Source organism: Schistocerca nitens, chromosome 5, assembly GCF_023898315.1.
Source record: "Schistocerca nitens isolate TAMUIC-IGC-003100 chromosome 5, iqSchNite1.1, whole genome shotgun sequence".
NCBI classification, from domain to species: domain Eukaryota; kingdom Metazoa; phylum Arthropoda; class Insecta; order Orthoptera; family Acrididae; genus Schistocerca; species Schistocerca nitens.
The window spans coordinates 466,602,066-467,178,781 of record NC_064618.1 but is presented as its reverse complement, the minus strand read 5'-3'; the positions used below and the strand labels follow the sequence as shown (position 1 = coordinate 467,178,781).

Sequence of the window (576,716 nt, the reverse complement as noted above, 5' to 3'; positions counted from 1 at the left end):
ATATCTCCAAGTCTGTCGATCTTTTACAGAAGCTCGAAATTTAGCGCGGACTCCAATGCGAGATGACAGTGCTATCAAAGCAGAGTTACTAAACACAGCCTTCCTAAATGCCTTCACAAAAGAAGACGAAATAAATATTCCAGAATTCGAATCAAGAACAGTTACCAATATGAGCAAAGTAGAAGTAGATATCCTCGGAGTAGTGAAGCAACTTAAATCACTTAGTAAGTCTTCTGGTCCAGATCGTATACCACTTAGGTTCCTCTCAGAGTATGTTGATGCCATAGCTCCATACATAAGAATCATATACAATTGTTCGCTCAACGAAAGACCCATACCCAAAGACTGGAAAGTTGCACAGGTCACACAAATATTTAAGAAAGGTAGTTGAAGTAATCCGCTAAATTATAGGCCCAAATCATTAACGACTATATGCATCAGGATTTTGGAACATACATTGTGTTCAAACATTATGAATTACGTCGAAGAAACAGTCTGCTGACACACAGTCAACACGGATTTAGAAAACATCCTTCTTGTGAAATACAACTAGTTCTTCATCTTAGGTTGTTTGAAGTTGACGCTGTCGTTCATCGACATCAGAAGATCGAAACGAATTGCAAAACGATGTAAGAAAGGTACCTATATGGTGCGAAAATTGGCATTTGACTCTTAATAATGAAAAATGTGAGGTCATACACATGAGCGATAAAAGGAATCCGTTAAACTTCGGTTACACGATAATTAATTCAGTTCTAAAGGCCGTAAATTGAACTAAATACCTAGGAAATACAATTACGAACAACTTAAATTTGAATGAACACACAGAGAATATTGCGAGGGAAGGCTAACCAAAGACTTCGTTTCATTGTCAGGACATTTAGCAAATGTAACAGATATGCTAAGGAGACTGCCTACATTACGCTTGTCCGTCCTCTTTTAGAATACTGCAGGGCGGTGTAGAATCCTTACCAGATAGGATTGACGGAGTAAATTGAAAAAGTTCAAGGAAGGGCAGCACGTCTTGTATTATCGCGAAATATGGGAGAGAGTGTCACTGAAATGATACAGGATTTGGGAGGGACATCATTAAAATAAAGGCGTTTTTCGTTGCGGAGGAATCTTTTCACGAAATTCCAATCATCAACTTTCTCCTCCGAATGCGAAAACATTTTCTTGACGCCGACCTACATAGGGAGAAACGATCACCGTGATAAAGTAAGGGAAATCAGAGCTCGTACAGAAAGATCGTGTTCGCTCTTTCCGCGAGCTATACGAGATTGGAATAACAGAAACTTACTGTGAAGGTGGTTCGATGGAACCCTCTGCTAGGCACGTAAGTAGGATTTGTAGAGTATCCATGTAGATGTATAACCGCAGTACAGGAGTCAAGGAGCTGATCCCCTGGAAGGAGACATATTCACGCTATCCCATCATCATGATGAAGAAGGTATCGGGATTCATCAGACCACGCAAAGCTCCGCCATTGCGCCAACGTCCAGTGCCGATGGCCACGTGCCGATTTCAGTCGTACTTGCCGATGTCGATCGTGTTTACAATGACAGATGCATGGGTCGTCGGTTGCGGAGGCCCGTCATTAGGAAAGTTCAGTGCACTGTGTGTTCCGACGAATTTCTACTCTGCCCAGCATTGAAGCCTGATGTTAGTTCCACTACAGTGCGCCGCCTGTCCTTTTTTACCGGTCTGCCCAGCCTACGACGTCCGACATTTGTAATAAGGAATGGCCGCCCAACTCCACGACGTCTGGACGTAGTTTCACCTTGGTTTTGCAATCACAGCATTCCTCGAACACCTAACAAGTCGTGCAGTTTCCGAAATGCTCGTGCCGAGTCTCCGGGCCATCACAATCTCCCCTCGGTCAAACTCAGATAAATCGCACGCCTTCCCCATTCTACAAAAGGACAGCACGCTCGCGGACACTATGTACCTTGCATGTGTCTGAAGAGCAGTCATTCCTCGCTATGTGACGCTGCTATGGCCTGACTGCGTCTGTGTCGATATTAGGTCGGTTGTCATAAGGTTCTGGGTGATCAGTACATAAATGTGCAAAACCGCAGGTAAAATATTCCTTCCAAACTTCTGGTTCAATTTCAGTCAAAGTAGTACACATATGACTTACTATCTGGAAAGAGGTACTGAACCAGTATCCATCTATTGGCGTGGGGGTGTTAACGTAGAGAGAGTAGGAAGACAGATGGGCAAGATAGAGGGGAAGGAGGATATGGACACAGATATGGAAGAGAAGGAGATGGACAGGGAGAGGCGGAGGAAGAAATGAACAAAGAAAGGGAAGAGGAGGAATGGCCAGAGAGAGGGAAAGGAAGAGATGGACTGAAAAACAGAAAAGGAGGGAGTGGACAGAGCGAGAGGAAGGAGGGAAAGGACAGTCGAGAGGAAGAGGAGGTTCAAAATGGTTCAAATGGCTCTGAGCACTATGGGACTTAACATCTGTGGTCATCAGTCCCCTAGAACTTAGAACTACTTAAACCTAACTAACCTAAGGACATCACACACACCCATGCCCGAGGCAAGATTCGAACCTGCGGCCTTAGCGGTCGCGCGATTCCAGACTGAAGCGCCTAGAACCGCACGGCCACACCGGCTGGCGGAGGAGGAGGAGTTGGACAGAGGGAGGGAAAGGAGGAGAGGAACATTGAAAGAAGAAAGGAGGAGATGGAGCGAGCGAGAAGGAGAGGAGGAGATGGACTAACAGAATTGCAATAAATATATGAGGATACCTGGGTAGCCGGCCGGAGTGGCCGAGAGGTTCTAGGCGCTGCTGTCTGGTACCGCGCGACCGCTACGGTCGCAGTTTCGAATCCTGCCTCGGGCATGCATGTGTGTGATGTCGTTAGGTTAGTTAGGTTTAAGTAGTTCTAAGTTCTATGGGACGGATGACCACAGATGTTAAGTCCCATAGTGCTCAGAGCCATTTGAACCATTTGAAGCTACATCTAAATCACAACGAAAACAACAAGGTATTCAAAGTAATACAAATAAGCATATTAAGGCATCCGATGCATGAAGAAAGGGAGAGCATTAGGAGATGAAGGAGAGGAAGAAAAGCTTTACAAGAACATTCTGTGAAATCAGTTACAGAAAGTCTGCTAAAGACGACCAATCTTCAAAACTTTAACTTGGTCATCGTTATTCTATTGGACATTAAACGAGACAACCAAGACATAAAAAATTTAGATCTCTCAGTCTTCTCTTAGTAAAATACCACAAAATTTTAGTAACTACATTAAAAATTAGATTTTAGCCAAGTAAAGGAAAGGAAGTGGATCTTGAAATGGATGTAGCACAATGGAACATTTGCAGTTATGAGCTAAATTAACGAACGGAACGACAGTGTGAATTAACTCTGTTTCTGGAATTCATAGATTTGAGAAACACTGAATTCAGTTTCAACAGCCCTGGAGAAAAACGGCATTGATTCGACATTTGTTACTACATTGGAGAATATACACACGTTAGTGCAACTTCTGCCATTAGACTTCATTAGGAAGAAACTTGAACGCTAAACAGGGCTTCGTCAGTGGAACACACATGACTGTAGCAAAACTCAATGAATTTGCAATTAATGCTCAGCTAACCGGCACCGGGAAAACATATGTAGTACAATGGATAAACTTAACACTATCTGATCCAAGCATGTGTTTTCAACTGGCAGAAAGACGGTAGTTGGCTATTAAAATTGCATTCGCCATCGCTACAAACAAGTCGCAAGGACAAACACTTCAAAGACCAGGACTGTTTTTACCAAATCCCGTCTTCACTCATGGACAATTGTACGGAGCCATTTCAGCGCTAACTAAATCAAGTAAATTTTTTTAAATAAAAAACAAGAAGTACACGAAGATTAAATTATTATGTCAAATATCGTTTTCACGAGATATTGTAATGCTCTGAAAAGAATTTTGTTCAAAATTATGTGCATGGAAATGAGTATACAGGAATGTATCGTACATTCGGGATTATTATTTCACGTTGTTCGTTTCAAGACGTTTTCTCATAATTCCCACAACAACCGTTATCCCGACGATTTGTAGGTCATCTACCACACTTTGTGAGATAATCTGAAAAATACTTCCGGGAAGATAGTAACTACAAATTCTCACGGATCCAGACGCAATTTAGAGACAATAATCCATCTGCATTTACTTCTTTAAAAGAAGAAATTCTTACTGAACTTTGTTGCGACGGTACAGTGACAACAAAATTTATCAGATTAAAAGAACCTGTCGTGACAGGTGGAACTTTGAGCCAAACACGGCACTTAGTTTCAGTGGTCACGGTTCATTCGGCAGATCACAGTTTCAGCTCATTCATTTGTTTGCAGTGGTATCATTTCGCGTCACTGTTTCTTCATTGGTATCGTCGATGCATGCATTTCATTGTAGTGACATGAATTCATCTGAAAATTTAACACCATGGAACTTTATAATTTTTTGAAATCAATAAAATATGCTCAATGAACATTACTTCCATTTATAACATCGTATTTGTGAGGAACTTCGTTTCCAGCGATCGACGTAGTAAAAAACGTGAAAAGGGTTTGATTTCGAAGTTTACGATGTTGTTTAGCGAACAACATGCGTATACAAGTCATAAATTACATTAATGATAAACCTGTAGAAAAAGTTGTAAGTTAAAAACTATTACGTAATTTATTACTATTTGTTAAAACTGTCTTAACCACATAAATATGTACTTCAGCTCTGTTGATAGATACAGGGCGCTACGGAAAAATTCTGAGTTTTACGGACGCCGAAACTCATAAATACACTCCTGGAAATGGAAAAAAGAACACATTGACACCGGTGTGTCAGACCCACCATACTTGCTCCTGACACTGCGAGAAGGCTGTACAAGCAATGATCACACGCACGGCACAGCGGACACACCAGGAACCGCGGTGTTGGCCGTCGAATGGCGCTAGCTGCGCAGCATTTGTGCACCGGCGCCGTCAGTGTCAGCCAGTTTGCCGTGGCATACGGAGCTCCATCGCAGTCTTTAACACTGGTAGCATGCCGCGACAGCGTGGACGTGAACTGTATGTGCAGTTGACGGACTTTGAGCGAGGGCGTATGGTGGGCATGCGGGAGGCCGGGTGGACGTACCGCCGAATTGCTCAACACGTGGGGCGTGAGGTCTCCACAGTACATCGATGTTGTCGCCAGTGGTCGGCGGAAGGTGCACGTGCCCGTCGACCTGGGACCGGACCGCAGCGACGCACGGATGCATGCCAAGACCGTAGGATCCTACGCAGTGCCGTAGGGGACCGCACCGCCACTTCCCAGCAAATTAGGGACACTGTTGCTCCTGGGGTATCGGCGAGGACCATTCGCAACCGTCTCCATGAAGCTGGGCTACGGTCCCGCACACCGTTAGGCCGTCTTCCGCTCACGCCCCAACATCGTGCAGCCCGCCTCCAGTGGTGTCGCGACAGGCGTGAATGGAGGGACGAATGGAGACGTGTCGTCTTCAGCGATGAGAGTCGCTTCTGCCTTGGTGCCAATGATGGTCGTATGCGTGTTTGGCGCCGTGCAGGTGAGCGCCACAATCAGGACTGCATACGACCGAGGCACACAGGGCCAACACCCGGCATCATGGTGTGGGGAGCGATCTCCTACACTGGCCGTACACCACTGGTGATCGTCGAGGGGACACTGAATAGTGCACGGTACATCCAAACCGTCATCGAACCCATCGTTCTACCATTCCTAGACCGGCAAGGGAACTTGCTGTTCCAACAGGACAATGCACGTCCGCATGTATCCCGTGCCACCCAACGTGCTCTAGAAGGTGTAAGTCAACTCCCCTGGCCAGCAAGATCTCCTGATCTGTCCCCCATTGAGCATGTTTGGGACTGGATGAAGCGTTGTCTCACGCGGTCTGCACGTCCAGCACGAACGCTGGTCCAACTGAGGCGCCAGGTGGAAATGGCATGGCAAGCCGTTCCACAGGACTACATCCAGCATCTCTACGATCGTCTCCATGGGGGAATAGCAGCCTGCATTGCTGCGAAAGGTGGATATACACTGTACTAGTGCCGACATTGTGCATGCTCTGTTGCCTGTGTCTATGTGCCTGTGGTTCTGTCAGTGTGATCATGTGATGTATCTGACCCCAGGAATGTGTCAATAAAGTTTCCCCTTCCTGGGACAATGAATTCACGGTGTTCTTTTTTCAATTTCCAGGAGTGTATTTGGGGACCACTGAGGTCAATGGTTGAACTATCAAACTCTCATTCATATGGAGTGAAAAAGAGATTCGTTTTCAGCTATTCAGATTTAAATTTCCATGGTTTCCCTAAACGTTTGGCTATCCAAATTTAGATTTCCATGGTTTCCCTAAAGAAATTAAGGTGACTGCCAGAGTGGACACTCTGAAGAGTACGCAGCCCATTTCCTTCTCGTGGACAGTCCTGCTTATGCTCATACTCTAATTAGACGTTAAACTCCAATCTTCCTCCCTGTCGTTCTTGTGGCGTCTCTAAGGTGTACAGACAATTGTCTTTGTTTGTGTTTGTGCAGTTAATGTCGGATATCGAACATGTTATGATCACTCTTCATTGACCTTTCGATGGGTTAGAACGAACATTTCAAGTGTCTCGGAACCGTTACCAAACACTTGAAATGACAGTTTGTCGAGATTACTGTTCGTGTGAAAAACACTCTGGACCTTTTTATTTTTAACCTAATTGTTGCTGTCGAAATTTCTGTAAAATTGCAATAGTGACATTCAACAACGTGCCACTATAGTATCCCAGGCGGTAGTTGTCTAGCATGCAACAGCAGTGAAAAGTTTGTCTCTGTGAGTGCATTTCTTACTTATCTGTTGCGGTGCATGGATTAATGACAGTTCTTTGTCATCGCTCTGTACAGCGGAGAATGTAACTTTATGTTCTTCTTTGCCCTGTATCTGCATCCATATGACTACTCTGTAATTCACACTTAAAGTGCTTGGCAGATGTTCATCGAATCACCTTCGGAATATTTCTCTACCATTCCACTCGCGAAAAGCACGTGGAAAAAAAACTAACACTTAAATCTTTCCGTGTGTGCTCTGATTTATCTTCTTTTATAACGATGATCGTTTCTTGCTGCGTAAATGGGAGTCAACAAAATATTTTCTCATTCTGAGGCGAAAGCTGGTGATTGATATTTCGTTAAAAGTTCTCGCCTCAAAGACTACATAGGGTCTTTGTTTTAATGATTTCCAACCCAAATCACGCATCGTATTCGCGACACTCCTCTATTTCTCGAAAATGCAAAACGAGCTGCACTTCTCTGAACTTTTTCGATGTCCTTCGTCAATTCTATCTCGTAAGGATCCCGTGCCGCACAGCAATACTCCATAAAGAGACGGACAAGCGTAGTGTAGCCAGTCTTGGGTTTGTTGCATTTTCTTAGTGTTCTGCCAGTAAAACTTTGTCCATTGTTCGCCTTCCTCACAGTATTTTCTGAGAGTTCGCTCCAGTTTAAATTGTTCGTAATTGTAATCCCTAATCCCGAGCTCTTACATTTTGCCCCTCTAGGGGCGCAGTTGGCTCGTAGCCATAACATGAGGCAACAAACACTCCACGGCGTGTTGTTGTTTACTCGTTAGCATGCGATGTTAAGTAGCTGTATCCCTTCACGTTCTGACTGTAATGGCGTTATGTTACGTATGGTGCAAACGTGTGAAGTGCACGACAAAGACGAAGGTTTTAAGATTGAAACAAACGAACTCGACGTAAGAAGTTACAATACATCACTGACGCCATTACGCGACAAATTCCACTCCCAAGCTCCAACCAATTCGCCCCCTTGCAAGTAGATGGTGAGTTAATGGAAGTGACTCCTCAACTGGCGACGGAAGACGCGCAACAACCTTCCACCTCTGGCGCAGGACAGCGACCTAAACTTCCTCCAATAACCAGACAGTGTATGGGCAAACGTCTTTCCCTAAACACCGAACTGAAGAGACATGTGGCTAGACCAATCAAGACCATCTATAAGGGGGAATCGATTGAGCACCTCTTCGAAACAATAGCGAATCAACCGACACCAATGCACTTCTTCCGTTCGGTGTACACCAACCTCCAAGTGAGAAGATGCTCAAAGTCGCCGCCAAACATCTACTGGCTGAAATTACGGCGAAGCAAGTTGAGGCTGTAGTGCAAGACGAGTGTAGAAAAGACAAATTCATTAATGGCCCAACCCGTCCAATGTGTCACTCCCCGCTGGCCCAATGAGTGACGCAATTTACGTCTCCCGTCATATGGTAGACACAAAAGTGAAGTGAAGGTGGAAATTTACAAACCTAAGGAAAGTCACCACAATGTAAACGCTGACCTTTCACTCCCCCCCCCCCACCTCCCCAGGAGCGTCAAATGGCGACCACCCCACCCCCTTCCCCAAGCATAGAACGCAGAACTGCAAGAACTCTCCAACTCAAAAACTACCAGACACTTGGAGAGGTTGCAGCATGTTTCAACAGGCTCTCCGCACCTACACGGCCCAAGGCCAAGCCACACGTTTACGAGAATAGCGAGCGGCAAAAACACCTTCACCACCGGCTCTAAACAGTAGAAGGACTTCCGAATCGACAGGCTCCGTCGACCTCCTCGACGAAATGGTCGTCATGACAACGGGAACGACGACCACCGATGGAAGCTCCACAAGAACAGTCATCCTTTGTCTCCATAGAACTTTTGAAGACTTTCTCAACCATTTATTACTTTATCCCTAAGTTACAATAACATATTTGCATTAATGACGACCAAACTGGTGGCCCTCTTCGAAGATGCCATGGTACTGTTTGCACCTAGCTATGGCCCACAGAACCACCATGCTAAGGGACCTTTCACTCTGTATATTTAATGCCACTGGTGTTTTAAATAAGAAGGCTGAACTGGAAGAATTTACACTTCTTCATGTGGAAGTTCTATTTGTTACTGAAACACATAAACTTTTAAGATCCGCAACATGGCCTGCTATAGGACAGACCGTGCCAATGGACGCAGAGAAGGTACAGCTATTTTTATCAAGTATCCCATCACTCTTGACTGACGCTGGAATTCCATGAAGTCACAGCCATCACCATTTTCACTTCCTACATCCAAATCACGCTTATCTCTGTGAACTTGACCCCCAACAAAGAGTTTATAGAAGAGGATTTCCTGGCGATTTGACCGATCTGAGAAAATCTTTATGTTTGGTGAAATCAACGCAAGTCACTTTGTATGGCACTCTCGATCACGCTTATCTCTGTGAACTTGACCCCCAACAAAGAGTTTATAGAAGAGGATTTCCTGGCGATTTGACCGATCTGAGAAAATCTTTATGTTTGGTGAAATCAACGCAAGTCACTTTGTATGGCACTCTCGACGCAACAAGCCGCAGGTGAGAGACTCTGTGCCTTGGAAGAAAAAGTTGATGCTATCATGTTCGCGCCTTAGAATCCAACGCACATTCCATCGGCCCCCCCGTCATAGAGCGGATGTTCTGGACGACGTCATGCTTAAGAATCTGGGGCTGTTTGTGCAATTGCAGACGATCAATGACTTGACCTCCAACTATCAGTCCGTCTAGACGTTTCACCTGCAGCCTCTATTGTTGAAGCCATTCGCAAACTAACTGGGGAAATTCGAAGAGCATACAAACAGACATCACTCATTACCATCTATCTTAAGCCTTATCAAGAGTATCTTTCTCCACTCATACAAGATTTAAAAATTCTCAAGAACAGGACATGTGTCGCTGGCAGTGCTATCGCAGCCCAGAAGATCAGAGGGCGATGAAACGTCCCTGACCCGAACTTCACCATTGTGCCTTAGAACATCGAAATGATATGTGGGGGGACAAAATGTCCACCTTCATGCTCTAATCCCGGAACGAGTGGAGTCTTGTCCACATTCTACAGAATCCACAACTACTAAACCAAGCACTTCAGAGTCCCGCAGGACCGACGTGCGTCCCACTTGCCAAAGCAGGACTCCTCGCTTCAACGTACAAAGCTCAGAACAATGTGGATCCCCCAGAGAGTGGTGGTAACACAGATGGGATAAGGCAGAGAGCTCAATCAATAAGAGAGACTGCCCAGCAAGTGGAACCACTTCTCACGAACTCAGCGGAAATCCGATGAATAATTTGCAACTTTGGCATCACTCATGACCAACTTAAGCGCATCCCCTAGAAGCCACGTGTTTTGCTCACACACATCTACAGCATGTCGTTGGGATACTTCATTGGAAGATTGGTCAGGTGGTGCCTATTCTGAAGCCTGGGAAATATCTCAGCCAGCTCTCCAATTATCGAGCAATCATTTTCTTGCCGACAATTTCCATAATTTTTGAACGGTTGCTACTCCACAGGACACAACCTGCAATCATTGATACGTCGTGATAAGCCCGGATCACTTCGCCCTTCAATCTCGTCTTTCAGAGGAATTACAACGTCTACGGATCTCAGAGTATGTGCATTTTTAAACACATCGTGGGAGCAAACAGTGATCAATGTTGTTACTAATAGTGATTTACCACCAGAAGGAGGCTCCTGCTCATACAGCATTTTGGTCTGACGATGACCACAGGCGTGGTCGAAACCGGTTACCAGAATAAATAAATTTGAGATCAAGAATGATTTTAATAGTAACTATCAGAGTATGTCGCCTATAATATGAATGTGTTTAATTATACCGCCGCCATGTTTTGGATGTATTGAAGGCATACGACTGGGTCTGATGTGACAAACTGAGCACCAAATTGTATGACCTTCATGTTCTTCCTGACTACTGTAAGTCATTCACTAGTTTTTTTCACGACAAGAAGATAACAGTTAAGATACAGGGACCGCTCCGGTCTAAAGCATCTATCGGAAGGCATTCCACAGGGATTGGTTTTGTCACCAGTTCTCTTTGTCGTCTATGTTAACGATCTTTCAGTTCTGCCGCGAATAGTGCTTGCCCAATTTGCCAACGGTACGGTTTTGTTGACTAATAGTCAACGAGTCACTGCCGTCATCAAGGCTGACTTTAACTAAAAAAAGTGTGTTACAAAACTGTCTTAAACGCAATTCAGAAAATACAAAGGCCAAGCGGTTCTAGGCGCTACAGTCCGGAACCGCGAGACCGCTACGGTCGCGGGTTCGAATCCTGCCTCGGGCATGGATGTGTGTGATGCCATTAGGTTAGTTAGGTTTAAGTAGTTGTAAGTTCTAGGGGACTTATGGCCTCAGAAGTTGAGTCCCATAGTGCTCAGAGCCATTTGAACCATTTTTTTTACACGACGACGCTCCGATCTCTGTAATCGCCCGTTTCTGCACAATCGACCACCCAGCCAGATGGAAAGCATTAAATACCCTGGTTTCATCCTGGACGGGAAGCTACTTTTCAACAAACATGTACGAAAGAAACGAATCAAGCTGCTACTCTTTCTTCACCGGATCTACCCTACATAGGCCAGCACGGAACTATAGACCAGGACCAAGCTCCGCTTTTATTCTGCAACAATCCACCCAGCTCTACTTTGTGGCTGCTCCACATAGGATACTGTTTGTCCCTCATCCTTGGCCCTCCTCCAGACAGTACAGAATCGGTGCTTTAGGGCCATACTCCGTGCATCTCTTTGGGCCTGGATCCAGGACCTCCACCATGAACTTAACAAGCCTTCCCACTATGAAACTCCTCAACAAGGCTAAAGCGTTATGTCCGACAGCAAGGCACCTTGAGTATGTCAGCCATGTGGTACTGAAACAGTGGCCCAGGGTCAAGATCAGATCAAACTTGAACAGACGAAGCACGTGCCTTCTTATTTGATGATTTACAGTGTGTAAGCGATCGTAATGTATCATGGTGAGCCAAGTACTTGTGTGGGCTGTGATCAGAACGTCCACGTGTGGTCGGATTGCAAACACAGAAGCTGGTAGGATTTGTCGCACGGCCTGTGACACTTTTAGTGCTCTCTGTCACCTACGCCTAAGTTGCGAAGTTGTCGGATGCACTGGCCAGATTCCTTCTGATCTCCCATTGTTGCCAAACACTGATGGGAAGGCGAGTCTTTAATGTCTCCCCCCCCCCCCCCCCTACGTGTCAGCAGTTTGTCCTTTGTTCTCCATAGCCTGTAACACTCACGCCTCCACCATCGGCTTTCTTTGTTGACAAGCGACCTGAGGAGATCTCCAACATGCAGTGGCGTCCTGATGATTCTACGTATCTCATCACAGTGAACGCCACACCTTACACTGTCTTGTGCGGTCTGACCTGGCAGAATTCCATTGATGGACCCCATGTCTCGACAGCAGGAGTGCCGGAATACACATATCACCTAGCTACGATCAGTGTCAACACTGACTGTGCCCCACATAAACTGGCGATGCTGCATGACACACTTCATGCGGCGGACTTAGACGTGACAATTTACAGAAAGTGCATATTAGTGGTCTCCGTAACCCATCTAGGTACATCCCTCTCGTCTCAAATCCATTGGATACTGGTAGCGGTGTGGTGATTAGCAACTGTGAAGGTTTACCCGTTGACAACGTCCATTATCTTCAGGATGCGAGGGGCATGGTTCTCACACTCTTTGGTGTCCAAATTATTAGCATCTACACTCTTTCAGGATTGAGGAGGCAAAGGGAAAACTCTCCCTTCTTTGCGCAGACAGTCTCTTCTCGTTTCTGGGGCGGTAGGATGCATTGGTGCTGGGTTATGATGTTAATTTCAGCCTTCACCCCAAGGTACAGCTGCTTGCACAGAGATTGCCATGATGATCTACTGTCTGTGCACTGCAGACACACCATACGATTTCTCAGTCACATTGACCGATTTTACATCTTGAGAGAAAGACATTTGGCCTGTCACTTTTTCCAAGCATGTGGTGTATGACTACCAGAGCCTGTGTCCATATCCACAAACACCACAGGGGTCCATACCCTTGACCCTGCCAAATGGCCGGTGTGGCCGAGCGGTTCTAGGCGCTTCAGTCTGAAACCGCCCGACCGCTGCGGTCGCAGGTTCGAATCCTGCCTCGGGCATGGATGTGTGTGATGTCCTTAGGTTAGTGAGGTTTAAGTAGTTCTAAGTTCTACGGGACTGATGACCTCAGATATTAAGTCCCATAGTGCTCAGAGCCATTTGAACCATGATCTTCACGCGTCTTTTGGCGGTGTGACTTAAGATGGCCTGTCATATCATGTCCTGTGGTCAGGCAGAGCATATAACATTTGGACAGCAATCTGCCAGTACAGCAATCTGATTGCCCTTATTCAAACTCAACATATGCCACGGCTTTGGTGTCCTTAGACTTCTACGAAATTTGGAAATTTGTGGTAAGTTCCTATGGGACCAAACTGCTGAGGTCGTCGGTCCCTAGGCTTACACACTACTTAATCTAACGTAAACTAACTTACGGTAAGGACAACACACACACCCTTGCCCTTTGGGAGGACTCGAGCCTCCGACGGGGGCAGCCGCGCGGACCGTGGCAAGGCGCCCTATCCAGCGCGGCTACCCCTCGCGGCAGACTTCTGTGATCAGCCAGCGCTAGGCAGAGCATGCAACATTCGGACGACATTCTGCGATTACAAGGATCTGATTGCCCTCACTTAAGTTCAGAAGTTGCCCACAGCTTGGGCTTCCTTAGACGTAAACCGGGCGTTTGTCTGAGTCGATGATTTTTTTCTTATGACTGTCCTCCAGGATACCCGAAAGTATTATCAAGCTGGCCCCACATCTCGTACACAGCGTGACACCCCGGGTACTGTACAGTGACAGACTCACACAACAAATCCTGGTCAGGCGCTCCATGCCACAGGTGTTCGCCCTAGAACCATTGTTATGTGGCCTATAACAACATCGATTTCACAGCACTGCCTACGCAGACGATTGGGTCCCCTTCCTTTCAAGTGGCAACGATACCTGGCTGGCGCTTGCATGGGGTACGACATACGGCGAGGCATTGGACAGCTCCCTTAATTTACGTAAATCGAGAGTTATGGACATTGGTACATGCCTGCCTGAGGGGAGCATTGACACACTCAACGTGACCGCTACCTTAAGCTGACTTGGCATCGATTTTACGGTCGACCTGCGGGCTCCGCAGCCTTCAACTGCTTCCCTGACCTCCAGCATCGTATGTGCTACGTCAGCACCTACATAGCGTCATGTACGTTAGATACGTTTGCGAATTAAGTAATAGTTACGTGAAAGAAATCCAAGATAATACAATGTATCCCGCACACCCTAGCTCTCAGCATGTTAGCCCTGACGGGTTCCTTTGTTAATCAGGAGATGATCTTCAAAGTCCACTATGAGTCCTTCAGGATCGAGGGGGTCTGGCTCTACATCATGTTCCAGAAGTACCCGCTCTACAAGCGGCGCAATATATGACGGGCGGTGAGCGCGCCTTTTCTTGACACTACTGAACGCTCCGCGTCATATGTCACCGTCAACGGGAAACAACCAAATCGTTCTCGCCTCCGCCTAGTTCACCTCGCCGACTCCCCACTTTGAGTCGCGTGCTAGGTGCCGGATACTTCGTTCGTGGCCCAGCAGTAGACGTCTGGTGCTTTGTCCAGCGAATTCTGGCCTTCTTCACACATGCCTCCCCTGATCGAATAACAACTCACTCGATGTTGTAGCTTGGTGACGCGACCCACACACGAAGGCTCTCTCTGTGAATTGGTTCCTCAGCTTTGCAGCTCGATATTTTTGTGTCACTGGCGAGAAGAATATTCTCGATTTTCGGACTTATGTGAACGAACGACATTGCGGCATTGTCCATAGTCCAAAATACAGGCAATAATTTTCCAACTCCTTTGGAGCGGTTCGTACGACCCACCACGTAGTTGGAGTGTCCCTGGAATGAGCAGTTGATCTGATGCATTATTTTTTATAATACGATCCACAACGGTATTTCCCTTTATTTTGAGAAGACGTGCATGAATTTCTCCATTGCTAACAGTGGTTTTCGTGAACTTCACTCCACATGTGTGAACAGAAAATAAAACAAAAATTTCTTCTCTCTCTCTCCCTGTTGGTTTCTTTTTCTTTTTTAAAAAAAAATCTTATGGGACTTAACTGCTAAGGTCATCAGTCCCTAAGCTTACACACTACTTAACCTAAATTATCCTAAGCACAAACACACACATCCATGCCCGAGGGAGGACTCGAACCTCCGCCGGGACCAGCCGCACAATCCATGACTGCAGCGCCTGAGACCGCTCGGCTAATCCCGCGCGGCACTTCTTCTCTGTAACATATATTTGATATCCTCCTCCCTTCTTTCCTTTCCTCCTTTCTTAGTTAAGGTAGAACTATTGGGACAGGCGTAGTTAGGCGCCAACGGCTGTAGAGGTGCAGATAATTTTTTTAGGGTAAATAGATCTATTTTTTTGTAAATTCCTTTACAATCAGGGGTGTGAGGGAGAAAAAAAACGTAGTCAAGAGACTTGAATAAAAACAAAGAAGAGAAGGTAATGTCTTTGACTAGTAAACAAAAAATACTGCGTCCCTAATTCGAACCTCGGCGCTGCTTAAATTTTGAATAAAAATAATTAGCAATGGCGGCCAAAGACTTCCATCATAAGAAGTCAACCTCGTCCTGCCAATAGCTTGTCAAATGCCAGGAATTTCCAGAGGTTCAGAGCACTCTTTTGAAGTTGGGTGGGAAAATGCTCTTAAAAGGCGGAAAAACCAGCAATAATCAACGGCATGAGGATACAGACGGCAATGGAAATCACAGCATTAAGGACACGTTATGTGTATCCACAGGATATGTTGCCTGTAAATGAAAAAGCGTCGTATGATCCCTCCATTGTCAGAAGTTTCTGGACTAGTCTCCCATTCGGATCTCCAAGAGGGGATTGCCAAGGAGTATGTGAGCTTGAGAAAAACACTGAATAACCAATGAAAGGCTAACGTTCTATGAATCGGGGCGTGGAATGTCAGAAGATTGAACATGGAAGGGAAGCTAGAAAATCTGAAAAGTTAAATGCTAAGGTTCAGCCTAGATATAGTGGGGGTCAGTGAAATTAAATGGATATAAGACAAGGATTTCTGATCAGATTAATGCAGGGTAATATTAACATCAGCAGAAAATTGTGCAACAGGAGTAAGATTAAGTAGGGCAGTGAGTGAGCTATTGTGAACAGTTTATTTATAGGGTTGTTGTCAGCAGAATCGACAGCAAATCAACATCGACAACAATGCTTCAGATATACATGCCGACGTCGCAAGCAGAAAATGACAAGATAGCGAAAGTATATACTGAACGGATAATTCAGTAAAAATATCGTGTAACTAGGGCCTCCCGTCGGGTAGCCCGTTCGCCGGGTGCAAGTCTTTCGATTTGACGCCACTTTGGCTACTTGCTCGTTGATGGGGATGAAATGATGATGATTAGGACAACACAACACCCCGTCCTTGAGCGGAGAAAATCTCCGACTCAGCCGGGAATCGAACACGGGCCCTTAGGTGTGACATTTTGTCCATTCTGTCGCGCTGACCACTTTTTTTTTAAATCTGTTTTTGTTCGTTTTCGTTCGTTGTATCTTCTCAGGGCGGACGTCGCAAGACACCCGTTTCAGTTCGTCCTTGATCCATTAACTCAGTTTCTTTTTATTACAGAGGGCACGTAACCCTCTGACCGAACACGCTGAGCTACCATGCCGGCAACCACTCAGCTACCGGGGGCGGACTAAGATAATTTAGTATGTTAAGGAAGATGAAAATCTAATTGTCATTGGAGGCTTGGAATGCTGTTGTAGGGGAAGGAGTAGAAGACAGCGTTATGGAAAAATATGGGCTTGGCGGCAAGAACGAGACAGAAGAAAGATTGACTGAGTTCTGCAATAAATTTCAGCTAGTAATAGCGAATACGCTGTTCATAATCGCAAGAGGAGAAAGTATGCTTGGAAAAGGCCGGGAGATACGGGAAGATCCCAATTACATTATTAAAATAAAGATCAGGAACAGATTCCGAAATCAGCAGTAATGATGATGTGTAGGCTGAAGTTTACGAGTCTAGTCAGGAATAATCAATATGCAAAGAAGTTGGGTAGAGGAGTACTAGGGAATGAAGAGATACGTTTGAAGTTCTCAGATGCTACTATTACTGCGATAACGAATAGTTCAGTAGACAGTTCAGTTGAAGAGAAAAGGAAATCTTTAAAAAAGAACAATCACAGAAATTGAAGAGAAAAACATAGGTACAAGGAAGGTAACAGTGAAGAATCCATGGGTAACAGAAGAAATACTTTAGTTGATCGACGAAAGACATTGCTATCCTCACTGAAAGTGAAGAAGAATTACAGGATCTGTTGAATGGAATGAAGAATCTAATGAGTACAGAAGATGGACTGAGAGTAAAGTGAGGAAAGTCGGAGGCAGTGAGAAGTAGCAGAAATGAGAACACCGAGAAACTCAACATCAGAACTGGAGATCACAACGAAGACGAAGTTAAGGAATTCTGCTACCTAAGCAGCAAAATAACCCACGAAGGACGGCGCAAGGAAGTCATAAAAAGTAGACTAGACTGTCAGAAATGGCATTCCTGGCCGAGAGTAGTCAACTAATATCAAACATATGTATTAATTTGAACAATAAATTTCTGAGAATTTACATTTTGAACACAGCATAGTATGGTAGTGAAACATGGACTGTGGGGAAAACGGAACAGAAGGGAATCGAAGCATTTGACATGTGATGCCACAGACGAACGTCGAAAATCAAGTGGACTGATAAAGTAAGAAATGAGAAAGTTCTCCGCAGAATCGCCGATATATGGAAAACATCGACAATAAGAAGGGACAGGGTGATAGGACATGTCTTAAGAGATCAGGGAATGATTTCCGTGGTACTAGAGGGAGCTGTAAAGGGTAAAAACTGCAGAGGAAGACTAAGATTAGAGTACATCTTGCAAACAATTGAGAACATAGGTTGCAGTTGCTACTCTGAGATGAAAAGGATGGCACAGAAGAAGAATTCGTGGCGGGCCACATCAGACCATCAGACCAATCAGAAGACGGATGACTCAAAAAAAAAAAAGTGGTTGAATTGAGAGTCTAAGCTTGTGTGGTTTATCGTGTAACCGAGATTTAACGGATTCCTATTAGTACTCAAGTTGATGACATAACATTCTTTACCTTTTAAAGTCAATTGCCACTTTTTGTACCATATAGAGATTTTGTTTAAATAATTTCGCAGCTGGTTTTGATCTGCTAATACCTTTACAAGACGGTAAACGGCAGCATCCTCTGAGAGCAGTCTAAGAAGACAGCTCAGATTGTTTCCTAAATCGTTTATATTGACTAGGAATAGCAGATGGACCGTAACATTCCTTTGAGGAACGATGAATTTCCGGCAGTTACTTCGAACTGTGGCCTTCCTGACAGAAAACATGAATCTAGTCACACAGCCGTTCTCATTATTGCAGTATTCTTATCGTACAGTGTAAACAAGCTTTTTTCTCTCAGAATGGCCCACGTACTCATATGTACATATATTTCACAAATGTTTAACAAATGTCATACCCATTTGTAGGTGCATTTCCCCTGTAGTTGCAGCGTATTTTGCTTTGCGGTTTCAACTGAATGCCGAGGAAACTTGTACTCCTAGCCGAGTAAGAAATATACAAAAGCCGCGGACAGTTGTTCAACTATTCAGGTGTGAAAATAAAGTAAACATTTGGAAATTTGTGGTGTGTTTCTATCTGACCAAAGTGCTGAGGTTATCAGTCCCTAGGCTTGCACACTACCTAATGTAACTTAAACTAACTTACGCCAAGGACAACACACACACCCATGCCCGATGGAGGACTCGAACGTCCGACGAGGGAAGTCGCGCGAACCATAGCATAGCGCCCTTAGACCACGCGGTTTAAAATAAACACTTTTTATATTTGTAAAAGGGTAAGTATTTCAACTTCACCCTCATCCCTGGGATAATAAGAGTACCTCACCCCACTGTATTTCTGTACAAATATTTAGCTATATACTTGTCAAATTTGTTTGTTTGCAGGACGATGAAAATTGTATAGGCGTGGGCGTCTGCAACAGCTGGATTCTTTGGACTAATAGGCTGAAGAATTAGGAAAAATCCCCTTAGGATTTTATTCGAGATAAAAGTGGTACAAACGAGGTACCTGGGGCAGCAACCAACTGCTTGGAAAAGGGCCGCTACGGCCAAAGTCCCGCAAAAGGCATGGGAGTGCAGGTGAGAGCAGGTTGGAGGCCAGCAAGCGATCGCAGCGTTGGTGGCTCATCCCTAAGCTCCCCGCGTACGCGACTCGTGGTCTGACGGGTAGCGTTGCTGCCTCTGGACCACGGGGTGCTAGGTTCGATTTCCAGCCGGCTCGGAGATTTTCTTCTCCGCCCGGGGACGGGGTATTTGCGGAGTCCTCATCATTTCGTCATAATTCGGAAAAGTAGGATTATGTAAGGGAGCTTATAACGGCGCAGTTGAGCGCCCCACTAACCAAATATCCTCGTCATCATCTAAGCTGCCCGCGCTCGGCGCACCACGTGATCCTTTCTTGCGCCCCTAATGGCCACGGTTTGTGATCGAAGTCCACTCAAGGTGTCCCTCAATCAGCAATGCCCAACAACAGATTAGCAGCACTTGCTGAATCCGTGGATGTGCTGCAAAGGGTCTTCACAGCATCTCAACTCGGAGTGAAGGGATGAAAGTTTCCAACAATTTTTTTTTTTTTTGAAATTTTCTTTCCTTACTCCTCGGAGCAAGGGACTCCCGTGCAGTTTAAAACGCTCCAGGCATTCGTGTGTCATGTTTTTATGTCATCCCTTTCCATCCCCACCTTCGGCTATAAGCGCTGTGTCTGTTACTGTCGTAGTATTTTCTTTCCCCGAAGAGCAGCTAGCACGTGTGCTATGTTTGCTAAAAATTGCTTCAGTCGTTACAGAGATATGCTGATATGTCACTGACTTTGCACCCCCACCCGTAGGGGTGGAACGTCATCGTGATTTTCTCCAATGAGCCTAGCGAACCGTAAAACTATGAGTTCGATACTAATATTAGTTATTATCGAATATTTTTCAAGCATCACAACTTCTCATACCCACCTCCACCGCTAGAAGTGAGTGTTACACTCACCCCTTGGTTACACCAATAATTCAAACAATGAGTCATGTATATACCGAATTCGGTGGCAATTGTTACAGACTTTCTTGAGTTATACTTCTACGTCACCCTTTGTTCAACCGCATCCCCCCTTCCCCATCCTCATATGGAAGGTAGGTGGTTATTACACAGGTAATGCTTCGTTCCAAATAATAATTGATATGCGTGCCAAGTTTGGCTGAAATAGCTCCACTGGTTTAGGAGGAGATGTGAAACTTAGAAATATACATTCCGTCAGTTTTATTTACTTAATTCGTATAGTCTCCTTTATTGTAGTATGTGCCTGATCTGTATCAAGACATCCGAGTAATCTACAGTACAGAACATAAGTGTAAGTCTTTCCTATAGTAGAGGCTATAGATACACAACAGAAGTGAGAACTATAATACTATTGCAGAAACTGACTGTGTCTATGAGTATTTTAGATTTTCTTGGAATGCGTATTTCCTATAGATGGAATCGGAGATCGTTCATAGAGATCCTGGAAACATATACTGCGTCAGTGAAACCGCAAGTGATTCACATCAAGGGTGTCGCTGTAGCATAATTGCTTCCTCCTACAAACAGCACAAACTAGATCTTAATAGCATAGTGTTTTTGTGTTGTAAATGACAAACCGCAGCACTTCGCAGAAGAATGACTTCTGCTGTAAAGTATTACGAGAGCCCATAACAGTGAGCTCCGCTGATATATAGCGTCGTTGCTCGTGTCGTTGTGAAACAGCGAATCGAAACAGCCAGAAGTTGTGTAGTATAAATAGTGGCTCGCGAGGATAACTTAAACAGTCGCAACTGAACTCCAGGAGTACATAGTGATTCACAATGTGTGTCGTGTGATACAGACCGTACCCAGTCATTGTTTCGAATGTTCCAAAACAGTGCCATATAGATCATGTCTACGTGTTTCCACCAACCACAGTCCCGCTCTGCTTCTATCTGACAACAGTTTCAAATTGTTCACCTAGTCACGAGACAATGCACCAGAGCAGCAGAGCAAATTTTGTGTTAATTGTTGTCACTAATTTTATAACAGACAAGATAGCAGCAGTCATCTTGCTGTGATCCAGCGACCTAAAAAACTACTGTAGCATCAAAGGACGTCTGGCTCAGCGATTATAACGCAACATATGAAAACTAACGTTTACTTTGTACTGTACATTGTATGTGAAGTTTCTTATTTTACATCTACGTTCTACGTTCGGCTGTAGTATAATGTTGTTATTGAAATAACACAGGCCAGAGTTCTAAGAAGAAGTAATTTTGCTTAGCAAGAATGAGATTAAGGTAGGAAAAACCGTGACATATAAAAAAACTATAACGTTTATTTTGTAATAAAAACAACCTTGACGCTTAGATTTTATTCAAAAATCCTTTGTCATTCATTGCCTTAAGAGTCACTCTATATTATAAGTACCTAACTCTTGTTAAACTACTCAGTTTCATATACAACTGATATTTCTATAGACAGTATCCTGTAATTAATTTCAAACTGAAATACTAAAACCAAACCCTGGCCGAACAGGCCTTGGAAGACTCAACGATGCCGACCGGCCGCCGAGTCATCATCAGACCACAGGTGTCACCGGATGCGGATATGGAGGGGCATGTGGTCAGCACACCGCTCTCCCAGCCGTTTGTCTTCAAACTGAATATCTTACTAAATACCGATCGGCCTACACACGTCAGCAGCGTACGTCTCTTCACTTGCTCTTTTAACAACACTACATGAAACGTAACTGATATACTGTAACTGACCACACAGTCATTTTCAACAGCAAACAGGTAACCTTTTAGTAGCTATTATTACAACAGACTATTATTACAACAGACCTTCTGAAAAGCTTGTAAGGGTGTTGCAGAGTAGGTTGTGCTGAGAAATAATTGTTCAGAAAAATCGATACATTGCGCCGTTACCGAGTTAAGTAGCATTGAAGTTAGCCAATCAGGCCGTTACGCATATAATTTCAAGCGGCCCGCCAGATTCAATCAGTGCCAGCTGTTCTCGTAGCGTAAATGATAGCACGTAAGACTGCTCAACCTTTTGCTCGTGTTCAATCCTTATTAATGTCCTATGGGTATATATCGCTCTCTTGCTTGGTTTTAGGAAACCAAACGAAGAACACATTTGGTGACACCGCCTCTGGCAGGCTCCTTGAATTTGTGTGCGTAACAGCCCGACTGGCTAACTTCAATCCTAATTAACTCGGAAACGGCGTAACGTATCAAATTTTCTTAACAATTATTTCTCAGCATAACCTATCCTATAACACCTTTACAAACTTTCCAGACTATTTCTGCCTACCCTGTATATCAGTATACTGTGCCGTGAGTTGCAACACATTCGTCTGCGCCATCATTGGTAATACAGGTTCAGACTGATTTAGTGGTGGATTATGTGAGAGGTCATGAGAAGAGCAAGGCAAGTGCTCAGAGTATTAACACCAGTCGGCGACTGGTGGTCACGGTGGAGCAGAGGCAAGTGAGAATCTGCCAGCGAATTGAATACTACTAGAGTTACGGTGCTCGCATACTTCTAAGTCCGTATCGATCTTAGTGCTGAGTTTTCACTCAGACGGCGCTTTGGCGTTAGGCGGTTGTTTTTTTGTGTGATCGCTGGCCGGACAGCTGGAGGCGTGTGAGGAGGTGAGAGGTGGCTGCCTTGGCGTGAAGACAGTTCGTCTCGGCTGGGGTTCTTTGCGTCTGGGCGCCGAGTGGGGCCCGATGGGAAGATCGGACCGTGATTTTACGGATAATAGTGGGGACAGCGGCGTGGTGTGCCGTTTAACTTGATTCGCTAGGGGAGCAAAATCTCGCCTGTTGTAGTTTGTCGAGCCTGAGTTTGAAATACCTTCTATGTGCGGCGGGATGTCATTTCGTCCTCAATCTCTCTGTCGCTGGGATTACTATCCTCGTTTACCGTCCCATGGATGTATATCGATGGGGAACGCTGCTCTCCATACTCTACTAGACGCTGGTGATGGAAGTGCGTCGTTCAGTGGCACGTTAGTCTGGTGCTTTATGTTTGATCTTCAAGTTCATGGTCTTCGAGTGTCACTCCTTAGAGTTTGCCTTGCGCAGTTCGATTGGAGTTTATTTTGTCTTGTGGTGCTTCCGCTTTCCGTCAACGAAGGTTAAGCTTGATTCGGCACTCCGTACGACGCTTGGCGCCTCAGCAGGCGGGTCGGAGCCATCTTCGCGACTAAACGGAAGCCTTTGGACGGAGAGGTCTTGTGTTTTGCATATTGTTCATAAATTGTTGTTTTGGTATTAAGTTGGCTGAGGTTTCTTATGGATTTCCCGGCATTTTGTCTGTTGTCCGGCCCGGGCTAGGTCTCGTTATATTAAAAGTCCGTCCTTGTTTTGGCTTAGTACGATTTTGGTTTACTGCCTGGTGGTTCTGGTAGTACGCCGGGTCGCTGTGGTTGTGTTGCATTTTGTATGGGGCTGTTGTGCTCGGAGCCGTGGAGTACCATTTGTGTGAACTGCTTCACTGGGGAGTACAGATCGGGCCATTCTTGGTCCTCTGCTTTATGGAATGATTTTATTATTATTTTAAAGTAACATTATCACTTACATCTACATCTACATCCATACTCCGCAAGCCACCTGACGGTGTGTGGCGGAGGGTACCCTGAGTACCTCTATCGGTTCCCCCTTCTATTGCAGTCTCGTATTGTTCGTGGAAAGGAGGATTGTCTGTATGCTTCTGTGTGGGCTCTAATCTCTCTGATTTTATCCTCATGGTCTCTTCGCGAGATATACGTAGGAGGGAGCAATATATTGCTTGACTCTTCGGTGAAGGTATGTTCTCGAAACTTCAACAAAAGCCCGTACCGAGCTACTGAGCGTCACTCCTGCAGAGTCTTCCACTGGAGTTTATCTATCATCTCCGTGACGCTTTCGCGATTATTAAATGATCCTGTAAATTTTTGTTGAATTAATTGCAACTTGGCTACTGAGAAATTTAGTAGTGTAATTACGAAAGATTTAATAGTGGCACATGCCCCTTTACCTGTTTCGTAATCTGTTAATTACCGAAAGACCTTAAGGTCATAGTCATATGAAGTGATTTTCTTAAATTATTGTATTTTTATGTCATGTTATTGTTTTTTTTAATTTGCTGAGCATTAGTGTACTGTTCCAAGTATTAAAATGTTTCAGGTAGCTATTACTTGGGTGGAACGCGCGGAACCGCAACGGAGAGAGTAGTTGCGTGCCTTACGTGTCCGTTGTTGTCCCTGCCTGGTGTCCGTTGTTTGTTTTGGTGCACCTGAGTTAAGTATTGTGTTGCCTCCTCCCTTGCGGCCCTGTCGTGTCCTTCTCATAAACATTTCCTTCAAGGCATTTTAGTTAATTTTATGCTAGTATTATTTTAATTTCTTACATTGGTCAAATTGTGCGGCCTTCATTATGCACACTGTTTGTCATAGCGGAGTTGATGTGCCATTGTAATTTCTTAAACTTCATTGTGTGTGCCCTTCGTGATACATATTGTCTGACATAATGGATTTGAGTATGACAATTATAATGTCTCATATATCATGATGTGCGTGCGTAATGGTGCAATAAATGGATGATTGTTATTTCTGTTTTTGGCGCCCTTCATGCCTCCTTTCTTGTCTCTATTGGTACGCTATCTTTGTACTTGTGTTGGTAAGCCACCTCAACTAGCAGTTTGGAGGGCAAGGACTGTCTCCTAAAGAAATGAAGTACGAAACATATGGTGGAGCAGCCTGGCAGAGGAGACGGATTGGCGTTTGCTATCAACACAGGGCAAAATTGCTGTTGTAGCAGCAGACGTAAATACGTGCTGGCTGCAATGTAAATGAAGAAGCAAAACTAGCGTACTTGAGTTGCCTATTGATTACGTGGTTGAACACAAGGAGACCACTGTTGGGCCTAGTGTTCTCAACTGAAAGAGTTCTAGGTGAATGATTTGTGTCTACTGAAAATTAAATCATCATTGCTGTTGAATTTCATTCCTTTTCCGTCCTGACATCCTAAGTGCAGCAGAGTGCGCCATCAGTTGGTTCCATTGTGGATTTTGCCTTTCTTGTTTTGTCTGTTTAGCACTAAACAGGGTGTTGGCTTTGGCTGGGTAATTTTGTAAACTGAGGTGAGATCTGTATTGAGTGTCTTGTATGCTTTCAGTGTGCACTGTTATTTGTGTATGTAAATTATGCCCTTGTCTGTAGCCTGAATGAACTCAGAGGGTCTGATTTACTGACATCCTGCTATTGCATTAGGTACTATTGTGTTGTTAAATTGTATGTTCGTTTGTGTAATGGTGACTCATTCTGTAGGGGAAAGTTAACTAAAGGTACTTTAAAGGTCACATGTCATATCCATCTTCTCTGAGTACTGAGTTCATCGATCACTGCTTATTCCACTTGCATTGCTTATTGCTTAAGAAGTTTTGTCAACATAACTCCCAGCCACTTACCACTCCCTTTATATCCACTGCCGCAATGGTTGTAGAGCGTGGTTGTGATTTGTGTTTGTGGGGTTTTAGTGCAAGCATTAAGGTAGTGATATTTTTGTTCTGTGTCTTTGTGTTCTTTTGTTGTGGTATTGCAGGTATGGTAGTTATGGATGCCCCAGGTACAGAAGGAATGAGTTGGCTATCAGGTTGCCATTGGCAGAGAGGCCACGTCTGAGTTGACCCAACAGCTTCGCCAGTTAATGGGGGAGTTGCTGTGGTTACAGTTAAGGAAACAGCATGATGTGAGTAACGTGTATACTACCATCCAGTCAGCTCTGACTGAAGCAGAGTCAGTGCTTCGAATGTGAGGCACCCTCCTGTGCACAGTTAAAAAGGTTGCGGACTGTGGTGACTCATTATACAAACAGACTGAGTGATTTGAAGTTCTCAAGTAAGGATAGGTTAAGCAATGAAGTATTAGAAAGGTTGCACGCATGTAATTGATACTAAGAAATATGTTGTCATTCAAATTACTGCGAAGTAGTACTTTGAATCTAGATATGGTGCGGGATGATGATAGTAATTAGGCGAAGGAAGTAGCTGCCCAAGTGGTTGAGATTGGACAGTGGGGGCAAGCAATTCACTGGGTTACCGCAGCCTCTATTAGGAATGATGGAGAAACAAGAGTTTTCCTGTTGATTCGTTTTTTTTTATTTTACTTGATCACACTGAATGAACAGAAGGAGGTTTAGGAAACGTAGACATTTTCCAGATGTTATACCCACATGCTAGGGGAAGTTTAGCTCAGGGGGTTGCCGAGGCAATAACTACTGAGGAGCCAATTAGGAGCTTTCATGAGCGACTGTGTAAGAAGGTGATTCTGGATAGGGTCATCAGGAAGATACACATTATGGAAGTGAACAAGGAGTGAAGGAACCGTTTGAAGTGTATGTGAATTGGATACAAACAGCTGCCTGGGTACTTTGCTTTACAGATAAAGAGGCAGATGGTTGAAGCAAACATCGAGAAAGGAATTAACCCAGTAGACCGGTCGCACATAGTGTTTTCTCTAACCATGCCCCCTCCCACCCCCCACCCCCTAAAACACTTCCAGATTCGGAGGAATTATCCTGTAAAATCGAGGAAATTATATGGCCAAGTGGTTGTTTCCTTTTTGGTGTCACGGGGCACTCTGAGCCCAACTGTCAGTAAAGAAGGAGTAACCTAGAAGAGATAGCATTTTTGATTGCAAAATGTGGAGTAATTCTGAGCTTCAGGTATACTGCATGTATTGCCCCCCTCGTGAAAAAATCAAAGTTTCAGACCTTCTCCCCGTTGTGCGTTATCCGCCATTTGGAGAGACCGCAAAGAAATGTCAGTTTCTTCAGTTTTTCATCAGTAACTTGCTTCCAGTGCATTTTAGGCGCCGGCCATTGTGGCCGAGCGGTTCTAGGCGCTTCAGTCTGGAACCGTGCGACTGTTACGGTCGCAGGATCGAATCCTGCCTCGGGCATGGATGTGTGTGATGTCCTTAGGTTACATAGGTTTAAGCAGTTCGACGTTCTAGCGAACTGATGACCTAAGATGTTAAGTGCCATAGTGCTCAGAGCCATTTGAACCATTTGAGCATTTTAGGCAAAAATATATCGCTATCAATTTTGAAGAGTTTTAAATTTCCTGCATGCTTCATGCATAACATGTTGGAAAATCCGGAACAGCTACTGATACACATTTTGAAGAGCGTTAAATTTCCTGCATGTTTCTTAAATAACATGTTGGAAAATTCGGAACAGCTACTGAGATACGAAGCTGTGAAAAATTGTAAAAATGCCAAGAAATCGCAAAAAGTCAGTGGTTTTGCCTCAATAACTTTTCGTTAGTGCTGTTCTGTGCAGAGGGCATAATAACCATTGTTGTAGAGGATTTAATTTCCTTCAAGATTCATACAAAATCTTTTAGTTACTCCCTGTACATGCCAAGAAATGTTGCATTACCGATTTTAGTGAAAGTGGATTAGAAACTCAAAATACTATCCTCAGTCGAAACTAGTATTCCTGAAGGTAATATCATCTTTAAGCCGTTATATATGCAATATCTGTATGTAGTTCATGATATTCATGTAGTTTCTGACAAATTAATATGTTTGAAAAAGAAAAACACCAATTTTCAATATTTTTACTTTAATGTATGTATCAGCAAAAAATAGCTTAAAATTAGATCTTAAATTTTATTTTAATGATGTATACAAAATTTTAAGTTAAAAAAATTCATCATTTTCTGTTGTTTTGCCTTAAATGTAGTTAATGCGTACAATTCATCACTTCGACCAGTAGGCAGTGGATCAACTAACTCGTCTTGTTTTTGTTTCATATTAAACTCGACATCTGGTGCATTTTTGCATGATTCAAATCCACAATGAATACATGCAATGGAGTGTCTAAGTCCTGCTTTCTTGCAACTGCATTTCTTGCCACAAGTCTTTTTGCATTGGCTTGAAATCGTGTTCAGCAATGTCTCTGAAGTTGATTCTTTATTCATGGACAGCCAATATCCTCCTTCCAGCCCCACTTAAGTGTGTCTTTTTGATACTGCGTCCACGTTTGAATTTGCAGATCAGTTCTCTATTGATATTGAACAAGCAGGCGTGCGAAATCGAATCTGGTATTTGTAGCAGTTTTAGAAAAGCGAAGATACCACAGCTCATCTATAGAAGTTTTCGAGCCACCTCCATGAAGCGCCACAGGGAATTTTTTCTTCCACGATCTTGTCTTTTTCTGCAGCTGGATCTTTGAAAATGTAACCACTTTTATGGTGGGAAGCATCTTATTCAGGTGTGTTGCAAACTTTACTGGTTCAAATGGCTCTGAGCACTATGGAACTTCTGAGGTCATCAGTCCCCTAGAACTTAGAACTATTTAAACCTAACTAACCTAAGGACATTACACACATCCAAGCCCGAGGCAGGATTCGAGCCTGCGACCATAGCCGTGGCGCGGTTCCAGACTGTAGCGCCTAGAACCGCTAGGCCACTCCAGCGGGCGCAAACTTTACTTTTCCCCTGTTTAAACAACCTCTAATCGCATGGAGAAATAAGATGTTTTCCACAATATCTGTATATCTGAAGGATGTTTTGGAATGCATCGCATCACGTGTGTTATACCTACCAGATATTCAAAAGGATTCATTGTGTGGCATTGAAGCTGTCCCAAAAACCAAAAGATTAATATCTTCTCCAACAACAACAAAATCGTGTTCAGGGGGCAACGAAATGGCAGTTTTCACAATTAACACATCTGTATCTTCTATTGCCTGCTTGGTAGCCATTTGAGCTGCCTGAAATTCGTTCTGAAGAAAATGAGATGAAGCTGAATTTGTTTTTTTATTCGATAACAGATTATGCTTTGGCATCTGCGAAAACATGGTAACATCAAAGATAACTTCTGCACAAGATTATAACCTCGAACGACGAGCACTTACGGTGCGTTTTGCGCTCTTATTTTCTTCATGGGAAAGGGGGGGGGGGAGAGGTAGCCATCGAAGATTTCTACGGCATTTTGATTAAGATGTTGCTCTACATAAGTCATAAATCTTTCAAAAATATCAGAAAAACATTCGCTTCGATTACATTGACTTCTGTGTGGGAGCACATCAAATTTAGTCTTCCCCAATTCTGTGTCACTTGGTAAGGGCCTGAAAGAAGAGTAAAATGCAGACTTTGTCGCTTCGCGATTGTGTTCCCCCTGAAATTAAGTGAATCTCATGAACTACAATAGATACTGCATACCTAATGGTTTAAGGATGACATTACGTTCTGGAATACTAGTTTTGACTGAGGATGGTATTTTCAGTTTCGAGTCCACTTTCAGTATAATGCAACATTTCTCGGCAAGTGTAGAGTTTAATTATAAATTTTTTGGACGAATCTTGAAGAAAATTAAGGACTCAACATTATCGGTTATTATGATTTATGCAAGAAACAGTACTAACAAATGTTTATTAAGGCGAAACCACTGACATCTGACGTTTTGCGATTTCTTGACATTCTTACGTTTTTTCACAGCCTCATATTTCAGTAGCTGTTTCGAATTTTTCAACATGTTATGCGCGAAACTTGCAGGAAATTTAACACTCTTTAAAACTGATAATAGAACATTTTTGCCTAAAATGCACTTGAATCGAGTTACTGAGGGAATACTGTTAAAAGTGACATATCTTAGCGGTTTTTTCAAGATGGTGAATAACGCACAAGAGGGACAGGGTCTAAAACTTGGATTTTTTCACGAGAGGGGTAGTACGTACAACATACCTGAAAAATAACTCTCTCTACTGGACTAGGGAAACTAGGCTGAGTAATGAGGGCCTGAGAAGGGCATGATTCAGGTCGTTTGCTCGGTCACTGCCACAGGTGGTATCATGCCTATGTTTGCCACCAGCAAAATGAGACCCCGTTAGCGTGATGCGACTTGCGAGATCATAATGGGCCAGTTGAGAGAGGCTGATGTCCCCTTTAGCCCTCCCTGTGTGTCAGAACATGTGCTCCGTCTCTAACGACCTGGACGTCAAACTGATATTAAACGCTAAACTTATTTCTCAAAAGAGAAAGTGTGCCAACAACTCATACAAATATGATGGGACTAAGTACAAACGCCTGCACACATTGGCAAGAATGCAGATTGTATTAACAGGAGCCCTTGTCAATAAGAATCAGTGCATTAGGTACCATTTGTTCTACAGTAATTTCTTTTTAAACAATTATGGCAGAGACTTTATGAAGCAGTGTTTACAGTATAAATTTAAAAAAAAGACAATTATTTCCACTTAGTTTCACGGACAACAGCTTGATGTAGGAAATGGATAGTGTGATCTTCCAGGCTCCAATTATTCGTGTAAATGTAGTCTTTTCTGTCTTTTTTTGAGGGATGCGTTGTTCTCGAGATATTTTAATGTCACAGCCGATTCACCATGTATATAAACATGTAAATCCGAGTATATGAGTACAATGATCGAAAAAATTTGAAGTATCTTTTTCGAAAATTGGTCCTCAGCCACAGTTAATTTCTTAAAGGAAGCCCTTTTCCAGCGTAAGCTGTTATTCAATATTAAAATGCGCACTTTATTTCATTATTTAGCGATTAGCTAAATAGGTGTTACCGAGTACATCACAAAACTAATAGTTATGCTTACAGCACGTTATATCCCACACATCTATGAAGAAGAGAAACAGAATCTTTTGTCCTCAAGAGTGGTTGAAACCCCATTACATGCAGGCGACCCGTCACTTCATCATTGCGTGTAAATAGTGAGGGCTATGTTCACTTTCTATCACTTTGGAGAAGTGTTTTAAGGTCCACAAGGATCCATAAGCCTACCTTTCACAGTTTCGGTCTAATTTTTTTGATCCCACGTAGGCTAACATCTTAAGAACTTTGAATTAGTGTCATGGACGTGATTTCTTTGTGTCCGTGTTTTTCAGCCATCTGATCGTCCCAGGGACCTGGGCGATCTTACTATGCAAATTCTTTGATGGTTTTTGAAGTACTATCTCTAAGATATCAATATGGGAGTCGTGGGACAGGTCTGTGAGTCTCGAGTACCTGTTTCTTCTCAAAATCGATGTAATAGATTTATTTTGGACTATTTGCAATTCGCTGAGTCGGGTTTTACTCACTAAAGTCCCAGACAGCACTGTCATAGATTACAAAATAACTTCTTCTCTGCTGCGCCCACAGCTTGCATAAGGTCATAATATGATATCTTTTTTATACTTTTCCAAAATTAGCTTTAAATAGTTTATTTCTTGTTTTTACATACGTACACGACAAGCTTGTTTCGGCATTTGTGCCATTTTCAAGTGTTCCTGTTGACATTACATTTATAAAGAGTTTTGTTCTAGATCTAAATGACAGTGCTATGAGGTTTTTATCTTATACTTACGGATAGATGAGCGACGTCCACAAAACATCTTAGAACGTAATTTCCTTTATTACTGCGTTTTTTATGTAGGTCACTTATTTACTGCTACAGATATTTCGTGTTATTCTTTGACAGTTGTCAAATGACAAATCGTTCCATTGATGCAGTATGTTTACAAGTGAATTACATCTTAGATAGTTCGAGATATTTTTGCCAGAGATAATTCGCATTTTGTAGACGCGCGATCTTAATGTCTTTTTTTTTTTTTTCAAGTGTTGTGTTCATCCCTTTTCGTTTTTCCAGATAATTTTTATGTTTGACGTCCATTTGTTCGTTTATGATGTCATTCGGATTTCTCTTTGTTTGTGTGTAAATTTCTGGTTCCTCCATTGACCTTTTGGTATCCTTTGAATAATATTTGATAATAACAGGCTCTTGTATAGTGTAAGTTTACTAGTGGTTTTTAGTTCATTTCTCAGGAAGGGGGGGTTGCGTTTCTTTGCCATCACGGGCGTTTTTGTTCGTAGTTCTTCCACATGTTAGTCTCAGCAGACGTAACACATTTGAATTTAAGAACCTGAATGGCTCTGAGCACTATGGGACTCAACTGCTGAGGTCATTAGTCCCCTAGAACTTAGAACTAGTTAAACCTAACTAACATAATGACATCACAAACATCCATGCCCGAGGCAGGATTCGAACCTGCGACCGTAGCGGTCTTGCGGTTCCAGACTGCAGCGCCTGTAACCGCACGGCCACTTCGGCCGGCTAAGAACCTGATGTGTGTTTCCATTTCAGTAGCTATGCTCACATGCTTTAATGAGTTATGCATACCGGCACAGTGATTATTGTGGTATAGCCTGATGATGCACAAGGGGGAGAAATTAGACAATTTCTGAATAATGAAATAAAATGTTTCTCTCGAAATGAAAGAAAGACCAACACAGTAATATGGCATCCCTTAAGAAATTTGCGAAATGCTTTATAGCCCATCAGCTGGTAACTGCAGCTGTATTCACATATCAGTAGCTGTGTCATGATGAGTGGTGGTGAGCGGGTAAGCTATTGCACATGCAATGACGTCAGCTGCCCTCGTGTGTCTGTTGCTCGGGTAAGCATAGTTCATGATGTGGACCCCGCCCCCCCCCCACCCCCAATTGCCCTTAACTGCCCCAACGTACAAGCCGGTGGCCAGCGCAATATCGTTGCTTGAGGAGTGGCGTGGTCAGGAGTACGCATCTATGCATTGTGTTACTGAAGTATCTATACGTTGTATAAAGTGTACATTACACAAAAAATTTATTAATTTTAAAACATGGTTTATGTACGATGATGTAAAGAAAATATTCCATTCCCTACTACAGCCTCTTAAGTGTCGATTTTTTTTTCTTAATTCTGATGCAGCCAAGGGTCTTCTTCAGGTTTTTTTCTATCTTCATACCAAATTTAATGAAAATTGAAACTGTAGTTTAGTCTTGGGAAGGTAATAGAATTATTTTCGCATTTATACCAGGAGCGTTCAATAAGTAATGCAACACATGTTTCCTGAAAATGGATTGCCTTTGCTCAGGATTCTAATACACCATATTATTCCCCACTCTTTTGGCGACAAAACCCTGTTTTTCAAAGTAATCTGTTCTGCATGCAACGATCTTAAGCCACCTTACTGGTAGGGCCCGTATGACAGCAAGGTACCATTCTACTGGTCGACGTCGCATCCAGCGCGTTGCTGGATCAATAACCTCCCCATCACCCACGTACTGCTTCCCGCAGAGTGCATCTTTTATTGAGCCAAGGTGCGAGATCCGGGTTGCAGGGGGGATGAGGACGAACAGTCGAGTGAACTTTCCTGACTCCTCTCGAGTGCGCAGGACTGCGTTGTCATGGAGAAGGAGAAGTTCGTTTGTATTTTTGTGGCGAGGGACACGCTGAAATTGTTTCTTCAATTTTCTGAGGGTATCACAATACATTTCAGAGTTGATCGTTGCATCATGAGGGAGGATATCAAGCAGAAAAACCCCTTAAGAGTCCCAGAAGATCGTCGCCAAGATTTTTTGCCAGTGACGATGTTCGACAAAAAATTGTCACGATCAGCCTCATAACGCAAAAACAATGCTGCTCATAAGATTCTTCGCTGCTGTTTATGGTCTTCTGTTGCGCGACAAGGAACCCACGTGATACACACCTTTGAGTACCCCAACTCGTGCACGAGTGAGTCAACACTGCCAACAGAGACGTCAAGTTGAGCAGCGAGACGTTTTATTGTGATCCGTCCCTCACCTCGAACGAGAGTGTCCACACGTCCCAACGTCGCAGGAGTCACCGCTGTGTGCGGACGACCGGCACGCAGGAGATCGGAGAGGTTTACGCGACCTACACTGCGACGATGACAGAGGCCTCGCCCAGTGACTCATCGTGCTTTGGTTCACTGTCAGGTCTCCGTACGCGTCTGCGACGCTCTGGTTTTACGCCAAAAGAAACTCAATGGCAACTCTCTCATTGGAACCCACTCCGCCACAGACACTATTTTGTTGTCTATGTATAGCCCCGCCAGCTATCGGAACTTCATGGAACTATAGGGGCTGGAGCATGAATATTCCACGATCCGCACAGCAAATTCATCATTTTTTCAATTGAAACTGGCAGAGAAAAAAATTATTGCATTACCTATTCAACGCCCCTTGTAATATTAATATTGTTTGTGGAAACTGCCTCAGTAGGCATGCACACATTTTTTTCCTTTTTTCGCTTACGCCATAGTCCCGCAGCGATCGCAGGGTCGGCGTGGTTACAACGGATTTGGCAAGGTTAGTTGGAGGGGTGGCCAGTGCCCTTCCTGCCGCCACCCTGTACCCCCAGGGATGGAATCAGTGTACCCCAGCTGTCTGCTTCTAGTGTAAATCGTGAAATAGTGCGAACGTGTTTCAAATGTCTGCGACGCGTGTAACTGAGGCGGAACATGGGGACCAGCCCAGTATTCACCAAGCGGGATGTGGAAAACCGCCTAAAAACCACATCCAGGCTGGCCGGCACACCGGCCCTCGACGTCAGTCCGCTGGGCGGATTCGATTCCGGGGCCGGCGCGAGTAGGCATACACACTATTCAGGTGAAATTACGGAGATGGAAGGAACCGAATGCCCTCGCTGACTGGCGTCCGCTGGCCAGTTGCTCCCCGCTAGAGCACTTACTTGCGAGCTGGCTGGCTTACGCGGCGTGCAGATGTAAACAAGCGCAGGTCAGGTCTGGCTCTCCTTGCGGCGCACCTGCAGAGTCCTTGCAAAGTCGCGCGTGTTACTGCGTTACGCCGCAGCGGCCTCCAGCGGCCGATCAACGCTCGGCGAATTACTTGCTTCGGTTCGGTCAGGTGTTCTGCCGAAACAAGCCGGTCAAGGCCCGCACCCCGGCCAGTGGCGTCACCTCAGCCGCTTCACTCGGCCGCATTTAATTACAGCGGCGAGAAACACGCGACGTGCTGTTCTCACTCTCTCTCTCTTATAGAGGGGGACGTAAATATCGGCGCAGAGGTTAACGCAGACTCTCTTTTTTGTACATACCCGTAGTTATTGCGCTGAAACATTTATAGATATTGCACTTGTCCTATTTTATTGATATTCTTGCACCCAAGGACGAACAACTAACTTTGCCTATATATACTGCTTGCCAAAACAAGTGAAACACCTACAACACACTGTCAGATGTCAAGGTGACTTTGTAGACATCTACACCATCGGCAGCTATGAAAACACACTACGGTGATAAAAGCCATGGGATAGCGATGTGCACGTATACAGAAGGCCGTATTATCGTGTACACAAGGCATAAAACGGTAGTGAATTGTCAGAGCCATCATTAGTAATTAGGTGATTCATATGAAAAGGCTTCTGGCGTGATTATGGCCGCACGAATGGAATTAACAGAGTTTGAACGCGGAATGCTAGATGGAGCTAGACGCATGGGACATTCAATTGCGGAAACCGTTAGGGAATTAAATATTCCCCCACAGTGTCAACAGTGTCCCGAGAATACCACGACAACGCAGTGGCCGACGGCCGTCACTTAACGACCGAGAGCAGTGGCGTTTGCGTAGAGCTGTCAGTGCTAACAGACAAGCAAGACTGCGTGAAATAACCACACATATCAATGTGGGACAGACGACGAACGTACCCGTTAGTGCGGCGAAATTTGATGTTAATGGGCTATGGCAGTAGAGGACCGTTCCAGTTGCCTTTGCTAGCACCACGACATCGCCTGCAGCGCCTCTCCTGGGGTAGTGATCATATCAGTTGGACCCTAGACGATGGTAAAAAGAGGCCTGGTGACATGAGTCCCGATTTCAGTAGCTAAGACTTTATAGTAGGGTTCGAGTGTGGGGCAGACTCCACGAAACCATGGATCTATGTTGCCAGCAAGTCACTGTGCAAGCCGATGGTGGCTCCATAATGATGTGGGTGTGTTTACATGGAATGGACTTACTCCTCTAGTCCGACTGAACTGATCATTGAAAGAAAATTGTTGTGTTCGACCCCTTGGAGACAATTTGCAGCCATTCATGGACGTCACGTTTCCAGACAAAGATGGACATTTTGTGGATGACAATGTGCCATGTTACTGGGCCACAATTGTTTACGATTGGTTTGAAGAACGTTCTTGACAATTCGAACTAATGATCTAGCCACACGGATCACCCGATATGAATCCCATCAAACACTTATGGGACATAACCGAGAGTTCAGCTCATGCACAAAATCCTGCACTGCCTATACTTTCGCAATATATAGATATGGCTATAGAGGTATTTCTGCATGGGACTTGCAACGGCTTGTTGTGTCCACGCCACGTCGAGTTTCTGCACAACGTGTAGCAAAAGGAGATCCGACACGATGTTATGAGGTATCCTAAGACTTTTCTCACTTCAGTGGCAGGAAGAACAGCTACCATAGTACATTAGTGTTATTCCTATTTAGTGTAGTTAAGTGTGTCAGATGTTGAGTTATCATTGTGAAGGACAAGGGGGTATTGCGTACTCGTGTGAGACAGCGTTATCAGCATCTGTCAGAGCTTGAAAGAGCCTAATTGAGGGTCTCAGTTTGGCCGGCTGGTGGAATCGCGCTCTATCCAGATTTGTGGGGCACTTGCAAGTCACAGCGGTCCTACGTTGGACTGCGTGGGAGATCACGGGTAGGCACATTCGTCGCCATGATTCTCGTCGGCTGTGTGTGACCACCGCTAGGGAGGACCGCCATAACGTGTACAGAGCACACCATAGCCCATTCGCATCTGCGCCTGCCATTCGACAACAAGAAATGGACTCTCTGCAACTTTCCCCGTCGTCCTGTACCGTTCGTCGGAGACGAGCAGCAGCTGGATAAGTGTGTTGTCGCCCCTTCCTAAGCTGAATTTAACGATACAATACAAACGGCTGCTTTTGGAATGGGGCTGAGACTGGGAATGGCGTCACAATGTGTTCAGCGATGAATCGCCGTTTTGCACTATCCTGCGTGACCATCTTCGGAGAGTCGGTGTGTATGGCAGGGACCTGGACATGAGTCCCATCGTTCCAATGTTTTAACGAGGCACAGTGTTGTTACTCCCGGCATCATGACGTGGAAAGCCACGGGTAACAGTTCAGGCCACGGCTGCTAGTGATCGAGGGAGCTGTGATGGCACAAGGGTACGTCACCGACATCCAGTCTCCTCATGTGTGTTAACTCTCACGTGTAGGTATGGTGGCGCCATTTTTCAACAAGACCGTCCACACATGAACGTCTGCGTGATGTTGAGGTACAACAGTTGTGGAGCAGCTTCTCTCAAGAGAGGATACAACGACTTTATGACAGCCTTTCCCAACCAAATCAGTGCATGCTTTCTGGCCAGAGGAGCTCAACGTCATACTGATAAATTGAATCTTACGGCGAAGTTCTTTATAAATATGACTCTGTCTTGTAACCACTGAAGTGACATACATACCGACACACTCTGTTAAGTTTCATTTCGTTTCCTCCTCCCCCTTTGGGTTTTTCACTTCGATGTCAGACAGGGAGTGTATAAACCACGATGTTCGCTGTATCACGCAAAAGCATTCGTACAGAAATATGCAGGGTTTATCATAATTAGTAGCGAAAACCGACACCAGTGAAAATACACGGTATATGAAACGAAAGATTTTCAGTCAACGTGCGTCCTCAAATGAGAAGTCTGCGAGATGGTCGCTGATGTGAGCTGCCACTGACATCACTATGAAATATTGTCCTTGTTAGAATAAAAGTTACTGAAAAGTAATCTTTTCGATTACATACACACCTAACTGGGTTCAAATTTCACTCCTAGTCCGTGGTTGATTACAGCCATCCTTTTCTGCTGATGTAAGACGACATCAAGCGTGACAGAATGATCGAAAGTGATTAGGTCGATTTGTATCTTGGACTTCATGATAACCTGATTTCAATACCCTGAATTTTTGCGATTCCAGTAATCTCGTAAGTAGTTTACAGTACTGCCGTTCATAAGTTCGAACAACCGGAGCAGCGAATAGTATCGTGTTGTCAACTTTCACGAGATGATCGGTGGATGTTTGAATGAATTCTGTTGTGTACATAGTTCCGCGTAATCAGCGCGTAGACAACTTTCCCACTAGAGCGCTCCCCGCTAAGCACAACAGCGCAGGCGCAGCGCTTGTCCGTCTCCGCACTACGAGATGGTGCTGTCATAGAGACGGACCAAATTCTGCTTCCGCCGATCCGCGTATTAATATGTAACGCAGCCAATGAGATTGCTGTTAACGTAGAACCTTTTCTCCTCGCTGATCACACTCGCGCAGTGATACCTGAACACGCGAGGTATTATAACGAGTGTACAGACCTCCGATTAGAGAGTCTGCATTAGTCTGTAGTCAAGTTTCAGTCTGCGCCTAATAAGATTATCATATCCATCATAGCCATGAAGAGAAATGTATAGACACTTCGTCAAGTATCAGAGATATGTGAGAATAAGATTAACGTACCAAGACCAAAGGAACTTCAGATTGTCAATTGTAAATAGCATCCAGAATCCAGTTAAGTAAGGTTTATGATTTTTATTATTTTAAGAAATGTGTGTGAAAATTAATCAAGCTCTGTTTAAAGTTGGTCACCGTCAATCTGCCACTCTAAGCGTGCAAGTGGCATTTCTATCGTCTGACCTAACGGCAGAAGATAAACACGCCACGATAAGACCACGAGACATATTTCTGAGCCGGCCGCGGTGGTCTCGCGGTTCTAGGCGCGCAGTCCGGAACCGTGGGACTGCTACGGTCGCAGGTTCTAATCCTGCCTCGGGCATGGATGTGTGTGATGTCCTTAGGTTAGTTAGGTTTAAGTAGTTCTAAGTTCTAGGGGACTGATAACCACAGCAGTTGAGTCCCATAGTGCTCAGAGCCATATTGCTGACACTCGCCTACTTCGTTAGAGCGACAAGTCAAATAATCTGATGGTGTGTGTACCGAAGGTCTTACAGTACGCATACCACAAATTCATAACTCACAGCAAAGATGAATGCAGTATTGCATCCAAATGCAACGACCGCAAATGGTAAACCTCCTTTTACACGTACAAGTGTACAATTATTGCAGCATGTAACTTACTAAAACAATATTGTATTACTTGTTAATGTACGTCAGGGTGAAATTTGAGCCAATTTAGACTTTAAAAAACATTTAAACTAATTAGGAGAATATTTTATATTGAAGTCAGTGGTAGCGTGTTGCCACACACATTAGCAATAACCTTTCGAACTTCTCGTTTGCGACCGTGTTCACTGGAACGATTTTGCTTCTTTAGAGTATATTAGCTGACAAACCGGCGTTTCCCGGGTAACAGTTTTCCCAATTTTCTATTAGAAACGAAGCCTTATACGTTCTGCTGCAATAAACTCGGTGTGAGATGATCCCGGGCAGCTTTTGTATGGCGGGTCCAGTTGCTTCGCATGTGTACAAAACGTGTCGATGGCAACTCCTCTGCTTAGTTCTACAGACGACTATTATTTTGGCCTACGGTTGTTTGCGCTTCGTAGTTGAAAGCTGTCAATGTGTGTGTGTGTGTGTGTGGTTTGAGGTTTTCGGGCGCTAAACAGCGTGGTCATCAGCTCCCAAACGCATTGAAACAGGAACACATGCGGTGAAGGGACGAAGACGGACAGCGAACAAGGAGAACGGCTAAAAGACACAGGCCTGATGCAGTTCCAAATCCTCACATACAGAGGCAAAGCAAGAGGAGAAAAAACGCACTAAAAAAGGAAAGGAAACACAAGGAAAAGAGAACAGAAGTCGAAGTGAAACAAATAGGTAATCGTGACTGGCGGACCTCTTACCTAAAACCTGGGTGAGCCAGTCACCCAACAGCACATTAAAATCTTCTCCCTAAAATCCGAGGCAACAAATTGGACAGGACACAATACCGTAAGACCTTAACCACAGTCGTTGCGTCGTCTTGAAAAATAGAGGGCAAATCCGGTGGCAAGGAAACCACCGCCCTCTGGTCAGAGAATAAAGGACAGTCAAGTAAAATGTGGCAGACAGTAATCTGGACGCCACAAGCACTGCCAATTGAGGGGTCTTCCCGCCGGAGTAAAAAACCGTGCTTTAAGGAACTGTGCCCGATGCGGAGGCGAGCAAGGAGAACCTCATCCCATCTGCATGACTGGTAGGACGTACGCCATGGCCTTGACCAGACGCAGCTTATTTTCACCGACTGCCAGCCACTCCTCTTCCCATTGACGCATAACACGAAAACGCAAAAGGGAGGTAACAGAATAGAGGGGGACGGCACAGTCAACGACGTGAGGGAGGGAAAATTTATCTTTGGTAGCCACATCCGCCAGTTCGTTTCCCTTAATACCCACGTGCCCCGGCACCCAGCAGAAAGAAACCTCCTTCCCCTGCCGTTGCGGGTGGAGTAGGGCATCATGGATGTTCTGGACGACTGTATCCGCTGGGTACAAGTGTTGCATGGTCTGAAGGGCACTCAGGGAGTCAGAACAGATGAGAAACTTATGACTGGGAACACATCTCATCTGCTCCAATGCCCGCAAGATCGCAAACAATTCGGCATCAAAGATGGTAAACGGCGCAGGAAGCCGTAACTTGACGACTCGATCAGGGAAAACAGCAGCACAACCAACAGAGTCCCCCTGTTTAGAGCCATCTGTAAATACTGGTACATGGTCGGGATGCTGGTTTAAAATATCGTAAAATAAGGAGGTAAAAACAAACGCAGGAGTGCAGCTCCTCCGGTACTCTGACAGGTCTGAAAGGACGCTGGGCCTCTGGAGCAATCAGGGAGGCAGGCGGGTAAAACCCTGGAGTTGGGGTGCCACACGCTCCACACCAAGGGACTCAAGCAAATGCTTGGCACGAATCCGAAATGGTCTCGTTGCCCTGGGGCGACTGGAAAAGAGACGTTCCATAGGCGGTCGGGCAACGGTAGGGTACGCAGGGGAGGTAGGACAGGCAGGGAATTGACACACTCGTCGCACCTTGAGGAGTTTCCGCCGGATGGCGAGCGGCGGTTCCCCTGCCTCAGCACACAGGCTGGGGATGGGACTAGTACGGAAGGCACCAGTGGCCAGCCTGATACCCTCATGGTGTACTGCGTCAAGAATCTTCAGATACGAAGGCCTCGCTGACCCATACACGGTGCATCCATAGTCAAGACGCGACCGGACGAAAGCCCTATAAAACTGCAGCAGACGCGACCGATCTGCTCCCCAGGACCGATGGCTCAGACACTTCAAAATATTCAGTGCCTTAAGGGCCCGCACCTTGAGGTCTTTAAGGTGCGGCAACCACGACAACTTGGAATCAAAAGTGAGGCCCAGGAACCTCACAGTGTCTCTAAAAGGAAAAATGGTGTCCCTCAGACGCAATTCAGGGGAGGTAAAAAGACGCCGAGAACGATTAAAATGAACACACACACATTTGTCTGCAGAAAAGGTGAAACCCGTATTCGCAGTCCATGCATCTAATCGCTTTATCGTAAGCTGCAACTGCCGACTAGTAGTGACAAGACCGGAGGAAGAACAGAAAACTGCAAAATCGTCCACAAACAAGGAGCACTGGGCAGGACTCCGGATAGTGGACGTGATACTGTTAATGGCGACGGTAAAGAGGGTGACACTTAGAACGCTTCCCTGAGAAACACCATTCTCCTGCACGTACAAATCAGATAGCACATTACCAACCCGATATCGAAAGAGGCTGTGGGAAAGAAAGGACCGAATGAAGATGGGGAGATGGCCACGAAAGCCCCACTGATGGAGTTGATTGAGGATAAGGTGGCGCCAAGTAGTGTCATACGCCTTATTAATGTCAAAGAATACACCTAGACAATGCTGGTTACGTAGGAAGGCCTGCTGGATGGCCGTCTCAAGCAGGGTAAAGTTGTCTATAGTTGAACGACATCTCCGAAAGCCACACTGAGAGTGGCTAAGGAGCTGTCTGGTCTCGAGCAGCCAAACCAAGCGACGGTTGACCATGCGTTCCAATGTCTTCCCGACACAGCTCGCCAAAGCAATACTTCGACAACTACTGGGATGCATTCGGTCCTTCCCTGGTTTGAGGAGGGGAATCAAAAGCGCCTCCCTCCACGAGTGAGGGAACGTGCCGGATGACCATATCATATTAAAACAATTCAGGAGAACTTCCTTGGATGGCAGCAACAAGTGCTGCAGCATGCTGTACCGGATTTGATCATGACCAGGCGCAGTATCATGAGCCACAGATAGCGCCGAATCCAGTTCCCACATTGTGAAGGGGCAGTTGTAGGGTTCAGAATTTGGAGATCGGAAGTCCAAGTGATCCCTGTCGATGGCAGTGCGGTAGCGGCAGAAATCTGGATCACAGTTAATAGTGGCTGTAGATTCCGCAAAATGCATGGCCAGTGTCTGGGCAATGTCTCTCGGCGCCGTGAGGAGACATCCCTGATGCAGCAATGCCGTGACAGGTAGGTGGCTGCGTTTCCCGGAAACCCTCCTGATGGCTTCCCATACTTTCGTAGAACTAGTGGAGCGGGAGATGCAGTTCAAGAACGATTGTCATGACCGTCGTTTGCTCTCTTTAATCACTCGCCGCGCCTTGGCCCTTGCCACCCGAAAGGCCTCAAGATTGTCAGCTGAGGGACGACACTTGAAGCGGCGCAGAGCTGCACGACGGGCTCGGATGGCTGAGCGGCACTCAGTGGTCCACCAAGGGACAGGACGCCTCTTGGGATGACCTGAGGACCGTGGGATCGACAATTCAGCAGCATGGGAGATCACGGCTGTAACATGGTCGACCCATTCGTGGACGATGGCACGGTGTTCCAAAACAGCAAGATGGCTGAAATGTGTCCAGTCAGCTCTGCGGAGGTGCCACCTGGGCGGCACTGGTAATGCCACAGCCTCATCCAGCAGGTGAATCCAAAGGGGGAAGTGGTCACTAGAATGGAGGTCAGCAGCAACCTCCCACAGAGCAGAATCCGCAAGTGCTGGAGAGCAAAAGGAAAGGTCAATAGCTGACGACGACCCAGAAGCAGTACAGAAATGAGTGGGAGCTCCGGAGTTGAGGATGCACAGTTCTTCGGACGCCATGAGGCTTTCCAGAATGCGACCCCTGCGGCAAGTAGTTGTAGAGCCCCATAAGACATTATGAGCATTGAAGTCCCCCAGAAGGAGAAATGGGCGGGGGAGTTGGCTAGTAAGGTCTGTGAGAGCCTTAGAGTCTATTGCATCCTGAGGGGGTAAGTAAACGGAACAGATAGTGAGCCTCCGCCCCACAAGAAGGTCAACTGCAACTGCTTGCAAGACCGTAACGAGAGGGAGCTCAGATGAGTGGTGCATGTCACGGACAAAAACCGTAACACCACCCTTTGCCCTTTCCCCCATCAGATCATCTTTTTGATACACGGTATAGCCCCGTAAAGAAGGAGCATCAGTGGCCCGAAAATGTGTCTCTTGGAGACGTAAGCACAAGGGGCGCTCTCGTCGGAGTTGTAATTCGGCCACATACGTCCTGAACCCATTCAGGTTCCACTGTAATATGGGAGCCAGTGATCAGGGTGGCTGAACTTTCACCCTGCATCTGTGCTTTGGAGAAGAGCCCGTACCGGCCGGAGATTTATTCCTGGGGCGAGACTATCGCCCCCGGTCGACATCAATGTCCATCAGCTCCGATGGCGACCCAAGGGAGATGTCAGACAGTACGATGGCATCGTCATCGGACTGACCCTGACTAGCCTCCTCAGGTGGCAAAACCTTCACCTTCGGCGTCTTTGTCTTGGGGGGCTTAGAATGCAGAACCTTGTCAACAGTTGGAGCTTTACTCGCCTGGGCAGAAGGCGCCATATGGGGAGGGGCAGGAAGTACCCCAATGTCAGCAACCACAGCCTTGTCCGACGTTGTGGGGAGAGCTGCAGGTTGCAAAACAACCGCAGCAGCACAAGTGCACTGGCAAACGCAGGTATTAGTGCTAACACTAGCAACCTCCGTTTGTGTAGCAACAGTGGCCAACTGTACCGGTTTCTGCAGAGCGGAAGCGAAAGATGTTGTAAACACAGGAGGCTGCATGTCCTTAAAGAGCTTCTTGGCCTCACCATAGGGGATGCGCTTAGATGTTTTGATCTCCTGTATCTTCCGTTCCTCGAGATAGATGGGGCAGACCCGGCTCCAGACAGGGTGACTCTCAGAGCAATTCACGCACTTCACAGGCGATGAACAATCGGCTCCTTCATGGGCAGGCTGACCACATTTACCACAAGTGGCTATCCCATTGCACCCCAACGTAGTATGCCCAAAGCGCTAACATTTAAAACAGCCCATTGGGTTGGGGAAATATGGCCGTACTGGCAAACGTAAGAAACCCGCTTTAACATGCTCTGGGAGTCTCGGGCAATTGAACGTGAGAATGAACGAGTCGGATTTGACTAGGTCCCCATCGACTCGGTTCATAATATGCTGAACGTAAACCAATACCTTCGTCAGCCCACTCAGATTTCAACTCGTCTTTGGGGATATCCACCAAGTCCCTACATGTCACAACACCCTTACTATAGTTCAAAGTGGAGTGGAGCTCGGTCTCGATAGCGTACTCTCCGAGACAGGTTGCTTTCCGAAGAGAAGTGACTTGACGGGAACTAGAAGTCTCAACTAACAGAGTCCCATTGCGCAGTCGCTTCACAGATTTCAGTGTTCCTGCATTTCCCTCAAGACCCTTGTGGATGTAAAAGGGAGAAACCCTCTCAAAACTACCTTCCTTCCGTTTGACAATCAAAAACACATTCTGGTTATCAGCATGTGCTCTGTTACGACAGTCTGATAAATCTCTAGTAACACCAGGCGCTGGAGGACTCGCAGTACGAAGTCGCTTTTTGGATTGGGTGTGTTTTCCTACCAGTGGCCCACCCAATCCACTGGTAGGGGGAAATGCAGAGGTCGAAGGGTCCATTGCGGTCCCACGAGCAGCTAGGGAACTAAAGGTCCGCTCAGACAGAGCCCCGCGTGCCTGAGTAAGCCTTATACAACTGAGGTGCGGCAGGTGCCCCAGAGGTTGATCGCTTGCGACAGTTCCACCCCAACAGCCATGCATCTTATAGGCGCGCAGCACACCGTAAGATTGAGGGGTTTTTATAGAGGTTTACCTTCCTCGCAATCCAGGCGGTCAAGCCAAGATTACCATTCCCCGCAGCACACAACATTCCACCGCCGCACCATACGGTGGTCGCTGAAGTATGTCCGGGGGTTACGGTGACAGGAGACTGGCGGCGCTGACCAGTCCCCAGCTCAGCAACCTTGGGGTCGCCAAGCCCGTACCCAGCAAATGAATGCTGACCCCCTGGCGGCTTGAAAGCTGTCAAAAGCGTTGAAATCTGTCAGGGATTTCCTTACGTTGACACGATTGTAGAAGTGTCGTAGTAGTAAAGTAGAAATGTACTAAAACTTCATGCATAATGCGGCATTTTTTCAGGCATCTCACTGTTGATGAAGTCGTATCTCTTGAACTATGTGTCGTAAAATGATATACACTGAAGAGCCAAAGCATCTGCTACACCTCCCTAATGTCGTGTAGGGTCTCTGAGAGCACTACCAAGTGCCGCAATGCGACGTGCCATCGACTCGACTAATGTCTGAAGTAGTGCTAGAGGGAATTGACACCATGAATTTCGCAAGGAGTACTAGGGGTGGAGATCTGTTCCGAACAGCACGTTGCCAGGCATCCCATATATGCTCAATAATGTTCATGTCTGGGGAGTTTGGAGGCCAGCGGAAGTGTTTAAACTCAGAAGAGTGTTCCTGGAGTCAATCTGCAGCAATTCTGGACGTGTGGGGTGTCGCATTGTCCTGCTGGAATTGCCCAAGTCCGTCGGTATGCACAATAGACATGAATGGATGCAGGTGATCAGACAGAATGCTTACGTACCTGTCACTTGTCAGAGTCGTATCTATAAATATCAGGTGTCCCATGTCTCTCGAACTGCACACGCCCCACACCGTTACAGAGCCTCCTGCTGACGTGCAGGGTCCATGGATTCATGAGGTTGTCTCCATACCCGTACACGTCCATCCACTCGATAGAATTTGAAACGAGATTCGTCCAACCAGGCAACATGTTTCCAGCCATCAACAATCCAATGTCGGTGTTGACGGGCCCAAGTGAGACGTAAAGCTTTGTGTCGTGCAGTCATCAAGGGTACACGAATGGGCCTTCGGCACCGAGAGCCTATATCCATGATGTTTCGTTGAATGGTACGCACTTTAACACTTGTCGATGGCCCAGCACTTGCGGAAGTGTTGCACTTCTGTCACGTTGAACGATTCTCTTCAATCGTCGTTGGTTCCGTTCTTACAGGATCTTTTTCCAGCCTCAGGGCTGTCGGCGATTTGATGTTTTATCGCATTCCTAATATTCACTGTAAATTCTTGAAACGGGCGTACGGGAAAATGCCCCCTTCATCGCTACCTCGGAGATGCTGTGTCCCATCGCTCTTGCTCCGACTATAGCACCACGTTCAAACTCACTTAAATCTTGATAACCTGCCATTGTAGCAGCAGTAACCGATCTAACCAATGCGCCAGATAGGCGTTGCCGACCACAGTGCCGTATTCTGCCTCTTTACGTATCTCTGTATTTGAATACGCGTACCTATGCCAGTTTCTTTGGCGCTTGAGTATATCTGTATAGGTATAGTCATCGTCATATGGAAAATGTGTTGCGAACAGAGTTAGTAGCAAAGAAGTACTAAATTTAAACGTCATGCACAAAGTGGCAGTTTTTCAGGCATCTCAGTGTTTATGACGTCATATCTATGTGCGGTACCATTATATAATTTTGTAGGTGCATTTAACGGCATAAGTGGATACTGTCTGCGAAATTTATTGCGAGTAGACTCAGGAACACATATGTAACAAATTTAAGCGTCATCCATGATGTGACAGTTTTTCACAGATCTCCTTATTCTCTACTTCATATCCATGAACTGTGAAAGGTAGATAGTTCTTGGCACCACAGCGATTTTTACTGACAATGAAGGATATGTGTACCACATTTGGTTGAAATCGGTCCAGTGGTTTAGAAGGAGATGCGGTACATACATACAGACATATACTCATAAATGGGTGCATTTCTATAATATGTATGGATTTTCACAAGTGTCAGCCTACGCTGTTAATCGTGGTACATCCTGTATATGAATTTTCCTTATTCTACTTGTTAGGCATATGAAAGAGCCAGCAGTGTTACTGACGTCTCTTTCTGTAAATAAATGGTTTTAGCCTGTTCTGCTGTGAGTTAACTGATTCACTTGTAGATTTAGTCTTGGTACTAATCATATTATTCGCTTAGTGTTTTTATGTGTTTTTTAGCTAAAAAGTTACTCAATCTGAGAATGAATTTTTTTGTTCTGAGCAGAGAATGTGGTGTGAATATTATATGTAAGCAGTTAAAAGCTGATAACGGATTGAATTTCGAACTCGGATCTGAGCTTTTCATCATCAGTGCGCCACCAATCCAGGAACGAATACTGATGAAGTACGAAGTTTTCACTTACAAATCATATTCTGTTGAAAGAAGGATGCCACGCCCACCAAGCTCTTACTTTACTAAGCGCTACTTTCGATAGTGTACTATTTTTTAGGTGCACAGATGGATGTTAAAACGTATCATCTTCATAAGTGTAGAACAAAAATCACAAGGTAAGCGTAAACATACATGGCATGGTCGTCAATGGTCACAACCACTCAATAAATATCCAACAAATATGAACATACAACTATTTGCAGTCAAATCACATATATTATACAACCTTTTCGCAAAATTCACTGCAATTAGTACGTCAAATTCCTATGTGATTTGTGAAACGAGTTTTCGAGGTGTAAAGAATATCACTTGCAATTCAAAACTTATATTTTAAAAATATATTTCGGGTCGTCTTACTGGACAAGGTGATGGAATAGGTAAGATACTGGAATCGCTTCTGCAAGGATGGGTTTCACTTCCCTGTGGGCCATCTCAACTAATATTTCTCGTCAATTCTTTAAATCGATTCAGATGAGTATGGGAATGCTTCCTTTCATGAGGCTATAGCTCAATCTCTTCATCTTCACTGAGCATAGCAAGTAATGCTCTCTCTCTCTCTCTCTCTCTCTCTCTCTCTCTCTCTCTCTCTCAACTGGCCATGGTGTTGACGGCTATCAAACTCGAACCTTCTTTAACTTAATGGAGTTCATTGTCATATTTGAAGCAGCAATCCTGCAACCAGCGTCTTCATATTATTTTGCAAGCATTTTTTTAAAAATTTTATAAAGAAATTCATTCACAGCTGATACAGCTGCACGATGCGCTGGAACGATATAACGGATATAAGAACAGATATTTTTATTTCTGGTACTCTAATAAGTACACCCATCAGCGTGCTCGCTGTTTTTTCTCCGTGTCAGAAAGTCTTCCCGCAAACATATTACATAATTTACTATCTGATATGTTCTGCACGTTCGTAACTGGACCGGTAAGTGGATTACGCCTGCAATATAGACTACTGTTTAGCGTCCATGCTTCCGCACTTGAATACCTGACGTGCTGCCCGGGGCAAAATAAACATTAATGGCCTGCTCTTACCATAAGTACTTGGAGGTGCTAACCAACCTGAAAAATACTACTACTGCTAATAGCTATAATTATTAATCTATAAATGAATTAAATTCTGATGTAATGTTGTTCAGTACACTGCCCGCAGTCGCCAATAAACCGCTACACCTTTTATCAATGATATAGGTTATGGCGGTTGGCATTATCTCCCTATATCTTACTTGGCATGGAACATTTTCTAACATGAGTTCCTATTCTCAATTTCTTTCTAAGGATACTATCTGCATAACGTCCAAGTTTGTAGATTTATTTCTGTTATCGTCTCTGAACCATACTGTTGGTATCTCGTTCGCTTCTGTATTCTCTTGATTATGAAACGAAAGAGAAACTTATGCTACTATCTTTACCACTTCAGAAGTTAAAAATTTTACATGTATCCTCATTTGTCGAATTATCCTCACGTTTGAAATTCTCAAGTGTCAGTATCTCCTTTTGGCATCTCGCACTGTTTATGGAATTACCAACCGATGTGGCACTGTAATCGGGTTCGAGATGATGGCGGTTCAAATCCCTGTCACGCCGCCTAGATTTAGGTATTCCGTGATTTCCCTAAATCCCTTAAGGCGAATTCCTGGGTGGTTCAGATTTCCATGTCTATCCTCTGCCAATCCAAGATTGAGTTCTGATGCTAACGATTTCGTCGTCGACAGAACGTTAAAACCTAGTCTTCTTGTACTTACGAAATTTTATGAGGGGTACTAATAAAGTTTTAATTACTCCCAGGAGAAAATGAAGTTAGTAATTATTTTTGTTTTTTCCATCACTCTGCATCATAGTGTTCTCCCAAGGCTGTGGCTAAGCCTCTTCCCCGCAACGTCCTTTCTACAAGCAGTGCTAGTCCCACAAGGCATGTGAGAGAACTGTGGAGCTTGGAAAGTAAGGGTGAGTTATCGGAGGAAGTGAAACTGTGAGAACTGATGGTAAGTCGTGCTGGAAAATGTAGCAATTGCCCACATCTGGGTTGGAAACCCTACTGTTTCAACGGGATCGTGGCCAAAGAACCTGTGAGGCGTATTCAGATGCAATAAGGCAAGATAAAATAACTTTTATTCCACAGAATACACCTTGTCAGCATGTCTTCTGGCTAGAGTGGAATCTGCTGAATCCAGACGCAGACTCAGGACTGCAAAATGTCACTGTATATCAGCCCCGAGAGCAGGCCGATAACTCAAGAGTGTGGCAGGTTGCCCGCTAACTGGCGCTTCCTGTCGGCTGGTCTGCTACGGATGAGGGCTTTACCACAGTGCGTTTGTGTTCTACTCACACGCCATCCTGAGAGTACTCTATCCCTATCAGGTCACTACCCTTGTTGTCTCATCGGATGTACCGTGATGTTGGATGCCGTGGCCTCTTGTTGAATACTGATCCTGGCCAGCCGGTTCGCTAGGCTGCCTGACCCGAACGATGGTGGTGGTAAGTTCCTATCGGACCAAACTGCTGAGATCATCGGTCCCTAGACTAACTAACTTACACTAAGGAAAACACACACACACCCATGCCCGAGGGACGACTCGAACCTCCAACGGGGGGAGCCGCGCGAACCGTGGCAAGGCGCCTGAGACCTCGCGGCTACCCCGCGTGGCCCCGAACGATGCTGAAGTTTAAGAGCAGGTAGTGCCCTGAACTGTAATGGTATTGGTAGACTCGTGGACTACCCATCATGCTGGTTCATAGTCAGCTGGGGCTACAGGTCACTCGTCCTCACATCAGGCAGCAAGATTATAATCAATACTGGGACAATCTCACAGACGATGTTAGAATACAATAATCAGAGAGACAAGTGCAAACGACATGAACGACATTGATCCTGCTGATCGTCCATCTCCAAGCTAGGGAGGTGGAGTATTTACGGCATCAAGTTACTTTGCTGCAAGACGTGATTTGCAATGTCCGAATCAGTCTCACCCGTTATTAGTTAGCATCGATCTTTAGTACTGCTATATTAGCTTAATCAATATGTTTCAGTATCATAACTGCTTCTTGAACCTCTGATAGGTGATGTTGCATCCTACCTTGTACTTCTTACATAATGTTATGAGAGTAATGCAGGCAGGTTTGTCTTCCCTTGTCTTACACTTTTCCGCCGATCTCTCTCGCTCGCATACACAGAAGTATGCATGTCACACTGTTGGTAACCCTGTCGAAATTTTTGTACCTAGAATCTGGCTTCTGTTGAGACTTGCATGCGCTTGAGCAGTGCTGGGCTGTGGGAAATCAGAAAAATATTTTCTCTCTCTCCTTCACTATCTTAGGATGTAAAAGACAGCTCAGATAGTAGAACACCTGCCTGCGAAACGAGAAGGTTCCAGGCTCGACTCACGCCCTGGAACACAGTTCCAGAAAGTGTCAATCCTTTTTTTTTTTTTTGCTCCTTTGTAGGTTCATGTGGTGTCACCGAAAGGCACCACACTTGCTAGGTTGTAGACTTCAAATCGGCCGCGGTCCGTCTGTACACATCGGTCGGACCCGCGAGTCGCCACTGTCGCTGCTAGCAGACCGAGCGCCGCCGCTCGGCTGGTCTTACGAGACAAGCTAGCGCACTGGCCAGTTCTAAAGCCGACTTAAATAGGAATGGTTCACTCGTTATAGCCTCAGAGATCTCATTTGTAGATACGCTAGTTAGGATAGCCTTCAGCTAAGTCACTAGCAGCGACCTAGACAGGCGCCACATACAGTTTACGCATTGACAATTGATCTATATGTGTGAAGCAATCAGAATTGTAAAGAAGTATTCACAGTTCAGTCTCTAACTGCACTTGTAAATATTATTGTACAAAGTTCACCGCTGATGCTGAATTAAAGCTAAATATTTAATTGTGTTCCTGTCTACTAACTTGCTAATCACCTACGATGTTCCAGATACACCCCGTTAAGTATAGTTCATTGATCCTCACGTCAGCCTGCGTGATCAACGCGTGCAATGGCCACACCTAGTGATCGTACTAAGAGTCAAATTGCGTGACTCAGCGGGGTCACCCCTTTTTCCATGAGGCCCATAGTTCCGCCTCTTACACAACAGTGCATGTCTAGGCTCGTCTAGTAGAAGACATTAGGTGAAGAACGATTCTGCTATGCACCGAAACAGCCACTGCCTAAGGACTATTGACAATAACATAAGCGTTGAAACTGGACTAGCCAAAAAACGATACACGTAGTGCCTTTCAGTGTCTTTCCATCACACATGTTGGGGTAATAGACGACGTCATAGGTAACGTGTTACAGACAAAATGTTCACTGATATTTCCTAGCAACGCAGGTGGTCCTTTAGTATCCGCCGGCCCTGGGACGACGAGATTTCACCGCACGATCAGGGTCTACTGACAAGATGCACTTCATACTCCCTACCCCAGTAATCTCATAGAGTGATTTTCAACAGTAACACCTTAAGAATCAGTGTTTCTAAGCGGAGAAAGATATTTAAGAAATGAATCAGGAAGTTTAATTTTGTTGGGCTTTACCCCCTTTGATACGGAGAAAAGGACTGGATTAGAGGCGAGTCATGCCGCATATGCACGCCACACACTGAGTGCCGTCTCTCAGTGGGACAACGAGTGTATACTGAGGAGACAAAAGTCATGGGATAGCGCTATGCACATTTACAGGTGGCGGTAGTATCGCGTACACAAGGTATGAATGGGCAGTGCATTGGCGGAGCTGCCATTTCTACTCAGGTTGTTCATGTGAAAAGGCTTCAGACTAGATTATGACCGCTCGGAGGAAATTAACATTCAACATGGAATGGCAGTTTGAGCTAGACTCATTGGACATTCCATTTCAGAAATCATTATGGAATTCAATTTAGCGAGAACCACAGCGTCAAGAGTATGCCTACAACACCAAATTTCCCGCATTACCTGTCACCACGGACTACGCAGGGGCCAATGGCCTTCACTGAACGATCGAGAGTCACGGAATTTGCGTAGTCAGTCCTAATACAAAACCAACACTGCATGAAATAACAGCAAAAATCAATGTGGGACCTGCGACGACGTTAGGACTGCGGCGAAATTCAGCGTTAATGGACTATGGCAGCAGACCACCGAGGTGAGTGCCTTTGCTATCAGCACATCGCCTGCAGCGCATGTCCTGGGCTAGAGACCATATCAGTTGGACCCTAAAAGTCTAGAAAACCGTGACTTGGTCAGAAGAATTCCGATTTCAGTTGGTAAGAGCCGATGGAGGATCCAGTGTGGACCAGACCTCACAAAGCCATGGACACCAATCGTCAACAACGCAATCCGCAAGCTGGTACAGGCTCCATAACGGTGTGGGCTGTATTTACATGGAATGGACTGGATCCTCTGGTGCAACTGAACCGACCAGTGACTGGAAATGTTTATATTCGGCTGCTTGGAGACCATTTGTTCCAAAACAACGATGGAACACCATGTCACTGGGCCACAATTGCTCTCGATTGGTTTGAAGAACATTCTGGACAATTCGAGCGAATGATTTAACTACGTAGACCATGAATACCACCGAACATTTGCGGGACATAATGGAGAGGTCAATTCGTGCACAAAATCGCGCACCGGCAACACTTTCGAAATTGTGGACGGCTATACGGCCAGCATGGCTCAGTATTCCCGCAGGGGATTTCCAACGACTTGATGAACCCATGCGACGGCGATTTGTTGCAGTACAGTGAGGAAATGGAGGTCCAACACGATATTAGGAGGCGTCCCATGACTTTTGTCACATCAGTGTGAAAGGACGCATAGTATCGTCAGGAAGAGCCAGCGGACATTTTGTTTCTGAGAAAAGTTGTTCCCCACGATGTGATCTATGGCCCCTATGTGTTTGATGCAAAGACTTTGACACATCCTGTATATGTGAGCATTTACTGTTAGTGTCTGTCGTCTAATGTACAGTGCTCTCTCTTGCTCTATGCCAACAGTATTGCTTATGTGAACATGTCGGCAGTCCAGTCCCACGCTGAAATCACCAGTATCGTGGCACGCTGCTGGAGATGGACATTTGCTGCGCTTTTTTTGGCGCTTCGAAGTGTGCTGCAACACTGCGGCGCGGGGATTTCAGTGTGGGTCAAGGGTGCCAACATGTACCTGCAAACAAAGAAAAAAGTTAACTATGTAACTTTCTTTTTTCGAGGTGATAATTAAAACTCTACTTCTCGTATTGTGTCCACTTTACGTGACTCCCCCTCCATAGAAATAAAATGTAACCTTGCTGGGATAAAGGCGTCGGTTTCTTGTGTGTGCGAGTATGACAGTCTTAAACGACAGTTGCCTCTCTTTGTGTTGCAGGGGAGTGTACGTCGAGTCAAACAGCTGGCGAGCGCTAGTCGGGACGTGTGGAGACTGCAGCGCGACGCAGCGTCAGCTGGGGTCCCGTTAGCGGAGAGTCGGCGCTCTCGCTAGGCAGCGGGCAGCGCAACAAGTTATACCTAGCTCTGCAGCAAACCGCAGTGCCGTGGGCGGGCATCGGTAGGCCGCGCATGCGCACATGCGCGCGCAGCTGTGCGCCGCCTACAGAAAGGCACGGGTCCACTCATCAGCAGTCTGCGCGTACCACGCGACTCTGCGATCCGCCGTGTAAGCTGAGTATAGGAAGGCCGCGACTATCTGACGGCAGTATCTGTCACTCTTAGGGCGGGTCTGGGCTACGGACGGGCCAGATCGAACGCAAACGTGCCGAGGATTCCGCCTTGACGGACGATACTGCCTTCAGCGTGCCTGCCAAACGGATAGAGCTGAGCTGGGAGCATCTCCAGGGCCGTAAACAACAAGGCCTTCCAATTTATTGTCCTTAGTCACTGAATTTTCACGTCTGATATTCCCTATTGGTCACAGAGACGCTCGAACATTATAACGTACAGGCATTGGAAAAAAAAAGAAAAAAGGAAACACTGCCAGAAACGCAGGCTTGAACGTATACTGTGTTGACAAAAGTCCTGGGATGCCTCCTCATATCGTGTCGGACCGCCTTTTGCCCGACGTGGTGTAGCAGCTCGACGTAGCATGGAGTCGACAAGTAGTTGGAAGTCTTCTGCAGAAATACTGATGATGATGATGTTTGGTTTGTGGGGCACTCAACTGTGCGGTTATCAGCGCCCATACAAATTCCCAACATTTGCTCAGTCCAAATTCGCCACTTTCATGAATGATGATGAAATGATGAGGACAACACAAACACCCAGTCATCTCGAGGCAGGTGAAAATCCCTGACCCAGCCGGGAATCGAACCCGGGACCCCGTGCCCGCGAAGCGAAAACGCGACCGCGAGACCACGACCTGCGGACTGCAGGAATATTGAGTCACGCTGCCTCTGTACATCTACACCTACATAGATACTCTGCAAATCACATTTAAGTGCCTGGCAGAGGGTTCATCGAACCACCTTCACAATTCTTTATTATTCCAATCTCGTATAGCGCGCGGATAGGCTTCAAATGGTTCAAATGGCTCTGAGAACTATGTGACTTAACTTCTGAGGTCATCAGTCGCCTGGAAGTTAGAACTAATTAAACCTAACTAACCTAAGGACAGCACACACATCCATGCCCGAGGCAGGATTCGAACCTGCGACCGTAGCGGTCACGCGGTTCCAGACTGTAGCGCCTAGAACCGCACGGCCACTCCAGCCGGCGTACGGAAAGAACGAACACCTATATCTTTCCGTACGAGCTCTGATTTCCCTTATTTTATCGTGGTGATCGTTTCTCCCTATGCAGGTCGGTGTCAACAAAATATTTTCGCATTTGGAGGAGAAAGTTGGTGATTGGAATTTCGTGAGAAGATTCCATCGCAGCGAAAAATGCCTTTCTTTTAATGATGTCCAGCCCAAATCCTGTATCATTCCTGTGACACTCTCTCCCATATTTCGAGATAATGCAAAACGTTCTGCCCTTCTTTGAACTTTTTCGATGTACTCCGTCAGTCCTATGTGGTAAGGATCCCACACCGCGCAGCAGTATTCTGGAAGAGGAAGGACAAGCGTAGTGTAGGCAGTCTCCTTAGTAGCTTTGTTACATTTTCTAAGTGTCCTGCCAATAAAACGCAGTCTTTGGTTATCCTTCCCCACAACATTTTCTATATTTTCCTTCCAATTTAAGTTGTTCGTAATTTTAATACCTAGGTATTTAGTTTAATTTGTGGCTTTTAGATTAGATTGATTTATTGTGTAACCGAAGTTTAACGAATTCCTTTTAGCACTCATGTGGATGACCTCACACTTTTCGTTATTTAGGGTCAACTGTAGCCGCACATAATTGCGAAATTGTTGCCGGTGCAGGCTTTTGTGCACCAACTGACCTCTCCACTGTGTCCCATAAAAGTCCGAAGGGATTGTTGTTGGGCGGAGGCGGACTAGGTGGCCAAATAATTCTCCCCGATTGTCCTGGAAGTGCTTCAAACCAATCGCAGACAGTTGTGGCCCAGTAACATAGCGAACTGGCATTCACACATATTACATCATTGTTTGGGAACATAAAGTCCATTTACTTTACTTCAGTCTGGCGCTACAGCCCGTGTAGAGCCTTGGCCTCCTGGACGACCTGAACCCACTCTTCTCTGCTGGCTGCCTTGGGTCTCCATCTTCTAACTCCCATTCTTCTCAAGTCCTCCACGTTGTCCAGCCATCAGGTCCTTGGTCTGCCCCTTATACCGCGTCCACCTGGGTTTCCTTTGAAATTTTCTTGATTGTGCTGCTCTCCAGTCTTCTTTCTACATGTTCCTACCAACGTAGTCTATTACTCTTTATTTCCGTCATGATATCTGGTTTGGTGTACACCTCTCTGATCTCATTTCTTCTGATTCACCAAAACCCCTATTCTTCATTGGCGTGAAGATTTTCCTAAGTATCTTCCTTTCCCATCTCTGCAACAGCTGCACATAATTTTGCGTCATTGTCCAAGTCTCGGAACCACACATCACCAAAGGTCTCACTACTGAACATCAGCTTCAGATTTCTACTAAGGATTTTTGCTTTAAATACTTAAATCAGTGCGAAGTAGCTCTTGTTACCATCTGTAATCCTTGCACGTATTTCTTCTCTCATATCGTTATTCGCAATTAGCAGTGAGCCAAGATACTTAAAGCTCTCACAGTCTTCATATTCTTTCCTACTGAAAGACGTGTTTTCATCTCCTTCACTATAACCTCTCCTTGGTGTTAAAATATAATTGGTCATTGACTGATTAATTGTCAGCCCCATCTCCGCTCCATATCTTTCTGATTTTTCAAGCATTCTTTCTAGGTCCTGTTTCTTCATGGATAACAAATCCATATCATCTGCATATGCAAGGTCCTGCGTCACTCTATTAAGCAGCGTTCCTCCAGGGTTGTCACCTTGTGTCTTTAGCATTATCCTCTCCAAGGCGACATTTAAAAAAATAGTCGGGAGCACATAACCCCGTCGCAACCCTTGGTAACTTCAAATATCTTTGATAAAGTACCTTCAACCTTTAAGTTACATCCCGTGTACGGCCATACTGACTTAGGTTTTTCGTCATTTCCCTAAATCGCTCCAGGCAAATGCCGGGATGGTTCCTTTGAAAGGGCACGACCGACTTCCTTCCACGTCCTTCCCTAATCACTGTTTGGTCTCTTCCTGCAAAAAATCCAGTCCAATCCTTTACTTTACATACTGTTCTTCTCAAAGCCATTTCAACCCGCCTTGTTAGTTTGTTGGGTACTCCTGCGTCTTACATTGCCTTCCAGAGCTGATCCGTTTTGACACTATCATAAGCTTGTTTGAAATCAATGAACAGCTGGTGGACATCGATGTTATATTCATATCCCCTTTCAAGGATCTCTCTAATGACAAAAATGTGATCTGCAGTGGAACCACACCGGTAGTCTCCTACATACTCTTCTACATATGTGCTGAGTCGCCCCGCCGTGATTATTCTTAATGCTTTATATACTATACAGATCAGTGCAAGTATTCTATAATTCACAATGTCATCTTTGTCATGTTTTTTATGTATAGGACAGAAAATAGCTGTATTCCACTGTTCCAGCATAGCCGTGCGGGGTTAGCCGAGTGGTCTGTGACGCTGCAGTCATGGGCTGTGTGACTGGTCCCGGTGGAGGTTCGAGTCCTCCGTCGGGCATGGGTGTGTGTGTTTGCCCTTAGGATAATTTAGGTTAAGTAGTGCGTAAGCTTAGGGACTGATGACCTTAGCAGTTAAGTCGCATAAGATTTCACATACATTTGAACATCTTTTTTTGTTCCAGCATATTTTCTATCCACCATATTTCCATTGTAATCTGAAGAAACCTTATTAGTTTTTCTCCACAATATTTAATCATTTCTGATGTAATATTGCCTTCTTCTGGAGCTTTACTGTTTTTAAGAGTCTTGATACTAGCTTTAATTTCTTCCAGTGTAGGTTCCTCGACAGTTTCCTGATGCTCTTCTTCCCTGTTTACTTCCTACTCCACCTCTTCTCCCATTGCAGCATCTACTTCCCTACCAGAAGAGAGAAAGACTGCTCAGGAACAAAGAAATTCTATACGCAGGTGAAAGATATAGAGAAAGAATTCCGACCCAGAGAAGTTTTCTGTGAAGATAAGGACGGAAATCTGATTGGAGAAAAAGCTCAGATTTCAGACACGTGGGTGCAGTATTTTAGTGAACTATTGAATACAGAATCGGAAAACGAAGGTGAAATAGACTTTAAGTCCACGAATGGCTGCAAATGGTCTCCAAGAAGCCGAACACAACCATTTCCAGTCAATGATCAGTTCACCATGTAAACACAGCCCACACCGTTATGGGGCCGTAACCAGCTTGCACAGTTCCTTGCTGACAACTTGCGTCCATGGCTTAGTGGGGTCTGCGCCACACTCGAACCCTGACGGCAGGGTTAGCAACTTAAATCGAGACTCAACTGACCAGCCCACAGTTTTCCAGTTGTATAGGGTCCAACCGATATGGTCATGAATCCAGCAGAGGCGCTGCAGACGATGCTGTGCCACTAGCAAAGGCATTAGCGTCGATTGTCTGCTGCCGTGGCCCATTGATGCCAAATTTCACCGCACTGTCCTAACGGATACGTTCGTCGTACGTCCCACACTGATTTCTGCGGTTATTTCCGCAGTTTTCCTTGTCTGTTAGCGCTGCCAACTCTATGCAAACGCCGCTGCTCTCGATCGTTAAGTGAAGGCCGTCAACCAACGCGTTGTCAGTGGTGAGACTAATGCACATTCTTGATACTGTGCATCTCGGAATATAGCATTCCCTGACGATTTCTGAAATGAAATGTCCCAAGCGCCTAGATCCAACTACCATTCCGCGTTGAAAATCTTTTAATTCCCATCATGCGTCCATAATCACATTGTAAACCCATCACATGAATCACCAGAGTACAAATGGCAACTTCGAAAATACACTGTCCTTTAGTACCTTATGTACGCGATAACACTGCCATATATATATATATATATATATATATATATATATATATATATATATATATATACTCCTGGAAATGGAAAAAAGAACATATTGACACCGGTGTGTCAGACCCACCATACTTGCTCCGGACACTGCGAGAGGGCTGTACAAGCAATGATCACACGCACGGCACAGCGGACACACCAGGAACTGCGGTGTTGGCCGTCGAATGGCGCTAGCTGCGCAGAATTTGTGCACCGCCGCCGTCAGTGTCAGCCAGTTTGCCGTGGCATACGGAGCTCCATCGCAGTCTTTAACACTGGTAGCATGCCGCGACAGCGTGGACGTGAACCGTATGTGCAGTTGACGGACTTTGAGCGAGGGCGTATAGTGGGCATGCGGGAGGCCAGGTGGACGTACCGCCGAATTGCTCAACACGTGGGGCGTGAGGTCTCCACAGTACATCGATGTTGTCGCCAGTGGTCGGCGGAAGGTGCACGTGCCCGTCGACCTGGGACCGGACCGCAGCGACGCACGGATGCACGCCAAGACCGTAGGATCCTACGCAGTGCCGTAGGGGACCGCACCGCCACTTCCCAGCAAATTAGGGACACTGTTGCTCCTGGGGTATCGGCGAGGACCATTCGCAACCGTCTCCATGAAGCTGGGCTACGGTCCCGCACACCGTTAGGCCGTCTTCCGCTCACGCCCCAACATCGTGCAGCTCACCTCCAGTGGTGTCGCGACAGGCGTGAATGGAGGGACGAATGGAGACGTGTCGTCTTCAGCGATGAGAGTCGCTTCTGCCTTGGTGCCAATGATGGTCGTATGCGTGTTTCGCGCCGTGCAGGTGAGCGCCACAATCAGGACTGCATACGACCGAGGCACACAGGGCCAACACCCGGCATCATGGTGTGGGGAGCGATCTCCTACACTGGCCGTACACCACTGGTGATCGTCGAGGGGGGACTGAATAGTGCACGGTACATCCAAACCGTCATCGAACCCATCGTTCTACCATTCCTAGACCGGCAAGGGAACTTGCTGTTCCAACAGGACAATGCACGTCCGCATGTATCCCGTGCCACCCAACGTGCTCTAGAAGGTGTAAGTCAACTACCCTGGCCAGCAAGATCTCCGGATCTGTCCCCCATTGAGCATGTTTGGGACTGGATGAAGCGTCGTCTCACGCGGTCTGCACGTCCAGCACGAACGCTGGTCCAACTGAGGCGCCAGGTGGAAATGGCATGGCAAGCCGTTCCACAGGACTACATCCAGCATCTCTACGATCGTCTCCATGGGAGAATAGCAGCCTGCATTGCTGCGAAAGGTGGATATACACTGTACTAGTGCCGACATTGTGCATGCTCTGTTGCCTGTGTCTATGTGCCTGTGGTTCTGTCAGTGTGATCATGTGATGTATCTGACCCCAGGAATGTGTCAATAAAGTTTCCCCTTCCTGGGACAATGAATTCACGGTGTTCTTATTTCAATTTCCAGGAGTGTATATACTCCTGGAAATTGAAATAAGAACACCGTGAATTCATTGTCCCAGGAAGGGGAAACTTTATTGACACATTCCTGGGGTCAGATACATCACATGATCACACTGACAGAACCACAGGCACATACACACAGGCAACAGAGCATGTACAATGTCGGCACTAGTACAGTGTATATCCACCTTTCGCAGCAATGCAGGCTGCTATTCTCCCATGGAGACGATCGTAGAGATGCTGGATGTAGTCCTGTGGAACGACTTGCCATGCCATTTCCACCTGGCGCCTCAGTTGGACCAGCGTTCGTGCTGGACGTGCAGACCGCGTGAGACGACGCTTCATCCAGTCCCAAACATGCTCAATGGGGGACAGATCCGGAGATCTTGCTGGCTAGGGTAGTTGACTTACACCTTCTAGAGCACGTTGGGTGGCACGGGATACATGCGGACGTCCATTGTCCTGTTGGAACAGGAAGTTCCCTTGCCGGTCTAGGAATGGTAGAACGATGGGTTCGATGACGGTTTGGATGTACCGTGCACTATTCAGTGTCCCCTCGACGATCACCAGTGGTGTACGGCCAGTGTAGGAGATCGCTCCCCACACCATGATGCCGGGTGTTGGCCCTGTGTGCCTCGGTCGTATGCAGTCCTGATTGTGGCGCTCACCTGCACGGCGCCAAACACGCATACGACCATCATTGGCACCAAGGCAGAAGCGACTCTCATCGCTGAAGACGACACGTCTCCATTCGTCCCTCCATTCACGCCTGTCGCGACACCACTGGAGGCGGGCTGCACGATGTTGGGGCGTGAGCGGAAGACGGCCTAACGGTGTGCGGGACCGTAGCCCAGCTTCATGGAGACGGTTGCGAATGGTCCTCGCCGATACCCCAGGAGCAACAGTGTCCCTAATTTGCTGGGAAGTGGCGGTGCGGTCCGCTACGGCACTGCGTAGGATCCTACGGTCTTGGCGTGCATCCGTGCGTCGCTGCGGTCCGGTCCCAGGTCGACGGGCACGTGCACCTTCCGCCGACCACTGGCGACAACATCGATGTACTGTGGAGACCTCACGCCCCACGTGTTGAGCAATTCGGCGGTACGTCCACCCGGCCTCCCGCATGCCCACTATACGCCCTCGCTCAAAGTCCGTCAACTGCACATACGGTTCACGTCCACGCTGTCGCGGCATGCTACCAGTGTTAAAGACTGCGATGGAGCTCCGTATGCCACGGCAAACTGGCGGACACTGACGGCGGCGGTGCACAAATTCTGCGCAGCCCTGCGCCATTCGACGGCCAACACCGCGGTTCCTGGTGTGTCCGCTGTGCCGTGCGTGTGATCATTGCTTGTACAGCCCTCTCGCATTGTCCGGAGCAAGTATGTTGGGTCTGACACACCGGTGTCAATGTGTTCTTTTTTCCATTTCCAGGAGTATATATATATATATATATATATATATATATATATATATATATATATATATACCACGAAGATGACGTGCTGACATGAGGAAAGTTTCCAACCGATTTCTCATACACAAACAGCAGTTGACCAGGGTTGCCTCGTGAGACGTTGTTGTGATGCCTCGTGTAAGGAGGAGATATGCGTACCATCACGTTTCCGACTTTGATAAAGGTCGGATTGTAGCCTACCGCTATTGCAGTTTATCGTATCGCGGCATTCCTGCTCGCGTTGGTCGAGATCCAATGACTGTTAGCAAAATATGGATTCGGTGAGTTCGGGGGGGGGGGGGGTAATACAGAACGCCGTGCTGGATCCCAATGGCCTCGCATCACAAGCAGTCGAGATGACAGGCATTTTATCCGGTTGGCTGTAACGGATCGAGCAGCCACGTCTCGATCCCTGAGTCAACAGATGGGGACGTTTGTAAGACAACAACCATCTCCATGAACAGTTCGACGACGTTTGCAGCAGCATGGACTATCAGCTCTGACACCATGGCTGCGGTTACTCTTGACGCTGCATCATAGACAGGAGCGCCTGTGATGGTGTACTCAATGACGAACCTGGGTGCACGAATGGCAAAACGTCATTTTTTCGGATGTATCCAGGTACTGTTTACGGCATCATGATGGTCGCATCCGTGTTTGGCGACATCGCGGTGAACGCACATTGGAAGCGTGTATTCGTCATCGCCATACTGGCGTATCACCTGGCGTGATGGTATGCGGTGCCATTGGTTACTCGTCTCGGTCACCTCATGTTCGCATGGACGGCACGTTGAACAGTGGACGTTACATTTCAGATGTGTTACGACCCGTGGCTCTACCCTTCATTCGATCCCTACGTCGCCGGCCGAAGTGGCCGTGCGGTTAAAGGCGCTGCAGTCTGGAACCGCAAGACCGCTACGGTCGCAGGTTCGAATCCTGCCTCGGGCATGGATGTTTGTGATGTCCTTAGGTTAGTTAGGTTTAACTAGTTCAAAAATGGCTCTGAGCACTATGGGACTCAACTGCTGAGGTCATTAGTCCCCTAGAACTTAGAACAACTAGTTCTAAGTTCTAGGGGACTAATGACCTCAGCAGTTGAGTCCCATTGTGCTCAGAGCCATTTGAACCATTTTTTCGATCCCTACGAAACCCCACATTTCAGCAGGATAATGCACGACCGCATGTTGCTGGTCCTGTAAGGGCCTTTCTGGATACTGAAAATGTTCGACTGCTGCCCTGGCCAGCACATTCTCCAGATCTCTCACCAATTTAAAACGTCTGGTCATTGGTGGCCGAGCAACTGGCTCGTCACAATACGCCAGTCACTACTGTTGATGAACTGTGGTATCGTGTTGAAGCTGCAAGGGCAGCTGTACCTGTACACGCGATCCAGGCTCCAAGCTCTGTTTGACTCAATGCCCAGGCGTATCAAGCAAGGCCGTTATTACGTCCAGAGGTGGTTGCTCTGGGTACATATTTCTCTGGATCTATGCACCCAAATTGCGTGAAAATGTAATCACATGTCATTCCTAGTATAATATATTTGTCCAATGAATACGCGTTTATCATCTGCATTTCTTCTTGGTGTAGCAATTTTAATGACTATATATAGCCAAGATTTGTCACCTCAGTTTAAATGCAGCTAGCCAAGTCTGCAGATCGCGTTTTCGTATTTGACCACGAACGGTATTTGTACAGCGTCCTTAATATGCAGTTTAGTTGTGAGTGCATTAGTTCGGAGCTGTGTGAGTTAGAAGGTGGACTTATTGTTGGCGCTCGTAATCTGGCTGCTTACGTAACAGAGGTAAATAAGTAATTTGGTGTTTCAAGAGGAAGCTTACCGGAAATTGATACTACGGACGGAGAAAGAGGAAAAACAACATCTTTTTCGTCACAACGCACACGAAAGAGTGTGTTCAGTGACCATCAGAAACAATTATTGAAGAGTATTGTGACCCAGACTAAGAAGATAATAGCTGCAAAAATCACTGCAGAACTGCATGTTACACTCGCGAAAACTATCAGCGCAAAAACAGCACGAAAGGAACTCCATAAGCAGGAAATTGTAGGGCGAGCTGGAATGCTGTAACACGAAAACGTGTTGCCGAAGCCATAAAATACGGTCTATAAAGCAATGGAAGAAAGTCATTTGGTCGAATGACTCGTGTCCCACACTGTTTCCAAATGCTGGTCGGGTTTACGTCCCAAGAATGAAAAATGGCGGTCATTCTGAGATCATTTGGGCAGCCATATCGTGGTATTCTATGGGCTCGATGGTTACTCTGCAAGAACACATTACTGCCGACGGCCGGAGTGGCCGAACGGTTTTAGGGACTACAGTCTGGAACCGCGCGACCGCTACGGTCGCAGGTTCGAATCCTGCCTCTGGCATGGATGTGTGTGATGTCCTTAGGTTAGTTAGGTTTAAGTAGTTGTAAGTTCTAGGGGACTGATGACCTCAGGTGTTAAGTCCCATAGTGCTCAGAGCCATGATTCGAAGGAGTATGGGACGATTGTGCATCCTATGGTACAGTGATTGTACTCCAAAGGTGACACTGTGTTGCAAGACAGCTGGGCCACTGCAGACATAGCTGTCGGATCGTCCAGGGCTGGTTTTATGAGTACGAAGATGAACTTCCACATCTCTCCTGGCTCTCAAATGGTTCAAATGGCTCTGAGCACTACGGGACTTAACTGCTGAAGTCATCAGTCCCCTAGAACTTAGAACTACTTACACCTAACTAACCTAAGGACATCACACACATCCATGCCCGAGGCACGATTCGAACCTGCGACCGTAGCGATCGCGCGGTTCCAGATTGTAGCGCCTAGAACCGCTCGGCCAACCCGGCCGGCTTCTCTCCTGGCTGCCACAGTCACCAGATCTCAATGTTGCTGAGTCTTTGTGGTCTACAATGGACAGCAGGAATCGTGATAGCTATCCTCCTTCATCATCATCATCTGAACTCTCCACTATTTTGCAGGAAGTATAGCATCAGATTCCCTTGAAAACCATACACCACCTGTACTTATCCATTCTGCGAAAAGTGGAAGATGTTTTTGAAAACCAATCGTTTTCGTACACCGTATTCGGCATGTTAATGTGTTGTGTTTCTGGTGTTTCCATATTTTTGAACAACCCCTCTAACAGAAGAAAAAAAGGTGCTCTCTCAGGAGCAACAGAGTTAAAAATATCACTCTTGTGGAATATAGTAGACTTTAACGGCACGCGATGTCCTGCAAGTTATGATTATGAGGGGTCTCTACCCAGCTTTTGCAATTGGGTCGAAAACATTTTGACTGAGGGAACTCAGTGTTTATAGTGTAGAGAAATTGTTTAACAAAGACGGAAGTAATATCGAGTGTGCACCAAGGAAGTGTAAAAGGTGTTTTCAGTGTATATAACGATTTATCATGTGCGGTGAGCAGCTCTGTAAGATATTTGTGGTGCTACTATCTACGTAAAGTATAGTTGTTGCATCAGCGTCAGGACAGAGAGAACATCTTGTACAGTATTTCCACCCCATATAAACAATGGCGGCTCTCTCAAATTTTATATTTAAAAATAGTTGGTTGGTTGGTCGTTTGAGGTTTAAGGGACCAAACAGCAAGGTCATCAGTCCCTTGTTTCAAATGTGGTCCGTTCCGCTAATGTGACATCTCAGGAAAGTCAGAACAATAAAAGGGAAAAGGCTAAAAACGTAAAAGGGCAGTCATGTTGGCAATGGTAAAAACAAAATGAGGAAAGTCAGCAAGAGAACGAACCCAACGCTATGCTGAAGCAGTATAGGCAAGACCACCTGTGACTTAAAAGGTGCAACCGCTAGAATGTAGAAGAACGTATGGGAAAAGGAGACTAACCAATCCTTTAAAAAAAGGGGGGTAAAAACAGAGTAAAAGGGGAAGAAAAGAGGATCTCGGTCAGGGAGGTGAGTCGGGAAGTCCAAACACGGCTTACAGTGTGAGACACCCAAAGACTCACTGCCCTGCCCCAACACCAGAGAGAGATTAAAAACCTTAAAACTGAGAATAAAAAGCACTTTCCCGGAGGAAACCGAGAACCAGAGAGACCATACGGGAAGCGTCAGCCAGCATTAAAGGTAAAGTGTGGGGGAGTCTGTACTTAGCACGCAGAGCCAAAAGAAGGGGGCATTCAACCAAAATGTGGGCTACCGACTGGAAGGCTCCACAACCACAAAGTGGGGGTGGCTCATCACGCAAAAGAAAACCATGGGTCAGCCTGGTATGGCCAATGCGGAGACGACACAGTGTGGTCGAGTCCTTTCGGGAGAGGCGAAACTGCCGCCTGCTTCACGTCTGCTGTGCAGCGAGCTACCTTAATTTAAGTATTTTTCTTACTTGTCACTTCTTCTTCCGTGTGTTTTTGCTTTTAGGAAGCTTTAATTGTCGAGTGCTAGTAACAGTGTTCCATAGATTTCGTGTTGTTTTGAATACAGTCAGAGAGAGTCCCTCTAGTCAGCCACAGTACCAGTAGTGCTAGTGTTTGTTTTGAATACAGTCCAGAGACAGGTAGTGCTTTTTTCATTGTTTTCTACAAGAAGTGGCTAGAAACCACAGTTTAGTCAACAATCAGCCCCCTTTAGTGAATTAGCAGTATAGTTAAAAGTTGATTAACTCTCTACAGTAAATTGATTCCTTAGGATGGATAGGATGTGTGACTGCTGTGTGCGGACGCAGGAGGAGCTGGCCACTGTTCGCGAACAGCTGAGCTTGTTGATGGCCGCGGTCAGCCGTCTTCAGGCTGCTGCCTCGTAATGTAGCGGCAGTGGGGAGTCTGGTGCGTCGCATGGTACACCCCAGGCGTTACGTGCTTCAACCACTGTCCCTGCTGTCGAGACAACTTGGCGGGTACCGGGCGCGGTTGGGCCACCCTCTCCCCAAGGGTAGTGGCGGGCAGCGGCGTTCGCGGCGCACGAGGCGGAGGGTCAATGTGGAGGCTGGCCGTGTGGCATCGCCCGCTCTGCCTGTGAGTGGACATCTGGCCGCTCCTTCAGCAAGGTCCGAGCAGGCACACGGGGGGGGGGGGGGGGAGGGGTTTATTAGTTATTGGGAGCTCCAACGTTAGGCGGGTGATGGAGCCCCTTAGGGAAATAGCGGAATGGTCTGGGAACAAGGCCAGTGTTCACTCTGTCTGCTTGCCGGGGGGTCTCATCCGAGATGTGGAGGAGGCCCTGCCGGCGGCGATAGAGAGCACTGGGTGCACCCGACTGCAAATTGCTGCTCATGTCGGCACCAATGACTCCTGCCGTCTGGGTTCAGAGGTCATCCTCAGTTCGTACAGGCGGTTGGCGGAATTGGTGAAGGCGGAAAGCCTCGCTCGCGGGGTGTAATCAGAGCTAACTATTTGTAGTATCGTTCCCACAACCGATCGCGGTCCTCTGGTTTGGAGCCGAGTGGAAGGCTTAAACCAGAGGCTCAGACGATTCTACGGAGATCTGGGGTGCAAATTTCTCGACCTCCGCTATCGGGTGGAGAAATGTAGGGTCCGCCTGAATAGGTCAGGCGTGAACTACACGCCGGAAGCGGCTACAAGGGTAGCGGAGTACGTGTGGAGTGCACATGGGGGTTTTTTAGGTTAGAGAATTCCCTCCCTAGGCCCGACAAGACGCCTCCTGAGACGCGGCAAGGTAGGAGTAGGCAAAATGCAACAGGGAATAACAATATAAATGTGCTAATAGTAAACTACAGGAGCGTCTATAGAAAGGTCCCAGAACTGCTCTCATTAATAAACAGTCAGAACGCCCATATAGTACTAGGGACAGAAAGTTGGCTGAAACAAGACGTAAACAGTAATGAAATCCTAAACTCAGATTGGAATGAATACCGCAGAGACAGGCTGGACAGTGAAGGGGGAGGCGTGTTTATAGCGATAAGAAGTGCAATAGTATCGAAGGAAATTGACGGAGATCCGAAATGTGAAATGATTTGGGTGAAGGTCACGGTTAAAGCAGGCTCAGACATGGTAATTGGATGTCTCTATAGGCCCCCTGGCTCAGCAGCTGTTGTGGCTGAGCACCTGAAGGATAATTTGGAAAATATTTCGAGTAGATTTCCCCACCATGTTATAGTTCCTGGTGGACATTTTAATTTGCCGGATATAGACTGGGAGACTCAAACGTTCATAACGGGTGGCAGGGACAAAGAATCCAGTGAAATTTTTTTAAGTGCTTTATCTGAAAACTACCTTGAGCAGTTAAACAGAGAACCGACTCGTGGCGATAACATATTAGACCTTCTGGTGACAAACAGACCCGAACTATTTGAAACAGTTAACGCAGAACAGGGAATCAGCGATCATAAAACGGTTACGGCATCGATGATTTCAGCCGTAAATAGAAATATTAAAAAAGGTAGGAAGATTTTTCTGTTTAGAAAAAGTGACAAAAAGCAGATTACAGAGTACCTAACGGCTCAACACAAAAGTTTTGTCTCAAGTACAGATAGTGTTGAGGATCAGTGGACAAAGTTCAGAACCATCGTACAATATGCGTTAGATGACTATGTGCCAAGCAAGATCGTAAGAGATGGAAAAGAGCCACCGTGGTACAACAACCGAGTTAGAAAACTGCTGCGGAAGCAAAGGGAACTTCACAGCAAACATAAACATAGCCAAAGCCTTGCAGACAAACAAAAATTACGCGAAGCGAAATGTAGCGTGAGGAGGGCTATGCGAGAGGCGTTCAATGAATTCGAAAGTAAAGTTCTATTTACTGACTTGGCAGAAAATCCTAAGACGTTTTGGTCTTATGTCAAAGCAGTAGGTGGATCAAAACAAAATGTCCAGATACTCTGTGACCAAAATGGTACTGAAACAGAGGATGACAGGCTAAAGGCCGAAATACTAAATGTCTTTTTCCAAAGCCGTTTCACAGAGGAAGACTGCACTGTAGTTCCTTCTCTAGATTGTCGTACAGATGACAAAATGGTAGATATTGAAATAGACGACAGAGGGATAGAGACACAATTAAAATCGCTCAAAAGAGGAAAGGCCGCTGGATCTGATGGGATACCAGTTCGATTTTACACAGAGTACGCGAAGGAACTTGCCCCCTTTCTTGCAGCGGTGTACCGTAGGTCTCTGGAAGAGCGTAGCGTTCCAAAGGATTGGAAAAGGGCACAGGTCATCCTCGTTTTCAAGAAGGGACGTCGAACAGATGTGCAGAACTATAGACCTATATCTCTAACGTCGATCAGTTGTAGAATTTGGAACACGTATTATGTTCGAGTATAATAACTTTTCTGGAGACTATAAATCTACTCTGTAGGAATCAGCATGGGTTTCGAAAAAGACGGTCGTGTGAAACCCAGCTCGCGCTATTGGTCCACGAGACTCAAAGGGCCATAGACGCGGGTTCACAGGTAGATGCCGTGTTTCTTGACTTCCGCAAGGCGTTCGATACAGTTCCCCACAGTCGTTTAATGAACAAAGTAAGAGCATATGGACTATCAGACCAATTGTGTGATTGGATTGAAGAGTTCCTAGATAACAGAACGCAGCATGTCATTCTCAATGGAGAGAAGTCTTCCGAAGTAAGAGTGATTTCAGGTGTACCGCAGGGGAGTGTCATAGGACCATTGCTATTCACAATATACATAAATGACCTTGTGGATGACATCGGAAGTTCACTGAGGCTTTTTGCATATGATGCTGTGGTGTATCGAGAGGTTGTAACAATGGAAAATTGTACTGAAATGCAGGAGGATCTGCAGCGAATTGACGCATGGTGCAGGGAATGGTAATTGAATCTCAATGTAGACAAGTGTAATGTGCTGCGAATACATAGAAAGATTGATCCCTTATCATTTACCTACAAAATAGCAGGTCAGCAACTGGAAGCAGTTAATTCCATAAATTATCTGGTAGTACGCATTAGGAGTGATTTAAAATGGAATGATCATATAAAGTTGATCGTCGGTAAAGCAGATGGCAGACTGAGATTCATTGGAAGAATCCTAAGGAAATGCAATCCGAAAACAAAGGAAGTAGGTTACAGTACGCTTGTTCGCCCACTGGTTGAATACTGCTCAGCAGTGTGGGATCCGTACCAGATAGGGTTGATAGAAGAGAGAGAGAAGATCCAACGGAGAGCAGCGCGCTTCGTTACAGGATCATTTAGTAATCTGCAGGAGAGACGCTCAGTAGCTCGGTACGGGCTTTTGTTAAAGTTTCGAGAACATACCTTCACCGAAGAGTCAAGCAGTATATTGCTCCCTCCTACGTACATCTCGCGAAGAGACCATGAGGATAAAATCAGAGAGATTAGAGCCCACACAGAAGCATACCGACAATCCTTCTTTCCACGAACAATACGAGACTGGAATAGAAGGGAGAACCGATAGAGGTACTCAGGGTACCCTCCGCCACACACCGACAGGTGGATAGCGGAGTATGGATGTAGGTGTAGATGTAGAAGGAAGAATGCCACGGGCCTGGTGTCACCTTAATCGCACGAAGTTTATTAGACAGGGGAGTAGCCTCCCAAGAATTGGCCCATGACTGTGCAAAGTGGGATTTGATGTGAAGCCGTAAATCCGCTGCAGGAGGGGTTACAGAAAACGGGGGGTAAGTGACTGCTCCCCCAGCCAAACGATCAGCGAGCTCATTACCCGGGATACCCATATGGCCAGGGACCCAAAGGAAGTCAATGGAACAAGCAGCACGGTGAATATCAGCGAGATGGTCATGGATGGCAGAGACCAAGGGATGGCGCGAAAAAACCGAATAGCAAGAAGACCACTCATCGAGTCCGTACATAACAAAAGGCGGCTGTGTTGGGACTGTTTAATAAAGGTAAGGGCCTGGAAAATTGTCATCAGTTCCACAGTAAACACCCGACATGAAGGTGGCAGCAGATGATTTTCCTTTCCAACAGTGGACGTGAAGGCATACCCCACATGATCAGCAGATTTAGAGCCATCAGTGTAAAAAACAACAGCATCCCGAAACTCCCATAAAATTTGGGGGAAACAGGAACGGAACACCATCAGGGGGATGGAATCTTTCGGACCTCGGCGGAGATCCATCAGAATTCGAGGCCAAGGAACTAACCAGGGGGGGGGGGGGGGGATGGAGGGGAGGGAGCCAGGAAGACAGGATAAAGAAGGAAGCTGAAAATCACGGCAAAGAGACGCAAGGCGGAGCCCAACCGATAAACCAGCCAGAGGGCAGGAGTCGGGTGGGCGACGTCCATGGTCTGGGAACAGGATAGAATAGGAAGGATGAGTGGGAGAGGAACGAATAGCGAGTGCATAAGACACCAGAAACTGGGACCGCCGAACAGAAAGGGGGGGGGGGGGGATCCCAGCTTCAACCAGGAGACCATCAACAGGGCTAGTAGGGAAGGCACCGGTGGCCAAACGGATACCACGATGGTGGACTGGATCCAGCACGTGCAGTGTGGAAGGAGCAGCTGAACCATAAACTTGACAACGATAGACCAAGCGAGACAGAACTAGAGCACGATAAAGAAGGAGAAGGAGGGAACGGCCCGCACCCCAAGAGGAGTGGGCAAGGAAGTGAAGGACATTGAGTTTACGGAAACATCCTACCTTCAGAAGTCTGATATGGGGCAGCCAAGTGATCTTGTTGTCGAAAAGAAGACCCAGGAATCGAAACTGTGGGACCACAGGCAATCATTGTGCATCAAGATAGAGCTCTGGATCAGGGTTGATCGTAGTACGGCGACAGAAGTGGACCACCCGCGATTTTAAAGGAAACCCGTGTGAGAGGGTCCATGCAGAGGCACGCCGTATAGCTCCCTGGAGCTGTCGTTCTGCAGATGCCATCAAGGAGGAACTGACCCAAATGCAGAAATCATCCACATACAGGGCAGGGGCGACCAAAGGACCGACAGAGGCCACAAGTCCATCGATAGCAATGAGGAAAAGAATGACACTCAAGACAGAACCCTGTTGGATGCCCGTCTCCTGGGTCCGTGGAGAACTAAAAACAGTACCAACTCGAACTCTGACCGATGGAACAGGAACTGGCGGATAAAAATCGGGAGTGGGCCCCGAAGACCCCACTGATGAAGGGTAAGTGAGATGTGATGGCACCATGCTGTGTCATAGGCCTTGCGAAGGTCAAAAAACACTGCAACCAAATGGCGGCGCTGGGAAAAAGCCTGCCGAACTGCCGATTCCAAACGAAGTAAATGATCGATTGGAGACCGTCCCTCTCGAAAGCCACACTGGTAAGGGGACAATAGATCCCGAGATTCGAGGACCCAATTGAGCCGACAGGCTACCATCCGTTCAAGTTACTTACAAACAACATTGGTCAAACTAATTGGTCAATAGCTGTCAACTGATAGGGGGTTCTTACCAGGCTTAAGGACAGGAACCACGATGCTATCCCTCCACTGAGAAGGGAAGTCACCCTGGAGCCAGATACGGTTAAACACCCGAAGAAGATGTTGCCGTTGTAGAGCACTGAGATGTTGAAGCAGTTAGTTATGAATGGAATCTGGGCCAGGGGCCGTATCATGAGAAGAATATAGAGTAGAAAGAAATTCCCATTCAGTAAAAGGTTCGTTGTAAGATTCTAACTCACAAGGGGTAAAACATAAGGTGGAAGCTTCGGCCCGCTGTTTCTGGTGAAGGAAAGTAGATGGATAGGAGGCTGATGCTGATGCCACTGCAAAATGGGTCGCAAGATGTTCTGCAAGAACTAATGGGCCCGTACAAAGGCCATCTGGGAGGTGAAGGCCTGGGAGGGTGGACTGCCGATGGCAACCTTGGAGAGAGCGAAGTGTAGCCCATACCCGTGGCAGAGGGACAGTAGAACCGAGGGAAGAAACAAATCGTTCCCAACATATCTGCTTGCTCTGTTTGATTAAATAACGGGCTTTAGCACGGAGGCGTTTAAAGGTAGTAAGGCTGGCTATGGATGGGTGCCTCTTAAAGTGTTGCAAAGCTCGACGGCGTTCACGGATGGCAATGGCAATGGCAATGGCCGTACTCCACCATGGGACTTGCCGGCGACGAAATGGTCCAGATGAGCGCGGGACAGCAAGGCTAGCACAGCGAACAATCGCGTCAGACACGTCACGTAGGGCGTCATCAATATAACCCGACAAAGAGGGAGAAAACACGACCTGTGCAGTGTATAGAGGCCAATCGGCGCGTTGGAAAGACCAACAAAGTAACCTATCCATCGGGGAGCGGGAAGGGAGCGAGATAATCAACAGGAAATGGTCGCTATCACAAAGGTCGTCGTGTGGCGACCAGTGTAATGAAGGGAGGAGAGAGGGAGAAGAGAGAGAAAGATCAATGGCAGAAAAGGTACCATGACCAGCACTGAAATGAGTAGGGGAGCCATCATTAGGAAGGCACAAGTCGTGGTCTGCAATAAACTGGTCTATAAGAAGACCTCGTGTAGATGGAAAGGCACTGCCCCACAAGGGATGATGAGCATTAAAATCCCCAAGGAGGAGGAAGGGAGGAGGAAGTTGCTGAAGAGGCAGTAGGTGTAAGAGTCCAGTCAGGAGGGAGATAAAGATTGCAAACCGTGACTGCAGAGTCTAGGTGGACCTTAACAGCAACCGCTTCCAATGTAGTTTGAAGAGGAATCCACGTGCTAGCAATGTCTGTACGGACCAACGTACAAACGCCACCAGAAGCCAACAGGGGTCCGACCCGATTTCGACAGAAAACACGGAACCCACGGAGGGTCGGTGAGTGAGCATCAGTAAAATGAGATTCCTGGAGAACCACACAAACTGCAGAGTAAGACGAAAGAAGGGATATCAATTCCGGAAGGTGACGATAGTATCCATTACAATTCCATTGGAGAACCACAGAACGATGATTTAAATGGGGGCTGAACACACTAAAGCCAGTCATACCGCCAGGTCCCCACCCGTCACCGACAAGGAGGGGCGACATCCATGAACGACAGGTCAGAATCCAGTTGTGAAGTCGGGGCTGGGACCTCCGGTGACACCAGAGGCTCTTTGTCCCGGGACTTATGTTTCTTCTTCTTTTCAGGCTGAGATCGAGGAGGGCTGTGAGGCATAAAGGAGCCAGCTGCAGCAAGATCAGGAACAGAAAGAGACCGGGCGACCTGGGGGCCGACAGACCGCGGCTCTCGCGGTCGTCGCGCGGCAGCAGACCTTTGGCCTGGAAGGTGCCGGGAAGGGGAATCCCGGGAGAGGCGCCCTAGACCGGCAGACGCCGAAGGAGTGGGACACTTCTCCGGCTGGGGAGGGGGAGCAGCGCCCAGAGGAGAAGGTATGGGAGCCGCAGGGGAGGGGGGAGGAGAGGGGTCCGGGATGGGGGTAAGGAAGGGGGAGGAAGGGGTGAAGATGTAACCAAGGCGTAACTAGATGTCATGGACACAGGGTGAAGATGGGTATACTTCTTACGGGCCTCTGTGCAGGTTAAACGGTTGAGGGACTTATACTCCTGTATCTTCTTTTCCTTCTTATATACTGGGCAATCTGGTGAACGTGGAGAATGACTACCATGACAATTTACACACACAGGAGGGGGACCACAGGGACTCCCCTCATGGAGTGGACGTCTACAGTCACCACAGAGAGGGGCCTGTGAACAGCGGGAAGACATGTGTCCAAAACGCAAGCACTTAAAACACCTCATAGGAGGTGGGATGTACGGCTTCACATCACATCGATAAACCATAATCTTAACTTTCTCAGGGAGGGTATCCCCTTCAAAGGCCAGGATAAAGGCACCAGTATCAATGCGATTTTCTTTAGGACCCTTCTGAACACGTCGAACAAAGTGATCACCAAGCCGTCCGAGATTGTCCCGAAGATCCTCTTCAGTTTGAAAGATGAGGTCCCTGTGAAAAATCACACCTTGTACCATTTTAGAGACGGGTAGGGGGTAATGGACACAGGAATTGGGCCAAGATGGGTACAGGCATGAAGGGCTGCAGATTGGGCAGCTGAAGCAGTTTTGATCAGCAACGAACCCGACCGCATCTTGCTCAGGGAGTCCACTTCGCCAAACTTGTCTTCAATGTGTACCACAAAGAATATAGGTTTGGTATTGGTGAAAGTATCTCCATCAGTCCTGGTGCAAACTAGATAACGGGGGAAGGTTTCGCCCCTAGCCGACGGGCCTGACCCTCTTCCCAGGGGGTAGCCATGGAAGGGAAGGCCGAAGGGGCAAGAGAAGCAGCACTTGAAGAATCAGTTCCACGCAGAGAGACGGCCGCAGAAGAACGGCCAGAGTTCTGGACCCATATGTGTTTCATTTGCATAGCGTCCGCCCTGATACCACCCACTCCGATCAGGGGCTCTCCTCACGGGCGCCACCCAGCCACAGGAAGGGCCGTCTGGCACGGTGGCCATTGCCGGGAGTTCCGATGCTCCAGGATGACGAGCAACCACTCCAAGGCATGCATGAGGAGGTCACAGCTCAGGTATCAGAAGTGTGATCCCTGTGTGTTCAGGGGGCTCAACCAAAAGGGTACATAGTGACCCCACCACACAGGCTGGCTACCGTGCTGGCTATGCACCCTAGCATCAGACAACGACGTGAAAGAAAAGGTGGAATGGACTAGGAGGACGCACGTCGGAGACACTAGGTAAGGTGCTCTTCCCCAAGTGGCTCACACTACGGAGGAGAAATTTTGTAATGGAGGTCAAACCCCAGAGGGTGACCAGGGAATGCCAAAAGGAGGAGATGATTACGCAACAAAGCCGAATCGTAAAACCAACAGAACCAGGAGGATAGCGGGAGCCAACATAAGCAAGGACACCAAGAGAGGGAGAGGAGAGGGTGACGGGAAAGGAGCAAGGAGGGGAGAGGAGGGGAAGGGGAAGGGGAAGGAAATGCAGCCCTGGAGAGAAAGAAGGCTGCAATAACCCGGGGCCTCGTGCTCGCCACGCACGTATCCACAAAAGAGTTGTGGACCCCCTGGGGGGTATTTAAAAATACCCGCAACTAAGAGGAAGAAATAGTATCCGATTACAGCATAAGTGGTAAACACCTGGAGCCTTTCACATTGTTGCTAAATGCGACTAACAGATGAAATTAGTAGTAGGATACGCGAATTGAAGACTTGGATTTGTTGGAAGGTTCTAGGAAAGCGTGGTGCAGTTGTAAATGAAACTGTAGAGACAACGTCTATGTGCCATCAGTTCTAGATTACTGCACCAGCGTTTGTTGTGCTTATCAAGTATGGGTGACGGGTGACACACTACGAATATAGAGATGCACCACAAGAATCGTAATGGTCCTGTATGAAATTGTAATTGAGATGCTCAGGGCCGGCCGCTTTGGCGCTTCAGTCTGGAACCACGCGGCTGCTACGGTCGCAGGTTCGAATCCTGCCTCGGGCAGGGATGTGTGTGATGTCCTTAGGTTAGTTAGGTTTACGTAGTTCTAAGTCTAGGGGACGGATGACCTCAGATGTTAAGTCCCATAGCGCTTAGAGCCACTTGAATCATTGAGATGCTCAGGAAAATTAATTAGAAAACTCCAGAAAAAAGGCGAAACTCTGTAAGGTAAATTTAGAGAACCGATGTTCAAGCAAGTCTGTGCGACTGTTTGGCTGACAGCATGAGAGTACGGTAAATGAGACTGCGACTCGCACGGAGGTATATAGACTATCATTTTCCCCCAACCTACATCTGTACTGTGAAAATCACATGCGTATGTGTGATGGAGGGTACTTCAATACCATTATCATTCTCTGCCTTCTCTGTTCCATTTGCGAATGGTGATCTGGAAGAAAGACTATCGATATACCTCCGCGTAAGCTCCAATTTCAGATTTTCACGTCGTGCTCCTTTCGCGAGGCAGATGTAGAAGGAAATAACACCTCTGTACGCTAGACAATACCTTTCTTGTAACGTCTACTAATGGATTTCATTAAGCATCTTAGTTCGATCTCGCGCTTACTAAACGATCCCGTGACCGAACTTGTCGCTCTGTGTTGAATCATTTCTCTCTCTTCTACCTATTCGAACTAATAAGAGTTGTAGGCTGATGAGCAGTACTCATCCGTCTTGAATTGGAATGTGATAAAAAGTCTCTAACAATGATACAACGTAGCCTCGGGCTCACACTTTACAATGCCTTGTACAGTGTCTGATCAAGAGTATTCAGATACTCCTACGTAATGTGGATTTGACCACTACACGACACGACAGACGGGCCCGCCAGCATAAGAAGGGCTGTGTTGTCGGCAGATATGAAGGAACAGCACAGTCGTTCCCTCAAGAGAGCTCTGTGACTTGGAACATGGACGAGCTGTTGGCTGTCACCTGAGTAACAAATCCATCAAAGACGTTTCACCCCATTTCTGCAGCTGACAAACTTGACTGGTGGTAAGAAATGGAGAGCAGTAGCCGTAGCTAAAACAAGACCAGGCAGACACGAGGTACTGACGGACAGGTCTCATCGAACATTGCATAATGTGACGAAAACAAATCGCGTAAAGTCAGCGGGATGAATCACTCGTGAGTTCTAAAGTGTTACCAGCAGTCCAACCAGCACCATAACCGTCCGTAGGGAGTTGAAACGAATGGTGTACACTGCTCGGGTAGCTCCTCTATGCCACACATTTCTATAGTCTGTGGTAAGCGACGTTTGAGGAGGTGCAAGGAGCGACGCCACTGACCAGAGGATGAGAAGAAACGAGTGATTTGCAGTCGGTGAATCATGCTATACCCCACGGCAATCAGATGTATCAGGATTTGGAAAATGCCTGGAGAATTTTACCTGTCATCATGTGGGGTGCCAACAGTGAAGTATAGAGGAGATGGTACTACAGTATCGGCGAGTTTTCCATGGTTAGGTTTGGCCCCTTATTTTGTTTAAGAAAACGCTGCAGCATTATGTATAGCAAATACAGGGAACAGTATGGAGAGGACGATTATATCAGCACGTTTGTGCCATAAAGTACTTCACATTAACTGTCTCAAAGAATTACTGCTAGTATTTTTACTTTTAAATAAAAATGGGAGAAACAAACCCATTAGGGACGTTAACAGTAAGAATATAGCTTAATGTGCTTGGACGATCAAACTATGATTGCAAAAAGTAAGTTACTCAGCTCCTTTACTTTGTGGTAATGTTCCAAATAAACCGGCCGTTGCCAAATCATTTATTTCTTTTGGAACTATAAGCTCCATTCTACAGAACTTTATATTACCTCCGTCTTTTACTCTTTGTCACAAGTCATAGGTATGAAATATCTGTTTCACATTTCTATTCGAATTGTTAATACGTAAGGCTATCGAAAAGGCCTACACCCTTAAAAATGTGATAATTTGTGTTGATGCGTTAATGTTAATTTTTCTCCACGTAATCACCATCCAATTTCATACATTTTCCCCTGAGCTTCATGATATTCTGAATCCCTTGATTGCAGAAGTCTGCAGTTTTGTTTCAAACCACACTTCTTCCATCTCATCAGTGACGTCAACTGTCGGCGACCATGCAACGAATTCTTCATTTCTGGAAACAAGAAAGGTCATATGGTGTAAGACTGGGGGAATACGTCGGATGCTGCAGGATGTCAGAGTCGCGTCCACTGGTTTTATCAAACGCAACTTTTGAGACGAACGCTACATTGTCAACCAGTATCAGAACGCCTCTGCAGAACGTACTGCGGCCTTTCTTAATCAGACCTTCTCGTAACGTGTTCAGAAGATTGCTATAGTATGTGCTATAGTCTGTCACTTGGCAAAGCCGTCTGTGTGGATAACTCCACGACAGCTACAAAAAACTGAAAGCATGATCTTCACACCCGACTTTTGCACTTTCACCTTTCAAATCGCGGGTATCAGAATCCATCCACTCCCCGCTTATGGTTTTTGCCTCTGGATCATACTGATAGATCCACGTTTCAGCAATGGTTACCAGTCGGTCAAAACATCTTTATCCTGAATGAGATTTTCACTCTGCAGCGGAGTGTGCGCTGATATGAAACTTCCTGGCAGATTAAAACTGTGTGCACCGACCGAAGGTAGGAGACGAGATACTGGCAGAAGTAAAGCTGTGAGGGCCGGGTGTGAGTCGTGCTTCGGTAGCTCAGTTGGTAGAGCACTTGCCCGCGATAGGCATAGGTCCCGAGTTCGAGTCTCGGTCGGTGCACACAGTTTTAATCTGCCAGGAAGTTTCATCTTTATCCTGTTCCAAGAGCATCAACATCTGTCTTGAAAACGGACGTCGTCTTTGCTTTTCGAAAGGGGTTAGCAAACGTGTAACCCACCTTGCAGACGCCTTACACATGTGCAGTTGGTCATGAATAGTTTCACACACACTGCCATAACTGAGATGAGTTTCATTCATGACCATTTGGATAGATATTCGCCTGTCTTACAGTACTGAACACTGCACTTTCTTCACTGTGACCGTATCTTCTGTTACCGACGGTCTACTAAATCTTGGCTCGTCTATCGGGAACTTGTGACCTCTCTCTAAAATTCCTTTTTCAGCTTACAATAGTATTGTAAGTTGGACAATTATTTAGATAAACGGCTAACGTCTCATCATGGATTTCCTAGGGACTTTTACCCTTCAAATGCAGGAGCTTCATCATGCGAGCCTCAATTTTCTCCATCTCACACATACCTCAGTCATTTGGCACTCCGTGTAAAAAAATAAAAATAAAAATAAAAAAAGCACACAATTAAAAGAAATTTTCGACATCATGCGCTGAGGCACCAGTGATAAAACTGACAAAATTTCATCAATATGGCATAATACACTCCTGGAAATGGAAAAAAGAACACATTGACACCGGTGTGTCAGACCCACCATACTTGCTCCGGACACTGCGAGAGGGCTGTACAAGCAATGATCACACGCACGGCACAGCGGACACACCAGGAACCGCGGTGTTGGCCGTCGAATGGCGCTAGCTGCGCAGCATTTGTGCACCGCCGCCGTCAGTGTCAGCCAGTTTGCCGTGGCATACGGAGCTCCATCGCAGTCTTTAACACTGGTAGCATGCCGCGACAGCGTCGACGTGAACCGTATGTGCAGTTGACGGACTTCGAGCGAGGGCGTATAGTGGGCATGCGGGAGGCCGGGTGGACGTACCGCCGAATTGCTCAACACGTGGGGCGTGAGGTCTCCACAGTACATCGATGTTGTCGCCAGTGGTCGGCGGAAGGTGCACGTGCCCGTCGACCTGGGACCGGACCGCAGCGACGCACGGATGCACGCCAAGACCGTAGGATCCTACGCAGTGCCGTAGGGGACCGCACCGCCACTTCCCAGCAAATTAGGGACACTGTTGCTCCTGGGGTATCGGCGAGGACCATTCGCAACCGTCTCCATGAAGCTGGGCTACGGTCCCGCACACCGTTAGGCCGTCTTCCGCTCACGCCCCAACATCGTGCAGCCCGCCTCCAGTGGTGTCGCGACAGGCGTGAATGGAGGGACGAATGGAGACGTGTCGTCTTCAGCGATGAGAGTCGCTTCTGCCTTGGTGCCAATGATGGTCGTATGCGTGTTTGACGCCGTGCAGGTGAGCGCCACAATCAGGACTGCATACGACCGAGGCACACAGGGCCAACACCCGGCATCATGGTGTGGGGAGCGATCTCCTACACTGGCCGTACACCACTGGTGATCGTCGAGGGGACACTGGATAGTGCACGGTACATCCAAACCGTCATCGAACCCATCGTTCTACCATTCCTAGACCGGCAAGGGAACTTGCTGTTCCAACAGGACAATGGACGTCCGCATGTATCCCGTGCCACCCAACGTGCTCTAGAAGGTGTAAGTCAACTATCCTGGCCAGCAAGATCTCCGGATCTGTCCCCCATTGAGCATGTTTGGGACTGGATGAAGCATCGTCTCACGCGGTCTGCACGTCCAGCACGAACGCTGGTCCAACTGAGGCGCCAGGTGGAAATGGCATGGCAAGCCGTTCCACAGGACTACATCCAGCATCTCTACGATCGTCTCCATGGGAGAATAGCAGCCTGCATTGCTGCGAAAGGTGGATATACACTGTACTAGTGCCGACATTGTGCATGCTCAGTGTGATCATGTGATGTATCTGACCCCTGGAATGTGTCAATAAAGTTTCCCCTTCCTGGGACAATGAATTCACGGTGTTCTTATTTCAATTTCCAGGAGTGTATTTTCTGGTGATAATTAGAACTTTATAGTACCTCCTTATATAGTAAAATATTGTCGTATGGCGGATACATTTTCCTATACCATAATATCCAGTTTCCCTTGTATATATAACGAATAAAAAATAACGTATTAAATCCTTTATAGCGAGAGATGGCATAAAAACTCAACAGTGCTGCTCCTCAGAACAGTTCCTTCTTTTCATTTGTCCAACATTTACATTAATTTGTTTTTGTCTATGGGGTTGTCCAAATACTTAGATCACAGTAAATTCCACGTAATATAGATCTTATAACTACCCCTGCTATGACTATAGTAGTGAATGGGTAGTAACTCTAACGTCAGCTTTTCCTGAGAATGTAGAGACTAATATTTCTTAAACTTCTCAGAGTCATACCAAGAATTAAATTCCACTGTGTGGGCTTTTTTCCACTCAGCTTAATAACCCTCATGATAGTCAATATTAAATCATGCTTTCCTAAATACGCATGATAAATATGTGGGATGTATCTCCATTTTGTTTAATTTTGGGGAATTTCTTCCTTATATTACTAGCACAAACCAAGCTAATTTTTAATAACTTGAATACAAAATATTAATGTTCCAGAATAATATTTATTAGTTCGTTATGAAACGGCTTCCAGCTTCTTCGGCCAGCGTCAGGTAATTTAACACTAAACTGATCGTCCACACAACTTCAGCGAGAATTCAAAGATGTACGAAGATATGTGACATTTTATGACTACATCGGTACAAAACACAAGCATAATGTAACATCTAAAGAGGGACTGGACACAATTATTACAGAATGTTTAAATATTAAAACTATGTAAATGTACAAGCCAAAAATATTCTACAAGTGAATAATGGCACAAGTTACTATGTCATATGGACAAACTGGTGCATGTGATGAGCAGACCGAATAAAGGGAGGAGAAGTAAGTCTATGGATTGTGGGTGTTTAACAGTTATAACAATCTTATTATCTAATGGTGAGAGAGGTAATAATTGGCTGCTACTTTAATAAGGGTGAGTAATGGAACTGTATTTGGTCATTAGGGACCAGGTCAGGATTCTTCGATTGATGTTTATTAATTGCTTGAATTTCAAATAATGTTAATTTTCTGCCCTGACTTGCTTTACAGAGGGCATCACATTTCACATCATATGAATGACATTCCTTCAGAGCATGTTAAGCAAAGGTGGAATCTTTCTATTTCAGTCGCCAACTCATTTTATGCTCTGTCAGTCTAGTAGTTGTAGCCCTACCTGACTGACCTACATATAAATTGCCACGCAGATGGCAGGAAATTACATAAACTCCACTCTGTTCTGAAGGTGGAATCTTATCTTTACTGTGGAAGAGAACGTGCTACAGTATTCCTACTGTAAAAAGCCAAAGTGTAGTTCCTGGGTTTTAGTTTCCTGGCAAGAACCTGTCTCTTCTGTTTGCTGCGTATGCTGTCAATAAGAGTAGAACTATAACCATTGCTGTATGCTATTTCTTTAGTTATTTTCAATTCATTTTCAAAATCTGGTTTGGTTAGTGGTAAAGATAGTAGGTGGTGCAGCATGCAGTGGAAGGTTGTGTGTTTGTATGTTATGGGATGCTGAGAACTGACTGCTATTACTGTGTCTGTTGAGGCTACTTTTCTGTATATCTTAAATAAATGCTATTGCTTACTGATGTCACTGGTCAGGTTTAAAAAGTTGGTAGTGTATCCTCCCAACTCCACTGGAAACTTGATGTTATTGTGGTGTGAATTCAAATGCCGAAATTACATGTTCCTCCACGAGCTGACGGAATATTCCGTAAATAGTATCAAGCTAATTATTTAAGATTTCCATTGAAATACATGATATATTATTCTGTCTAATCTTAACATCGACTTTCTTTGTTTTCACTGATTCATCCCATAGTTCTTTTCGTTCTTCCAGCATTTTTTCTTAGTCACCTGAGGAATGATGTGTGATGAAACGGTATGTTCCTGTACATTTTGCTCAAGAATTTTACTAACATCCTCCTAAGCTACAGCAAGAAATTTCTCGACAATGCAGCCCCATGGAAGCTTTCAGTTGTTCTAAGACATTTAAACGTTTGTGTGTGTCTGATAGATGTTTCCTAATACATGTAAAGTCTTGCATTTTCTTTTTATGGCCTACTGACATTACCGATTGGTCGGACGTTAGTCGTTGAACGCCACTGATTATTTTAAGTCCCTGTTCACTTAGTTCACTCTTGCATCTCATTATTTTTCTATCCCAGAATGAAATTCTTTTCGAAAATCAACTACCTTTGGTCACAACTCTGCAATCTTGTTATTTATGTGATTCTTTGCCTGTCTGGACTCAGTAATATATTCCTCTAACTTCTAGTCTTTGTTATGTATTTGAGCATTAATCTTATATAATTTAGCATTACTTTATTCACACAGTTGTTCTGTTTTAGCATTTAATTGTTCTTCAAACTCTTCCAAAATTCTTGTAATCATTTCTCCATTTTTCAATTTATTACTGGCATACATTTCAAATGAGTTAAATGTCATATGCAACAGTTATTTAGTTATCCCTTTTGTCACCAATCAAATGAAATTACTCTTCATCGTTTCACCGGTAGTGACCAGTGCACTGCCTGTTAAATTGTCTCAGAGTATTCTGAAACCACTCCAGTTTAATTGTGGAACTAAGTCTCACCGGTGGTTAGGGACGTCAGGTTGGTGAGAACAGACCGCTGAGATGCACATCGTTACGTGTATCTGGCGGAATCAGTGCTGCGACGCTAAGTGAGGACGGATTCACTTGAAGAGTGGTAACTGGTATTGCAGCTGCTCTGGGGAATGATGGTGTTGCGGCATACCTCTCGCACGGCCACAACCACAGCTCAGAAAATTTCTTCTGCTTCATTTTGTTGATAGCTGGTTGTCCTTGGTAACGACTGATAATTTCATGATCAGTCTCATTTTCTACTTTAAATTATATATCTGGTGCTAATGACAAATGATTTTTGATGAAACGTTGATTCGTACTGCCAAATATAGCTCACAGGTCCATTTTTTTATGTTAAGCATCTCCACAGAAAGATGACCCAAAAAGTTGTAATATCAAAGAATCGACTGTTTCTTCTTTCATAAACTCCCATAAATTTCTTCCATCGCCTTAGGGTTTTCTTCTTCTTTATTAACACTTTTTCACTTTAATCACTGTATTTCTTTTGCTGTTCTTTATCGATCGTCGCGTTGGTTGCCAAAACTGTATTGATTTTCACCCTGAATGGAATTTTCTTTCTTTGTGTGGATTGTATCTGAATACTCTCCGATGTCTCCAAGTTCGCATTTTGTATCCACTTGTATTTCCACTGCATCTTGACGTCGCCACGGGCATCTCCCATGTAATCAGTCCTATTAAATGAAACTGATAATGCCAGTACTATACGGCGATTGCCCGCCCGGCGGATTAGTGTCGACGTCCAGTGGATGGTTTTTAAGGCGGTTTTCCATTTGCCGCTTCGAATGCATGCTGGTTCCCCTTACTCCGCCTCAGTTAGACTATGTCGGCGATTCCTGCGCAAACACTGTTTCAACGTACGCGCACACCATCATTACTCTATCACGAAAACATTGGGGTTCCACTCGTCTGATGTGAGACGTTCTCTGGATGGATCCACCGGGGGCCGAACCGCACAATAACCCTGAAAGAGCGGGGTGAGTGGACTGCTATAGCCTGTTGTGGGGTTGTGAACCATTGAGGGCTACGGTGGGGACGAAGCCTCTCCGTCGTTTCTACGTCGCCAGTTCAATACATACATACATACATACATACATACATACGACGATTAGTTAAATAAATCAGAATATATTATTCTCCTTATTTGTACAAATAGTTCACTGCTGCTGATGCGCGCCTCGTCACACAGTTGTACGATGAGACGTAAAAGAGTTACTCTATTCCGACTCAGGTAAAACTTCCCACAAAAGTGGCCCACATCGAAATCCCCGAATGAGAGCAACAGGTATGTGATTGAAATTGTTAATGTTTTGTCCCGGGGTCAACACGTAACTGAGTATTTGAAGAACTTCTTCGCCACACGAAATCAGAAATTTGAGCGTTCTCAGAGTTTCTGTCAAAGATCAAATACAGTTCCAGCAGACAGTCTACCGCAACAGCACCACATATTCCCATTCCATTAGATGCCCCAGAAAGGTTTGGGATTCAACGCAGAAAACTAGCAGCCGGCCGTGGTGGCCGTGCGGTTCTAGCGCTGCAGTCCGGAACCGCGGGGCTGCTACGGTCGCAGGTTCGAATCCTGCCTCGGGCATGGATGTGTGTGATGTCCTTAGGTTGGTTAGGTTTAAGTAGTTCTAACTTCTAGGGGACTGATGACCTAAGATGTTAAGTCCTATAGTGCTCAGAGCCATTTGAACCAGAAAACTAGCATACAGTTTCTTTATCAGGAACTGTCCGTCACTGCTTGCATCCCCATTCCTGCCTTCTACTAGGGATACTTTTCTTTCTTTTTTTTTTTTTTTCGTGCCATCAGAATATACGAGTATAGCAGTATTTCCTCGTCCATTGTCGCCACAGATGCGAAGTTGACTAGAAATTCCGACAACACTTACTATATCTACAAACTTTCTACGTATATAGTACAATTCTTTGTTAAGCTTCTTCGATAAACCAAGGATATCTGCTTCTTAGTTACTCATGTTGGCAGTTGTTCCAGAATTCGAATCAAGAACAACTGCCAACATGAGTAACTTAGAAGCAGATATCCTTGGTGTAGCTAACCAGCTTTCGCCCAGATTTTATACCAGTCATGCTCCTTTCGGAGTATGCTGACACAATAGCTTCATACTCAGCAGTCATATACAACAGCTCGCTCGTAGAAAGATCCGTACATAGCAACTAGAATTTGAACCAGTACCCAGTACCCAAGAAAGAAAATAGGAGTAATTTTCTGAATTACAGATCCACACCACTAATGTCGATTTGCTGTAGGATGTTGGGACATATGCTGTGCTTGAACATAATTAATCACCCCGAAGTAAACGATTTATGACAAATAGCCAACACAGATTCAGAAAATATCGTTCTTTTGAAACACGACTAGCTCTTTATTCTCACGAAGTCATGAGTGATATCGCCAGGAGACGTCAAATTGATTCCATATTTTTAGATTTTCAGAAGGCTCTTGACATCGTTCCTCATAAGCGAATGCATGCCTATGGAGTGTCGTTTCAGTTGTGTGACTAGATTCGTGATTTCCTCTCAGAAAGGTCACACTTCGTAATAGCAGACGGAAAGTGATCGAGTAAAACAGAACAAATCTCTGGCGATGCCCAAGGAAGTGTTATAGGCCCTCTGCTGTTCCTGATCTACATAAACGACTTAGGAGACAATTTTAGCAGTTATCTGGGATCGTTTACTGGTGATGTCATTAGACGATCAAAATGAATTTCAAAATGATTTAGAAAAGGTATCTGTATGGTGAAAAAAGTGTCCGTCGATTCTAAACCATAAAAAGTGTGAAGTCATCCACAGGAGCACTAAAAAGAACCCGCTAAATTTCGGTTACACGATAAATCACAAAAATCTAAAGGCTGCAAACTCAACTTAATACTTAAAGATAACGATAAGAATAACTTAAATTGGAACGATCACATAGATAAAACAAACCAAAGACTTCGATTTACTGGCAGGACACTTAGAAAATATAACAGATCTACTAAAAGGATTACTTACACTACGCTTGTCCGCCGTCTCCTGGAGCACTGCTGTGTGGTGTGGGATACGCTTCAAATACGATTGACGGAGGCCATCGAAAAGGTTCAAAGTAGGAGAGCTCGTTTTGTATTATTGCAAAATAGGAGAGAGAATGAAACGGATATGATAAACAAACTGGCGTGGCAATCTTTACATCAAAGTGGTTTTTAAATTTAAATCACCAATTTTCTGTTCAGAGTGTGAAAATATTTTGTTCGCGCCCATCTACAAAGGGAGAAATAATTACATAATAAAATAAGAGAGATCAGAGCTCGCACGGAAAGATTTAAGTGTTCGTTTCTTCGGCGCGCTATTCGATTCGAGAATCGAACGTCAGAGAAGTAGCTTAAAGGTGGTTCGATGAACCCTCTAGTTGGCACTTAATTCTGAATTGCAGCGTAATAACGTAGATGTAGGTGAAATGTATCAAGGAAGTGAAATCTTTTTAAAAACAATAATTTATAAAGTTCAAGAGTGTGAAAAATATCAAACAACGTTGCTCTGTGCACTGAAGGACAAAGAATGTTCCAAGAAAACAATAGCACATCTCGTCCATAGACAGCTGTAAGCCAGAATTAAAACCAGATGAATAAAGGAGTCACGTGCCTACTCGAAAAACTTGTTTATCACAAACAAGAAATTTAGCAGTGTCACAACAGTTGCAAAAATACCCACTGACATTCAGAAACTCGCGATCAGTGTTCAGTGCTATACTGGCAAGTATTCCTGTCACAACGCGTGTGTGCGTATTTGGGCGCAAAGCACTAATCAGACTGTCTATTGAACGCAAAATGCAAGACGTTGGCAGCGCAAGGAAAGAAAACCAATTACAGCGACTATAACGTAAGATTTACTGCAGTTAGTGTCGTCGAATACTAATTGTATGTCAGTATATGTCAGTGCTTTGAGAAAATCTGTCGCCGTGGCAGTGTGGAGTCGCCACGTCTACCAATGGCCCCTTAACATGTCCAGAAGAGCCTTTTGACTTGCGCAATGCGGAGAGCATAGGAAACTAAAGGGTTAAGAGAGATGAGTGCATCGACCGATATTACAGGTTGTTTCAGGAGGAAAAGTAAATATTACAAAAGGTGGTAATATAGGCGAAAAACACGTGTTCAGTTCTTATTGCTCACGGACATACGACTGTATGAATATGTTGTTGATGTGGTCTTCAGTCCAGAGACTGGTTTGATGCAGCTCTCCATGCTACTCTATCCTGTGCAAGATTCTCCATCTCTCAGTTCCTACTGCAACCTACATCCTTCTGAATCTGCTTAGTGTATTCATCTCTTGGTCTCCCTCTACGAGTTTTACCCTCCACACTGCCCTCGAATACTAAGTTGGTGATCCCTTGATGCCGCAGAACATGTCCTACCAACCGATCCCTTCTCCTAATCAAGTTGTGCCACAAACTCCTCCCCAATTCTATTCAATACCTCCTCATTACTTATGTGATCTACCCATCTAATCTTCAGCATTCTTCTGTAGCACCACATTTCAAAAGCTTCTATTCTCTTCTTGTCCAAACTATTTATCGTCCATGTTTCACTTCCATACATGGCTACACTCCATACAAATACTTTCATAAACGACCTCCTGACACTTAAATCTATACTCGATGTTAACAAATTTCTCTTCTTCAGAAAGCTTTCCTTGCCATTGCCAGTCTACAGTTTATATCCTCTCTACTTCGACCATCATCAGTTATTTTGCTTCCAAATAGCAAAACTCATTTACTACTTTAATTGTCTAATTTCCTAATCTAATTCCGTCAGCATCACCCGACTTAATTCGACTATATTCCATTATCCTCGTTTTGCTTTTGTTGATGTTCATCTTATATCCACTTTTCAAGACACTGTCCATGCCGTTCAACTGCTTTTCCAAGACCTTTGCTGTCTCTGACAGAATTACAGTGTCATCGGCAAACCTCAAAGTTTTTATTTCTTCTCCATGGATTTTAATACCTACTCCGAATTTTTCTTTTGTTTCCTTTACTGCTTGCTCAATATACAGACTGAATAACATCGGAGATGGGCTACAACCCTGTCTCACTCTCTTTCCAACCACTGCTTCCTTTTCATGCCCCTCGACTCTTATAACTGCCATCTGGTACAAATTGTAAATAGCCTTTCGCTCCCTGTTCAAAAATGGCTCTGAGCACTATGGGACTCAACTACTGAGGTCATTAGTCCCCTAGAACTTAGAACTAGTTAAACCTAACTAACCTAAGGACATCACAAACATCCATGCCCGAGGCAGGATTCGAACCTGCGACCGTAGCGGTCTTGCGGTTCCAGACTGCAGCGCCTTTAACCGCACGGCCACTTCGGCCGGCTCGCTCTCTGTACTTTACCCGTTCCACCCACAGAAATGAAAGAGAGTATTCCAGTCAACATTGTCAAAAGCATTCTCTAGGTCTACAAATGGAATATAACGCGAAGCAAATACTCACAGACTCTCTTAAGCTAAGGTAAATGACTGAATTCAAAGTCGATTTCCATAAATTCCATCACGGACTTCAACACATCACGTGTAGCTCTTCTGACGTCGTTTTGGTGTTGTTTTATGGGAGCAGCAGTGTTCATAATCCGAAAGACCAATTTGTTTCTTTTGCTTACATTTGGTTTGTAGATTTCGCCTTTCAAGCATTCCCTTGAGCAACAATGGAAAGAGGCGAGGTCCGGGGAGATTTGGTGGCCAAGAGCCGTTAACCATTTCAGTCAATCCTTTTACCGGGATATGTTAGATTTAGATGATGTGTCACCTGATGACTAGAATGAGCAGATGCCTGTCTTGATGGAACGTCATACCTACCTCTGTAGCCAAATGAACCTTTGTCAATAACGCTGGAAGCTCGTTTTCTATCAATTCTACATAACGGGATCCTGTAACACGATGCGATAACACAAGAGGTCCAATCAACTGATTGTCCATCATGCCACACCACACATTTACAGAGTAGCGCTCTTGAAAATAAGTCTCCGCAAAGGCGTGTCGGTTCGGGTCGGACCACCGATGTAAGTTACGACTGTTTTTCATACCGCCAAGAGTGAAAGTGTCTTCGTCGGTAAACAGTATTAATGGGATTTAAATGATAAGGTTAGAGGCCGTGCATAGTCAATGTCCGTCGTTTTCTTGTATGTGGGAGACCAGCTGGTGTAGAAACTCTTCGTGTGCTTATTGAAGCATCACCTGAACCTCTTACGCTTCATTTACTTGTACACATGTAATATAACTTCCGGGCACTGCACAGGTCTAACACAGTTTAGTGAAAACGGAGTAAACTCTTGATTCTAGTAATCCGTGGTTATGAAATCGTCTACCGTAATCTTGACAAGTTTTCTATTAGAAAAACCGAACAAAAACATGATATTGGCAAACTCAGTATTTGTAAATACGCGCGTCATGCTTAAACTATATGGCAGAATTGGCCAAAAACTTACTGTCATAGTCACAATTAAGAAATTCAGTTATGTAAACTGAAGCACAAATTCACAACTTGAATTTCAAAACAAAAATGATAATCGATAAATAAACCTATACCACCTGGACTGCTAACACACGAAATAAAAACGTACCCTCTAAAAAGCTGTGCATTTGTAACCAAAAAAACTGGACATATTGGAAGGTGTATACATTAAAATAAATAGAGGTAAATCAAAGTTAGTTTGGTATACTACAACTTGGCACATCTCTGAGAGCAAACATAATGAAAATTATCTGCTTATTCGGAATATTGTCACTTCAGATATCTTTGCATTCTGAACACATGAGCTGTAAATTGTCTCTGACTTATTATTGAGAAAAGCGCGGGCAAACCAGCAGGTAAAAGTTCAGTCGAGACGCAGATTTGCGCAGTAGCAGTTTTGCAGTCGTGGAACTGCGTAGGTACTGCACAGAAATTTCTGTTTAAGATGTTCCATGATGTGTAACCTGAGGATGAAGGTTGATTTTTAAGATGATTGATTAAGGAAACGGCACTTCAGAAAAAGGTTACATATTTTGAGTGTCGTAGTGTGAGCACGAGTTCAGTAATTGCTGCTGTGCAAAGATTTCATTGTTTCCAATAACATCTACGTGCTGGTAATCAGTGAGAACTATCAACCATGAGTCCAGTATCTTAATTAGGCCTTCCCCATTTAGAATAGTTAAATAATATTGTATTTGGTAGTCAAGAAAACAACTTTTTGTAATAGAAATATTTTGTAGAATGAGACATTATCTAATATGGCAACGCGGAGAGAGAGAGAGACAGAGAGACTGATGGTTATTAATATTAGTTGGAATCCACTTTTGTGTCATTCAAACGACCGAATTTCAAAGCAGTTCCATTTGTCATTTATAAATATTTAACAAAGCATATGCCCACTGTTCGAAGAGACATGTTCGGAAAATTTGCATTGTCGTGCCTTGCACATCTGCGTGAACAATAATTAATAATTTCGAAACGAGTCAAAAAACTAATTTGCTAAAACACGAACTTAAGTAAAACAACAATAGAAAGGCAAACTTCCGCGCATTGATTTACTGCAGACCATCATTTGCAGTACCGCCAGAACAGAGTCCCAAGGGAAGAATTCTTCTAGGACCTCAAGGAAAATGGTTGACAGAATAAAAGGATCAGTTTTCAATTAGCAAACTTTCATGCAAATCCAGCTGGTGCGTTTTTATAATAGGGCACTTTTAAATTACGTACCAGCTAATCATTTAGAGTATTCCTGTGAGTCTTTTTTATGCAATCTAATTTACAGTCAGATGCATTTCAGACTAATTAAAATCTAATTCCTCAAAAGTAATTTGCATAAATAACTTCATGGTGAAAAGTGGTGTAGCTACGCGATTAGAGAGCTGAATCTGTAATTGGAATTGTAGAAGTCAGGCAGTTCTCAGACTGTCAGTGGGAAATTTAATAACACCCAGTTCCAGCCTACATCTCCCACTCTACAGATAATTTTCACGCATCCACGTTTCTGCTCAGGATGCGTTTCTTTTTGGCAGCTTTTTCATTTCGAGGTGGATGAAGACGCTCTGCTCTGCAACTGCAGCTACAAACTAGATCAGGTTGGTGTTTTGATATTTTTCTTGTATTACTTGTATTAGTACTAACGTCCGTGCGCACTGCACAGAAATTTTTCAAATAATTATTAATGTATTGTAATTATTCGTTGACTGTGTTGAGAGAATTGCGATTTTTTATTTGTTGTCGTCTACAATCATGTAAACTTGTCGAAAGTCATCATATCCAAATGAAATGCTAAAGGTATGGAGGAGCTGCTTCTGATGAGTCATTAGATGCTGAAACAATGAGTGAGCACAGACGTGCTCACATTATCAGTGCAAGTGAGATAGGTGCGATGACCGACAGACAGGATCAGAGTTGTAAGGCATCAGTAATTAGAAAGGAACGCAATAATTTGGTAGATTTCACTATTGAAAATATTTTTGCAGGATTTAATTTATCAAAACACACAAGTTCAGTGATCGAAGACTGAGTCCTTGCTACTGTAACACCATCCCAAACTGATGCGGATTTACCATCTTCCAGCAGTAATGTGGAACCTGGCAGGAAAGATCCTTCCCAATTTACAAGGAAGAATGTGACCCCTTCCTCAGTAAATAGTAATCCTACACCTGGGAATACGAATATTATGTGAAATGTACTTAACGAGCTTAAACGTATCACAGAAAGTGGCAAAGCACAAGAAGAAATAAATAAGGAGCTTAGGAAAGAAATTACAGAAAAATAGTAAAGCACAGGAAGAGAACATTGTTAAGAGATTAGAAGAGTTTAAACTTACAGATGAACTGGTAATTAACTGTAATGAGTTGTCAAAGCAGGTTAGGAAAGAACTGTGTGAAGATGTCAAATCTGAGATAAATAAAATAGAGTCCAGACTTCAACAGATAGATACTCTTACATATACAACAATAATAAACAGAGTCTAGTCATATTTATCAGCATTTAAAAACCGTCAGGAACCAAGCTGAGAGACTCACTACAAGTATGGCACATTTGTCGACAACTGGAGATGAAAATTCTGATGACACTTTGCCTCCCCCCTTTATTGATTCTGAAGAATTCAATCGCTACAATATTTTAAACAAGGTTAAATGACCATTAAGCAGCAACACAAACAGGAGGTAAAGGAAATACTCGAAAAGTTTTCGTATACTTAAAATTGACCAGACAGGCAATGACAAGAGGCAAAATAGCGTTCATTTTGCAAATTCTGAAGAAAACTGGCTTATGGTATGTGGGTGTGCTTATTCGTGAACGTGACACCTTCAAAGACAAGAAAGCTGGGAACCACTTGTGGCGTGAGAGAAAATCTTCCCGCAATAATGACAGATTAGACTACGAACATTTCCTCACTGTTACAAAGTTCAGTTTTTCAGAAATGTTGGTAACGAAATTCACCATCGGAAATGGCCACAACAATTTGATTATTCTCTTTTACCTACAGGGCCAATTGGTTATAAATTGAAATTTGCGCGCAGTTTCTTAGAGGGTGAACCAGCTATTAGAATGCGTCCACTAACACGTGAATGTCAAACTCATGGTGATTTCTATCACGCATTCTTGTTTGCGTATTGGTCAGAGAGGAAGCAGGACCGTATTAAACACAGTATTGTTATACTCAAAAACAACGACGTCTGATTTTGCTAGTCCTGTACGCGTTTTAGAGTCCATGGTGCAGAAGAACCATTTTTTGACAAATCCACACAGTCCTTCAGAACTTAGACGAATCTAAAAAGTTTTCGATGGTACTGTCACATGCACACAGTATTTTTTTGTGCAATCTAGATTTCGGCTTTTACTCCATTGTCGATTACAATGCTAGAGTCTACATTCTCTGACGTCATTTTAATAGCATGTGCTAGCCTTGTTTACCTGCTTTGGGCTGACTTTACCAGATATGGCTTGTTAATGGCCTAAGATCATTTGGCACTGCACTCGTTAATGACGTAAAAGCCGAAGTCTAGATCGTACAGAAGAAAAATACAGTAATATATAGTAAAATGGTGGTGTATTCTTTCAAATTATACGAATATGAATGGAAGATGAATGGAATATTCCAGAATTTGAAACACGAACAGCTGCTAGCATGAGTTTCTTAGAAGTAGATACCTTAGGGGTTGCGAAGCAACTCAAATCGCTTGATACGGGCAAGTCTTCAGGTCCAGATTGTATACCGATTAGGTTCCTTTCAGATTACGCTGATACAATAGCTCCCTACTTAGCACTCATATACAACCGCTCGCTCACCGATAGATCTGTACCTACAGATTGGAAAATTGCGCAGGTCGCACCAGTGTTTAAGAAGGGTAGTAGGAGTAATCCATCTAACTACAGACCTACATCATTGACGTCGGTTTGCAGTAGGGTTTTGGAGCGTATACTGTATTCAAACATTATGAATCACCTCGAAGGGAACGATCTATTGATACGTAATCAGTATGTTTCAGAAAACATCGTTCTTGTGCAACGCAGCTAGCTCTGTATTCGCACGAAGTAATGGCCGCTATCGACAGGGGATCTCAGGTTGATTCCGTATTTCTAGATTTCCGGAAAGCTTTTGACACCGTTCCTCACAAGCGACTTCTAATCAAGCTGCGGGCCTATGGGGTATCGTCTCAGTTGTGCGACTGGATTCGTGATTTCCTGTCAGGAAGGTCGCAGTTCGTAGTAATAGACGGCAAATCATCGAGTAAAACTGAAGTGATATCAGGTGTTCCCCAGGGAAGCGTCCTGGGACCTCTGCTGTTCCTGATATATATAAATGACCTGGGTGACAATCTGAGCAGTTCTCTTAGGTTGTTCGCAGATGATGCTGTAATTTACCGTCTAGTAAGGTCATCCGAAGACCAGTGTCAGTTGCAAAGCGATTTTGAAAAGATTGCTGTATGGTGTGGCAGGTAGCAGTTGATGCTAAATAACGAAAAGTTTGAGGTGATCCACATGAGTTCCAAAAGAAATCCTTTGGAATTCGATTACTCAATAAATAGTGCAATTCTCAAGGCTGTCAATTCAACTAAGTACCTGAGTGTTAAAATTACGAACAACTTCAGTTGGAAAGACCACATAGATAATATTGTGGGGAAGGCGAGTCAAAGGTTGCGTTTCATTGGCAGGACACTTAGAAGATGCAACAAGTCCACTAAAGAGACAGCTTACACTACACTCATTCGTCCTCTGTTAGAATATTGCTGCGCGGTGTGGGAACCTTAGCAGGTGGGATTGACGGAGGACATCGAAAGGGTGCAAAAAGGTCAGCTCGTTTTGTATTATCACGTAGTAGGGGAGAGAGTGTGGCAGATATGTTACGCGAATTGGGATGGAAGTCATTACAGCAAAGACGTTTTTCGTCGCGGCGAGATCTATTTACGAAATTTCAATCACCAACTTTCTCTTCCGAATGCGAAAATATTTTGTTGAGCCCAACCTACATAGGTAGGAATGATCATCAAAATAAAATAAGAGAAATCAGAGCTCGAACAGAAAGGTTTAGGTGTTCGTTTTTCCCGCGCGCTGTTACGGAGTGGAATGGTAGAGAGATAGTATGATTGTGGTTCGACGAACCCTCTGCCAAGCACTTAAATGTGAATTGCAGAGTAGTCATGTAGATGTAGATGTAGATGTGAATATGTCTGAAAACATTTACCGATTTTTGTATGTCACATAGGTTGGCGGGTCGTCGTAAAGAACACTCAGGGGTTTGCTGCAAAAACTGGAAACTGATAATGAAGAACGACCGCTGAATAACAACCATTACAACAGTCATAGGCAAAACCCCCGCCGAAGGCGTAATAACCATTACAGTGACAAACACATGCAAAATTACCACCCACAGCGTGATCAGCCGCAACATTGGCATTCGAAAGAGAAATTTTATGAAAATCGATATGACAACAGACGTTTAGCGAGACATCAACCTTACAGGGAAATCAATTGGCATTCCGGAGGCGGCTTTCATAATCGCAGAGGTCAACGAGGCAGAAGTGGGGAACGCGACCCGTGGAGCCGAAGTAATTACGGAAACGATAATCACTTCTTGCCCCTCAACTATGATGGACAACAATACCAGAATGGGCCAGATCAAAGAAGGTTTAGCCCAAGAGGGAACGCAAAGATTGTGGAAATCCCGTCACCAGACTATATGGTCCGTCGCGATGGTGTTGATTGGGCGCCGACAAACAAGACGTAAATTTAGTACACCTAGAAGAATCCAGAAATACTCTGTTAGAAGAATATGGTAACACACAAATCACTTTATCTCACCCCATCGTCATCGGATCTATTACAGAGATCTCATTATCTGCTGTTTTGGATTCCGCGAGTCCCATCTCTGGTATTAGCGACACAGCATTTAGTAAATGTAAGAAAGAAGCAGTTTATCTGATATTACCACTAAATGCATAGTCTGGGAACACTTTCAATTATTTATTGCACAAGAACCAAACATTGTACATTGTACAGATATCAAAATGTGCCATTTTGAAGAGAAAACCTGATAGTTTTTTTTTTTTTAATGTATATCGCCACAGCGTAGTATAGTAATTTGCTGATAGTCAGCGAGTTCAGTTGCGGAGCGAGCTTTCTGTGCGTTGGAGTTCAACGCATGTTTAGAACCAAGTACGGTAAGAAGCCACCAACAAGGAAGGCCATTTACCACTGGCACAACAAATGCGTTATGATGAATTGCTTGTGCCCGGCAAAGAGAAGCGGACGTCCTAGTGTGAGTGAAGTGAATGTGGAGCGCGTACGAGAGACATTCATAAGGAGTCCAAAGAAATCGGTATGTCGTGCATCCCGTGAACTCGAAATGGCTCCAATGACAGTGTTCATGTTTCAGCAGGATGGGGCTCCACCCCATTTTCATCGTGAAGTTCGTGGGTACCTGAACACGGAGCTGCCGTATCGATGGATCGGCCGGGCTACAGAAGGGGACAGCTGTTTAATGAAATCACCAAATCTCACTCGATGCGACTTTTTCTGTGGGGACACATTAAAGACCTGATGTATTTACCGCCTCTACCACGTAGCAGAGCTCCGGGAGAGAATACGGGGCCGGCCGCTGTGACCGAGCGGTTCTAGGTGCTTCAATCTGGAGCTGCGCTGCTGCTACGGTTGCAGGTTCGAATCCTGCCTCTGGCATGGATGTGTGTGATGTCCTTAGGTTTAAGTAGTTCTAAGTCTCGGGGACTGATGACCTCACATGTTAAGTCCCTTAGTGCTTAGAGCCACTTGAACCATTTTTTTTTAGAGAATACGGGAAGCGACTGCCACAGTCGATGATGCCATGCTGGGACGGGTACGACAAGAATAAAAAAAAACTTAATGTACACCCTGTATAATACCTTTAGAAAACTGCGGAGGCACTCTGCCAGACGGGAAGGAAACAGTAAATATAGTGCATTTAAAAAATATCTGAAATATTTTACCAGAGGGGAGTGACAGAATTCAAAATCCTTTTTATACCGTGGGTGATGGAAGGTACTCAACATAGGTTTCAGAAAAGTACGCTTGGAACATAGTTAATGATGAGTGGAGATATGTATACCAATTAATACAAGCCGAAATAGTGTTACTAGTAAAAGGAAACAGGTGGGAATTAGCGAATGAGTTAAAGAAAGACATTGCAAACTGGAGATGTAGTATTAGTGATTTAAGTAAAAGTATCACTGAAGTAGCTTCATCAGACACAGAAATTAATGACGAAACGAAACAGATTCGAGATAATTTAAGTAGGAAGCTTAGTACAAAAAATATGAAGGTGGTTTTAGTTACTAGCAAAAGAAGGGATAAACAAAATAATCAGAATCATAATGAAAGTAATAAAGAACAGGAAGACGACATTTTTTATTGGTAGGATGCTAGAACTGGTATTTAAAGGTGGAAGAGCGTAATGGAATTAGAAAATGAGGACAGTGATTGGGAAGCTGTAACAACTACTGTTGCTTACGGGATTGAGGAGTTTAATGAAGAGATAGGGCAAACAGAAGATGAGGATAGTGAATGGGAAGACGAGATTATTATAACTGTTTATGGACTGAAGAGTATAATGAGTAGATAAGAGAATTACAGGATGAAGACAGTTATTGAGAAGATGAGAGCATTTCCGCTGTTAATGTGAACAAAGATGTAACGAAGAGAAAAGGGAAATAGTCGGTAAGGATGATAACGTGTGATGAGACTATCATGGAATAAGAAGAGATGACATGGACTAGGAATAGTTTTGAAGAAAACAATAGTGTCTAATGACGTAGGGAATTAACAGCTCTTCCTTGCCGGCCGCGGTGGTCTCGCGGTTCTAAGCGCTCAGTCCTGAGCCGCGCAACTGCTACGGTCGCAGGTTCGAATCCTGCCTCGGGCATGGATGTGTGTGATGTCCTTAGGTTAGTTAGGCTTAAGTAGTTCTAAGTTCTAGGGGACTGATGACCACAGATGTTAGGTCCCATAGTGCTCAGAGCCATTTGAACCATTTTTGAGCTCTTCCTTGTTGATATATCAAAGTGCCGCATGGTATGCTCGCAGTGCTGAATGGAACATTATATCTGATTTCAAGATCCACAATTCTTCCTTCCCTTTCTCTATTTTTACATTAAAGTGATAGTAGTAGCTATTTCGTAAAACCATTTGAAGGACTTCCCTGAGTAACAGCAAAGGAAAATGTAATAAGTAATATGAACTGATTGAAAAGAATATAGCATTTAGGAATATGTACAAGAAGTATTGTATAATACACACATCACAAAAAGTTTTGCATCTCCTCGGTTCCGAGAGTTCCGGAACCTGTACAGAAAATTGGAATAGAGATCAACATAAACATTATTTCCGCTTTTTTTATTGCTCATGAAAACTACACATTGCATGTAGTACCACAATACAGCGAGACGTTCAAAAGTGGTGGTCCAGATTGGTGACACACCGGTACCTCTAATATCCAGTAGCACGTCCTCTTGCATTGATGCATGTTTGTATTCATCGTGGCATACTATCCACAAGTTCATCAAGGCACTGTTGGTCCAGATTGTCCCACTCCTCAATGGCGATTCGGCGTATATCCCTCACAGTGGTTGGTGGGTCACATCGTCCGTAAACAATCTATCTCAGGCATGTTCGATAGAGTTCATGACTGGAGAACATGCTGGCCACTCTAGTCGAGCGATGTCGTTATCCTGAAGGAAGTCATTCACAAGATGTGCACGATGGGAGCGCGAATTGTCGTCCATGAAGACGAATGCCTCGCCAATATGCTGCCGATATGGTTGCACTATCGATCGGAAGATAGCATTCACGTATTGTACAGCCGTTACGGCGCCTTCCATGACCACCAACGGCGTACGGCGGCGCCACATAATGCCACGCCAAAACAGCAGGGAACCTCCATCTGGCTCCTCTCGCTGGACAGTGTGTCCAAGGCGTTCAGCCCTACCGGATTGCTTCCAAACACGTCTCCGACGATTGTCTGGTTGAAGGCATGCGCGACACTCATCGGTGAAGAGAACGTGATGCCAATCCTGAGCGGTCCATTCGGCATGTTGTTGGACCCCTATGGTGTCGTGGTTGCAAAGATCGTCCTCGCCATGGACGCCGGGAGTGAAGTTGCGCACCACTCCTCAGATGGTCTCCTAGACAACTGCAGCTGGCACAGGGATGGGCATACAACACATCTGCGCCATCTGTACCCCACTATCCCATGATCTTTGCTAAGTCAGTGCGTATTAGACGTAAGTTACAAAATACTTATCGTAACGAATGTAGTGTCGAATATACAGTATGTCTTTCTAGATGAAACAGAGAACCATATGACCTTAATTTCCCATGTTAAATGAATAATGAAACTGAACGTACTATCACGAGGTATAGACTACCCAAGAGACGGGTACCAAGATGCAGTGCAAATATCCATATCACACCAACAGACCTGGTGACGTGATAAACAGTAGAAACCAGCAACAAACACACGGCATAAGAATTGGTTCAGCAGTGCTGAGACAATCATGCCCCTGGCTTAAGATGCGCGAGAACGTGTAGTCTGCAAGACTAGCCCTCATCTGGTCTATACGGTAGTTTCTCGTTGTCGTTGCCAGACATCGGTTGTATTTCAGAATGGCACCAACCCTTTTCTGGAAATATTTTTAAGAAGCGACGTAGCAATGAAATACAATGTTTCGTTTGCTTTAAAAGATTAAATATTTGTGTGCCTTTTATATGAAATAATAAAAGAGGGAGGAAATTATGCTAAAGGAAATAAATTTAAAACTTAAAAATACGTCATTCATTGTATAAAATAAAAACTGAAAATAGCTGAACTGTCTGTATCTACATGACATACACTTATCTGCCGGTAACCCTCGAAAACGGCAAATTAATACGAAAAACACAGTACTTCAACCTCAGTTTTATCCTTCAGCAGTGAGTATCGGTAATGCCCGAAAAGCGGTACGATCCCCGATTACAACATGATTTTTGAGCAGAGTTTCAAAAACTCAGAATAAATATAAGAGAATACTAGTGATTTTCTCTACTATTCAACAGCTTACCACTTTTCGAGAAAAAGCGGCGTTGGACAGGTTCTTTCCTTTATTGCCTATTTAATTTGTTATTTTGATTCTGTGGATCTTGAAACTAATGGAGTCAAATTATTTCAGTCTTTGTTCCATTTCTAAGTTTATAATAGGAATAAAAAACATAAAATCGCGTATTTCAGAAACCTGTTATTTTCAGCAGTTTTAACAGTCAGGTTAAACTGGCATGCGAAAAAAAACGATAGAACTGAAAGCGGTTGTTTCAGCGATAACCGCCATCCCTACTGCTTAGGCCCTTGTTCATCAGAGTGCACTGAACAGTCTGCTCCGAAACATTCGTGCCTGCCTCACCACTGCACACTGCAATCAGAACCGCGGGAGACCAACGTCTTTCTACCACCTTTGAAATATGCTAAGACAGTAGCACGTGAACAGCAACTAGCTTCACCGTTTACGAAACACTCGTTCCCACGCGACGTGCCAATAACAGCAGTCTGCCTTCTGTCAAAATTCGCTGATGCCAATGGATTTCCCGATTTGCGTCCTGTATCATCGCTAGTACGATTTACCATTCGTCTCTGCTCCACTTACAGAAGCTCACCGGACAAAAAACCAGTCACTCCTACAAGCACCATTTAATACCAGACAATTCCGCTCCTGGACTTTATAACCGCCTGCAATCGGTTATGAAATGAATCCTCAGAGTTGTGCAGGTACGTCGTATCCAGTTTAAGCCATTTACTGGGGCTTTGATGTCGTAGTTACACCAAATCGCGCGGATGCCGATGTCGGCGTTTCACCCGCTGTTCCAAAATAATCCACAGATTTGCTGTGGAGTTCATGTCACTTGATTGTACAGGCTAATAGATCTGTAATGTGGCGGGGGAGTGCTCAGAAAAACAGTCAGATATTCAGCACGATGAACTTTTCTCTTGTCGTTCTTAGGTTTCTGCATAAGCAATTGCCTCTAGCGAGGTAACCGACTACAGATGTTCGTTGCGTGCGCTTACCGTCGCTAGGTTCTCTCGCTAACAGGTTGAGATGGACCTTCATTCACTGCCGGCAGCGAGTCCTGACGAGTGTGGAAGCGATTATGACCGACAAGCGTTAAATGCGCCTTCGGTCCCTCACAGTCAGGATCTTCTCCTGACCGCAGTTCCCACGTGGTGTTTCAGGGCCACGTGCTTTACCCCACTGCTTGCATACACGTTGAACAGTGCGCTGTGAAACATGAACAAATCCGGCACCTTCAGAAACATCGTATGGTCATAGCCACGGCCAAACACAATGGCCTTATTTTGCCATTCCGTTACGTCCTTACATTTACCCATGTTCAACTACAATGTCTGCTTGAAACACAAATGTCTTATTTATCGCTACTGCCTTATGCTCACGTTGAGGCAGTGCACGCACGGTTGAACAAGTGATTTGATCGCTACGCCATTTGTAAAGACTTAAAATTTGTTCGTCCACACTAGGACGACTAAAGTTTTGTCCGGTGAGCATACTTTCCTAGTGTCTGCAACGCCACTATGCGCCATTCTCTCTCGCGGTGGGCAGTGGTCGTACAAGTGAGGTGACAAAAGTCGTCGGGTAGCGATATGCACATTTACAGGTGGCGGTAGTGCCGCGTAAAAAAGGTATAAAAGGGCAGCACATTGGCGGAGCTGTCATTCGTACTCAGGTGATTCATGCGAAAAGGTTTCTGACGTGATTACGGCCGCTCGACATCGACATCTACATCTACATACATACTCCTCAATCCACCATACGGTGCATGACGGAGGGTACCTCGTACCACAACTAGCATCTTCTCTCCCTGTTCCACTCCCAAACAGAACGAGGGAAAAATGACTGCCTATATGCCTCTGTACGAGCCCTAATCTCTCTTATCTTATCTTTGTGGTCTTTCCGCGAAATATAAGTTGGCGGCAGTAAAATTGTACTGCAGTCAGCCTCAAATGCTGCTTCCCTAAATTTCGTCAGTAGCGATTCACGAAAAGAACGCCTCCTTTCCTCTAGAGACTCCCACCCGAGTTCCTGTAGCATTCCGTAACACTCGCGTGATGATCAAACCTACCAGTAACAAATCTAGCAGCCCGCCTCTGAATTGCTTCTACGTCCTCCCTCTATCCGACCTGATAGGGATCCCAAACGCTCGAGCAGTACTCAAGAATAGGTCGTATTAGTGTCTTATAAGTGGTCTCATTTGCAGATGAACCACATCTTCCCAAAATTCTACCAATGAACCGAAGACGACTATCCGCCTGCCCCACAACTGCCATTACATGCTTGTCCCACTTCATGTCGCTCTGCAATGTTACACCCAAATATTTAATCGACGTGACTGTGTCAAGCGCTACACTACTAATGGAGTATTCAAACATTACAGGATACTTTTTCCTATTCATCTGCATTAATTTACATTTATCTATATTTAGAGTTAGTTGCCATTCTTTACACCAGTCACAAATCCTGTCCAAGTCATCTTGTATCCTCCTACAGTCACTCGACGACGACACCTTCCCGTACACCACAGCATCATCAGCAAACAGCCGCATATTGCTATCCACCCTATCCAAAAGATCATTTATGTAGATAGAAAACATCAGCGGACCTACCAGATTTCCCTGGGGCACTCCAAATGATACCCTCACCTCCGATGAATACTCACCATCGAGGACAACGTACAGGGTTCTATTACTTAAGAAGTCTTCGAGCCACTCACATAGTTGGGAAACAATCCCATATGCTCATACCTTAGTTAGGAGTCTGCAGTGGAGCACCGAGTGAAACGCTTTCCGGAAGTCAAGGAATATGGCATCCATCTGATACCCTTCATCCATGGTTCGCAAGGTATCATGTGAGAAAAGGGCAAGTTGCTTTTCGCAGGAGCGATGCTTTCTAAAGCCGTGCTGACGCATGGGCAGCAACTTCTCTGTCTCAAGGAAATTCGTTATATTCGACCTGAGAATATGTTCAAGAATCCTGCAACAAACCGATGTTAACGATATTGGTCTGTAGTTTTGAGGATCCGTCCTTCTACCCTTCTTATATACAGGCGTCACCTGCGCTTTTTTCCAGTCGCTCGGGACTTTACGTTGGGCAAGAGATTCGCGATAAATGCAAGCTAAGTAAGGAGCCAATTCAGTTGTAACCTCCCCCTCACTTATCGACCTTAATGACAGTGAAAAATTAAACCGCGTGTACCTAATGGAAATTTGGGAAAAGCAATCGTCACCAAAGTTAATCTGTCGGTAAAGAGGGAGGAAAGGGTTACATCTAAATGAAAGGAAAAATGCAAATGAAACTGGTGGAAATTAATTTTGAAAAGGGGTAAAGTTAATAAAGAAAGTAAATGTGCGGCCGTTACGTTAACAATTAACTAGCGGTAATTAGATATTTGAGATTTGGGGTAAATTACGGTCGCCCGTCCTATGGACAATTACTATAGTAACTGAAAAAGAAAGGTTATTACACATATAATTAGCACTAGAAGCGTGGCAACTGAAGGTTGACACATGTAGTGTGAAAACTGAAAGTTTGTCAGAAGTAATAAATTTCGCTACACTCTGACTTAATTTAGCAAAAGAATTAATAAAACCGGAAAATCGAAAGTTAATTTAGTGACTGAAGTTAATAGTGAGCTTTCTTTCTGAAGCACATCGAAATTCAGTAAAATGCGGTTAGTCTCGGACTACCTCAACAATCATTTCAAAAGCTACTTGAATCTACGCAATTTAGAAATAAGAGATTTAACTTTGAACTTGAATTAAATGATTCTGAACAATTAACAATAGTAAAATTTAGTATGTACCAAGCTGAGCTGGAGTCACAGGTAAGCTAAAATACGCAAACAAAACTCGCACTCTTAATTTGTGCTTGTGTAATCTAAATATTGTAGCTACGAATACCTTAACTGAACTTTGAAATTAAAGCAGTGAAATCGAATGCTTTTACTTTAATGCTGGCGTTTGAATTTCAACGACACTCGAGTTCACTCCGGAAAAGGAAGGGACCCTGCTTGGTAATGCAATTGGGACAATGAGCAACAAATGTTCATGCTAAGTTGCTGTAATTATAGTTACGAAAATGGAACAGTTTGAAAAGCTGAGGTCAGCCATACAGTTCTAAAACTTTACGTGCTTCCAGTCTTCCTTGTTGGTTGATTGAAGGTTTGAAGCCGTCGATCGAGGAGGTAGCGACAGTCACTCATTGTCGGCCGTCGCTGTTGCAGAAGCTGGATGTCGGCGCGCCTTCTTCTCGACACGGTCACCAGACGAAACGGGCTCTTGATGTGCGCCAGCTAATGCTTCCCGTCCGCGACACCATGTCAGAAACTATCGTCGCAAGTCGAGCGCAATTACATGCTGCCAAACCCCGAAAGCGCGGCAACTCTTGGGAGCTTCACACAATACACCTGCTCCACTGCACCACCCCAGCCAGACTCCCTCTGCTCAGCCCGCGCTCCACGCGGCAGAGTTAACACTACCAAAGATCCTAAACACTTTCGTTCTCCACACGACCTATCGATGTATTCGTTCGATAGCATAGTTTTCCCTAGGCCAGACCCAGCGTATAAATACAAATAATATTCACAAAACAAACCAATTATACATCGACATAAATGCATAAATAAATAAATATATATATATATATATATATATATATATATAGCAAAACAATTACAATATATAAAGACACAGAAATGTCATATCTTGAGGTAACAAAACAAGGAAAGAAAATCATAGTACAATAGATGGAAATAGGAGGATATGCATTTCCGGCGTTACACAGTAGAGTACTCAACAGGCTTTAAACGGGCAGTGGTAATTCGAGCTAGACGTATGGGACATTCCATTTCGTAAATCGTTTGTTTGTTGTTGTGGTCTTCAGTCCTGAGACTGGTTTGATGCAGCTCTCCATGCTACTCTATCCTGTGCAAGCTTCTTCATCTCCCAGTACCTACTGCAACCTACATCCTTCTGAATCTGCTTAGTGTATTGATCTCTTGGTCTCCCTCTACGATTTTTACCCTCCACGCTGCCCTCCAATGCTAAATTTGTGATCCCTTTATGCCTCAAAACATGTCCTACCAACCGATCCCTTCTTCTAGTCAAGTTGTGCCACAAACTTCTCTTCTCCCCAATCCTATTCAATACCTCCTCATTAGTTATGTGATCTACCCACCTTATCTTCAGCATTCTTCTGTAGCACCACATTTCGAAAGCTTCTATTCTCTTCTTGTCCAAACTGGTTATCGTCCATGTTTCACTTCCATACATGGCTACACTCCATACAAATACTTTCAGAAACGACTTCCTGACACTTAAATCTATACTCGATGTTAACAAATTTCTCTTCTTCAGAAACGATTTCCTTGCCATTGCTAGTCTACATTTTATATCCTCTCTACTTCGACCATCATCAGTTATTTTGCTGCCCAAATAGCAAAACTCCTTTACTACTTTAAGTGTCTCTAATCCCCTCAGCATCACCCGATTTAATTCGACTACATTCCATTATCCTCGTTTTGCTTTTGTTGATGTTCATCTTATATCCTCCTTTCAAGACACTGTCCATTCCGTTCAACTGCTCTTCCAAGTCCTTTGCTGTCTCTGACAGAATTACAATGTCATCGGCGAACCTCAAAGTTTTTACTTCTTCTCCATGAATTTTAATACCTACTCCGAATTTTTCTTTTGTTTCCTTTACTGCTTGCTCAATATACAGATTGAATAACATCGGGGAGAGGCTACAACCCTGTCTCACTCCTTTCCCAACCACTGCTTCCCTTTCATGCCCCTCGACTCTTATAACTGCCATCTGGTTTCTGTACAAATTGTAAATAGCCTTTCGCTCCCTGTATTTTACCCCTGCCACCTTCTGAATTTGAAAGAGAGTATTCCAGTTAACGTTGTCAAAAGCTTTCTCTAAGTCTACAAATGCTAGAAACGTAGGTTTGCCTTTTCTTAATCCTTCTTCTAAGATAAGTCGTAAGGTTAGTATTGCCTCACGTGTTCCAACATTTCTACGGAATCCAAACTGATCTTCCCCGAGGTCCGCTTCTACCAGTTTTTCCATTCGTCTGTAAAGAATTCGCGTTAGTATTTTGCAGCTGTGACTTATTAAACTGATAGTTCGGTAATTTTCACATCTGTCAACACCTGCTTTCTTTGGGATTGGAATTATTATATTCTTCTTGAAGTCTGTGGGTATTTCGCCTGTCTCATACATCTTGCTCACCAGATGGTAGAGTTTTGTCATGACTGGCTCTCCCAAGGCCATCAGTAGTTCTAATGGAATGTTGTCTACTCCCGGGACCTTGTTTCGACTCAGGTCTTTCAGTGCTCTGTCAAACTCTTCACGCAGTATCTTATCTCCCATTCCATCTTCATCTACATCCTCTTCCATTTCCATAATACTGTCCTCAAGTACATCGCCCTTGTATAAACCCTCTATATACTCCTTCCACCTTTCTGCCTTGCCTTCTTTGCTTAGAACTGGGTTGCCATCTGAGCTCTTGATATTCATACAAGTGGTTCTCTTCTCTCCAAAGGTCTCTTTAATTTTCCTGTAGGCAGTATCTATCTTACCCCTAGTGAGACAAGCCTCTACATCCTTACATTTGTCCTCTAGCCATCCCTGCTTAGCCATTTTGCACTCTCTGTCGATCTCATTTTTGAGACGTTTGTATTCCCTTTTCCCTGCTTCATTTACTGCATTTTTATATTTCCTCCTTTCATCAATTAAATTCAATATTTCTTCTGTTACCCAAGGATTTCTATTAGCCCTCGTCTTTTTACCTAATTGATCCTCTGCTGCCTTCACTATTTCATCCCTCAGAGCTACCCATTCTTCTTCTACTGTATTTCTTTCCCCCATTCCTGTCAATTGTTCCCTTATGCCCTCCCTGAAACTCTCTACAACCTCTGGTTCTTTCAGTTTATCTAGGTCCCATCTCCTTAAATTCCCACCTTTTTGCAGTTTCTTCAGTTTCAATCTGCAGTTCATAACCAATAGATTGTGGTCAGAATCCACATCTGCCCCTGGAAATGTCTTACAATTTAAAACCTGGTTCCTAAATCTCTGTCTTACCATTATATAATCTATCTGATACCTATTAGTATCTCCAGGATTCTTCCAGGTATACAACCTTCTTTTATGATTCTTGAACCAAGTGTTAGCTATGATTAAGTTATGCTCTGTGCAAAATTCTACAAGGCGGCTTCCTCTTTCATTTCTTCCCCCCAATCCATATTCACCTACTATGTTTCCTTCTCTCCCTTTTCCTACTGACGAATTCCAGTCACCCATGACTATTAAATTTTCGTCTCCCTTCACTACCTGAATAATTTCTTTTATCTCGTCATACATTTCATCAATTTCTTCATCATCTGCAGAGCTAGTTGGCATATAAACTTGTACTACTGTAGTAGGCATGGGCTTTGTGTCTATCTTGGCCACAATAATGCGTTCACTATGCTGTTTGTAGTAGCTAACCCGCACTCCTATTTTTTTATTCATTATTAAACCTACTCCTGCGTTACCCCTATTTGATTTTGTATTTATAACCCTGTAATCACCTGACCAAAAGTCTTGTTCCTCCTGCCACCGAACTTCACTAATTCCCACTATATCTAACTTTAACCTATCCATTTCCCTTTTTAAATTTTCTAACCTACCTGCCCGATTAAGGGATCTGACATTCCACGCTCCGATCCGTAGAACGCCAGTTTTCTTTCTCCTGATAACGACATCCTCTTGAGTAGTCCCCGCCCGGAGATCCGAATGGGGGACTATTTTACCTCCGGAATATTTTACCCAAGAGGACGCCATCATCATTTAATCATACAGTAAAGCTGCATGTCCTCGGGAAAAATTACGGCTGTAGTTTCCCCTTGCTTTCAGCCGTTCGCAGTACCAGCACAGCAAGGCCGTTTTGGTTAATGTTACAAGGCCAGATCAGTCAAACATCCAGACTGTTGCCCCTGCAACTACTGAAAAGGCTGCTGCCCCTCTTCAGGAACCACATGTTTGTCTGGCCTCTCAACAGATACCCCTCCGCTGTGGTTGCACCTACGGTACGGCCATCTGTATCGCTGAGGCACGCAAGCCTCCCCACCAACGGCAAGGTCCATGGTTCATGGGGGAAGCGTAAGCGAATTCAATATTCCGCCTCCCACAGTGCCAAGAACGTGCCGAGAACACCACATTTCAGTCATTACCTCTCACCATACACAACGCAGTGGCCAGCGACCTTCAGCTAACGATCGACGGCAGCGGCGTTTGCGCGGAGTTCTCAGTGCTAAAATACAAGCAACACTGCGTGAAATAACCGCAGAAATCAATGTTGGACGTACGTCGGACGCATCCGTTAGGACAGTGCGGCGAAATCTGGCGACAGTGCGCTGTCGCAGCAGACGACCGACGCGATTGCCTTTGCTAACAGCACGACATCGCCTGCAGTGTCTTTCCTGGGCTAGAGACCATATCGGTTGGACCCTAGAAGAATGGAAAACCGTCGCCTTGTCAGATGAGTTCCGACTGCAATTCGGAAGAGCTGATGGTTCGAGTGTGGGCCAAACCCTAAAAAGCAATGGACCCAAACTGTCTACAAGGCACTGTGCAAGCTGATATATTTACAAGGAATAGATTGGGTCCTCTGGTCCAACTGAACCCTATCATTGACTGGAAATGATCATGTTTTGGTACTTGGAGGCCATCTACAGCAAACAACGATGGAATATTTATGGACGACAGTGCGCCATGTCACCATGCCACAACTGTTCGCGATTGGTTTGAACTTTCTCGACAATTCAAGTGCATGATTTGGCCACCCTTATCGTCCGGTATGAATCCCATCGAACGCTTATAGGGCATAATTGAGAGGTCATTTCTTGCCTAAAATCAGGCACCGCAACACTTTCACAATTATGGATGGCTATAGAGACATCGTGGCTCAGAATTTCTGCAGGGGACTTCCAAGAACTTGTTAAGTCCATGACATGTCGAGATGCTGCACTATCGTGGGCACAAGGAGCTCCGACGCGATATTAGGAGGTGTCCTACACCTTTTGTCACATCTGTGTGATGTCCTGGGTCATCACTGTAAGGATGTGCCGCAGTAAGTATCCACGGCAGTGCGTCTACCGTCTCCTCGTTGGACGCACGTAGCGATGATCGCTGGTGTGTGTTCCACATATTCTCTTCGACTACAACTGAGCTATTGCACTGGGTCTATCTTCTCAGCTGCTAAGCCTTCACAATCTGTCACCTGCAAGGTTATATTCTTCAGACCCTCTGAATGTTGTGGCTGTATCCTGATCATCAGTTAAGTTAATACTACATCACGTGCCGTCCACGTGATCTAGCCGTGCTGCTAGGGGGTCGGTCATGACCTTGCGGTTAAGCAATGTACCTTTAATTTCGAAAAGATTGTCATTTACGGAAGAGAAATGTTGATTACGCGAGATTTCTTGTTTTTCCCACTTCGATCGTAAGTGGTCGCCCGCTTGCCACGACTGGTGTCGTGCGAAAGACGCAGGAAGTTGCCGGAACGTGTTGTTGTTGGTGGTGGTGGTGAGAAGCCAATTCGCGAAACACAATTACGTGCGGCGGCAGCAGTCTTCTTTTTTTAAGCCAGCCAACAGAGCGTCAGACAACCGTGGGAGCTGGGCGCCAGTCTCTGATGTAACGCCTTCTGCGTCTCGGTTTCCAGAAAAGTGCTTGCGCCGCTACGGAAATAGTTTAAGCCCGAGAGATAACATCTGTACCTCTCGGGTTAACTTATGGCTCGTAAGAACCTCCTCTAGAAATTTCTTTCAGGGAAGATACTCCGTCTTATCGTAGGGCAACAGCTACACGCGAAACTCGCAGAATAGCTTTGTTTCAGAGCTTGGGAATCATTGTCTCCACAGTGTTGTCATTTAGAACCGTACACCGCTGCGTGAAATAAATCTTCAAAATATGCCGTCTAGGGTAGTATAAATTAAACGACATAATTAACTACAAAATTACTATGAATGACATGGAATGTGAGAATAATGAGGTGTAAAAGGAGCTATATCATTAGAGTGGGTAGGTCCCAGAACGTATTGAGAAAGCCAGACTAGTAAGTTCGCCGAGATGAAAACAACGCAATACCTGGGAACATTAAGATCAGTGAAAAACCACTCGAAAGCGTGAACCGTACAAAAAAGGCGAAAAAACAGGAATAAATAACAGATACAGACCTGAATGAGAAAATAATTCTAAAACAAATGTTTGACGTTGAACGATCCGTTGCAAACCAAATCTTTTCGATTACGATATTATACAGATTGTTTTGGATTGTTGTATACAACAGCGTACACTGATCAGTCAGAAGGGTATGACGATCTACCCAACAGCCAGTTATGTCCACCACTGGCATGGATAACAGCGGCGACGCGTCGTGGCATCGAAGCAATGAAGACTTGGTATGGTGCTGGAGGAAGTTAGCAGCCCATCTGCACACGCAAGTCGCCTAATTCTCGCAAATTGCGGGAAGGGGCCGAAGAGCTCTGACGCAACGTTTAATCACAACCCTGAAGTGTTAAATGGGATTAAGATCAGATGAGTTGTGGGCCAGCACATAAACTAGAACTCGCCACTGTGTTCCTCGAACCAGTCCATCACACACCTGGCCTCGGAACATGGCACATATTCTTGCTGAAAACTGCCAATGCCGTCGGGAAACATGATAGTCATGAAGGGGTGTACGTGGTCTGCAACCAGTGTACGATACTCCTTGGCCATCATGGTGGCTTGCACGAGCTCTACAGGACCCATATATGCCCACCGAAATGTTACCCAGAGTATAATGGAGCCGCCGCCAGTTTGTCTTCTGTCCATAGTACAGGTGTCAAGGAGTTGTTCCCCTGGAAGGCGACGTACTCGCACCCTCCCATCGGCAAGATGAAGAAGCTGTCGGGATTTATCAGACCATGCAACGCTCTGCCATTGCACCAACGTCCAGTCCCTATGGTCACGCGCCCATTTCAGTAGTAGTTGCCTATGTCGTCGTGTTAACATTGGCACATGCAGGGGGCGTCGGCTGCGGAGGTCCATCGTTTGGAGTGTTCGCTTTACAGTGTGTTCAGACACACTTCTACTCTGCCCAGCGTTAAAGTCTGATGTTAGTTTCGCCACACTTCGCCGCCTTTCCTGTTTTATCAGTCTGCACAGCCTACGAAGTTCGACATCTGTAATGAAGGTTGGCCGCCCAACCCCACGACGTCTGGACGTCTTTTCACCTTGGTTTCGCTACATGTTGAAAACTCTCATCACAACATACCTCGAACTCCCGACAAGTCGTGCACTTTCCGAAATACTCGTACAGAGGTTCCGGGCCACCACAATCTGCCATCGGTCAAACCCAGATAGATTACGCGCCTTCCTCATTCTACACAGGGACAGCACGGTCACTGATACTACATGCACCGTGCGCCAGTCTGACAAGCAGTCATTACTCGCCAGGTGACGCTGCTATCGCCTGGACTGGTTTATATCGATATTAGGTTGGTGGTCTAATTTTCTGGATCTAGCCATTCTCAGTGCACTATTACTTTCGATCAAAGCATATAAGTCCCTGTATTCAATGAACTGTGGGTGAAGCCCGATCAACAGGGACTTACATGCTTTAAGCGAAAATAATAGTGCATTGAGAATGGCTAGATTCTAGCCGAAAGCTATATCTGCATAATAAAATTTAAAAAGGACGACTGATTGCTGCAATCTATAATTTACCAGTCAATATAGCATTCACTGAGTGCAACGGCTTTCCGGATGGAAGGTCACCTGAAGAGATCACTAAGTTTAGACACATTTAAAGAAGCGTAATATCTAACTTCAACATCTCATACGTACAATTACCATCGTACGTAATTTATATTACTAAAATTGAGTTTCAAGGGATTTCTCATTCTCAATTTGAAGATCTCTCTTGTGTCCGTGCTTGTTTACAGATAAATTGTTTTTGGATAGGTCCCGTTTTGATCAAAACCATTTTTTAGTTCCTTTATACCGAGACATATTCCACTGAAGTTACAGCATCATCAGTGGTTTTTTTTTTTAATTTCTGTTTTACTAACACGTGCTGTGGTTAGCCACAGAAACAACAGCATGTTTTAAGAAGAAAGAACATTAAAAAAATAATGATGCTGAAACTTCAGCGAAACATGTCTGGGTAGGAAAGAAGAAATCTTACGTTTTCAGAGGACAGAACTTATACAAAAGAAATAAATTCAAAGGAGTTGTTTCATAAGCGCATTATATTTCGAGCTCTGGTTTCCGTCATGGTAAGCCTTGCGGCTTTACCTCAGATCAACCGAGGTGGCGAAGTGCTTAAATCAGTGGTTTGGACTGAAAAGGCTTCAAATCCCTCCGCCATCATCCAGATTTAGGCTTCCCACGGCTTCATTAAATCACTCGAGGTAAATACTGGGTTGGTTCCTGTGTAGAGCACGATTCCTAACCCATCTGCGACAACCTGGCCTTGTGGCCCTCTCTGATGACATCGTCGTCGTCTACGGAGATTCCATCCTAATCTCATTTTTACGTTAACGTACTACATGAGAAGCATTTCTCTACATTGTATTGAACATAGGCAGCTAAACATTTCTAAAGCCACTACAAGAGCATTTGCAAAATCATAGCCGCTGCATATGACGGAAGAATTTGGCTATCAAGGCTTAAAAATATTTTGAAGATATTTATTTTAACAGTCTCGCCAACAATTTGTCACTCGTGATAACTAGTTTCGATTACGTAACGATCGTATTCAGATCTGATTAATCACGAATTGTGAAAGATCACGGTTTTTTAATTACTCGTATCCCCGAATGTGGTTGCAGTTCTGTTATAGTGTCGTTCTTTTATTTTTACAAATGACTCACTTGCTTTTATAATAAAAATTTCTGATCCTCCACCATGTCTGAAGATGATCGTTAGTCTAAGTGCCCGGAGTAAATTAATATGTATGTCAAATTGTCAGTGAGATTGCTACAATAAATATTTTAACATTTAAACAGGTGCAGTATCTTTATGAGAATTCATTATTCGTTATAAAAGTATTTTGTTCCAAAATCTACTGATGTGTTCGGATTGAAAGCCTGATCCTGAGTTCCAATAATTCGATTTCTATAACCAAGAGTACGATTAGATTGAAGGATGGATCGTCCACTCTACACGGGTGTATACTTTTTTACAAATTTCCTGGTAAGTTAAAACTATTTACAAGACCGAGACGCGAACCCAGAACATTGGTTAAGAGGACAATACCACTACCGACTCAGCTACGCAGGCACAATCATAACTCAGGGTCACAGATTGGTCAGAACACAGTACAGTCCGCTGCAAAGCGAAATGGTCATTTTAGGAACAATCTCCCAGCCAGTGGCTAACCCATTTTTTCATAATATCTTTCCTTCCTTGAGAGGTAGTCCAGCAAGGGGAGCATTTGTCGAGTTTGGAAAATAGGAAAGAACTACTGGTGAAGTAAAGTTATCAGGGCGGGTCGCGAAACGTACTTGGATAGCTCAGTCGGTGCAGCACTTGCTCCCGATAGGCAAAGATCCCTGGTCCGACTCACAATTTTAATCTGCTAGAATGATTCAGTGTGCTTAGTTATGGCTCAGTGGAAGCCAAGCTTGTTTGCTTTGCTCAGTCTTGAAAGTACAAATAAGTTAGGAAGGTCAGTGTTTTACGTCCGACTATCACGAGATCCCTAGTGAAGGATTTTGAAGGAAAGGGGAAGCAGGTTTTTCCTGACGTCTCATACGTAGTGATTTTGTATTACTGTTTACTGTTTAGGAATCTAGACGCTGAGGAGAATAATGGTTCCCTTCTCCTTTTTAAAAAAATCATTACTATTATCAGTATTTCAAAGGACTGTAATACTGATTGTGTAAGTTGGTATTATAACATTTAAAAAAAAACGATAACATTTCACAATCTGGTGTAGGTTACAGATTTTGAAACTAATGTATGAACATCTTCTTCCTCATACAGTCCACTCACTACACATACCTTGTACTTTGTACCATGCATCTATTACTGTAAAATTGAGACATGTACGTCACATATCTCATGAAAATTCCTTCTTAGTGTTGTAGGTAGATCCAGTAATGGATCGGAAATTACTTCATTATTCACTTTGCGACAAATAATCAAAGTAATTGACAGCAAAACACAGCAGTCACTATTTAATACACTGCTGTGGGGGCTACACATTGTTATTATTACTACTGTTACTATTTACAAGCAAGGTACAGTGCACACATTTTAACTTGGGTGATTTTAAATGGGGTACAGGGCATGAGTGAAGAAAGTTTCGCTAGTGAGAGGTATGATGCAGAAATGCTTCTTTTGTAACAAGTGCCTGCCCTAGATTTCTGTTTCGAGAAGGGTTTGGAGACAGCTATCGGGATCCACTGACAGCTGCTTCATTTTTCTATAAAAAAAATTGTTAGAAATAAGCAATACTCATAAATTTATGGTTTAATAAAGCTCCTAGAAAAACTAAATATATGTCTTCCGTCATTTTATGAATAAAAAAGTTCAAAGAAGGTTTTTCATTCTAAAGTTTAGTTAGGGACTAACGTTGATGGACGGGGTGGGGGGGGGGGGTGATACGTTATTAGCTAATATATCATTGCAGTGGGGCTAATGGTCTCAGAAAGGTGGTAACCACTGGCGTAGAGGGATGCGTCGTCCGTTCGACTGGTGCAACTTACTTCCCATCTCTTGACGCTCTGTGTTGCTGCGTCTACATGTTGTCGGAGTGAAGGATTTTGAAGGAAAGGGGAAGCAGGTTTTTCCTGACGTCTCATACGTAGTGATTTTGTATTACTGTTTACTATTTAGGAATCTAGACGCTGAGGAGAATAATGGTTCCCTTCTTCTTTCTTCGATTTCGACCATTTCTGGACCACGTGAAGTAACTTCCTCGTGACTTTGTCTTCTCTCCCGATTTTTGCTCTTTCCGGATTTTGTTTATTCTTTCACTGTGTTCTTTTCTTCGTTCATCTGTCCTGCAGTGATGTGCTTTCTGACCTTTTCCTGGAAACCTCCAAACTTCGTAAACTCGTTTCGAAAAGTTGCCTTGTGTATTATATCTGCTTTCGTGACATTAATTTCTGTTAAGTCGTTTCACTTCCCTGAATCAACTGATTTGTGTTATGGGATTTTAGTCGACATGGTCGACTATTATTTAGTCAGTATTTCCGGGTTCACTCGAACAAAATGGCCCTAAAACGAAATTCTCATTTTCCTAAGAGCATCAGATAGCTTTCCTGTTTGAGTGGAGATTTGTTCGTCGCTTCTTCTCATCCACGTACTTTTCTTGCACCGAGTATTTTCCGTAGTAACTTTTTCTGTTTACGTATGAACTTTTGCTTTTACTGTCACGTAAAGCTGCTGTCGTATGATGAGACACAGTATCTTGCCTGAGAGACAATTGCAGAGTCGGTGTGTAACAGCTACGCATTAAACCTAGAGGTAGCGATGTTATCTGTCGAGCTTAAACTCCTTACGTAGCCGTGCAAGTACTTTTCTGGAAACTGAGTTGCAGAAAATGTTACATCACAGACGAGAACCCAGTTCCCCTTAAACAAGCACCACCCCGGCATTAGTTTTAACTGGTTGAGAGTATCGATGGAAAACCTAAACCTGGACAGCCTGATGAAGATTACAATCTGCTCGTCCAGAATGGAGCTCTAGTATCTCAACCACTGGCCGCTTCGCCCGTCACCGTGTGGCGTTCATTCTCAGGCTCTGAGGATAGATGGACTGCAGCAACCTACTTTTAAGCACGAGAAGGCGAACTGAGCCTTGAAGACGTGGCGATCACGAAGGACAGCAGCGAGCCAGTGGGCGTTATCCAGATTCCCTTTCAGTCTCGGGCACGCAGAGGGGTCTCGGTCTGTTAACCACGACCTACGTCTGTTGTGGGCTCGGGATGAAAGGAGGCGATTACAGGCGGCGGGAGAGACGCCCCCACGAGACCTTGTCCTGTCCGCCCACACCGCTTCCCCTCCCCTTGGCGAGCCTACAAGTGGACTTTACGGACTGCCCTGCCCTTTTCGATTTTCTTTATATAGGATCTGAAGGGCAGTGACCGGACATCAAATGGCTCAAATGGCTCTGAGCACTATGGGACTTAACATCTGTGGTCATCAGTCCCCTAGAACTTAGAACTACTTAAACCTAACTAACCTAAGGACATCACACACATCCATGCCCGAGGCAGGATTTGAACCTGCGACCGTAGCCGTCACGCGATTGCAGACAGAAGCGCCTAGAAACGCACGGCCAGACCGGACATCAACTTCCTAAAGCAGTACGACGCAACACTCGAAAGAACTAGAAAAAATCGCCTTTGAAGATTAGAAGATTTCCTCGCGTTTCCTTCTACTTACCGAGCGAGGTGGCGCAGTGAATTCGCATTGAGGAAGACGACGGTTCAAATTCACGTTTGGCCAACCTGATGTATGTTCTCCGTGATTTCCCTAAATCACTTCTGGCAAATGCCACGATGGTTCCTTCCTTCTCCATCATTCCCTAACGCGATGGAACCGATGACCCCGTTGTTTGGTCCCTTCCCCCAAATCAACCAACCAACCTCTTCTTCTTCTTCCCTTACGAGCACATCATCGTCGGCAGCAGATATGGGCCACCGATTTCTATTACTCTGCTGTTGCAGGCTAGTATCTGATTAAATCTTCTAATGCAACGGTGAACAGTTTCGAAGAGATGGTGTCCCCTTGGCAAACTCCTATACCGACTGGGATCTGGTTGGTGATAAGGTCTACACCCACTCTGACTGTTATTGTAGCCCATTCACAGATGTATTTTTGGGACTTTTTATACTACTCCTTGATAATATCGCGTCATTTTCAAGAGGTATCTTGATTGCTCAAATAGCCACGCAGCCCAAATTTTCTGTTCTCCACAAAGGCCAGATGATCCTGATATTTACCGAGCGAGGTGATGCAGTGGTTAGCACACTGGACTCACGTTCGGAAGGACGACGGTTCAATCCCGCGTCCGGCCTTCGTGATTTACGCTACTGGCCATTAAAATTGCTACACCAAGAAGAAATGCAGATGATAAACGGATATTAATTGGACAGATATATTATACTAGAACTGACATGTGATTACATTTTCACGCAATTTGGGTGCATGGATCCTGAGAAATCAGTACCCAGAACAACCACCTCTGGCCGTAATAACGGCCTTGATACGCCTGGCCATTGAGTCAAACAGAGCTTGGATGGCGTGTACAGGCACAGCTGCCCATGCAGCTTCTACACGATACCACAGTTCATCAAGAGTAGTGAATGGCGTATTGTGACGAGTCAGTTGCTCGACCACCATTGACCAGACGTTTCCAATTGGTGAGAGATCTGGAGAATGTGCTGGCCAGGGCAGCAGTCGAACATTTTCTGTATCCAGAAAGGCCCGTACAGGACCTGAAACATGCGGTCGTGCAATGTCCTGCTGAAATGCAGGGTTTCGCAGGGATCGAATTAAGGGTAGAGCCACGGGTCGTAACACATCTGAAATGTAACGTCCACTGTTCATAGTGGCGTCAATGTGAACAAGAGGTGACCGAGACGTGTAACCAATGGCACCCCATACCATCACGCTGGGTGATACGCCAGTATGGCGATGACGAATACACGCTTGCAACGTGCGTTCACCGCGATGTCGCCAAACACGGATGCGTCTGTAGCACGTCATCTTCGTGGTGTAGCAATTTTAATGGCGAGTAGTGTAGGTTTTCCGTGATTTCCCTAAATCGTTCCGGGCAAGTGCCGGGATCGTTCCTTTCGCGGGGAAAGAAGGTGAGTAACCTGGATGTGATCCATAGTCGAAAAACCTTTTCGAAATCCAGCTTGCTCAACGCTCTGAAAGAAATCCAGTCCTCTTGTGAGGCGGTTTGTTACAATTTTAGTCAGAGGTCTGTAAAGATGTGATAACAAACTAACTGGGCAGTAGTTCTACAAGATTTCCTTATCACCCTTTGGAAGAGTAATACTGCTTCAGCATCTTTCCATTTTACTGGTATTCTTCCAGAGCCAGCTTTGTACCATATTTTTAATTGTTGTGAGTAGTCGCATTTTCATGGATTCATGATGTTTTTATTAAAAATTATGATTTCATATACGTTAGTTAACACTCCCATTTGTTGATAAATATGAAATTTAAAAAAGTAAGGAAAAGAAGGTAAAAGTGAAATTCGAACTTATTTTTATAAGTAATTTTATTGGTACCTTTCAAACTTTACATAGATAATTCAACGTTTTGCATCTGTGCAATGGAAACATTTTTGACACTTTGACACAGAAATGGTGCAAAGTCAACAATGAAAGAAATAATAGAAAATAAAAATTTAAATTAGAACATATAAATTAGTAATTCACCAAAAACAGTATTTCCATCCATCTCATCAGAAATTATAACAGGACACTAAAAAGTTGAGAAAAATAAATCCACAGCTTCCCCAAGTATCAGATACTATGGATAATAAGACAATAAAGGCTCTGAGCACTATGGGACGTAACATCTGAGGTCATCAGTACCCTAGAACTTCGACCTACTTAAACCTAACTAACCTAAGGACATCACACACATCCATGCCCGAGGCAGGATTCGAACCTGCGACCGTAGCGGTCGCGCGGTTCCGGACTGAAGCGCCTAGAACAGCTCGGCCACACCGGCCGGCAATAAGACAATAATTAATTCTCTGTAATTTTTTTGTTATGTTTGTGTCAAAAAACATTTGGGACCCCCGACTTTCCTCTTTGATTATCTGTCTGCAAGGATACGAGAAGATGATGTCGTGTTGTTATTTAGAATAATTCCATTTGGTTTAGACGTGACGTAATGTGGTATAATGCCCTTATTATTTTCTGTTCTAACCTTGTTATTTAAATTTTTTTTCAGAGCTGTATTCGGGGGCGAAAGATGACGTTGGTGTTATCAATACAATGATGCTATTGATTGTCAGCCTCTGCTGCGGCCTTAAATACCTACTGCTTCATCAAGAAAAGAATCTGCGTCTTTTCAGAATTTTATTTTCGAAGGCCGTTCTGTTTAAAGAAGCATCGCCGTTCTATGCTAATACGAGTGTTGCAATACCTGCATTACTTTCCAAGGTTATGTATCTCTTTATTAGTAGCGGACTAACAGTTAGAGATTGTGCTGATGCCAAGAAAATTGGTCCCCGTCGTTACGATAATTCCATCTTCTCCTTTTCTGTTAAAACGAAGCGTGTGAGGAAAAGAATGAAACTGATTTTTTGTCTATCGAAGCTTTTATTTTTTTCAAAGAAGTATTGTCCCCTTCAAAGTAATTTCTTCAAGCAGGTATACAAAGGCGGAGACCTTGCTCCCATTCTTGGTAGCTGAAAGGCTTCAACTGGTAGGGTCTTCAACATGTCGGTCACATTCTTTGAATGTTTTCCAGAGTCCCAAAATTACGTTCTTTTAAGACATTTTTCAACTTCAGGGCAAAAAAGTCGTAAGGATTCAGATTAGGTGAATAGGGGACCTGTGCAACAACAGCAATTCCGTTTGAGGTCAAAAATCCCGCAGCTGAAGTGCTCATGTGACATGGCGCGTTGTCAAATTGCGGCGTCCACTTGTCTGCAATGTACGGTCTCATTCGATTCACCCTTTTCTTGAACCTTTCAAGGACATCTTTGTAAAACACTTGGTTGGCGGTTTCTCCTGGAGGAACGAATACCTTATCTACGATACTCCTTGTGCCAAAAATGAAAATCAGCATTGTCTTGATGTTTGATTTGCTCATTCGAGCTGTTTTTGTTCGAGGAGGTGGTTCATTCTGGCACTCCTCGCATTGCCGCCTTGTCTTAGGATTCATCAACTGTGATCATACGACTGTTTCATTCGTGGTCATTGGCAACCCTCTCAAGATCAACGCCGGCCGCGGTGGTCTCGCGGTTCTAGGCGCGCAGTCCGGAACCGTGCGACTGCTACGGCCGCAGGTTCGAATCCTGCCTCGGGCATGGATGTGTGTAATGTCCTTAGGTTAGTTAGGTTTAAGTAGTTCTAAGTTCTAGGGGACTGATGACCACAGCAGTTGAGTCCCATAGTGCTCAGAGCCATTTGAACCATTTTGAACCATCAAGATCAACGCACAAGTTCCTTCGATTGTCTTTCTGCTAACTTGTGAGATTCTTCGGAACCATTTCCTCAAACCTTTCGCATGTGCACAACTTCGGTCACAATTTGATGTACAGAGAAAGTGTTTAATAGGTCAACCAAAGTCCTCAACGTTAAACGTCAGTCTGATCTCATAAAAGCACGCAATCGGTCGACGTTTCCGTCGGTTTTTGAAGTTGCAGATCTCCATGAGCAAGGTTTTCTTCAACGTTTTCTGGACCTTGCACAAATGATTTGTACCAACGTAAAACTTGTGCTCTTGATAAGGAATGTTTCCCATAGGCCAGTTTCAACTTTTCAAAGGTCACACTCGCGGATTCCCCAAGTTAAACACAAAAGTTGATGGCATAACGTTGCTCTAAACTCCGCCGTTCCATTTCCGTAATACACGACAAAAACACACCTTCACTGAAGGCGCTCTCACAAATCACGTGATGACTGTACGGAGCTGAAATTCGTCGTTAGCATCTGGAAGGGATGAACGCACCGCACTTGCAGCTTTGTCAGTCTCACATATTGTATATGGAACAAATGACATTTAATCGTTTACCCAAGAAGAAACAGAATTATAAAATCTTTCAACTTCGATATTCATTGTCCTTGTCCTGGCATTCATAGCTGGAGGTTCTTTGTGTCTGGGTGTCCATGGGAATCTGGCTTGGTCTACAGCAGTGGTTCCCAACCTGGGGATAATTACTCCCTGAGGGGTAAAACGATATTTTCGGGGTACATGGGGGGAGGGGGGGAGGGCGGTAAAAAGAGAAGGGTTTGATTGTGGTCACGATAGTAAATTATTTTAAAAAATCATTACTATTATCAGTATTTCAAAGGACTGTAATACTGATTGTGTAAGTTAGTATTATAACATTTAAAAAAAAACGATAACATTTCACAATCTGGTGTAGGTTACAGCTTTTGAAACTAATGTATGAACATCTTCTTCCTCATACAGTCCACTCACTACACATACCTTGTACTTTGTACCATGCATCTATTACTGTAAAATTGAGACATGTACGTCACATATCTCATGAAAATTCCTTCTTAGTGTTGTAGGTAGATCCAGTAATGGATCGGAAATTACTTCATTATTCACTTTGCGACAAATAATCAAAGTAATTGACAGCAAAACACAGCAGTCACTATTTAATACACTGCTGTGGGGGCTACACATTGTTATTATTACTACTGTTACTATTTACAAGCAAGGTACAGTGCACACATTTTAACTTGGGTGATTTTAAATGGGGTACAGGGCATGAGTGAAGAAAGTTTCGCTAGAGGGAGGGATGATGCAGAAATGCTTCTTTTGTAACAAGTGCCTGCCCTAGATTTCTGTTTCGAGAAGGGTTTGGAGACAGCTATCGGGATCCACTGACAGCTCCTTCATTTTTCTGTAAAAAAATTGTTAGAAATAAGCAATACTCATAAATTTATGGTTTAATAAAACTCCTAAAAAAACTAAATATATGTCTTCCGTCATTTTATGAATAAAAAAGTTCAAAGAAGGTTTTTTATTCTAAAGTTTAGTTAGGGACTAACGTTGATGGACGGGGGGGGGGGGCGGGGGGTGATACGTTATTAGCTAATATATCATTGCAGTGGGGCTAATGGTCTCAGAAAGGTGGTAACCACTGGCGTAGAGGGATGCGTCGTCCGTTCGACTGGTGCAACTTACTTCCCATCTCTTGACGCTCTGTGTTGCTGCGTCTACATGTTGATCGGAGCCCGTCAGTATCCCGTTGTTGTTAAGCGGTTTGTTGGCCGTCGTGGTTGCGGACATTGATCACAATTTTTCGTAGGTTACGTGTAATGTTGTGATTAGCAAGTTCATAAAAATTCCTTTTGCTGTTTTCTTTGTTTTCTGATGTTGTTACCATAAATAAGTTAAGAATCATAATTTCTCTGCGTGTCGCAGGTAATACTAAATGGCGTGGGCTAATGGCGACTTTCCATGTGGTAGCTCAGCTCTTCTACGTGAGGAATGGCTCAAAGACTGATTCCTTGATTGCTGTTGCATCAGAATGGTTCGGCAGTGTTCTGTTGATGAGTATTTGTTCACCGGTCTGCCAAACGGCTGCAACAGTTCGGCACAAAATCCTGTGATCCTGGGTGTCTAGTTCACTGCACGGGTCGCAAGCGTGTGTCCGTATGTGATGCATGTCTGCTAGTTTTTCGATGGTTGGCGTCGTCCAGTTTAAAAACTTCTACCACGTGCTGCGGCCTTCTGGAGGCAAGAAACGCGCCGAGACATTTTTTCAATGATGATCCACCAGTACTGCAGAAATTTCGATTCGATCGTATTCTTCAGTGGGTTGCCTCTGATAGCGTCTTATAACTTCCTTGCAGTCTTTGCCCTGGGACTGAGGGTGCTTTCTGTTTTGTAGCTCTTCTGCATACTGTTACATGCAGCCGTGAGTATATAGAATCTTTGTGTGGTCCGTGGGCGCTGTTGCGGATCGTGGTCTTTATTTGTCGACCAAGACTGCTGTCGAGCTGGTTGCGTTCTTTTCTACGACTTTGAATGTCCTGCTTTTCAGCAGAGGAGTCCACTTTGACATAAAGACGATCAGGCGGAGACCTATTTCTCTGGTGTTTGTGCGAATGCTGTGTATGCAACTTTAAACGTGTCTTCGCCCATAATAGCCAAGAGACAGCTTGTAGCGTTTGGTTGTAATTAATGTGCAGCTACTCACGGAGGACCAGTGAGGACTGTAATTACCGTGTGGTACCGAAACTTGGAAGGTAAACTGATATTTAACGTAGAACCGATTTACACTGGAAAAAAATTAGTTGCAATTTTGGCCACCAGGTGCACATCTGGAGCTGTACAGCATCTCGTCGACGGTCTCCAGTGCTCATGTTGAACATACTGTGTCTGTGGCGGTTAATAATAAAATCAACGTTATGCCTCACTCGCTTGTATGAGCTTTTTTTTCCGCGTCTCTTTCCTAATCCATTACATACGGAAACGTTTCAATACGCTTTCTTGCACTCATTGTGCCATATTTGAACGTGGTGGCCAAAACTGGATATTGTTCAGCATAAATGCGTTCCGCATTAACGCAGCAGAATATCTACCAAGTTTCACTCCCACACGAAAATTAAAGCCCACACTGAACCTCCGAGAGTAGCTGCATTTTAATTATAACCAGCCGGTATTATAGTAGTTCGTTCCAGTTCTTTGAGAAGGTTCAGAATTTGTGCCTCGTACCAAGTTCTTGACATCAAAAATATGTTTATTAACTTTAACTTCTGTGTTAATCTCAGGTTTCTTGTTGCGTTTGCGTTAGTTAGAGCTGTGTTAGAATATTGTATTGATCTCTAGATGTCATTTGTTGAAAACAAGCTTGAACATATACTCCGAGGATTTTAGATTTGTCTCTTCTTACGTATCAACTGTCTTGTCTTTGTCCGTATGGGTATGAGCACAGTTTTCGTAGGATTTATTCCTGCACACGATGCCGATTCGTCCAGATCTAAATTTTGTTTTAGTTTTCCTAAGTCTTTGACATATGTAATTAATACTCCTAGATTGCGTAAGCTTTGCAAACTGTGAGTTAGACCCGTGCTGGATGATGAGCGATATGACGAGTAGTGCTGTAGTAGTGAGTCATCCTTGTTTTACTGACGTTGAGCACTTTATTGGAATACATCTGTTGCTTCTCCGCTGACAACCGTTCGAGAATTTGAATTTGTTAGTAGATTAAAGATTGCAATCCTAAATTTTTTTCGCATATCCAAGAGTGTTCTTGACTGTTTTGCAGTGTTCATGGCTGACTCTGTCGAATGCCTTTTTGATATCATTGCTGTGGGATTGAGTTCCTGTCTCATTTCCATTGGAATCGCAGCACTTCACAAATGCGTGGATTACTGATCTGCCTAATGCGGCGCAGGTTTGGCTCGTGCTAACAATTTTGTTGATGACGGTCTTGATTTTCGCTATCACATTTCTTTCGATTTTGGGGATAGAACGGTTCACCCTTCGAACAACAGCAGTGGTGGGACGTATGTTCGATTTGTAGTTTCGTTAGAGATCTGTAGAAAGGAATCTTTCTGGATGTCTCAGAATTCCACGTGAAGTTCCAGCGACTGTCCGTCCGTCCCGTGTGGCCTTCGTCTCAGACTCGCCTCTTGTGTTTCGCGGACGTCGTCGACAGTGAAGCTTTTGTTGAGCTGGAATTTCTCCGTCCACGTTAGCGTTCCTGTTACGTCGACCAAGAGGTTAGTACTCGCATTCTTTCCAGTGGTTCTCTTCTGGAAGAGTTCAGTAAAATATTGCTGCATTTCACAATTAACGCCGTGCTCTGTATCAGTGTGATCCCCGTTATGTTTAAATATCTCAATGTTTTTTTTTTTCTATCTTTACCTGTTTCTCTCTCTATCTAGGTGATATATCGATATGTCTTCGGCCAACGGAAAACTCCTATATGTCATCCCTTATGTTTCTGATTTTTTTGTGTATAACGTTTTTGCTTTGATCTTTTTTATTTGTGATAATGTAACTCCGTTTGCTGTTGGAGTGTCTAGAGCATTTTGCAGGCGATTCATGCAGAATTTTGAGATGTATCTTCCTCAAAAGAGCTTTTCTGTGCTGTAGTTAGTGACATTTTGTCGCAGGTCCGACTCCACACAAGGAAGTCCACAGCATCGGAGTACTGCCGTAAGTCGTTTTTTTCTGCAGCACTGTTTCCACGAACTGACAATCATTCGGCGGAGGATAGTGTCTTGAAAATATTGAATGTTTAGTTTCAGACTCCTTGGTGGCGCTATTAGAGGCTGCTATGTTGCGAAGGCGTACGAGGAATGCCGCGCGGGGTAGCCCGTGGTCTCAGGCGCCTTGCCACGGTTTATGCGGCTCCCCCCCCCCCCCGTCGGATGTTCGAGTCCTCCTTCGGGCGTGGGTGTGTGTGTTGCCCTTAGCGTAAGTTAGTTTCAGTTAGATTAAGAAGTATGTAAGCCTAGGGACCGATGACCTCAGCAGTTTGGTCCCATAGGAACTTAGCACAAACAAGCATACGACGAAGAGATATTCGAAGTGGTCTGGGAAGTTGGCTCGCAACGTCTGGCAGTCAACTATCGCATCTAAACAGCGTCACCACATGTAAAGATGGTCGATTATGCTTCGTCCTTATGGCTAGTGGAAGGTGAACACTGTGTCGCACGAGTGGAGATGCCGCCACGTTTCTATGTTTTGTTTGTCCACCAGAGTCTGCAGTTCGCTGCATTTGTTTGCTGTAGGGGCCTTTATCAGGCAGTATACAGTTAATGTCGCCTCTTATGAGGGTTCGCTCTGTGTGCCTTTGCTACTGCGGAAAAGACCCAGTGCTTGTCTGTTCTCTGTGCCTAGGGATGCATAGCTGTTAACAAAATGCGTTTTGTCTATCGTTCGCCCAATCCCTCGTCCACTACATGATGAAATTAAATATGCGTCATCTAAGTCCGGTTTTATTAAAATTGTGGTTCAACATTTGTTTTCTGGGCCTATGGTTGAATGGGTGCAGTAGACTTGTATCTAGTCTATAGCGTCAATTTGTGACCTCCTGTGATAAGATGTCGCATTATAAATTGAAGAGAAATAGAATTTAAGTGATTTGAGGAGTCTGATAGTGAAGTTACAGTACGTCTTACCGAATAAATTCCTCTGACCTGCGTCTGATGGAACACATCTTGGACGTTATGGGACTCCACGACTGCGCCCTGAGGCCACCGTCCCGTAATTTACGGAAATTACGTGACACGTTGTAACTTATCATTTCCCAGCCACGCATGTGTGGTAGCCCTATTCGCTATTGTCGGCACCTGGGCCAGTATCTGGCTGCGGGGGGAAGAGGGCTTTCTTCAGGTTGTAGCTGAGTGGCCGATCTTTTCCTAAGCCTCCTAAATAGGTTGAGGCCAGAGCCTACATGGCTGGTGTACAGTGAGAACAATTTCATAATGACGGCCAGTAGATTCAACATACTTAGCAGAAAAAGTTCTCAAAGTCCTGCCAGAAGGCAACACCATACATAAGCGCTGGAAGCACGAGCAGGAAATGGACAATGTGGATGCTTATATTTTGCTCCTAATCCAGACTGACTGGAAGGATTATATATTAAATAATTTTGTGGAGGAGTTTTGGGGTACGCGAAATCAAGGAGTCGGCCTGCACCCTTGTGGTGTTGAAGCGATAAGTCGTAGGCCCCCGGAGCGGATTTTATGTTTTAAAGCGGTTTTCGGTCTAAAGTTCCTCAGTTATCAACGCGGCAGGGACGAAAGTAACTTCTTAACTGACGACCGTTGCCTGGGTCGGTATCACTGCACAGAACTTCTTCTCCAACAGGTTAGAGACATCGATCGTCGTATCGTCACTAGTAGGAAGTATCGCTGTCGCATCACCGGCAGGAAGCATCGATCATCGCATCACCGTCGGTGGACATCAAAGAAAACGCAATAAGGTATACGGCTTAGGGCGATTCAGTTCGAGCAATCTGGCCGCAAGTGGTGGGTTTCATGTTGTTTCTGCTATTTTTCGTGTTATTGCTCCAAACTCTTGGAATTTGTGCAGTGGTTTACTGTTCAGAGGGGAATTTTTCTATTATGCGGTAGATTTCATGCATTTCAATTCCTGTCGGCTTTTAGAACAAATGAAACAAGGGAAAAGGTAGGTAACCAATTACATATCCATGGAAAGGAAATGGTTAAACGAGAATGGAAGAAGAAAATTTTGAAACTATTTTAGTTTTTGAAATCTAATCTACTACAGAAAGTTCCATACGATTTACTGGACGACATGATTAATGGCTTACGCCATGTAAAATGGAAAAATATATAAGTGCGAGGATAAGAAGCACCAACATTACATGTATGGCAGAAACTAGGAGCAAAGAAGGATGTAAACCATCTTTGGTAGGAGCCAGCTTGAAATTAAAGGAAATTGTAAGTGAGGAATACTTAGGGGCTGGAATTTATGACTAAGAGGCGACGGTGTCCGACAATATTGCACTAGTGGGGAGCTACACAGAACCATGTGGAGAAGGTCGAGTACCTAACCATGAGTTCACCAAAAGCTGGACAGTGAGGTTCGACAGCAAAAAAGTTTCGATCAAAAAACTGCCAGAGAAACTCAGAAATGAAAGTGAAATGAATCCGAGGAGATGGAATCTGGTGTTGAAATTATTGAAGGACTATCAGCGGTTACTGAAGTTGTGGTTACAGTAGATAATAAGAACCTGACAGAATTAAAATCACAGTCAGTGCCAAAGCCAGAACAAATAACACGGGAAATAGAGGATTTAATAGGCGTAAATTAGACATCACAAGATTGGAGAAAATATTATGGCTATTAGTGACACTGTAACGATTGTTCCTAAAATAATCCAAGTTGTATGGCGTTTTACCCAGACAAGAGTGGTATAAAGAACTGGTTTTCGCCTCTGACATCAAACGGGTGCAAACTGGAGGCAAGAGTGATTCAACTGAAGAGGAGCATTAATAGGAGGTATGGGGTGGAAAAACATTTAACCAGTTGTCAAGTGTGGTAGGCTTTTGCGGAAAAAAATCCGTAGTAAAATACGAGTAAGAAGAAGAAACGAAGAAAACGTATGAAACGAAGACAAGGTTTGTTCTCTAATATAGCGGACAGAGAAGGGGAAAATACACTGCCGTTTCTGAAAAGTGCAACACCGAGAAGGAATTACCCGAACAGCACCACACTTGGTGGAAGTGGTGACGGGTGTGCAAGCAATACGTGATACGTTTTGCAGCGAGATGGGGTACACGTAGGCCGAGCAGAGCCCTCTCGTGTCGGTCCGACAGGGTCGGTGTTGCTCCTGGTGTAGTCGGTGCAGAGCTGCCACACACGGTGGAAACAATACACTGAGTGCCAGTATGCCTCGTCGACGTCAAAGGGAGCCATATTGGCATATGAGCGAGTTCCAACGGGGCAGAATGATCGGTCTCCGGGAAACGGGGTTGTCATACCGTGACATTTCGGCTCGCGCCGGGTATGCTGCTACGACAGTGATACGTGTGTGGAAGCGATGGATAGAGGAAGCTCGTACACGGTGACGAGCGGGAACTGGACCACGCAACATGACCACAGTACGGGATGACCGTCCATCTTGTCCGCATGGCCATTGCGGACCGTAAGAGGGTCAAAATTCAAATGGTTCAAATGGCTCCGAGCACTATGGGACTTAACATCTGAGGTCATCAGTCTCCTAGAACTCAGAACTACTTAAACCTAAATAACCTAAGGACATCACACACATCCATGCCCGAGGCAGGATTCGAACCTGCGACCGTAGCGGTCGCGCGGTTCCAGTCTGAAGCGCCTAGAACCGCTCGGCCACACCGGCCGGCCGTAAGAGTGTCATCCACAGTGTTGGCTCGTCGCTGGAGCACTGCAACAGGTGTGAACGTCACTGCATCGACGGTTCGTCGCCGTCTGCTGCACATTGGACAGGTCGCAAGCATGCCATTACGTCGGCTTCCATTGTCCAGAAACCACAAGTTCCTCCGACTGCAATGGGCACGTGAACACCGTCACTGGGGTGCTGAGTGGCAACCCAATAAAAAGAAGTAGAGCATTCGTCTTCCCCACTACCAACTGACGCGCTCGTTCCATTTCATATCGCTTTGCAACGTTATTTAGTCGATGTGACTCTCCGCCTTAAGCGACGCGACCGCGTAACAACGCGCCACTAACCTTGTCTGTGGTGAATGGAGGGGCCCCCGCGTCCAGTTCGCTGAAAGATGTCCAGACAAAAGAGCCGCGGGCGAAACAAGCGACACCTGAGGTGTCCCAAGCATCAAGTCATTTTCAGAATCCCTTTGTGCTTACAGTCATCAGTATTTTTGAGTTTAAAGATACAGTGTGAATTTACCGTATTTGCAAGCGTATAATACCAGGCGTCAAAGACGCAGCCCACTTTTTAACACTTTCTTTAAAGAAAACAAATCTACTGCAAGAGAGGTATTATACATACGCGCACGTGCAGCAAATATCTGGGCAATATAAGTAGGAAAAAGTGCTCACCTTTTAATTTTCGTGTTCAAATCTGCAAAATTCATATTCATACCTGAACCAAGAAATACCTAAGCCGCTATGTCAGCATCTGAATCCTCATACAATAAATTATACTCTGTACCATCCAGTGCATTACTGATTCAATTCTTCTTAAACCATGTAATCACTGTTTCAGTTTTTATAGAGTCCCATGAAGCTTTGACCCATTCACAAACTTGCGAAATGCTAGGCCTTTTCCTCCTTGCCGACAGTGCAGTTAAAAAATCTATAGACTGCATCCATCTGTTCCACTCCTCCTTCGCAAGTCCCATAAATGATCTGTTGGCACAAACATCTAACGGTTGAAGTAAACCAGTTACCTCTCCTGGAATTGCAGAAAATTCAGTCTTTTTTTAATCTGTGAGAACGAAACTAATCTCATGCTAACAGGGCACGCTTCGTCAGTAGGCCTCCAGATCTATATCTATCCATAACGTCCTTCCTCCTCCGTCCATCCAGCATTCATCACGTACATGGACAAATAGTCCCTTCGGCAGTTATTCCTTATTATTTTCGTGCCCTGAAGTTTTAACTAAGACGCTTTTAGAGTCCTTGGGATCCACAGTTCTGTTAGAAGGAGCATCAAAGTTTAGCGGAGTTCCGCCCATATTTCCAGTTTTCGAAAGTTCAAACTTTTTTCCTTGCGTTAATAACGAATCAACGAAATCCAACAATTTTTTCTTCGTAATCGGCTGGCACATTCTGTGATATTTTTGTCTTTCCTCGCGTTCAAAACCGACACTCTTCATAAATCTTGAAACCATGATGATGATCCAGCAAAGTCGCTGATCCCTCTGTTAGTGGATATTCCTTTCGCTTGATGAATGATCATTTTTGTAGAAACTAAAATTCCCACTTGTCTGTTCTTTAAAATCTAAGTATTCAGTTATGTTTCAAACTTTAGCCATTTCACAGTTCCACCTCATAAATTATGTCTACTGCGAGGAGCTTAATTTAAAATATCTTCTTGATGCCGCCCAGTTCTCATAATTTTTTTAGTTTGATGTGGCCCAAAATGCTTTTCTGTAGCCTTGTTTCCATACTCTTTGGCATTTGCAATCACTTGCAACTTAAGTGGAATAATACAGAAATGCCGTTTTTCAGTAGTAGTTTGCAAATAAAACCACAATACAGGTACGACACACGTGGGTCTCCAAATGAAACGTAACAGTAACTGAACCTTGAACGAACAACATAAAACCGGTAAGCATCCATTGAACTCTATGCAATTGGAATTCCCAAACTTCGTAAGGAAACTAACAATGAATTGCTGCAAGACGAAACATAGGAACTTTGAAGAAACAGAGCTTATAAGTACCTACCTTATCTTGCTATACGTATATAACACGCATCCAATTTTTGGCCCTATTTTCGAAGGAAAAAAGTGCGGCACGGAGCTGCCAATGTAGATTCCACTGAACCGTACAAGGTTGATTCTTTTTAGAATTTTTTTCTTTTTTACTGATTTGTTTGTATTATTGTTGATCGTCATCAGTAAGTTAGTTACACTATAATGATCTGCTGTTGATTTTCTTTTGTTTTTAGCGATGACAATTTTCTTAGTCATTTTAAACTGCCAATTTTTATTTTTAACTTTTTCTCAAATTATTTATCGTATTTGGATTCATTTATGTGTAATGTGAAAATGTATTCCAAGCTTCCATCTTAAAACAATAGTTTTAAAGAGGTTTATTACGTGAGCTCTATGATCATCAACCACAAGCCATTACTCCTATTTATTACATGAATTTTTCAATCGAAACATTTCCACTATCCTTGGAGAATGATTTTACCTGTCTCTGATAAATAGGATGTTGTGTAAACGTATCATTTCCCAGCCGCCCATGTGTGGTTGCCCTGTTCGTTACCTGGTCACGCGGTCCAGGAACCGGATGCAGAGGTAACGCGTTTTTCTTCAGCCTGGAAATGAATGGCCGGTCTGTCCCTAATCCTCCTAAATCAGTAGTGTCCCGAATCTACGCGACTGGCTTACAGGGAAGGAAGAGAGATTATAGTTTAACGTGCAGTCGGAGAGTAATGTCCCCTGACTGTCGGTGTTCTCAACATACCTTGCAGAAAAGTTCTCAATAATATACGAGTAGGCAGCACCTTAAAGAAGTGTTGTGAACTGGAGCAGTAAATGGCCAATGAGAACGCCCAGATCCTGCTCCTGACCCCGATTGGCTGGAAAGATTAAATCTATACATAATATAAAAATGGATGTACGTATGTGTCATGTATGTATGTATGCATGGTCCACATTTCATCCTAAACTACTGGACTGATTTCAACCGAACTTGATACACATATCACTTACTGTCTGGAAACAATCGCTGAGGGATAAGAACCATCTACATATCAATCCAAGGGGTGGGAGCGGGGCTGCAAAAGAGTGTACCCAGATTTTATGCACCTAGTATGAGAATGAGAGCAATTAGTGATTTGCAACAGATTTTACACATAATTTCAAAACTTTACGAAACTTTCTATCGCTCTCAGTCCTCAGAAAATGTTGAAAAGAAAAAAGTTTATCGCTTACTACATTCTTCACTGTTCATGCAGCAAAACTACCGCATCAGGTATGACGTTTTAATTTATTACTTCGTTATTACTAACTGTATTCGATACACATTTCGCAGGCAGTATCCACAAATGTCGTTAAATGTACCTACGAAATTTTATCATTTTACGACACATTGTTCGGTAGATATGACGTCATAAACACTGATATGCTTCAAATCGAAACTGCAGGCGAAATTCGCTGGAGATACAGGCGAACTATGTGTACAAATATGTATGAATTATGTCAAATGTATGTGAAATTTATGCGCCATGTGGATAAGCTGAGAAAACCACGGATAAAAAAATCCTCCTGAACCCCAAGATCGATTTGAACCATATTTAGTATACGTACTACTTTTTATCTGGAAAGAAATTCCGTTAGGGTAACAACCCGTAAGCTCCTATCATGGTAGCGGCGGTAACATGGAGAGAGAACGGGGTAGGAGGCGATGGATGGACAGAGAGAGAGAAGGAGATGGATAGACAGCAGGGAGGGAAGGAGGAGTTTTACATGATGGGGTAGCAGGATAGGGAAAGGGAAATGGGCAGAGGAGAGGAGAGGAGATGGATAGTGGGGTGAACATCAGCTGATGTTGCGGATGAGTTATTCGGAAAAAGAGGCCTCAGAGAAGAGGGTGGACCAATTAGTTAGGTGGAGATGGTGTTGGATAAAAGGGACGGACTTGGCTAGGGTCAATCAATACCATTAAATTTCATTTACTTTCGTCCAAATTCGAGTGTGGTATTTTTGTGAGACTTTTTGCTTTATTAACACTGAACTGTGCTGCTGATTTTTCGTGTGGAGATTGTCGACAAGAGTTGTTAGTGGCCAGTTGGGGACGGTGTATGAGCTGTTAGTGGTGAAAATACACTGCCGGAAAGAAACGCAATTCTCAAGGACAAGAACATTTTACTGTCAAGTGAGGTGACGGATAGCTCATCGTTCTGGGAGTATATGACAACCATTCAGACCAAATGAAACACAGGTCACAGTAAAGGATGCCTAAACAGTCGCACACACACAATGTAACCCCCACCCCTCTGGCGCCAACGCAGACGTGTATTCTCGCATGCAAACGGTCGTAAAGGCGCCGAATGGCATCCTACCACATATTGTCCCAAGCACCTTGCGCTTTTTGCTACAGTTTGACAATGATTCTTGCAGGTCCTGGAGAACGAGCAAATTTCCGCTTCAGCGTGTTTCGTACGTGTTTAATTTGCGAGAGATCTGGTTATCTTGCAGGCCAGTCAGCAGCTGAACACTACGAAGAGCAGGTTGCGTTGCCTCGGACGCGCATTGTCCTGCTGGAAAAGTACATCACCTTCCAGTCGAAGAAATGAAAGCAGCACAGGGATAACAATCTGTGCAATGTAGTGGGCACTCGTTACTTTACCCTGCAGAAACACCAGATGTGACCACGAGTTGTAACTGATGGTCACCCACACTGTGAAGCTTGGGATGGGACCTGTATGTCGTGAGCGAATACAATACGAATAGGCCACTCACTCGGTGTACACCGTACACGTGTACCTCAAACACTCGCATGCAGACAGAAATTACTCTCGTTACAGAAGACAACAGAGTGCTTATTCCTCTCTCCAGACGAACCTTTCAAGACACCAGAGTAGCTGCCTTGGTGGTGTCATGGAGTGAGTGGTAGCATGGCTAAAAATGCAAGTCATCTTAGCCCTGCTGCGAGAAGACGGCTCTCATTGGCGTCTGGTGACATATCAGGTGCAACACGTGCGCAGATTTCTTCCCTGGATGGTGGTCAGTCGTTTATTGCTGCTCTCACAACGCGTCGATCTCGACGTGCGGCTGCACTACGTGTACGTCCAGAAACTGATCTACGAGTGTGGGAATCTTCGACACACGGTGCCCAACATGTGCAGCAACCCTTCGATACGTCCACTCAGCTTCCCATAGGCCCACCCTATCCAAATAGCTAATATGGTTTAACAGGAGAACATACTCGTCCGCGGGGCGTGGTTGTTCTTTGGAATGAATGTTGCATAGACTGTTCACTCCTGAACTCAGCACAGTCACTGACTGCAGATTCAAAACAGCGAGAGCACAGACAGGTTTCCTGAGCGCCAGCTGACCGTCGATGACCTTGACAAATGAATCAACTCTACAGCCACTCAGTTTGCACTTATTACACCCTGGTATTAGGATAGCAGGACAGGTACGAGCGCAAGTAAACGTCGGGCAACGCATCACTTCCGGTGATAAGATAATCTTAAAAACCATTTAACAGCTAAGATAGGGTAAAATATTTCTTTATTTAAGACAACAGGTTTCAACAGATTTTCCTATCATCTTCAGGTCGCAAAATTTTTTTGTTGTAAAACAAGTTCATTTTACGCCGAACCTCAAGCGTGCCTCAGCGATACAGATAGCCGTACCGTAGGTGCAACCACAATTGGAGAGTATCTTTTGAGAGGACAGACAAACGTGTGGTTCCTGAAGAGGGGCAGCAGCCTTCTTAGTACTTGCAGGGGCAACAGTCTGCATGATTGACTGATCTCGCCTTGTAACATCAACCAAAACGGCCTTGCTGTGCTGGTACTGCGAACGGCTGAAAGCAAGGGGAAATTACAGCCATAATTTTTAGCTTTACTGTATGGTTAAATGATGTTGGCGTCCTCCTGGGTGAAATATTCCGGAGGTAAAAAGTCCCCCCGCTCGGACCTTCGGGCGGGGACAACTCAGGAGGACATCGTTATCAACAGAAATAAAACTGGCGTCCTGCGTATAAGAGATGGAATGTCGGATCCATTAGTCGGGGAGGGATGCTAGAAAATTTAAAAAGGGAAATGGAACAGGGGAAAGAGATACAGAATAAGGACAACGGGTAACTTTGAGAGATGAAATAGTGAAGGCAGCAGAGATGCAGGGGGGTAAAAAGGCGTGGGTAAGTAGAAATCTATGGGTAACAGAAGAGATATTGAATTTAATTGATCAAAGGAGAAAATATAAAAATGCAGTAAATGAAGCAGGCGAAAAGAAATACAAACGTCTCAAAAATGAAATTGGCAGAAAGTGCAAAATGGCTAAGCAGGAATGGGTAGAGGATAAATGTAAGGATGTACAAGCATGTTTCATTAGGGGTAAGATAGATGCTGCCTACAGGAAAATTAAAGAGGTCTTTGGAAAGAAGAGAACCACTTGTACGCATATCGAGAGCTCAGATGGAAAACCAGTCCTAAGTAAAGGAGGGACAGCAGAAAGGTGAAGGGGTATACAGAGGGTCTGTTCAAGGGCAATGTACTTGAAGGCAACATTATGGGAATGGAAGGGCACGTAAATGAAGATGAAATGGAAGATATGGTACAGCGTGAAGAGTTTGACAGAGCACTGAAATACCTAAGTCAAAACAAGGCTCCGGGAGTAGACAACATTCCATTAGAACTACTGATAGCCTTGGGTGAGCGCGCCATGACAAAACTCTTCCATCTAGTGAGCAAGATGTATGAGACAGGCGAAATACCCTCAGACTTCAAGAAGAATGTAATAACTCCAATCTCGATGAAAGCAGGTTCTGACACATGTGAAAATTACTGAACTATCAGTTCAATAAGTCACGGTTGCAAAATACTAACATGAATTCTGTACAGACGAATGGAAACACTGGTAGAAGCCGACCTCGGGGAAGATCAGTTTGGATTTCGTAGAAGTGTTGGAACACGTGAGGCAATACTGACCCTAGGACTTATCTTAGAAGATAGATTAAGGAAAGGCAAACCTACGTTAGTAGCATTTGTAGACTTAGAGAAAGCTTTTGACAATGTTGACTGGAATATTCTCTTTCAAATTCTGAAGGTGGTAGGGGTAAAATACAGGAGCGAAATGCTATTTACAATCTGTAATGAAACCAGATGGCAATTATAAGAGTCGAGGGGCACGAAAGGGAAGCAGTGGTTGAGAAGGGAGTGAAACAGTATTGTAACCTATCTCCGATGTTATTCAGTCTGCATATTGAACAATCAGTGAACGAAACAAAAGAAAAATCTGGAGTAGGAATTAAAATACATGGGGAAGGAATAAAAACTTTGAGGTTTGCCGACGACACTGTAGTTCTGTCAGAGACAGCAAAGGACCTGGAAGAGCAGCTGAACGGAATGGACAGTGTCTTGAAAGGAGGATATAAGTTGAACATCAACAGAAGCAAAACGAGGATGATGGAATGTAGTCAAATTAAATCATCTTATGCTGATGGAATTAGATTAGGAAATAAGACACTTTAAGTTGTAGATAAGTTTTGCTATTTGGGGAGCAAAATAACTGATAATGGTCGAAGTAGAGAGGATATAAAATGTAAAATGGCTACGGCAAAGAAAGCGTTTCTGAAGAAGAGAAATTTGTTAACATCGAGTATAGATTTAAGTGTTAGGGAGTCTTTTCTGAAAGTATTTGTATGGAGTATAGTCATGTATGGAAGTGAAACATGGACGATAAATAGTTTAGACAAGAAGAGAATAGAAGCTTTCGAAATGTGGTGCTACAGAAGAGTGCTGAAGATTAGATGGGTAGATCATGTAACTAATGAAGAGGTACTGAATAGAATTGTGGAGAAAAGGAAATTGTGGCACAACGTGACTAGAAGAAGAGATCGGTTGGTAGGACATGTTCTGAGGCATCAAGCGAGCACCAATTTAGTATTGGAGGGCAGCGTGGGGGGTAAAAACCGTACAGGGAGACCCAGAGATGAATACACTAAACAGGTTCAGAAGGATGTAGGTTGCAGTAGTTATTCGGAGATGAAGAGGCTTGCACAGGATAGAGTGGCATGGAAAGCAATATCAAACCTGTCCCTGAACTGAAGACCACAACAACAACAAGATAAGGGGGTATCACGTTGCACATCCGGTGTCAAGTTACACTCCTGCGCAACCTATATTCTTGGCCGCCACCCCCCCCCCCCCCACTCCCCTGCCCCCCAGTGGCACATACATGTGGAACATGCAAGGTCACACAGGGGACCCGCATGCCCCCTCACCACCCCTCCCCTCCTCAGGAATTTCCTCTGGACCAATAGGAAACGAGTTCTCCCAACCCCTCCCTTTCTTAACTGCCTAAGCCTCCGCTCCCCCCCCCCCCCCCCTCCCAAGGACTAATATTCGTAGTGAGAGTGTGAGAGAATGATGGAGCATCAACAGCAGAAGCAGTGACCAGCCAGCGTCCCTACGAACAAGAGAAATAAGACTGTTAAATTTGGAAATAAGTATCTGACAGTAATAGTACAGTTGTAATTAATACTGTTATTAACACATGTATATGTTTTATTATAATTATGCTTTGTTATTGTTCCAGCAGTGCAACGTTCCCCTGATCTTGTGGTAGCGGAACTGCTGGACGAGGATATCCACATATACTGGCTGCACTCCCACAGCAGCAGACCACAGATGGGCTTCCTGATTTGTAAGACATGGGGTCGTTCAGCTATTCCGTACCATCGAAACAGCCACATCTGCAGAAGCAGCATCAGCAGCATCCGTCACCATTGGAGCGGCCAAAGTTCTCAAAACTATGGGCAAGCCGCCCCCCCCCCCCCACCCCTCAAGATTACTACTATTCGCTAGCAACTATAATGTTACTGTGTGCGTATCGAAACGAGTAAATGTGAGTCTATCACCGGACAATGGCTTTCCTGTGGTTATTGAAGTTGAAAATGCGAAACGCTTTGGTACCAGAGTCCAATATTCATGGTACGAGTGGGAATATTTGTGTAATAAAATGGGTTATGTAAACAATAAGATGATGGACAAGTACGATCCAGTCGACACTGAAAAAAAAAATCATATGTTTGGCTGTAAAGATTCGATAGTTATGTTCAGCGAGACGACATCTAGGCAGATACGTTAAGTACCCTCATCATTCCATATTTTCCACAATTTTAACTGTTTTGGCTGGCTCTGAGCACTATGGGACTTAACTTCTGAGGTCATCAGTCCCCTAGAACTTAGAACTACTTAAACCTAACTAACCTAAAGACACCACACACATCCATGCCCGAGGCAGGATTCGAACTTGCGACCGTAGCGGTCGCGCGATTCCAGACTGTAGCGCCTAGAACCGTTCGGCCACTCCGGCCGGCTTTAACTGTTTTATGCAATCACCTGAGTTCTGTCTCGTCATCATGTTAACGTAAAGTCACGTCGACGGCATGAAGCTCTCAGCACAACGCAGCAAGCCCCAGACTATTTTTCATTGCTAAGGCACCACTATATTACTAGTGTGTGTCTAAAATCATAGCGCACGAGTTAGAAACGAACCTGTTGGTGAGAACAATGAATCATGTCATATTACTGACATCATACGAAATTGTATAAGCAATGCGGTTTTACCGATTTACAACCAGAGATACTGTAAATGTAAGAAATACCACACTGTGATAGATAAACCTCTTGCTAAGCCACCGCCATATTACTAGATTGTCCGGCCCCGGTAGCTGAGTGGTCGCCGGCCCGGTAACTCAGCGTGTTCGGCCAGAGGGTTAACTGCAATAAAAAAAACTGAGTTAATGGATCAACGACGAAATGAAACGGGTGTCTTGCGACGTCCGCCCCGAGCAGATACAACGAACAAAATGAGATTAAAAAAAAAAAAACGACGTCAGCACGACAGAATGTCAATCCTAAGGGCCCGGGTTCGATTCCCGGCGGGGTCGGAGATTTTCTCCGCTCAGGGACTGTGTCGTGTGTTGTAATCATACCCGTCGACTCGCAAGTCGCCGACGTGGCGTCAAATCGAAAGACTTGCACCCAGAAAACGGCCTACCCGACGGAGGCCCTAGTCACACGACATTTTATTACTAGATTATATCATAGCAGAATTCTGAGGGGTTACCGATTCCCAACCAAAGTTACTATATGTGTATAAGAGTTAGAAACGTTGTTACAAAATACCAACCTAGAGATAAGAGTTGATCAATATCTGCGACTACCTCAGCCAAGAGTACGTCATTTAATGGGGATGACGCCCGACCCTTTAACGCTGAAGTTTGGTGTATAGCCGCAAGAACTGCTCCAACCCAGCAATGGTCGAGAAAGTTTCACTATTCTAAGTGTAATCTCGGACCTGGTTGCTGCAAAAAAAGGCACTGCTGCTATATTAGTTCTGACTGAGCGACCTACCGCCCACGGTAATAACAGTAAACAGATCCCGAAACATCGCTGGGAATATCAAAGACAACTCCACATAAATACGTAAATTACGAGGTATTCCCTCCTGTATTCGCCGAGTAATGCAGATCGAACGAACAGAAGAGATACCGTTAGGGTATGGGACTCTTCACCTGTCACCCGATCCCTGACCGTGAACGAGACAGTTCCACATGTCTACCCAGCGCTAAGTTAGGACATTTTCCCAGGATTGGTAGCAAAATTTGCACTATTTAAATAATATGTCCAAAAGGCACTGATACAAAATCTAGCATTCAGGAAGGGAGCATTCCGCCACAGCAAACCAGTCGTAACTCGCTGACACCTATGCGTTCACTCAGATATGCTTTGCTAACTGTTTAAGCGCCAAGCACTCCCTTGTCCTCCCCGCATCCTCTCTGAATCAATCAGAAAGAGGCTTTCAAAACAAAAGATTATACGTGGGCGGCATTAGTTTCGGTCAGCCAGAGCTCTCAAGTGGAATGAAGACACATAACTCGATATAAACTATTGTAATTATTAGAGACTGTGTGACATTGCTGGAAGACACGTACAAAAGTCGAGTAGTAGAGCATCAATCCTCCTGTGACCATCCCACTGGTAAGGTAAGTTGGGCAGGACTGGCGCAACTGTTATACTCCCCAGCCCGACACGTGAACCGTACTGGGCATATCGGGAAAATTATAACAACAAACTACAATTTTGCAAGCACACTGATGGTGGGCGAGAGATCTGTCGGTCTTCCCAGGCATATAACTCTCGCAATATTTGTGTGTGTGTTTGGGGGGGGGGGGGGGGGGGGAGAAGGGGTGTCTGCAAAACTCGCAAATAGATACGGAGTATACAAACACGTCCTGGCCACCCAAATGAGACTGAGCAATGACCACAGTGCAGCAAAAAAATAATAAATTACTTATACTTACCAAGTCACCAACTCACAGAGGTCGCGATGCCTGTCGCTATAGATGACATGCCGTCGTAGAGAGCGGCAGCATTTACGTGTCGTCTGTCGATAAGCCACCGAAATAATTTTGGATGAGCCGCTGCGCGTCTCTCTGCAGGAGCTGCCGACACAAGCGCCGCAAGGCGGTGGACACCAGGGACCCCGAGCGCTGACTCCGACATAGTCAACCCTCCGGCACAGCCAGCCCTGGGATCAAGGCTTTCCAACACCTCTCCGTATATGCGGCAGCTGCCCCAGGGGAGTGCCACCAATATCCCACCCTTCAGAGAAACCCCACTCTGTGTGTGTGTGTGTCACGAGCGTTAACGGTCAAGAAATTCCTTCGCCCCGCCATCGATGGCAACGCGTAGAACAGCAAGGCCGGCGACCGGTAAGGAAACGGATGCTGAGCAGTGCCTACACACTTCCAACATCAGAGGAAGCCGGCGCTGGACAGGTGGGGCAGTGTGTGTCACCTGTCGAAGACGCGAAGCAACCAGCACGTGCTGTATGAATAAAAAGGTTGTAAGAGAATTTTCTATAGGTCTACTCTTCAATAGACGATAGCAGCAAACAGCCACTTTTTACAATGCTATTTATTCATTTAAATATAGCCGTTACCGGTTTCCAACCTATAGGTACATATTCAGACGGATAGTTCACCGGTTTCCAACCTATAGGTACATATTCAGACGGATAGTTCACGTTTTACATTAGCTTTCGCCTTTTGTTTTCGCAACTGCTGAAACTTGCTTGTGGTCGAGGTGCCCTACAACCAAAACAAGATGTGAGACAATGTCTTTTTAACTGTAATTGTGCCTCACAACGATTTTAAGTGATGTAAACAAATATTAAAGCGAAAATGTTTCGGTTAATTACCATTAAAACTCAGCGCCATTGTGTTCCAGTGCAGTCTGGCGCTGCGTCAATTGATCAACAGAGAGGTAGGAGCAAAATGTTTATCTATTCACCTCACATTGCATGTACGGCACCTACATGCAGGGAGGAGGCAAACGTTCTCTTTTCCTGTCTTGTCTATTCAGTGTCTAAATAATTTATGTTAGTTTTGTTTTATCGTTTGCATTGTGGGAAAATAACATGCTTGAAGATAGACGCTTATGTTCCGGAAACCACTTCCATTATTCCTACATGCAGGGACGAGGCAAACGTTCACTTTTCCTGTGTTGTCTATTCAGTATCTAAATAATTTATGTTAGTTTTGTTGTATCGTTTGCATTGTGGGAAAATAACATGCTTGAAGATAGACGCTTATGTTCCGGAAACCACTTCCACAATTCTTAAATAAAATCGCAAATTTCAACTTATGTCTTGAAGTGTTTTATAAACTACACGATACTGAACTGATGGTTGAGCTCCTCTAACTATTTGAAGTGTAATGAATCAGCTTGGGTGAAATAAAATTACCATGCAATTGGTGTAGCCATTATATGCCTGTTCCTCACTATATTAATTGCTAAACAGTAATTAATTTGATACACTGATCACATTGCAATATAACTTCCTCTAACTGCCAAGACGGAAGTCGCAGTATTATCTACCCACTCCGCTTTCCCGCAAGGCCTCCAGTGTAGAATCAGAGATGTGATTATTTGTTAGTTCAGTCTGGTTCATCCGCAAGTCAAGTGATACAACATATCACTACAAGAAACAAGACTGTATAATTCACAGGCGTCCTAAACGGAGGTATTATATGTTACAGTAATAGATCATAAAGGTTGCACAAAAAATAGCTTGACATTACGGGGTAAGAGCAGACGCAGAGAGGGAAAGTTGGAAAATAACTGGTATTACCACAGTAAGAGGTGAGCTACACAATGTAGAGAGTGTGAAAGTGTACACTTTTATACTAACTATCGTAGATAGTACTTATTTTGCATGAGAGCGCAGATATCGGCAAAATTAAGAACATTCATTGCCTAAGATGAACGACCCGAACTTTTCGACTCTGTAAGTGCAGAACAGGGAATCAGTGATCATAAGGCCGTTGCAGCATCCCCGAATATGGAACTTAATAGGAATATAAAAAAAGGGAGGAAGGTTTATCTGTTTAGCAAGAGTAATAGAAGGCAGATTTTAGACTACCTAACAGATCAAAACGAAAATTTCTGTTCCGACACTGACAATGTTGAGTGTTTATGGAAAAAGTTCAAGGCAATCGTAAAATGCGTTTTAGACAGATACGTGCCGAGTAAAACTGTGAGGGACGGGAAAAACCCACCGTGGTTCAACAACAAAGTTAGGAAACTACTGCGAAAGCAAAGAGAGCTTCACTCCAAGTTTAAACGCAGCCAGAACCTCTCAGACAAACAGAAGCTAAACGATGTCAAAGTTAGCGTTAGGAGGGCTATGCGTGAAGCGTTCAGTGAATTCGAAAGTAAAATTCTATGTACCGACTTGACAGAAAATCCTAGGAAGTTCTGGTCTTACGTTAAATCAGTAAGTGGCTCGAAACAGCATATCCAGACACTCCGGGATGATGATGGCATTGAAACAGAGAATGACACGCGTAAAGCTGAAATACTGAACACCTTTTTCCAAAGCTGTTTCACAGAGGAAGACCGCACTGCAGTTCCTTCTCTAAATCCTCGCACAAACGAAAAAATGGCCGACAGCGAAATAAGTGTCCAAGGAATAGAAAAGCGACTGGAATCACTCAACAGAGGAAAGTCCACTGAACCTGACGGGATACCAATTCGGTTCTACACAGAGTACGCGAAAGAACTTGCCCCCCTTCTAACAGCCGTGTACCGCAAGTCTCTAGAGGATCGGAAGGTTCCAAATGATTGGAAAAAGAGCACAGGTAGTCCCAGTCTTCAAGAAGGGTCGTCGAGCAGATGTGCAAAACTATAGACCTATATCTCTGACGTCGATCTGTTGCAGAATTTTAGAACATGTTTTTTGCTCGAGTATCACGTCGTTTTTGGAAACCCAGAATCTACTCTGTAGGAATCAACATGGATTCCGTAAACAGCGATCGTGTGAGACCCAACTCGCTTTATTTGTTCATGAGACCCAGAAAATATTAGTTACAGGCTCCCAGGTAGATGCTTATTGTCTTGACTTTCGGAAAGCGTTCGATACAGTTCCGCACTGTCGCCTGATAAACAAAGTAAGAGCATACGGAATATCAGACCAGCTGTGTGGCTGGACTGAAGAGTTTTTAGCAAACAGAACACAGCATGTTGTTCTCAATGGAGAGACGTCTACAGACGTTAAAGTAACCTCTGGCGTGCCACAGGGGAGTGTTATGGGACCATTGCTTTTCACAATATATATAAATGACCTAGTAGATAGTGTCGGAAGTTCCATGCGGCTTTTCGCGGATGATGCTGTAATATACAGAGAAGTTGCATCATTAGAAAATTGTAGCGAAATGCAGGAAGATCTGCAGCGGATAGGCACTTGGTGCAGGGAGTGGCAACTGACCCTTAACATACACAAATGTAATGTATTGCGAATACATAGAAAGAAGGATCCTTTATTGTTTGATTATATGATAGCGGAACAAACACTGGTAGCAGTTACTTTTGTAAAATATCTGGGAGTATGCGTGCGGAACAGTTTGAAGTGGAATGATCATATAAAATTAATTATTGGTAAGGCGGGTACCAGGTTGAGATTCATTGGGAGAGTCCTTAGAAAATGCAGTCCATCAACAAAGGAGGTGGCTTACAAAACACTCGTTCGACCTATACTTGAGTATTGCTCAACAGTGTGGTATCCGTACCAGATCGGGTTGACGAAGGAGATAGAGAAGATCCAAAGAAGAGCGCGCGTTTTGTCACAGGGTTATTTGGTAACCGTGATAGCGTTACGGAGATGTTTAGCAAACTCAAGTGGCAGACTCTGCAAGAGAGGCGCTCTGCATCGCGGTGTAGCTTGCTGTCCAGGTTTCGAGAGGGTGCGTTTCTGGATGAGGTATCGAATATATTGCTTCCCCGTATTTATACCTCCCGAGGAGATCACGAATGTAAAATTAGAGAGATTCGAGCGCGCACGGAGGCTTTCCGGCAGTCGTTCTTCCCGCGAACCATACGCGACTGGAACAGGAAAGGGAGGTAATGACAGTGGCACGTAAAGTACCCTCCGCCACACACCGTTGGGTGGCTTGCGGAGTATAAATGTAGATGTAGTAGATGTAGGGAAACTTTGTATTCGTTAAGATAGTTAAGATTATGCTCCAATGTCTACTGCATGAAGCATGACGGAAATGAGCTACGCTAGGAGTACCATGATGTGAACAACTACAGCTCAAAACAATACTCAATTAGTCGGACTTTGCTGCGCTGATTAACTCACCCAGTGCTGCAGGACCCTTCCATAGAAGTAGCTCCATAACACTTATTAGACAAGTACTGTCTAATAAAGAGTACTCCGCTGCTTCCTGTTATACATAACAAAGCAAATCCAAAGAATAGTTTCAATCCGTGAACATTTGTTGCGATATGGAATGCAACTGGACGTAAATACAAGTGCTAGTAATGATACTACGTTATGAAGCAGCTATTTCTGTCTTCGATATCGTGTATCTCCACAGTTGAGTGATGAATTACCACTCAGGTATCCGATAAGAAAACTGTCTGGTAGCAGCGTAATGAGATTGTTTTCAAACTAAAAAGCCTGTCCTGTTTAATCACCCAGATAGATCAGAGTACAATTAATTGCGTCATCTTGGTTGCAAAGTTTACGAGCACAAAGAAATGTGAGACACTAAGTGCTATACGAACTTAATGTATAGCTTAAATAGCTGTCAGTGACATGTTCGTTGGTTGCGCAAGACGCTGTTGTGAGCTTTGTGCCATACCTCTTGAATCGGAAATATTTATTCCTTTTGACGTAATGTGTTGTGCATCTCTCAAACAAGGCCGTGTCTGGAGAGCCTTCCTCACTTAGGCAAATCAGGTGCACTACACCCAAACAGCTGACTCCCTCCCCCAGTCCCGATACTGCCCCCCTCCTCATAACCCCCCACCCCCTCCCCCGCCCACTCGTCAACATCCCAGCCCAGACATTCTCTCTTCTGTACACCTCAGCATTAAGTAGTAAGAACAAGTGTCTCTGCTTTTACTTATCAAATTACTTAGTGTAACAGACTTGAGTTGACGCAGATCGACGTCACAGAAAGGTACAGTCATAGAGAACTCGTCGTACCGTCTCTGTAGCCGTGGCAGTGAAAGCACGCCTATGCGGTGGCGACCAATTCGAGTGGTAGCCGATTCGAATTTTTGTGGAAGCATGAATTCTCAACACCAATACCAGGCGAGCAAGGAGAACTATGGTGATGATGTTACGTTCTCGGTACTAAACTTTCTATACAGGGTGTTACAAAAAGATACGGCCAAACTTTCAGGAAACATTCATCATACACAAATAAAGAAAAGATGTTATGTGGATATGTGTCCGGAAACGCTTAATTTCCATGTTAGAGCTCATTTTAGTTTCGTCAGTATGTACTGTACTTCCTCGATTCACCGCCAGTTGGCCCAATTGAAGGAAGGTAATGTTGACTTCGGTGCCTGTGTTGACATGCGACTCATTGCTCTACAGTACTAGCATCAAGCACGATGGAGCTCCTGCACGTTTCAATCAAAGTGTTCGTACGCTTCTCAACAACAGATTCGGTGACCGATGGATTGGTAGAGTCGGACCAATTCCGTGGCCTCCACGCTCTCCTGACCTCAACCCTCTTGACTTTCATTTATGGGGGCATTTGAAAGCTCTTGTCTACGCAACCCCGGTACCAAATGTAGAGACTCTTCGTGCTCGTATCGTGGACGGCTGTGATACAATACGCCATTCTCCAGGGCTGCATCAGCGCATCAGGGATTCCATGCGACGGAGAGTGGATGCATGTATCCTCGCTAATGGAGGACATTTTGAACATTTCCTGTAACAAAGTGTTTGAAGTCACGCTGATACGTTCTGTTGCTGTGTGTTTCCATTCCATGATTAATGTGATTTGAAGAGAAGTAATAAAATGAGCTCTAACATGGAAAGTAAGCGTTCTGGACACATTTCCACATAACATCTTTTCTTTCTTTGTGTGTGAGGAATGTTTCCTGAAAGTTTGGCCGTACCTTTTTGTAACACCCTGTATTTACATCTACACTCTGTAAACTACTGTTAAAGACTGGCAGAGGGTACTTCCCATTGTACTGTTTATTAGGACTTCTTACTGGTCCTTTCGCCTATTGACCACCTAAAGAACGACTGCTGAAATGGCTCTCTTCAGTGTCTCAAGGAGCTGTCATGTAGCTGACGGTGATCGGTCCGTAGGATGGGACATGAGGATGGGCCGTGCTCTTGGTACTATCTAAACGGGTACGCTGCGTGCAGGGTTCCACTCTCTCCCTTGCGTTTCATTATCAACAACAACACAGATACGACAGTACACTTTACGCTCTTTCATCTGTCACCACACAGTCACATTTACGATACAACACACACTCGTCGCAAATGGGTGGTACTGAGTTGATCCATATAACGTCTCTACCACCAGCGGCTAATCCCCAACGCGATATCCCAGTAAACACCGCCTGACGACTTGAAACGTTCCCTCAAGATTCTTGAAAAATTATCAAACAGGCACGGGAAATACCTCGTGAAACTTATTTAATCACGTAAACACCGTTGGATCGTGGAAGTAATTCCGGTCCTTTGACACTCTTTTTCATAAACATTCGAAATGTGTGTACGAAAGCGGACAGCTGTGCAGCGAGATGGTACGGGTATTATCCACTATCAGATCTGCATATCACGTAAATTAGGAAGATGCACTCGTACGTCTCCTGACACTATTATCTTGATTCTGGATAGCGGTCTTTCAAACGATACGGAATTTTTTGTCTTTATTTTCACGTCATCTGTTCATCGAGCCTTTACATCTTCATATGTAGAAGTCATAAACTAGATAAAGATATTGTCATATACATCGTTAATGTTACGAAAACTGTAGAATCCAAGAATCTAACTGTTTTCCGATTAATTTTTCGACTTTAATGTAAATACATTTCCAGTTGATCCCGCTTTTAAACGATATCAACCTTTGACAATCAATCAGAGACTAATATTGTGAAAAGTCGTTAAAACGTTTCTGAGACGGCTGCGTGTTAAGTTACGAGGGTGAGTCAAATGAAAATCTTTAATTTTTTTTTAATTTATTTATTGTGCAGAAGTGGTACAAAGCTGTATCACTTTTCAACATAATCTCGCCCACGCTCAATGCAAGTCCTCCAGCGCTTACAAAGTGCATAAATTCCTTTAGAAAACCGTTAATCCTACAACTGGTTTTATAACGGAAGTTATGTTAACACAACAAAGATGATGGTGACGTAGGTACACCTGCCTTGCAGTGATGGAAAGCTGTTACTGAAACTGCTTTCCATTGTCTTTTGACAAGATGATTAATGTCGCCACAACTGTCAAATGATATATCTAAGACTTTCATATACAATAACGCCATAATCTGCTTCGGTCTTTTATCTAACAAAATCACTCGAATTCTGGAAAAAAAATTTCTCATGTAACTCATAAAAATAAATCGTCTGAATTTCAACTACGGGGCTCGTAGACTTTTCATCAAGCAGTCGATTCCAGTATAATTGTCTAAAAGTTTCAAGTGCACATGGCTGCACTGCCTTTTTTTAAATTAAACTACTGCATGATGAAATTTTCTAATATTTTTCTACAGACGTGCAGGAAACAGCCGCGAAATTTAGTGTCTGAATTCGACGAAAGAAGTGTTCTCTCTCGTGGTAAATTGTTTTTCAGACACAACGCCTGATAAATGGTTTGCTCATTATGGTGGTATTTGCTTTGATGCATTAAGTCCCACACAAACAAATATAATCGTCTAGCGCGGTACAAGTGAACAACAGCTGTCTTTCATGTTTTGACGGAGTTTCAACACTCCACTACACGTCCGTCCATGTGCATTGTGGTTTTAAGGCTCTCGCCTTTTGATCCAATCAACGGACGCGTGTCGTAAGGCTAAAACTTGTCGTTCTCTTGCTGTGCCAAGTGGTTTAAACGACGTCCCGAGAAGGTGCCATGTAAATTTACAAACATACAAAAAAGTGCACGTGATCCCTCTTCTAAAGTAAATTGTATAAGCGAGGAACAGCATTAATTAGACACGAGTTTCTGAACCACAGGGGATGCTAGTGTTGTGTGTTGAACAAAGCTGAAAAGTCAGATGACATCTCAACTTCAGTTTTTTTAATACGCACGTCTTCTCACGTATTTAATTCAGACTAACAATACACGTGTTTCTCACAAATACCTGTACTTTGTAATAAAGTTGTGCGTTAACATGAATTTGAATAATTGGGGAGCCTATAATCCTACAACGAGTCTTAATGATAGAAGTAAGCTGATGTGGCTAGACACTCGATGTGCTGAGGGTACGTGAACGCTTACGATACAGTGACGGCAAGGTTTTCATGGAAGTGGTTTGTCACTGCAGATGATGCGTCAGAGTTGCAGTTGTCGAACAGAGACAGTTGTGATGATGGCTTGTGTCGTATCTCAGTTTTTATGCGTAGATATATGACTCTACGGATAGGATATATTACGGGAAGATGTAGGAATAACACTCAACGTCAGTAGCACAACCTTACTGTCGTCAGGTGCGACATATAGGGGTTGGACAAAGATATGGAAAAAGCGCAGTAAATTCGTTCTTAAATATAAACGCAGATGCGAGCCAAGTCTGCTGGTTGTGCTGTTGTATTTTATCACGAACTGAATCAGTACAACGTCCTCAATATGTTGCAACTGTCTGTCGTGGTCAAAAGTGTGTTCTATGTAGTTGTGAGTGCGTTACGTCGGAAATAAATTAATTCGAACATGGCCGAAATTTTGGTTTTCGTATAGTGGCTGCTCCCATAACCAAGGTGTTCGAAATGTTTGGTGTTTCAAGAGGCACCATATCGAACATTTACACCGCATACAAGGAAAACGGAAAAACAACAGCTGCAAAGTCATAATGCAAAGGAAATTGTATGCTGAGTGACCGTGATCGCTAGCCACCTGTATCATTGAACTTGCCACTACTTTGCAGGAAGAGTGGTATATGATTCTCTTGAATAGCGAACAAGACCAGTATTTACCCATTCTGAGACGACTGGAAACTGTTTTGAATGCCAACGGGCTTCTTACACAGTGTTCTTGGAGTTTTCATATACTCGTCTATCCCCTGTAAGTCTCCTCTCGAGTGAAGGTTTAAGCCAGGATAGTAATACACTGGGGGTCACACCGCACATCAACATGTATGCACCCTCTCCATCAATATTTGGTCAATTAAACTTTCGTTCGTGTTAGAATCTGATCCAAACACTATCTTGCCATGTCCACACTTTTAACACAAGAGAAAGGGTATTTCTTATGAATACGATGCTCAGTTTTTCTTTATTTTTTGGCATAAAATATCTACATCTACATCTCATTATGGCGTAGTTTACTTTATACCCCTAAACATCATTTCCTTTGCTGTTCCACTTGCGAATGGAATGAGGGAAAAATAGCTACCTACACTACTGGCCTTTAAAATTGCTACACCAAGAGGAAATGCAGATGATAAACGGGTATTCCTTGGACAAATACATTATACTAGAACTGACATGTGATTACATTTTCACGCAATTTGGGTGCATAGATCCTGAGAAATCAGTACCCAGGACAACTACCTCTGCCCTTTATAACGGCCTAGATACGCCTGGGCATTGAGTCAAACAGAGCTTGGATGGCGTGCACAGGTACAGCTGCCCATGCAGCTTCAACACGATACCACAGTTCATCAAGAGTAGGGACTGGCGTATTGTGACGAGCCACTTGCTCGGCCACCATTGACCAGACGTTTTCAATTGGTGAGAGGTCTGGAGAATGTGCTGGCCAGGACAGCAGTCGAACATTTTCTGTGTCCAGAAAGGCCCGCACAGGACCTGCAACATGTGGTCGTGCATTATCCTGCTGAAATGTAGGGTTTCGCAGGGATCGGATGAAGGGTAGAGCCACGGGTCGTAACACATCTGAAATGTAACGTCCACTGTTCAAAGTGCCGTCAGTGCGAACAAGAGGTGACCGAGACATGTAACCAATGGCACCCATACCATCACGCCGGGTGATACGCCAGTATGGCGATGACGAATACACGATTCCAATGTGCGTTCACCGCGATGTCGCCAAACACGGATGCTACCATCATGATGCTGTAAACAGAACCTGGATTCATCCGAAAAAATGACGTTTTGCCATTCGTGCACCCAGGTTCGTCGTTGAGTATACCATTGCAGGCGCTCCTGTTTGTGATGCAGCGTCAAGGGTAACCGCGGCCATGGTCTCCGAGCTGATAGTCCATGCTGCTGCAAACGTCGTCGAACTGTTCGTGCAGATGGTTGTTGTCTTGCAAATGTCCCCATCTGTAGACTCTGCGATCGAGACGTGGCTGCACGATCCGTTACAACCATACGGATAAGATGCCTGTCATCTCGACTGCTAGTGATACGAGGCCGTTGGGATCCAGCACGGCGTTCCGTATTACCTCCTGAACCCACCGATTAGGTGGGAAACGTGATGGTACGCATTTCTCCTCCATACACGAGGCATCACAACGTTTCACCAAGCAACGCCAGTCATCTGCTGTTTGTGTATGAGAAATCGGTTGGAAACTTTCCTCATGTCAGCACGTTGTAGGTGTCGCCACCTGTGCCAACCTTGTGTGAATGCTCTGAAAAGCTAAATATTTTCAAATCACACCATCTTCTTCCTGTCGGTTAAATTTCGCGTCTGTAGCACGTCATCTTCGCGGTGTATCAGTTTTAATGACCAATAGTGTATATCTCCCCGTAACCCCAATTTCTCTTATGTTCGCTGTTCTTACTCGAAATGTACGTTGCTGGCAATAGAGTCGTTGTGTAATCAGCTTGATACGTCGGTTCTCTAGATTTTCTCAGTAACGTTTCGCGAAAAGAACGTCATCTTCCGCCCACAGATTTTAAGTTCGTGATTGATTAATTGATTTGCGGAAGGGGAGCAAACAGCGAGCTCATCGGTCCCAACGGATTGGGGAAGGATGGGGAAGGAAGTCTGCTGTGCCCATTGAAAGGAACCTTCCCAGCTTTAGGAAAATCACGGAAAACCTAAATCAGGATGGTCGGACGCGGGTTTGAACCGTCGTCCTCCCAAATGCGAGTCCAGTGTGCTAACCACTGCGCCACCTCGCTCGGTATTTATGTTCATGCAGTATCGCCGTAATACTTGTGTGCTGATCGAATTTACGGGTAATAAATCTAGCAGCACACCGCTGAATTGTTCCCATGTTTTCTTTTTATCCGACCTGGTAGAGATCCAAAACACTTTTCTATAAGAGGTCTCATACATAGATGAGTCACACTTTCCCCAAAACTCTCCCAGTAAATCGAAGTCGACCATTCCCCTTCCCTACAACCGTCCTTACGTGCTCGTTCTAGCTCATATCGCTTTGCAACATTAGGGCTAGATATTTAATTGAACTGAATATGTCAAGCGCCACGCACCTAATGCTGTATTCGAACATTAAGGGGCTATTTTTCCTACCGATCTGCATTCGCTTCCATTTTTCTACATTTTGAGCAAGCTGCCATTGATACCACCAACTACAAATTCTGTCTAAGTCATCTTGTACCATCCCACACACACACACACACACACACACAAACACACACACACACACTCAAAGACTTCACTCTCCCGTACATTACAACATCATCATCAAACAGCCGCAGGTTGCTGCTCATCCTGTCCGTCAGATCATTTATGTACATGGAGAACAACAGCTGTTCTGTCACACTTCCCTGGGGCACTCCTGACGATTCCCTTGTCTCTGATGAACACACGCCATCCATTCAACGTACTGAACCACATTAATCAGATATCTGGGAACCTGTTCCGTATGCTCGGACCTTCGTTAATAGTCAGCAGTGGTGTATCGTGTAAAACGCTTTCTTGGACCTGCTCAGCTGTTCCATGCTTGACATGAATGGTCTGCTGCAGACGGACTTCACCAGTCGGTTTGTAATTTGCGTAGAAACGTTCAGTCGTTATATATTTTTGTACCATCAACGGAATACGTTTCTCAGTAACTCTACATTTATGCATGAGAAAGTTTCATCTTTTTAATTACATTTTATACATTTCATGTACTGGGAAACCACTGTCTGATGTTCACATCCGTTGGCCACTATCATAATGGGCGAGAAGGATACAACGATAATAAGTCAAACTTGTTACTTTCTAATTCTCATGTAAATCATAACACATGTTGTCTGTCTAAACTCCGAATATTTGTCCTATTTAATATTCAACACTTTGATGATTTAATCTGAGCTCACCAACTTGAAAGACAAAGATGGCTCTTGCATATGCCATATTTGACTATGCTGGTGCTAATTTTGTTTTTCACATTCAACGATGCCACTATGGCTGCAGTACATTAGGACATGTTTCTATAAAACAGGTCGGAAGATGGCCATTTTGGACTGAAACCAGTAGTCTGATGACAAAAAAATTTGTGACCATAGACGTAAAGTAAAGGAAATTTATTCTACATTCGGGTTACTGTTCTATTCGCGACCTTGTCGCAGCTTGTGAAGGAAGTTTGATTACTTGAAGTCTGTCGGTAGTACACGATGAATTCTGTGTACTAGAGCTCAGCGAACCGTATGTTACATCACAAAATAAAATAGCAGTACAATAGCCTCAAGTATAAGTACACACTTCTTACGGCACCGTTGAATTTCAGGTATCTCACCGTAACTGAGCTATCTGTAAAGCACATGTTCAAATTTCCAACTGCCGTTATAACCTATTGCACGCTGGTATGCGTGATCGCTAGCCACCTGTACCATTCTGTCTAAGTCATCTTGTACCCTCCCACACACACACACACACACACACACACACACACACACACACACACACACTCAAAGACTTCACGCTCCCGTACATCACAACATCATCATCAAACACCCGCAGATGATATTTGGCTTACGCTTTCAGCATCAACAAAAATACTCGTAACCAGGTAATTACGAATGTCCACTGGAGCAGTTTAAACTCAGCTATTCGCTTTGCTCCACAAGAAGTATCCATAGGTACCACATCTGATGATCCAGTTGGTCATGCGAAAGAAAAAAGGTGGACACTCCATCGTGTTCCACACTCTACAATTTATGCCTCTGGCTGGTGGTACTGAAATGTTTGTCATAAGTGAGTAAAACGAGCCATTGGATATGTTCTGTACATCTATACTTTAATACTTGTTCCACAGAACATGAATACGACATCTCGTAAAGATGTGGAACGTGTCACGTTAACAAAAATTTTCTTTACACAAAATAATTAACTATTGTTTTGCAGTTCATATCTAAATATTCATCTATTGAGTAGAAGGAGTTCTCATTTAGAAATTCTTTTAATTTGCTTTTAAACATTCGTTGGCCATCTGTCAGACTTTTAATGCTATTTAGCAAATGACCAAAGATTTTTGTGGCAGTATAATTCACCCCTTTCTGTGCCAGAGTGAGATGTAATCCAGAATAATGAAGATCATTCTTTCTTCTAGTGTTGTAGCTTTGCACTTCGCTGTTATTTTTGAATTGGGATGGGTTATTAATAACAAATTTCATAACTGAATATATGTATTGCGAAGGTACTGTGAATATCCCGAGTTCCTTAAATAAATGTCTGCAATGTGATCTTGGGTGGGTTCCAGCTATTGTTCTGATTACACGCTTTCGTGCAATGAATACTTTTTCTATTAATGACGAATTGCCCCCAAAATGTGATTCCATATAAAAGCAGTGAATGAAAATAGGCATAGTAGACTAATTTACTGACACGTTAATCACAAAAATTTGCAATACTAGTAGTATAAGTAGCTGAACCTAACCATTTCAGCAGATCATCGATGTGTTTCTTCCAATTCAATTACTCATCAATGCACGCACGAAGAAATTTCGAATATTCTGCCTTAGCAACAGACTTCTTTTCATAGTCTATATTTATCAATGGTGTTACGCCATTTACTGTACAGAATTTTATAAACTGTGTTTTTTTAAATATAGTGACAGTCCCTTTGCAGATAACCACTTAATAATTTTCTGAAAGACATTATTTACAATTTCCTCTGCTGACTCTTCTTTTTTGGGTGCGATTACTGTACTTATATCATCAAAAAAAGAACTAGCTTTGCATCTTCATGAATATAGAGTGGCAAGTCATTAATATATATTAAGAACAATAACAGACCCAAGACTGAATCCTGTGGGACACCATTCTTGATACCTTCTCAGTTAGATGACTCTGCTGATTTTTGCAGACTGTATGTACTGTTCATTTCAAACTTCTGAATTCTTCCAGTTAAATATGAAATAAACCATTGTGTACTGTCCCACTCATACCACAATACTTAAGGTTATCTAGAAGAATTTCATGATTCACACAATCAAAACCTTTGAGAGATCACAAACTATCCCAGTGAGTGGTTCTGGTTATTCAGTGCATTTAATATTTGATCAGTGAAAACATATATAGTATCTTCTGTTGAAAAGGCTTTCTGAAAGCCAAACTAACATTTTGCTAGTACTACATTTTTACAAATATGTGATGCTACTCTTGAATACATTACTTTTTCAAGAATTTTGGATAAAGCAATCAGAAGTGAGATTGGTTGGTAATTGTTAGCATCAGACATATTCCCTTTTTTTATGCAGTGGTTTAACAATAGCGTATTTCAGTACATCTGGAAAAATGCCCTGTATCAGTGAGCTACTGCATATGTGGCTGAGAATCCTACTCATTTGTTGAGAACAAGCTTTTAGTACTATATTGGAAATGCCATCAATTCCATGTGAACTTTTACTTTGCTTGAATTCATTATTTTCCAAATTTCAGTAGGAAAGGTGGGCTGAATTTCAATTTTATCAATTTGTATAGGTATTGCCTCTTTCATATACTGCCTTGCATTTTCTAATGAATAGCTGGATCCTATTTTCTCTGCAACACTTAAAATGATTATTAAAAATGTTTTCTATTTCCGACTTCTTGTTAGATAACTTTTCATTGAGTCTGATAGAAATACAGTCTTCCTGTGCTCTCAGTTGCCTTTTTTCCCTTTTAAGAATGTTCCAAATTTTTTTAATTTTATTAACAGCTTTGCACATACTTCTGGACTTTTTAGTAACTTTTCTCAACACAGCCGGCCGAAGTGACCGTGCGGTTAAAGGCGCTGCAGTCTGGAACCGCAAGACCGCTACGGTCGCAGGTTCGAATCCTGCCTCGGGCATGGATGTTTGTGATGTCCTTAGGTTAGTTCGGTTTAACTAGTTCTAAGTTCTAGGGGACTAATGACCTCAGCAGTTGAGTCCCATAGTGCTCAGAGCTATTAGAACCATTTTTTCTCAACACAGTGCAGTAGTTTTTATAATGTTTCACTGTGTCGGGATCATTACTCCTCCTGGCTATAAGAAACAATTTCCCTTTTCAGTTTACAAGATATCTTTATCCCAATAGTAAAGGTTTGCCGTACGTCCTACATTGATTCCTGCGGTTATTTCCCGCAGTGGTACATATCTGTCAGCACTGACAACTCTACGCAAACGTCACTGTTCTCGGTCGTTAAGTGAAGGCCGTCGGCCACTGCGTTGTCCATGGTACCTGAAATTCGCTGTTGTCCGTACGCTCTTGAAATTATAGATCTCGAAATACTGATATCCCTAGATTTGCGAAATGGAGTGTCCCACGCGTCTTGCTCCAACTACCATTCCGCGTTCAAAGTCTGTTAATTCCCGTCGTACGGCCATAATCACGTCGGAAACCTTTTCACATGAAACACCTGAGAACAAATGACATCTCTGCCAATCGATCGCCATTTTATCCTTGTCTACGTGATACTACCACCATACGTATATATATGTGCATACCGCTATCCCATGACATTTGTCATCTCATTGTATTCGTCTAATTGTGTGGCGCTGGCAAGCAGAATGTCCCCTTTATAGGCACAAAACCACTGTCGATACTGACTTACCATGTGAGGTCTTTGCAGTCTGTAGAGTGCAGTCCTGGAAAAACGACCACAAAAACTGTTGTACTGATATATCCTATTTCATATACACGTGAATGACGTCCATTTTACATATGACACGTTGCTGTCAGGGTTCCTCCAAGCCATAATCCGAAGGTAGCGGCCATCCTCTGCAGTAGTAGCCCTTGGGCGCCCTGACGAGGCTTGTTATCGACACTTCCTGTCTCTCTGTCCGAACAACGTCGCTTTGGTTCACTCCGAGACACCTGAACACTTACTTTGTTGAGAACCCTACCTGGCACAAAGTAATAATACGGACGCGAACGAACCACTGTATTGGCCGTATATGTATGGTTGAACTACAGACAACATGAGCCGTGTACCTCCTTCGTGGTAGAATGACTGGAACTGATCAGCTGTTGGACCTCCTCCGTCTAATAGGCGCTGCTGATGCATGGCTGTTTACACCTCTGGTCGAATCTAGTGACTCCTCTGAACCGTCAAAGGGACTGTTTCTGTGATACAATATCCACAGTCAACGTCTATCTTCAGGAGTTCTAGGAACCAGGGTGATGCAAAACTCCTTTTGATGTGTGTAATTAAATATGTGGCAGATAGAAAAGAAAATCTGAATCCTGGGCAACAGTCATTTATCCAGACAACTCTCCCATACTATAGACGAAGTTTTAATTAAAAAGTCATAGCGTGTGTATCAAACTGAAAAAATAAAGAAATGCTTTTCAGCGTATCGGTAGCTACGTGAGTAGTATTAAAACCTGGTATGTACCTTCTTAATAAATTTAAGCCACTGTACTATTTAATAACTTGTAAATGGCTAGCATGTAAGTACACTCACAAACAAATCATACGGCCATAGTCTGCGAAGTATTTCATTCCACATCCTTTGATGAAAATCATGCAGATGATCTACGGAATACGTACGTAACTACCTGCAAAGTAAATAATTCTTCCGCATGTTTCAGCTGGGTAATGCCGTCAAACCAATGTATTAACACAGTTGCGATTGCTATGTGAGTTATAAAAAAGGTTATCTAGGAACTAAATAAAACTTTTGTTACTAGAGAAGCAGCTGGACATACGTATCCTGACGTAGTGGACTGTGTGGCTGGTCCCGGCTTAGGTTCGAGTCCTCCCTCGGGCATGGGAGTGTATGTTTGTCCTTAGGATAATTTAGGTTAAGTAGTGTGTAAGCTTAGGGACTGATAACCTTAGCAGTTAAGTCTCTTAAGATTTCATACACATATGAAAATTTTGAACATAGTGGATGGCAATGGAAAATCGGTTGTCTATTTCAACGCTTTCAAGTCGTATTATAGGTGATTAACATTCATAAAAAGCAACAAACTCTTACCTGTTTACCAACGTAAATATACATGATTTTAAAGAAATCACAGTATATTTTCCAGAAATAAGAAGCATCAAAAACAGGTGTCTGTATTTAGCACCTCAGCCGATCACCATGACTCATTCACTGATGCAGTCATAACCATAAAGAAAGACTAGAATGAATAGTAATCATCGTGAATCTCTTTTACATGTGGAAGACCAGCCCAATGATTACGTCGCTACCGCGTGTCATATTCTCGCCCAGAGATCTCACATTCACACAGCCTGATGTAGCTCAGAGCGGAGAGAGAACAACCTTATTAACATTTATATGTAGACGAGAAAGCGAAACGTGCTCCTTTCAACCTGCCACGATGAGTGGAATAACACAGTAAGACAGCTGTTTATCTCGTCAGCAAGGTCGTTCCCAGGTATTCTGCAGTGGGCCCTGGCATCATTTTAAGAGTGGTGTCGGCTTTCTGCTCAGAAATGCGTGTGTTGCTGAGACACATACCTGATTCAACCGACCATGGGCGGACTGCACTAGAGGCACAGCGTGGAACAGAACAACGGTTTTCGATCAAGAAATTTCACTGCGGTAAAAATTGGACAATATGAGTATGCAACATTATTCCTTAACAGCACTGTATTTCCTCTCACTACAGCTGTCAACGGGATGGGAGAAAGGGAATGGAGCAGGGGGGGGGGGGGGGGGGGAAATTCGTGAACTACCTTTCGTTTTTTAACAACTCTCAACCTTCCACTATATCATCGTCTCGTCCTTTTCCCAACTCTTTAAATCCATTTTCATTAGCGTCATATCTTCGTATTCCACCCTCTTCTGTTCCCTAATTAATTTTTTTTCCAAATTAATGTAAGTCTACATTTCTCACTGAGCATACACCAGTTTTCGAATTTTTTTTAACTTAAAGTTCTTGCCTCACTGCGATAACTGCTTACACACACTTATTGTAAGCATTCTGTTTCATATCCGAAAGCTTCGTTTTTAAAGCTCTATGTAGTTTGTCAAACGTCAAGGCAATTTTTATCGGGCGTATATTTCTATTCCTGCTACCCTAAATGCAGAACCGCAACAGATTTTTAGTACCTCATTGTTCAATTCTTTCATTTTCTTTCCGGTGAATTGATTATAGATCAGAGTGGATTTCCGGTTTAAGCAGCAAGACACCGCTTGGTTTTATTTTCACCATTACAAGTTATTTGTGCTATCTTCAGTGGTATTATTTGTTTAATTACTATCTCACATGAACTATTACCTACGTATGCTAGTAGCTTTAAATCTACATCTACATCTACTACTCCGCAAGCCACCCAACGGTGTGTGGCGGAGGGCACTTTACGTGCCACCGTCATTACCTCCCTTTTCCATTCCAGTCGCATATGGCTCGCGGGAAGAACGACTGCCGGAAAGCCTCCGTGCGCGCTCGAATCTCTCTAATTTTATATTCGTGATCTCCCCCCGAGGTATAAGTAGGGGCAAGCAATATATTCGATACCTCATCCAGAAACGCAGCCCTCTCGAAACCTGGACAGCAAGCTTCACCGCGATACAGAGCGCCTCTCTTGCAGAGTCTGCCACTTGCGTTTGCTAAACATCTCCGTAACGCTATCACGGTTACCAAATAACCCAGTGACGAAACGCTCCGCTCTTCTTTGGATGTTCTCTATCTCCTACGTCAACCCGATCTGGTACGGATCCCACACTGATGAGCAATACACAAGTATAGGTCGAACGAGTGTTTTGTAAGCCACCTCCTTTGTTGATGGACTGCATTTTCTAAGGACTCTCCCAATGAATCTCAACCTGGTACCCGCCTTACCAATAATTAATTTTATATGATCATTCCACTTCAAACTGTTCCGCACGCATACTCCCAGATATTTTACAAAAGTAACTGCTACCAATGTTTGTTCCGCTATCATATAATCGAACAATAAAGGATCCTTCTTCCTATGTATTCGCAATACATTACATTTGTGTATGTTAAGGGTCAGTTGCCACTCCCTGCACCAAGTGCCTATCCGCTGCAGATCTTCCTGCATTTCGCTACAATTTTCTAATGCTGCAATTTCTCTGTATACTACAGCATCATCCGCGAAAAGCCGCATGGAACTTCCGACACTATCTACTAGGTCATTTATATATATTGTGAAAAGCAATGGTCCCATAACACTCCCCTGTGGCACGCCAGAGGTTACTTTAACGTCTGTAGACGTCTCTCCGTTGAGAACAACATGCTGTGTTCTGTTTGCTAAAAACTCTTCAGTCCAGCCACACAGCAGGTCTGATATTCCGTAGGCTCTTACTTTGTTTATCAGGCGACAGTGCGGAACTGTATCGAACGCTTTCCGGAAGTCAAGGAAAATAGCATCTACCTGGGAGTCTGTAACTAATATTTTCTGGGTCTCATGAACAAATAAAGCGAGTTGGGTCTCACACGATCGCTGTTTACGGAATCCATGTTGATTCCTACAGAGTAGATTCTGGGTTTCCAAAAACGACGTGATACTCGAGCAAAAAACATGTTCTAAAATTCTACAACAGATCGACGTCAGAGATATAGGTCTTTAGTTTTGCACATCTTCTCGACGGCCCTTCTTGAAGACTGGGACTACCTGTGCTCTTTTCCAATCATTTGGAACCTTCCGATCCTCTAGAGACTTGCGCTACGCGGCTGTTAGAAGGGGGGCAAGTTCTTTCGCGTACTCTGTGTAGAATCGAATTGGTATCCCGTCAGGTCCAGTGGACTTTCCTCTGTTGAGTGATTCCAGTTGCTTTTCTGTTCCTTGGACACTTATTTCGCTGTCAGCCATTTTTTCGTTTGTGCGAGGATTTAGAGAAAGAACTGCAGTGCGGTCTTCCTCTGTGAAACAGCTTTGGAAAAAGGTGTTCAGTATTTCAGCTTTACGCGTGTCATCCTCTGTTTCAATACCATCATCATCCCGGAGTGTCTGGATATGCTGTTTCGAGCCACTTACGTAAGACCAGAACTTCCTCGGATTTTCTGTCAAGTCGGTACATAGAATTTTACTTTCGAATTCACTGAACGCTTCACGCATAGCCCTCCTTACGCTTACTTTGACATCGTTTAGCTTCTGTTTGTCTGAGAGGTTTTGGCTGCGTTTAAACTTGGAGTAAAGCTCTCTTTGCTTTCGCAGTAGTTTCCTAACTTTGTTGTTGAACCACGGTGGGTTTTTCCCGTCCCTCACAGTTTTACTCGGCACGTACCTGTCTAAAACGCATTTTACGATTGCCTTGAACTTTTTCCATAAACACTCAACATTGTCAGTGTCGGAACAGAAATTTTCGTTTTGATCTGTTAGGTAGTCTGAAATATGCCTTCTACTACTCTTGCTAAACAGATAAGCCTTCCTCCCTTTTATTTATATTCCTATTTACTTCCATATTCAAGGATACTGCAACGGCCGTATGATCACTGATTCCCTGTTCTACACTTATAGAGTCGAAAAGTTCGGGTCTGTTTGTTATCAGTAGGTCCAAGACGTGATCTCCACGAGTCAGTTCTCTGTTTAATTGCTCGAGGTAATTTTCGGATAGTGCACTCAGTATAATGTCGCTCGATGCTCTGTCCCTACCACCCGTCCTAAACATCTGAGTTCTATACAATCTACCTCCTGTCATGGTTTTATATGTTGTGGTGTTTTGCACATGCATATTGTCTGACTTGTTTGCAAAGCACACAGTTTCTGCTCTGCTCTGTGATTGGCTAACAAATCATACAAAACGTGTGTGCAACTACAAATGGAAGAGAAATAAATTTGTTAACACAATACAAGCAAGGGGAAAACGCCTCAACTTCAAAAACCGTGACAAGCTGCAGACTGCACAGTAGATTAAATACTATCAGTATACACAACTGATAGCTCATATGAGGAAGAAAATAAACAAATAAACCAACTTAAGATAGCACAGGCCGGCCGAAGAGGCCGTGCGGTTCTAGACGCTACAGTCTCGAATCGAGTGACCGTTACGGTCGCAGGTTCGAATCCTGCCTCGGGCATGGGTGTGTGTGATGTCCTTAGGTTAGTTAGGTTTAATTAGTTCTAAGTTCTAGGCGACTGATGACCTCAGAAGTTAAGTCGCATAGTGCTCAGAGCCATTTGAAGCATTTGAACCAAGATAGCACAAGAACTGCTGAAATATGTTTAATTGATGATAAAACCATAAATCGGTGTTTTGCATGAGGCGGAAATCTTCTCCACCTTTCTTAACACGCAAGGAAATAAGAACTGCAACACCCACAAAATGTGGTTATATATTATTTTTATCTGCTCACAAATTATTTTCACACCAACTTTCAAACTTGCTCCATAAAGCTCTTCCATCCGTTGTCCACCTATATTGCATGCGAGCAAACCTAAACTAATTGACATATGCTCCATTAGTGTTATTCCTTTTTCATTTTCCCCATTTAACTACCCGAAAATTCCCTCCATCATTGCAACGATTAGTTATAGAGGTATGGTATTTCTTTGCCTGATTAATCTCGTTCCTTCTTCGTGTTCAAATTCCGATTTTCCTAGTAACTTTATAACGTGTAATGGAAGGTGCAGCACTCGATCGTATGTTCTTAAATAAACTGCCACAGGTGGAATCATGGGCTTTTAGTTTATGCTAGTTGACAAGACCGGCAATGCCTGGCTATTTATTTTGCCTATTTTCTATTAGAAACAAAAACGAAAAATGAATCGTGTTTGTGCCGGACGGAGTGGCCGAGCGGCTCTAGGCGCTAGAGTGTGGAACCGCGCGATCACTATGGTCGCAGGTTCGAATCCTGCCTCGGGCATGGATGTGTGTGATGTCCTTAGGATGGTTAGGTTTAAGTAGTTCTAAGTTCTAGGGGACTGATGACCTTAGCAGTCAAGTCCCATAGTGCTCAGAGCCATTTGAACCATTTTTTTAAAATCCTGTTTGTAATGTAATGTCGCAGAAATTTCGTTTTCATGTCTTCGTGAAAATACCTTTGAAATTATGAAACAGTCGTCGAAGAAAATATGCATAACAGACAGATGTAAAAGTTCACTATTCAAATCAAGAAACACGTTATTTCTGTACCCTACACGGAGCTGTTCGCGTGCCTACGCGGGTTGTAAGCGTCTCTATGGCAACGCCTCTTCAGTGCTCTATAAGCAGCTGCCGTTTTCGCCTACAATCGTTTGCACTTCACGGTTGGAAGCCGTCAAAAGCGCTGCCAGTGGTCAGGGATTTCTATACGTTGACTCCACTGTAGGAGTAGCTTAGTAATAGAGAATAAATATATTAAACGTTCATGCTGGTTTCGGCTTTTTTTTTACCCAGCTCAGTTGTTATGACATCATATCTCTTGAACCATATGTCGTACAATGATACACACATCAAAAAACTGTTTTGCATCACCCCGGTTCCCATAACTCCTGAAGACAAACGTTGGCTGTGGATATTGTATCACAGACACAGTCCCTTTGACTTTTCAGAGATGTCACTGAACCCTTCCAAAGATGTAAACAACCATGCATGAGCAGCGCCTATTAGACGGAGGGGGTCCGACAGCCGATCAGTTCCAGTCATTCCACCAGGAAGGAGGTACACGGCTCGTGTTGTCTGTATTTCAGCCACACCTAGACGATCAATTCCACGGTTCGATCACGTCCGCATTGTTACTTTGTGTCCAAACGTCTTGGAATGAACGAAAGCGATGTTGTTCTGACATGGAGGAGATACAGAGAGACAGCAACTGTCGATGACATGCCTCGCCCAGGCCGTCCAAGGCCTACTACTGCAGTGGATGACCGCTACCTACGGATTCTGGCTCGGAGGAACCTTGACAGCAACGCCACCATGTTGAACAATGCTTTTCGTGCAGCCACAGGACGTCGTGTTACGACTCAAACTGTGCGCAGTAGGCTGCATGATGCGCAAATTCACTGCCGACGTCCATGGCAAGGTCCATCTTTGCAATCACGACACCATGCAGCGCGGTACGGATGGTCTCAACATCAAGCCGAATGGACCGCTCAGGATTGGCATCATGTTCACTCCACCGATGAGTGTCGTTTATGCCTTCAACCAGACAATCGTTGGAGACGTGTTTGGAGGCAACCCGGTCAGGCTGAACGCCTTACACACTGTCCAGCGAGTGTAGCAAGGTGGAGGTTCCCTGCTGTTTTGAGGTGGCATTATGTGGGGACGACGTACGCCGTTGGTGGTTATGGAAGGCGCCGTAACGGCTGTACCATACGTGAATGCCATACTCCAGCCGATAGTGCAACCATATCAGCAGCATATTGGAGAGGCATTCGTCTTCATGGACGACAATTCGCGACCCCATCGTGCACATCTTGTGAATGACTTCCTTCAGGGTAACGACATGGCTCGACTAGAGTGGCCAGCATGTTTTCCAGACATGAACCCTACCGAACATGCCTGGGATAGATTGAAGAGGGCTGTTTACGGACGATTTGACCCACCAACGATTCTGAGGGATCTACGCCGAATCGCAGCTGAGGAGAGGGACAATCTGGACCAACAGTGCCTCGATGAACTTGTGGATAGTATGCCAAGACGAATACAGGCACGCATCAATGGAAGAGGACGTCCTACCGGGTATTAGAGGTACCAGTGTGTACAACAATCTGTACCACCACCTCTGAAGGTCTCGCTGTATGGTGGTACAATATGCAATGTGTGGTTTTCATGAGCAATAAAAAGGGCGGAAATGATGTTTATGTTGATCTCTATTCCAATTTTCTGTACAGGTTCCGGAACTCTCGGAACCGAGGTGATGCAAAACTTTTTTTTATGTTTCTATATTTATGTCGGTCCATCCAGCGACATATGGGGATACTGTCGGCGAAATATGTTTCGAATAGAGTTAGTATCTAGGAAGTAATAAATTCAAAAGTCTACATGATGTGCAGTTTTTCACGCGTCTTTGTGTTTATGGCTTCATGTCTCTGAACTATGTGTGGTACCGTGATAAAATTTTGTAGGCGCATTTAGCGTGATATGCTTTTATTTAGAGCAATAATTATGTGGCAGCTTGTTTGATAGATGTACCAGCGATAAATACTGTATGGTTACAATCATTTTTGTTTATCATGCTGTGATTTCGGTAATCTTTGTTAGTGGTATCGTTGGTAGCCTTGTGTAATCTCTGGTTGCTTCGTAACATTTTTTGGCTCTCTGTCTCTTTTCTTGGTTGATAATTTCAACAAAGTTTTCGATCAATTTTTTCCGCTTTATGTCTATTTGCTCATTAAGTCTCTTCCAAAACGTTACGTGTAGAATTTGAATAGCATGTCCTAAATTATTTTCTGTGTGTTGTTCGATTATTAAGTGGCGGAAAAATAGATCGGTTTTTGTCTCTGGATCTAATGTATTCGCGTTATCTCTGAAGTTTCTACTCGTCTGACCTATATAGAATTCGTCGCATTCTTTGCATTGCACTTTGTATACGCCTAGGTTCGAGTATACTGGTAATTTTGTTTTACCTGATTCAATTTGAGAACAAAGATTGTGTCGTGTTTGGTAAGCGAATCTTATACTTGTATTTTTTGTAGGAGTGAGTTAATTTCATTAGATATATTTCCTAGGTATATAGTTGGTACTTACGTGAATTCTGTTTGACGGGTGTTTCTCTTGCAAGTGTTATTTCTTTTCATGTAGAAGCTTTTACTAGTTTAATTTATGAGAAATTTATTGCGAATAGAGGTAGTAGTACAGAAGTAATAAATTGAAATGTCATAAAAGATGCGGCAGTTTTTCACGCATCTCATTGTTGTGGTCTCATATCTCCTGAACTATCGTAGGTAGGTGGCTCTTGGCCCAACAGCGATTGTTGTTTGACAGTAAGGTATATGTGTACCAAGTTGGTTGAAATCGGTCCAGAGGTTTAGGAGGAGAAGTGGGACATACACACATACATACATATATGCATCTTTATTATAAGTATGGATTTTGCTGAATTTGACTTAAAAACGTTCGCTAAAACTATGAATCACAGACAATGACACGACAATGACACTTGTATCTTCTACAGTTTTTTGTCACAAATTCCAGGTAGTCCATAGAACTATTTCAGCTACTATAGCTAGCTCGTTCCTTTGCTTGACTATAATACAATTTTCTTTTCCTACGACGTTTGTGGTAATTTTAGAGAATACCTTGTGTATTAAAGAGAGAAGGCTTTATAGGTATCAGTCTTCTTTCTTGTAGAGAACAACTAAAGCACTGATCAACTGTTTTGTGAATGGCCTTTCACTGTAGATATGTCTTTTGTATTACTTTACCTCCAGGTTTACCACTTCCGAAAAAGAACATCACCTCCAGGCACCATTTCCTTCTTTAAAAGAGAATGCGTTTGCACGCGAAGTTTGGCATTAGTTCTGGAGCGTTGTATAACTTTTTGCTATTTGAAGAGCAAGGGCAAAGAAGGAAGTAAATCAACTTGCGTCATAATCTAGTAAAACATTTTCAACTTCAAAATTTTACGTGATACGTAACATAAACCTGAAGTGAGTTTAGAGTAGTAAATAATTTATATTAATTCATAATGAAATATAACTGGAAGTCTTTAGTTTTCTATTAAGGCACAGAGCAAAAACATCTTTCAGCTTCGCACTGTCATAGAACAGAGTAAGTCACCTAAACACAACAAGAAGACGGTAAACTAACTAAGTCCGCTTTATACCACGATGTTAGTAACTATGAAATACGATAGTAACGGGACAGGCTGTTGTAAATTACTGTTGTCTTCGGACAGCGCGCCTTTATGAGACTCACTGACACTTTAAAGTTTGAGGAGATCTGCGAGTAAGTCAAATACACTATCTAAGAGACATAAGCTTGTAAATCAAACAATGGTGCAAATTCTTGAGTAAATTATAATAATAGAAATTACCTTTCTAAGCAGTTGATGGCAGTTCAAATTCTCATTCTTCAGCATTGGTGCTCCTGGCGTCATTATGCTTCCTAGTGTCATGCAGCTGTGACAATACGAGGTTATTTCTTTCAAATATCATGCTTTTCTAGGCAATTTTGCGATATTTCTCGTCTAACAGAGTCTTCCAATCCAGTACATGGTTTTGTGTAACATTCACGACAGTGAAAAGTGATTGTTTTGTTGTGGAACTTTGACGAACTTAATGAATCTTCAGGTAGTTCGACAGTAGGCTTTACATTTCGTAATCTTACACGTTGTAAGCCTCACAATTACCCGCTCACCCGACTCTCTTAGTTGCTTCGCAGTAAAGTAAGATTTCCTGACCACCCTGCTTATTTTCCCCTTCTGACATAACAATAGAATATTCTCACCATCGTGTAATAAATCACGCTAAAAACTAAAGTGTGACCAATAATAACTGACGTACGTGATTTCCCCCCATCCTTGTAAGACGTCATTTCCTGGTGGACCTGCGGCCAAAGGGAAAGCAAGAACTGACTGATTTCCTTACAGCACTGGACATCATGACCGGTTGCCCCCTGTGCGTGCAGTTCTGGTGTGCGCTTTGTGGTGCATTTAACAACACGCCACGTTAAATTGCTCTCTGTGCGTGGAGTGCTCATGTGCGCTCTGTGGCACATTTAACCACACGCGAATTTACCCATTCGCTTTCTGGCGCACTGTAAGGACTGCTTGTTTCACACACTACGATTTCCACCGTACGGCAAGCTGTACTGGGATGTGTCTACTGTTAACTTTACACACCTGCAATTATAAGCAGAACCAGTAGCCAGATATTGGCTTGCCGATTTTCATGCTATAAAAACATTTTTGTGTACGCACACATGAGAGTATGCTAAACCTTTTTCTGGAGTTAGTTTTTCAATAAGTTCATTACCTTTCATATGAAAAAAAAGAAAACTTCTATTCACCACTCAATTTTGAAAGAAGTATTCGCTAAATGAATGGTATTTTTCACGTGTTGTAGATTAGCGTCTTAGTTTTGTAACGAGCAGCATATCCTATCATTGTTGATCATGGTCGTTAGTCGGCTACATGCACTTCAAAATTGGTTCAAATGGATCTAAGCACTGTGGGACTTAACATCTGAGGTCATCAGTCCCCTAGACTTAGAACTACTTAAACCTAACTAACCTAAGGACGTCACACACGTCCATGCCCTAGGCAGGATTCGAACCTGCTAACGTAGCAGCCGCGTGGTTTCGGACTGAAGTGCCTAGAACCGCTCGACCATAGCGGCCGGTCATGCACTTCGTTCACAAATGTTGTACTGAAAAAAGTGTGATTGTTTGTAAATCAATAATCACGACGTTTTAGACTATACATTCTCTCTATCTTTCTTTCTTTGAGCCTTGTCCCACAGTTACAGAGGGATGGCCATGGTTAATCGGATGTGGCATGGTAGGTTGAAGGGGTGGACGAATGCTCGTACCCCCGTGGAAGGAATTAGTGTACCCCAGCTGTATGTGTCTAATGTAAGCCATGGAATAGTGCGAATGTGTTGCAAATGTCTGCGAGCCGTGTAACTGAGGCCTAACGTGGGGACCAGCCCGGTATTCACCTAGGGGGATGTGGAAAACCGCCTAAAAACCACATCCAGGGTGACCGGCACCTACGTCGTTAATTCGCCGGGTGTATTCGATCTGGGGCCGGCGCACCTACCCGAATCCAGGAAGCAGCGAGTTAGCGCTCTCGGCTACCCTGGTGGGTCGTTTCAGACTATACATTTCAGCGTATAAAATGTAAATGAGACTTCGGAAACCTTCTCAAATCCTGGAAAGGAACTGATATATCCCTCCGTTCATGAGTAAAGTGGTGTGACTTAAAAGCGATAGTAGCGCGGTTTGTCTCGGGTCGGTGCTGGACAGTGTAATCAGCGGAGCAGCTATTGGCTTGTGCTCTCCACGCCATTTGATTTTTGCAACGGTTGTAGCTCAATGTTCATCCAAGATGGATCGCAAGCGTTTGCTTGCTTTGTCTACTCTTTAAACACGATATCGATGACAACAGAGCCAGAAAACAAATCCGATTAATCAAAATAAGAGAATCGTTCGATGCTTTTCAGCTCCTATTTGAAAAGCTAAGGAGTAACAAGGACAAGATTATTTTTACTATTACCTTCTTTTAAATTCCAGTTGTGTTAGTGTTGTAAGTTTCCAATGAGTTGCATTGTCAGTTGAAAGATGATCTACGAACTTTACGATGAACACCAGCATGTACCACAAGAAAAGAGAAGAATTTTTCTTTCAGAAGACATTTATTGAATCTGCAGGAAGGAAATAACGCAGAGTTTTATGTGATACAGGGAGGTTAATGGGTACCGAATGTTAGTAAATATGTAATATTTCCCTGTTTCCATGGCCTTAAATTATGAATTAAGAGTTGTGCACACTATTTTCAATGTATTGGCTTTCGGGACGTATACATACAGCCATCTCAACAGCGTACTGTCATTTACGAGGATACGAACCTCAAGACAACACAACACACAGACCCCAAGGGGAGGAAATCTCCGACCCGGCCGCGAATCGAACCCAGACCCCTTCGGTTAGCAATCCGCCCCGCTGACCGCGAGCTTTCTCTCTAGGCGTTTGTTATGGCGGTGCGATGTTTCTATACGTCTGTAATCTTTCCCCATAGCACAGGCCTTTCGTGTACCAAAGTAATTGATCCCTCTGTGCATTGTCCATTTTCCCACAGAAGCACGGCACACGCAATAAGGAATGCGAGTAGCAGCGCAGCGTGTTTTTCGGTAACTGCTCGGCCTCCAGCTTTGGCTGCATTGTTTGAAGACCTCCACTGCATGACTACTGGCCTCTTACACTAAAGGCAGACACGATAACCTCTCACACAGCAGCCGGCCTCTTCCGCGACAAGTTTCACAGTGACAGGCAAGTCGCCGCTCAGCAGTAACTGCATTCCGGCAACTTGTCGTAGCTGTGAAAACTTCCATTTAACGCTGTGGGCTACCGAGAAGCCAGCGGTTTGCCGTGCGGCGGAAACAGTAGCGAGGGCAGCAAATACCTTCAGGTGTTTGAACGCTTTCCTGAGACGTCTGCTACAGCAGCAGGCTGGTGCGTACTGCAGAGCAGCAGACGCGACGCCTTGCTGATGCGTCGGCTCAGCATATCGGCGTGGAGGGTCTGAGGCGCGTCGCGCGTTACGTCCCCCACCGCTGCGCTGCGTGGTGGTGGCGCCGTACCAGTTTGTACCGGCAGCACAGCCCAATCACCTGCTAATGTATTCCGGAACACACGGCAGCCCGATTACGGCTCGCCTTTTCTGCCGAATCTCAATTTACATCGTCTAATGACTCGCGTAGCAATCAGCGAGGGAACACTTCATCGCACTGTGAAGTCCATAAAAGGCGGTGTTCCATGTCTCTCTCCAGACGTTTCCACGGGAGAAACATGCGTTAGCTTCACCTATCCGTCAGAAGCAAACTACTGTAGCCAGATGATATAGTTGTTCTTTAATGAAATTTGTCATTCTCAGTTTAATACGTAATACATAATATACGCTGATGAGCCAAAGCATTCTCATTTCCAGATTAATTGTGTGTTGGTCCACCGTTGGAATGCAATACAGCAGCTATTCTACGTGGTATGGATTCCACAAGTCGTGAATTACACTGAAGTGCCACAGAACCTGGTATAGGCATGCGTATTCAAATACAGAGATATGAAGGGCTTATTTCAATAGTGGTGCAAGTCCATTACCTCCACTTTTCTGCCTATAATGCTTCTGAAATTAATGATCCAAACAAACAGAAAGAAAGGTTCATCTCCAGCAAGAAGCCATTTACTTGAATATTTCTGATATCTCATCTGCAGACTTTTCAGCGCTCATTTAATTTTAGGACTTTGTATCTCAAAATGAGCAAAAATGGATTTGTACCACTATTGAAATAAGCCGTTCATATGTAAACGGGCAGAATACGGCGCTGCGGACGGCAGCGCCTATATAAGACAAGTGTCTGGCGCAGTTGTTAGATTGGTCACTGCTGCTGCAATGGCAGGTTATCGAGATTTATGTGGGTTTGGACGTGGTGTTACAGTCAGCGCACGAGCGATGGGACATTGCATCTCCGAGGTAACGATGAAGTGGGGATTTTCCCGTACGCCGGCCGGCGTGGCCGAGCGGTTCTAGGCGCTACAGTCTGGAACCGCGCGACCGCTACGGTCGCAGGTTCGAATCCTGCCTCGGGCATGGGTGTGTGTGGTGTCCTTAGGTTAGTTATGTTTAAGTAGTTCTAAGTTCTAGAGGACTTATGACCTCAGAAGTTAAGTCCCATAGTGCTCAGAACCATTTCAACAATTTTTTCCCGTACGACCATTTCACTAGCATACCATGAATATCAGGAATCCGGTAAAACATCAAATCTTCGACATCGCTGCGGCAGGAAAAAGCAAGAACGGGACCAACGACGACTGAAGAGAATCGTTCAACGTGACAGAAGTGCAATCCTTTCGCAAATTTCTGCAGATTTCAGTGCTGGGACATCAACAAATTCAGCGTTCGAACTATTAAAGGAAACATCATCAATACGGGCTCTCGGGGCCGAAGGCCCACTCGTGTACCCTTGATGACTGCATGACACAAAGCTTTACGCCTCGACTGGGCACGTCAACACCAACATTGCACTGTTGGTGACTGGAAACATGTTGCCTGGTCAGACGAGCCTCGTTTCGAATCGTATCGAGCGGATGGACGTCTACGGGTATGGGTATGGAGACGACCTCATGAATTCATTAACCCAGTATGTCAGCAGGGGACTGTTTAAGCTGATGTAGGCTCTGTAACGGTGTGGGGCGTGTGCAGTTGTAGTGATATGGGACCCCTTTATACGTCTCAGCAGAGTGGCTCCAGGAACATTTTACTGACTTTAAACACTTCTGCTGGCAACCAAACTCCCCATTCGTGGACATTATTGAGTATATCTGGGATGCTTTGCAACGTCCTGTTCAGAAGGGATCTCACACCCTTGTACTCTTACGGATTTATGGACAGCCTTGCGGGTTTCATGGTGTCAGTTGCCTCCAGAACTACTTGAGATATTAGTCGAGTCCATGCTACGCCGTGTTACGGTAATTCTTCGTGCTCATGGGGGCTCTCACGATATTAGGGAGCCGTATCAGTTTCTTTCCTCTTCAGTGTATTTCTGTCTTGACGGCCTTCATATTCAGGTGCAATAAGCTCTTCTTAGAGCAGCTGAGAAGGCAGCAGTGGGAAGATGACGTAATATGATGTGAGATACCGATGCCAGGTAGTTTGTTCGGTATGTGCATCTTGAGAAAGACCGCCTAAATTGTGGTCCTTCTCCGCGTTGGCTGCTGCGTTCGGATGTTGCGCGCCAAAATGATAATCTTCTGTTATTAATATTACACAAACTAAACAGCGTATTTACTTGCATTTAAAATTAAAGCATTTCTCAGTAGCTTGCTATCATTCCATTATTTCACAAGTATTAATAACCAGCAGAATAATAAACAACTGCTAAACAAAAAGTCAGACGAAGCACTTCGGAGGTGTTCGGACCGCACCTAAATTGGATGGCGGGCGAAGTGGTTCGGCTATAAGATGAGAGCTGGTTCGGCAGTATTGGAGGACAGACATGTTGTCTGCTGCGGTCAGGGTCAGTGAAGTAGTTCAGAATTTATTAGCAATCTATGGTTTGCAAATGTGAGAGCTGGTTCCTCAGAGTCGGACAGACATGTTGTATGCCGCGGTATTAGTTAAAACTTAATTTTCAATGTCTAGTTTGTGCATGTGATAGCTGGTTCGGCAGTATCAGAGGACAGAGATGTTGTCTGACGCGATCCGCATCGGGTTAAGACTTTATTAGCAATGTATGGTTTTTTGGACATATAGTTGAGAACGGTGTGATAGTAATTGCGGAAGTACGCAGTTCATTAGTTTGTTGAAGAATGGAAATTATTTGTGACTCTAAAGTGGATTGTAATAGTGCAGTTTCTCGTGTTGTGCTAATAAAAAGCGAGTGGCATCTCGTATAAAAAATTATTGAAAATTTAATTATTCACATAACATCAGTTCCTCGCTAAGAATTTCTTACAGCCTCAAGATGACTGATTCGCGACTTACATGCTGTTTTCTGCGCTGAGCACAACAACAGCAGAACACTACAGGTTGGTGAACATTAATTAGAACTTATGCATCCTACTCAGGGCGGGGGAAGCAAAATGGCACATATCGTGTACTGCAGTCTTAGTACAAATGAGATCAGTGACACGTCATCTGTAGTAGCACAGAGGAGGTTAGAAGGAGAGAAATTTTAGAGGAAAGGTGTTTATCGTACCCACGTATATATACACTATATTATCAAAAGTATCCGGACACCTGGGCGAAAATGACTTTAAAGTTTGTGGCGCCCTACATCAGTAATGCTGGAATTCATTATGTTGTTGGCCCACCCTTAGCCTCTCTCTATCATGGCCTTGCGACACTGACAGTTATCCTGCTGGAAGATGCCCTCTTTGTTCGGAGAATAGAGAGTTAAAAAGATTTAGGTGGTCCGCCATAATGATCGCGCACCCCACAGCTTTCATGCTGATGATGATGAGGTTCCAAACTCCGAGGAGCGTAGGGGACGATGCGGGAGACCCGCACCGCTCTACTAGGCAAAATCCTAACGCAGGTGGTTTGCCATTGCCTTCCTCCGACCGTAATGGCGATGAATGACGATGATCAGGACGAGACAACAACACCCAGTCATCTCGAGGCAGGGAAAATCCTTGACTCCGCCGGGAATCGAACCCGGGACCCCGTGCACGGGAAGCGAGAACGCTACCGTGAGACCACGAGCTGCGGACACAGTTGCGCGTCTCGTGCAAGCCAAGATTTTATGTCCCCCATAATAATGCCCCCACCAGCTTGCGTCCGTGGTGCTGTGCTTGTTTCGAACACCTGTTCGCCTGGATAACACCGTTTCTGGGCGCGACCATCGATATCGTGTAGCAAGAAACGTGGTTCATCCGACCAAGCAACACGTTTACACTGATCCACGGACCAATCTCGATGATCCCTTGGGTCATCATGGAAACACACATGAGCATTGCTTCAGATCAGGGGCGTCTGTTGAGGAGCCCTAAGTTCAACAAAGTTTTGTGATGAAGTGCGGATATCCAACACCTTGTCTCTTGTGTGGTTTCACTGTTCTTCAGCCACTCTCCGTACATGCTCACGACTGTTGCATGTGAACAGCTAACCAGCTTCACCATTCCTGAGATTTCCTTCCCGAGCGTGCGACCATAACAGTCTGCCCTTCTTCAAGTCGCTTCTGTCAGAGGATTTCCCCATTTGCGGCCCATATCGTCGCTGGAATAACTCCCCATTCGTCTTTGCTCTTTACTTCATCACGTAAGCGCAACGCCATCAGAAGGTTTCCGTCTCACTGTGGGCACTGATCATAATTTTTTGGTTCATCTGCTCAAAACCTTTCAATAACAAGTCGCCTTTAATTTATTTTGCGTGAGTTGTGAGTCGCTAAACTTCTGCAGAGACACTCTGTATCTCAGTTACTGATTGCTAAGCATACTACAGTATTTGAAATGACAACGTGAAGATATGTCTGTAAGCTATACTTTAGAGGTACAGTTGACTGAACGAGGGAAGGCCCACACGACAGATTTGAGTGGTAGTGTACCCCAATCAACGTGAGACAAAGACACTTCTGTTTCCTTCTTTCTCCTCACGGCTTGCTATTTCCCGATTTTCGGCATTTGTCAGAGCTGGCTTATGGATGCCGTGTACTGATTTGAGATTATGTTACGATGGCCATTCCCACATTGTTAACTAAGAGAATTATGGAGCGGTCGTGACATGCTCGTGCGGTTGGAGTAATATTTTGTTTGCAACGTTTTCAAGTCTATAGATGTTCCTTCAGTTCTTGCACAGACTTAACTTCCATTGTTCAAAGAGACTGATTTTATTCCATGCTCACGGCATAGTATCAGTAGTTCAGTTAGCCATCTGTGAGGTTGGCAAACGATGTTCGTTACTTTCCCATTGATTTAACATTGTTCAGAGTATTTTAAAATATATGAAGTTTACTTTTGTTCAAATTTTCGTATATCGCGGACCTGTACACTACATCGTCCGATACAGGACAAGTGTAAATTTGTTTTTTGCTTCTGCTTGTTGAGTTGCTTATTAATAATCATCAGTTCCACTGATGCGTCTTCGATTTGTTTTCTACCTTCAGTCCTTTGTTAAGTCAGTACGACATTTTGACTACAAACAAACACCCACCCACACACACACACACACACACACACACACACACACACACGCGCTCTTAAATTCATAAATCAGTATTAAATTTGAGAAAAAGCTATGCAATGTATACTGCCTTCAGCAGTATTGTTAGTCAAATCGGAAGGAACTCCCATCAGCAGAAATATTTTGAATGATTTTGTATTCTTGTTTGATGACATTTCTACATCCTTGACAATCACATCGTTATGGACATGTGGAACAACAAAAATATATCTATCATTTTCTCACATTATCTGATCTAATCACAGAAATTGTTGTTGTTCTCATAAACTCTCCTCTCTAATATTACGAGCCCACATCACCCCTCTGTTCTCGCCGCAACTCATTATACTCTACTACATCGACATCAGCACTCCGCAAGTCTACTTATGGTATGTAGTGGAGAGTACTTCACGTACTTTTTCTGTTACATTCGTGAATGGACTCTGGAACAACGACCTTCGGTAAATCTCTGTATGTGTTCGAATTTCTCTGACTTTACCTTCATGAGCGTTTACTGAAATACGCGCAAGAATGTCACATATTGATTGGCTTCTTGGAACGCTTTATCGGAATTTTAAGAGGTAACCTCATGGCGACGCACAACGACTGTCTTGGAACGTCTGCAACTGATGTCGAATGAGTAAATCCTTTCCGCTCCTGCGCTTCCTAAGCGAAACAGAGACGAAAAGCATTGCTCTTTTTTAGCTTTCCTACTTACTCTGTTATTTCTAAATGGTAAGGATTCCAAACTGACGGGCAATACTCATGATTGATCTAACGAGGATTTTTTAAGGTACCGTTTTCGTGGCTCAGTTACATTCTCTTACGATTCTTCCAAAGAATTTGTATGGCATCCGCCGTTTCTACTTATTATACAGTCGTTCCACTTTGTGTCATTACAGACGGACACTCCTAGGTATTTTACTGTTATGGCTGGTTTCAGTGACTGACTGGCAGTCATTTTAGCGAATAGTAATGGATGATTCCGCCTCTCTATGCGTAAAAATATTTATTTGTTTTGAGGACCAGCAGGCGTAGACCCTCTGTGGGTACCACTGCATATCTCTACAACTTTCTGATGTTGCAACTTTCCTATGCATTATGTAAGCCCCCATCGTATATTTGGATCAAAGAGTGAATTCGTTTAGCATCGGAATCTTAAATTTTGACAGCGCGGACGCATACCTTTAGTCTTAAGGTACGCGTGTGACATTAATGAAGTCCCTAACCCAGTATTTAAATGACACGAGCCGTGTCAAATTTCTAGCCTCATTATTCCGCCTAATTAAGTCATTACATACAAAAAATATTGATAAAGCTCTTTTGGAATCAGAAACAATTTATATCTGACACTGAATTTTTTTTTTTTTTACTTTAAGTTTATGGAAAATGTCCTCACCATGTTTACAATTCATCCACAACGCATTGTTTTCACGCGATTTCATTTGCCATTCATTTATACACTGAGTTGACCAAAGTCATGGGATACCTCTTAATATAGTATCGGACCTCGTTCGCCCGGTGCAGTGCAGCAACTCAACGTCGACGTGGCATGGACTCATCAAAAGCGTTGGAAGTCCCTGCAGAAATATAGAGCCATGCTGCCTCCACAGCCTTTCATAATTGCAAAAAAGTGTAGCTGGTAGAGAATTTTGTGCACGAACTGACCTCACGATTATGTCCCATACCTCTTCGACGAGATTCATGTCGGGTGGCCTGGGTGGCCTGATTATTCACTCGGATTGTCCAGAATGTTCTTCAAACCAATCACGAACAATTAAGGCCCGGTGACATGGCGCACTGTCATCCATAAAAATTCCATCGGTGTTTGGGAAATGAATTCCATGAATGGCAGCAAACAGTCAACAAGTAGCCGAACATAACCATTTCCAGTCAATGGTCGGTTCAATTGGCCAAAAGGCCACAGTCCATTCTATGTAAACACAGCGCATACTATTATGGGGGAACCACCAGCTTGCACAGTGCCTTGTTGCCAGAGTGGGTGCATGGTTTCGTGGGGTCTCCGCCACAATCGAAAACTACCATCAGTTCTTATCAACTGAAATCGGGACTCATCTGACCAGACCATGGTTTTCCACTCGTCTATGGTCCACTTGGCATGGTTTCGAGTCCAGGAGAGACAGTGTAGGCGATGTGGTGCTGTTAGCAAAGGCACTCGCGTCAGTCGTCTACTCGCATAGATCGTTACCGCCATATTTTGCTGCACTGCCCTAACTGATACATTCGTCGTACGATCCACATTGATTTTTACGGCTATTTCACGCAGTGTTGCTTGTATTGTAGCACTGACAACTCTATCAAACGGCGCTCTTCTCGGTCTTTAAATAAAGGCCGTCAGCCACTACGATGTCCGTGGTGAGAGATTATGCCTGAAATGTGGCATTCTCGGCACACTCTTGACACTGTGGATCTCAAAATATTCAGTTCTGTAACGATTTCCGAAATGGGGCGTCCCATGGGTTTAGCTCCAATTACCATCCCGCGTTCAAAATCTGTTAATTCCCGTCTTACGACAGTAGTCACGTCGGAAACCTTTTCATATGAAACACCTGAGAACAAATGACAGCTCCGACAGTGCACTGCGCTTTTACACCTCGTACACGCGGCACTATCGACATGCAAATGTGCATATCGCTGTCCAATGACTTTTGTCAACTCAGCGTAGATTCAGACTGCTCACCGCGAAACATTAAGTCTTTTGCTTTCCACACAAAACTAGCCGGAGTCGACAATTATTCGTTTTTGCGCCCACTTCTTTACACTCCGAAGCGCGATAGCGCACATCGCGCTCGCCTGCGAGCCTGTATGATACCTCCGACTGGTATATCGGCAGCCGCCAAAACGCTCCTAACTCGGAAGATCGGACATCGCGACACCACCTTTGCGCTCTGGCCAGGCGGAGATGAGTAAGGGCAAGATTCGATACGTAAGAACTGTACCGGTATTTGTACGCTTCCAACTGAAGAGGATCCGCGAGAGGTCCCAAGGACCTCTTGATGTTATCAACCAGATTGTGTATCGGCACATAAACAACGCATATTTGCTTGATGTTAAAATAATAGTTACTAACAACATACACGAATAACAGGAACAATTTGTGAGTCATTTCACAAGTTTTGTATATCGGAGACGGAATTCCTAACTGTAATCTGTAGCACAACAATTTGAGTTGTAAAATCGTTTTGAGATAGTCTTGAATTAATAACGAAATTATGTTTACTTAACCCATGGTTTCCTACATAGTGCCTGATTGAGTAATATCTCCTCACAACCGTGATTTAAAGCAGCTGAACTTTTCTATCAATTCCAAAAACTTACAGCCATTTCCGTTTTTCAGTACGTTCGATATTCTCCTCCATGTTATTCTGTCGTGCATAAGGAGCAATGCATTTACCATACCACACAAGTCCTCGATGCATTTTAACATTTATAAATGGTCTTCCTAAATATATATACTAACACACAAAATATTTTGTCAAAGGGGTGGTCGGAAATATTTCTTACCAAACAATTTAATTAAGGATCTGTCAAAGCTAACAAAAATAATTTCATTACAATTATACCCGGGTGATTTCCTTTCAGCAATCATATAGCATTTCCTGCAAGACTTTTTAACATTGTCTACGGTACAAATCCCTTAAAATAATATAGTCTGTATGATTGATTACTTGTTGCACATTCTACAATGCCATCCATATCGTAGTCAGATAGAAAACTATGTGTTGTAGCTAGTGAATGAATGAATGTCATCAATTTGGATTACAGTGAAGTTTGCAACTGTGATTAAAGAATTTTGGAAACTGTAGCATGAGGAGAGCTGAGAGCGCTGAGGTGCCAGGCCACAAAAAACGTAACATATCACTCAGAAAAAATAAGCTACTTTTAATAAGTTGTGCAAACTGTAATTACGATTTTTTTAACACGTGAAATTTGACAAACTCAACTGAACACAATTACTTCTAACAACCCAAGGAAATCAGCAATAAACATTTAGTATTCCAGATTTGATCGATATTACTTTGAGATTTCAAGTCGCGACATTGTATAGAGCTTCACTTCACTCAGGTGCTTCTGCCTCAAAACACACTCAATAAATCACAATATGAATTTAGGCCGGCCGCGGTGGTCTAGCGGTTCTAGGCGCTCAGTCCGGAGCCGCGCGACTGCTACGGTCGCAGGTTCGAATCCTGCCTCGGGCATGGATGTGTGTGATGTCCTTAGGTTAGTTAGGTTTAAGTAGTTCTAAGTTCTAGGGGACTGATGACCATAGATGTTAAGTCCCATAGTGCTCAGAGCCATTTGAACCATTTGAACCAATATGAATTTAGGTGCTATTATAACAGACAGGTTCAAATTGTGCAAATGGCTCTGAGCACTATGGGACTTAACATCTTAGGTCATCAGTCCCTAGAACTTAGAACTACTTAAGCCTAACTAACCTAAGGACATCACACACATCCATGCCCGAGGCAGGATTCGAACCTGCGACCGTAGCAGTCCCGTGGTTCTAGACTGCAGCGCCTAGAACCGCACGGCCACCGCGGTCGGCTATAACAGACAGAAAAACGCTTCAACTAACAAATGTTCCACACCATTAACAAATTGGTTAACACCTGGAAGCACAGCACATCACAACTGGCAGTGAGCAGCTATAAAAACAAAGTGAAACATAACTTTTACGTAAATCAGAGCAATATTATTTGAACACTCATAAACAGGTAGCAGTTGTCTCGTGAAAGAGACCGAGATAAGGAACAAATAGCCCAGCATAGAATTAGGTATAATTATGAGTACAAAACAAATAACACATAACAAGCACAGACAATATTCATAAATCACCAACATGGTTCGAACCCGATAGACAAGAACTAGACAACGCACGCCAAATAAGTAGAATAAATAATTTTAGCAATATAAGTAAGCCAAGCTGCAACCAGTAAACTCTTTAAATAATGTAGGGGTTGACTCATACCTAAAAAAATTATAACACCATAGTTTAAAGAAACCTACGACACAGCAGATAGCTCCAAATAACTGTACAGTCTACACACTAAGGTACTCGCCAAATAACTTCAAGAAGCGGGAATGATTACGACGGACTGTTCCCACTCTGCCCGTGAATTCTGTAAACACAAACAGCAGACAAAGTTCCAAGGCGGCCTTCCACCAAAGGTGAGCGACGTACTTCTTGGACATATGAGTCGGTAGAATAGAGAATTACACGTATGCTCAAAGCCATATTCAACTTCGGCGGATGCTTATAGTAAAGCCCTTGAGTCGGCGAGGTGGAGAGTGCTCGTTCCTTGGTGGGGTGTGAAACAACCGGTTGCTTTGCTACACAGGCAACGATAATATACAACGCTTTCAAGTTCGTACCGAAGCATCGCATAGGTCAAATTTAACTTCAGCAAGCACTGGATTTATTTACAGCTATGAATTTTTGATAGAGGAAGATAATAAATTTCGCAAGTAGACATGAGAATGCATAAAATTATTGACTCTTCGCAATGTGCTTGTGTAAGACACATCATCTGGGAATGGATTTCCGAATCGATCACTCAAATAGCTATATGCAGCTCATCAATCCTCTGGTCGACTTCGACTTTAATCCACCAAACAGAAACGTAATCCTAGCAGACTAGATACCACTAACATACTACTGGACAGGTTCATAATAAATCCTTTGCTGTTTTTTACAATAGAATCGTAAAAATTGCAAAAGAACATGCAATCACTCCGCCAGAAGAGATGTTCTTAAGCTCTTTTCAGTGTCCAATTACCAAAGGCAAGTCCGCATAAGCCAAACGCTTAGCTGTCCACCCACCTCAAGACATTCATTATCCAGCAGTACCACACGAGATAAGCGAGACGGACCTCAATGTCTGGTTATAAAATGACAGGAACATTAACAGAAGTGTGGGATTATCTCAAGTAGCATATATCGCTTCTTGCAGGATGAGCGGACTCATTTAAGGAGATTTAAATAATAATAGTCAGTTACAGATATGAAAAACGCTGATCCCGAACACAAATAAGCGTCTTACAGCCACTTACATTGTTCTAGAACGTTGTTCATTATGCAGGAACACACATCTTCGTTGGAAGAATGTGATCAACTACTGTTTGTTGTTTCACGGACGTAGCTACAACACAAAGAGAGAGAGAAAGAGAAACGAGAGAACAGAGAGCTACTATCGTCCAAAATTTATTTGTCGCTTGTTAGATTCAAATAGCGTACATGTAAGGATTAAAAACAAGACAGCAAACAAACGATTACCAGTGCTGCGACATAAGAACAGGGGACAAATTAATTAGTCATTTCCCTGGAGATACCAAGTGACACCACGTAGAATCTCGAGACCGCCCTCACTTCAGCCACGAAGAGCGTTCACAAGTTTCTTTAAGTATGTTGTATCCATTTGTAGCGACTCAGTGATTAACGAGTACACACCCTAGAACTATGTTTCACCCACTGCTCCACATATTCCCATACATCTACTATGATAGTGGCCGTCAAACTATTACTCGCGAGCCGCGTGCAGTCCGCAGTTCTCAGCCTTATTTTATAATACTAGCTTTTGCCCTCGAATTTGTCCGCGTGGGTCTCGTACCATCATGAATTTTGAAAAATCCTGAAGCTTATTATCGGTGAGGAAAATGGGAATAAAAAAAATTGATGGTGAAGCTGTCAAAAGAAATGATGTGTTTGTAAGCACAGGTACAGATATTTGAAGTATGAAGTACCAATAGACCCGGATAGGGAAACTAAGACGCTAATACGACATCACAACAATTGTATCACTTTACTTATGTCGATAACTCACGATGAAAACCTCTGAAGAAATGTACGAATGTGATTTTTAGCGTCAACTCGACCAACTTATCAACGATAACAGATTTTTAATGTCAACTCGACAAAACTTACTAACAAGAACAGTAGCGTCAACTCCACAAACTTATGAACTATAATAGTTACAACCATTCAAGAAAGAATTGAAGAATGTTTACTGATAACGGTATTAAACTGTTAACATTATTGTTATGACTATAAAAGTTCCAAAATAGTACTTTTTACGGATTCTATCATTTCATCCTGGTTCATTCAGTTTATTTTTATAAAACCTTTACTGTCTCGATTTTTCTTCCAATATAATGGAATGATCTTCAAACGAAACTGAGTCGACCCCAATCAAATAAAAGATAATTGCCAATTTAACTCATTTTCATGGACAACACTGGACCATAAAACTGATTAGGCAAAATTGTTTTCACGGAAAAACACCTTAAGCTTCCTAAGACATTTTCCCTGTATCTTCTATGTATTCCGATTTCCCCGTACTGACCAAGTTCAAGAAAACTCTCTGTACGCATAGAAAACTCGGCTTCTAGGTGACGTATCAAGATGAAATACGTTCCAGGTTTTACAGTAGACATCCAACAACATTCGTGCACGTAGTTTTTACGTTATGAGGAAGATTGCAGAAGACGTATGGAATTCTGTCAAATGGGACAACATCTAAGGTCATCAGTCCCCTAGACTTAGAACTACTTAAACCTAACTAACCTAAGGACATCACACACATCCATGCCCGAGGCAGGACTCGAACGTGCGACCGCAGCAGCAGCGCGGATCCGGAATTCTGGCGCTCGGTTCCGATGCCACATCAGGACAATAGGTTCTTTCTCGGCATGAGCAAGTTACATAAAGCGAGATGTTTATGACCACTTTCGTTTGTGATTTTCTTAGCGTTGCTTCCGACGACGCAATTTTGCGAAGTAAGCGTATATCTCGAAATTAAATTCATGAATTTTTTTGTTCCTAGACTGCAATTTTTAATAATCTCTATACCTGAATTTCTGCTTTATACAAATCCATTCCATTTGTGACATTCCTCAGCCTTCCGATGCTATAATAGAAACAAAATCACCGTAATTAATTGGTGAATCATCCTTAGATAAGCCCAACCACAACAAGCAAAATGCGATTAAGGGCGATTTTAAAATAAACTTTTCTAAGCTGTTTCGCATTTTTTATTAGACTTTCTTACCTGCATCTAGCTGGAGTATCACATCAGGCTGGCGTTAAACTTTCGTGTAACGTCACGAAGTTCCGCATTAGACTGTAATCAGTTTCATTTACAAAACAAATAAATGCTAAGTTCTAAGTATAGTAATTTCTCGAAACATCTAAACGTACTCTGAAAAGTGCAAAACCATTAATTCATGTATCTTCGAGCTACGATAATAGAACTGAAAAAGCGAAGCTGATACTGATAGCTTTGTGATTAATATACCGAAGCTGTGACAAGAGACTATAGGTCGTTTAGTGAGATCTTCCTTACAATTCATCTGAGTGAACAGACTTACTTTGTCCTAAACATGACTTCACTTTTGGCCGAGACCTTAACTGAATCACCATATACGTCCTGTTGGCGTTTGGTGAATGTACTATCCCATATTATATTAGTAGTTCATCTGATGACTACAACAAATTTATACCAGTACATGCGGAGCAGGCAGTAGCTAAGAATAATATGTTTAGGTTACCAGCTACTAAAGATCAATGAGTCTTTTGCATATTTTTGCATTTTCTGACGCAAAGGTAATGGTTACATCAGTAGTAAACTTGTGTTTCAATTTGCTTGGTCTCTTTCACACCGTTAGTTACGGATTGTCATGACACATGAAAATGAAATAAAGAATTTACAACTCATCTTCGTTGTTTCTGCCCGTAAGAGTTGTGTGAACCAGTGTATGTCGTCGGTTGTGCATTCATAAATAGCAAATTATTATAATTAAGGTCAGGTTCTCATTCAATTGAGCAAAAAATAGGCAAAGTTTTTTTTTCAGACAGTGAAAAGACATCTGTTCTCATTGAACTGAGCAAAAAATAGACAAAGTTTCGAATTTTTTTCAGACAATGAAAAGACATAGAAATGATCTGTTTGGGGATTATGATTGATCATACTTTGAACTTTATTTTATATTTTAAAACAAAAGAAGAAACAAAACGGCACCCATAATTATGGTGTGATCAAGGGCATGCGAGTTTGAAGTACGCAGACTGCATGCAGCGTAGCCCCTCAGGAGTTACCTGAAACCACAAAAAGATAAAATCAGTCGATACCACGCTAAATTTATGGGAGCTTACACCTAACCACAATGAAATAACCTTAAATTTGACGATGTGGTGCTAACTCGAACTTTCATTTCGATATTTGGGGTTTTTTCACTCTTTTATGCTGCACGCAGTTTTGAAATATCGTTTCTCGAGAAAAACCTGTTTAAAGTTTAGGGAAAAATTTTATACGTATTATTAGTTCAATTTGCATAAAAATTACATGTTATTATATATTTTTGATGTCGCTGAACCAAATCTGAAGTTATGTTTTCAAAATTCAAAATGGCCACCGAATATGGTGGACCAAAAATTATGTTTTGAGCAATTTCGACCAAAATTTGACCAAAGAAAATTGTTTTCGTTACTTACTTTAGTCTGCAATTCCGGGACCATTTATCAACCCTACCTCTAACGGGGATTGTCCCTGGAGAGCAATTCCCTCGTTCTTCTCGGCGAGACAAGCCGATCCGGCTGAAATGGATATGCTACGTTCGGCGGCCTGCACAACAAATTTTCAACCTGAGCCGGCTGAGAGCGTCCTACGGCGGCCGTGACACTGCTTCGAAAGATGGGCTGTAGAAACTTTTGTAACGCATTGAATAAAAACCTTTTTCGTCCCAGCATTCTAGACACATGTACCTTTCAAAAAATAGAATTAAAAATGGAATTTTCGACCATTTTGAACGAGAACCTGGCCTTAACAACTAATAGAGTTAGGGCATCTTCATCTTGATCTCGAGTTTATAATTTCTTGATGTAATTTTACGTTCAGGACTGAAGCGCCACCGCGGCCGGCTGGAGTGTCTATCTGTGGCTTGTGGGTGACTGTGTGAATGCGTGTACGGTATAGTGTTGCGCTTATGTTGTTACATATGAAGGGAAGGCAAAGGGTGAAGTCTGGTGCCGCACATAGCTTATTCCTCTCGAATAGCATCAAATGGGTGCCTCACTTCAAGAGACACTGCGCAGAGGTTTGGAATTTAATCCAGGATATTGGCGCAAAGACTGATCAGGAACTTCACACCAACAGCTCTTTTCCCCTCCACCACGAGAACTCAAGTCAGACTACATCAGGGTTGAATGTCTGAAACGTCGCCTTTGAACAATTATACAAGACTGTGCTTAAACTGACACACAACATTTTTAGCGCAACGCAATCTGACTTTCAAAAATCCCTACAAAAGAATGGCCCTGACTAACAATAACCTATACCTTTTACAAATCACTTACCTCACAAAAATCTTCGTTATTCGAACTACTGCAATACAGCGAGCGCCACTACTGCCAGCTAAATAAAAGATTCAAACTACTGAAGGCACTAACTACTGATAGGCACAGTTAGCAAAAGAAAGATTTTGATAGAGAACAAAAGATGCATTTACCTTAATTGTCATAATATATATAGCAGTTCATGACATCCATTCTTACAAATGTACTGTTTCTGATGGACTCTCCTCCAGATTATCCGCTCTCAAAAATCCGCCATCTCACTTCCCCACATCCACCACTGCTGGCGGCTCCCCTCCAACTGCGGAACGCTACGCACTGTAACAACCCACTGCCCAAGACTACAATGGCAGACAACAATGCTAACTAGCCACAGACTGCACACAGCACAGCCAGTGATTTTCATACAGAGCGCTACGTGGTGTTACCAATAAAAAAAACCTAAACAGCCTACTTACATGTCACAGAACAGCCGTGCACTGTCGACCTCGGTTGCGTTAACTGGCCATCTTACAGCAGATAGTAGTTTTGCTGCATTCAAGTGAAAGCTAGTCTGCAGATTTTTCTAAAAATTAAGCCTCTCATTAAGTCCTTGTCCTGCTGAATGCTTCGTTTTAGCTGCTTACCTAAGACTGACTTAAGAACGCACCATTACGGTGAAGGAAAATCGTAAATAACTCACATAGTAAATTGTGAAAGTAGCAGAATCTTGCGAATAGGGACGATTAGTCAAACTAGCCTTCAATTGTCTTCTCTGTAACAACACAAATTATTAAATACAAAGGGCAGCCCAATATTACAGCTTCAACCCTAGTCAGATTGCTACAGATAAACATCTAGACAACAGAAGGTTTTTCCTGTAATTGTATTTTCAGGCTAAAACGTCAATTTTGGAGCGAATTGCAGCAAAGAGACTTCATCGCTGCTAACTGCTGACTGCTACCATATATGCCTGTAAAACACTTGAGTTAACGACTACGCAGATGTTCATCTGCATGGTTAGCTGTAAGTGCTGCCGTTTTCGCATAAATTACGGCCCTGCCTCGTCAACGAGGTAAATAATACGTTTCCCAGCGAGAATAATGTACAGGCTATTCGAAAAGCAATCTTTGGGGTTTATTGAAAACATATAATCGCCGATATCTGCATAATTCCGGAAGAAAGTGCATCAGCAATTCGTAGACTATAATCGTCATATCCCAAAAGAAGACTATTACTACCGTACGTAATTGCAAGCAAATATGTATATTTCTTAGTTCCTGAACAAGAAATAAGCTGTTTGAGAGGAGATGCAGTTTTAAGCAGTACTGTAATTAAACGTCAGCTCCCTAGAAGCCTTAGCAGCGACTGACGACGGCGTTAACTGATAGGTCATCGAATCTGTCAGACAATGGAACAATTGCAGAACCGTGTTAGTCGATATCCACTCGAAGTCTGCTTAATAGCCTCTATAACTCTCATCAAAGTGTCGATAACTATGAGTCTGCGCAGATAAAAGAAAAGCTATCCACATCCACACTGCATCCGCAGGTCCTTTATCCAAATTTGCATCGACACATCTTTTATCCGCATCATATCCGTGAATATTTAAATTTTGTAAACCAATTTAATCTCTTCGGTACGCAGAAGCTATGACGATAGGCTTTCGTTTGGCCTGAATCCTTATCTGCTAAGAACGGACCTAGTAAGACACAATCCATTGACTAAGAACGTGTAAGCCGATCATTCGCATACAATAAACCCTGTCATATTCGTGATACGTTCCATAAGTTACAATTTTCTGTCGTACTTACTGAAAACTATTTCGTGAACTTTTCTACCGTACATTTCCGCATCACTGGAAAATCAAATGAAGTCTGTTACAAGCTCTCGTCACATCTAGTTTATCCTCAAATGTTAGTAACGTAGTTCTTTCATCAAATGTATTTTAATTCATTAAAACATTATCGTTTTGATCATCATCATAAGGATTTTCTTCCAGCGAGCCGACAAGGAACTTCGTGAACGAGAAGCCTCTATTGATTTCTGTCATGGTATAGTTTTTCCGTCTCCAATGCATCCCACGTTGCTCCTCTCCTACAGAGGTCTTCGTTAACCTGGTCTGCCCATCTCTTCTTCATTCGATCGTTTTCTTGGTACCTCGATTTCCAAATACGGCCAAATACTGACATGGAGTTCGAGTCGGGTACATTCGCTTTACAAGACCTAACCATTTGACCCTCGCAGCGTTCATTCTCTCCTCAATAGCCGAGGTCACCTGCAGGTCGCTCCTTGCATATTCGTTCCTGCTTTTTTTTTCTAGAGCTGACCTAAGGAACTTCATTTCACATGCCTGTATCTGATTCTCTTCTCTTTTAGTTATGCCACAGGTCTCCAGACTATACGTCACGATTAATAGGACATAGGTTTTTTATACATGGTCTCTTTAGCTCTTAAAGGAATTCCCTTGTCCCAGATTAGATTTCGTATTTGTTGGAAGAAGCTGGATCCTTTTGCTATGCGGTTTAAAACTTGAAGTACGGCATTTCCATCACTACCGAGATAACTGAAACTTTTCACACATTCAGCCTTCTCTCCTTCCAGTACGACGTTTCAAGGTTTGCGTGTCCACTGCCTTGTTCTTACTCGCAGTCAATCTGAATTATTTAAATTTTTTATTCGGTTATCCAGTCTGCTTAGAATTTCCTTTTCCTTCTCTCTTCTAAATGGCGATGTTATCAGCAAAATCAAAAGTATGGAGATCTTCATTTTCTACTTTATTTATTTCATTATCCTGTCCATAAGTGTAATGAAGAGTAACGGAGAGAACCAACTGTCTTGCTGAACACCTCTCTTTGTCTTTAACCGTTCTGATCTTCCCCAGCCTACTTGTACTCTGCTTTCACAATACAGTATATGAAATTATTTAATTAATGAATCAGGAGCATTATCTTTCTTCTAAGATTCACACATTTTACCTCTTGGTACACTGTCGTATGATTATCCCGGTTATTCTCCGGAGGGACGAAATATTAAAATATATTAACGTGTTACATTTCTCAAGCAAATACGCGTTACCCCCACCTTTGTAGATTTGTTTCAGAGTAATCAGGAAATATTTATTTCATACTGTACATTATTTACATCGTATGTGAAACACAAAGAAGAAGAGCGAAAGTCCCAATGATGAAGTGTCCCATAATATCCTTCATGTGGTTTTTAGCAGCTTTCGGTAATTTCGTTACGTGACAGCTGTTCACGCAAAGGAAACAGAAATGACTCAGGCAAGAAGCAGTTGTTTGGCTGATTGGTACTAAGAATGCTCAACGGCGAGCTGCTAGCATGGCCGAAATAGGATGTGAGTATAACAGTACAGGAAAGTGGCGAGAACGCATATCGCCAGATTTAGTCCTTGCATATACCAACAATTCATCTATCTTCCCCAGTTAACAGCACATTCAAGCCAATACAGTGAAACTCGGTACCGAATGGCTAATACTAGTGACCTGAAACGATAGTAATTATTACTATCGTTCGTACATAATCCGAGCAGACGTAAATCATAATATGCACACTATTGATTCGTTTGTTTTTCTTTCAAATGGGCCAGCTAAGGACCACGACACTCAACTCTTCGGCCTGGAGAGGGACTTGAGGCTTGCCCAGTAGTCCCGCATTCTCTGGCTATGTTCCTCCTTTCTCTCCTTTGTCCAAAATACGCATGTCTTTTTACGGGGTGATCTGTCCTGAAACCTCTTCTCTTTTAGTATCCTTCTGAGAAGGGCTCAGTTTCTAATGTCACTTTCAGTTACGTTCAGTTACTGTATGTCTTTCTTGACTTCTATCAGCTCACGGTCTTCCTGCTCTTCCAGTAGTTGAGAAGTCGGTTGGTTAGTCTTGTTTGGTCCATCCTTTTGATATTTCCATAGAAAGCGAGAGTCTCTTCCTGACTATATCTGTGATTTTCTCGGTATGATTGTATAGCTCCCGGTTCCTTGATTCTTTTATTATTAATAATAATATTGTTATTTTATTATTACTATCTGAAAATATTCCCGCGATTATCTGCAGCGGCACGTGCTTTACCCTGCAAAGTAATTATCACTGCGGATACATCTGTGGAGATTATCATCTGCGCAGACCAACAACAACAGTTACATCTGCTTCGAAATCATTAAACAGAAACTCTGCAGGTATAGCATCAGATAACATCCAGCACAACAAACGTCATCGTATGATTGGAGGATGACGATCTATTTTTACTTGTGATATCAGTGTGTAAGGTTCCACGGCCAGTGTTAATTTCAATAAAATTCTTACAGCTGTTAAACCGCGCCATGCTAAAACATTAAAAATAAATATAGATCCGACGTTTTGACCTTGTTTGCAAAAGTCATCTTCAGGGTTTCTAAACTGCTGGGTTCTGGGGATGGTTTTCCTTATACACCGTCTTATTTCGGCGGTCACATGACATACGGAGGAATTAAGCCTATATTTCCGAATGGCCACAGGATCCAATATTTTTTGAGGTACACGAAGGACTACTCTTCACGTTGCGGACGTTTACAAATTATGATATGAATATGACGACGTGTGATTTGGCGAAGCCGGGAGACATACACTACTGGCCATTAAAATGGCTACACCAAAAAGAAATGTAGATGACAAACGGGTATTCATTGGACAAATATATTATACTAGAACTGACATGTGATTACATTTTCACGCAATTTGGGTGCATAGATCCTGAGAATTCAGTACCCAGAACAACCACCTCTCGCCGTAATAATGGCTTTGATACGCCTGGGCATTGAGTCAAACAGACCTTGGATGGCGTGTACAGGTACAGCTGCCCATGAAGCTTCAACACCATGTCACAGTTCATCAAGAATAGTGACTGGCGTATTATGACGAGCCAGTTGCTCGGCCACCATTGTCCAGACGTTTTCAATTGGTGAGAGATCTGGAGAATGTGCCGGCCAGGGCAGCAGTCAAACATTTTCTGTATCCAGAAAGGCCCGTACAGGACCTGCAGCATTCGGTCGAGCGTTATCCTGCTGAAATGTAGGGCTTCGCAGGGATTGAATGCAGGGTAGAGCCATGGATCGTAACACATGTGAAATGTAACGTCCACTGTTCTAAGTGCCGTCAATGCGAACAAGAGGTGACCGAGACGTGTAACCAATGGCACTACATACCATCACGCCGGGTGATACGCCAGTATGGCGATGCCGAATACACGCTTCCAATGTGCGTTCACTGCGATGTCGCCAAACACAGATGCGACCATCATGATGCTGTAAACAGAACCTTTGCCATTCGTGCACCCAGGTTCGTCGTTGAGTACACCATCGCAGGCGCACCTGTCTGTGATGCAGCGTCAAGGGTAACTGCAGCCATGGTCTCCGAGCTGATAGTCCATACTGCTGCAAATGTCGAATTGTACGTGCAGATGGTTGTTGTCTTGCAAACGTCCCCATGTGTTGACTCAGGGATCGAGACGTGGCTGCACGATCCGTTACAGCCATGTGGATAATATGCCTGTCATTTCGACTGCTAGTGATTCGAGGCCTTTGGGATCCAGCACGGCGTTCCATATTGCCCTCCTGATCCCACCGATTCCATATTCTGCTAACAGTCATTGGATCTCGACCAACGCGAGCAGCAATGTCGCGATACGATAAACCGCAATCGCGATAAGCTACAATCCGACCTATATCAAAGTCGAAAACATGATGGTACTTATTTGTCCTCCTTACACGTGGCATCACAACAACGTTTCACCAGGCAACGCCGGTCAACTTCTCTTTGTGTATGAGAAATGGAGTGGAAACTTTCCTCATGTCAGCACGTTGTAGGTGTCGCCACCGGCGCCAACCTTGTGTGAATGCTCTGAAAGCTAATCATTTGTATATCACAGCATCTTCTTCCTGTTGGTTAAATTTCGCCTCTATAGCACGTCATCTTCGTGGTGTAGCAATTTTAATGGGCAGCAGTGTGTTACCCCGCGCGTGTCGAAGCATGAAAACTACGTACGACTGGAGCAAATCAGCCATAGTCGAACACTATCTGGACTGCAGTCGAACTGCCAGTTTTAAAAAGGCCCTTGTGCGTGCTCATCAGACCATATTCTTTTTATAACGTTGCATGTAGAGTTGTGTCTAAGCGAATAACAGTAGGTTTCATTTAGTTCCATGAAGTACGAGAGCGTGTTAAAAAGCAATGCCTCCCAGTTTCTAAGTGAAAACCCTTAAAGCTTTTTAAACAAAACAAACAATATTAACATTTTACATCTTTATTCTTCACGTCTACATACCTGCAGCCTTCCTGCCGCTATAGGGACGCGAACTGCAGCGTGTAACCTGGCAATGTGTAACGTAACTATGACGATACGTGAGAGACAGCTTGCTGTAATCGAGTTTCGAAATCGAATAGTTCGTCCACACACGGACCACCCTCTCCTTCAACATGACAATTCCAGACCACACCAGAGCGCTGCGACATCTGCAACAATCCGACGCCTTGAGTTCACTGTCGCCGATCCATACTCCATACAGTCCCGACTTGCTCCCATCGAATTTTCATCTGTTTCCAATATTTAAAGAACACATTCGAGAACATCACTCTAATAGTGGCGACGCGGCTCTAATAGAAGTGAGGGTGGTTCCGCCACCGAAGTAAAACATCCTACAGAGACGGTATCAACAAAGTGGTCTTTTGTTGAGTGAAATGTGTTCGTCGTCTTGGTGACTAGCTTGACGAATAAATATGTAATGCAGATAAATATGGCGAATGTTAATAACGTTTGTTTTATTTAAAAAGCTTTGAGAGTTTGACATAAAAAATTTGGTGGCATTACTTCTCTGCACGCGCTCCTACTTGCAGAAATATTTCACCTTTCAGAAATGTTAGGGTTTCTGCAAGCAGTAACTAAGAACTTCAAATTTACAGAGCTTGTGTGTTTTAACTCGAAAACATTGTTCTAATAGTCAATTAAGGATATGCTAAATATTTTTCAAGTTATTACGAGAAACGTGTTATTTTGTTGTTGTTGGTGATGTGGTCTTCAGTCCGGAGACTGGTTTAGTGCAGCTCTCCATACTACCTAATCCTGTGCAAGCCTATTCATCTCTGAATAACTACTGCAATCTACATCCATCTGAATCCGCTTAATGTATTCATCTCCTTGTCTCCCCCTACGATTTTTACCCCCCAAACTTCCCTGTAGGACTTAATTGGTGTTCCCTTGATGCCTCAAAATGTGTCCCATCAACCGATCCCTTCTTCTAGTCAGTCCGTGCGACAAACTTCTTGTTTCCCCAGTTCTGTTCAGTACCTACTCAATACTTACGTGATCTATCCATATAATCTTCAGTATTTTCTGTAGCACCGAATTTCGAAATTTTCTGTTCTCTGCTTGTCTAAACTATTTATCCTCCACGTTTCACTTCCGTATAAGGCAACGTTCTATACAGGTGCCTTCAGAAAAGACTTCCTAACATTTAATTTTAATTCGATGTTAAAAAAGTTCTCTTCTTCAGAAGTGTTTTCTTGCTATTACCATCCTACATTTTATATCCTCTCTCCTTCGGACATCATCAGTTATTTTCCTGCCAAAATAGCAAAACCTAGATATTGAAAATGGTTCAAATGGCCCTGAGCACTATGCGACTTAACTTCTGAGGTCATCAGTCGCCTAGAACTTAGAACTAATTAAACCTAAGTAACCTACGGACATCACACACATTCATACCCGAGGCAGGATTCGAACCTGCGACCGTAGCGGTCACTCGGTTCGAGACTGTAGCGCCTAGAACCGTACGGCCACTCCGGCCGGCAAACGTAGATATTACTTTTAGTGTCTCATAACCTAATCTAATTCACTCAGTATCGCAAGATTTAAATCGACTGCATTCGATTAACCCTTGTTTTGCTCTTGTTAATGTTCATTTTATATCATCCTTTCAAGACACTGTCCACTCCGTTCGACTGCTCTTCCAAGTCCTTCACTGTTTCTGACCAAATTACAGTGTCATTGGCAAACGTCACAGTTTTTATTTCTTTTTCTGAACTTCAATTCCTTCTCCAGATTTTACTTCGGCTTCCTTTAATGCTTCTCAAGGTACAGACTGAACAGTTTTTGGGAGAGCCTACAACCGTGTCACCCTGCCTTCTCAACCACTGTTTCCCTCTCATGGCCTTCCACTCTTATAACTGCCGCCTCGTTCCTGTGCAAGCTGTATATAACCTTTCGTTTCATTTATTTTATCCCTGCTACCTTCACAATTTCAAAGGTGTATTCCAATCAACATTACCAAAAGCTTTCTCTCAGACTACAAAAGCTAACAACGTATATTTGCCTTTGTTCAACCTATCTTCTAAGTTATGTGATATAGACAGTATTGCCACGCATGTTCCTATATTTCTCCGGAACCCATAATCATCTTCCCGGATAACGGCTTGTAACAGTTTTCCCATTCTTCTGTAAATAATTCGTGTCAGTATTTTACAACCATGACTTATTTAGCTCATAGTTCGGTAATATTCACACCTTTCAGCACCTGCTTTCTTTAGGATTGGAACTATTACATTCTTCTTGAAGTCTAAGGGTATTTCGCCTGTCCCACATATCTTGCGCACAAGGTGGAATAGTATTGCAGTGGTTGGCTCTTCCAAGAGTATGATATGTTGTGAGGGAACGTCGTCGACTCCACGGACTTTGGTTCGAATTTTGTCTTTCAGTGGTCTGTTAAATTCTTATCAGAGTATCATATCTCACATCTCACCTTGATCTGCTTCCTCTTCCCTTCCTATAATATTGCCTTCAAGTTCATTTCCCCTCCCTATCTCTCTCTCTCTCTCTCTTCTCTCTCTCTCTCTTTATTCCTTCCACCTTTCAGCTTTCCCTTCTTAGCTTAGGACTGGTTTTCCATCTGATCTACTGATATTGACACAGCTGATTCTCTTTTCTCCAAATGGCCCTTTAATTTCCCTGTGGGCGTCTTTAACTTTGCCCTAGTCTACACACTTATGTTTGTTCTCTAGCTATTTCTACTTAGCCATTTTTAGCTTTCTGACAATCTCATTTTTAGACGTTTGGTCTCCCTTTCGCTTACTTTATTGCTGCGTTTTTATATTTTCTCCTTTCATCAATTAAATTTAATATCTACTGAGATATCCACGGATTTCTGCTAGGCCTTGTCTTTTTCCTCATGTGATCCTCTGCTGCCTTCACTATTTCATCTTTCAAAACTGCCCATTGTTAGTCAATATTTGCCCAGTGCTCCCTCTGAGTTCCTCAACGACCTCTGATTCTTTCAACTCACACCAGGTCTCATATCCTTAAATTCCTATCTTTTTCCCAAATTCTTCAGTTTATTAACAGTACATAACCAATAAAAGATGGTCATATTCCATATCTGACCCTACAAATGTTCTACAGATTAAAATCTAGATTCGAAAACTCTGTCTGACCACTACATAATCAATCTAAAACCTTCCATGACTCTTAAAACAAGTGTTAGCCATGACTTAATTATACTCTGTGCAAAATTCTACCAGACTGCTTCCTCTTTCATTTGTTTTCCACAGACCAAGTTCTCCTATTATTTTTCCTTCTCTTCCTGATCCTACTGTCGACCAGTCACCAATCACAATTAAATTTTCATTCCCTTAAGTAGATGAATCATTTATTTTAGCTCATCATACATTCTTTCAGCCTCTTCATCATCTGCGGAGTTGGCTACCATATAAAGTGATTGATGATTTGGCTTTGTGTCCGTCTTCGTTACGATAATGCGTCCACTGTGACGCTTATAAATCTTCTAACCTAATTACGCTACCAAGGGATGTTAATTCCACACTCTGACTCATAGATTACCAGCTTTGTTTTTCCTGATCACGACATCTTTCCAACTAACCCTCACGCGGAGATCCGAATGAGGACTATTTTACCTCCGGTATATTTCACCCGAGAGATTCGATCGTAAGATTCGATCATCATTTAACTATACAGTGGAGCTGGAAAAGTAACGGCTGTAGTTTCCCCTTGCGTTCAGCTATGTGCAACACCATCACAGCAAGGTCATGTTGGCTAACGTTACAAGGCCAGATCAGTCAATCATCCAGACTGTTGCCCCTGTAACAACTCAAAAGGCTGCTGTCGCTTTTCAGGAATCACACGTTTATCTGGCCTCTCCACAGGTACAGCTCCGTTGTGGTTGCAGCTACTTTACGGCTATTTGTATCACTGAGAGGGCACAAGCCACCCTACCTGCACAACGTCTGAGCTTCATTGGAGAAAGATTGCTACAAGATAGAAAAACGTAATATATCAGCTAACCGTTAGAACTTAAATACAATTTGGAAACTTTAGTGTCACATCTAATTAAGAAATTAATAAAAATACTTCAGTTTTGGTAATTATGGCTATACTGTTTTCGGATATAGTGAATTTTTAACACAATGTGTTGAGGGTGAAGAGCAATGATTCAGCATGACGTTGATTCTATACTAGCCACAGTTATTGAAGTAGAATGATGAAATTTTCGAGCCTCACTAGAAAATAGCCTCCCATTAAAGATAACACATGTCACTTTAGCAAAATTCCGAACGAGAGAATTCAAAACGATTAAATAAAGAACTGGAGGCTACGGGCTGGAATAGCGCCGAACTTCGGAGAGGTGTTCCATATGCCGTCCACTCCCAAAAATACCAAAACACCGCCAGAAATGTACGCTTGGAGATAAATGCAGATGATAACGAAACCGGCATATTGCACAGTTATATTTGACCACAAACAAAACCTGTCCAATGTCCTTTGCAAGTGTCAGTCATGATCAGAACTGTGTGCTGTATAGGTGTGAGAGCATTGTGTTGGAGCTAAGACAACTCGAACGAGGGCAAATTGTTGGCGTTTATATGGTGGGCACTTCCTTTTGCTACATGTACATCTTTCCTCTGTTGAGAGTATTCTACGTTTATTTACTGTTAAGTTTTAACATTTTCAATTACATCACTTCTGCACTGTCAAAAGCGACATTTACTTCGTTTCTGCTTCATACTCTACATTAGATCCGTAAAATTTTTCTGTTGAATTGACAAGAGCTTCTCATTGATTAATAATTTTGTATTGGTTCAAAACGTTCCGTATGCAGGCAAGTCCCTTATGGATGTTACCCAACTTTGATTTTCATTCAATTTCTCTTTATGTTCCTGAGAAGACAGTTTCTTGTCAGCACATTAACCGATATACAAGTCAGTGGTACTCAGACCGCAGGTAAACAGTTTTTTAGTATTTTCTATTTAACAACGTAGAACAACTACGAACTAAACGGATTAACTATCCCGAAGTCACAGCCAGTAAGCACGGCCACCCAACATATTCACTAACATCCTCACTACAGTCTCAGCGTTCCCTGTATAAGCGTTGTAGCAGACGTTTTTAAGTTAAGCTTGCTGATAGTATGTAATGTAGACTGTGAACCTTAAATATTCGCAATTTAATGCACTAATTGTGCACAATATGTCTCGAGACTTAAACCCTCATACTAAGGAATATGCCTTCTCCGTTCTTCTATTCTGATGTTCGTCTGAGCGTGTTGTTGTGTAGTTTTAAAAGCGAGCACTATTTCGATTGGAAGAAAATGTCATTTACTGTAATATCAATGCAGTCATTTATTCATACAGCATATGTCATTGACGATTCATAAACCTGAAGATTACGTGTAAAGACTTAAAATAAATTGTATAAAATTATATTAAATTTTGACAGGCATATTTTACAGTCAATGTGTCATACTTCAGCACTGTATATTTTAATTTAGCTATGAGTCTGTAGCTTTATTGTCAGCCGTTACAGCAATGCAGCGCAAAGTTTACAAGCCTGTTTCGTATATGCCAGAAAATCGAGAGATACAAAAACGAACATCACTTTGGTTTCAAAGAAAGTAGGAGCAGCAGAAAAGTGCTTCATATCTTGGTCTGAGATGAGAAGCAATAAACAAAAACCAAGATATTTTATTGTAATTGAGGATCTAGAGAAAGTCTTCGCCAATGTAAGGTGCAATAAGATTTTTCTTTATAAATGTAAAACACAAAATAGTGTATTTTGTAAAGTATTAATTTATTTAGTTAACATATTTTCAGTTTACTAGACTATCATTGTAGTGCAACTTATAACACTAACTTGCCGTGAAACACGATAATGTTACCCTCTGACAGGATTTCGAAGTTTGACCGCGAGTACGTCTAATGGACAAAGGTATCGGACTATAATTTTGAATTTGGTGAAATTAACAGAAAAACCAAACGGACTTTAACCTTGGGTGTTAATGAAAGAGTTAAAATCATAAACGAATGAAAAAAAGAACGGTCGCCAGCTCAATTAGGCACATTAATTTGGAAATACATATTTGAGGAGATTGACTATTGGTTATTGAAGTTACTTTCGTTGAGATTTCCCTTTGAATAGCAATCAGCATACAAACTGACACAGTGCACTCTGAACTATGTGTAGCAGCAGTTACCAATAACGTAACACCAGTAAACTACAGGAAGTAAATTTGCACCAAGCTCATACTAATGACAGCTACTCCCAAGAGCATTTCTTAAACAAATACTGAAATTTTACTGCATGAAGTGCAGAACTAAATTTGGACTTTAGGAGCTTTTATCTTAACTGACATGAAAAAAGAAAACAAATAAAGATAAATATTAACATAAATGCACTGTTTAAGCTCCACTAAATATATCAGTTTTCCTTAGCAACAGTAATAGTTCAATATTTTCCTAATAGATGGAGAATATGAACTAGTATAGTTTCACTAGTCAACGCTCTTTGATTATTACAATAGAAAAGACTAATTCAAAAAGCTAATCATTCAATTCACTTGGAGTAGTTCATAATTTACTTTGCAAGACAGTAAAATACAACACTGGGCTTAATTAACTTCAAAAAAGGAACCATTCATGACAGGAATCAAAACCACACTATTTTTGAAAATGAGCATAACATATTTGCCTTTTTATCACCTGTGAAGCAGGTATTCTAGACAATAATATTTACACAATCTTTCACTGTAATCCTGCGAAACTATATTTTGTAATAAACTAAGAATACTTTAGCAAAAACCTATCCAACTTCACTTTTGTGGTTTTAGCTTTAACTTTTACTACTCCTTTTACCTTGGACAAAAAATCACTTTTCAAAACTTGAATTCAAGAATTGTTCATTTAAATAAGAATATTCGGCTTAAGTAGCACTTAGGTGAGAACCCTTCATAGGTTCGTGATTAGGATAGAAAATACAGCTACGGACACGAATTTACGTTTTTGTGAATGTTATTGAAACAACACACAAATTAACTGGTCCATGCCTGCATATATTACTGACTGTTGAAGTTTGTGAAGCAATGGCGAAGATTGGTGGTAAGTGGCATGGTGGCTAACTGTACTCACGGCTCTTGATGTTCGAATGCTCTATAAAATCTCTTCTTGGCGTCGGATTTTCAACATATTAGAGCCATTCCTTTATTCCGAGAAAACCAAGTAACAGCCGGATCCACATCCGAGGCAAATCCTTTACAAAGCAGCTTCCAGTTGCCTCTCTTATCACCGTCGAAGTGTAGCGTGCTACGGCTAGCCACATACTGCGTGTCGTTCACACAAAGGGGCGCTCAGTTCGACCGCCAAAACCACCTTTTAAATCGCGCCATTCCACTTCTGTTGCGTGGGGACTTCCCTACAGATTTTACATGTTACAAACACAAGTGCCCAAAGCATGAACCAGCTTTCAATAAACATTTTCTTTTTTTTTTAACGTACACATATTATAATAATTTATAATTTTAACACATCCTTTTGCTATTTTCATATATACATTACAAAACTCTTATTTTCTTGCCACAGATCAAGGAGTTTAAATAACACAGAATACACATTTCATGATTGCAGATACACAGTTACATAATATAAATCCACTTCTGACTTCAGACCGACTATCATTATCAAAGTGAATATATTTTCGTAAGGTTCACATGCTGTGCTATGGGACCATTTGTGTGGTTGGAAATGAAGAACCCGTTCGTACGCCATGGTCGCAGAGTAGATACTCTTATTGTTCCAAGATGACAGGTTTCAACAGTCTTACAGACACTTTTGTTGTTCCAAGATGACCGTTTTCAACAGTCTTACGCTGCCATCACCTGATCTTGTGGAACTTATTATAAAACTGTCGTGTTACATGCTTTGACTTCATATAATGTAACATGACAATTTTATAACAAGTTCCATAAAACCAGATGATGGCAGCGTGAGACTGTTGAAAGCGGTCATCTTGGAATAACAAAAGTGTCTGTAAGTCTGTTGAAAACGGTCATCATGGAACAATAAAAGTGTCTACACTGCGATCACGGGGTACGAAGTGTGTTTTTTCATTTCCAAAGAGAATACGGTATTGATGAACAACACTGGAAAAGATCTCTCTGGTTTAATCGGCTCGACTGATTAACGGTGAGCTTCTGGGTGTTCGTCTGAGTTGTTGTTTCCATTTTGTGCACAATATTTCGATGACCGACTCAGCTGTCTTCTTCAGGCGCCGTGAATTGTGCTGTTATGTGTACTCGCTGTCTGGACTCTCTAACCAGACCGTGAGTTATTGTTGGTCCACGCCGTTTTTTTATAGCCGAGTTCCATTCCCGATTCCACTACATCGTTTGACGCTCATTCACACTAATATTCTGTGAAAAACAAATTCCCTCACCGCTTCCCAAGTCTGCTGGATGTGATGGCCGACGAGATTTTAATAAACTGAGTTCCGGACGCCAAGTGTTATTTAAATTTAAACTGCGCTCCCTGTTTATTAGGTTTACTAACATCTTTATTTCGTTAGACTCCTTAACAATGCTGTCCCAGAAACTTCATGTTTGCACCACTATTCTGCTTGGAATATAACCATGCAATAAAATATTTTGATACATGTCACAAAGGTTATTTCGCCTACGCTTCAGAACTTTCACAGATAAGCCCTTACACATCCTTCACACATCCTGTTTCGACACCAGCATACAACAGTTTAGAAGTCATATTTTTAGATAGAAAGCCGAAACCTTACTTGTTTACTATCTATTTTTCACAAAGGGAAACAGTCGACATTACACAGTATATTCATGCAAGACAGCATAAAAAAAGTGTTAAGAATTACAGCCCGTAAAAGCGAAATGATGTGTTTAGCAAAGAGCTGTGAAAAGCGTCAGTGAGGCAGGACACTTCGTTGAGGACACTAACTGCTGCTTAGGAATGAATAGTTTTCGAACACAGATATACGAAAGGGCGTCAAATGAATTCACATTGCGCAAAAAACTGTTTGTAGTGGATATTCCAAACTGTGACGTAAAGTATCCTGAATAACATGAATCTCGAAACTACTTTATTTCCGCAGATGAAACCATAATTGCAGCTGCACAGTTAGTGCGTAGTGACGTACTAGGTGCTATGAAAGAAGGCAACAGATCTTCCTTCTTCATGTGCTATTACTTGGCGGAGTGTAGGATTCCAACGGTCAAAATTTTTTCGACGACTCCATAGCTATACTGTGGCAAGGAACACTCCAATGGAACAATGCAACGCTCTTATACTCTGATACTAATCCACAGACTGTTAAGATGCGTACTAGGTTAATAACTTCTTACCTTACATTTTCAGAAGAACTGTATGATTTATTCAAGACAAAGGGCTTCACAAACTCAGCAAGTCTATAACATGCTGGTCCACGTCTGGCCGTTATGCAAGCAGTTATTCGGCTTGGTATTGATTGATACAGTTGTTGGATGTCCTCCTGATGGACATCGTGCCAAATGTTGTTCAGCTCGTTAGATCGTCAAAATCCCGAGCTTGTTAGAGGGTCCTGCCCATAATGCTCCAAATGTTCTCCATTGGGCAAACACCCGGCGATCCTTGCTGGCCAAAGTGAGGTTTGGCAAGCAGGAAGACACTCTTGCCATGTACGGGCGGGCATTAGCTTTCTCAAATGTTCACGGTAAATGATAACAGCCAAACAGTTGCAGGATAAAGATTTATTGAAATCCTTGGCCACGGTTTCTTTATATTTAAATATACCTTTGCCAGAAGCAAATGTAAGGCTAGGATCGTTTTCCGTGAAGAGCAACAACACGGCGCGTAGAATATCGTTGACGTATCGCTGCGTTGCAAGGCTTCCGCGGCTGACAACGAAAGTGGTCTTGTTATGAAAGCAAATCGCACCCCAGACCATCATCACTCCTGGTTGTCGGGCCGTATGGCGGGTAATAGTCTGGTTGGTGTCCCACCACTGTCCGGGGCGTCTCCGGAAACGTCTTCACTGGTCATCGGGACTCGGTTAGGAGGGGGACTCTCCTCCAGTCGATAATATTCCAGGCTGAATGTCCCCGACACCACTGCAAACGGGATTGTTGGAGTGCAGAGGTCGACGGGCAGGGGCGCCGTGAGGTCAGCCCCCTTTCTGTGAGCCACGTATCAGTGGTCCTTGTGGTCAATGAAACACCAGTTGCACATTGGATCGATGATAATGATGAATCCGGGGCTCCGAGAGTCTCCCTGACGATTGCTTGACCTCAACGTTCTGTCGTCTCTCTAGGTCATTGCTCCCCAATCTGCGCTTCGCGGACCCACAGGTGGTTTGCAAAATATTTCAAGGGGTTCGCCAAACCTCTTTTCGATAATCGCGGGTTTCGAGGTTAGGCCTATTACTGTTTCCTTAGTTTCTGCGGCACTGTTATTATAAAAAAAATAATAATAACAATTATTATTATTATTATTATTATTATTATTATTATTTAAAATTAAATTAACCCTATAATTTTCCTTGTTATATATGTGTAACATCGGGAATTTATCACATCATTTCCACAATAAAATGATTTTTATGCCTAATACCTGATTTACAGTTATGTTACAACGTTAGAAATGCATTTGATTTCGCTACAATGGAAGTTTAGTCTGCCATCTTCTTGGTGTTATAAGAATTCTAACAACAGTACCGCGAACCCACTAAGGAACAGTTACATGGCATTCAGGACTTTGATTTTCAACAATAGCCAACTTCTTCTTTCCTTGTGTCAAATGCAGTAAGTTTCCCTTCACATTAAAATGGATAACTGGTTGAAAAGTGGAAATTTGAAAGAGAAACAGAGTTTAACAAAATGGCAAGTTAGTGTTGCTTCAACAGGTCATTCAGCTTCTGATCATGTGTGTCGACCCGACAAAAGTGGACCGCGTGGAAACAAAAGAAAGTACGATGATAATTACATTAGGTTTAGATTTTCGTATACAGTTGACAAGGACAGTCCAAAGCCACAATGTGTATGTTTGTGGCGACATTCTTGCTTCTCTGCTCAAACGCCATTTAAAATTCCATCAAGCAAACAAATCTGCTGATTGTTTTTACACGAAAAGCTAACGAGTGAAAAAGCGATTTAACTACTTTTGTATTCGCTGCAAACAGTGACAATGAGAATGCCCTTGAAGCGTGTTATCTCGTAGCTACAGAATTGGTAAAACTGCAAAACCTCATTCAGTAGCTGAAGATTTAATGCGACCATGTATACATGATGTACTAGTTCAGTGCATTCTTGGAGAATCTTTCACAAAAAAGTCAATAGGGTGCCTTTATCCGACAATACGATCAACCCCTGGGTTAAAGACATGTCAAATTATGTCGAAAATGAAATTTTGGAAAAAGTTCGAGTCCTCCATTTGCAATCCAAGTTGACGAGTCAACTAATGTTGCCAGTTTAACCGTTTTGTTACTTTTCATCCGTTATATTAATGGGAGTCTGTAGGAGACGAGCTACTATCCTGCAGATCCTTAAAAGAGACAGGTACGGGAGGCGATACATTTAAGTTAACCGACGAACACTTTCAGTAGATTGGACGTTCTGCGTAGGCATTTTATCAGATGGTACGAAATCTATGACAGGGCGCTATGCTTTGTTTTGCTGCCAAAGTGAAATCGGTAGCGAAGAGAGCTTCTTGGACACATTGTTGCATTCATAGACACATTGTTGCGTTCTATATGTATAACCGAAGGATTGAAATATGTGCTGGACGATGCAATGAAAATAATTCATTTTATTAAGGGTCGTCCCACGAATTCGTGCATCTTTGCAGTGTTTTGTGAGGAAATGGGAATCACTTATAAGCGCTTATTGTCTCACACTGCAGTTAGGTGGCTATCTCGAGGTAGAACTATTTCCAGTTTGTATGAGCTTAAAGATGAAGTTTATATTTTTCTCGCCAACCATGCTTTTCACGAAGCAAAGTGCATGGGACATGAAATCTGGTTTCAGGGATTTTCTTAAAAATTACCTGTTTAAACTTATCTCTCCAGAGGTCAAATATAAAGGTTTATACTGTGCAAGTTCGTATCGAACCATTCATTACAAAACTTAATTTTTGCGAAACCTGTTTCAGTAGCAGTGTGCTTTGATACTCTTCACGACTTCCTGGTGGAAAATAATCTTTCTTTGGACGAAAATGTCAAGAACGTTGTTAAAGAACATTTGAAAGCACTTGGAAAAACCTTCAGACAATATTTTCTTCCAGCTATGTCCAGCAATAAGAACTGGATTCGCAATCCCTTCGAAGAGCCAACAGTTTTACAGTACACATTAAATGTAAATGAAAAAGAGCAGCTTCTTGATATTTACACTGATTTTTAATTGCGCATAAGTTATAAATCTTTGTCATTAATTGGTTTTGGTTAAAGTTAAAGGATTTACTAGTTTAGCAAATAAAATCCTAAAGGCTTTGTTACCCTTTTCATCCACATATTTGTGCGAAAAGTCGTTTTCTTCATAAGCTTATTTAAAAAATAAATAGAGAAACAGACGTTGTGATTTAAGTAATTTGAGATTTGTTTAACTTCTGTAGTTCCTGAGTTTAAAACTCTGTGCCATAGAAAGCTGGCGCAACCTACACACTGAATTCCAATGAAGAGGTGAGTAAATATACTAAAAACTTGTACTTGTTATTGCAAATAGGCCTACACGTTGTAAAACAAGAGTAACTTTTAACCGTTAATGGTTAAGTTAATTTAAGGTTATTAAATATTTTGCTTGGAATTAAATTTTATACATATCTACTGTATGTATGTCTCTAGGTGAATGGTTCACCTAACTCAGATCGTTGTAAAAGGTGTTCACGAGTCGAGAAAGGTTGGAACCGCTGCTCTACGTCGACCACTTCCTTCTTGACGGTGTGTTCGGCCATGGTTTACCTGTTCCTGCCAGCATCGTCGAATAGCAGCATCGCTCCTGTTCAAATGTCGAGGGATTTGCGGTTACTCCAATCGGCTTCATTGAGCCCAAAAACAGGTCGTCTCTCAAATGCTGACATCTGACACATTGTTCACGCGCGTGACTGCGAGGCATAGGTACTACCCAACGCGGAATGAAATTCGCAAAGACTTTATATCCTGGTATCGAAATGTCCCCTGATTGCTATTCTTGTCAGTTGCTCGGGGAAGCTGAGCTGGAGCGTCACTCATTCCTCCATCGACCGCCAAAGTTTACAGTTCTGCATGATCCATCGACACTCGTATGAACATTAATTTGTGACCAATTTGCATAACTCCTTCACGTTGCGTCTTTTTCTTTTTTTGCCTTAAAATGTATATTGAACACAGTTTCAGTGGTTCAAATGGCTCTGAGCACTATGGGACTTAACATCTATGGTCATCAGTCCCCTAGAACTCAGAACTACTTAAACCTAACTAACCTAAGGACATCACACAACACCCAATCATCACGAGGCAGAGAAAGAACACAGTTTTCATCACGCCGTTGAAACTGACAGAAATAATTACAGGCATGTGACTCGTCTGGCCTGCAGGATGCAACCAGTGTTTGTAAAATGCCCAAGTTTTTTCAGTTTTTAACTCTCTGCGTTCCGTACGCTTCATGTTACTGCACGTAACATTTCTTATCTTACAGTTCTATTGTACTCGTAAATTAGGGATTTTAATATACTGTAGACGTAATTCTCTGTTCATGCTCTCTCCCTAAAAAGAAGAAAAATAAAAAACTGTTCCCCTTTCAAATATTTCTGCACTTCTTTTGGAATAGTTTTCATTCAAGTAAAAAAAAAAAGAGCGAATGCAGAATAATACAGATGCAGAAAAGAGTTCCAATTACCTATGTCTTGCAGCACGTTACGATACTTAATCGAGTGGCTTCCCCGTGTTAAGTTCCTCTTTCCTGCTGATTCACGGGCAAACCGGAATGAAGCAGATCATAAGATGGTGGGGCAGCCGCGAGTTCCGATAAGAAGACGTCATCTAAACGGATTTGTCACTCATCGTCAGCTGCGAGGCCGCCGTGCAACGCTTGCAGCCTTCCGTAGGCACAGGTAACAGCAGAGCTGTAACGGAATCGGATTACAATAAATTAATGATGTACATTCAGCAGCTTTATCGACCAGTTTTTCCCCGACGTTATGTACCAGAGAATTCTGCGACTGACTCCTTGGAGCAACGGAAAATCCAGCCATCAATCATTCTCCGTGTAAGGACGGCAAAATCCTCTCGTCAAACGCTGGAGAGTGGCACCACTGGGAAATTCGAACGGGTAACCTTCTCACACATTCGCCAAACTTCGATTGTACGCATGAATATAAGCTTCATAAAATCAAAATGAGCGTACCGGCTGTAGTACCACGCACCCGTCAAGTTATTTTGAACTACAGGATGCGGTAAGAGTAATGCGGATGCCCGTGCGCTCTGTAACTCTAGTAGGAAGCAGGACACGGCGTCACTCTTTACACTCGAGACAAAATACACTGACGGGAAAAAATCGCAACACCAAAAAATAATTGATCTAGAGTAAGGAAATTTCGGGAATACCTTTGCTAGGTAACATACACTACTGGCCATTAAAATTGCTACACCAAGAAGAAATGCAGATGATAAACGGGTATTCATTGGACAAATATGTTATACTAGAACTGACATATGATTACATTTTCACGCAATTTCGGTGCATAGATCCTGAGAATTCAGTACCCAGAACAACCACCTCTGACCGTAATAACGGCCTTGATACGCCTGGGCATTGAGTCAAACAGAGCTTGAATGGCGTGTAAACGTACAGCTGCCCATTCAGCTTCAACACGATACCACAGTTCATCAAGAGTAGTGACTGGCGTATTGTGACGAGACAGTTGCTCGGCCACCATTGATCAGACGTTTTGAATTGGTGAGAGATCTGGAGAATGTACTGGCAGGGCAGCAGTCGAACATTTTCTGTATCCAGAAAGACCCGTACAGGACCTGCAAAACATGCGGTCGTGCATTATCCTGCTGAAATGTAGGGTTTCGCAGGGATTGAATGCAGGGTAGAGCCATGGATCGTAACACATGTGAAATGTAACGTCCACTGTTCTAAGCGCAGTCAATGCGAACAAGAGGTGACCGAGGCGTGTAACCAGTGGCACCCCATACCATCACGCCGGGTGATACTCCAGTATGGCGATGCCGAATACACGCTTCCAATGTGCATTCACCGCGATGTCGCCAAACACGGAAGCGACCATCATGATGCTGTAAACAGAACCTGGATTCATTCGAAAAAATGACGTTTTACCATTCGTGCACCCAGGTTCGTCGTTGAGTACACCATCGCAGGCGCTCCTGTCTGCGATGCAGCGTCAAGGGTAATCGCAGCCACGGTCTCCGAGCTGATAGTGCATGCTGCTGCAAACGTCGTCGAACTGTTCGTGCAGATGGTTGTTATCTTGCAAACGTCCCCAGTTGTTGACTCGGGGATTGAGACGTGGCTGCACGATCCGTTACGGCCATGCGGATAAGATGCCTGTCATCTCGACTGCTAGTGATACGAGGCCATTGGGATCCAACACGGCGTTTCGTATCACCCTCCTGAACCCACTGATTCCAAATTTTGCTAACAGCAACGCGAGCAGCAATGTCGCCATACGATAAAACGCAATCGCGATAGGCTATAATCCGACCTTTATCAAAGTCGGAAACGTGATGGTACGCATTTCTGCTCCTTACACGAGGTATCACAACAACGTTTCACCAGGCAACGCCGGTCAACTGCTGCTTGTGTATGAGAAATCTGTTGGAAACTTTCCTCACGTCAGCACGTTGTAGGTGTCGCCACTGGCGCCAACCTTGTGTGAATGCTCTGGAAAGCTAATCATTTGCATATCACAGCATCTTCTTCCTGTCGGTTAAATTTCGCGTCTGTAGCACGTCATCTTCGTGGTGTAGCAATTTTAATGGTCAGTAGTGTATTTAAGGGATAATCATTGCAAGATCACAGGCTAATGTAGGCGCGAGATAAGCCATTGGAAATGTGAAATTCTGGTACACTGGAGACTGGTTTTCCTGTTCGTAACACATCCTAGAATGCAGTAAGTGGCAGCACAACAGGTCGAATCACCAGAGTGACGTACAAATCTGCAGTCAGGACCCCAGACTATAATGGTATGTGTGATGTGTCTAGCACGCAGACACGTTGGTTGCAGGCCCTCAAGTGGCCTCCTTCTAACCAACACACGTCCATCACTGGTGCTGCGGCAGAAACAACTTTTGTCAGAAAACGCAACAAGCCTCCAACCTGCCCTCCAATGAGATCTCGCTCGACACCTATCCAGTCGCCAACTGTGGTCGTTTGGGGTCAGTGGAATGCCCGCTGCAGGGCATCTGGCTCGGAGCTGTCCTAGAAGTAACCGATTTACAATAGTTCGTAGTGTCACTGTGATGCCCGCTGCTGCTCAGATTGCTGCTGCAGATGCAGAGCCATGCGCTGAAGACGACGGTCTTCCCTCTCGGTAGTGCCACGTGGCCGTCTGGGTCTTCTTGCGACCTTACATTCCCGCGACCACCGCTGCCAGTAATCATGCACATTGGCTACACTCCTGCCAAGCCTTTCTGAAGCATCGCAGAAGGAACATCCAGCTTCTAGTAGCGCTATTACACAACCACGTTCAAACTCAGTGAGGTATTGATAAAGGCGTCTTTGTCACCTTAAAGGCATTCTCGACTAACATCAATTCACCACGTCCAATGTCAAGGGCAATTAACGCTCACGACAGTTACAGCGAGCCGGCCGCGGTGGCCGTGCGGTTCTGGCGCTGCAGTCCGGAACCGCGAGGCTGCTACGGTCGCAGGTTCGAATCCTGCCTCGGGCATGGGTGTGTGTGATGTCCTTAGGTTAGTTAGGTTTAAGTAGTTCTAAGTTCTAGGGGACTTATGACCTAAGATGTTGAGTCCCATAGTGCTCACAGCCATTTGAACCATTTAGTTACAGCGAATATGTAAAGCAAACCTGGTTTGCATTCTTATAACGGCATTACTAGCGCCATTCTCACGCGACTGGTGCGAAATTAGTATAGACATAATCTTTCAGATGTAAAAATCAGGGTACCAACTTTCTATGAAGATAATAACTGTTCTCGAAAGAACAGATACCACTGATGACCGTGCAGCTTCTCTAGAAATAAATTATTATTAATTGAAACCCTCAGCTGCTGACAGATGTTGTTGATATACCTCGATGGCGACATTACGTATGTAGATTGTGGACAGTTGGGAATGCGGGTCTCACGGGAAGCGTGCAAGGGATAAGTCCCTACAGTCGCGCTATTCATCTGAGTCCTCGGTGGCTCAGATGGATTGAGAGTCTGCCATATTAGCAGGCAATACCGGGTTAGAGTCCCGGTCGGAGCACACATTTTCAACTGTCCCCATGGAGGTATATCAAAAACACCTGTCGGCAGCTGAAGGTTACAATTAATGATCATTTATTCTAGAGAAGCTGCACTGTCATCAGTGGTATCTGTTCTTTCGAGAACAGTTAGTCCGCAGCTCGTGGTCGTGCGGTAGCGTTCTCGCTTCCCACGCCCGGGTTCCCGGGTTCGATTCCCGGCGGGGTCAGGGATTTTCTCTGCCTCGTGATGACTGGGTGTTGTGTGCTGTCATTAGGTTAGTTAGGTTTAAGTAGTTCTAAGTTCTAGGGGACTGATGACCATAGATGTTAAGTCCCATAGTGCTCAGAGCCATTTGAACCATTTTTGAGAACAGTTACTATCTTCATGTATAGTTAAAGGCTACCCGGCCATTGACCTTCGTCTGTGCGAATGTGCACAGGTTGCCCGAACTCTTACGGGAATCCTCACCTTAGTGGGCGCGAGTGAATGGGCAAATATCTATTAGGTACATTAGGATGTAGATTGTGGACAGTTGGGAATGTGGGTCTCACGGGAAGCGTGCAAGGGATAAGTCACTGCAATCGCGCTATTCATTTGTGTCCTACGTGGCTCAAATGGATAGAGCGTCTGCCATGTAAGAAGGAGATCCCGGGTTCGAGTCCCGGTCGGGGCACGAATTTTCAGCTGTCCCCAGCGAGGTATATCAACAACACCTGTCGGGAGGTGAGGGTTTCAATTAATGATCATTTGTACCAACTTTCGTTTATGTCGCACAACTGCTTCTTGGTGTTGCGATTTTTTCAAAAAAATGGTTGAAGGTTGACATGGCTCTGAGCACTATGGGACTTAACTTCTAAGGCCATCAGTCCCCTACAACTTAGAATTACTTAAACCTAACTAACCTAAGGACATCACACACATCCATGCCCAAGGCAGGAGTCGAACCTGCGACCGTAGCGGTCGCGCGGTTCTGGACTGTAGTGCCTAGAACCGCTCGGCCACCCCGGCCGGCTGCGATTTTTTCCGTCAGTGTATTTGAAATGTGTTTACTGTGTCAGCCCTTACATACAACTAAAAGAAAAAGTGCAAAGTGCAAACTAATTTACTTGCTGTGCAAAAGTTGATGCACTGAAAGTTGTGCACAGTACGGCATCCTGAAATCATGAATGTGTAGTCTCACACAATGGAGCGATATCTTGTTTAAGATTCAATAGATTGGTTGGTTGTTTGGGGGAAGAGACCAAACAGCGAGGTTATCGGTCTCATAGGGTTAGGGACGGATGGGGAAGGAAGTCGGCCGTGCCCTTTCAAAGGAACCATCCCGGCATTTGCCTGGAGCGATTTAGGGAAATCACGGAAAACCTAAATCAGGATGGCCGGACGCGGGATTGAACCGTCGTCCTTCCGAATGCGAGTCCAGTGTGCTAACCACTGCGCCACCTCGCTCGGTAAGATTCAATAGATGATTTTTTTAAATGTGACAGATCACGTAGGACAACAGAGGAATATCGACGGCAGGCACGTATAAACACTGACTTCGACGCTACTACTGCACAAGTGTAAGGGTGGTGTTACTGCAAATAACATATGCACCTTCGCTGAGGGAAAATGTGTATGACTACAAGAAGTTCGAAACAAATTGAATGTGCTCATCAAATATTTGCGCCGAACAAAATAAAATTTACATTAACTTCCCAAGTATCTTCAGAAAAAAGACAACATACTGCTGCATGTGACGAGCTATGTAATCAATTAATGAAGGGACTATGAAGTTTAATGAAGTACTAACTGAGGTAAAACATCAGTGTTGCACGCGTAATTTTCACTCAAAAGTGTTATTATGAAGTATATTGCATTTTCAGATTACAGTAAAATAAGGACTAACTAATAATTGCACATATGTATTGAAACATGTTTGAGGAAGTAGACTGTAGCAATACGAATATGTGACATGCGAAAATAGACAGACGGCATTATTACAGCTTTTTCAACGACTTCTTTTAAAAATACAGTGTCTGGTGAAAACTACTTGAGTAACATATGTAAATCGGAACTGATTACAACTTGTCAAAAGAGGCGGACCCGCCTGCAAAACACAGGCAGAGATTGTTGTGTTGTCGGGAGAGAAGCAGTAATGGCAGAATGGGTCGGTCAGTAGAACTAGTTATTGACCTGAGTAACCAGTCCACCTGGGACATTTCAGCCCTTCTAAGATTGCCCAAGTCGACTGTTGATGCTGTGATTGTCAAGAGGAAAGGTGATGGAACGACCAGAGACAAATGAAGACCAGGCAGACGTCATGTACTGACGGACAGGAACCGTTGAGGTGGCTGCAAAAAATCGCAGGAAATTAGCGATCCGCACTCACTCTCGAGTTTCAGGGAGCTGCCAGTAATTATACCAGTACGGTCACTATGTGTAGAGAGCTGAAAAGAATGTGGTAGTTTGGGCGAGCAGCTCCTAATAATCCATTTCTGTAGTCAGTGCTAAGCCGCGTTCGAGGTGGTGTAAACAGCGACGCCACTGGACAGTGGATGACTGGAAACGAGTGATCTGGAGTGATGAATCTCCTATACCCTGTGGCTATCCAATGGCGAAATCTTGGTTTGGGGGAACTCTTGGAGAACGTCACCTGTCATCATTTGTAGTGCTGACACTGAAGCACGGAGAAGGTAAAGTACAGGAGCGTTTTTCGTGGTTAGGGAGTGGTCTCATTATTGTGCTTAAGGAAACGCCAAATACTGAAGGCTATGAACACATCTGACATCATTATATACTGTGTCAAATAGAGGAAGGGTAGGCAGATGATGACTGATTGTATTCCCATGACAGTGCACCCCGTCGTAAAGCAACTTCGTGAGGCAATGGTATGTGGACAAAACCATTCCTGAAACGAACTAGTCTGTCCAGATTTCTGGTCGGAACCAATGGAACACCTTTGGGCTGGATCCGAACGTCGACTTCGTTCCAGACTCCAGCGCCCAAGATAACTATCTTCTCAGTTTTCGGCGTTTGAGGAAGAATGGGCTGCCATAACTCCACAGACATTCCAATACCTCTTTGAAAAAGTCCCCTGCAGAGTTCAAGCGTTCATAGAGGTGAAGTTTGGACAAATCCTACATTAATGTCCACTTATAGTTGTTTTAATTTTTATTTATTTATTTAACCTAGGCCCTCTCTTACGTCTAACCAAACATTCTCCATATATTTTCTTTACTTCACTATTATAAACATATTACAAAATATATTTAATCTAGAATACAACGTTTAGAAATTACTATAGGGCAGATACTTGATATGTGATAGGAGGTACAGCGGTGCATGGACACCGAGGAACCGATGAAACAGACACATCATATGGTAGTCAGGTAATTTGTTTGACCACAATCAACCTAACACGGCTTAAGTAGCACTGAGATGGTCAAATAGACGGGTGCTGTAGATGTAACACACTTAATCATTTACGATTGGTTCCAACGGTCTAGTGTTCTGAGTGCTCGTGCCGTGTTGGATTCTTAGAACGAATAATTGCACAGCTTTACATTTCACATCCTGTGGGAACATGTCCCGAAGTTTTTAGAGCATAGAGGCAAGCGGAAGTCTTCCTTCATGTGATAACAGTATTTTCTGCCCATTTGTGATGCTCGTCCAAATCAACGACCAAATTCTTCACTGTTCTCTCATATGGTATTGAAATACCATCGACATGAATAGAAGGCAGCTGTTCGCGCAATTCTAAACGTATTCTTGTCGTATACTAACATAGGTTGGAAGTTTTTCACAATGTTGCGCTTTATCAGGTGTTTATTCGAGATGTGCAGTTGTTGGAACTACCTATTGCTAACCACGAGTGGATATTGTTTCAAGACAAATCTGTGCTGCACTCACCCACTTGTTCATTAATGTCTGCGAATAAATCAAATGGCTCTATGCACTATGGGACTTAACATCTCAGGTCATCAGACCCCTAGACTTAGAACTACATAAACCTAACTAACCTAAGGACATACACACATCCACGCTCGAGGCAGAATTCGAACCTGCGACCGTAGCAGCAGCGCAGTTCCGGATTGAAGCGCCTAGAACAGCTCGACCACAGCGGCCGGCGTCTGTGAATACCTGAATGACACCTACCATCGTCGTTGAAGTGGGGGGGGGAGGAGGGGGGGGAGTAGATTCTGCCTCATGGACAGAGCCATCTTCAGATCTCACTCTTTAGACTTTTCCCTATGCGCTTGCCTGAAGCCGTTGGTGTACAGACGCCCAGTAGAAACTGAAAAGGAACTGGCTGGTAGAGTCCTGGCCGCCGATGTCGTTTTAGAACACTCGACGTGGACATGAAAGACTGTACGACACTTTATCCGCAGGTATAATTCATGCATTGTAACTGGCTGTCGCCACTTTGGCCAATGGCTATGAGCTTAAGTTGTTGCTATGAGATGTAAATTGTTTAAATCAATAAAAAAATAAAATTTCATTTTCGACCAGTAGTACTTTATCTCAATCAGTTTAGGATTTCTAGCACCTGTATCATATTTATCCTGAAGTTAGCGGACTCTGTAAACGTTTCAATATTTGCAGTCTCTGACACAGTTACTTAAAATAAGAAAATCGTGATGGTAACAATGAAGAACGTGAAGCGTCCAGGACGTCTAAAAGATAATCTGGAATGTAAATCGTTAGAAGTACAGAGCGATAGCGCAAGCGTGGCTATATCACATTCTGTACAGAACTTTAATCTAAGTTAGCTATCCTTGTGACCATTATATATCCTAGATCCCTGCAACAACAAAATTTGCCCATTGGCTGGAAAAGAAAACACGGGGCGCATGCAGCATCCATTATACTTGATAATCGGAAATCCATCTGAGCTCATACATAAACATGTATCTCAACAAAATGATCTCCACCATGCTAATCAGCATGGATCTCGCGAACATCACTCTCATTTTTCTCACTTGACACCTTGACAGCGGTGGATCAAGGCAGTAGTCACGTGGACGCTGTATTTGTTGTCTACGGAAAATCATTTGACGCAGTAACACAGAAACGCGTGTTAAGGACAGTACGCTCATATGGGGTACAAAACCAAATACGAAACTGAATTGAGGATTTGTTGATCGCAACGTGTTACCTTGGATCAACGGTCACAGAAGGGTGTAAAAGTAACACGGGAGAGCTGAAGAAATTGAACTGGAAGATATTTGAAGTCAGACGCCAACTATCCCACGAAAGCTTACACAAACAGTTTCAAGAAATAGTACTAAAGGAAGCATGTACGAACGTACTACAGTTCTCTACCCAATACTCCCTTTGGGACCGCACAGAGGAGATTAATCTAATTACAGAGCGCCCAGAGGCTGGAATAGTTCTTCCTGCGCTACGTATGTGAATGGAAAGGGAAGAAAGCTTAATAGATGATAACAATGAACGTACACTTTGCCATATTCTTCACAGTGGTTTGTAGAGTATAGATATAAGTGAAATATCGATCTATGAACAGCTGTGTCAGGTGTGTGTTCAAAGGGTTACAGCGGAGAATCGAACTTTTGTCGTATCGTGGTGACCAGGAAACGTCCAAGAATGCCGTACGACAAAATTTTCTAGGAAAACGAGTAAACAGAAATCATTTGCTAGGTTATAAGCCATATTCTTACACAGAGTAAAATGCAATACCGAGCATAGTGAATATCAGCATTTCTTTCCTTTTAATTAAATGCAGAACTAAATGCAAGCTGTACGAGAAATTAACCACAGCCTCGCTGTAACACGAGATTTTACTACGAACCATTGCATGTCTGGACGCATGTAGTACGTTAATAATGACGCTTACTGTGATGAAGAGAAGATTCAAAAACTGTTTGGTAAGTACAAAAGTAAAGCTGTCATCAATCCGAAGATTGGTTAACACACCACAGTGCTTTGCTAGACACAATCCTGTCGGCGATGGTATGCCGTTAGTTATTCGAACTCTTGAACCAGCTTACCCAGCCAGTTATAGTGGGTAGACAAGGAGAGAAATTCGTAACTGCGTGGTAACTCTGAGATCAAGCTGATAACGCGGAGGTCAAGGAGATGAGTAATTGAATTATTGCTGTATAAATCATAGGCTGATACTGTACTTGTTAAGTCAGCGGATAAAGTAAGGCACTATGAGGTTACATAACTTTGACTTACGCGATGTGTGATTACGTAATATAAATACAGTAACTCCAATATAAACTTAGTGGAGGTGTAAGAACACGTCACGTTTTCCACAGAGCCGTGAAGCAAATGTGATGGCAATACTAATAGTCTAAATCAGACGATGAATGTGTCATTTTCTCAATTAAGGTAAATAAAAGGACGTTGTTTAAGTTTCTAGTGGTTTCAGGACAATGACTAATGAATAGCTTTACAAATATCAAACGTAAGCAAGCTACTTGTGAAACAGGAGGAAACAGCTACAGCCTCACTGGGGAGCAACCAAGAACTCTACAGATCAAGATAATTACATTGATATAGGCGACTGATATTATGACAACCCATTTCAAGTAGGACGTCGCACTCGAAATGCAAATAGCGTTGTGTGATGTAAAGAAATTTTTGTAGCACAGTGTACAGGAATTCTTATATCACCAGGTACAAAAGGGAGGGGAAACGGAGAGGGTAGGACAATGTAGAAGGTGGCAGTCACTAACTTGAGGAGTGGTATTCTATTGTCTTCAGCAGTTTGATTTTCCCGATGACAATGCCGGCTACTTCATGATCATGTTTTGCACCTCCTTCTCACGCTTTTAAACAGGGTAATTCCTAAGCTGCCCATTGTGCAGTAGCACTTGCGGAAACTCCATGTGATGAAAGATATGACATAGGTGGAGTGGAGTGACGAGTTCCGTTAGTTGCGGCGATAATGCTAGAGCTCACACCAACTTGCAGACATCTGCAAGTGATGTGTCAGAGCAGCTGTTCTCCCATACGTAAACAGGAATTAGAATACCATCAGTTTAATAGGTTCTCGCGAGTCTCTCGGAGTGCAGCCTTTGGCGAAGGAGATTGCAGAGCTTGACGGGAGAAGAGTGAATGGACGTAGCTGTCGTGGGCTGACAGGTGGATGACTTGTACAATTACCGTGACTGAAGAGTCATTTTTGCTGTGGTTGATGCTGATAAGACTGAGTGGATCTTTATGGTATCACCTCTCTCAAATAGGGCAATAGTTTAAATGAATCCTCATTAATTGTTACAGTTGTCATGAACAGAAATTGTTCTTACACAATGTTGCTGTTAAAACAGCACTCAGCGAACCAAGCTTCCTCATTATTATGGTCTTTCGGGTTCTAGATTGCACAGGTAATACTGTAAGCTATTAACAATGTTTGCCTGATGCAAGTAAATACCATTAATCAGCTATATTTTTCATTCAAAAGGAAGTTACATCAAAACGTACGACAGCAGCCACACAACATCTATACACATTATTAAATTGAAGTCCTCCGTCGCCTTTTTCTCAGAACTAGAGTAAGGGTTTTGATACCGCTTTCACTGAGAGACACACTGATTCGCGAGGAAGGTTTGAGTTTATAATTTGTAAATATTTACAGTCAGTTGGCTGAACTATGATGAACTACTGTCCGCCGCAGCATTTTTTCTGTCTGTATATCAAGGCTAATTTCAGAAATCACTGAGGGGAATTTCACACGGTTTCCACTAATCGATAGACCGATGCACGAGGAAAGTTTGCGTGTTCAATTTACTATCGCTACGCCAGATATTATGTCCGGCGGTACATACTTAGTGATACCCTTGCGAAACCGTGCCCGGTCGCTACTATCCTCATAAAATATAAATTTCCGATGGAAAATATATGGATGGTGTAACGTTCTTAAATGTAGGCGTAGATGAATGTAACACCCGGAATGTACATCACATAATACACTTAAGGTAAGCTGTATTGTCTTAGAGCCTGGTATAACACTCGTAAGTACCTACAAATAAAAAGAATTTTCGAGATCTGAACAAGTGGAGTTATGATTCCTGCAGGAGGAAGCTTTCTAGTTCAATAAATATAGCACGTGTCGCTAACGAATAGCAGCGTACCTTAAGCTCTGTAACACAATCACGATTGTTTCGGTATTGTTCTCCGTTTCTTTTGGGCTCTTGCCAGCCCCTGCGTCTGTACATACGCTACGCCCAACACGCCTGTCTACACTTTCCACTCTTGTTGTACCGCGTCACATTTTTCTGTATACAGCTGCGCCCCCTAAAACAAAGATATTTGAGTACTCATGAACACGTCTTCTTTTCGACAGATTTCTTCTCCCGGTTACCACTTCCAAAACTTTCTTTAATTCGAACTAAACTATCAAGGAAAGGAAGGAGACCATAAATAATTCACGCAACATTCAGATCTAACCTGGCCTAACTAGGGTCCGATGAACTAAACGCGCTCGAAGTTCATCATGTAGCCTCGAAACAGCCAACGCCCTACCCTCCATCCCTTTTTCCGTTATGCTATATTTTCTGCATTGCTATTTTTTCTCTTTCGCCAAAAACAAATGCGATTTGTGTGTTTTTCGCCAATGAATTGACATCAATAGACAAAAAACCCGTTAATATAACATCACTTTTGTTAACATACACTGTTTGTAACAAACTTCAATAAAAAAAAATACTTGAAAAGGTGCTAAATACTCACTCAATTGTAAGTCTTCTTGCGGTTAGATATCTTGAAGCAGAAAATTGGTCTCGTCCCGAAACTAGTCATCGAATAAAAAATAAAAAATTTGAAACTTGGACTGGCTTTTCTTTCTATTGATCTTGAAACAGAGCCGTACAGTTTTCTGTTAACCTTGAACAAATTGTTTAATATCTTCTTTGACCACTTATTTCAATTTCTGAAAGAGCTCTAACGAGCTCTCGTCATTGAGTCTAATGATATATCGATATCGATAGTCCCTCAGTCTCTAATCCTTCATCCTTCCTTCCTTCATGGCTTTCTTGTGAGAGCAACTCTCAGGAATTGGTAAATTAACAATATTTTCCTTTCAGACGGGCGCGCAGCATAGAATACGTCATAAAGCGGCATTTTATTATGAATAACTTCAGTTAAGCTGCAAATGGTTTAATTAGTAATCCTCTTTCTTTAATACAAGCTTGCTTCGGCTGTAACATCTAGTTGGAATAGTGAGTAAACTATCGACTGTCTATTTGTTGCTAACCGCTATAATCACGTTAGTTTTGTTTGTATAGAATATTTTCGCGAAATACGAATACTTTTGACAACTGGAATGACAGTTTATTTTAATTGATGCTTTATGTCATTTTAGCTGTCAAAAGTATTCTATACAAACAAAACTTACGTGATTATAGCGATATAGCAACAAACAGACTGTCGATAGTTTACTCACTGATGCAGTACTGGCATCTGTTCCAAGAGATGTTTACTTGAGAATGGCGCTAGAGCCGAAACAAGTTTGTAGTAAAGAGGAAGAACTACTCTTTAAATGATTTTCAACTTACCTGGAATTATTCATTACAAAATTAACGATAGCATCAATTCCGACCTAAAGTTGTTATGTTCCAATTGTTTTTGTTGTGTTTTCTTGCAAACATTAAGATTTGCTGTTTCCTTCAGCTTTCTTCTGTTATGGTATAAGAAAGTGGAATGGACTGTTATCCACTGGTATTTAGCAAAATCGATTGATATTGTGCTTAATATAATTCTCCCGCACTTACCGTGTTCAGCCCTGATGAAATTGTATTTGTCAGTGGTAATTAATCTACTTCCTTCGTTTTGCTACAGCTTTACAAGCCTTCACATCAGATCTTATTGCAATATATTGCTCATTTCTTAAATACATAACCGTTATGTCAGACGATACCGTACACAGAAAAAGTATAGAGTGTAGCGCAATCATATTAACTACAGACCAATGGCTAACAGCAACAGTACCTTCAGAGTCGTAATTACTTACGCGAAACGTGTAAATAATATCACGTATTAACTATTTCTGACACAAAATTTAACCTCTACACCACTTATAAGTATACTGTGTTACTGAATGCAGTAAGTGTTAACGCAAGGAGTGAGAATGTCTGACAACTGGAAAGAAATACAACGATAAAAAGCTCAGATGTTAATCTGGCTTGCTAAACAGAAAGCCTTTAAATTCAGTTAAGTGTCAGCAGCGAAACTGTACTACAAAATGCAATTGGAAATAATATTCAAGTGCCTATAGGGGAAACTACACTCGAAGTGAAACTATTAGGTAATGGCAGACACACTGGTGTGTAAAAATTCAGGACGAAAGCAACTTCCGCATGATATGTCACTGTTCGATAACACGGCTCGATGAAGCTTGGAGCATACATACACTGAAGAGCCAAAGAAACTGATACACGTGCGTAATATCATGTAGGGCCCCGCTAGCATGCAGAAGTGCCGCAACACGACGTGGCATGGACTTGATTAATGGCTGAAGTAGTGCTGGAAGATGGTTCAAATGGCTCTGAGCACTATGGGACTTAACATCTATGGTCATCAGTCCCCTAGAACTTAGAACTACTTAAACCTAACTAAGCTAAGGACATCACACAACACCCAGCCATCACGAGGCAGAGAAAATCCCTGACCCCGCCGGGAATCGAACCCGGGAACCCGGGCGTGGGAAGCGAGAACGCTACCGCACGACCACGAGATGCGGGCAGTGCTGGAAGAGCCAAAGAAACTGATACCGTGCGTAATATCATGTAGGGCCCCGCTAGCTTGCAGAAGTGCCGCAACACGGCGTGGCATGGACTTGATTAATGTCTGAAGTAGTGCTGGAAGATGGTTCAAATGGCTCTGAGCACTATGGGACTTAACATCTATGGTCATCAGTCCCCTAGAACTTAGAACTACTTAAACCTAACTAAGCTAAGGACATCACACAACACCCAGCCATCACGAGGCAGAGAAAATCCCTGACCCCGCCGGGAATCGAACCCGGGAACCCGGGCGTGGGAAGCGAGAACGCTACCGCACGACCACGAGATGCGGGCAGTGCTGGAAGAGCCAAAGAAACTGATACCGTGCGTAATATCATGTAGGGCCCCGCTAGCTTGCAGAAGTGCCGCAACACGGCGTGGCATGGACTTGATTAATGTCTGAAGTAGTGCTGGAAGATGGTTCAAATGGCTCTGAGCACTATGGGACTTAACATCTATGGTCATCAGTCCCCTAGAACTTAGAACTACTTAAACCTAACTAAGCTAAGGACATCACACAACACCCAGCCATCACGAGGCAGAGAAAATCCCTGACCCCGCCGGGAATCGAACCCGGGAACCCGGGCGTGGGAAGCGAGAACGCTACCGCACGACCACGAGATGCGGGCAGTGCTGGAAGAGCCAAAGAAACTGATACCGTGCGTAATATCATGTAGGGCCCCGCTAGCTTGCAGAAGTGCCGCAACACGGCGTGGCATGGACTTGATTAATGTCTGAAGTAGTGCTGGAAGATGGTTCAAATGGCTCTGAGCACTATGGGACTTAACATCTATGGTCATCAGTCCCCTAGAACTTAGAACTACTTAAACCTAACTAAGCTAAGGACATCACACAACACCCAGCCATCACGAGGCAGAGAAAATCCCTGACCCCGCCGGGAATCGAACCCGGGAACCCGGGCGTGGGAAGCGAGAACGCTACCGCACGACCACGAGATGCGGGCAGTGCTGGAAGAGCCAAAGAAACTGATACCGTGCGTAATATCATGTAGGGCCCCGCTAGCTTGCAGAAGTGCCGCAACACGGCGTGGCATGGACTTGATTAATGTCTGAAGTAGTGCTGGAAGATGGTTCAAATGGCTCTGAGCACTATGGGACTTAACATCTATGGTCATCAGTCCCCTAGAACTTAGAACTACTTAAACCTAACTAAGCTAAGGACATCACACAACACCCAGCCATCACGAGGCAGAGAAAATCCCTGACCCCGCCGGGAATCGAACCCGGGAACCCGGGCGTGGGAAGCGAGAACGCTACCGCACGACCACGAGATGCGGGCAGTGCTGGAAGAGCCAAAGAAACTGATACCGTGCGTAATATCATGTAGGGCCCCGCTAGCTTGCAGAAGTGCCGCAACACGGCGTGGCATGGACTTGATTAATGTCTGAAGTAGTGCTGGAGGGAACTGACACCATGAATCCTGCAGGGCTGTCCATAAATCCGTAAGAGTGCGAGGAGGTGAAGATCTCTTCTGAAGAGCACGTTGCGAGGTATCCGAGATATGCTCAATTGCGTTCGTGTCTGGGGAGTTTGGAGGCCATCGGAAGCGCTTAAACGCAGAAGAGTGTTCCTGGAGCCACTCTGTAGCAGTTCTGGACGTAGGGGGTTTCGCATTGTCCTATTGGAATTTCCCAAGTCTGTCGGGAACCACAGTGGACAAGAATGGATGCAGATGATAAGACAGAATACTTACATACGTGTTACCTGTCAGAGTAGTCTCTCGGCATATCACGGGGTCCATATCACTCCAGCTGCACACGCCCCGCACCATTACAGAGCCTCCTCCAGCTTGAACAGTCCTCTGCTGACATGCAGGGTCCGTGGATTCATGAGGCTGACATGGAGGGTCGGGGATTCATGAGGTTGTCTGCATAACCGTACAAGTCCACCCCCTCGATACAATTTGAAACGAGACTCGTCCGATAAGACAACATGTTTCCAGCCATCAAAAGTCCAATGTCGGTTATGACCGGCCCAGGCAAGACGTAAATCTTTGTGTCGTGCAGTCATCAACGGTACACGAGAGGGCCTTCGGCTCCGAAAGCCCATATCGATGATGTTCCGTTCAATGGTTCGTACGCTGAGACTTGTTGGTAGCCCAGCATTGGAATCTGCAGCAATTAGCGGAAAGGTTGCATTTCTGTCACGTTGAACGATTCTCTTCAGTCGTCTTTGGTCCCTTTCTTGCCGGATCTTTTTTCGGCCGCATCGATGTCGGAGATGTGATGTTTTACCGGATTCCTGAGATTCACGATACACTCGTGAAATTGTCGTACCGGAAACTCTCCACATCATCGCTATCTCGGAGATGCTGCGTCCCATCGCTCGTGTGCCGTCTGTAACACCACGTTCAAACTCACTTAAATCTTGATAACCTGCCATTGTAGTAGCAGTAATCGATCTGACAACCGCGCCAGACACTTGTTGTCTTATATAGGGGTTGCCGACCGCAGCGCCGTATTCTGCCCGTTTACATATCTCTGTATTTGAATACGCATGCCTATTCCAGTTTCCTTGGCGCTTCAGTGTTTGACTAGAGGAGGTAACTCGTAATGTACCCAGGAACATTGTCGAACATGGTTCAGCCCGTATGGTGTGGTGAGGCCTAATGTGGCAGCCAAATCTTTGAACACGCTACACTCATCGGTCAAAGTTGTTGTGACGATGTTCTCATTTCCCATTCGTGTCTTTTCAGGAGTGCATTCGGCTCTGACTTCGTTTTCATGGGTCGCAATGCGCGACCGCTTGGAACAGCGCAGTTGGAGGAGGTCTTGGAACGAGAAGATATTCGGCAAATGGATTGGCTTGTCTGTTCCAAGGACTAATCAGGCATGTGTGTGATGTGTTTTGGAGACATAACGTAGCTCTTCTACGTGCAGCAACCACCATCCAACAGCTGTCAACCTCGCTGGTGGACTAGTGGATCATTCTACGACAAGAATTCCTTACAAGCCTTGTTCTCAGCATGGGAGCACGATGCAGAGCATGTATTGTGGTCCGTGGTGATCACACACCCTTTTAAAAACCATGTTCCGCCTTTTGTAATGTTCAGAAGACCATCATAAGTGAACCGCGCGACTGCTACGGTCGCAGGTTCGAATCCTGCCTCGGGCGTGGATGTGTGTGATGTCCTTAGGTTAGTTAGGTTTAAGTAGTTCTAAGTTCTAGGGGACTGATGACCACAGATGTTAAGTCCCATAGTGCTCAGATCCATTTGAACCATTTGAACCATCATAAGTCATGGTGACGTCTGTGTAATTATTGTTTCTGAATAAATGTGTTGTTTTCTGTTCGTCTCACTGCGTATTTGCTTCAGTTTCCTTCTGTACTACAGCGTTAGCAGTTCTTTCTATGTAAAGTTCAAGCTTCATCGAGTTACGTGACTTGATAGCGATACATCATGCGGAAGTTACTCTCGTCCTGAAGTTTTGCACACCAGTGTAGAATGCTTGCTCAACACGTAAAAGCAGTGTTCGCGAACACTGTAATGAGAATATATAATTTCAATTCTGATCAAGTATTAAATGTCTGGTTTCGATGAATGGATACACAAGTACTTTCTTGACCTTTGCTCGAGACCGGTGGCATAGAATCGCAGGAAATGTACTGCGTCTATGGTGAAACGAGCCAACTGTAAACGTCTATTGTTAGGAGTAAGCAAGCATTGCAAACTGTTTACTGCGCTTGTCACCCGTACAGCCGGCGACGTGGGTGTTCGACAAAGCACGTACGTGACGAAAGGGTTCACGGAAAAGCGGGTGACAGATAACTGTCGCAAAAGGAGTTAATCCTTGTTTTCTCTGGGTCACGAAACAGCACAGCCACGCTTCAGTGCTGGAAGACTGGAACGATGGCGGATTTTGTGCAATTATTTGCACAAAGGTGGCAGAGAAGTGTTTCGTAATGCAGCCGGTAATCTCTGACCTCCGTATGTGAATGACATTCACACGGGAGACTCATCACAGCACGTACATCGTAGTTGTTATGTGACACTCCGGAAACTACGAACAGGTACCGAGAGAAAGCGTCCCTACCTCCCACACACATGGTATTAATTTGGAATTTTTTTTGTTTTTGTTAGGTTGGTACATACCTTACAGTACCTATCTGAAAGTAGCAGCTACACATATGGATAGTTTTATTTCTAAGGCTTGCAGAAGCCGTCATTCAGGCGCGATTCGCCCATCAGCTCCAGAGCGTACAGCTTTGCCTTTTTGTGTGTTTGCTTGAAAAGGGTAAGCTGTAGTTGAAAGCCGCTATAAAATTCCTAGTTGTACAATGATTATCGCCAACGGGAGGTCATCCAGTGTTAACGACGATTTACAAGGATCCTACGCCTTCACTTCCACAGTTAAGACATTCTGTCTTAGCCATGCTTTGTTTTGAACCACATGAAGGAAGTCCACAAGTTGCACCCTTAGACAAATAGCTCAGAAAAGTACACTGAGAGCTCTTGCAGGATCGTCGAGTAAGGTACATCAGAAATACGAGTACAGTTTGGCAGAATTCTGATAAGACAGATGCAGACTATGTTGAACATTGTCCAAAGTAAAAATTAATTTCTGTTTAGTTTTTTATCGTTATAAACAAATGCCGATAGTTTGTGTGTATCGATTTGTTGCCGTGGATGATTCATGCTATAAACGAAACAACAGTCAAGGCAGTGGGTGGAAGTAGTGAATCTGCACCAAAAGCAATGAAGCTAGTTCCATGTAAAGAGGATTAATTTATATGATCCGAAATGAATGCACTTCATTCATTACCTGATAAACTTTACGCTAGTCTTCAGGATCGGCTGGATCAAAAAAAAAAAAAAAAAGCGGTAAAGGTCATGTCTCATGTTATCCATACCGGCTACTCTTGGCAAACGGATACCGTAAAATACACTATTGGCCATTAAAATTGCTACACCAAGAAGAAATGCAGATGATAAACGGGTATTCATTGGACAAATATATTATACTAGAACTGACATGTGACTACGTTTTCACGCAATTTGGTTGTATAGATCCTGAGAAATCAGTACCCTGAGCAGCCACCTCTGGCTGTAATAACGGCCTTGATACGCCTGAGCATTGAGTCAAACAGAGCTCGGATGGCGTGTACAGGTACAGCTGCCCATGCAGCTTCAACACGATACCACAGTTCATCAAGAGTAGTGACTGGCATATTGTGACGAGCCAGTTGCTCGGCCACCATTGACTAGACGTTTTCGAGTGGTGAGTGATCTGGAGAATGTGCTGGCCATGGCAGCAGTCGAACATTTTCTGTATCCAGACAGGCCTGTACAGGACCTGCAACTGCGGTCGTGCGTTATCCTGCTGAAATGTAGGGTTCCGCAGGTATCGAATTAAGGGTACAGCCACGGGTCGTAACACATCTGAAATGTAACGTCCACTGTTCAAAGAGCCGTCAATGCAAACAAGAGGTGACCGAGACGTGTAACCAATGTCACACAATACCATCACGCCGGGTGATACGCCAGTATGGCGATGACGAATACACGCTTCCATTGTGTGTTCAAAGCGATGTCGCCAAACACGGATGCGACCATCATGATGCTGTAAACATAACCTGCATTCATCCGAAAAAATGACGTTTTGCCGTTCGTGCACCCAGGTTCGTCGTTGAGTACACCATCGCAGGCGCACCTGTCTATGATGCAGCGTCAGGGGTAACTGCAGCCATGGTCTCCGAACTGATAGTCCATACTGCTCCAAATGTCGAATTGTACGTGCAGATGGTTGTTGTCTTGCAAACGTCCCCATCTGTTGACTCAAGAGATCGAGATGTGGCTGCACGATCCGTTACAGCCATGTGGATAATATGCCCGTCATTTCGACTGCCAGTGATTCGAGGCCGTTGGGATCCAGCACGGCGTTCCGTATTACCCCCCTGAACCCACCGATTCCATATTCTGCTAACAGTCATTGGATCTCGACCAACGCGAGCAGCAATGTCGCGATACGATAAACCGCAATCGCGATAGGGTAAAATCCGACCTTTATCAAAGTCGAAAATGTGGTGGTACGCATTTCTCCTTCTTACACGAGGCATCACAATAACATTTCACCAGGCAACGCCGGTCAACTGCTGTTTGTGTATGAGAAATCGGTTGGAAACTTTCCTCATGTCAGCACGTTGTAGGTGTCGCCACCGGCGCCAACCTTGTGTGAATGCTCTGAAAAGCTAATAATTTGCATATCACAGCATCTTTATCCTGTCGGTTAAATTTCGCGTTTGTAGCACGTCATTTTCGTGGTGTAGCAATTTTAATGACCAGTAGTGTAAATGGAAAATTTATTTGCATAAAGTGTCTGTTGCCTATAATAGTGTTACTACCTTTTTGCTTGCAGCTTCACCCGTGTACGCTTACGCAACATGTACGAGGTGCATTCAAGTTCTAAGGCCTCCGATATTTTTTTCTAATTAACTACTCACACGAAATCGATGAAACTGGCGTTACTTCTCGACGTAATCGGCCTGCAGACGTACATATTTTTCACAACGCTGACGCCATGATTCCATGGCAGCGGCGAAGGCTTCTTTAGGAGTCTGTATTGACCACTGGAAAATCGCTGAGACAATAGCAGCACGGGTGGTGAATGTGTGGCCACGGAGAGTGTCTTTCATTGTTGGAAAAAGCCAAAAGTCACTAGGAGCCAGGTCAGGTGAGTAGGGAGCATGAGGAATCACTTCAAAGTTATTATCACGAAGAAACTGTTGCGTAACGTTAGCTCGATGTGCGGGTGCCTTGTCTTGGTGAAACAGCACACGCGCAGCCCGTCCCGGACGTTTTTGTTGCAGTGCAGGAAGGAATTTGTTCTTCAAAACATTTTCGTAGGATGCACCTGTTACCGTAGTGCCCTTTGGAACGCAATCGGTAAGGATTACGCCCTCGCTGTCCCAGAACATGGACACCATCATTTTTTCAGCACTGGCGGTTACCCGAAATTTTCTTAGTGGCGGTGAATCTGTGTGCTTCCATTGAGCTGACGGGCGCTTTGTTTCTGGATTGAAAAATGGCATCCACTTCTTATCCATTGTCACAACCGCCGAAAAGAAAGTCCCATTCATGCTGTCGTTGCGCGTCAACATTGCTTGGCAACATGCCACACGGGCAGCCATGTGGTCGTTCGTCAGCATTCGTGGCACCCACCTGGATGACACTTTTCGCATTTTCAGGTCGTCATGCAGGATTGTGTGCACAGAACCCACAGAAATGCCAACTCTGGAGGCGATCTGTTCAACAGTCATTCGGCGATCCCCCAAAACAATTCTCTCCACTTTCTCGATCATGTCATCAGACCGGCTTGTGCGAGCCCGAGGTTGTTTCGGTTTGTTGTCACACGATGTTCTGCCTTCATTAAACTGTCGCGCCCACGAACGCACTTTCGACACATCCATAACTCCATCACCACATGTCTCCTTCAACTGTCGATGAATTTCAATTGGTTTCACACCACGTAAATTCAAAAAACGAATGCTTGCGCGCTGTTCAATTAAGGAAAACGTCGCCATTTGAAGTATTTAAAACCTCATTCTCGCCACTGGCGGTAAAATTCCATCTGCCGTACGGTGCTGCCATCTCTGGGACGTATTGACAATGAACGCGACCTCATTTTAAAACAATGCGCATGTTTCTATCTCTTTCCAGTCCGGAGAAAAAAAATCGGAGGCCTTAGAACTTAAATGCACCTCCTACAATATTTCACACATATACGTGGTATAACCGGTATAAGCGCAGTTATTTTTACATCTGGAAGCTTAATATACACATCAGTGTCTTGGTTCTTTCTCCTCTGCTTCAAATACTCTTCCCACAAATACGCCACATAATTTACTACCCGATGTCTTCTGCATCTAACTGCACCACTAGTGGAACACGTCTGCCAGTATATACTAACCGATTTGCGTCCACGCATCCACACTTCAACATCTGACTTGCTGTCCAGGAAAAAATAAGCATGTACTTCCAGGTAGTACCCAACCTTAAAATATTCGACTTGTAATAATTATAATTATTAGTCTGCAAATGACATAAAACAGAGGTAATGTTTTTTTCAGTACACCATCCTCAGTTACCAATAGAAATATCTGCACTTATACTCGTCACATCCTGTTTATATCTCACCTACGTTTAGCATATTTCACACATACTTGTAAATGTATTTCATCTGTACTTCTAGCGGATTCTCCCAAGGAGTTTTACCTGAATTATGAGGAAATTTGTAATTCTGCCAGTAACTGACTGTCAATTCGAAAAAAAGGACCGCCTCTGGCAACTGTATGACTCCCTGCTGTATTACACAGAGCGACTCTAGAGAGGGTGGTAAATGTCACTGTTGCATTGAGACTTGCTGCATGACCTCTGGCTAAGAAATACGCTGGCAGAGATATCGGGTCGCTGCTGCGCTCATTCTCAGGATATGGTTGATACACTCCACAAGACAAAATAGCGACAGATTGATCTTCATACTTTTAATGTATTCCAAGTCAACCAATTACAGAAGATAAATACCAAAAGGTCGTTTTCGGACGTTTCTGCATGTCACCCTTTCTCATGCTCACACCCACCCTTTGGGGTAGTGCAGATAGACAACTTCCACAGTATTTTTAAACAAATAGTGAGTCATGCATATACCAAATTTGGTTGCGTTCCTACTTTATGACTTTATATCACGCCTTTCCGCCTCAAAACGCTCGGCCAGTGGGGTGCTAGTGGTATATTGCTGTCACAGAAAATTTTTCCATAAGCCTATACAAGTGATACATGAAGGACTTATTTCAATAGTGGTACAAGTCCATTTTAGTTCATTCCGAGATACAGAGTCCTTAAGTTAAAAGAGCGCTGAAATATATATATCTCTTTCTCTCTCTCTCTCTCTCTCTCTCTCTATATATATATATATATATATATATATATATATATATATATATATATATATATATTATTATTATTAGCGAATGTCCCCATGGGAGAACGATAAGCAGGTGATTAACATTTCTTAATGTTCTTCTTATTTTCCCAGTATTTCTTCATTGCCTCCCCAAAGGCCTTCTTCCTTTCTTCGGTCCACTTTGGTCGGAAAGGTTTAGATTCCGTCTCTGGAGTAAACTTCCACTTGTCGATTTTTCTTCTGAATGTATCCCGGTCTGATGTGTTTGTTATGTCAATTTTTGCCTTTTTCAAATCCTTCTTAACTTCAGTTACCCAGGGTATTGTTGCCTTAAGTGATGTCATATAGTCCAATAGACGTTTAGTTAACCTGTTTCCAGGTAATCTGTCTATATGTCCATAAAACTTCATCCGCCTCTTCCTGATATCTGCCTCGATGTTTGATATTTTTTCGGTTGTCTCGGTAGTCTGCAGCCTGTATCCATCTTGTGTGTATCGTGGTCCTAGGATTTTTCTAATAATTTTTCTCTCTACTTTCTTAATTTCGTGTAAATCTAATTTTCTATTCAGGGAGAGTGTTTCACTTGCATATGTGACTGTTGGTTTGATGACTGTGTTGTAGTGTCTGATTTTAGTGCCTTTTGATAGACATTTCTTGTTATATATATTTTGAATAAGTCCGAATGCTTTCTTGATTTTCTGTAATCGGTTTTTTTGTGCTATTTTCTCAAGTCCTGTTGGTTCAATAACTTCACCGAGATACTTAAAGTGCTTGACTCTAGTTATTTCACCATACTTTGTTTTTAGTTTCGAAATATCTAATTTTGAGCAGATGAATTCTGTCTTCTCAAAGGAGATTTGCAGGCCAACCTTCTCAGCACATTCTTTAAGTGTCTCAATTTGTTTTACTGCTGTTTCTTCACTGTCAGTTATAATTGCCAAGTCATCTGCAAACGCTAAATAAGGGATGTTCAATTTTCCTTTACCTCTTCCTAGTTCAATTGGCTTCCACAAGCTTTGTTTCCTTAGTGTTACTTCCCACTCTTTCATAACTTTGTCCAAAACTATATTGAATAATAGTGGTGAGATCCCATCTCCTTGTCTTACTCCTGTTTTAATTGAGAATGGTTCCGAAATTTCCCCTCTGAATTTAATTTTTGATTTGGTTTCTGTTAGTGTTTGTTCAATTAGTTTTCGGGTTTTAGTGTCTAGGCCTCGTTCTTCGAGAATGTGACATAGAGACTGTCTGTCTATGGAATCGTATGCCTTTTTGAAATCAACGAATGTGCAGATTATTGGTTTTGACCTGATTGCTTTAATCTTTAAAATAGTTTTAAGGTTGAATATCTGTTCCGGGCATGATCTATTAGGACGAAAGCCTGCTTGGTAATCTGAAATTGTATGTTCTAGTTGTTCTTGTGCCCTCTTTAGGAGACATGCAGATAGAATTTTGTAGGTAACTGGTAAAAGTGAAATGCCTCTGTAGTTGTTTACGTCTGATCTCTCTCCCTTTTTGTGCAATGGGTGAATTAGTGCACACTTCCACTCCTCTGGGATATTTTCTGTCTGCCAAATTTCTTGGATGATGCTAGTGATCTCTTTTAACGAATTTGGACCAAGGTTTTTCAGTAGTTCAGCTACAATTCCAATATATATATATATATATATATATATATATATATATATATATATATATATATATATCAACTGCAGATTTTTCAGCGCTATTTTAACATTACGACTCTGTATCTCAGAATGAACAAAAATGGACTTGTACCACTATTGAAATAAACCCTTCATATGTACCTATGTTGGGAGAAATTCCTTCAGGCGTAACAGAGATACGCTGATATGTCGCTGTCTTTGGGCCTCCCCTCGCCGCCACCCCCTACCTCAACTCGGGGAGTGAAACTAATAAATCTAGCGTTCACAAAAATTGCTATTGCTCTTCATCGAATATTTTTAAATGTCACGTCTTCTCACACCACTCCCACCCCAAGGGGTTGTTGGGGTATAGTACCCTCACAATATTTTTGTACAAACAATGAATCATACAGAATATGACTGACATTTTTTCAGACGATCCTGAGTTCAGGTTCTGTATTTCCCCCTTTTCACCTCCACCCCTATGGACGGTAGCTGGTTTTTCGGGGTAGTGTGCACAACTCACCAAAGTTTCATCATCATCGGTTGAGTGGCACAGGAACGCAGAGAAGACAAACAAATATTCATTTTTATATATTAAAAGATTTACTGTAGCATTATAGATTTCGCAGTTACAGCTTCACCATCAGGACCTCCGTTTGTATGTAAACATTCATTGCGATGTCAACAGGCCAGAAACGTGCATCTGTGTGCTTTATTACCATCTTCTGCAGCCTATATGACATCAGAATGAAGTAACGCCCATTAATCTATCCATATTAATGGTAGCAGACCTTCGTGACTGTGAATTTAATTTCTTGAAGAAATACAGCAACCAGTGGCTGGTTGCTGCATTTTTTTCAGGAAATTAAGCAGTTCTCATGCTGAAGTTTTGGAACTGCATTATTCTAATGTCATGCATAAACAACTAAATTTACAGATACGTGTTTTTTGCCTTGTTCACATAGCATCAAACGCCTTTACGGAAATACTAAAGTGCTGATGATGAAGCGGTGTCTTCGATATGCACATTGGTATAGTAAAACGGTATAAAAGATTTTGTCATTCCATTTTCCGATAAAGGTCATGAACTACGTGACAAAAGAACCATCAGAACACTGCACTTACTCAGGAAGATGGTTTGATAATGAAAGAAGCAAAGGGGTTGGAAGAAGGAATAGTTAGAGGACCTGAAGTAGGGACTGGAGATTAGGATTTAACATCCCGTCAACGATGGGGGGTCGATAAAAGACGAAGCTCAAGCTCGGACTGTGGAAAGATGAGGAAAGAAATTGGCCGTGTCATTTCAAAGGAACAACCCCAAAATTTGACATAAATGATTGAAAGAAATCACGGAAACGTAATTCTGAATGGTCGGACAGGGGTCTGAAACATCGTCTTCCCGAATGGAAATCCACGATTTGGCAATTGCACCACCTCTTCCAGTGTTGGAGGATCTACACTATAAGTAGTAAACTTGCATATATATATATACTCTCAGATTTAAACAAAGCGATGACTGGAGGTTTTTTCTTTCACAATTAAGAGATTATAAGAGCTGTTGGCGTGTATTTTGCAAACCGCCCAGAATTGCACTGGAGGTATGAAATACTCTGAATGGAAACGGTTGGATTACGTGCATTGACATAAAAATGGTCAAAATCAAAACCAGAGCCTTTGTTTACATCAGAACATTGTCGTTTACTACCGGGCTAGCAACAGTTAGCCTCGCTCTTGTAATGTGATAGCCGGCCGGTGTGGCCGAGAGGTTCTAGGCGCTTCAGTCTGGGACCGCGCGACCGTTACGGTCGGAGGTTCGAATCCTGCCTCGGGCATGGATGTGTGTGATGTCCTTAGGTTAGTTAGATTTAAGTAGTTCTAGGGGACTGGTGACCTCAGATGTTAAGTCCCATAGTGCTCAGAGCCATTTGAACCATTTGTAATGTGATAATGTTCAGTTACTTTCTGGCAGCGCCAAACTATTCGTGAAGGAATGTCAGTGTACCATGAGTTCAGTGCGTTATAGCTAACGAAATTCGCAGTAAACAAGTGTTGTGGATTTAAATACTACGCTATTGGTTATCTATACGAGACGTCTTGCATTTATTTCGGCCATACTTTTATGTCAGCCGCAGTATAAAGGAGAGAGGGAGATGTAAATAGGAGGAATATAGATGTTGAGTCTGAGTCTTCCGTGTGTGTCTATATGAAAGCCTCTAAGGAAGCGTGGTTCACCGCAAAGAACGGAACCAGTATCCGCACCCGTTGACGATGAATAACACGTGTTTGCGAAACGAAGCCGGAACAGGTTTTTGGGTGACACTCATTTCATCAGGATTCACAACGGGGTATGTAAAACGCCACAAAGTGTGGTAAATAAACTCGGTGAACAAAATATTAGTCATCCCTTAATAGAACGCACTGGTCGGCGTAGTAATACAGTGCCGTAAGCAGTCTCGATACTTTGCCGAGTCTGTTTTCGGACACAAAAACATAGAAAAATGAAAAATTGTTGTCACAGCGGGGATAGAACGGTAACGTCTTCTGACCCCATTCCAGATCATATACAAATTTATATATAAACGTAAATTTTCATAAAGTGATAGTGTTCACCCTTACTGATCTCTCTGTCTGGAGCCCTCTTATTTACAGCCTAGTGTAAAATGGCTCTTACTATCAAACAGTGTGTGTCTAATATTCATTACTCTTTTTAAACTTTTCTGCAGGTTTAGATAAAACATACGCATATAGTCTCTCAACTGTTACATAATACATTTGGATCTCTCTCTCTCTCTCTCTCTCTCTCTCTCTCTGTCTCATATATAGCATTAGTTAATCATTGTTGTTACTATTGTTAATACTGCTACTATGCTGAGACACAACTTTGTAATCAGTCAAAAAATATAACAAATTCAAAAAATGTTAAAAACACGACCTATTCTATAAATAGAGAGAATAAGTCTAACAGAAGCACTAAAATAAATAAATACAGTAAGATGGGTTCACGTGGAGACGTAACAGAGCGGCATAAATGAGCTGTCGTGTTCGGGGGTGGGGTACCTATGACGTCTCTGAGAATATAGTATCCCGATTTGCTGGTCTATCTACGGCAGATGTTGAATGTGTCTACAGGAATGGTGTGCCATTCGCAGCCATGTAACAGGACTTGAGAACAGCACTCGTAAAAAACTCCTAAGCAACAGTGGCTGGAATTGAGTGCCGCGTCTTGTCTGTGATAGCTTCCCATAGAAATTTCTGCTTTTACTGAATGCTGGTTTCCAATGGATCAATGCGAAGAGAACTGCACGCAATGGATATGTGGGATAGGGCACCTAAAAAAGACCAATGCCCACGCCTGCTCGTGAAGATTAACGCCTTAGTGTGGTCGAAAAGTCGCGATTTTACCTCTTTTCAAATGACGCGAGATGTCGAGTGTATCGATAGAGGAGGTTGTTTCGTCTTGTTTTGGAGGCGTTTTGCGAGCCATGACTTGGACCCACTCATTTTGATTACCGCCATCGTGAAGCAGGATGTTTACGAAGATGGTTTTACAAGTCTGGTAAATTTCCGTGAAAGAATGGAATATTTTTGTTGTCCCTTGATGATTGGTAATCCTTATTAATCCAAGGATCGTATAAAGAATTTCAAGAATGTGCAGCGTACACTCCATTGTTGACAGCCGTCTGAAGCGACAGTGTGTCGAATGCGATTGAAAATGAAGAAAACCGAGTTCCGTGCTATTATTAAACAGTTTCATTTGAAGCGTTGGACTGCCGCACAAATCAGAACAGAATTGGATGAAGTTCACGCAGACTCTGAACCATCACTGAAGACGATTTACTTTTGCCTTAATGAATTTAAACGTTGTCAGACGGGGACCGAAGACGAAGCGAGCTCCCTCCATCCAACTGAGGAGACCACAAAGGAACTCATAGATAAAATCTATGATATGGTAATGCATGACTACCAAGTAAAACTTACTGAGATTGCTGAGACTGTAGGCATCTCAAATGAGCGAGTGTATAATATCCTACATGGGAATTGGCTATGGAGAAGCTGTGTGCGACATGGGTGCCGCGATTGCTTACAGTCGACCAAAAGCGCACCCGGCACAACATTTTAACACACATTTTGGGATCCTCTTACATTACTTGGAAAATGGCAGAACCATAATAGGACGCCATTATTCTTCATTTCTGGATCGTTTGAAACTTACGTTGGCTGAAAAAAGACCAACGTTGTCAGATAAAAAGAGCTCTTTCACTAGGATATTGCACAATCCCACACATCAGCGATAACAATGGCGAAGGTGCATGAAGTGGGCTCTGAATTGATTCCTCGTCCACCCTATTCACCAGACTTAGAATCAAGTGACTTCTTCCTTCTCTCTAACTAGAAATTTTGGCTTTCTGGGAAGAAATTTTCATCAAGTTGGGAAGTGATAGTTGCAATCAATGAGTATTTTGTAGAGTTTTACAAAATTAATTTTTCTAATGGGACAAAAAAGCTGGAGGATCGCTGGACCAAGTGTATATCCTCGAAGGAGACCATGTCGAGAAGTAAGGTGGGCTGTTTACGACACGAACACTTTTTCTTGTTTTTTATCAGACTCATCAAACCACCCTCGTATTTCAACGCTCTCGGTGACCAAACGTTTTCAGTTCTTATACAGCGGCGTACACAGAGCTGCATGAATACCTTACCATACACTGGCACCGTACGTCCCTGCGACCGACCCGCTACAACATCTGATTTTCATCACGCATAAAGTATTTTGAACTATTTGTAACAGCTGGGGAAACGCAAAAAATAACATCCCCGTAATAGGGCAGATCTCTGTGATTTAATCATCAATGATTGCTTTCAACAGGGCATAGCATAACCGAAGACATTTGTGCAAGCTCTTCCTCACCGAACGAAAACCGTTTCGAAGCTGGAGGTGGTATTACACGGTATTAGCATGACATCTCTTAGGGTTCACATTTTCTTTTTACGTTCTGCTTATTTCAGTTCGTAAAAGATCACAAGAAAAATTGTCAATAACAGCAAATCTAAAGTGGAAAAAAGATAACGACATATAACGTGCGTTTTGATAAACTTAAGCCAGAAGAAAGGACAAGGAAGAAGTTCATACAGTACTCGTCCATTACATGTGTTTCATAGTAAGACCATGTTGTCCTCTCTTAGTACGGTGGATCTCTCATACAGGGATAGGTAACCAGTGTACAGTCGTTTCAGTTCTAAATGATGCTGACGTGAAAGAAAATGTTCCGTTTTCCACAACGTGTTAAAACTGTGGAGACTAACAGATCGCAGATTTACAATAACGCAGTCACAATTATTAAACTCGCAGTTTGCGCCTCATGCATAATCTACTAGGCCTAATGGTGGTTTATGTATAATAACCCATTTTATTGGGAAAATGTATGCGCCGTATACGAGCAAAACCGTAATAAAACAAGCTACAAACTCATTCTAACTGTTCTGCAGACCGAATACGAGCTCTTGAGTAATTCCTATTTCATGACGTTGCATTTATGTCAGTGTGTATACGGGCTTGTGAACTACAAGTGCCGCAGACGAAGCTGAAATGCCTGTTTCGAATATCCACTATACTCAGGGGATGGCATTTTTAGTCAACCAGTAGATTGCAATAATACTTAGAAAGTGTATTTTTTTAAATGCAGCAATTCCTATTGGCATTAACAGACTAAAAATAGGGTAAATTAGAATGTCAGTGGTGTTTGTTGTAGGATTCTAGTGCGAGTCGTTTACGACATTTCACATTTTGATGTTCAAAATGTTCGAATGTGTGTGAATTCCTAAGGGACCAAACTGCTGAGGTCATCGGTCCCTAAACTTTCATACTACTTAATCTAACTTAAACTAACTTATGCTAAGAACAACACACACACCCGTGCCCGAGGGAGGACTCGAACCTCCGGCGGGAGGGGCTGCGCAATCCGTGACATGGTGCCTCAAACCACGCGACCACTCCCCGCGGCTCACATTTTGAAAAATTGCCACACTGACACTTGTACAATACCTAGGGTAACACACAGTAAAGAACAACAAAAGTGCACAGCTAGTTACGTAGATTCTGACCAGTATGGAGACAACTGTCCATCACAGGTTTATTGAAAATGGTCACCGGCACCAGTAATACAAACTTCCAGTCTGCTATCAAAGGACTGCTGCACACGTGCTAGAATTTCAGCAGATACGTCCTAGCAGACTGCAGTAATATTCCGTTGTATATCATAGCGTGTAGTTGGTACGTCCTAGTAAACAGAGTCTTTCAGCTTTTCCCACAGAAAAAAGTCTACAGCCGTTAAATCCAGGGAATAGGCTGACCAAGATCAGGTCCTCTGCATACAGTCCAACGATTTGGAAACAATTCGTGAAGACATGCTGTAGTACATCGTGCACTATGGGCTCGACAGCCATCATGATGGTACCACAGGTTTCTCCTAGTCGGCAGAGGAAAGTCTTCAAGCATCCGTGGAAGATGATCTGTTAGGAGATAGCGATACCTCTGCGCAATCAGTGTTCCGTCTATGAAACACAGGCCTGTGAGCCGATGGTTCGCTATCCCCCACCACACGTTTACACACCATAAACGCTGATGTTCCACCTGACGAGGCTGACGGGGATTGCCAACAGACCGACAGTGCAGGGTTTGGCGGTTTACCTGGCCATGACTGGTAAGTGCGACTTCATCTTAAACAAGATACATCTGGAGTATCCTGCCAAAATTCCTATGTAAAGAAGTAAACACGATTCTCATAGTCGTTTCCATGCAGTTCTTGATGGAGACTGGTGTGGTATGGATGGAAGTTATGCCGATGGATAATGCGTAGCACACCTGCCATCTCAAGCCACTTCATCGTGTGTTTTCGCGGGAGTAACGAGCGGATCAACAACAATAGCAGCAAGAACATTGATTTTCCCCTCTTCTGTCGTCATTTGTTTCCTTCTAATACGTTGGCTACGTGTTACACTACAACTTTGTCCACCCCTGGTAGCTGAGTGATCAGTGCGACGGCATGTCATGCCTAACGGCTCGGATTCGATTCCCGGCTGGGTCCGAGATTTTCTCCGATCAGGGACGGAGTGGTGTGGTGTCCTTATCATCATTTCATCCTCATCGACGCGCAAGTCGCCGAAGTGGCGTCAACTAGAAAGACTTGCACCAGGCGAACGGTCTACCCGACGGGAGGCCACAGCCACACGGCATTTCCATTTACTACCACTTTCACGTAACTGGTTGAAGAGGCTGATAATAGCGGCCGAGGTGGTTGACATTTTTTGGGATATCTTGCAGCATACACCTTACAAGAACGAGCTTCATTCTTCCCTATAAACAAACATATCAAAATAGTACCTAACAACTATGCAGGTTGAATGGCACAAACAAATTTTGGCGTGGCAACTTTTCAAAATATAATACCTCGTAACCGACTCGCACTGGAATCCCGCAACAAACGCTACTAACATTCTGATTTACCATGCTTCTACTCTTTTAATGTCAATAGGCACTGTTCCATTTTAAAAAAGCACAGCCCTAGGCATTATGTTACTTGTTTCTGTGATCAAATTTGTTACTTCCATCGCTATAAAGTGGAACACAACACTACAAGTCTTATAACTCATATCTGTACCATGAATGGCGTACGCCACAGACATTACAATCGAAAAAGGAGCTGTTAGCACCGGCATTGGTTGTCCATCCACTAACTGGACACCAGTCTACACAGCAAATAGCCATAAGCTTCAAAAATGTTCCGTCCTAACTTGACGCCTCTCTGAGATGCCAAAATAAACGAGAAGACGAATAGAATAAGTAAGGTTGAGATTTCTGAGAAGCTGGATTATTCTAACTAAATACTCTTCATGAAGCCAAGGGGAAGAATGGACAAATACGATATTTAAATATTAAACATGGTTTGATCTGGAACGACTGCATTGTTAAAAGTGTAGGCGTCAGAAGAGATAGGGTGAAAGCCGGCGGTTGCTCATAGATTACACCGTCTTGTCGATGTGGCACATTAGTGGAGCCATGTGACTTGTACTTGGAACGATTGGGGTTCAAATCGCTTATTATTTGGAGTTTTTTGTCGTTTCCATAAACTGCTTCAAAGATACCTTGGAATTATTTTTTCAACATGCACGCAACTGATGCCTTCCGTCAACCCCACTCCGCTCGAAGTCGATAGGGCGCTAAATTTTTAATTTTCTTCCGCTCTTTCTTTCCTTTCTTGTGACTACTTCCTTTGGAACGAACTAGTGGAATAACTATCAAAACGAATGTGGTTGGTAAAAAATTTCATGTCGTTTAGAAATAAATCCAGGACACTGGCACATGAGGAATACACTCGAATAAACTTATTCAGCGGGAAATAGTACGGGTACAGTGAAACAAATACAACAGGTACAGAGTCGCACATAATTTTCCACGCAACACGGTAGTGAGTTTCGTCAGCTCTATGACATCCGGTTCAAAACGAGGTCACCTATTGTCCAGATGTCATTCCTTACCGGCGGCTGACGACACTAAGGAACTCAAGGAAGTGACTGGGTAAATGCAAAGGAAGTCTCTCGAGCTGCACTTCCGTTACTCGGTCAGCCAAGTGGTTAGCACACTGGACTTGCAGTCGGGAGGACGACGGTACAAATCTGTGTTCGGCCATTCAGGTTGAGGTGATTTCCATGAATCGTTCCAGACAAATTCCTGGATGGTTCTTTTGCAAGGGCACTGCTGGTATCCTTTTTCATCTCTGAAACGTTCCGAACTGGTCATCACTTAACATTTTCGAGCTGACAGGCTCTGTTCATGTATAAAAAAACTCTTCTAACGTTTCCCCTCTGAGTGTGGGAGACATCTTCAGAGGTAAAGCGGTGAATTGCAACCACAATTCGAAAGAGCACTAAACATATGGGCAGTATAGAGGGCACCACAGTCCATCATGTGATGTCGCCTACGATATTATCTCTGGTAACGACAACATTCTCAATTAAAAGTAATCGATCGTCTTTCTTACGTTGCGACATTGTCATCCAAACTTTATCTACTTTAACACTTTCCTCCTATCTGTTAAAATTATTGCGCTGTTTTAAATATCAATAGCCTATCTATACATGGACGCATGATAAAGCAATATTTTCGATATGACGTTCGTCTCATTGAATTTTATTTCATCATCAACCTCTTGCCAAACATGTTCCGCTACGGACGATTTATCTTTATGCCCTAGACGGCAATCCCCTTTGTTCAACCGGACGGGTATTAACGCTTCTTTTCGTGGTACCAGTATAAACCAGTCCACAATTACAAGGAGTTTTATATACACAGCCAAAGGATGTTTTATATCTTTTGACGATCTACGTTCTATTGTCTTCCTGGTGGGTATGAAGATAGTTTCCACACCATATTTGCTCAACACTTCCCCAATGCTATCTGTAATCTTAGTGATAAACGGAAGTAAAACTTTCCCCTTGGGCAGCCGTCGTCCTTCGTCGATCTGATTCTCTCCGTAGGGCGGATTCTCGATACATCTCCTTGTTACAATAACCATTCGTCTTGAATGTCGTCCGTAAATTTTCAACCTAGTCTTTTAAATAAGTCGATTCACAAATTTTGTCCGCTCTCTCTGCCAAGGTTTTAACCACATCCGTTTTTCGTCTGGGATGGTGCTTAGAATCTTTATCCAGGTAATGGTCAGTATGCGTGACTTTTCTATACAGGGTGTTACAAAAAGGTATGGTCAAACTTTCAGGAAACATTCCTCACACACAAATAAAGAAAAGATGTTATGTGGACATGTGTCCGGAAACGCTTAATTTCCATGTTAGAGCTCATTTTAGTTTCGTCCACCTACGCTCAATGGAGCACATTATCATAATTTCATACGGGATACTCTACCTGTGCTGCTAGAACATGTGCCTTTACAAGTACGACACAACATGTGGTTCATGCACGATGGAGCTCCTGCACATTTCAGTCGAAGTGTTCGTACGCTTCTCAACAAGAGATTCGGTGACCGATGGATTGGTAGAGGCGGACCAATTCCATGGCCTCCACGCTCTCCTGACCTCAACCCTCTTGACTTTCGTTTATGGGGGCATTTGAAAGCTCTTGTCTACGCAACCCCGGTACCAAATGTAGAGACTCTTCGAGCTCGTATTGTGGACGGCTGTGATACAATACGCCATTCTCCAGGGCTGCATCAGCGCGACGGAGGCTGGATGCATGTATCCTCGCTAACGGAGGACATTTTGAACATTTCCTGTAACAAAGTGTTTGAAGTCACGCTGGTATGTTCTGTTGCTGTGTGTTTCCATTCCATGATTAATGTGATCCATGATTAATGTGATTTGAAGTAATAAAATGAGCCTTAACATGGAAAGTAAGCGTTTCCGGACACATGTCCACATAACATATTTTCTTTCTTTGTGTGTGAGGAATGTTTCCTGAAAGTTTGGGCGTACCTTTTTGTAACACCCTGTATACCCTACGAGCCAACGATGCATCCCCTCGCCTGATAACAGACACACCCAAAAAATTCAGTTGACCATTGTTCTCCGCCTCAATAATAAATTGTATTTTCGGATTGATGCTGTTGAGATGTATCAGGAAGGCATGCAATTCCTCTGGACCGCCTGTCCATACTACTAAAGTGTCACCGACGTAGCGTTACCGCGTGGATGCTCTTTACTAGCGGTCTGCAACGCCCCTTGTTCAAAGGTCTCTACAAACAAATTGTCCACAGCCAGACTAAGAGGACTGCCCATATCCACCCCCGTCAATCACTTCATAAAAATCATTACTGCATTTAAAACAGGTTGTGGTGAGGCAGTGTCTGAATAGCTCCACAACATGTGCTATAAAACATCCGCTATACTTCAGATAGCTTCGCCCACAGGAATCATGGCAAATAACGACACAGCACGGTCCCACGGTGCAGAGGAAATGGATGCCTTCCTGATACGTCTCAACAGTATCAATCCGAAAATACAATTTACTATGGATTCAGGGAATAACGGTCAACTGAATTTTTTGGATGCGTCTGTTATCAAGCGAGGGGACAGGACGTTGGGCCATAGGATATATAGAAAAGTCACGCATACTGATCGTTACCTGCGTAAAGATTCTAACCACCACCTCAGACAAAAAAGATGTGTGATTAAAACCTTGGTAGACAGGACGATGAAATTCGTGAACAGATTTATTTAAAAGATGAGGCTGAACATTGACGGTCGACATTAAAAAAGAAGGGTTATACTACCAAGGAGATAGATCAAGCACCTCGTCCTAGGGAGGGAAGCAAAATGGACGAGGGACGACGGCCGCCAAAGGGGAAAGTTTTTCTTCCGTTTATCAGTAAGATTACAGAACGCATTAGGAAAATTTTGACAAGGTATGGTGTGGAAACTACTTTTAGACTCACAAACAAGTTAAAAGAATGTATAAGATCGGCAAAAGATATACGACATTGTATCTTATAACAAATAGTAGCTGAGTTTCCTCAATGATAAACAGTATATTCGTCGTATGTGAAAAGAGACTTCGCACCAATTCTTGCTCACGCTGCATTTGCACACAGCAACTCCAACACAATAAACCATGAATGAAGGCACATAATTTAGAGTGGAATAGAGCCTCTGTAGCAACATTACAAGAAAAACTGTGTAAACATTCATTCGAGTTAAAAAGTATTTAATCAGCACATTGGAATACTATAAATGCCAAACAAATTTCGTTAAAAAATCTTCACCTACATCGTGTATGAACTGGCGAACTATTAAAACACATCTTCATGGTCCACAGTATTTTTAATTTTTGCTGACAATTATGCAAAATAATTAAATACGTGGAATGGAACTTCTCTAGTTCATCTAATAAATACAGCAGAAAACAATACCTGATGATTCTAAAAGAAAAAATAAATTTCAGTTGTTTATCACAGACAATCCATGAAAGGTAAAAACACATTGCACATGTCACTGGACAGAGCAAGCTGTAAAGTTGTACGTTCGCACAGGCACTATACCATACACTCGATACGGTCACCATACGTTGCTCGAGAAACATCGAAACTGCAGTCTGTTTCATTCCACACTCGAATCAACAGGTCCCTGTTTATTGACTCTGCGGCTTCAACAATTCCATTACTCAGATCCTGAAGAAAAACTGCCATAGGCGGGCCAAAACTTTGTTTTTTTTTTTTTTTCATACTCCCACAGAAATAAAACCGCAAGGAGAGAGAGGTCTGGTGACCTGTGAGGCCAAAAGCGATGAACAAGATCTTCTTGTCCACCTTACCAATCCAACTTTTTGTGATGATGTTCTTAAGATAACGCCGCACCCCAAGGTGAAAGTGAGGCGGAGCAACGTCACGAAAAAAAAAGTAATCTTCCTTAAGTTGTGGATGGCCCAGGGCTCCGTGTGAACGTATCTAGAATATGCTCTACATTTTCATCAGACGTGCGTGGCCGACCAGTGCTGAACCCTTTGCATATGCAACCAACTTCCAAGAAGTTTGTATGTCAGTCATAGATCTGCTTGTGCAAAGGCGGTTGTTTGTTAAATCGACAGCGGAATGCACAATGCACGTTGCACTTGAACAATGGTTTGACTTCGCGCAAATACCAACACACAAAATTATTTCTCTTGTGGTGTAGCAGTCATGTTGTTAATAATAAACAACAGCGCAGCTGTGTCAAAAGTTGAAGTTTCATCTATCCAGTGACGTGCGCAATGTGTTTCTGTCTTCTGTATTTTGTCTGTAACAAACAACTGAAATATGTTCTTCCTTTTTTAATCACACGTTATAATCACCTCCTTAAAGAGAGCACAGGTCACTTTGGAGCGTTGTACGTGGTGCGGAATGGTACCATGTGGCGGTCGTGTGACCGTCCAACGCTGACGTCAGTATAGCCAGTGAAGTGATATGTGTAAGTCAGCCAGTTATATATAATCATTGCAGCAAGGCATGTCGTCGTGGAGATGTGGAAGAATGATAGAAAGGAGCTACCTTGTTTGGACCTTTGCATGACCACATCGTGAATGATATTGATTGATTTGTTGATGTAACAACGCGGATTGTCCAACGTGTCTACAAGGGATTGTATTTCACTCACAACCTTGTAAGATGACGTAACAATAGTGACCGTAAACCTATCACGACCAAGAGCGACTGGAGACGGGCGTAACTCCACGTCAATAACATAAGTTTCAAACCTGACAGGAATTGAACAGTGGAAATAGAAAACGTTCTAAGTGCCAAATCTGACATTTGTCAGGATGAATAAGAGAGCAATCTATGTATGTAACTGATTTGTATCCAAAAAATCGAGAAGGTATTCTAATATCACAGAATTATGTTGCTCACAGAACCACCACAAAAATAATATTATATTAGCAACGTTCTAAGTGGCATACCAAGAAATTGACAGTTTCTAAGTGCCAATAAGAAAGTTTTTACAATTTGATTGTTGCAAAGAAGAAAAGAGCAACCAGCAACTGTTAATAAGGCTCTTTCTTTACACAAATAGCGCCGTTACCGATTTCGAACTGACAGGGCTGCTCACGTTTATACAACATTTGTTGTTGTTTACATTAACTGTTGGCTACTTTCTCAACAAGCGATGTAAACAACAACAAGTGTAGTGCAAACATAAACAGCTGTCTCAAGATGAACCTGTCTGTTCGAAACCGGTAACGGCGGTACTTGTGTAAATAAACACCACTGTTAACAGTGGCTGATTACCGTTTTTTTGTTTGAAAGGATCAGTTTGCATTTTTTACGGTAGAGTTGTGCTGTGCGTCAAGCTTGAGAATCGGCCGGTGTGGCCGAGCGGTTCTAGGCGCTTCAGTCTGGAACCGCGCGACCGCTACGATCGCAGGTTCGAATCCTGCCTCGAGCATGGATGTGTGTGATGTCCTTAGGTTAGTCAGGTTTAAGTAGTTCTAAGTTCTAGGGGACTGATGACCTCAGATGTTAAGTCCCATAGTGCTCAGAGCGATTTGAACCATCAAGCTTGAGAAAGTCATTTCGCCGCCAACATGCATGGATTGTACGAGGATTGTATCACCTGTGTGCATTTTATCAACTAGATTTTTATCAGGATATGGATACATGGGGTGGGGGGAGGGTGCCTTTTATTCTCTGACTTCATGTAATGTAACACAGAAATTTTATAACAAGTTGCATAAAATCACATGATGGCAGCATAAGACTGTTGAAAGGGGTTGTCTTGGAACATTAAAGGTGTCTACACTGCGATCGCGGAGTACGAAGTGTTACCTTACAAGAGTGTATTTTGTCAGCAGCCAAGATCTCAAAAAAGTCAGTTTTCGACAAAATAGCGGAAAGAAATTTCTTATTCTAAGTACCATTGACACTGAATCACTATACTTTATTTCTGATAATATCAGTACATAAATACAACATTGGGTTTGTCACTAGGAGATCAACAAAAGTCACTTCTTATATCTGTTAAATTTTGGAACTCCAGAGAAAAGTCCAGCTGCGCACAAAGACCATGAGCCATCTGTTAATGTATGTTTGAAAGACTTCTGTGTGATTTGGCAGCTGGATCAAGACTACGGACACGCAAAAGCGTACCGAGAATACAATAGCACTGAACACGTTTTTTGTAACAAAATGGCACTGAGAACGTTTCCCGCTTCCACTCTTCAATTGTTGCAGTCTGTGATGCAGGCCCGTCTCAATCACTTTCCGAGAGAGCACTGCGAAGGGAACTGCATGTAATGGACATCTGGGGTCGAACTCTTAAAAAGGAAACTGCTGACAGCGGCACGTAATACTGCACTTTTCCAATAGACCACACAAAGCCAATACTGGATGGTAGCTGATTGGAAGCGTGCCGTGTGGTCCGACGAGCCGCCATTTTGCATCTTTTCGAAAGATTCAAGACGCAGAGTGAACTGACGGTCCAGCGGCGCGCTTAACCCGCATTGCTGGAGGCTGCAGCTCAGGACGGAGGTGAATCTGTGATGTTTCAGGAGCCACTCATTCAAGCTATCGCGAGTATCTGCCGAGAGATTTATTTCGACATTCTCGGTGACCAGTTGTTGCCATTTATTCTGCTTGTTCACGATAACTGCACTGGAAAAACTCTCATCATCCTAGACAATAACAGCCGTGTCCGCAGGGCCGAACACGTACGTTCCTGATTTGGTGAACACTCAGGCACCCAATCAGAGACGAGCCTGTACTTTTGTGACATCTGTTCAGTAGCAAATAATTCAAAATTACCAGCTGGAGCCCAGTATTCCGTGACTACCAACTACCCACGAACTTACATTTCTACACACAAGCTTTAAAATTCTAATCACTACAAAATCTGAGGGTGTCAATGATTGTGTATTTGTATTTCTTTTTGAGACAGAGGTCAACTCCGCCTTCACTATTCAAAGTAGTCTCGGCTCCCTAAATAACTATTAATAACATGAAATATTTACTTCACATGAGTCTAGTGAACTGAAACAAAACACAATCACACTTAATAACTAACTAACTGAGGTTAGGTAACGATATTGCCACACAGTCTCGACGTAAAATGTGAATTCCAAGCTATCAGCGATCGATCGCTTCGATCAGCGATTTATGCACTCATGTGCGATCTGCGGAAAGATCACGTGACATGGGAACTGATTGCTGAGTCTCGTCGCTTGTGTGTGCGGGCCCTAAGGTGTAGTTACGCTGTGCGTTTCAGTTGACGGTGGAAGCTATTGTTTTGGAGCAATTGTTGTGACCGGATGCGCTGTGGCATTGCCGACGTATCTGAATCGCTGCAATGCGTAATTTTGATAACCAACTTGCTGAAAAATTAATTTGTTTGGTCATATTGGACCTGTGTTTCATGAAGGAAATTATTCCTTATTGTGAATTTAATAATACTGTGAAAACATGGCGGGCTAATAGAAAAAATTAACGCTTTCAGCACGATCGTGAATTCTGTGATAGTTGTCACAAAAAGAATTTGCGAAGGAAGTATGGGTAGTTAGTGCGAACTAGTCTCAAAGAGACATCGGCGACGAGTTTAGTGAGCCTCAAGAACCACTGGCAGCGAAAGTTGGCTTTATATCTAGCCAAGCTGAGGTTATTTCAGACCGCAACATACAACGTGAGGTGATCGACGAAATTCTTACGGCAAAAATTAAAGACCACGAAAAATTTCACGAGCACTATCGGAACTTGGCGGAGAAATTTCGGACGATGGAGACCACATCAGGGAATGAGCTAGGCAAATGAGACGAGTAAAAGGACTAGCAGTTCATGCAAATTTTTGATACAAAATTTAGGGAATGGCACAATTTGCAGAATAAAAATAAATTCTGAGTGGAGAAAAGGACACTCCAAAGAGATTTTCAGGAGGTTTTCGATGATTATAAGGCGAGAACCTATGTTGCGGAAGTCGCCTGAACGAAAATATACGCATCTGGGAGGGAGTAGAGCATGCGGGTAATATCTGAAAATGTAGGTAAGATTCAGAAAGTCGTAGGTAAGGAATTAAAATGTATCATACATTTGATGGAACACACAGAAAATACTGGCTTGAAGGCTAACCAAAGACTGCGTTTTATTGGCGGGACGCTTAGAAAGTATAACGGATGTACTAGAGAGACTGCCTACACTTCGCTTCTCCGTCCTCTTTTAGAATACTGCTGCGCAGTGTGGGATCCTTACCAGATAGTATTGACGGAGCCCATCGAGAAAGTTCAAAGAAGGTCAGCACGTTTTGTATTATCGCGAAATAGATGAGAGTGTCACTGAAATGATGTAAGATTTGGGGTGGACATAATTAAAACATAGGCGTTTTTCGTTACGGCGGAACATTCTCACGAAATTTCACGCATTAGTTTTCTTTGTTTTGTTGACGCCGACCTACACAGGGAGAAACGATCTTGATAATGAAATAAGGGAAATCAGAGCTCGCACGAAAAGATAGAGGTTTTCGTTTTTTTTCCGCGCGCTGTACGAGATTGGAGTAACAGGGAATTATTGTGAAGATGGTTCGATGAACCCTCTGCCAGGCACTTAAATGTGATTTGCTGAGTATCCCTGCTGATGTCGAACTTCAAATGAAACGTCCGAAGTTTCTTTGTAACTGCAAAACTTATTTTTATTATAGCAGTTTTCGGGACTATTATGAAGTTTGGCGATTGTTATTTGAAATTTCATTTGTCCTATTATGTTTTTCCACTACATTATGAAATCCAGTTTCTTTGCATTTTCGCATTGTCTCTGAATACGCTAATTATCCAGTGAGGTTAGTTTTGTTTCCTTTGGCAGCGTTCAGCATATAAACTTACTTCTGGTAATACACAAATTATTAAAAATCCGTAACAGAAATAGTATTTAAGATTACCTAATCACTCATTCTGAGTCGCGGCGGTCCAGTTCATTTTATCTCTACCTTCCCGGTGTCTTCTTTCATTGACACCCCGATAGGCGATGCGACTTTAACTTGCAGTTTTTGTAGATGATCGCTGGTTCAGAGTTTTGACATAAACAGGCGGTGAATTGTGAGGGAAGAACAGGCAGGAGGGGCGCAGCACCGTTTTCGCCCGCAACGGTTCCTGCGGCCGTTAGTTCTGTTTGTGTCGAGATCGACTTGTCACCCCTTGCCTAGTGGCAATCACACTGCTGTACCGACGGTGTCTTCCTACAGCATTCAGTGAATTAGCACACCCCTGTTTAACCATGCTGTGCGGACCTGGACGCTTGCAGTTTTGCCCTTATTGTTTCCGCGTATGCAAGTACAATTACTAGACAATTTTTGCGGTAGGTACTGCTTGCACTCTGATATCTGTGCCTCTGCCACTGGTGCCTTATGAACCATTGGAACATTTTAATTCATTGTGATTAATCTTGGTCGCAACAGCGTTGTAAAGCCGTGCACCACTTTCAAATTCGGTGGTTTACAAGTGAAACTGGACTTTCGCCTCGTGTATGGCAATTTGTTATTTGAGCTTTAGTATTTAATGAAGCTCAGTTTTATTAACTTGGTCATGAGCCGTGTGGCATAATTCCCGTTCACTGAGTCTGACATTTTTTACGTTTTGTAAGGTTTGTAATTTTCCCTTTTAATTATTTTAAGAGGAATTCTCTGTATTAATATGTGTGTTTTGAAATTAGGTTCTAGATGGTTGTCAAGCCCGAAGACTGGTTCAAGGAAAAACTGTTTGTAACGCCGAGTCACTAACTATTCCCTTGGAGGGGTAAGCCTGATTATTTATTTGTTCTATCTATTTGATTCAAGTAGGCACCTGTCCGTGCAATGTTAGTGTAAAGTTTACATAACTTGTTTGAGGAGACCTTAATTATAATATTTTATACTCCCTTACCAGTGATTTAGAATCTATTTCCTTTAGGTAATTTTCTGGGAGTAATACGAGGGTCACTCCAAAAGAAATGCACACTTTTTTAAAAACCATCTTTTATTCTTCATGTTTGAAAGTTTTACAGTGTGTAGATACATCCTTTAGGAACAATATTTTCATTTCTCCACACAATTTCCATCCCTCTCAACTGCCTTATGCCATCTTGGAACCACCGCCTGTATACCCGCACGGTAAAATTCTGGACCAACCTACTGGATCCACTGTTTGGCAGCGTGCACAAGGTAATCATCATCTTCAAACCTTTTTCCACGAAGAGAGTCTTTCATTTTCCCGGAGAGATGATAGTCACATGGAGCCAGGTCAGGACTGTAAGGCGGTTCTTTCAGTGTTGTCCATCCGACCGTTATTCTATAGTGGAACTGTTCACCTCAGCGGCTCGCCTTCTTTAAGTTAAGTTTCGTCTTTCCCCTCTTAAGTCTCTGATGTAACTGCTTTAACTGCTAAATATTCTGCCTAAAGGCCTATACGCGAGCAATGTTGTAACTAAATTTTGAGATAGTTCCTTTGCCTGTTCAAATATTTGCGTATGTAGTTGGTGTGCCAAGGAAATTTTAATGTTATTTCCGTTCTAATTTCCATCTCCTTAATTTTTATTTTTAATTATAAATCACTACTTTTTTCTTGATTTGTCATTATACCCGTTCTATTAATCTAAGAAAATTTGTCAGTTCTGTCATGCTTGGGTGTTTATCCCAAATTACCAGTCTTTAACTTAACTGTGACTGTTTAAGATTGTGCACGAGTTATCTTTTACTTACTTATTGTTTAACAGAGGTTTTATTAAGATTTCATTGTTTGTTTCTGGCACTGATTGTTCGGGATAGCAAGAATTGAAAGTTTACTCATGTCAATCTGTGGTTGAAATTTAAAAAGACGTATTTTCATTTGACAGACACTTATGTTCGGAGACATCTGGTGGTTATTGTATTTTATTTTGTGCTATCACGCTCATTGTAAATCAATTTGATCATTCAAACGACAAATGATGCAAGAATTATGAGTCTACCCTACCATGTGATTCTTTTCATATCCCACATTCATTATAAACAGGTGATAGTAAAGTAGAAACAATGTAAAGAATAGAGAACGTAATCAACTGCAAGATGCATAACGATAGACAAAAACTTTTTTTATATTTTTTTTTTACAGCCGGCTTGGGTGGCCGAGCGGTTCTAGGCGCTACAGTCTGGAACCGCGCGACCGCTACGGTCGCAGGTTCGAATCCTGCCTCGGGCATGGCTGTGTGTGATGTACTTAGGTTAGTTAGGTTTAAATAGTTATAGGGGACTGATGACCTAAGAAGTTAAGTCCCATAGTGGTCAGAGCCATTTTTTTTACAACTTAACGGATTTGCACACACATTCTGACAACTGGTTAATATGCTCAGTAGGGGGTGTGACCAACTCTGGCACCAATGCAGACCTGACAACGACTGGACATGCTGTGAATGATGTCATCAATCTCATGTTGGGGCAATAACGCCCATTCTTCCTGCAGAGCTGCTCACAAGTCTGGGGAGTGGTTGGTGGACTCTGACGTGATGCAACCAGCCTCCCTAGTGCATCCCAGACATGCTCTATTGGATTCAAATGGGGTGAGCGAGCTGGCCACGCTATGCGTGTAATATCTTCCGTTTCTAAGAAAACATCAAACACCCGTGCTCTATGAGGTCGAGCATTATCGTCCAATAGTACGAAGTTTGGGCCCACAGCACCTCGTAAAAACGGAGCGTGAGATCCCAAGATCTCCTCACGGTACCTGGTAGCAGTTAAATCTTGCTGATTCACACATACAATTTCAAGAACAGGTGCTCGGGTTGTCAGCATAATCCCTGCACACACCATTAGGGATCTTCCTCGATATCGGTCTCTTTCCACAATGTTTGAGTCCCGAAATCGTGTTTCACTTGCCCTCCAGATGCGAATCCATCGTAAATCGCTGTCCATACCAAATCGGGACTCACCTGTGAAAAGAACATTGGCCCACCATTCGACCGTCCAGGTGGCATGTTGACAGTTCCACTCTAACCACTCCCTTCTGTGAAGACACGCCAGAGATAAACACACAACAGGTCTCCAATGATAAAGGCCACTCTGTTGAAGCCTTCTGTGCACCGTTTGCCTCGATGCAACACGTCCAGTGGATGCTGCTAGGTCAGATGCCAGTTGCAGTGCAGAAGAAAGGCGGTACCGTAGTACCCTTACAGCAAAAAAACGGTTCACTCTTTCTGGTGTGCCGGCCGTTGTGGCCAAGCGGTTCTAGGCGCTTCAGTCTGGAACCGCGCGACCGCTACGGTCGCAGGTTCGAATCCTGCCTCGTGATGGCTGGGTGTTGTGTGATGTCCTTAGGTTAGTTAGGTTTAAGTAGTTCTAAGTTCTAGAGGACTGATGACCTCAGATGGTAAGTCCCATAGTGCTCAGAGCCATCTGAACCATCTTTCTGGTGTTATATGTGGTCGGCCCTGTCCTGGTCTCCGGAATACAGTTTAGGTCTCTTTAAACTGTCGCCTCATCCGAGAAACAACAGAACGATTCACATTAAGCCATCGAGCCACATCAGTTTGCGGCCCTCCTGCTTCCATTATTCCTATGACCCTCCACAGCAGAGAGTCTGTAGGCGTCTTCTCTGTGCCATACTGCACCGTCTGTGACTGTACACAGCGACTGTGGTTGTGTGACTGCCCTGCAGACACTACCCCGCTCGATAGTGAGTGCCCTTACGTCATTTCCGGCATGGCTGTCCGTTGATTGGAATGTCATCTTCCGTGCAGAAGATGATCGTAACGACATCTGTTCACAGTTTCCATGATTTTGTAGTGAATTAGACATTGGACGGCGATGGAAAAAGAATTGTTTTGTATATGTTAAGAGTGAAATATACGAAAAGTGGATCTAAAAAAGGTTTATTTCAAAAGTTTATAAGTTTACGCAGTTACATTTTTACAAAAGTAGACAAAATCTCATTAGACAGAATTGATTTCACGACTAACCATCGATAGCTGCAGAATGTTTCTTCTTAAACACGTCAAGACCTAGGCCTTCGCAGAGTTCAGATCCCAAATTCCTGCAGAAAGACGAGCCGAGCAAATTTCAACAACAACGAGAGTTCAGGATGAGTATATTCGTTTGGCTCCTGTTTATTGCAACAAGCAACATAGGCGCCGCCTGTCAACAGCTCTGGTTGCCTAATTATAGTAGCACACATTTCTACGTCTGTTGATTACGACAAAAAAATGTCAAAAAGCTAAATTTGTGCTCAGTTAATTGTCTTGACTGGATCATGAGAAGGGGATTGGTAGAAATTGTGCCTCAACTGGTCAGCTAAATCACCCAGTCTTAATCCCATGTCTCGGACTGTTTGGAACAGCCCCAATCTTCCTCAATTCGAGCGTGTGCTCCATCTTTTATGACTTCGTTGTCGACGTGACGTTTAACTATAATCTTCCTCCCTCCTGTCTTGCACTGGCAAACGCTTACATTGCCTTCAGGTCTGTACAAAAATTTCCTAAAGATGTGGCATTACGAATGATAAAACACTTAAATGCGTGATGAGGAAGAAGTAGCCCATAATGGAACATCTACTAAAGACAGATCTAAGGCACCAGACCAGGAGACACGTATCAGCGCTGTAAATTCTCAGATTTTTAAAGGCGGTAGCGGATGCTTTTAAACTGAACGAGGGAAGAATTCAAGGTAAAAAGGTGGAAATAATATCGTATCCACGTTAGTGGTAGTTGAACTCCATGGTTATTTACTGAATTACTGGAAGGAATACAGCAGCCTGCCACTTTTTGTGTTTGCTATATTTGTTCAAGTAACGTTGGAAATATTTTTCATCTTAAGAATAGTGCGTAGTATGGGCTCTGAATTCTCTGCTGAAGAAAAATGATACTAAAGGTTGCAAGATGATCCTTCCCCAAGCTCTTTTACTCCTCCTATGAGATTCCTTTGTTTGCATATTTATCTTGATTTTTATTGAGTCTCCATCCTAGCTCAGTATCTGCGACTTCAGAAGAAAGAGTTCTTAATTCTTCTGAAAAGAACCTTATTGCTACGTACACGTCTAGACACACCACGGTACTGTATTCCAGCTTTTCATCCTTAGTCGCAGGTTCCTTGAATTCATCACGTCATTGACATATTGCATCCACCTTCTAGGGATGACCTCACTGGTCTCCCCTCCCAAGCAACACAACCCTACCCCAATCCCCCACTTTCTAGGTCGTCTTCCATGTTTTCTTCGCTCAGCTCGTGTCCATTTATAGACTCTTTTTGGTCACCAGTTATCATCCATTCGTTGGAGGTGGCCATACCGGCTTAACATTTTCCATCTATGGCATCGACAATAGTGTCTTTTTCTCCTATAATTTCCCATATTCTTTCAATTCTGACATTTTCCAGTGTGGAACTGCGATAACTTCTTTGTCAATATCCATTTCAAAGTACAACAACTCAGTTTTCTCTCTTTTTTTTTTATTTGTTGGCTCTCAAATTTCTGTCTCATATGTTTTGATACTCTGTACGATTGACTTTCACTGCAAGACTTCCTTTTTTGCAGCTTTGTCACTCCATAACGAGGAATTAACTTGGTCAATTACTCTTTTCTCTTTCCCAATTTTATCTGTGGTGTCTTGTGAATTTGTTCAATTTGTTTTAAAAGTAAGGCCCAAGTATTTAAATATAAGGATACGTTGTATTCCGTATTTTTATGCAACTGGAGTCGTCTTTGTCTCCCGCTATAAAAACCCGGTCGTCAGTGAAGTGTAAAGTATACAGTATTTCATGTTTTACAGGGATTCCCATTCCACGACGTATCCAGGTTTGAAAAACTTCTTGTAAGTACAATTTAAATTAAGTCGGTTCTAATGGGCATCCTTGTCCTAGATCCTAATTTATGGAGAATGTTTGGGAAACTTTGTTACGTAATTTATTTATACTGTTGCAAGCCTTATATAATTTTTTATTCCTGGACATACCCATTACCAGAACCAAAATTTTGCATTTCTACCCACAAATTACTGTATCGTATACCTTCTGCAGATGTATAAGCGTTAATTGAACCGTCATTCTCTTTTCTAGCTTCCTTTCAATGAGGTGTTTAAGAATGAATATGCTATATGCATATGAACGTTCTACTCTAAACCCATTTTGTTCCTCCGACTCCGTTATTCGTGCTTCTGCATTATGCTTCATTACTTTACCTTACAATCGGCCTACTTTACAAATAATGCTAATTCCTCTATAATTTGCATTACCGTGTCGGCTTCTTTTTTTTTTATATGGATGAAGTGATTACTTTTTTCCCGTTCACTTAGCGGTTGCTCGCCATTTAAAGGTCTATCAAATATCCCTGCCAGAATTTATCAAAACTGCCAATGGGGCTGTCCTTACGAGTTCCACAGGTACATTTCTCAAATCTGTAGCTTTAATATTTTCCATTTGTTGGAGTGCTTTACTTACACGTCCTAAGTCTTCTGATGTTAGCACGATGGTTTTCTTAGCAGGAAGAGAATTCTGTCTTATGTTCCGTTAGGAGATTTTTGTAATACGTAAACTCATTTTTGTAATAGGTAGACAAATTCCTGCATCGTCTCTGTGTTGCGCTCGCAGTCTTTTGATTACCTTCCATGCTATATTTACTTTTAAGTTGACTGTTTCGAGGTTGGTATCTTGATATTTCTCTACACAGTTGATATTCTTAGCGTTTTTTACTTCTTGCTGAACCCTTCTGATTTGGTTCATTAGAATTTAATTTATCTTGAGTGTTTTGTGTAAATAAACATTTCTTATAAGCAGCTTTCTTCTAATCTACAGTCTTTCCTGTCTCGTCACTTCAGCACGCTGTATCTTTCCTATAATGTTCAGGGACTACTTTTTCTCCGAGAGCTTCATTCGCAGCTTCATGTATGCATATTCTCAGATTTTGTGCTTTTCAATCGCTGATCATTCTATTATTCTGTCCAGGTTCGTAGCTAGCTTTATGTGCTGTAAGATCTTATTTGAATCATTGGAATTCCATTCTTGTCAGTTGCTCTGTTACGATATAACTCTTGTTTATAGTGAAAATACACTTTAGCTACAATTAAGAAGAGTCACTTTCTGGACCACGCATCACTCTGACTTCTGAGATCTTCAGTTCAGTTTTATGTCTGACTATAATATAGTTAATGATCGATTATTAGATTAGTTATGGGTTGCGTCCATATATACTCGTGGATATTTTTGTGTAAAACCCATACTTTATAAATTTTTTGTTTCTGTGATTCACATAAATGAATTAGTATGTCGCGATTATTATTATTATTCACAATAGAGTCCCCGTTTCCTCTTACTCCCGGATCATTTAAGCTGGATTCCGATCTCTCATTAGGCTATCCATTAGAAACACCTCCCTCCAGTTTCCAGCCTTTTCTAAAGTTGTCAAAAAAGAAATTGTCCTACTCGATAGTTACGGCATCTATCGTTGGGGCGTATACTGCTATGATTATCAAAGGATGAGTCCTCACATCGACATCCATTTGCAAAAGTCTATGACTGATTTGTTCCCAGGATTTTATACATTTTTCTACTTCTTTTTAACTGCCAGGGATACTCCTCCTCAGGCTCGTCCTTCTTTTGATACACCACTATATATGTGCACGTGTCCATCTCTTTCCTGTAACTCTTTTCCTTTTCTTCATGGTTTCTGTGAGAGCTACTATGTCCATATCATACTGTTCTAATTCTGTAAATAGATCTCCTTCAGTTGACATCCCTGAAAGATTCCGTTCCTACCAGTGACGTCCGTTTTCTCGGCAATTTTCTTTTACTTTGTGGTAGCTGATTTCCGTGGCTTCATTGAGAATTTTTGCGAGGTTCTTCACAATTGATGGGCTGAAAACCAATCGCCTCAGACCGCAACCTGGAGGACCATGTGATTTTCTGTCGGGAAGTTCTTCCCTTAGAATAAAGAGACCAGTCCTCCTTTTTAAAGGCTGTCACTCCTGTCAGCTCTATCGTACTTTTCTTCTCCGCCTTCATTGCCGTTTTAGTGTTCGTCAATATTCCTGGGCAAAGGGGGTTACATTATACCGGTAAATACTGGGCCCTCAACAAATCTTAATCAGCGACTATTTAGTGGGGCCCACCTCCACGACGTGGATGCACCTGCTGAGAGTTACTTATGTGGGTTCAGAGAAGGAACCTCTGGTTCTCCTTAAGATGGGTTAACGGTCGTGTTACCTACCGATATGATCTGGAAGCGCTATCAGCCAGTTCTTCCAAATGTTCTCCCTCTGAGGGAAACATATTGCTGCTATATGTGCCGAAATAGTTATACTTCAATGTTTTGTGGAAATCAGTTTTGAGTTCGGTTTTGTTTTCCCGTAAGTAGAGCGAGCTGCTCGATTATTGACTCGAGGTAGTCGCAGCGACTGTTCAGACAATTCTCAGGTGAAATAGCAAGTGGTGGCTGTGGTAATCCGTTGACTATGCCGTTCATAGTATCTCACCCGCATTCCTATTTGCTTATTGATTGTAAGGTCTATTCCTACTTTAATCCTACTTGATTTGTGTTCATAATAATGAACTCACTTTACCAAAAGTCATGTTCAATCTACTATGACCGTGACTAATCCCACTATTTCTAAATTCAAACTATAGATTCCTCTTTTAAAGTTCTCGAATCTATCTCCCCGAGTAAGGGATCTAACATTAAAACCTCTGTTCCATAAATGTCACTTTTGTTTCCCTTGATGTCAGCTTCCTCTTGAGTCATCCCCGCTCAGAGATTTCAATGCGGGAATATTGTACCCAAAGTGTGCCATCATCATCGCATCATCCAGTAGAACTGGAGGTCCTCAGAAAATACAGCGGTTGTCGTTTCCCAAAGCTTTCAGCCGTTCGCGGTACCAATATAACATATCCGTTTTCACATGTCCGAAAGAACAGACACCACGTCCATATAAGCTCCATGGTTGGTGGGGCAGCATGTGGACGTACGTACGTGCATATTCTAAAGGCTAATGCCTTGTCCATCCAACCACTGTCTTCTGTCGCTGGCTATTGGTTTCAGTTCCATATAATTCTCACATCGCATCCTCTTCCCGGTGTTTCAAAATACCTCATCCTAGGTTGTCCTCTTCCTTCCTTCCCAACACCTTCCCTTCAAGATTGTTAATTATGTCTGATGATATGTCCAATAACTTCTATTTCTTTCTGCTCCATTTCTTTTAATAATCTCCTGTAACACTTCGAGGTCGGCTTTTCTTTACATCCAGCTCTTCCTCGTATTTTCCACCTTACCCACATTTCAGTTGCTTCAAGTTAATTCCTTTCCAATTTACTTGTGTCCATCTCTCAGTTCTATAGAGCAGTGAGCCCCATACAACGGTGTTCCAATGGATTTTCTCACATCTATATTCGTATTTTTGCTGGTTAAAACGTTTTTCCTTCTCATAAGTGCCTGTTTTGCCAATGCAGTATTTTTCTTCACTTCCATTTAGCATCTATTGCCCTCTGTGATCATACTACCAATATATCAAAATTGTTGCATCTGACTTATTCTGATGTCATTAATTTCTTATTGATTAAATTTCTTCCATATTTTTTCGTAATACCACTACTTTCATTTCCTGTTTATTCACTTACAATTTCCATACCTTAAGGGTCTGATAGTACTTGCAACATTCTGTTCACTCCTTTTTTTGAGTCTGTAAGTATTACGATGGCATAAGCAAATGTGATACAATGTACCTTTACTCTTGCCTTTTATTCACATTGTCTTCTCCTTCATGATTTGAACAGTTTCCTCATTGAACACGTTGAGTATACTGACCAGCCACACAACATTATGACGACCCGTCCAATAGCCGGTGTGTCCACGTTTGGCACGGATAATAGCGGCAACGCGTCGTGGCATGGAAGCAACGAGGCGTTGTTGGTCGCAGGAGGGAGCTGGCACCACATCTGCACACAAAAGTCACCCAATTCCCGTAAATTCAAGAGAGAGGGCGATGAGCACTGACACCACGTTGAGTCACAACCCAGATGTGTCAGTCAGGTTCAGATCTGGTGAGTTGGGGAGGGGGCAGCGCAGCAATTGGAACTCGCCACTATGTTTCACTCTAACACACTCCCGGCCTTCTGACATAGTGCATTATCTTGTTGGAAAATGTCAATGCTGTAGGAAAATATGATGGGCATAAAGGGGTATACGTAGACTGCAAACAGTGTACCATACTCTTGGCCGTCATGGTGCCCTGCACGATCTTCAATGGGCCCATGGATGCCCACGTGATTGTTCCCCAAAGAATAACAGAGCCGCCGCCAGCTTGTCTCCGTTCCGTAGTACAGGTGTCAAGGAGCTGATCCCCTGGAAGAAGACGTATTCACGCTATCCCATCAGCATGATGAAGAAGGTATCGGGATTCGTCAGACCATGCAACGGTCTGGCACTACGCCAACGTCCAGTACCGACGGTCACGTGCCCATTTCAGTCGCAGTTGCCGACGTCGTGGTTTTAACATTGGCACCTGTATGGGTCGTCGGCTGCGGAGGTTCACCGTCAGGAGAGTTCATTGCACTGTGTGTTCAGATACACTTGTACTCTGCCCGGAATTAAAGTCTGATGTTAATTCCATCACAGTTTGCCGCCTGTCTTACCATTCTACCCAGCCTATGACGTCCGACATCTGCAATGAGAGATGGCCACCCAACCCCACTTCGTCTGGACGTGGTTTCACCATGGTTTCGCTACGTGTTGAATACACTCTCCGCAGCGCTCCTCGACCACCCGACAAGTCATGAAGTTTCCGAAATGCTCATGCCAAGCCTCCGGACCATCACTATCTACCCTCGATCAGACTCAGATGGACAGCGCGCCTTCCCCATTCTACACACGGACAGCACGCTCTCTGGTACAGTACGCACCTTGCGTGTGTCTCACTAGCAGTTACTCCCCGCCAGGTGACGATGCTATTGGCTCAAATGGCTCTGAGCACTATGGGACTTAACATCGGAGGCCATCAGTCCCCTAGAATTTCCACCACTCCGTCTACATGCCACAAGTGGCCCCCTGGGACCATCCAATCACCGTGTCATCCTCCGAGGAGGATGCGGATAGGAGGGGCATGGGGTCAGCACCACGCTCCCCCGGTCGTTATGACGGTATTCTTAACCGAAGCCGCTACTATTCGGTCGAGTAGCTCCTCAATTGGCATCACGAGGCTGAGTGCACACCGAAAAATGGCAACAGCGCATGGCGGCCTGGATGGTCACCCATCCAAGTGCCGACCACGCCCGACAGCGCTTAGCTTCGGTGATCTCACAGGAACTGGTGTATCCACTGCGGCAAGGCCGTTGCATCCCCGAGAACTTAGAACTACTTAAACCTAACTAACTTAAGGACATCACACACATCCATGCCCGAGGCAGGATTCGAACCTGCGACCGTAACAGTCGCGCGGTTCCGGACTGAAGCGCCTAGAACCGCTCGGCCACAGCGGCCGGCTACGCTGCTATTGCCAGGAGGGGTGTGCATCGTTTGTAGGTCGATGGTAATGATGTTCTGGTTGATCATTGTAAATATGGAGACAGGGGACGTCCTTGTCTAACTCCTTTTTTAGTCATGGCCTCTTCCTCTACCTTATTGATGTTTAGTTTTGTGCTTTGCTTCTGATACAATTGATTAATCATTCTTCTATCCTTCCAGTCCAGCCCAATGTTTTTTTCATACTTCTGAAGAGTAGCTCCGAAATGACATTGTCACAAGCATTCTCTAAGTGAATGATGGTAAGTTTTTCCACCCGTATCCATGCTTCTCTGTAATAGCATGAGCAAGGCCAAAATTGCCTGTCTTATTCCTTTGCCTTCTCTAAATCCAATCTGGCCTTCTCCATTACGGCTCACAGTCTATAATAAGCGTTACTGTAGTACTGACAAGAGTGGAATGCTTTACGGAAGTCAAGCCACCGACGGCTATGGATGACATATTGGGCTGTGTTGTTAAGAATCCCCAGCCCCGTCACACACGTGGCCCCTTCCCTGTGTTCTGTTTGGACGGACGACCGCCGCGCCCCCGGTGGCAGCGGAAGTTCGCCGCCCACGCACTGACAGCCGGTTGCGAGGGTCAGGGCCCGCGGCCGGGCGCCGGGTGCCAGGGGCCTCCAGCGCGACGCCTGCCCGCCTGTTTGCCGGCGTCGACGCCGCCCACCGTCGAGATTACCACCTGACGGCTTTTATGGCGGAGCGACCTTCGAACCTGCGCTACGCGCCGCCCGTGTAAATACTGACGAACAATGGCACTTGTAAATCTTCCCCGCGGAACGTTCCGCTGCCGGGGCTTAATTCTGTATTCTGAATTTATTCCGCGCCGTCCGGAAAGACAAAACATGTTTGTGGCCCTGTTCGAGCTCGCTGGCGCAGGCGGACTGTGAACTGCGGGGGGAAGTTGTGCAACCAGGGGAAGGCTGTACTCGCTCTCAGAGGTCGCGCATCTCTTATTGTAGGGGCAGTCTGCGAATCTGGAACCCCTTCCTAGTGAAGTTACGTCGCAGTCAAGAGCATTGCACCTTTTAATTCAATACTTCGCCTTGACGCGTTACATAATGCTGAAGCACTGAGCTCGAGATCTGGTAGCTCCTCGATCTAGACCATCCAGGTATATTTATACTGTCTCCACGAATACTGCACGTTGGAGCCACGACAGAATTAGTGGCATTCTGGTGCTGTAAGAGTTATACAACATAAACAGTACATTGTAAGTAGGCTGTTTATGTTTTTATGTTGGTAACGCCATGTAGCGCTCTATATGAAAATCACTGACTGTGCTGTGTGCAGTCTGTGTGTGGCTGTTTTGCATTGTTGGAATTTGCTATTGTAGTGTTGGGCAGTTGGATGTGAACAGCGCGTAGTGTTGCGCAGTTGGAGGTGAGCCGCCGGCACTGGTGGATGTGGAGAGTGAGATGGCGGAGTTTTGAGAGCGGATGATCTGGACGTGTGTCCATCAGGGAGAGTAAATTTGTAAGACTGAATGTCATGAACTGATATATATATATATATATATATATATATATATATATATATATATATATATATATATATATATATATATATGACTTTTGAACACTAAATACATTGTTTGTTCTCTATCAAAATCTACATATGAAACGTCCCCTTAGAAAAATTTATGAATGATTGTGCTGATAAAACCCTTACGTTATTTGCTTTTCAAATAGCTAAGCAAAACTGAACGTACTCAGACATTACTCTCTTTACTTATTCTGATCAACACCAAACTATTTTTAGCGCAACGCAATCTGACTTTCAAAAATCTCTACAAAAGAATGGTCCTGACTAAAATTAACCTATACCTTTCACATATCACTTACCCCACAAAAATCTTCGTTACTCGAACTACTGCAATACAGCGAGCGCCACTACTGCCAGCTAAACAAAAGATTGTAATTACTGAAGGCACTAACTACTGATAGGCACAGTTAGCAAATGAAAGATTTTGATAGAGAACAAACAATGTATTTACCTTAATAGTGTTCAAAAGTCATAATATATATATATATATATATATATATATATATATATATATATATCAGTTCATGACATCCAGTCTTAAAAAATTTACTCTCTCTGATAGAGACACTCCCCTGTTATCTTTAACGTATACATTGAAGAGGCGCTGAAAAAAGTAAGGGAAAATTCACAGACAGGTGTAGTAATTCATGACCAACGAATAGATAGGATAAGATATGCCGATGATATAGCTGTCCTGGCTGAAAGTGAAGAAGATCTTGTAGTCCTACTGAATAGAATGGATAAAGTTATGGGTGAAGAATATAATATGAGAATTCATAAAGCAAAACAAAAGTAATGGCATGCGACAAAGAAGATCAAGTGAAATTCCAAGTTCATGTAGGCAATAAACTGCTTGAACAAGTTGATAAATTTACTTATCTGGGCAGTAATATTACCAGGGATGGAAGGAGCAAGGCAGAAGTGAGAAGTAGAATAGCTCAAGCAAAGGCTGTTTTTAACAAGAAGAAAAACATATTAACATCTAAGAGCATCAGCCTTGAAATCAGGAAAAGATTTTTGAAATCATATGTGTGGAGTGTGGCATGCTATGGGTGTGAAACATGGACTCTCGGGACAGAGGAAGACCAGAAGCTAAATTCTTTTGAAATGTGGTGCTATAGACGCATGCTCAAAATAAAATGGATCGACAAGGTCACAAACGAAGTGGTTCTGGAAAGAGCAGGTGAGAAGAGAAGCTTCTGGAGTTTCATTGTTAAAAGAAGAGTGCAATTTACAGGCCATCTATTAAGACATAAAGGACTCCTGAACACAATCATAGAGGCATATGTCGAGGGAAAAAGACGAAGAGGAAGACCACGACTGAGGTACATGGATCAAATCGTGAAAGATGTGGGATGTAACACCTATAAAGAAATGAAGAGAAAAGCTGAAAGACGCACAGAATGGAGACAAGCTGCCATTGTAGCTGTTGCAAACCAATCCTTCGATTGACCGCTACAGAAGAAGAAGAAGAAGAAGAAGATGGACACACGTCCAGATCATCCGCTCTCAAAATTCCGCCATCTCACTCCCCACATCCACCACTGCTGGCGGCTCACCTCCCTGCGCAACGCTACGCGCTGTTAACAGCCAACTGCCCAACACTACAATAGCAAATTCCAACAATGCAAACCAGCCACACACAGATTGCACACAGCACAGTCAGTGATTTTCATATAGAGCGCTACATGGCGTTACCAACATTAAAACCTAAACAGCCTACTTACAACTTCTCATTTTGCCTTTATGACGCGATCCCCCAAAAAACCTGAATTATTTTTTAACAAAACAACCTTAGCCTCTTCAAAATATTCTCCATTACAATTAATACATTTGTCCCACCGGTACTTCTACTTTTCGAAACATTTTTTTTAGTTGTCTTTAGAAATGGCTGACAGCTCCTCCCTCTTTTTTTTTCTTGACTTCTTGTTGTCAAATCGGTGTCATTTCATACCTCTTTTCATGCGAGGAAACAAGGAAAAGTCTCACGTAGCCATATCAGATGAGTAAGATGCGCGAGTTAGCGGAACCATGCCATTTTTAGCCAAAATCTGTCTAACAGAGATGGCGGTGCGTGCAGGTGCATTGTCGTGGTGGACGAACCAGTCTCCTGTGTGCCAGAAATCGAATCTCTTTTGACGAACAATGTTGCGCAATATCCCAAATAAAAGGTTTGATTGACGGTCTCAGAGCACAAGGTCTCAAATTTTTTCTATATTTTCCTCGATTCGGGCCCATGTTTAAATCGAGCAAACCACTTGTACACTTGAGTTTTTCCCGTAGCGTCATCTTGGCGAGCTGTTCTCAACATTATAACCGTTTCAGCATCATTGTTAGCGAGTATAAAATAAAATTTCACAGCTGCACGTTGTTCACTTAAACTTGCCATCATAAAAAACAAAACAGAACAAAACAGCGCTAGCAACAACAGTCACCATAGGTGAACAGAACAAGCCAGGTCGACACACAAGCGGCACTGAGCTGGCAATGAGTTGCACTACACACGCCTACCGGCAGAAAAGCGTACTACACAAGCTCCGCCCACGGCGGTATTATTCGGGTGTTTTTTTTTTTTTCCCCCGCTCCTGTATGTTTCGTAAACGTTACTCCACCATCAGGAGAGATCTCCAAGATTGTCATCCCGCAAGGTATGCGGGAGATCTGTTAAGTTCGGAAGGTAGGAGTGGAGTTTCTGGCGGAAGTGAAACTGTGAGGACAGGTCGTGAGCTGAGTTTTGATAGCTCAGTCGGTAGAGCATATGTGCTTGAAAGGCAAACCTCCCAATTTCTCGGTCCGGCACATAGTTTTAATCTACCACGAAGGTTCAAATTATGTCACTCTCTGCTGCATAGCAAAAATTCATTGTGGAAACTGTCCCTCACCCCAACCCCCAACCTCACGGTTGTGGCTAAGCCATGTAGCTGTAGATCCTCTCCCCAAGTACTGATAGTTCTGCAAGGTATGAGGGAGAACTTCTGTGAGGCTTGGAAGGTAGGAGGTGAGCTCTGGCGGAAGCAAAACTACGTGAGCCGTGCATGACTCGCCGTCCCACCATTTGGTATTTTACACCCTGTTTTGGCGTATTTCCATCTCAACACATTGATTTAAATTACTGGCGTTACTGCGCTGCTGTTTGGCCTGACCGTCATCGGCGCTAGTAGCGCGTATCGATATATCCTCTCTGATAGGATCTTTGCTCGGCTGCTATGACTTCCCGGTTGTCATCTCTCGTGGAGTGAGTCGGAACGTGCGAAGAGGAGAGTTCATGGCGGCAGTTTGGGTCGTGAGCTGGGCCCTACCAGGGAGTTGCAACGCCTCTGGAGCGCAGCCCGGGCCAGTCAGTCGCCGGCTTGCAGCAGCAGTGAGCCCTGCGTGGACATCGCCCTCCCGACCGTTGCCGCCACTCATCACTTAAGACGGGCCTGACTTTTGGTGGATTGTTGGTCGGTCGGTTTGTCCGTGGATATCTCCATGTGGCGTAGTCGACTGGGCCGCTGGCGGCCTCTGCGTAGCGTCGGAGTCTGTCTGAAGCTGTCCGATCGCTACGAGCATCGTCGCTTGCCGACCCAGGACGTGCATTGCTGTTGTGGAGGTTTTCCTGTAAGCAACAACGAGTGAAGTGTTCGAGATAGCCGCCGTCAGGTGGAATTGATTAAATTAATTTACCCATAGTTAAGTGCACTAGTGGAATTTTCTGCCTTGCGGATGTTAGTGTTCTGGTTACCTGCCCTGGCCGCTAACGTAATTTTTAGGCAGTGTCTTTTCCTCACCGGTTGTTGCTGCCCAACATGGTGTGCAGTTTTGGCAGCTCAGTTCACATACGCGTTTGTCAGGGGATAGTGATACTTGTAACCTTTTGGGGCCTTGAATTCTGGTGTACTCCGTCGTAGCAAGCAAGCGGTTGTCGGTCGGTCCGTGACTGTCCCATGGTTCGGTTCGAACGAATCGAGTGTAGTTGGGCTCACCGCCTGTGAAGGAGGGCAGACCGATCCCCTGGAAGCTCCTGTTCCCTTAACTATTCTTTGGCAGTGTTAATGTTGTTGTAACTTATTTTAAAAGTTTTTTTGGGGCTTTACTGTAATTTATATTTTCAGTTGGGCAAAGTTAATTGAGGGCCTTCAGCCCTGGAAACACGTTCTCAGAGTTTCCTCCTGCTCTTGAAAGGTTATTGTAATTTCCTCTGGAAGATTTTACAAGTTATTGTGGGCCTTCCGCCGTTAGTGTTGCAAAAGGAAATTTGTAAACTTAATGTATTGTTTTACCGATTGTTGCAATATATGTATTTCTTCAGAATTTAACTTTGCGGCTTTCAGCCATATTATTGCGTTTGTTTATCTCTTTCTGTGTACCTTGCGGGCCATCAGCCTTTTTAGCATCTTAAAACATTGTGTCCTTCTGCCTTCAGTAATCATCATAGTATATTTGGAATTTTGAAGATTTAATCCGGCGGCCTTCAGCCGCTCCGCATGCTGATCTCATATATGAATACGATTTCTCTTAATCGTAAATTTAACTGTGTGACACGTCTTTTCAAAATTGAACTTATTCTAAAGCATCTGTTTGGAGGCCTTCAGCCGCGAAGCAAATTTAATTCTTTCAAAAAGAATGGCTCTGAGCACTATGGGACTTAACATCTGAGGTCATCAGTCCCCTAGAACTTAGAACTACGTAAACCTAACTAACCTAAGAACGTCTCACACATCCATGCCCGAGGCAGGATTCGAACCTGCGACCGTAGCGGTCACGCGGTTCCAGACTGTAGCGCCTAGAACCGCTCGGCCACTCCGGCCGGCCAATTCTTTCAAAAGTGTATCTGTGAAATAAAAGATAATAAATTACAATTGTGAAATGAATCCGTCCGCCATTCCCTTGGCCCTTTCCACAACCCTAATTACCTGTTAGCCTGCGCGATTCAGCGGGCGTTTCACTACGGAAGGGTCATGTGCTGTGTTTCGATAGCTCATTCTGTAGAGCGCTTGCCCGCGAAAGGCAATGGCTGGCTTTAGTCCGGTTTTAATCTGGCATGAAGGTTCAGATCAGGCCATACTCCCCTGCAAAGTAAAAATTCGTTCCGAAATCAGTGGACGTCTTTTTATCGTACTCAACAGAATATTTTGTTGTTCTTGTTGCTTTGTATCTCGTGCACTACGTCCGACATTTTAACGAATATAGATCAACAGGGAAATATGAGGGGTACCCAGAAAAAAAAAACTGGAATAACCTTTCCATTGGGCTGTTTTGTTCTTGTTTCTTTTTTTATGATGGCACGTGTAAGTGAACAACTTTTACTCGGTAAAGATGCTGCTGAAACTGTTTTAATGTTGAAAACAGCTTACCAAGATGACGCTACAGGAAAAACTCGAGTGTATTAATGGTTTGGTCGACTTAAAAATGGCAACATGTCGATTGATGACAAACCTCATTCTGAACGTCGATCGACTGCCCGAATTGACGAAAATATTGAAAAAATTCGATAGCTTGTGCTCACAGACCGTCGACAGGCGAGTGATCAGTGTCAGAGGTTAGTGCAACAGTGTTCGTCAAAACAGATCCGTTTTGTGGCAGACAGGAGACTGGTTGTACCACCACGATAACGGGCCTGCACTCACAGCCATCCCTGTTTGACAGTTATTGGCTAACAATGGCATGGTTCCGCTGCCCCAAGCACCTTACCCGCCTAACTTGGATTCCTACGACCTTTCCTTATTTCCACGCATGAAAAGAGGCGTGATAGGAAACCGATTTGGCAACATTGAAGAAGGAAAAAACGAGGGAGGAGCTGTCAGGGATTTCTAAAGATGACTCCAAAAAACGTTTCGAACAGTTGAAGCTCCGGTGGGAAATGTAATAGCTAGGAGAGTATTTTGAAGGGGATAAGGTTGTCTTGTAAACAATTTGATAATATATAGCTTTTAAAAAATAATTCCGGTTTTTTTTTTGGGGGGGGGGGGAACCTCTCGTACATGAAAATGTGTTTTTCTCAGTGCGGAACCCTCAAAACACATTGATCGCCATTAAAATTGTAAAACCAGTTAGGAGAGAAAACAGGAAAATTTTACATGCCAGAGTTGATCAATTGCAGTAGGAGTCGAGTGGAGGAGTGCCAGTTTCGCGGCTACCCATTACCAGACGTTTTCACTGGGTGAGAGATGTGGAGAACGAACTGCCCAAATTGAACACCATCTACATCGAGGTAGGTCAGCACAGCACGGACGACACATAGTTTCACGTTATCGTGTTGAAAGACAGTATCACGAAGACCTCGAAGATGTGACACAGCTATCGACCTTAACCTGTGATAAATGCAACGCCTGTTATCCACATAACGTGTCTGTTCGATCGCGCATGGCTGAGAAAACACTATGCCTGTCGCCTCGGGTGCTAGTCTCGCCGTCGTTCGATGCTACATGGCGACTAGTAGGACCTTCTTCAACCCATCGAATCCAAATTCAGATGACAGTCCTGGGATCCGGACCTATGTGAGCAACAACATCGCGGGACGATAAAGCAAAGTCTTGATACGTCACGAACCTGGTGCTGCCGAATTCCAACATGTGCTGCAAGACGTTTTTTCTCCGTACACGAAGCATAACACGATCTTCTCGCAAGCAGAAAACACTGCAAAGTTACCTGCAACTCAAGCAAGATGTGTTAAATAGGTCAAACAGGAAAAAATTTCAGAATTCGATTTAAAGAAAATTTAGACTTCTACAGACTGGATAAATGCAACAAATCAGCAGTAGTAACATAAATTAAAGACACAGGCCACCCTTTGAAAATCGAAGACAATCTTGAAGTTTTGCACAAAAATGGAGAAAGCATGAGAAATGATGCCATGGGACAAATGGAAATTTTCATTCATAATACAAAATGTGGAGACAATATTCTTAATGAAATAACCAAACTGAAGAACTCAAAATTCTTTAGTAGTCTTGAGGCAGTGCTCATGCAACAGATTTTAGATGTGTCAATGTAAAACAAACGACTATCAGACAGTCAGTATCGCGTATATCGATGTAAAGTGCCATAGTCGATACTCATTCACACGCTTCAAAGCAACCATGTTGTATTAAGTTTGTGAAAAATTTGTGCTGTGAATTACGTCAAAAACAGTGCCTAAATAAATAGTAAAACAGTGTAATGTCTCACAACAGCTCCGCCTGTGTACCAAGGATGCAGAAGCAAAACTTTGGGTCGGAAAGCTCGTAAGTTCACAACTGCCAAATAAAAAAGTATACCACACGATTTTCGTACCACAACGACTGATGTAAAACTATCACACAGGCTGTGGTGTCAACCATAATAAAGTGACACAGCTCCACACCAGCAGTAGACACCACAGGGTATTAGTTTTTGGTCAACTGCTGCCCCCTTCCCTCCCACCAAACACTCCAAAAGCCACACCAGCAGCAAACACTAAAAGAAGGGTCCTACATCAACTTAGTTTAAAACATTTTATGCTTCAGTAACCATTTTCTGTATGTATAAACGCCTGAAGATAAGCAGAATATGTTCGAAACACGTCGCAATATATTAAATTAAACGTAAAACAAAATAGAAGTGACTGATAGCAGAGAATACAAAAAAGTAGTTGCAAAAGCTGTTTCTTAATGAGAAGCCCGTTGCACAACCTTATGAAGATCATAGATGACGTTAGTCCTGCCCACTCATTTGCGTATCCAAGTACGTAATACGTATAAGGAGTGTTCAAATGAAAGTACGAAACACAACCAGACCGGTAGAAATTTGTTTATGTCCCTGTTTAATAACGTAGTGAGACGTCTATGGATGCCAATGCAGTGTCCGGCGTGGTAGCGCGCATGCGTCGTCACATCCCCCTAAAAAATTCAAAGCTGATCCTCAGCGGGCAAGGTGATTCTCGCCGTCTTTCCCGACGTCCGAGCTCCGACACTCATTGAATTTCTCGAGCATGGAAAAACCATTAACAGTGACGTGTAGTGTGAAACACTCTGTAACATATCCAAGTCCATCAAGAGCAAACGGCCTGGGCTGCTCACGGAGCGAGTGATACTGCTCCACGATGACGCGCGTCCACACGTCTCCAAGGTCATACAAAGTGTAGTGGCCCAATTCAAGTGGGAGCAGCATGAGCATCTGCTGTACATGTTGCCTTGAGACTTTCATGTGTTTGGCCCGAAAGAAAAACATCTAAAAGCGAAGCACTTCAACTCTGACGACGAACCCGAAGGACACAGTGGAGGACTGGCTCCTGTCACAGCCACAGGAATTCCGAGAACAGGGAACCCTTCACCGGCCGCGCAGAGTGGCCGCGCGGTTTGACGCGTCATGTCACGGACTGCGCGACCCCTTCCGCCGGAGGTTTGAGTCCTCCCTCGGGCGTGGGTGTGTGTGTTTAACTTACCATAAGTTAGTTTAAGTTACTTTACGTAGTGTGTAAATGTAGGAACCGATGACCACAGTAGTTTGATCCCTTAAGAATTCACACACGAACCCTTCGGCTTGTGAAACACTGGGATAGTTGTAATCAAACGTCTGGTGTTGCTTTTGAATGAAGACTTCAGTTATACCCACAGTGTTGTTTCGTACCTTTTCTTTCGAACACCCATCATACATTACATGCCAGTTTGACTTTTTCTGCATTCTGCCGTCATGTTGTTGTTGTTGTTGTTGTTGTTGTTGTGGTCTTCAGTCCTGAGACTGGTTTGAAACAGCTCTCCATGCTACCATATCCTGTGCAAGCTTTTTCATTTCCCAGTACTTACTGCAACCTACATCCTTCTGAATCTGTTTAGTGTATTTATCTCTTGGTCTCCCTCTACGATTTTTATCCTCCACGCTGCCCTCCAATGTTAAATTTGTGATCCCTTGATGCCTCAGAACATGTCCTATTAACCGGTCCCTTCTTTTTTTCAAGTTGTGCCACAAACTCCTCTTCTCCCCAGTTCTATTCAATACTTCATCATTAGTTATGTGATCTACCCATCTAATCTTAAGCATTCTTCTGTAGCACCACATTTCGAAAGCTTCTATTCTCTTCTTGTCCAAACTATTTATCGTCCATGTTTCACTTTCATACATGGCTACACTCCATACAAATACTTTCAGAAACGACTTCCTGACACTTAAATCTATACTCGCTGTTAACAAATGTCTCTTCTTCAGAAACGCTTTCCTTGCCATTGCCACTCTACATTTTATATCTTCTCTACTTCTACCATTATCAGTTATTTGGCTCCCCAAATAGCAAAACTCCTTTACTACTTCAAATGTCTCATTTCCTAATCTAATTCCCTCAGCATCACCCGACTTAATTCGACTACATTCCATTATCCTTGTTTTGCTTTTCTTGATGTTCATCTTATATCCTCCTTTCAAGACACTGTCCATTCCGTTCAACTGCTCTTCCAGGTCATTTGCTGCCTCTGATAGAATTACAATGTCATCGGCGAACCTCAATGTTTTTATTTCTTCTCCATGGATTTTAATATCTACTCCGAATTTTTCCTTTGTTTCCTTTACTGCTTGCTCAATATACAGATTGAATAACATCGGGGACAGGCTACAACCCCGTCTCACTCCCTTCCCAACCACTGCTTCCCTTTCATACCCCTCGACTCTTATAACTGCCATCTGGTTTCTGTACAAATTGTAAATAGCCTTTCACTCCCTGTATTTTACCCCCACCACCTTTAGAATTTGAAAGAGATTATTCCAGTCAACATTGTCAAAAGCTTTCTCTAAGTCTACAAATGCTAGAAACGTAGGTTTGCCTTTCCTGAATCTTTCTTCTAAGATAAGTCGTAGGGTCAGTATTGCCTCACGTGTTCCAATATGTCTACGGAATCCAAACGGATCTTCCCCGATGTCGCCTTCTACCAGTTTTTCCATTCATCTGTAAAGAATTCGTGTTTGTATTTTGCAGCTGCGACTTATTAAACTGATAGTTCGGTAATTTTCACATCTCTCAGCACCTGCTTTCTTTGGGATTGGAATTATTATATTCTTCTTGAAGTCTGAGGGAATTTCGCCTGTCTCATACATCTTGCTCACCAGATGGTAGAGTTTCGTCTGGACTGGCTCCCCCAAGGGCGTCAGTAGTTCTAATGGAATGTTGTGTACTACCGGGGCCTTGTTTCGACTCAGGTCTTTCAGTGCTCTGTCAAACTCTTCACGCAGTATCGTATCTCCCATTTCATCTTCATCTACATCCTCTTCCATTTCCATAATATTGTCCTCAAGTACATCGCCCTTGTATAGACCCTCTATATACTTCTTCTACCTTTCTGCTTTCCCTTCTTTGCTTGGAACTGGGTTTCCATCTGAGCTCTTGATATTCATGCAAGTGGTTCTCTGGCGTCATAGTGTCGCTATTTTAATGACCAGCTCTACAGGGTGATTCCGTGTTGATGGTAGGGATGATAGAGAAGGGTAAATGTATCATTTTCAAGTACTGTAAGGGACCTCGGTCCGACGACCACCTCGAAAGTTATAAGCGAAAATCGTTGTGCTACAACTGACAGAGGGCTACATGCACCAATAGTGTTGCCAAGATTGAAGGGAAGGCAACTTTCAGAGCACTTGTTCAGCTTGATAAAATGAGTCACTTCTCATCTACAAAACAAGTGCTCAGAGCTCATAAGATATGCCTTTTAGAGCCCTTGTTTGTGACACAAGTTTTTTCTGTTTTTGGCCCATACTACCAGCTCTGAAAGTTACCAACTATGCCACCTTAGCAACAACAGTACCGGTACATGTATTCCAGTGTCAGAGGTATCAGAACGATTTCTGCTTATAACTTTCGATTTGGTCGTTTCCAGACCACGGTCCCTTGCTTTAAATTAATACATATACCCTTCTTCATCATGCCTGGAAGTTTGTAACATCTTGAAGGAATCGCCCTGTATATATTTATTGCCAAAAAAGTACCAACAATAATACAGAGCTTTGGTACAGAAAATTACAAGATGCATCAACAGGAACTGAGTCAATCGAGTTAATGACCTAATTAATTCGCTATAGCAGCAACCTAAGGAAGAACAGTCACCTACTGTTTACTGTCGCATAGTGATCTCTGACATTTCATTCTTGTGCACAGTACCCAGTTCTGTATACTGGTGGCAGTCGTCGCCGGAAAGCTATTTCGAAAAAAATGGTTCAAATGGCTCTGAGCACTATGGGACTCAACTGCTGAGGTCATTAGTCCCCTAGAACTTAGAACTAGTTAAACCTAACTAACCTAAGGACATCACAAACATCCATGCCCGAGGCAGGATTCGAACCTGCGACCGTAGCGGTCTCGCGGTTCCAGACTGCAGCGCCTTTAACCGCACGGCCACTTCGGCCGGCAGCTATTTCGCTTCTCGCTGTTCTAACTCCCATAGCTTTGTGTGATGTCTCTGCCAGGTAAATCCCAGTCGCATCTAGAAATAAAAAAAAAACTTTCCCGCAGACAAAAGGGGACGAAGCTATACGACTGAGCCGAATAAATCTGAACGGGTGTATGCCAATCATTCTTTGTTTATGTGGTTGACTGGGTGCGCGAATGATAAGCGCTGTTATAATTACTAACGAGATTCACAGATTCAGACAACCAGAATAGAAAAAAAAAGGTCTAAGAGGAATAACAGGTAAGAAAGGTTACATACTATCTTCTCGGTGTATCCAAGAAAATGAAATATTGAAAGAAAATGTTTGCCAGATCGCTACACTGCTAAGAGCCAGTTGTACAGTCCCCTGTTAGCAGCTGCTTAAGTTCTATTCTTGGAATATCGCTGAAAACGCGTTGTACGAAAATGTAATGACGCGTAACCGGAGAATAAACGCAGGATAACTAAACTGGTGAGTCTGGGAGAGTTTGTGAAGTTAACCGGAGATTAAGTTTTGTCAATGGCAGCAATAGTTATGGAATTAGTGATGACAAGATTGTTAGAACGAGGAAGGAGAAGAAACGGGAACATCACACAAATTATACGGGAAAATATGACGATTCCAAATTTCACGCTTGAGAAACTGGAGCGTATAAATTAAATGTGAAACTATTTCCTAACTTAAAACTTTTTGCTTATAGCATGCCTAATAGGCATTTGATATGGGTACTTCGTGAATTACATTCTGTAGTCTTATTTATGTAAATGAGGTAAATAAAAATGACCATTTGTACGAAAACAGTCTTGCTTATTTGGCATGTGTTACACTTGCTACAATATTAGAAAGTCCTGTTTCGTTTTATCTAGCAAACCGTGATAAAATAGATGTAATCAGATCGGGGGTACTATTCGCACTAACAGCTTTTTGTATCAGACAACGACATTGATTTTTCTTGTAGCAAAACGCTTGACGAACTTAGATGAGGTAATAGACTCTTTCGCAGGAAGGAAAGCTCGCTATGTAAAGTAATAGCAAGATTAGAGAGAAAAAAAAGCTGGGACCTAAGGACTGAAGGAATGTGTACTATCATATTTGTCTCGTGTCTTTACTAATTTTATGTTTCCTATATTTAATTTTATGTCACACGAAAGAGAAAGTTATTAGCTAACAGGCAATAAAATGTGCAAATTTTCTGAAGCGTTCTTATTTTCATAGTCAAAACTAATCCCACCCAGTGTTAATTGTGAGTTTTTTTAAAGAGGGGAAGGATATCAAACCGGCCGACTGGGAGCAGGAGAGAGACCACAGGATATTTTAGTTTCCACCGTCCTGCATGTAGGTTTGATAGCTTCCATTACAAAATATAAACGATTGAAATCCTCATAGCGAAATACAGTGACGTACGATAGAAGAATGCTGTGTGAAGAGGCATTGCACTTTGGCACACTTAAGACCAAATAACATGTTTTGCGTTTCCTCTAACATATATGTTTTACACATCAATCTATCGAGAAAGATGTGCTCTGTAAAATGAAAATATTTTTGAAAAAACGATTTTTGTAAATTTTCGACATCCTACCTCAAACGCTCGAGGGGAAAGGGGGAGGGGGTGACACTATCAGGTTTTTGCCCCGGTTCGGAAGTATCGTAGATCCGGGGCTCTCCGTTACAGACGCCATTTCGAATCCCATGTATAGCGCCGGCACCTACCGGAACTTCGTGAAACCTTAGGGGCTGACGCGGGAACATTCCGGAATGTCCCACAACAAATTCCGCATTTTTTTCAACCGAAACTGGTCGAGAAAAAAAGAGTTTTCCCTTACTTATTGAACGCCCTTCGTAGAATGTCGTGAGAAACCGTTCTCTCGATAAACACCTGGTACAATTCACCCTCACATCATTTCACGCCATTGCATTTTCATTGATTTCATCGCCATCGATCCATTGTTTTCATTTTGGGGCTTTTAATTCATTTCATACGTGTCCGTTGTGACAAGGTGAACCACCTGTTTCGCCGATTCCGGTCCCTCCGTTACGCTATTTCCGAAAAGGCTTACACCATAGGTCAATCTACGGTAGTAGTGTTCGGAAGTCAAAGGTGGAAACATTAGCGGAAACTGAAAGTTTCTCAGATAACCTGATCATTAGGGAGGCTGCGACCTTCTTCCACCTCGTACCGTAAATCTGGCGTTAGTTTCCTTTGTATCACACTTCTCATTCGATTACAGGACCGAAACTAAATCTTACTGGACATACTGCGTGACTTGAAAAGTTTGCTCGGTGGTCTTCTCCGAAGACTTTTTCGCCGTATTAACTGTTTCTCTTGAAGCCAGTCAGCGCCCGAAGGCCGTGTCCGATGAAGGCCACGAGTGCTAACGTACAGTACTGTACTTCTTACCGCTGTTTCAGCTGAACACAGCGCCGAAGATGTTGACTGAAGCCGCCGGTCTGACGCAAACTCCAACTAAAGGCTCCCGACCTTTCAGCGAGAAGTGCAAATTGTGCGAAACTGTCCGTGAATTTTCTAAGAAGAGTACTCGGTATCCTCCACTTATTTCCTGGTACAACCAAGTTACGACCGTACAAGTAGTCAGGCTGTTTCGTGGATAAAGAAACAGACGATCAATGATTTGCCCCCAAATAGCGTGAAATTCAGTCAACATAGAAAACTGAACTTAGAAGAAAAAAAAAAAAGATTCACATTACAGTGGCATGAAATTAGTATTTTGTGTAGACACTGTTACAACAACAGATGTTTATGTGAGTCCTGAAGTCAGATCGAAGTAACCCTGGATGTATTCGTGGGATGATCTCTGCCATAATTATCTGATTCTGAAGTTCGCTGCTGTTGTTGTTGTTGTGGTCTTCAGTCTTGAGACTGGTTTGATGCACCTGTCCATGCTACTCTATCCTGCGCAAGCTGCTTCATCTTCCAGTACGTACTGCAGCCTACATCCTACTGAATCTGCTTGGTGTATTCATCTCTTGGTCTCCCTCTACGATTTTTACCCTCCACGCTGCCCTCCAGTACTAAATTGGTGATCCCCTGATGCCTCAGAACACGTCCTACCAACCGATCCCTTCTTCTAGTCAAGTTGTGCCACAAGCTCCTCTTCTCCCCAATTCTATTCAATACCCCCTCATTCCCCCCCCCCCCCCCGCCCCATGAACCCTGGACCTTGTCGATGGTGGGGAGGCCTGCGTGCATCAACGATACAGATAGCCGTACCGTATGTGCAACCATAGCGGAGGGGTATCTGTTGAGAGACCAGACAAACGTGTGGATCCTGAAGAGGGGCAGCAGCCTTTTCAGCAGTTGCAGGGGCAACAGTCTGGATGATTGACTAATCTGGCCTTGTAACACTAACCAAAATGGCCTTGCTGTTCTGGTACTGCGAACGGCTGAAAGCAAGGGGAAACTACAGCCGTAATTTTTCCCGAGGGTATGCAGCTTCACTGTATGATTAAATGATGATGGCGCCCTCTTGGGTAAAATATTCCGGAGGTAAAATAGTCCCCCATTCGGATCTCCGGGCGGGGACTACTCAAGAGGACGTCGTTAGCAGGAGGAAGAAAACTGGCATTCTACGGATCGGAGCGTGGAATGTCAGATCCCTTAATCGGGCAGGTAGGTTAGAAAATCTAAAAAGGGGAAATGGATAGGTTAAAGTTAGGTATAGTGGGAATTAGTGAAGTTCGGTGGCAGGAGGAACAAGACTTTTGGTCAGGTGAATACAGGGTTATAAATACAAAATCAAATAGGGGTAATGCAGGAGTAAGTTAAATAATGAATAAAAAAATAGGAGTACGGGTAAGCTACTACAAACAGCATAGTGAACGCATTATTGTGGCCAAGATAGACACGAAGCCCACGCCTACTACAGTAGTACAAGTTTATATGCAACTAGCTCTACAGATGATGAAGAAATTGATGAAATGTATGATGAGATAAAAGAAATTATTCAGGTAGTGAACGGAGATGAAAATTTAATAGTCATGGGTGACTGGAATTCGAGAGTAGCAAAAGGGAGAGAAGGAAACATACTAGGTGAATATGGATTGGGGGAGAGAAATGAAAGAGGAAGCCGCCTGGTAGAATTTTGTGCAGAGCATAACTTAATCATAGCTAACACTTGGTTCAAGAATCATGAAAGAAGGTTGTATACATGGAAGAATCCTGGAGATACTAAAAGGTATCAGATAGATTATATAATGGTAAGACAGAGATTTAGGAACCAGGTTTTAAATTGTAAGACATTTCCAGGGGCAGATGTGGACTCTGACCACAATCTATTGGTTATGAACTGTAGATTAAAACTGAAGAAACTACAAAAAGGTGGTAATTTAAGGAGATGGGACCTGGATAAACTGAAAGAACCAGAGTTTGAGGGAGAGCATAAGGGAACAATTGACAGGAATGGGGGAAAGAAATACAATAGAAGAGGAATGGGTAGCTTTGAGGGATGAAATAGTGAAGCCAGCGGAGGATCAAATAGGTAAAAAGACGAGGGCTAGTAGAAACCCTTGGGTAACAGAAGAAATATTGAATATAATTGATGAAAGGAGAAAATTTAAAAACGCAGTAAATGAAGCAGGCAAAAGGGAATACAAACGTCTCAAAAATGAGATTGACAGGAAGCGCAAAATGGCTAAGCAGGCATGGCTAGAGGACAAATGTAAGGATGTGTAGGCTTATCTCACTAGGGGTAAGATAGATACAGCCTACAGGAAAATTAAAGAGACCTTTGGAGGAAAGAGAGCCACTTGTATGAATATCAAGAGCTCAGATGGAAACCCAGTTCTAAGCAAAGAGGGGAAAGCAGAAAGGTGGAAGGAGTATATAGAGGGTCTATACAAGGGCGATGTATTTGAGGACAATATTATGGAAATTGAAGAGGATGTAGATGAAGATGAAATGGGAGATACGATACTGCGTGAAGAGTTTGACAGAGCACTGGAAGACCTGAGTCGAAACAAGGCCCCGGGAGTAGACAACATTCCATTAGAACTACTGACGGCCTTGGGAGAGCAGGTCCTGACAAAACTCTACCATCTGGTGAGCAAGATGTACGATACAGGCGAAATACCCTCAGACTTCAAGAAGAATATAATAATTCCAATCCCAAAGAAAGGAAGTGTTGACAGATGTGAAAATTACCGAACTATCAGTTTAATAAGTCACAGTTGCAAAATACTAACACGAATTCTTTAGAGATGAATGGAAAAACTGATAGAAGCCAATCTCGGGGAAGATCAATAGGGATTCCGTAGAAATGTTGTAACACGTGAGGGAATACTGACCCTACGACTTATCTTAGAAGAAAGATTAAGGAAAGACAAACCTACGTTTCTAGCATTTGTAGACTTTGAGAAAGCTTTTGACAATGTTGATTGGAATGCTCTCTTTCAAATTCTAAAGGTGGCAGGGGTAAAATACAGGGAGCGAACGGCTATTTACAATTTGTACAGAAAGCAGATGGCAGTTATAAGAGTCGAGGGGTATGAAAGGGAAGCAGTGGTTGGGAAGGGAGTGAGACAGGGTTGTAGCCTCTCCCCGATGTTATTCAATCTGTATATTGAGCAAGCAATAAAGGAAATAATAGAAAAGTTCTGAATAGGTATTAAAATCCATGGAGAAGAAATAAAAACTTTGTGGTTCGCGGATGACATTGTAATTCTGTCAGAGACAGCAAAGGACTTGGAAGAACTGTTGAACGGAATGGACAGTGTCTTGAAAAGAGGGTATAAGATGAACATCAACAAAAGCAAAACGAGGATAATGGAATGTAGTCGAATTAAGTCGGGTGATGCTGAGGGAATTCGATTAGGAAATGAGACACTTAAAGTAGTAAAGGAGTTTTGCTATTTGGGGAGCAAAATAACTGATGATGGTCGAAGTAGAGAGGATATAAAATGTGGACTGGCAATGGGAAGGAAAGCATTTCTGAAGAAGAGAAATTTGTTAACATCGAGTATAGATTTAAGTGTCAGGAAGTCGTTTCTGTAAGCATTTGTATAGAGTGTAGCCATGTATGGAAGTGAAACGTGGACGATAAATAGTTTAGACAAGAAGAGAATAGAAGCTTTCGAAATGTGGTGCTACAGAAGAATCCTGAAGATTAGATGGGTGGATCACATAACTAATGAGTAGGTATTGAATAGAATTGGAGAGAAGAGGAGCTTGTGGCACAACTTGACTGGAAGAAGGGATCGGTTGGTAGGACATGTCCTGAGACATCGAGGGATCACCAATTTATTATTGGAGGGCAGCGTGGAGGGTAAAAATCGTAGAGGGAGACCAAGAGATGAATACACTAAGCAGATTCAGAAAGATGTAGGCTGCAGAAGGTACTGGGAGATGAAGAAGCTTGCACAGGATAGAGTAGCATGGAGAGCTGCATCAAACCAGTCTCAGGACTGAAGACCACAACAACAACAACAACCCCCTCATTAGTTATGTGATCTACCCATCTAATCTTCAGCATTCTTCTGTAGCACCACATTTCGAAAACTTCTATTCTCTTCTTGTCCAAACTATTTATCGTCCATGTTTCACTTCCATACATGACTACACTCCATACAAATACTTTCAGAAACGACTTCCTGACACTTAAATCTATAATCGATGTTAGCAAATTCCTCTTCTTTAGAAACGCTTTCCTTGCCATTGCCAGTCTACAATTTATATCCTCTCTACTTCGACCATCATCAGTTATTTTGCTTCCCAAATGGCAAAACTCATTTACTACTTTAAGCGTCCCATTTCTAATCTAATTCCCGCAGCATCACCCGCTTTAATTCTACTACATTCCATTATCCTCGTTTTGATTTTGTTCATCTTATATCCTCCTTTCAAGACACTGTCCATTCCGTTCAACTGCTCTTCCAAGTCCTTTGCTGTCTCTGACAGAATTACAATATCATCGGCGAACCTCAATGTTTTTATTTCTTCTCCATCGATTTTAATTCCTACTCCGAATTTTTCCTTTGTTTCCTTTATTGCTTGCTCAATGTACAGATTGAATAACATCGGGGAGAGGCTACACCCCTGTCTCACTCCCTTCCCAACCACTGCTTCTCTCTCATGTTCCTTAACTCTTATAACTGCCATCTCGTTTCTGTACAAATTGTAAATAGCCTTTCGCTCCCTGTATTTTACCCCTGCCACATTCAGAATTTCAAAGATAGTATTCCAGTCAACATTGTGAAAAGCTTTCTCTAAGTCTACAAATGCTTGAAACGTAGGTTTGCCTTTCCTTAATCTAGCTTCTAAGATAAGCCGTAGGGTCAGTATTGCCTCACGTGTTCCAATATTTCTACGGAATTCAAACTGATCTTCCCCGAGGTCGGCTTCTACCAGTTTTACCACTCGTCTGTATAGAATTCGCGTTATTATTTTGCAACCGTGACTTATTAAAATGATAGTACCGTAATTTTCACTTTCTCTCAGCACCTGCTTTCTTTGCAATTGGAATTATTATATTCTTCTTGAAGTCTGAGGGTATTTCGCCTGTCTCACACATTTTGCTCACCAGATGGTAGAGATTTGTCAGGACTGGCTCTCCCAAGGCTGTTATGGAACACTAAAGAAGAAGAATCGTCATTTTTTTTTTCGTTTCCGTCGCCTCAAAATCCACGGAGGTATAAACAACTTTTGTAGCACAAGTTTAGTGAGGTTAAATTAACGTTTGGCGTTACTTACGATTGGCAAACGGCCCTGCCGCGGTGGTAACAGCGGTTCCCGCCAGCTCATCGAAGTTAAGCGCTGTCGGGATGCGCTAGCACTTGGGTAGGTCACCGCACGATTCTACCGAGCGCTGTTGGCAAGCAGAGTGCACTCAGCTCTTGTGGGGCAAACTGAGGAGCTACTTGATTGAGTATATTTACTGTTGTATGTGTTGATTTGCGTTCGTATATTGTGAAGAACACTGATGAACCGGCTTTCGATTTATTGTATATCAAACACTTTCCGTTGATGGCGTGCCTGGTAAGTGGGTACGCTAGCAACGAAATGATATTTTCTGAGCGTGAAGATTTTCTGAACATTCCCAGCTTTCTTCTAAAAGAAAGGTGCTATAGTCACTTGGTGCGGTTTTTTGGGGTGGGTGAAGGGACTGTTGGGAGTATCCATCATTCGTAGTGTGCGAAGTAGTCGCTACTGCAGCACTCTATCTGACATTATTCGCGATGCTGCAAAAGATCCCACAAGCGTAATCCTATACTGCAATCGTCGAAGACGTGATAGAGTGACGAAGGAAGATGTGGATACTACAAAGTGATGAACGTTCACTCTAATTTCAAAAACTTAAGGAACTTCTTAAACAGCTTTTCTGGTGGCATTTTCGAACAAGATGATACCCAACTATTTTCTCCGCGGAATATCTAAGCTTTCGTAGCTCAGAGAGTAACAAATATTCCCCAGCCCAACTTAGTATGTTACTCACGTATTGGAAACGATGAATAAGCGCCGAAGAGCCATCGAAGAGCTACAGTTTATCATAGACTCTGGTTAAAGAAGCGGCCGTAAGGAAATTCAACGCGTTTTGATATGAAACGTCCATCATTTCGAATAAAGGAAGTGACGCACTGCACATGCAAAAGAAGGAAAGGTCCGATGGCTCTGTCGACTGACTGACCCCAAGGGGTTTTCTCTAGCGCCTCACTGAAAAGCTTTACCTTACGGGCAATGGCCAATTCCTTTCGCGAAATGTTTCACTATTAATGACGCGTGAGAGAGGGAAGAGAAGGTGAAAGCTTTCGAATCATTACAAACGGAGATGCCGAGCTTAACGTCGCCACGTGACGGACGGATCACCGTCAACAGTGTCACATGTCTTCACTCAACGAAAACCCTGAGGATAGGATTGGAATTTAATTTATGGCGCTGGAGCAAAGTCCGGTGATAATATACTTTACTCTGCCAACCGTGGGCACAAATGACGATCATCGTTTACTAGCTGAATACCCAGCGTTGCCCGGGTACTTACTCATTCCAGTCTTCTATCTGTTCATCTCCTCCTTCCTCCTCTCTGTCCATCTTCTTCACCCCCCCCTCTTTCTCCTCTCCCTATCCATTTCCTCCTCCCCTCTCTCTGTCCATCTCCTCCTTGGTCCTTTCGGTGGCTATCTGTTCCTTCCCTGTCTCTGCCTATCTTTCCTTTGCCTATCCATCTCCTCCTCTCCCTCTCTCTATCCATTTCCTCCTTCCTTGTCTCTGTGAATCTGCCCCTCCCCCAGCTATCTGTTTCGATCCCTGCCTTCCCCTCTTTGTCCATCTCTTCATCCCCCCTTCTTTGTCCGCGTTATCGCCCCCAATCTAACTGAAGTCTGGTGGTTCTTTCACACCGCCCGAGGAATTCTTTCCAGAACGTAACTGACATGTGTACCAAATTTGGTCGAAATGGTTAGGGTGACCTTACCACCAATAGTTTTGCTCGCGCACACGCATGTCAGATATATGTCTATGTATTTGTACTAGAGCCGCTCAGTACGCACGTCATGATGGCTCGTTACTCGTGACCATGGTAGGCGCTCGGGAGTGGGGCAGCCAGTAACTCGAGGGTCGAGCGGGCGACTCGGTCATACTCGTAGCGGAAGGGAAGTCGGCCAAGTGTGGTAATCAAAGGCCTGCGATGTGCGCACGTTTGATAAATTCATTATTTCTCCTTCAAAATATTTTGATTCCTGCATTTTCGTGATATCTCACTGGAAAACATCGTAGAAGCACGAAATGGTCACACGAGTTGTTCGTTGAGAACATGCAAGGAAGTAAAACTTTTCTCTGCTATATCTGCTATAGTTAAATTCAATTTATGAAGTCATTTAATGCCTGTTTAATGGAAGAAATAACATTCTTTATACTTAAATGAAAATTCCTTTCCTGATTTCCTTATCACAGCGATCAGGTGGTCTCCCTGGTGATCTTCGTTTTTCTCTGGGCTTCCACTCTAAACTGATTTTGTCCATCAGGAACTCAGGAAAGTTGCGGGCTTCAACTGGCAGAAGACAGCAGCGGACAGAGATACATGGAAAAACCTCTTAAAATATATTTAATAACTTAAAGAGGCTCCATCTTGTATAGATTGAATTAGATGAACAATAAATAAATAAAAATGAAAATTAAGACTAAAATTACTAGAGTAATGAATGATCGAATGGAATCAGTTAATAAAGTAGTTATTGAAGATAACAGTAGCAGAAACTTCTGAATACCTATATATATTACATTTATGCTACACAAATGGAGGCTATTTACACATATCATTTTTGTTCCATCTCGTACGATATGATTGTCTTTATAAAATAATTCTCTTGTCTCACTCATTGTTATGAACTAACAAAACTTCGTTGACACCTTATGGATCGATACAGCAGCGCTTCTCGGATGCAATTAAGCCTGCCCTGCTGAAATTTGACTTGCAGCCCTACTAGCGGAATGTAGAGAATTTATTTCGCTACGTTAAAGAGCCTGGGGAAGCCACAAAAATGGTTCAAATGGCTCTGAGCACTATGGGACTTACCATCTGAGGTCATCAGTCCCCTAGGACGTAGAACTACTTAAACCTAACTAACCTAAGGACATCTCACACATCCATGCCCGAGGCAGGATTCGAACCTGCGGCCGTAGCGGTCGCGCGGTTCCAGACTGTAGCGCCTAGAACCGCTCGGCCACCCCGGCCGGCGGGACGCCACAAGCACTGGCCTTCCACGACGACAAAACGTTCTTGACGTTATCACATGCGGCGTCCACGTTCAGTATTTCTCAAGTTCATCTTTGCGTTTAGAATTTGAACGTCAGCTTCGGAACTTTTTACGGGAGAATGAGATCTTCTTTCTCTTGTTCCACGACCGACGAACAGTTTGATAAATATTGTCTTTCTTCCTTCACTCAGTACCAAGAGTTCCTTGGTATATGGATGAAAAACTGTAGCAATGTATTGAGAATCCTATAGTTCGTAAACGACTTTGTCTTTTAGGTACGTTTCTGAATGTCCTTTCAGCAATTTAGCTACTGCCTTGCCACGCCCAAAGATCGCACGTCATAGAACACTCGTTCTGGTCAATATCTTTCTTTATTTGAGTGAATCTCAGTTCTGACTTGATCGACAACATCTAATATATGTAGAGAGACAGTTCTCGGAGAAGGTAAAATCACTTGTGCTTGCACTGTCCCAAACTTGACACCAATATCGATTAGTCCTTGTGAAAGGCTAATAAGGCCTTTCCCACTAACAATTTTGAACGGCCGTAGATCCGACGCACACATTTGCACCCACTTGTCCCTGATTGTCTCTTCATCGCTGTTCGAAACTACTGTGGATGTCGAATGTGTGATACTTTTGCTTGAGTGTCTTTTCATGCTCGTGGTGCTTCTCTTGATAACGAGTAACCCTTTGCGTCCCTCTCTTAGGCACCGAAAGCAAGTACCTCTTTCAGCCGCTATCTGGAATTAAAAAGTAGCAGTAATAAACATCTGTACATCTCCCATTTTTTCTCACATCTCTTTAAATCATCAAGCAATTTTTTCGGAAACTATAAGGCAACAAAAAGTAAAGCGGAAAATGTTACGATTGTTATTCGCATACAGTCTTGGACTGCTACGGTCGCTGGTTCGAATCCTGCCTCGGGCATGGATGTGAGTGATGTCCTTAGGTTAGTTAGGTTTAAGTAGTTCTAAGTTCTAGAGGACTGATGACCTCAGAAGTTAAGTCCCATAGTGCTCAGAGCCATTTGAACCATTTGTTATTCCCTCAATGTCCCAAGTTGAAATCTGGTGGAATGTCTCCTCAATCCATTATAAATATCATTCAAATCTCGATGAAGTCGAAGGAATAGGCTTTCTAATTCCGTTCGCAAAAAATATTGTTCATTTTATTTTACTTTCGTATTTTTAACAGCGACCTTCGTCCGTGACTGAGCTTTTCAGCTTTATGTGAAACTGAATTAACTTAAAGCGGACTACGAGCGAAAGAAATGCATCCGTTTTTATAGGGTTTAAGGTGCACGTCCATCGTCCTGGCTATGTGGCATTAATCGTGCTTTCTAAAGCTTTAAATTAAACGTAAATAAATTTCGCATCGAACTCGTGAAAATATAGCGAAGGTTCTAAATTGTGTCTTTTTACAATAATAAAAACACACCAGATACCGAAACGTTGCACTACACACCACAATATTAGTAGCCCATTTGAGCAGAAGGCACTTGAAGAAATTTAGACTTTAATATCCAGAGGCTCTCTGATAAACTTTCATTCACGGGAGCTGATGGTTCTCCAAAAAACTGCGGATTCAGCAAAGTGCGTCACTAATTAATTCGATTTTTATGATGATGTCATAACTGATATTACACATTCAAAATAGGTGGTGGACACTGATTTATTTCCACTATTGAATACAGCTCGTATAATTCGTAGGAAGTTTTAAACAGACAAAATGAAGACGACAAGTAGGTACGAGATCAAATTAAATTTAGTTTTGCTAACTTAGGTCAGCATGTGGAAACTATTAGCGGCATGTAACACAAGAGTTTAACCCAGCATAGCGTCTTTGGTTCAGTTACTCACAAAGCATATCTGTTACGAAGGCGCAAAGTCCGCATTCGTAATCACATCTGCAAGTAAACTGAATGCTCTAATAATGTACCACAAGGTTTAGCCAGTCACTGTTCAGAAAGTAAAAGAGATATGACAACGAATGTTCAGCTCTCTATTTGATATGGCTGTAAGGGTAAAGTTCAGGAAAATCGGGTAACATTATTATGAGCGCCTCGTTCATCTAACAAGAAATAACAGGAATTTCTAATAAAATTAAACTAGTACCTTGAATCCCAGCAGGAATTACACCAACTTGTTCCGAGTCTGGCCAGCAGTACGTACGTCCCGTCTGCTAACACTGGCAGAACGTCCTCTTTCGCCGTCATAGCTCTGTGAGAAACGGCTCTGGGGTAATAATAATAATGAGCGTATGGCATTGGTGGCCGGGAGACACCTCGCGAGGCGGTTCGGTCGCCGCTACACAAGTTCTTCAACGCCACTATGGCGTCTTGCGAGTGAATGAGGATGAAATAATGATGAAAGACACACAACACCCAGTCATCTCGAGGCAGAGAAAATCCCTGACCCCGACGGAAATCGAACCCGGGACCCCGTGGGCGAGAAGCGAGAACGCTACACGAGCACAATGGGAATTCGTAGCAGGCAAGCCGCGGCAGGCGAGCTCGGCCCCAGTGCTTCTCTTGGCTCCGAGTACATCTGCCTAATATCGTGTAGGGCCGTCCCGCTAGCAAGCAGAAGAGCCGCAACACGACGTGCCATGGACTCGCCTAATGTCTGCAGCATTGCTGGATGGAATTGACTCCATGAATCCTGCAGGGCTCTTCATAATTCCGTAAGAGTGCGATGGGGTAGAGATCTCTTCTGAATAGCACGCTGCAAGGTATCCAAGATATCCTCAATAATGTTTATGTCTCGGGAGTTTGGTGGACACTGAGAAGAGTGTTCCCGGAGCCACTCTGTAACAATTCTGGAAGTGTGTGGCGACACGTTATCCCACAGGAATTTCCCAGGTCCATGGGAAGGCACAACGGACATGAAGATGCAGGTGATCAAACAGGAGCTCCCCCCGTCGAAGGTTCGAGTCCTCCCTCGGGCATGGTGTGTGTCTTGCCCGTAGCATAAGTTAGTTTAAGTTAGATTAAGTAGTGCGTCAGCCTAGGGACGGATGGCCTCAGCTGTTTGGTCCCAACGTCCTTACTACAATTTTAAATCAAACAGGATGCTTACGTACGTATCACCTGTCAGAGACGTATCTAGGTGTATAAGGCTTCCCGATCACTCCAACTGCGCACGCCCCACACCATTACAGAGTCTCCACCAGCTTGGACAGTTCCGAGCAGGGTCCATGAATCCATGAGGTTGTCTCCATACCCGTGTACGTTCATCCACTCGATAGAATTTGAAACTCGACTCGTCCGACCAGGCAACATGTTTCCAGTCATCAACAGTCCAATGTTCATGTTAACGGGCCCAGGCGAGGTGTAATGCTTTGTGTTGTGCAGTCATCAAGGGTACACCAGTGGGCCTTCGGCGAATTCGCGGAAAGGTTGCATTTCTGTCACGTCGAGCGATTGATCCCATTCTTGCAGGATCTTTTTCCGGCCGAAGCGATGTCGGAGATTTGATGTTTTACCGGATTCCCAATACTCACGCTACACTCGTGAAATGGTCGTACGAGGAAGTCCCCACTTCATCACTACCTCAGAGATGGTGTGTCCCATCGCTCGTGCGCCGACAATAACACCACGTTCAAAGTAATTTAAATCATGATAAGCTGCCATTGTAGCAGCAGTAACCGCTCTAACAACTGCGCCAGACACTTATTGTCCCATATAGGCGTTGCCGACCGCAGTGCCTCTTCTGCCTGTTTGCATACATCCGTATTTGAATACGCATGCCTATACCTGTTTCTTTGGCCTTTCAGTGTATAAAGAAGCTATCGTGGCATCGTAAAAAAATGTACAGGAAATTAACTTAGAATCGTCGGACACATTTCAAATATCGTGTAAACTAGGCCGCAGACCCGGCGGAGTCATCTTGTTAACAGCGCTACTGAGGTGCAGTAGCCACAAAATATGTTTGTGCTACAGGCTCATTAGTTATCGCTATGTAAGCCTACACATATTCGTCTGTCACATCATTGTACAAAATGCAATAAAATGAAAAAAATGCAATATATAAAATCTACACATGGCTCATAAGTAGTATTAGTATTAGTAGCTTTATTCATACGTAGATCTCTTTTTACAAGGATATAGGACATCTCAAAATATTTACAAGTTTAAATCAATTTAAAATAAGTTAATCTGTATACACATATATTTACAGACTTCTAGTTAGAGACAATCATTAGATTTACTCCTGGTATTCAATACCTTTTTACAAATAACTTATTAAAAATGTAATGCCACACTGTTCACTCATATCTCACTATCAGTCACTGCACACACTATACACACATTGTTTCATAACACTTCACTCACTACACACACCCACACACCCACACACATACACACCCACACACACACACACACACACACACACACACACACACACGTACACGCATACACAGGTGTGTAAGTTGTTACAGTGATGAAATGTAATAAATTTAAACACAAATAGAGTTAAATTTTAAAACTATTAAAAACAAAGTAGGTTAGTGAAAATAAATGATTCTGAGAAACTCTTGTGGTGATTGCAGAGTTAAAAAAATAACATACACAATAACACGCCTATAGTATGAGGAATGACGAGATACGTTTGAATTTCTCTAACGCTATAGATACAGCAATAAGGAATAGCGCAGTAGGCAGTACAGTTGAAGAGGAATGGACATCTCTAAAAAGGGCCATCACAGAAGTTGGGAAGGAAAACATAGGTACAAAGAAGGTAGCTGCGAAGAAACCATGGGTAAGAGAAGAAATACTTCAGTTGATTGATGAAAGGAGGAAGTACAAACATGTTCCGGGAAAATCGGGAATACAGAAATACAAGTCGCTGATGAATGAAATAAATAGGAAGTGCAGGGAAGCTAAGACGAAATGGCTGCAGGAAAAATGTGAAGGCATCGAAAAAGATATGATTGTCGGAAGGATAGACTCAGCATACAAGAAAGTCAGAACAACCTTTGGTGACATTAAAAGCAACGGTGGTAACATTAAGAGTGCAACGGGAATTCCACTGTTAAATGCGGAGGAGAGAGCAGATAGGTGGAAAGAATACATTGAAAGCCTCTATGAGGGTGAAGATTTGTCTGATGTGATAGAAGAAGAAACAGGAGTCGATTTAGAAGAGATAGGGGATCCAGTATTAGAATCGGAATTTAAAAGAGCTTTGGAGGACTTACGGTCAAATAAGACAGAAGGGATAGATAACATTCCATCAGAATTTCTAAAATCATTGGGGGAAGTGGCAACAAAACGACTATTCACGTTGGTGTGTACAATATATGAGTCTGGCGATATACCATCTGACTTTCGGAAAAGCATCATCCACACAATTCCGAAGACGGCAAGAGCTGACAAGTGCGAGAATTATCGCACAATCAGTTTAACAGCTCATGCATCGAAGCTGCTTACAAGAATAATATACAGAAGAATGGAAAAGAAAATTGAGAATGCGCTAGGTGACGATCAGTTTGCCTTTAGGAAAAGTAAAGGCACGAGAGAGGCAATTCTGACGTTACGGCTAATAATGGAAGCAAGGCTAAAGAAAAATCAAGACACTTTCATAGGATTTGTCGACCTGGAAAAAGCGTTCGACAATATAAAATGGTGCAAGCTGTTCGAGATTCTGAAAAAAGTAGGGGTAATCTATAGGGAGAGACGGGTCATATACAATATGTACAACAACCAAGAGGGAATAATAAGAGTGGACGATCAAGAACGAAGTGTTCGTATTAATAAGGGTGTAAGACAAGGCTGTAACCTTTCGCCCGTACTCTTCAATCTGTACATCGAGGAAGCAATGATGGAAATAAAAGAAAGGTTCAGGGGTGGAATTAAAATACAAGGTTAAAGGATATCAATGATACGATTCGCTGATGAAATTGCTATCCTGAGTGAAAGTGAAGAAGAATTAAATGATCTGCTGAACGGAATGAACAGTCTAATGAGTACACAGTATGGTTTGAGAGTAAATCGGAGAAAGACGAAGGTAATGAGAAGTAGTAGAAATGAGAACAGCGAGAAACCTTACATCAGGATTGACGGTCACGAAGTCAATGAAGTTAAGGAATTCTGCTACCTAGGCAGTAAGATAACCAATGACGGACGGAGCAAGGAGGACATCAAAATCAGACTCGCTATGGCAAAAAAGGCATTTCTGGCCAAGAGAAGTCTACTAATATCAAATACCGGCCTTAATTTGAGGAAGACATTTCTGAGGATGTACGTCTGGAGTACAGCATTGTATGGTAGTGAAACATGGACTGTGGGAAAACCGGAACAGAAGAGAATCGAAGCATTTGAGATGTGGTGCTATAGACGAATGTTGAAAATTAGGTGGACTGATAAGGTAAGGAATGAGGAGGTTCTACGCAGAATCGGAGAGGAAAGGAATATGTGGAAAACACTGATAAGGAGAAGGGACAGGATGATAGGACATCTGCTAAGACATGAGGGAATGACTTCCATGGTACTAGAGGGAGCTGTAGAGGGCAAAAACTGTAGAGGAAGACAGAGATTGGAATACGTCAAGCAAATAATTGAGGACGTAGGTTGCTACTCTGAGATGAAGAGGTTAGCACAGGAAAGGAATTCGTAGCGGGCCGCATCAAACAAGTCAGTAGACTGATGACCAAAAAAAAAAGTACCATGCTGGGCATGGGGGGGGGGGGGGGGGAGGGAGAGGGGATGATCGAGTGGTGTTGACAGGCCGTGTGACCGAAGACCTTCCACTGATTTCGATACACGACGGACCGAGGCAGGCAGGCCTTTCTCCATTGCCGCTGGCTGGTGCTGATGGATGGGGACAGATTCGGCCCGTAGCTGCTGTGTCAGCACCCTACAGTGCTGAGATCAGAAGTTTTTGGAGGCCGCGGCCGTTGACGCCAGCAGCGCTAGGTGTTGTGCTGCGACAGCTTTCTGCTCGGGAATGGCCCCTCGACTCCGCACGTGCAGGTGGAGTCTACAGTCTGCAGTACTATACGTGGTGCACTCAGACAAAAGACAGCAGCAAGTGGCACCAAGTCTCACTAAGAATTAAGCATCATCGGTGGCAGGCATGGGAGGGAGCTCAGCAAGGGTGAGGCACCAAGTTCTGTGAAGGACTGAGGGCTGGCGGTAGACGCAGCCCCGTCTCTAACCCATGGCTGCTGCTGGTGGTGCCCAGTCGCTTCAGTGTCCGGCGTAGATCTGGCGTTACGGTGGTACTGCTGGCTTTCGGTGGCGACAAGTAATCACTGCCTCAGACTTGCCTCCGGTGACCATCTGTTTCACTTAAACCCAGCACCTAGTTACGTTGCCACAACAAGAGACTCACCTTGGTGTGACGGTTACGACCGACCTCAGCTACCCTCACTTTGCAATCCCCTGGCGTGTCTGTTATTGCGACCAGCTACTCCTTACTTTTGTTAAAGACTAATAAAAAAATGTTCAAATGTGTGTGAAATCTTATGGGAACTGATAAGGTCATCAGTCCCTAAGCTTACACACTACTTAACCAAAATTATCCTAAGGAGAAACACACACACACCCATGCCCGAGGGAGGACTCGAACCTCCGCCGGAACCAGCCGCACAGTCCATGACTGAACCCTCTTAGACCGCTCGGCTAATCTCGCGCAGCGAAGACTAATAATTTTCTCTCCAAAGACTGCGTCAGGGCACTACACTAAACAGCTAACAAAATAATCTAAGAATGGTAAAATAAGTAGGAAAGAAACAAATGGATAAAACAAAAAATTAAAGTAAGTAATAAGCGCCCTATGTTGGCATAGCAGCCAGAATTAGCATAGGCCGGAGGAACCAGAACAGTCAGAGGAGCTTAACCGCCAGAGGTCTCTCGTGACCAACGACATACTATACCAAGAAAAGGATAACAAAACATTGTACCAGTCAACTTACAAGGTTCTATATTCAATGAAACTAGTAATTTTCATGCTTTATTGTTTTGAGATGTGGACTGGTCACTAGTTGTTTTGCTTATTCCATATTTTGCTGCAGGTGTGACGATGGCCATTGCTGTCCGAAACTGACAGCGTAGGGACTAGAAAGTTTTATGATGATAGGCGGAAATACAAGAAATTTATTCTACACTTTTTGGATCACTGTTTTATTCGCAAGTATGTCGCAACGTCTGAAAATAGTGCCATATCTGACTTACGACAGAGTCAGGGGCTCTGTAAGCTGAAACAACAATTTAGTACCGAGGTAATAAATATTGTATTCAATAAGCATTGTCTTGCAGCAGGCGTCACACCAGACCATGAGAAAGTTAAAAGTAATCAGCGTTCGTCCCTTGCCTCATCAGTTACAACAAAAAGTGAGATCAGCTGGATTAGGGCCCTGTTACGTTAATCGTATAAACAGAAAGACTTCTTAGGTAGAGAAGTTTTCGAATTACGTTTGCAACTTAAGTGACGAACTTTCTAGTACTAATTTCTGTGGCAAGAGATTTCTAATAGGTTCGGAAAGAATGCTGAAAATACCGAAAAAATTGATTAAACTTCAGAATGCAAATATTGTAAAAAGTGAGTTTCGCAGTCAACAACATCGCTTTAATGACAGGGTAGCTACCTTAACAGACACTGAATTGAATTATGATGAGAAAATGTTGTTCAGTAAAGATTTATAACATAACAGTCGAAATGTTAATAAAGGAAATGGGGACCGATGACCGTAGCAGTCTGGTCCCTTTGATCCCCCAAACCAACCAACCAACCAATAAAGTAAATGTTAAGACAGTCACAGTTGAAATTAAAATAGCATGTGAAGTACCTAAGACGACGAAATTCTGAATAGCGGACACAGGAATTAAAGGGAATAAAGCATTATCGACTCAACACAGCTCTTGAAAAGTTGTTAATCACGAGAGCCATATTTTAAAAATGGTTCAAATGGTTCTGAGCACTATGCGACTTAACTTCTGAGGTCTTCAGTCGCCTAGAACTTAGAACTAATTAAACCTAACTAACCGAAGGACATCACACACATCCATGCCCGAGGCAGGATTCGAACCTGCGACCGTAGCGGTCGCGCTGTTCCAGACTGAAGCGCCTAGAACCGCTCGGCCACTTCGGCCGGCGATGTAGAAGAAGAATGGAACTCAATTACACACCTAGGAAAGAAGATGTCAAACATAAATTTTGGATTTTCAACAAACCTACAGGTACAGATATTGTCATCGGTGCCAGTTCACGCCATTCACTACGATATAAAATGGCCGTCTTCATCTCAATGATTCACCGCCTCTCTCGCTTATTTTTGGCCGGTAGTGAAATACATAAAGAACTCAGTATTTTAAAGCAAATTGCAAAAGCCAATAGTTTCTCTGTAAATGATGCTATGTGCGCATACAATACGTTGAAGAAAAAAGAGTAGTAGGCAAACGCACACTCACCAAGAAAACAGAAGTATTAAAGAAAGAATGAAAACAATTCCAATAAAATTCATGGCAATATGTCCCAGAAAATAGAGGAATATTTGAGTAAATCTAAAGTTATATATGATTTTCATGTTAAGGACTCTGAAACATTGCGTAAAATATAAATTGAGAAGTGCACATGACAAATTTGACATCTGCGGTGTACACAGGATCGAATGTAATAATTGTGGTAAGTATCACATCAGTCAAACCGGCAGCTTTTTTAAAGTGAGGTTTAAGGAGCATTTACAGGCCCAGGGTTCTGTTCTCTCCCCTCTCCTTTACATCTTATACACTGCCAATGTGCCCAAACCACTTCATCCTATTCACCCCCTTCATTATGTTTATGACACCGCTTTCCTCGCCCTGTACCCTACGCTCGAGAAATCCCAACAATCCTTCAAAATCCACCTCAATCACTTTATCTCCTAGTGTAACCAATTACTTCTTAAGATTAACCCTCCAAAACCAAGGCAATAATTGTAGAATGCACTACCCGCAACTTCCGCCTCGATGACCTCTACCTCACCATTTACGACCGTCCCATCTAACCAAGTACCACACTAAAATACCCTGGACTAACCTTCGGCCGACAACTAACATGGAAATTTCATGTACCAACCATCCAACAGAAAGCCCACAATAGACTGAAACTTCTATCTGGCCCATCATGAGGACTTAACACCTCCACTTCCTTCACATGTATAAATCCTTGATCTGCCCCACCCTTCGCTATGCAAGTGTCGCATGGATCTCCAACACCCCCCCCCCCCCCCCCAAATTCTGTAGTCCCTCCAAATCCTCGAACGCCATGCTCCGTCTCGCTTTCTGAATCCGCTTACCTCCCTCTAGAGGGATCCTTTACTAACTCACGATATTCCCACCTCTCCTTGCTCATCTGTAAATTCGACTCCAACAATCATGTGTCCCCTCTCCTTTCCAATACTTGTTTCCTGCCGCACCTCTACCTACACATCCCATCAATCCTTCACCTGCACACCCTCCACATCCTCTCCTAAAGAAATTTCAAACGTCTTCCTCTCCCAGATCACGAACTCTGCCCCAATGTAATCCCAACCGACCAGCTCTAAATCCATGCGGTCTCAGGCACCTTGTCACGGTCCGCGCGGCTCCCCCCGTCGAAGGTTCGAGTCCTCCCTCGGGCATGGGTGTGTGTGTGTTGGGTCCTCAGCGTTCGTTAGTTTAAGTAAAGACTAAGTAGTGTGTAAGCCTAGGGAGCGATGGCCTCAGCAGTTTGGTCGCTTAGGAACTTACCACAAATTTCCAAATTTCCTTTTCCATCCTACACTAACCGCTCCCCCCCCCCCACCCCTCCCAAGGCTCCCTCCTCCTACTATTCCCCTACCACACCTCGCCTTTTTCTCCTTCCCTGTCGCCTCCCACCCCGTTTTACTCCCAAAACTACAGCTCCGATTACCAACTGCCCCTCTCTTCTTGTCCCCCGCAGCCACCCCTGTCTTGTCGCCATCTCATGCTAGTTCGCCGTTCTCACCACCACCGCTCCCCTATCTTCCTCCATACCCAACTTTCTTTTCATTTATAATCCCCCATCTTTTTTCAGTTGTAGTGAAAGTGCACAGTGCCCTGTTTTTAATAGTCAGTGTCTTCTGTCGTGTTCAGTGTTTTCCCATTTTTTTTGTGTGTTTAATGTTCAGGTGTTCTCAAAATGTTTTCAACTCCGCTGTCTGTCCACATTTTATCACTGTTTATAAAGAATATCTAAGTTAGTGTTAAGTTCTAATGGCCGAAGAGTGGGTTATTTGTACCGCTGCCACCCCAACCCACCGCCTACATTGGGCGAGTGGGGATAAATAACAATAAAGAGAAAAAACTCTACCTTATTATCCCAATACAGATTTTGTGTTTTGCACTTTTTTTATCATTTTATTGGCTAACTTCAGTGCTAATTACCTTAGAAACGGCTACATGTAGCAATTTCTTTTTTCTTAACAATCGTTTCTGAGCACAATCTACCCTGCAACGCCCTTACAGGCTTCTCAGACTGTGTCTGACCACACTGTACATTCAAGATAAGTCCAAGGTACTAAATATACTGGAGGATACATTGGAAAGAAAGAAGAGTATAAGGAACATAAAATGGTTCAACAAATCGTGCCAGAAAGCTACAGGAAAGAGACAGAAGAGGAAGAAGAAGTGGCTGGCTGATAGGGAGAATGAGCAGAAAATGGGACATTTTATCAACATGAAAAGGAGGACGAGGAGAATCCTGAGAACAGGGAAGAGTATATATCTAACCAGCTTTATATAACAAGCTGAGGCACAGACCCACGTCAAGAATTCAAGAAAATTTTGCAATTTCATCTAAATTCGGAAATGTGGATTTCAGGGCCCAACGTTTTTCATTAGAGATAAGAACGACAACTTGATAAATGACAAGGAAAGAACTGTAGGAAAAATGGAGAGAATATTTGTCAGAAAACTAGAATCGCCCAGACCCAGATGAGATGCTACCTGTCGACTCCACGCAGGAAAGGAAAGGTGAAGACGAATGAGAAGTGACTGAAGAAGATACGAAGACTGCAGTCAAAAGAGTCAGTAACAACAAATCCCCAGGGGAAGACAGAATAACAGGAGATTCAATCAAAGAGGGTGCACTTAGATATACGTAAGCTGAACCAGTTGATATGAAAGAATGAGACATCGCCAGAACAAAGGAAATTAGCTATAAGACGAAGAGAGGCAAAATAGAACGTGGCAACAACAGAGGCTTCAGCTCGCTCAATGTAACCTACAATGTACCGTGTATCGTTGTCCTCAGAAAATTACAAGTTAACAAATAACAATATACACTCCTGGAAATTGAAATAAGAACACCGTGAATTCATTGTCCCAGGAAGGGGAAACTTTATTGACACATTCCTGGGGTCAGATACATCACATGTTCACACTGACAGAACCACAGGCACATAGACACAGGCAACAGAGCATGCACAATGTCGGCACTAGTACAGTGTATATCCACCTTTCGCAGCAATGCAGGCTGCTATTCTCCCATGGAGACGATCGTAGAGATGCTGGATGTAGTCCTGTGGAACGGCTTGCCATGCCATTTCCACCTGGCGCCTCAGGTGGACCAGCGTTCGTGCTGGACGTGCAGACCGCGTGAGACGACGCTTCATCCAGTCCCAAACATGCTCAATGGGGGACAGATCCGGAGATCTTGCTGGCCAGGGTAGTTGACTTACACCTTCTAGAGCACGTTGGATGGCACGGGATACATGCGGACGTGCATTGTCCTGTTGGAACAGCAAGTTCCCTTGCCGGTCTAGGAATGGTAGAACGATGGGTTCGATGACGGTTTGGATGTACCGTGCACTATTCAGTGTCCCCTCGACGATCACCAGTGGTGTACGGCCAGTGTAGGAGATCGCTCCCCACACCATGATGCCGGGTGTTGGCCCTGTATGCCTCGGTCGTATGCAATCCTGATTGTGGCGCTCACCTGCACGGCGCCAAACACGCATACGACCATCATTGGCACCAAGGCAGAAGCGACTCTCATCGCTGAAGACGACACGTCTCCATTCGTCCCTCCATTCACGCCTGTCGCGACACCACTGGAGGCGGGCTGCACGATGTTGGGGCGTGAGCGGAAGACGGCCTAACGGTGTGCGGGACCGTAGCCCAGCTTCATGGAGACGGTTGCGAATGGTCCTCGCCGATACCCCAGGAGCAACAGTGTCCCTAATTTGCTGGGAAGTGGCGGTGCGGTCCCCTACGGCACTGCGTAGGATCCTACGGTCTTGGCGTGCATCCGTGCGTCGCTGCGGTCCGGTCCCAGGTCGACGGGCACGTGCACCTTCCGCCGACCACTGGCGACAACATCGATGTACTGTGGAGACCTCACGCCCCACGTGTTGAGCAATTCGGCGGTACGTCCACCCGGCCTCTCGCATGCCCACTATACGCCCTCGCTCAAAGTCCGTCAACTGCACATACGGTTCACGTCCACGCTGTCACGGCATGCTACCAGTGTTAAAGACTGCGATGGAGCTCCGTATGCCACGGCAAACTGGCTGACACTGACGGCGGCGGTGCACAAATGCTGCGCAGCTAGCGCCATTCGACGGCCAACACCGCGGTTCCTGGTGTGTCCGCTGTGCCGTGCGTGGGATCACTGCTTGTACAGCCCTCTCGCAGTGTCCGGAGCAAGTATGGTGGGTCTGACACACCGGTGTCAATGTGTTCTTTTTTCCATTTGCAGGAGTGTACATGAATACTAAGATGGCTTCCGACCAGATCGATCGACAATAGATTGCATGTTTGGTGAACAACAGGAATGTGTTAAAGATATCTACAGTCTGCTCGTCGATTTTCAACGTGCATATGGCAGCATCATAGCACTTACAATGCACTTTGTAACTTCAGAATTCCTGAAAATCTAGTGAAACTGGTACAAACTAGTATGGATGAGTCAAAGACAGCAGTGCGTTTACGAGGAGTCACATCAGAAATATTCGACATTGAGGCAGGTCTCAGGCAAGAGGATGCTCTCATGGGTGCTCTTCAATGCCTTCTTAGATAAAGTAATAAGGGAATATAGGCAACAGGTGTGGGTTGTAGTAAAGAAGGATGATAATTTCAGCTGTCTCGCGTATGCAGATGATATAGTACTACTAAACGAATCAAACCGTGATTTGAAAGAAATATATGCGAAAATAGAGAACTGCGCACAGAAGGCTGGGCTAAAGGTGAATCGAGACAAAATGGAGTTCGTGCAGTTAGAAAGAATACAAGAGCAGGAAGAATTTCTTGAGATAGATGCATGGCGTTCAGTTTCGTTCGCCAGTTCAAACATTTGGTATCAAAAAGATAGCAGTGGGAATGAAATGCATGTACTCCCTCAGGGAGACGCTCAGCTCAAAATCAGTATCAGCGAACACAGATGAGTGTATATAACACTGCGATATGTCCAGTAGTCATGTACGGTCCAGAAACCTGGAGCATGTCTGAACGACAAGAGGAAAAACTGTTAACATTTGAAAGAAGAGTAATGAGGAAGAAACTGGGACCGATCTTAGATAAAGGATAATAAGGAGCCGGCCACTGTGGCCGAGCGGTTCTAGGCGCTTCAGTCCGAAACCACACTGCTGCTACGGTCGCAGGTTCGAGTCCTGCCTCGAGCATGGATGTGTGTGCTGTTCTTAGGTTGGCTGGCTCTGAGCACTATGGGACTCAACATCTTAGGTCATAAGTCCCCTAGAACTTAGAACTACTTAAACCTAACTAACCTAAGGACATCACACACACCCATGCCCGAGGCAGGATTCGAACCTGCGACCGTAGCAGTCCCGCGGTTCCGGACTGCAGCGCCAGAACCGCACAGCCACCGCGGCCGGCGCTGTTCTTAGGTTAGTTAGGTTTAAGTAGTTCTAAGTCTAGGGGACTGATGACCTCAGATGTTAAGTCCCACGGTGCTTAGAGCCATTTGAACCATTCTTTTGATAATAAGGAGGAGGAAGAATGAGGAAATCTAACTTTTGATGCAACAAATAGCAATCGCACAGAAGGTGAAGAACAAAAGAGTCCAGTGGGCGGGCCATGTAGCTCATATGTTAGAAGAAGGACAGGCGAAGAGAGCACTTGTGGGGAAACCAAACACCAGATGCCCCATAGGAGGACCTAGGCATTGCTGCGAGGACGATCTGGTCAAGGATCTGGCAGTTTCGGGTTCTGAAGGCACCTGGAGGAACCGACCACAAAACAGAAAGTAATGGAGGCCGTTTGTGGAAGCAGGGCGTGGTCTGCAGGGCCTGTGATCGCTAGATACGTATGTGTGTATGTTCAAGATACAACAATGTTGGTATGATACTTCTAATGTTTCACTTAAACTGCTGAATGCAACTGAACCTTCTTAAACTACTGAGTGCAACTGAATCTACAATCTCTTTGCTTGTTTTTATCATTACAACACTGTCCTACAGACTTTTCCCTGACAAATATAACTCAAACTTATCCTATTCATTTATGGCCCACAATATACACTCCTGGAAATTGAAATAAGAACACCGTGAATTCATTGTCCCAGGAAGGGGAAACTTTATTGACACATTCCTGGGGTCAGATACATCACATGATCACACTGACAGAACCACAGGCACATAGACACAGGCAACAGAGCATGCACAATGTCGGCACTAGTACAGTGTATATCCACCTTTCGCAGCAATGCAGGCTGCTATTCTCCCATGGAGACGATCGTAGAGATGCTGGATGTAGTCCTGTGGAACGGCTTGCCATGCCATTTCCACCTGGCGCCTCAGTTGGACCAGCGTTCGTGCCGGACGTGCAGACCGCGTGAGACGACGCTTCATCCAGTCCCAAACATGCTCAATGGGGGACAGATCCGGAGATCTTGCTGGCCAGGGTAGTTGACTTACACTTTCCAGAGCACGTTGGGTGGCACGGGATACATGCGGACGTGCATTGTCCTGTTGGAACAGCAAGTTCCCTTGCCGGTCTAGGAATGGTAGAACGATGGGTTCGATGACGGTTTGGATGTACCGTGCACTGTTCAGTGTCCCCTCGACGATCACCAGTGGTGTACGGCCAGTGTAGGAGATCGCTCCCCACACCATGATGCCGGGTGTTGGCCCCGTGTGCCTCGGTCGTATGCAGTCCTGATTGTGGCGCTCACCTGCACGGCGCCAAACACGCATACGACCATCATTGACACCAAGGCAGAAGCGACTCTCATCGCTGAAGACGACACGTTTCCATTCGTCCCTCCATTCACGCCTGTCGCGACACCACTGGAGGCGGGCTGCACGATGTTGGGGCGTGAGCGGAAGACGGCCTAACGGTGTGCGGGACCGTAGCCCAGCTTCATGGAGACGGTTACGAATGGTCCTCGCCGATACCCCAGGAGCAACAGTGTCCCTAATTTGCTGGGAAGTGGCGGTGCGGTCCCCTACGGCACTGCGTAGGATCCTACGGTCTTGGCGTGCATCCGTGCGTCGCTGCGGTCCGGTCCCAGGTCGACGGGCACGTGCACCTTCCGCCGACCACTGGCGACAACATCGATGTACTGTGGAGACCTCACGCCCCACGTGTTGAGCAATTCGGCGGTACGTCCACCCGGCCTCCCGCATGCCCACTATACGCCCTCGCTCAAAGTCCATCAACTGCACATACGGTTCGCGTCCACGCTGTCGCGGCATGCTACCAGTGTTAAAGACTGCGATGGAGCTCCGTATGCCACGGCAAACTGGCTGACACTGACGGCGGCGGTGCACAAATGCTGCGCAGCTAGCGCCATTCGACGGCCAACACCGCGGTTCCTGGTGTGTCCGCTGTGCCGTGCGTGTGATCATTGCTTGTACAGCCCTCTCGCAGTGTCCGGAGCAAGTATGGTGGGTCTGACACACCGGTGTCAATGTGTTCTTTTTTCCATTTCCAGGAGTGTATAAACGCAACGCAATCTGACTGTAAATAATTAACACAAAATAATTGCCCTGAATTAAAAGAAATCCTAATGATAACCTATACCTTTCCATAACTCACTTATCCCACAGAAAATCTTCATAACCCGAACTACAGCAATAAGAGCAAGCAGCAACTACAGCCAGCTAAATAAAAAGATTATAACTACTATAGGCTCTAACTACTAACAGAGATAGGTTAGCAAAGGAAAGATTTTGTTGCAGAGCAAACAATGTATTTAGCACATTTTACCTTAATCTTGTGACATCCAGTTCCAAAAATTATATAATCGTCAATAATTCGATTACCCAAACATTAGAAAATATATCCAGCACCATTTTACAATACATGTCCAACCAATATTAAATCTCCAGGAAGGACGCACGTCCAAACCGTCTGCTAGTGCTAACACCGCTCACCTCCATCACTGCTAACTATTAACTTCCAACTGCCAGTCCTTCCAGCCACAGAGTCTCTTACAGAGGGCGCACAGCGCTCTCAGTGATATTAATGCAGTCTATAGCGCTACCAACACACAAACATATAAACGGGCTACTTACAGGTCTCATTTGATGCAAAAAACATGTACTTCACAATCCCCGTCAAATAAAGAACCTTGATAAAAGAGCAAAACCTAGACACTTACATTCACTTACCACAGGAACACATAACAGAGATAATCAAAATCCTACACCTCCTTGCCGACCAAAATTACTTTGAATTAAATTCTTCTTACAGGGAAGATCGCGAGTGGGACCCCCTATTGCAGGAAGTTGGATTATCTTCATGAACTAAATAGAAAAAAAAAATATTCCAGAAAATAATGCCAGGAAAATACAACGTACTGTACTAATGGAGATACATGGATGACAAACCCTGCTTCGTAAACGTACCAGAAAATAAGAACAATACACACAGAGATAAACACACTGCACAAAAACATAACTTTCAGTTTATAGAAAGAATACGAAGGCGAAAGAAACCTTCTGGATGTATCCTTACAAAACAAAATAACCAACATTCATTCAACATTTACAAGAAAAACGTCACAACAGACACAGTACTACACTGATTATCTAACCACCGCCTGTCGCAAAAACAAGCTACTCTTAGATGCACGTTCCACAGACTAAACACAGTACCACTCGACAAACACAACTATAATAAGGTTATGGACATAACAAATCAGACAGCAAAAATAACGGATACCAAGAATCTCTAGTTACAAAATTGAATACGAAAATCCAGAAAAACATAAAAACAAAAAAAAGGACCACACAAATCCAGAGATCTGTAACACCCACCACAAAAACACACACCAACAATACCACCAATGCACAACAAGGACACAACCCATAATCTAGCTGGTACACGTTCACATATCGAAACGAAGAGACGCACGGAATTGGGAACATCTTCAAGAAACAAAGCATAAAAATAGCATACCGAAGCAATAACTCAATGCACAAATGGCTAAAGAAGGAGTATGATACTGACATGTACTAAAAATCTGTTATTTGCCAACTACAGTGTAATAGTTGCGACGCTGTTTACTTAAGGCAGACCAGCAAATATTTTAAATAAGATATAAAAAACGTAAAAGAGCTTGGGAATATGTCGCTAGCCATTCAACATTTGCAGAGCACGTCGAACAACAAAACCATCATCCTACCACAATGGTAACAGACATGTTAATAGTCAGATTCTGTAGTAAGTAACACCTCCAGACTGTACAAGAGAATTTGCAAACCCAACATGCCTTAATAGAAAAGAAATACATAATAAATGACCAAACAAACGTTAGCAACCGAATGTGTATTTAAATTAATAAAACATATAGTAACAGAGAGCAACCCCCATAGACACCACAAAAATACTATCAAATAAACAAGTCAATAAACCCACCCCCAGATCACACACCACTGTACACAAGTAAAGCAACAATTTACACACGCAAATGTTATGACATTGTAGCTCTCCTTACAAACACACACACACACAAACGAGGGTACATCATTGGACTATCATCGTGTGTGTGTGTGTGTGTGTGTGTGTGTGCGTGCGTGCGTGCCTATGTATATGAGCACACGCGAGCGTAGAGTGTCTCTCGTAGCAGTCATCATGTGCATTTCCTTTGGTGTTTCGACAGATATATGCAGTTTCGTTTTTACTGTGTGTAGCTGGAGTCAACCTAAACAAATGCTGCTCACCAATTCTTTCATCTGACGCCCACTGTCGATGGAAAGCATCGGTTTGTTTCCCATTACGAACAAAATGATTATAGAAGCGGAATTTTACGTCCACATTCTGTAAATCTGTACCAAGCTATTCTAGCACGTTATTCGTTTTGTTGTTGTTGTGGTCTTCAGTCCTGAGACTGGTTTGATGCAGCTCTCCATGCTAATCTATCCTGTGCAGGGTCCTTCATCTCCCGGTACCTACTGCAACCTACATCCTTCTGAATCTGCTTGGTGTATTCATCTCTTGGTCTCCCTCTACGATTTTTACCCTCCACGCTGCCCTCCAATGCTAAATTTGTGATCCCTTGATGCCTCAGGACATGTCATACCAACCGATCCCTTCTTCTACTCAAGTTGTGCCACAAGCTTCTCTTCTCCCCAATCCTATTCAATACCTCCTCATTAGTTACGTGATCTACCCACCTAATCTTCAACATTCTTCTGTAGCACCACATTTCGAAAGCTTCTATTCTCTTCTTGTCCAAACTATTTATCGTCCATGTTTCACTTCCATACATGGCTACACTCCATACAAATACTTTCAGAAACGACTTCCTGACACTTAAATCTATACTCGATGTTAACAAATTTCTCTTCTTCAGAAACGCATTCCTTGCCATTGCCAGTCTACATTTTATATCCTCTCTACTTCGACCATCATCAGTTATTTTGCTTCCCAAATAGTAAAACTCATTTACTACTTTAAGCGTCCCATTTCTAATCTAATTCCCGTAGCATCACCCGCTTTAATTCTACTACATTCCATTATCCTCGTTTTGCTTTTGTTCATCTTATATCCTCCTTTCAAGACACTGTCCATTTCATTCAACTGCTCTTCCAAGTCCTTTGCTGTCTCTGACAGAATTACAATGTCATCGGCGAACCTCAAAGTTTTTATTTCTTCTCGCTGGATTTTAATACCTACTCCAAATTTTTCTTTTGTTTCCTTTACTGCTTGCTCAATATACAGATTTAATAACATCGGGGAGAGGCTACAACACTGTCTCACTCCCTTCCCAACCACTGCTTCCCTTTAATGCCCCTCGACTCTTATAACTGCCATTTGGTTTCTGTACAAATTGTAAATAGTCTTTCGCTCCCTGTATTTTACCCCTGCCACTTTTAGAATTTGAAAGAGAGTATTCCAGTCAACATTGTCAAAAGCTTTCTCAAAGTCTACAAATGCTAGAAACGTAGGTTTGCCTTTCCTTAATCTTTCTTCTAAGATAAGTCGTAAGGTCAGTATTGCCTCACGTGTTCCAACATTTCTACGGAATCCAAACTGATCTTCCCCGAGGTCGGCTTCTACCAGTTTTTCCATTCGTCTGTAAAGAATTCGTGTTAGTATTTTGCAGCTGTGACTTATTAAACTGATAGTTCGGTAATTTTCACATCTGTCAACACTTCCTTTCTTTGGGATTGGAATTATTATATTCTTCTTGACGTCTGAGGGTATTTCGCCTGTCTCGTACATCTTGCCCACCAGATGGTAGAGTTTTGTCAGGACCTGCTCTCCCAAGGCCGTCAGTAGTTCTAATGGAATGTTGTCTACTCCCGGGGCCTTGTTTCGACTCAGGTCTTTCAGTGCTCTGTCACTCTTCACGCAGTATCGTATCTCCCATTTCATCTTCATCTACATCCTCTCCAATTTCCATAATATTGTCCTCAAAAAGTACATCGCCCTTGTATAGACTATATACTCCTTCCACCTTTCTGCTTTCTCCTCTTTGCGTAGAACTGGGTTTCCATCTGAGCTCTTGATATTCATGCAAGTGGCTCTCTTTCCTCCAAAGGTCTCTTTAATTTTCCTGAAGGCTGTATCTATCTTACCCCTAGTGAGATAAGCCTCCACATCCTTACATTTGTCCTCTAGCCATCCCTGCTTAGCCATTTTGCACTTCCTGTCGATCTCATTTTTGTGACGTTTATATTCCTTTTTGCCGGTTTCATTTACTGCATTTTTATATTTTCTCCTTTCATCAATTAAATTCATATTTCTTCTGTTACCTAACGATTTCTACTAGCCCCCGTCTTTTTACCTACTTGATCCTCTGCTGCCTTCACTACTTCATCCCTCAGAGCTACCCATTCTTCTTCTACTGTATTTCTTTCCCCCATTCCTGTCAATTGTTCCCTTATGCTCTCCCTCAAACTCTGTACAACCTCTGGTTCTTTTAGTTTATCCAGGTCCCATCTCCTTAAATTACCACCTTTTTGCAATTTCTTCAGTTTTAATCTACAGTTCATAGCCAATAGATTGTGGTCAGAGTCCACATCTGCCCCTGGAAATGTCCTACAATTTAAAACCTGGTACCTAAATCTCTGTCTTGCCATTATATAAACTATCTGATACCTTTTAGTATCTCTAGGATTCTTCCATGTATACAACCTTCTTTTATGATTCTTGAACCAAGTGTTAGCTATGATTAAGTTATGGTCTGTGCAAAATTCTAACAGACGGCTTCCTCTTTCATTTCTCTCCCCCAATCCATATTCACCTACTATGTTTCCTTCTCTCCCTTTTCCTACTGTCGAATTCCAGTCACCCATGACTATTGAATTTTCGTCTCCCTTCACTGTCTGAATAATTTCTTTTATTTCGTCATACATTTCTTCAATTTCTTCGTCATCTGCAGAGCTAGTTGGCATATAAACTTGTACTACTGTAGTAGGCATGGGCTTCGTGTTTATCTTGGCCACTATAATACACTCCTGGAAATTGAAATAAGAACACCGTGAATTCATTGTCCCAGGAAGGGGAAACTTTATTGACACATTCCTGGGGTCAGATACATCACATAATCACACTGACAGAACCACAGGCACATAGACACAGGCAACAGAGCATGCACAATGTCGGCACTAGTACAGTGTATATCCACCTTTCGCAGCAATGCAGGCTGCTATTCTCCCATGGAGACGATCGTAGAGATGCTGGATGTAGTCCTGTGGAACGGCTTGCCATGCCATTTCCACCTGGCGCCTCAGTTGGACCAGCGTTCGTGCCGGACGTGCAGACCGCGTGAGACGACGCTTCATCCAGTCCCAAACATGCTCAATGGGGGACAGATCCGGAGATCTTGCTGGCCAGGGTAGTTGACTTACACCTTCTAGAGCACGTTGGGTGGCACGGGATACATGCGGACGTGCATTGTCCTGTTGGAACAGCAAGTTCCCTTGCCGGTCTAGGAATGGTAGAACGATGGGTTCGATGACGGTTTGGATGTACCGTGCACTATTCAGTGTCCCCTCGACGATCACCAGTGGTGTACGGCCAGTGTAGGAGATCGCTCCCCACACCATGATGCCGGGTGTTGGCCCTGTGTGCCTCGGTCGTATGCAGTCCTGATTGTGGCGCTCACCTGCACGGCGCCAAACACGCATACGACCATCATTGGCACCAAGGCAGAAGCGACTCTCATCGCTGAAGACGACACGTCTCCATTCGTCCCTCCATTCACGCCTGTCGCGACACCACTGGAGGCGGGCTGCACGATGTTGAGGCGTGAGCGGAAGACGGCCTAACGGTGTGCGGGACCGTAGCCCAGCTTCATGGAGACGGTTGCGAATGGTCCTCGCCGATACCCCAGGAGCAACAGTGTCCCTAATTTGCTGGGAAGTGGCGGTGCGGTCCCCTACGGCACTGCGTAGGATCCTACGGTCTTGGCGTGCATCCGTGCGTCGCTGCGGTCCGATCCCAGGTCGACGGGCACGTGCACCTTCCGCCGACCACTGGCGACAACATCGATGTACTGTGGAGACCTCACGCCCCACGGGTTGAGCAATTCGGCGGTACGTCCACCCGGCCTCCCGCATGCCCACTATACCCCTTCGCTCGAAGTCCGTCAACTGCACATACGGTTCGCGTCCACGCTGTCGCGGCATGCTACCAGTGTTAAAGACTGCGATGGAGCTCCGTATGCCACGGCAAACTGGCTGACACTGACGGCGGCGGTGCACAAATGCTGCGCAGCTAGCGCCATTCGACGGCCAACACCGCGGTTCCTGGTGTGTCCGCTGTGCCGTGCGTGTGATCATTGCTTGTACAGCCCTCTCGCAGTGTCCGGAGCAAGTATGGTGGGTCTGACACACCGGTGTCAATGTGTTCTTTTTTCCATTTCCAGGAGTGTACGTTCACTATGCTGTTTGTAGTAGCTTACCCACACTCTTATTTTTTTATTCATTATTAAACCTACTCCTGCATTACCCCTATTTGATTTTGTATTTATAACCCTGTATTCACCTGTCCAGAAGTCTTGTTCCTCCTGCCACCGAACTTCACTAGTTCCCACTATATCTAACTTTAACCTATCCATTTCCCTTTTTAAATTTTCTAACCTACCTGCCCGATTAAGGGATCTGACATTCCACGCTCCGATCCGAAGAATGCCAGTTTTCTTTCTCCTGATAACGACGTCCTCCTGAGTAGTCCCCGCCCGGAGATCCGAATGGGGGACTATTTTACCTCCGGAATATTTTACCCAAGAGGACGCCATCATCATTTAGCCATACAGTAAAGCTGCATGCCCTCGGGAAAAATTACGGCTGTAGTTTCCCCTTGCTTTCAGAACAACACACACACAGTCATGCCCGAGGCAGGATTCGAACCTGCGACCGTAGCGGTCGCGCGGTTCCAGACTGTAGCGTATAGAACCGCTCGGCGACTCCGGCCGGCGGAAGCAGCCAAGCCAGCTGCATTCCTTCCATACTGTAGAGCAGCTAAAAGCAAGACAGGGCGCCTGCTGAAGAGACAATGACTGACGCCGTGCGGAGTGGCCGCGCGGTTTGAGGCGTCATGTCATGGACTGCGCGGACCCTCCCACCGGAGGTTCGAATCCTCCCTCGGGCATGGCTGTGTGTGTGTTGTTCTTAGTATAAGTTATTTTAAGTAGTGTGTAAGTCTAGGGACCGATGACCTAAGGAGTTTGGTCCATTAGGAATTCACACACATTGACTGACAATGAGACCAGTGTTCCGGCCCGCCTCCAAGATGCGAGATGTGTTGCTCCTTGTTAAAGACAACATAGGTCTTCGACTTCCAGGTGTGTATGGTGTCCCCTGTGAGTGTGGTAGTATTTACATATATCAAATCTTTTGCACCGTTGCCAAGCGTTGTGTAGAGCATTCATTGCATATCAAACAAAGGGAACTTGAGAAGTCTGCCGTGGTTGAACGTTGCCTCAGAAACAGGAATACAACACAATCTGCAAAAACGAGAATTTTTGGCTCAAACAGCATCAGAGAAGCGACAGAAACTACAATAAACAGCAACAGTTTTAACCGAGACCATAGGTACACAATTAGTAAGGCATGAGGGCGGGCTTCGGACGTCAATCGAAAGCACAGACGTAGGTTTGACGCTTGTAGGGACGCGGGAGCCACAGTTTGGAACGTGACGTCGGCCGCTCGCGCCATGTGATGTCACTCGGTACCGCGGCAGAATGGAGTCGCTGCCCATTTCGCCCTCCGCGCATGCACCACTCCGGCCCCCTCTGGAAGGTTCTAGATGCTGTCATTACAGTTCCTGATGACGATGACGAAGACAGCTGTCGAAAGCTCGAACGTTTATATTCGAAATGACGTGGCTTGTAACCCGAGAAAATTTTATTCAATTTAGTGTATTTCTCCCACTCTTCAGTTTAATCTTTACTGCAGCCAATACGCTGCTCTCCCATACATGAACTTCTCAGAAGTGAAGTCCTGCCTCCCGTTCCCTGTTACTTTTTCTAAGATTACCTAATGAAATTTCTTCCCACTATTTTCTAGACGTGAGACTGATCATCCCACATGAAGCGGCGCTTGGATGTCGACATGGTTGGTTCAAATGGCTCTGAGCACTATGGGACTCAACTGCTAAGGTCATTAGTCCCCTAGAACTTAGAACTAGTTGAACCTAACTAACCTAAGGACATCACAAACATCCATGCCCGAGGCAGGATTCGAACCTGCGACCGTAGCGGTCTTGCGGTTCCAGACTGCAGCGCCTTTAACCGCACGGCCACTTCTGCCGGCTTGGATGTCGACATAACGCCTTTACAAAGAGAAAGAATTTCTAAAAGAAACACAGCTGCATCCATTCTCATGACACAACAGAGATCGGTATCTATGACCAGATTCCCACTCCACTGCCTTTTAGGAAGTGGGCAGTCAGAGAAAAATACATCCTTCAGAATTGCGCTTTGACCGGATGGCTCGGCTTGCAAAACGGTAATATCCGGCACAGAGCTAGGTTTTCGTCACGGTCATTATACAACTTCTTTAGTTAAAACTCTGACCTCGCGCAGGACTCGGCTAACAGAAAAATACGCAGACGCTTGCGCCCAGATGCCTGGCCTGACAACGCTTGGCTCGTGGATGCTTTCGGCGACAGAACGGGACGCATCCCCTCGTACTTTGTCTGTTGTGAGCCAGACCGCATTCCCCTGGGAACACTGTCCTAGATTTCCACTCTCTTCTCGAATCATCATGCCATGGCTAAAACGTGCAACTACAGAAACATGCAACATGCAAACTACCGCCGGCCGGAGTGGCCGTGCGGTTCTAGGCGCTACAGTCTGTAGCCGAGCGACCGCTACGGTCGCAGGTTCGAATCCTGCCTCGGGCATGGATGTGTGTGATGTCCTTAGTTTAGTTAGGTTTAATTAGTTCTAAGTTCTAGGCGACTGATCACCTCAGAAGTTAAATCGCATAGTGCTCAGAGCCATTTGAACCATTTGCAAACTACCAGCAGATTAGAGGAAATATTAACAGAGGAGTTATCGGCTTAATCTTCGCAATCACTGATATTACCCATAATCAGCACTGTATATATATGTTAATCGGCTGGAGTATGATTCAGATTGAGATGAAATGAACTGAACGTACTGAAATATGGGAAGAGCCATTTAAGCAATGGGCTGGTGCATTTCAACAACTTTTCAAATTCAGTTCTATGGGATTCAACGGAAATTCCTGGTGTAGGTTGCGGTGGCTATACTGTATACTGAATCTGACTCAGCAGTGTGAATAATTCATTCAGCAATGTGTATAATTTTGAAATTTACTTGCATCTATGTTCCTTCATGGAGGTATCAGCTTAATGTTTTTGGTAAGTTATTAACGGTTCAGGATATTTATTTTTTCGCCGTGATGCGATGAATTACCTCATACAAATCACCTGGACCTCATGTGTGACGGAGCAGTGGTTCCACTATATGTCCTTTAGTAGATGAACTGCAGGTGGAGACAGCCTAATATATCAAGAAATTAAGAAACTATTCATATCTTACATTTTTTCAATTTCACTAGAGTCCCTATTTCCCCTCACTCGCTGATTCTAGAGAAATTCTTCACTTAAGCAAAAAGTATTCTTTGTACGAAAGAAAGTAATTACTAATATGTGAGTGTTTCAGACACATGTAGCTTAAACAGTAAGCACCGCTGCTTACTACAATTACTGACTGCTCAAATTTGTTGCCATTAAGCGATAGCAATTTGAGAGTAATAGAGGTATTCAAAAATACAGCACTAGAAGGAATAATTTCCTTAGTAACTCTCACTTCAGCACAGAGAAGAGTGGAATACGAAGCAACAAATCTGTTTGACAACTTGCCAAAAGAAACAAAATATCTGACATACTGTAGTGGTGTTTTCAAATGTAGATTACAGTTTTTTTTTTTCTCCACTGACTTATTCTGTAGCGTAGACGAATTTTTAGATACAAATATGTAGTCACTGGCAAATCTGTAGTTGGCCAGCTTGTGGCCAGGCACGTTGCTCATCATAATTAGTATGGCAAATTTGATCAACAGATTTATTTTTACAAGTGCCAAAAAGTCATTGTGGACTCATTTACAGACTTTATGTCTTCAATGAATAAAATTGATCAACAGAACATGGAACTATCGTATCTGAAGATTATACATCCGGCTGCTATCTAAATTTTGACCGTTTTCTGTTTGTTTCGTGTAAGGTGCCCGCCTGGCGTGTCTATTGAGTGAGATCTCTAGACTCTGTTTTGGTTTAATACTGTCAGAATATGTAACGCGCCCGACGTCAAACAGTGACTGTGATAAGCACACATTGTAATCTGACGCGACACATACACTAAAAAACATACAGTAATTAACAGTTTGCGCCCAACCAACCGACCTACGTCACAACATGAGCACATTGTATGTACGTATTGTATGTTAACCGGGGACCTAGAAACGACGGAGAGGCTCCGTCCCCGCTGCAGCCGCAGTGGTCCACAACCCCTCGACGACTACCGCAGTCCACTTCACCCCTCCGCCGCCCCACACCGAACCACTCTTTCAGAGTTATTGTGCGGTTCGGCCCCCGGTGGACTCCCCAAGGAACGTTTCACACCAGACGAGTGTAACCCCTATGTTTGAGTGGTAGAGTAATGGTGGTGTACGCGTACGTGGAGAACTTGTTTGCGCAGCAATCGCCGACATAGTGTATCTGAGGCGGAAGAAGGGGAACCAGCCCGCATTCTCCGAGGCAGATGGAAAACCGCCTAAAAACCATCCACAGACTGGCCGATTCACCGGAGCTCGACACAAATCCGCCGCGCGGATTCGTGCCGGGGACCGGCGCTCCTTCCCGCCTGGAAAGCCGTGCGTTAGACCGCACAGCCAACCGGGCGGCCATACATTAGCACATAGTGTTGGTTAGTTGATTGGTTGTTTTCGGGAAAGAGATCAAACAGCGAGGTCATCGGTCTCATCGGATTACGGAAGGGTGGGGAAGGAAGTCGGCCGTGCCCTTTCAAAAGAACCATCCCGGCATTTGCCTGGAGCGACTTAGGGAAATCACGGAAAACATAAATCAGGGTGGCCGGACGCGGGATTGAACCGTCGTTCAGTTCAGTGTCTAACTACTGCGCCACCTCGCTCGGTAGCACGTAGTGTGACAATTCAGTAACTGTGAGATGGGACTAAATGAGGATTGTAAAATATCTTCCGTTTTAGGTAAGTTTGTAATTTTAGTATTTATCAGGCTATGTAGTTCGCATTAAACGAGACACTCTCCTATTACGCATATTACTCAATGTCAAGTTGTAGGTACCGAACGCGAGAGGCAACTTACTAGTAATTTACAACAAGCAAAATTCACGTCAGTATGTAACCATTACTACTGCCTCTGTAACCCAATTCAATAAATTATCACACTTCTAATACTACGAGTGAAACCTTCATCATAATCCGCTTTAATCACATAAGATTAGCGGGCCATTGCGCTCCGGGTAGTCACACCGTTAATCATCGATAAATCTCCTAATACACAAAGTAATTTTTTTTCTTTTCTTTCGTTCTTTACCATAAGAAAATCTGTTATTTAGAAATTGAAAAACATTTGTAATTTAAAAATGCGCTACATGTGTTAATGGTAAATATTCGTTTATTCTTTTCAATGAATTTCTTTGACTGTGTTTATACCAGCGATGTTATTAGCTACATCAGTAATATCTATAACCACTGAATGCTACCCTAAATTAAACAACATGAAGTCATGTCTTTTGCCCTATTCTTAGTTCACTTCTATCATAGCACTTTACTTAATATTTCTCTTAAACTTTACTTTTATTTATAATACGCCTGTTAGTCGTAAATAAGGAAGAATTTTAACTTTCCTTGTAGTACTTCATGACAAACGTACTCGCAAAAATATTTTCTTTCTCTGCTTTTTTTTTAAAAAAAAAGTTTGTTTGTAACTTCTAGTGCAAGTTGATCGTATCGTCAGAGACAATTAAATTATCGCGAATGTCTTTCATTAATAACTGTGTGCCACGGCAAACTTTCACCTGTTCCAAATTCTATCAGCCTCCAACGTTAATGGAATACACATGATAATGTAATTTATTCATGTTCTTTTTCTATCATGGCGTATCCTTTTTTTGTACGTTATTGACAATTCGTTGTCATTCATACACTTCTTACAACGAATGAGACGGAGTGTCAGCAAATAAAACCAATCGCCTCTGTCCGGATCGAATTACACAAGAAAAACACAATAAAACGCTGTGTCACCACCACTTTCAGTTACAGTTACATAATACAAATCAAACCTCAACGTCTTCAGGTGTTGACAGATTACGAAACAACCAGCAAAATCTAATTTAATTGTGGCCACTCGTCATACAATGCATTCCCAAACTACAAAATAGCCACATGTTGTCTCTCGTCATGGTTCCAAAGTTTCAAGGGCAAAATCTTTAGGCACGCTAGGGTAGATCTTTAAAAATACCAAGCGTTTTATGCAGTACTAAATAATAACGTTTCCCGATTACTTCTCTCTAGGGACTGTCACAACAATCTGTTCACCCCGAGACATTACCTCGTTCGGGTGTACCAAATCCTCATCAATCTCCAAACAAAAATAAAGCTCACATTTAAGTACCTTAGAGTGGGCCTACAGTTCCGTTAGCTATACTTATAGAAAATAATCGGAACTTTTATCGGGCAAAGTAGAACATACATTCCCATAATCTAACAAATGAAATTAAATATGTATCGCATAAGCGAAACCGTTCCTTCAGTTTAATTATTAGCATTGTCACTTAAATAGGTGTCTCTAATGAATGCGAAAGCACTCGCAAACTAACTTCCCTGATAACAAACATCCGGGACCTATCTTCTTGGAATCCACCAAAATTCCGAGCCAGCGTGCTCACTCACATTGTGATAACTACAATTTCTATGGGCAGTGTGACTTACCGCACCCATACGAGTAGTTCCTGACCAAAGCTCTCCAAATAAGACGATCTGCCTTGTATCGTGGCCAGGAGGGGCCGACTGCTTCTCTGTGATAATCATGGCGTGAACCACACTTTGAGACAAACATGCTCCGATCCTGCACTTTTGCAATAATAAAATCCCTGCAATGGATGGCTGTCGCGGCTTCATATAGCTGCCAGATCGCGATGCTGGTGGACAATTTCTGGATTCAACTGTAGCCGCCGCACTATCTCTGCTTTGCAGCTTAGTTTTCAACGCGCAGCCATCCTCGTACTGGGTTTATACATACTGAAGCTCGAACAACAGTATTTTATAATGAATTCCTTTAGTTATTTATGTTTTTTCATGTGACTTTGCATAATGTGGAAGCTACAAGTAAACCGCTCTCGTACGACAAACCTTCTGACGCAGTACAACAGATGAGGTGCGTACATGTTTGCTTTCTGATTCGTAACGATGGAGACACTATCCAAAATCGATAGCGAGTTACTGAGGATAGGACTCGCCGTGATCCGTTTGAAGCATCTGAAACGCCAAGCAAATCTCCATTGGCAGCTGTTTCGTTTTGCGCTCACACCGACAACGCAATAAGAGACGGCGCATCACAATATCTGAACCTACTGGCTGCTCTTAAGCGCGTAATTGCACCATCCATCATGATATGTGCGCAGATTAATCTAGGAAGCGGCTTAATCCAGCGGAGCAACACGGTTCGTTACCCGTTACGTCTTACGACAGACCCTTCTTCACACGCCACTGGGTACCCCTGTGTGTGTCAGTCTGCCACTAATACAATGCAGTTCGAAATACGTCTTTGCCACTTCAGCGCATGTACAGCTACAACAGCAGTATGTGAAATTAGCGAAGGAATTTTAATTAAATGCACTGGTGCAACAGTGCTAAGTACAACACGGTAAAAGACAAGGTCGTATACATTTCGCTCTTTCGTTAAATCAGGTGAATGGTGGGACGGTTCCTACGTACAGACCACGGCCGATTTAAATCCCTGCCAGCGTCCAATTCGAGCTAATGAGTCGTGTCTGTTGCCCTCGTCATCAGCCTAGCAGCCTTTTACACCGGCATTCCTGAGTACAATCTTCTCAGAATAAAATCTTCCCGGAATACCAAGAAGGTTTTCTTCGACCTCATCATCGACTCTACGTCAGACACCTATACTGCATAATTTTTAGCGGCTGAGCCAATAATGACAGTCCTAACTGAGTAGTGGGTATTACTTCGATGAAAGGGACTCGTCCCACAGGTCAGTCATGTACAAAAATGAATGGCAAGAAGTATTGTGGTTGTTGCCCGCCCGGCCAACCGCGCGGTCTAACGCGCTGCTTCCCGAGCGGGAAGGCGTGCCGGTCAAAAATGTTCAAATGTGCGTGAAATCTTATGGGACTTAACTGCTAAGGTCATCAGTCCCTAACCTTACATAGTACTTAACCTAAATTATCCTAAGGACAAACACACACACCCATGCCCGAGGGAGGACTCGAACCTCCGCAGGGACCAGCCGCACAGTCCATGACTGCAGCGCCGTAGACCGCTCGGCTAATTCCGCGCGGCAGGCGTGCCAGCCCCCGGCACGAATCCGCCCGGCAGATTAGTGTCGAGGTCCGGTGTGCCGGCCAGCCTATGGATGGTTTTTAAGGCGGCTTTCCAGCTGCCTCGGCGAATGCAGGCTGGTTCCCCTTATTCTGCCTCAGTTACACTATGTCGGCGATTGCTGCACAAACACTTTCTCCACGTACACGTACACCATACACCACAATTACTCTACCACGCAAATATTTGGGGCTACAGTCGTCTGGTATGGGACGTTCCCGAGGAGGGGGGGGGGGGGGGGGCGTTTCACCTGGGGGCCGAACCGCACAATAAACCTTGGTTCGGTGTGGGGCGGCAGTAGGGTGAGTGGACTGCTGTAGCCTGTTGTGGGGTTGTGAACCACTGAGGGCTATCTCGGGGGATGAATGCTCTCCATCGTTTCTAGGTCCCTGGGTCAATATGCAATCTGGTTGTTTATCACAAATGCGTCCATGAGTGCCGTAACTAACTACACGATTGTTCGTTTTATTGAATGACATATACACTGAAGAGCCAAAGAAACTGGTACACCTGCCTAATGTCGTGTAGGGCCCCCGCGACCACGCAGAAGTGCCGCACCAGAACGTGGCATGGACTCGACTAATGTCTGACACCATGGATCCTGCAGGGCTGTCCATAAATACGTAAGAATACGAGTGGATGGATATCTCTTCTGAACAGTACGTTGCAGGGCATTCCAGATATGCATAATAATGTCCATGTCTGGGGAGTTTGGAGGACAGCGGAAGTGTTCCTCGCGTACTCTGTAGCAATTCTGAACGTGTGGAGTGTCGCATTGTCCTGCTGGAATTGCCCAAGTCCGTCGGAATGTACAATGGACATCAATGGATGCAGTTGATCAGACAGGATGCTTACGTACGTGTCACCTGTCAGTGTCGTATCTAAGCGTATCAGGGGTCCCATATCACTGCAACTGCACACGCCCCGCACCATCACAGATCCTCCACCAGCTTGAACAGTACCCTGCTGACACGTAGGGTCGATGACTGCAAGAGGTTGTCTCCAAACCCCTACACGTCCATCCGCTCGGTACAATTTGAAGCGAGACTCGTCCGACCAGGCAACATGATTCCAGTCATTAAAAGACCAATTTCTATGTTGACAGGCTAAGATGAGCCGTAAAGTTTTGTGTCGCGCAGTCATCAAGGGTACAAGAGTGGGCCTTCGGCTCCGAAGGGCCATATCGATGATGTTTCGTTGAAAGGTTCTCACGCTGACACTTGTTGGTGGCCCAAATTGAAAACTGCAGCAATTTGCGGAAGGGTTGCACTTCTATCACGTTGAACGATTCTCTTCAGTCGTCATTGGTCCCGTTCTTGCAGGATATTTTTCCGGCAGCAACGATGTCGGAGATGGGATGTTTTACAGGATTACTGATATTCACAGTGCACTCTTGAAGTGGTCCTACGAGAATATCCCCACTTCATCGCTATGTCGGAGATGGTTTGTCCACCGCTCGTGCGCCGATTGTAACACCACGTTCAGACTCACCTAAATCTTTATAATCTACCATTGTAGCAGCAGTAACCGATCTAGCAACTGCGCCAGAAGCTTGTCTTATACAGGGGTTGCCGACTGCAGCGCCGTGTTCGGCCTGTTTACATATCTCTCTATATGAATACGCATGCCAATACCAGTTTCTTTTGGCCGGCCGAAGTGGCCGTGCGGTTAAAGGCGCTGCAGTCTGGAACCGCAAGACCGCTACGGTCGCAGGTTCGAATCCTGCCTCGGGCATGGATGTTTGTGATGTCCTTAGGTTAGTTAGGTTTAACTAGTTCTAAGTTCTAGGGGACTAATGACCTCAGCAGTTGAGTCCCATAGTGCTCAGAGCCATTTTGAACCAGTTTCTTTTGCAGTGTACTTCTAATATCATGACTGGTTTATGGTCTATCTATCTATCTTCAACATTTCGCGGCCCTCTCAGCAACAGTATAAATATTAATTTTAATTTTAATAATCAACAGCCTGAGTTGCACCGTTACCTAGAATTTAACTGGTTTCGTTCGGGATAACCCAACCTTCTTCAGAACAACAGTAACTACCGTTTGTCCATCTTTCGACCTATAGAGAGAAGAAAAGTAAAATGATTATCACATAGCCTGCGATACACAGAGTTGCTATTACATCATATTTAAAACCAAATATACCAGAACACAGCTACGTGTCCCGACCAGGAAAGTAGCCCGTCAATTTCTATAAACAACATGCATGTTACGTCGTCGAACAATACGATAGTGTGGTAGCATAAGCTCGCTAGGCAACGGATAATATTTGGCGTAAGAGCTTCAAAACGAACTTGTGTACTGCGCAAACACGATAAGATAAAAAGTGTCCAGACACTCCCACCTAATAACGAATCGACCACTAGATGTCACATGAGGCAGACTCACCAGTATAACAGTATGCGGGTCTTTCGTCTCGTCAGTAGAGAAGCAGTAACAACAGAATGGGTCGATCAGGAGAAAATGTGTGTGAAATCTTATGGGACTTAACACATTACTTAACCTAAATTATCGTAACGACAAACACACACACCCATGCCCGAGGGAGGATTCGAACCTCCGCCGGGACCAGCCGCACAGCCCATGACTGCAGCGCCTGAGACCACTCGGCTAATCCCGCGCGGCATCGATCAGGAGAGCTAAGGGACTTCGGACGTGGACTAGTCATTGTATGTCACCTGAATAGCAAATCAATCAAGAACATTTGAACCCTTCTAAAGCTACGCAAGTCGACTGAGGGCGACGTGATTGTGAAGTGGAAACGGGAAGGAACAACAGCTAAACAAGACCAGGTAGACCTCAGGTACTGACGGACTACCAGCAGTCCAGCTAGCACAGTGACTGAGCATAAGGAGTAACAAAGAAATAGCTACATGTTTCTGTAGCCAGTGTTAAGCGACACTTGAAGAGTTGTAAGGAGTGTTGTAACTAGGAAAGCGATGAAGGAAATTGAGTGACCGGGAGAGATTAATCACGTTATATCGTGTGGCAATCCGACGAAAGGACCTTGATTCGACGAATGCCTGGAGAAAGTTACTTGCCGTCGTATGTAATGCCGACAGTGGAGTACAGATGAGGTGGTTACGGTTGGGTGTGTTTTCCGTGATTAGGGTGTCGTCCCCTCACTGTGCTTAACAAAACGCTAAATGCGAAAAGATATGTACATGTTTTACAGCACTGTGTACTGCGTACAGTAGGGAACAGTTGTTTGTTTCAGCATTTCAATCCGACCTGTCAAAAAGCACCATCTTTGAGGCTATGGTTCGTGGACTGGTTTGCCCAGAGTTCCAACCTGAACCCAATGGAACAGGTTTGGCATGAGTTACAGCGTCGACTTCGCTCCAGATTCCAGCAGCCAACATAAGTACCTTTTCTTGTTTCGGCTCTCGAGGGAGAAGGTCCTGCCGTTCCTCCATAGACAATCAGACACCTCATTCATAATGTCCCCATCAGAGCTATAAATGTGAATGGGGGACACGCACCATATTAATGTCCACTAATAGGTGTCCCGATAGTTTTGATCAGGTAATCTGTTTTGTAGATTACACTGAAGCACAAAAAAATTGGTATCGGCATGCTTATTCAAAAAAAAATGGTTCAAATGGCTTTGAGCACTATGGGATTTAACGTCTCAGGTCATCAGTCCCTTAGAACTTAGAACCACTTAAACCTAACTAACCTAAGGACATCACAAACATCCATGCCCGAGGCACGATTCGAACCTGCGCCCGTAGCGGTCTCGCGTTTCCAGACTGTAGCGCATAGAACCGCTTATTCAAATACAAAGATATGTAAACAGGAAGAATACGGCGCTGCGATCGGCAACGCGTATAAAAGAAAACAAGTGTATGCCTTTGTTAACTCGGTTACTGTTGCTACAATGACAGGTTATCAGGATTTAAGTGAGTTTGAACGTCGTGCTATAGTCGACGCACGAGTGATGGAACACAGCAACTCCGAAGTAGCGATGAGGTGGAGATTTTCCCGTACGGCCATTTCAGGAGTGTACAGTGAATGTCAGGAATCCGGTAAAACATCAAATCTCCGACATCGCTGCGACAGGGAAAAGATCCTGCAAGAACGGTACAAATGACGATCGAAGTGAATCGTTCAACGTGACGGAAGTGCAACCCTTCCGCAGAGTAGTGCATATTTCAATGCTCAGCCATGAACAAGTCTCGACATGCGAACCATTCAACGAAACGTCATCGATTGGGCTTTCGGAGCCGAAGGCCACTCGTGTATCCTTGATGACTGCACGAAACAAAGCTTTACGCCGCGCCTGGGCCCGTCAACACCGACATTGGACTGTTGATGACTCGAAATGTGTTGCCTGGTCGGATGAGTCTGGTTTCAAATTGTATCGAGCGGATGGACGTGCACGCGTATGGAGACAACCCAGTGGATCCACGTCAGCAGGGGACTGTGCAAGCTGGTGGAGGTGCTGTAATGGTGCGGAGCGTTTGCGTTTGGAGTGATATGGGACCCCTGATAGGTGTAGATACGACTCTGACAATTGACACGTACGTAAGCATCCTGTCCGATCCCCTGCATCTATAGTTCATTGTGCATTCCGACGGACTTGGGCAATTCCATCGGACAATGCGACTACCCACACGTTCAGAATTGCTCCAGAGCGACTCCAGGAGCACTCTTCTGACTTTAAACACTTTCGCTGGCCACCAAACTCCCCAAACATGAACATTATTGAGCATATATGGGATGCCTTGCAACGAGCTGTTCAGAAGAGATCTCCACGCCTTTGAACTCTTACGGATTTATGGTCAGCCCTGCAGGATTCATGATGTCAGTTCCCTCCAGCACTACTCAAGACGAGTCCATGACACGTTGTGTTGCGACACTTCTGTAAGCTCCCGGGGACCCTACACGATATTAAGCAGGTGTACCAGTTTCTTTGGCTCTTCAATGCGTATGTGACACATGCGTCAGACATAACACACGAGTTCTGTTTTAAGTACTCCAGGCAGTTATTAGAAGCAGCCTTGCGGCCTTATACGAAAAACGATAATGGTATCACTCTACTCCATTGCTCTACGACGTGACATGCATTTTGGTTGTAGGACGGACTTTCAATAAGTAAAGTGACACATTTTCTTTTTTCTGAAAGCACATTTTATTCAGGATTCCAGTACATCATATTATTCCCCACTCTTTTGGCTACAAAACCCTATTTTTCAACATAATCTCCGTTCAGTGCGATGTCCTTAGGCCGCCATACTGGTAGCGCCTGTATGCCCGCATGGCGCCACTCTACTGGTCGACGTCGGAGCCGACGTCGTGCTGCACCAAAAACGTCCCCATCATCCACGTACTGCTTCCCGCAGAGTGCATCCTGCACTGGACCAAACAGACGGAAGTTGGAAGTTACAAGATCCAGACGCACACCTCTGAGTACCCCAAGAGGTGCACGAGTGTATCAGCACTAGCAGCACAGACGTCCAGCTGAGGAGCGAAGTGTTCCACAACCATCCGTCGATCATCTCGAGTGAGAATGTCCGAACGTTCCAACATTGCAGAATTCACAGCTATGTACATCCGGCTGGCACGTGGGAGATCGGACAGATCCACTCGACATTTTTTGCGATGATGACAGACGCCTCGCCCAACGATTCACCATGCCAGGCGTTCGTACTCGTTCTGCAAGCGAATCTGAATATCTATGATGCTCTGGTTTTCCGCCAAAATAATATCAATGGCAGTTCTCTGGTTTGAACACACCTCCGTTACAGAAGCCATTTTGAAGCCTACGAACACTACCGCAAGCTGTCGGTACTTCGTGAAACTACACTACTGGCCATTAAAATTGCTACACCACGAAGATGACGTGCTATAGACGCCAAATTTAACCGACAGGAAGAACATGCTGTGATATGCAAATAATTAGCTTTTCAGAGCATTCACACAACGTGCTGACATGAGGAAAGTTACCGACCGATTTCTCATACACAAACAGCAGTTGACCACCGTTGCCTGGTGAAACGTTGTTGTGATGCCTCGTGCAAGGAGGAGAAATGCGCACCATCACGCTTCCGACTTTGATAAAGGTCGGATTGTAGCCTATCGTGATTTCGGTTTATCGTATCGCAACATTGCTGCTCGCGTTGGTCAAGATCCAATGACTGTTAGAAGAATATGGAATCAGTGGGTTCAGGAGGGTAATATGGAACGCCGTGCTGGATTCCAACGTCCTCGTATCACTAGCAATCGAGATGACAGGCATCTTATCCGCATGGCTGTAACGGATCGTGCTGCCACGTCTCGATCCCTGAGTCAACAGATCGGGACGTTTGCAAGACAACAACCATCTGCATGAACAGTTCGACGAAGTTTGCAGCAGCATGGACTATCAGCTCGGAGACCATGGCTGCGTTCACCCTTGACGCTGCATCACAGATAGGAGCACCTCCGATGGTGTAGTCAACGACGAACCCGGGTGCACGAATGGCGCCGCGCGGGATTAGCCGAACGCTCTAGGGCGCTGCAGTCATGGACTGTGCGGCTGGTTCAGGCGGAGGTTCGAGTCCTCCCTCGGGCATAGGTGTGTGTGTGTTTGTCCTTAGGATAATTTAGGTTAAGTAGTGTGTAAGCTTAGGGACTGATGACCTCGGCAGTTAAGTCCCATCAGATTTCACACACATTTGAATATGTTTGCACGAATCGCAAAACGTCATTGTTTCGGATGAATCCAGGTTCTGTTTACAGCATCCTGATGGTCGTATCCGTGTTTGGTGACATCGCGGTGAACGCACATTGGAAGCGTGTGTTCGTCATCGCCATACTGGCGTATCACCCGGCGTGATGGTATGGGGTGCCATTGGTTACACGTCTCGGTCACCTCTTGTTCGCATTGACGGCACTTTGAACAGTGGACGTTACATTTCAGATGTATTACGACCCGTGGCTCTACCCTTCATTCGATCCCTGCGAAACCCTACATTTCAGCAGGATAATGCACGACCGCATGTTGCAGGTGCTTTACGGCCCTTTCTGGATAAGGAAAATGTTCGCCTGCTGCCCTGGCCAGCACATTCTCCAGATCTCTCACCAATTGAAAACGTCTTGTCAGTGGTGGCCGAGCAACTGGCTCGTCACAATACGCGAGTCACTACTCTTGAACTGTGGTATCGTGTTGAAGCTGCATGGGCAGCTGTACCTGTACACGCCATCCAAGCTCTGTTTGACTCAATGCCCAGGCGTATCAAGGCCGTTATTACGGCCAGAGGTGGTTGTTCTGGTTACTGATTTCTCACGATCTATGCCCCCAAATTGCGTGAAAATGTTATCACATGTCAGTTCTAGTATAATGAATAGTGCAATGAATATCCCTTTATCATCTGCATTTCTTCTTGGTGTAGCAATTTTAAGGGTCAGTAGTGTATTTGGAAAATATCATATTACCGCCATTAGCTGGAATATTCCACGTTGTCCCATAAGAAATGCCGAATTTTTTTTAACCGAAGTTGCCGAGAAAGAAAATTTGTTGTATTACTTATCGAACACCCCTCTTACAAATTAAGGAATTACCCTTGTAGTGATCTTACTCAGGTACGTCTGATACTTTTCATTTTACAAATGGTTTAATAACAGCGTTTTGTCTCGTGGGTTATTTGATGGTTAGTCATTTTTGTTTCTCTATCTCTACAGCTGTGAAAATTTTTCAGTGGAATTGAAACCAGTCATAACATTGAAAATATATGTAATCTAGACAAACAAAAAATTCGGTAACAACAAGACAGAACGTAACGGTTCAAAGTTTAAGGCACTCAACTCGTATTATGTGAAGCAAGGCTCAGATCCCTCAGAGATATTATCAAGGTTTTCAGTAGATTAGCATAAACTGTGTGTGCAGTAACTAACTGATTTCAATTATTTAAATAAATCCACCGCATCTTCACATATGAGAGGACTTCAAAAAGTAAGTTACACATTTTATGGCATTCTTTAATGCTACACTGCACTTCAAAGTGACACAGACGTATGACACTGCTTTTTAACGTAGCCACCAAATCTCTGTAAACACTTGACGGAACCAATCGTTCAACTCCTCGACGTAATAAATCCGCTCGTTCGGCACGGAGCCGTTCGAGAATCGCAGTGTAAACGTCTTCATCGTTGCGAAATCTCTTGCGCCGCAGATGTTCATTAAGATGTGACTTCACGATCAGAATCACTAACGTCCGTGTGACATTGGTCAAATTGTTGACACCATTTCAGTACCATTAGACGCGACATTTAATTTGGTGCATATATCGCCAGAATTTCACGGTGAATCTGTGTGCAGTTTAGACGTTTTGGCCACAGTAATCATACTGCCCGCATACTTCAACTTTGGAGTAGTTTCCAGTTGCTGCGCCATTTCACTCCGATACTGTGATGCCATCTGTTTTCCGTATCGCAGCAGGACGGTTTCTGCAGAATAATCGGAACCAGAATTACATATTTATTAACATATTTGTTTTTTAATTATTTCATATAATCACAATTGTCTCAAAAAATTGCCAGTTTCGACAGTCTCAAACGGCTATATTCAGTTCTAATAATTAAAATATAAAACTTCTGTAAAATTTTGAGCTGTGAAATACACTCCTGGAAATGGAAAAAAGAACACATTGACACCGGTGTGACAGACCCACCATACTTGCTCCGGACACTGCGAGAGGGCTGTACAAGCAATGATCACACGCACGGCACAGCGGACACACCAGGAACCGCGGTGTTGGCCGTCGAATGGCGCTAGCTGCGCAGCATTTGTGCACCGCCGCCGTCAGTGTCAGCCAGTTTGCCGTGGCATACGGAGCTCCATCGCAGTCTTTAACACTGGTAGCATGCCGCGACAGCGTGGACGTGAACCGTATGTGCAGTTGACGGACTTTGAGCGAGGGCGTATAGTGGGCATGCGGGAGGCCGGGTGGACGTACCGCCGAATTGCTCAACACGTGGGGCGTGAGGTCTCCACAGTACATCGATGTTGTCGCCAGTGGTCGGCGGAAGGTGCACGTGCCCGTCGACCTGGGACCGGACCGCAGCGACGCACGGATGCACGCCAAGACCGTAGGATCCTACGCAGTGCCGTAGGGGACCGCACCACCACTTCCCAGCAAATTAGGGACACTGTTGCTCCTGGGGTATCGGCGAGGACCATTCGCAACCGTCTCCATGAAGCTGGGCTACGGTCCCGCACACCGTTAGGCCGTCTTCCGCTCACGCCCCAACATCGTGCAGCCCGCCTCCAGTGGTGTCGCGACAGGCGTGAATGGAGGGACGAATGGAGACGTGTCGTCTTCAGCGATGAGAGTCGCTTCTGCCTTGGTGCCAATGATGGTCGTATGCGTGTTTGGCGCCGTGCAGGTGAGCGCCACAATCAGGACTGCATACGACCGAGGCACACAGGGCCAACACCCGGCATCATGGTGTGGGGAGCGATCTCCTACACTGGCCGTACACCACTGGTGATCGTCGAGGGGACACTGAATAGTGCACGGTACATCCAAACCGTCATCGAACCCATCGTTCTACCATTCCTAGACCGGCAAGGGAACTTGCTGTTCCAACAGGACAATGCACGTCCGCATGTATCCCGTGACACCCAACGTGCTCTAAAAGGTGTAAGTCAACTACCCTGGCCAGCAAGATCTCCGGATCTGTCCCCCATTGAGCATGTTTGGGACTGGATGAAGCGTCGTCTCACGCGGTCTGCACGTCCAGCACGAACGCTGGTCCAACTGAGGCGCCAGGTGGAAATGGCATGGCAAGCCGTTCCACAGGACTACATCCAGCATCTCTACGATCGTCTCCATGGGAGAATAGCAGCCTGCATTGCTGCGAAAGGTGGATATACACTGTACTAGTGCCGACATTGTGCATGCTCTGTTGCCTGTGTCTATGTGCCTGTGGTTCTGTCAGTGTGATCATGTGATGTATCTGACCCCAGGAATGTGTCAATAAAGTTTCCCCTTCCTGGGACAATGAATTCACGGTGTTCTTATTTCAATTTCCAGGAGTGTATGTTCTGTATTATAAAATAAGCACACCGTCTACAGGCCACAAGTGGCCTACCGGGACCATCCGACCGCCGTGTCATCGTACCATCCTCAGTTAAGGATGCGGATAGGAGGGGCGTGGGGTCAGCACACCGCTCTCCCGGTCGTTACGATGGTATTCTTGACCGAAGCCGCTACTAATTGGTCGAGTAGCTCCTCAGTTGGCATCACGAGGCAGAGTGCACCCCGAAAAATGGCAACAGTGTATGGCGGCTTGGATGGTCACCCATCCAAGTGCCGGCCAATCCCGACAGCGCTTAACTTTGGTGATCTCACGGGAACAGGTGTATCCACTGCGGCAAGGCCGTTGCCGTATTATAAAATAAGGGATGATAAAATTTCTCATACTTAGCTGCTGCACCGGGGGGACCATGCGTTGTCGCTAACTTAAATGGTGTTCAGTTTATACAGTTCAATAGAGAAAATACATAAATCCAACTAAGATCGGCATCTGGTGGTGGTTACAATGCACTACGTGCAATACATGTGTTACGTTAAAATGAGGAAAGTGAACACTCGATCTAAATTTTATTACTTAGCTATTAGACAGAGCATTCTTTTTTGTTTTTTAATGAGTAAGTAAACTTAGCAAACTCTACGTCATTATTTTACTAATTTTTATAATATACAGAGTGTTAGAAACATTATTCCATAATCTGAGAGGTAGTAGTATGTACCAAACACAAAAAAAATTGCCATTAAATGTGGGCTTTAAAATTCATAACTTAAGAGCTATGAGCACTTGTCCATCTTCTCTACTGTGAAACATATCTCTTCTAATGGAAACAAATTGCTATTCCGAACGACATACAGAATGTAGTAAACAAATAAATAAACGAATGAGAACACATGATACTGTTCATATGAAGCAGTAGAATTTCTAATGTACTCTGCTTGCTCTTACATACGACCTGCAGTTGTGAGCCATCGCTAAAGGAGGTGCTCAATATGGCGTCTGTTCGTAGTAAGGCATGCTTCTGTCTGATCTCTTAGGGGATCACGCACTCTCTTAAAAACACCAGGCTAATCACGGATGTGCTGTGTGCGGGTTGGCACTGATAACCTGTTTCTGTAGTGTTAGTATATCATCAAAGATTTCAAGTATACCAACAACTCTGCCCAGTCTATTGCCAATTAAATGTCTATGTTAGGTGTTCTCGGACAATTTCGGGGAAAACGGATTCGCGCTCCACCCTCAACATATCTCCAGCCGTTCTTGGAATAGTACGTCCTCTAGATATATGGATGGACAACAGTTGAGGAATGCAACTGTTTACTGCATTCTATAGATCGTTCCAAATAGCAATGCGCTTGCAGCGGAAGAGATGTGTTTCACAGCAGCGAATATGAACATGCGTTGATAGGCCTTAAGGTACGCATTTTAGACCCCATTTCTACTGGATATTTCTGTCGTTTTTGTCCATACTACCGCTTCTCAACGTGCTGAATACGTTTTAACACTCTGTCTATATTGTAAAAAGATGAAAAAGAATGATCTCCCTAAAAACTAAATAAGTAATTTTTAGATCGAATGTTTACTTCCCTCATTTTATCGAAACAGTTTAACGAACGCAATGTATTTTTGTCGATTTGTAACCACCTCCAGATGTCAATGGTGGTGGATAATTATTTGACTTTTTCTCTATTCAACTATATAAAGTTTAGCAGAATACCTGTTAAATTAGTGACAACGCATGGTCCTGCCGTTCAGCAACTATGGGAAATTCTATTGCTTCCTTATTTTAAAATATGAAACATATTTTACTCGTGACACCTAAAACTATCATGGAAGACAGCCGTTTGAGGTGGCCAGAACTGATTATGTGTAAAGATAATTGCGATTGTGTCGGAGAATAAAAACAGAAATTAAAATATAAAAATAGTGAAATGTAGCTGTCAAATTGCTATTTTTAGGGATAAAAAGAAAACAGTATTTCGCCCTTTATCTTCCGTAAGTTGTGCCGCATGTAAACGCGGCAAGTAACTTGGTTACCTTATACTGGAGTGCTATTAACCTCCTAAGACCGAAATACCGAAAAAGATAAATTCGATAGCTTAACCGTTATCGCACGCAAGTACGAGGCATTAAAATGTCTCACGCGTACAGCTGTTTCAGTAGGCAACTTTTTTTTTTTAACCCAACAGGGTCGTTAACTGTTATCCCACGGATTTCCAGCAGCCATTTACAGCCAGCTGTAAGTGTCGGAGATACGACGCCGACCCGGCTCAACACGCTCGGGCGAGAGGCGGATCGCCGACGCCCGAGGCGCCATCCCAGCACTCACACGGAGGGGAGGCGCCCACCGTCGGCCGAAATCCCCCGGGGCGCCTCGGCGCGTCACGTGACCACGCGACAGCGCGCCGCGATTGGCTGCAGGCTAGGGAGCACTACGTGACGTCAGCGGCGCCGCCTACCGCTATACTAGCAGCGGGCGGCGCTGCCCGCGGCCGTAGTCTTGGTTTCGCTGTTGCGACGAGTGGAAGTGGTGCGCTCGCTGCAAGGCTGCTCCCGCGCGAAGAAGACGACGACGACTGCCGACTCACCGGCCGCTATCCACTCGACTCAGTTTCCGTCGCCGCGAACCGTTTTAGAAAGCTCGCCACCGCCGGCGGAGCGCTCAGTGCATCGCGAGTGACACACTTGGGCCGACGACCCGTTGCTCTGTCCGACAGCTCCCGTTCACCGGGAAGTCTACAACTCGAGCTCCTGGCGCGCCAGCGGGCGTCTCTCACCCTTGCAAGTAAGTTCGGCGGCACTACTGGCGCGGGTCTCTCCTCTGGACGACCAGAACTCCACACTCATTTCTGTCATCGACCTGTGCATCAAACGCATCTACATCCGAGCTTACCAAAAACGAAAACAACCCTGTATTTCCTCCATTTTTTTCTTCTCCCGCGAGAGTACTTGAGGATCGTAAACATATATCTCTTACGCTCTGATTTACATCGGGCCACTGAGGACAATAATACGGAAACGAAATTAAAGTATTACCATGTTTCAGCTTATTTTTCCACAATAATGATGTTGTTAAATCGGAGGCGTCGGATCCACTTTGATGGCAAACAGACTACGATGGGACGTAAAAATCCATCCCAGCATTCATCTGCAATCATTTAAGACTATCACGCTACATCTTAACCAAAAGCGTTGGACAAAGGATCGAACCAATGCCTCATCGAGGGACTCTACCACCATTGCGCTCCCCTCTAGTAGAGTAATTATGTTCGCCAATGGGTAATATAAGGTTAGTAATGGGCAAAGAAACACACTGCACATTGGCGTAAAAGAAAATAAAGCTATCACATCTCGAACGTGATCTGAACAGCTTTGCAAAGCGTGACCTTTTAGAGGACCACCTCTTGCCTTCCTCCAAACCTTGGTCTTACCAAGTGAATTACAGAGGACCTATAGTTCGCATGGACTCCGCGCCACGCTTCAGCCTGACATTTTTCACATTAATAAACCACTGGTGGACGTGAAAGAAGCTGCAAGTGACAGGAAACGATTCCTGACCATCAGGAGAGCGAACCGACTTTCGGGCTTGCAGCCTTTCCGTAAAGCAAATTATGATTGTATTATTGCGTAAGAGCTAATTTTCTATCGATAGTTACACCATTAGAAAAGAAGCATCGGATCAGTTTTTACGGAAAACTGACCTTTATCGAGCACAGGAACCCATTCCAGCATTCAGCCACAGTAATTTAAGGCGTTCATACCTCATCTGAACCAGAACATAGGGACCAATAATAGACCCAACTTCTGCTCAAGCAGGACTACACCTTTTCATATTTGCACCTTCTCTACAGTTATGTAATTATGGACGATGATGGGCAATAGAAGGCTGTAGTAGGCATATTGTACCTGGAGTTAAAAAAAGATTAAAGCTGTAATCAACTTGAAGGTTGCTTTGAACACTGCAATGCTTTACTAGGAGTGGCTTTATTGAAGGTGGTGTGTTCTTCTTCAATAAATAAATAAATTTCGTGTGGCTCCCAGCTGCGTGCAAGCCTTTCGATATGATGCCACTTCGGTAGCTTACGTATCAGTTTTGTTGCATGTTTATTGAAGCGGTTTCCCTTCTGGACTCACCATCTGGCGTAGACTGACTGTGTAGACTCCGTTCCAGACCATTCCACCACTGAAACATTGGAGGCGATCACCGAGAATCGATAGTGGGACTTCCACGACAGTAACCAACAACGCTAACCACTGGAGCGCTTGCTTCCTCCGACTTTTGAACTGCCAGCTTCAGCGGCACCTACAGGTTAACGTCAACTACAAACCACCGTACAAGTCGGTACTTTTCGTGTTAATAAATCATTGCCATAGGAGAAAGGAAATACAAGTGACAAAAATAATAGGACCTTTTGTACAGAAAAAAAGCTGAAACTTATTGGCACATTAAAACTGTGTGCTGGTGTGCTGTACTGGGACACCAGCCCGGAACCTTTTCTTTTCGCATTCTTGTGGTCTACCGACTAAACTACGTAGGCAAATGTTCTTGGTTCGTGTCCCGATCCGGCACACAGTTTTAATGAGCCAGGAAAATTCAAATCAGCGTACACTCGATTCCAGAGTAAAAACTCATTCCGGTAAAATACTGAATGAGAACAGCGGAAATGTGTCTCGACCAGTAACCTCCTAGAACGGAGAAATTTGCAAGTCTCTTATGCCGCCTGTGTTGAACAGTACCAATTATTTCTGTACCTGTTCGCACTAATTCTTCCGCACACTCTTCCGCCATATTTCGGAATCTCACCACTAGTATCTGAGCATATCTGCGGAAAGGTTCCGAACCGCCGCAGCATTTAGTCCGTGTTGCTTCACTGGCGCGTGTGCTGTGCGACTCGTAAACATATTTCTTTCCCCTGGCGCTCGCAACGGCCCCTCCACCTGACTGTCGCAACGCTTGTCGCCCGCGCGTAATAACACCCGATTGTGAAACGTCAACGCCTGGGCCGTCCGCGATGTGGGGGAGTCGCCTGACGGCGGATATTCGCCGGCTGTATTTGCGTAGACAGCTGATGAATCGTTATCCCCGCTGTCCGAACGCTGCTTGCCGCTTGCCGGACGCGTGTGTTTGTGTCGCGCGGGCAGTCTATGCGCCAGGGTACCTGACCTCCGCTGCAGCTGCATCTCGCGGCCTACGGCTGCACTCACCGACTGTGCCAACAAAGCCAGGAGACACCTGCGCTGCTCGCGTCGCACGGCAGCTGGTGAAGTTGCAACAGACCTACTGGAATGTCCTCTGGAAATACCAGTAGCAGAGTTACCGGCGGAGTGTACGTTATTTTTTTTTAATCCACAGTTATCGACGGAGTGTAGATTGAAAAAAAATAGCTCCTTATAACGCGTAACTGCAGACTATTTCATCTCAAATAGCAGTACATACACACTGCATAGAACCAAAAGAATAAAAAATCAGGTTTTCTCACCATCAGTTCACATGGCAAATTGTCACAAATGGAAAATACAAAATCCAGCGGCAGACTTTCAAATGTTGTTTAGGGATGTACTCTAAGTATTTTGGGATAACAGACTTGCGTCTTCTATGGCTTGTTACTGAGTAATTCGATTACGTTTGATTTCTTGCACCCCATTAATCTTCGGATCTGTTTCGTACGGTAAATACCTGCACAACAGTGAAAATGGCGATGGTATGCGCCGTGTGCCTTGTTGGGAAACAAACTTGTCACATTCTGTCTGTTGACAACAGCAACGCTCATTTTAGTATTCGCCGTTAAGTTTGCTTTCGGTACCGCTCAGTTCTCTCTCGGTTTTAAAAATCAATAAAAACAATCTCAACCGTGTTTTCAGATTTTTTTATTTGTTAGCAACCGCTTTCGGCTCTTTCCTCAGAACATCTTCAGGCTTACACCGCCATTATGGCTGCTGGTCGCATCCACCAGTAGCCATAATGGCGGTGTAAGCCTGAAGATGGTCTGAGGAAAGGGCCGAAACCTGTTATCAACAAATAAAAAATCTGAAAACATGATCGAGGCTATTTTGATTGATTTTTAACATTTTACGCCGATCACTGCGCTCCAGTCAACAACGCTTTTTAAAATTTCGAACTTTCTCGGTTTGTTTTTCCGGCAATGTTTATTGTGTGTTAACAGTGATACGCAGCAGTAAGGATAGGTTTCCTGATGAAGAGTTGATCGACATATGCCTCGTGTGTGCAACTGTTCCCTCAGCGACAGCCACCACATCACAGTACTTTTGTATGTGTGCAAAGGAGCCGATGAAAAAAGAAACACGGATCTTCCCGCCTTAAGGTTAATAAATATTACATGCTTTTTCATTGTTGAGAAAGTATTTTCAAAGAAACAAAGATTGGGATAACAAATCAAATAAATCGTAATCTGCAACGAGCTACATGAGACCACGGGTCTGATATATCAAAATATTCAGAAAGCTGTTATCTCACGAAATTTCGTCAATGGAATTAAAAACTTGTTCTCGAAGTCTTCAGAATAAATTAGACCCTGATATGTACAGATCGGTAGTAAATGTGGTGACTGAAGGGTTATTTAATCTAGAAACTTACGAACGTTTTTTGGCAGTTTTGAAATAAGTGTATGCCCTATGAAGAACTATGAACTGCCGACGTCGTTCACAAACAGAGATAGACGTACGGTATATACCATCGGATACGTCTCAATGCAGTGGTTGCCACTGACGACTACATCCCTAAATCCTTGTCTATGGAAGGTCTGCGTTCAAATATCGACGACGGCCGAAGATATTTGTGCGGTAAGAATCTCCGTATTAGATACTGCCAGCCATTTGAAGAGCTTTTCGAATAAAGAACTTACTAAAGTGACATTAAAGAGTATTGGAGTTTCTCAAATTGAAAGCCACCCACCACTGACCATTTCAACCTGACACAGGTAGATATTAAGAGTTTTGGTAGTCCAGGTCTATAGAAACCCTGATGTTTCTATAAATCAGTGCAATAATACTCAGGCCCTTGGGCGCTCACTATTGACATAACATAGGTTTCTACCAATCATAGGTACAAATAGAAGCACCCAGTCGCATAACAGAATAACCCTTTATTAGCAGCCAGTCACGTAATTAAATAACACTTTATTTTCATTTCCAGTTTCGATCTAGGAGATTTATATTTGATTCATAGAGATGTGGTAATCCTAAGATCATCTTTCCTGACAGGTACTCCTCGTCCTGACACTCAGTTCATGTGATAGCCGGTTTAATCGTAGAATCAAAAGAAAAGAGCTCAAGTACCTTAGGCATCCTTCAACACAGCCAAATATATCGAGGCAGTATTCAACAGTCAGAAGTCAAACTATACAGGGTGTATTAGGAGGAATGGTCAATATTAAGGCATATGAGACAAACGATCATTCGAAGCAAAGAAGTCCGGTAAACATGGGCCTTTAAATGCGTACCTTAAGAGGTATGGGCACTTGTCTGTCTACGACACTGTAAAACAAATCTCTTCTATTGCAGGCTCTTTGATTTCCATCAGCCGGCCGAAGTGGCCGTGCGGTTAAAGGCGCTGCAGTCTGGAACCGCAAGACCGCTACGGTCGCAGGTTCGAATCCTGCCTCGGGCATGGATGTTTGTGATGTCCTTAGGTTAGTTAGGTTTAACTAGTTCTAAGTTCTAGGGAACTAATGACCTCAGCAGTTGAGTCCCATAGTGCTCAGAGCCATTTGAACCATTTTTTTTAATTTCCATCTTCGTTACTGTAACAAATCTCTTCTACTGCAAGCTCGTTGCTTTCCATATTTTGCTAGTAGGTAGTATGGACCAAAGCAAGAAAAAAATTGTCTAGTAAAAATGGGCTCTAAAATTCATACCCTAAGAGCTATGAGCACTCTTTCAGTATCAGACATGTGTTTCACAATAGCGAAGATTAAAAAGTGCTCATAGCTCTTAAGGTAAATGCTTTGGAGCCCATGTGTAATGGACACTTTTTTCTTGTTTTTGTCTGTACTACCACCTCTCAATATATGGAAACCATTCAGTAGAAGTTTGTTTCACGGCATCGAAGATGAAGATATGCTCATAGCTCTTAAGATATGCACTTTAGAGTCCATGATAACTAGATTCCTGGGACACGATGTATATTAAACCATGGTTTGACAACCAGTACACCGCCCATATTCATGGAGAAATCACGTTCAGCCTTCAGCTAACACCTAAATTGCGTTTGGAAAGATAGCTCAGCCAGTCTTTAGTTACTAACCACTCGTTTTGTCCCGATTGTTACAGCTAGACACACAGTTGTGAGTAGCGTTTTGTTTTTGTTTAATGGAAGGAATATTGTTGTATCAATACTTGTAGCAATTCAGAGCTTCCTGAAACTCTGCTCTGTGACGTCTGTATGATGTTATTTTCCCATAGCGCAACTTCTTCAAACCAGAAGCTCTTCAGTACACAGAAATGTATGCTGAGTACTTTAGGAGGAACCTAACAAATATCAGATGTGATAACACGCGCCATTTGAAGGAGAATATATCACATAAATTTACGCTGTGTTGTCAACGGTTTCCTAAATTACCATGAACTAGAAAGATCAGCTGAAAGTAAATTGAAGTATTGGTAATTTCTGCCAATTATTGTCAGGATTCATGTTAAAAATTGCCACGCCAACTTCCATGTATTTACAGCTAGCGCAGACAGATCCTGTGTTACTTACAGAAGCTAGCGTCAAGTTTTCCTGTAAATTCACTGCATCTCTTTAAAAGAGCTGCAAAGTTCCAAAAAATATTGGAACAAAGTACGGAAATTAAGGTTACTTGAGAAATGTCATATACAGCCAGTTTCAGTCGTCCGACCATAGTCAGGTTCTTATATACCAAATAAAATAATACATAAGTAACATTATAGGCTTAAAATGTCACGAATATTTTAACTGATGTAAATTATAACACCAACAGACACTTAATGCTATGTCACATACTAACACAAAAGTATTCACAGCACTGTGTTAGGCGAGATATAAAATCTTTATAGTCAAGTGATAAAACCATGAATAATACACTGAGAATAAAAGTACACCATAACACAGTAATGTGATTCATTACGAAAACCACACATCATAAAGACGTAAGTGGTTCGCATTTGTAGAGAGTTAACTGTCTACATATCGTAATATATAAAATACGTCGTAAGTCTATAAAAAAACTGTGCTATGAAGTAATGTGTATTACTATAAGAGGACCGGTATCTCTGTACGCCTCGCGGGGTAGCTGTGCGGTCTAAGGCGCCAAAACCACGGTTCGCGAGGCTTCCCTCGTCGGAGGTTCGACTCCTCCCTGGGGTATGGGTGTGTGTGTGTTGTCGTTAGTGCAAGTTAGTTGAAGTTAGATTAAGTAGTGTGTAGGCCTAGGGGTCGCTGACCTTAGCAGTTTGGTCCCATATGAACTTAACACAAATTTCCGAATCTCTATACGAATGCGTATTATTTATGGTTTTATCACCGCATGATAACGATTTTATATTTCGCTTGACATGATGATGTGGGTACTTTTATGTGAGTATGTGACATTTTTTACGTGTTTGTTGGTGTTAACATTTTACATTTAACAGATTCGTGACACTTTAGTATTATTTTACTTGGTATATAGGAACCTGATGATGGCAGACGACTGAAACTGGTTGTATCAATGAGGTATTCTACCAGCAGCTAATGGCGGTAATATGATATTTTCCAAATATACAACAGCTGTTGCGCACCACCTCCTGAAAATTAAGGGCACGTTAATTCACGATCAACTGCAAAGTTCCCACCATGACGGTTTCAAATACCTGTAACTTGAAAGATATTGGGAATGAAGCGTATGTTTTTATGAACTTTTTACTAACTCTGGCAGGAAGACAGTGCATGCTCCTTTGCAGAGTGGGAGATTCATACTGGAGAACGTTTACGTTTTGCCAGAGCGGCTAGTGGGTCCGGCCTTCGAGGTCGCTCCCGGCCACGAACCCAGGCCGGCGCGCTTACGTCACGGCGGACGCTGCGACCCTGCCTTTGTCCCGGCGCCTTTGTCTGCTGGGGCCGCCCGGATGCCACACGTTGCAGGGCTCAAAAGCCTGCGGTGTCGTGCAAAATTGCTGCAGCGTGTGTAACGGGTTCGTCATTCGAGTCCTGGGAGCTGGCAGGCGGAATACCCGTCGGGAGGCGAGCAGGATGCTCCACTGTGACAGACAACCGCGACAGGCGTTGAGTGCACGCGGCTGTTCAACCTGTCACCGAATCAGCGATACGGAAAGTGTTTCACTCAGCTGAGATTAACGAGCAAATATGTAGCAGCTGTAACATACGTCGGTCATCAACGAATATCTCCTGTCCGATATGGAGCTGAAATCGAGTTAAATGCTTCGGTATCCCCGAGATTATATTCGCAGGCTATAGAGGCTACAGCTTTTTCTTGTTCAGTGTGATATGAGATCGCGGCGCCACACCGAAGTTGACAATGCAAATCGGTACGACAGACTTTATCAATGCCTCGCTGCAATCCGCAACGACGGATGGAAGAGGCTAAAGAAGGCACGCCTTCTGTCTCAGCACAGCGGCGCCCTCACACAGAGACTAATATTGAGCCGAGCATGGAAGCGCTCTGCGCCAATTCGTGAGCTCAGCTACAGCATCAACTTCATCTAGTAGTACTAAAGCGTTATTCAAGACTCAGACGGAAATGCACTTTTGTAAATGTTGAATATTGTACTTCAAGAGAGGAGATGTAATTGTAAGCATCAAGTGGTACCTTGATGATGGACAGTTGTACATTATCAAGCACTACTGTAACAAAGGACTGTATCAAGTTAAGGAAATCTTTTTACCATTCAGATAATAAAGTGAACTAATATTTTATATTTTGTACTTCTGATAATGCATCTTGCAAAGCAATTAAAGAACCCACAGTTACGGCTGGGTGACTGTAGTTTCGTCTGGTCGCAACAAAAAATGGTTCAAATGGCTCTGAGCACTATGTGACTTAACTTCTGAGGTCATCAGTCGCCTAGAACTTAGAACTAATTAAACCTAACTAACCTAATGACATCACACAATCCATGCCCGAGGCAGGATTCGAACCTGCGACCGTAGCGGTCGCTCGGCTCCAGACTGTAGTGCCTAGAACCGCACGGCCACTCCGGCCGGCTGGTCGCAACACTCAACTTCTGAAAACTGCCCTCATCGGCAGTTCCAGAACTTCACAACTAACATCAGACATGCTGTTTTCGCTTGGTCGTTCCCCGTAATCCGTCAGTAGGACATACTGCAGGAACTAACCAGTGATAAACTAGAGAACACTTACGGCCGTACCGATGGCGTACACAGACAGACCCTCGCCAAGGACTGCACAGAGGGGACGTAAAAATTGATTGAAATAAAAAAAAACGGCTTAAGAATTAACTGGAGGAGATACATCAGTTCTCCTGACTGTTGTTTTTCTGTTTTGTGGCCATGAGAAGGTGCCTTTCTCTCGCCCCACAACTGTAAACGCACGTTGTTGCCACTGTCGTTTCGTGCAAGTAGCATCATAAAGAACAGACGTATATCTTTAGCACGGTTTGCGTGGCAACAGTGGGCTTGGCTCACATCGCTACCGCCTACACAGCTCGCTCACGTTCAATAGTGGCGATCTTGCTTCTACATCTATACTGTAAGCCACCTTGTAGCGGGGGACAATTTCTAGTCACTGTCACTTTCCCCCTTTCCTATTCCAGTCACGAATGATTCGCGGGAAGAACGATTGCTGATAAGCCTCGATTCTCTCTAATTTTATCTTCACTGCCTCTCCGCGAGATATGTCTTGGAGGAAGCAATATATTTGTTACTCTTCTAGCAACGTACGCCCTCGCAACTTCAAGAGTAGACTGCACTGTGATGGAGGACGCTTAGGTTACAGCGCCTGCCACAGGTGTTCATTGAACATCTCCGCGACACTTTCGTGCTTGCTAAATGAACCTGAAACGAGACGCGCTGCGCTTCCTTGGATCTTCTCCATTTCTTCTATCAATCCTATGTGGTATGGATTCCACACTGATAAGAAATATTCAAGTATACTTAGCTACGGTGGCGTAGGATCTCTGCCTGTGAGCGGTTGCTAAAGCAAATATGCTAATTAACGAAGGCTACCGATTTTTGCCGATTACTGCCGATTGAGATATGGAGCGAGACACCAGGTGGAGTAACCAAACAAAAGAGGTGCAGGGGGCAGGGGCCGGCCGGAGTGGCCGAGCGGTCCTAGGCGCTTCAGTCTGGAACCGCGCGACCGCAACGGTCGCAGGTTCGAATCCTGCCTCGAGCATGGATGTGTATGATGTCCTTAGGTTAGTTAGGTTTAAGTAGTTCTAAGTTCTAGGGGACTGATGACCTAAGATGTTAAGTCCCATAGTGCTCAGAGCCATTTGAACCAGGGGACAGGGCATTTACGTCTCCCTCCAGCCAGTCCTTTTGGTTGATACTGTCTGCTGTGTAAATGAAAAAGAATTCGCGAGTAACTTGTCTGGCCTCAATAATATTACAAGAATTGTTAGTCGTTGTGCTTATAGCTATAGTCTGTTCATCTGCGTTGAATCCTTGCATAAACGAATTCAGCCCTGGCACTCGTCATCGTCGGCATTGCTCAGTCATATGCTGTAGCAAGACTAATGAATGTATGCCTTATTGATGTTTTAGGTGTCTTGCTATACTCCGGCACGTGCTGAAGTATCAACAATCTTTATGTTCTTTGCTAAACACCTTGCTAAACGTTAAATCCTCGTAATTAATTCTTGTGTCAAATCTCTCTGGACCGTCGGTTTCGCTGCTCTTCGTTTTTGTGAAACGTACGTACAAAATTAAAATGTATTAAATAAGCGCAAACTAAACTGCAGTGCGGTTGTTTTTTGCGGGGGCTGGGAGAGGTGAGGCACAGCTTTACCAGTGACGCACGGTCTCCTTGGTATGGTTCTGAGATTATTATTAGATTTTTTTTACAAAGAAATGAAAAAGTAAATTGTTTTCTTAATTGACTGACAGAAGGAAGACGAAAATATGCTTAATACATAAGGAAGTGTACAATAATGACGTCCAGTTGCAAATATTTTGACTAATAAGATATTTTCAGCTAACGATCACATTTAAACGTTGTACGTGACACACTTGAATAAGTGTAATTTTTCCGTTTCACCATTTTACGATTGCACAATTTTGTTCTGGAAGAATACTTGTCTTTCTCTGGGTTTCTTGTCCGTGTTTGGTACGGAACCATAGCCGACGCTCTACAGCCGAATCTAAGAGTCTGTTTGTCCTTTTCTCAAGCTACTTACACAAATATAAATGTCAGAGCGTGCCGATTCAAGCAGTGAGTTAAAACGAGAATGAAAACTCTCGCAAGTACTTGTTGTTCTCCAAAGCGAGAAACACATGTGCACGCTCTTGTACCTGAAGGGTAAGTTGCAGAATTCGTAAAGGGGGTCAGTGGACTCTTACACGATCTTATCTGAATTGCAGAGTTCACGTTCATCCATCTACAAGAAAATCTCTTTTCCAAAAATCTGTAGCAAAACGCAGGTAGACCAGCAGAGGTTCCGTGATAAGCGCAGTTGATCGAGTACGTAAATAAACGTGACGCCATGCGCCTGAATAAGCGGAGAGATCCATTATTTCTCTATTACACTGTTAGCGATAAATCACTGGAAACACTGACAAGCGTAAAATACCTTCATCGGCAGACGCTACATTACGGGCGCTGCGCCTTGCGCTTATTCCAGGATGAGTCAAAGAATCAGACAACGTTTTGCTACCTTCTCCACACGTCTCGCGAAATGACCACGACGAGAAAATCAGGGAAATTACACTCGTACGGAGACTTACCAACAATCGATCTTCCCCCACATTATTCGCGAATGGAACAGGAATGAGACGAGACAGTAATGGTGCCAAGCGTACACTTCGCCACGTCCTGTTGTAGATGCAGGTGCAAGGAGTGAGCAGTTATTCAACTTGTCACTGAAAGATCGATACTGAAAACTAATCGCTGAGCAGAGATTAATAATCAGCTAGGTAGCCATTGTGAAGTAAGACGCTCGTCAACGACAATCTCCCGTCCAATATATTGAGCTGTCATACTGATAAGGGGTAGCCTACGCAATTTAAAGTAAACGACACTGCTCGCTGGCTTACACGCTACTTCACTACTTACTGGTTACGCTTCTCTTGTCTTAACTTAGCTCAACATAGGCCTGGCGTCCACGATCTTGTAACATAGCTCACCTGATCATTCTGATATGATAAAATGTTATCCCTCGACTAAAGTACTGTATATCGACGTGTTACCAGCTGTAATGCAGTTGTTCTTTTTTTTTAGTTCTCTGATATGATTGCCATTTTATAATAGTATATCCCTAATGGAACATACAAACATACTTTTTGACTGTCAGGAATAGTAATTCTTCTGCGGCGTGTTAATGGATGGGAATGAACAAAATTATATGATGGACAACTTCTCTCAAATGCTGCACTTCGTATACACTTCTTTGTTGATTTTTAGTCTGTATACAGGCTTGCCTTGATCATCTGTTATTTTCCTGTGTCCAAGAATTGTCCTCACAATTCTTCTTGCACGATTTCTATCTGTTCTGCGTATGTAAAATTTGCCAGTGTTTCTGATGCATATAGTATCTGCGGTCTAATGACAGTCTGGTAGTGTCTGAGTTTAATGTTTTTGGATATACATATATACATACATATATATATATTCTGCGCATAAAACGATTTTCAGATCTGGTAAACTTGTGCTCGTATGGAAAACACCAAAGCTATCACGTGATCGACACTGCACCAATTACGAGATGCCAGAGTCAGTTGTCAGACCGGAGAATGGCGAAGGCATACAGGACCATGCTTATCAAAGCACTGTGCCGTTCAAACCGGCTGTAGGGTTGGTGGCAACTTTTCATTCACATTAGTCTAGCCATTTCCACACATTCTTGGTCGGTTTTGGCTCGCATACGACACTGTGACGCATTTTCAGTCTGAGCCGAGGTAGCAGCACATAAACATTCCCACAAATACACTTTATGGATATGTTTTGAATTATAGCAGGGTAACCAAAATAACATAAGAATACGTAATTATCCTTATGGTCAAATGAATTGTGTATCTAATTCAAGACGAAACATGTAAAGTTGATACAATACTGCCAAGTCAGTAAAGTATAATGACTGAAACAAAACACAGTGTTTATTCACTGCAGATTGTAAAAGCAGAGACTTCAGAAACAATACTACTTTTACAATAGTTTTAAGTTACATCACAGTGTTGAATAGAATTCTTCATACACGTTGATTCTCTCGAGAAAGTACCTTTCCAAGTTTTATGATACTACTTATCATGACTTTCAAATGGTATGATCATTGTACAGTGCATGCGGTAGGACAAAGACAGTACGGATTATTCAGTTCTATTTAGTTTCACGAGTAACATGACATCTTCTGTTTTGCTTTTCACCGCGGGAGGTTCTGGATGTAATGAAGTCTAGATAGAAAAAAATCAAATGGTTCAAATGGCTCTGAGCACTATGGGACTTAACATCTGAGGTCATCAGTCCCCTAGAACTTAGAACTACTTAAACCTAACTAACCTAAGGACATCACACGCATCCATGCCCGAAGCAGGATTCGAACCTGCGATCGTAGCAGTCTCGCGGTTCCGGACTGAAGCGCCTCGAACCGCACGGCCACCACGGCCGGCTAGAAAAAAAGCCCAGCGAAATAAAGCTACCACAACTGGACAGACGTTCAAACACACAGTAAGTCTTAGAAAAAATAAGGAGCTCTTTTGGGAAAAATAAAATTGTTCAGAAAATTGTAAGTGGGGAAATGAAATTTACATATCGGTCTTAAGTCATGATTCTTGTTATCAGTTCGACAGAATCAGTACATATCCTTATACAGCCACGCGCATTGCATTTGCCCACAAAAAGAGAAAAATTCAAAGCTCTGAGAAGCACCTTATGAAGAAATCCCGCGCCGGATGTTAAGACGGACACACGTCATACTAATAATAACAACAAAAAACTCGGTCTTGAGGAGGCACTGTGAAAGATAGTCGCCTCGTGGGAGATTTTATAAAGTGACGAATGCATGACAAAGCTGCGGACATTTGCCAAGTCTAGAGTTAATGACTTCGCAGAAAAACATCATGGCAACACTTTCCGTGGAGTAACACTGTCTGGAAACGACCTCCTGATCAGAGCGGGTGCCCCTGTGATGTCGCACTGAGGACTAGCGATGTATTTCCTCTCTTTCCTTCCTTTATCCATGGTACGGAGTCTATTTTCCTGATTTGGCAAATCTATATTTACTTCAACTTTGTGACCTGATGCCCTGCTTGTCGGCGATCTTCAGTTAACCTAAGGAAGAGAAGTCACGTTGGCCATCTGTGAATCGTGTAAACCATGTGTGTGAGCGCATTTTAACAGTTTGTGTATCGTATTTTCTGAGCCGAATATTGGGGCATTTTCCTAAACGAGTGTGTAAAAGGCCTAAAATGACACCAAGGTCATTAATATGAAGTTCGATCGTGGTGTGACCCATCTGCATGTCTCAAGAGCCCGTAGCAGACGCAGTGGCCAGTGTTGCGTTGACGGGACTGTCTCCGCAGGTTGCGGTCCACTTCACAGGGGACGAGTTTTGTAACCCGGCTACGCTACGCGACCGCGCCGTGGGAAAGTCCACCTGCGACTGGCCACCGAAACGTGTCGCCCATACTTCTGCCGGAAATCGTTGCAACAGACTGTAGAACACCACGGTTAGCCCTTACCCTTGTTTTCATGAACCTCTACCACACAACATGTTCTCAGGTACCTTGCTATTAGCTGAAAGAAAGTAACATTTCGTGTGTTATTATTATTATTATTATTATTATTATAAAGGTGGTTACAGTTGATTTTTTTTTCGTGAGGAGTGGCACCTGTAATACTAAATATGTAGGCTGCTTAACTTTTATACCGCTAACACAACGCGGCGAAAAAGCTGAAGCACAGCGAGAAATCGAAATAATATTGAGGCACAAATATGATGAATGCTTGTTAAATAAATGGAGCAACCCGAGATACCAAACCCTCGTAAGATTCACCATTGCAGTAGGTTATAAAACAGGACATTTAGTACTTAATTTGGTATGTAACATTCATAGGAGAGCTAATAATTGTAATTAACGAATGCATGACCTATGATTATGACTTCCTTTGAATAAAGTATGGAGAAGTAAACTTTACGACGGTTCAGCAGCAATGTAACATTTTTCCCCTTTTCGTGTTATAGGGTTAATATTACAATAGGTCAAATTTTTTTGTACAACAGACGATCGACTGCGCTAGTTCTGCTCCGTAAACATGACGAAAGTGAGTCCTATTTCGATGCTGGAAAGTAACTTCTAACTCCAGTTCGTGCAACGTGTGAGCAGAAAACATTTTTTAATAGAGTTCATCTGCGCGCCCGTAATACATTTAATCGCTACAGTTGATTTGTCCTGCTTTCAACGATATGCATGTTCTACACTTTTCTTCTAAACGAAAGTAGTCTACGACGTCAGACTGCACGATGTTTCTCTCCAATTTCTTCTCACACAATCGGCGTTCCCAGGATCTACTGTTGTCCCCAGTCAGCTGAACGTTGTGCGGACATGGGACGATCAAACACGACAGCTCGTCTGTGCCATTCTGTCACGTCTGCACATCGACTCACGTTAATGCGCCGATTTCATAGAACTGACTGGCTCATATCACCCCTTTACTGCCGTAACTTGCGTCGGAGATGGAGAGTCACGTGACCACCTAGTACCAGACCGCAAACATCCACAGAGATCCGAAGCGAAAAGTCTGCTATCTTAAGGGAATGCCTAATATTTTGCCCGGTGAGTTTAGTCAACACCGACTCAAAGGAAGGCCTCGGCGCTTCTTGGTGACGTCACGTCAGCTAGGCACGGCGAACGCCAGGTCTGTTGCAGGCAGAAACGTCTGGGCGTGCTTATCACTATAAATCTCTTATTTTTGGACAAACTGTTCGATATTGTTTTGGATTCTTCAGTTTTATTTAGATGAAAGATTTTCTTACTATCGTAAAGCTACAAATGAAGATCATAGTTCTGTATTACTGAATCCTGTCGAAACAAAAGTAGATCAATAAGAGAAGATGCTTTGCCCCATTGCAAGCTTCGGAAATTTTACATTCAAGTAACTATATTTACTTGATCCATTTTGTTATCTAAACTTACCCCAACCCCCTTACAATGAACTCGTTTCTTTTATTTATTTATTTTCGTTTGACATCGCCACTGGAAATGTGAACTAATTTACATGTGTCAATGTCCAACTGTTGCCAGTCATTAGATTACAGTCGTCTTCAACGAAAGGAATTCTAAACAGGAAACAAAATAGCTTCATACATCGAAAATACTGCTCAGCTTAAACTTTTTTAAACATGCGCATTAGAAAAGGTAAATATTCCCCTCTTGCAACTGAAAGGAGAAACTTTATAAGAACGGAATTTGCCCGCATCTCGTGGTCGTGCGGTAGCGTTCTCGCTTCCCACGCCCGGGTTCCCGGGTTCGATTCCCGGCGGGGTCAGGGATTTTCTCTGCCTCGTGATGGCTGGGTGTTGTGTGCTGTCCTTAGGTTAGTTAGGTTTAAGTAGTTCTAAGTTCTAGGGGACTTATGACCACAGCAGTTGAGTCCCATAGTGCTCAGAGCCATTTGAATCAAACTTTATAAGATAAAAAAAATTTATTTGATAAAACAAGTATCTCTATTTTGCCTCTTCTTCTGTCCCCCACCCACCTCCCCCAACGTGTACAATCGCAAGATATTTCATTAACATTTAGTGCTTCTCGCCCCGTAGTCAACCAAGATACCTAAAGAAGAGCACCAATATGTTCACAGTTTCTTGTAAAAGCAACCCAGTACAAGCGTAACTTCCTCCGATTTACAAATAAGGTAAAGAAGCACGAATTCTGTTGCTGCTAGACCATGAAGTTGTTTTTGTATGTCAATCCTTAAAACAGGTGGAAATTTAAGTTCAGGAGTACACTATTTGTTAAGAAGTGTAATGAATTGCACAATTAATTGATTGCAGAAATCTCTCAGAACAATGTGTTTTGGTCAACTACCGTCAATAGTTTTACATTTTCCTGTGTCAGAGAGGGAGACACCGCCATTATGAGTATGCCTGCAACAGACTTGGCGTTCGCCGTGCCTACCTGACGTGACGTCACCTACAAGCGCCGAGGCCTTCCTTTGAGTCGGTGTTGAGTGTGAAAGAGCATATGACGTAAATCTTTGCGTGTAAATGACGTAAACATTTGCAGTTGTGCGCCCCGCTAAATCCTGCTACGAGGCGGTCCAGCCTCTTGAGTGAGGCGTCCGAACCATCAGTTGCAGCTCGCCTAGCTGCCGGTGCACCGACTTCACCAGAGTTGTCATTTGCAGGGACGCACAGCCCGCGTGCACTATGCTAGTCTCACGTCAGTCGCTCCTTGCGGCCTCACACCGGCCGGGCCTTATCAGCATCCTACGCGATGCCCGCCGTGTCACGCTCACTACACTAAATATTTGCAACGGCGTCGCGACACATTTCTGACCCTATTCTGCTGGTCCGGGCTTTCTCTTCCCACAGACAGCAAGTCACTGCGTACACTCTTAACTCAAGTGCCGTGCACAGACTACTCTGCAAGGTTATTTTAAGAACATTATTCGCTGCGTTTGTTCGTTGACATAACTGCACAAAGTCGCGAGGGCTATTAACTTCAATAGTAGCCTCTCCCCCATGCTATTCAATCTGTATATTGAGCAAGCAGTAAAGGAAACAAAAGAAAAGTTCGGAGTAGGTATTAAAATCCATGGAGTAGAAATAAAAACTTTGAGCTTCGCCGAGGACATTGTAATTCTGTCAGAGACAGCAAAGGACTTGGAAGAGCAGTTGAACGGAATGGACAGGGTTTTGAAAGGAGGGTATAAGATGAACATCAACAAAAGCAAAACGAGGATAATGGAATGTAGTCGAATTAAGTCGGGTGATGCTGAGGGAATTAGATTAGGAAATGAGACACTTGAAGTAGTAAAGGAGTTTTGCTATTTGGGGAGCAAAATAACTGATGATGGTCGAAGTAGAGAGGATATAAAATGTAGACTGGCAATGGCAAGGAAAGCTTTTCTGAAGAAGAGAAATTTGTTAACGTCGAGTATTGATTTAAGTGTGAGGGGCCGGCCGAAGTGGCCGTGCGGTTAAAGGCGCTGCAGTCTGAAACCGCAAGACCGCTACGGTCGCAGGTTCGAATCCTGCCCCGGGCATGGATGTTTGTGATGTCCTTAGGTTAGTTAGGTTTAACTAGTTCTAAGTTCTAGGGGACTAATGAACTCAGCAGTTGAGTCCCATAGTGCTCAGAGCCATTTTTAAGTGTCAGGATGTTGTTTCTGAAAGTATTTGTATAGAGTGTAGCCATGTATGGAAGTGAAACGTGGACGACAAATAGTTGAGACAAGAAGAGAATAGAAGCTTTCGAAATATGGTGCTACAGAACAATGCTGAAGATTAGATGGGTAGCCGGCCGCGGTGGTCGTGCGGTTCTATGCGCTCCAGTCCGGAGCCGCGCTGCTGCTACGGTCGCGGGTTCGAATCCTGCTTCGTGCGTTGGTGTGTGTGATGTTCTTAGGTTAGTTAGGTTTAAGTAGTTCTAAGTTCTAGGGGACTGATGACCACAGGAGTTGAGTCCCATAGTGCTCAGAGCCATTTGAACCATTAGATGGGTAGATCACATAACTAACGAGGAGGAATTGAATAGAATTGGGGAGAAGAGGGGTTTGTGGCACAACTTTACCAGAAGAAGGGATCGGTTGGTAGGATATGTTCTGAGACATCAAGGGATCACCAATTTAGTACTGGAGGGCAGCGTGGAGGGTAAAAATTCGTAGAGGGAGACCAAGAGATGAATACACTAAGCAGATTCAGAAGGATGTAGGTTGCAGTAGGTACTGGGATATGAAGAAGCTTGTACAGGATAGAGTAGCATGGAGGGCTGCATCAAACCAGTCTCAGGACTGAAGACCAAAACAACAACAACAGTTTCTTAACGACGCAGAATTTTATTTTGTAGGACGAACGTGACCACGATACTACTGTTATTATTCTTTCTGTCCATTTGTGTCCGTTGCGTGCGTTTGAACCTTTTTAACGTTTTTTCCTCCTTTCCTCGCAGCATCTCTTCATTTGTTCGCTGTGTTGCCTTTACGTTCTTCAGTTCCATCCTCAATTTTATCAGTTAGTAATATCAGCAAATTTACGTTTACGACTTAGGGCTCCAAATTTCGTTCTAGATTTCTCATCTATAAGGCTAAGTTTAGAATATTGTTTGTGAATCTACTGTTGTACATTGTACATAGATGACCGTAAAATTATAATCTTTTTTCTGACCGAATCTGCAATTTTTCTCTGTAACTAGACAGATCTTCTGTTATTTCTTTTTCATCTAAATTCAACATCAGAATTTCGGTCGTAAGATTTTTCTTAACTTCTTCCTTTCCTGTTCTTCAATAATTTTTGTTTTGGATTTGCCACCCATTATCACGGTTTCAAAGCTTCTGTTTTAACAACTGTGTTCAAATATCGTAATTTTTCCGTTTTGAGAAACAAATTTTTGTTATTTCTGTTCCATGTAAGTTTGTATGCTCTTTCTAAATTTGCACTATTTTCTTTGTAAGTAGCATCAGTGAATATCATAAAGACGTAAATTTTTTGGAGTTATTTAATTGTTGTAGATGGAGGAAAAGCTCAAAAATGTTTTTTTTTTTTAAAGTCGCGCTCCATCTATATCTAGACTATCAAAATTTGATCCGTAGAGTTGAATCCAGATTGAAATTAGCTTCGTATTCAAAGAAAACTTCATGTATTGTGTAGCACACAATACGCCGGACCAGTTTCGTTGTACAACACAACAGCATTAACCGCGATCTTTTTTAATCTGTAGACCAAATAATTATAATCCTGTTTTAATATTCTGTTGGGATATAGTTAAGACGTCATTTTAAGTTTTCGATGTAATTTAGTAAATATACACCTCAAATTGAGAAATAAAACTCAACAAGAAAGAACGAAAAGTGGAGACAAATGGCGAAGAACATTAAAACTTTTGGATTTTCATTTCATCTATGACAAGACCCACCGCGTAAACAACTTTTCGTCTTACAAATAATTCGCGACATTAAATAATACATGATCGAACAACTACTTGAACAAACGCTCTGTTTGCTTCACATTTTCAATCTTGATGATTACTGGTACAGCCGTGTGATATTTGCTCAGAGGTATGCATCGACACACAAGGACGCAAATCAAGCTTTTTTTTTAATTATAATCCGACTGACAGTGGATGTTGCGAGATGAGCAACCCAGAGGTAATTCAGCGTTCATGGGGACGAATGCTACGTTGCATCCATACTTCTTTTCTGAAACGCACAAAAAAAAGGAAGTAAACAAAAATGATACTTAAATTTCCATTTAAATATAGATTACAATGATTTCGGTAGATTTCTTGTTATAGGGGTGCGTCACTGTACGCCTAAATAGGCAAAGATATATTTGGAGTTTGTCATGTTCACTGCCATTTTGTAATCCTCACGACATATCCGAGTCTACTCGAATTTGGACGCTTTCATTACACCAATTGTCCGTAGAAGAACAGCTAAGTATGTTGCACAGTTGTTTTTTTAGTGTCATTTAACGAAGAGGAGATTCTGCCTTTTTTTCCTTTTCACACTTCCGTCTGTCGATGTGAGTGTGAAATTGAAACTGTATTTGCTACTAAATTAATAAATTCGGAGTCGTCAATTAGAGAAACAAAGAACGTTCTACACTGCGTGCTCTTTCTTTTTCTTTCCAGTAGACAAAGGGCCGTAAACGCGAGCCGTTAGACGATACTCGCAAAACAGTAGATACCTCATTTACGGTTAACTGTATGGGAAATTCTCAACGGAAGTGAGCTCTGGGAACCACCTCCTCATCGTTTCGGCGCTCTGCATAATTTGTGCATCCGACAGCAGCAACCGACTGCCATTCAGCTTTGTGTACACCCTCTAGCGTCGGCAACGAAAATGGAATCGACAAGTCTTTCCTGTAATCTTGCTACTGTTTCCATCGTAGCAGTTTCCTTTAGCAATGGGATTGCTACCGAATTGCTGCAGGTGTTTATAGAGAGGTATTCCCTCGAATGGACGTCATATCCAAAATTCGTGTTTCACGGTTTCTTAAAATCTGTGTCGTGACTTGCCGCCATGCTTCGTTAATGAAACACATGGCCGATTTCTTCACCGCAGCGCCTGGTCACGCTCATGGAATGATACCGTGTTCAGGTTGCCACACGGCTGACCTCCCACCCGAGTTCACTGTTCCAACAACTGCACTGCATCTGACGAAACTCTATCGCCTTCATTGCATTCGCAACGTTTTTCTTTTTTTTTTAACTTTGGCGTCTCTTGTCTTCTCTGCTCAAAAGAGTTTTGTTGAGTTCATTGGAGGTCAGCCCCTGTTTAGATAGAGCACAGCTTTCTTCGATATTCTGTACTTAAACGAAAATGAATAATTCTTTGCAAAACGCTGTCTCGGACGTACCGCATATCAGTTTATGCTAGGATAACAATAGAGTTTACTTATTAACCGAATAAATATCAGTTATGTCGAGAAATCACCGCTGGGCAATAACGCCTGATCTTCTGCTAGCTGGTATGGATTTGAAAATAGACTGGGGATTATGACAATGACGGAGATATTTTTTGATCAACACCTTTAAGTCTGTTAGAGTTTTAACGATCCAGAGGTGTTCTCAGTGCGGGTTTATGAGTGTGGTGTCTAACAGTGAAATCATATCGCAGGGTAATGTCAAATCATTACCAAAACCTTTATTCATTTAAGTTTGATCGTGCAATGCATAGAAATTTGTTTTTCGAAAACTGCAGCTGACCCTGGCGGTGATCGTCCCCCCCCCCCCCCCCCCCCCCAGTCAATGCCAGTCAATGGCCCTGGAGTGCTTTTAGTATTCTCCAAAAATTTAGAAACACGCACACATAGTGGAAGCTATTAACCTTTATTCAGCGCTATAGTAACCCCACACACAAAATGAGGAATAGATCAGTTATAAGTTGTAACTACTTGTATCGATAGTCCAACCACTTCCGAACTGGAAGCAGACAATGTATCTGTACTAATTTTAGTCTTCCAGAAGCTGTTCTACTTTATGAGCCTGTTTACACGCTCCAGGGGTCTCATACCTAGAAAATTGATGTAGCAGTTGTTTTTGAGTACAGCCATGCCGTCACCGTTTAAACCAATGTCCCACATCTCTCTACTTGAGCTTCACATTAGCGTCAGCAGCGTGAAGCACTGGACCTAGCACAGAGCATTATGGAACAGGTCAGTTCTTAGACAAATGCAGCAAAAATTATTAAGACGATTCCTGAGGTTTCAAGCTATGAATCAAAACAGTAAGACTATTTTTGCGATGATTAAGCTTTCTCATTCCACAAAAGTTTATTACGTTACTGAAAAGCGGTTTCGTCTTTTAGCCCACAGTTCGTATCATCTTTTTCAATGTTTTCTGACATTCGAGTGTGCAACTAACTCTCGTAGCATGCCCATATATGCAGACACTTCGAAAATAAAGTGACTTCAGAATACACTGTTTCTATAAATGTCACCATAAAATGAAAACATATAGATGATATATTGTTCAGACAAAAAATTTCGTATAATTTTTTTTCTATCTTACGTAGGTCATTTAGATAAGTTTAGGCTTGAATGAGAAATATCTTGTTGAAGAAACAGTCTGGGTTTTCACGTGTAACGACAGGCCTATAACAAAATACCTCATTTTTAAGTAAAAATGGTGCGATCAGTGTTGAAATAGTATCTTCCCGAATATGAACGAAATGTTTCACCACTGAAATAGACTAGCTATCTAAAATTCAATTTCGACAGAAACGTGATATCAGTGCTACAGTCCCTCTGCCCTCGCCACAAAAACTGAAGAGGTGCTAATTGAGCAGTGTTTTCATCGGTGTGTCCCCTACATCATATTGCTGATGAACGCGATTTCAAAATGCTTTCGCCGTTCCATCTTTCGAGAGAGTGATTTTTATAGATGGTAATCGTGCTTTGCATTGGAACATTCCTACTATACTGTAATTAGCCGCTCGGAGAATGCGGCTATGCAGAGAGAATGAGGAACGCAGCGCTACGGAATGCCTCGGTGTCCTGAACACAATGGAAAGTAACGCAAGTAAATAACTGGAGAAACCCGGCCGCCTCGCAGTTCTCGGGAAAGCTAGGCCATGCAAGTAGCTTTCGGTGCGTACTTCAAATTCATAAGTACGGTTTCTTTTATTTTCCCCCATTTTGTCTATTTTCCAAATCCAGTTGACCAGTCAGGCCTCATTCGTGAAGTGGGATCTCTTATTTAGTACGATCAATAAATTTAGGAGAAGTATCCCGTACCAAAAATATAAACACAAAAAGCAAAAGCTGTTTTTTTTTTCGAAATTACCATAGAATTCAGATGAGCTGCTGCAGTTTCGTTTAGAACGGCAGCATTCTGGAGGCTCAAATATGACATTACAGGCTGACCTTTGACACTGCTGCCCGTCCTTAACAGCACCTGTCGCCCTTTGTCCGTGGGGCAGCCGCAGTTTGTTTACAGACAGGATAACGCTGCAGCCAATATATATCTGGACCTTTAGCTCTTTACTAGCAGTAGCACCGCAATCACCGCAACAGGTTTATTGTTTCCTGAATATCTGCCTTCGATTTACTTGCTGGTGTATTAAGGAACAGGGTATACGTGCTCGCACATGTGGTTACAATCAGATACATATGTAAAAAAAAGCTCGATGATATGTACTGACGAAGGCGGTAATACATCTTAAGCTGCCATAAAATTAAGTAAACTGTTACATTTTTAAAAACGTATTTACCATAGCCGTCAGCTACGTCATTTGCTACGACCTAGCAAGGCGCCATATTCTTCGAGAATGTATTCTGAACAGATAAAATTGTGAATCATGTACCGTCAAAAGCGGCGTTCATCATTAATGGATTAAAGTTAAGTATCAAACTAATTACGTCCGCTTTCTGAATTCTAATTCCTTGTCATGTTGCACACCTCACGTCAGTATAGTCCTCCCCTCCTCACGCCAGCCTGCGTGAGCTAAAACGCGTGCATTTCGGCCTCCGGTTGTAACACGGTGTTGGCTCTTCTGCCAACACAACAATAATAATAATAATAAATCCATGTGGCTCAATGGCCTGGTGCAAGTCTTTCTATTGGACACCACTTTGGCGAGTTGAGTGTGCCTAACCCACCCCAGTTGTCCAACCAGAGGAAGAGGAACTACAATTTAATGTCGAATACGAACAATTTGTTGTTTTTGGCGACTACTCGCGCCGTTGAGAGGTGGAGGCTAGGTTATAAAACGTAAACTGAAAACTACGAGGTCCTACCGAGATCCGACCCTGCGACGTCTCGGTTTCCTTGCACGTGCTAGACCACCACGCTCGAAATGAAAATAATTCATCTTAAATTGTCACCCTACCTTGTATAGGTGTACGTATGTAATATATGTGATGCATTTAAGTTATACTTAATGACTGACTGAAGTAATTAAACTTTGGATTACTAAGAATGTATAAGTGTAATGTCTTGTGGTTACTACTTCTACACTGATAAAATTAATCTCGTAACGAAGTGGACTTATTCTCGTTAATTATCCAATGTCCAAATTAATGTAGCAAGGCTTAATCAAAATAGTTCAAATGGCTGTAAGCACTATGGGACTTAACATCTGAGGCCATCAGTCCCCTAGACTTAGAACTACTTAAACCTAACTAACCTAAGGACATCATACACATCCATGCCCGAGGCAGGAGTCGAATCTGCGACCGTAGCAGCAGCGCAGTTCCAGACTGAAGTGGCTAGAATCGCTCGGCCACAGCGGCCGGCAAGGCATAATCGGTCTGTATTATATCTTCAAAGTATCGCAGAACACGATCATCAATCGTTATGTCTTGTCCGAAGCTGCGTGATATATGTACTGAAATAAAATTGTGACTTGCCAATAGCAGTAAAACTGCAGTTGTGGAAACTCGTCGATCTCGTTGTGCAGAAGTAGCCGCCGATGGTCTCCGGTCGCCTGTGAATTTTCTGTTCATAAATAGGAACTGATATACAATCCTCAGATGTTTATTTGGTGCTATTCAGTTCGCATTTGCTTATGATGCGTAGCCGTAAAGCAGATTTCTGCCAATACAGGGAAACACTTCTTGAATTTCCTTCCGTGCTTGCAGATTGACCAGCAAACATCACTAACCAAATGTCCAAATTTCCATACTGAAGCTTGGCACAAATTCACTTTCCTCAAATTAATGTTCTGTAAATAATGAAGAATGGTAGAATTATCTTTTAACATATCAGAATATTCTTGCTGGAACTTACACCAACGGCTTCTTTACCCCTTTCTGTACTCATCAAATAACTCAGCTACAATCTATTTTACAAATGGCATCTGATAATAGACAGTTATTAGCATCAGAATCAAACAAATATTAACAGAGGCCCCGTCGATTGCTAATTGTTCACATAAACGATCGGTTTACCCCGGAGCAACTATATCTCACCGAGTAAACGCATTTATCCCACAGGCGAAATGTACTAATCGCGAACTAGCACAGGCTTGGGTTGGAATACCTCAATCCACATGTCCTGATGAGCGAGCTTGCTAGGTTACATATATGGTTGGACCCTTGATTGCATTTACTTAGAGGCTTAAATTACTTACGCCGCCAGGCGACAGTAGATCCCAGTGTTTGCTATAAACTTCGACTTGATACCTCTACCCATCCCTGAGAAGAAAGGGTCCTTGCAGGCGGTCGTATTATTCGATGAGCCATCTTGCTACTATCAAAATAGGTGATATATATGACCGGACCCTTGACTACATTTACTAAGATGCTTAAATTATTTACACCGGTGTGTAAGTCTACGGATCTATGACCTCAGCAGTCTGGTCCCTTAGAAATTCACACACATTTGAACATTTGAACAGAAGCTTGCACTTCTTACACCACCAAGGGACCGTAGAACTTAGTATTTCACACAAATTTCAACTTGATACCTCTATCCGTTACTGAGAAAAAATACTCTTTACAAACTGCTGTGTCTTTTGAGTGCTTTGATTTACGAGCTTAGGTTCTTTACACCGCCAAGGGACCGTAGAACTTAGGATTTCACACAGATATCAAATCGATACCTCTAGTCTATTCGTTACTGAGTAAAAGAGGTCTTAACACACGTATGGACGGACAGGCACACGGGGAACAAAGGACAAAAATTGTGACATAATTACAACTTAACAATCTTCGAATTTTTTCCTTTCCCTACACTGTGAAACCCTGCTTCTTGCCAAATGTTATGAACCCAGGTCAATGCGAAGTGTCCTATACGTTCTGATGAGTAAGACTGCGAGTATCAAAATATGGCCCGCATCTCGTGGTCGTGCGGTAGCGTTCTCGCTTCCCACGCCCGGGTTCCCGGGTTCGATTCCCGGCGGGGTCAGGGATTTTCTCTGCCTCGTGATGGCTGGGTGTTGTGTGCTGTCCTTAGGTTAGTTAGGTTTAAGTAGTTCTAAGTTCTAGGGGACTGATGACCATAGATGTTAAGTCCCATAGTGCTCAGAGCCATTTGAACCATTTGAACCAGCCATCAAAATATGTGACATAAATGGCCGTATCTATTGATTGCATTCACTTAGAAGCATAGATTTTCCACACTGCCAAGATATCGTAGAGCTTAGTATGTGATATAAATTTGAACTTCTTATATCTATACGTTCAAGATAAAAACGAATCTTCATAGTCGGAGAGGAAGACAGGCAATAAAGCGATCCTGTAATGATTCTGTTACTACCGATTGAAGTTCGGAACCCAACAAATTCAGTGAAAAGGAAGATTACAGTTTCACTGCTCATCGGTGACGTGACCATTAATGTACAACCTCGGATTCCATAAGAAAATCAGCCGTGCCCTATTACAGTAATTTTCCCGTCTTTTGTCTCAAACGATCTAGGGAAATCACAAGAAACACGAACCTGAAGTAAGGAGGAGGAATGTTAGAGTTTAATGTTATGTCAACGAAGAGGTCATTAGAGAATGAGCACTAACTCAGGTTGGGGAAGGATAGAAAATTGGCCGTGTCCTTTTCAGAGGAACCGTCTCGACATCATAAGTGATTCAGTTAAACCACGGGAAATGTGGATGGCTAGACGAGAATTTGGACCTTTTCTTTCCGAATGCGATTACAGTGTCATCACCACCGAGTCCAATCAGTCCCTGTAAAGCTTTCATGGACTGAAGTACAATGAGGAGAGTAACAAACTCAACTGAAAATTTTCCAATGTACAGGGTGATCTACGATGAAAATATCAGTATTGCCAGAAATGACACATATATGACATTTCGAACAAATATTCATATAGACATACTCTACTCGGAATGGATTCCGAGCTTCAACACACGTCATGTGCACAAAGTTTCCACTACTAGCGCACGGCACGATGTTCTGCGGACATGTGTATGGTGAACCCGACGCAGGAAACGTATACCTGTTTCTTCTGTTGTTGTTGTGGTCTTCAGTCCGAAGACTGGTTTGATGCAGTTCTCAATGTTACTCTATCCCGTGCGAGCCTCATCTCCGAGTAACTACTGCAACCTACATCCTTCTGGATCTGCTTACTGTATTAATCTCTTGGTCTCCTATGATTCTTACTCCCAACTCTTACCTTCAATACTAAACTGATAATTCCTTGTCGTCTCAAAATGCCTCCTATCCACCAATTCCTTCTTCTAGTCAGGATGTGCCTCAAATTTCTGTTCTCCCAAATTCTATTCAGTACCTCCTTATTAGTTACGTGATCTACCCATCTAATCTCCAGGATTCTTTTGCAGTACGACATCTCAAAAGCTTCTTGATTTAATTCGAGTACATTCCATTATCCTCTCTCTCTCTCTCTCTCTCTCTCTCTCTCTCTCTTTTTTTTTTTTTTTTTTTTTTTTTTTTTTTTTTTTTTTTTTTTTTTTTGCTGTTCATCTTCTGCCATCCTTTCAAGTTACTGTCCATTCCGTTCAACTACCCTTCTCTGACGGAATTACAATGTCATCGGCAAATCTCAAAGTTTTTATTTCTTCTCCCTGGATCTTAATTCCTACTCAACGTTTTTCTTTGGTTTTCTTTACTGCTTGCTCGTGTATAGATTGAATAACATCGGAGATAGGCAATAACCCTGTCTCATTTCTCAACCGCTGCTTGCTTTCCATGTCCCTCTACTCTTAGAATTGCCGTCTGGTTTCTGTACAAGTTGTAAATGATCTTTTTCTCCCTGTATTTTACCCCTGCCACCTTCAGAATTTCAAAGAAAGTATACCAGTCAACATTGTCAAAAGCTTTCTCTAAGTTTTAAAAAGCTGTAACGGAGGTTTGCCTTTACTTTCCCTTTCTTCTAAGGGAAGTTGTAGAGTCACTGTTCCTCGGATGTTCCTACATTTCTCCGGAAACCAAACAGATCTTCCCGAGTTTTTTCCATTCTTCTGTACGGAATCCGTGTGAGTATTTTGCAACAATGACTTATTAAACTGATAGTTCGGTAATATTCACACCTGTCAGCACATGTTTTCTTTGGAATTGGAATTATTGTATTCTTCTTTCTGAGGGAAATTTCTCCCGTCTCCTACATTTGGCACACCAGATGAAGGCAACGACTTTTCTGTTTGTACAGTTGTGTTGTTCCAGACCTTTGAGTAAACGATTTATACATTGTTTTGAGCTAGCTACCAAAAGTGTAAAACGGTGTGCGATAAACGCAGACTGAACTAGTTGGGTGTCGAACGGATATGTAGCTTTGGAAACGTAAGCACTGTCATATCCGATTAAAGCCTTTAAGACCACAGTAAGTGGGGCTAGGATTTTCGGCACCTCTAGGTTGTGAATGACCCAGAGTGGCCGACAGGACAGGTGTTATTGTCGTAAGGAGCCTCAGCGGGCGGCAGTCGGCCGGCTCGGATAGAGATAGCAGTATCGCTGTCAGCTAAGTAGTGGCCCGCTTAGCCGCCAACGGCCCGCCCTGCTTCTAGCCGCGCTGGTGAGGGGTCACTGCTCAAGCCATTAGGAGATCCTCTTCACTGATGAGTGACCTCTTCAAATAACGAACTGCCCGAGCCTGACATCTCACTGGTTTCTGCACACCGCTGCCGCTATTTCTCACTTGCAGTCCTGCACACATTTCAACCTTATCCTACCGTATCCCCATTTCTTTTGCATCTTCCTCCTTTTCTGTTTTTCAGCTTCTTACTTCGAACTTCTGTTAATTTTAGTTTTGTGTTACAGTTATTATCATGTGAAGCAAAGATACACTTCTCCAGTACAGCCATTACTTGTAATGTAAAATATGTGGTCTTTTTTGTGCCATATATGTTGATTTCCAAAAAGCTCTTGGTATTGTTACAAGCGGCTTCTAAATTACATGTCTATGGAGTATCGTCGCAGTTGTGTGACTGGATTCGTGATTTCCTTTCTGGGAGGTCACAGTCGGTAGTAATTGACGAAAGGACATAGGGTGAAACAGAAGTGATATCTGGCCTTCCCCAAGGAACTGCTATAGGCCCTCTGCTGTTCTTACTCTATATAAACGATTAAGGAGACAACCTGAGCAGCCGCCTTAGATTGTTTGCGTATGATGCTGTCATTTATCGTCTAGAAAAGTTATCACAAGATGGTTGGTTGATTATCTACATGAGTACTAAGAGGAAAAATGGTTCAAATGGCTCTGAGCACTATGGGACTCAACTGCTGTGGTCATAAGTCCCCTAGAACTTAGAACTACTTAAACCTAACGAACCTAAGGACAGCACACAACACCCAGCCATCACGAGGCAGAGAAAATCCCTGACCCCGCCGGGAATCGAACCCGGGAACCCGGGCGTGGGAAGCGAGAACGCTACCGCACGACCACGAGATGCGGGCTACTAAGAGGAATTCCGTTAAATTTTGGTTACACGATAAATCGAAGAAACTTAAAAAAAATGTTCAAATGTGCGTGTATTCCTAAGGGACCAAAATGCTTAGGTCATCGGTCCCTAGACTTACACACTACTTAAACTAACTTAAACTAACTTAGGCTAAGAACAACACACACACCCATGCCCGAGGGAGGACTCGAACCTCCGGCGGGAGGGGCCGCGCAGCCCGTGACATGACGCCTCAAACCGCGCGGCCACCCCGCGCGGTGAAGAAACTTAAAGGCCGTTGGTTCAACTAAATACCTAGGGAGTACAGTCAGGAACAACTTAAAATGGCTCTAAGCACTATGGGACTTAGCATCTGAGGTCGTCAGTCCCCTACACTTAGAACTACTTAAACCTAACTAACCTAAGGACATCACACACATTCATGCCCGAGGCAGGATTCGAACCTGCGACCGTAGCGGTCACGCGGTTCCAAACTGAAGAGCTTAGAACCGCACAGCCACACCGGCCGGTGGACATCACACACATCCATGCCAGAGGCAGGATTCGAACCTGCAACTGTAACAACAGCGCGGTTCTGGACTGGAGCGCCTAGAACCGCTCGGCCACCACGGCCGGCTGGTTAATAAATTATTAAAAAATGATATCTCTTTTATTGAGTGATTACTTTAGTTTTAAATCATAAATACTAGCACAGAAACCATAATAAGATTCGAAGAAAAGCGTTCAGCATCGTCAAAAAGTCTGGGGGAAAAATTGCCTGTTATTGTTTTGCACGGAGATCTTATTCACGAACCCGGAACACCAGCTTTCCGCGATACATAGTTTGGGAAACCCTGCTATGTTGTGAAGTTAGGTTAGGTCAGTTTCTAAAGTCATTACTTATGTTCGCTTTGAGAAAGAACTGCTTCTAAAGGGATAGCATAAAAATTCTCCATTCGGCTGCTGCTTCCCACGGCGTGACTCGCGTGACTGTGTGTTATCGGTTGAACAGAATATCACGAACACAACCGCTTTGCAGGCATTCCTTTATTAGCTGTCATGCACGCCAGTCAAAAGAGACGAGTCTCGGTGTCGCTAAGCCACTGCATATATTAGACCTCGCTACCGATAACGGCAGGTTGTTCGCTACGCGCCACGTCGAACCGTTTTGCTGCGGCAGGTGGCAAGCCGCGAGTGCTCTTGCGGCGACCGTGTCGTAAGAAGCGCCCCATCTGCAGCTCGCGGGATCGTGCCGCTAATATTGGCGAGCCGCCTCTAGAAATTGTGGGTCTGGTTGGCAGCTGGCGGCTGGCGACTGGCGGCCGCTGGAAGAAAGCGCCAGCCACGTCGTGAAGTAGGCCCGCGACACACTTTCCAGGCGGGCGCCGCGCGCTGCGCCGCGCCGCACCGCCGCGCCGATCGGCTAGCCCGTTACACCGCCCAACTGGGCTGCCGCTTCCTACCATCCGCGCGCTTATCTCGGCCCGCTGAGTGCTGCCGCCCCTACCGTCAGTCCGATCTCACCGGTATGAAGCCTCCGACAAGTCCCATCCGGCGACAACAAAGCGACAGAAAACTCCGAGGGCCTAAGCCGAGCTTTCAGCGCTCCCTGAGGTGAGTGTTACTTCGCACTACACTGTTTGGCATCAAAATTGCAACACCAGGACGGGTAAGAAATATCAAAATTTTCATCATTGTGCATCTACAGTAAGGAGGAAGAACCAGTGGAAAAGCGTTCGTATCGGAGCAAAAACATGCGAATATGATCCTATTTATTTAAAAGACTGAATGAAAAACGGGGTACCAGTTGCCTCATTCTACCTTCCTTAGCATATAATTTTCCCAGAAATTTTGGCATGCAAACATAATTGCTTTTTTAAATTATTTTGTACATCCACCTCGCCTCAAACTGCCACAAACTTAAACTGTAACTCACCCCTATTAGTCGATCGTTGTAACTAACTCATACCCATTCACTCCCAGTTGCCCATTCTCACTCAGTTATTCAGCCCAACTCATAGTCATTATCCTTTTATGTTTGTCTGTGTCTCCTGTCTCACAGCCACAGTCGCCTTCGTTCTGCCCTACTACTACTGTCTCCTCTTACTGTCACTGTCTCGCTCTTGCTCTCTCTCTCTTACTACTGATACACTACTGGCCATTAACAATGCTACACCACGAAGATGACGTGCTACAGACGCGAAATTTAATCGACAGGAAGAAGATGCTGTGAATGGAAATTATTAGCTTTTCATACCATTCACACAAGCTTGGCGACGGTGGCGATACCTACAACGTGCTGACATGAGGAAAGTTTCCAACCGATTTCTCATACACAAACAGCAGTTGACCGGCGTTGCCTGGTGAAACGTTGTTGTGATGCCTCGTGTAAGGAGGATAAATGCCTACCATCACGTTTCCGACTTTGATAAAGGTCGGATTGTAGCCTATCGCGGGTGCGGTTTATCGTATCGCGACATTGCTGTTCGCGTTGCTCGAGATCCAATGACTGGTAGCAGAAAATGGAATCGGTGGGTTCAGGAGGGCAATACGGAACGCCGTACTGGATCCCAACGGCCTCGTATCACCAGCAGTCGAGATGACAGGCATCTTATCCCCATGGCTGTAACGGATCGTGCTGCCACGTCTCGATCCCTGGGTCAACAGATGGGGACATTTGCAAGACAACAACCATCTGCACGAACAGTTCGACGACTTTTTGCAGCAGCATGGACTATCAGCTCGGAGACCATGGCTGCATCACAGACAGGAGCGCCTGCGATGGTGTACTCAACGACGAACCTGGGTGCACGAACGGCAAAACGTCATTTTTTCTGATGAATCCAGGCGCCATTTACAGCATCACGATGGTCGCATCCGTATTTGGCGACTTCGCGGTGAACGCACATTGGAAGCGTGATGGTATGGGGTGCCATTGGTTACACGTCTCGGTCACCTCTTGTTCGCATTGACGGCACTTTGAATAGTGGACGTTACATTTCAGATGTGTTACGACCCATGGCTCTACCCTTCATTCGATCCCTGCGAAACCCTACATTTCAGCAGGATAATGCACGACCGCATGTTTCAGGTCCTGTACGGGCCTTTCTGGATACAGAAAATGTTCGACTGCTGCCCTGGCCAGCACATTCTCCTGATCTCTCACCAATTGAAAACGTCTGGTCAATGGTGGCCGAGCAACTGGGTCGTCACAATACGCCAGTCACTACTCTTGATGAACTGTGGTATCGTGTTGAAGTTGCATGGGCAGCTGTACCTGTACACGCCATCCAAGCTCAGTTTGACTCAATGCCCAGGCGTATCAAGGCCGTTATTACGGGCAGATGTGGTTGTTCTGGGTACTGATTTCTCAGGACCTATGCACCCAAATTGCGTGAAAATGTAAATACATGTCAGTTCTAGTATAATATATTTGTCCAATGAATACCCGTTTATCATCTGCATTTCTTCTTGGTTTAGCAATTTTAATGGCCAGTAGTGTATTTCATTCCTTTCTCCCTACTGCTAGTCTCTCTTCTCACTGTCATTATCCCTTTCTTCCTCGTTGTCATTGTCATACACTTTGTCTCACATTATCACTGGGTCTCAACCACTTCTACTTTCTCTTTCTCCTTACTCCTCTCCCCATGGCACTGTCTCCTTTACTCTTTTCCTAGCACTGTTTCGTCACTGTCAGCTATGTTCCACTGCTAATGTGTTCCTCTCTTTCTCTTACACTACCATTGTCTCCTTCGCTCTTTCAATAAGAGAACCACTGTCTACTATCTTCCAGTATTTATTACTTTCCCGTCTCTTTGCCACTGCCACTGTCTTCTTCTCTCTCAGCATAAGAAAACTGGAATATGTTCGCATACCAAAATTTTTGGGAAAACTTTTGAAGGTGCTGAGGAAGGTAGAAGGCGGCAAGTAGTACCCTGCTGAACAGTCAGAGTCTTCTAAAATAAACTCGAACATATTCGTATATTTTGTGTTCCAACGGGAGTATTGTTCCTCCTTTTCTTTTCCTTGCTGCAGCAGGACATGTAACTCATATGAAAAAAATATTTTGGTCAGTAAAATTTAGATAGTTTACTTATATGACACTGAAATAACGCAAAACTAATTTCACACCTAAGACTCGAATTTACGTGGATGTGCTTCGGTATTGCAAATAGGGTTCGCAGATGAAAACGGAGACACTTTACAGCATATTTATCTGTGCTACGTCATTTTATAAACTATGTTTTCGCCTCGTACTGGATTTTACATGCGTATTTTACGTGTATAATTGGGTAACTTTGAGCCACTATATCTCGGAAATGGGTAAGGACACAAAGACAATTTTTAAGACTGTTCAAGATCGGGATCTTACATATACATCATAAAAATTAAAGTCATTTGCTGTTCATAGCTGTCTCGGAATACTAGGCTAGGTTTTGGTACGCAGAAAAAATGTTTTTGGGGTGTTTTTCGAAAACGGATAAAGCTTTTTGAAAACGAAAATATGTTTCTTCAAGATAAAGGGTTAGACAATATACTGCTAAAATTTTAGCAATTTCATGCGGTTACTTATTAGATTACGCCTCATACAGGATTTTACGTGTGGAAGTAGGATCACTATTAACCTATGTGTCTTCTAATAGGAAAAAGATATCAAGAGAATTTTTAACGTCGTTCGAGATGGGGATTTTAGGAATATATCGTAAGAAGCTCAGCCATTTGCTGTGCATAGCCATCTTGGAATCCTCGGCTGGGTTTTGGTCCGCTGGTGACGGCGAAAACATAGTAAAAACCATTTTTTGCTGGTTTTCCGAGGAACCGCGCGTGAAGTAATGGTGCCTCCATCAGTTTCATCAAGCCCACCAAAGTAAAAAGAACCAAGTGATTTTCTCTATTTCCCTAAGCAGGAGGAATTGTGTAATATCCTACTTTGACCCTGTACTGTACTATAGTGTCACTAAGACGATCCTTCTGCTGGGTATAAAATGGCTCTGAGCACTATGGGACTCAACTGCTGAGGTCATTAGTCCCCTAGAACTTAGAACTAGTTAAACCTAACTAACATAAGGACATCACAAACAACCATGCCCGAGGCAGGATTCTAACCTGCGACCGTAGCGGTCTTGCGGTTCCAGACTGCAGCGCCTTTAACCGCACGGCCACTTCGGCCGGCTGCTGGGTTTACATATGGTCCCTGACGCAGGGGCTATCCAAAACACTTGACTCTAACTCTACTATCACGAACAGAACCCGAAGTATGAGATCCGAAAAATCCCTCTTTTATGCGCGGCGTTTTGGAACATGTTAGGTACGCGTGCTGTCTGATGCATACCGATACACGATTAAATTTGTAGGCGATTTGGACGTGATATTTATTTGTTGCGAAATTTAGTGCACAGAGTTGCCATATTCGCTGTAACAACAGCTCTAATCCAGCTGGGCATCGACTCGAATTGAGCTTCGATGACAGACACTGGTCCATCACTCTAGGCTGCTTCAACGCTAAGAGGGCGATAGTGAGGCAGTGTTCCAGCAACACATCAACAGGTGTTTTCTGTGGGTGGTAGACCTGGAGAACATGTCGGTCAGATCAAAAGTCAAACGTCGTCTGAACTGGGCTAGGTGAGAAACAACACGGGTCACATGCGGTCTTGCGTTATGTGTCGAAAGATTTCGTCACTGACATCTCGAAGACAAGTCACACCCACCGATTTTAACAGGTAAAAAATGTAATGGATGCTGTCCAAACTATCGACTGTGGGTACCAGAAGTGACTGTCATGAACCCAAAGGCACCCCCCACCATCACTCATTCTGTTTGAAATTGCCGCATCTGTGTACGTCCATCGCGATACTATACCGCAGAGTTGGGACTCGTCTGAAAAGGTGACGTGGTGCCACTGCTGAGTCCAGTGTTGTTGTTTTTCTTCTTCTTCTTCTTCTTCTTCTTCTTCTTTTGACAGTTACTACCACCTCTCAAAATATTCGAGCCTTTTTTTAACTTCATGGTGACGTTTGCTGCACAGTTATAAAGATTAACTAATGGAAATTGTTCATCTTTGAAAGTGTAAAGTAACTGCACAGCATCCGCATTACAGCAACAATTTTTTTCTTCGTGGATGGGCAGACTAACAACCACGTGCCAATTTTATTTCCTTATCCATAATTATTTTCGTTTTTTCTAGTACTCTTTCAACTGGTCACTATGGTTCTTTTTCCTTCTTATTGTCTTCTGACCATCTCACACCACTTTTCTTCATTCTCCTACCTTTGAATCCTTCCATAGTCAATATTTTTTCCCTAATTGCTTCTCTGTCAGTTGTTTCTTCAGCTTTTATGTTATTGTTTTCTAAATCCTTCCTTAATTCTTATCACACAAATATCTGAAGATCCTGTCAGTTAATCTTCTGTCTTTCAATCTATATAATTGCTAAAAAAATACCAGTCTTCTTTTTCTCATTACTTCTGATATGTTTTCTATGTTTCAAGAAACTTCATCATTACAACGTAATTTCCAATCTCCTATAATTTTTCATGAGTCTCATACGTTCGCCGGCCGCGGTGGCCGAGCGGTTCTAGGCGCTTCAGTCCGGATCCGCGCGATTGCTACGGTCGCAGGTTCGAATCCTGCTTCGAGCATTGATGTGTGTGATGTCCTTAGATTAGTTAGGTTTAAGTACTTCTAAGTTCTAGGGGACTAATGACCTCGGATGGTAAGTCCCATAGTGCTCAAAGCCATTTGAACCATGTTTCTCATACGTTACTGATGATTACCTCTCTAGTATTTCCATTTTATTTGAAGTACAGCTTAATGCTAGACTTTCACTTGCATGTAGACATTCTGGCTTCACTCCTATACTGCAATGCCTTGCTTTTGCGTTTTCAGGTAGGCATTTTTTATTGTAAAGGCATTTATTTATGCCATATCGCCTTCCCATTTTATGTATTCTTTCCTCTGTAGCAGCTTTTTCTAAAGAATTTTCCTAGACCATTTCCTCAAGATATTTAAATTTTTAACCTTCTCTATTTGGTCAATATCTGTTTCTAGCGATTTCGGTGCATTTTTAATGCTTATTAAAAATTTTTTTGTTTGCTAAAATTGATAAACCGGTCCTACTGGCTATGTGTCTTAAGAGATTTTTATTAAGGGGGATGTCACATTTTCAGAACGTGTGGCAAAGTCATCTGATATTCCGAGACAGCTTATTCCACTTTTTTTTTCTCTTCCCAGCCTTATTGGTGAAATCTTTATATTCATTCAGGTTTTCGATCCAGACGCTGTTTTTCGTTCCAGACGCACAATGTTTTTTTTTCTTCTAGCACACAAGAGTTGACGATAGCAACACTTCATTGTTTCTCAGTTGCTTTTTCTTTTTTCTGATCATTCATACTGTTCAGTTGTTCGACACTTTTATTCACTCATACGACACTGTTATTTATGTATTTCATTTCATCGAGTATTATCTCGTGGTCGTGCGGTAGCGTTCTCGCTTCCCACGCCCGGGTTCCCGGGTTCGATTCCCGGCGGGGTCAGGGATTTTCTCTGCCTCGTGATGGCTGGGTGTTGTGTGCTGTCCTTATGTTAGTTAGGTTTAAGTAGTTCTAAGTTCTACGGGACTTATGACCACGGCAGTTGAGTCCCATAGTGCTCAGAGCCATTTGAACTATTTTTGAGTATTCTAAGCATTATTAAATATTATGACATAAATAATCTGTTTTTGCAGTATCACCCTCCATTAAAGTCCGATAAATTTCCTAAATGAGTTCCCAGAGTTACAACACATTCTCAGCTTCGAATGCATTGACTACAGCCGGACCAGTAGAACGACAAGGTTTCACGTACATAGTGTTGCAGGAACAGAAACAAGTAACTGTGAAAAGCAGATTTTTCTCGAACTCAGCGCTTACTGACCACAGCCTTTACGTAAGATATTTTTCGTTACTATTACGTGCTCTCTGTATAACGCCGGAGACTCTAGCGAAAGCCAGTCAGTGCCTTTCGAAAACCTTGGGAAGTCAATATTGCGCGAAAAGTCAACCGCATTGTGACTGGTCAGTTACCTGGCGAGGCCTTTGTAAAAAGAAGGCATTGGCTGGTGCGGACATTGAAAAATGCGGTATTGTCGTATCTTATGTAATCGCTTTCCCGCAGTTAATGAAAAGTGGATTCAGATTGCAGTGTTCACTCGAACTTCATATAAACGCCTGATGTAACTACTGCTGCACCTCCGTAATTTAGTTATCTATATTTCTGGTTCATGGTGTGTAACAAGCAAAGAAATTATGTTAGCTATTAGGTTTCCCCAAAATGCGTTTGTAGAGTGGGGAGGGGGGGGGGATTCTGAAAGCTTCTCTGCTATTTCCTCATATGCTGCTCCGAAACTAATGTCCATGGTACAAGCATTTTTGATAGAATGCTATTTACAAACATAGGTAATAGATGTTAGTGTACATTGACATATGCAAGTGTGTTCATATATTTACAATACACATATAATATGGATCAAGATGTTACGAAAACATAAACAAACAGAGTGAAATATTTACTATATAACGAAACAGTGAGTGAATTACAACAATATGTGACATGATCCCACAAAGCAAAACTCTGTCACATGTGGTAGTAATTCATTCGTTGTTTAATTATGCAGTAAATGTTTCACTTTATTTGTTTATGTTTTTATAATTTTTTTCCATATTACATGTATACTGTAAACATATGAACACTTCTGCAGCTCGCAATGTTCACTTACATCCGTTATCTATGTTTGTAAATATTTATTCTGTAATTCCAAGGTTCTCAAGTTAAAGATCGTGACGTGGAAAAGTAACATACCTAGCATATTCATATTCTTTGTACTTATGTTCAGTGATTACTCACTGTAATCGCTGCAATTAAGTACCCAATACATGGAAACCTTTTCGTTTCAAAAACTTCTAATTACTGGTAGCTAAATTTTCGTTAGTTCCGCCAGCATCACGAGCTCAGCGTCTAGTTGCACTAGTCCAGATAATGTTCCTGTAAGGCCTCCATCTGATGATGCGCCTGCCGTGGTTTGAAAATTAGTTAATGGCAGAGAAAATAAATCGTATCAAAAGTCCAGAAAGTTACTGGTTGCACATTACACCGAAATAAATCACCAAATACATCGTTACAGTAAAGGAAGACGAACTTGCTTCAATATCTCGGTTAATGCAAGAGTTAAGTTAATTAAACATGCACCACAATTAACTGTGTGTCGGCGTACTATGCCGAAAATCATGATTCGATATCTTGGACGGTTCACGAAATAAAAGGGGTGGAAAGTAAGGCTGTTATGTGATCCCTCTGTATACTCAGGCTCGCTTTTCCAGAATGACGCAAGAACCGACACTGAGGACGAGCGAATGGTTGAGTGACGCGACTCAGATTCAGAGCTGGGTCCAAACACTCTTCCTTCTGTGCTTTTAGTAAGTCAGTCGCGTCTGATTCTGGGATGGTTCCTTCCACCGTGATATCTAGCGAGGCTGGTGCCTGACCTCTAACGATCTGGACGCAGACGTGACGCGTAGTGTCGACTGCTCCTTCTTCCCACTTGCCGGAGAGAGTTGCACAGCGCAGCAGCGAAGAGGCGCTCTAGTGCGCCGGTAACAAGAGCGACAGTGAAATACTGCGCTGCGCTGAGCCGCCTTGTGGTACGGTAAGTCGTGCGGCTGACTGCATTATGTGGGTAGCGAGACCCTGGCAGCGAGGACACCCACAGAGCGGGCGCTCAGCTCGACACCGGATTCGCCAACACTGGTCGCGTCAAGTGGGTTACGCCCGGTTCGAAACTTGGTCCAGGGAAGGACGTGTTGCTTCGTTCCATCATTACTTGTAAGGTGTTTATGTCGAAAGCGCATAAAGAAGTAACACTCTACGTAGCATGCCGGGGTGGCCGGGCGGTTCTAGGCTCTACAGTCTGGAACCGCGCGACCGCTACGGTCGCAGGTTCGAATACTGCCTCGGGCATGGATGTGTGTGATGTCCTTAGGTTAGTTAGGTTTAAGTAGTTCTAAGTTCTAGGGGACTGATGACCTCAGACGTTATGTCCCATAGTGCTCAGAGCCATTTGAACACTCTACGTAACTGGATTTGTTGTTTCTGCAATGGAAATGCTTTCGTGTCCGATATGTAAAAGCAGCTGCATGAATAACAAGAGCTCAGATGGAAAGCCAGTGCTACCCAAGAAGGGAAAGCGGAAAAGTAGAAGGAGTATATAGTAGCGCTATACAAGGGAAATGAACTTTGATAGTATTACGGAAAGGAAAGAGAAAGTAAATGAACATGAGATGGGAGATAGGGTGATGCGAGAAAAATCTGTCACAGCACTGAAAGACTAAAATAGAACAAGGCCCCTGGAATAGACGCCATTCCCCTAGAATTACTGAGACCCTTGGGAGAGCTAGTAACCACAAAACTATTCCGCTTGGTGTGCAAGATATGTGAGACGTTCCACTCTTACACTTCAAGCAGAGTATAATAAGAAGGCAGTTGCTGACAGGTATGAATGTTACCAAACGATCACTCTAATAGGTCATGTTTACAATTTACTGACACGAGTTATTTACTGGAAGTGAGAAAACTGCTAGCAGCTGATCTCAGGGAAGACCAGTTGCTGAGAGAGGTAAATACACTCAAGGTAATACCGACCCTATGGTTTCTCTAAGAAGATACATTAAAGAAAGGCTAACTTACATTTATGCCATTTTTAGATTTAGAAAAAGCTTTTGAAAATGATGACTAGAATACACACATTGAAATTCTGAAGGTAGAATGGATAAAATATGGAAGCAAAAGGTTATTTGCAACTTATACAGAAACCAGGCTGTAGTTTTAAGAGACAAAGACCATGAAAGGGAAGCACAGGAGGACAGAAGAGTGAGACACGGTTATAACCTATCCCCTATGTTGCTTGATCTGTGCTGTTAGTGACAACTAAAGTGAACCATGGAAAAAATTTTGACAGGAAATTAAGCTCCAGGAAGAATAAATGGAAGCTTTCAGATTTGGCAATGACACTCTAATGCTAACAGAGGTAGTAAAAGACTTGGAAGAGCAGTTGAATGAAATGGATAGTGTTTCAGAAAGAGGTTACAAGATGACTATCAATAAAAGTAAAACAATTATAATGGAATGTAGTCGAAATAAATCAGGCGATGCTGAGGGAATTAGATGTGGAAATGAGACACTGAAAGTAGTTTATCAGTTTTGCCAAATAACTGATGATGGCCGAAGTAGAGAGGATATTAAAACTGCAAGAAAAAATCAGTAAGGGAGATTAGTGTTTAACGCCCCGCCGATATTCAGGTCATTAGAGATGGAGCCCAAGCTCGGATCGGTGAAGGAAATCGACCGCGTCCTTTCAGAGAGCTGTCCCAGCAATCACCTGGAGCGATTTAAGGAAATAATGGAAAACCAGTATCTGGATGGTCGGACGGGGATTTGATCCGTTGTCCTCCAGAATGCGCGTCCAGTATGCTAACCATTGCGTGGCCTCTCCCGCTAGTAGTAAGAAAAGCATTTCTTGCCGTCTGAGAATAAGAAATTGGCGCAGTTAAAAACGATCGACTCGGCACAAACTGTAAGTAGAAGAAGACATGCGAATCACCCGGAATCTGCTGAAGATAATTAATTGGGGGAATACGAAAACTACAGAGTCGGTTCGAGTCGGGAACGAAGAGCGTGCGGAGAAGAAAAATATGCCAGTAACGAAAGCATTCATGCAGTAAAGCCGTTGGCACATAGACCGTGCTTTTGAACGTCAACGTTGAACGTGTCTAGTTTAACGTGCAGCCGAACGTTCAGATACAATGCGACTTGCATATATGGTACGTGTCCCTCAATTTGGTATATGCGATCGTAGCGCACTCCAGCGGCAGTTGTCGGCTGTATCTGGCTTGCAAACCACACTGTTTACGAAATGGACGCGCGTAAAATTCCTACGTGAACTATGTTAAAACGTACATTGCCTACCTTGTCCACATGCTAGTCGTGTTGTTCTGTCTGTAAAAACTTCAGTATCCTTGACATGTTATAAAACGAAAGTAACACGTCCACTTAGTAAGGACGTCGGATTCAAATGGTTCAAATGGCTCTGAGCACTATGGGACTTCTGAGATCATCAGTCCCCTACAACTTAGAACTACTCAAACCTAACTAACCTAAGGACATCGCACACATCCATGCCCGAGGCAGGATTCGAACCTGCGACCGTAGCGGTCGCGCGGTTCCTGACTGTGGCGCCTAGAACCGCTCGGTCACCACAGCCAGCGACTTCGGCTTAAGAAAGGTCTTCACAAATAGTGCAATACAAATTTACAATACTTCCCCATACACGGTAACAATTATTTCATCTTTCTCGCTTTTCAGTTAAAACCTACGTTCTCACTTGATCACTGTTCCTACTCAGTGGCAGGATCTTTACAACTTCAGAAATTCAAATGTTCAAATGTGTGTGAAATCTTATGGGAATCAACTGCTACGGTCATCAGTCCCTAAGCTTACACACTACTTAAACTAAATTATCCTAAGGACAAACACACACACACCCATGCCCGAGGGGGGACTCGAACGTCTGCCAGGATCAGGCGCACAGTCCATGACTGCAGCGCCCTAGACCGCTCGGTTAATCCCGCGCGGCTCAGAAATTCAAAACTTAAAACACGAATGTGCAAACTGTCAGACTGCACATAGTGCAAGCTGTCTTGTAGATTAAGCCAGTCGAAAAATCCAACTCAGAAAGAGCACACTTATATTTACATAACATATAATTTATAGAATATACTTTTATTAGACTCATAAGAAAGTATCAGAACCTATTAGGCAACTCGAAGGTTATTAAAAGAAGTGTGGATCCAGTGACACACGAACCAGCAACATACTACGTGGTATCTTATAGTTCCATGAGGCTATTCGTTATATTACAGCGACAGTTACAAATTCACTACCATACTTTGCGTCTTATCATTTTCTGAAAGCTTTAATCATAGATATGTTCTTAATTGATATTTAATTATAACAAACTGTACAAAGAACAGTTAGTGATGGATCCTAAATGTGCCGTTGTCTTCAAAAGGCATACTCTCAAAATACGCGACTTACAATAATTGCCGGCCGGAGTGGCAGTGCGGTTCTAGGCGCTACGGTCGCAGGTTCGAATCCTGGCTCGGGCATTGATGTGTGTGGTGTCCTTGGGTTAGTTAGGTTTAATTAGTTCTAACTTCTAGGCGACTGATGACCTCAGAAGTTAAGTCGCATAGTGCTCAGAGCCAGCCACTTACAATAATTCTTTACGCACCAATACGAGGTTTCCTGTCATTTTATTACAGCAAAGCATACAATTAACAACGTGTTTTCGAGAGCTCCTCAATTTTCTGGTGCTAAGAAACGGCATAGGTACATAATAGGCTTCAACTGAAAGCTACTATGGCATCATCTCGCGACTCGATTCTAAAGGGAGGTGGCGTGCTTGTAGCGCGGGTGCCGTTCTTCCATCTCGCTGGTCTACGTTCAAACGCACGTTCAGAATATCTGATATGCTATGTGTTGCTATGCACATCCGGAAAGACTCCACAGTGTCCTTTTTCCAGTCTATTAATTCAGAAACTCGGCACACCGTTGGCTCAACATTCGAATGCACGGTCCGTGTGCAAACGGCTTAACGAAACGGTACTTTGAGTGCCGCAGCATACTGATTACTCATTAACGAATTCACACGATGTCCAACAGTTGTGGTGTGCCCCGAGGCAGAAGGCCGGCGTGCCGCTGTAGCGGCGAAGAGCAGCCAGTCGGGTGGACGGGCGAGCGGGCGTCGTGTTTTGATGATTAGGCACAGCGTGCATAAACTTTGGCGGCCGAGGCGCGCGCGTGTTGTGGCTGGCTCGGCCGCAGCCGGCGGTTTTCCCTGACACGGATGACGCGCCAGCCGATCATCCTGTTTGCGCCCTCTCAGCCTTGGAGAATCCCCTTTGCTCAAATTTGCTGTCACTGTTCTTCTCCAGCTGCTTTCACTGCAATGTAGCTTCCACCTCTACAGGAAAGTAATGGGTATCTGATCAAAAGTTTTTTGAGATACCTGTTAGTGGACACTAATATGCGGTATGTCCACCGTTCACTTTTATGACGGTTTGAATTGTGCTAGGGACACTTTTAGTGAGGAGTCTGAATATCTGAAGAGGACAGTTTTCCTCAAGATTCGAAACCAGACAAGGTGCTGACGCAGGACACTGGGTTCTGGAGCGAATTTGACTGTCTCATCCTAGAGCTGTCCCACTGAGTTCATGTCGGGACTCTACGAAGGTTACAGTCCGTTTCTGCAAACTACTGCCTCACACACGATGCAGTACGACAGGGTGCATTGTTATGCTAATACAAACAATCATCGTCTCCGAACTGTTCCTCTATCGTAGGCAGAACACAATGTGTTTATATCCTTCGGCATTTATAGTCTTCCTAGACGAAAAAAAGGGACCCCATCCTAACCGTGAAAAACAGCGCCATACCGTAACAACACCTCTTTACTTCACTCTTAGCACTGCACGTGATGACAGGTAACCTTCTCCATGCATTCGCCTAGCCGAAACCCTTCCATTGCATTGCTACATGGTATAGCGTGATTCAGCTTTGCAAATCACTCGTTTTCAGTCATCCACTGTCCACTTACCATTGACAAAAGAAGCTCTTTTTAACTCCCCACGCACGCTAGCTGGACTTCTTGGAGAAATTTGGCGCTTACGAGTGATTTTTTTTTTTCGCTGGTTTCTTGCGATTTCTTATAACCACCCTTCGCAATGCTCGACGGTGGCTCTGAGCACTATGGGACTCAACTGCTGTGGTCATAAGTCCCCTAGAACTTAGAACTACTTAAACCTAACTAACCTAAGGACAGCACACAACACCCAGCCATCACGAGGCAGAGAAAATCCCTGACCCCGCCGTGAATCGAACCCGGGAACCCGGGCGTGGGAAGCGAGAACGCTACCGCACGACCACGAGATGTGCTCGACGGTCCCCGTCCGTTACAACATGAGGTCAGCCTTGTCTTCGTTTAGCAATGGTGTTCGTCGGGTTTCCATTTCAGTCACTTCCTCAACAGTTGACTTCGGCAGCTTTAAAATGTTTGAAATGTCCCTGATGGATCTGTTATTCAGGTGACGTTCGATGACTTGTCTACGTTCGAAGTCACTGACTCTCCTGACCGACTCATTCTGCTGTTACTCTTCTCAAATGATAATACATTACTCCCCGCCTCCTTTCATACTGGTGGATCCGCCTCTCTCGCGACATCTAGTACTCAATTCCCCATTATGGACAGATATCTGAGTGTTGATAGCTCTTTGCTTAACTAGCGCCAACAGGCAATATGATGTTGTAACAAAGTTCGCCTGTATATTATGCGACGTGACACAGTATTAAAACGTTTGACTCACATTCGGATGCAGTAGGGACCAGATCACAATCCGACCAGGCTGAATCCATTTCTTTTTTTCTACCGCTCCTCTAAATTACTACCGGTGAGTGCGGTAATAGTTCCTTCAACTAGGCCACAATAGTATCTTTTCCACGTACTTATCGTCTCTAACGACTTTATTGACGGCGGAAGGATTATAGGTAAATAAGTTTCTCCTCCTCTTATTTCTCCTGCTATGTTCTGCTGCTAGTCGCTAGTTCCGTTGCAGAGTAGGTTTACGTAGTCTTCCTAAGAACTTACGTTCGTTATACAGCAGGCAGAGTTCTACAGTCTTAAAGCTGTTTTAGATTACATTCCAAAGATGTACTTCATAAACCCCAAGAAACGTAATCATCTCAACTTACTGAGCTACTAACTCTGAACGGCCCAGTCAATACTGTATTTATTTCAGATGAAAGAATCCAAAAATGTCTGTTCCAAATACACAATGAACGGAGACGTTTACTGATGGTATAGTGGACTTCGTCAGAAGGTGAATGTAAGAAGTACGTCCTCAATTATGATTACTAAAAATGTCTAAAAACTCTACGATCGTCGCGAGTGTGTGTGTGTGTGTGTGTGTGTGAGAGAGAGAGAGAGAGAGAGAGAGAGACAAAGAAATGATCGTTGTCTATTATCCTGGGTTCTGGGTTTCTCACCTTTTCGTATAGCGAACCTAGACATTTGAAGTCGGACGAACAAAATGTCTGATTGCGACTCGAATTCTCCACTAAATGTCGCAAACAGTTGTCAGTTGCTATGTAAACACTGTCCTGAGTAGAGAAAGACTGTTTTGAGCGTGTGCACATGGATCAAGGAATTGGATTTGCTGACTGGCTACGTTCATGACGACGTAGAGCAACTCGATGCGACCAAGAAAATCAGTCGAACGCCATATTGGACTTTGTAGTATTTAATTATTTCGTATTATAAATTGTGTGTTTGTGACAATAAGCCTTTCAAAGCATCGACGCTTTGAAGATTTATCACAAACAGCTCGCTACTGGTAAAATTCGTTGTAATTAAATACCAGTTAACGACATATCAGTGGCAAACGTTTTCAGGGCATCATAAGATAAAAATAATGGCTGAAATTGTTTGAGTTATCTGTAGCGCAATGAGTAAAGGTGTGGAGTTAAGGACAGGATAGAACTAGATTCGCGTTCTACAATATGCTAACTTTCTACATCTTCGAGTTCGTAACAGATTCTGGGACTTTCTTATTGATATAAAACAAGTACGTTCTGCGATATTCGATGTTAATTACATATAAGAGCGCGCTCTCACATGAATGGGTTTCTTTGATTTTGTAAAGACGAAAGATGAAATTATGAAAAGGTTTTCCGTACACTGGTCACAAAATTTTGTTTCCTACTAAAATTATTTAATTAGCATCATGTTTCGAGGTTAGGTTTCGTCATCAGGCTACAGTGGCAGTACAAAAATATTTAATACAAGTGACAAAAAGATATTCTAATATCTATTTGTACTTGGGTTGAATGTATTTGTACTCCCACTGTAGCCTGACGATGAAGTCCAACCCGACACATTGTACTAATTAAATAATTTAAGTACTCAACAAATTTTGTGACCAGTAGCGGTATCTGAAAAACCTTCTCATATTTTTAAACAGTCACAGTCGTGTAACAGTCAATTTTGTCACAAATTTTTGGGTGTTTTTATGCGAATATGGAGCGATTTCCGAGGGAGTGGTTAGGCAGGAACCTAACAGGACTGTTTAACTGCTGTAGAGCTGCTTAGAAGCCATGTCACCAGGCAGCGCTGTTACAGACTTTCCACCTTCCTTACGACGTCACGAACGGTAGTCAATCAGCAACCAAGTGTCTGTCAGTCGCGAGAGGCAGGTCACCTATTTCGGTCGGCAGTACAGTACCGTGGTGCTCCCAGCGGTGATTAGGAGACGCACGCGATCCCTTGCGACAGCTACCAGCATGCGGCTGCCGACAGCTGACTGACGTAACCCGGCGCCAACCCAGCCGCTCCGTTACGTGGGTCGCCTGCCCGGTACCCGCTGCCCGCATCGCTGATGGCCAGGTCACTGCACTTTCACTGGTCAGCTGCGACGCCATCTTCCGGACGTTTCGGTCCGCCAGCGCCAGTGGGCGGCCGTCCAGGGCGGCTGGAGGCTCCAGCCAAGCTCCTAGTTTCACAATAGGTCTTCAAGGATATCACGTAGCACTCATGCAGACTTCGTTTCAATGATGAACGAACGTAAGTCACACTCGGGAGTGGGTCTTCGTTCCTTGCGTTTCGTTCGTCTCTGTGAAACGTTCCTTTCGTTCGTCCACGCCTGTAGACTAGTTACCAGACGTTCGTGTAGTACCAACACACGTCAAGATCGACGCATTGTGCGAGCAGCGGTGGCCGACCGAACATCATCCAGGAACGAAATCTGGGAACATGTTGCACCTCTTGTGTCAGACGGGACCACTGAGTACCATCTGCTTGGAGCAGGATTAAGATCCCGTGTGCCTTTGATCTGGCTACCATGACACCACGTCACTGCCAAGCACGGCTACTTTGGAGTCATGAAAGAGTTGACTGGGAAGGGGGAATGGCGCTCTGTTGTCTTCACCTATGAAAGTAGGTTCTGGCCGTATGCGAGTGGTGGACTACATCTGTATGGAGTGCATCTGGTGAAATGCCTAATCTAGAGCGAAGTCACTCACGACACACAGCTCACATCCCAGGCTTTATGATGTGTGTGTGTGTGTGTGTGTGTGCGCGCGCGCGCGCGCCAGGGGGGGGGGGGGGTCATCAGTAACATCTCGCTGATATATATGGTATTTCTGCGGGGTAAAGCAACCAGAGCCAGCTGCACTGCACAGGCTCTTATACACGTGCTACATCTACGTCTACATTTATACTCCGCAAGCCACCCAACGGTGTGTGGCGGAGGGCACTTTACGTGCCACTGTCATTACTTCCCTTTCCTGTTCCAGTCGCGTATGGTTCGCGGGAAAAACGACTGCCGGAAAGCCTCCGTGCGCGCTCTAATCTCTCTAATTTTACATTCGTGATCTCCTCCCGAGGTATAAGTAGGGGGAAGCAATATATTCGATACCTCATCCAGAAACGCACCCTCTCGAAACCTGGACAGCAAGCTACACCGCGATGCAGAGCGCCTCTCTTGCAGAGTCTGCCACTTGAGTTTGCTAAACATCTCCGTAACGCTATCACGCTTACTAAATAACCCTGTGACGAAACGCGCCGCTCTTCTTTGGATCTTCTCTATCTCCTCCGTCAACCCGATCTGGTACGGATCCCACACTGATGAGCAATACTCAAGTGTAGGTCGAACGAGTGTTTTGTAAGCCACCTCCTTTGTTGATGAACTACATTTTCTAAGGACTATCCCAATGAATCTCAACCTGGCACCCCCCCTTACCAACAATTAATTTTGTATGATCATGCGATTTCTTCGAGATGCTGGTGGCCTGCTTTTTTACCTGACAATTCACGTTCAAATGCGGCTACTGCAACGAAACGGTGTCTTCGTGGTGTCCTGGCCAGCAAGATCACAAGGTCTCTCGCAAACTGAACACGTACGGGACATGGTAAAGCTGAATTTACTGTTCTCCAGGGCCTGCAAGAACCATTTCCGAATTGCAAAAAAAGGCGCAAGGTGCTTGGGACAATCTATGGCAGGATGCCATTCGGCCTCTTCACGATGGTTCGCATGCGAAAATACACCCCTGCGTTTCCACCAGAGGGCGAAAGGGAGCGGAGCAGGGTTTCGCTCTTTATTTATGCCACTGTTTGTTGAGCGCTATTAACTGTGACGTGTCTTTAAGTTGGTATGAATGTTTTGTCATACACTCCCACAATGAATTACCTGCCACCGCATTTGTCCATCAAATGACGTTGTGGTTGAGGATGTTGCATTTTTCTTTCTTCGAATCCCCAACTAACCGACGCCGGGTTTTTCAGTTGTTATGGAAAATACAGTCAAAATATTGACGAGAACCTCACCTTCATGACAAAGCTAATATAATAGGAGAATTAGCTGCAGGAATATAATCCAGTTACATAACCGCGACACATGCGACAATAAACAGATGCATTAAATTCAGTTAAGTAACAGTGATATAAACTCCTCTGCAGCGAAAAGAGAACGTTACTGTAGAATTTGCTGGCGTAGAGACGAAACACACCATTATCATCATTAATATTTTTTAACATCAGGCAGAGCATACATTTTGTCATTTCCACAGTCATGTTATGCGGACATTACTGCTATTCGATGGGATATGCTCCTCGTAACACGTTATCAGCTTGTGCGCTGTCGAGTAAAAAGGCAAATTTTGGCATGGAGAGGTGGATGTTCTTTGAATCCGACACGCCTTGAATTGCGCCTGCCGTTATCCCGTACAGGTCGAAAGGAAGAATCTCCATATCATCAACCTTGTCAGTTTAAAACCAGTGCTATGTATTTCCAGCTATATTGATAGGTACGGGGCATTCGGCTCAAAAACTAATTAGAGCAAACATATTGAAAGAAAATCAGACGCTCTAGCATTATCATAGCAGCAATTCTTGTCACGTGCGTCAGTTATATTCTGCAACTTAAATTGCGATCCAGAGATCAAAACGTAATGACTCTTAATTCAGTAAAGCGCTGTAATCTTGTGCCGTTCTTATGACGCCAATAACAGCCAGCTGTTATTAACCATCCTTGAAACTTCAAAAGAACTCATCAAAATGGAGAATTATAGCGGCAGTTGACTGGGTCATCATTAGTGGCTTGTCACAGTTTTAACATACAAAACACTTACGCTGACGGGCAAATAAACCCGCTTGCTGTGTGACCGAAACAATTTAGCTCTTCCGAGTTTAACGGACTGGACGCACTTCCGCTTCGTAAGGTCACCTACAACCATTTCTTGCCATTAGCCTTGTCTAATCACTCCATAACAGCAGTATTTACAAAAGCTCATCATAGCACATTAAACAGCAAATCCTTGGTTGCCACTGCCAGTAAAAAAACATTCGAGCACTAATGTTTCACACCGTGCCGTTGACAAGGTCTGCAGTAACGCGGAAGGTCGCGTTTCTTGGTGTCGTTTTCTAGAGCGTCTCGTAATGAGATTCAACGGAAAAGCTATTTGCTTCCTTAACGGGGGATTCTCTCGTTTCTGCTAACCTCGCGCCATCACCTCAGTCTGATGGTCCATCGAAGGTCGTAACACAGAGGAGGGCACAAAAAATAACATTGGGCACGACGTATGTCTGCATAACCTCCTTTATCGCATCTTAATTCAGACGCACGGGATCAAAGGCTCATTCGTCAAAATTGTTGCAAAGCATGCAGGCCTATGCGCAAACATCCACATGCTTCCTCAAAGTCCTTGCAATCAACTGGCTTGCAGGGGTTTGGTATTGCACTTGTAAAATGGCTAAAGAATGATCTAATCGAGAAATGATCTGCATAACGCAATTCCTACTGAGACTGCGGCTGACAATAAAGCGTCGTTGCTTGGAGAGCGATTATTCATATTCATGTCTGAACTGGAAGTTTCTCGCCTGATAAAAGGAAAAAATAGTGGCTTTGAAACTGATAAATACATGAAGTGGGTTCTTAACTATCACGAATTTCAGTTGTTTTTATTATTTTCTCGATTAATCAAACTGTTCAAATACATTATTGTCTGAGGCACAACAATAATGTTTAAGCCTAAGTTTCCTTTAATTTACGTCTATGGTCACAAACTTTTTGTTAGCAGATTGCCCGTTTCGGTCTTTAATGACCATCATCAGATCTGTTTCATAAAAACAAAGTCCTAATGTACTGCAGCCATAGTGGCATCGTCAAATGTTAAATACCACTATTTGACGATGCCACCATGGCTGCAGTACATTAGGACTTCGTTTTTATGAAACAGATCTGATGATGGTCATGTAAGACCGAAACTGGTGATCTGTTAACAAAAAGCTTGTGACCATAGACGTAAATTAAAGGAAACTTATTACATATACGGGTCACTGTTTTTTCGCGACTATGTCGCAGCTTGTGATATTTAAACCTGTCATTTTATAGGCTGCTAGCTAATCATAAACGTTGTCATTATCTCGCATTTCTAAATAAATCTGTGCGACATTTTTTTAACTTCAAGTTCGTTATTATCTAGGCCACTGAATCGTCTGTTATTTTTTTTAAGATAATCTTCAGAACTGGACTTCCACAGTAAGCGTGTTAGTTATTTACGAAGTCCGACGTGCTCGTGGTGACAAACTAATACTGACCAATGCTGGATCTCAGAGTCTAACCCGATGACTTGGCCGATGGCCTGAGACTGGGGCAGAGACCTGGAACTAGGAAGAAAGATAAATAAATAAAATAAAAACAAAGTGGAAGGTCTGTTTCCAAAACAAAAACAGAAGAGGCTAGATGCATAACTCAAATAATATGCGTGAGTGAATGAGCTAGAAATGTAGCGAAGGGTCTGAAAACAAACAAGCATTGTACAAGACCCCCCCCCCCTCCAGACCACTTAAATGGCTTAGAAATCGGACTAAATGCGAAGAAAACAAATCGATTTTAACTAATATTTCTTTCATCAGTCATCTGACTTATTTGATACTGCTCCTCACGAATTCCACTCCTGTATCGTAATCTTCGTCTCAGAGTAACATAATGTCCTCAATTTTTATTAAATTTGCTCTTGTTTCTTACTTTCTCTACGGTTGTTACCCTCTACAGCTTCCACAAGAACCATGGAAGTTATTTCCTGATGTCCCAACACATGTTTTACCATCCAGTCACTGGTTCCGTCAGTGCTATACGTACACTATCTGATCAAAAATATCCGCAAAGCTATTACTTGACATTAACATGGGATGCATCAGCCATGAGGGCATGTACTCTCCTGGGGAGATGTGGATGAACGGCGGCCTATTCTTCATCAAGAGCCGAAACAGAGAAGGTAGCGATGTTGGACGCTCGAGTCTGGAGCGAAGTCTAACGTACTAACAGATCCCAAAGTTGTTCCATTGGGTTCAGGTTGGGACTCAGAGCGATCCAGTTCATTTCAGGAGTTTTATTGTCCACAAACCATTGACTCACAGATGTTGCTTTATGACAGGATACATTGTCAGGCTGACGCAAACAGTCAACGTCTTGGAAGTTTTCCTCTATGGTTCAAATGGCTCCACTATGGGACTTAACATCTGAGGTCATCAGTCCCCTATACTTAGAACTACTTAAACCTATCTAACCTAAGGACATCACACACATCCATGCCCGAGGCAGGATTCGAACCTGCGACCGTAGCAGCAGCGCGGTTCCGACTGAAACGCCTAGAACCGCTCGGCCACAACGGCCGGCTTTTCCTCTATTGTACGCAGTACACAATACTGTAAAATCTGTTTATATCCTTCCGCATTTATAGGTGTCTTAATCCCAGTAAGAGGATCACACTCTATGCACGAAAAAAACTGCCGTAGCGCAACTTCCTCTTCTCTGTACTTCAAGGCTAGCACTACTACGTTCCCCAGGCACTCGCCAAACTCAAACCATTCCATCGTATTGCCACAGGGTATAGCGTGACTCATCATTCCAGATCCCTCGTTTACAGTCATCCACTATCCAGCGGCGTCGCTCTTTGCACCAGCTCGAGCGTCCCTTCGCACTGACTGTAGAAGTGTACGGCTTATAAGAATCTGCTCGGCTTTTGTGCCCTTTCTTTTTAAGTCCCTACACACAGTCATTGCGCTAGCTGGACTGCTGGTAAGAATTTGGAACTCACAACTGGTTCCTTCCGCTAATTCCATGCGATTTTTACAACACCCTCCACTATGCCCCGTGGTCCAAGTCTATCAGGAAATGAGTCTGCCTGGTCTTGTTTTAGCTGTGGTTGTTCCTTCGCGTTACCACTTCACAGGCACATCACCAACAGTCGGGCTGGGCAGCGTTAAAAGTGTTGAAATGTCCCTGACGGATTTATTACTCAGGTGTCATCCAATCACCAGTCCCTGGCCGATTCATTTTATAGTTGCTCTTCTGTCCTGACAACACAACAGTATCATCCACTTTTTACGCTGGGAGGCCCACTGTTTGTGGCATCTGGTGGTCTACAAAGGGGTGACAGGATACTTTTGATCAGATAGAGTACCTTTACTCCTCTATTTTGCGGAGAACCTCTTCACTTCTTGTCAGTTCATCTAACTTTCAAAATCTGTCTGTACCACATCTCAGACGCCTCGATTCTCTTCTTTTCCGCTTTCCCCACAGCCCACGATCCACTGTAGTAAAGAAATAACTGCCGTCCAGGCCCACACTGGGGTGGCCTCGGAAACAGTAGAGGCGGCGCACGACCTTCCGCCTCGTGCGTAGCTCTCGACTCCCGGACCGCTTCCGTGTTCCCCCGTCGCGTCATTACGGCAGGATCGCCTGCACGTGCGCACCACGCATGTAAATGCCATCGGCCTCGCGCCCTATAAGGCCAGACAGGAACACTCCGGGGCCTGCCCCGCCGGCGACAACCGCTGCTGCGTCCTCCGGGTTTCTTGCTCCTGGGATGCGACTTACACGACCGGCAGACAGCTCTGCAAGTTGCCGTCTGACACTCGAACGCCGTTTTCAGCTCTGCAGGCACAGTCACAAGCCACAACAACTTTTCTCGCACCAGCGCTCAAGACACGTTGTGCATCAAACCTTCGATTTACCTCACCAGTAAGAAACATAAGCCTCTTTGAAATATAACAAAAATGGTTGCTATGTACGACGTTGCAACTTACTTTCTCTTTTACGTACGTTAACATAACACTGTGTAAAAACGTAAACTCCGTCCACAGGCCTTGGAAGGCCCATCGGTACCGACCGACCACCGTGTCGTCCTTTGCCAGTAGCGTCACTGGATGCCGGTTAGAGGGGGGTTGGCTCAGCACACCGCTGCTCCAGTTGTTTACAGTTTTCGTGACATGAAGCCGCCACTACGTGGTTAAGTAGCTCCTCAATTGCCATCACAAGGGGGAGTGCACTCCGCTCCATTCCTCCGAGCCACTTCTGGGAATCGAATTTTAGTCCTACATATGCCTGTCGGCCGCGATGACCACTCAACTAAGGAGGCGGACTAACATGGTAGACGCACAGATAAATATCAGACTACACTTTGATCGATTCCCAATTGACCCTACGCATATTTCTGGAGGCAACTTTTCACTTGTGCAGAAGGTCTTGGGAAGGTGGAAAAAAAAACCTCACGTTGCTCAGTGGTTAGTCTGTCTGCATCTACATCTACACAGATACTCCCCAAGCCACCATCCTGTGCATGGTGAAGGGTACCTTGTACTGCTGCTACTCTTTCCCTTCCTGTTCCACTCGCAAGTGGCGTGAGGGAAAATCGACTGCTTTATGCTTCCGAACGGGTCTGGATTTCTCTTATCTTGTCTTCGCGGTTTTTACGCGAGATATATATTGGTAGCAGTGGAATATTTCTGCAGTCTTTCGCAAACGTAAGTTCTCTAAACTTTCTCACTAGCATTTTGCGAAAACGTCTTCTACCCCCAGTGCTTCCCATTTGAGATCACGGAGCGTTTCTGTAACATTCCCATATTGGTCGAAGGTACCGGTAAACAAATCTAGCAGCGTGCCTGTGGATTGCTTCGAGGACTTTCTTTAATCCGATCTGGTGGGGATCCAAAACACTCGGGCAGTGCTACAGAAGGTTCAAATGGTTCAAATGGCTCTGAGCACTATGGGACTCAACTGCTGTGGTCATAAGTCCCCTAGAACTTAGAACTACTTAAACCTAACTAACCTAAGGACATCACACACATCCATGCCCGGGGCAGGATTCGAACCTGCGACCGTAGCGGTCGCACGGTTCCGGACTGCGCGCCTAGAACCGCTAGACCACCGCGGCCGGCGCTACAGAAGGGGTCGCACAAGTGTTCTGCGCGCGGTCTCCTTTACAAGTGAGTTACACTTTCCTAGAATTCTCCCAATAAACCGAAGACGACCATTCGCCTTCTCTACAACCGACCTTACGTGCCCGTTTCATTTCATGTCGCTTTGCAACGTTACGCCCAGATATTTAACCGATGTAAATGTGTCAAGGACCAGATCACTAATACTATATTCGAACATCATAGGATTACTTTTTGCTACTCATCTGCATTAACTTACATTTTCCCACGTTTAGAGTAAGCCGCCATTCACCAAACCAAATAGAAGTTCTGTCTAAGTCATCCAGTACCATTCTTCAGTCGCTTAACGTTGGCACTTTCCGGTTCACTGCAGCCTCATCAGCAAACAGTTCCAGGTTGCTGCTCACTCTATCCGTTAGATCGTTTATGTATGGAGAAAAGACGACCGGTACCATAACACTTCCAAGGGCAGCCCCGGCCGTACCCTTGCCTCTGACGACACTCGCCGTCCAGGTAAACGTACTGGGTTCCATAACTTAAAAGCTTTTTGAGGCACTGACGTATAGAAACTATTTCGTATGATCGAGCCTTCGTTAACATTTTTCTGTGTGGGACTGTGCTAGACGATTTCCGGAAAGTCGCATTAACCTGTAGGCACCATTATAACTGGCCGGTAGGCGGGTCTCAAGTCACAGGAAAGTAATGGCACATCATCTTAAACAAGGGAATGCCTGCGAAGAAACTGTGGTATTTAGTATTATATTCAGATTGTTACTTTAACGACTAAAGCTCCAGAGTAAATTCCTGTTACTGTCGTACTCCTCTGACTTATAACGCGTAGGTCCAAAATAAGAATTATAAGCTATTTTTTTATTTACGTATCGTTTCAGGTGAAATTTACTCTCGGAAACTCTAACGAGGCGCTTAGTGGTTGAGGCAAGGGACTCGTTTTCGGAAAAGTGGAAATTTAAATCATTTTCATACATTACTAAATCAAGTTTTCCGTCTTACCTAAACACCATCATCCACTTATATATATATCACTCAAAAAGGCGTTTTTCGGTTACTTTTCCTGTGTCCAGTCGGAACTACATAGTGTCCTCTCTGCAAAAACCCTGATGTCTTACGTTCCCCTTCTGCTTTTTTATAGCCGCATTAAAGAACTCCAGACTGCCTTGGGCGGTTCTGAGACAAAAGCACGACCAATTGCTAGTACCTGCCTCTGTAACTGTTAAGGTGTTTTGTACGAAACACCGTCTGCCAAACCAGCATTAAAATGTAAAAAAAGAAATAGATTAATATTCATTCACATCAAGTTTTCGAGGCGTGCAATAAATTGAACGTATTCTCTTGTCGTTCCTATGTCAAGCACAAATCGATCAGCTGCGGAAAAGTTTATGGGTATAACACCTGACCAAACAAACAAGAAGGAGTATGACGTAGGACGTGAGACTGCTTCTCTCGGACAGTAATCTGAGTTTCCCATTTTCTATTTCTTTTTTAAAAAAAAAGTCTGTTGCGTGGCGTTTTGCTTCGTGTTAGGACGGCCTGTGCCTCTTACTTGCTTTCTGCTTGTTTGCTGAAACAATATGTACGTAGATTCTGCAAGTCCGCGCTGGTGCCAAATTGTCTCTGCCATACGGAATATACGCTCCTTATCTTACCTATCTCACTACAGAAAGAGTACCAGGTAATGCATCTCTAAATTATGGTGAGTTTGGACAAAGAGTAACCTGTTGCTTTCACTCCATTTCATCGCAAATATTTTCGGAGTATATTCTCCATTTGCAGATTCTGTACAGACGTGTTTTGTAGTTGATCTGTCTGTGTCATGTAACTGTTTCTCTACACGAAAGAAACGTTAACAAAAATTGAATTTTACACACTGTTCTAAAAACTGCAATTCCAGTCCATATTCGTTTCAAATAGCAAAGCGCCTATGCTATTCAGACAGAAGATGAAGCAAACTACCTGCCGCAAATATCTTCATCCCACACAAATATACAGTTTATGCTCTGAAATGGGAAATGGTCACTAAAAAACGTGAATAAAAACATACTGGGCAACTCTTCCGCTGACAAAGTTAACGATCACGAACGTGACCTAAAACTTTCAAGGATTTGAGAGCCATCAAAAAACTCGCCGCAATGAGAGGACAACAGCTACAAAGATGATAATGATGATGACCCTGATGACTGTAATGGCTCGTACTGTCAGCCTAACTTACACACATCAGAATGCTGAGAACCCGGATGTCCTGCACAGGTGCGCTCAGAAGATAAGGGCTTTTTCACAAAAAGCATCAGGCGTAACGTCCACTAATTTCGGTCATTAGAGTCTAAGGGCCCTAATTTTCCATACAGCAAAAGATGAGAAAAATATCGTTACCACCGGAACTTTAAGTGTATAAAATGTACCAGGTTAGCGAGATAATGCAAAAACAGAGAGAAGGATGATCACAAAAACGAGGATGAGAGGTCAAGTACAACGCTTTGTCAAGCTCAAAACAGTTACGTAAGAAACAGCACGACGCTTTATAATGGCCGTCCTGTATGTGCCACCAGGATGAACACGAAGAAGAAAGACTTCAATCACACACTGCCGACCATCTCTATACGTCTGTACTGCACTATTAGCGTCGCTGCTTCTGGCGTGGAGATCCTAGATTCTCTGCTTCTACGGCTACAGTAGACAGCCGTCTAACGGTGTGTGGCGGAGGGTACTTGGTGTACAAATATCACCTCTCCCCTTGCCTGTTACAGTCTCAAGTGGTGCACGAGAAGAACGATTGCTGGTCAGCCTCTATGTTGTGTAATATATTTATCGTATTTTTACGAGAAATGCATGGGAGGAAGCAATGTATTTGTTGACTCGAAAAACGAATGTTCTAAGAATTTTAAGAGTAAACCATTCACTAATGCATAATGACACTCTTGTAGTCAGGCACTGGTGTTAAACGAGCATTTTCGTGACTCTTACGCGCTTACCAGACGAAGCCGTGACACAACGCACTGCTCTTCTTTGGATATTCTATGCTTCCTCTATCAATCTTAGCAGGCATGAGACCCAGACAGAGAAGCAATATTCAACCATCGGCCGACTGAGGCTTTTGAACCCTATCTACATCGTGAGTGGATTTCAGTTTCTAATGATTCTTCCAATCAATCTCTGCCTGGCATCTGTCTTTATTCCTCCTTTTAATTTCGTGAGGTAACAGTTTGACTTCATAACGCTCCGGGCGCTTACTCCCTGATATTTTATGGATGTCACAGTTCCAGTACTTGTTCAACAATCGTACGATCAGAGAGTAATTGAGCTTGCCGCCTATTTACGGGCAGTACAATACCTTGTTTATACTGGGGATCAACTATCAATCCCTGCAACTAAGTGTCAATCCATTGCAGGTCTTCCTGTATTTCGCTCTAATTTTCTGGCATTGCGTCTTCTCTATATACAATATCCTCTGCGGACAACCTTACGTAGCTTATTTCTTTCTCTCTCTCTCTCTCTCTCTCTCTCTCTCTCTCTCTCACACACACACACACACACACACACACACACACCAAAACTATATACAGGATGCACTAAAATTAGCCTTATAAACTACTGGCAGGGGTTATTACGTCGTCAGCTAACGTCATTTAACGTCTCTGGCGTGGTTCCAGCCTCTTTCACGTATGTGAGTGTTACAGTAACACGATTAGGTACACGTTTGCAGAATACACCGACATGATCCTTCTGAATGGAAAACCTCACGGTAATCGAAGAACTGCTCATCGCCTTTATCAAGATGGCTCTCCACATCGTCCGACTCCATGGCCTACTAAGGTCTGGTGGCACGAGTTGCGTTCGCTGCAGGACAGATTATAGGGACACCAGGTGTGATAGAGTGTGTGTACCGTATCATCATTCGTAGGCATGACAAGCGCACCGAACTTGGTGGTCGCCATGTCGAACCTTACTTGTAGTGGATCAGAGTGCTAAGCATCCTTTGAAAAGGACAAAAACGGTTTGAGTGTAACTGTAAACAACAGTGTTCGTGAAAACTGATTAAGTCTCCTTGTTCTTTCTTTGGTTATTAAAGATTGGAATTGTAAGACAAGAGATGTGCTGGGTCACGTCTATTAAATTACTTGTGAAAGTGATCGAGTTGCTAGCATGTTTCTAAATGATTGTAGCAAGGAAACAGTGCGTTTCCGTAAATGGGTGACAATTCAAAATATTATCTATTCAGTCCCCTCTACAAGTCCGAACAGTTAGTAAGAGGAATTTTAGAGCACCCTGTATGTACAGGATATAATGGGTGTTAGTGTAGATATTTTTCTTGGTGAAACTTCCTGGCATATTAAAACTGTGTACCTGACCGAGACTCGAACTCGGGACCTTTGCCTTTCGCGAGCAAATGCTCTACCATCTGAGCTACCCAAGCACGACTCACGATCCTTCCTCGCAGCTTCAATTCTGCGAGTACCTCGTCTCCTCCCTTCCAAACTTCAAAATTCTGCCAGTATCTCGTCTCCTACCTTCCAAACTTCACTCTTCTGCAGAAGAGCTTCTGTGAAGTTTGGAACGTAGGAGACGAGGTACTGGCAGAACTGAAGCTGCGAGGGCGTGCGTGAGTCGTGCTTGGGTAGTTCAGATGGTAGAGCATTTGTCCGCGAAAGGCAAAGGTCCCGAGTTCGAGTCTCAGTCAGATACACAGTTTTAATCTGCTAGGAAGTTTCATAACAGCGCACACTCCGCTGCAGAGTGAAAATCTTATTCTGGAATTTCTCTTGGCGTCTGAGGACGGTGTACTGTACAACATTACATCGGTATTTACGTCCTTTATAGACTGGTAACTATAGCTATTACAAGTCGCATGTTTTTAGGCTGGGTAGTACCTCCAAGAACATATGGCAAAAGCAAGCCACTAATGCTTATTTCTCCCTCGGCAGCAGGTCAGGCGTTGAATTGTGGATGCATGAACACAGAATGGCTAGTCTATACTGACATAGGTAGTGCGCTTAATGGTGCAGTTATGACAGTGAAGAAAACATAAGGTAGTAAATTGTGCGACGTGTTTGGGGGGAAGACTCTTAACGCAAAGAAAAAACAACGAACACACTGATGTGTGCACACATTAAGGTATCACATATAAAAATATCTGTCCTATGTGTGTCTATGTGTGTGTGCGTGTGTGTGCAAACAGTAATGATCCTATAGCATTCAAATGGATACGCGAGGAACTACTTTTACATCTGAGCATTTTCCAACTTTAAGAATGACGTCCTGTGTTGTATTACTTCCTAAGAAATTTTCAGTCCTGTCACAAAACTGGTTCGATGTTCTGTACGCCCTTATTTTGTTCATTAAACGGCAGTGCGTAACTGTATCGGACGCACTCTGAAAATCAAGGGATATGGAAACAACTTGCCGCATCTCGTGGAGGAGTGGAGCGAACTGGCTTTCACGCCATCGTTGTTTGATAAATTTATGTCTATTGTTATAAATGAGATTGGTGGGCTCCAGAAATGTCCATAACAGGAGAGCATGAAACGTCTCACTGATGTTTTCCACGGTAGGAAGATCTGGAACTGGGTCCATTCACGCCCCTTCGAATAAACACGAGAGCTGCTTAAGAAACTAAGCATCGAAAATGATAAGCAAATCTTTGCGGTGACATCAAATCAAAAGTCTTGCACCGGGCAGATAACCACACGTCATTTGTTAACCACATAGTGCTGAGAGCCCGTGAGCGCCCGACGTACATCTTTCGCGGGAGCACTCTGACTCGTTCACTCAACGGCTTGCATTGTTCGCGTAATAAACTACTTTATTATGCCTCGCAACGATCTGAAAACGATATATGTGGATATTTCACCCTTTCTTACAGGGTTTTAGTGTAGCTTTTCGCTTTCTGGTCGTTCTAAATTCGTTGCGGTTTCTTTTCTACTAGCCGCGCTCGGTAGTAACAGCTGTTTATTGTCAGTAATGAACAGACCACCTGCAGTAAGCCGTTAGTTTTAAGTACGTGCTACAAGACAAAGCGAGATTTAAGTTGTACGAATTCACCATTCTGAATAGGACAAGGACTTATTGGTCAACCCTAGTGGAAGTGAGAATATTTCACGAGTTGACTTCAAACGAGTCTTGTCATGCAGCAGTACACACCGTGTAAGTTTCCATACATTCACGACACGGAGGCTTCCATTTCGTATCATCAATCTGGTCTTCAAGATTGTATATTTCTGAGCATCATCTCCTCCAAGAAGCAGCAATTTTTTTTTATTTTTACATCATTCGCATTGACTTCAAGTGTATTGTTATAGGATTAAACACTAAACCCTCGAGCATATCTGAGAGTGTCGAAACATATAGCACTGAATCTGTAAAAAAAAAAAAATAAGTAAAACATTAAAAAATAATCTAATGTACGTTATACATTGTTAACCTGTGAAAACAAAATGTATCTATGAAGTACGGCAAAGCTAGTTCTTTACGTCTTCTCATTACGAACATAGTACGTCACAGGCGAATTCTTCCTCCAAGTCCCTTATAGTTGATTCTAGACTCGTACGTAGGTGCAGCTAGATTCGAATACTGTTCGAACCGTCCTATTTTCGCTCTTTCATAAATGTTCGGTATCACTCTGTGAAGCCGGCCGCGGTGGTCTAGCGGTTCTGGCGCTGCAGTCCGGAACCGCGGGACTGCTACGGTCGCAGGTTCGAATCCTGCCTCGGGCATGGGTGTGTGTGATGTCCTTAGGTTAGTTAGGTTTAAGTAGTTCTAAGATCTAGGGGACTTATGACCTAAGATGTTGAGTCCCATAGTGCTCAGAGCCATTTTTTCACTCTGTGAAATGCTTGTGGTTTCTTCTGTCAGACCATTCGTGAATGCTCTAGCTCTTCTCCAACTCGGCTAGCATTCTGTTTCTAATGACATATTGAGTGGTGTTCTCTTGCAGGAATTTAGTTCCTAGAGTGTTATGCAGACTGGCTAAAAACTTTCCTCTCATTTCCCTGATGTTAGCGTTTGCCATATTGAGATGGATGAACCCTTATCATAGGTAAAACAATACAAGGTCGGAACGAGATCGAGAAATCTTAAGGTTATGCAAAATTCTCTTAGGGGCTGCCAAGAAAATGTTGATGGGCTGACAGAAGTAATCGATTAACGTAAGAAAAACAAAGTTACTATGTAAAGGAGAGCTAGCTTTTCATGTCCCTAACACGACGCAACATTCCTTATGCTTCGGTTAGTATTAGCAATGGTTGTACATACGGTATGACAAGAATTCAGCAGTATGGAAACTACAACAACTGGCGATTCAGAACGCAAAACTTAAAAAAATTGTTGATCCTTACATCTACCCCGAGAACCAAGAAGATTGCCTTCAAATGTTACGCGATTGCCAATCGCAAATATCTAACGAGTGATGACATGACAGCACAGCGATATTTGTGAAATTCGTTGCGCTTGTCATGATTATTGTGTCCTTTCGAAATTCTCCACTGTCTCACACTTTGCGCTGCTGTTACTGCCTTAATTATGGAACGAGGCACGGCACACAGCTTTAATTTTTCAAGTAATTTTGGTACGTCCATAGTTCAGTCTACCCTATTGCTGAATTCACCTTTCCTTACACCCACTCTCCACCTTTGATAACCATTCCCAGTTAAAAACATGTAAGCGAAACGTAGGTAAGGGGGGTCAGCAGAGCATAGCGGAAGCAGTTAAGGCCCACATCGGGGTGAGCGGTTGCTGAGACGGCGTTTGTTGTCCGTGAGTAGCCCCCAGTCAGCTGACACTGCCCGCTGCTAGCTTGCGTAGCACAAAATGTAGGTGCTTCTGCGGCCTTCACGTGCCCAGCTCGACACTAGTGAGTATGCACGTCCTCGCCTGCAATTTCAAAATATGCAGAAACGCCATACTCTCGGAAATGGCATAAAAGTACACTACTGGCCATTAAAATCGCCACACCACGAAGATGACGTGCTACAGACGCGAAATTTAACCGACAGGAACAAGATGCTGTGATACGCAAATGATTAGCTTTTCAGAGCATTCACACAAAGTTGGTGCCGGAGGCGAAACCTACAACGTGCTGACATGAGGTAAGTTTCAAACCGATTTCTCATACACACACAGCAGTTGACCGGCGTTGCCTGGTGAAACGTTGTTGTGATGCCTCGTGTAGGGAGGAGAAATGAGTACCATCACGTTTCCGACTTTGATAAAGGTCGGATTGTAGCCTATCGCGATTGCGGTTTATCGTATCGCGACATTGCTGCTCGCGTTGGTCGAGATCCAATGACTGTTAGCAGAATTTGGAATCGGTGGGTTCAGAAGGGTAGTACGGAACGCCGTGCTGGATCCCAACGGCCTCGTATCACTAGCAGTTGCGATGACAGGCATCTTATCCGCATGGCTGTAACGGGTCGTGCAGCCACGTCTCGATCCCTGGGTTACCAGATGGGGACGTTTGCAAGACAACAACTATCTGTAAGAACAGTTCGACGACGTTTGCGGCAGCATGGACTATCAGGTCTGACCATGGCTGCGGTTACCCTTGACGCTGCATCACGGACAGGAGCGCCTGCGATGGTGTACTCGACGACGAACCTGGGTGCATGAATGGCAAAACGTCATTTTTTCGGATGAACCCAGGTTCTGTTTACAGCACCATGATAGTCGCATTCGTGATTGGCGACATCGCGGTGAACGCACATTGGAAGCGTGTATTCGTCATCGCCATACTGGCGTATCACCTGGCGTGATGGTATGGGGTTACACGTCTCCGTCACTTCTTGCTCGCATTGACGGCACTTTGAACAGTGGACGTTACATTTCAGATGTGTTACGACCCGTGGCTCTACCCTTCATTCGATCCCTGCGAAACCCTACATTTCAGCAGTATAATGCAAGACCGCATGTTGCAGGTCCTGTACGGGCCTATCTGTATACAGAAAATGTTCGACTGCTGCCCTGGCCAGTTCATTCTCCAGATACCTCACCAATTGAAAACGTCTGGTCAATGGTGGCCGAGCAACTGGCTCGTCACAATACGCTAGTCACTACTCTTGATGAACTGTAGTATCGTGTTAAAGCTGCATGGGCAGCTGTACCTGTACACGACAGCCAAGCTCTGTTTGACTCAATGCCCAGGCATATCAAGGCCGTTATTACGGTCAGAGGTGGTTGTTCTGGGTACTGATTTCTCAGGATCTATGCACTCAAATTGCGTGAAAATGTAATCATATGTCAATTCTAGTATAATATATTTGTCCAATGAATACCCATTTATCATCTGCATTTCTTCTTGGTGTAGCAATTTTAATGGCCAGTATTGTACTTTCGTCTCTCCGACCCCTATCGCCACTTACAGCGGCATTAAGGCGCGGAAACCACCGTACGATGTACCATGCTACAAGGAATGGCGTAACACCTTGCTATCCCATTCACGTAATTTGCACTAAGGGAATTATTGCCCATATTTCCATTGCCTTATTTTAGTGCTAAGACGATAAACGGAACATAATTCATCAGTATACAATGAGGTGACAAAAGTCATGGGACACCTAATTTCGTGCTGGACCTCCTTTTGCCTGGTGTAGAGTGGCAGCTCTACGTAGCATCAACAACTCGTTGGAAGTCACATGCAGAAATACTGAGCCGTGCTGTCTCTATAGCCGTCCATAACTGCGAAAGTGTTGCCGGTGCGGCATTTTGTGCACGAACTGACCTCTCGATTATGCCCAATAAATGTTCGACGGGATTCATGTCATGATCTGGGTGGTCTAATCATTCGCTCTAACTGGCCAGATTGTTCTTCAAACCAGTCGCGAACAATTGTGGCCCAGCGAAATAAAAATGGTTCAAATGGCTCTGAGCACTATGGGACTTAACATCTGTGGTCATCAGTCCTCTAGAACTTAGAACTACTTAAACCTAACTAACCTAAGGACATCACACACATCAATGCCCGAGGCAGGATTCGAACCTGCGACCGTAGCGATCACGCGGTTCCAGACTGAAGCGCCTAGAACCGCACGGCCACACCGGCCGGCCCCAGCGAAATAGCGCATTGTTGTCCATAAAAATTCCATCGGTAAATGGCAGCATATGGTCTCCAAGTAGCCGAACATAAGCATTTTCAGTCAATGATAGGTTCAGTTGGACCAGAACCCACCCATTCCATATAACACAGCACTCGCCATTATGGAGCCATCACCAGCTTGCACAGTGCCTTGTTAACAATCTCTTACCTGAATCCGGGACTCATCTGACCAGGCCGCGGTTTTCCAGTAGTCTATGGTCCAACTGTTACGGTCACGAGCCCAGGAGAGGCTCTGCAGGCGATGTCGTATTGTTAGCAAAGACAGCCGCGTCGGTCGTCTGCTGCCATAGCCCAGGTTTCGCCACACTGTCCTTACGGAAACGGAAACGTTGGTCGTACGATTTCTGCGATTGTTTCAACCAGTGTTGCATGTCTGTTAGCACTGACTACTCTAACCAAACGCCGATGCTCTTGATCGCTATGTGAAAGCTGTCAGCCAATGCGTTGTCCGTAATAGCTAATGTCTGAAATTTGGAATTCTCGACTACACTCTTGACACTGTGCATCTAGGAATATTTAATTATCTAACGATTTCTGAAATGAAATGTCTCATGCATCTAGCTCCAACTACCATTCCGCACTTGAAGTCTGTTAATTCCCGTCGCGCGGCAATAATCACAGCGGAAATCTTTTCACGTGGATCACCTGAATACAAATGACAGCTTTGTCAATCAACTGTCCTTTCACACCTTGCGTTACCGATATTACCGTCATCTGTACATGTGGATATCGCTATCCCATGACTTTTGTCACCTCAGTGTAGCGCCGTCCGCTGTGGACGAGCGGTTCTAGGCGCTTCAGTCTGGAACTATGCAGCTGCAGCGGTCGCAGGTTCGAATCCTGCCTTGGGCATGGATGTGTGTGATGTCCTTAGGTACGTTAGGTTTAAGTAGTTCTAAGTCTAGGGGACTGATGACCTCAGATGTTACGTCCCATAGTGCCTAGAGCCATTTGAACCATTTCTGAACCTCAGTGTAATTCTTTATGAAAACGGGCTGTTTCCGTCTTTCACGTACGTCCACCCCACGTTCTACAGTATTCACTCGCACGTGTTAATCCCTTCACGCCTCTTGCACTCCTTTAATGTTTCCAATCCCTTCAAGGAAAGAAGATTGGAAATTAACATAATGTCGACAAGGAGGCCGTTAGAGATGCTGTAATAACATTGATGAGAAAAGACGAGGCAAGGTGTTGTGAAAGGGATTTCCCATCTGCTGTTGAGAAACTGGCTCAGCATTCGCCTGCTCCCATTTACACAATCCAGAGAAACCAGGATGGTCGAACGGGGACTGATCCATACTACCTCAGATAACACGCCAGTGTCTTAAGCACATTGCACCAATTCGATCGCGTAAATGAAAAAGGAAGTGGCAAGGCAGATGCAAACGGATAAAGAAAAGTGAAACTTAAGTCTTTTTGCGAGAGCACTACGACTAGTATCACCTTAGCAAAGGATACCGTGTTTTAATCATACAACAATACGGGTATGCCGAATTAGTAAAAAAATATAAGGCACTTTTTGATATTTAAATATGCATACAGAAATTCAGTGGCACTGTTTTAACTGCGATACCACCATCTTTGTATGCAGTCTTCCATGTGGCAAAAGCTATTCAGTGCGTGTGGTGCTCTACACTACGTGTATCTTTACACGTAAAAAATGTGCTTCATATATTTTTTACTATTTCGTGAGCGGAAACAGTCTACAGAGCAACATAATGACGTCGGAATTTCCATGTAAGTAGCCTATAACTATAAGGTTTTAATTCATTATTACGTATATTCACTGTTCGCACGTCACTTTTTGCTGTATGGTTCCACCATCCTAAGAAACTAACGCCGCCAGGGGGAAAAACAGCCAACAACTAACATAATAACAAATGAAATCTAAACGTGATCAGCTGTCTGAAGATGAATCTGTTTGTTCGAAACGAGTAACAGCTCAATTTGTGTAAACAGTGTTATTAACCGTAGAACACTATACGGGGGAAAACGTTACATTGTTAGTTACCCGTCGTAAATTTTACTACTCCATATTCTATTCGAAGGAAGTCATAGTTTACACTTTATGCACTAGTTAATTACAATTATAACGGAGGAGGAGGAGGAGATTAGTGTTTAACGTCCCGTCGACAACGAGGTCATTAGAGACGGAGCGCAAGCTCGGGTGAGGGAAGGATGGGGAAGGAAATCGGCCGTGCCCTTTCAAAGGAACCATCCCGGCATTTGCCTGAAGCGATTTAGGGAAATCACGGAAAACCTAAATCAGGATGGCCGGAGACGGGATTGAACCGTCGTCCTCCCGAATGCGAGTCCAGTGTGCTAACCACTGCACCACCTCGCTCGGTACAATTATAACGTCTCAGTGGAACGTCTCCAGTGGTATGTCACGTACAAAAAAGTACAAAAGTCCTGTTTTACACCCTATATTGAAAACACCAGATTGGCGGGAACCCCGAATTGGTAACGACTGCGATCGTAAATTTTACAAGGGTGTAGCAATCTAGAATTAATAGAGGGTGGTTGCTGATTTTTTTTTCTTTGCAAGAATGAATGCTCATAAAAATATTATATACTTGCGTTATTTTTATTCGTGTATTTCTACATCTACATCCGTACTCTGCAAGCCACCTGACGGTGTGTGGCGGAGGGTACCTTTACTCTCCACCGAATTGTAGCAAAATGAGGCCGTGGGATACACGATATATGATAGGCTGTTAAGAAAGTGTAGGATAACAATGATTATGTGGCATTTCGCTAGATTCTATACATATCTTATAACTGATCATAGAGGAAAGTTAGGGAGGATTTACGCATAAAAATGTTAGTTACTATTCAACAGTTGGGAGGAGATTTACTGAATACAAGTGATAAAATACAAAGATGATAGTAAAATATGATAGTATAGCTGTGATTTTGAAAAAATCGAGTTTTAACACCTACCTAGCTAACAATAGGTGTCTGTCTCGGAACAGACATCGCATCTTGTAAATAAACATAATAGAACAATGTGTGCAGCTCTGTTTGTAAACTTGTACCCTTCCCCAAAGAGTTTTCGGATCACTCTTAAACTGCCTGCGACCGCTACCGCACCGCCCTACGCGTGTAACCGTATTCGTTACTCCACACTGCCTGCTGCATTCAGAGAAGCGTCGCTGTATTCTTACGGCGAGGTCGGGCCTGGGTTTTGTCAGAGTGCGCGCAATAAATCGGCCAGTCAGTCGGGGTTACCGCGTGGCGCAATGAGGCGGCCAGACCAGCGTAGCCGCGTTCCCAGGAAATCGGTCGCACCTCTCCGGAAGACGCTGTCGGATGCGCTCCGGTTCGTGGAAAAGGAAAAAGCTCCACCACTCGGTACGTACCTGCAGAGAGCAGTCGGCGGCAGGTATGGCTGGGGAGATCCCAGGTGAAAGCTTCCCAGCTCCGAGGCCCGCGATAGAGTTTCGTGTCTGGCGACCGAGATCTGCCGCCAGGAGGCGCTCGCTGCGGCCACTCACCTGCGCATTTAACAATATAAATATAGATAAAGGATTCTGAAGATCACCTATTGGGATTTTTTGTCATCTCTCAAAGGCTTTTGGCGGTATGAATCATGAAATTCTTCTAGACAAGCTTAAGTATTGTGGTATGAGTGAATTCATATTTACGTGTAAGAATGCAGAGTCCTCTAACTGGGAAGGTATCAAGAATGGTGTCCCACAGGGTTCAGTCTTGGGTTCCTTATTGTTCTTTATGTACAGTAATGCCATGACACCCTATATTCAAGAAGATGCAAAGCTAGTTCTTTTTGCTGATGATACAAATATAGTAATCACACCCAGTATACAAGAAGTAGCTGAGGAAATTGTAAATAACGTCTTTCAGAAAATTATTAAGTGGTTCTCTGCAAATGGACTCTCACTAAATTCTGAGAAAACACAATGTATACAGTAAATGGCATAACACCATTGATAAATATAGACTTTGAACACAAGTTTGGTGCTAAGACAGAATATTCAAAATTTCTGGGTGTGTGCACTGATGAAAAATTGAATTGGAAGATACACATTGATGATCTGCTGAAACGTTTGAGTTCATCTACTTATGCTGTTACGATTATTTCAAATTTTAGTGATAAACATATCAGTAAATTAGCCTGCTTTGCCTCTCTTCATTCAATGCTTTGATTGGGCATCATAATTTGGGTAATTCATCATTAACAGAAGAAGAATTCATTACACAAAAGCGTATAGTCAGAATAATATCTGAAGCCCACCCAACATCGTTCTGCAGACATATATTTAAGGATCTAGGGACATTCGTAATACCTTCACAATACATATACTCACTTATGAAATTTGTTATTGATAACCGAGCCCAATTAAGAAATAGTAACAAAGTGCTTAGCTACAACCCTAGAAGAAAGATGATCTCCACTATTCTGGGTTAAATCTGACTTTGGCACAGAAAGGGGTGCATTATTCTGCCACAAAAGTATTTGGCCATTTACCACCTAGTATTAAAAGTCCGAATGATAGCCAACCAGCAGTTAAAAACAAATTAAAAGAATTTTTGACTGACAACTCCCTGTACCAGATAAATGAATTTTTAGATATGAAGTGGTAAATGTAAAAAAGAAAAATTAATTATACCGTGTAAAGAAACCTCATGTTGTACTGACACGTTCCACATCATTACGAAATGTCGTATTCATGATCTATGGATAGATATTAATGTAATGTGCTGCATTGTGCGCCGAAAAATGGGAAACTATCAGACATTAGCATACGAGGGAGAGGGAAATTCCTCTACGAATGAACAGTGAAGTATTTATCACTGTCGGCGAAAACTTTTTCGTAAGAATCTCTTACACTCCGTATACAAGTGCCTATTCTTTCCCTGTCCTGCAGGTTACCATTTTAAATATAAAATACAGGAAATTATTTTCTGTGTAGCACGATGTTCTGTGCCGTATTGGCTAGTGTTCGAAAATATTTATAAACAAATCGTTAATTCACTTCTGCTATTCTGGATTTTCGTGATTTGACTTAACTGTTAGCAGCTTAAGGGAAAAAAACGGGGCAGCTGCAGGGTAGAAAAACATTGTTGCTATTGTGGTATTCAGCCCAGAGACTGGTTTGATGCAGCTCTCCATGCTACCCTATCTTGTGCAAGCCTCTTCGAATAACTACTGCAACCTACATACTCCAGAATCTGCTTACTGTATGTATCTCTCGGTCTCCCTCTACGATTTTTACCCCCCCCCCCCCCCCATGCTTCCCTCTGGTATTAAACTGGTGATCCCTTGATGGCTCAGAATGTGTCCTACCAACCGATCCCTTCTTCTAGTCAGGTTGTGCCATAAATTACTTTCCTCCTCAGCTCTTTTAAGTACCTCCTCATTAGTTATGTAATCCATGTATCTAATCTTCAGCATTTTTCTGTAGCACCACATCTCAAAAGCTTCTGTTCTCTTTTTGTCTAAATTGTTTATCGTCCATGTTTCGCTTCCATACACGGCTACACTCTATACAAATACTTTTCGAAAGGACTTCCTGACAAATCTCAACTTGATGTTAACAAACTTCTGTGCTACAAAAACGCTTTCCTTGCCATAGCCAGTCTGTATTTTATATCCTCTCTACTTCGACCATCATCAGTTATTTTGCTCCCCAGGTAGAAAAACTCATCAACTACTTTAAGCCCGCATCTCGTGGTCGTGCGGTAGCGTTCTCGCTTCCCACGCCCGGGTTCCCGGGTTCGATTCCCGGCGGGGTCAGGGATTTTCTCTGCCTCGTGATGGCTGGGTGTTGTGTGATGTCCTTAGGTTAGTTAGGTTTAAGTAGTTCTAAGTTCTAGGGGACTGATTACCATAGCTGTTAAGTCCCATAGTGCTCAGAGCCATTTGAACCATCAACTACTTTAAGTGTCTCATTTCCTAATCTAATTCCCTCAGTATCACCCGTTTTAATTCGACTATTTTCCATAATCCTCGTTTTGCTTTTGTTGATGTTCACCCGTAACTTATTAAACTGCTTGTTCGGTAAATTTCACACCTGTAAACACCTGCTTTCTTTGGGTTTGGAATTATTATATTCTTCTTGAGTTCTAAGGGTATTTCGCCTGTCTCATACATCTGGCTCACCAAATGCAAGAGTTTTGTCAAGAATGGCTCACCCAAGGCTTGCAGTAGTTCTAAGGAATGCTGTCTATTCCTGGGGCCTTGTTTTGACTAAGGTCTTTCAGCGCTCTTTCAAATTCTTCCCGCAGTATCAATATCCCATTTCATCTTCATCTACGTCCTCTTCCATTTCCATAATGTTGCCCTAAAGTACATCACCCTTGTATAGATCCTCTATATACTCCTTCCACCTTTCTGCTTTCCCTTATTTCCTCAGGACTGGTTTTCATTATAATGTAACAAGGATAGGACACAATTTTCATAGGGCTGTTGGATCGGATTAGAAAAAAATGTGATAACTTTCCAGCAGTTTACAATAACACAGTTTCTGCTATCGCAATTTTCAGCTGTAAAATCCGGAATGTGACAGGTAGGACACAGGGAAATCTGTGCGCCGTCCAACTGGTTTATCGCAGGTCGTCCAGTGCGACTACATCCGGCCGGTAGCTGGCGAAAATGGTGTACCGCGCTGGGGACTGACGACAGGTTACTGGCAGTGCAGTCCTTGTGTAACAGCGGCGTGCGTCAGCGGCTGTGGCAAACATCTGCTGTGTCGATTACAGCGATTGCCGCGGCTGATCACTGATAAAGTGCGGAGGGAAATCCGAAACTCATGTCGTCAGCAGTAGTAAAGAATGAGGGGCAGTTGCATCCGGGATCACATTCGTAGTATCTGTAAATTTACAAAAAGATGTCGACAGTATTGAGTAGAATACATTCTTTATCGTTCCACAATTGTCAGGGACCAAATCCTGGGAATGAAAGATTATCTACCACCTGTGCAGAAACCAGACTGCGGTTATAAGAGTCGAAGGACATAAAAGGGACGCAATAATGACAAGTGGTTGTCGCCTATCCTACGTGTTATTTAGTGTGTACATTGTGCAAGCAGTAAAGGAAACTACGGAGATATTTGGACGAGGAATTAAAGTTCATTGAGATGAAATGCAAACTTTAAAGATTTGCCGATGATGTAATTCCATGGGAGACGATGATGAAGTTGGAAAATAAGTTGAACGGAATATTCTGTTATGTCAGTATGGTTACTGCAACAAGTACAGCGTCTGTTTTCTGCTCACCCCTAGTTTCTGTCTCTGATGATTCCGATGCTGAGGGAACCTTAAGGTCTTAACCTTATACTACTTGCATCCATAACAGAGGTGCAAGAACAAAAGAAAATGGAGTGGAAAGGGGAACGCAGTTCATTAGATAACATGCACCCAGTATTAAGTGCTATCTGCGTCGTACAGTACGACCAACTACGCCGGCCGTAGTGGCCGAGCGGTTCTAGGCGCTACAGTCTGGAACCGCGCGACCGATACGGTCGCAGGTTCGAATTCTTCCTCGGGCATGGATGTGTGTGATGTCCTTAGGTTAGTTAGGTTTAAGTAGATCTAGGGGACTGATGACCTCAGATGTTAAGTCCCATAGTGCTCAGAGCCATTTTTGAACTTTTTGCACCTCTAATAAACCTTCGTCGTCGAGTGTAATGTACCTGATTCTATTAGTGGACATTACAATCCATGGAATGGTCCAAGTTGCCGGGAACAGGCAATGGGAGGCTGGGCAGCGAGTAGCGGAAGTGAGCGCAGAATCGTGAAAGCTGGGCAATAACATGAAGTGTTGGTAAGTTCTCGTATCACTCTCAAGTTTATGGGTGGGAAATAAGGTGAAGCATTTCGTGTACGTCAAAGTGGCACTTCGTGCTAATAAACTTTTACAACTGGCTGACTTGACCTGTCTGGCGTCTGGTGGGAATTGGGGCAAGAAAAAGTTGCCCGTTTACCTTTCACCTACCCTTGACGTTCTGCAGTACATACTGAAGCTACATTGGTTGGTTTCTAGCGTCTAACCAAATGCGACGAACAGAGTACAGTTCCGCGGCGAAGAAGAGATGTCACTAGGAAGTTTAAACCAGTGAATATTAAACTGGCAGAAACACCACAGCTTTATTGCGACAGCGTGTTTCTGTGTAACTGAAGACGAACGTGACTCATGAAGGCGTAAACACAACTACCGCGGCCAAGTGTCACACATAATCACATAATCAACGACGCAAATGGGAAGTTCGTGCTGAGACATCAGAATATCGTAAACACTGCACACTTAAAAACAGGAAATTTTGTACGACGCTCGAGGTTTATTTGCAGCCCGTTCTCTGTTGCCGCTGCTCTTGCTGTTGTCGTTGTCCATGCATGTGCGATAACTTGTTTTGCTTCCTGGAGATAGTGACCTCCGACTCTGGAGGTACTGTCACCTCGTCGTTACCGGCAAACTTCTTCAGCATTGCAGCAAATTACTGCCGTCAAAAGAATGCTTCAAAGTTTTGGGCTTTGTGGTAGTCGATGTCATTTTAGACGCATTGACCTCTATTGGTCAAGAATGGAAGCGGGAACTGGTCGTGGCTCTGTCTAAGGAAACATCCTGTCGTTCGTTAACAGTGATTTAAGAGATCCATGGCAGATCTAAATCGTGATGCAATGACGGGGATTTGCATACCGCTTCTCGTTGTTCTGTCACTTTTTTCGATGACCGCCCTGTACAGATGCGAACATCAAACGATTTCCCAAGAAAGAACACGATTTTTATAAAACAACAAACTGGTAGCCAAGATCGCAGGAATTCTTTTTATTCCATGATTACCGGTTTCTGCTAAACTAAAGTCGCCATCATCGGATCTTAGGACACATACAGGTTACAACATCAAGGCAAACAATGGTGATATTAACAGTTGCCTGCGTGTTACAGGCAACTATTAATGTCACCATTGTTTGCCTTGATGTTGTAACCTGTATGTGTCCTAAGATCCGATGATGGCGACATTAGTTTCGCCGAAACCGGTAATCATGGAATAAAAAGAATTCCTGCGATCTCGGCTACCAGTTTATTGTTTTACAAGCATCTAGATCGCTCCCACTTGAGCACAATGTGCTCCCTACAAAACACTATTTTTAGTTAAGCTAGAGTGTCAGCTACCATAATTTGACTTTTTTTAAAACAAATATCCCCGTCTATTCTTGCACCAAACGGAGCTCATTAACGTGTCCTATTCTCGTAGCGAATTTGATACAAGTCTCTGTGACTGTATTTGTTTTCTGCCGCCACATTCATTTAAAGGTCGCAATGTGTACAGCACCAACTGCGCCTATCGGAATACATCGATTTACCTGTTTTAATTGATAGTGTTTTGAAATAGAAATACAGACAGTCAGGTCTTCGGTTAAATGGATGTGGTAGCAAACTACCCAAGAACCACATTCCAGCTGGTCGAAACACCAAACTAAACTTCCTTAAACAGGCAGCTGTAATCGAAAAGAATTTGGCCGAGACCGGCGTGGTTACTGTTTGAAACGTTACATTTTTCTCAACTTGTATCCTCAACAGACTAATGCTTGCGCTCTGACAAAACAGTGGAAATGAAAATGATATTGGGACATAAACAAGCCATTGGTCCAGTCACTGTTAGTATAAGATCAAGCTGCCATCAAACCTTAGTACTTACGACGAATGGTCTTACTGGACGTAGTATGTACGCCCTTGGCTTCCTTTGAAACTGACTCAGTCAGCCAGTAACAGGGGGGGGGGGGGGGGGGGGGGGGGGGGGTCTACAATCTAACTACGACTCCGAATCACGGTGGTGCTGGTCATTCCTTCACTTATCAGTGACAGAAGTGGAAGGAAGGATAAATGGCAGAAAGAAAAGATCCTGTGTCCGACAGAGGAAAGAATCGAGAACCTTTACAAAGCAGCCAGCGACCCTGGAGATTATATACGTCAGTGTTACAGTCCCTGTTAGATTTCATCAAGATAATGAGAAATTCAGAATTGTAAGGGGAATTAGGTACGAAGATTTCATATCGCTAACATTGTTCTCCGCAGTGCTCAAGGAAATTTTCATATCCTTAAAATTGCGGAAACGAACAACCAATACGCGTAAATATAATTAAATTTACATCAGACATCTTCGCTTTGCGGGCGCCGTTATATAGTTTATCTCCTGTGCAGGTAAACTTTTGGCTGAGACTGTCACTTACTTTCAATACAAAGCAGTCCATATAGCTCTTGCAATCATACCACAAAATACCGGCAATTTTAAGAGGACTGATAAGAAGTTATGAGGTACTGAACAGAATCAACGGGAAAGAATTATGTGGAAGACACGTACTACAATAAGGGCTATGATGATAGGACATGTGTTAGTAGGCCCGAAAATAAATTGTAGTAAGACTACAATAGTGTATAGTCCGCCTCCATAGTTGGGTGGTCAGATGACTGTCACGCGGGGGAACCGGGTTCAGTTCCCGATACTGCCAGGAATTTGTCCATGGTAGGAGGACTGGATCGGGGTGCACTTGGCCTCGTCGAGCTATTTCAGTGAGGCGTAGCGGCTACAAAGCCTGCAAAGCCGACAACGCCTGGGAGAACGGTGTGCTGACCCCATGCTCCTCCATACCCCATCGAGATGACGTCATGCCTGAAGATGACGCGGCGGTCGGTTGGCCCCGATTAGTCCATCTGAGGTGAGAACGGTGGACCTATAATAATTTTTGTATATAGGGCAGCTGAAAACAACGACTGGTTCAAATGGCTCTGAGCACTATGGGACTTAATTTCTGAGGTCAGCAGTCCCCTAGAACTTAGAACTACTTAAACTTAACTAACCTAAGGACATCACACACATCCATGCCCGAGGCAGGATTCGAACATCCGACCGTAGCGGTCGCGCGGTTCCAGACTGTAGCGCCTAGAACCGCTCGCCCACACCGGCCGGCACAACGACTGGATGGACAGCAAAAAAAATAAACAGAGGAGTAAAAAATTGGACAGATGCGAAAAAAAATTGGCCGACACCGACGTGGCTACGGTTAATGATGAATACAGACAGTTCATCTGTTCCGGAAATCCAAAATCTCGGGCATTTTTTGCCTGTTATCGACATTGATATAGGCAAGATATCGGTCCCAGGGATTCCAAGTTTCTCAGGAATGTTTTAATTGCAGTAATATAAATGTGACAAAGTCATGCAGGCGGCAGGCGACCATTATTACAATAACCAGTAGTTCTCCATACAGGCTGACTGGGCTTCAGTGGTAAAAGTCAAACATCAGGCAAGGAACGACCTTGTCTGCCTTCGTCCAGCATTTTATGTCGAATGGCTGATGAAGATGACCACAGCAACCGATATATGGCACTTCCTCTACCTTGTACGCTTAATGTATTGTGGACAAAGGAATACGAACACAAGGTGCCTGGCAGTTGTCCGGTAGCACGAACACGACAGAGCGCAGTGAAATGCAACGAGAGCAGGTGTTGCGGTGGCGTTGTCGTGAGTCACGGAGCAGATAAAACTGCGAGCCTTGCTGCCGAGGCCCGCCGCAGCCAACGTTTCAGAACCCCGCCACGGTCGGCAACTGTCACTCCCACGTCTGCGCACTGAGCAATCCGCTACTGCACCAAAGCGTCACAGAACTGGCACTCGCGTTTTTGCATTGCACAGTTTCACATCTGACACTACTGTAGCAGATTCTTGCTTTTTAATTGGTAGTTCGAGAGCCAATATGTACTCCCAGATTCAGTAATCACCATTGGAGTTTGCCGTCGTTGGTGACGCTGCGTCGGAGGCGGTCTTCCTGCGTGTGATAAGTCACTTACGTAACGGTAACTGTGTATGGTTATAGACAGCACTTGTGAAATGTAATGCCGTGCTGTTGGAAAAGAACGTTCAAGGAAATGAAGGAGACAAATTCTGGAAAGCTCACTAATAGACCACTTATTTCGTAGAGTATCGAAGCGACCGTCAAAGCCGGCCGCGGTGGCCGTGCGGTTCTAGGCGCTTGAGTCCGGAACCGCGTCAATGCTACGGTCGCAGGTTCGAATCCTGCCTCGGGCATGGATGTGTGCGATGTGCTTAGGTTGGTTAGGTTTAAGTAGTTCTAAGCTCTAGGGGACTGATGACCTAAGATGTTAAGTCCCATAGTGCTCAGAGCCATTTTTTTTCGATCGTCAAACTCAACGTCTGCATCCGACAGATGATCGTAAACTATAGTGTACTGTGAGTCACAAGATACGCAGAGGTTTGTAATTTATTCCAGTACATTTCCACCTCTCTCGCTCTATCTACCACAATATTATGATTAAAATTGTTTCCGGACGAGGATTTCATCCAACAAATTTCCAATTCTGGCATGCGTGGTCATACAGTTTTAAATGACACCTAGAAAACATAAAGTTATATAATTAATTTTTTTGCTTGTTTGCAGTCCTGGTACACTCCGAAATCAGCACGCCACTAGAGGATCCGATGGCAAAGCCTATCTTCACTTCATTAACGGGCTATGCCGTAGAATAACAACGTCCGGCTGTGACTTAGGCGCGTCTTTATTCTACGGAGTTTTCATTTGAGACATGTTTTTATCATTACATGATATGGTCTTCTACAGGATGTTTCACAAAGATTTGACATTTTCAAATTTGAATAATGCGCAGTAAAACCAAGATACAGCAACGGTAGCGTCGTCTTTTAGTAGTGCGGAGTATCACGTTTCATCCCATATGCCGTTCAATAATCACGCCGTACCGATCGAAGTAACATCGCATGTTCGCTACGGGGAATCTATTATGCACCTGCAATGCGCCTTTGTTAAGCATTTCAAGATTCAGCCGCGATATCCAGTTCTTGGTCGTCGAACAGTATTGAACTGGATAAGAAACTACGGGGCAACCACCGCAACATCGAATCGAAAGTCAACCGGCCCTCGGAAAAGCGTCTGAACTCCCAAGAACACCGAAGGTGTGCGTAGCAGTTTGCAGCCAAGCCCTCGTCGTTCGCTACGAAAACTTGGTTCCAGCAGGACGGCGCGACGTGCCACACATCTAAGAAGACGTTGCAAGTTCTGCATGAAGCGTTTGGTAACAGCATAATCTCCAAGCGCCCCTGGGTCTAATGGCCGCCTCGCTCGCCTGATGCCGGCACGGTAGCTCAGCGTGTTCGGTCAGAAGGTTAGCAGCCCTCTGTAATAAAAAAAACTGAGTTAATCGATCAACAACGAACTTAAACGGATGTCTTACGACGTCCGCCCCGAGCAGATTCAACGAACAAAATGAGATTTAAAAAAAGAAGTTGTAACCGCGACAGACTTTTACCTGTGGGGTTAAAAAAAATGGCTCCAAGCACTGTGTGACTTAACATCTGTGGTCATCAGTTCCCTAGACTTAGAACAACTTAAACCTAACTAACCTAAGGACATCACACACATCCATGCCCGAGGCAGGATTCGAACCTGCGACCGTAGCGGTCTCGCGGTTCCAAACTGCAGCGCCTAGAACCGCACGGCCACTTCGGCCGGCTCTCGACTATGACTGTCACTGCTACGATAAGCTTCTGGAGGTAGCTCACTACTGAGGTAGTTGGGGACGTACGTGATCTCCTATCCGCGACAATCAGTCGCCAATATGTCAGTCCGCGCGGGCCGACGTCTACGGAACGTAACGCAGATTTCCAGTGGCGGCCACCATTCACAAGATGTTAATTCAACTGCTTTAATGTAGCAGGACAGAAAATTTATGAATGCTGTCCCATCACGTTTTCCCCTACGCGGATGCAGTTCCTGTACCTTGTCGGCCTTGTTTTGTCGTGCATTTGTAGTTGGCTGCCGTCTCCTCACACAAGTAGGAAGCAATGCACTCTGTCCTTTGTGGGGTTTCCGGCTAAGATGTGTTATGCACGCTGAGGATGTATCAAGAGCAATAAATATACGTCGATACATGAGGTTCGAACAGTTTTTTGTAGTAGCACTCGTCCGCTGAAAGCGAATAGCACTGACGCCACCACGCCGAAATTCATCAAACTATCTACGAACCACAGCCTGCAAGAACAATGTAAACGTTATCCAATAATAATAATAAGCTCAGGGAACAGTGTCCGGGGTCAGCGCGGCAGATTTTTAACTGAAGGGGTCCGAGTTCGATTCTCGGCCGGGTCGGAGATTTGTCTCCGCTGGAGGACTTGGTGTTGTGTTGTCCTTACATTCGTATCGTCATAACTGACATGAAAGTCGGCTCAAACACACTGTCGTATCGTCTTTCCAGTACTGAGATGACTATATGGGCGCGAAACGAAACCTAATAAATTTCTAAAACTGCCACTAAAAATGTATCATAAAGGTGTCCCGATAAATGCTTAAGGCTTTCACGTAAAACGATCAGTATGGTAGTAATAATACGAGGCTAGCTTTAATCAAATGATCACAGTACAGTTCATTGATAGATCACAGGAGAAATGCAGACTACAAATGAGATTGCTTACAAATCTACCATGTCACTCTCCCTAAAATATCGCTCATGTGATGGGGACATACACCTAGCATGACTAACAGGGGCTACTGAACGTACTAGGCGCGCAGTCCGGAACCGCGCGACTGCTACGGTCACAGGTTCGAATCCTGCCTCGGGCATGGATGTGTGTGATGTCCTTAGGTTAGTTCGGTTTAAGTAGTTCTAAGTTCTAGGGGACTAATGACCACAGTAGTTAAGTCCCATAGTGCTCAGAGCCATTTTGAGCTACTGAACGTATATAAAGAAGTGTAGCACGAATGCTGTTGTGTCGATTCCCTAAGGTCTCGACACAATGAGTGGCTAGGTGCACGCGAAACTAACGCAGACGGGCGTAACTTCTGAAACAGGAGACTGGATGAAAACTATAAAGAAAAGAAGAGAGATTTTAATATACTTAACTTTAATGTAGTCTTGTTCTTGTTGAAATACATCTCTTGCATAGTAGTAAGCAATTAGCAATGATACACATGGCGCCTTGCTAGGTAGTAGCGATGGACTAGCTGAAGGCTATTTAATCTGTCTCTCGGCAAATGAGAGGAAGACGTGATACGTCTTGTCGCAAGCTATGTCGTCCGTACAACTGGGGCGAGGTCATGTCCGTGTCTTGTGACCTGCCCTGTGGTGGCGCTACGTTTGCGAATACACAGTGGCGACACGCGGGTCCGACATGTACTACAGGACCGCGGCCGATTTAAGTTACCACCTAGCAAGTGTGGTGTCTAGCGGTGACACCACAAATGCTCACAGGTGTGTTAGACTCACGGGGCAGGGTAACGGTAATGCTTAAAGAACTGAACTGGCAGACACTTGAAAGCGTAACTGTCGTGTGAAAAGCTAAATATAGTACTTATAGAACCAGTAGTCACTGAGGAATCAAGGGACATACCGACAAGAGCCCAAAGACGAGATTAATTAAATGTACACGCAATCGACGGCCATACTAACTTAAGCTCCTAATGATAAAAATGGTCACGTACTATTCTCGAAGGACGATATTTTATAATAATATGGTCAGCTACACTTCATTTTGTTCTATGCGCATTGGGATCTATGGTCTGCAACTAGCGGTCCTTTTATTCTTACCGTTTTTATTACCATACGATTTTAAGCAGATACGTGTTTGACACGAAAACAGCTGTCGACCGGACTGCCTTGCGCGACCTGAGGGACATATCGCTTAAGCGGTGTTACTTGCAGCCTTTACGGCGCGATACACTTTGCGCAACGCTGTTAATCGGAGCACAGAATTCAAGGAAGTGGACACATCGAAAGTGTTCCAACGTTTCGACCCATTTAGTCTGTGTAAAAACTTGACATAAACTAATAATGTGTCGGCGTGATTTTATAACAATGCTGCAAGTGCTTGAGCTATTAGTTACTCTGCTGCATGCACTGTTCTATCACTAGAGCACAGATTCATTGGCCGGATACACGGCGTGATCCAAGCACCCACCATACTCGTTACGGCCACACTGCAGAAACTGTTGTCCACTGAGAGGATCACGATGAAAAAGCCTGATGTTGTCTTGCTTCGATTTCAAATGTGTAGCTGTGTAACTGTTTTCCTATAACTGATTATAGTTGAGTATAGAATGAATACATAGGTGACGATGGTGACTATGTTTATTACCACTTTTTTTAATTTAGTCAGTCGCGTGATTTTTTGTTTAACGTCTCTAAATAATATTTTTTATAGATTTATCAACTTTTCTTCTTCTTAAACATGTTCCACAGCTCTAACACACATGAAAAATTTCGTTTTACCCCCACAAGCTATGCTTTTAGTGAATAATGCTTGACTGATGATTAGTTGAGGTAAGAAGTAACATTTCACGGTCGACATAAAAATATATTGTAATAGAAAGTGTTGATAGGCAAGGTTAACACGTAGGACATGATATTCAAGGTAAGAATTATCTTGGTCAAGTACATCAAAACTTAATGCCTTCTGCACATTTGAAGTGTGTTAACTTCTTCATCTGATATTTGTATTTTAAAATATATTTTTATGTCAATCTGAAAAAATAAAATTGTATGGCATTGCAGCCTGGCAGATTTCGGGGGTAGGTTGAGCCACCTAATTGAAATGTTTTTGTTGTTCGCGAATAATGGCACCTTTCCTTCACAAAGTGCGAAAATCATTCGTTAAGAAGTGTTACGAAATCTTTTCTGAAGGCATTTGCCTGGAGTGTAGCCTTGTGCGGAAATGAAACAAGGAAGACAAGCAGTTCGGATAAGAAGGGAATAGAAGCTTTTGAAACGTGGTGCTACAGAAGAATTCTGAGGATTAGATGTGTGCGTGTAACTAATGAGGAGGTACAGAACAGAATTGCCGAGAGAAGAAATTTGTTGCATAACTTGACGCATTCCGAAACGTCACGAAATCGTCAGTTTAGTATTCGAGGGAAGCACGTGGTGTAAAAAGTGCAGAGGGAGAACAACAGCCGGCCGTGGTGGTCTAGCGGTTCTAGGCGCACAGTCCGGAAGCGCGCGACTGCTACGGTCGCAGGTTCGAATCCTGCCTCGGGCATGGATGAGTGTGATGTCCTTAGGTTAGTTAGGTTTAAGTAGTTTTCATACGACGGATAGATCACCGTCAACAGTGTCAGATGCCGTCACTGCATGAGACACTGCGGAGAGATTCGGAATGCAATCCAAGAGATTGGAGCGAGGACTGGTGACCAGCGACTTTACGCCACCACCCCTCCTGTTCCCTGTGCCGAAAAGACTAAGGGAAAATTTTCAACAATGAACTGGGTACCCGAACGGTCGCTCAACGAGTACTGGCCGCGCCCGACAGTGCTTAACCCACTGGTTTACATAGCTGGCTTACAGACGGTCACAACTTTTAAGTCCGTTATTACCTTGCCGGCTGTGAGACGAGCAGCTAGCTATAGCTTCCTCTTAGTGTTTCTTCTTCTCTGTTAATAGGTGACACGGCAGGTTATACACCATTGGAAAGATGAGAAATCGATCTATTTAGTGGTGTACAGCACACTCGATTTCTTTCGATATTTTGCCAGTTATAAGCAATCGTTTTCAGTTTTTGTTAGGTTTATCCCCCCAATCCCCACCAACAAATACCCTTCAGAAATTGTGAAGTGTGCAAAGCAAGGCAGAAGAGAAGTGACACACGGTATGAGTGTGAGAAATGTCTAGTGGCGTTGCGCAAGCCAGTATTTTTTCGGGTATACCACACCAACAAAAACTGCTAAAACTGTATTACCCGCACTCCTAGTCACTTCAATAAACAGTAAGAATAGATTTATAAAGAATTGCTATCAAAAGAGTTTTATAATTTCAAGAAAAATGTGTGAGACAAAATATGCTGATTTTCGTAAATTTAAACTGTAAATATAGGGTCGACTATGGACAAAAATATTATTAAGTCGGTGGGTTAATTTCGGCGATCTGACGGGAACCGATGTATCCACTTGGGCACGGCCGTTGGCTTAATTATTCGGAGAGGAAAACGTTTGTGAAGGATAGAGTAACACGGAGACTTGTATCAAACCAGTTTTGGGACTGAAGACGACAATAACAACAACAACAGCATCATAGTGTAGTACCATGTAGTGCTAATGTTGCGTATTAATGTAGTACCGTATCCTTTTTGTGTTTTATTGTGGTGTTAGAAGGGGAAACCCAGTGTCAGCACTCCTCTCGAACTGCCGAGCTTACCGTCCCCATCCTGTGGACAAATCATGATCTGTCTCCTCAGTCCATGAGAAGTTTTAATTTAAATCTGGGATGTTGGTGGAAAGTCTGCTGATTATCGACTGGTTCCAACTCTTCTGTGCGCCCTTGCTGGACGAGTACGGGCGATGCAATTTCCTACCACCATCGGGGTTCGAACCGGATACCTCTGCGTCAAGCGGCACTGTACAGGTGTGCGCTAGCGACCTCGGCTGCGGAGGAGAGTGATGCGTTGGTGGCGGGGTAGCGGAGGTGTCGAAGAAAATGACCGGTCTGTGGCGACTGGACAGGAAGAAAAGTGGAGTGAGCAGGCGGTGTGACGCAGGTGTGGACGCAGTCGCAGGGTGGAGGGGGCAGGAATGCTGCAGCCGGCCTTGGCTGCGGCCCGCAAGGTGAGCCGGCGCGCCCTCCGGTAACGGTCGGCCGGCTCAGCTGATGCGCCGCCCGGCTCTGTCGCTGCGTCCGCGACAGCGCCTGGTCACCCACCACTCGCTGCTCGGCTACAGCGGTAAATCTCTCTCCTCTGCAGCCACTCTTTTTGAAACGTGACTCAGCGCCTCAGTGAATCGGTAGGGTAGCTCAGCGTGCTCTGTCCGCAGCTCGTGGTCGTGCGGTAGCGTTCTCGCTTCCCACGCCCGGGTTCTCGGGTTCGATTCCCGGCGGGGTCAGGGATTTTCTCTGCCTCGTGATTACTGGGTGTTGTGTGCTGTCCTTAGGTTAGTTAGGTTTAAGTAGTTCTAAGTTCTAGGGGACTGATGACCATAGATGTTAAGTCCCATAGTGCTCGGAGCCATTTGAACCATTTTCAGCGTGCTCATTCAACGGACTAGCAACCTTTTGTAATAAAGGATCTGAGAGAAGATGTCATCGACAGGATTTCAAAGATGCCTTGAAATATCCGCAAAGAATCACTGATAACACGACGAAGAAACAGATAGGAAGAAGGAAAAAATGTGGTTAAGTGCCAGACCACGAATCTAAGGGTCTGGATTCGACCCCTGCTCAGTCCTCGTATTTTTATGTCACTTATTACACCCTTTTCCTAGAGAAATGTTTGTTATTGTCAGATTGTAGAGCTCACCCTGTTTCAGAATTCAAGCTGTACGGTAGTTAAGTCAATTCAGATATCTGCAGAAGGCAAAGGGGTAGAGGCGTGCGACAAAGAAGGTGGCTGCATGATTATTTTTGTAAGGAGAAAGACGGAGAATACTTCGCGGCGCCGCCAACGTGCTCTCTGACCTCTCCTAGCTTAGTAACTGGCAACGCTGTGGTAGCGCTACATCAAGCCACTGTTTCTGCTTATGACGTCGTAAAACATTTACAAGGCTGGAAAACTATCGCTGTCGTTGCTTAACGTAATACTTGTCGTGTTTATATTGTGACATCCATAATGAAGACAATGACTCTCCTCCGTAACCGAGGTCGTTAACGCACGCACGTCACTGACACTCGATTCAGACGTAATACGGATCGGACACGGTTTGTGGAAAATTTCCACTGCTACAATTTGGCCGGCAAGGGGAAGAGGTGATATGATGGCATAAATTTTCTGATCACCAGTCTTTGCGCCACTGCCTTGAATTAAATTTCGGACCTCTCCGCAGTGTCTCATGAAGCGAGGGCATGTGAACGGTCTCGCGGGGTAGCGGCGTCGTCTGGGCGCCATCCACGGTTCCGGTTCGGACGGCTCTCCTTCCCCCCCCCCTCCCAACCAACCCCCCCCCCCTGTCCGAGGTTTGAGTCCTCATTAACGTAAGTTAGTTTAAGTTAGATTAAGTAGTGTGTAAGCCTAGGGACGGATGACCTCAGCAGTTTGGTCCCATAGGAACTTACAGCTACGTTCCATGTTCCTTTGTGGACGCTAAGATTGGCAGCTCCCTTGGTGATATTCGACAGGAATAGGTTACGTGACGGCATCGAGTTTCACCTTCTCCTTTCTCTTCATCCACAACACAAACCCAACGCTAAAATGTAAAAGCACTCGTCACAGTCCCCGACACGACACGAAATGAGTGTTCAACGTCCCATCGACAACTAGGTAATTGGAGACAGAACACAAGTTCGGGTTAGGAAGGATAGGGAATAAAAGCGGCCGTGTCCTTTTAAAGGAAGCTCCTCGGCATTTTCCTTAAGCGATTTAGGGAGATCACGGAAAACCTAAATCAGGATGGCCGAAGGACGCAGATACACACTTGACACTTGTTACCAGGTCAGAGAAAGTAACGGCAACGCACCACGACTAGGATGTTGCCTAGAAAGGCGGTGCAGGATTCCTGCATCTACTCTCCTACGCTCATTTCCTGAGTGTGGAACTACTACTTTGAACGAAGGCTACAGTGGCTACGTACCTTCACCACAGCTAAACTAACATGAAAATCATCGCTTACTTACTTTTCTAAGCATTCCCTCGAATCGCTACATACAGACGCGACTGAACGACGCTGTTGACTAGGCATGTGGTATAATGCTCTTTTCCACAGCATACTGCCCCACTACCCACCTCCTAACGTGCACACCATTATAATAGCACACTGGACGATGGTTCAATCCCGCATCCGGCCATCCTGATTTAGGTTTTCCGTGATTTCCCTAAATCGTTCCAGGCAAATGCCGGGATGGTTCCTTCGAAAGGGCACGGCCGACTTCCTTCCCCGTCCTTCCCTAATCCGATGAGACCGATGACCTCGCTGTCTGGTTTCCTTCCCCAAACAACCCAACCCAAACCACTATAATAAACTACTGTGGTGTACAAAGTAATCTTTGGGTTGACTACAGTTACAACTATACCTCTCAGAAACACAGTTGAATGTGGCCAGTGGAGTGAAGAAAACACCTAATGACAGGTATCCGAGCGTGAGATAGTATCGTTGGCTGCTGTTTCGGTAATGTTACAAACTGTCAACTACCTCACACCATTTTAGCGTGTGCACATGTACCTCAGAAGTCAGCCTAGGTAGAGCATGGTGCACTCCTGTTTCGACCCAGTCTGCAGCGAAGGAATTTTCGTTAGTCGGAGAACTAGCAACCAGGTACCTGAATGGATTACAAAAGATCATGGATTCGATCCTCAATACGTCCTAGGATTTTTTTATCTTAAGTTTCGCTTATTTCACCTCCGGCAATCATTTGTTAATGTAAAAAATGCCTTGCTCCGTTGTTCGGAGTTAGGTTGAACCATAGGGCCCGCCACTGTAACACTGGATTCGTATTCGGGAGGATGGCGGTTAAAATCTCCCTTTGGCCGTTAAGGCTCAGATTTTCCGTCATTTCCTACGATTACTAAAGGTGAATGCAGTCCTAGTTTTTGGATCGTCTATAATGAAGTCATCGATGGGATGCGAAGCCTTAATCTTAATTCCTTCACCTGTAACTGGTCAGGTAAGTCAGTTCGTAGGCGATAAGAAGGAAAGGCAGGCCATGTCCAACAGGATCTTGCTTCGTAAAGCACTAAGGCGCTCAAACAAGCTTTACAGTTGAGGACAGCTTCGCTTAGTTGCACTGCAAATGAGTCCGTAAACTCGTGAGGGCAAATGTAGGCCTTCGTATACCTGAAGTAGCAGCTCCTCCAGCACTATAGTGGAATGATGCCTTAGGTAGAAATCCACACAGTGGTCGGTCAACATCACATGGTCTGCAGCACGAGCACGCTATTTGTGTGTAGTAACCAAAAGTGCCAAGCACAGCGCAATTCAGAGGCGAAATGGCGCGAACCAGGAGTCGTCATTGAGTGTGGCAGCCAAATGCCACATTCTTGGGTCTTGTGATGGACTCAACATCTCTGTAGTTGGTACGTGTTGGTAGAATCACAAGCATCGAGCAACTTTTGCTAGTTAAAATTATGTTTATGTGGAAACCCAGGACTTCTAAATGTAATAGAGACTACCATATTCAAATCGTGCGATTAGCTAATTTTGACGACTTGTCATTTTCAAGCACATGTATAATATTACCTGTTACATGTCGTAATTTTATTTTATTATTGCTGGTTAGCTAGCAAAGTATTCTACAGTGCCTTACATACGCAATTTTTTTTATTAAATTTTTCAGGGAACGGTGCGTGAAATAGATTTCTTTCAAAGCTCCACAGTAAGGATACGTTGTTATTCTTCTGTCGTTGATGCCTTCTGAGAATCACGTGCCAATTTCAGGTCTTCACATTCAGTTTCCTCTGCCTTTCCTTCTCATATTCTTTCATACTGGCAGTGTCTTTCTTTCTCCTCTCTTCAGAGAACTTTCGAACTGTTTTATTTTCTAACTTCGAATCCTTCCACTCTTATACTTTTATTCCAAAAACGCATATATGTACGTTTTTTCTGTTGCGGTGTTTCGTTATAGATTGTTCTTCATTTCTTGGCTCCAACTCTTTCTTTGCTTCTTTTCTCAAAGCAATTTGAAATAACAGAGCTGTCTTCAATTGAGAGGTTCGCTGGAACACCACATTGTTTTACTAAGCGTGGTCCCATTGGATGTCGTGATGTCTCCACAGCCAGTTATAGGAGTACCTACGTTTAAAGTTTACTTTGAACTACGGCACAGTTTGATATTTTTCTCATTAATAAATCATTATCAGGGATGAAAGAAGAGATACGTTATAGAAAAAAATATGTGACGGACAGAGAATTAAACGCCAGGCCTTAAAAGATATGTTTATTTCATCTGTTATCATCCATCCTACACAAGCGATCAGAGCGTATGTATTCTCTTGAGTATTGTTCCTGCTTATATACTTTCTAAGTCCCTAATTTCTCACCTTCGGATAATCTCCCGTTTTTAATGGTTCCTGTATTTACTGTGTGATAATTACTTAATTTTTATTGCCTTTGCAGCCTAATGCAGCTGTAGACCTAAATAAAACTGTAGCTGAATAGTACGATCTTTTTCAGTGGTAGATTCTTGCGTATGAGAATGGAGAAAAAAATATTCTATAAGAAAGTCGTTTGGTAGAGTACTTCACAAGAACAAAGTAATATTTGCAAAAAGCGTTAATGACGGAAGAGAAGAAGGACTGCACAATCGTAACGGGTGAAAAAGTAGTCGCTCCTTGAGAAACCAGTCCGCCCAGGTTGCACGAGACCGCCACGTGACTCGCGAGACTGTTTCTTGCTGAAGGACGCCGCCTGCCGCCCCTATCGAGAAAGTCAATCGACGGAGCTACAGCGTTTAGCCTTCGGTGCAGAATCTCCCCCTCTCCCCCTCCTACAAGTCTTTCATAAACGTTTCTGAGAAGTCTCCAAGATAGCAGAAGGCGAAATGCTGCAGCAGACCGAGTCCACAGCCAATACAATTTCAGACTCTTCAGGCTCGTGAATCTGATAGAAAGTGCAGCGAACTATAAGTGGCTCATGAAACAGTCTTCAGTGATCACATATAGAGGATAACGTATATAGATAAGCAACCATTTGCACCAGTGAAGTAGATGTGGTCAAAACACTCTGATTAGCATGTAAGGATGCTGCGGGGCAGGTTATGTGGAGAAACAATTGCTGAGAAAAACATTCCACGCTGCGCCCTTTACGAGTTAATTAGCATTGAATTTAGCCGATCAGGACGTTGGGCTCGTCAATTCACGCGGCCCGTCAGATATATTAGTACCAGTTGTTCTCATAGTGTAGGTGATAGCACACGAGACTGCTCAACCTTTGGCTCGTGTTCGATCCAATTTTTGTAGCACTCTCTTGTTCCGTGTTAGGAAACCAAACGAAGAACACGTTTGGCAACACAGTCGCTGGAGGACCGCTTGAATATGCGAGCGCAATAGCTGATCGGCTAACTTCAGTGCTAATTAACTCGAAAACGGCGTGACGTATCGAATATTTTTCTTAGTAACTATGTCTGCAACACCCTTACAAGCTTTTCAGGCTGTTTCTGGCGATACTGCTGCATAGTCAAACTTCCGATTTTGCTGTCAATGTCGAAGCTGTTCTGGGACATGAAGAGGGGCAGAAAGCGATTTTACAGAGTTAAATACACGACGAGTTAACTTTTCGGTTGTCAATGACGGGAGGCCTAGGTAGATGAGATTTGTATGTCCTCTTTACTCATATACTTTAACAGAGAATACAGGCTGTTCTCACAGTAAGAAGCCCACCCTCGAGATAAAGACATTGGATTTGTATTCGTCCGATCACCCAAACTTAGATTTAACACGGTATATCAAAATCATTTAAGGTAACTGCGGTGGTCCTTCCTATGAAAAAGACATGGCCGAATAACTTCTGGACCCTTCCGTAACCAGAACTTGCCTCCGTCTCTAAGGACATTTTGTCTACGAGTCGTTGCATCCTACCTTCTTCTTTCCCTTTCACATTCTTCACCATTCTCCCAGAAATCTGCATGTTGTCTCTTGAAAAACTAATACGTAAGTCAGAATTACTTTATTTCTCACTAACTTCAAATGCTTTGGTTTAGACAATACAGCAATGTGGCGTGTAATAGCATATAATGTCCTCTCTCATACATCTTTCCAATACCTCAATAGCTCGTTATGATGATTCTTTGTTGAATGTTCATATACGGTACTTGGTGTGGTGCAAGCTACCTTGAGTGTGATTTTCAGATACCTTCGCCACAGTTTCGCTAAAATGCTGATTGGATTCCCGATTCATTTTTGATATTAAGAAAAATAGTGGCCCAAGACTAGCCCAGAGTCAGCGACGGGCTTAAAACACTAAGCGGTATGACTTAGATTACTCGCGGTTTCTGTCAGTCGTTTTAATCCAATGCTGGGATTATTACGTAAAGCAAGGTATCATCTATCTGTGCTCTGTCATTGCTTCTAGATACTTTATGTGTGACTGAACAGAATAGACTAAATGTAAATACTGAGGCCTGGTTCCGAGGGTAGAGTAATACCGTGGACGAACTGAAATGTTCCTCACAAATAATGTATCCATACGACGAGTACTCTTAACTCCAAAAGACCCTCCACGAGCAGTGACGAATCCAATAACAAATCACGCTAGGCGGCACCGTACTGTTCAGACTACCAGGGCTATAATCTTTGTCATCAATATCCGACTCATATCCTTGTGACTTACCTTCACCTTATAGTTATTTGGTGATCGAATAGCTCAGACAAGAATAATAACGCAATTCGTCCGTCGTGGGTCGGTGGGTCGAGGAACACCAGGTGAAACAGTAATGAAGGATCCGGTGCAACGTCGTCTGATACTATACAAGGGTTATATAATTGGCCAGCTACGAGTGAGAGAGCCTCCGATTAGAAAGTCTTTCCAGTCCTTGCGCAACATTTTAGAGGCCAGCTATACGTACCCATCAACTGGCGAGAGCCCGTTCGATAAATCAGTGCTGAACCTTGAATTTCCAGGGTGTGCGTTCCCCCATCGTAGTGACACTGATATAGAGACAGAACACAGTTCCGAAGGAAATCTGGTGCAGTGCTTGTTACCTCATAAATACAACGGCCTGATACATCAGAGAAAACAAACGATCAGTGGTTCTGTCCAGAGATTCTACATCAAGCTGCAGTGCAACGCTTTTACCGTCCTTCCTCATATAATTGATTCGCCCAGATGGGCAATGGATCCACCTTCTTCAGTGCAGATGCACGAGTACGTCCGACCTCCGGCAGGAATCTCAGAGTAGCGAGCATGGAGGAAATGGACAGGGTCTGTGGATAAATGGCGCTCGGTGAGAACGTGGGTCTTGCCGAGAAACTCCGCGCAGATGCGCTAACATTTTGTTGCGGACGGCGCAGTGGTTAACGCACCTCCCTAGTAAGCAGGAGATCCTGTGTTCGAATCCTGGTGCGGCACACACATTTCACTCGTCGCCACTAATTTCGTGGAATGTCCCAATGCAGATGACATCAGTAATCCCTTCCTTTTCCTTTCCTCTCCCCCCCTCTTTAGCTGCGGTTTACGTATAAACTTGTAGGACTTGTGGAGAGGAGTGAGTACATAATATTCTGAATAGGAACCCATGTCCGGAAACGGTTCAGATGTGTAACGCATTAGAAATTAAAGAGACATGAGGTAGGATGGAGACTACCAGAATGTGCTTCGTAGGTATAATGTCTCTAACAACGTTGGTAGTCACCACATCGAGCTGCTGCCGTGATGGATCAGTACTGTTCTGCACGTACAGTATGCTGGTTATTTTTTTTTTTTTGGCATAATGTAAACATGTAATGTATAAGTGTTAATAGAAACAGATGTGCTTAAGTGATAAATGAATGTTTCGTTATGTTTCCTTTCGAATTGTTACCTAATAATTGTACCGCGTTACTCCTAATTAAATTCCTCAAGCAGAAATGGATGAGTTAAACGTCGATTTCGTATTCAGTCCCGTCTACAGGTTCTATAAGTTTGCAACGGGAATTTCCGAACACCATGTGTAGGGCCAATCCGAACTGCGCAGACAAAATTTCTTTGGCTGTTCAGGCATACTTTCTGAATGCATTAGCATCGAGAACCCGTGGGCTGCGGTGGCTTGTTACAGAGTAATACCAGTGAATTTGATGTCTTACCGCCATTTATCTTCTTATCTGTATTGCACTGAAAATATCTGCTCAATAGTTCAAAGGGCGACGGTATGCGGTGTGCGTCTTATTTGGAAACAAACTCATTCCATTCGCTCATGGCACTTGCTGTTGATAACAGCAACGCCCACTTTATTCTTCGCGTTCAAACTTTTATTCAGTAACGCGCGGTATTGTATAGGGTTTGTTTTTCCGGCAGTGTCGGTTGTACGTTCACACTGATACACAGCTGTAGGTTCTTTGGCGAGGAGTTGGCAGAAAAGCCACCTCATCTATGGTTTCGTGAATGGAGTGGAAGACCAGCAAAGCAATGTTTCGCTAGGCTCTCCTCACTGGGACGGCCATTACATCACAGTATTTTCCAGTCTGTCTGAGGATTCTTCCATTACCCTGCGTTTTGTGTTGTACGTTTTCGATGACTGCATATTACAAGCTCTTCTACGTTTGTGAATGTATTTTCAGAGAAACATGAGTAACTGGGGTAATACAGCGAATAAATCACAACTGCATTACTACTCTGTGTCTGGTCACCGGAGCTGACGGCTCCCTTGCACCACAGTGCTCAGAAAACAACTCTGAACAGCTTTCGAAATTTTGTCGCTCCTGCTCGAGCTCACCCTTTATACTCAGTAAACACTGAAAAACAATTTGTGAGAAGTTACTGTTGTAGGAGTGTAGTAACCCACTTGGAATATCAGGTTGTTTACTCGTCGAAGACGCGGCTGGTGCTTTTGACACATATGATACAGAAAATGACCATAGATTAGCGAAACATAATGAATACATGCTGTGTGAGTTTACAAACGATGGTCACAACACATTGGCCAGAATGGCTTATCGTTACAATTTTGTTAGCCGTACATTACGGTGATATTTTTCGTAGTTCGGTAATGACCACATCAGTACAACTACGCTTTTTGCCTTGCACAGCCGTTCGTGGCGGAGCCTGCCCCGATAGCCGTGTGTGTTACAGTACCGATTCCGCGACCTGGCGGTGTGCCGGCCAGCCTGGATGTGATTTATAGGCGGTTTCCCACGTGGCATTAGGTGAATAACGGGCTGGTACCCAACTTCCACCTCAGTTTTACGGTTTGTAAACATTTAGAAGAACTTTCGCCCACTTTCGCATTAATGACACTACACGCTGACAGTGCGGGTGCACATGCTCCGTCCCAGAGGGTAAGGGTTGGCGACAGGAAGGGCATCCGGCCACCCCTTAAACTACCTATGCCTAATCGTTTAATAACCATGCCGACCCTACGCAAATGAGGGACGAAGGCAGAAGAAAAAGAAGCCATTCGTAGAGGCCTGTGACAAATGTGGGGTGGCTGAAATGGAGGCTCAAAACGTGGAATGAAATACGAGTAACGATTTTTGTGCCCGCCCGGTTAGCCGTCCGGTCTAACGCACGACTTTTCGGAGTTGAAAGGAGCGCCTGGTCCCCGGCACGAATCCGTCCGGCGGACTTGTGTCGAGGTCCGGTGAGCCGGCCAATCTATGGATGGATTTTAGGCGGTTTACCATCTGCCTCGGCGAATGTAGGCTGGTTCCCCTTATTCCGCCTCAGCTACACTATGTCGGCGATTTCTGCGCAAACGCTCCACGTACGCGTGCACCATTAGTCTACCACGAAAACATAGGGATTACACTCGTCTGGTGTGAGACGTTCCCTGGGGAGGGGGGGGGGGAGAAAGGGAGGAGGGGGGGTCCACCGCGGGCCGAACCGCACAATAACCCTGAAAGAGTGGTTCGGTGTGGGGCGGCGGAGGGGTGAAGTCGACAGCGGTTGTCATCGTGGGGTTGTGGACCACTGCGTCTGCGGCGGGGGCGGATCCTCTCCGTCGTTTCTAGGCTCCCAGTTAACATACAATAAAGTAAAATACAATACAGTGATTTTTGTTGAACCTTATGATAATGAGAAGTAGCAGAAAGGAGAACGAAAGTAGACGAGCAAATAGGGAATAAAGGGCGAGGACACCACATCTCTAGTGTGCGGCATGTGGAAATGTGGGCTGGATGGGAGGTGGTTAAAGCAACCGTTCTAGAGAAATGGAGCAGCCAAGTTCACGTCCCAGGCCGCCATAAACTGTCACATATTGCCGTTGCATTTAATGCACCACCCTTATGGAGCTGAGATCTGAAAATTGCTCTTTCACAGAAGACGTTAAGGAATTTGCTACTTAGGCAGGAAAATAGACCATGATAGAGCAAGCAGGGCATGAAAAGCAGACTAGTACTGGCAAAACGAGCACTCCTGGACAAGAGAAGTCTATCTACTAGTACCAGAAACAGGCTTTAATTTGAGAAAGAAATTTCTAAAATCGTACGTTTGGAACACAACCTTGCATGGTAGTGAAACCTGGATTATGGGAAAACAGGAACAGAAGAGAACCGAAGCATTTGAGATGTGTAGCTACAGAAGAACATTGAAAATTAGATGGACCGGTAAGATAAGAAAAGGGGTATCTCTATGCAGAATCGGCGAGGAAACGAATGTAAGGGAAACACTGAAAAGATGAAGGGATAGGATGGTAGGACATCTGCTAAGACATCAGGGAATAACTTCCACGGTAGTAGAGGAAGCTGTAGATAGTACAAGCAGTAGAGGAAGACAGAGATTGGAGTGCATCTAGCAAATAATTGAGGACGTAGGTTGCAAGTGCTTCTCTGAGATGAAATGGTTGGCACAGGAGAGGAATTCGAGAATTTGTGGCGGCTTGCATAAAGCCAGTCAAAAGATTGATTACTCAAAACAAAACGAAAAGATTCGTTAATATAACTAAGGGTCATTAAATAAATGAGTCAGTGATCAGGACGCCATTCAACTACCAAACTTTAACCACTTGAGTGAAAAAAGAAGTGTCGCTGCTCATCGAGTCCAGGAAGAGCTGGGACACGTAATGCGTCCATCGCATCTGACGGGTCCTGGGCCGTAAATTGGTGTCTCCCTCCAGTGATATCAGCCATAAAATGGGACCATAAGCTTCTCCGAGAGACGGGAGAAACCGTTACGGGCGCGGTACGCAGCAGTCGCAGCGGCCGCTCGTGGACGGTCGGTCGCTTTCCGCCTTTCACAGACCCCCTGCCGACTCCACGGCAGAGCTTCCTGCTGCTCGCCTTACTCAGATGTCCGCCGTCACCACTTCCCGGTTTCACCAGACCAGGCACAGTCCACGGACTGCAGAACTCTCTTTCATCGAAATCCAACTTTGACGGATGTTGGCATAAAATAGCTTGTACTGGGTGGTTATAATTAAAGTCCATTTACTGACGGAGTTCGACTGTGGGCTTTAATTACCGCATGACAGCGATACTTGATAGGTATTCTAATGCGTTAATGTAAAACCGATTTACTCTGCGAAAAAGTTAGTTCCAGTTTTGGCTACCAGGTGCAAATCTGGCGCTGCGAATGCAAATTAACTCGTATAGATTAGGAACGGGGCGAGGGCAGAAAAGGTCAGACAAGTGAGAAAGGCATACTGTTGACTATATTATTAACCGTCACTTACCCCATTCGTTCAATACGAGCGCCAGAGACGTAAATGAAGTGCTGTACAGCGCTACATTTGCACCTGGTGACCAAAATTGGAACTAATTTTTCTCAGCGTTAGTCGCTTCCGCATTAATGCATTAGCATGTCTGCCATGTATCGCTGCCGTACGATAATTACAGCCCACACTGGACCTCCGTGAGCAATTGCACTTTAATCATAACCGCACGGTATAAATGCACTTCGGAATAACGTTGGTTTCCCTATTTTAAGTAATGTTACCGACATTGGATGAAGTGAATTCAGTGGTAATTGTCCTAAATTGGTGAGTTCTTTGTCACTGAGAGCTGAGTTAAGATGAAGTTTTAACGATACGGGTGCTTGATAAGTTCGCAAAAAAGCATGTTTTACTTTGTCAGGTTGAGGCACCAGACCGAGAAATAGCTCCATCTGATGAAGCAGTGAACGAGGCCGAAACTAGAAATGATCATTGCGTAAACGACTACATTAATTCAGTTTTCTAGAACTTAGGAAATCAACATCAAAGTTGTGACGGAAATAAAAATTTACTAACTGTAAGAAATAATACCGTGAAATGGGAAAACCATATAAATTATTCTTGCTATAACTATAATCTTCTCCTCAAGCTCGGGAAAGAGCGGTGGAAATTTTCTACTGAACTCTTTTGTTTACCTCTACTTCACGCCGAGCGTCGACACAAGTTAAATCGATTATTCTGGCAGAGCAATTACTTATTCATTGAGCTGTGACTCCCTGTACATGCACCGCAGTAATCTCATTATGTCGCAGTCTTTCGTTTCTGTAATGGAACTGCATTAATATAATGTTGTTTTCTAACCCATTCAGGAATTTCAATGATGAAATGTAATTCACAAGATGGATTCCTAAATTATACAATTTCGTCTTCAGACGTGCCATAAGCATAATATATAATAACAGTGAATATAGAAAATTTGATACTAAACGAACAAAAAGGTTCAAATGGCTCTGAGCACTATGGGACTTAACTTCTGAGGTCATCAGTCCCCTAGAACTTAGAACTACTTAAACCTAACTAACCTAAGGACATCACACACATCCATGCCCGAGGCAGGATTCGAACCTGCGACTGTAGCAGCCGCGCAGTTCCGGACTGAAGCGCCTAGAACCGCTTGGCCACCGCGGCCGGCACTAAACGAACATCAGAAGCGTTAAGTCGTCAACAGGCACACGCAAGAGAATAAAAACTTTGGTAGCTTTCGAAAGATATTCTTTGACGAGCTATAGTACACACACACACACACACACACACACACACACCTGCGCACATACTGTACCGGGGATAAACACGCATCAGGAATTCATTAAAGTGCATCAACGTACAAAGTGTCATCACAAATATGTGTTACCAAAAAACTGACAAATTAATTATTATTTTCATTTTAATATTACAAATATGAAAAAACAGAGATTGTGTGAGAGGGGAAGTTAAGAGTAACACAGGGAAATGTATATCTGGCTCCAACTTACACGCGGCCATATGATATTACGCTCCTCTCATGATGTGGATTACCATGCAACCTATCAAACTAGGACCTCGTTGCTCTGTCAACTACAATTTAGTGTTAACATAAGTTTCTCACCATAAAAAATAGAAAAAAGAAGCCCTCAGCGTCAGACTGACGTCTATATAGCAACAGTCAAGTGTACCAGTCATGGAGTAACTTGCTTCATCTACATCTCTCTATACAGCATCACGAGATGTGCTGAAAGAAAGCCGGCCGAAGTGGCCGTGCGGTTAAAGGCGCTGCAGTCTGGAACCGCGAGACCGCTACGGTCGCAGGTTCGAATCCTGCCTCGGGCATGGATGTTTGTGATGTCCTTAGGTTAGTTAGGTTTAACTAGTTCTAAGTTCTAGGGGACTAATGATCTCAGCAGTTGAGTCCCATAGTGCGCAGAGCCATTTGAACCATTTTTGCTGAAAGAAGAAAATAAGACCAAGGACTACAAATACGAGGGCGTGCTGAAAAGTAATTCCTCCGAATTTTTTACGTCAAAACTCTTAAAGCTTTTCAACTTTATTAATATTCTACTTCTTTATTTTTCATGTCTTCACATTTATTTCTAGCCGGCCGCTGTGGCCGAGCGGTTCTAGGCACTTCAGTCCGGAACCGCGCGACTGCTACGGTCGCAGCTTCGAATCCTGCCGCGGGCATGGATGTGTGTGATGTCCGTAGGTTAGTTAGGTTTAAGTAGTTCTAAGTTCTAGGGAACTGATGACCTCAGATGTTAAGTCCCATAGTGCTCAGAGCCATTTGAACCATTTTTGAACATTTATTTCTCAACGTAGTCAGCCTAGCAACGAAAATATTTCTCCAAACGATAGAACAGTTTGTTGATACCGTCACTGTAGAATGTCTGACTTTGTTGACGGAGTTACAACCTCACCTCTGCTTCCATCACTTCGTCACTATCAAAGTGAAGTCCTCGAACATGATCTTTAATTTCTGAAAACAAGTCGGGATTGTATGGAGGATGTTCAATGACAGTGAAACCAGTGCGTCGCGTTGTTGCAGATGTAGCAACGCTCGTGTGTGGTTTGGCATTGTCCCGCTGAAGGAGAAATTGATCCATGCGTGAACGAACTCTTCGAATTCGAAACTCAATTACATCACGCTGCTTCTCCCGCACCGAAACAGTTTAGTTTCACACTGGTTTGTTACACGATACTGTTTGGAGACCTCTAACAGTAAAGGGCTGCGAATATGTAGACATGAAGAATGAAGATGTAGAATGTTAATAACGCTTGTTTTATTTAAAAAGCTTTAAAAGCTTTCGCATAAAAAATTCGAAGGCATCACTTTTCAGCACGTCTTAGTATTATCAGCTACAAGTACCGAAAGATAAGAAATAGCTGTACGTGTGGCTCGTCAAACCACATGCTTGTCTATAGGCTACCATCGTTTTATCCACGCTCCAGTGCTGTGGTATTATTTTGTCAAGTCTAGAGGTGTGAGCCCACCTGTCTCGCTTGATTCATCAAGCGCTAATGAAACCTTTCTCTTTTCCTCCGCGGTCGAATACTCCCTGCCTACATACTGACTACTCTCATCTCACTGAGCTACAGCCTGGACGATGATTTATCATCTAATCGAGATCAAAAATTGGCGGGGTCACAGCTCAGTATCCATTCCATGTTGTTGTTGGGAATGTTGTTGTTGTTGCTGTGGTCGTTGTCGTGGTTGCCTTCAGTTCGAAGGCTGGTTTGATGCAGCTCACCATGCTGTACTATCCTGTCCAAGCCTTTTCATCTTTGAATACGTACTGCAAACTACATCCTTCTGAATCTGCTTAATGTATTCATCTCTTCGTCTCCGTCAGCGATTTTTACCCTTCACACTTCTCTCCAATACTAAACAGGAGATACATTGATGTCTCACCCGTCGGTTGTGCCACAAATTTCTTTTCTCCTCAGTTTTGTATCTGCCCATTAGGTACGTGATAGACCCACCTAATATTCACCATTCTTCTGCAGCACCGCATCTCAAAAGCTTCTATTCTCTTCTCGCCTAAACTGTTTTATCATCCATGTTTCACTTCCGTAGATGCCTACACTCCATACAAATACTTTCAGAGAACACTTCCTGACACTTAAATCTATATTCGATGTTAACAAATTTCTCTTTTTCAGAACTTTCTTGCTATTGCTTGTCAACAATTATTTATATCCTCTTTATTTCAGCCATCATTAGTTATTTTCCTGCCCGAAATAACAGAACTCATCTACGACTTTGTTTCTCTTTTTCTAACACAATTCCCTCTGCATTAATTAGACTACATTCCATTACCGTTATTTTGCTTTTGTTGATGTTAATCTTAAATCATCCTTTCAAGACACTGTCCATTCCGTTGAACTACTCCTCCAAGTCCTTTGCTGCCTCTGACAGAAATAAAAGATTTTATTTCTTCTCCCTGAACTTTAATTCCTACTCCAAATTTTTCTTTGGTTACCTTGACTGCTTGCTCAAGGTACAGACTTAATAACGTCCGGGATCGGCTGCAACACTGTCTCTCTCCCATCCCAACCACTGCTTCCCATTCATGCCCCACGACTCTTGTAAATGCCGTCTGGTTCTGCACAAATTGTAAATAGCTTTTCTATCCCCGTATTTATATCAGCAAAATTAAGACCCGCTACTAAGAGATCTGAACGAGAGTAGCGCATAAGACGCTATTAAATTATTGATCCACGACTCGTTCCAACAGCACTTCTACCGGCAGCTGTTTTGGCCACTTATCCTCGTTACCGGCAGTCCTCGTGGCAGCAGGTTCTGCTGCTATCCGTAGCAGAGCGGGAGCGGCTGCAGGCGATGTGTTCCGGGAAGCGGCCTAACGGAACAGAAAACTGAAATGTTTGCGAGGCATGGCGCCGGGCGTGCGGGCCTCGACGCTTGACTGCTCCGAAAATCGCTTCTTTCTGGACGACTCGATACGCCACAGAGGTTTGTCTGCATTGCACGATTCCCAGAAGAGCAGTGCGCAACTGTCTCCTTCCTTGTTTCTCGCGTTGCATAATCTCGGAAGAGGTGCAGCCTGCGAATAATAATGCACGATTTTGTCAAGCCTTATCGTGTTCATGCAAATCGCTAAAATGTTCCTCATACATACTTGTGGGTCTGGTTAAAGGTCTAAGAGCAACTTGTGAGGTAATGGGCGGGATAACAAAGTATTTGGCGTGGCATTCCGTTCGCAGGGAGATGCAATCCGATGTCTTAGCAGCAGCGAAAAAGAAACTTTTTATTTCACACATGTTTCTCCAATGCTGGCTATTAAAATAGCAACACCATGAAGACGACACGCAACGTGGCATGACTGTATTGTAAGGGGCAATCAAAAAGTATTGGTTGTAACGTACCGCGACTCCGATGCGGGTATATAAGCACCGACATTTAGGCAGCGGATTAGGGTGGCATTCGTGTATTTCGGGCGTGCGTGCAGTCTATGCTGAAACGTGAACTATGGCGACGTCATTACGAAATACACCCGAACAGGACCAACGTGCCGTTATTATTTTCTTGGCTGCCGAAACACAAACACCTGTAGCCATCCATCGGAGAATGGAGAATGTGTATGGGGCAGATCGTCTATCGAAATCCACCGTGGTGGAATGGAACGCCAAGTTTCCTGCTAGGAGCTGCTGCTTCATGATAACGCACGTCCCCATATCGCAAATGTCGTAATGCAGAAGTTACGTTAACTCAAGTGGTATACACTTTAGCAGCCGCCGGATACTCCTGGTCTCTCCCCACGCGAATATCACACATTTGGCCCTTAAGAAAGGCCTTGAAGGGTAGACGATTCCTGTCGAACAAGAATGTGCTACAGGCAGTTATGGACTTTTTCACGCAGCAGCACAAGGTGTTTTACCAAATGGGTATCTTCAAACCTGTTGCATCGTTTGGACGACTTCCCGAATGCTCACGACGATTTGCCTAATTGGCATACCTATTCTGGTCTGTACGACCTTCGAACGGAAAGTTTTTGACCTCCCCTTATACATTCTTGGATACACAAATGATTAACATGTCAGTGTAAACGATTAAGAGTAATGCCAGCTATATTTTGTACGTACGAAAAGGCTGCGCATAGAATATTAGTTGTTTGTGAAAAAATCATGTTACGCCTCTTATAAAAATGAGAAACGTCTATCGACATTGGCTGCATTATGTCCTACGAAGACTGCGGATCCAGTTCTGCGATAATGCCCCACCCGTTTTTCGCGATCCAACGACTGTCACTTTTTTTCTTTTTTCTTTTGGATGTTGTTTGGTATTGAAAACCCATGAAGTCAAATCGCGCATGAAATCTTCTTTATTTGTTTTGTATAAGACTCTAGCCATCTTCAGATCTAAGATACAAAACAGATTTTTCCCTTGTTAGCAACATACAACAGTTCACAGAATTGCACATAATATTCTAGCGTAATGTGGTACAGTTCTCTATGCTTTTATATGCTGCTAACATGAGAAACAAATCTTTTTTATAGCTTAGATCTGAAGATGGCCAGAGTGTTAACCGAAACTAGTAATCAGTCCAAATAAAAAATATTTCATGTGCTATCTTGACTTAACAGGTTTTCAATCACTCACATAAATTTAAAAAAAGCGACACATCGCGTATCTCGTGTCGTCTGAATATGGAATGGACGGGTTCAGAAAAACTGTACTCAACACAGTGCGGAATCTCAGCGGGCCCACACGACTAGCACCCGAGAGGAGTGACATGTTCTTTTGTTTTTTGTTTTGTGTGTGAAATCTTATGGGACTTAACTGCTAAGGTCATCAGTCCCTAAGCTTACACACTGCTCAACCTAAATTATCCTAAGGACAAACACACCACCCATGCCCGAGGGAGGACTCGAACCTCCGCCGGGACCAGCCGCACAGTCCATGACTGCAGCGCCTTAGGTTGTTCTTTTGGAAGTGCAGGACAGGATCCTAGAACCATGCCACGCAACCTGAGTCAGGAAAAAGCAAGACAAGAATCCACACGGACAGTGCGTCGACGTCTGGAGCACTAAGGGCTGTCAGCACGACTATTATTGTTACGGTTTTCCCTGACACGGCAGCAAAGGGAGGCGCAATGACAGTGGTGCCCATAAAAACGATGGACACGCTGTCTTTTCAGACGAGTCCTGTTTCTGAGTATGGCATCACAGTCGACGAATCCGCGTGTGGAGACTCCGTGAAAAACGAACGTTGCCTTATTGCGTTCGTCACCTTCACACGGGCTCTTCACCTGAGGCAATGGAATGGGGTGCCACTTGGTATACAACACGATTAACTGTGATTCACATTGCCGGTGTTTTGGACAACAGCCGTTAAATTTCTGATCTGTTGGTCAGCGGCTGTGCCCTATCTACGAGATCTGCTTGCCATTGTCTTCCAACAAGATGACACAAGACCGCATGTTTCCTGTGCTGTCCTGACCCACCTCACTACACAGGGTGTTTCACTGTCACCCTGTTTTCCTGATCTCTCATCCACTGAAAAGATTTGGTCGTGGGTTTCCGAGTGACTGACATGCAACCGCTCGCCAGCTACTACGACAGATAAACTCTGGCATAGAGTTGAAGGTAGCATGACATAATGTAGTCAGGTCTGTCATCTAAGCTCAGTTCCACTCGATGTCCAGTCTGGTTAAGCCAACCATTGCAGCAAGAGGTGCAGCTCTGTCTACAAAATTTCGAGTCTCCAAATCACCTACAAATTTATCCATGTGTTCCTCCTACCGTACTCTGTAAGTACAGTAAGTAAATTGTCGTTGTTTGCTATTCTTCCTGGTCTTGCAGTTTCAATGTTCATCTGTGTATTACCAATATGCTGATTGTTGTAATTAAAGTGCAGCAACTCACAGAGGCCCGGTACAGGCTGTAATTATCGTATGGCAGCGAAACTTGGTCGATATCCTAGCGTTTTAATGTGAAATCTATTTACGCAGGAAAAAAATTAGTTCCAATTTTGTTATAATTAATGTGCAGTTACTTACAGAGGCCCAGTGTGGGATGTAATTAGCGTATGGCAGCGAATCTTGTTATATATACTAATGTGTTAATGTGGAAACGATTTATGCAGGAAAAAATTAGTACCAATTTTCTTATAATTGAAGTGCAGCTACTGACAGACGCCCGGTGTGGGCTGTAATTATCTTATGGTAGCGAATCTTCATCGATATACTAATGTGTTAATGTGGAACCGATTTACGCAGGAAAAAAATAGTTCCAGTTTTGGCCACCAGGTGCAAATCTAGCGCTGTACAGAATCTCATTAGTGTCACCGGTGCTCATATTGAACAAATTGTTTAAATGGGGTTAATAATATCAGCATTACGTATTTCTCAGTTGTCTGGCCTTTCCTCTCCATGTCCTGTTCCTAATCCATTAAATATTGAAACTTTTCTGTACGTCTATCTTGCATTCACAGCGCCAGATTTACGCCTGGAGCCCAAAATTGGGACTAATTTTTTTTTTCAGCGTAAATCAGTTCCTCATTAACGTATTAGAATATCTATCAATTTTCGCTGTCATGCGACAATTACAGCCGACACTGGATCCCCACGAGTAGCTGCAGTTTGCTTATAACCACGCGGTACATGGCACTGAGGTTGGCTCAAATCATTACATTACGCAAGTGGCCTATCGTTACCCACAAATAGTGACGGCCGGACGACCGCCGGCAGTTTGGCGCGGGATTGGAAACGTGAAAGGCAGAGAACAGCCCGAGGCCGCCCCGGCGGCGCCTGCGCCAGCCTCAACGGCCGTTGAGCAACTGCACTCAATTCCCAATTCCGCAGTACAGCGAGGCGAGCCGTAGACAGCGTGCCGTTCCGATCGGTCGGTCATTGACTCCAGACCACTGCTCACCTTCTGGAACTTCCCGCAACACGCGTCGTCAGGTACAGCTACTCTTCCCAAATCTGCAGTTCAACCGATCAACTTCCAAAGCTATCAAGTGTAAATGATGAACGCAGTTAGCCGTGCTCGCTAAAGCAGACAGACTGTAATAACAGGAACCTCAGTAAGAAGCCCTCAGGGAGGGCACGGATGATGTGATATCCTTCGTCTGTCCTTCGACTGTGTCGCCACCCAGACTGCCTCCTGTCAGCAGCTCAGAACATTACCGCTGACCTCAGGTAAGCCAGAATAAGAGGATGGAATTCATAAGAAAACCAGAAAAGAAGAAAGTAAAGGCTCGTGTGATTTGCTGTTACAGAATGAAGCTGATAAGGTCAAAAATGAGGAGGTTCTCCGCAGAGCCGGGCAAGTATGTGTAATAATAAATAACAGGACATCTGTCTCGCCAGAAAATGCCTTTCATGGTGTTGGACGTAACCATAGAGAGAGAAAGGTATAAGAGAAGATGAACTTTTGGGTGTAAGTGCTGCTCTGAGATGGAGAAACAGCCACAGGACTGGAACTTGTGGGTCACGTCAAACGGGTCACGCGATGAAAAAAAAAAAAAAAAAAAAAAAACGAGATTATGAACTGGTGATGACGCTGTGGTGGTCTAACGGGTACAAGTGCAGATATTTTTATATGTGGTACCCTAATGTGAACGCACATCAGTGTGTTGGTTGTTTTTTTCTGAGTCGAACAGTTTTTCCAAACGCACGTCACCAACATTACAGCCAGATGTTTTCTGCATTGTCGTAACTGCACCACTACGTGGATTACACCTGTCAGTATAGATTAGACATTTTGCGTCCACGCGTCTACACTTCAGCATCTGACGTGCTGCCCACGGGAAAACAAGTATTAACACCTTGCCTGGCCACATGTACTTGGAGGCACTAGACAATCTAAAAATATACGACTTGTAATAGCTATAAAAATGTGTATGCAAATGACATGTAATGTTGTTCAGTACACACTCCTCAGTCACCAACAGAAGTATCTGCACTTATACCCGTTACACCATGTATAAGTGGGGTCTATATGCCTAGTTACTGGTATGAATGCTGTAATATTTTTCGTGGGTGTTCTGAGATATTCTGAAACAACGAGTCAGGATCCCTCTTCATTTCTCCTCGTCGTGTACCAAGCAGGCATCGCTGCCACGTGGATGACTGTGGCGAGTGCTTACAGCTTTTTAGTATTGTGTTGCCGCGCGGGACTAGCCGAGCGGTCTTAGGCGCTGCAGTGATGAACTGTGCGGCTGGTCCCGGCGGAGGTTCGAGTCCTCCCTCGGGCATGGGTGTGTGTGTTTGTCCTTAGGATAATTTAGGTTAAGTAGCGTGTAAGCTTAGGGACTGATGATCTTAGCAGTTAAGTCCCATAAGATTTCACACACATTTGAACATTTTTTTTAAGTATTGTGTTTGTGCTGTCGAACAAGATTATGAACATGAAAGAAAGGGAGGTGGTGAAATAGGCTGGCACCTCTTTTCGAATTATTCTAGGGAAGCGCAGAGGTTAACGCTTTCACTGACGACAGGATAACCACGAAAATTGTTTTCTGTTCTGATCACATAGGGTACTGTAAATCTGTTTGAGGTCTGGCCCATGTCATTGGTGGATTTATGAAACCACCTCCGGGTGACTCAGAGGTAAATAGCGCGATTTATTGTGGAAGAAGTATTCGATTACAGTTTTTGTCTTGTTCATATTTGTCTTTAATGAGATTTTTCTCTCTAAAGGGCGTTTTCCGAAATAAAAAATGGTTCAAATGGCTCTGAGCACTATGGGACTTAACATCTGAGGTCATCAGACGCCTGGAACTTAAAACTACTTAAACTTAAGTAACCTAAGGACATCACACACATCCATGCCCGAGGCAGGATTCGAACCTGCGACCGTAGCGGTCGCGCGTTTCCAGACTGAAGCGCCTAGAACCGCTCGGCCACAAAGGCCGGCTCCGAAATAAAAAAAATACGTAAAAACTTTCTGACAGAGTAGAAGTACACCGCCAAGGGACCATGTACGTGACGTAAATTTCAGTCAAGTTGAAATGTCTACCTGTTCCCGAGAAAAAATTGTCTCAACAAACCGAAAGACGGAAAACAAATGACAAAACAATTTTTTCGTGTAATATAATTGCTAATTAACAATTGCTTCTTACCAAATTTCATGATTGTAGGTCAACAGGAAGTACGCTTAGGTTTTAATGAGTGAATTTATGAGTTTCAAAACATGTGACTAAATCGCCATATTTTTTGATACCACTGACCTAGAATCTTAATCCTTTTACACCACCAAGGGAGCGTAGACCTTACTATGTTACATAAATTTCAGCTTCGTACGACTACCCGTTCCTGAGAAAAAGCGTTCTTAACAATCATACAGACAAACAGACGGATGGACAACAAACCGATCCTATATAGGTTCCGTTTTTACCAACTGAGGTACTGGACCACATGAAAAGCTAAAACACATATGTAATCGAAACAACAACAAAATGTGATGTCAACGTATTCCGAACCTGCATAAAATTTCAATATATATGTATCAGCAACAGTAAAAGAAAAAAAATGAAACGAAGATGCCACAAATGTACTGAAACAAGATTGGTGATTAAACAAAAGAAAAACTGTGATCTTTCAAGAAGTCTCATCCACATTAATTCATTATCACGGCCGGGTAGGTACGTTAACTATTTACAGGACGGTCGCGAGAATTTCGCGTCTTGATTTGAGTGCGGATCACCTACATAGAATTTTTGTACTCAGGTAAAATAAGCATATTCCTTCCCCGTCCTAGGACGTTGTGTGAATTTAAAATTGTCATAGAATATCTCAGATTTCGAGGCCCATTTTCCCTCACAGATTCGCGTCTAAAGCAAAGCGCGATCGCCGCCATCTGCGCCATCTGTGGAGAGACGCGAGAACTAGTTGGCCAGGTCCGCAGGGGCTGGCGACTAGGCAAATCGCGAGTGGCCTGCAGAATGCGGGCGCCGCCTGGGCAGCCACTGGGTGTCCGCACGCGTTGGTGTCGAGACGCGGCCTCGCCGGCCGACTTCTTTGTGGTGTTTCGGAGTTTCCACAGACGGCGTCTTCGGGCGCGGCGGCACGGGGGCGCAGCCCGGTCCGCAACACGGCCTTGCTACTCGCCGGATCGAACTGGTTGGCGCCGGTGCTCACTACGCGCTCTTTTTGTTTATACCTCGATCACGTCTACGAGCAGGATGGCTGCCGGCTCTCTCCTCCGTCTGAGGCCGTCCCGCGCGTCTCGCACCGCAACCTGTTCCCTAGAGCCACTTGGGGACACTCCAAAAAGTCAATCGGTGGCGTCAGCACCCCGCTAAAAGCAGCTAACAACAGCCGTGCTCTTTTGCGAAATTTATACTCGTATCATAATCGAGAAACAGAAGAAAAACCTCATCGACCCATAGATGATTATAGAGGAAAGACGTACGGTAAAGAAGAGCCCTCAGGCGTGCCTTGTTCGCACGGCTATCATAATACGACGATTTTGATAACGCCTGTGCGTCGAAGCGTCAGTATTGACACAGCTCTATAGACGACTATTGTCGCCAGGCTTTCGTGCTTCGCAGTTGACAGCTGGCAACTGCGATGTCTGCTGCCAGGGCTTACTTCTTGCCGTAGGAAGTGTAGCTAAATAGCCAATAATATTTTGGGGGAATCCACGTTGGCTAGACTTAGGTATTAGCCCTTCTGCTCACGAATACGACACCAGTGTTTCAACCACCAGAGGTAGCGCCACCTGGCTCGGTATATGTTGAGTCAGCTAAAGACCTTCTGTCGCTGGAATGTAGCCGGCTTGCGCCACATGCGGGCAGTCACTGTTTACAAGCTCCAGGGGAGGAATAACAGTACCGTCAAACCTTCGGTTGTTTTCTCTTTTTTTCGCTGCTAGTTCTGAGTGTAACGTAATTCGTTTTCACTTGCCCATGGAAAATTAACAGTTGAGTGCAATTCATACCAATATACTGATGTTTTGGACATAGTAAAAAAATGACTGAGGACAAACAAAAAATGGTTCAAATGGCTCTGAGCACTATGGGACTTAACTTCTGAGGTCATCAGTCCCCTAGAACTTAGAACTACTTAAACCTAACTAACCTAAGGACATGACAAACATCCATGCCCGAGGCAGGATTCAAACCTGCGACCGTAGCGGTCGCGCGGTTCCAGACTGTAGCGCCTAGAACCGCTCGGCCACTAAGGCCGGCGATGACAAACAGTACAACAAAAATTTCACGTATCTGATTTGTATCGATGCTGAAGCTAGTTCACGGTAGCGAGTTGTCGAACAGTGTTCTCATGTATATCGGGTTCTTTGCGAAATTCACATACGTAGTGATGGCTCAATATTTCAGAGTAAATAATAAATGCAGTTAATGATTAATTTCTCAACAAGTACTTCATTTATTTCTGTTATTCACAATACATTGTTTCAGCAACCACTTCATCTTCTGCTTGACTCCTTCCCAATCTAGCTGCCAAAGATGGCGTAAGAAACATAGAATAAACAATTACATATTTAATACAACTGACTTACGAAAGCATATTGAATTGTAATAAAATTATTGTAAATGTCATTAAATATTTCGTGTTCCAAATTTAACATAGTTCTTTTTGTTAAGCGTACGGTAATGCGTAAATTTACTTAAAAATTTGGCTTCGATGCGATAGAAGCGCACATATTTGTAATTCAGGCAAATATGTCTGTATTAAATATAAGTGAACAAAATTATCCCCACGAAAATCGCAAAATCAACTGAGCGATATCGAGTTGCGAAAATAAGTGAATACAGCGATATTCACCGAAACTATAACCAATATTGAACTATAACCAATATTGAACTGATGGATACCCCTGATACTATTACGCGAGTGCAATCATTGACACGTGGCACCTCATCTTTATATATTTAATGTAGATGCAAATCCCTTCTTGTTAAATTAGAAAGCTATTATTTGTCAATGATCGATATCAGATAATCACCATACACAAAAAGTTCATAATTGTTTTCAAAGTTAAAATTGGTATATGTCTCAAACGCACATCACACTTACCCAAGTAATCTACCATATGAAATAACTGGAAACGTTCAGCGTATCTGTGTGCTCTGATAACAGCGCAAATACATTTCTACCTGTCAATAAGAAACACATTTTTGTGATCCAAACAGGAGAAAACGCTCTCTGCGTGTAACACACAGATGCTATAAATCTTCCCACCTTCTAAACCTCTACACTAAGTTGCTTCCTCTATGACCAAACCAAAAAAAAATCATCGTTAACTTTAGCAGCTCTGCTTTCCTGTCAGTGCAGAATAATATGAAGGAACATCTACTTACAATACTCCTTTTAGTATTCTTTTTGATGTACATACCTCATCACTAGAATAGAAGTGAATGGGTCACTGAAGAATTTGTAATACATTGTAAAATGTTTGGAAACCTTACAACAAATGAATCCATTATGATGCAAGGATCCTGGTCTCAGTATGGTTTACTCACCGGACTTCACGATCTATCTTCGACCATCACGTCAGACAGACAAATTAATCCATTCATTTGCATTACAAACGTCATTGATCTCATAAAGAGGTACACATACACACAGTCCAAGCATTTTTGTGTGTTGTTGTTGTGGTCTTCAGTCTTGAGACTGGTTTGATGCACCTGTCCATGCTACTCTATCCTGCGCAAGCTGCTTCATCTCCCAGTACGTACTGCAGCCTACATCCTTCTGAATCTGCTTAGTGTATTCATCTCTTGGTCTCCCTCTACGATTTTTACCCTCCACGCTGCCCTCCAGTACTAAATTGGTGATCCCTTGATGCCTCAGAACACGTCCTACGCCGGCCGAAGTGGCCGTGCGGTTAAAGGCGCTGCAGTCTGGAACCGCAAGACCGCTACGGTCGCAGGTTCGAATCCTGCCTCGGGCATGGATGTTTGTGATGTCCTTAGGTTAGTTAGGTTTAACTAGTTCTAAGTTCTAGGGGACTAATGACCTCAGCAGTTGAATCCCGTAGTGCTCAGAGCCATTTGAATCATTTGAACACGTCCTACCAACCGATCCCTTCTTCTAGTCAAGTTGTGCCACAAATTTCTCTTCTCCCCAATTCTATTCAATACCTCCTCATTAGTTATGTGATCTACCCATCTAAGCATCAGCATTCTTCTGTAGCACCACATTTCGAAAGCTTCTATTCTCTTCTTGTCCAAACTATTTATCGTCCACATTTCACTTCCATACATGGCCACACTCCATACAAATACTTTCAGAAACGATTTCCTGACACGTAAATCTATACTCGATGTTAACAAATTTCTCTTCTTCAGAAACGCTTTCCTTGCCATTTCCAGTCCACATTTTATATCCTTTCTACTTCGACCATCATTAGTTATTTTGCTCCCCAAATAGCAAAACTCAATTACTACTTTAACTGTCTCATTTCCCAATCTAATTCCCTCAGCATCACCCGAGTTAACTCGACTACATTCCATTATCCTCGTTTTGCTTTTGTTGATGTTCATCTTATATCCTCCTTTCAAGACATTGTCCATTCCATTCAGCTGCTCTTCCAAGTCCTTTGCTGTCTCTGACAGAATTACGATGTCATCGGCGAACCTCCAAGTTTTTATTTCTTCTCCATGGATTTTAATTCCTACTACGAATTTTTCTTTTGTTTCCTTTACTGCTTGCTCAATATACAGATTGAATAACATCTGCGATAGGCTACAACCCTGTCTCACTCCCTTCCCAACCACTGCTTCCCTTTCATGCTCCTCGACTCTTATAACTGAACTGCCATCTGGTTTCTGTAGAATTTACGTAAGGAATGATGAATTGGATGCCGTAGGCTGTTGCTCTTTCGGCTGATTCAGAAAGTGCTGTCGAGGCGATATGCACACCTTTTCCTCGTAGGAGTGACTTGGGCTCTGCTTTGCATAGCGAAGCCCATGCCTCGCGCACTGCTCGATAACAGTGCCGATAAGCTGTAGTCTAGGTTGGGGCGATTGCAGGCTGGCCGCTGGCCTAGACTGCGGGTCCACCTTTTGCAGGCGTGCCCTTTCACGCTCTATAAACTGTTTATACAGTTTCATAACTGCTGATAAGAAAGTTAATTTGTTGACTTTTCCCGACGTAACAAGTGTTCCTCGAGACAGGGATGGCAGCCAGTTGACATTGACATCTTGCGAGTCTTCAATGGGATAATCTCATGGTCTGAATTTAGATACTGTAAAGATCGTGACAGCTGTTCTTCATTGTGAGGGCGCAACAGACCATGAAAAAAAAACACACTTTGGTTTAAATTCCACCGACTCAAGTGCTCCTTCCCTCCCATCCATAAAAAAATTTTGCTTACACAGGGGAGCACTGTTTTACCGGGTTTAAAAAATGACAAGTAATCCATGAGAGGGACTCTAGTGAAGGGTGAAACAACATAAGAACTACTAGCAAGTCCGATTCGTTATTAGCCGGCCGCGGTGGTCTCGCGGTTCTAGGCGCGCAGTCCGGAACCGTGCGACTGCTACGGTCGCAGGTTCGAATCCTGCCTCGGGCATGGATGTGTGCGATGTCCTTAGGTTAGTTAGGTTTAAGTAGTTCTAAGTTCTAGGGGACTTATGACCACAGCAGTTGAGTCCCATAGTGCTCAGAGCCATTTGAACCATTTGAACCGATTCGTTAAGTTGTAGATACATCAGTCTGTTAATAAAGTAGCAGAACTGCGAATGAGATCATAGCATTGTCCTACATGAGGACTCAGTAACGAAGCAAGATGATTGGCTAAATCATAAATAATTGATTTGCTGATATTCCTCACAAGCCGGCCGGTGTCGCCGTGCGGTTAAAGGCGCTTCAGTCTGGAACCGCGTGACCGCTACGGTCGCAGGTTCGAATCCTGCCTCGGGCATGGATGTGTGTGATGTTCTTAGGTTAGTTAGGTTTAATTAGTTCTAAGTTCTAGGCGACTGATGACCTCAGAAGTTAAGTCGCATAGTGCTCAGAGCCATTTGAATTCCTCACAAATGGTCGTTATGGTAAACCATCCTTGTTGATTTTCGGAAGACCATACAGCCATTATGGAATAGAGTTGACAGGTCTTCATCTTTTCGCAAGATGTCGACGTCATTCAGTTGCAATCCCGAAACCTCTTGGAATAGTGATACATTATAAAATGAAACAATCTGTTCGAAGCCCAGAGCCGGCCGTGGTGGCCGAGCGGTTCTAGGCGCTTCAGTCCGAAGCCGCGCGACTGCTACGGTCGCAGCTTCGAATCCAGCCTCGGGCATGGATGTGTGTGATGTCCTTAGGTTACTTAGGTTTAAGTAGTTCTAAGTTCTAGGGGACTGATGACCCAGATGTTAAGTCCCATAGTGCTCAGAGCCATTTGAACCATTTTTTTTTTTTTCGAAGCCCCTCGCAAGAAACTTCCTTGGAGCGATAATTACGTACTATGGCATATCATCGAACTGAAAAGGAGCACTTCAAGAATGTTCAAAACATTGTTTTCATTTTACAATACGTAGCTTTTTTACTGTGAGTCATCCCGTTTCCATTTATTATTATTTTTTCCTATGCCCTCCACGAACATATAAAATAGTGTTCCGTCATGTAATACAGGTCTGAAAGTTTGAAGGAATAGAACGGCGTACTGTAAGTTCCGTTACTTTGTATTGCATGTCTATATCTACTTTAGATAGCCTTATTGAAGGATTAAAGTATCTTAGTACATGAAATTGCAAATTAATTATCGGACTGAGAGATGGGCACGTTGAAGAAGACACTAATTTCTAACGTAAAGAGAGAGAAATCAAATCCCCCTCGAACTTGCCTTATTCTCAAATATGGGTATCAGAACAGTGTTTTAACGAGGTACCATTAACCACAAGTATCGATACATATTATAAAATGATATAAAACACCAACAGCTATATGTAAAAGGAAATGTTCTTTATTTTCGTGCAATTGTTGCAGTCACTCAGTTTGCTGGAAACAAAAAAAAAAAGTGTGTGAAATCTTATGGGACAAACACACACACCCGTGCCCGAGGGAGGACTCGAACCTCTGCCGGGACCAGCCGCACAGTCCATGACTGCAGCGCCTTAGACCGCTTTTTTTTAATCTCATTTTGTTAGTATTCGTTCGTTGCATCTGCTCGGGGCGGACGTCGCAAGACATCCGTTTCAGTTCGTCGATGATCCATTAACTCAGTTTTTTTTATTACAGACGGCAGCTAAACCTCTGACCGAACACGCTGAGCTACCGTGCCGGCATTCTCTGACAGGATTTTGAAAGTGGCAGCGTATAATCAAACCACAAGTTACGTAAATGCATCGATGAAAGAGTACGTCCATAATGCATGCAGTGATACAGACTTCTTCTGAGAATCTGTCTCGATTCCGTCAGAAGCAAACAGATTCTAATTAATACACTCTGATACTGTCCGTGAGACGGTCGTCGGCTCCTAACCCACCTGATTGCCACAGCGGGTCTAGTGTACTAGCAGCTTGCTTAATCCGGTTGTTCCGTTTCGTTGCCAGTAGCTGCTGCCCGCCCTTTTCTCTTCCGATCAATTCGCTCCATGTTTCTGTCGGTTTTCCCTCCAGCGCTTGCTACACCATTGGGCAGGCTGCAGCCGTCGCGAGTCTTGCAGCGATCTCACCCAAAGTACTATGTATTGGCCTTCTGGCCGTTGACAGTTGGGAATATATTAAACACGTTCCAAGTACGACTTCGAAGTATTTATACCTTAAACAAACTCAATTCGATGTTTTTGACGCCTAACTGACAAAACTGGGAAAATATTAAAGTTCCTCACATCATATTGATTTCAGTACAAAAGCGACAGTAACATTCTACACAGTAACATTCTACACCTTAGGAGACAGGTCTTCGCTGGTCATCTGGACTCCGTTCGAAGTGGGATTCATCACTGAGAGCTACTGTAGTCAATGAAATTCCAGGCCGAATACGTGTCTGTAGACACCCTGCACAGTGGTGGGATACCATTCAGACTGCCACCCGCCATACGGCCCGACAACCGGACACTGATGGGCTGGGATGCCATTTCTGTTCATAGCAGGACTCCTTTGCTTGTCATCTGCGGACAGCCTTACAGCACAGCGATACGTCGATGATATTCTACGCCCGGTTTTGTTGCCCTTCACGGGAAGCCATCCTAGGCTTACATTGCAGCAAGTTCATGTCCGCCCAAACATGAGGAGAGTTTCTACTGACGTCTTCGTGCTTGACCATCCCAACGGAAAATGTTTGGAGCCTTACAGGTAGTGCCCTCCAACCAGCTCGGCATTTTGACGATCTATGCGCCAATTGGACAGAATTGGACACGATGTCCCTCAGGAGCACATTCAACAACTCTGTCAATCAATGCGAAGCCGAATAACCGCTTAGATAAGGGCCAGAGGTAGACCAACGCGTCATTTACTTGCTCAATTTGTGAAGCTCTTTCCCTTGAATAAATCATACAATTTTTCGTGAAACTGCAGTCATTTGTTTGTCCGTCCCATTCAAATAAATCCTTCGTGGTGCAGTTTTTCCCTTACATGTACTTTCAGAAAAATTCTCGGATTCGACAACTATATTGGAGAACGTACGCCACAAACACTCACTGGGCGGCCTCTAGAAGTTTTCTAATAATTCACGCCGATAATCTCCAAAAACAAAACAAGGTAGCAGTTCAAAATCTAGAAGCCAGAACACAGACAAAAAGACCACGCTTGAGGTGTCCATACAAAAAATCGATTTCATTCAGTTTAAATCTTGGCAGGTCTGCCTAGTTCGCTGAACATCGCCTCCAGCTGACTAATGTCTCCACGTTCCGCTGTGTGGTGACTTCCTAACAAGCTCTGCGTGCAACACTCGCCAGAGCAACCAGAATACAACGGCAGCGCGCAGGAGCGCACTAGCTAACTGGTTTAAAGCTTTCAGTAGTAACAGAACAACTTTATTGAACACTGAGGATCGTGCACTACCCACTTCAGACATTCAACACCCTTAAAACAGCAGTTCCAACCCATACGTCTCACGACTCACCCCCCACCCTTGCAAGGGCTGCCGAACGACTCCTGATTTCGCGAGCTCCATAATTGCTCCACGAAACTGTATTCTAACATCCACGGCGTTCAGCCGATCCACTTCAAAAATAGAATATCAAGATTAATATTCGCCATTTCCTGTTCCCACTAATAACATTCATCAGCAAAGCGCTCTTTCCTGCCAGCGCTTTTCAGAAGCTTATGAGCTTCAGCTGGAAAATATATGCCATCCTGGGAAAGTCAATTGGACAAAAGTTACGTAATGGATCCCTTTTTCGTGATTTATGAGTGATATATATTCGTAAAACACTCGTCGCAAAACTTGTCCGCCACGCGGAGTGGCCACGCGGTTAGAGGCGCCGTGTCACGGATTGCGCGGCCCTCCCGCCGGAGGTTCGAGTCCTCCCACGGGTGTGGGTGTGCGTGTTGTTGTTAGTGTTATGTATGAGGCAGAACTATGGGCCTCGTGGAAAAAGGGTGACCCGGTCGAGTGACTCAATTTGACTCTTAGTCTGATCACGAGGTGTGGGCATTAATTGCACACGTTGATCACGTAGACTGACGCGAGGGTCGATGAACTATACTTGACGGGATGTATCTGGAACATCTTAGGTGATTAGAATGTTAGTAGACAGGAATACAATTAAATACTTAGCATTAATTCAGCATCAGCGGTGAACGTCGATCTGGACTTTGTACAATAATATTTACAAGTGCAGCCGGCCGCGGTGGCCGAGCGGTTCTAGTCGCTTCAGTCGGAGCCGCGCGACTGCTAAGGTCGCAGGTTCGAATCCAGCCCCGGGCATGTATGTGTGTGATGTCCTTAGGTTAGTTAGGTTTAAGTAGTTCTAAGTTCTAGGGGACTGATGACCTCCGATGTTAAGTCCCATAGTGCTCAGAGCCATTTGAACCATTTACAAGCGCAGTTATAAACTGAGCTGCGAATACTTCTTTGCAATTCTGATTGCTTCACACATATAGATCAATTGTCAATGCATAGACTGCGTGTGGCGCCTGCCTAGGTCGTAGCTACTGACTAAGCTGAAGGCTATGCTAACTAGCGTCTCTGCAGCTGAGATCTCTGAAGCTATAACAAGTGAACCATTCCTATTAAAGTCGGCTGTAGAACTGGCCAGTGTGCTAGCTAGTCTCGTAAGACCAGCCGAGTTGCGGCGCTCGGTCTGCTAGCGTCGACAGTGGCGACTCGCGGGTCCGATGTGTACTGACGGACCGTGGTCGATTTGAAGCCTACAACCTAGCCAGTGTGGTGTCTTGCGGTAACACCACACTTAGCATAAGTTAGTTTAAGTAGTGTGTAAGTTTAGGGACCGATGACCTCAGCAGTTTGGTCCCTTAGGAATTCACACATATTTGAACATTTTTTTTGAAAACTTGTCCATTATCTAATATAGCTATTCTGCTTTTATCTTGTAGTATTACCTTTACACTTCGCCAGTTGAAAACCAAATTATCACTTTTCTACCTAACCTAGACCTCAGGCTACACTACAAAGCAGTCACTCACACAACAAGGGGGGTACTACCACACTCTGGCCCTCAATTGTCCTTACGCCATTACAGTGGGCTTCGGTCATAACCGATTTAGGATTACGGGAAGTCCGGCCCGTCCAGTCAGAAAAAGAAACTTTCCACAGATGCAAGAAAGCAGCTCTGGCGTCCACAATAGAAAAAACAGGAGCACGGGTCCGCGGCCAGGAACGGCACGTCGCGAACTCGTGAAGCAGAGCCTCCCACACCGCCGCTAGCCCGGCAGCCGCCGCGTTCAAGTCCCCGACTCCTGCTCCCGGCGTGAGGCGTGCGGCAGATGTTTACGCAGCACAGATGCTCCGGCAGCCTCGGCGAAGGCTGCACTCCATTCACGAAGTGGGTCGGTCGGCGCCTCCACCGCAGGCCGTTCATTTGGTTGGCCCGCCGCAGCGGTATTAAGGGCACCAGGGCGTCCGGGACCAACCGACATGACGCATCCCGTCCCATGTTTCGCCACAAAAGCGACAACCTACGGCAATCCCCACTACCTATCGCTTAACGCAACCTCTACAACGGAGTGACACGGAGCAAAGGCTGACCTGTTACCGCACATGGAAATTAAGAGTGCAATCTGACAAGAATTCCATACGATAAGGCGAGTGTTTGTGACTGCATAAGCACACGATATTTGTGCATAATTCTACCATGTTTATTATTTAACTAACCAGTTATCAGCCGTTAGTGCATGACGGTGTACAAATATAAATACTTGTGGCTGTGAATTTTGTGAGATCAGAGATTTTCAACTAATTTTCAAACAAAACAGCAGTCTCTGTTACAGGAATTTATTTTAAAATTCACGCGTTTCGCGCAAGTGGCACATCTTCAGGATTTCTGTAAATTAACATTAACGTATACATCGTATAAAGTTGTTACTGCGACCCTGTCCGCCCCCGGTAGCTGAGTGATGCCGGCACGGTAGCTCAGCGTGTTCGGTCAGAGGGCTAGCTGCTCTCTGTGATAAAAAAAACAGCGAACTGAAACGGGTGTCTTTCGACGTCCGCCCAGAGCAAGAATATATATATATATATATATATATATATATATATATATATATATAAGTTGTCAGCGTGTCAGCGTGACGGACTGTCAATCCTAAGGGCCCGAGTTCGATTCCCGGCTGGGTCGGAGATTTTCTCCGCTCAGGGACTGGGTGTTGTGTTGTCCTAATCATCATTTCATGCCCATTGACGCGCAGGTCGCCGAAGTGGCGTCAACTCGAAAGACCTGCACCAGGCGGTCTACCCGACGGGGGGCCCTAGCCGCACGACATTTTTTCATTTCACTGCGGCCCTGTCCAATCCCTGCTAAGTAACTACTGACCTCAGTAACTTATAAAGAACTTACCTTAGACAGCGTAAACCGCACTAGTAAAAATGTAAAGATTGCATGGAGTGTAACCGCAGTTGTCAAACAAAACCGGAAGCCTGAAAAGACAAATAATTTTTATAAAAATTCTTGCTAAAACAGATAACTGCTAGTACGGACTTCCCGCATCTATGGACACGAGGAACCTAATCGAGGGTTATTAGACTCTCATACTCACCAAATCATGGAGGAAACCGATGAGTGGATAGGCTTACGATGAACAGGCGTACCGCACAGCAGTTAACAATAACTGCGCTATGCAGCGTGCTACGTGTGACAGCTACTCGCATACTGATGTAAGTGAATGAACAGCTCCTTGTAAGCGCCAAGAGATGGCGCCAGTTGTGCCTGAAATGTGACCATCATTTACACATTGAAGAATAATTATAAGAAGTTAAGTCTACTACTTATAGGTTACTTAACAGGAGTTGGATATGCACGCAGTCACAGTTTTAATTATGTATACTTTATTGTCAACTTACAGAAATTTTGAAGATGCACCACTAGCGCGAAACGTGTCAAGTTAAAATAAATATCCGCAACGAAGTCTGCCCTTTTATTTGAAAACTGGATAAATGTTGATGCACCAGGTTGAAAACGAAGTGGAGAAACGTATTTTAATCTAAGTGTGTCCAAAGAGTCATTCAACAGGCTGTCTAAAGTGAGAATTATTACCTTTCAATGTAACACTGAAACGACAGTAATTATTTCGGTAAATATGTGAAGTGCAAACTATTGAGCTCAGATAAAATATGAGATGCATTATGAAACGACAGTAATTATTTCGGTAAATATGTGAAGTGCAAACTATTGAGCTCAGATAAAATATGAGATGCATTAAGAAGTGAAAGTAGCGGTTGTGAAGATGATTGTTACGTTATTTAGCATATAACACACCAATGTTAAGAATTTAATCTTCAGCTACTCGTTTCGGGAGTCAAGCGTCCATTATATGGTTGTCTGCGTTAACCCTACATAGAAACAATATTCCGACATAGGGCCCTCGCCTTACTTTAAAATCGGGAACATCTCATTCTGTGTTTCGCTTCTCCATATTACCGCTCTCCCACACACACACACACACACACACACACACACACACACACACACACACACACACAAAACATACTGCCGACTATGAGCGTATGCCCGAGAAAATACTCCGGTAAAATAAACTAACATCAAGAGCAGTTTACGTCACATACATCATTATTAACATGTCATATTTGTAACATTGGTGTGTTGTGTTCTCAATAACTATAACGATATGAGGCACTGATTTAATAAACTACATAACAAATTACAACAGTTGTTCAGTGAAGAAAAATAAATTGAGCAAACTACAATGAGCTTCCGTGACACAGTATTTTTCCCAGTTTATTTCTCCCCTCTGAAAAATGGATGTAATTATTCATGTAGTTCTTTAAATCAATGTGTCCTACATTTTATCTAAGCTAAATAGTTTTACTTCACATTTTTATCGAAATAATTATTCTCGCTTCAGTACTGTATACAACGTTGAAAACTGTTGTCTTTGATAGGCTACTGACGGAGTCTTTGAATGCATCTATTGCAAAGATTCATACCTACACGTATTTCTCTTTGTACCTGATACTGGCATTCCAGCTAAAAACTGGTTAGCTACATAATAAATGTTGTAGAATATAACTCAAGTGTCGTGTGCCTTTCATTCATAGTATATATAATACAGGTATTCTACCATGAACCAACGGAACAGTCAGTTAACGTAATATGTTTCAAAAACGTTAAGTAAAATCATGGTCAAGCACTTTGACGGAATATTCTCGTTTTACTAAACCTTACGTCTCGTTAAACAAATTCAAAAAATCCCTCTTATTATGCATATGAAATAAGGACAGCGTCCTTTTAAAAGAGACAATTATACATTGGCGCACTTCGCAATGAGATAGGAAGTGGTACAAATATTTTACAAATAATTTGGTTTTTACATATTTATAAGAACATAATAGATTCTTAAAGTTCAACTGGTCTTTATGCAATTCATGTTGTTAGAGCTGTCGCTTCAAAATGGCACAATATCCGGAGTCGTGGCTGTGAATAAATTCATTCAGTAACAAACCAGGTAGATAATGTCGTCGTTTCTCCAACACTGCAGGGCAGTGGGCGCAAGTGAACCGCAATAATGTGGTAAAGTTTCTTCGACCAATCCAGGGCCGATTCCGGATATCGTCACAAGAAAACCTTTGATATCTCCAGGAAGTGAGCACCGAGTCCTTTAATTGCAAAGCGACTGTTCCCCGTTCGTGCTGCCCCAATCCCACCACAATGTCATCGATAATGAAGGACGACTGCCCAATGTGCTCTTCGCAGTGAAAATTTTGATGATTTCGTAAAAATTATCTCCACCGTGAATGGAAAATCTGGTCGTTCATGACTTCTGATGATGGATATATCCGCTATCTTATGTGGGCTCAAAATCGTAGTCAATACCTAGACTTACAGTTGGTGGCAGTAGGGTCTAGGGACACCATTACTAGCCGCTACAAGTGCGATGCTTCGAGCCGGGCTGACCGTCTCATACGATGATCCCATCCAACCTCTGTCGCGCATGCGAACCCACCTCTTTGATAGCGCAGCAACCCGGCTGTAATGCGACCAGCTAGGAACATGCGACTAGCTAGCATTAAGCCGTTTGCAGCGGCCCGTGGAGTGACATGCAACGTGATCTGAAGGTCCCGCGCGAAACTGTTCGTTCTGCACGACGACGAGTGAAGGACAACGCGCTTTTTGCACAAGTGGAAGGAAGCAGGCATCAGCCAAGTCCCACGAGCGTAACCGCGCTTCTCAAGACATGACTTTCAATACAGCAAAAGTACGCAGACGGTGGAATCGTAATACTGTCCATAGTTTCACTTTGATAGTGTCTCCGTTGCCATCATTTTACCACAGAAAAGAGACAAAGTTAAACAGCCGCTCCAGGTGGCCAAAAGACACAACTGTAAAAGTAGCAGCTTTCGGCGCTGCATCTCCCAAACTGCCACAAAAGATAGAGTATCTCTTAAATATACAAGGTATATAACGTAACTGTTTACAACGTACTACAGTGGTGTAGAGGAATAATTTGATATGGGCACTCGAGGCTTTTCAAGTCGGGAGACTACCACAAACGGCTACAAAAACCACCCAAACTAAGGCGCATGCGCGTCGCGCGAGACTTTCGATATTCTCTCGCTCCCTGAAGCACTGCAGGGAAATTTGTTAAACAAAGGCTCTGCAAACAATCCAGTAGTACATCTCTTGTGGGCCAGACATTGTTGAAGTCGATCTCTTCCTTCACCTGCAATCGAAATAGCTACCTTTGGAACAAGCGTCATCTTCCAGATTTGTGTAGGTAACCTAAAATAAAGAGGGGATGGAGGTCAGGTATGTACAAGCACAACACTTAAACCACTGAATGGCACATGAAGAACGAAAGATGTCTAGCGAAGCAGCGTTGTGGTAAACAGCAAAAAATTACATATTTATGCATCAACTTAACATTTTCCTTTTCTACGTAGACCGCTGGGATCATGAGAATCCATCCGTCTACCTATAGAGATGAGATTATCATCGAGAACTGAGGCTCGTGGTCGAGTGGAAAGCGGGGTCCCGGGTTCGAATCCCGGTGGGGTCAGGGATTTTCACCTGCCTCGAGATGACTGGGTGTCTGTGTTGTGCTCATCATGTCAGCATCATTCATGAAAGTGGCGATATTGGACTGAGCAAAGGTTGGGAATTTGTACGGGCGCTGATAACCGCGCCCCACAAACCAAACATCATCATCATCATCATTGAGAGGAAAGGCTTTAAGTGTTCACCGTGTCCAAGCTGTTATAGGTCTGGTGTGCGGTAGTTCCCCAACTAAATTCAGGTGAAAATCCACACAGTGCATCACGGAAGACCACGTCCTCTTCCACCCACCGTGTATCTCCAAGTTAGGAGGTCCTCCGTCCTTAATGACCCTCTACGGCGACGTTAAACTCAAATTCTCCTTCCCTGCCAGTAAAAACATTCCTCTCCGCTAGGTGAGTCACGGACAAATGGCCGAGAGCCTCGTAATAGTTCGTACGAGAAGCCAACAGATGACCCGCTTCAACCAACCCGTTAGGTAACAGTAGGTCTATTCTGTGGGGACGAAAGTTTACCAGCTTGTCCTGCTTATGTTATAGATACAGAATGAATTAACAGATGAGGTTCTTGTAATGTCATGCAAACTTAATGCAGAATTCGCTCAGATATCAAGGAATACATCATTAATGACTACTCGACGGAAAGCTGAGTGTTGAATCAAAAACCAATACAATCTTTTCCCGTGACTCAGTCGTCCCGAAATTATCAACAAAATGTAGAGGTTGTTAATCAAGCATAGGCATACCAGACGCCTAGTAACCCACTGTATAATCGGTTAGTATTCGAAAAATACAAGGAAAAACCTCCAGGGGAAAAACCTCTCATTTCTGACAACGAAAGAAGAGCAGAATACTTTGATAAACATATTACGGGCATTCGGGACCCATAACGACCTTGTTGTGTGGCCCTACAAACCGTTTCGCAGGAGACAGTTTACGTTCGACGGTACTCCCCAAAGCATTCTGCTTGTTAATGGATTTCATAGTTTCGGTGTCATCACTATCTGTTAACACAGGAGAAAATAAAAGAAAACATTATGTTCGAAACCAAGACGGAAACCTTAGTCATAAAGTATTTTACCTCACAGGCGATTCACTGCGTAAATACTCGTATATACACTAATAACCAGAAATAACAGAGCAGAATTTAAACGTTATTGGAGGTTGAACATACTAACACTTTTATTCTACTGCATTAGTCCCGAAATTTTTATTCTTTACGGAGCTAAGTAAGTGCAAGGAATGTGTATGTAAGACATAAATGGTAAGCAATAACTGAAGGGCTGCTAGCACTAAAACGGTTACGCTAAGCACAACGAGGTTTCGCGGAGAGTGCTGTGGTTTTAAGTGTGACAGGTTGACTCAGAAGTGCACAGTACAATTTATTAAAACTCAATTTAGTATTAATTTATTTACAGATTGAATTTTCCATAAAGAATTATTACAGAAAGAGAACTCTATCATAAATAAAACTACTATTCATGCGTCTTTTTTTCTCAATCATCGTCCCATTCGAAAACTGTACACGAGAGGTAGTACGAATCTTAACTGAAATTTCTGGACGAGGATTCCATAACGTTCGTCACGGTAGCAGCTGCATTCACCTATGTCGCAGAGTTATGTTCGTTGAAAATGGCGAACTATTCCTGCTCCATTTCCCCCACGCCTCAAATAAGAGGTGTTGGTTCACACCCCAGTGGTAAGTCAGCCCATATGACCTCTAGGAGGAGTACTCCCGGAGGAAAGAGCGGCAAGGCTTGGGATTATACTATACAATAATACACCCCCCCCCCCCCGAAATTCTCTAAGGAATCGAGCTCATATCTTCTGAACTATTTACCGATGAGTGATATAATTTTGCTGGCACATTCAGTGGTACATATGAATATGTCCGCAAAATGTGTCACGAATATAGTTAGTATTGAAGAAGTAATACATTAAAACGTCATGTCTGATGACGAATTTTTACTGTATGAACAGCGAAAATGAATGTAGTATAGCATTTTAAATTTTTAAATTCGATTAATAACGTTATTAAATACGGAAAATCAAATTTCTGTTGGCCCTGGTAGCTGTTAGTGGGGCAACCTGCAACTGAATCGGGTGATCACGCAGCGTTTTAGTCGTTTAGTAATATAAATGATTTGTTGTGTCAATGTAGCAAGAGTACTGCGTTGCGGCTCACTAATAATAAGAACAATAATAATAATTATTAATATTATAAATTTGCCGTCGATAGGTATTGCACCATCCGCGTCATTTCCGACCTCCCCTCCCCCCCCCCCCCCTTCCGACCCCGACTGTGAGAGGCGATTATGCAGCCACTGGGCCCTACCAGCAGTATCGTTGTGTTTTGCGTGTAGGTTTGAGTTGTTGAGGAAAGGAAACAGGATTAGTCAGGCAGTCTGAAGGCGTCAGTCACCAGAAAAGGAAAAGTCACGTCCCGAGCTGTCGCATCGTGGCGTGAGAAGTCATTCACTGATGGCCGGCTGTGGTATGTTTCTGCTCGTTTGAGCCCCCTGGCGCCGACTTGCTAATCTCTGAACGTGCTCAAGTACCAAACTCGGGCCCTGACTCACTGGAAAATCCTGGCATGCAGACGGGAAACAGTGGCGACCTTTTCAAAGAAGCTATTCTGGTGGCCGCGCTAAATGATGTAATGGAAACGCTGGAAACCCCAAATCTGGATGAGCGGGCAGGGATTGGAAATCCTCTCGTCCTGAAGCTAGGCCAGTCAGTGTCTTAACCACTGCCCCACCTCTTTGGGTGACTTTTTTTTTAACTTGCTCCAACTTTGTTTACCGTTCAAGCAGAGCGAGCGATATTTCTTTCACGACAGTAAGACTTCCTTTTGAATCACCGAATTAGAGCAACGAATAAGATAAAAATTAGAAAGCCTAAATGCTGGATAGTTCCGTGATCGAATTTAGGTTGAGCTTAGAGTTCTGTTGACCGTGACACGCCGAGGTAATATGCTTCGGTCTCGCCCCTCACCCTTCTAAAGGCTGATATGACCGGCTGGTGGTTCCGAGGATACACAGGCCTAATCTTCGTTAAATCCGCGCTGGCACCCCGGGTCTGCATAGGCGCAGTGGCATGTAAGGGTACTGTAGTCGTACACTGGTCAAAATATTACAGCATGGAAGCGTACTGCTACATTTTGTGTCAATTATGACCTCATATATTTTGATGGGTTATTCTGGCGATAGCCTAACGTGTACATGGAAGCACATGTTTTAAGTACTTGATTTTGGTGCGATGTCAGTAAGCAACTCATTTCTGTCTGGTCAATGGCAGTTGGCTGTTTGCTTACAGGAAAACAAATCGCAAGTCTAGCTGTTTATAGGTACAAATAAACGGATATCGTATGGCACAATATAAAATTACTATCTTCATTTATGTAAAAATTTCAGAACGATACTCTGTGACTACTCCTATGAGATTCGCTCTTGGCGGTAATAGCCGGAAACCTCTTGAAAGGGAGTTGCAGCGTTCGTATACGTCATTTAAGCAAACTGCACGCATACATAAGAAGGAAAACAAATAAGATGAGTGTTTAACGTTTAGTCGATATTGAGGTTATCAAAGTCGGACGACCAGCTGAGTTGGACGAGGATTTTGTGGAAGAAACTATTCTGGTATTCGTCCGAAGATATTTAGGATAAGCACGGAAAATCTGTATCAGAATGATTGGCCGGGTTTCGAATTCCCACTTCCCCTTTCCGTAACTGCTGCGCCATCTCCTCGGCGTAAGAGTATTGTAGTGAGAAGGAGACTTGGGAGAAGCGTTTTATCACAGTTACGATCGAATTGGACCCAAGATGAGAATGGACCGAGGAACTATTGGTGTCCACCTATTCAGTTATCGAATCCATTAGGTCCAACGTCTAGTAGTCAGAAGGATAATGTTCACAAACTGAAGTGCTCTCTTCGACTCTTGGTGATGTCAAACGCGACCATCTGGAGTTGACATCGACGCCACAGAGAAACTGGCGATTTGTATCCATAGATGCGGAGGCGCATATATACCAAAGAGCTGAAGACAGAACGCTCACCACCCACCACAGCGTTGGAAAACACATCGCCAGTTGACTTCAGAATAACATAAGAGCTTGATACGAAGCGACGAAACGCGTTATGAGCTGAGGTAATCAGATGAATGTAGATGGACTCGGTGAATTTCAGATGAGAATTACTTCTCGGAATGCAGGATCCCCATTGCGAAATTTGGCTCAAGATGCTTTATGGTTGATACTTGCTTCACATGGTTTAGCTTCGTTCTAGCGTTTTAATTTATCGAATAAATATTGGAGACTATCAGGCAACATTTAAAATTATTGTGATACCGGCATGCGACTAATTCTGGAACAGAAACTCCTCATTTTCAATCAAATTCTACCACCATTGAATGATGTGGCGAAACGGCATGAATAAAATGGAGTGAGCCCATAAAATATGATCGTCTCCAGAGTGAGCTAGGGTACAGCGTCACAGTCACATCTCACCGCTTCAAAGATGCTGTACTGACTGCGACCCACGGCAACTAAAAGAGAGGACAAATTTAAAGCGGAAAGTTTTTGACATGCGCATCCTGCCAATAACAACAAACGGTCTCGAAACAGTAACACAACAAGCATCGAAAATCGGTTCCGCATCTGTCAAACGGCAATAAAGAGAGGAATGCTTGGGGTGAATTTGATAGATAAGATCAGGAGCGAAGAGTTAAGGATAAGAACGGGGATCTATGACGTTGTCGAGCGGATAGGGACAGTGAAGTAGCGATGGGCAGCAGACGTGGCCAGCAACAACTTCAAATGGACCAAAATATTGAGGCGGTGGCGTCTGAAGGAGTCAAAGAGATTTGTTGGACGTCCTCTCACGAGATGGGGAGACGACATTGAATGACATGTGGGAAAAACTGTATCCACACCGCCCAGAAAAGATCGACGTACAAATCTATGGAAGAGGACTATGTCCAGGAGCGGGTATCTAGAGGGTGAAGAAGAAGAAGATCTGTCGACGTTTGAAGTAATATAATGGAAACCTGCCTTACCGTGGTAAAGGTTGTGATAGTGGAGAGAGGCAGAACTGCGTCATACTCTCACGATACCAGTTTCATTAAGCTATATGCTACAGGTCTTATGCCGTCAAAGGCATTGTAGTGTATTAACTGGACTTCTTAACATTTCGTTTCAGGTGCTACGGACCTTCAAAACTAGGGAGCACAAATGTGTAAAGATAAACCGGAATGTCTTCTTAACCTGTGAATATTGATAATGTTATCAGCTACAGCCTTTCTGGAGATAAGTCGCCACTACGATACGCACACTGGCAGGGAAAGGAGACGTGCCGGAAGAAGATAACACTTTTCCTTTCCTTTTTTGCACAGCTTGAAATACTGCAGGCACTGTGCACTTCTGAGTCAACTTGTCACACTTAAAACGCTGGGCTCTCCGCAAAAACTCGTCGTATGTAGCGTAGCCGCGTTATTACTAGCAGCTCTTCAGTCACTCTTTCCCAGCTACATCAATTTATTAAATGTACAGATTAAGAATTTGTAACGTGAAAATCGCGTCCAATTGTAACTGCAGTCAACGTGTTTCTCAAAAAATAGCACAAACGCATAGATATACCTTTATGTTGTTTACAATTCGCGTAAGTAACAGTGAAAAAACCAGTAACCGAATTACGTCGTTCAGTGTTCGATGTAGACCAAATAAAGAGATCTCTCCCTCCTCTAGACCAATGCTCGTGAAACTGCGACCAGAATCAAGTACTCTTGAGGCCCACGCTTCTCAGCCGTATTTTATAATAAATACATCTAACATCCGAATCCTAAAAAGTCAACTAACGTTAAGAGCTTCTTACGACCGTGGCTTTCCTGCTTAGTGACAAGCAAAAGTACTAACAGAGACAGTAAAATTTTAAAATCCGCTTAATTTTATTTGACGCTGGTGAATTCAGCTATGGGATAAGTAATGTTGGTCGCTTACTTCAGGGACAGAGGGATAACTATCGCGGCTGCTACGGCATTAGAGGATGTGAGAGGAGAGACGTTTTATTTTATGACTCCCAATACTGACAACACACGGGCGTGTGCGACTCATGCCGATCGGCTGCTGTGGTATAAATTTTAACACGGTAGTAACATCGATTCGTGAATGCGCATAACAGCGAGGATTATCTTCAAATGCGGCACGTATTTGTAGCAAGCGACATGAAATTAAATTAATGCTGTTTTATTGCAACGTAGTGAGCTGAAGAAAAATGACGTCGAAACATTTAGTAAGACTTTTGATCATCTTTCATATTGCATAATGCATTTAAATTTAGGGACAAGTACTGTTATTAATCAAGTAATCAAATGGTTCAAATGGCTCTGAGCACTATGGGAGTCAACTGCTGAGGTCATAAGTCTCCTAGAACTTAGAACTACTTAAACCTAACTAACCTAAGGACATCACACACATCCATGCCCGAGGCAGGATTCGAACCGGCGACCGTAGCGGTCGCTCGGTTCCAGACTGTAGCGCCTAGAACCGCCGGCCACAACGGCCGGCAATCAAGTAATCACTCGCTCACACAGACAACACGACAATACTTCGTCAGGCAATTACAGTGTATTTCGGGTGAATGGGTGTGGCAGCAATCTGAAACATACAACAGTCGGCACGAACTGTTCCGAATAGTGGCGGCTTTTAGTAATCAGTACTTTGGGTATCGGAGGCCAACTTATCGTGCCGTTACTACAGCTAGTCTATTGAGCGCTCGCAAAATATTAATTTATGTAGGTTAGCAGTTATTAATAACATCGGTACACATGTCAGTATTGGCACTTGAGCAAAAAGCTTTGACGAGCCCTGTACGCAGCGTGACGGTGCTGTGGTTAACACGACGGAATATTATACGCTGTACGGGAACAAGACGGACTAAACTTTTCATGCAGCAATCTACATTTAGTTTTCTTTTCTTTTTCTGTAGTTTTCCTAATTTCACTTTGGGCGGAAAATAATTGCCCACGTAAGTCCTGCTGTTTATTCTCATACTTGTCCAATCCGAGCTTACGCTTCGTCTCTAAGACCATGACATCGACGACCCAGTAGACACTAATATTCCACTTTCATCTCTCTCGAAAAGAACGAGTCTGCTTCGTTTTCAAATCCTGTAATGCAGCTTATTAATATCGTACCCATAATCCAGCTCCTTACTAACGTAAGCGGATGCTAAGGTTTAATTATTAAATGTAAACTAGAAGCAACGTAAGATATTTCAGCAAGGTACTACTTTGTTCGGTAGACTTTTCTTCTTTTTTCCATTTTAACTGACAAGTGTTACAGATCATTCGAAAGGTATGAAAGTCAGGTTAATCCCTTACATGCGAGCCACTGTTGCTCTGGAAAAGCACCTTGTACATAGTGGAGATGCCTGATACAGGTACATTCCCATGCTACGGACATGTCTCAAGTTGACGTCGGCCTGTCGAACCCTGCGACAAAGGCTGCCTGACTCATAATGACGATGCAGCGTTGCTGCTGAGGTTACAGTTGTTTTTCTCGAAGTCGGGATCATTAGTGCAAGAGATTAGGATTGTGAACGGAATATTTCTGCCGCACAGCGCAAGGCGCAGCTCATCACCTGGGGCCTCAGCTCCGGTCCGCTGTCTTTTTCTACACCACTGTCGCACTAAACAGCAGTCACATCAGCTGATTTAATCGGCAATAACATTAGCTTTGTTTTGGCGACGTTGTTTGCTTTTTATTTAATTTTAAGTTGTTTATTTACTGCATAATAGTTAAACTTGCGCTGGGTGTCGAAATCAAAGGTGCTCATATTCTAGCATTCACAAGTGTCAGTTTCATTTGTATCCGAAATAAACGTTGCAAAAGACTGGTATAGGGTAATGATGAAAATTACTTCATAAACTAACTTGTATGTGATAAAAATAATTTTTTCAGGTCTATCGTTCTCAGGGTTATGGCCAGCTACGATTAGGGATGCAGTTCCGGAAGTAAATTGAGTTATAATGATTAGATTATCGCTCTTTTATTTAATTTATGGTCTCCTTGGAATATGCCAAAACATCAGGATTTCTTTTGAAACAAACCCCAGTCGGTACTCACGTCGTACGGAAGATTTTGTTTTCTTCGAATAATTTCTGTTCTTTTTTTTTTACGTTTATATTATCACAAAATATGCCAAGGCATTCGTGAAGAAAAATTGCCTCATTTCCATGCGTGTTCTTAGGGGACGCTTAGGTGGAATTCTCCTTTTTCCTTGTGGGTAAATTGTGAACCTACGTCCTGTGAATGAGTATGATGAATGTTTGTGCAGTGTGGTTATGAAATTAGGTTTCGTGGAAGGAATAGGAGTGGAACAAACTAAGCACAGTTTGTTACAACATAAAACTCAAAACTGTTAGGAAACAGTGTTTATTATTATGTGGACACTTTTAAAGTGGCAGTTTGAGGCGAGAGGTGTTTCGAACTATGGCTCCATAAGATACCAGTAGAGGTCGGGCCCTAACTACCTCGTTTACAGCACCGCCCACGTCAACATGCAACTGCGTGGTAGCCGTTCACAAATGCTTTGAGTAATCCACCTTGCATTAGGTTGTGCGTTGCTCATTGTTTTCTTATATTGAAAGAGTGAAGAGACTTTTCTTGATCCATTAAGGGATTCGATGGAAGAAAAGAAGATTACAGTTTGACATCCCGTCGACATCGCAGTCGTCAGAGACGGATCACGATCTCGGATTACAAAAGGATGGGGAAGGAAACTGGCCGTACCCTTTTCAAAAGAACCACCACGGTATATGACTGGGAAATCACGTAAAACCTAAATCTGAATGGCTGGACGGGGATTTGAACTGTTGTCGTTCTGCATGCGAGTCCAGTGCGATAAGGGGAGTCGAGTATGAGTCTCGCAACACCAGCAGGTAGAGGCGATCCGTAAGACAGCTGAGCTTTCGTAGAAGCAGAGATCTCGAGCGCAGACTGCCAGTACTGCGAGATGGAGGTGGGGCATGTTCTCCCGTACCTCCCCTGTCTCCCACGCCGGTCTAAATATTCGTTTGTTTACCCTCGCGGCCGATTGCCACGTTCAAATGTCGCACTGTTCTTTTCAATTTAATGTCTTCCGCGCCGTTCCCATTCAGCCATCTCAATAATACTGTCAGTTATGGCGATACGAATGTCATGGTCTCGTGCTGAGAAAATCTGCGACCCGGCGGGAATCGAACCCGGGCCCCTTCGCTTAACGATCCGCCGCCCTGACCGCGCAGCTACAGAGGCCGACTTGTTCGCTCTCTGATCATCAAACATACTAATGCAGTCGCTATCCACTACGTACAATGAACTTAACTGAGAGAGTACTGGTTGTATGAGATGTGTACATGTTATGTTCCTGTCAGGAAGGTAATGTTCAGGTATAATCGAACACTTTGTATATTCGCAATTTTGGTACCTTTTGATAGTGGTAGGAAAATATCGCAGACTGAAGTCAGAATGCTACTGGAAGCTTTCAGAGGGTTGGGTTGTTTGGGGGAGGGGACCAGACAGCGAGGTCATCGGTCTCATCGGATTAGGGAAAGACGGGGAATGAAGTTGGCCGTACTCTTTCAAAGGAATCATCCCGGCATTTGCATGGAGCGATTTAGGGAAATCACGGAAAACTTAAAACAGGATGGCCGGACGTGGGATCGAGCCGTCGTACTCCCGAAACTTTTAGAAGACAGGACCATCAGGTATTTTCAGTTTCAAGGAGAACAGTCGCGAATGGCGATAAAGTTACGAGACCTTAGTACACTTACAGTACGCTTGTTCGCCCACTGCTTGAATATTGCTCACCAGTGTGGGGCCGGCCGGAGTGGCCGTGCGGTTCTGGGCGCTACAGTCTGGAACCGAGCGACCGCTACGGTCGCAAGTTCGAATCCTGCCTCGGGCATGGATGTGTGTGATGTCCTTAGGTTAGTTAGGTTTAATTAGTTCTAAGTTCTAGCCGACTGATGACCTCAGAAGTTAAGTCGCATAGTGCTCAGAGCCATTTGAACCATTTGAACCAGTGTGGGATCCGTACCAGATAGAGTTGATAGAAGAGAGAGAGAAGATCCAACGGAGAGCAGTGCGCTTCGTTACAGGATCATTTAGTAATCGCGAAAGCGTTACGGAGATGATAGATAAAGTCCAGTGGAAGACTCTGCAGGAGAGACGCTCAGTAGCTCGGTACGGGCTTTTGTAAAGTTTCGAGAACATACCTTCACCGAGGAGTCAAGCAGTATATTCCTCCCTCCTATGTATATCTCGCGAATAGAGCATGAGGATAAAATCAGAGAGATTATAGCCCACACAGAGGCATACCGACAATGCTTCTTTCCACGAACAATACGAGACTGGAATAGAAGGGAGAACCGATAGAGGTACTCAAGGTACCCTCCGCCACACACCGTCAGGTGGCTTGCGGAGTATGGATGTAGATGTAGATGTAGATCAGTATCCATTACATGCTCCGACTTGCTTCAGACTGATACTGAACCAATTCATCTCTACATATGGTCGAGCAGGATCCGAGTTCGGTCGGCAAAGTTCGTAAATTCTTCTTTTGTGGCTGTGGACAGAGGACTGACTCACCTGCTGCTAATGAAACAAGTACCGCTACCTCTCCTTCTCGTAGGTACTCAAGTGTCCCACGAGGCTGGGTGGAGCGCTTTGCAGTCCTTCCACCAGCGAGCAGTCTGTCAAGCTGCTGCAGATCGCATCGGATTCTTCTCTATACCCGTGAGACACGCTATCCGTTGCCAACAGCCTCGCCACGTTGGATACATCGGTTCTCGCCCGATCACAGAAGTTAAACGACAAAGGCCCAGTTAGTGCCTGGATCAGTGACCGACTGGGAACACTCTGTGCCGTTGGGACGCGCAACTGGCCGATGTGTCGTCCAAATGGCTCGAATGGCTCGGAGCACTGTGGGACTTAACTTCTGAGGTCATCAGTCCCCTAGAACTTAGAACTACTTAAACCTAACTAACCTAAGGACATCACACACACCCATGCCCAAGGCAGGATTCGAACCTGCGAGCGTAGCGGTCGCGCGGTTCCAGACTGTAGCGCCTAGAACCGCTCGGCCACTCCGGCCGGCGATGTGTCGTCCAATTGAAGACTTGTATCAGGCTGTTGAGCCATACGACTTTATTATTCTTATACGTTGTTCGTTCAGCCACGGAAGTGGATTCGCAAGTAACGTATACAGAAAAGCGACAGGCCAGACCAGCAGCACTTCCTCCCGCTGCCTCGTATTGGCAGGCTCTGCAGCGCTGATTGATCCACAAGGATTTCTCCGGCGGAGCAACGGGCGCCAGTAGCGAACTGCCAGATATTGGCCTCACTTTCTCGCGGCTGAGAGAATCCGCGGCACGTCCGGGCCAGCGGGGAAAGTCGCAGCCGGCGGCCACCCGGCGTCGGGTCCTCCATGTTTACCGGCTCACCAGCACTTGACTTTTCCTGGTGCACCCGACGTCCTTCTGTCCTTCAGCAATCCTCATTCATTTCCGTTGTCCTCTCCTTCCTTCAGCACTGCCATGAGCTCTTCTCTACACTAGTGTATTTTCTTCACTGCCATTGTTTATTCACTCCTATTCTTGCGAGTATTTCGCTTGACTTTGTAGAACTATACTGTTAACAGCACGCTACAGATCCCAGACTGAGATTCATTGAAATGACGCCGAGGAATTACCCTCCCACATGGGAGGTAGCTAACAAAAACCTCGCTCGACCAATACTTGAATATTGCTCGTCTGTCTGGGATACCTACCAGACAGGAGTGATTGAAGAAATAGCTAAGATCCAAAGAAGAGCAGCACGTTTCGTTATATGTTCATTTCGTAAGTGACAATGCGTTACGCAGATGATCAGTCAGCTGCAGTGGCAGGCTCTGCAAGAGAGGCGTTCTGGATCACGGCGTGATTTACTGTTAAAGCTCCGATAGCTTACGTTCCTAGAACAGTCAACTTATATACTGCTTCATCCTACATTTATCTTGCGGCAAGACCATGATACTAAAAATTAGAAACATTCGAGTTCACAAGGGGCCTTACCAGCAATCGCTCTTCCCGCAAACCATTTGCGACGGTACTCGAAATGACGGAAGTGACAGTGGTATTCGAAATATCCTTCACCACGAACCACACGGTGGCTTGCGGAATATATATGTAGATAGAAAATCACATATATAGAGAAATTACAATATGTATAGTTTGAACAATGGTTAAGGATTATTTGAGAATGGCCAGGTAGGTACAATACTTATAGCTAAGGAACCTTAACATTTTCATTTATTTATTTGTTCATCCAGTCATCCAGGGATCATCTTACGATGATACAGGATTTGTTATCATAATACCATGAAAATAAATAAATGAAAAATATACATACACATAGCGTATACAAGACGTAATGGTTATAAGTACAGATATTTCTGTAAGTGGCTGAGGATGGAGTACTCGTCATTTGCAGACTAATAATTACAGACATAGCAAGTCCTATGTTTTTAGGCTGGTTAGGACTTCCAAGTACACGTTGTAAGAGCAAGCCATTAATACATATTTCTTCCTGGGCAGCAGTTCAGGTGCTGAAGTTTGGATGCGTTGATGCAAAATGGTTAGTCAATACTGACAGGCGTAACCCACTTAGTGGAGCAGTTACGGCCGTTCAGAAAACATCAGGTCGTAAAGTTTGTGACCTGTTTGTGGGAAGACTGTTTGACACAGAGAAAGAACAACTAACACAACGATACGTGTACATACTAACGCACTACATATAAAAATTTCTGCGCTTATACCGATTGTGCCCTGTATAAGTATGCTTTAAGAGGAAACGACATGTGGTCGGTCGTGATTTGACGAAGGAACCATCCTAGTATTTGCTTGAGCTGACTGAGGAAACACACGGAAAACCTAAATCAAGAAGTTAAGTGGCAAGGAACCCAGAAGGCACACACCTTGGAGCACCCCAACTGGTGGACGAATATGTCAGCACTACCAACGCAGACGTCCAGTTGTGCTGCGAGGTGTTTGATAGTGATGCGTCCGTCACCTGCAATGAGAGTGTCCGCACGTTCCAACGTCACAAGAGTGACAGCTGTTTGCGACCGGCCGACACGCGGAGATCGGACAGGTTTGCGTGGCCTTGTTACGATGATGACAGACGCCTCGTCCAAATACTTTTGGTCACTGTCATATCTCATCAGATATTCTGCAAGCGTCACTGAATATCAGCGATGCTCTCGTTTTCCGCCAAAAGAAACTCAATGGCAGCTCTCTACTTGGAACTCACCTCCGTTACAGACGCCATTTTGAAGGTTGCGTATAGCGGCGCCGCCTATCAGAACCTCATGAATCTATAGGGACTGAAGTAGGAATATTCCACGATGTCCCACAAGATCGCATTTTTTGCAACAGAAATTGGCCGAGAAAAAAGTGTTACCTTACTTAGTGTACGTCTCTCGTATCAAATAAATAAGGGCTTTGTGTATTTGAGAATCTTCATGATACAATAAAACAGGGGCACTTGTTGGAAGGGGCCACTTCCAGTTTCCCTAGGTTTCGTAGTAAACGGTTTTCCTACACTTCGCAAAAGGTGAAGAGAATCGGCTAGTGCTTTACATCTCCTCCTTCCTCCTTCTGACAATATGTCGCTCTTAACCCTCTCTTGTTCTTTATACACTACTGGCCATTAAAATTGCTACACCATGACGATGCTACACACGCGAAATTTAACCGACATGAAGAATATGATGTGATATGCAAATGATTAGCTTTCAGAGCATTCACACAAGGTTGGCGCCGGTGGCGACACCTAAAACGTGCTGACGTGAGGAAAGTTTCCAACCGATTTCCCATACACAAACAGCAGTTGACCGGCATTGCCTGGTGAAACGTTGTTGTGATGCCTCGTGCAAGGAGGAGAAATGCGCACCATCACGTTTCCGACTTTGATAAAGGTCGGATTGTAGCCTATCGCGATTGTGGTTTATCATATCGCGACATTGCTGCTCGCGTTGGTCGAGATCCAATGACTGTTAGCAGAATATGGAATCGGTGGGTTCAGGAGGGTAATACGGAACGCCGTGCTGGATCCCAACGGCCTCGTATCACTAGCAGTCGAAGTGACAGGCATCTTATCTGCGTGGCTGTAAGGATCGTGCAGCCACGTCTCGATCGCTGAGTGAACAGATGGGGACGTTTTCAAGACAACAACCATCTGAACGAACAGTTCGAAGACGTTTCCAGCAGCATGGACTATCAGCTCGGAGACCATGGCTGTGGTTACCCTTGACGCTGCATCACAGACGCTGCGCTCGTGTACTCAACGACGATCCTGGGTGCACGACTGGCAAAACGTCATTTTTTTAGATGAATCCAGGTTCTGTTTACAGCATTATGATGGTCGCATCCGTGTTTGGCGACATCGCGGTGAACGCACATTGCAAGCGCGTATTCGTCATCGCCATACTGGCGTATCATCCGGCGTGATGGTATGGGGTGCCATTGGTTACACTTCACAGTCACCTCTTGTTCGCATTAACTGCACTTTGAACAGTGGACGTTACATTTCAGATGTGTTACGACCCGTGGCTCTACCCTTCATTCGATCCCTGCGAAGCCCTACATTTCAGCAGGATAATCCACGACCGCATGTTGCAGGTCCTGTACGGGCCTTTCTGGATACAGAAAATGTTCGACTGCTGCCCTGGCCAACACATTCTCCAGACCTCTCACCAATTGAAAACGTCTGGCCAATGGTGGCCGAGCAGCTGGCTCGTCACAGTACGGCAGTCACTACTTTAGATGAACTGTGGTATCGTGTTGAAGCTGCATGGGCAGCTGTACCTGTACAGGCCATCCAAGCTCTGTTTGACTCCAATGAATACCCGTTTATCATTTGCATTTCTTCTTGGTGTAGCAATTTTAATGGCCAGTAGTGTATGTTCACTAATTCAACTGAGACGCAGAGCAGTGCCACGTTCATACGGGTACATTTTGCAACAGCGATGTCCTCATCGGAGATTTGACGACCGGCGACGGTCGGTGGACAGGGCGTGCTCGATGCGCGCACTGGTGGGAGACGGCACCTGTTGCGTCGTTACGTCAGCGTTGCGCCACGGCTGCGGTGTGTGTGGCCGGCAGCTTCCGGAGTCTATTTTAGGCGGCGGCGGGTCTCGCTACGGCGCGGTCGGCTATTAGCACGCGTGCGCCACGAGCGCCGCACAGGTGCCCGTGCGGGGATATCCCGGCCACTTTCTCCGGCCTGCGACGCCAGCGCCCGCTACTCCCGCTGTTTCGGCGTGCCAGCAGGCTGCGCCGCCGAAGGTCGGTGCGATCGAGTCTCGCCGAGGTCGCTGGCTCCTTTTATTTGCGTGACAGAAATATGCAGACACGCCTTCGCTCGCACAGCTGCCGAGGTCGTGGCGCCGTGTTCCCTACGACGTTTGGTGGGCGATAAACGAAGCTGCGGAACAATACGCCACACGTCAAACTGGCGTTGTCCAGACACCATCTACGTTTATACCCCAAAAACCACCTCACGGCGTGTAGCAGAAGGTTCTCTGTGTACCACTGACAGTTCTTTGTGTACCACTGACACACACACACACACACACACACACACACACTCAAACCTATCTGATCAAAAGAATCTAGGCACCTACTGCCTTCTCCTTTCACCATTATGATGCCTTTAACTCCGCTGGTAACACTTTTAATGAGTTGCCTGAGTGTCTGCGGAGGAAAGGCAGTCATTCTTCCGCAAGAGCAGAAACTAGAGAAGCTGGACGCTGGGATCTGTAGCAAAGTCGACGTTTATACTACAAATGTTCCATTGGGTTCCATTGGGATGTCGGCAGGCCATTCCATTTCGGGAATGTTATTATTCACAAACCATTGCCTCACCAACTGATGCTTTACGACAGGGCGCACTGTTATGCTGATATGAGCAGTCATTGTCTCCCAACTGTTCCTTTAATCATCAGGTCGGATTACATTAGAACATCTACATGTACGTTTATACTCCGCAAGCCACCCAACGGTGTGTGGCGGAGGGCACTTTACGTGCCACTGTCATTACCTCCCTTTCCTGTTCCAGTCGCGTATGGTTCGCGGGAAGAACGACTGTCTGAAAGCCTCCGTGCCCGCTCGAATCCCTCTAATTTTACATTCGTGATCTCCTCGTGAGGTATAAGTAGGGAGAAGCAATATATTCGATACCTCATCCAGAAACGCACCCTCTCGAAACCTGGACAGCAAGCTACACCGCGATGCAGAGCGCTTCTCTTGCAGATTCTGCCACTTGAGTTTGCTAAACATCTCCGTAACGCTATCACGCTTACCAAATAACCCTGTGACGAAACGCGCCGCTCTTCTTTGGATCTTCTCTATCTCCTCCGTCAACCCGATCTGGTACGGATCCCACACTGATGAGCAATACTCAAGTATAGGTCGAACGAGTGTTTTGTAAGCCACCTCCTTTGTTGATGGACTACATTTTCTAAGCACTCTCCCAATGAATCTCAACCTGGTACCCGCCTTACCAACAATTTTATATGATCATTCCACTTCAAATCGTTCCGTACGCATATTCCCAGATATTTTACAGAAGTAACTTCTACCAGTGACATCTAATGGTCAATGCCATATTACATAGGGGTCACCGGATTCTTTCAGTCAGATAGTGTAAGTGTGAAGGGAATACTGGTTTGCTTCGTATGAGACAAAATCTCTGAAGTTTACTTTCATGTTCTTACTTGAAAGTTATTTGTAGAAGGACGTAGTATGATGGCTGCCTCTACTAGGAACGTACGCTTTCGGAATTTTAACAGCAAAACTACACCGTGATGCACAATGCCTCTCTTATATCGCATGCTGCTGTAGCTGGATGACGATTTATCGACGCTTTCGTGTTTACAAAACACCCGTGTGAAACACTGTGCTCACTATTTTTTCTATCAGTCCCAACTGGTAGTATTCCATGCCGAAGAACAATAGTAGCCGTTAGACGAGGGTCATATAAGTTACCTCCTCCGTATGTGGATTGCATTCCACCGTAGAATATATTTAGACTCGTCACTCTCACCTGTATAGCCTCTTAGACACTTGACCTTTTAGTTTCGCTTTGGTTACTTGGGGAAAGTGATCCTACCTGCATGAAACAGCGCGTCAAAGGCAGATGCTTGTGTAATCTATAATCGTATTGACTGTTTTTCGAACGTCACTGCCAAAATTAATACATATGTTTTATTGTAATTGCTACCAACCAGAATATGTTGGAATCTTACTTAAATTTTTATTCATGCATATGTTTCGAGATGAAAACCCTTTTCATCAGGAGACGGTGGCAATACCACGTGTTAAGTCTACAATGATTATTCTACAGGGTCATTTTCTCGGCGTGTGTACTGTAGAACATCCGCCCGAACAGGCCATGGAGGTCAAACGGTACCGATCGGCCGCCATGTCATCCTCAGCACACTGGCGTCACTGGATGCGGATATGGAGGGTCATGTGGTCAGCACACCTCTCTCCCGGCCCTATGCCAGTTTACGAGACCAGAGCCACTACATCTCAATCAAGTAGCTCCTCAGTTTACCTCACAAGGGCTGAGTGCACCCCGCTTGCCAACAGCGCTCGGCAGACCGGATGGTCATCCACTCAAGTGCTAGCACCGCCGAACAGTGCTAACTTTGGTGATTACGGGCACCTGTGTTACCAATGCTGCAAGGCCGTTGGTTGTAGAACGTTTGGGGAGAAAGAAAAGCACAGCATGCCTGACAGTGACAGGCTACTACGTTCACCAGTCTGCTGTTGAAATGAATATTTAAGACGTCACTCACAGTGTTCAACAGCGCTGCATACATTATTTTTATGTACTCCCTTAGTTTTATGACTTTATGTGAGGTAACCTCGACGATCACTGAAGTCTCCTGTGGTTCCTAATCAGCACGCTGCTTTCGATATACATTGTCACTGAACGTTACTATGCCGGATGAAAACGAAACCTTGTACGACTTCAAATCGATGCGTCTACACTGATGAAACTCATATTGTTTACACTTATATACAATGAGGCAAAGCTCGTGGAATGAAAGGATCCTTAGAAGAGCAATACTAAAATATTTACAGACTACGACGATATTTGAACAGCGAAAGCTTGAAAGCGATTTTTCGTTCAAGAAAACAGAGTATCCCAGGAGGAATGGTCAATGTTTGGTGACCTGACAGGAATGATCATTCGAAGCAAAAAATTCCAGTAAAAATAGGCTCCAAAATGCATACGATAGGAGCTATAAGCACTTCATCTTCTATATTGTGAATTGTACTGCAAGTTCCTTGCTTTCCATATTTCGGGCGGAGGTAGTATGGACCAAAACAAGAAATAGTTGTCTAGTAAACATCGGCTCTAAAATGCATAGCTTAAGAGCTATGAGCACTTGTTCAGTGGAAGAGGTGTGTTTCACAGTAGCAAAGATAAACAGATGTCTATAGCTCTTAAAGCGTGCACTTCAGAGCCCATGTTTAACGGACAATATTTTTCTTGTTTTGTTCCATACTGCCGCCTCCCAAAATAGGGAAGCAAAGAGCTTGCAAGAGAAGAGATTTATTTCACAGTAGTGAAGATCGGGAACTGCTCACAGTTCTTCAGGTATGCATTTTATAGCCCATATTTACTAGACTTCTTTGCTTCGAATGATCGTTCCTGTCATATCCCTGAATATGGTCCATTCCTCCTGGGACACCCTGTGTAGCTAGAAATTCAAATAAAGCGTCGATTCAGTTCTCAGACGCACAATGAAATTCTGATACCCTAGTGTTATGAGGGGATCAGCACAGCTCTCTCCCCGAGTTAAGAAGAAGTAAAGAAAAATTAAAATCTGAATGCTAAACAATAATTCAAACTCAGCTCCTCCAAATTACGAGACTTTACTTAAAAATTTTACAAGCCTAGTAGACTCTCTGCCTACCTAGAAGGATTTATCTGGCGTTGCCTAATGGAGCAGGAAGATAACTGTGTAGCATCTGCCACTAACGACAGCAAGAAACTTAGGCACTGTCGCTATCAGAGAATTTGAGCTAACGAGTTTGCTGTAAACGGAACGAAAACTATGTCCAGATAGAGCTAGGCAGTGGCTACTGCATATGATCGTACAGGTTGGAAGCTTAATGAATCCTCTAACATACAGAAGGCTCATCAACATGCAGCTGCACCTAATGCCGCTGCATATATGGTCCTTACGTCACCTGTTGCGCAAAGAGTACTTCACCTTTGAGAATATGCCAACGAATGCAAGATTATAATACCACTTGCTTCAGAAGGGGGACATCGGCTTTTGCAAGCACTTCAGGGCCTGACCTCTGTGCCGTGAGCGTCCACCTCGAGCACAGGATGCAGACAGTACGTCTTCGTCCTCTGTAGCTTCGCTCTTGCTTCCGGCTCCGTTTAGTGGAGGTCATCACGGCTACGCCGTTCGACTGAACAAAACAGCAGCTATTTACTTCTCGTGCAGAAACCTCTCTAAGGTCGGCGGCAATGCAGTTCTGTCACTGCAGGACGGCAAAGCAAACGGAAAGACGTAGAGACGTGAGGACATATCCGCGCTGCAACACAGCTTCCGGATCGCCGCCAAGTAGCCATCCTTGTGGTTTGTAAACAGGTTACTCGAAGGCACACTTTCCTCCAGCGTTAAGTTTTGCACATTTGTCCGACTCCGCCTTAGATGTTGATGTACTCTCTACTATTTTAGTACCAATTCAATAAAATTTCATGAACGTGTCGTTTGTGTCGAAATACATATTATTTCATACCCAATCGATATGTACCAGGCCGGATTTTTGTTCTTCCTGATAGCATCAGACTTCCCTAAGGACTAATTACAGCTTTATGTCTCATCTCGTTGATGTAGAATTGTTCGTAGCAGGAACGACCCGGGCCGGATTTGCTCTCCGAATGTTCAAAGCAGCTAAGACTGGAAAAAAACTAAAAAAATAGGTTAAGAAATTTGATACGTATTGCTCGTTATAAATGATAAGAGCTTTTGATTTATCACCAGCTGTATTAAGAGCTGGTCCACAGCCTACGTACATTGTTAACATACACCTAACAAAAGAACAATTAATCACATCTGACCTCTGCCATGACATGGAGGAAAGAAAGAAAAACATTCATTAGTCCAAGTGTCCGCCCCTGGTAGCTGAGTGGTTAGCGCGACGGAATGTCATGCCTATCGGCACGGGTTCGATTCCGGGCTGGGTCGGAGATTTTCTCCGCGCAGGGACTGGGTGTTGTGTTGTCCTTATCATCGTCATTTCATCCACATCGACACGCAAGTCACCGAAGTGGCGTCAACTCGAAAGACTTGCACCAGGCTAACGGTCTGCCCGACGGGAGGCCCTAGCCACACGGCATTTCCATTGGTCCAAGTCTCGACATTTGTTTCTAAACAAGCTAAGTGAGATTTCTGAAAATTTCCACGGAAAAATATTATTATTGCAACTGGTAGCCGCTCCACTTATGTCTCTGGCCAACATGCACTGAACTAAAATTATTAATAACAGCAAACAGCCGTCTGTAGACGACTAATACAGGCTTTAACGGACGAACAAGTTGATACAGGACTCTTCCGGTTTATCAAATCGGGAAACTGCCTAAAACTAGACTACAAAAACCACTCAAGCTACAGCGCAAGCGTGGTGCGCAAACTATAGGTTCTAGAGAAAAAATGAATACAATCTTTTTTGTAGGAAATGTAAAAGAAGTTTTAAATAACACTAAAAAACCATGGGCGGTTGAAGGTTGAATCCTGGAACTCTGGGTTTTAGTCTGATGCTTTATTATTTATTTTGTAATTTTACACTCTTTTACCTAACCGGTAGCGATAAATTTGGTTTTGCTTACACAGATCCTAACTTGGGAAGAGCATGTAATCAATATAATCTAAATGCGCTCCAAGACAAAAGAAAATGACGCACTACGAGGGAATTATCCGAATGGGACGGAAATGAGTAGATGGGCTGTAAATGTAAAGACAAAAAAAAATTACATATTTAGAAAAATTGGATGATTTATCCAAGAGAAAGAGCTTCACAAACTGAGCAAGTCAATAACGCGTTGGTCCACCTTGGCCCTTATGCAAGCAGTTTTTTGCCTTGGCATTGATTGATAGATTTGTTGGATGTCCTCCTGAGGGATAGATATTGTGCCAAATTCTATCCAATTGGATAGTTGGAGGGTCCTGCGCATAATACTAAAAACTTTCTCAATTGGCGAAGACCCGGCGACCTTGCTGACCAAGTTAGGGTTTGGCAAGTACGAAGACAAGCGGTAGAAACTATGTGTGTGCGGGCGGGCATTATCCTGCTGAAATGTAAGCCCAGGATGGCTTGCCATGAAGAGATACAAAACGGGGCGTAGACTATCGTCGATGTAGAGCTGTGCTGTAAGGATGCCGCGGATGAGAACTAAATGAGTCCTGCTATGAAATGAAATGGCTTCCCAGACCATCACTGATAATTGTCGGGCCGTATGGCGTATGGCGGGTGACAGTCACTTTGGTATCCAACCGCTGTCTGGGGCGTTTCCAGACACGTCTTCCATCTGGAATCTCATTGACTGAAGTAGAATTATCGTCAGTGGTGAATCCCACTTCGAAGTGAGTCCCGATGTGGTTCACCTGTGAACGGTGCAGAAGACTAATGCGACCCATTCAAGAGTACTTTCCGAGTGTTTGGGATCTGTTCCACGTCAGATTAAAGGAAGACACAGAGGCAGTTGCGAGGCGGACTGTTACATTTCTTACCGGTAGGTTCGAACAACACACAAGTGTTGCTTCGGGAACTCAAATGGAAATCCCTGGAGCGAAGGCGACATTCTTTCCGAGCAACTCTATTAAGAAAATTTAGAGAACTGGTATTTCAAGCTGACTGCAGAATGATTCCACTGCCAACAACATACTAAGTGATCAAAAAGTCAGTATAAATTTGAAAACTTAATAAACCACGGAATAATGTAGATATGTTGTTGTTGTTGTTGTTGTTGTGGTCTTCAGTCCTGAGACTGGTTTGATGCAGCTCTCCATGCTAATCTATCCTGTGCAAGCTCCTTCTTCTCCCAGTACCTACTACAACCTACTTCCTTCTGAATCTGCTTAGTGTATTCATCTCTTGGTCTCCCTCTACGATTTTTACCCTCCACGCTGCAATCCAATACTAAATTTGTGATCCGTCGATGCCTCAGGACATGTCCTACCAACCGATCCCTTCTTCTAGTCAAGTTGTGCCACAAACTTCTCTTCTCCCCAATCCTATTCAATACCTCCTCATTAGTTACGTGATCTACCCACCTAATCTTCAACATTCTTCTGTAGCACCCCATTTCGAAAGCTTCTATTCTCTTCTTGTCCAAACTATTTATCGTCCATGTTTCACTTCCATACATGGCTACACTCCATACAAATACTTTCAGAAACGACTTCCTAACACTTAAATCAATACTCGATGTTAACAAATTTTTCTTCTTCAGAAACGCTTTCCTTGCCATTGCCAGTCTACATTTTATATCCTCTCTACTTCGACCATCATCAGTTATTTTACTCCCCAAATAGCAAAACTCCTTTACGACTTTGTGTCTCATTTCCTAATCTAATACCCTCAACATCACCCGACTTATTTCGACTACATTCCATTATCCTCGTTTTGCTTTTGTTGATGTTCATCTTATATCCTCCCTTCAAGACATCATCCATTCCGTTCAACTGCTCTTCCAAGTCCTTTGCTGTCTCTGACAGAATTACAATGTCATCGGCGAACCTCAAAGTTTTTATTTCTTCTCCATGGATATTAATACCTACTCCAAACCGAGCGAGGTGGCGCAGTGGTTAGCACACTGGACTCGCATTCGGGAGGACGACGGTTCAATCCCGTCTCCAGCCATCCTGATTTAGGTTTTCCGTGATTTCCCTAAATCGCTTCAGGCAAATGCCGGGATGGTTCCTTTGAAAGGGCACGGCCGATTTCCTTCCCAATCCTTCCTTAACCCGAGCATTAGCTCCGTCTCTAATGACCTCGTTGTCGACGGGACGTTAAACACTAACCACCACCACCACCACCTACTCCAAATTTTTCTTTTGTTTCCTTCACTGTTTGCTCAATATACAGATTGAATAACATCGGGGAGAGGCTACAACCCTGTCTCACTCCTTTCCCAACCACTGCTTCCCTTTCATGCCCCTCAACTCTTATAACTGCCATTTGGTTTCTATACAAATTGTAAATAGCCTTTCGCTCCCTATATTTTACCCCTGCCACCTTCAGAATTTGAAAGAGAGTATTCCAGTCAACATTGTCAAAAGCTTTCTCTAAGTCTACAAATGCTAGAAACGTAGGTTTGCCTTTCCTTAATCTTTCTTCTAAGATAAGTCGTAAGGTCAGTATTGCCTCACGTGTTCCAACATTTCTACGGAATCGAAACTGATCTTCCCCGAGGTCGGCTTCTACCAGTTTTTCCATTCGTCTGTAAATAATTCGCGTTAGTTTTTGCAGCTGTGACTTATTAAACTGATAATTCGGTAATTTTCACATCTGTCAACACCTGCTTTCTTTGGGATTGGAATTATTATATTCTTCTTGAAGTCTGAGGGTATTTCGCCTGTCTCATACATCTTGCTCACCAGATGATAGATTTTTGTCAGGACTGGCTCTCCCAAGGCCGTCAGTAGTTCTAATGGAATGTTGTCTACTCCCGGGGCCTTGTTTCGACTCAGGTCTTTCAGTGCTCTGTCAAATTCTTCACGCAGTATCGTATCTCCAATTTCATCTTCATCTACATCCTCTTCCAATTCCATAATATTGTCCTCAAGTACATCGCCCTTGTATAGACCCTCTATATACTTCTTCCACCTTTCTCATTTCCCCTCTTTGCTTAGAACTGGGTTTCCATCTGAGCTCTTGATATTCATGCAAGTGGCTCTCTTTTCTCCAAAGGTCTCTTTAATTTTCCTGTAGGCAGTATCTATCTTACCCCTACTGAGATAAGCCTCTACATCCTTACATTTGTCCTCTAGCCATCCCTGCTTAGCCATTTTGCACTTCCTGTCGATCTCATTTTTGAGACGTTTGTATTTCTTTTTGCCTGCTTCATTTACTGCATTTTTATATTTTCTCCTTTCATCAATTAAATTCAATATTTCTTCTGTTACCCAAAGATTTCTACTAGCCCTCGTCTTTTTACCTACTTGATCCTCTGCTGCCTTCACTACTTCATCCCTCAGAGCTACCCATTCGTCTTCTGCTGTATTTCTTTCCCCCATTCCTGTCAATTGTTCCCTTATGCTGTCCCTGAAACTCTCTACAACCTCTGGCTTAGTCAGTTTATCCAGGTCCCATCTCCTTAAATTCCCACCTTTTTGCAATTTCTTCAGTTTTAATCTACAGTTCATAACCAATAGATTGTGGTCAGAGTCCACATCTGCCCCTGGAAATGTCCTACAATTTAATACATGGTTGCTAAATCTCTGTCTTACCATTATATAATCTATCCGAAACCTGTCAGTATCTCCAGGCTTCTTACATGTATACAATCTTCTTTTATGATTCTTGAACCAAGTGTTAGCTATGATTAGGTTGTGCTCTGTGCAAAATTCTACCAGGCGACTTCCTCTTTCGTTTCTTACCCCCAATCCATATTCACCTACTACGTTTCCTTCTCTCCCTTTTCCTACTGACGGAATTCCAGTCACCCACGACTATTAAATTTTCGTCTCCCTTCACTATCTGAATAATTTCTTTTATTTCATTATACATTTCTTCAATTTCTTCGTCATCTGCGGAGCTAATAGGCATATAAACTTGTACTACTGTGGTAGGCTTGGGCTTCGTATCTATCTTGGCCACAATAATGCGTTCACTATGCTGTTTGTAGTAGCGTACCTGCATTCCTATTTTCCTATTCATTATTAAACCAACTTCTGCATTACTCCTATTTGATTTTGTATTTATAACCCTGTAGTCACCTGACCCGAAGTCTTGTTCCTCCTGCCACCAAACTTCACTAATTCCCACTATATCTAACTTTAACCTATCCATTTCCCTTTTTAAATTTTCTAACCTACCTGCCCGATTAAGGGATCTGACATTCCACGCTCCGATCCGTAGAATGCCAGTTTTCTTTCTCCTGATAACGACGTCCTCCCTAGTAGTCCCCGCCCGGAGATCCGAATGGGGGACTATTTTATCTCCGGAATATTTTACCCAAGAGGACGCCATCATCATTTAACCATACATTAAAGCTGCATGCCCTCGGGAAAAATTACGGCTGTAGTTTCCCCTTGCTTTCAGCCGTTCGCAGTACCACAACAGCAAGGCCGTTTTGGTTAATGTTACAAGGCCAGATCAGTCAATCACCCAGACTGTTGCCCCTGCAACTGCTGAAAAGGCTGCTGCCCCTATTCGGGACCACACGTTTGTCTGGCCTCTCAACAGATACCCCTCCGTTGTGGTTGCACCTACGGTACGGCTATATGTATCGTTGAGGCACGCAAGCCTCCCCACCAACGGCAAGGTCCATGGTTCATGGGGGGAGGCATAGAGAGGTAAAAATTGACACAGATGCTTGGAATGACATGGGGTTTTATTAGAACCCAAAAAAAAACACCCCATATTGCTAGACGGGTGAAACATCTCTTGCGGGCGTCGTTTGGTGATGACCGTGGGCTCAGCCGCCACTTTTGTCATGCTTGGCCTCCCAGGTCCCCAGACCTCAGTCCGTGCGATTATTGGGTTCGGGATTACCTGAAGATGCAAGTGTATCGTGATCGACCGACATCTCTAGGGATGCTGAAAGACAACATCCGACACCAATGCCTCACCATAACTCCGGACATGCTTTACAGTGCTGTTCACAGCATTATTCCTCGACTACAGCTATTGTTGAGGAATGACGGTGGACATATTGATCATTTCCTGTAAAGAACATCATCTTTGCTTTGTCTTACTTTGTTATGCTAATTATTGCTATTCTGATCAGATGAAGAGACCTGTCGGACATTTTTTGAACGTTTGTAGTTTTTGGTTCTAATAAAGCCCCATGTCATTCCAAGCATGTGTGTCAATTTGTACCTCTCTATCTACATTATTCCGTGATTTATTCAGTTTTCAAATTTATACCGACTTTTTGATCACCCGGTACATTTCGCGTAAGGTCCAGGAAGATACGAGGCTCACATGCAGGCATGCAGATAGTTGTTATTCCTTCGCTCTGTATGCGAGTAGAATAGGTACAGAAATGACTAGTAGTAGTACCGGGTACGCTACATCACTCATCGTACGCCGCGCGGGATCAGCCGCGCTGCAGTCACGGACTGTGCGGGTGGTCCCGGCGGAGGTTCGAGTCCTCCCTCGGCCATGGGTGTGTGTGTTTGTCCTTAGGATCATTTAGGTTAAGTAGTGTGTAAGCTTAGGGACTGACGACCTTAGCAGTTAAGTCCCATAAGATTTCACACACATTTGAACATTATTGAACCACTCATCGCACGATGGCTTGCGGAATGTGTGTGTAGATGTAGAAAGTTTTTGCATAAACAAAACAAACTGCTTCATATTTCTTCACGCTCAACGTTATTACACCGCGGTATCAAGATCAAAGACTTGTCGAGTCTGGCGGTTAGAAAACGGTCCGCTACCGCGAACGCGGCCGTAGCTATTATCGGCGATCGGTAACGGTACGGGACGGGGCAAAACGGACGGCGGATTACGTAAAGAGAGCAGAGCGGCCTCGCTGGCGGCCACGGCCCACCGCTGCACGGCCGCCTCATCAGCCCCGGTTTACGGCCGATTCCGCACAGCACTGACCGGCGCTGACAATCATTACTCCCACATCACAACTTTAACCACGCTCCATTTAATCAACTCCGCTTGGCTTCTGGTACTATTCACGCTTGTGACATCTCGTAAGTATGCCCCTGGGCAAAATATCAGTCACACCAGTAAGGGATCTCAATGATAGCTTTTTCGCACTGTAAATGGCGAAGAACTGATACCGGGAAGTCTTCTGAATCTCCACAACCGACGTAATTCATGGCAGTGAAGTAATGCGTATAAGCCAGTCGGTTGTGTGTAATGATCATTGTGTGCCATCAGCGTACGTTGGGGTCAACTGAACTTAAAGATAATGGTTGTAGGTTTCGTCTTGTGACGTAATGGAGAGGCATGTGACGTCATACACGCATAAAAAAGAAGAGATCAACACACTGGCATTTTTTTTTTCTTTCATCTGTATTATTCATTGCAATACAGGTTGTAGGGACAGATTGATCTGTAGCGTAGGCCGAGGTCTAGGTTAGGTTGAAACGTGACAATTTTGTTATGAGTTAGCGCAAGCAACGTAGGTGAATACGAAATCTTAGTTGTGATGAAATACAGATCTGTAGCTTAACCCAGGGTCTAGGTTAGTTTGAAAGACGACAGTTTGGTCGTGAGTTGATGAAGGGATGTCGTAGGCTTCAGTTAATTGAACCTACCGATACCGGATGTAGTTTTCGTCCTTTGACGTAATGCTATGAGGTGTGACGTCATACATGCGCAAAACAGTAAGATAACAGAGCACTGGTAACACTTTATTCCATTTATATTCTTCCTTGGAACGTAGGTTGTGGTGAAAGACTGATCCATATCATAGCCTGAGGTCTAGGTTAGTTTGAGACGTGACAATTTTGTTGCGAGTTAGCGTACGCAACAAATGTGATACTAAATCATAGCAGGTTACCTTCCATTCGGGAAGCGGTTGCACTCAGCGATTGTTATATTGACTTGTAAGTTACAGATTGCAGCAATCAGTCGTCCTTTTTAAATTTTATTCTGCAGATCTAGATTTCGGCTAGAAATTAGCCATTCTCAATGCACTAGTATTTTCACTCCAAGTTCAATGAACTGTGGCTGAAGCCCGATCAACAGGGATTTACATGCTTTGAGCGAAAATCATAGCGCACTGAGAATGGCTAGTTCCTAGCCGAAATCTAGATCTGCATAATAAAATTTAAAAAGGACGACTGATTGCTGCAATCTGTAATTTACAAGTACTGAATCATAGTTGTGATGCGCACTGACCTGTAGCATAATATGAGGTCTAGGTCAGGTTGAAAGATGACAGTTTGGTCGCGAGTTGACGAAGCAGTATCGAAGGGTTCAGTTAATCCGATCAGGCGGAGTAGCGACATGACAAAATGGCAGAAAGGAGCTATCGATTTAGAACGTACCAGTGACTACACCGTTATGGAAGTTACACGATTCGTCGGTGTGTGAGAGCAGACTTTCCAGTGTGTCTACAAGGAATGGTGTACCATTCGCAGCCATCTAATATGGCGTAATAACAATGGTCGTAAAAAGATATTAACCGACACGGACCGGATACGAGTGTGACGCTTTGTTTATGACAATCGGTTTAAAAACCGGCCGGAATTGTCGCTGTCAGTGAATGCAGGTCCATCTCATCCAGTTTCTGTAATAATATCGCGAAGGGGACTGCATGCAATGGGCTTTTGGAGTCAGCTACATTCGCAAAGGACCACTGGTCACAGCAGCACATAATGCCGCACGCCTTTACTGAGGTAAACACTACAGAAAATGGACACTAGCTGACTGGAGCCGTGTAATGCGTACTTCAGGCCGGAGATGGTTTCGTGATGTTTTAGGGATGTTTTTGGACAGCTGCTTGGATCCACTCTTTCGGGTTTTCCGTGAACATGAGACCAGGACGTTTATTTCAGCGTACCTGGTGAAATCTTCTTGATTAGTATGCTATAGACACTCCTGACTTCCAAGACGACCGCATGCATATCCGCAGGGCTCCTCTCAAATGTTCTTTGTATGATAACACCTAAGTACCCTATGACTCCTCGGCTGGTCTTCTAAATTACAGAAGAGGTCTGGAACTCTTTGTAGCAGCGAATGATCGTAGCAGTCAGCTAATCATCAATGAGAAGCTTCAGTTGGATATGACATACATGACGGAACTTGTGAACTGTCTTCACCGCCAAACTGAGGTCATTATCGAGATTAGAGCCGGTGTCATAAGGTATTAGCGTGATACTTCCTGGAGGTGATTATTTTCGTAAGAGAGGCGGCAGATTGAAAGTTAGATGCAGCGAGATAGGATCCTGTAGAAAGTAATGGGACATAGTTATTCAGAGAGGAAACCACAAATGGTGCTATAGCACCACAGAAAAACAAGATAGCTTCTTTGTTTCGTTATAACTAAAACAGATGGCAGTACTGTGTGGAATAGAATGGTAACAACAACGAAAATGGATTTCAATTGTTCTTTGGTTATTTTTGGCCACTGATAATAATAGCACAGTCACTGGGCCACGACAACACAAACCTGCACCTGTCTCCAATTCATTTTATTTTTATTGCAATTAGTTATACTGCGTTGTTCGTTGTCACAAGTGTGATGGAAGGGAGCGCTGAATGTCGCAGGCTGTTTTAGGAACATGATCTTGAACGAGCGGTGGACATAATTGCCCAGCGGCTTTCGTGCCTTATAAGGCGATTACTAGCACGATGAATTGAAATCTGCGACGTATATGCCATACGGTCGGCTGCTTTGACAGGTGCTCAAGGACCTATGGCAGCTGAAGGCCTCGACCAACAGCCGTCCACGTAACTTGCGTGGTAGCAGCTCCTCAGGCTGACGTTCGTGCCACGCTGGCCATGAAAACGTTAACGTTATTTCGCTGACGCGACCACTGGGTGTCTTAAATTTTGTTTTTGACAGCCCGCCAATACTTGGTCTCTTTGGTTCTGGCGTAATTGTTGCCCATAGGAATTTCGTCAGCCTTAGACCAGCCCAGTACGCTCGCCTTATCATCGTCTACACATTTAATGGAAGATAGGTGTTTCAGAAGCACGGATGATTTGCAGCGAACCTCCAAGATTACCTCCGAACACCAGATGCTATCTTGCTTTTCTGTGGTAACACCTGCCGGCCGGTGTGGCCGAGCGGTTCTAGACGCTTCAGTCCGGAACCAAGCTGCTGCTACGGTCGCAGGTTCCAATCCTGCCTCGGACATGGATGTGTGTGATGTCCTTAGGTTAGTTAGGTTTAAGTAGTTCTAAGTTCTAGGGGACTGATGACCTCAGATGTTAAGTCCCATAGTGCTTAGAGCCATTTGAACCATTTTTGTGGTAGCACCATAACTTGCTGTTTTGTATCAAAATAAGAGACACCATCAGCATGTGCTATAGTTACTACACAGCATGACTGTTACACTGAACGTGGTTACTTGTTTGTAGTTCGAGCTTCGGAACTGAGATTACGTCTTGCTCGGTATCGTTTTGTCACCAGTTTGTGGCTCTGTATTCAAACATCGATTGTATACGAACGAACAGTTTTACAGCTACGTTTTGTTTGGTGGTAGAAGAGACACATCTCCAGTTTTAGCCGTTCGAGGTGAGAGACTTCTCTTGTAAGGTAAAGGACGACCACAACGAGGAGACATGAACGCTAGGTTGAGAAAGTAACCGAGTTTGTGAAACAGAAACGTCTGAGAAATATTCAATCCCTGAGAATCTCCGTCACATTTTCATAAGCACTATGCGGATCTTCTACGATGCTATCTGCACGTGTCTGTATTCGCTTGGTGACTATCATTCATATCTATTCGACAGGGACTTAAAACGCTGGAGAAATGCTCGAAACCAGATCATTATAGCTTTTGTTGCTGTTTTATTCACAGTTGCATCGCACTTCCCGAGAACGCTCCCAAAAAATCTAAGCCCTCATTTACTCGTCGCAGACAAATTGTAAACATAACGTTTCGTGATCCAGGCACAGCTAGATGAGAGAGAGAGAGACAGAGAGAGATAGAGAGAGAGAAAAGGGGAGAGGGGAGAGAGAGAGAGATAATGAAAGCGAGGGGAGTTAAAGATTAAAATATTGAAGTTAACTAATGTCGTTCCTGAGCAGCCTTTTCCAAAGTTTATACTTCATCGTAATTCATACGATTGTTTGTCCAGTGCCAGGAGATAATTCACATAGGCCGAAACCAGAAACACAACGCAATATAGTTCATACAGCAGCTGATGATGTATATAAATATGTCTTTCATTAAACGTATTTCGACTACAGAGCACAAGTTTGCAAAACTATTACTGATTATAGTTAATAGTCTCTTTGGATTGATATGTAGGTACGCCTAAAATGTTCGCATTCAAACGCACTAGTAACCTCAGACGATTATGTTTTACCCTCTGACTGTTGCAAAAAATTCTAAATTAAATATCCAAACGAAAGAGAGCAGTAAATCAGTCAAATGAGAAATAAAAGGAAGATTTATCAAGCGACAGAGTCCATTGCTTAAAAGAATGATAATGATTTTTATTCTCGATCGGCACAAGGTCAAAGTTTTGTGTGACGTAAGTACGAAAACAATTTTGAGGACAGTGAAAATTGTGTAAGTGCATGTTACAAGCACATTAATTCATTTCCAGACTCCATTAGTTGCCTCGTGTGCAGTCATCAAGCCCATACATAACTCTCCAGTGAATCAGAAAACACCTCTCCGAGGAAATGTTTCCGTTAAGAGGCACAGCTTCACGGAATCTACCATCTGGAACGAGCAAAATAACACGGAGGGACGAGCTTCGCGGACGTTGTTGCATGCCACTTTAACGAAGTTGTCTTATCGCTCGCGCGGATTTATATCCTCGTACGAGGGCGCGACGAGAAGCGAGGTGCGAACCGCTGGGTTAAATCACCGTAGCTTATCCCTCTCCGCTGGCCACCTGGCCGTAAATCTGCTGGAGCTATTTTGGTCCGCCGCGCCGCACCGCGCCGGGTTGCGAACTCTCGCCACGCCACCTGCTCGGCCGCGCGCCCTTCGTCTTGCTGCCAGTGTTGCCAACATAACAACGCAAGGTTGCTTGGAAATATCGCGCGTGTGGTATTTGCCGCGCTGTAATGTCAACCGGTCAGGAATTCCGCTCTGTCAGCTGCGAGCGGCTACCTCGCCCTGCCCGCCCGTGTTAAGACAGCTCAGAGGCTGGCGTTCGTTCTTTGTCTCGGCGCTGTCAGTCTTTGTTCCAACATTAACAGTTGTATTACGTGAAGCTGTGCCTCTTAACGGAAACATTTCCTCGGTGAGGTGTTGTCTGATTCACTGGGGAGTTGTGTATGGGCTTGCTGACTGCACACGAGGCAACTAATGGAGTCTGGAAATGAATTAACTGTACTTGTAACATGCACTTACACAATTTTCACCGTCCTCAAAATTGTTTTCTTACTTACGTCACACAGCAAATAAATGCTCTTTTGTAGCTAACACGGTAACCTGGTAGCTGACTGATACATGATTGCAGCTTGCTGTCGCCCTCAAGTTTAACGTGACACAGATGCCTATGATTCTAATAATAACACTAAATATATAATATTTTTAAAATACCAAAACTATGTTTAGTTCAGAGCTTAATAAATTGCATTACGAATCTTAAAAAGGAATTGCAATTCAGAGAAACCGAAAGATTGAAATTTACAGTTAATTTAAGAAGCGTAATAGCAACAAACCCTCACAACTTCGACAACGTCTTCATTTATAGGACATAAACTCGAGGTGTAGTTTATGGCTGTATGAGGGGAATGGAGAGAAATGCGGTGCCTTTCACTCGTTTGCTCCTCCCTTCGGGAAGTGCGTCTTTCTTTTTTTAAAAAAATGAAGGATTTCTCCTTTCTGCCTTGTCTTACTTCTCGTGGTTTGCCGCTTGTACCTGTACGTGTGTACTCACGAACCGCGTCCGATCTATTGTTGGCCGTAGCTTTTCAGTCTGTGAATCTTCATTTCTACAGCCGGTCAGCCCGTCCACGTGGTCCAACCGTCAAACAGTCACCTGGAAAATATCCCCTGCTACAAAAGATGTAAATTTCTGGAATCCTTTCCTTTTTCGCGACTGTTACTTTGCATGCTACCTTATTCTCCGACATAGTAAAAACGACTGTGACGTCGACGGGACATCACACTCTTCCCCGCTTCTTCCAAAAACCGAGGCCTCGCGGCGGGAATTTTCAGATGCTGGATGTGCAAGGTCTAGTTGAAGGTGGTACTTAACACCTCCCTCGAGAAGTGCCTAACACGGAGGAGAGGTGCGAATTCTGTCAGCTGTGAAGAGAAAGTCAGACGCATCTCGCTACAGCCTCCAGCGTGTTGAACCATGGGCTAGTCAGCTGGCTGTTGAGACAGTGCTACATAGACGGGAGATTGGTTATCTCAACGTTAATTTTCAGTCCTACTATTAAACAGTCTAGGACATTCATTCACAAGCTAAAGAGAGCAGTGTCAACAATAAAATTCGAAACGTATCTCATCATCTTACAAAGACTACAACTAGTTACTGCAGCCAATCTTCTCCATTTTGTGCTGTCCTCTTCATTTATTGATAATTTTGACACTATTTTTTTTTACCTCTGGTAGAATATGTACTGTTTTCTTTCTTGCTCCTCCTCTGTTTAGCTTGATTTGCCAAAATTTTTCCTCGTAACGCATTAACAAAAAAGAAATTCCGTAAAATATCTAGGGGGAACCATCCATAAGGACCTACAGTGGAATGACCCCAAAAACAAATAGTAGGAAAAGCGTACGCCAGGGTGAGATTCATCGGAACACTCTTACGGGAATGTAGTTCATCCACGAGACAAATGGCTTACAGACAACTTATTTAACCGATTCTTGAATAGTGTTCATCAGTCTGAGACCATTACTAGATTAGATTAGGAAGAGAGAGAGAGAAGATCCAACGTAGAGGGTCACGCCTCGACAAGGGTCCATTTAGTCTGCGCGAGAGCGTTACGGAGATGCCAACAAACTCCACTGGCAGGCGATACAAGAGAGGTGGTATACATCACGGAGAGGTTGACTGTTGAAATTCCGAGAGAATACGTTTCGGGAAGAGCCGGGCAACGTATCATTGTCTCCCATCTACGCCTTTCAAATTGATCACAAAGAGAAAATCCGAGAAATTGGAGCTAATACGGAACTTTACTGACAATAATTCTACCGACGTCCCATTCGTGAATGGGACAGAGAAAGATGAAAATGATGGTAGTACCAGAAGCACGAGTACCGCCCGTCACAGACTTTAATGTGGCTTATGAAGTATACATGCAGTATGTAGAAAGTACCTAAATAAACATACAGGGTGGTCAGAAAGTCCGAGAAACTTGTAGGGGTATTGCGCGTTAGGTTGTGCAGATTAACAGTTGTTAAGTTCCGTTAATTAGCTTTGAAGTTAGCCAATCAGGCCGCCGCACGCGGAGACGACCCGCCAGAGAATATGTCGCCAAACGTGTTCTTCGTTTGGTTTCCTAAAGCCGAACAATAGTGCGATACAAAAACTGGACGTGATTCGGTAGTAGGAGGCGAACTCGAGCCAAAGGCTGAGTAGTCTAGTGCTCTGTAATCTACGCTTTGGAGCATAATTGGCACCTCGTATCTAACGGGCCGTTTGATTTTGCGCGCCCAACGACACTTTATTAATAATTGTAATACAGCGTTACATCACCAGTTAGAGTTACATTTTCAGCAAGTACACCAAATCCTTTCACCCATACATGTATTTTTTCATCATTACTAACTTTACGACAGGAGCGAGTATACAATGTAAAAGGCATATTACTATATACATAACTAGGTCTAGATTGGGATTTAGCATCTATTCCACAATGCCAGGTCTTGTAAGCGATGACATCTAGGTCGGCGAATGATTCCAACCCAGGTAGAGAGGCATTCTCACCTCTTACTATGGCGACGGTAAGCCATCCATTCCCATGAGAGAAGCTATCGTTTATGTGCAAACTAAAATTAAGGGTACATCCAAGAAAGATACAGGGTCCATCAACGAGCACGTTGGCCGCGACACTCTTCGCTGGAATGCGATTTTTCTTGTCTCCTGTTGTTGTTGTTAGTTCGATGTTTTCTATAGTTTGTTATGTGAGAACGACGGCGATATCTCCTCATATTTTTCCGTGGATGTCGAGTTAATTTTAGTATGGATGTTGGCACTTGGAGTACTGGAAGTGGATGGTTTACTCTAGCTATCGTTCGATGTGAGAATGCCTCTCTACCAGGGTTGGAATCATTCGCCGACCGAGATGTCATCGCTTACAAGACCTGGCATTGTGGAATAGATGCAAAATCCCAATCTAGACCTAGTTATGTATATGGTAATATGCCTTTTACATTGTATACTCGCTCCTGTCGTAATGTTAGCAATGATGAAAAAATACATGTATGGACGAAAGGACTTGATGTACTTGCTGAAAATGTAACTCTAACTCGTGATGTAACGCTGTATTACAATTATTAATAAAGTGTGATCTGTAGCGTCAGCCATTAACCATTCCCATGAGAGCAGGAGAGCGTCTGTAAAGTTTGGAAGGTAGGAGACGAGATACTGGCAGAATTAAAGCTGTGAGGACGGGACGTGAGTCGTGCTTGGGTAGCTCAGTCGGTAGAGCACTTGCCCGCGAAAGGCAAAGGTCCCGAGTTCGAGTCTCGGTCCGGCACACAGTTTTAATCTGCCAGGAAGTTTCATATCAGCGCACACTCCGCTGTAGAGTGAAAATTTCATTCTAGTAACGACCTTATTGGCTAACTTCAACGGTAATAACTCGGAAACGGTACAATGTATCGAATTTCCTTAACAACGTATCGAATTTTTTCCTTAACAGTTATTTCTGAGCACTACCTGTCCTGCAACATCCTTACAAGGTTTTCAAACCGTTTCTGGCCATCCTGTAGTTACTACGACGTTTCTCTGCTTATTGATATCTTCCAAAACATATTCGTCGAATTTTTTTCGATGACCCTCGTTGGCCTGGGCCGTAGCCTCATTCCCTTCACTCCTAAGCGGTTGCTGTCTGTCTTCAGTAGTGTCCAAAAAATACACTCACGTTCCATTAACGTGTAGATGCCTATAAGAACCGTGGTACATAAGGAAAATTGGCCTGTGGAAGAGATGTGTGAACATCAACAAGGCAGGACAACAAGTGGAGCAAATCAGTCAGGTAATTCAGTTGTGTAATGGGAAGGTCATAGCTAGTGCTCTATAATCTACGCTATGGAGAACAACTGGTACCCCGTATCTGGGGGGGGGATTGATTTTGCGCGCTCCACGGCCTTATTGGCTAACTTCAATGGTAATAACTCGGAAACGATGCCACGCCAAAAATGCCACGCCCTTGCTCCCGAATGTATCAGCGTTTTATAATGAGCACTCCTCGGATATATGAACACTTGTGTGGCCCAGGCTCGTCAGATGTAAGTATGTCGAGGATGCTGACGAGACGGATGGTCACGTTTTGGGCCTTCCTAGGCAACGTCCTTCAGTTGTCTGAGGCAGTTTCAGATCAGGGTGGCTAACCAACGGTTTTGATCTTCTGTGGAGCCCATAAGGACGAAAAGGGGCTGCCACACAGTACCGCAGTTCAGTCAGTCATCTGTGTAACGAATATATTTATCAATAGTATTAAAGAAGGAGGCACATTCTGCTTATCTGTAAACGCGACCCTGGAAGCGACGAAAGTCTGCTGCTCTGCTGCGCTGCGTGGAATCGTGTAAGAGCCTCAGTGGGGTGCACTGGTAGAGGGGGTCCCGTGTCGTCGACGCAACATGTAGCCGAAGCAGAGGCCACGAGGTCACGACGTAGAAAGTCTCCGTGGTTGACACGCCTGGCCTCGCCGCGACAGAGCGCACTTTGCGTGACTTGTGGCTGGCGAAACTCCCCACAACACACCAGACGGGAAGTGGAAGTGAGCCACGGCACGAGCGGTAGCGGATTCAAACCCACGCTGAAGCGACAATTTTGGTCTGTACGCAGGACAGTGCGATAGCATTAACAAGCCCAGGAAGCGCATTCAACAAAACATCGTTTTCGAAATGGGAAAATCATCACTGTAGGTGCACCACTTGATGCACACAAATGATGTGCCATGATATTCCAAGAAGGTGGAATACTTCTCTCTTTGCTGACAATGCAGTTATTACAATCAAGACTAATGGAGAAATCTAAACATCTGGACATAAAAATAAAATTTTATCGAAAATTAATAACCAGTTCTCTGCAAATTGTATGTCGTTGAACACAAATAAAACACTAAATACGACATTCTGTACGATTAAAGGTCTGAACGGAACTTTGGAAATAATGAACAATCGAAAAATCAGTAACATAAGCGGTATATTCTAAGTATTTTGGTAGTAGTACTGATAAAAACCTGAAAGGCAATTCAAATTGAAACCCGTTCTTAAATATCTATGCTATGCGCCTTTTGCTTACGTATAATAGCACACATAGGACATTAAAATGTCAAATGTTCTCTTAATCTATTTTCATCCACAAATATCTGATGGCAACATATCCTGCAATAACTCTTCGCAGAGGAAGAACGTGTTCGTTCTACAGATGTATACACTAAAGGTAATGTAAATAGGTTTTTTGAGGATAGCGCTTAAACCAGTCGGAAATAAGGAAAACTAGCTTCTGAAGTTTGTTTTCGACAGTCAATCACAATTCGGAAACAGTACTGGTAGCAATATTCATAAATGAAGCACTAGAGGGAGAAATAACTTCCTTCCTATTAGCCTTAATATGGAACAAGAAGGAGTGACGGTGTCAGCAATAAAAGAAGATATTATTGTGTCGGCATTTTATTAGAACTCCAGCCACCATTTCACTATATTGCGTTTTCGATTATCGAGTAGAAAATCGACTCTTCATCTGAATATTTCCCAAGAAAAGCTAAATTTATTTTTTCATCTCTTTTATATTTTATTTGCAATGAACTTTCTTCTGCGACAAATATAAAATCTTTGATGTTGCCTATTATACTGGTTCTGTGCATGTCGAATTTGAGCGACAGAAATAGTTATGAATCAGTGTTGAAATCATTCGATGTCGACATAGTATTAAATACCTATAAATGCAAAACTTGTAATAAAGTCAAAGAAACATTATTAATGTTCAAAAGAACTGGCAAGCCATCATCTTCCATTATAGCTGATTTGTCTCACGGACTTACGGCAAGTGGCTCTAAAGTGACAGTGAAAAGGTAATAGGCTCCAATATGTCTTCAGCTTCATCATGCTCATACGTCTTACTGCGATGCAGTAAGAACTGAGACTACCCTTTGAAATTGTCAGTCAGTTGTAGCTTGATGGTAGTGAGAAGCTGTGCAAACTATACTGAAAGAAGGAGGAAAAAAACGAGGTGTGTCAATGTCAAGAATATCTTTCTAGAAACGAAAACGTGTCATTACGCTGCTGATGGAACTTTTAAAACGCTCATTAACAAACAAACACAAAAAAAAGATCTCTCAGAATTTTTCCTTTAAATCGTCACTTGCAGCTTATCCTGCTTCCTAAATTACAGCCTATTCGAGTTTTTCTCGTGTTATGTCTCAGTAGATATGATATTGCGACGTTGATAATCATAGTATATGATCCACGATACGCAACATAATCTTGGTTTTCCCTCTCCGGATATCTCAGAGAGCAGTCGGTGACGTATAAAATTTGTTCGGTTCGCGTCAGCTGCGGAATATTCCCCATTTGTAGCGCAAATTTTATGCGCTCTAATGATACCTACGTGTCGTATCGTCTTATACCGACAGCGGAGAGATCTGCGTCCGCTCTTTGTATGCCTACACGATATTGTACAAGTAGTCGATTGCCATTTTACACCGAGCGGAGCGGGTATTTAAGAGTCGGTACTCTGTATAATTTTCGCATTTCGCGCTGTCAACTCTCACTCGCGCCACGTTCATTGAAAAAAAAAAAAGGTAAAGCTATCTCTGAGAACCCGCCAACCAGACATTATATTGCCATTTAAGGAGGTGTCTGTGCCCATAATTGTGTCTCTCGAGATCGTGTCAGAACCAGTGTATCTAATCTTACGTTCGGCCCTTAAAGTTGTAATCTTCATTGAAAATACTGCATAAGGCGATCATTTTAATAAAGGAAGTACATTGCCTAAATGAGTACACGATTACTGCGGATAAATCCATCTTGATTGCTGAGTAGCTTTTCATTTATTGCAACGTTTCTATTACAGCCATGAAGAGGTGAAAACTTAGAAATCGTATAAGAAAGCTATGGATGACCTTCCAGCAAGTTACAGGAGGAGGGGGTCGGTGCAATTCTAAATTTTACCGTGGATTCCGAAAGACGCTGCAATTAGAGATTTTTCACGTTGACAGCCACTGCCAGAGATGAAAGAAATGATAAGAGACTGAGAAAAATCCTAGGAGTAACACGGTGTTGAATTATACCTTTGGATATATAAACTGGCGAATGACCACTGAGTCTGCACGACGCACTACTTATTATTGACTAGAAAAAGTAAAAAATGGAACTTGAAGAGTGAAAGGAGCTGAAGATCCATTCTTACTGAAGTAAGGGTGGGTTCGCGGAAGGATTGACAGCTGAATGGTAGAGATATCCGAAATGTTATATGTATTTATAAACGTTCCACTAAAAATATTATGGGACATATTCTCAGTTCTAATGTGCTCGCTTCTTATGGGTGAAGGCAGCTCTATGTCGAATCCAAGGAGATCGCATTCACTGTAAATATAACCGAATTGACGACTCAATACGGTTTTTTAACCGTCACATTATTTCAGTGTCACCACTTCTGATGGGATCAGAATAACAGTCGCAAACACATCGATATTCATAGGCAAGTCGGATATTAAATACCGGCACAGCAGCTCTGGTACTAACCTCAGTACTCTCTGCGGCAGCTGACGGCTCAGCATCCTTCCTTCGCCGACCCTGAGTGCCGGTTTACAATCATAGTTATTCAGAATGACTTGTGGCTGCGCGCCAGCACAGTCAGTCACGTTTAATACAACCAGTCAGTTCTTCATCTGCGTTACAAGCTGGTAAAAATATTTTCAATTTGACGTCACTTCTGTTGCATGTTTGCCAATGTCACTGCCGGTTTTCTCAAACAGACTTCCATTAGGCATTTTGAGGCTGAATGGACCTAGACTCAGGACTTCTCATGTCATAAAAATCCAAGGAAAATCAAACGCATGGCTTCCACGCCAAAATTCACGACGTTAACATATAACCTGAAAGAAACAGATAATATCCATAATTAGTAAATGACGGATTACATTTTTTATTTTTTATATTTTATACAACACAGTCACGTGAACATTCCATGATGCCGTCAGCTATTTCGGCCAGCCAGGGGACATCTTCAGCCTGTCAGTAGATTGAGAGAAAAAGAATTATTACAGACTCTTTAAAATCTGTATTATCGTAATGATGACAAAGAATAAAACTTGGAACACTTTATACATTCAATCATGAATCACCAAAGCCCAAATGTTGTTCACCATACACTCCATTTTCTATATTGTCAGCTGAATAGCGCCGGCCGCGGTGGTCTCGCGGTGCTAGGCGCGCAGTCAGGAACCGTGCGACTGCTACGGTCGCAGGTTCGAATCCTGCCTCGGGCATGGGTGTGTGTGATGTCCTTAGGTTAGTTAGGTTTAAGTAGTTCTAAGTTCTAGGGGACTGATGACCACAGCAGTTGAGTCCCATAGTGCTCAGAGCCATTTGAACCATTTTTGAGCTGAATAGCACTATCAATTCAGGAGTCGATATTCAAGGAATTTAAATAGCTGTTTGCTGTCACAGACGTCCATACAATGAACCTATTCGTTCTACTGTTCTCTCAATAGCTCCATATTTTTTACTTATTGAAATCACTCTGTCGTTGAAAACCGATATCTCTCTCACAATGCAGCATATTTTTCTCTTAGTACGCTCTTCCGCAACCATCAACTAACTTCTGGTCCCCTTCGTCTTTAGATTTTCCTGGAATTTTCCATTAAGTATAGCAGATTCCAGCGATATGTTAATGCAGTTCTCTAGGTGGAAGCAGAAACCGATCAACTATTCCACCTGGTGCCAAAGTTGATCGCTAAACCTGCACGTAGTTGTCTCGCTCTGAAAAAAAAATCCGGAAGTTTAAACCTATCTGCCTTCTCCTAAGCTGCGCTGTATTTCAGCGAAACTATTCATTTGTTTTACCAGTAGGTACGGTATTTAAGATATTTGAATTTACTAGAGAATTAATAGACGCTTGACAGAATTACACTCTGGCACCTGTGCATATCGTCAGCATTTGCTTGGCAGTGATCCGCCGCTGCGGTATTTGACGCTTGCAGAATCGTCCCGCAGCTGTTTCAACAAAACCGCGACAGTCCTTTCGGATCCCCCTACCGACACAACCGCATTCCTGTAGGCTACTCGGCATATCGCAAGCGCGAGCTGACTATTTCCTTTGTGGTAGTTGAAAACTAGTCACAAACTTGATAGCGCTCATATCGAATAAACGCAATTAGTGCATCTGTGATATAACTCACGTTTCCTGCTGTAGACACGACACAGGCGTATTGTTCCGCAACCTGGAAAGCTGTTGTGCCATGAGGAACTGGACAATATGTCCTCGTTTTCTCAAAACATTCTTCACCCCTCGAACATGCAGGGTATCCTTATGGCTGAAGGCGATTATTCATCAATTGTCTGGTTGCTAAATATGGATACGAGACTGGGCCTATACGGACCGCAATTTCATGGTGTCCCATAATTCCTACTGTGCTCTCCAAAATAGTACAGAGAAGGGTTGTAAGGATTTATTAAATGATCAGATACATCCTACAGTATTGGATATTCTCCACTAACAAGAACACAGTCTGTCAAGACACTTCCAATAACGATTCAATTCGCTCTGGTACTTTTACTTAAGGAATAGTTAGATGACTTTGTGGATGAGTTTTTAAAGATACCTCAATCACCAAAACTGATCTCTATCGTCGGCCTACGCTCGAGTTCAGAGCAAAGTATACACTGGACACCCCGCACTAATCACTGTTGACAGAACTAAAGCCAGCAAAGTTCTCAAACGGTACAGCATTCCTCTGAAAATTAATTCACGCCTTATACTAATTGCAAACGTTCTGCAACGAATTGCAGCGTTACAATAGTATAAAAGTATTAATCGTGTTCGCTCAAATGTCCGAATTATTTGACAACTAAAGCCAGCAAAGTTCTCAAACGGTACAGCATTCCTCTGAAAATTAATTCACCCCTTATACTAATTGCAAACGTTCTGCAACGAATTGCAGCGTTACAATAGTATAAAAGTATTATTCGTGTTCGTTCAAATGTCCGAATTATTTGACAACTATGATCACACATGCACAGCCGAAGGTAACGCAGGTGGCAGATTTCGATTTATCGGAAGGATACTGGGAAAATGCATTCAGCCTATGAAGGACACTACCAACAAAACACACGTGCGTAGATACTGAACGTAGCACGAAGGCTGCACGAATATTCACAGGTTTCTTCCATCCACGAGAGAGCGCGCTGAAAAATCTGAAATGTCAGACATTTGAAGATAGACGACTATCCCATAAGCCAATTTAGAAAGTTTCAATAACCAGTATTAAATGAGGAACCTACGAATATATCACAACCTCTTACGTAATACCCGCATTAGGTCCGCGAAGACAATAGTAGACTAATTACAATACAGACAAAGGAATTTAAGCAAGTCATTTTTTCCGCGAGTGTAATGCGGAGAATCCCTCACGAGTGATACAATATGAAGCATCCCCTGCCATGCACTTCGCGGTTGTTTGCATAGCATGTATGTAGAGGTAGACGTGCCTTTGTTGCAGACGGTAATTTACTCCATTTGCGTGTAGGGGGCAACCAGCAACAACAACAGAGGCCAGTGTTTTCCGCAACATGGCCGCAGGCAGCGTTCCCTATTAGCGCTTGCTGGTGGGAGTAGGGTTGGTTGTAAGGTGTGCCACTCACTCGTGCTGTGCGCGCTGGACTGTAGCCGAACCAGAGGGCGTCGAACCCGGGGCGCCAGCGGCCTCATCGCCCGGCCATTAACTGATTCACGCTTCGAAATAGCAGCCCATCCGGCTCTTGTAATTCGAAGCCTCTGCTCATCGAAAACTCGTCGCTCCGGTACACTGTTCCGTATAAGGCCAGCACCAGTTCAGTTCTTCCACAACAAAACACAAATTTCACTTACGTCACCAGTACCGATGCCTCTTAGGCCCACTCGGTAATTTACTAATGAACAGGAGACTTTGTGACGAATACGTTCGTCTCCACTGTTATATATCTAATGAATGACTGTTGCAAAAACAAATGATGTAGTGGCGACAGTCTTTTACTACGCAGCGAACCTCTTCGTCCAGCTGCTGTGACGTTATCTCTAACGTCACACAGTTATAATTCTAACAAGCAATAGGAAATTAAGCTACTTCTGGCCAGATTTTCTGCTCTCACGAAGGTTACAATGCCTTACGTGAACCATGTCAAGAACACCACATTATCTTAAGCTGCGCTCCACACCTTGTATAAAAGGCATGTTTTTATGTACACCACCACACAGCTGCTAAAATTATCGTTATGCTGCAACTAGTTTCGACAAGATGTCATCGTCTGGCAGACCTGGTGTATGATGCCACATCATTTATCCCAGAAAATCCGTATTGTTCCATAGTTTGCTAAACTGTAATATCTCGATGGATACTGTACAGTTGGGGCTGTTACTGAATGGATTTATTAGTACAAAAATTTGATTTTTATTTTTCGCTTGATGTTCGTCAGTGCCTTCTGCCTGGCGGCTAGTTGCAGCGTCTCAGTCACGTTGCCCAGAACCGGTCCAAATGGCTCTGAGCACTATGGGACTTAACATCTGAGGTCATCAGTCCCCTAGAACGTAGAACTACTTAAACCTAACTAACCTAAGGACATCACACACATCCATGCCCGAGGCAGGTTTCGAACCTGCGACAGTAGCAGTCGCGCGGTTCCGGACTGAAGCGCCTAGAACCGCACGGCCACCACGGCCGGCCTCAAGGTACCCTCCGCCACACACCGCCAGGTGGCTTGTGGAGTATGGATGTAAATGTAGATGTAGATAGAGGTGTACGGATACTTTTGATCAGTGAGTGTATCTGTAGATGTATATGTACGGCTGTTAGCTTCCGGAGAAAATATCCTGTCATCTTTGTCGTCATATTTATTCACACAGGCCCGTTTCTTGTAGGAAACAGCGTTCCCCTGCAGAGCCTTGGAAAACTCACCTTCGAACTTGCGTTTAAAATTCCAGTCGCGAAATGTTGCGTTACCAGATTCGGGAAGTAATCAGAGCGGAGCGCGAAAGGCAGGCACACGCGAGGCCGGCTGCCCTGGGTATGTGTGTCAATGGCGAAAAAAATACGGCGTATTTCGGCGAGGAGTTGAGGAGCGGCAGATGGACGGAGGTGCTTGAGACGTGGCTTTTATGCAACGCGTGGGGTGCGCTGGAGGGAAGAGCGGAGCAGCGACCTTCACGAGTGGCCGCGCGCGCCGCACGGAATTAGCGTACGGAGGCCGCGGGAGCTCCAGAACATTCCTAATTGTGTGGGAAGCGCCGCCTCTGCTCGTCCAGGCACTGGCTCGCGCACACAGACGTCCGTGCCTTCAGTGCAAACAGCCACTGGCAATACACTTTTACTGTATAGTCTATTTATTTCGTAAATTACACTCCAAGATAAAAAAAAAAAATGACCCGCTGCGAAGGAATTATCAGAATGGGACTGGAATCGCCAGATGTGAAGTACATGTTCAGAAAAACAAATGATTAAAATTTAACAAAAATTTGATCATTCATTCAAGAGAAATGGCTTCGCGAATTGAGTAAGTCAGTAACGCGTTGGTCCACCTCTGGGTTTGGCATTGATTCCTAGAGCTTTGGATGTCCTCCTGAGGCAAATCGTGCCAAATTCTGTCCAATTGGCGCGTTAGATCGTCAAAATCCCGATATGGTTGGAGGGTCCTGTACATTATTCTTCGAATGTTCTCAACTGGCAGCGTTGCTGGCCAAGATATGGTTTGGCAAGCAAGAAGACACACAGTAGAAACCCTCGACACGTGCGGGAGGGCACTATCTTTCTGAAATGTAAGCACAGGATGGCTTGCTATGAAGGGTTGTCACCGTACCGCTGTGCTCTACGGGTGCTGCAAATGACAACCAAAGGGGTCCTTCTATGAAAAGAAATGGCACCCCAGACCATCACACCTGATTGTCGGGACGTATGGCGAATGGCAGTCAGGTTGGTATCCCACCACTGTCGGGGGCGATTCCACGCACGTCTGCGCTGGTCTTCGGGGCTCAGTTCGAAGCGGGACTCATCACCGAAGACAATTCTTCTCCAGTCAATGTGATTCCAGGCCGAATATGGGTCTGGAGACTCCCTGGACGGTGGTGGGATACCAACATGACAGACGCTCGCCATACGGTCTGACAACTACGAGTAATGCTAAGGGGTACCATTTCCTTTCATAGCAAGACCCCTTGGGTTGTCATCCGCAGAACCCTTACAGCACATCAGTACATCGACGGTATTCTACGGCCCGTTTTGTTGCCCTTCGTGGCAAGCAATCCTGGGCTTGTGTTTCGGCAAGACAATGCCCGCCCGTACATGACGACAGTTTCTACTGCTTGTCTTCGTGCTTCACAAACCCTACCTTGGCCAGAAAAGTCGCCAGTTTTTCTCCACAACTGAGGGCGTTTGCAAACTTATGGGTAGGGCACTCCAACCAGGTCGGAATTTTGACGATCTAACACGCCAGTTGGACAGAATTTGGCACGATATCCCTCAGGAGGACAAGTCTGTCAATGAATGACAAGCCGAATAACCGATTGAATAAGGGCCAGAGGTGGACCAACGCGTTACTGATTTGCACAGTTTGTGAAACCCTTTCTCTTGAACAAGTCATATAAGCTCAGTTTGACTCGAAGCCTACACTGATTACAGTTGTTGTTGCTGCCAGAGGGGGCAGCTGTAGGTGCTAAATTTCGCACCCTGTACACCTTCTAATCACTCTCAAATTTAGTCTTGTATTCTTCCTATTGCACTATATAGTACGCAAAATTTCGATATTTGGTACTCTTCGCAGTGTTGCAATCTTAATGGCAAGCAGTGAGCGACTTTTAAGAAACGTGATGAGATCGTAGCTGCGTAAAAATACAAGTTAATTATTAGAAGAAAGGTTAGAACAGCAAGAAGTCGCTGTTAATGTTGTTAAGAAAAAACGGAACCATTACCGGCTTGTAAACGACAGTTTGACTGTCAGACAGAGTTTCACATGTATAACTGCATTTATCTTATGCTGTACATGCGATGTCGGACCTTTTTCGCTGAGGAGAAAGTTCCTTAGGATGCTGATGCCAACGAGATGAGAGAAATCGAAGGACCACACTCTGTGTAGAGTGGCTGTGGTATGAATTAGGATGCTCCAGCAGGAGCTCAACAACACTCGAGGGCAGCAGTGCGGGGGCGGAGCTGTGAGTGCCAGCCGGTGTGCACCTGAAGGCCGCAAAGCGGACTAGAAAGTAGCTGTGCGACAGCAGGCGGTTTTGAAACGCAGCCTCCGCGTCGCCAGCATGAAAATCGCGGACTGTGGCATACCAGCCCGCCTGCACTGCTGTCGCACACTTAGCAACCCTGTGCCGTTTACATAACAATGGCTCCTCGTACCGTTTTGCCTGTTGTCGTACGAAGGCTGTCGGCATGGTGTCGGTAAGCGTTACGACGCGTCGGTTGCTAACAAGCCGGCGCATAGGTAAGTCACCGCGCTAGTAGTCGTAGGAGTGGGATTCAAATCGCTGTCCAGCTATCCCGACTTCCCTAAGTGGCTTAAGGTGAATGCAAGGATCCTTCCCTTTAAAAGGACATGAGCGATTTATTTTGTCTTTCTGGGTCGGTCCAAGATTATGTTCCGCCTGTAAACACATTATTGTCGGCTGTGCGTTAGGCTAAAACCTTCCATCCTTGCGTAGTTTCAGGTTCCACACATGCTGCAGAAGCTCTGCTATGGAAACCATAACCCCTACGTCCCATTCAGGTACATCCTGTATTGATCTCACTGGAGTAAAGTGGACTTCGTTCAAGCCCTCTCGCCTAGGATAGTTGTTACTGATAAAGGGGTCGAAAACATGTAATCTTATTGGGTGTCATACATGCTTTGTAGCTTGAAGTACGATTTGCCTCTATTTATCTGTTACTGTTGATAAAAATACACTTAGTTATCATTGTTTAAACAATCACAGTATTTCTCCAGATCCACACTCCTTACAGAAACAACAAAAATAAAATATTTGTTTATTTAACCTGATCTGATTAATGCCACCTGGCCCTGGCTTACATCGGACCAGGGTTTCACACACTTAATGTACCCTTTTATACATTATAGTTACCTAAGAAGAAACAATTTCAATTTGACAACTAGTATTGAAATGATTTGAGCACCTGAAGCGCCTGTGTGAATGAATTATACTAAGTATGAACTAATGAAGTTAATACTGGCAGTAATTGTATTACTGTAGCTGCTCCCAGTAATAGTGATAATAGTAAAAATAAGAATAATAATGTAAATTAAGACGACAATAATAATGATAGTGGCAGATATAAGAAGAATTTATATATGTACAAAACAGATTTTTCCTGATATAGCGAGTTCTGGGGAAACGAAATTTAAGGAGACTGCATCGGCTAAGAATACTGGAAAATGAGAAAGATCGGGTTGAAAACAGGGTTGTACAAGGGTAACGAATGCGCACAGGGACAACTGCAATCCTTGTAACTTCAGTAGATATGTCTTTAACCGTCTTCTGACGATGGAGATGTTATTCAGCTCTCTAATATAATGTGAGAGGCTATTTCAGAGTCGGGTTCCTGCTACTGAGAAGGACTTCGAGTAAGTGGCTGGACTGTGGAGTGGGATAAAAAGGATTTTGCTCTGATGGGAGCGGGTATTTCTGCCTTGTTCAGATAAGAGCGTTAAGGTCGAAGAGAGACGTAATGGACACTATTCATTGATAAGGCAGCAGAGAAGACACAGGGTATAGAAATTTCTGCGCATGTCTGCAAGCAGCCAGGATAGCTGTGCACATAATGGTGAAATGTGGTCAAAGAGTTGAACATCGCTAATATAGCTAACACAGGCACTCATAGCAAGTTCCAGGCGCCGTGAGCATTCCTGGAAAAGGTTTGCAGGATAACATGGCTGTAATCAATAGTTGGAAGTATACAAGCTGAAACACCTTAAACTTGTAGCACAAACACTCCTAAAATAAAAGGTGTTACTGATGTGCTTCTTCCACAGAAATTAAGTGTAACTAGGGTCCCGCAATTGCAGCGCATAATACAGAGTTTAATAATCACTAGACTGTGTATTTATTTCATAAAGTCACATTTTTTAAGTGGAACAATGCCCTTTAGTATTCACAGAATAAAAACATGGAAAATTGGATGTAAGTGCCTTCATCGTCGAAGGGACATTAAGCCCTAGCCTTCCTTCCACTGACTAGGCATACCGCCACAAGGAAACAAAGTGACCTATACGTAAAAGATTTTTTGTTGTGTGTTTCAGCGACAGGTCACACAACTAAAATCATTATCGGTTTGATATTATTAACAGACCATCGCTACAAGATCTGTTTAAAAACAAAAACAAAATCAGGGGACAGGAGAGGGAGTAATATAATAAAACACTAAATTATTAATCAAACTAAGTTTTGCACTCAACTATACGCGCTAGAGTACGTTTAATTGTAGCTCTTCAACTGAACAACTGAACAATGTGAACAAATCACCACTCTCATCGTTGGAATTGATGGCTATGAAACAGTGTAAAGATGGTAAATCTTAAATGGAAAATATGAGATGAAAATATTCATAGTAAACATAGATTGTGGGAGAAAGTGTTCTCAAACTAAACACTAGTAAAGAAGTTACTTCAGAATTCTTGAAAATAAGCTACACGTCCACTATAAGCACATGCAGACGTGATCAGTGAGCAGCAACCTGGTAGCTGGCTGTCGCAAGTGTACGCTAAATAGCCAGAATGAATCAATTACCAAATTAAACTACTACAGGGCGGCGCAAAATAAAATTGGCCCGGAAAGTATTTGATGAAGCTTAAGATAGGCAACCTAACTTACATCATCCGCTGTCTTGGATAATGTAATTTGTGTTCCTATTTTAAACGAGCACCAAGTATTTCTCAGGCCAGTTTTATTTTCTCCGCCCTTTGATAGGCACATGCGACCCGGCAGAAAAAGGAACTCCAACAAAGCAAAAGGCAAAATACAGAGAGAAGAGATATCATAATAGATCAGAAAGTATATCGATAAAGGCTTTGTTGCAGATATCGCTTATTCATTTAACAACTGCTGTAGGTATTTCTGCTCGTTGACAACATTTTCATGAATTACATTTGTACCAGTCTACTGAACACGAGAAACGACAACTTTTCTGAAGTGGTGTATGCAAACGATAACAGTAGTATTTTAATTAATAGTCTCAGTTATCTCTGTCAGTTCTTACTTGACTTACGCAAGTCCAGAATCTAACAGGAGACTCTTTTTCCTTCCTGTGCAGGCCGAGCCGTGCCAACGGCGAAAATAACATGGTTGCGACGAGCGTGGTCGAGAGAGGGAGCGACTGCGAAGTGGTCACGGTGTCGGTCGGCGGCTACGCCAATGAGGCATTCAAAGACGACGGCGACATCGGCGCGACCCCCGTGAAGCCGCCTCCAGGGAAGACCAAAGCCGAGGAGGCGGCGGGGGATGGGCCGCCGGGCCTGGGGCCTGACGGCAAGGTGCGCATGTCGCCCAAGGAGAAGTGGCGCATCCTCAAGAACATCGCCGCCGTCAGCCTCGCCTTCATGGTCCAGTTCACCGCCTTCCAGGTAACTGCCTATCCTAACAGGACGGTACTCCACATTACTGCACAGAGCAGAATCCTTAGAAGCAGTTTTCTTTCATTTCATTTATTGCAAAATTACAGACCTGATGCCTAATATTGTAAAAACAGATCGCATATTATACAATTTTTCATTTGACGACATAAATTGTTCCGTAATGCAAGCAAGTATTGTCTTGAGCAATAAAAAAATGAAGTAATAATAATGAGTTACGAAGCAATATTTAACTGACGAAAACAGACCTTGTTGAATATGAACATTAGTAATTTCTTGAAACAGAAGAAAGTTTAAAGATGAAGATGATAGGAAATATCTGAGATGAGTTGTACATTCCCACCATCAAAGTTCAGTGTCGTCAGAGGAGGGGATCTGAGGAGGGGGAGGGGGAGATGCCTCGGAAAGACATCTTGTCATGCACCTACCGGTGGTTCCTGTTGTTACTATGCTATATGCTGTAAGCTTTTTTTTTTTTTTTCTGGTCATCAGTCTACCGACTGGTTTGATGCGGCCCGCCACGAATTCCTTTCCTGTGCTAACCTCTTCATCTCAGAGTAGCACTTGCAACCTACGTCCTCAATTATTTGCTTGACGTATTCCAATCTATGTCTTCCTCTACAGTTATTGCCCTCTACAGCTCCCTCTAGTACCATGGAAGTCATTCCCTCATGTCTTAGCAGATGTCCTATCATCCTGTCCCTTCTCCTTATCAGTGTTTTCCACATATTCCTTTCCTCTCCGATTCTGCGTAGAACCTCCTCATTCCTTACCTTATCAGTCCACCTAATTTTCAACATTCGTCTACAGCACCACATCTCAAATGCTTCGATTCTCTTCTGTTCCGGTTTTCCCACAGTCCATGTTTCACTACCAAACAATGCTGTACTCCAGACGTACATCCTCAGAAATTTCTTCCTCAAATTAAGGCCGGTATTTGATATTAGTAGACTTCTCTTGGCCAGAAAAGCCTTTTTTGCCATAGCGAGTCTGCTTTTGATGTCCTCCTTGCTCCGTCCGTCATTGGTTATTTTACTGCCTAGGTAGCAGAATTCCTTAACTTCATTGACTTCGTGACCATCAATCCTGATGTTAAGTTTCTCGCTGTTCTCATTTCTACTACTTCTCATTACCTTCGTCTTTCTCCGATTTACTCTCAAACCATACTGTGTACTCATTAGACTGTTCATTCCGTTCAGCAGATCATTTAATTCTTCTTCACTTTCACTCAGGATAGCAATGTCATCAGCGAATCGTATCATTGATATCCTTTCACCTTGTATTTTAATTCCACTCCTGAACCTTTCTTTTATTTCCATCGTTGCTTCCTCGATGTACAGATTGAAGAGTAGGGGCGAAAGGCTACAGCCTTGTCTTACACCCTTCTTAATACGAGTACTTCGTTCTTGATCGTCCACTCTTATTATTCCCTCTTGGTTGTTGTACATATTGTATATGACCCGTCTCTCCTTATAGCTTACCCCTACTTTTTTCAGAATCTCGAACACCTTGCACCATTTTATATTGTCGAACGCTTTTTCCAGGTCGACAAATCCTATGAAAGTGTCTTGATTTTTCTTTAGCCTTGCTTCCATTATTAGCCGTAACGTCAGAATTGCCTCTCTCGTCCCTTTACTTTTCCTAAAGCCAAACTGATCGTCTCCTAGCGCATTCTCAATTTTCTTTTCCATTCTTCTGTATATTATTCTTGTAAGCAGCTTCGATGCATGAGCTGTTAAGCTGATTGTGCGATAATTCTCGCACTTGTCAGCTCTTGCCGTCTTCGGAATTGTGTGGATGATGCTTTTCCGAAAGTCAGATGGTATGTCGCCAGACTCATATATTCTACACACCAACGTGAATAGTCGTTTTGTTGCCACTTCCCCCAATGATTTTAGAAATTCTGATGGAATTTTATCCATCCCTTCTGCCTTATTTGACCGTAAGTCCTCCAAAGCTCTTTTAAATTCCGATTCTAATACTGGATCCCCTATCTCTTCTAAATCGACTCCTGTTTCTTCTTCTATCACATCAGACAAATCTTCACCCTCATAGAGGCTTTCAATGTATTCTTTCCACCTATCTGCTCTCTCCTCTGCATTTAACAGTGGTATTCCAGTTGCACTCTTAATGTTACCACCGTTGCTTTTTTTAATGTCACCAAAGGTTGTTTTGACTTTCCTGTATGCTGAGTCTGTCTTTCCGACAATCATATCTTTTTCGATGTCTTCACATTTTTCCTGCAGCCATTTCGTCTTAGCTTCCCTGCACTTCCTATTTATTTCATTCCTCAGCGACTTGTGTTTCTGTATTCCTCATTTTCCCGGAACATATTTGTACTTCCTCCTTTCATCAATCAACTTAAGTATTTCTTCTGTTACCCATGGTTTCTTCGCAGCTACCTTCTTTGTACCTATGTTTTCCTTCCCAACTTCTGTGATGGCCCTTTTTAGAGATGTCCATTCCTCTTCAACTGTACTGCCTACTGCGCTATTCCTTATTGCTGTATCTATAGCGTTAGAGAACTTCAAACGTATCTCGTCATTCCTTAGTACTTCCGTATCCCACTTCTTTGCGTATTGATTCTTCCTGACTAATGTCTTGAACTTCAGCCTACTCTTCATCACTACTATATTGTGATCTGAGTCTATATCTGCTCCTGGGTACGCCTTACAATCCAGTATCTGATTTCGGAATCTCTGTCTGACCATGGTGTAATCTAATTGAAATCTTCCCGTATCTCCCGGCCTTTTCCAAGTATACCTCCTCCTCTTGTGATTCTTGAACAGGGTATTTGCTATTACTATCTGAAACTTGTTACAGAACTCAATTAGTCTTTCTCCTCTTTCATTCCTCGTCCCAAGCCCATATTCTCCTGTAACCTTTTCTTCTACCCCTTCCCCTACAACTGCATTCCAGTCGCCCATGACTATTAGATTTTCGTCCCCCTTTACATACTGCATTACCCTTTCAATATCCTCATACACTTTCTCTATCTGTTCATCTTCAGCTTGCTACGTCGGCATGTATACCTGAACTATCGTTGTCGGTGTTGGTCTGCTGTCGATTCTGATTAGAACAACCCGGTCACTGAACTGTTCACAGCAACACACCCTCTGCCCATAACGAATCCTACACCTGTTATACCATTTTCTGCTGCTGTTGATATTACCCGATACTCATCTGACCAGAAATCCTTGTCTTCTTTCCACTTCACTTCACTGACCCCTACTATATCTAGATTGAGCCTTTGCATTTCCATTTTCAGATTTTCCAATTTCCCTACCATGTTCAAGCTTCTGACATTCCACGCCCCGACTCGTAGAACGTTATCCTTTCGTTGATTATTCAATCTTTTTCTCATGGTAACCTCCCCCTTGGCAGTCCCCTCCCGGAGATCCAAATGGGGGACTATTCCGGAATCTTTTGCCAATGGAGAGATCATCATGACACTTCTTCAATTACAGGCCACATGTCCTGTGGATACACGTTACGTGTCTTTAATGCAGTGGTTTCCATTGCCTTCTGCATCCTCATGTCGTTGATCATTGCTGATTTTTCCGCCTTTAGGGGCAATTTCCCACCCCTAGGACAAGAGAGTGCCCTGAACCTCTATCCGCTCCTCCGCCCTCTTTGACAAGGCCGTTGGCAGAATGAGGCTGACTTCTTATGCCGGAAGTCTTCGGCCGCCAATGCTGATTATTTATCAAAATTTAGGCAGTGGCGGGGATCGAACCCGGGACCGAAGACGTTTCTGATTGCGAATCAAAGACGCTAACCCTAGACCACGGGTACTGCTGTACGCTATGTGCCTATATCTACTGTACATGTTTTACGTGATTCTCGGTACAATAATCTGTCACGGCTTACGTGCAGGGTGATTTCGTCAAGCAAATTATCATCATCGACTGTATTGTCGCTTGCGTCAGTTTCGCCATCTTTCTTTGATGTGTCTGTGATGTTGATTATTTATTGTGTCCTGAGTTTCATGCGAGGTCTGTTTTGTCTTCTCTTATGTACTGAAGATTGAATCTGTCGTACTGTCGATTTCTTTCCACGCTGTTTCATCTCCGGTCGCGCTGTACAAATGCCAGGATGTGTGCTCCAGTCTTCTGGCCTGTGAGAGAAGCGTGCAGTGTATTACCATGTATTCTGGGGAAAGTATCTCCCCACAAGTAAATTCTTTCTTTCTGCTGACATGCATGTGGTGTAAACGCATTGCTTAAGGATCATGTCGAGTCAGGAACTGAGTGACTATGCATCTGCCTGTGTCGATATATCTCATTCCCAACCGTTACCTGATGATGGGGAAAAAGTTATATATTCTCCGGCTCTTATCGCTGCTATCCCTTTTCCTTTGCAAGCTATCTGACCGTCACCTCTTTAGGAGGTGTTTGTCTCTTATTTCTTCCCCTGTTATGGTGGTTATCTTGTCCAGTCTCACCTTCTTGAGTCTATAGGGTAGTTTCACAAGACTACACACAGAGCTTAAAGTAATGTGGTCCGGAAAGAACACGATAACCTGAGCAGCAAACATCTTTGCCTTCGCGTAACAGCTGTTTTGCTTAAGAAGTAGTGCCCTACCGTTTCCTTCTTCCACGCTGTGCTGATCAACCACCTGTGTAACACTATATTTTCTTCTTCTTTTGTTTTTCGTTTGGCCAGCTACAGACCGTGGTTTCGCCTCGGTGTCTCGTTTGATGTCTTTTGCCTTCAGTTATGCAGGGATGAAGAGACACGCACAGGACAGAGTAGCGTGGAGAGCTGCAGCAAACCAGTCTTCGGACTGAACACCGCCACAATATCCTCCCAAAATATCTTCATGTTTTTTCTTCCGTTCGTCTGATCATTTCTCGCCACTCTTCTTTTTAAGTTTCTCAGTGAATCTGAGCTTTATCACAAGTGTTCCAAAGGTTTAACAATTTCTTATCTGCATTTACACCCAGAAAGCCACCACATGCTTTGTAGTTGAGTGTACTTTGTGTACTACTTCCCTCATTTTCTGTTCCAATTGCGTATGGAGTGCGGTAAGAACCAGTTGGTAAGTCTTTGTGTGAGCTCGAATTTCACTTTCATGATCTGTTTGCAAGATATAAATAAAAGGAAGAAATATACTGAATGACCCTTCCAGACACGTACAGTCTCGGAATTTTAACGATAAGCCATAATAAAACATGTCCAACACATCTCTTGTAACGTCTGCCACTGGAGTTGATTGAGCATCTCCGTGATTCTTCAGCACTTACTAAACGAACCTGTGACGAAAAGCGATGATCTTCTTTGGGTCTTCTCGATTTCCTCTGTCAATCCTGTTTGATTAGAGCCCTAAACTGGCGAGCAATATTCAATAATCCGTCGAACGAGGGTTTTGTAAGCTATTTCCTTCCTAGGTGGTCTACTTTTCTAATGAATCTCAGCTTAGCGTCTGCCTTTCCTACGATTTGTTTTATGAGGTCGTTCCACTTCAAATCGCTCCGTATCCATACTCCAAATATTTAATGGGCGTAACGCCTTCCACTGATTTTACGGACATCTTATAATCTCGCAATAAATGGCCTTTATGCCGCTTTTTGTAGAATACGTTACATTTGTTTACGCTGAACGACAACTGCTGGTGTGTGTGCCCAGCATCGGCCCGCTGCAGGTCTTCTTGCATTTCGCTACTTCTCTGTGTGAAATAGCATCATCCGCGAACATCTCCTGAAGCTTCCGACGGTATCCACTAGGTCATTTAGCAATAGTGAATAGTAACGGCCTGTGATACTCCTTTGGAGCACGCCTGAAGTAATCTTTAAGCCTCATGATTTCTTTCCCTTAAGAATGACATGTTGTATTCTGTTTGCTAGGAACGCTTGTATACAACCACGTGGTCGGTCTGATATTCCGTACACTCTTACATTGTTGATTAGGCGATAGCGTGGAACTGTATCCCAACGCCTTTCCAAAGACAGGGAAGATGACGTCAGTCTGGGCAACGGTATATACTGCCTTTCTGAGTTCTGAGGACATATATAGCGAGCTGCGTTGTTACCGGAATTCCTACAGAGGAGACTTTCGGTTTTCTAGAACATAAACCTGTTTCAAAAATCTACAGCACAGTAGTTACCTGTAAAATCGTCTCATATTCCATCTTTAATGGAACTTTCTTACAGTTTTGATGCAGATTTTCCATGTAATTTGTTTGCTGGTCAGACTTCTTGTGTAGTTTTTCTCTGACATGTTTACTTTCTTCCTCAGTCTTAGTGAAAACTGCTAAATTATCAGCGAAAGCTCAGCATTTAACATCGATTTTGCAACCACTATTCCTGATGAATGTGTCTTTGATGATTTGTTACCATTATTTCATGACTTTGTTCAGAGGTAGCTTAAACAGAAGAGGGAGAAGCACCGTTTATAATATTTCTTTAATTTTTAACTCTGCCTTACATATCACCTACCCTTGTTACCTCAAAGAGCCAAAGTTCGCCGAGTGTCAAGTCGAGTCGCCACGGTTCAATATAAACTCACAAGCAACTAAATTAGAGGTAGCCGCTGTGTTGGAGGGAGTTGATTCCTGTCAGCACGGCGAACGTAACGGACGGACATGTCACACGACTGATGAAACACTAGACTTCATAGTAGCCATCGGACTCCAGACGACTTATACAAGCGGTCTCAACGGATTTTTTCGTGGCAAGATGGAGCACGCCTGGCGCATGGGAACCCCTCTCTGGCGCTGTAGAGACATTCGCATTTACAAATGCCATTGTGCCAAGGGTCTGCCGTGAGTAGGTCTATTCGACGAGAACCGTCTCCGCGAAAGAGCAGTGGACAACATCGTGTTGATAATGGGGGTAAATTGTAAAAGAGAGTAGACGAACAATAGTGGGGTAACCCACTCACCAATTGACGCTGAACAATTAGAACCAGTGACCAAACAAATACACACAACTACTCCTTCACTATGGGGTCTGCTACATCACACCACATGTGTACGCTAGTGTATCATAATTCGCATAATACAGAAATTAGAATGGAGACAGGAAAGCTGCCATAGGACCCTAGAAATGTAGAAGAAGGTCATCTCGACTGAATAGTCGCATTACATGTCGATGGTAGGGTACGCGAGGTCATAGTTCTCGATCGCCAATAGAGAGCCTTTCAGATTACGTGGCATGACTCTCGATACGCCTATCAACAATATACTGTTACTGCATAATCCTTTCAGCTGTGTTATTGATGGAATTTAATTCACACGACCGATTTCGAAATTATACAGTTTCATTCTCAGACGTGCTTGTGGCAACCCAGCCCATGTTCAGTGTTTAGATTGAGTTGGACTGCCTCAAGCGCGTCTGAAGATGAAATGGTATACTTTCGAATTCGATCATATGAACTATATACCATCAATAAAACGGCTGAATGGATTGCCCAGTAATAGTGCACTGATGAAATACAGGTGAACACCCGTAAGGTTGCGTCCACGAAGAACGAAGATGTATCAAACCAAAACGTGTTTCACCGTTTCTCAACACCAACAACATTGAAACCTACTGGATCGTATCACCTGAATCCTTTTGCTCCTCTGCAGCGACACCTTTCCATTCTAAAATTACGAGTTGCAACCAAGATGGCGTCTTGCAAAATGGCCCCCATGTCGGTAACGTAGCCTCCCAGGTTTCCCATCTCTCCCTCATTCAACTCGGCTATAAATTTCTATTAATCCACTTGTTTTTGTTTTAGAAGACTACTTCACACTTTTGGACTACCCTGTATTTCATGACTGAATCACGAACCCAACCTAGACTGCTAGTGTAACGCGCACGATGCGGGTCCGCAGGGCACGGCGAACCTGCAGAGCTCGATCAACTCGAAGGACGGTCTGGGCACGGTGTCGCTGTCGGCCATCTACGCGGCCATCGTGCTGTCGTGCATGCTGGTGCCCACGTTCGTCATCAAGAGGCTGACGGTCAAGTGGACGCTGTGCCTGTCCATGCTGTGCTACGCGCCCTACATCGCGGCGCAGTTCTACCCGCGCTTCTACACGCTGGTGCCGGCCGGCGTGCTGCTGGGTCTGGGCGCGGCGCCCATGTGGGCCTCAAAGGCCACCTACCTCACGCAGGTGGGCGGCATCTACGCCAAGATCACCGACCAAGCCATCGACGCCATCGTCGTCCGGTTCTTCGGCTTCTTCTTCCTCGCCTGGCAGACGGCCGAGCTCTGGGGCAACCTCATCTCGTCTCTAGGTGAGTCTCGTATCGCCCACGTTTCAATCATCAATTTGGTTTGAGCAATGTATTTCTATGAGGATCACCATCATCATTATCACTACCACCACCACCATACCTACCATCATCACAACCACTGTCCCAACCACCAGCACCATTTTTGTCATCATCATCATCATCATCATCATCATCATCAAAAACAACAGCAACAATAACAACTGACCGAGCGAGGTGGCGCAGTGGTTAGCACGCTGGACTCGCATTCGGGAGGACGACGGTTCAATCCCGCGTCCGGTCATCCTGATTTAGGTTTTCCGTGATTTCCCTAAATCGCTCCAGGCAAATTCCGGGATGGTTCCTTTGAAAGGGCACGGCCGACTTTCTTCCCGTCCTTCCCTAATCCAATGTGACTGATGACCTCGCTGTGTGGTCTCTTTCCCCAAAGAACCAACCAACAACAACTCCTACTAGTAATAGTAATACTTCGCCATAAGGAAAGGTGTTACAGTGATTAAAAACACTGGGATCATATCCAGTATGACTGTGGTTCAATTGTCCATCCAGTCATATACACTATCTGGTCGATACTATTCGGACACCTTTTACTGGACGTAGTGTGTCCAGCATTCGTTTTTACGACGGCGTCTGAAGTTTCTGACTACCTGTGGAGTTATTGTAACTCATTCTTTCTCGAGAGCCGAAATCCAGGGAAGGCAGTGATACTGTATGCTGGGATCTGGAACGAAGTGGACGTTCTAGCGCATCACAAAGTTGTTGCAGTGGGTTCAAAACGCGACTCTGGGCAGTTTAGTCCATTTCGGGAATGTTATTGTCCACAAACCATTGCCTCACCGATGCTGTGTGACTGGGTGCATGTTGTGCTGATACCAACAGTCATTGTCTCCAGACTGTTCCTCTATTGTCTGCAGTACACAATGCTGTAAAATGTATTCAGATCCTTTCAAGATTTCAAACATGTTACTTAAGCTATAGTGTTTTTTCTTTCTCATTTCGGATGCTAAGTTTTTGCTAATGAAAGTGTCTTCTTGTTCAGGATATTTTACTTCTGATGAAGGTATATTTATATATACCGAAACCTTGGTCAATAATTTCAAAAAATCTTTATCCTGCAACTGTTTTGGCTGTCATCATTTATAGTGAACACATCCTTCTGCTTTTAACGTTTTGATAGGGAGAATAAGGAAACCACACCCTAACTACGAAATAACATCCACATACCGTAACAAAATAGTTCACATGGCTCTGAGCACTATGGGACTTAACATCTGAGGTCATCAGAGCCCTAGAACTCAGAACTACTTAAATCTAACTAACCTAAGGACATCACACACATTCATGCCCGAGGCAAGATTCGACCATGCAACCGTAGCGGTCGCGCGATTCCAGACTGAAGCGCCTAGAACCGCTCGGCCACACAGGCCATACCGTAACACCATCTCTACCATACTTCACAGTTGACACTGCACATGGTGGCAGACGTAATGTTCTCCAGGCACTCCTCAAACCCAAGCACTTCCATCGTATTGTCAGAGGATACAGCGTGATTCATCACTCCAAATCACTCGTTTCCTGTCAGTCACTATTCAGTGGAGCCGCTTTTTACACTATCTCAAGCGCCGCAGAAATATACGGTCTTGGTCTACCTGTGGTTATTCCTTCACGTTTCTACTTCATAATCATATCGCTAACAGTCTACTTGGATTAGCTTTAGAAGGGCTGAAATGTCCCTGATGGATTTGTTACTGAGGTGACATGCAATGACAACTCCATGTTCGAAATCTATGAGATCTCCTGGCCGACACATTCATCTGTTACTGCTTCTCTACTGACAACACAGTACACCACGCCTCCTTTTATACTGGTAGATACGCCTCTCGTGACATCTGGACCTCGATTCTATATTACATACGGAGGTACGGATAATTTTGATGACACAGTGAGTCTGTGCATTTTTTAACACCATTTGGCTGAAGAGCAGTTCAAATGGTTCAAATGGCTCTGAGCACTGTGGGACTTAACATCTGAGGTCATCAGTCCCCTAGAACTTAGAACTACTTAAACCTAACTAACCTAAGGACATCACACACATCCATGCCCGAGGCAGGATTTGAACCTGCGACCGTAGCGGTCGCGCGGTTCCAGACTGTAGCGCCTAGAATCGCTCGACCACACCGACCGGCGAAAAGCAGTAATACGGCTCCTGGGAGCCCGCCCATCGATGCAGAGGTAATGAAACGATCGACGAATAAAAAGAACGCTAAGTGGTGGTGGTTGTTGGGATGTTTAAGGGGGACTGAACGCTAAGTCAAAAACGTGCCTTGGTATAATAAAAGTTCACGGAAGTAGCTGCTTGCTTTATTTCTTCAAGCACTGAAGTAAGGAAGATTAGGATTTAACGTCTCGTTGACCGAGATCATTACAGAGGAGTGTAAGCCCGAATGTGGAACGAAATCAGCCTCTTCTTTTCAAAAGAAAACATCCCAGCGTTTGGCTTAAGCAATCGAGGGGGAACCACGATAAACTCAAATCTAGATGGTCATGTTCTTGAATCAGAGTTCAGTGTATCACCACTGCATAACTTCGGTCAGCCGATTAATGAAATCTACACTGATGGAATAAATCCCACACCAAAATGTAATCAATGTAGAGAAATGAAATTTCTGGAATACATTTGTGAAGGTGACGTATTTAAACGTTTAACGTAGTCAGATCAGAGGTTAATGCAAGAGCGAAGTAAGCCATTGCAAATGTGAAATTCTGGTACATTAGTAACCGGTGTAATTGCCAGAATATTTAACGAAACATACAAACGTGCATGCATTGTGCTGTACAGGTGCTGGATGTCAGTTCGTCGGATGAAGTTCCATATCTATCGCATTTGGTCGGTCAGTACAGCTGTTTGTGGATGACACTGGAGTTGTCGTCCTATGATGTCCCATTTGTGCGAGACCGGAGACAGATGTGGTGATCGAGCAGGTCAAGGCAATTTGTCGACACACTGTATGGCATGTTGGGTTACAACAGCAATATGTGGGCGAGCGTTATCCTGTTCGAAAACACCCCTGGAATGCTGTTCACGAACGGCACCACAAAAAGTCGATTCACCAGATTGGCGCACAAATTTGCAGTCAGGCTGCGTGAGATAACAAAGAGAGTGTTCCTGCTGTTATACGAAATCTCACCTAGACTATAACTCCAGGTGTAGGTCCAATGTGTCTAGAATGCAGACAGGTTGGTTGCAGCCCGTCAACTGGCCTTCTTTGAACCAACATACGGCTATCACTGGCATCGAGGCAGAACCAGCTTCCATCAGACAACACAACAGACCTTCACCCTGCTCTCTAATGGCTCTCGCTTGACACCACTGAAGTCGCAAATTGTGGTGGTTTGGGATCATTGGAATGCACGTTACAGGGCATTTGCCTCGGAGCTGTCCTAGAAGCAACCGATTTGTAGCAGTTCGTTGTGCCACTATTGTGCCAACTACTGCTCAGATGACTGATTCAGACGCAGTACGATGCGCCAGAGCCGGACGCCGAACACGATGGTCATCACTCTTGGTTGTGCCTCGTAGCTGTCCAGAGCCCGGTCCTCATGCGACTGTACGTTCCCGTGACTACCGCTGTCAGCAATCATGTGCAGTGGCTGCATTCCTGCCAATCTTTCTGCAACATCGCAGAAGAAACTCAACCTTCATAGACCTATTACATGACCTCGCTCAAACTCAGTGACGTGTTGATAATGGCGTCTTTGTCGCCTTAAAAGTATTCTTCACTAACATCAACTCACCACGTCCAGTCTCAAAGGTAACTAACGCTCACGACCGTTGCAGCGTTATTTAATGAAACCTGATTTGCAGCCTCATAGTGGCAGTACTAGCGCAACTCATATGCGGCTGAAGCCAAATTTCAATAGACATCATCTCTCAGATGAAGAAACACGCCTACCAACTTTCACTCACGTCACACGACTCCTTCTTGGTGTTGCGTTTTTTTTCCGTCGATGTATTATGTTTGATTGGCAACGCAAGGAAGCTTGATTGTGATCAATGGACCCGTTAGTTCATTCAGGAATACCTGTCAATGGCAGGGCAGCTGGGAGCCGCGGTCGGTAGGCAGTGAACGGGCTCGTGCTCGGCGCCTGCCGTGATGCTGGGCTTGTGTGATGTAGCGTCGGCTCGGCTCGTAAAGGCCGGTTCCCACTAGAGCGCGGCAGCGCGTCGTGCGGCAACGGCAGCGGCAAGCGTTTTCCGCGTTGACGCGGCGGCTCGCGGAATTGGCGTTCCCATCTGAAAGCGGCAGGCGCTAGCGGTAGCCAATGACGGACAGCCACTGAGGTACGGGGCGGGACCCACCGAAACGACCGGTGCGTTTGAATAACTGTACTTCTACATGAAGGAAAGACGAAGCTGGAAGCTGGGTGAAGACATACCAATTTTTCAATTTCTGTACAATTTACTCTTTCACATATTTCATTATTCATGTGTTCTCATTTCACCATAAACAGATTTCATGACTACCATTCATGATTGTTCACTATCTCCTAACACATTGAAACAATGTCCGAGAAAAGAGATTATTCAGATGGTTAAGCGAGACAAAAATTTAAAATGTGATACGGTAGCATGTACAGGAAAACAGTAAGAACACCAAGGCTTGGGGGAAGGGATGAAAGTGGAAGCCACCTGTTAGAATTTCGCACAGAGCATAATGTAATCATCGCCAGCACCTTGCTTCAGAATCATGAAAAAATAATATATTTTTGGAAAAAAGTTTCCGAAACCAGATTTTAAATTATAAGACATTTCCTGGTACAGAAGCAAATCTACAATTATTTATTGGTTACGAGCTGCGGTTTACAACTAAAGAGACAGTAAATGGTAGCAAACGAAATGGAACTTGAATAAGTCAAGACCCACAGTTTTTCGATAACCTTAAAGTTACTGTAATGCAACGACTGACAGAAACAGAGGAAGGAATCCGCTAGAATACGAATGGATATCTTTGAGAGAAGATGTGGTGAATGCAGCAGAGTATGTGAACGGTAAGAAGGTACAGTAGAAATCGTTAGATTAAACGTGATATGTTAAATTTGACACGAGGGAAAAATATAAAAATGTGACAAATAAAGTAGGCCATCGGAAATAGAAATGTCTAAACATGACGTTAACAGAAAGTCCAAAATTGCAATGCGATTTTGCTCTTGGAAAATATAGGGGAATGAAAATGAGAAAGAACAAAGAAAACTTTGCTCAAAGGAGAAGCAACTGTCAAGAACTCATTTGGCAAAGCCAGAACTAAGCAAATGAGAGAAGGCTAGAAAGTGGAAGGAATATGTAGAGAGGAGAGGGGGAGGGGTTGTACAAACTAACATAAGCACAATGTTAGATTCCTGTGAGATGTCTGAACACGCAAGGCAATACTGATCCTACCACTTAGCTAAGTAGACACACTGAAGAACTGCGAAACTGTGTTTATAGCATTTGCATGTTTAGAGAAAGGTTTTGACAATCTTAATTAAAACATTCTTTGAAACTCTGGAGATGTGATCGATAAAACACAGGGCCACAAGATTATCTACAACTTGTACAGAAACCAAACTGCATTTCTAAAACTTGAATGACTTGAAAGGAAAGCAGCAATTGAGAAGGCAGAAATAGAGAGGATGTAAAATGAAGACTGTGAATAGCAACAAAAGCGTTCTGAAAAAGAAAATTTGTTCACATTGAATATAAATTCTAATGACTGGGTACTATTTTACAGAGGTATTTGTGTGGAGTGCGGTATTTGTGTGGAGTGCAGCCTTGTATGTAAGTGAAACGTGGGTGGTGAACAGTTCTGTCAAGAAGACAATGGACGCTTTCAAAACGTGGTGATCAATAAGAATGCTGAAGATAAGATATGAGGATCGTGTAACTAAAGAAGAGGTATGGAATTAAATAGAGGAGGAAGATGAAATTATGGCACAACTTTGACTACAAGAGGGGTAAGTTGACAGGACATATTATGAGGCATCAAAGATTGAGGACAAAAGGGGTTAGGTGATAGTATTCTGATAATAATCATCTGTTGAAATGCTATTCTACTATTTTAACTATTAATGTAAGCAGTGAATTTACTCTTCCATGCACTCCTCCACAAAACATTTAAACCAAAACTGAAATCAGCTGAACACCAAATCTTTCAACCACTGTCTGACAACTACTGCATTCACATTCAACTTTCTATAACTATCACTGGCTAGCCACACACACATACAGATATAAGGAGAACAGAAATAAACAAACATTAGTTTTCAGCATATAATTCTTTAGGTTGGCAACATGTACATAAACAAACCAAACAGGAAGGGACATGAGGTGAACACACTGTAGTTACGACTTAAAATCAGTGTTTCCGGTAAAATTTCTGCAGCTAGTGACAGAAGATAAAAAAAAGAACATGAAAATGTGCTTATGTTCCATAATCCAAGTTTTAGTTCAACCTCCAGCATGTGACCAGGTGAGGGGAAACGCAGATGTCCGCCAAAAACTCGATTCACTGTAAGTAATCAGTTATTCACGTAAAAAAAGATGTGAACTGTTTTATAATCTGCAAGTATCACATATCAAAACAGAACTGAATCATTCTAGATTCCACCGAAGATGCCTTAAAGTAAAAGGCGAAACGCGTCTTGAACCAATAAAGTACACTGGATAAGAAAAAAACGTTTGTTACTTCCAAAGGAAATAATCAATAGCTGTAGATACTTAGCAAATTACATCTTATGACATACCACTAAATTAGTCTCGGTTTAACTTCTCAATCCACATGCTATTAAATGCCGTTTGAAAAAATTCATCTATCCCTTCCGAAAAACTGTAGTTTCTTTCATATCTCGGTAGATAAACAGATTTAGGATATTTATCATGTGACGAAATACATGACTTTTTACAAGTTATCGTTTGCAAAAAAACACTTTTCGATTTCTTGAACCGTTTACGAAATTTGCGGTTGATACAACCACATGGTTTACGACGAGCAGGACGAAGTATCGGTCGCGTCGCGAGCAACCCGCGCGCGGTCGCCGCACAGCCCATCCGCCAACATATCATCCAATATCTCGAGAACGGTGATAGCTATCGTTCTGCTCTCAGCTTTAAAAACAATTTCGGTATGTTGACTAAATTTCATACGCAATAATGTATGACCTAAAATGAACTGTACGCAAAGTCCACGCAATGCGTTTTTACCTCTGCACACTTATTAAAATTTCGTGTAAAGGTTTACGTAAATGCGATACAGCAAGTAACCACAACGAATAACGAAAAGAAATTCGGTCCTTCATCGAGAGAAGATATCACGCTGTAACATGCCCAAGAATCAAATTTTTCTACCGAATAGTTTCCTTGGAATCGGATGATAAGTATTTCATGGGTGCCGCCGCGTCCGCGCCAGCGGTTCGGCCACAGTTCGTGTGGCCCGGGATTCCGTACCTGACGTCACGCTCAGCGCGTTCTGTGATTGGCGGCGCGCACCTGGAGCGCGGTACGCGGCAGCGGAAGCGGTTCGACATGGTCAAACCGCGACGCAGAGCCCGCCGCGCCGTGCCGCTGACGCCGTTTCCATGGCAACCACGCCGCTGACGCGCGGTTTTGACGCGCGGCAACCCTAGTGGGAACCGGCCTTAAGGCAGGCAGCAGCCGGCAGCCGGCACGCTCTGCTGCTCGCGCTAACAGCCCCACACGCGGCCGCTGCCAAGGCCGGCCTCATAACTCTGACGAGCGGCCCCGACGGCCCGCTTACAAATACGCGCCCAAGGTGTTCCCTTCACACCCCACCCTCCACGGGCTCTTCAGCTCACTTGCAGGGGGCGGTCAAAAACAGGGGAACACCGAAAACACCACACATTACATGCCCAATAAGGAGTAGGAAAACTGTTGGAATTCAAAACATGTTCCAGTCATCTCAGAATGGATAAATACACATCCTGTTTGCTCATCAAGTGAATTTTATACTATTCTTCCGCCGGCCAGAGTGGCCGAGCGCTTCTAGGCGCTACAGTCTGGAACCGCGCGACCGCTACGGTCAAAGATTCGAATCCTGCCGTGGGCATGGATGTGTGTGATGTCCTTAGGTTAGTTAGGTTTAAGTAGTTCTAAGTTCTATGGGAGTGATGACCTCATAAGTTAAGTCCCATAGTGGTCAGAGCCATTTGAATCATTTTGAACTATTCTTCCTCCAAACAGTCGCAAGTTCAGGTAACAATGATGGAGGTGGGCAGCGATCATACGCCCTTCTCTCCAAAGTAGATCACAGATTCTCAATAATACTGAGATCTGGTGACTGTAGTGGCCAGGGGAGATGTGACAATTCATCCTCGTGCTCGCAAAACAGTCCTGGACGATACGAACTGTGTCAGCAGACGTCCTGTCGTCTTGCAACACTGTATCATCACTGGGGAACAAGCTTTGTACCATCGGATGGACCTCGTTAACCCAAACGATCACCTAATCCTTGGCAGTAATTTGACCTTGCAGAGTAACCATGGGGTCCAAGAAATGCAACGATATGGCTGGCCAGGTTATCACCGGACGACCGCGAGATTTCACTCTTGGGACGTAAACTCGGCCAGAAGATGGAAACATTGTGAATCAAGGCTTTTTTTTTTTGCGGTGACATGGTTCGCTACTGCTAGCTTCAGCTCTGCAGTGACTTTTGCAGCTGTTGTCCCCGCACTTTTCGTCACAGTGCTCTGTGGTGATGAGAATCATGATGATGGTGATGACGATGATCTACCGTACTGATGGCCGCCAGTCCCCACGTAGGGAAGCTCGGCCACCGAGTTGCACGTCTTCTCAGTTAACGCCTTGCGTGTCGATAATGATGATGAAAACACAACACCCAGACCCTGAACGGAGAAATTCTCCGGTCCGGCCTGGACTAGAACCCCGGCCCACTGCATGGCAGTCAGTCGCGCTGACCACTGAGCTAAGGAGGCAGACATCCTTAGTAATGACGTCTGTCACGATCGCTCAACACACACTTTCTTCTGCATTGTGACTTAGCAGATGATGTTTTTCTGCTTTTCCTGTATCTCATATAACTGTTCGATACGGTGCCTCTTGAAACACCAAACACTTCGGCTACCTCGGTTACATAAGACTCGTCTTACGAGCACCAACAATTTGCCGACGTTCGAATTCACTTGGCTCCGACACATTACACCCACAACGACACAGAACACTGTTCTGACCACGGCTGTCACTTGCAACGTATTGACGACATTGCACAGGTGCCGACATGGGCAAATACTACAGCGCAGCCTGCAGGCTTGCATTTATGTTCAAGCATGCATTTCTCGCCGTGTTTCTATACTTTTTTCCAGCCCCTGTTCGTGACACTTAAAAATATTTGGTGCTTCGCTGCGATCGGGCTCATTAACGTATCAATAGGCCTGTTGAGAACTGCATGTGCTTGTTAATGAGAAGGTAAGTATGCACTGTGCATAAGTTCGTGCCGTTTGTACAAAGCTATGCTTTTATTTTATTAGTATACAATACGCTACATTACATTACAATACTGTACACAATAACAAGACTGGTAGACTATTCAGTGACAGTCTTTGCTGGGTACCGCCTGCGAGCTTTCCGATAAGAGTTCTATGCCCGTCTGTACAACTGCTGTGGTTTCGAGTTGATGATATCTGTTAGCCAATTGCTAAGAGAAGCTTAATCATGAAACACGTCTTGAAGAATAGAAGTTGAAAAGGTTGTATGTGCCAGATTTCACATTTGTCAGGAGAAACAAAATAAAATTTATCTTTTTCTGTACACAACTTACTTCTAACCAAAAAATTGAGAAAGTATTATGATACCACATAACTAAGCTGCACAAATCACCACTGCAAAACGAGGAAATAATTAATGTATTAAGAACGTTCTAAGTGGGAGTTGACTGGACCTAAGGGCGAACAAGAAAGTTTTTGAACTTCCTCATAGATTAGAACTGTGTGCTGAACCGGGACTCTACCCCGGGAACTTTGCAAGTCAGAGTTTGTTTAGAGTACGCTGCAGAGATTTCGATTGGAAGCCGTTACAAATACTCCACATCGTTCCGAACTCTCCCTATGCGATTTCCGTATTTTCGGAGACCTGAAGAAAGACATTCTTGGCCGTCGAGATGGTTCGGACGAAGAGGTGCTCGTTTGGATACAATCATGCTGTCACAGGCAGCCGAAAACATTTTTCCGTGAAGGCATTGACCATCTTGTCTTGCAGTGGGATAACCAGTTCATTAACTTTTTCCGTCCGCCTCGTTTTCAGTTTACTGCCATAATAAAATGAGGTTACCCTTAACAAGATGTACTAGATAGAAGACTATTCGTGAACGCAGAAACTGTGTACCTGCAAAACTTTTAAGATGGTTGAAATTGAGTTTATGATGCGTATAATCGCCTGGAACAATGAACTGACATTGAGGTTTTACAGAACAACTAACGTAGTCTGCGAGATTTTTCTTTGTTACATAAAGCATTAGACGCTACCTTGCAGGAACATACGTGATGTAGGAGGTGTGATAAAAGGGCTTTATACATCCGATTTTCAAGAATTTTTTTTATCTTATTATTACACATCCTCCTCATGTATGTTTGCATTTTCAGCCGTTTTCAATATTTAGTTTATTGTTGGCAGTCGAAAACGTGATATGTGTTTTGGAGTGCTCGTCGAATCTTTACTTTCGAAAAAGATGAATCGAAGAATATACAATAAATTTTGATTTAAGATGGAATAAAGTGCAGCACCGCATTCGAAATGTTGCCTGTGGATTTTTGGCGAATCTACTTTGAGTAAGGCAAGGATTTACGAGTGGTATAAATGTTTCAAAGACGGTCGAGAAGACGTTGAAGACGACGACCGGTCAGGACGCCCTAGCACATCAATTACTGACAACAATGTGGAAAAAGTAGAGAACATGGTTCCGGAAAATCGCCGAATCACCATCAGAGAGGTTTCTGATGATGTACGCATAACCTTAGTCCCACGTGAAGCAGTTTTTTCGGATGTTTTGGACACGAAATTTGTAGCAGCAAAGAAACTTGTGATCTCTCTTCTGAACCCAAATGAAGCCATTATAAAGATTAGAGGCAGTGTTACACAGTATTAGTGCGATGTCGACAGTAACTAATTTTTCGCCCAGTGTGCTGGTGCCCTTTTAGACACAGACTTTCTGGAGGAGAAGGTGCTAGTGCAGGCTGCCTTTCTCGTTTGCAGTTCTGTCGAGTGGCGCCCACGGAGGAGGCGGCAACGGCTCGGCCAACGCGCAGGAGATTTGCGGCGCCAACTTCTGCGTCAACGTGGCTGGCCAAACGGAGAACCTCAACCGACCGCCCGACTCTGAGATCTACGAGATCAGCGGCATCTACCTGGCCTGTGTGGTCCTCGCCGTCGCCATGGTCGCCCTCCTAGTCGACCCACTCACCAGGTAAGCTACACCTCTCAGCTCTCCCTCTTCAAACTTACTCAGGTTCCCTGTCATCAGATTTGACACATCCTTCGTTTCTACCAGACTGGAGGAAGTCTCTCCATCTCGGTTCACTTGGTAGATATAATGGTTGCGTATTCGGCAGCAGCAGTGTTGGAACTTCCATTCACTCATTCGTATGCAAACACCTTTTGGCTAATCAGCCTTACGTGTTTCATTGTCTTTCTGCATCACTCCTGGCGAACGTTAGCAAATTCCTTGAATAAGGTCAAGACCCACTTACTTCCTGATGGAACATTGCTTCCGTTCCCTTCATTTAAACAAAACTACTAGTTACAAGTTCAGCCCAGGCTGAGAGTCGAGCGCACAGCACAAACTTACGGCTGCCAGCAGATAAAAGGATCCAAACTGAGTCGAAAACCAAACATAGTCCAGGCTTGTAGTATGGATCAGCAGGAAGAGAAATGCCAGCGCTCATGTGGTAAGCATGAAGATTAGAATACGCTATTGGTTTTTTAGCGATCTGCGGATAGCCTCATCCTGGTCCAGAGACCACAGTATCACGACACGTGGCGTGCCATGTTACAGATGGACGTGTCTCAGGACCGTTGCAGTGTGCACGTTCCCCACTGCACGTATGTGGCGCCGCCGGTTGTGGGTGCGAATAATCTCCCGCTGTCCGAGTCGCTGGCTACAAAACTTTTCACCATCTCCCAGTTCAGGAGTAGTTCCATCTCTAATGCCCTCCATGTCTACCAGACATAAAACTCGTTTTTTTTTTCTTTTTTGGTACAATGCTGCAGCCTACACCATCCATAATATGTTCAGCATTTTCCATCTTACCTTGTAACTTTTCCGTTCTAATGTTTATTCGATAACTAAATGCTTTAATCCCGGATATCTCAGATCACATATTCCACCCATCTGCATCTACATGTACATCTACATTTACACTTCGTGCACTTCGTACACTACTATACGGACTGTGGCAGAGAGTACGCACTGACGTGACAAAAGACATGGGATACCTCCTAATATTGTGTCGGACCTCCTCTGGCCTGGCATAGTGCAGCAACACACGTTGCAAGGACTCAACTAGCCGTTAGAAGTCCTTGCAGAAATATTGAGCAATACTGCCTCGATAATTGTGAAAGTAATACTGGTGCTTGAATTTGTACACGAAACTTGTTCCATAAAAGTCCGATGGCTCGCCAAATTATTCGCTCAAATTGACCAGAATATTCTTCAAACCAGTCGCGAACAGTTGGAAACCAGTGACATGGTGCGTTGTTATCCATACAAATGCCACCTTTGTTTGGGAACATAAAGTCCATGAAATGCTCCGAATGCTCTCCAAGTAGCCGAACACAACCACTGATCGATTCAGGCCGACCAGAGGACCCAGTCTGTTCCATGTAAACACAGTCCGCACCATTATGGAGCTACTACCTGCTTGCACAGTGCCTTGTTGACAACTTGGGTCCATGACTTCGTGAGGTATGCGCCACACTCGAACCCTACCATCAGCTCTTACCAACTGAAACCGGGAATCATCCGACCAAGCCACAATTTGCCAGTCGTCTAGGGTCCGACCGATACGGCCACGAGCCCAGGACAGGCGTTTCAGGCTATGTCGTGCTGTTGGCAAATGCACTCGTGTCGGTCGTCTGCTGCCGCAGCCCATTACTGCAAAATTTCACCGCACTGTCCTAACGGATACGTTCGTCGTACGTCCGATATCGATTTCTGCAGTTAATTCACGCAGCGTTGCTTGTCTGCTGGCACTGACAATCCTACGCAAACACCGCTACCCTCAGTCGTTAAGCGAGGCCTGTCGGTGACTGCGTTGTACGTGGTAAGAGGTAATGCCTGAAATTTAGTATTCACGACACGCTCTTGATGCTTTGGATCTCGGAATATTGAATTCCGCAGTGATTTCCGAAATGGAATGTCCCATGCGTCCAGCTCCAACGACCATTCCGCGTTCAAAGTCTGTGAAATCTCATCGTGCAATGGTAATCATGTCGGTAACCTTTTCACATGAATCACCTGACTACAAATGACAGCTCCGCCAGCGCACTGCGCTTTTATACACTACTGACCATTAAAATTGCCACACCACGAAGATGACGTGCTACAGACGCGAAATTTAACCGAGAGGAAGTAGATGCTGTGATATGCAAATGATTAGCTTTTCAGAGCATTCACACAAGGTTGGCGCCGCTGGAGACACCTACAACGTGCTGACATGAGGAAAGTTTCCAACCCGTTTCTCATACACAAACAGCAGTTGACCGGCGTTGCCTGGTGAAACGTTGTTGTGATGCCGCGTGTGAGGAGGAGAAATGCGTACCATCACGTTTCCGACTTTGATAAAGGTCGGATTGTAGCCTATCGCGATTGTGGTTTATCGTATCGCGACATTGCTGCTCGCGTTGGTCGAGATCCAAAGACTGTTAGCAGAATATGGAATCGGTGTGTTCAGGAGGGTAATACGGAACGCCGTGTTGGATCCCAACGGCATCGTATCACTACCAGCCGAGATGACAGGCATCTTATCCGCATTGCTGTAACGGATCGTGCAGCCATGTCTCGATCCCTCAGTCAACAGATGGGGACGTTTGCAAGACAACAAGCATCTGCACGAACAGTTCGACGACGTTTGCAGCAGCATGGACTATCAGCTCGGAGACCATGGTTGCGGTTACCCTTGACGCTGCATCACAGACAGGAGCGCCTGCGAGGGTGTACTCAACGCGAACCTGGGTGCACGAATGGCAAAACGTCATTTTTTCGGATGAATCTAGGTTCTGTTTACAGCATCATGATGGTCGCATCCGTGTTTGGCGACATCGCCGTGAACGCACATTGGAAGCGTGTATTCGTCATCGCCATACTGGCGTATCACCGGTGTGATGGTATGGAGTGCCATTGGTTACACGTCTCGGTCACCTCTTGTTCGCATTGACGACACTTTGAACTGTGGACGTTACATTTCAGATGTGTTACGACCCGTGGCTCTACCCTTCATTCGATGCCTGAGAAATCCTACGTTTCAGCTGGATAATGCACGATCGCATGTTGCAGGTCCTTTGCGGGCCTTTCTAGATACAGAAAATGTTCGACTGCTGCCCTGGCCAACACATTCTCCATATCTCTCACCAATTGAAAACGTCTGGTCAATGGTAGCCGAGCAACTGGCTTGTCACAATACGCCAGTCACTACACTTGATGAACTGTGGTATCGTGTTGAAGCTGAATGGACAGCTGTACCTGTACACGCCATCCAAGCTCTGTTTGACTCAATGCCCAGGCGTATCAAGGCCGTTATTACAGCCAGAGGTGGTTGTTCTGGGTACAGATTTCTCAGGATCTATGCAGCCAAATTGCGTGAAAATGTAATCACATGTCAGTTCTAGTATAATATATTTCTCCAATGAATACCTATTTATCATCTGCATTTCTTCTTGGTGTAGCAATTTTAATGACCGGCAGTGTACATTGTGTACGCGATACTACCGCCATCTGCACATGTGCATATCGTTATCCCACGACTTTTGTCACCTAGAATGGAAGTGGTGCGTGTTATTGCTGACGCAGTGGAGCCGCTTAAACGCGAGATGCGCTCTGCGTCGCGGTACCAGCTGGGCGAGTGGTACAGAAAAGCAGTTGGATGAAACTGCAACAGGTAGCGGAAGCACGCTCCGGTCGGCCGCGCGCAAAGTCAAGGCCGCCAGGGCAGCACATCTCCTGCGGTCGCACCGCCTTTTGTTAGCAGAGGAAGCTTTCGTCACGTGGTCCGCGGCTCGTCTCCTGAGACAAAGAAAAAGCTGTAGCGAAGCAATTAACAGACTCTTATTACCTCGTGGAAATTACGCGCGGCCACGAAAAAGTTCAAGAAATCTGCAGAGTAAGTGGCGACCGGTCACTGGCTCTAACTGTTTTTACGAACTATCTACGAGCGTATGTGATGGGTCTGGATTTAACAATGTTTTGTTTTATCCTTGATAGATAGAGAATTTCTTTACTGTTCAGAATTACTTCGATTTCAGAACATGTAAAAAGTCACATTTCGGCGAATGATCAAGTAAGCTATTTCAACAAGCTTAAGGTCTAGAGAAAATCGATAAAAGTCGCTTCAGAAGAATAATCATGCTGTTGTTACTACGCAATAAACGTTATTATAATCGCTGTTATTATTATATTGTTTTCGGAGAGTAATCTCTACCTTAAAAATTCACTTCGCTCAAAGCTCGAGTATTCTCGGCTAGTACAGTGAGTGTGGAAACAGATATAACTGCGATTTCTCACTGCGTTGTTACTGATTCACATAAAAGCATTGCTCTTGTTGCCACCAACCTGCGCGTGTAACGTAACGTGTACCGCGCTAGCTTTCGAACAGAGAGGTGAACCAAACCCGAATCTAATCTGCTCGACGCGTTAACCCTTTCACTACCAATTTTATTTCAATAACGTTAATGTTATTTTAATTATCTATCAGTTATAAGTAACAATACGACAAGAATTTTTCCCGCGGTTTGGTTTTCTAAGGGGAGGGGGATTGGGGGGATGGGGGGAGAACAAACGGAGTTATTCATACATATCTCCAGAGGTTCAGAAGACGACTGCGCAAAACTTATAAGAGATACTGGAAACAGACACACATCAGTGGACAGCCCATCTCTCCAAGTTTCTAACTCACACTTCAGTATGTGCTTCGTTTGTGATGTGGCAAGCGCCAATTCGTGGGCGCAAGTCGTTCACGCAATGCGTCCGAGAAGCCGCGAAGGCAGCCCGCTTTGCGAATCTGGTAATCGGGTTGCCTACACGCAGGTGCGAATTAAGTCGATGACAAGGGTTAACAGTAAAACTTGAAGACAGCACGACCTACAGGTGCAATCTGTCATTATAAGAATTCTGTTACCTTTAGTAGGCTTGCGTTAACCAATGGGACACAGATACATAGAGATAACAAGCAAGAAATTCCAATTGGTTCTCTGATAACATATCGTGGGACACACATGCCCCGTTGGATACCCAAACGGTTAATGAGCGTGGGCTGGTACACCGACAAGCCTGGGCGCGTTTTTTGTGCGGTTTTGGTTTTCACGGCTGACAGACACGTAGCGGAGACGACTTGCCTCCCGTAGGTTTCCTTAATGACTGTAACGTTAGGAAGGGCAATCGGCCACAAAGCTGAACGACAAAAATTAAATTTGTCAAATCCTGAAAGAGAGAACCCTGGACTAGACGGGATACATGCTATGGAAAAGAAAGAAAACTCTTGTGGTCACGTAAATATCATTTCCGCGCGAGACAACTCAATGTTTTTCCATGAGAACATAAAAAATAGCATTTACGTATTTAAACTGTTATGTGCACATGAAAATTACTTTTAATCGCTTGCTTTAATTTATAACCCTAAACCTGTCCCTAGCCTAGTCAATAGTGCTCGTTAACTATATTAGTAATTACAGATCATCGTTATTGTTATTATTGGTGGTGGGTGGGTGGTTAGTGCGTCGACCTTAAGCGATTTTAGGCAACCTCTGTAAAACTAAATCTAATTGGCCAGACGGGGACCTGAGGTGCCTCTTCGTTCATTACAGGTTATTAGGTATTTCTCCTCTGTCTGGAACTCTTAACAGGTACGATTAATAGAGGCGATAGGGAAAAGATCCAAGAAGGGTCGCACATTTTGTCACAGATTCACTTAGTAAGGACAGAGAGCGTCACAGAGACGCTAATATTACTGCACCGGCAGACACTAAAAGAGAGGCGTTGTGTTCACAAGTTCAGATCTATTTGAGATCAGTAACAGGCTGATAAATGCCCCCTTAAGGAAACAGTTTCCAAAAGAACTATGGAGAACTAATATGATCCTAGCGAAATTTGAAGCTGATGTTTCGGGTTCAAATTGTTACTGGTAGCGTCGACACACAAATAAAAATTGGTGGTAATTCAAATGCTTTAGTTTCACATGCTAGACAAGAGCAAGTCAGTGTTACTGTTCCTTGGCTTTCTATCGTATTGTTAATTGAAGTCTTTCTCGTGTTCTTCCTCATCAGAACTAAATCTTGTGAATTTTTACTAGACCAGCTTCAGGCAGATTATAATTTTTGTGTCCTTTTCCTGTATTAGGATGGGGAGGAGGATGGTTGGTGGTAAACGGAGATGAGTCGCTCTATTCAGAATGAAAAGATCAATCTTTAAAAATATAAGCCCTCTGTGTTTAAACTTAGAGTGTGGGTGACTGCATTGTCTGAACAGGAAAAGCAGGAATCCTAGTGGTGGGGGCATCCTGTAAGCCAAAACCAGATAAGCAATCAGATCATATCCCATCCTCTCATACTGGCATAGTCGCTACATACTACGTTCCTCACTCCTGAAAGTCTCTCATCTTCACGAAATAACGCTTTGAATGATTTAGGTAATAGTGAAAAATACCGTCTGCCAGGATCATCTACATTATAAGTGCAACGGAGAACCGTTTGTATCTGCTGAGAATGTTGTCTTACGTCACGTGTACAGGTAAGTCATTAACTCATCAAGGCAGTGCTTATCCTTTGTGTGACCTCCTGACGACATTGAGAAACTATGTGACGGAACGTCGACCCTGGCCCGTGAGAACGGATTAGTAGCGTCTTTCTTTACCAGGCAAGGGAAAAAAATGACAAAAGTGCCAATTGCGTGCCTCTCTCTCCTCCATACAAAAATTTAAAGGTTTTACGTCATTTCGCGGAATGGAAACATGATGCGTACTAATTGTGAAGGAGCAAGGTAAGCTGGTATTCATGTTTCCTTGCAAATTCATTTTTTGAAACGTTACAAACAAGTCTGGTCTAATTAAGGTTGGAGGGAAATATTTGTCGAATTTGAAACTAAAAGCCACAGAGAGATTTGATATTGGTTAACATGTCTTCCTCTACTTTGTTGCTCATTATAGCACACTACAAGAACCTGAAAAGAGTCCCCCACACTACAGTTTTTGTCGAAAGTGTCGTAAACCAGTACCACAATGACTCTGCCTATCTTCATATAACTTTCTTTGATTACCCCCCACATTACCGCATTCGTGGGCAGAAGGGAAAGAGATCTCGGTTCAAAGACTAAACTTTTAATACTACCGTACCATGTTCACGGATGTTAGGCCACTAGACCGATTAAGGAACTTCAAATGAAACTGTCTGAGGAGAGGTGGCTTCTGAGGCTGGTATAAAACTGTCTGCGAAAGACAAAGTTCCTATTCTGAGTCCTGTTCTGTACAGTGTTTTACTGTCACAAGTCGTTCAGATGCGTCATTTATGTTTTGTTTTCCTGAAATCTCTAAAGAAGCAAATCTGTGACTGACAAGTAGGGCCTTTGATTTTGAAGCATTGGCTACATTTTCGACATCGTCTGTCGTTGAAACTTATCCAAAGATGACCACATAACTGTCAATTACAACCAAGAAGAGATTTCTACTTACAAGCAGCTTAAAAAAGTCGGTTGACGCTATAATGAAGCTTCGACTGCAATGTCTGGTAAGTGTACGAATTGACGGTTGGCGTATTAATATTTCATCGATTTACATCCGAGTTCACAGACCCATGACCCGGTGAACTGTAGGGTCTTCACAAACAAACATAAATCTAGCGTCTTGTCGACTTCACGGCCGTTAGAGATGAAGTAGCAGCTTCGTTTGTTCCCGTATTGTGAATGAAGTCGGTCGTGGCCTACACCAAAGAACTATCGTGGCATTCGCAAGAGTAAATTTTGTGGAAATCACGGAAAACCTACTGAATAGTTGGACCATGATATGAACCCTTCTCCTCCTGAACGAAAGTCCAGTCTTAACGACTAGACTTCCTCTGTCGATATTGGACGTTCGCCTCAACCTGTATAAAAAGCGATCTAGTTGGATAAATTTCCCCTTAAACTAACATACAGTTTCCAAAAAAATCTGGCAGAAGACACCTTTTGGTGTCAGTATTGGCAAGTGCCTTCTACTGTCAAACCTGTTCCTGCCGGAAAATAGCGAGGAGAACTAATATATTTAATGAAAGCCTCGATGCGGTTGCAGTTCACCTCGCAAAGTGAACAGAAAAAATGGTGCAAATGGCTCTGAGCACTATGGGACTCAACTGCTGTGGTCATAAGTCCCCTAGAACTTAGAACTACTTAAACCTAACTAACCTAAGGACAGCACACAACACCCAGCCATCACGAGGCAGAGAAAATCCCTGACCCCGCCGGGAATCGAACCCGGGAACCCGGGCGTGGGAAGCGAGAACGCTACCGCACGACCACTAGATGCGGGCTAAAGTGAACAGAAAAAGTACACCCCTTTCCGCAACACAATTTGGGTCGTTAGACTCTAAGCGCGGCACACGATACAATCTAGCTTCCACTCTATCGTACACGCGTCCTTGCGTGATGCGCTGTGAAATGCTTTGGCACAAACGACTCCTGCACACTCCACACATTCTCCTGCCAGCCTGAATTGCCAGCAAATTAACAGGACTGACGGGAAAATTGACCATACCTTCCACGAACTCGATTATTCCGGATGTTGGAGAGTCGTGAAAAGCACGACAGTGCAGAAAAAAGCAGGATGCGGGCGTCGAGGCGACTGCAGAACCGACAGCATGATTTTCGGTTCCATGGTACACAGAAGCTTTCGCGACGACTGTGGCTACAGGAAAGTGAATCAGCTCTTATTATGTCCTTACTCCACTTTACGCACCTGCACGTTGACCCTGAGTGGAGTGTTGTGGAGTGAAGGGAGAAATGTGTGTGGGAAGTTCGGTGTCCTCACATCATTGGTTCTGACAAAGGCCAAAATATCGCAAGGAGTGTCTTGAAACGAAGGCAGCTAATTAGCGACAAGTAGCTATGTTCTGCTAGCCTCGTCGCCATCAGTTACTCATTTTTTAGCCCTTAAAAAATTTATTTGCGATTACTAATTTCGGCCCTTAACACTTCCTGCAGGAAGCAACGTGATTTGATACAGAGTATTTAAGTTATAAGCTATCCTCCTCCTTAGCCGAGGTCGTAACTGATTTTATAGGTCCGTTCCAATTTTGGTAGGGGAGAAATCTTCATCACTATTATTTTACCGACAAAGGAACATGGTGTAAATTCCCTGATAGCTAGATTATGCGCTGTCTGCTGCTTTAAATCTCAAATTTCTATTCAGAACTCCATAGAGTGAGGTGAGGCGACACTGTTGATGGCGATCCATCCGCACGTCGAATGGGCTCCTTAAGTCTGACGATTCATCTGATGCTGTTCGAGAGAAGTAGACTATATACCGGTACCAGGTCTATCCTCTCACTTCTCAGACAATGTCGTTAACAACACAAAGAAAACTGAACACATTATACACACAAATAACTGTCATCTGCAACATACATTTCTACTTAAGATACAACACTTGCGGAGTGTAGTGGTAACATGCCGAGCGGATGCAAATGAAAAAAAACTTACCCGGTATATGGAGATGACTTGAGAATGAGCACTCCATCCAACACTGCCATAACTATTATATATCTATATCTACGCTCCCAAAGCTCCTAAGGTGTGTGGTGAAGAGTACTTAGCGTATCAGTATCATATCCCTCTCTTCCTTTTCCATATCATGGGAGGAAGAATTTTCGGATTTTCGGTGAGTCCTATATGAGGGCGAATTTCTTTGATTTTCCGTCATGATCATCTTTGTAAGTGTATGTATGAGAAAGTAATAACGTAATTGCTGGAAACGTAGCCTATCGGAGTTTCACAGCGATAATCTCCGTGCAGCACCACGCCTCTCTCGAAGGTCTGCCACTGGAGCAACATTAGCGACTCCGAGACATTCTCTGTATTTACTAAGTGAACTTGTGACGAAATGTGCGGCTCTTCTTTGGACTTTCTCCCTATCGCCTCTATTAATCGTACCTTGTAAGAGTCCCAGGCGGAGAAATAATACCTTAATAGCTTGTACCAAGAAAAGAGGCGCGTTGGACTCCCATTCGGGAGGACGGGTGTTCAGATACCCGTATCGCCGTCCAGAGTAAGGTTTTTAATGGTTGCGCAAAATCGTTTACGGCAAATGCCGGAATGGTTCCTCTGAAAATGATACATAAGATTTTCTTTGGGATCCTTTCTCAACCCACTTTTGTGTCATGTCTCTGATGATCTAGTCTCCTTTTCTTATACTTCTATCAATAACCGCTCGAATTCACGTAGTTATTATACCTGCAACAAAATTACTGTAGACATCTGCATGTTACACGTACCCGCCCAGATAGCTGCGAGCGTTAGCACTCTGTTTCCAGGATTCGCGGAGGCGCGCCGTCCCCGAATGAAGGGAGGGGGGGGGGGGGGGGTTAGAGTCAACGGAAACAGCAACTGACCAACCACTACCACTGACATTCTAAACTAATCTCCGTCCGAACAGGCATCGGAAGGCCCAGCTGTACCGACCGACCGCCGTGTCATCCTCAGACGTTAGGCGTCACTGGATGCGGTTATGGAGGGGCATGTGGTCAGCACACCGCTCTCCCGGTCGCTGTCAGCTTTTATGACCGCAGCCAATACTTCTTAAAAAGGTAGCTCCGCACTTGGCCTCTCAGGGGCTGCATACAACCCTCCTGCCAAAGCGCTCCGTAGACCCCGACGGTCACCCATCCAAGTGTTAACCAATTCCAAGTCACTGGCCTACCACTGACACTGCTAAATCCAAATTAACATGCCTATCCCGTGCAGATAGGGATAACGCCAGTAAAACACACACACTAATGAACCCAAACCCGCACGACCGCTACGGTCGCAGGTTCGAATCCTGCCTCGGGCATGGATGTGTGTAATGTCCTCAGGTTAGTTATGTTTAAGTAGTTCACACTAATGAACCCAAACCCGCGCGACCGCTACGGTCGCAGGTTCGAATCCTGCCTCGGGCATGGATGTGTGTAATGTCCTCAGGTTAGTTATGTTTAAGTAGTTCTAAGTTCTAAGGGACTGATGACCACAGCAGTCAAGTCCCATAGTGCTCAGAGCCATTTGAACCTTTTTTTTTTTTTTAACCCAAACATATCACCTGTTTAATAGCTTCCTGGTCTACCTCTGAAACGCTTTACAGCGGCGATTCTGCTGGGAATGGACTCGAAAGTCCCTGATACAGTTCGGAAGGCATGTGGACCAGATGTCTTAGCACAGGTAAAACAATTCAGAGCCAATGGTTGCGTTCCAAATGTATTCCATCGGGATAAGATCAGGCGAATACGAGTACAGAGCCTTACCACTGCGCCATTTTCGTTGTTAAGAGGCTTGCGAAGAGACGTTACTGCATTGTCACGCTTAGCGCTGAGTATGAGTAGGTCATGTCTCGTGTCATTTCGAATTCAAATCTCCGTCATCTTTGTTCAGAAGTTACTTACCAGTCTACCAACCATTGCAAAGAGTTCTGACACATTAAAATGAAATACTACTTGCTTTCATAACAAGTCCACACTTCCTGCAAGAGAGATCTTTATAAAAAGTGGCAGTAACTGCTCAGTGACGTGCGTGCGAAGAAGAGAAACGTTCAGTATATAGCTGACGACGTGGGAGGATCAGAGGCCATGCAGGCGACACGGCTTCCAGCTTCCTTATCGAGGCTGTCATCTGGCAATTACGGGCCTCGCTGTCAGCAATATGGCTACTTGTCGGCGTTCCAGCTGTTAGCCGCCATCGTTTCGAGACATCCCTTGAGGAAGTTTGGCCACTGTCGGCACCAACCGTGGGCGACACCGAAGTTCCCACAAACGCCTCTCCTTTTATATCACTCTCTTCCATTCAGGTTCACGTTGTCTGTATATAAAGTGTGGATACCTGAAATTTGTATCAAAGTAAGTAGCTAAGTAATCAAATTCGTCGAGCGGTTCTAGGCGCTTCAGTCTGGAACCGCGGGACCGCTACAGTCGCAGGTTCGAATCCTGCCTTGGGCATGGATGTGTGTGATGTCCTTAGATTAGTTAGGTTTAAGTAGTTCTAAGTTCTAGGGGACTGATGACCTCAGATGTTAAGTCCCATAGTTCTCAGAGCCATTTTTGAATGAAATTCGTACGGCACAGCCGACTAGTAGACCCCAAAAAATTATATCAGTTAGAAACTGGGAAACGTTTTCTTTCATTGCACGTATTGAAACCTTTCTAACAACATCATAATTATTAGCGAAAACAGGCACGGGTAAAACTATTCCATAATAGAACCAAAAAAGTTCCAGTAAAAATAGTTCCGTAAAAGAGCTGTTTGCAACGTTAACTGAGAAGGTGTCGTTACGAGCGGCCATTGACGTCATTGTGAAATATTGTTCCAGTTAGTACAAATTTATTTTAAATGTAAACTTTTTGATTAAGCACCAATCTCAGAGGTGTCGAAATATACCACAGTAATTGTTCTGTAAGATGTTTCCTCTATATTTTATTCATTTTCATGACAAAAGTTCTAGAATGGCACTAGTCTGAGTGAACTGGTATTGTAAAGGAAGTAAGGAGAGCGAGTGCACATTGAAGTACTGTTAGGTTGAAACGTTGCCTAATAAACAGTGAGTACAACTACAACTGGCGTTCATTGGAATTACTGAATACAAACCATATTCATCACATCATTTATAAAGTTACAATGTAATCAAGCTGTATCAAAAACCAAATAGGGACATATGGCTGGTACTATGCGCACGGTCTCAGCTCTGACTCCCCTCCTGTTTACCTGTATGTCAGTTCTTAGCCCACAACTAAATGGCTTCCGATAATTTTAATTAAATTTATGAGCGCCAGTAACCATCGAAGTAAAGCGGGAGGGAGCTGAACCTTACAAAAATTAGGCAGCAAGATCTGCGTTTCAGATTCTTGCATTATCACAAGTTCCTGGGCACCACACTTGAACTTTGCTTCTCAATAAGAATGCACGTAGTAGAAATTTCACGTGCAGCTAAAGACGACCTTACCTTTGTTGGTATTTTAACGCTACATCCGCGTTAGATAAATACAGGTTAAAACAATAGAAGAGAGGAATACAAAAATCTTACAAGCTAAGCCGTAACTTTTATTTGTAAAGCAGTGTAACATTATCGCCCAGAAAAGAAAATTATAATATGCCCATGAAATATAAAAGTTGACAAACGCGGGATCCCCATTTCAAACTCTCCTCGTTACCCACAATGTTCGATATTCTAAAGGGCGCATAGCTTAGCATTAGAAGCAACTGTAACCGATGCCCGAACCATTCCATTTTCCGTCAAAGCTACATTTCAAAATAACTTTACACGGCTAGCCTCTGGTATAAGCGCTGGAATAATCTAATCAGACCTCTCGTTGGCTATATCACCAACCTTGTTACATTCCTACTTGGCCTGCGGCAATAATAAAAGATTCATGTCACTGTTGGGAATTTAGTGCTTGCCTTATCGGCATCATGTGCACAGTTTCTTTATGTGCTATGCATTCTTTATATGCTACAAGAGCAGAAAACAGATTTATTTTCCGTTTGTCAATCGCTGATGTTATATTTTAAGTTGACCAGTTTCAGGTAGTGTCAGGTCTACTGAACAATGTAAAAATAAATGACAGTTGGGTTACTACTGATTGTTTTTACAATATTTCAGAGGTAAATTTCTTTCTTTCAAGTTACAGTGCAGACATTGTATAACATACCTTTCCTCATAATTACAGAGAAACCAGTCTAACGAAACTACTAGTCTCATTGTCATATGCTAAAGCCACATACTTGTTATATACGAAGGCTGTCGGTTTATATCAAAATATTTCAAAGAAATTTAGTTTGTGTAGAAAACCTGAAATGTTAATTAATGCCACCTACACGTACTTAAAAGTTTAATAAATACGATCTTGAAATAATTTATACACAAAATATTCCAGAACATTAAACAAAAAATATTACAGAGGATTTCCTAGATAGACGACATATTTTAGTAAAAGGAAACAGTAAAATCAATTATTTTATTCAAAAAGTGCTTCATGTGCATTGGCAAGACAAACCGAGAAAATGTTAATCTTGAACAGATTTCTGCAGGAGACACTGCTTTTCGAAAAATCAGTTGCAGTGTAATCATTTTACCTGTTCAGAATTTGGACGCAGACGGTACGCTTTGCAGTTACAAGCGTGTTCTAATGCTCGCTGTCTGATGTTGCAGGTACGGAGAGCGGCAACGGAAAGGCGATAGCGCCGAGCTGAGCGGCATCCAGCTGCTGTCGGCGACCGCATACCAGCTGAAGAAGCGCAACCAGCAGCTGCTCATCCCTATCACCGTCTGGATCGGCATGGAGCAGGCCTTCATCGGCGCCGACTTCACCCAGGTAGGCAGCCCCGCAGCGCACGGGACATTTCGACGCAAGCTAACCACCGCCTGTGTCACTTATCTTCACCAATGACAGATTCGTATACTGGCACGATAATATAAAAAAGAACATCAAGTAGAGAAATCTCTGGTGAAAGTGTAGCAAACAATACAGTATGTCTTTTTTATGCAAAGCTACCGAAGGCTGCTGTGCGCCAAACGATAGCCGTTGTTATAAACAAAGAAGTGTATGCATTGCAGAACTGAACAGAAACTAGTATTTGCATCAAAGACAATACTAGTAAGCTCTCTGGACAAAATACACTGACGAAAAAAAACGAAACACCAAAAAATAATTAATGTAGAATAAGGAAATTTCGGGACAACATTTTTCTACATAACATACACTACTGGCCATTAAAATTTCTACACCACGAAGATGACGTGCTACAGACGCGAAATTTAACCGACAGAAAGTAGATGCTGCGATATGCAAAAGATTAGCTTTTCAGAGCATTAACACAATGTTGGCGCCGGTGGCGACGTTTACAACGTGCTGACATGAGGAAAGTTTCCAACCGATTTCTCATACACAAACAGAAGTTGACTGGCGTTACCTTGTGAAACGTTGTTGTGATGCCTCGTGTAAGAAGGAGAAATGCATACCATCGCGTTTCCGACTTTGATAAAGGTCGGATTGTAGCCTATCGCGATTGCGGTTTATCGTATCGCGACATTGCTGCTCGTGTTGGTCGAGATCCAATGACTATTAGCAGAATATGGAATTGGTGGGTTCAGGAGGGAAATACGGAACGCCGTGCTGGATCCCAACGACCTTGTATCACTAGCAGTCGAGATGACAGGCATCTTATGCGCATGGCTGTAACGGATCGTGCAGCCACGTCTCGATCCCTCAGTAAACAGATGGGGACGTTTGCAAGACAACAACCATCTGCACCAACAGTTCGACGACGTTTGCAGCAGCATGGACTATCAGCTCGTAAACCATGGCTGCGGTTACCCTTGACGCTGCATCACAGACAGGAGCGCTTGCAATGGTGTACTCAACGACGAACCTGGGTGCACGAATGCCAACACGTCTTTTTTTCAGATGAATCCAGGTTCTGTTTACAGCATCATGATGGTCGCATCCGTGTTTGGCGACATCCGCGGTGAACGCACATTTGAAGCGTGTATTCGTCATCGCCATACTGGCATATCACCTGGCGTGATGGTATGGAGTGCCATTGGTTACATGTCTCGGTCACCTCTTGTTCACATTGACGGCACTTTGAACAGTGGACGTTACATTTCAGATATGTTACGACCCGTGGCTCTACCCTTCATTCGATTTCTGCGAATCCCTACATTTCAGCAGGATAATGCACGTCCGCATGTTGCAGGTCCTGTGCGGGCCTTTCTAGATACAGAAAATGTTCGACTGCTGCCCTGGCCAGCACATTCTCCAGATCTCTCACCAATTGAAAACGTCTGGTCAATGGTGGCCGAGCAACTGGCTCGTCACAATACGCCAGTCACTACTCTTGATGAACTGTGGTATCGTGTTGAAGCTGCATGGGCAGCTGTACCTGTACACGCCACACAAGCTCTGTTTAACTCAGTCCCCAGGCGTATCAAGGCCGTTATTACGGCGAGAGGTGGTTGTTCTGGGTACTGATTTCTCAGGATCTATGCACCCAAATTGCGTGAAAATGTAATCGAAAGTCAATTCTAGTATAATATATTTGTCCAATGAATACCCGTTTATCATCTGCATTTCTTCTTGGGCCAATACAGGTATGAAATCCTGGCACATTAATAACCGGTGTAACCGCCAGAATGTTAAATGCAAGCATGCAAACGTGCATGCACTGTGTTGTAAAGGTGCCAGATGTCAGCTTGTGGAGTTCCATGCCTGTTGCACTTCGTCGGTCAATACAGTAACAGTTAGGCTGGTTGAGGGTGACGCTGCAGTTGTCGTCCGATGATGTCCCATATGTGTTCGATTGGCGACAGATCTGGTGATCGAGCAGTCCAAGGTAACATGTCGACACTCTGTACAGCATGTTGGGTTACAACAGTGGTACGTAGGCGAACGTTAACCTGTGTGGAAACATCCCCTGGAATGCTGTTCATGACTGGCAGCATAACAGATCGAATGACCAGACTGACGTGCAAATTTGCAGTCAGGTGCATGGGCTTACCAAGAGAGTGCTTCTGATATCACACTAAATCGCGTCCCAGACGATTAGTTCAGGTGTAGTTCCAGTGTCTCTAAAACGCAGACAGGTTGATAATATTCTTCTCGGGTGTGCAGCCGGATCATAGCGTCATCTTGACACAATATTTCCGCGGTCCAACTGGCCGCCATCTTCAGGTGAGAGTGATGGTACACGATCTCGTCAGTTCCGGCGAGATTGTGTACCAGCACTCTCGCCTGAAGATGGTGGCCAGTTGGACCCCGGAAATATTGTGTCAAGATGTTATGATCCGGCTGCACACGCGAGAAGAATATTATCAATTATTACGGCGGGAAAGCCTTCGTAATCACCGCAGACAGGTTGATTGCAGACCCTCAGCTGGCCTCCTTTTGTCCAACACACGGCCATCACTGGCACCGAGGCAGAACCAATTTTCATCAGAAAACACAACACACCTCCACCCTGCCCTCCAGTGAGCTCTCGCTTATCACTGAAGTCTCAAATGGCAGTTGTTTAGAATCAGTGGAATGCACACTACAGGGCGACTGTCTCGGAGTTGTCCTTGAAGTAACCGTTGTGTAGCAGTTCTTTGTGTCATAATGGTGCCAACTGCTGCTCAAATTGCTGCTGCAGAGGCAGTACGATGCTCCAGAGCCATACGTCACACGATGGTCTTCCCTCTCGGTAGTGCCATCTGGCCGTCTGGGTCTTCTTGCGACCATACATTCCAGCGACCACCGCTGCCAGCAATCGTGTACAATGGCTACATTCCTACCACGTCTTTCCGCAGTATCCAGCTTCTCGAAGCTATGTTACACGACCTCGTTCGAAGTCACCACGTCCAATCTCAGAAGTAACTAACACTCACGACCGTTACAGTGTGTATTTAGAGCAAACCTGATTTGCATCCTCACAGTGACGCCGCTAACGTCACTGTTATGTGACTGGCGCATAATTTGAATAGACATCACCTTCCAGATGTAGAAACAGGCCTACCACAATTCTTTCTTGGTGGTGTGATTTTTTTCCTTCAGTGTATTAGTCACCACCTCAAAACCGCTCACTGCTCCCTTTGGAGCACTGTAGATGGTGTAGAACTGGTATCAGGTAGTTGTCTGACCATCCACTGCTGAGAAAGCTATGACGGTGAAGTGGTCGGTATTTGCCAGTCGGTTGGGCGAGTTCTGCGCCATATGATGGGTCGTATTGGAGACTTGAGAGAATGGCAGAGTTACCGTCTTCGAACATGCCAATAACCACACAGTGTATAACGTTGCCCCATTTGCTGTTGGATCAACGAGGATTCTTCAACGTGTCTACAAGGAATAGTATACCACCTGTAGCCAATGAATATACGGCAAGAACAGTGCTTGTAAAAAGGGCCAAGTCGTCAAGGACCGGAGAAGAGTGTAACTGCTTGTCAATGATAACAAGCTACCAGTACTACAGTAACTGCTACTGTCAGTGAATGCAGATTCATATCAACCAGTTTCCGAATGATTATAGCGAAGGGAACTTCATCCACCGTAAATTTCTAGTCGGATATCTCGCAAAACGTCATTGCTCTCTACGGCGCATAAAGCTGTACGTCTTCAGTGAGCCAAATGATACAAGAAACAGGACAGTAGCTGACTCGAAGCATGTAGTGTGGTCTGTCGAGGCACGATTTTCCCTCTTTTCAAATGATGGAGGGAATCGAATGCACCGACGGCCTAATGAGGCGTATAATCCAAAGTGTTTTTAGTTCGGTGATGATTTGGGAATTGTTCTTCGCAACATAACTTGGGCCCACTCATTTAGGTCACCGTGAGAATGAATCTGGGTGTTTATTCATCGTTCTCTGTGACCAAGTTAGCCTTTCTTCCACATCTTCAATATGAATATGGTGTGTTCACACCTTCCTTTCAAGATGAAAACCGCCATGTCTTCAGGACTGCATGCATACTATCCTGGTTTGATGAACACTGGGGCACCATAGTGTATGTCGACTAGCAGACTAAGTCACCCGATCTTTGTCCAGTAAACAATTTCTGGGACTAATTGGAGCAGAGGGTGAAACGATGCTTTCAACGTTCCCGCAGTTTGGTCATTCTACGGCATCTACTCATCTATTAATGGCTTCAGACAGATAAACACATACGAATAAACTTGTGGAATCTCTTCATGTGCGAATTTTGAGATGATATCAAGGATAAAGTTGGCGGTACACGCTGTTGCCATCTGGAAGTGATTCGTTTTTTATTCTGCATTTTATCCTGTGTGCTTGTTTCTTTCACTGGTTTGCTGGTTTTTACTTTAGATCTGCTGCTTACGTATTATCGCAGATCTACTATTACAAATTTTAAGTAGCTGTCCATGTTTTCTATGCTCAACAAGTTGAGGTTACTACACAGTTATGTTAGTGCGTTAGTCCACTACGCCTACGTGTCTTATGATAGTATATTGCAATTTTAGTACACTACGAATTACGGTATAAGCTGTTTACATCCGTATAATTAAATGTTATTTGTTCTGTTGTATGTGTTATCTGAACTAGTGTGTTTTCATGTGTTCTGTCATGCTTTTAAGTTGGTAAAAATAGTTTTCTACGTCTCCTATAAGTTTTTATTTCATGTTTCTTTTTAGTATTGCCATAATTTTGGTTAAGCTTTTAACTACTTGTCAAAGATACAGAAAATATCCTAAGTCTATAAAGAAAAAACACAGACGATAGCACTGAATAGTATACAAACATAGATAAAAATTTACTCGAAATACTGATAGTTCCTTCTCTGAACAAAATCTCGTGGTATTAACAAAGGAAATTAATTTCATATATGAGTCGGTGACCATTGTGAATATTGTGCGAACAAAGCCGTCTAGATCGCTATCAAAATTTTCATTATTTATTGCACTGCTTCTGGTACTGCCGTCGTCAGCTATCTGCAGTTAAGATTAGAAGGATCACAAAGAGGCGACCGGTGTTCGTTATACAACAAGCTACAAAATATCTTAAGTTAAAAAAATCTGGAAACCTAATTTGATGAATACGCAACTACACTCGTTTGAACTGTGTTTTGTACATTGACATTGAATGTTTAAATTTTGAAGACTACATATCTGTGTTTCTATAACTATGAAAAGAGAGGAAAATATAAATAATTAGCGAATCCGGCAGTGCTTCACAACTGCTAAATATGTATGGGAATCAGATATACGTCCTAATCTCCTTGTCCCATCCTCTCTCTATCTCTCTCCTACTCTGTTTGCCCTCTCCTCCTCTCCCTTCCTATCTTTGTCCATTACCTTCTTCCCGCTCCCTGTAATATATCTCTTACCCCACAGCCGGCCGAAGTGGCCGTGCGGTTAAAGGCGCTGCAGTCTGGAACCGCAAGACCGCTACGGTTGCAGGTTCGAATCCTGCCTCGGGCATGGATGTTTGTGATGTCCTTAGGTTAGTTAGGTTTAACTAGTTCTAAGTTCTAGGGGACTAATGACCTCAGCAGTTGAGTCCCATAGTGCTCAGAGCCATTTTTTTCTTACCCCACACTCACCCTATTCAATTCCCCCTCCCACATCTCTCTGTCCAAATCTTCCTTCCCCTTGTTTATATCCAATTCCACCCCTTCTGACATCCATTTCCTCCTCCTCCTCCTCTGGCTGACCTTATTTACTGTAATTGCAAAGCAACCTTGGTTGGGAATAGAAGTCAAAGGGAACGGGTAAATCGGTTGGAAACATTAGTACACGGCGTTTGAGAGTGATGTTTCCAGTTTCTGGGTCTGTGAGGATACGAGTTTTTATGAGAGTATTTCGAATGGTTTTCACCTACGATCACGTAGGACTATAAAGTTAGCCATAAGCACAACTTTCCTGCTTTCTGTTCAAAACGACTGCGAAAAAGAAAACCACACATTCTCACAGTACAGCTTAGCATGTTCTTTCATGCACCTGTTTTAAAGGAAAGTGTTTAGTGTATAATCCTTATTCGATTTGCCTTCAAGCGCTGTCTACGCTCTTCGTCAATCGTACTGACTCGACGACCATGTACTCAGCCTACAACGCGCGTATGCTGACCGATATTTCGACGCCTGACTGGTTGTATTTTTTCCAAAGAAATAAACAACGAACTGAAATCAACTGAATGTTTGCAATGCACCAAATTACCAAGAACGTACATCAATTCAATCTCCGCAACACACCAAAGATATGGTCACCACCGATAACACACTGAAATATCGCTTTCAATTGTACTCCTTTTCGCAAAATATCAATATCCAATGCGGAAGTGGTTGTTATGAGACGGTAAGATTTCTTTCATTGAGATTTTCATACAAAATACCATCAAAATTTTCGACTTTTCCGGCGGAGTTTCCAAAAATTTTATTTCATACAAACCTTGTCCTGATCCTGCCTCGGGCATGGATGTGTGTGATGTCCTTAGGTTAGTTAGATTTAAGTAGTTCTAAGTTCTAGGGGACTGATGACCACAGCAGTTAAATCCCATAGTGCTCAGAGCCATTTGAACCATATTTTGAAACCTTGTCCTGACAATTACGAACACGACAACAACAACAAAAATCAGCCAACTCGGTCGAACCGTTCTCAAGCATTAATCTTTTATGCATATGGCAAATGATTTTTATTTATATAGATTAACAACGTAACATTTGAGGAAACGTCCCCCATATTAGCATCATCTAGCGACTATAACTTACGACTCTGTACAAAATTGTTAGCTAACGCTTAGTCGAGGCCCCTATTAGGCTTATTGATACTGACACCGAACGTTGTTCTACAAGTTGTAAGCCTTTTGATGTGTGTACTTTCAAAAAAATTGTTTTTAACTTTTTTTACTTTTCATTTTTTTGTTGTAGCTTGTTGCTGTATAACAAACGCTTGTCGCTCTTTATGTTCCTCTGACCTTAAATGCAGATAGCTTATGACGTCAATAGCCGAAGCTACGTGATAATTAAAAAAGAAACAAATTTAGTAGTTATCTAGACGGTTTTATTGAGAAACGATCTCATAGTGTTGAGGAAATTTAAGCAGATTTTTCGTGGTTCCCTCTGGTTAGGACGCGTACGTTCCCACGAGTGGGCGCTATGTTTTTCCGCGCCGCTGCTTTTACAGAGAGCGGCGGTCGCGGTCCACGGAGAGTGTGACCTTCTTCGGCTGCAAGCCGTTACCCTGCGTCCACCGGCCAGCGCGGATACCTCCAATTATCCTTGGCAAACCGCTAGGCCGTGCATTCTTCAGTAGGTCGCGACGCCGAGAGCCCGTTCCTTAATGTGCCCTAATTGGGAGATACTGGGCAGCTACGCCCGCGAACGTTGCTTTGCGAAGCCCACGTTTGCCTCGCCCTGGCGCCCAGGTTGACCCTACGCAACTTTCCCCGAATAGCGTTCAAGGCGAGTACCCGCAGCGGGAACAATAGCTAACAACCAGAATGCTGGCGTTGTCATTACGTCAACGGAGACTGTACCGCTCTCCGCCGCGGTGTTCACTTTTACCTGAGCCCCGAGGCGAGCAAAACTAGGCGGAAGGGAACTACCTGCCACAGCGGATGACCGACATTCAACTCGAAGCGTTCCGTGCTGATGATTGCCCACCGTAGTCTCTAAACTTCCGTCGCGTGTACTTTCCTTTCTCCGTTGGAAGTAGAAATTTAAAATGTCGCTTCTTAAAGCCAGCTGTTAACATAAAAAAGAGTTTACACTTACATTTCTTAGGTCGCGTGAACGACAGCTAATAAACTAGAATGAGATTTTCACTCTGCAGCGGAGTGTGCGCTGATATGAAACTTTCTGGCACATTAAAACTGTGTGCCCGACCGAGACTCGAACTCGGGACCTTTGCCTTTCGCGGGCAAGTGCTCTACCATCTGAGCTACCGAAGCACGACTCACGCCCGGTACTCACAGCTTTACTCTGCCAGTATCTCGTCTCCAACCTTCCAAACTTTACAGAAGCTCTCCTGCGAACCTTGCAGAACTAGCACTCCTGAAAGAAAGGATATAGCGGAGACATGGCTTAGCCACAGCCTGGGGGATGTTTCCAGAATGAGATTTTCACTCTGCAGCGGAGTGTGCGCTGATATGAAACTTCCTCGCACATTAAAACTGTGTGCCCGACCGAGACTCGAACTCGGGACCTTTGCCTTTCGCGGGCAAGTGCTCTACCACTTGCCCGCGAAAGGCAAAGGTCCCGAGTTCGAGTCTCGGTCGGGCACACAGTTTTAATGTGCCAGGAAGTTTCAGCTAATAAACTACTTGTTAACTAACTGTTCGAAAAAAAAGGTGATTACTACTAACCCAGAAAGCACTCTACTGATCTCTCCATTACTATAAATTAGTCCTATATATGCGGTGCCTGTTCGGACATGTCCATAAGAACAGACACCACATACAGATAGTTAAGGTGACGACAGCTCTCTTCAGTGCGGGTGCACACCAGGCTCGAAGTCTTACGAGAATCGACTACATGCCGCGCGCGAGTAATGAACATAATGGGCAAGGGGCACTATGTTAGTTGTGTGTGGCTAAGTTGAGATTTGAGTCTGACGGGAGGAGTGCTAGTGTATGCCGTGCAATTGCGACGATCACAGTGTCTGGACTGCGACGAGACGACAGTCATCGGAATATTCGCAGCGGGCTATAGCATGGAGCCTCCTAATGTCGTAACGGGACGACATTTATTATCCTGGTTATATCGCCGAAGAGGAACGGCATTCCTTTATCCAACAGTGTAAAAATTTTTTTTTAAAATATATAGCTTAGTGGTCAGTGCATTTGCCGCGTAAGCGAGAGACACAGGTTCGAATCTCGGTCTGGTACAAATTTTCAACTTCCTCCATGCCGACTCACAGCCAATGCCTGTAATTCCTTTACATCTTACAAATTAGTCAATTTGCCTCGGCTCACAAAATTTAGAAAAAGCTACTGTACACGAAAAAAATTGTAATTGAAGTAATAAAAACTTTGTTACATTTCGAGAAATAATGAATTTACGACTAATTTCTTTGAGAAAAGCTGTTTTCCAAACGTATCACTTCCAGGGGCAGATGTGGATTCTGACCACAATCTATTGGTTATGAACTGCAGATTGAAACTGAAGAAACTGCAAAAAGGTGGGAATTTAAGGAGATGGGACCTGGATAAACTGAAAGAACCAGAGGTTGTAGAGAGTTTCAGGGAGAGCATAAGGGAACAATTGACAGGAATGGGGGAAAGAAATACAGTAGAAGAAGAATGGGCAGCTCTGAGGGATGAAGTAGTGAAGGCAGCAGAGGATCAAGTAGATAAAAAGACGAGGGCTAATAGAAATCCTTGGGTAACAGAAGATATATTGAATTTAATTGATGAAAGGAGAAAATATAAAAATGCAGTAAATGAAGCAGGCAAAAAGGAATACAAACGTCTCAAAAATGAGATCGACAGGAAGTGCAAAATGGCTAAGCAGGGATGGCTAGAGGACAAATGTAAGGATGTAGAGGCTTGTCTCACTAGGGGTAAGATAGATACTGCCTACAGGAAAATTAAAGATACCTTTGGAGAGAAGAGAACCACTTGTATGAATATCAAGAGCTCAGATGGCAACCCAGTTCTAAGCAAAGAAGGGAAGGCAGAAAGGTGGAAGGAGTATATAGAGGGTTTATACAAGGGCGATGTACTTGAGGACAATATTATGGAAATGGAAGAGGATGTAGATGAAGATGAAATGGGAGATAAGAGTTTGACAGAGCACTGAAAGACCTGAGTCGAAACAAGGCCCCGGGAGTAGACAACATTCCATTAGAACTACTGATGGCCTTGGGAGAGCCAGTCATGACAAAACTCTACCATCTGGTGAGAAAGGTGTATGAGACAGGCGAAATACCCACAGACTTCAAGAAGAATATAATAATTCCAATCCCAAAGAAAGCAGGCGTTGACAGATGTGAAAATTACCGAACTATCAGTTTAATAAGTCACAGCTGCAAAATACTAACGCGAATTCTTTACAGACGAATGGAAAGACTGGTAGAAGCCGACCTCGGGGAAGATCAGTTTGGATTCCGTAGAAATGTTGGAACACGTGAGGCAATACTGACCTTAAGACTTATCTTAGAAGAAAGATTAAGAAAAGGCAAACCTACGTTTCTAGCATTTGTAGACTTAGAGAAAGCTTTTGACAACGTTAACTGGAATACTCTCTTTCAAATTCTGAAGGTGGCAGGGGTAAAATACAGGGAGCGAAAGGTTATTTACAATTTGTGCAGAAACCAGATGGCAGTTATAAGAGACGAGGGGCATGAAAGGGAAGCAGTGGTTGGGAAAGGAGTGAGACAGGGTTGTAGCCTCTCCCCGATGTTATTCAATCTGTATATTGAGCAAGCAGTAAAGGAAACAAAAGAAAAATTCGGAGTAGGTATTAAAATTCATGGAGAAGAAGTAAAAACTTTGAGGTTCGCCGATGACATTGTAATTCTGTCAGAGACAGCAAAGGACTTGGAAGAGCAGTTGAACGGAATGGACAGTGTCTTGAAAGGAGGATATAAGATGAACATCAACAAAAGCAAAACGAGGAAAATGGAATGTAGTCAAATTAAATCGGGTGATGCTGAGGGAATTAGATTAGGAAATGAGACACGTAAAGTAGTAAAGGAGTTTCGCTATTTAGGGAGCAAAATAACTGATGATGGTCGAAGTAGAGAGGATATAAAATGTAGACTGGCAATGGCAAGGAAAGCGTTTCTCAAGAAGAGAAATTTGTTAACATCGAGTATAGATTTAAGTGTCAGGAAGTCGTTTCTGAAAGTATTTGTATGGAGTGTAGCCATGTATGGAAGTGAAACATGGACGATAACCAGTTTGGACAAGAAGAGAATAGAAGCTTTTGAAATGTGGTGCTACAGAAGAATGCTGTAGATAAGGTGGATAGATCACGTAACTAATGAGGAGGTATTGAATAGGATTGGGGAGAAGAGAAGTTTGTGGCACAACTTGACTAGAAGAAGGGATCGGTTGGTAGGACATGTTTTGAGGCATCAAGGGATCACAAATTTAGCATTGGAGGGCAGCGTGGAGGGTAAAAATCGTAGAGGGAGACCAAGAGATGAATACGCTAAGCAGATTCAGAAGGATGTAGGCTGCAGTAGGTACTGGGAGATGAAGAAGCTTGCACAGGATAGAGTAGCATGGAGAGCTGCATCAAACCAGTCTCAGGACTGAAGACCACAACAACAACAACAACATCACTTCATCGGAGTGTATACTTTCGCTTGCTCGCTTTTACAGAATGCATTAGCTCAACACCAAGAACTGCACACAGCAGAAGATAAACTGTCATATCAACCATTTGGCGACACTACTTATTGAATTAATCACAATGCGCCTCACACTGCAGTTGTCCTTACACATATTTCAAAATGATTCAAATCCCTCTAAGCACTATGGGACTTAATATCTGAGGTCATCAGTCCCCTACACTTAGAACTACTTAAACCTAACTAACCTTTGGACATTACACAAATCAATGCCCGAGGCAGGATTCGAACCTCCGACCGTAGCAGCAGCGCGGTTTCGGACTGAAGCGCCGAGAACCGCCAGGCCACAACGGCCGGCTACACATATTTCCCAAGTGACTTTGGGAAATCTACTTCGTAAACTGAAGTACCACGGTAAACTTCTTATTTTTAAATTATGAACCACACTTCATAAAACAGTCAATTTAAACGCGATATAAGTTGACACACATTATATTGTACAGTCCGTTTCGAAAGTTGCTGTATACTGGAATACGGACTACTCTTGTAGATTACTTTGTAAATTCGAAACAGAGTTGGCAGAACACGAGTTGGAAGAACTGTTTGTTCACAGATACGCAATTTTTTTTAAATTCGTGGCACTGTTACATAGCATGTAACCGTTTCGTTCAGCTGATGAAAGCTATTTAATGTGAAGGTTAATGTTCAGATGTTCGATTTGCTTGCCTTTCGACAAGCAATTGATACACGGATTGAGTGCAGGAGGCACTAGCTGAAAAATTCCAGAAAACAGACGTGCCTCATCGTAATGCAGCTCGTCGACTTACTGAGAAATTATGAGGGACAGGCTTAATTTTACACACCGAACGTAGTGGAAGACCACCTAAACTAAACGAACAGAAGTTATTGGATAGTTCTGACTCCATGCAACAGAGCCCAGTAAAATCACTGTGCAAGTTGGCACAAGAAGAAGATATAGGTCCTGCAAGCGCGCATAAAGCAGTTAGACAAACATTGAAATAATTCCCTCGTAAATTGAGAGTAGTGCAATAATTAAAAAATGGGGATCATGAAAAGCGAATCCGTTGCTGCAAATGATTTACATCTTTCACTGAAAGGAACACCATTAACATTCTTGATGTCACCTTCTACACAGAGAAGGCTTAGTTCCATCTCCCGTGCCATTTTACCGCCAAACACTCGACTTTGGTTAACGGAGAATCCTCGCGCTGCGCTACAAACGCCATTGCATGATCACAAAATTTGTGTGTGAGTAGCAATAGCCGGACGGTGCATTGTTGGATTTTTTTTCTTTTTTTTAAAAATCCGTGAACAACTAACGTCATTGTTTAATTATCGACTATCCAATTGCCATCTAAATGGACACGAAATAAACTACTCGTGGTTTCAACGAGTTGGCGCTACTATACAGAGAGCTGACAACACTATGCGTCTTTTGAAAGAGTTTTTTTGGGAAACGTGTCATCTCAAAAAACCTATGCCCCCACAGGCCAGCCTTTACACCACCAGACTTTTTTTCTTTAGGGGCCAGCAAAATCTGTGGTGTATCGCAATCGCCCACTCACGTTTGTGACTTAAAAACTGAAATAATTGCTTACGTGAGAAGTATATCACAATGAGATCTGCAGAAAGTGTCTTGCAATAAAATAAAGCGCGTTCTGACTTGTTAGTCATTACCAACATACGTTGTAACTGCACAGCAATGTTCTGAATACACTGTGGTATAAATAATAACATGAAACAAAATTATATGCAGTAACAAATACTTAGATTATCTGTGCATATAATCAAAAGGAAGTAAAATGCATTTGGACTCAATGTTCAGTAGAAACACCACAGACAGTATTATCGAATGTATAGCTACATTTGACTTACTATGTGGAGAGAAGGGGATAAATTTTAATATCTGATGTAATATTTTCATTATTAATGTAGCTGATTTGGTACTGATCACTGTAACGATCACACAGTTTCGTCATATGAAGATTGGAAATGTCAAATGTTCTAAGCACCAAATCTCACATTTTTCAGGAGAATAAAAAAACAATGTATTTCTGTTTATAGGTAACTTGTTTCTATCCAAAAAATCGAAAAGCTATTCAGGTACCACGGAACTATGCTGCTCATCTCATCACTGCAAAAAATAATGACACAAATTATAAAATAAATCATTTATTAAAAACATTCTGGGTGCCAGGGATCCGACTAGTTCTAAGTGCCATCAAGAACACTTTTGCTTCAGGTGCCATTAATCCTGAGGCACTTCGTTTTGCTTGTAATAATACAAATATAAAAATAAAGCAGATGGACACGAAATAAACTACTCATGGTTTCAACGAGTTGGCGCTGCTATACAGAGAGCTGACAACACTATGCGTCTTTTGAAAGAGTTTTTTTGGGAAACGTGTCATCTCAAAAAACCTATGCCCCCACAGGCAAGGAAGTAAAATGCATTTGGACTCAATGTTCAGTAGAAACACCACAGACAGTATTATCGAATGTATAGCTACATTTGACTTACTATGTGGAGAGAAGGGGATAAATTTTAATATCTGATGTAATATTTTCATTATTAATGTAGCTGATTTGGTACTGATCACTGTAACGATCACACAGTTTCGTCATATGAAGATTGGAAATGTCAAATGTTCTAAGCACCAAATCTCACATTTTTCAGGAGAATAAAAAAACAATGTATTTCTGTTTATAGGTAACTTGTTTCTATCCAAAAAATCGAAAAGCTATTCAGGTACCACGGAACTATGCTGCTCATCTCATCACTGCAAAAAATAATGACACAAATTATAAAATAAATCATTTATTAAAAACATTCTGGGTGCCAGGGATCCGACTAGTTCTAAGTGCCATCAAGAACACTTTTGCTTCAGGTGCCATTAATCCTGAGGCACTTCGTTTTGCTTGTAATAATACAAATATAAAAATAAAGCAGTAATATTTAACTAGTAGAACTGTAGTCAAGAAAAATCATTTTTCATATCTATGAAATTTTTTATAGGAGAAAAATAAAATTCAAGAAAACAACCTCTCAGTATTGACTTCTGTTTCTTACACCACTACATTCTTGGGAGCAGATGTTACGATGTTTACTGTAGAACTCCCTGTGCCGTTGAGGAAGAAATGGCAACATCGCCAAAAGGTCTTTCTGTTTTGCAACTGATAAAACATGGCTGGTTTCGTAGACGAAGCAAGGCATGGCATACGTCAGCCATGGTCTTTCCTCTTTTGAAGACACTGGCATTTTTCCATTCTACTGCTTCACAGTAAAAAAAAAATTAATAGCTATTTCAGAAGAATGACTACGGGAGACTTCGATCATACTGCATTTGAAGATATTATACGCCTGTGTTGACAATAATGTTTTAGCAGTATTTTTAAAATTAAAGAAGTGAGTGCTTGCATTGCAATTACATGGAATTGTTTCATAATTTTAGCTGATTCAGCAGTCTTGTGTAAATCTTGGGGAAGAAGGCCTTGCTTACCTTTTATCTACCAAGCCGCCACATCTGGTAACGAATTTCTGAGATATTTTCGTATTTAACTTATCGCGCGAGAACTTCGCAACTTTACACAGAGATAAAGCAGAAGAGACTCACGTGTTCTTCACTAATAGCACGAGGCGCGAGACGACAATAACGTTGTTTTCGTCGTTCTCCGTTTATGTCGCGCTCTTCGATGAAGACGTGTTTACAGGTGCGGCTTCTTCGTAATCCCCTGTCCTGCTTGCGAAATACCGTAATTGTTCCTTCTGAAGGCTGAAAAATTTACAAGCTACTTAAACATAGAGCGAGAAGCCACATCTTCTTTATGACGTTCAGCTGAGATCGGGATGTCATTACTGCGACTGCTGTATGTCCTGTACGTCATCCTCATTTGAAGAGATACTTTGGCAGCATCGACAATCCGCAAGCAATGTTATCTGTCTGCCAACTCAGATGACGACAGTTTATTTTAATGTGAGTCTCACCCAGCACTGAAGGGCGCTGGTATCTAAGTAATGTTCCCTGCTCAGAAAACAAAGTTCTGTCGGCATAGAAGCATAATGATTTAGGAAGGACGTGACCATGGTTTCGTTAAAGAATTTCCCAGCATTTGTCTGAAGTATATCAAGTAGATGCACCCGTACAGGAAATTGTATCAGACCCTCCTTCAATCCTGGTTCTACTGCCTTAACTACTGCGACAACTTAATCTGTTTCACCGACATCCTCATAGCGTAACTGAATTTTGTTTAGAATTTTCTCCGAAAATTAGACGTTAGCCCCACCCTGAAAATGAAAATACATTTGAACTGTTTTGCTGTTTGCAATGTCAATAATATACCGAACCTGTCTCGGATATAGAGGGTTGGAACCTTGAAAAAATTCAGTCGTTATAGCTTAGTAGAATTCAAATACACTTTACAGCAGTGTTCACATAACACAGCAACAAGTTTCGAAAGTGCGTTACATAATTTTAAAGCGTGTGTGCTATGTAAATAATTCCAAACGAAGAGTTACAAAATACAGAATAAACGTAAGTACACTTAACTGTAAACTATACCTGTATGACTCAGAAAACGTACAAGCCAAATGAATTGTTATTTTGCATAGGACAGTTTCAGCGTTCAAAATGCAGCTGACATAAACGTAGTAGTGATGAAATATAATAGTGTATTACGCCAAATAAAGATGGGTTAAAAATCGAAATTTGTCTTGGTATGAAAAAGTTACATAAAAGTACAAAGTTGTTGTATTCTACAAATAAAGAAAAACTACAATATGTGAGCGATGTACGCTAACGATCAGTATTGGTTCCAGGACATGCTTAGGTTACAGACATAGCTCTGGAGAGTAACGAGTTTTATGATTGCTTCAGTTGTCTGTCGTTTAGATGACGCGACACCACAGACCGAAAACGTCGTCAGCACGGTGGAGATTCGAGCTTCAAGAAAGCAATCAAAGCAAGAACTGAAAAATTAACGGAAATTGCACGGGAATATGTGAGTTATAAAAACTACACAACAACAGAACACACCCAACCCAACCACCCGTATGAATTGAACGACATATTGTAAACAAAATACACGGACGACATCTATAACTGAATTTTTACTGAACCTGTTTAATCGCGTGTAGCACAATGCGCTAGATGATGTTGGAAAACTTGCTGCTATGAAATATGCAAATATAAGAATTTCCGACACACATGGCTTCAATAACCTAGCACCAAACAGTCACCTTAGAAACCTTGGTCTACGCTACCACTACCGTAAAGTCGCTGTACAACGCAGAACGAGAGTATAGCGATGTTCAATACATTCGACATCTCCCACTAAATCTATATAGGCTAAGCACCACCCGTACCATTCGGGATGACGACGGTTCAATCCCGCGTCCGGCCATCCTGATTTAGGTTTTCCGTGATTTCCCTAAATCGCTCCAGGCAAATGCCGGGATGGTTCCTTTGAAAGGGCACGGCCGACTTCCTTCCCTAATCCGATGAGACCGATGACCTCGTAGTTTGGTCTCTTCCCTCCAAACAACCCAACCCAACGACCCGTATGAATTGAACAAGATATTGTAAACAAAATACACGGACGACCTCTATAACTGATGCCACCTACGCCACAAGTCAAAGAAAATATCACTGGCTCGCTATGTTCACTTAAGCCCATTTTTTAATTTCGGCCCTTCTTTACAACTACTTCTGGACATCGATATTGCTTGTAAGTTCTTGGAGTATTGGACATCTACTGTAAAACCAGATCTTGCTACTGGTTACGAGTTCACTCTTATTTTCTACCTGCAAACAGGATCAACAATTATGTCAACTATTGAACTGCGTATTCTCGTTCGCCAAACAGTGACGAGTTCACGACTAATCTCTTCTCTGCTCTTTGCCGTTGCAGGCGTACGTGTCGTGCGCGCTGGGGGTGCACAACGTGGGCTTCGTGATGATCTGCTTCGGCGTGGTGAACGCCATCTGCTCGCTGCTGTTCGGCTCGGTGATGAAGTTCGTGGGCCGGTTCCCGCTGATGGCGCTGGGCGCGCTCGTGCACGCCTGCCTCGTCGGCGTGCTGCTCATCTGGAGGCCCAACCCCGCCACGCCGCTCGTCTTCTACGCCATCTCCGGCCTCTGGGGCGTCGGCGACGCCGTGTGGCAGACTCAAGTCAACGGTGAGTGCGCGCGAGTGTAGCCGCTACAGCAACAGCTTTGTACCGGACACCCTGGCGAACGGTGCACACGGCAGAATGCTGACATTGCCGCTTTCTAGAGGTCTCGCGCAGCTACAGCGTGTTTCCGTTAGAGCGTGCAAAAATGTAACCGGACATAAGGAATGCTCCTCTGCACAATTTGAGATAGGGAACCTGGTGTCGGATAAGCCAGCTTAAGGAGATATTGAAGTAAACCTGTCTACAGCTTTGTCTAGTATAACCGTTTTCCACCGTATTTCTAACTAACATGCGTTACAATTACTGTGCTGTTTATTTACATGTACACTCTTTACTGCTGGGAAACAAGCAGGACGAGACCGATTACTAGGAAGTCACGATGCAGGTTTTGTTTATTTAACTTGTCCATAAGGTATTTACGTTGTCCCATGACCCGTTTCGCGTGCAATACGAGTACTTGTAGTGAGGTCCGTTGCAACACGTTCCAGCATCTCCTCTTCAAAATCGGACATGTCCGAAAGAACAGACACCATATCCACATAAGTATATAGTTCTGGTAATACCGGCCATGACCTTCTTCTTCTGTGCGAATGCTCACATATTACCCGAACCCTTACTGGACTTGGTAAGAATGTCTTCCACGAGTAATGAGTGTGTTGGGTAGGGATACTACGAATGCAGTGTGTGGGCGTATAAGGTGAGAATGTGGGTCTCGCGGGAGGCGTGCGCGAGATAGTCCCTGTAGTCGCGCTATCTTCTGTGCCCTCGGCGGCTCAGATGGATAGAGCGTCTGCCATGTAAGCAGGAGATCCCGGGTTCGCGTCCCGGTCTGGGCACACATTTTCACCTGTCCCCGTTGATATATATCAACGCCCGTCAGCAGTTGACTTAACTGCTAAGGTTCCCCTAAGCTTACACACTACTTAACCTAAATTATCCTAAGGACAAACACACACACCCATGCCCGAGGGAGGACTCGAACCTCTGCCGGGACCAGCCGCACAGTCCATGACTGCAGCGCCTTAGACCGCTCGGCAGAGACCAGGAGTTTTTGAAGTGTGGTACAGCAGAAGAACAGACAGATCCGATAATCAATGGAAAGGTACTGAACTGAATCGAGCAGAAATGAAATTTATGGTATAAATTCACTGAAAGAAAGAATCGGTTATTAGGACAGATGTACAGCCGTCAGTACAACTGATGACAGAGGAAACCGAGGAGTTTAAAATTTGTAGAGAAAGACCGAGGCTTCCACGTAAACAGGTTCAGATGGATACAGGCAGCAATCGTCACTCTGGAATGAAGAGGCTTGCACAGGAAAGACTGTCTTGGAGAGCTGCATGAACGAGTTTTCGGGCTGAGGAGTATAACAAGAACAATAAATACTCAAAAGTGTAACAATTGCAGCACTTTCGTTTACTGTTATGGATTTTCCACACTTTTCATGTTTAATAGGTTCATGTTCTCATTTTTACCAAACCGAGTGCTGAGTAGGGCGTAGATTCCAATCAGTAATTACTCTAAGTTCACATTTCCTTCTGTCAGAGAGTTTACGACGTTCGAGGGCAGCCTTATTGATTCTTCTTGCTCCTACAGCTTTATTTCTCCCTTGAAATTCTTTTATTTCGTTCTTTGCCTCTTCGAAGTTCACTGTCTGGCCGAAAATGTCCGGACACACCTACGTAATGCAGAACTGAACATCAGATGCCACGGGAGGAGGACAGAGTATTCAGCTGTCGGTAGAGGAACAGTACCGGCAGAATGAGTAGGCCAGGAGAGCTCAGTGCACTAGTCATTAGACGTCAGCTCACTAATAAGTCCGTCAGGGACATTCCAACTGCTGACCAAGTCGACTGTTGTTGATGCGACTGTGAAGTGCAAACGCGAAGGAGCGACCACAGTTTCATCATGACCAGCGGACCTCATGTACTGACGGACAGTCACCGTCGAGTGTTGTCCAGGGTGCTTGCAAAAGTTGCCTGAAATCATCGGAAGGAATCACTCGTGATTTCAAAAATTCTACTAGCATTCCAGCTAGAACGATCATTGCGCGTGTAGAGATTTAAAAAGAGTGGGGAATAATGGTCGAGTAGTTCCTCCTATGCGACATATTTCTGTACTCACTGCTAAGTGATGGTTGACGTGGCGTGAAGAAAGACGCCACTGGACAGTGGACGACTGGAAGCAAGAGAGTTGGAGTGATTATCCAATGGAAGGGTTTTAGTTTGGCGAATGCCTGGATACATCCCATCACGTCTAGTACCAACAGTGAAGTACTGAGGAGGTAGTGTAACAATATGGAGCTGTTTTTCGTGGATATTATGTGGTCCCTTATCACGCTTGAGAAAATGCTAAATGCGGAACGATATGAACACATTTTATAGCAATGCGCACAGCGTACAGTAGAGAAACAGTTCGGAGACGATTGTTGTTGTATCAACATGACAATGCATCCAGTCATAAAACATCATCTGTGAACCAATGGTTTGTGGACAGTAACATTTATGAAATGTACTGACCTACCAATAGTTCCGACCTCAATCTAATGGAACACCTTTAGGATGAGTTAGAACATAGACTTCAAACCGTACTCCAGCGTCTAACATCCTTCTCTACTTTTGGCTCTTGAGGAAGAATGGGCTCGTATGCAGACTTTCTGACGACCTCACTTAAAGTGTCCCCTGCAGAAATCCGTCATAAAGGTGAGATGTGAACACACGCCATATTAATGTCCGCTCGTAGGTGTCCAGATACTTTTAAACATTTAGTATACCTTTCATGGGAAAACGTTATTTACCGACGTTACAGTGACTGACAGATGGAATATTCTTACAAAACTTAATAATAATGTCCACCTACTCACTTTAGGAGCGCTTTCACGACGCCAATGTACATTTCGAAATCACAGTTTCATCAGGTGATGTTGAAAAGAAAAAAAGTCGTCTTGTGGGAGTTATAGTGCGTTCTGAATGGCAATCCACGAAATTGTGGCGGAATAATACAGCATTAAACACTGAAGCGCAAAGGAAACTGGTAAAGGCATGCGTTTTCAAATACAAAGATATGTAAACATGCAGAATACGGCGCTACGGTCGGCGTCGCCTGTATAAGACAACAAGTGTCTAGCGCAGTTGTTAGATCGGTTACTGCTGCTACAATGGCAGGTTATCAAGATTTAAGTGAGTTTGAACGTTGTGTTACAGTCGGTGCACGAGCGATGCTACACAGCATCTCCGAGGTAGCGATGAAGTGGGGATTTTCCCGTACCACCATTTCAGGAGTGTACCGTGAATATCAGGAATCTGGTAAAACATCACATTTTCGACATCGCTGCGCCCGGAAAAGATCCTGCAAGAACGGGTCCAACGACGACTAAAGAGAATCGTTCAACGTGACAGAAGTGCGACACTTCCGCAAATTGCTGCAGATTTCAGTGCTGGGCCATCAGTAAGTGTTAGCGTGCCAACTTTTCAACGAAACATCATCGATATGGACTTTCGCAGCCGAAGGCCCACTCGTGTACAATTGATGACTGCTTGTCACAAAGCCTTACGCCTCGCCTGGGCCTGTCAACACTGAAATTGGACTGTTGATGACTGGAAATATGTTTCCGGGTCGGACGAGTCTCGTTTAGGGTTGTATCGAGAGGATGGACGTGTACGGGTATGAAGACAAGCTCATGAATCCATGGACCCTCCATGCCAGCAGGGGGTCTGTTCAGGCTGGTGGAGGCTCTGCAATGGTGTGGGGCGTGTGCAGTTGGAGTGATATGGGGCCCCTGGTACGTCTTGATATGACTCTGACATGTGACAAGTACGTAGGCATCCAGTCTGATCACCTGCATCATTCATGTCCATTGTGCATTCCAACGGACTTGAGCAATTCCAGCAGCACCATGCGAGACCCAACACGTCCAGAATTGCTACAGAATGGCTCCAGGAACACTCTTCTGAGGTAGACCTCCACCCCGTGGTACTCTTACGGATTTATGGACAGCTCTGTAGGATTCGTGTTGTCAATTCCTTCCAGCACTAGTTCAGATATTACTCGAGTCCGTGCCATGTCGTGTTGCGGCACTTCCGCGTGCTCTCTGCGGCCCTACACGATATTGGGCAGGTGTACTAGTTTCTTTGGCTCTTCAGTGTTGAAGAATATTTGTAGATTGTTGTTGAAAATGACGGCTCTATTTTTGTATATGAGCTCACAACGAAGCAGCAACAGAATAGCTACTGTGGCTACAATGAAATTAAAAATGAATTAGGTTTAATAGCATGTACTGGTTCGCTGCGAAATATTCGCGTGTCTGAACGCGCGGACAACTGCACGGTATCAGAGACGCCCGCAAAACAAATTCTAGCTGCCACAGAGACAGGATTCCCACGGGCGCGCCGCGCGCCTCGTAATGAGCCTGCTGGGCGGGGCAGGAGTGTTTCTCACGCCCCGCCTCTGGCAGACCTTGTGCCGCTCACCGCCGGGTCGCAGCCTGACCCGGGACCTGACGCGACGCCCACGGAACTCCGCCCGCCCTTACTTTGCGTTTCCCGCAATCGCGCTCCGTTCCCCTTTCGGCGATTACCACAGACTGATCTGCTCTGACCTTCGGGCCTGTTTCGCTTTTTACTTCATTTCCTTCGCGATGCAACAGCCACGGAGATCATTTACACGTTTCGTACACTTTATATACGCAGTACAAAATTCGCAATACTTCGCATGTCCCACCCACGAATAAAAAAATCTGTAAACTTTACGAGGGATGCCTCCTCCCCCCCCCCCCCCCCCGCCCAGGTTTCATCGGTCGCTAAATTAAAACCACACTGAAATTTCGATACGTTGTCCTCGATGGTGAGTGTTCATCGGAGGTGAGGGTATCAGGGTATCATCTGGAGTGCCCCAGGGAAGTGTGGTACGTCCGCTGTTGTTTTCTATCTACATAAATGATCTTTTGAATAGGGTGGATAGCAATGTGCGGCTGTTTGCTGATGATGCTGTGGTGTACGGGAAGGTGTCGTCGTCGAGTGACTGTAGGAGGGTACAAGATGACTTGTACAGGATTTGTGATTGGTGTAAAGAATGGCAGCTAACTCTACATATAGATAAATGTAAATTAATGCAGGTGAATAGGAAAAAGAATCCCATAATGTTTGAATACTCCATTAGTAATGTAGCGCTTGACACAGTCACGTCGATTAAATATTTGGGCGTTAACATTGAAGAGCGATATGAAGTGGGACAAGCATGTAATGGCAGTTGTGGGGAACGCGGATAGTTGTCTTCGGTTCATTGGTAGAAGTTTGGGAAGATGTGGTTCATCTGTAAAGGAGACCGCTTATGAAACACTAATACGACCTATTCTTGAGTACTGCTCGAGCGTTTGAGGTCCCTGTCAGGTCGGATTGAGGGAGGACATAGAAGCAATTCAGAGGCGGGCTGCTAGATTTGTTACTGGTAGGTTTGATTATCACGCGAGTTTAACGGAAATGCTTCAGGAACTCGGGTGGGAGTCTCTAGAGGAGAGGAAACTTAGAGAACCAGCATTTGAGGCTGACTGCAGTACAATTCTACTGCCGCCAACTTATATTTCGCGGAAAGACCACAAAGATAAGATAAGAGAGATTAGGGCTTGTACAGAGGCATATAGGCAGTCATTTTTCCCTCGTTCTGTTTGGGAGTGGGACAGGGAGAGAAGATGCTAGTTGTGGTACGAGGTACCCTCCGCCACGCACCGTATGGTGGATTGCGGAGTATGTATGTAGATGTAGATGTAGAAGCTTCGCGCAGATGTGTTGCGCAGTGTCTCTAGTATGTCCGTCGATAGCGTTACATCACACTTTACAGTCCCGAGCACACAGTGAGCACGTAAATGTCCTTGGAACAATTGTCTCCTGACACCCGCCAGGTTAGGCGACAGCGCTAATGCGCTGCCTCCTGGACTCGGGTAGGCGCGCTGGCCCCGGATCGAATCCGCCGGCTGATTACCGTCGTCGGTCGGTGTGCCGGCCAGCCTGGATGTGGTTTTGGACGGTTTTCCACATCCCGCTAGGTGAACACCAGGCTGGTCCCCACGTTCCGCCTCAGTTACCCGACTCGCAGACATCTGAACACGCTCGCACTATTCCATGAATTACACTCGACGCATACAGCAGGGGCACACTAACTCCGTCCCGGGGGGTATGGGGTGGCGGCAGGAAGGGCATCTGGCCACCCCTTTCCACTAACCTTGCCAAATCCATCAGCGCTAGACATAGCACCAGTGAAAGAAAGAAAGAAAGAAATTGTCTCCTGACAAGTGCCATGTGCGTGTTGTCATTCGATTTCTTCATGCTGAGGGGTTCCACCTGGTTTCATGCAGTCCACATAACGTAACTATCAAGTGTGACAACAGAATGTGGTAATGGTGCGTGGAGTTTGAAGCAAGACATACAGAAGTTCATGATGCAGGCGGTAAGGGAAGGAAGGGGGTGTCAGACAGGGATCTCATTCAGCGATTGAAAATGACGATTCGAGAGAATCGTATACGAAGGGCAAATCAGTATCGGAGGACACCACTGGTAACTGCTTCTGTCCGACACTTACCAATGCTCCGCCGTCGTCTCCGCTAACAATATGATAAGACATGATCTGAAGATGATTTTTGAGAAAATCGAAACCGGTTACCATCTGACGTGTGATTTTTAGTTTTTAATAAATCCTAGCGATCAGGACTGGTTAGTATTTTAATTATCTATCAGATCGACGTCATTTTCTAGCAATATTTTCAAAATTTATTATCGGCGAAGATTTCCTATCAGTCTCAGTAACCCTCCACCCCGCCTTAAATCCCAAAGCATTCAGCCGTGTTTTATGGACTGAGGGAGTAATACATAGTATGATGTTTCATCTAGACATGAAGTTTGTTGCTATATGCCAGCATATGCAGTGGTAAAACACTGGATCCGTATTGGGGAGGACGGCGGTCAAAATTCCTGTAGGGACATCCTGGTTTAGGTTTCCCGTGATCTCACTAAATTGCTGAAGGCAAATTTCGGGGCAAAATCTGTTCCTATCCTTCCCCAACCCGAGCTTGTGTTGTGTCTCTATTAACCCTGCATTTTCAGAAGCTGGTCTTGCACCAGGCGTACTCTCCAGAGCGAAAGAACAACATTGGTCAGTAACGCAGCTTAAACAGCTTGTGAGACACACTGAATAGCGTTTTAGCTGCGAAGTACTGAACTTCGCAAGCGCGTAACGAGCACCAATCACTTGGGGGTCGCCACAGTTGTTTCTTATTGGCACGCAACTAGAGTCTGGTGTGCGCAGCTCGCATAACAGCGTGCCGTGCGACCCGTGATCTGGGAGGACGGCAGGTCCGGGGCTTGGTGCGTGTTGCTGTTGCTCCTGCTGCTTTCTCTGCAAGCAGTTTCAACTTTCTCCGCCTCGCGGCATTTGCAATTTTTCTCGGCCTTTGCTTTCGCGCCTCCGAATTGTGGGCGCCTCGAACAGGTGCGAATTGACACAGGCGCCCCCTAGAGTTGCTAAACAACTTGTTATGCAGTCCTCGTTTCCTTCCAGGAACTGTTGACTCGACACATTCTTCCTAGCCGAATGAAATCCGTCGTTTCTACCATTTTTCATTCCGACTGCCTGTGTTTCCGTCTCCGTGTAGCTATTTGCCGGAACAGCTACTTTCTACAAATTTTCCGGTCTTTTCGACCACTTTCACAGTGCCATTTTCCTCCAACACACTGAAAATTGAACTTTTCTCCTAACATAACACGAGAGGACCTCGAAAAGTAGGTTAATTATTATTGTGCCAGGCAAAGTAATGTTTTTGAAAGCTACACTACACTCCAGGGTGCCACAAGTGTACGACACTATTTTTCAACATACTCACCAAGTCTCTGCAAACAACGTCGGAGCGTTTTACCGATCGTTCAACTCTTCGACAATAGAAATCTGATCACGAAGCTATACGAGAACCGCTGTGTAGTCGTTGGAAAATCCCCCACCAGCCCAAATGTTCTTTGAGCTTGTCGAAATGGGGGAAATCGCATCGTGCAAGCTCTCGACTTCTCGATTAGAATCACTTACGTCTCTGTGGCTTTGCTCATATTGTTGACACAATTTCCCTACAGCTGGGCTTGACACTGCATATGGTCCATATACTGCCAGAATTTCTCGGTGAAGCCGTGCGCAATTTAGTTTGCCCACAAGAATCATATAGTCCCGCGTACTTCAGCTTAGAAATTATTTTCCAGTCGCTTCACCATTTCACTAGCATACTGTGTTGCACCCGTTACACGTACCGCAGCAGAACTGTGTTTGCAGGAAACTAAAACATGTACTCTACTATGACGATGCGCCACTCTTGTTGCGCAACGGCCTTAGTGTTGGACGATATGTGAATATGTTGCGTTTCCTCGCGATTTCTGTGTTACTTACATATTTGTCTATGCAATTGTTATACTTTTGAATAATGGAAATTTGGAAATTTGTGGTAAGGTCAAACTGCTAAGGTCATCGGTCCCTCAGCTTACGCACTAATCTAACTTAAATTAACTTACGCTAAGGACATCACACACAACCATGCCCAAGGAAGAACTCAAACCTCCGACGGGGAGACTTTTGAGTATTTATTGTTCCTGTTATGCTCCTCAGCCCGATGACTGGTTTGATGCAGTTCTCCAAGACAGTCTTTGCTGTGCAAGCTTCTTCATTCCAGCGTGACTATTGCAGTCTATATCCATCTGAACCTGCTTACATGGCACCCTTGATCTTTCTCTACAAATTTTAATCTACTCGGTTTCCTCTACTATCAGATGTATTGACGGCTGTACATCTGTCCTAACAACCGATTCTTTCTTTCAGTAAATTTATGCCATAAATTTCATTTCTGCTCGATTCAATCCAGTACCTTTCCATTGGTTATCCAATTTGCCCGTTCTTCTGCTGTACCACATCTCAAAAACTCCTAGTTTCTTTTTGTCTATATTGTTCGTCGTTCTCGTCTCACTTCCCATATAAGTTAAACACTCCAGAGAAATACTGTTAGAAAAGACTTCAAACATTTCTACTGACAGCTGAATTTATATACGATGTTAAAAAATTCTCTTTTACAGTCAAGCTTTCCTTCATTTTGCATCCCCCTTACTTCTGCATCGTCAGTTATTTTGCAGCCAAAACCGCGGAACTCTTCTAGTGCTTTTATTTTCATTTCGTAATAACATTACTTGAGGAGCAAACGATTTAATTTGGCTGTTCTTCGTTGCTCATATTCTACTTTTATAATATTTTTTCAAGACTGTATCAATTCCTTTTACCGGCTCCTTGGGCCATCGTCAGATAACTTAATGTTGAACAGATACTCCACGCAACTTCAGCGAGAAGTACAAAGATATCTTTGTACAACATTCTTTATACAGCTAAGAATTCTCTCTGAAATTGTGTGGACTATCTATTCCACATTAAGTTCTGACGATGGCCTAAGAAGCGAGAAGTACAAAGATATCTTTGTACAACATTCTTTATACAGCTAATAATTCTCTCTGAAATTGTGTGGACTATCTGTTCAACATTAAGTTCTGACGATGGCCTAAGAAGCCGAAAGCCGGTTCATAACGAACTAATAAATAGTATTGTGGAACATTAATACGTCGTACTTAAGTTATTAATATGTCTACGTTCCTCCAAGAACCGACGGAATGTTCCATAAATATTAACAAATTAAAACAATTATCCGTTTGACTCAGGTTTTTTTCGCCCTCGAAACGCTTCGTGAGGGAAAGTAAAAGTGACAGACGCAGATAATAGTACTAATTTGTCTTTTATGGTTTCTGACACATTTACTGTGTCATCGGCAAATCTAGAAGCTTTTTTTTATTCTCCCCTATCTCTAATTCTCCCATTTCATCTGCTGCCTACTTCAACTTTACAAATCGATATTCCCGCTGTCAGTGCACCTATTGCTTCCATATGCAGCTCTTTCGTTGCAACAGCTGATGCCGCATTGTTTTTCTGGTGCTCATTAATGCAAAAATCTTAAAACTATCGATGCTGTCTTTTGAAGTGTGACTTTTCCTTACATTGTTCTTCGGCTTCAAAACCCCAAACGCGGAAACAAGCGAATGTCTCTGGATTTGAAAAAAAGGGTCAAATTTCAGAGCCGCCAGGAGCTGCTGCTGATATAAATGTTTGTAACTACCGGTTTCGATTATCTAATCACATTCAGGTATCATAAAATTAATTTCAACTATCATAATGTAGGCTCAAATAAAATAAAAACCACCCCGCATCATTGCGTTTTACTTCTGACGTAGGGCAGTTTTTATCTTATTTGAGGCCACAGTATGAACGTTGCCATAAACGCAGTTGTAATTAATTTTCTGTTGCCTGAATATGATCAGATAATCGAAACCGGTAGTTAATGAAGATTGGTTCAATCAGGAGCTCTAGGCAGTTCTTCGCTCACGCACTATGACGTTTGTGGAGAACGAAAATCTCCTACCAATATGGATTCCGTAAGCATTGATGTTGCAGAACACAGCTCGCTCTGTTCGTCCATGAGATCCAGAGCGCCGTAGACGAAAACGCTCAGGTGTGACAGTGGCTCAATTTTGGACCCCATGGGAACGTGGGGGAAGGCATATTCGTCATGAAGGTTGTCGTCGACCACGTCTGACCACAACAAGAAAGGATCACCGTATTATGCATCAAGCTTATCGTAACACCTTCCTTCACATCTGCGCCTGCCATACGAGAACAAGTAATGGACTCCCTGAAACATTCTGTGTTTCCCCGCACCATTGGTCGGAGAGTTGGGGCAGCTGAACTAGCGAATTATCAACCTGTGGTTAGGCTGCTGTCAATGCCGCAACACAAGCGGCTGGGTTTAGAGTGGTTAAGTGACTAGAAAGCCTAAAATGCTGATGAATAGCATCACACTGCTTTCGTCGACTAATCGCAGTTCTGCACTTCCCCGGATGAACATCGTTGGCAAGTACAGTGGCGATATGGAGAGAAGTCCCATTCTTCCAATGTTTTGGAGAGGCGCAGCGCTGTTACTCCTGGCGTCATGCTATGTGGACCCATCGGGTATGACTTCATGTCCCGGCTGGTAATAACTGAGGAAACCCCGACCGTGCAACGGTACGTCACGAACATCCTGTATTCTCGAGTTTTACCTCTAATTTGACAGTATCGTGATGCCATTTTCCAACAGGACAATGAGGTACTCCCTTGGCCAACAATAACACCAGATCCGCACCTGATAGAACATGTGTGGGACCTGCTAGGATGTAAACTCCTTTTCAGGGCCAGTATCCAGGATATCAAACACCAGTGACAAACGTTGTTGGTCGAATTGCCTCATGAGCGGATACAACGGCTTCATGACACCTATCACTACCATATCAGTGCATACATCCAGGCCAGAGCTGGTGCCACGATATACTGATAAGTTGGTCATACTACCGAGTTCTTGGTAAATGTTTCTCGAGTTTGCAGTCACTGAAATTACATCAGACACCCTCGAAACCGTGAGGTGCCATTTCGTTTTCTCCTCCCTTACTGGGTGCCTCACTACTTGTCAGGCAGTGTATTTTAGCAGACGCACGCCGTCGCGTCTGAGGTGAGCTGAGTCGATTGCGCTGCGGTGCAGGGCTGTGTACGGCGAGCCGTCGACCCCGCAGCGCCCGGGGCGACGCCAGCCGGCACGGCGCGCCTGTCTCAGCCAGCCAGGGGTCGTCTTTTTTAACGGTGCGTTTCTTGCGGAACCGGTTTCTAAAATGGCGTCCGCGGTCGGCTTTGCTCGTTTTTGCCGATACACAATGGTACCATTATACCGGCTTTTGCATGAGCCATTCAAGGAGTCTGCTCGTTGGAGTCACGCATGAATATCACAGCATCCAATATACGCCAACAAGCAGGAACACGTCCCGCTTAATAGAAATAAACCACACGCTCTAGAGATCGGAGAGAGGGGGGGAGGGGCGCAGACAGTTTGCAGAATCAGACGTAATACTACCTTTCCCTTTCTGGTTAACCACGTTTATTTTCGTAGCAATAAAACAGCGAGATCGTAGAAAAATGGTAACATGAAAAAAGAAAATATCGCCGCTAAAAAATAAGAAATACACACTATCAAAGAAATTAATCTTGGCAAATGCCTATGAGTGCTGGTTCCTTTTTTCTTTGCATAACACTGTTCGTAAAAAGCGATTTGCATTGGGAAGTGACAGTATTCAAATCTGTGTGCACCCTTGATATGGTATGGTTATGGAGATTTTTCTGTGTCACTTTAGGCGAATCCGGCGAGAGCTGGAACAGAGATTTCACAAAGCAGTAATTCAGCTGTTCTTATACCACGTCTCCTTATTTTCGTTGTTTCGATCTCGCTGTTTCTACGTACTTCATACGTACAAATCTTCTCCTTCATGTACATTTTTTACTCTCTGTTGCTCTTTCCTTGCACACTAATCACGTACTGAGTCCTTAGCACATTACAGGCAAATTTTCTTCAACTTACTTGCTTCCACGTATAAACTCTAAAGACTGAAATCAACCACTTAATCACCTCATTCTGTGGCAATGCACAGCTGTCACACTAGAACAACATTTCTCCAAATTCTTAAAGTATTGGAAATATTTCTTTCCAGCACAGGAAAACTGAGGTATATGGTTCAAATGGCTCTGAGCACTATGGGACTTTCTGAGGTCATCAGTCCCCTAGAACTTAGAAATACTTAAACCTAACTAACCTAAGGACATCTCACACATCCATGCCCGAGGCAGGATTCGAACCTGCCACCGTAGCAGCAGCACGGTTCCAGACTGGAGCGCCTAGAACCGCTCGGCCACTCCGGCCGGCGACGCTGGATGCCGCCTGTTGGCGTTACGGGCACGTGACGTGGTAACAAAAGTATGTAAGCGGAGCAGGGGATCACCCTAGGGAAGATATGGGCTGCAAATCGGGAAATCCGAAGAGATAAGCGACTTTGACAAAGAGCAGATTATTATTACGCAGAGCCTGTGAACGAGTATTTCGAAAACGTTGAAGATGTTCGAACGTTCACGTCCTACTGTCGTTAGCGCCTACGGAAAGAGGTATAAGGACAGAGAAACTACCACTTGGTGCTAAATGGTTGGACCTCCAAAGCTCCTTACAGAACGTGGGGCTCGGAGGCTTGTCTGCTCTGTAAAGTAGGATAGATGGTGCTCTGTGGCAACTCTGCCGAAAGAACACAATGCTGGTGCAGGCACAAGTGTTTCGGAGCTCACCGTTCATCGTACAATGCTGAACATGGAGCTCCGCAGCTGACCACCCTTACATGTTTGTACGTGTTTGTGTGTGGACACAGAGGCATTGTCAATTATGACTGTAGTTGGAACGGGATCATCCGGATTCGACCGTCGATCGGTGGAAACGTATCGACTCTTCGGATGAACCACATTTTTGCTACAGTAGGTCGATGGTCGTCTCCACAAATGCCGTCATCGAGGTGAACGGCGGCTCGAAACGTGCATCGCGCCTAGGACGCAGGCTGGTGGGAGCAGTATTCAGATATGGCAGACACTCTCCTGCTGTTGCATGAGACCTGTGGTAGAAATCGAAGACAAACTGACAGCTGCGAACCACCTGCATCCCTTCATGTTTGATGTCTTCCCCGATGGCGACGTCATCTTCCCGCGCGGAGTGGCCGCGCGGTTAGAGGCGTCGTGTCACGGCTTGCGCAGCCCCTCCCGCCGGATGTTCGAGTCCTTCCTCGGGCACGGGTGTGTCTGTTGTTCTTAGCGTAAGTTAGTTTAAATTAGAGTAACTAGTGTGTAAGTCTAAGGACCGATGACGTCAGCAGTTTGGTCCCTTAGGAATTCACGCACATTTGAATATTTGGTTTCATCTTTCAGCAGCGTAATTGTCCATATCTCGGAGCCAGAACCGTGCTACAGTGGATTGGGGAGCATTATAGTGAACTCTTGTTGATGTCTCGGCGATCAGATTCGCCTGACGTAAATCCTATGGCATCCATCTGGGTCGCTGCCGGGCTCCATCACCGTGTACGCAAATCAGTGGCCCATAATTTACGCGAATTACACGACCTGTGTGCAGATGTCTACTGTACAAACCTCCTCAAACGTACCACCAAACTGTCGGATCCCTGATACGCAGAATCAGTTGTGCATTCGTTCCCAAGACGGACAAACAAGCTATTAACCAGGTGGTCATAATGTTTTGGCTCATCAGTGTATGTATGAATGTGGCAGGGTAAAATACAGGGAGCGAAAGGTTATTTACAATTTGTACAGAAACCAGATGGCAGTTATAAGAGCCGAGGGGCATGAAAGGGGAGCAGTGGTTGGGAAGGGAGTGAGACAGGGTTGTAGCCTATCCCCGATTTTATTCAATCTGTATATTGATCAAGCAGTAAAGAAAACAAAAGAAAATTTCGGAGCAGGAATTAAAATCCACGGAGAAGAAATAAAAACTTTGAGGTTCGCCGATGACATTGTAATTCTGTCAGAGACAGCAAAGGACTTGGAAGAGCAGTTGAACGGAATGGACAGTGTCTTGAAAGGAGGATATAGGATATAAGATGAACATCAACAAAAGCAAAACGAGGATAATGGAATGTAGTCGAATTAAATCGGGTGATGCTGCGGGAATTAGATTAGGAAATGAGACGCTTAAAGTAGTAAATGAGTTTTGCTATTTGGGGAGCGAAATAACTGATAATGGTCGAAGTAGAGAGAATATAAAATGTAGACTGACAATGGCAAAGAAAGTGTTTCCGAAGAAGAAAAATTTGCTAACATCGAGTATAGATTTAAGTGTCAGGAAGTTGTTTCTGAAAGTATCTATACGGAGTGCAGCCATGTATGGAAGTGAAACGTGGACGATAAATAGTTTAGACAAGAAGAGAATAGAAGCTTTCGAAATGTGGTGCTACAGAAGAATGCTGAAGATTAGCTGGGTAGATCACATAACTAATGAGGAGGTATTGAATAGAATTGGAGAGAAGAGAAATTTGTGGCAGAACTTGAGTAGAAGAAGGGATCGGTTGGTATGGCATATTCTGAGGCATCAAGGAATCACCAATTCAGTACTGGAGGGCAGCGTGAAGGGTAAAAATCGTAGAGGGAGACCAAGAGATGAATACACTAAACAGATTCAGAAGGATGTAGGTTGCAGTAGGTACTGGGAGATGAAGAAGCTTGCACAGGATAGAGTAGCATGGAGAGCTGCATCAAACCAGTCTGTGGACTGAAGACCACAACAACATGAATGTATGTATCTGTCCGTCCGTTATTAGATATTTTTCGGTAAAAATAGTTTTTTAAGAAACAATTTGGTCTGTAAAACAATACAACATTTTCTGCAATGTTAGACTGACTAGCTTTAATGTATGCAAGTATGAATAATGGAACTCCAGTACCATTTCGCTTCACTAGCTGCAGCAATATACGGAGCTCTACTAGCCGGAGTCCACTCAGATGGTTCTATATTTGGGAAAAAACAGAAGTTACGTCATCGATTTATCATAAGTATCTACTTTTGGCGCGATTAGTTTCACGTAGCTTTATCTTTACTCTCGTGCATCATGCTGTCAAAGTATTAAGTTTCAAACAGATTATCTGGATAATAGCTGTCGCCTTTGTTCACTTCATTAGGTATTACTGGGAATTAGCTCGATATAACAACTTTGGATTCGTTCTCATACAAATCGTAAGCACCAGAAGATTGCAGCGTACAGTGAAATCTTTTAGGTCTTCTGCATCTACGTACATACGCAGCAAGCCACTGTAAAGTCCATGGTAACGAGTACATCGTAGCAATATTATCGATTTTCTTTCCTAATCCTTTCGCGTATACAACGAGGGAAAATCACTTTGTGTGTATCCGTATGTTCCCTAATCTGCGCGAGATACACTATGATGAAAGTGCATCCGTCTCACAGTCACATGTGCATATGGTTCTCTAAAAATAGCCATCAAGGTTTCAAGAGAAGTACGCCTTTTTATCTTCCGAAGATCTCATTTAAGTTCTCTGAACATCTCCATACATTTCCACTACATCGACCTGTAACGATCCGAGCAGCGCGTCTCTCGAATTCGTTCGTTATCTGTTGTCATGCCTGATTGATAAAGACTCCGAACACTGAAAGAGTACTCTAAAATTGATGGCACTAGTGTCTTGTACGCGATATCCTTTACAAATACATCGCATTCTCCCACACTCTTCCCAATAAACATGTCGCCTCCATTCGCCTTCCCTAGAGCTGATTTTACGTGATCGTCGTATTTCATATTACTTCTTGTTATTACGCCTAAAAACATATACGGCTTGACGTGCTCAAGATGTTCAACACTAATTTTGTAATCAGATGTTAGCGTTTTCTTTCTCTTTGTACATTCACCTACATTTAAAGAGAGTTGCCACTCAATACAACAAATGAAAACTTTGCCCAAATCTTACGCTTTTCCGACAGCGATTCTTACCCTACGCAATAGCAGCACCAAAGAACAATCTAAAAGTGGTCCTGATCCTATCTGATAACTTGTTCATGTGTATTACGTTCCTTGGGGCACAAATCACGTCACATTCGTTTCTGTAGAACATTCGCCCTTCCATTGGATTAACACAGCGTATAGCGCGACTCATCGCTCCAAAACGCACGTTTCCAGCCATCTACCGCCCTGTGGCGTAGCTCTTTAATAACACCGAGCGTCGCTTAACATTAACTACAGAGATGTGTGGCTTACGCGGAGCTGCTCCACGATTGTACCCCATTATTTTTAACTATCCACGAATAGTAATTCTGCTAGATGGTCTGGCAACACTTTGGAACTCTCGAGTCATTCCTTCTGCTGCTTTCATACGACTTTTTGCAAGCATCTTTCGAAATGCTCGACGGTCCATGTCCGTCTGACGGGTCATGGATTAACTGTGGGTTGTTCCTTCGCGCTTGCACTTCTCATACACATCACCAACAGTCGATTTGAAGAACTGGAATTTCCCCGAAGGATTTATTAGCCAGGTGAAATCCAATGAGTAGTCCTCGCCTGACCGATCCATTCTGCTGTTACTGCTTCTGTACTAACAACAGAATTCTCCGCTTTCTTTTATACTGGCTGTTCCGCCTCTCTTGACAGCTAGCGGTCAATTCTGCATTACACAGCGGTGTCCGGGTACTTTGGATTATAAAATAGTGTATCTAAAAACAACATGAAAAAACACATTTGTATGGCTACATGTTGGGAATTTACAGCTTTGTCCATAAGAAAAACTAATTATTTCTATTAAGATATTCCGTAGAGGAACAGAAGGAGCCGTTAACAAGAAACATTTTTAATCTTGATTAGACAACAGTTCTGCTATCTCTCCATGGGTAGGTTCTCGAAAAGTTTTATATCTGTATATTTCACCCACATCCGCGCCAAAGTAAGATTCATTAAAGAGTAAAGTAGATAATTTTTCCTCTACATCTACATACACTACTGGCCATTAAAATTGCTACACCACGAAGATGACGTGCTACAGACGCGAGATTTAACCGACAGGAAGAAGATGCTGCGATATGCAAATGATTAGCTTTTCAGAGCATTCACACAAGGTTGGCGCCGCTGGAGACACCTACAACGTGCTGACATGAGGAAAGTTTCCAACCCGTTTCTCATACACAAACAGCAGTTCACCGGCGTTGCCTGGTGAAACGTTGTTGTGATGCCGCGTGTGAGGAGGAGAAATGCGTACCATCACGTTTCCGACTTTGATAAAGGTCGGATTGCAGCATATCGCGATTGCAGTTTATCGTATCGCGACATTGCTGCTCGCGTTGGTCGAGATCCAATGACTATAAGCAGAATATGGAATCGGTGGGTTCAGGAGGGTGAAACGGAACGCCGTGCTGGATCCCAACGGCCTCATATGACTAGCAGTCGAGATGACAGGCATCTTATCCGCATGGCTGTAACGGATCATGCAGCCACGTCTCGATCCCTGAGTCAACAGATGGGGACGTTTGCAAGACAACAACCATCTGCAAGAACAGTTCGACGACATTTGCAACAGTATGGACTATCAGCCCGGAGACCATGGCTGCATCACAGACAGGAGCCCGTGCGATGGTGTACTCAACGACGAACCTGGGTGCACGAATGGCAAAACGTCATTTTTTCGGATGAATCCAGGTTCTGTTTACAGCATCATGATGGTCGCATCCGTGTTTGGCGACATCGCGGTGAACGCATATTGGAAGCATGTTTTCGTCATCGCCATACTGGCGTATCACCCGGCGTGATGGTACGGGGTGCCATTGGTTACACGACTCGGTCACCTCTTGTTCGCATTGGCGGCACTTTGAACAGGTGGACGTTACATTTCAGATGTGTCACGACCCGTGGCTGTACCCTTCATTCGATCCCTGCGAAACCCTACATTTCAGCAGGGTAATGCACGACAGCATGTTGCAGGTCTTATACGGGCCTTTATGGATACAGAAAATGTTCGACTGGTGCCCTTGCCAGCACATTCTCCAGATCTCTCACCAATTCAAAACGTCTGGTCAATGGTGGCCGAGCAACTGGCTCGTCACAATACGCCAGTCACTACTCTTAATGAGCTGTGGTATCGTGTTGAAGCTGCATGGGCAGCTGTACCTGTACACGCCATCCAAGCTCTGTTTGACTCAATGCCCAGGCGTATCAAGGCCGTTATTACGGCGAGAGGTGGTTGTTCTGGGTACTGATTTCTCGGGATCTATGCACCCAAATTGCGTGAAAATGTAATCACATGCTAGCTGTAGTATGATATATTTGTCCAATGAATACCCGTTTATCATCTGCATTTCTTCTTGGTGTAGCAATTTTAATGGCCAGTAGTGTAATTACTCTGCAGTTCACAATCAAGCTGCTGGCAAAGGGTTCATCGAACCACCTTAAAGCTATTTCTCTACCGTTCCACCCTCCAGCAGCACACAGGAGAAACGAACCCTTCGATCTTTCTGTGTACCTTTTCCACGTGTCCTGTTCGAGACTGGAACGGCAGAGAAATAGCTTGAATGTGGTTCGATGAATCCTCTGCCAGGCACTTGATTGTGAATCGCACAGTAGGCATATAGATGTAGCTGGAGAAGGAAAAATTATCTGCGTTACTCTTTAATGAAATTCACTTTGGCACAGAAGCGGCTGAACTCTTGTGAATATCTGCGCTACTCTCAATCAAAGATTGATTGCTGGTAAAATATTTCGTTGGTGGACAATTGTACTATAGGCTGTGGTTAATATTACCAGCTGCGTACCCCACATACAATGACGGGACAAAAGTCGTGAGATACTCCCTACATCGTGTCGTACCTCCTTCTGCACGGAGTAGCGCAGGAACTAGTGACATTGACTCGACAAGTCGTTGGAAGTCCCCTGCAGAAATATTGTGCCGTTCTGCCCCCATAGGTGTCAATTACTACGAAAGAGTTGCCGGTGGAGGATTCTGTGCAGGTACTGACCTTTCGATTACGTTCCATAAATGTTCGATGGCATTCATGTCGGGCGATCTGGGTGACCAAATCATTCTCTCGAACTGTCCAGGATCTTCTTCAATCCTATCGTGAACAACTGTTATCTGGTGACACGACACAGTGTCATGCATAAAAATTCCATCGTTGTTTGGAGACATGAAGTCTGCAAACGGTCTACAAATAGCCGAACATAGCCAGAGAAACCAGTCCATTCCATGTAAACACAGCCACACCATTATAGAGCCAAGCCAGCTTGTACAGTGCCTTGCTGACATCTTGGGTCCATGGCTTCGTGGGATCAGTGGCACACTCGAACCCTGCCACCAGCTCTCAACAACTGAAATCGGGACTCATCTGATCAGGTAACGGTTTCCCAGTCGTCTGTGGCCAACCGACTGGTCACGAGCCCAGGAGAGGCGCTGCAGGTAATGTCGTGCTGTTGGCAAAGGCACTGTGTCGGTCGTCTGCTGCCGTAGCCCATTAATGCCAAATTTTGCCGCGCTTCCCTAACGGATACGTTCGTCGTACGTCCCACATTTACTTCTGCGGTTATTTCGGCCAGTGCTGCTTGTCTGTTAGCACTGAAAACTGTACTAAACGCCGCCGGCCGCTGTGGCCGAACGGTTCTAGGCGCTTCAGTCCGGATCCGCGCTGCTGCTGCGGTCGTAGTTCGATCTTGCCTTGGGCATGGATGTGTGTGATGTCCTTAGGTTAGTTAGGTTTGTTCTAAGTCTAGGGGACTAAAAAATGGTTCAAATGGCTCTGAGCACTATGGGACTTAACATCTGAGGTCATCAGTCCCCTAGAACTTAGAACTACTTAAACCTAACTAACCTAAGGACATCACACACATCCAGGCCCCAGGCAGGATTCGAACCTGCGACCGTAGCGGTCGCGTGGTTCCAGACTGAAGCGCCTAGAACCGCTCGGCCACTCTAGGGGACTGATGACCTCATATGTTAAGTCCCATAGTGCTTAGAGCCATTTGAGCCATTTGCACTATACGCCGCTGCTCTCGGTCGTTAAGTGAAGGCCGTCGGCCACTGCGTTGTCCGTTCTCCGTGGTGAGAGGTAATGTCTGAAATCTGGTATTCTCGGCGCACTCTTGGCACTGTTGATCTCGGAATATTGAATTTCCTAACCATTTCCGAAATGAAATGTTCCATACGTCTAGCTGCAACAAGCCATTCCGTCTTTTAATTCCCGTCACCCAACCACAATTGCGTCGGAAACCTTTTCATATGAACCAGCTGAGTACAAATGACAGCTCCGTCAACGCACTGCCCTTTTATACTTGTATACGCCGCATTACCTCCATCTGTATATATGCATTTCGCTGTCTCATGACTTTTGTCACCACAGTGTATGTATTACTGCCGCTATTGCGACTGGTGAATCGTGGACACTGGGAGTGACAAGAGCGTGTTGTTGCAGGTATCTACGGAACGCTGTTCCGACGCAACAAGGAGGCGGCGTTCAGCAACTACCGGCTGTGGGAGTCTGCCGGCTTCGTCGTGGCGTACGCCTACAGCACGCAGCTGTGCGCGCGCATGAAGCTGTACGTGATGCTGGCCGTGCTGCTGGTCGGCGTCGCCGGCTACGTCGTCGTCGAGATTCTGCACAAGCGGAAGGTGAAGCGCCAGAAGATGCTGGCCGAGGACCCCAAGGCGGCTGCCGCCGCTGCCGCCGAGCTGGCCCGCAACAACCTGGTCGAGGAGACGGACGACGAGAAAGACGACCTCGACGACGACATCATCGTGACGCACCTGTAGTCCGCCCCTCTGCGCCGTCCGGCCGCTGCCCGCCGGCTCACCGCCACTGTCCGGGGCGACGCTGACGTCACGGACCGGCGTGCGCGCGCAGCATCCGCGCTCGGCAGCCGGCCGGACCGAGAACCTCCAGTCGCGGTGCTTGTGTACGGGACACTTCTGAAGTTGAGACGCTGTGGCACCCGCCCTTTGTGATACTGGGACCGCACAGGTGGCCCCCCAAACGTGCACGGCAGCTGCCTGCGCGGGGCGAGAGACTTTAGAGCGGCGGTGCAGTCTCGTTGTGTGGTTTTCCGCTACAGTCCAGAGGCGCTCTGCCTCGCCAAAACTGTACGCCGGAAAGAGAAAATGCGGTTCAGGAAATACTTTGGAAGTCCTTTCGTGAACGTCATTTCCCTATTTTCCTACAAAGTGTTGTTACTCCAGACAAAGGAGAGGTTGTGTAAGAGTGTTGGCTGTTGATGTGCTGATTATGCGTTAAAACAAACATTATAAAATATTTATTACGCAAACAAATGCCTGCACCATTATAGATATACTTTAAGCAGGACCTTTTTTGTTTAGTTCTCGTACTTTTCGCGTATTTATTATGCACAAAAGAAACACGGATGTAGTTTTACAGTGGCGACGCTGCTTCAGAATCAGATTGAAGCTCATTAAAAACGGCTTAATCATTTGCTAGGCAATGGGGTAACAGCAGCAGTATTTGGAAGCGGTGAAGGGAAGTAAGAAAAATGTGTACTATTCTTCTTTCTCCATTAGAATGCTTGGACTAGTCACAGAAGAGTGAAGTGTGTGTGTGTGTGTGTGTGTGTGTGTGTGTGCATCCGTTGATAATGTCCGTCACTGTTTTTGCGTCGTGTGCGCCTGTTGTTGAACATTACGCAACTGCGCAAAAGATAGGCTGCTACGGGGTCGAATGATGTCCCGGATCGTCCCAGGGTTACACAACAGCCTTCAGGATTGCAGCGAAGGACACTGCGGGAACGAGGCTAGTCCCTCGAGCCTGCATTCCCAGGCGCACGTCGGACCCACAATAAAGATTGTTCTGCCGTCAGTAAGGAAGACGTGGGAAGCGTTCCCACAGCGGCAGAAGGGCGGACAGTACAGCACTCACCTCGCTCCTGTGCGCCGTGGCTGGTCCCGAGCGGCCATTCGTGGCATTGTTCCTGCCACTACAACGAAAGCGCTCCCCGGGACGGGGCGTCGGCGGGTAGATACGAATCGGTTATCTGGGTTGTTTGCTCTACGTGCAGCTGCGGTGGAGTGACGATCGCTGGTGTGTCTGACTCGCACGAAGGAGTGTTTCATTTCTGAAAGTACAAATTCTAATTAGTACATTTTCTTACTTACACAGAATAATGTCTCTCCAGTCTAAAAGCCTCAGAGTTAAATGACGATTGCGCTGTTGGCAAAACAGAATTCAATAACAGTACGCTGCCGATCAGAAACAAGTTCTCAGTACGGAAACGTAAGGAAATCCGCGATTTACTCAGCAGCAGACCGCCAGAGGAAATGCAGTGAATGGTGGCTAAGGCAAGCAAGTGGGGAAAATGTGGTCGAGACAGAAGAAAAACTTCAATGTATTCATGGTCCTCTTTGCAGTCTAGCAACGGACGTAGCGATTGCTGTACTTAATACTTATTTTATCATATCACGCTGTTTTTATGAGGAATAAAGAGCCTTCCACATTTGTTATGTACTTCAAAAGAAACTATGTTTCTGTTTACTACATGAGGATATGCAAAGTATTTACTGTATTGTTGGCAGCAGTGTGAGGCTGTTTGTCGAGATTAGTTGTCCGCCCTATTGCGAGGCATTTCGGTGGCTGCTAAGCGTGTGATTCTCAGCCGGGCACCGAACTGCCTTCCGACTGGGCGACCACCTGATTGGTGCTTTATTACTATTATTATTACCATGCTAATACTATTAGCTGAAATAGTTCCACTCAAATTTTAAAAATATATGTTTTTTTGAAAGTTATGTCTTTTCTTTTTTATCCCTCTACCTTCACACCTGCTTCCTTGTGCATGGTCAAAAAATTAAGTGGATACCTCTTCCAGTATCGCAAAACTCAGCTACTATGCAGTTCACAGTCTACTGCTAGACCTTAGGCAACCAAGTGCGGTTGAGTGATAATCTCTCAACTTAATTATTATCCGATTCGAACATCCTTGAACCTAGCCACTGCTTCGTTTACTGACTTACATTCCAATTAAACATGTTACGATTTAGTTAGGTTAATAACTGAGACATTTAATATTATTTAAATTATATAACTAACGCAGGTAATTAATCTATGTTCGTATATAACGCGATTCTCTATTCACTTAGTTGCATTCACTTATTTCTCGCCGATACTCGCAAAAAAAAAAAAAAAAAGAAGTGGGAATTACGCTACGCTTAACGTCTACGTAGATTGTGAACTGCATTTCTACCAAAAAAAAGTCTAATTTCGGTCCAGTTAAACAGAACATACCTCTGAAGTGGACAGATATAGACACGAGGTGTGAAACGCATGACTCAAGTACTACAGTGATCTCTGTATACTGAATGAAATGATAGTGTTTCAGATTTTCTACCAAACTTATGTCAGATAAAAAGGTTATAAACAGCAATATGTAGTTGAAGCCTTGTTCGTGATTAAAGTGAGTCAGTGACACAGACATTCGTGATAAAACACCATATTTTCTTGGAAACAAACACACTTCCAACATTAAAAATTTTGAAGCGAACAGTGTTTATCGAGATAAAATATACTTCAGGCCGCCGCCATCATCATTTTCATTCGCCCACGGGATGAGACCATATCACTGCCATACGTAGATAACAAAAACAGCAGGTAAGATATGTAGCCCTACTGGATATGCATATTATGTCATACATCCCCTACAAGAGAAAGGATCTAAAAATTACGTCGAAACTACATACTTATTTCAGAGTAGTTCATAATGCACAAGATTCTTACAAAAACTGCCTACACAGAGCTGAAATGCTACTCGATCCGCAGATGGGAGATTATCAAAATACAGAGGTGGCTGTATTATTAGAATAAAGTAAGATTTTCATCATTTAATGACGTAATTGTAAGTTACTTAAAGAAATGATTAAGGTTTGTGTTTCATTACTCTGTATACCATCCTTTAGACTGCACGAGGGTTTGATTTGCCTTGGCATTTCATTTATTAAAGTTTGCTGTGTATTTCCTATGTCAGCGTCCTAAAACCAGTTTCGATGGACCTCTGAAATGATCTCATTCCCTATTGTTATTTTGGTATTTCTCAACTTTTTCTTTAAAGTATTTCACGTATTATCAACGGGATTAATTTCTGAGCTACTTCCAAGCCAAACAAGAATCTATATGCTCTTCTGGTTAAAAATAAAATGCGAAACTTTATTTACCTATGGGGAAAGTGTACGGTCCTGGATAATAAATTCAGTCATGTCCCCCACACCAGTGGTGCATTTGCAGCATTAACTTTGTTTTCGGTACTTTTAAGTACTAGGCTTATTTCATTGCTCTTCCAACAATGTACATCTCACCATAACCTATCTGCAGCACAACCGCCCTGTGTTTTTTCATTGTATTCAGTCGACCACTAACGTTCTTCCCTCCAATTGTCTTACGTATTGGTTGGTCCCTTTTCCCAGTGAGAAGATAGTTTCATTGCTGCAACACATTTGATGACAGAAAGAAAGCACTCACTAATAATGGCAATTAACAATGTTGCACTAGCAGTGACTTTGATGTGGGAAATCTTACAGGTAAATTAGCAGGTTTTAGCTTACAAAATGATTCACAATCCTAAAATACTATACAACCTCTTCCAACAGTTGACTAATTTTCAAATCTGCTGGACCATTGTAGTCGCCTGGAAGTCATAGGAGGTATAACGTTAGCCGTCTTTCGCGGTACTTTGCTTTCAAATCGAGGCTGAACAACTCCCGTCGTATAGATCTGGGAGATATATTGACCCCATCTCCCACATTGCCTTCCACATGTAAATACTTGTACGTTTTTGATTTACTAAGTACCAGATTCTTGAGTTTTCTCAGTGTTCTAGGAGTAAAAATTCTTCTCCGTCAACATTTGTCTGAAAGCCCCTGAGCATTTGACCACCATTTTCAGATTTTTAATTTTGTTTATTGATGAGTGTCAAATACTTAATTTACGGGCTATTGCTTGATGTATGTGAGTCTTTTCAGCAAGTAAAGTCCTTACAATGACTATTTACCTTGGAAAAATATTATACTTCTTTCCTGTAACCTCAAAATATTTCAGTCACAATGTTATGGAACACTATTGAGTGCTCAGGAGATAGAAATTTATAGAATACTTCGAAATAACTTTTGCCTGAAATGTATTACACAGTCTCAATTAATGAACAGGAGGAGAAGACAACAGAAACACCAAAACAGTGAATAGTAGGCAGCAGACACTTGGCGGGCAAACTCAGCTAAACAAGATTTGCGTTCCATCATTACTTTGTTTCTCATTCTTGTCAGCTCTTGTTGGTAAAATTACTTCACAGTTACAAAATACATAAATTTCGATTATGCCTATCAGAAATAATCAACGATTGAACTGCTTAACGGTTCAGCCATTTTTGGCACCATTCATCTTAAATAAAAATTTATTCTTAATAATTTGTCCACAGCAATCAAATGCTGAGCAAACCATCAATCTGAAAACCTAACAAAGAAAGAGCTTGTTGTAATTGTCGTCAACTTCAACAAAGCCTGTGATCTGGTAGGTAGCTGATCCTTGATACATATCGTAAAAGAACTCGGGCTAGTCAATAAGATTACAAGCATCTGGAAGAGTAACCTGGTTAACACCATATAAAAGGTTCAATTTCTAGAAGAATCTCTGATTTCTTCGACATTAAAGTCGCAGACAGACTACTGGATAGGTTGTAACCTGTGTACTTCAACTGTGGTAACAGAGCAGCAGCAGACAACATACACTCCTGGAAATGGAAAAAAGAACACATTGACACCGGTGTGTCAGACGCACCATACTTGCTCCGGACACTGCGAGAGGGCTGTACAAGCAATGATCACACGCACGGCACGGCGGACACACCAGGAACCGCGGTGTTGGCCGTCGAATGGCGCTAGCTGCGCAGCATTTGTGCACCGCCGCCGTCAGTGTCAGCCAGTTTGCCGTGGCATACGGAGCTCCATCGCAGTCTTTAACACTGGTAGCATGCCGCGACAGCGTGGACGTGAACCGTATGTGCAGTTGACGGACTTTGAGCGAGGGCGTATAGTGGGCATGCGGGAGGCCGGGTGGACGTACCGCCGAATTGCTCAACACGTGGGGCGTGAGGTCTCCACAGTACATCGATGTTGTCGCCAGTGGTCGGCGGAAGGTGCACGTGCCCGTCGACCTGGGACCGGACCGCAGCGACGCACGGATGCACGCCAAGACCGTAGGATCCTACGCAGTGCCGTAGGGGACCGCACCGCCACTTCCCAGTAAATTAGGGACACTGTTGCTCCTGGGGTATCGGCGAGGACCATTCGCAACCGTCTCCATGAAGCTGGGCTACGGTCCCGCACACCGTTAGGCCGTCTTCCGCTCACGCCCCAACATCGTGCAGCCCGCCTCCAGTGGTGTCGCGACAGGCGTGAATGGAGGGACAAATGGAGACGTGTCGTCTTCAGCGATGAGAATCGCTTCTGCCTTGGTGCCAATCATGGTCGTATGCGTGTTTGGCGCCGTGCAGGTGAGCGCCACAATCAGGACTGCATACGACCGAGGCACACAGGGCCAACACCCGGCATCATGGTGTGGG

At 44.0% G+C, this 576,716-nt stretch overlaps 1 protein-coding gene and 1 non-coding gene across 2 annotated transcripts; one reads left to right on the top strand and one right to left on the bottom strand.

Annotated features, from left to right (window-relative positions):
- The first annotated feature begins 326,852 nt into the window (after window positions 1-326,852).
- Window positions 326,853-572,898, top strand: LOC126259244 (UNC93-like protein). The gene is made up of 7 exons (XM_049955868.1): window positions 326,853-327,134; window positions 497,736-498,045; window positions 505,874-506,279; window positions 517,534-517,744; window positions 531,900-532,062; window positions 549,398-549,665; window positions 570,581-572,898. The coding sequence occupies exons 2-7, from the start codon at window positions 497,764-497,766 to the stop codon at window positions 570,916-570,918; spliced, it is 1,668 nt and encodes a 555-aa protein (XP_049811825.1). The 5' UTR covers window positions 326,853-327,134; window positions 497,736-497,763; the 3' UTR covers window positions 570,919-572,898.
- Trnaa-cgc (transfer RNA alanine (anticodon CGC)) lies at window positions 394,180-394,252 on the bottom strand. The gene has a single exon. It is a non-coding gene; the product is annotated as a tRNA-Ala (tRNA).
- Window positions 572,899-576,716: the final 3,818 nt, after the last annotated feature.

Excerpts from the sequence above, each read along its gene's own strand:
- LOC126259244 (XM_049955868.1), top strand. The coding sequence starts at position 497,764 with ATGGTTGCGACGAGCGTGGTCGAGAGAGGGAGCGACTGCGAAGTGGTC. Across the intron at positions 517,745-531,899 it reads CTAGTCGACCCACTCACCAG|GTACGGAGAGCGGCAACGGA; the intron begins GTAAGCTACACC and ends CTGATGTTGCAG. Across the intron at positions 549,666-570,580 it reads GTGGCAGACTCAAGTCAACG|GTATCTACGGAACGCTGTTC; the intron begins GTGAGTGCGCGC and ends GTGTTGTTGCAG.